General features: G+C 39.3%; 3 protein-coding genes and 1 pseudogene across 4 annotated transcripts in view; all 4 read right to left on the reverse strand.

The window, feature by feature from the left end:
* Nucleotides 1-1,116: 1,116 nt before the first annotated feature.
* Nucleotides 1,117-254,427, reverse strand: ESR1 (estrogen receptor 1). The gene is made up of 9 exons (XM_082633739.1): nt 254,360-254,427; nt 253,655-254,176; nt 221,826-222,016; nt 187,772-187,888; nt 154,733-155,068; nt 82,950-83,088; nt 32,019-32,152; nt 8,430-8,613; nt 1,117-1,512 (listed from the first exon to the last, which is right to left on the reverse strand). The coding sequence occupies exons 2-9, from the start codon at nt 254,104-254,106 to the stop codon at nt 1,278-1,280; spliced, it is 1,788 nt and encodes a 595-aa protein (XP_082489865.1). The 5' UTR covers nt 254,107-254,176; nt 254,360-254,427; the 3' UTR covers nt 1,117-1,277.
* Nucleotides 254,428-306,209: 51,782 nt separating this feature from the next.
* LOC309811164 (ubiquitin-conjugating enzyme E2 E1-like) lies at nt 306,210-313,234 on the reverse strand (annotated as a pseudogene). The gene is made up of 2 exons: nt 313,153-313,234; nt 306,210-307,069 (listed from the first exon to the last, which is right to left on the reverse strand). The product of its transcript is annotated as a ubiquitin-conjugating enzyme E2 E1-like (transcript).
* Nucleotides 313,235-464,961: 151,727 nt separating this feature from the next.
* On the reverse strand, nt 464,962-551,160 carry CCDC170 (coiled-coil domain containing 170). Its single transcript, XM_082633740.1, is given in 16 exon segments — nt 464,962-465,504; nt 467,843-468,079; nt 478,648-478,830; nt 478,834-478,890; nt 481,498-481,671; nt 486,913-487,064; nt 487,067-487,103; nt 496,061-496,378; nt 509,949-510,134; nt 513,943-514,087; nt 517,773-518,029; nt 519,339-519,410; nt 519,414-519,467; nt 550,808-551,031; nt 551,034-551,124; nt 551,127-551,160. Coding segments are annotated over 16 exon segments (2,427 nt in total). The 5' UTR covers nt 551,151-551,160; the 3' UTR covers nt 464,962-465,288.
* Nucleotides 551,161-575,287: 24,127 nt separating this feature from the next.
* The window catches only part of ARMT1 (acidic residue methyltransferase 1), a 14,811-nt gene continuing 13,382 nt past the window's right edge, over nt 575,288-576,716 (reverse strand). Inside the window, exon 5 of the mRNA XM_082633839.1 lies at nt 575,288-576,716. This exon is cut by the window's right edge and continues 1,074 nt beyond it. The gene's annotated coding sequence lies outside the window, so the exon portion shown is untranslated.

Here is a 576,716-nt window from a genome sequence, read left to right on the forward strand (position 1 = left end):
GCCTCCAACCTGGGCCATGCGGGGAAATGAGGAAGAGGAGGACTGCCCCATGGACCCCAGGGCAGCCCCGCAGTGCAGTATGGGGTCTGCCAGTAGCACTCCTAAGTGGCTGCAGCCTGTGGCAGGGCCACTCTGAGCCTCACAGTTTTATCCAGTTTCTGCCCTGCTTTCCTCTTTGGTCTCTAGTACCTACAAGATTCATGCACGTTTAGTATTATGCCCAGTGCTCCAGGGCTAAAAGTGTCACAGGGTGCCTGCTCATTTAAACTGCCTTTGGTCAGAGCCTGGGCACTACACCTAATTCACCTTGTAAGTTACACACCAGGAAGAGCCAAGCAGAGCGCCCTCTGCTGATAAGAGTGAGATCACACCAGAACAGGTCCTGAAGCCCATTTACTGCAAGTCCTGGGGTGGGGAGAGGGCTTTCTTTTATAAAATGAAAAAAAACAAGAATTTATCTCTCACAAAGAAACTGGTGTATGTGGAGGTGACTTAACTGGGATCAACTTGCTGTTTTCCATGGGTCCATGGGAAGCAAGAATTAATTGGAACCCATGACCTATACCTAGTGCTCTCAAAAGCTAATGGTAAAGCATTCAGCAAATCTGAAGGTGCAGTGTATTTAGTTGACAAAGTCTTGACAATTAGGGGCTCTTCTTTCCCTGTGTGCATCTTGTATTCCTATAGGGGAAGTGGGTGGACAATCACCAGATATTCTGCTACAGCCATGCAACAGAGCAGAAGCTTTAAGGTCTGATTTTAATAAAATGATATGTTACTATAGGAATACAAGAGGATGTTATAATGAACCCTGGACCTAGCTTTCTCCAAGTCAGCAATTAAAGGAGCCACTTTCAATTCTTTCCTGTGGCTTATGCTTAAATAAGATCCATTAAAAAGTGCTTCACATTCACGGAGGTGAAATGTCCACTCTCCAGGCCTTGGGTCACAAGTAGCTAAAGTGCACAGTCATCTGAGCCCAGCTCGTAGACGGAGCTCAGTCATGAAACGCTAAGGGAATCCTCATGCTGAGTAAGGGAGCAAAGGGAGAGCGAGAGAGCTGTTACAAAGAAAGTAGCCCTGGAATCCCTTTGGCTGTTCCCAAAAGAAGGCGTGCCACTTAGAACTGAGCAAGCAAGTGAATGGCCACCCATATTAGAAAGCCAGCGCTGGGTGCATGCCAGAGTGTGTGCAGGGGCAGAAGTGGGCTAGAGTGATGCATGACGTGGATAAAGTGCGACAGGGATTCTCAGAACCCTGGGGGAGCCGCGGAGCTCTCAGACTGTGGTGGGGAAATTCTCCGCCTCCCCAGTGATGTAATACGTTTGCAAGGAATGTGATGAAGTTGATCCGGCGGTGGCCAGCTGGCTCTGGTTTACGTCCTCCGTGGGTGCGCTCCCGAAATTGGCTGGGGCGTGCAGGCGGTGGGCATCCAGCATCTCCAGCAGCAGGTCATAGAGAGGCACCATATTCTTGCACTTCATGCTGTACAGATGCTCCATGCCTTTGTTACTGTGGGCGGGAAGACACAGACAGGACCACTTTAGACCATCCCCAGATCCAGGACTGCTGAAATGCCGAGGAAGGGCAAGTAAGAAAAACCCCAGGGACACTGATATGCCAACCTTTCTTCCTATTTAAAGAGCCAGTTTAGGATTTACTATGCAGGTGAGTTTCTTTCCCTCTATCACGATTACATCTAAAAAGAGAACAGATGAGATAGGCTACCTTGTAGGAAAGGGATTTTTATTTTTTAATTAAATTAATTAATTAATTTTTAAATTGTTATTTTACTTTATTTTTTATTAATTTTTCTTGGAGTATAGTTGCTTTACAATGTTGTGTTAGTTTCTGCTGTACAGCAAAGTGAATCAGTTACGTATACGTATATCCCCTCTTTTTTAGACTTCCAGGAAAGAGCTTTCTAAATGTGCAATAAACCGTTCAAGAAGTTCCCTTGCTTCAGACTGTTCAGTTGCTTCCCATGTAACTCAGAATAAAATCTAAATTTCTGGCCGTGCTATGCAAGGTCCAACTGACATGGCTTGTCCTGCCTCTCTCCCTAACCTACTCCCTTTAACCACCCTAGTTTTCATGCTGGCCCTAAAGAAACAAAGCAAGACTTCCAGACTCAGGGTATCTGCCCTTGCTGTCCCTCCACCTGGATGAACTTCCCCCACATCTTCGAATGCCACCTGCTCTGAAAGGCCTTCCATGACCCCAGGGGCATTCGGCTCAAGGCCCTGCAGGTTTAGCCGTTGGCTTTCATGTTACTGTTTTTCTCCCAGCACTATGACAACCTGAAATTCTCCTACGTATGTATGTCTTGTATGTATGTTTATTCTTGTTCCATAAGCACGTGCACACACACACACACACACACACACACACTGCCAACCCACATCCCAACACACACTGTGCGAGTTCAGTGAGGGGCTGCAATCTGTCCATCCCGTAGGTCTCCAACAGTGGCAAGGACATGGTAAATGCTCAGAAAATATGGGATAGATGGACCTAGGGAAATGCAGGTAAATGGCGCTTCTCCTTTTACCACTCTTCCCCCGACCCCCAGCCCCGTCCTCCACCGGCTACATCTCTGCTCTGTCCCCACAACACTACCACCAGGAAAAAAAACCAAAAAACAAAAAAACCTATTCTCTAGCTTGACATTTCTTTAAAAAGAGTCATGGATCATGAGTAAGCAGACCAAGAACATCCTAAAAAAATATTTGCATTTTCAGTAGGGGAAAAGTCAGCCCTAGCTGGAGACGCGCCATGAAAACACAGCATCAAAGTGATTCGGGACATATAACACAACCACCTAAATTACGTTTTTCAGTGGCATTTCATTTTCTTGTTTTTGTTTTAATTTAAAATGCTGTTAAAGTTAAATGCCCCTGGATCTGACACCGTCTTCCTCTTGCAACCTAATGAATCACATTTACCATCAGATGAAATCTGGTGTTAAATGCTCTGAATAACAACATATGGCTGGGGCCAAGCTTAACACAACAGAGTTCCGTGATTCAGATTGGCTGTAATGAGGCACCATAATATTGTTGTTGGTATGTGGGTGTGTGTGGGTGTGTGTGTGTGAGAGTGAGAGAGAGAAAGCTCAAAGCTTGCAATAGAATAGCAACTTCTCTCCAGCTCATCACACAATTCAAACAGGAACTCTCGCTGCTGTTGCCCTTGGCCATGTGTTGCCAGTAAAACTAGCAAGGCCTGTATATGCAGTGCAAATATACTTGGTATTAACTAATTAGTCTAGCTAATGCTGACAAGCAGTTAATGGATTTGAAAATTCAGCAATTCCCATCAAACATTTAGAGAAGAGCTAACACCTATCCTTCTCAAACTCTTCCAAAATATAGCAGAGGGAGGAACACTCCCAAACTCATTCTACGAGGTCACCATCACCTTGATACCAAAACCAGGCAAGGATGTCACAAAGAAAGAAAACTACAGGCCAATATCACTGATGAACATAGATGCAAAAATCCTCAGCAAAATACTAGCAAACAGAATCCAACAGCACATTAAAAGGATCATACACCATGATCAAGTGGGGTTTATCCCAGGGATGCAAGGATTCTTCAATATATGCAAATCAATCAACGTGATACACCATATTAACAAATTGAAGGAGAAAAACCATATGATCATCTCAATAGATGCAGAGAAAGCTCTCGACAAAATTCAACACCCATTTATGATAAAAACCCTGCAGAAAGTAGGCATAGAGGGAACTTTACTCAACATAATAAAGGCCATATATGACAAACCCACAGCCAACATCGTCCTCAATGGTGAAAAACTGAAACCATTTCCACTAAGATCAGGAACAAGACAAGGCTGCCCACTCTCACCACTCTTATTCAACATAGTTTTGGAAGTTTTAGCCACAGCAATCAGAGAAGAAAAGGAAATAAAAGGAATCCAAATCGGAAAAGAAGAAGTAAAGCTGTCACTGTTTGCAGATGACATGATACTATACATAGAGAATCCTAAAGATGCTACCAGAAAACTACTAGAACTAATCAATGAATTTGGTAAAGTAGCAGGATACAAAATTAATGCACAGAAATCTCTTGCATTCCTGTACACTAATGATGAAAAATCTGAAAATGAAATCAAGAAAACACTCCCATTTACCATTGCAACAAAAAGAATAAAATATCTAGGAATAAACCTACCTAAGGAGACAAAAGACCTGTATGCAGAAAATTATAAGACACTGATGAAAGAAATTAAAGATGATACAAATAGACGGAGAGATATACCATGCTCCTGGATTGGAAGAATCAATATTGTGAAAATGACTCTACTACCCAAAGCAATCTACAGATTCAATGCAATCCCTATCAAACTACCACTGGCATTTTTCACAGAACTAGAGCAAAAAATTTCAAAATTTGTTTGGAACAACAAAAGACCCCGAATAGCCAAAGCAATCTTGAGAACGAAAAACGGAGCTGGAGGAATCAGGCTCCCTGACTTCAGACTATACTACAAAGCTACAGTAATCAAGACAGTGTGGTACTGGCACAAAAACAGAAAGATAGATCAATGGAACAGGATAGAAAGCCCAGAGATAACCCACGCACATATGGTCAACTTGTCTTTGATAAAGGAGGCAGGAATGTACAGTGGAGAAAGGACAGCCTCTTCAATAAGTGGTGCTGGGAAAACTGGACAGGGACATGTAAAAGTATGAGATTAGATCATTCCCTAACACCATACACAAAAATAAGCTCAAAATGGATTAAAGACCTAAATGGAAGGCCAGAAACTATCAAACTCTTAGAGGAAAACATAGGCAGAACACTCTATGACATAAATCACAGCAAGATCCTTTTGGACCCACCTCCTAGAGAAATGGAAATAAAAACAAAGATTAACAAATGGGACCTAATGAAACTTCAAAGCTTTTGCACAGCAAAGGAAACCATAAACAAGACCAAAAGACAACCCTCAGAATGGGAGAAAATATTTGAAAATGAAGCAACTGACAAAGGATTAATCTCCAAAATTTATAAGCAGTTCATGCAGCTCAATAGCAAAAAAACAAACAACCCAATCCAAAAATGGGCAGAAGACTTAAACAGGCATTTCTCCAAAGAAGATATACAGACTGCCAACAAACACATGAAAGAATGCTCAACATCATTAGTCATTAGAGAAATGCAAATCAAAACTACAATGAGATATCATCTCACACCAGTCAGAATGGCCATCATCAAGAAATCTAGAAACAATAAATGCTGGAGAGGGTGTGAGAAAAGGGAACACTCTTGCACTGCTGGTGGGAATGTGAATTGGTACAGCCACTATGGAGAACAGTATGGAGGTTCCTTAAAAAAGTAAAAATAGAACTACCATATGACCCAGGAATCCCACTATTAGGCATATACCCTGAGAAATCCATAATTCAAAAAGAGACATGTACCAAAATGTTCATTGCAGCTCTATTCACAATAGCCCAGAGATGGAAACAACCCAAGTGTCCATCATCGGATGAATGGATAAAGAAGATGTGGCACATATACACAATGGAATATGACTCAGCCATAAAAAGAAATGAAACTGAGCTATTTGTAATGAGGTAGATAGACCTAGAGTCTGTCATACAGAGTGAAGTAAGTCAGAAAGAGAAAGACAAATACCGTATGCTAACACATATATATGGAATTTAAGAAAAAAACACGTCATGAAGAACTTAGGGATAAAACAGGAATAGAGACACAGACGTACTGGGGGTGGGCTTGGGGATATGGGGGGGGCGCTGTGACAGGGCGGGGGAGAGGCATGGACGTGTATACACTGCCGGGCGTGGGGTGGATGGATGGTGGGGGGTGGCCGCGTGGCACGGGGGGATCGGCTCAGTGCTTTGTGGCCGCCTGGAGGGGTGGGATGGGGATGGTGGGAGGGAGGGAGACGAAGGAGCGAGGGGATGTGGGAACAGATGTATATGTATGACTGATTCACTTTGTTGTAAAGCAGAGACTAATAAAAAAAAAAAAGAAAAGAAAATTCAGCAATTCCTACCAACGACAAAAAAACCCTTCATCTGTGATACACGGTGTCTACATCAGTGAGATTCCTAGCTTAGAGTAGAGCCAATACAGTTTCTTCAAGGGGAAGGTTACTCTCTCGGTCCGGAAATTTGGTAGGGGATTATGTTATTCTGATCTATCCCCCTCTTCCCTCTGTGTAATATTCATCCAAAGAAATGGATGGGAAAGGACGGAAAATGTGTACTCCAAATGCAGTCACCTACTCAACTTGGCCAATGTGAGTCCTTCATCTGTGACACAGGGATTCTTGGGGATTCCCTAAGAACAGAGACTGCAGTCACTTTCTCCCCAACTTTGGCAAGTGAAAGCCAGCATTTGTGAATTTCAAATTCACAGGAAAAACCTCAGGTAATTTGTTCCTTCATTCATTTATTCACTCATTCATTCAGTAATAATGTTGTGAGCATATACGACATGTAAGACTTCATTTACGGCACTGTGGGACATCCAAAGAAAGAAAGATACATTTATTTTCTCAAGAAGCTAACAGTTGGCAAAGTTATCTCCAGAAAAGGAGGCACCTGGGACTTTGATGGGATGAACTTCTTGCCATTTGACTCAGTCTCAAGGTCTGAAGACCCCTTAAAAATTAATCTAACTCTTTCTAGACACCTTGGCCCTTCCCTCATAGCCACTAAGAAACAGAATCTCTTTTTCATTCCTGGGGTTCTGCTGTAAGCCCAAGGTCATAGAGACTTCATCATGCAGGAGTGTCATCACTTCACCTCACGGTTGTGGCCTTTCTGGAGTAAAGAATCCGATACTTTCTTCATCTCTTCCCTGCAGGCTGGGTTCTGTTCACGGGAATGGTACCCACTAAGCCTCTGGCCAGCCATTTAGAATGGAAACAAGGCCACTTTTACCTTCTGGCACAGAAAGGCTCCATTTCCTCTGCTATCGTCCTTCTATAGAAAATATTTATTGAGTAGTTACTACGTGCCAAGCCCTATGCTATGTGGTACTTGGGTACACAGAGTAAGCAAAATGGGTTGTGATAACTGCCTCACAGAGTTTACAGTCTAATGGTGCTGAAAGATAAAAAATGAGCAGTAACAGTCAGGAAGGACAGGGTATAAATCTCACCTAGGTGTTAAGGGTCAGGAGATGCTTCCTGCAAGGAGTCATATCTAAGCTATGATAGATTCAGTTACTGCTCAGAAAGATTCACTCTCTGTGCCATGTGTCCATGATCCTTGACTTTGGGCTTTATCATGTGACTTGCTTGGCCACTGGAATGTTCGTGGACATGACTTAACTAAAAGATTAAAATGCACTTCCCCAAACAGACTCACTTTCTTGTGCCTCTGCCATCAATATGAGGTGAACATGTCCCAGCTCTCCTGTGGCTACAAGGAGGGCAAGAGGCACACGGGGTAGTCACCTGGCCAACCTTCAGGCCTGCAGCTAGATGCAGAGTCTCCCAGCTGTGCCCTGCTTCCATCAGCTGACCCGCAGATGTGTGCGTGAGCCCAGAGGAGGTAAACAGCTGCGCAGCCCATCTGCAGCCTGAAGCGGAAGTCCCCCTTGACTCAGAGAACAGCTGAATAGGGCTACAGCCCAGACTACCAGGAAGTCCTGAGAGTTAAGTAAGGCTAGAGCATAAGAAGGAATATAAGCAAAATAAATGGATTTATACTTTCATCTAACAGCAATGGGAAGCCATTTCAAGGCTTTAAGTAGGAAAGCAATGTGAGAAGATTTGGTATCAGAATGATCACACTGGCTCTACTGTGGAGAATGGATTAGAAAGGCTCTGAGTTGAAGACAGGGAGACAGGTTAGGCAGCTGGGGCAGAAATCCAGGAGGAGATGACGGTGGCTCGGGCGAGGGTAATGGCAACGGGGGTGACAAGAATGGATTGAGAGGGATGGAGGAGTCAACGTTGACCATCCACGAGGCATTTGGACCCAGAGTCTCTCATTTAGAATTTCCCCTTGTTAAGTAAGGAGAGGGCGACACAGGAACAGTAACGGATGTGCGCAGTGCTTTCCGAGGACGAGTGTGCTAGCGGACTTCCCCTGATTGGCTGGGGCCAAGTGAACAACCAGAGGGAACCCTCCTCCCCTGAGCTGCACGCTGCACACTCTTCCCCGGCTCAAGATCTTGCGCATGCGCCAAACTGAGCGTAAGTATCATCTCCTCTCTGAAGGCTTCTCTGACACCCGCCCACACCCCAGACTGAGTTACTGCCTCCCTCTGCTATCCTCCCACAGCCTTTATGCTATGTGCCGGGAACCGACCCGAGCGTGTTATCTGTTCTCAGGCGTCAGCCCTTCCTGGGCCAGCTGTAGCATATTGTTGGGGGCTTGACTGCTTTACGTCTCTCCCATGGGAAACGCAAGGACGCCTCACCTCATGTGCCTGATGTGAGAGAGGATGAGGAGAAGCTGGGCCAGACGCCGGTGCTGTTGCTGCAGAGTCAGGCCCGCTTTGGCCATCAGATGGATCAAGGTGTCTGTGATCTTGTCCAGGACACGGTGGATATGGTCCTTCTCTTCCAGAGACTTCAGGGTGCTGGACAGAAATGTGTACACTCCTGAATGTGCAGAGAGAGAGTGAGAGAGAGAAACTCAAAAGAGGATGAGGTCCAGGAAGCTGGGCAAGTGCGTGGGACGTTAAGACTGAGCCAGTGCCCCTCCCCCCATCCCCCACCCTCGCCCAGCAACGGGGAAGTTCGGGATCTATTCGGTCCAGGCAACCATGCAAAATTCCTTAGGAATATACGTGTGTGAGGGCACACGTTTAGGAAACTCATGTGGCCTCCTGTGTGGGAGCCAGTTTCCAGGATTCGTCATCAAGATTCCCTGGAAAGGCACTGTTCGCCTTGGGGCCAAGATGGTTAACACCAGCCACCTCTCCTCTGACACGCCTGTCACCAACGCTAACTATCCTGTTAACGCTGATGACAGCTCCATGAAGGAGGCATTATTGTTCCTTTTCACATGAAGAAACCGAAGGGCAGAGAGCTGCATTAACCTGCTGAGCAAACTCGACAGGATGGAGCAGCGTTGAGAATGAGCCAGTGTGCTGACTCTACATCCGGTTTTATAACGGAGACGCTAAGTTATTAGACACGTGACCTCTCGGTGAGGTGCACAGAGAGAGCAAAAGTGATTTGCTAAGTGACTGACAGGCAATTTTTAATTTGCTGTTACGTTCAGGTCAGCTTTGGGGCCTTCGTACTTTTCATCCTCAGCTGAAAGGTTTATGATGGGAGGGGAGAGAGGACCCCGGGAACTGCTGTATTTCACTGCCAGGCATGTTTTTTTTTTTTTTTTTTTTTTTTCCCTCTTGCCTTTCTTCTGGTAATAAATCCTGCTCCCGGAGCCATAGGTAGACTCAAGGCTGAAATTAGACAATCAGGTCACTCTATCCTTTTGGCTAGTATTAGCCCCGAGATAGACAATCAGAGCTTTTTCTGAGCTTGTATATGGAAGTTGTGGGCGGAAGTTCCTTCCTCTAGGGTGGAGGCACTGGGCGTATGAGAATGTGGGACTTGTAAGCACCATCTTCCAGGTACGTGGAGCTCCCCCTGCAGAATGGAGTCCAGCTACCACCAGCAGAGGTGATAGTTACACGGGGGAGGCAGGAGCGGGCAGGGGAGGGAGGGAGAAATCCTGGTTCCTGTCATAAGGTCCTGGTTCTTACTTTTTTCATTTGACCCTAGAGCTTCCAGAATGTCCTTTCTAACACATGAATCCATAAATCCCCTTGTTTGCTTAAGATAGTGTTAGTTGGGTTTCTGTCACTTGCAACTGAAAGAATCCTGACTCTTTGACTTAAGTTGTGAGCTCAGCCCAAGGAGCAGAGGAAGGTGAGTGATGAAGAGGTAAGAAGTACTGAAAGCAAAAGGAGGGCAGGATGGAGTCTTCTTGTCTTGGGACCACAACAATGGCTGTTCTATCAAGTAAACACTGCAGAAATCAGCTCATCCTACCCAAATGCATCATCTTGCAGGGAGCAGATGGCGCGGTATTTTTCTCAAGATATACGTCTATTTAGCAACATTTTTTTTGGTCTTACGAGCCCACTGGCCCACCCATAAGTATATTTCTTCTCCTCCCCTCCCCCCATCCTCACTGGTATTTTCAAGTTAAAGGCCCCCAAGTTTATGAATTCCCAACTTTGTACTTTTAACACAGTGATGCGTTACTGCTCACACAGCAGCCTGTAGGTCGGGAATGGGGAAACCATCCACACAGAGGAACTTACAGTAAATACGGTTGTAATTGCCTGGAATGGAAAAGGGCTAATATTTAAAACAAACACAACAATAGCAAAACCAGAATGGTCAGGCTCTTGGCTTACAGGCAGTAGAATAGAATAATGTAGTTTTGATACCCAGAGGCACTCTGATCCAAAGGAAATTGAGCACAGAATGAGTAAGCAGTGGACAGGCAGTGGGATAAGAAAGAAATTGCTGGATTACTTATGTTCCATGTGGGCTTCTGATAAAGACTGTGTCCACTAGAAAAATGGGCATATGTCTAGTGGCCTTGGTGTTGGCCAGGAGGTAACGGATGGCAAGGGAGGTGTGTGCCAGTGGGTTGGCGGGGGGGTCAGGGGCAGCCTCTCCAGAGCCCCACGGCCATGCCTCTCCCTGCCCTCATGTCATCACACACTTTCTAGCCTCGCATCTCTCAGAGGCCCTGCCTCTGGCTGGATGTCCTGGGAACCTGCCCAGGCCACAGAGCTGAGTTAATCCAACTTGGATGATGTGTTTTCTACCAAATTCCTTTTTTGTTACCACCCAGGATGCTTGCCTCGTTCACCAATAATCCCATTCTTGTTCAGGGAAACCACAGAACCAAGGAGCTTCCATGTCCCCGCGTGGGAAGGTGACACTCGGCGTCCCCTACTTGCGTGCACAGGGTGAGGGCACCCTGTGCAGAATCACGGGCGTCCTGAGGGCCCGTGTTGCACTCTGCCCTCTCCTGTGGAGGTAAGAGCCTTGGCACTCAGGCTCTGGGGAGTGTGGTTTTCCCTTGTGCTGCCGGTTCCCCATCCTCCCATGGGCTCCCCCCCGCCACATGCTCTCATTGAGAACCTACTGTGTGAGCACAGTGTGTCATGAGATAGGGATTCCAAGCCTTATTTTCTTTTAAGCATTAATGTCTTAAGAGCAGCTATTGCCTGTGGAGGAAGGATTGTCTTAACACTGTCTCTCCGGATGCAAGCCATTCTCAGAACAAGCCTGTTTTTCTAGTCCTGTTTTGGCACCAACACAGCTTATCATCTCATCCTTGCGAGATGCTTCCTAGCCGTGCAAATATACTTCGAAGTAAATATACAGTCCTGTTGAAATGCCAATAATTGACAACTGCAGCCATCTTCCTTTGGGGCTTTTCTGGCAAAACACGTGGTCCGTGTTTGCTGCCTTTTGCCCCTAAGGGGCCGGTGGCGAGAAACAACAGAAATCCGAATTCCCAGAATGCTTCAGGTGCTCTGGCAAAAGCCAAACAGGGTTCCCGGTAATTTCCATATCCCAGGTGGTCCCTGCCACCCTGGACAGCTGCTCCAGTGTTCCCAGCAGCACGGAGCCAGTGATCAGACAGTGCGAGCCTTCAGAAAGAGTCTTACAACAAGGCAGGCTTTTGCAACTCCCCAGGCTGCTCCAAATCCCAAAGATGGAAAAAAACAATCTGTATGTCATTATCCAGTCTTGAAGTGCTGTTGGCAGATCTGAGTCTCTACATATTCTGAATCTTGCAGCCAACATTGGGAGCTTTTAGGAAGAGCCTATGGAGAAAGCGGGTGGCAGAAAAGAATGGGGAGCGGGACTGCACGGGCACCCCATAGACGAGAGAGAGGTCAGCCTTTCTCCCTCTCTGGCTCTCAGTGACCGTTGCTCTTGCTCTCTCCCTCCTTCTCTTTCTCTGCTTGGACACTCTCTTCCTTCCTTCCCCCTTTTTGCTCCATCCCACAGGAACATCCTTGCTACCTACCCCTCATCACTTTTCCAGATGATGGAGTCTTCTGGAGGCTGGAAGAATGCAGATCTGGACACGGTAGTGCATGTGTGCATGTGACTGTGTCCAGAGGAAACACCAGCACAGCCCCAGGTCCTGCACGCCCGGCCACTGACCTCCACTGAGGGGCACACCTGACTGTTCCCGGAGAAGTGAGGAAGGCTGAGGCTCACCAGATGCTTGAGGACAAAGCCTTCAAGTAAGGCCATTTTCTTTTTTGTCTTTTCCAGAAGGAAGAATGTGACAACGGACCCTGAGACAGTCATTCCATCTATAGCAACTTGACCAGAAAAGCAAAGGGAATGATTCAAAGGAAAAAGAGAGTGAAGACAAACTCCTCAAACCCACAGCTGTAAGTGGTCTAGGCCAGAAAGCTGTCACTCAGCTGGAATAAAAAAGAGCTGCTTTTTGGATCTGGCTCACGGACGACCTAGGGATTCATCCGCAGGTCAGCCTTGAAGGTGGGCTGCTGGGAATGGCTTCCACAGCCAAACGGTGTGTTTGCTCATAACTGCCTTCAAGGCTGACAGTTTCACGAGCACTGCGTCCATTTTAGCCTTCACCTCTGACTGCGGCTCCTCCTCCTGGGGCTGCTGGTCCTGGCGGGGTGTTGGACAGCTTGTGGTCGCTGAAGCCACTTAGTGGGAAGGGCTGAGCTGGATGTCCTACAATGCGCGGGACAGTCCCAAACAATGAAGGATTTTTTTTTTTTTTTTTTTTTTGAGGCACGCGGGCCTCTCACCATTGTGGCCTCTCCCGTTGTGGAGCATAGGCTCCGGACGCGCAGGCTCAGCGACCATGGCTCACGGGCCCAGCCGCTCTGCGGCATGTGGGATCTTCCCGGACCGGGGCACGAACCCACGTCCCCTGCATTGGCAGGCAGACTCTCTACCACTGCGCCACCAGGGAAGCCCCACAATGAAGGATTGTTTTCTTGAGTGTCCTACTGAACTAATCCTACTCCAAATGAAAAACTGTAGTGAAAAGTCTTGAAAAGCTTTGGTAAGACTGTTCCCAAGAGGTCCAGGATGCGAGTTGGCTATAGAGAGGAAAGCTTAAAGAGAATATATTTTCTCAAAGTTATCAAATAATTTATTTACTACTTAAATACATTTAATATTTTAATTTAGATTAAATATTAAATGTAAGTTTAATTCAATCTGTCAGTTGAACGTATGATATAAGCCTTCCCACTACACACCTAGCTGAGGCGATTTCAGTGCAGTTGTCTGAGTACTACAAAAGCAACGCACCTGGTTGCAAATGTATAGAAGAGATGTAAGGCTCTTCTCAACGAAATTAGAATCCACGATTATAAAATAGTAGACATCAATGAAATATTGTGTTATTACCTCCCGTGTGTTTTTAAATGATTTTGTAGCATGATAAGAAATCCATTTTGTGAAAAGTACATATTAACGTTATTTTGTGGCTCTTGCTGTTCTGTCTTATGCTGAAGTTACCTGTAGAGGTTTCCCACTCGCTTCTTGATCAATTCCTATATGTATTGCTATTTCTTTTTCCAACCCATCATCTCCTTTCCATCACTCCTCCAGAGGATATGGTCCCCAAGGCGTTTCTAAGTGCTAGAGACTGAATATTTGCTTTGAATATAGTAGATAGGGTATGTGTTTCCTATATATATAAGATAGGGTATATGTTTCTGTTTACTTTGGCACTGGCTTGACCTGCTTTGAGGGGGTTACTTTGTTTGCTTTCACAGTCTTTGGTTTTTCTTGGCATATTATTACTAAATCAGTGTAAGTTCTCTGTTCTTATCATATAGAAATAGGTTTTGGTTAGTTTTTCAGTTTTCGTATTCAGGTGTCCCAACTCTACCTCTGCTTTTTCACATGCCTGTATTTCTTGTATAAAAAGGCTTCTAATCATCTTATATCCAAACATTCATTATATACACATGTAAGCATTTTACTACTTTATCATATTTTCTACTGTAGTCGAGCCTGGGCATCTGCATTAAAAGACATAGCATTTTATTTTAAATTAGTTCAATATTTTCCTCCTTTATGACAGTTGTGAAACTACATGAAATTACATTTTTTGTAAAAAAACAATGTATAGGGATAAACTATTATCTATTTCACTTCAGGCTAGTCAAAGGGATATGCATGTTTTATTAGACTGGTATTGGTTCATGGCAATTCTAAGAGATTTATCTCCAAGGTTTGTGATTCCCAAGCATGGTTGTCTCTCAGACTCTTCTGTGGGGTTTTCCAAGATGTGGCTGATCAGGTTCCACCCAAATCTGCTGACCGAAAGCTGAGGGTGGAGCTCTTGTATCTGTGCTTCTTAAAAACTCCCCCTTGATGAGTCTGATGCTCAGCTAGGATTAAGAATCACAAGATTACCATGATTTGTTCTTTTGTGGCTACTAAAATGTAAGCTCTTGAAAACATTGACCATTATCTTCGGTGAAAAGTGCCTTATCATGACGCTGAAACTACTTTGAGAATGTCCTCTCCTTTCATTTCCTTGCCACATTGTGGTCCTCCATGATTCTTTCCCCTTTCTGGCTGGGTTGATTAGAATAGAGATAACTCTTAGGATGACCATGAAAGTCACCCAATTAATACTGCAGAGTCCCTGCACGACCACACAGAAGAAGGCTCTGACACTAACCTATTCAAGCACCCAGCATTGTTAAGTAAAGAAGAAATAAACCTCCATTTGTTTGGGCCATTATACATTTTGGAGCCTATTTATTATAGTTCTACTCTAAAGCAATATGAGAAGAATTTTGTGACTTACTGACTGTATAAAGGAATACATTTGTATAAAGACAGATGAAGTCAGAGGGACGCATTGTATACCTCCTTTTGTTGCCATTTTCCACATTTCTAAGGGCTTCGGTTGCATAGTTAGAAATTATTTCTCTTCCCAAATGCCAGTATTGCCACATTTTGTTATAGAAAGCATGATCTAGCTTCTAGAACTGCCTCATCATCCCCTGTCATGCTAACCATTCATTCTGAATACTAACATAATTCGTAGCAACCAATAAGTTCAAAGAATCAAGAGGTAAGCCCGGGATGCCAGAATGTTTAGTTAGTTATCATTCAAAAATGCAGCTCCCAACATTACTAAGATTTCAGAGATTGTTCTATACCATGAAGGAACTGACTTCTCATTTTATGAATTGAACAAGAAGAGTATTGCCTTGAGCAATATTTGTCCATATGTAGGAAACTTCCATCCTTCTACCAATGTGTGATTATTTACTGAAAGGTGAAGAAGTTTATCATAGCCCAACCCTTGAGCAAACGTTTACTGTTACTCTAGTCTTTGTAAGATCTTACAGTCCTCCAGGTTGTCTTCTAAGTGGTCTCAGAGTGAGAGGCATCACAGCGAAGATCACAACACAACAGGGACCATGGCGGTCTTTTTATTTTGGCATCACTAAATACCCATGAGTGCCCTTTTGGCACAGATGACTATGAACTCATCTACAAATGATTCAGTGACATGTATCAATTGAGTGTAATTTTTAGTGAAATCTAATAGATTTTCTTGAAGGTCAATACTTGGTATATCAATGCATTCAAGCAGACTCAAAAGACAAATCTCTTAATGATTTGAATGATTTCAGATGGTGAAACTGATGAACTGATTCTGTTGGCCTGAAAAGAAATCTCAAATGTCCACTTAAAAAAAACAAAAAACAATTTTAGTGGCAGCCATGTGTCTCAGTATTATATATGAAAGTCTTTACTTTTTGTAATAAATAGTATCCTAGCCTTATACCTTTTAGGATGAAGCCATTATAAATCTATATTGCTTAGGAGCCTTCTTTTTTTTTTTTTTTTTTTTGTGGTACACGGGCCTCTCACTCTTGTGGCCTCTCCCGTTGCGGACGTGCAGGCTCAGCGGCCATGGCTCACGGACCCAGCCATTCCGCGGCATGTGGGATCTTCCCAGACCGGGGCATGAACCCGCATCCCCTGCATCGGCAGGCGGACTCTCAACCACTGTGCCACCAGGGAAGCCCAGGAGCCTTCTTTTTGTTAATTATGTCTGTAATATATTAAGAAACAGCCAGGGTTCTGATTTTCCTATTCTTCAGTCAATGACTACCTTTCTGAGGTCAAGAAGAAGACAGTCTGAAGAGACACTTGATGGAAAATGTGCAGCCCATCTAATATGAAGGGGTTTGTTCACAAGGTTCCATGCGGAACTCCTAGTCCAGGTGAGCTAGTCTGGTCTCAGGAGGCCTTGAGGGTTTCACTTTTTTCCCAGAAAAGGCAGGTTAAAACATTCTGGCTGAATTTGTTTCCCTGCATCTCACCTTTTCTCACCTGGCATTTCAAAGACAACAGAGCAACAACGTAGAGCAGGGAGTGGCTCTTTACACACGTTGGGGCAGATTTATTTTCCAAAAAAGACCACAACAGTATCTCCCATCCAACATGCATCTCTACAACGTGATCTTGGCACTCCTGTCATGGAGATGTGCTGGTTATGACCCTCCCTTGAGTTTGGGTGGACCCATGACTTGCTTGCAGTCAATAGAATGGAATAGAAGTGACGCCACCTGGCTTCTAAGGTATGACATGCCTATAATACAAGGCATACAGCTTCTGCCTGTCATCTGGGACACTTGCTTCTGGAGCCCTCACCGCCTTGTAAGGGGTACAGTGCAACAGGCAGTGAAGAAGCCAAGGCCACAGATAAGCATCCCAGTGGACAGCTCCAGCTGATGTCCCAGCCAACAGCCAGCGTCAATCACCGGCGTGGGAATAAAGTCCTTTAAGATGTCTCTGGCCCACGACTATCAAATTACTCCCAGCGGATGACCCTCACCTGCGGCCCCAGACATGGTGGAGAAGAAACAGTCCATGCCCTCTGTGCTCTATCCAAATCCATGACTAATAGAATCCAAAGCTTTTTTTTCTTCTTTTAGCCATTAAGTTTTGGGGTAACTTATTACACAGCAGCAGTAAACAGAGCACACCCGGATATCTGCGCCAGACATTCAGGGAGGAAAATGACCCAGAACCAGAAAATTGGAGAATAGACTCCTGATATGGAACTCATGAGATGAAGCAGCATGTGAATACTTCCTGCTCCATGTTATGAATTCTACTGCATCTCAATGCCTTGGCCCAGCCCTGACCTTCACTCTTGTTAGTATAATGGTCAGGGCTTGAGCTCATCCTATCAGACCCTGTACACAATTAACAATTTTCATAGGAGGGCTTTATCCCTAACAACTGCCCAGCTGATTATCAAAATATATGGATCTTCCCTTAACTGGCAACCTCAAATATCTGCACCCTACTTTCTTATCAGAGAATAAAACACTCGAATTCTCAGTTGCATAATCTTTATCGAGTGCTGGTTGTGAGAAATAGACCTTGTTGAGATGTGCCTAAAGGAGAGTTTTTATGTGGAACAACTAGTCTATTTTATTTTATTTTTATTAAAAGCCAGTGGAGCTTATAATAGAATGTGTTCCCTTTGCTTTGGCCCAGCAAAGGAAACGGAGAGCCAAATTTGTGGCCCACTCCTAGCAACCGTACAGATGGGCTACTGTGTGCTAATCTGACTCCTGAATTTATTATTTTCTTCACATTATTTTCCTTTTTTTCAGATTGTGTTAATTACTGCCTTACTCCCTTTGCATCACAAGAAATTCAGTAAGCCATTTCTAATCCTCTGTGGAATAGGCAATGTATAAACAAAATAATGAACCGGACACCCCTCCCTCCTCTGCTAAGTTAATAAACTGGGTTAGTGTGAATACAGATGTTTATAAAACATCATTAAACATTCATCTGACTTAACTGCGAAGCCAGAAAAAATGACATATGACCTAAGAATATATAGTTGGTTGAATGCACATGTTCACATCATCCTGAGTTGAACAGCACTATTTAAAAACCCTGTGATGAGCAACGCTGGCCACTGTGAAGTGACACCTTCTTGTGTGACTGTAAAGTCCACCGCTTCTTGGTGCTGGTTTGCATGTTTATCTCCAGAACCACAGAGATTCAGATATATTTTTTCCCCTTTTTCCTAGATAGAGAATCAAAATGGCAAAATGGCTGATAGTTCTCGCTGATTATTTTGAAAAAGATAATTAGTGTCCAAAATTACTATTTCAGAAAGATAAGTGGACATGTAGATGATACCTATTCTTTAGACGTATCAGTTCCATCATTTCAAGTGAGCTCTACAGTAGATGAAAATTGTGTTGAAAAAGTATCACATGACTGTGACAGGCTTATCTCATTTCTCCTTAATAGAGCCTTGGGAAAGGACGTATTACATTGCAAAAAGGAGACACAGAATTCCAGAATTATGGATTTAAGTTCAGTGTTTTTCAAACCATTTTGAGAATCAAAATCCTTTGAGAAGAGTGAACTTCATGTGAAACATTCACATAGTTTATAAACTGAATGAAGTCAAACTTCTCTGATTAAAGCAGGAGAAGGGGAGAGGGGGAGACTGGAGCCTGCTCACTCAGCCCCTCCTCCTCAGTCTCATGTCCCCATCCTCTGGTGACCAGAGGCTCCTTCTGAAACATGAGGCTCTAGCAGAAGGTTTAAAAAGCACTGATCTCAGGACGAGGCAAAGTCAAGCCACAGACTGGGAGAAAATATTTGCAAAAGATACCTTTGCTAAAGGACTCTTAGCAAAATATTCAAAGAACTTGAAACTCAACAAAAAGAAAACCAAGAACCCAATTAAAAAATGAGCAAAAGACCTGACACTTCACCAAAGAAGATATAGAAATGGAAAATAAGTATATGAAAAGATGCTTCACATCATATGTCAGTAGAGAACTGAAAACTGGAACACGTCTATTAAAATGGCCGAAATCTAAAACACTGACAACAGCGAATGCTGGCGAGGATATGGAGCAACAGGAACTCTCACTCATTGCCGGTAGAAATGAAAAATGGTGTAGTCACTTTGGAAGACATTTTGGCAGACTTTTACAAAACTAAACATACCCTTTCTATATAAGCCAGCAATCATGCTCCTTGGTATTTACCCAAATGAGTTGAACATTCATGTCCACACAAAAACCTGCACATGGATATTTATAGCACCATTAATCATAATTGCCAAAACTTGGAGGCAAGTTATCCTATAGTAGGTGAATGGATAAACTGTGGTACCTCCAGACAATGGAATATTATTCAGCGCTAAAAAGAAATGACACCACAACTACTGAAGCCCACGTGCTGCAACTACTGATGCCAGCGCACTGAGAGCCTGTGCTCCACAACAAGAGAAGCCACTGCAATGAGAACCCCGTGCACCACCACGAAGGGTAGGCCCTGCTCACCACAACTAGAGAAAGCCCACTCACAGCAACGAAGACCCAATGCAGCCAAAAAAAAAAAAGAAACGAGCTATCAAGCCATCAAAAGACATGGAAAAATCTTAAATTCATATTACTGACTGAAAGAAGCCAATCTGAAAAGACTACATAATATATGTTTCCAACTACATGACATTCTAGAAAAGACGAAACTAAGAAGACAGCAAAAAAAAATCAGTGGTTTTCAGGGGTTAGGGAAATGGGTGGGTTGAATAGTCTGAGCACAAAGGATTCTTAGGGCAGAATGTCCTAAATGTCCTAAATAACATACAGAGTGGAAACTCCTCTGTACAATAGTATACTGATGGATACATGTCATTTTACATTTTTTAAAACCCATAGAGTGTACAACATAAAGAGTGACCCTTAATGTAAACTATAAACTTTAGGTTATAAAGGTATGTAAACGTTAAGTTCATCGATTCTAACAAATATACGTCTCTGGTGTGGGATTTTGATAATGAGGGAGACTGGGGGTGGCGTGGAGGGGGACAGGTTATAAGGGAAATCTCTGTACCTTTCCCTCAGCTTTGCTATGAACCTAAAACTGCTCTAAAAAATAAATTCTACAAATAAACAATTTTATTAATTTTTAAAATGGAAGGATAGTTGATTTACAATGCTGTGCCGATCTCTGCTGTACAGCAAAGTGACTCAGTTATACATATAGACATTCTTTAAATAAATAATTTTTAATGTAAAAAGGTCCCCTACTGAGCCACTCATTAATTTACTTGTTGGGAAACAGAGGCTCAGAGAGGTTAAGGAACTGGGGCTAGTGGATGCTACTGCTGGGAGGGTTTTCAGACAGAAAAGCAAGGCTGGACTTGCCTGAGGTCACCCTGTGGGTAAATAAAGGGCAGAGTTGGAATGAGCACCCAAATACCCCTCACTCCCGGGCAGTACTGAAAGGCTACACAAAGAATTTCCTAACTTCAAGGTTTGTGAGAAACTAGAAATGACTGCCAATAGCCTCGCCTCCAGAGATATTTGAGAAAACTAATAATTTTCCTGGAATGACTTAGGAGCACTCCAGATTTTCCAAACAAGGTGCAAGATGGTGCGGAGAAGAGGTGCTGGTGGACCCAGGCATCTTCTAAGAGTCTCTTTAATTAAGAACATTTACCAAAATGTTAACAATGATTACTTTTGTGCAGTGAAATTATGATTACTTGGGAGATTATTTTTCTTGGTGGCTTTTCTGTATTTTCCAAGGTCTCTGCCTCAGGCATGTATGCCTTTCGTAATCTGGTAGAAGAAAATGCTATTGAAAATACAAAATCAAAGTGCCTTTCATTTCTATTATTTCACAAGCTTTGTCAATGCCTGGACTGATGAGAGGGAAACAGAGCTGGTGAGGGATATTCCAAGGACTAAGGAGCTTGCTGTAGGGATATTACTTATTACTATTTTCATAATATTGCTATCATCCCTAAGGCTGTTCGCATTTCTGAAACTCTTCAAGGTTTGCCATTTCGGCAGAAAAGGGAACTAACAAATTTGTTACTAAAGCTTCGGAGAAAATTTTTCTTAGTTGGAAATACCTGCGACATGTCATCAGTAACCTGAGCTACTTATCTAAGTAGAGAAAAGATCAGCTTTGTCCCATGAGGACTGGCAGGTTGGAACGCAAAGGAAGCAGGTCTTACTAGAAGGTGCTGAGTGCTTGGCTTTCGCTGAACACGAAGGTTATATTATCTCACTCAGAGTAACATCCGCTCTACCAAAAGTAAGGGCTTCACCATCAAGATGAAAAAGGAAAGGTCGTGTCAATCACACAAAGCTCCAGAACCCAGAGCAAATGAAATCTTTGGAGGAGGCAGGTTGTCCTTCCCGAGATGAGTTTTTAAAGGGAGGTTCACTTACGGCCATTCAACCTCTTGTCTTTCTTTTTATAAATATCCCTCAGTAAAAACGGTGGCAAAGGGACCAAAGGCAGAGGGTAAGATACTAAATGCCAACCCTCTGTGCATCCTGAGTGCTTAGAATAAGAGCAGTTCACCAGCACAGTGTCTGTGCAAGTCATAAAATTTAAAAATGACATAACAAGCACCTATATAGATAATAGATAATAAAATACAACAACATTCTCTGAAGCGATACTTTGCTTCCAAAGGAGTGAGCTTGGGATGTTTGTAATATGATGTTTATAACATGTCCTGTGTAAAAATTCCTGCCTGGGAATTTCACAGCTGAGGGCAGTAGCTGGGCTGGAGGGAGCTGTCTGCATCGCTGCCTCTGAGGCGGATGCACCCACCTCTGTCTTCCACATTCATGAAAAGGTTACATTTATGTAAAAGTATAATTTGATAAAGTTTTCTGGGGCAGTAGGCAATATGTATCAAGAGACAATGCTATTTATACTCTTTCACCCAGCAAATCCACTTCGAGAAACATTATCCAAAGTAATAATCACAAGCAGGCAAAAGACAATTATAAGAATGCAAAACAAGCGTTGTTTATAATAACAAAAGAGAGAAGTCACTTGTGTTTAACAATATCAGATTCGTTAAATAAATGATCTTATATCTTCATGAATGATTATGGCAGCCATTTAAAGTCTTATTTTTATTTTTTATTTTTGGCCGTGCAGCTTGCGGGATCCTAGCTCCCCGACCAGGGATTGAACCTGCACCCTTGGCAGTGAAAGCTCAGAGTCCTAACCACAGGACAGCCAGGGAATTCCCTAAAATCTTATTTTTAAAGAGAGTACATGTGTATGATCCTAATTAACATGGGTAAATATAAAGATGAATATATATACACACAGTACGAAAAGAAAATAGTTTCGAACACAAATTGTTAGTCTAAAGTAGGCACTGTATTGTAAAAGCTAACCTGTATTAACAGGTAGGCACTATTATGCTCGCCATTTCATGGACCAGGAAACAGGAGCCCAAAGCGTTTAAGTAACTTGTCCAAAGTCATACTACTAAGTAGCAAAAAGGGGATTTGAACTTGGAACTAGAGTCCCTTACTCTTAACCCTTATACTCTATTGCAGTAAGACCCATCAAAACGTCCGCATGGTCGGTTAACCTCAGGTGGTTATTTCCTTAATAATACATTTTGTTATTCTAAAATTATCTAAATTTAACATATTTTTTTGTAATCATAATTTTATTTTTAAAAAGAACAGTTCTGAAGTCAGAGAAAAACATATACCATATTCTAACGCATATATATGGAATCTAAAAAAAAAATGGTACTGATGATTCTAGCTGCAGGGCAGGAATAAAGAGATAGACATAGAGAATGGACTTGAGGACACGGGGTGGGAGGGGGAAACTGGGGCGTCGTGAGAGTAGCATCGACATATATACGCTACCAAATGTAAAACAGATAGCTAGTGGGAAGCAGCCGCATAGCACAGGGAGATCAGCTCAGCGCTCTGTGACCACCTAGAGGGGTGGGATAGGGAGGGTGGGAGGGAGGGAGATGCAAGAGGGAGGGGATATGGGGACATATGTATGCATACGACTGATTCAGTTTGGTGTACAACAGAAACGAACACAGTATTGTGAAGCAGTTATAATCCAATAAAGATCTATTAAAACAAAGAACAATTCTCTTTTTATATGTGTCTTTATCTTAAGATCGTGCAGTCCCTGAGGTAGAAACTGCCTTACTAATCACTGCTAATATAATCACTACTGGTATGACCACGGGGTCACTCTGATGGAGCATCCCTAGGGTCCAGGGAGCAGTCCACACGGCTCACTTTATGCAAACTAGTATGTAGGAACTACTTCTACCTCCCATTTTACAGATGAGGCAACTAGAGGCAACGTTTCCTTTCCAGCACTTAATGCCTGGAAAAGTAGTAAATCCTCAATAAATGGTAGTTAAGCTAACATATAGTAGCTTATAAATCCATGGATATCACTCAGTTCAGTGGGGTATTGCTGTCTGTCTTATATGCCAGAAGAAAAACAAAACCTAAAAAGTAGATATAAACTAAAAACTCAGAGAAAATAGAACCGAGGCAACCTCAAGCTACCTCAACATTCAAAAGTAGCCGTACCCCCTGGGGGAAAGTGCTGAAGGAGTCTGAGGCTGATGTGGTGCTCAAGGACCAGAACCCCATGGGAGAGGCAGGGAGTTTGTTTTTCCATCTTTCTTTCAACCCAAGAGAAGCAGTTAGATGTAGCCGTGGGCCCACACATGAAAGGCTAGGCCCAGAAGTAGGTCTTCCAACTAAGCATAGGGGTGTTTGGTTTAGACTGAAAACTTGACAGTCTGACTTTCCATTTAAATGTTTCAGGAAGCATACATATTCCAATATGGCTTTTACTTGTTCAATGAGTACCATGCAAGGAAAGGAAAACCCCATTAAAAAACAATATTTTATTTCACTTCTGAGTTCAAGAAATTAGCGGGATTTTGTTGCTGTTTTCTCATGGTCTTCTTCAGTTCAGGTGTCAACACACATTTAGATTTATAGTTCAATGTGCCAGGCATGAGGGCAAAGAGAGGGCATCTATGGCCCTTCCAAATATAGGGCCTGAGTGTAATTCTTGTCCTATGATTAGAACAGGGAGATCCTGACACCAAAGTCTCTGCAGGATATTAGATCACATAATATTTTCCCTCTAAAAAAAACAACAGATTATAATAGTAATGATGATATTAGCTCATATTTTTAAGCTATCTTTTTATGTCATGACAAACCTTTGGTTTCACAGGACAGTTTAGAATTATTATTTCTATTTTATAGTTGAGGAGACCAGTGAAGAGAGGTCCAGTGGCTTGATGAGACCCTGTTAGTTTAATGGTGGAGCCAGAACTTTCCCTCTTGCCTTTCTTCTGACTCCAGCCAAGTCCAGCTCACCCTAATGACTCAGTTGAAGCATCGGTGCTCAGGTAAGGACCCTGCTGTCCATCTCTGTGGACACTCTGCTTCTCTTCATCATGACATTCCCTTATCTCATGACATTGAAATGATCTGTTAATTGCCTGTGTCCCCTGACCAAGCCAATGTGTGAAAGACAGGCCTCCATTTCCTGTCCCCAGTGCTGGGCAGTGTTCTTTCTGAGCACCAGCAGTTTTTCCCCACAGTTTGCAGAATGGTTCATTTTATAATGTACTAGAGAACTAGTTTAACTTAGCAGACATTTCGTCACCTACAGCAGTAGTTTTCAAACTAATTGCCATACATTGCTGATAATTAAAAGAGGATTCTCAAAGGTCCTTAAACTGTCTCTTGGCCTTTTAAAATTGTGCGCTTTTATCTTAACAATATTCTAAAAAATATCATTAAGACATTAATTTCAGAATGTTCTATGTCAGTTAGATCAAGAGTTCTCAATCCTGGTGAGACTGAAGTCTTGGTGGGAGCTTTAAACAAATACCGATATTCACGGTTAATGATATTGGAATCTCTGGGAAGGGTCCCTGCAACAGAATTTTTTCAAAGACCCCCAGAGGATGGAAACGTGTGGAGTATTGAGATGGACCCATCTAAATAATCCATATCATCTTTGACTGTTTCCTAAGTTACATATTTTTCACCCGTGCTCATTATGGCCTCAAGTCTAACAGTTATGTCTTAAGTATCTCAGAAAAATAAATGCAGAAGCAAACAAAATACATAAATGATGTGTTCTTGCCAAAACAGGGTGCTACAGAAACAAAGGTTTTGCCATCCTTTTGAACACAGACAAGCGAGGAGAACAGGGTCCTCACAGCAGGCTTGGTAGGCTAGCAGACAGAGATCTGCCCCAGCAGGCTGCAAAAAGCAACTCAATTTCTGCCAAAACATTATTACCAGTTTGCCTTTCAGTCTGTATTTAATTTGTGAATTTGTTTTGGTTTTGTATGTATATAAGAGCTGTGAACATGGAGTTTGCACTCATTCATTTACATAATGTGATTATTCATATTCAAGCAACATACAAAGAGCATTTTAAGTCAGCAGTGGGGTAGTCTGTGGCATTTTTCTTTTTTTTAATGGTCCCGTATATTATTCAAACTTAAGAATACGGACAGGTAATTTCTGGGCCTTAGAGAATGTGGGTGAAAATGGTGGTTGAATCAAGGACCTAGGAGACAGCTTCCCCCTTTGTCCATGCTCCTTGGAGCATAAAAGGATGGGCAGGTGCTCTTCCCTCTGAGGTTCTTGAATACGAATGGATAACTGCTCCTAATATCAGGATCATCAAAGATTTCTAGTCTCCCAATGGCTCCTGCCTTTGCCCCGTCTGAAGAGTTAAGACCCCCAAGTCTTCCCCAGGTTACAGGCACTTGGCTGGTTCCCCCAGTTCCTTAGAAGTTCCAAGAAGTCTCTGCAAGAAGACACAGGACCCAATCCACCCCGTCTGGGGCCTGGGACTATTCCACTCACAAGAAGGACATCTTTGCCGTGAGAATGCAATTTTTTTTAACCCCAAATGACTGGCGTGAAATCCCACTTCAGAATTCCCAGGCAGGAAGTTATGTATTATCTGCTAAGAAAAACGTGCCAGGGTTTTTGTATTTGGAGAGTCTACAGACATTTATGTGCACATATTATGTGCCAGGCACTAAGTGGTCATTGTTTCAATAGTCACAACAATTCTGTGTGTTAGGTATCATTATCTCCATTTTACACATGACGCTCAGGGAAGTGGCTTTTCAAAGGGCATCCATCACCCCCTAACTAAGTGCCAGAGTTGCTTCTCTTGAATGCCTGGGCTCTCTAAGACAAAGTCCATGGTGTGCCGAGTGTTCAAGAAATTAACGGAGGCCAAGAGGCTTAAGGCCACACATTAGGTGGAACAAGGAAAGACTCCAAGAGCTGCCGACCGCCTACAGAATCCATCCGCCAGTGAGAAGACAGTGAACCACTTAGTAACTATCAAGTGCCATTTATCTCAAAATTACCACAATAAGCAGGCTCCCTGGAGGGGAAGGTTGACATTATAAAGAACTCAAGAGATAATACAATCAAATCTTCTCCACTGTGACAGCAATGGGCATACCTGACAATGTGTCTATCTGAGATTCCAAGGCTTGTTCCCATCAGGAACTTTCAACTGTTAAGAATGAAAGATCCTTAATGTTTACAGTCAACATATTTACAGTATGTTTTTTAAATGTTTTTCATCTAAATATAGGGACTCTGAATCATTGTCTAACTTCTACACTTAAAAATATAAGGGCTTCCCTGGTGGCACAGTGGTTGAGAGTCCGCCTGCCGATTCAGGGGACACGGGTTCATGCCCCGGTCTGGGAGGATCCCACATGTGGCGGAGCAGCTGGGCCCGTGAGCCATAGCCACTGGGCCTGCACGTCCGGAGCCTGTACTCTGCAATGGGAGATGCCACAACAGTGAGAGGCCCGCGTACAGCAAAAAAAAAAAAAAAAATCAATGCAGTGAATAATTGTCTAATAATTAGCAGAGAGAAAGCAAAGAATTCAGCTCCGAGAGAGCAAACAGTCTTTGTGATGGGAGCCTGTTATAATTAATCACGATTACAAATGCTTCTCTGATGAGATTGCAGCCTCTTGTGAACATATACAAAGCAAATGGATGTCACCAGCTTCAGCATCAGATGTTTCATCAAGGCATCAAGATGACAAGATATGCCATTATTAACAAAGCAGAACTAGGTGACAGACAAGAGCTGGTACCATTTTTATGTTTACATTTAATGTATATGCACCTATAGGATATTCCATATCCTTTTTTCTTTAAATGAACACCGGGATACACACTTCAGAGATGTTGTCATAATCCTTCCTTCCTGGCATTTTACTTTCCTTTAACTTTACACCTCGGGTTTTTAGCCCCAGTGGTTTTGGCTCTTTATCCTTTAATACTCCATCAATTGAAGAGAAATGTTGTCTGAAGATCAGTTTTGGATGAACAGGTAATCAAGGGTACAACATTTTTATAGCAGAAGACTTTCCAGGAGTAACAAACATGCCTGCCAATGGTAACACCGGGATCCAGCGGTCAAAGAGTTGGAGTAATTGGAATTAGTCTGTGGGTCAGGAGAGAAAAGAAGATCCACTGTAACACAGAGGGCAGAGGAGCTGCAGTCAGGGGTCTGACAGACTCTCCAGGGAGCCAGTTGGATAAAGTTACCTGGGAGTGAAGTGCGTGAGGCTCTTCAGAATTACTGAGGCATATAAAGAATTGTGGTCAGAAAGATGTTCAGAAAATGGGGATAAATAATTATTAACTTGCTCTTGAAGGCCAAACCCAACATTTATTAGAGATTGTAGACTTATACGTATTAAGCTTTTTTTTTTTTTTTTTTTTTTTTGTGGTATGCGGGCTTCTCATTGTTGTGGCCTCTCCCGTTGCGGAACACAGGCTCCGGACGCGCAGGCTCAGCGACCATGGCTCACACGCCCAGCCGCTCCGCGGCATGTGGGATCTTCCCGGACCGGGGCACGAACCCACGTCCCCTGCATTGGCAGGCAGACTCTCAACCACTGCACCACCAGGGAAGCCCACGTATTAAGCTTTGACTCATGAATTTTTCTGAGTCTTGAAAAACACTTCCTAAATGGGTGGTGTTCTGAATGAGAGTGGATTCTGAAGGCTTTATGAGGATCACACAGGTGGGTAAAGAGGATGAGAAGAAACAGAGTCAACTGATGGTGAATGGGGACACCACAGAGTTTTCATTAAGGTCCGTCAAAATTAAGGTTCAAATAACAATCAATTACTATCCATGAGATAATCTTGCTCTAAAATTTCTCTAAATAAAATTAAATAGCACAATTAACAAAGCCTCAGGAGAACACTTACAACCTCTATTGTTATTATTACCCTCCTGTCCTTGCATATTTTTTTAAGCCTAGCGGAAGGGAGGCCTTTAAACTAAAAGCACTTAATTTTATTGAAAAAAAGGCATGAACTGACTCCGTTTAAGCCAGATATTCTCATGAGTGATGATGACAGTTGGCACTGATTGAGGACCTACAATGTTCCAGGAACTGCATTAGACACTTTATACACAGTTTCTCCTTGATCTCACAATAACCCAAGGAGATGGGCATTATTTTTTTCCCATTAATAGTTGGACATTATCTAGATCTATAGTACACTGAAAAAGATGATATGTTTCATCATGGTGGGAACAGCACGGGAAAAATGGGGACTTTCTAGGTGCTTCTGGTCATGCCCAGCAAATACGCATCTATTAAATGACTGAATGGTCTAATACTTTTTGGCAGTTCACAGGCTGTGAGGAATAAAAAAATTAATAGTTTATAGGGAAATTGGGACATACATGCATAAAGAACCCATCCTGGCTAAAATAAAACACTGAAAAACCAAAACCAAAGAACGATGTCATTCATTTTCATATATTTGGCTTAAATTTCATGGTGGGAATTCCATAACTGATAAGCTATTGAATAAATTAATGAAATTATTGAATCAATTATTGAAATCAGTGCACCAACTACCCAAATGCTAGATTGTGAGGTACTGGCTCTAAGAACTAAAATAGTCTGGAGAAGAAAATCTCATTATGGACTTGGGTTGTAGCAAGATTTCCTGAATGAGGTGAGATCTGAACCAGACCTGAAGAATTTGAAATACTGGAATTACGAAGAAGAACTGAAGTCACGCTGGGGAGCAGAAATACAGTAAATGGGCACAGAACCTCCTTCCTGGTCCCCCTCTGTAGCTCCAGCTCCATCCTCCACTCCCACTGCTGCTGCCTTCCAGCCTTTTGCCCTGAGCTCATCTGTTCTGTACGCATTTGCCCTACCTTGAACCCTGTCCAGCTAGTTCTCAGAATGCCTTGACACTAGCATTGATTTGGCTAGGGCATCTTTGGATTAACTAGCAATGCCTCTGTCCTTTGGTGGGGAGTATAAAAACAAACAGTGTTTGTCCTATGGATGATTAGAGGCTTTTGCAAGCAAAGTAATAAATTCTTCTGTCTCAGAAATGATGAATAACTCCCACCCGCAAACAGCTGTGAAGAGGGCTTCCCCTGGAAATGTTGGCATTTGGGAGACCTTCTCAAGGCTTCCAGAAAGACATTCCTAGCAGGTCCTCATAACAACCTTTCAACTCCCCTTGTGTCTTGGCCCCAAAGTCAAGGCCAATGTAAACACACCCTTCTCAGACTTTGTTGACAGGGGCTCAGCCCAAAACCCAGGGTTCCTCCATACACGGAGGTCTTGTTTCCCAGGGACGAGAAAAGCATCTTCTAGTGCAGGTTTCCTGAATCATTTCTAGCTTGGCTTCTGTCAGAGATTCCAGGAATTAGAGTCACTTTGTATTTTGTCTCATGACAGGTGAAGAGCTGCCCCTGATCAGAGCAATGAATTGGTTGGGTTTTTAGAAAAGTCCATACCTCCAGTTGTGGGAAAAAGCTGTTGATTGTCGTGGTGACCCTCATATGACTGATCACTTTTTGACTCTGAAAAAGGCCCTGAGCACCACACCAGTGTGTTTAGGAGTCACGTTTTTTTTAGATTCTGTTTTTCAGGAACAATATGAGACACCAGGAGCTGTGCTCAGCGGCAGATCCGCTTTTCCAAAACAGAGCTCACGTTTGGAGGGGAAAGAGCAATTCCGCTTTTCCCAAGTTGAGAGACGGCTTCTGTTTTGCTACAGCTCATGAGCCAGCAGTGCCGTCCTTACAAGAAAAGATGAGCTGCTGGTATCTCATGAAAAAGACAACTATACACTCTGTCAGTAAAACAGTGCCTTGTATTTCCAAAATAGCGTTCCAACCCTCCCGGCGCAAGGGAGCTCACAGAAGATCCTGAGAAAGAGGTAAAAGAACAAGGATAGAGCAGGAAAGTGTAACTGGTGTCAGGGGGTAGCAGGCGGAGGTCCTGAGGTGGGAAATACTGTTTGGAGATGCTGGTGCCCGTCTTTAATACTTTCTTGTGAGGGCTTAAAGTTTTTCCTCTGGGATTTAAAAAACTTAGGTCTATAAATCCAATATTTGGATGGCAAAAGTCCTGCCTTTTTTATTACATAATATGAAAAAACACCCCCCCCATAGGAACAGACCAGTAATGCAGGAAAAAACTCTGCAGATCTGAAGGATATATTTTTGATTACCAAGATCAGAGCAGCTCCTTTTGTTGATTTTATAACTCCAGCTAATTTCACTTCCTGTCTGGGGTATTATTTCCTGGTAAAGGTAGGAAAAAAGTCCCAGCACTTGACAGGCCTGCCTTCCCTGAAATTAACAGATTGCCCACATGAGAGACGTCGGCGTGTGCCAGCCCTCCATTGAAGAAGGAGCAGGTTCAGGACCTGGCACTGTGCAGCCGAGTGGCACTGCTCCCAGAACTCTCATCCAATAAAGAGCCATTGTGGGATCTGGACCCTTCAACATACAGGACAAATGACTCAAATGAAAAGCACGATGCACGTGAGTGGAACCTGAAACTTGAATGGAGTGGTAATCACTTCCTTAGTGGAGACCACATTATTTTTCATGCAACTTCATTCTGTAATTCAGTCCCTGCCTAGTGTAATAGTACAGATTTCCATTTATCAGTTAAGTGAGAATGATTACTATAACAACCATTAAGCAATATAGGTTACTACCATTGGTGGGGGAGAGAAGTGGAAAATTGTTAGGGGATATGGGATGGGATTGGCATTCATCAGGAAGAAACAAAACATCTCAAAAGACAAGGGAGTGCCAACTCTTTCCATATGGGATCAACAGAAACTGTAGTTCAGCTATTGGGAACTTTGAGACTGTATCAAATGATGTAAGAAACTAAATCTAAAATCAGGTCCAGGGCTTCCAAACAGTTGTGATCTGTATGTGAGAATAAGGTCTCCAGCATGAGATAGCCCTGAGGCTGGGGGACTAAGGTCCAGATTAAGGGCATCTATGGTGCAGGTGACACCCCATTGTTAAGCTTCAGGTGGTGCAGACTGGGGATCTAGTGCTTAGACTCAACTACCGAGGAGTCTGGGACGAGTCAGGGTGCTGATTCAGGCTGAGCCATAGTTTCCATCTGGGTGACCTGGAGTGACTCATTATGCAACAGCCAACCTCACCACAAAAAAAAAAAAAAAAAAAAAAACAGATGCCACTCTCAGCTAAGCTTTCTCAAATGAATACATAGGAGGGGACAGTTGAATTAGACACCATGGATCAAATGAAAACCACTCTTCCAGCTGGACCAATATACCGAATTCCATGTTTTTCTATCTCTGAGCCAATTATATTTTTCAGCTAATCAATTTTGACCAGAAACATGGTCTGTCTCAAATAAGCCTCTTTGCTTACGATCTGGAACTTAGAATTGGTCACACTATCCTAACAGGGTCACTCGCTCTACTTACTTTCTGACATATACAACTAACAACAGACTTATGTCCACATACATGTAACACTTTAATGAAAACATCCCCAATACCTGTGAGAGGATAAAAGTATTTCAACAGAAAGGCCATTGGATTCAATGTTCAATTTTTGTTTTTCATTCATCATTTTTGACCAGCTTGGTTTCACCTCCATAAGTAATTTAGAAAGAAGATAGGCATTTTATTTTATTTATTTTTTAATTTTAAATGTGTTAATTGTTTCTATCAATTTGTGATTCTGTCTTTGTAGTAGGTAGCTTGTACCTGGTTGAAAATATAAGTAAATATTTCTTCCAGTAACCAGCACTAAATTTTCCCATGTTATCCACTCACCAGAATTAAGCAAAATGATGGATTTGAGGCACACAAACTCCTCTCCCTGGAGATTCATCATACGGAACCGAGACGATGTAGCCAGCAACATGTCAAAGATCTCCACCATGCCCTCAACACATTTTCCCTGGTTTCTATGAAAACACAGGAAAAAGGAATTAAAGAACAGGAAAGCTTCCAGAAGACATGATAAGGTTCACATTTGTAAAAATTTACTGGCTCCAAATCTGTAACAAAAAACCACAGCCCATCCTCTTCATGGAGCATGAACATTCATTTGAATTCTAGAAGGCAAGATGAAGAAAGATTTTCCATCAATAAAACATTTTCATTTCAAATTCTTAGCAGAGATGTATTATTCAATCCCCAAATCTGTCATGCTGAATATGACGTTCTTCAACCTATGGGTAATTAAAAATGATTCGAATTCAGGTAAATATTTTTTCTAATAAATATTTATCAAACTGCTACTATATTCTAGACGTTGTGGTAGTAATGAGAATAAAAATAGGGCCTCTAATCTCAATATGCTCATGACCTTGAAATAATATAATCAATTTTAATAGACTTATATAAAATGCTTCTGAAATACAGGACAAACTATGAAAACTATGAGCTGTAGTTGTGCTGGAACCATTGGTGTTGCCTAGGATGACAGGTAAAGATTTGCCAAGTGGGTGGCATTTGAGTTGACACTTTAAGAAAATGTAAATAGGATTTCATTGAGCTGAGGTGTGAAAGCATCATTGGAAGAGACCCTAAACATGGAAAGGAGGAACAGTGTGAAAGAACTTGGAGCAGTGTGCTAGAAGCAGAAGGAGATAGGAGAGTAATCTGGGAAAGAAGGACAATGTCGGTTGATGAAGGATGTCCTACATCATTATATAAGAAGTTTAGGCTTTTTCCCTGTACAACAGAGCTTTAGCATCAAGGATTTAGCATTAGTAGTTGCAACTATTGAATAAGCAAACTCAAAACTTCAAAACATGTAATATTTTCAAAAGAAAGTATTAGTATCTTTTCCATAAGGTTGGTGCAGAAATTAAATGCAGAGATAGATGATACATGTGAAAGGAATTCATTCATCTTGTTATTCATGAACTGAATTTTGGGCATGATGGGTTTGGGGGGATAGAAAGAAGCTAGAATATTTTATGCATATGCAAACGTATGTTTGTGCAATATATAAAAATTTAAAACATGAACAGTAAACACATTGTCCAGCACCTTGTTTTGTTGTTAATGGATATATTTTGGGGTTCTTCATCAACTGTTTTTAAGAGCTGCATAGATTTTCACTAAACAAAATGTTATTATTTCTCTAACTACTTCTTTGTTGGTTGACACTTAGTTTGATTTCAAGTGTTGTGCTGTTACAAACGTTTCATGCAATGACTATACTTATGTTTATGTCTAGACACATGTATAAATAGCTATAGAATAAATTCCTAGAAGCCAAATTGCTAGATTGGAGGACTTATGTATTTTTAATTTGGACAAATAGTTCAAATATTGCTTCTAAAGAGCTTGTACCATTCGGCTGTTGGTTGGAGAATATATTGGTATAAGCTCTTCCTCTGAGCTGCCTGTTTTTATACTTTGCCCATATCTTTTGTTGGGTTTTTGGTCATTTTCACATTGATTCTTAAGAGCTCTTTATATATTACAGTAATTAGCCTTTTGTTCTATGTGCTTTTAATTATTTTCTCACTATTTGTCATAGTTTTCTTTTGATTTTGTGTCTAGTATTTTCTTCTGCAAAATATTCAATTATTACATAATCAAATTTATCAAACTTTCATTTATGGCTTTAGAACAGTATGTCTTGCTTGAAAAGGTCATTCTCCCTTCCAATAACATGTTAAAAACTACCTTATGTTTCCTTCTAATACAGTTCCATGTTTTTACACTTAAATCTTTGATCTTCTGGGATTTATTTTTATAAAAACTTTATTGAGATATCATGTCATATCATTCACCCATTTAAAGTGTACAATTCAATGGATTTTAGTATATTTATAGAGTTGTGCAATCATCATTTGAGATTTCTTTTGGTGTAAGATGTGAGACAGGGATTCAGCTTCATATTTTTCCAGGCAGCTACTTAGTTTTCTTAACACCATTTATGGAATAAGCCATCTTTTTTCACAGTGACTTAAAATATGCTGGGTACTTTTGATAAATTCATTTACTTCTTACAACTGCTCTTTAAGGTTAGTATTATTTTCCCTATTTTCCAAATAAGGAAATTAGGACTCAGACCTGTTAAGTCAAACCACACTGCCTACCAACCAAAAGAAAGTATTCCAACAATAAGATTTTCTTTGTTTTCCTTTCTTGCTCTACTTTAATTCATTCAAAAAGATTTATTGAGGACCCCTTATATATCAGGCTTTGTGCTAACATTAGGGGACAGAGAAGAAAGCCATGGCCCTTGTTAATGAAGAGATCAGGATGGGTGGGGGTTGAGATAAATTAGGAATTTGGAATTAGCAGACACACACTACTATATATAAAATAGATAAACAACAAGGTCCTACTATATAGCACAGGGAACTATATTCAATATCTTGTGATAAACTATAATGCAAAAGAACCTGAAAAAGAATATATATATATATATGTATGTATGTATAGATAAATAAATAAATATAGATAGATAGATATAGATAGATAGATAGATAACTGAATAACTTTGCTGTATACCAGAAACTAACACAACATTGCATATCAACTATACTTCAATAAAAATTTTAAATAAATAAAGGGATCCAGAACAGGGGCAAACGGACAAGAAAAAAATGAGTGCAATACAACAGGATACATTCCCCAGAAGAGGTACAGAAAGAGTCTTATATCTAATGTCAGTCTCCCCAAATTTACCCCACATCAATATTGAAGCAATTGTCATGGAATTCTCTGATAAAGGTAAAAAGAGTTTTTATGTAAAGTGCTTAGAATGGCATTTAGCACACCGTAGGGACCATATTTAGGTCTTAGCTACAGACATATTGATAAATAGGTAGATCCATAGATATCTGGGTAGAGGTTGGCCTTTTTACCCGAAGTATCCAGAAAACAATTGCCACAGTGCATTTTGCTTTGTGGAAGTCCAGGTGCATGAGAGCTTGACATAAGCAGAGGGGAATCTTTAAAAGCTATATTGGCAAGGCGGACCTTCAAGATGGCGGAGGAGTAAGACATGGAGATCACCTTCCTCCCCACAAATACATCAAAAATATATCTACATGTGGAACAACTCCTACAGAACACCTACTGAATGCTGGCAGAAGACCTTAGATTTCTCAAAAGGCAAGAAAGTCCCCACGTACCTCAGTAGGGCAAAAGAAAAAAGAAAAAACAGAGAGAAAAGAATAGGGACAGGACCTGCACCTCTGGAAGGGAGCTGTGAAGGAGGAAAAGTTTCCACACACTAGGAAGCCCCTTCACTGGTGGAGACTGGGGGTGGGAGGGGGGTAAGCTTCAGAGCCATGGAGGAGAGCACAGCAACAGGGGTGCGAAGGGCAAAGTGGAGAGATTCCCACACAGAGGATCAGTGCCGACCAGCACTCACCAGCCCGCGAGGCTTGTCTGCTCACCTGCTGGGGCGGGTTGGGGCTGGGAGCTGAGGCTCGGGCTTCAGAGGTCAGATCCCAGGGAGAGGACTTGGGTTGGTGGTGTGAACACAGCCTGAAGGGGTTAGTGCGCCATGGCTAGCCAGGAGGGAGGCCGGGGGAAAGTCTGGAGCTGCCTAAGAGGCAAGAGATCATTGTTTTGGGGTGCATGAGGAGAGGGGATTCCTTCCCTGTCTGCCCACAGAAGGCAGAGCACTGCCTAAACGAGCTCCAGAGATGGCTGCAAGCCGTGGCTATCAGCACAGACACGAGAGACAGGGATGAGACACTGTCTGACGCTGCTGATGCAGCCACCAAGAATCCTGTGTGCAAGCACAGGTCACTATCCACACTCCTTGCCCACGGGGAGCCTGTGCAGCCTACAACTGACAGGGTCCCATGATCCAGGGACAACTTCCCTAGGAGAACACACAGCGTGTATCAGGCTGTTTAAACATCACACCAGCCTCTGCCACTGCAGGCTCGTCCTGCATTCCAGTTATAACTACTGTAACCCTCCCTCCCCCAGGCATGAGTGAGCCAGAGCCCCCTAATCAGCCGCTGCTTTAACCCTCTCCTGTGTGGGTGGGGAACAGATGCCTGAGGGTGACCTACACGCAGAGGCGGGGCCAAAACCAAAGCTGAACCCCAGGAGCTGTGCAAACAAAGAGAAAGGGAAATCTCTCCGTGCAACCTCAGGAGCAGCAGATTATATACCCACAATCAAGTTGATGTACCTTGCATCTGTGGAATACCTGAATAGACAATGAATCAACCCAAAATTGAGGTGGTGGACTTTGGGAGGAGCTGTAGACTTGGGGTTTTCTGTCTGCAACTGACTTGTTTCTGATTTTTATGTTTATCTTAGTATAGTTTTTAGCACTTGTTATCACTGGTGGATATGTTTATTGATTTGGTTGCTCTCTTCTTTTTTTTTAATTACTTTTTCATTTTAATTTTTTTTATTTTAATTATTTTATTTTATTTCATTTTATTTTTATTTTTATTTTCTTTCTTTTTTTCTCCCGTTTCTTCTGAGCTGTGTGGCTGACAGGGTTTTGGTGCTACGGCCTGGTGTCAGGTCTGAGTCTCTGAGGTGGGAGAGCTAAGTTCAGGACATTGGACCACCAAAGACCTCCTGGCCCCATGTAATATCAATTGTCGAGAGCTCTACCAGATATCTCCATCTCAGTGCTAAGACCCAGCTCCAACCAACGGCCAGCAAGCTCCAGTGCTGGATGCCCCATGACAAACAACTAGCAAGACAGGAACACAACACCACCCATTAGCAGAGAGGCTGTCTAAAATCATACTAAGTTCACAGACACCCCAAAACACACCACCGGATGCAGCCCCGCCCACCAGAACACAGGCACCAGTCCCCTCCACCAGGAAACCTACACAAGCCACTGAACCAACCTTACTTACTGGGGACAGACACCAAAAATGACAGGAACTACGAACCTGCAGCCTGTGAAAAGGAGACCCCAAACACAGTAAGTTAAACAAAATGAAAAGACAGAGAAATATGTAGCAGATGAAGGAGCAAGTTAAAGAATGACCAGAACAAACTAATGAAGAAAAAATAGGCAGTCTACCTGAAAAAGAATTCAGAGTAATGATAGTAAAGATGATCCAAAATCTTGGAAATAGAATGGAGAGAATACAAGAAATGTTTAACAAGGACCTGGAAGAACTAAAGAGCAAACAAACAATGATGAACAACACAATACATTAAATTAAAAATTCTCTAGAAGGAATCAATAGCAGAATAACTGAGGCAAAAGAACGGATAAGTGACCTGGAAGGTAAAATAGTGGAAATAACTACTGCAGAGCAGAATAAAGAAAAAAGAATGAAAAGAATTGAAGACAGTCTAAGAGACCTCTGGGACAACACTAAATGCACAAACATTCGAATTATAAGGGTCCCAGAAGAAAAAGAGTTAAAAAAGGGTCTGAGAAAATATTAGAAGAGATTATAGTTAAAACTCCCCTAACATGGGAAAGGAAATAGTCAAGACCAGCAAGCACAGAGAGTCCCATATAGGATAAAACCAAGGAGAAACAGGCCCAGACATATTACTCAAACTATCAAAAATTAAACACAAAGAAAAAATATTAAAAGCAGCACGGAAAAAGCAACAAATAACATACAAGGGAATCCCCATAAGGTTAACAGCTGATCTTTCGGCAGAAACTCTGCAAGCCAGAGGGAGTGGGAGGACATATTTAAAGTGATGAAAGGGAAAAACCTACAACCAATATTCTCCACCCAGCAAGGATGTCATTCAGATTCAATGGAGACATTAAAACCTTTATACACAAGCAAAAGTTACTAGAATTCAGCACCACCAAACCAGCTTTAGAACAAACGCTAAAGGGACTTCTCTAGGCAGGAAACACAAGAGAAGGAAAAGACCTACAATAACAAACCCAAAACAATTAAGAAAACAGTAATAGGAACATACATATTGATAATTACCTTAAATGTAAATGGATTAAATGCTCCAACCAAAAGACACAGACTGGCTGAAAGACCCATATATATATTCTGTCTACAAGAGACCCACTTCAGACCTAGGGACACATACAGACTGAGAGTGAGGGGATGGAAAAAGATATTCCATGCAAATGGAAATCAAAAGAAAGGTGGAGTAGCAATTCTCATATCAGACAAAATGGGCTTTAAAATAAAGACTATAACAAGAGACAAAGAAGGACACTACATAACTATCAAGGGATCAATCCAAGAAGAAGATATAACAATTGTAAATATTTATGCACCAAACATAGGAGCACCTCAATACATAAGGCAAATGCTGACAGCCATAAAAAGGGAAATTGACAGTTTAACACAATAATAGTAGGTGACTTTAACCCCCCACTTTCACCAATGGACTGATCATCCAAAATGAAAATAAATAAGGAAACACAAGCTTTAAATGACACATTAAACAAGATGGACTTAATTGATATTTATAGGACATTCCATCCAAAAACAACAGAATACACTTTCTTCTCAAGTGCTCAAGGAACATTCTCCAGGATAGATCATACCTTGGGTCACAAATCAAGCCTTGGTAAATTTATGAAAATTGAAATCGTATCAAGTATCTTTTCCAACCACAATGCTATGAGACTAGATATCAATTACAGGAAAAAAACTGTAAAAATTACAAACACATGGAGGCTAAACAATACACTGTTAAATAACGAAGAGATCACTGAAGAAATCAGAGGAAATCAAAAAATGCCTAGAAACAAATGACAATGAAAACACGATGACCCAAAACCTATGGGATGCAGCAAAAGCAGTTCTAAAGGGAAGTTTATAGCAATACAAGCCTACCTCCAGAAACAAGAAATATCTCAAATAAACAACGTAACCTTACACCTAAAGCAATTAGAGAAAGAAGAAAAAAAAAAACCCTAAAGTTAGCAGAAGGAAAGAAATCATAGAAATCAGATCAGAAATAAATGAAAAAGAAATGAAGGAAACAAAAGCAAAAATTAACAAAAGTAAAAGCTGGTTCTTTGAGAAGATAAACAAAATTGATAAACCACTAGCCAGCCTCATACAGCAAAAAAGGGAGAAGACTCAAATCAACAGAAATAGAAATGAAAAAGGAGAAGTAACAACTGACCCTGCAGAAATACAAAGAATCGTGAGGGATTAATACAAGCAACTATATGCCAATAAAATGGACAACCTGGAAGAAATGGACAAATTCTTAGAAAAGCACAACCCTCAGAGACTGAACCAGGAAGAAACAGAAAACATAAACAGACCCAAGGACTGAAATTGAAACTGTGATTAAAAATTTTCCAACAAACAGAAGCCCAGGACCAGATGGCTTCACAGGCGAATTCTATCAAGCATTTAGAGAAGAGCTAACATCTATCCTTCTCAAACTCTTCCAAAATATAGCAGAGGGAGGAACACTCTCAAATTCATTCTATGAGGCCACCATCACCCTGATATCAAAACCAGACAAAGATGTCACAAAGAAAGAAAACTACAGGCCACTATTACTGATGAACATAGATGCAAAAATCCTCAACAAAATACTAGCAAACAGAATCCAATAGCACATAAAAAGGATCACACACCATGATCAAGTGGGGTTTATCCCAGGAATGCAAGGATTCTTCGATATATGCAAATCAATGAATGTGATACACCATATTAACAAACAGAAGGATAAAAACCATTTGATCATCTCAATAGATGCAGAAAAATCTTTTGACAAAATTCAACACCAATTTATCATAAAAACTCTCCAGAAAGTAGGCATAGTGGTAACTTACCTCAACATAATAAAGGCCATATATGACAATCCCACAGCCAACATTGTTCTCATATGGTGAAAAAGTGAAACCATTTCCTCTAAAATCAGGAACAAGGCAACGATGCCCACTCTAACCATTATTATTCAACATAGTTTTGAAACTTTTAGCCACAGCAATCAGAGAAGAAACAGAAATAAAAGGAATCCAAAACAGAAAAGAAGAAGTAAAGCTGTCACTCTTTGCAGATGACATGATACTATACATAGAGAATCCTAAAGATGTTACCAGAAAACTACTAGAGCTAACCAGTGAATCTGGTAAAGTAGCAAGATACAAAATTAATGCACAGAAATCTCTTGCATTCCGATACACTAATGATGAAAAATTTGAAAGAGAAATTAAGGAAACACTCCCATGTACCACTGCAACAAAAAGAATAACATACCTAGGAATAAACCTACCTAAGGAGACAAAAGACCTGTGTTCAGAAAACTATAAGACACTGATTAAAAGAATTAAAGATGATACAAACAGATAGAGAGATATAGCATGTTCTTGGATTGGAAGAATCAACATTGTGAAAATGACTATACTACCCAAAGCAATCCACAGATTCAGTGCAATCCCTATCAAACTACCAATGACATTTTTCACAGAACTAGAACAAAAAATTTCAAAATTTGCATGGAAACACAAAAGACCCCTAATAGCCAAAGCAGTCTTGAGAAGAAAAATGGAGCTGGAGAAATCAGGCTCCCTGACTTCAGACAATACTACAAAGCTACAGTAAGCAAGACAGTATGGTACTGGCACAAAAAGAAATATAGATCAATGGAACAGGATAGAAAGCCCAGAGATAAATCCATGTAAATATGGTCACCTTATCTTTGATAAAGGAGGCAGGAATGTACAATGGAGAAAAGACAGCCTCTTCAATAAATGGTGCTAGGAAAACTGGATAGCTACATGGAAAAGAATGAAATTAGAACACTGCCTAACACTATACACACACACACACAAAAAAAAACTCAAAATGGATTAAAGACCTAAATGTAAGGCCAGACACTATCAAACTCTTAGAGGAAAACATAGGCAGAACACTCTATGACATACATCACAGCAAGATCCTTTTTGACCCATCTCCGAGAGAAATGGAAATAAAAACAAAAATAAACAAATGGGACCTAATGAAACTTAAATGCTTTTGCACAGCAAAGGAAACCATAAACAAGACGAAAAGACAACCGTCAGAATGGGAGAAAATATTTGCAAATGAAGCAACTGACAAAGGATTAATTTCCAAAATATACAAGCAGCTCATGCAGCTGAATATCAAAAAAACAAACAACCCAATCGAAAAATGGGCGAAAGATCTAAATAGACATTTCTCCAAAGAAGATATATAGATTGCCAACAAACACATGAAAGGATGCTCAACATCACGAATTATTAGAGAAATGCAAATCAAAACTACAATAAGGTATCACCTCACACTGGTCAGAATGGCCATCATCAAAAAATCTGCAAACAATAAATGCTGGAGAGGGGTGGAGAAAAGGAACCCTCTTGCACTGTTAGTGGGAATGTAAATTGATACAGCCACTACGGAGAACAGTATGGAGGTTCCTTAAAAAACTAAAAATACAACTACCATACGACCCAGCAATCCCACTACTGAGCATATACCCTGAGAAAACCATAACTCAAAAAGAGTCATGTACCACAATGTTCATTGCAGCACTATTTACAATAGCCAGGACATGGAAGCAACCTAAGTGTCAATTGACAGATGAATGGATAAAGAAGATGTAACACATATATACAATGGAATATTACTCAGCCATAAAAGGAAATGAAATTGAGTTATTTGTAGTGAGATGGATGGACCTAGAGTCTGTCATACAGAGTGAAATAAGTAAGAAAGAGAAAAACAAATATCGTATGCTAACTCATATATATGGAATCTAAAAAAAAAAAGGTTCTGAAGAACCTAGGGGCAGGACAGGAACAAAGACGCAGATGTAGAGAGTGGACTTGACGACATGGGGAGGGGGAAGTGTAAGCTGGGATGAAGTGAGAGAGAGGCATGGACATATATACACTACCAAACGTAAAATAGATAGCTAGTGGGAAGCAGCCACATAGCACAGGGAGATCAGCTCGGTGCTTTGTGACCACCTAGAGGTTTGGGGTAGGGAGGGTGGGAGGGAGATGCAAGAGGGAGGGGATATGGGGACATATGTATACGTATAGCTGATACACTTTGTTATACAGTGGAAACTAACACACCATTGTAAAGCAATTATACTCCAATAAAGATGTTAAAGAAAAAAAAAAAAAGAAAGCTAATTGGCTCCTCGAGGGGATTAGCTGGTGATCACACCAAAAGGTGAGTTGGCCTTAAGCCCTAGTGAGCCTTAAACTAGAAGTGGCCTTAATCTAGAAGTGAGCTTTTCTTATCCTGTAGTTGAATTTTTTTAAGTGGCACATTTTCTTTCTGGTGAAAAAATAAACAAGGAGAGGGGGAAATGTTTGGAGGATAAAGCTTTAAAGTAACAACTCATAGCCAAAATAGTGAAATGTTCCTTTCTCAGTATAAAGACTTTGTTTACTTAACAGACTGCACACCGGCAGGGGGGGACATCTCTGTGTGGGAGGGAACCTGTGTTCACCTGCTGTGAGCAAAAGTTCAGATCAGAAACTGAGAAAGTGGAGTCTTAACAATTCTCTTCTCATCCCCTTTCAATAGTCTCCCACATTTTCCCATGAGGAGCTTGATCTGCACTCTTCCAGAGAGAGTGTATTCTTCTCAGCCTCTTCTCACTGGATATCCTGCTATTTCTAAGCAGCAATTATTATCTGGCCACAGCACAGTGCTGGCACTTCAGCACACATTAGGACTGAGCCCTCAGCCATGGCACACACCCACAACTCTCAATTCAGTTCTCACTATGCGTGTGTGTGTGTGTGTGTGTCTTTTACTTCAGCGGACGTGGAGGGAGCATACGTTAAGTACGTCATTGAGACAATATGATAGAAGGACCCTGGGGCTTACCTTCCGTACAAACAGAAGAGCTTCATATTTGCTGGTGGGAGTCTCAATTTTGAGGGCTCTTGGGGGAATATTCACTGCAGTGAAGCTACAATTTTCTAAGCAATGCTCTAAGAGTGTGGAAGAACTTTACGCTGATGACTCCAAAAGAATGAACACACTACCTTTCAATGGGAAAAACTCACTTGGCCTAAACACTTCAGCCAATCCATTATTTGTGTAATAAATTAAAAGTGTGTACTTTGATGGCCCTGATATTTTCAGTAAATCGCTAGAATGTCGCCTGCATGGAAATGACTGATTACATGGTATGTGAGGGTCTCTCACCAGCATTACCACCAAGTGAAAATGCTTGCCATGTGAGCTAGTGGACAGGTGATTTTTCACCCTAAGATCAGGTACAAATCTATGTGGACTTGGAAGGTTAACTGAGACTTGTCACCTGCCCGACACAAAGGAACCCTTTACTGTCCACTGAGGTCATTACACATTGGGGTCAGGGCTTCATTTTCAAAGCCCTGTCGAAATATCCTATACTAACTTCAAGGAGCCTGTCAGGCTAGCACATTTAACTCAATTTCAGGGGAACAGATGAATCAATGGCCTCAGAGATGGGGTGATTGTTAAGATTCTGGAGGTAACCTGTCTGTGATAAGACAAGATTAGTCTAAATCCATGAGGTACTCTTGAGGCTGTGAGACACATGGGGCTTGGAAGAACAAGATTTATTTCTAAAAGAAGCATGGCTTCAGGCATAGAGCAGGAGTAGTTTACCAAGCAGACCAGCCCATGACTCCCACTGTGAGACACATCAGCCTGCAGTGATGAATTCCACCGATCACATCAGTCTGGCATTCAGAGCACCTCAGAACCGCCTGGAGGGGGAACGTCGTTCTCCTCCTTACCCTCTCCCAGTGAAGTCCAACTGCACTTAAGTCATGGGAGAAGAAACAGGTTTGAAAAGAACATTTGCTCATGGAAGTTTCTCCTCTATAGAAATGAGCACCTGTTTTCCAGAAGCCCTTAGGTACCTATTCCTCCACGTGGGAAATAAAGAGCTCTAATGAGGGTGTGCAGATCAAACCTGCTTGTATACCTTCAAAAATAATTTTACAAAATGTAAAATTACCCCCTAGCCTCTCTTCGTATAAGTGGATATTGATAGATGGAAACTGAAAACCCCCAGGAGATCAACATAAGACATTCAATTCAGCTGTCCTGAAAAAATTTACAAGAGGGTTAGAAAAAAAGTTAAGAATTAAGAGGTTGTTTAATATCAGTAGTGGCAGGTTTAGTTGTATTTAAAGAACTTCTGTATCTCTGATGCTACAAAATCTCTCAGCACATGCTCTGATATGCCGTGACTCTATAACTCTTTGTATGATCAAGAGGTTTACATATACAAACCACTGACGTGTGGGACAAAATGCTGAAGATGGCAAATTGTAAGTGATATACCTTGAAAGATGCAAAATTTGAATGGTTGTATCTCAAAGCTGATTACTTGAGAGGAAAGTGGGTTAAGATTTTGGAATCCAACTGCCTGGGTCCAAATCTTGATACCACTATTTACCAATTATGTGACCTTGACCCAATTAAACTCTTGTGTGCCTGAATGCGCATATACCCACAGTGGCCTGTAGGTTGAATAAGAAATAAATAAGTCATGAATATATGGTTGTTTGATATAGTAGTTAGCCTATAGGGATCAATAAAGAAATTGGTCCTGAGAGTGGGCTACTAACATCAAGACTATTTACCCCCTTAATGCCAAGTAACAAGAAACAGATATAGCAAGCTAGAGAGCCCTGTTACAACATTGCAAAATATCTGGTAAAACCGTGGTCTGAAAGAAATTGGAAGGCAGACCCCTCACCTGGAGAGGTGGACAGAAGGAGTCAGAGTGATGGTGTGTGGTTACCTGTACAAAAAAAGACGTGACCTCAAGCCAAGAACTGAATGGTTCTCAAGCAGGAACTGAAAGGAATGGGGAAATCCCAAAGATAAAGAGTTTTACAAGTTTGGAAAAGCCAAATGCTTCTGGCTATGAAATATTAAAGAGATGAAGTCAAAAAGTGTTCTGCATTTAAAGACCGGTAAGCCTTCTCAATTTACAAGGTAACTCAGTGTTCAGAGAGACAGAGAGAGGGGGGAAATTGGGGAGCAACAGCATCTCTGGCCTTGGAGCCAGAGTGGAACCAGTCAAAAGGAGTAGTGGGAAGAGAAGTGGCAGATTAGGAGGGACCAAGATGTTGAAGGTTAGAAGGTCAAAAGGAAAAGGCAAGGAATGGGATGAACTAAAGGCAGGGACTGAGAGAGGGAGGGAAGGAGAGAAAGATGGAATTTTTATAGATGAGTACAGACTCAATATCATCATAGGAGCAGGAATGCCTTTTTCTAACTCAAGAATAAGAGAAGAAACAGTGTCAAAACAGGGAAATTCTGGGCTTCCCTGGTGGTGCACTGGTTGAGAGTCCGCCTGCCAATGCAGGGGACGCGGGTTCGTGCCCCGGTCCGGGAAGATCCCACATGCCGTGGAGCGGCTGGGCCCGTGAGCCATGGCCGCTGAGCCTGTGCGTCCAGAGCCTGTGCTCCGCAACGGGAGAGGCCACAACAGTGAGAGGCCCACGTACCGCAAAAAAAAAATAGACGGAAATTCTGAGAATTTAGTGTTAGAAACAGTATCACCTCAAATTGCTTAGGAAATGGGATGTAATATTATTTGCAGAAAATATGGGAAGGTAGATTGAGGCTAGAGACTTCAGGACATGGGAGGAAACCGTAAAAGTTGTTGGGGGCCTGGGATCAGACAAGGCTCAAGAATGCCCCTGGATTTCTGGCCCTTGCCCAATCTTCTCAAGTCCATTTCTTACTGCCTACCTCATAATTTATGCTTCACGACACTTGTGAACAGATGCAGATTATCCATAGCACTTACTCCTGTTAAGGTTATCACCTCTATCCCACTGCATCCTGCTCTTGGATATCTCTTTCTCATCTTTCAAGGTTCAGGTACATATTTCCTCTTCCAGGAGGCCTTCCTTGACAGCCCAGCATTCTCTATTCCTTGGGTTATACACTTTTCCTCTGTGCTCTGAGACTATCCTTTACATCAGTAATCAGCAATTTTTTTTTTCTGTATAAGACCAGAGGGTAAATATTTTAGGCTTTGAGAGTAATATAGTTTCTGTTGCTTCTACTCAACTCTGACATTTTATGGTGAAAGCAGCCATAGACAATATGTAACCAATGAGCATGATTATGTTTCAGTAAAACTTTATTTACAAAAATAGTACCAGACTTGATTTGGCCTTTGGGCCATGCTTCACTCCTGCTGTATACATTGTTCTATATTCAAAAAATGTATTGAGCACCATCTATGTGCCCATGTTGGGTGATAAGAATGTAATGATGAGCAAGGCAGGAATGTGCCTGCTTCAAAAGGAACTACCAATCTCTTTGGGAGACAGATAGTGAAAAGAAAAAAAAAAAGAGAAGAGAAGTGAAGGGAAGAGAAGAGAAGAAGAGAAGAGAAGGGAAGGGAAGGGAAGGGTAGAAAAAAGGAATAATTAAAGTTGTAATTAGTGGCAGAAGGAAAAAAACTAGGTTCTATGGAGGAGAAGTTTGAGATGCCTACAGGATATCCAAATAGCTCTTAGAGATCTGGAACTCAGAAAAACCTTTGCACCTGGAGATTCAGCTTTGGGAGCTGCCGAGAGAGTGTTTGAGTGCAGAAGGAGAGAAACAGACAGCATCTCAGGGGAATCCAGCCTAAAAGGAAGATGAAGCTGCACACAAGGAGTAGTGGGAGAGATGAAAAGGAACCAGGAAGGAGGGGGACAAGAAGCCCAGAATGATCTCTAAATGTAGGCTAGAGACGTCAAGAAGAGAAACATAAATCTGTGGGCCAGATCAAGATGATATTCCAGCTTCAGAAAAAGTATTGAGCAGCCCAGGGATGTAAGTGATGAAAGTAGACAGTGGATGTGGCCCGAGGATGAAGACTGATTCTTTAGGCAGAGAGAAGAGTCGAGAGGAGAGAGATTTAGAGGTGACTGATTACAGGGCTTAGGATGAACCAGGAGGAAAATGAAATCAGAAAACTATAATCAAAGAATAGGAGGAATTAAGTGTGTCAAAGATAAAGAGTAGGTCCAGTAGGAATAAAGGAGTGAGGAAGTAGAGGCTATAGAAGCTATACTCCTGGAGAGGGAAGTTCCAACTTAAGATACCACTGGTGGTACAATCCCCAGGGGTGGCATCCACTAAAAGAGAGAAGAAACCAAATAACTGAAATGTAGAACCTTACAAACACTGAGACCAAGTTCCCTTCATTATAACAAAGCAGAATATTAAGTGACTGGCTTTAGAGTTGACCAAAAGTCTGAGTGTTTTGAAAAATTACCCAGGGCTCTTTCGTTTCTGCAAGAATGGGCTCAATGAACTCACTAAAAGGAGAACATTTCTCTCTCATGCTCAGCCTTCCTTCTGTGCACCTGTGAACATGTAAAGTTCGTGGCTTTGGGTCAAAGTCTGTGCTTCATGTATGAGTGTATTTTAACTATCACAGGCTATATGTCAAGGCAAATGAACTAAGAACACATAATTATAACTAGTAAAAATGTCATTCCTCTTAGAAAGGATAGTGTTTAGGTAGAGAAAACTGGAATATAATAAGAACCACTAGGGGAAAATTTAAGAATATGGCCAAAAGATCATCTTCTTAGAGTTATTCTGAGGAAAAGGAGATAAAAACCATGTTGTATGATTCATTTGGAAGAACTGGATTTCAAGTGGAAATAACTTGTGGTCCATTACCTTGAGAAGAGTTGCTATGAGACTGAAAGCCAGTGCTGTCTTCATTGAGATTTGGAGGAATAAAGGCATGGAGCAATTTAGGAGCATTCTGGAAATGTAAAGTCCTCAGAAGGCACATTCCAAGTCAAGCAGACCTTGCTGAAGAAGTAGGGACGGGTGACAGTAGGAGGAAGGTTTTCAACTCTCTGCTTTTCTCAGCTTCAATCCATATGTAGCATTGTTGCTATGGTTGTTTTCCTTTGAAACATAAGGGAATCTACCAAGAGAAGCCAATCAACATTGGTGCCTAGTAAATGGACTTCCAATAAATGGAGAAAAAAGCCAAAAAGATTCTTTTGGTATAAGGAAGTCCATGCTCATTGAAATCACAGAAAGGAGTGAGGCTTTCTTTCAGGCAGTGACCTCAGGATATGTTCAGCTCAAGAAAAAGTCCTTCTCCTTCAGAGGCATTAACTCACTGATGACTGAAGTGTTGGAATGGCTGCCACAGGATGCCAGGCCATCCACACATATCTAGCCATACATCCAATCCCTTCCAGAATGAGGACCCTACTCATGTCCCTGCAATCATGCCCTGACACAAGGCCAAGAGGACTCTCAGCCCCCGCTCCTCTCTCTTCATTGCAGTCTCTAAGGGTGGATTTCAGCCTTGCAAGAGTTGCTGGGAGCCCATCTCCAATCTTGGCAACAGAGTACAGATAATTGATATGTTTATTACTCACCCAGAAGGATCCAGACCCTTTTTGTTCATACCGGTGCAAATGGTTGTCATGAAAATTACACAGGAAGCATTACAGTGACCTATCTGAAAGATGTGTCTGTGTATTAGCTTCAAACACTTAGTCATCTAATATCCAATTATCTTTATTAAGCCACATGTCACCTAGGAGTAAGACTCTAGGGAATTCGTTGCTATTTACTTTTCTCACAACAGTAGGTTGATAGTCAAAATAGCCAAGAGATATTTTCTAATAAATAGACAATGCCTTAACATGCAGTCTTTTCATATACTTTAGGGTGATAAAGTAGCAAGAAAGGAGGTTACAGTTGGCTATTATAGGTGCTTCTGTCAGAATGTGTAACATACTTCTGGGTCTGAATGGTTTGCCAAAAGGAGAAGGAATTCTGCACTTCTATAGATAACGATCCACTTGAGTTTGCTTGTTCAGTGTATACAGTTTAAGAGCTAAAGTAAGTCCCTAGAAGAAAATTCTCTAATGGTTGCGTCTATTCAAATATCCAGTTGAAAAGGGAGTTGGTCAATCTTTTAAGATGCCTGCATCAAGTATGTAAAACATCAGGAAGAATGCCTCCGATTATTCACTTTCCATTTGGATGTGTTGGAATTACACAAAGCAATTAGGTAGTTTTTCTCCCATGTACTTAGATGAGCAGATTCTCTTAACTGGAATGAAGGTAAATGAATGAACAGAGAGAGAGTGGTCTGTATGAGAGCAAGTTTCTATTTTTGATAAACCAATAATTGTTTCTCTGTGGATGATAAACACTTCACTTCTTCATTAACTTGATTTTAGTTATACACTATGTTTTAGTCTCTTATATAGGCCAGATTCAGTGCTAGACACTAGGAACTCAAAGATCAATTTTATTCATTCATTCCTTTATTCATTCAGTGAATATTTACTGAGTGAGAATCTATTATGCTCTGGGCACTAAATTAAGTGTTGAGGGTTTAACAATGAGCAAAACAGTGCCCTCCTGCAGCGTAAATTTAGTAAGGTAGACAGGCATTAAATACACACACACACACACACACACACACACACAAAACAATAAAATAAGTAAAACTATTAATTGTAATCAGTACCAAGAAGGAAGAGTACAGGGTCTTACGAGAGAGAGAGTAACAAGAGGACTACCTTAGATCAGGGGAAAAGGGGGTGTCAGAGAAGCCCTTTTTGAGGAGGTGACACAATCTGAAACCTAAAAAACTAGGAATCAGATAGGAAAAGATTTGGGAAGAGTGAACCAAGGAAAGAGATGTGTATGTAGGTTTTAGAAGAAAAAAAAATACTTGATGAGTTTAAGAAACTAAAAGGTCAGCCTCTGGAACTCTGGAACTCCGTGATCCCTGGCACAGTGGTCCTGGATGAGGCTGGCAAGGCAGCCACAGAAACGAGGCCCTCAGGCTTTGATCGGGAGGGCAATCTTCAGCCCCAGGCCAAGAGAGGCCATTGCAGTATTAAAAGAATTCAAGGGGAAAACTTAAGAGTGACCAAGATTTGCGTTTTTCAAAGATCAGACTCACAGTGGGTGTATTTCCTCAGGCCTCTATAGCAGGAAGAAAATAAAATTCACATTTCTTAACCTGGCCATTCTAATTGCAAAAGTTTTTATGCACAAAAAAACAAAACAAAAATGCACCCCCAAATGCTGTTTTGTGGTGCAAAAATAAAATGCAACACAGTCTACCAAATATAAAATAGATACTAGTGGGAAGCAGCCGCATAGCACAGGGAGATCAGCTCGGTGCTTTGTGACCACCTAGAGGGGTGGATAGGGAGGGTGGGAGGGAGGGAGACGTAAGAGGGAAGAGTTATGGGAACATATGTATGTATATAACTGATTCACTTTGTTATAAAGCAGAAACTAACACACCATTGTAAAGCAATTATACTCCAATAAAGATGTTAAAAAAAATAAACAAACAAAAAAACCAGTCAATTACAGCCATTGAAATGTCTGAAGAAGAAGCAATTCCTTTCTTACCCTCTTTCTTTTATAGAAAACCTTAATCCGTTCACTATCCTTTAAGACAAATGAAAAATATCCAATACAGGATATCATGATTCTAAGCACTAAACTAATGACTTAAGAATTCTCATGGGGATTCTAGAATCATTCATTCAATTAGGGTTTATCAAGCTCTTATTTAGATCCCAAGCACTCTGCAAGATATTCAAGGTCCCTACTTTCCTGGTGCTTCCATTCAAATGGTAAAGACAGATTAAAAAAAAAGTCAATACACAAGTAAGATAATCTCCAATTGTGACAAGTGCTTTTATAGGAAATAAAACAAGGAGCAGCAGTCTGCATGGTAGAGGGTAAAATTCAGCTAGCCTGACCTCCAGGAGGTGACATCTGAACTGAGGCCTGAGTGACAAGATGTTTTGAGATAACGCAGACTCCATTTGCAGAAGAGAAAATTTTCAAGTGTTTATTTCATTAGGATAAGAAGCAAGCTAGTCATTTTAATGGTTGGTTTGAAGGCTCACAAAAAGTATTCTGGCTTTGAAATGAAATAGGATAGATCAACACATGCAAAGCATTGTGCCAAACAATCCAAGAAACTGGAATTGAAAAAGGAGAATTAAAAGTGGCCAAAACGACCACCAGTCCCTCTCATTAGTAAACTTGCACAAGCCTTTTAGATAGCCACATCCACCAGAGGGCAGAGAGCAGAAGCAAGAAGAACTACAATCCTGAAGCCTGTGGAACGAAAACCACATTCACAGAAAGACAGACAAGATAAAAAGGCAGAGGGCTATGTACCACATGAAGGAAAAAGATAAAACCCCAGAAAAACAACTAAATGAAGTGGAGATAGGCAACCTTCCAGAAGAATTCAGAAAAATAATAGTGAAGATGATCCAGGACCTCAGAAAAAGAATGGAGGCAAAGATCAGGAAGATGCAAGAAATGCTTAACAAAGACCCAGAATTAAAGAACAAACAAACAGAGATGAACAATACAATAACTGAAATGAAAACTACACTAGAAGGAATCAATAGCAGAATAACTGAGGCAGAAGAACAGATAAGTGATCTGGGAGGCAGAATGGTGGAATTCACTCCTGTGGAACAGAATAAAGAAAAAAGAATGAAAAGAAATGAAGACAGCCTAAGAGACCTCTGGGACAACATTAAACACAACAACATTTGCATTATAGGGGTCCCAGAAGGAGAAGAGAGAGAGGAAGGAACCAAGAAAATATTTGAAGAGATTATAGTCGAAAGCTTCCCTAACATGGAAAAGGAAATAGTGACCCAAGTCCAGGAAGCGCAGAGAGTCCCATACAGGATAAACCCAAGGAGAAACATGCCGAGACACACAGTAATCAAATTGGCAAAAATTAAAGACAAAGAAAAATTATTGAAAGCAGCAAGGGAAAATGACAAATAATATACAAGGGAACTCCCATAAGGTTAACAGCTGATTTCTAAAAAGTAACTCTACAAGCCAGAAGGCAGTGGCAAGACATACTTAAAGTGATAAAAGGGAAGAACCTACAACAAAGATTACTCAACCTGGCAAGGATCTCATTCAGATTCGATGGCGAAATCAAAAGCTTTACAGACAAGCAAAAGCTAAGAGAATTCAGCACCACCAAACCAGCTCTACAACAAATGCTAAAGGAACTTCTCTAAGTGGGAAACACAAGAGAAGAAAAGGACCTACAAAAACAAACACAAAACAATTAACAAAATGGTCAAAGGGACATACATATCGATAATTACCTTAAACGTGAATGGATTAAATGCTCCAACCAAAAGACACAGGCTCACTGAACGCATACAAAAAGAAGACCCATATATATGCCATCTGACAAAGAGACCCACTTCAGACCTAGGGACACATACAGACTGAAAGTGAGGGGATGAAAAAAGATATTGCATACAAATGGAAATCAAAAGAAAGCTGGAGTAGCAATACTCATAGCAGATAAAATAGACTTTAAAATGAAGAATATTACAAGAGACAGGAAGGACACTACATAATGATCAAGGGAACAATCCAATAAGAAGGTATAACAGTTATAAATATATATGCAACCAACATAGGAGCACCTCAATACATAAGGCAACTGCTAACAGCTATAAAAGAGGAAATCGACAGTAACACAATAATAGTGGGGGACTTTAACACCTCACATACACCAATAGACAGATCATCCAAACAGAAAATCAATAGGGAAACACAAGCTTTAAATGACACAATAGACCAGATAGATTTAATTGATATTTATAGGACATTCCATCCAAAAACAGCACATTACACTTTCTTCTGAAGTGCACATGGAGCATTCTCCAGGACAGATCACAACTTGGGTCACAAATCAAGCCTCAGTAAATTTAAGAAAATTGAAATCATATCAAGCATCTTTTCTTACAACAACGCTATGAGATTCAAAATAAATTACATGGAAAAAAATGTAAAAAACACAAACACATGGAGGCTAAACAACACGTTACTGAATAACCAAGAGTTCATTGCAGAAATCAAAGAGGAAATCAAAAAATACCTAGAAACAAATGACAATGAGAACACGATAATCCAAAACCTGTGGGATGCAGCAAAAGCAGTTCTAAGAGGGAAGTTTATAGCAATACGAGCCTACCTCAAGAAACAAGAAACACCTCAAATAAACAATCTAACCTTACACCTAAAGGAACTAGAGAAAGAAGAACAAACAAAACCCAAAGTTAGCAGAAGGAAAGAAATCATAAAGATCAGAGCAGAAATAAATGAAAGAGAAACAAAGAGAACAACAGCAAAGATCAAGAAAACTAAAAGCTGGTTCTTTGAGAAGATAAACAATATTGATAAACCATTAGCCAGACTCATCAAGAAAAAGAGGGAGAGGACTCAAATCAATAAAATTAGAAATGAAAAAGGAGAAGTTACAACAGACACTGCAGAAATACAAAGCATCCTAAGAGACTACTACAAGCAACTCTATGCCAATAAAATGGACAACCTGGAAGAAATGGACAAATTCTTAGAAAGCTATAACCTTCCAAGACTGAACCAGCAAGAAATAGAAAATATGAACAGACCAATCACAAGTAATGAAATTGAAACTGTGATTAAAAATCTTCCAACAAACAAAAGTCCAGGAGCAGATGGCTTCACAGGTGAATTCTATCAAACATTCAGAGAAGAGCTAACACACATCCTTCTCAAACTCTTCCAAAAAACTGCAGAGGAAGGAACACTCTCAAACTTATTCTATGAGGCCACCATTACCCTGATACCAAAACTAGACAAAGATACTACAAAAAAAGAAAATTACAGACCAGTATCACTGATGAATATAGATGCAAAAATCCTCAACAAAATACTAGCAAACAGAATCCAACAACACATTAAAAGGATCCTACACCATGATCAAGTGGGATTTAACCCAGGGATGCAAGGATTCTTCAATATATGTAAATCAATCAATGTGATATGCCATATTAACAAATTGAAGAATAAATACCATATGATCATCTCCATAGATGAAGAAAAGCCTTCTGATAAAATTCAACACACATTTATGGTAAAAACTCTACAGGAAGTGGGCATAGAGGGAATCTACCTCAACAAAATAAAGGCCATATATGACACACCCATAGCAAACATCATTCTCAATGGTGAAAAACTGATAGAATTTACTCTAAGATAAGGAAAAAGACAAGGATGTCCACTATCACTACTGTTATTCAACTAGTTTTGGAAGTCCTAGCCATGGTAATCAGAGAAGAAAAAGAAATAAAAGGAATACAATTTGGAAAAGAAGAATTAAAACTGTCACTGTTTGCAGAGGACATGATACTACACATAGAGAATCCTAAAGATGCTACCAGAAAACTACTAGAGCTAATCAATGGATTTGGTAAAGTTGCAGGATACAAAATTAATGCACAGAAATCTCTTGTATTCCTATGCACTAATGATGAAAAATCTGAAAGAGAAACGAAGGAAACACTCCCATTTATCACTGAAACAAAAAGAATAAAATACCTAGGAAAAAACCTACCTAGGGAGACAAAAGACCTGTATGCAGAAAACTATAAGACATTGATGAAAGAAATTAAAGATGATACAAACAGATGGAGATATATACCATGTTCCTGGATTGGAAGAATCAATGTTGTGAAAATGACTATAGTACCCAAAGCAGTCTACACATTCAATGTAACCCCTATCAAATTACCAATGGCATATTTTAGAGCACTAGAACAAAATATCTTAAAATTTCTATGGAGACACAAAAGAGATCCTGAATAGCCAAAGCAGTCTTGAGGGAAGAAAACGGAGCTGGAGGAATCAGACTCCCTGACTTCAGACTATACTACAGTGCTACAGTAATCAAGACAGTATGGTACTGGCACAAAAACAGAAATATAGATCAATGGAACAGAATAGAAAGCCCAGAGATAAACCCACGTATATATGGTCAACTAATCTATGACAAAGGAGGCAAGGATATACAATGAAGAAAAGATAGTCTCTTCAGTAAGTGGTGCTGGGAAAACTGGACAGCTGCATGTAAAAGAATAAAATTAGAACACTCGCTAACACCGTACACAAAAATAAACTCAAAATGGATTAAAGACCTAAATGTAAGACCGGACACTATAAAACTCTTAGAGGAAAACATAGGAAGAACACTCTTTGACATAAATCACAGCAAGATCTTTTCTGAGCCACTTCCTAGAATAATGGAAATAAAAACAAAAATAAACAAATGGGACCTAATGAAACTTAAAAGTTTTTGCACAGCAAAGGAAACTATAAACAAGATGAAAAGACAATCCTCAAAATGGGAGAAAATATTTGCAAATGAATCAATGGACAAAAGATTGATCTCCAAAATATATAACAGCTCATGCAGCTTAATATTAAAAAGCAAAGAACCCAATCCAAAAATGGGCAGAAAATCTAAACAGACATTTCTCCAGAGAAGACATACAGATCGCCAAGAAGCACATGAAAAGCTGCTCAACATCACTAATTATTAGGGAAATGCAAATCAAAACTACAATGAGGTATCACTTCACACCAGTTAGAATGGGTATCATTAGAAAATCTACAAACAACAAATGCTGGAGAGGGTGTGGAGGAAAGGGAACCCTCTTGCACTGTTGGTGGGAATGTAAATTGATAGAGCCACTATGGAGAACAGTATGGAGGTTCCGTAAAAAACTACAAATAGAACTACCCTATGACCCAGCAATCCCACTACTAGGCATATACCCTGAGAAAACCATAATTCAAAAAGACACATGCACCCCAATGTTCATTACAGCACTATTTACAATAGCCAGGACATTGAAGCAACCTAAATGCCCATCAACAGGTGAATGGATAAAGATGTGGTACATATATACAATGGATTATTACTCACCCATAAAAAGGAACGAAATTGGGTCATTGGTAAGACATGGATGGATCTAGAGACTCATACAGAATGAAGTAAGTCAAAAAGAAAAAAACAAGTGTATATTAACACATATATGTGGAAGCTAGAGAAATGGTACAGATGAACCAGTTTGAAGGGCAGAAATTGAGACAGAGATGTAGAGAACAAATGTATGGACACCAAGGGGGGAAAGTGGAGGGGCGGGGGTGGTGGTGTGATGAATTGGGCGATTGGGAGTGACATATATACACTAATATGTATAAAATAGATGACTAATAAGAATCTGCTGTATAAAAAAATAAATAAAATAAAATTCAAAAATTCAAAAAAATAAATAAATAATGGCCGGAACACTGCCTTCCTCTAAGAATCTTCAGTCTTCTCACGCTAAAGTTGGACCTACAACCATTAGGAGAATGACGGCTTTCCCTGGAAGCCAGTTCACAAACTTGGCCCGTGAGTAGTCCACAGAAGATGGCAGTATTTCTTAGCTTACATTGGAAACAACCCTCTTTGATGGAATACATCTTTCTTTAATATTTACAACTGTTGTGGAGTTCTTTTGTTTCCTTCATTTTTAAAATTTTGTCTTTTATTATGGACGATCCCTGCCTCGACTTCACCATATAATTTCTACTTTCTAACTTCATTTCATACATCTCAATCTACAGTTTAGCCAGATAAAAACACGAATATAAAACATTAATTTGAAGAAGGGTAATTGACACTGACAGCTGTTACATACCCATAGACAGCACCCACCACCTCTGTCCCTTACTTAGCTAATTTTTATTGACACATTTTAAGCTTTGTCTGTTCATGTAACTATCTTACTACTTCCCCCACCCCTAATAGGTTATATGTTATCAGAGGACAGGCTTGTGTCTTATTTTTCTTTATATTTCTAATGCCCAGGAAAATGTTGATATTATTAATCAACATCACTCATTAATGGTGGAGTGAAAGAACATTGATGCTGGAGTGAGGAGTATTGATTCCTGACACTAAGGAGCTTTACAATCGTAAGCAGATACATTAATAGCTATAACCTCATTTTCCCAGAGGAAAGATGAGCATTATGGTGTCTATCTTAATATCCTGAAAGAGCTGTTTCAATGATAATGAAAGAATGTTGAGGGTAGTACATTATAAACTGCAAGTATGACACATTGTAGACTTACTGTCATTACTTAAAACTTAGCCTTCTTTTCTACAAGGGCTGTTTCTGAGGCTTTTTTGAAGCAATGAAATCTAGGAGAGGGAAAGGTTATAACTCACAAATGCTTATTAGAAACTGAAATTAAACTTAAGAAAAATGCACTGAGTTTCATTAACAGCAAGGTTCAACATCATCAATGTGACCTCAAAGGTCAGATGAACTGGTTTTCCTCCACCCAGAGCTACGTGTACTGGCATTTTCAGGAAAGAAATAAGAAATTATCTACATCTCCTTTATGGATGAGTGTGTCTTTCTCAGCATCCCTACCATAAAGGGCAAGATCTTGTTTTTTGTTTTGCTGTTCCTTTGTTTTTATGATACTCTTTTCTCATTTACTGTCTCTCTCCCTTTATTAAATATTCCCAAGGCTTCAGGCCACAGTACATGTAGAAATTATATATTTCAACTGACAGAGTTACACTATACTGGGCCAATATCATCACTCTAATTTACCAAGAACTTCTTGAAGAAACTAAATTAGGGATTGAAGTTTAATCCTACCATTTCATCAGTGATTGGCACTACAATATATTGTTCTGGAAACAATTGGTAAACAAAACTGGAGCCCATTTCTGGGCTTTTAGAAAAACATTTTTATCTTTTCTTTCCCTTCCTGGTGTAGTCCCAAGGACTTCGTGCTGCACTCTGAACCCTCAGGCCTCAGTGATGATTAAAATTGATTCTGAACCAAGGTAAACAGGGTTCCTCCCAATGGCCTGGAGAGCTCCAGTCGGCAGAAGCTAATGAAGCCCTTGAAGCAGCCTGCTCCTCTTTCACCCACACTTTATTGAAATGCTTTTGAGTCTTATTGTGTTGTAATTACATACTATAGAAAACTCAACCATCATCTATTTCTAGGATTGGACCCATGACTCTTACTAAAACATTTCAATTCCATTTTCCTGAACATACCATCTCTAAATGCACCTGTGAGGGCCCTCCACAAGTATTTCCATTTCACATTTCAGAAAACTTAGAGTGATGCAGGTTCCTGACTGAGCTGATGATGGATGTAAAGGGACAGCCATTCTGAGCTGTTTAAGTTGTTCTCTCTTTCCTTACTTCATTTTCAGTCTAATATTTGATTCATACAAAAGAACTGTGATCATATATATGTATTTTATAAAGCATAATAAAAAAATAAATACCCATTTCTTCAGCGATCCACCTTCTCTTTTTTTTTTTTATAAAAGTTCTTCATTTTAGAGAGATCAGCTTTAGTAATATTTCTTTTAGGGTTAGTACTTTTTTGTGCCCTGTTTAAGACATCATTCTCAAAACTGAGATGGATATTTTCCTAGAAAACATTTAATTTTATCTCTCAATTAAATTCTTCATCTGGAGTTAATTTTTTCACATGCTATGAAATAAAACCAGATTTCTTTTTTCTCTTTGTAAATAACAATGGTCTCAGGACCATTAATGTAATGCTTCTTTCTTTCCCTCCCAATCTCAATGCTCTATCAGATGCCAATTTTTCATAAATGTCAGTTTCTGAACTCTCTTTTCTATTTCATTAGTCAATGTGCTTATTTCTATGTGATTACCACACTGTCAATTATAATAGCCTTATGAATATAACTTAATTATTATAGTTTTTAACCTAATCTCCCCACCTTAATTTCAGTCTTCAGAAATATTTGGCTATACTTGGTCTTTGACCTCTACCATATAAATTTTAGAATTAACTCAAGATTTTGATTGGAAATGCACTGAATTTATAGATCAATTTGTGGAGAATTGGTATATTTCAATAAAGGATCTTCCTAGTCATAAACATGGTATAGCTTTCTTTTTAAGCCTTTATGTTTTTAATGTCTTTCAATAGAATTCTCTAATTGTCTCTACAGAACTCCTGCAATTTCTTTATTAAATTTATTCCAAAATACATTATAGTTTCTGTTACTACTGTAAAACTATATATAATTATATAAAGCATTTATATAATTATATTTAATTGTGTTTTATATTTATTGCTGGTATATAGAAATAGATTTAGTTTTTATATATTGATTAACTAAAACTTCTAAACATTCTGATGGGACTGAATATCAGAAAGATAGCAAGGGAAGTTCTTGTCTAAGAGTATTTTAAGCCAGATATATCAAGTCTGTCTAAATTGCTCATGATTAAACAAAAAACCTGGAATTTTTTATTTTAATGGGAGGCAGCTGCTAGAGAATGGAAATTAATCTCATAGGCTTTCTTTCTGCCTAACAAAATATAAAAACTGTGTAGCTTGAAATCTAAATGGCTTCTTCCGAGTGAACTTATACCATGTACATAGCAATCATCTATTGCTCCCAAAATCAAAACACACTTCAGTGATGAAAAAGGGTCTTTTGAAAGCTCCATTTGATGGTTCTAAGTCCTTCTAATGAAGGATGAATTTGTGTTTGTTTAATGCCCATTTTTAGCATGTATCTTTGATAGTTGTTAATAAAAACCTGGTGTGGTTGAGACCTATGATTCATTGGGGTCTGCTTTGACAATTCAGCTCTTCCAGGTACTGCTATCCACAAAGGAGATGAAAACTGTAGCCTAATATTTCAGAATAAGTTAAAAATAATGAAGAAAATGGTCAAAGCTTTGAAAGAGTTGTACATTTCAGAAACAGAAAATACAGAAATGATATGATCAGGCAACAGAAAAAAATAAACAAGAACTGAGACATTTTGGAAATAAATTTTAAAATAAAGAAAAAACATTCAGAAATACAGACTAAATTAGACAGGATGTAAGAGCAAATAGACTCCATGAACAGCATAGTGAGAGGAATAAAGGATGGAAAGATAAAGAGTAAAGAAAAAGAATAAAAAGATTTAGGAGAAAGTCATAAATATAGAATACAGGTAAAGAGTACCCATTGTATGTACAAATGGGCCCCTAAAGAAGCAAACCGAAGCAATATAGCAAAGCAATTACTTAAAACTATAAATCAGGAGAGTCGAGAAGTAAAGAAGATTTCAATCTATGTAGTCAAGAGACACACCATGCACCTGGGAAAACTGACTTAAAATGGTCAACACAGAGACATATCTTAATAAAACTACTGAAATTTAAGTCTATGAAAAAACAAACAAACCCTATAAGCATTCAGACAAAAAGTCCAAATCACTAACAAGGGAAAGAAAGTCAGACTGCCATCCAACTTCTTGACAACAGCATTTCATACTAAAAAACTAAGGAGCAATTGTTTAAAATTACTTGAGAAAAATGTAAGACAACGACTTTGTATACAGCCAAACTTTCCACATAAAGGACACAGGAAAATAATTATAAAAAAAAAAAAATTTGTTAAGTGGTCTCATGAATCTTTCCTGATAATAGAAGCTCCAGACAACCAAAGATGATTAGAGAACCATCAGCATACGGTCTGAAGGTGGACATTAAATATATTTAATGATAGAGTTAACACTAATATTTGGGGTTGGGGTGACAAAAAAGAGCATCTAAGTGTTATATGCACTAACTCTGCACAAAAATACAATAAATAAAAATAATATGAGAAATGAAGAGTCATAGAAATTACTATTAGCTTATGATTACCTCATAGGTAATAACTGAGTTAATTAATATCATTTGATTCTGACAAATCAAGTAGTAGAAGCATAAGTATATTTAACACTTTCACAAAGTTTAACACTAAAATAATGTTATGGGCTTAAATTGGAGGGAGGTTGAGGAATGTTAAATTTCCAGCTTACTTAGTAACTCATAGTAGGTGCTCATAGCAGGCAATGAACAGTTTCTAAAGGAAGAATTGACTAAATATACATAAATTTAACAACCAGAACAAAAATACAAAATACCTAAAAACAAACAAACAAAAAAGTAAAAATAGCAAAGAAAAGAGATAGGCAGATAATATTTTACCTTCTATCTTAATAACAGTAAATAAACTTTCATATCAAGCATATATTAAACATTTAGAAAAACTGAAATTATATTAGTCGACAAAGAAAATGTTAATAAATTGCAAAAATAATTGAAGTAGTATAAGTGGTATTCTCTGATTCCAAAGCAAAAAATGTTTATTAATAACAAAAAATGCCCTTCAAACCTGGAAATTAAACTGTTTATTAAACAACTCTTGAATGAAAGGGAAAATAAAATATGAAATTGCTGAATTAAAAAAATAATGATAATGAAAGCAAGTATATCAAAATCTATGGGACATAACTAAGACAGAGCTCTGAGAAAATTCTTTGCATTAATTACCTATATTATAAAGTGAAAATAAATAAATTAAATATCAACTCAAAAAGCTAGAGCAAGAATTACAAACTTAACTGACTGAAAGCAAAAGGAAGGACTTAATAAATCTAAAAATACAACAATGATTTAGGAAGTAAAAACCAGTAGAACTAATTTAAAAAAATAAGGGTAAAAGGATTGACAAAATAGAGAAACCACTAGCTGACCTAAGTTCTAAAAAAAGATAAACACATAAAATAAATTATAAGGTGGAAGTAATCATCAACCCAGAGAAAAAAAATTTTTAATCATCAGAAACTACTTTGTCCACCTCAGTGCAGTAATTTGAAAACTTAGATGAAATGGATAAATTTATCAGAAGATTTATATACCAAAACTGACTCTAGAAGATATAGTCTACAGACCAATTACTACAGAAGAATTAAAGTTTCCAGAAAGCTCCCCTCTGAGGGAGCCACCAGGTCCAGATGATTTCAAAAGGGAACTCTACCAACAATTAAAATTTTAAAGATTAAGTAATCCCAATGCTACTCAAACTTTCCAGAGCATAGAAAAGTAAAGAAAAATTCCAAACTAGTTTTATGAGGCATGTGTGACACTGATAACAAAAACTTGTAAAGACCACAAAGAGAAAATTTCATAAGAAGCTTTCTTATGAATTTTGATGCAAAAATTACAATAACCTTCATTTCTAATAAAAACATCTAATAATACAGAAATCTATAGAAACTCTTGTAACATGAATATATAAGAATAAGGAAATGGTGCCCACTATTGCTACTATTTTTATATGGTATTAGAGTTATTATTCAATGCAACTAGATAAGAAAAAATATTTTGATGCTTAGGGATAGGAAGAGGTAAAACAATCTCTATTTGCAGGTGATGTGATTGTATATTAGAAACCCCATGGAAATTAGTGGAAACACTAAACAATAAGAGACTTTATTAAAGTAGTAATCTATTAAAATAATATGCAAATATCAATTACCTACATACAGACAATATACATATTTATTTATACTTATATATTATATCTACATATATATTAGCTAGGTATGATCTTTATAATATGTGCAAAATATATATAAGGGTATTTGAGAACACTTCTGAAAGACACAAAGGATTAAACACAAATGAAAAGGCACAACTTGTTCTTAGATAGGAAGATTCAACACCATAAAGATGTTAATACTCCCCCAAGCCAATTTATATTTAACATGATCCGAATAAAATTACCAACAAAGTTTCTTATGGAGCTGAACAATTCTAAAGATCACATAAAAAAAGGAACAAGGAAGAATCACCTATAAAACCCTTAAAAATCAAAAGGCAACATTAGAGAGATAGCCCAACGAGAATTAAAACACAATTTGGAGCTACCATAAATAAAGCTAGGTGATGTTGATTCATAAAGAGATAAACCTTAGCAGGTAATTAAAATTTCATGAAGAGACAAGTTTATAAAGACATTCAGTATGTAATTAAGAAGAAAATATTGATTTTTTAAAATAAATGGTGTTGGGAAAACTGCAAAGCCATCTGGGAAAATATAAAAGTCAATCTTTATTTCACACTGTTGTATCAGGATAAATTCCAAATGGACTCAAGGTATGAGAGTAGAAAGTACTAGAAGCAGGCAGAGTGAATATAATTATAATTTGGAGCAGAGGAACCCTTTAATAAAATAAAAGATTAATATATTTCTGCTGTATAACTTAATATGCAAACTTTTTTGCATGGCAAAATCCTCCATAAGCAGTTTAAATACAGATGAGAAATTGAGAAAATATGTTGGCAATTTACATTGAGAACAGCTACTCTATCTCTAAGATATACAGAGCTCCTAAAAATTTTTTTTAAAAAGACAAGCTAATACTAAATGGACAGAAATATGAATAGACAATTCACAGAAGATGAAATGAAAAGCCTCTAAATGCAAATAAGATGCTCAGTTTTATTCATAAATAAAAGGAAATGTAATTAAAACCATTCTAATATACTTCTTACCCATCAGATTGGCAAAAATCCAAAAGTATGACAACATATTCTGTTGGAGAGGCTGTGGAGAAACAGGCCCTCTTATACATGGCTGGTGAGAAAGCACAATGACACAATATCATTGGTAGTAAATTTTCCAGTATCTACTACAATTATGTATGCATGCACCTTTTGACCCAGGAACTCCACGTCCAGGAATCTATCACAAAGATAGACTAGGGAAAATACAAAATGACTTACTCACAAAGTTGATTATGGTTGCCTTCATTCTGCTGTGGTTTATTGCATAAAATTGGAAAGAACCTACATGCCCATCAATAAGGGATCCACACAATGGAAGATAAAATAATCATGAACAAGAATAAGGAAGATCTTTATACACATACATGTAGTAACCTCCAAAGCAATATGCAGAATTATATATCATATGTTACTTTTGTGTCTGGGGTGCGGATATGACTACATGCGAGCACACATACATATGTATATCCACCTCCCTTCTAATCTTAATTCAAACTTGACATTAGAGGGAACACCCAGTGGAGAGGTTAGTAGTGCAAGTTAGACTCTTTGAATACACCTGGTTATAAAGTTTTGACTTTGGAAACAAATATATTACATATTCAAAAAATTAAATTAAAAATATGAAAATCAAGTTGAAATGAATGATTCTTACTCTATATCAAGGTGGCAACATAACTTCAGAGAGAAAGGTTACAACTAGTGTCTGCAAAATATAATATTTTGACTTTCCATTCTCAGTGGAACATAGTTCAAAGACAAATTGAGCTACTTAGAAATCTTCAACTACATTCAGTGGTCTAATTGTTAGCTATATCCTAATTTTATCCATTGAAAAGGTCAAGAAGCAATGGCAACTCTAAAGCAGTGAACACATCAAGTGCCAAGACTGAGTTCTAAATACCATTTTCCCTGAAACAAGTGCCCCTTGTAGAAATGGTTGATTCCAGCTCTGGGGCAGGAACTATGAGGTTGGGAGATGTTATTGTGCTATTCTGTAAGGAGGCATCGAAGATTAATGGCTTATGTCAAAATGACACAAACGTTGACATGAAGAAACTCTATTAACCAAAGATGGGACACCTCGAGCAACAAAAGAGGACAATAAATCAATCGATTGATACACACTGAAAAAAACAAGCCTCATAATGCAACTAAAAAATTTCTCATTGGACATCACTGGATTGACCTAGGACACCAGCCCCCTTGATGCTGTGCTGTCAAGAACTAGAGATCCACTGCCTTTCACTACCAAACATCTGAAAAAGCTAGTTTGTATTTCCTTTCTCTAATTTTCCCTACCCATGTTCTCTTTCGTACATTATACTTACACTTAACACATTTACACTCTGGTTTTATTTCCCCTACCTCTTTACATTTTTACGAAAAATGCTCTCTTCTCTTTAAGGACAACAATGATCCCTTAATTATCAAATCCTTAGTCACCTTCCTTCTTACTCCTGCCTACCCCTCTCTAGTATTTGGCATAATTCACCACCCTTTTTCTTTTGAAAGCCATCACACCCTTGGAATCAGAGACTCTGTGCTCCTACTTCTCAAACAACTCAATCCCAGGCTGGGATTCTTTTCTACTTGTAACTCCTAAACATCAGCCTTTTAAGAGGTCTTTCCTCAGCCCTTTGGACACCACTTTCTCCATTGTCTTGCCTACTTATCACATTCATCCCACACTTTTAACTAAGGAGATGACTCAAATCTTTTATCTCCAGCTTTTAATATCCATCTCTCTTCTGGGCTCCAACTTTCTGCAGGACATAGCCTTGAGTATATCCTCCCTGTACCTTAAGCCCAACATATATAAGGAAAAATTCATCAGATTTTCTCAACACCTACTCTTTCTTCTGTCTTCCTATCAACAGCATTGCCATTCTTTCAATTGCCAAGACTACAAGTCTTGAAACCTTCTTCATCTCTGCATTTCATGCCACACCCACACTGAATTAAGTGCTCCCTCAGGCTCTGCTCTCCTCAGAGGCTAAGATGGATCCAGTCACAGGCTCAACTTCACAAAGTATTAAGCTTGTCCTATCAAACTTGGAGATACAGAAGAAGCCCTTTTCTTATCAGGGGTATGACTAACCTCTCCTTATTATTGTAACATGTCTGTGGCATCATATTTTCCAATAATAAAGTCATGATGGATCTCAGAATCTGTGCCAATGGAGAGTGGCCAATATATAAACAGATTAAGAAACTGATTCTCTGCTGTGGTATTATAAGACCAAAGAAAATACTGACTGTGTGCTTTTCATTTCTCTTGCATTTGATAAAATAGAAAAACAGGTAAAATAATGAATAAGAATATATAATGACTTAGAAGTGCCTCTTGAAGCATCACAAGAGAAATATGATCCTTAGTATTTGGATTAGGAGCCTACAAGAAGTCAATAGTAGCAAAGAAGAGGTTGGAGTTCAATTACAGATCATAAGGGCATATAACCATGACACTAATAACAAAGAGAATTGTAACTTTACATAAGAAATGGAAATAGACATACTAACTTCATTTACTTTGAAGTGAAATTCCAAACTTCTATCCAGTCATAAAATTAAAAGCTGTAATCATAGAAAAATATCCAAGCAGTACTAATATCTTGTCAGAAATAATATTTCAAAAATGTGTAAATTTTGGTCATCTACCACAGAGGCTTAATAAATCTCTGCTGAAACCCCCTGCTGCCCTCCTGCCAGACCCAAAAGACCAACATATGGAATGATCTTTTAGAGTTATCTATATTAGCATGCACTTTTAGGCAGGATAAATGTATAATGAGTATCGTTAGTTATGCTGGCATGGAAATGTCAAGAATGAACCAGTTTATAAATGTAAGTATAAACCAGGGTTTGATTTTCCCTTACATAGCCATTAGAAAGTGAAAGAGGTACAGTTGATACAACAGAAATACAAAGAATCATAAGAGACTACTGTGAATAATTATATGCCAACAAATTGGAGAACCTAGAAGAAATGGATAAATTCCTAGAAACATACAACCTACCAAGACTGAATCATGAAGAAATAGAAAATCTGGACAAACCAATTACTAGTAAGGAGATTAAATCAGTAATCAAAAACATACCAATAAAGAAAGGGACCAGATATCTTCACTGGTGAATTCTACCAAACATTTAAAGATGGATTAATACGAAACTGTCATGAACTCTTCCAAAAATAGAAGAGGAAGGAATAATTCCAAATTCACTTTACGAGGTCAGCTTCACCCTGATACCAAAAACAAAGACACTCTAGAAAAGAAAATTACAGGCTAGTATCCCTGATGATGCAAAAGTCCTCAAAAAATATTAGCAAACCAAATTCAATAATACATTAAATGAATCATATACCACAATCAAGTGAGACTTACTCCAGGGATGCAAGAATGGTTCAACATTCACATATCAATCAATATCGTACACCACATTAAAAAAAGAAGGATAAAAATTATGTGATCATCTCAGTAGATGCAGAAAAAGCTTTTGACAAAATTCAATATTCATTTATGATTAAAACTCTCAACAAAGTGGGTATAGTACCTCAACATAATAAAGGCCATATATGACAAGCCCACAGCTAACATCATACTCAATGGTGAAAAGCTGAAGGCTTTTCCTCTAAGATCAGCAATAAGAAAAGGATGCTTTCATCACTTTTATTCAACATAGTATTGAAAGTCCTAGCCAGAGCAATTAGGCAAGAAAAAGAAATAATAAGTATCCAAATCAGGAAGGAAGAAGTAAAACTGTCACTATTTTCAGATGACATGATACATAAAACCCTAAAGACCAAAAAATTGTTAGAATAAATGAATTCTGTTAAGTTGCAGGATTCAAATGCAATATACAAAAAGCAGTTGTGTTTCTCTATGTTAATAAGGAACTATTAACATATAGTCCCTTATTAACATATATTATGATGCATTTACAATTGCATCAAAAAGAATAAAATACCTAAGAATAAATTTAGCCAAGGAGGTGAAAGACCTGTACACTGAAAACTATAAGATGCTGATGAATGGAATTGAAGAAGACACAAATAGGTAAAACTATATCTCATGCTCATGGACTGGAAGAATTAATATTGTTAAAATGTTCATACTAACTAAAGCAATCCACAGATTCAATGCAATCCCTATCAAAGTTCCAATGGCATTTTTCACAGAAAGAGAACAAATAATCCTAAAATTTGTATTAAACCACAGAAGACCCCAAATATCAAAGCAATCTTGAGAAAGAAGAACAAAGCTGGAGGCATCATGCTCCCTGATTTCAATCTATATTACAAAGCCATAGTAACCAAGACAGCACGGTATTGGCATAGAAATAGACACATAGATCAAGGGAACAGAATAGAGAGCCCAGAAATAAACCCACACATATGTCGTCAATTAATTTATAACAAAGGAGCCAAAAATATACAGTGGGGAAAGGACAGTCTCTTTAATAAATGATGCTGAGAAAATTAAATAGCCACATGCAAAAGAATTAAACTGGACCACTATCTTATACCATATACAAAAGTTAACTCAAAACAGATTAAAGACTTGAACATAAGACTGAAACTATAAAACTCCTAAAAGGAAACATAGGTGGTAAGCTCCTTGACATTGGTCTTGGCAATAATTTTTTTGGATTTGACACCATAGCAAAGGAAACAAAAGCAAAAATAAACGAGTGGAAGTACCTCAAACTAAAAAGCTTTCATACAGCAAAGGAAACCATCAACAAAATGAAAAAGCAACCTACCAAATGGCAGAAAATATTTGCAAATCAAATATCTGATATGGAGGTAATATCCAAAATGTATAAACAATTCATACAACTCAATAGCAAAAAACCAAACAACCTGATTAAAAAATAAGCAGGGGATGTAAAGAGACATTTTTCCAAAGAAGACATACCAATGGCCAACAAGTACATGAAAAGGTGCTCAAACACCACTAATCATCAGGGAAATACAAATCAAAACCAAGAGATATCACCTCACACCTGTCAGAATGGCTATTATCAAAAAGAGAAGAAATAGGGATTGGTTCAAGATGGCGGAGTAAAAGGACATGCTCTCACTCCCTCTTGCAAGAGCCCCGGAATCACAACCAACTGCTGAACAATCATCAACATGAAGACACTGGAATTCACCAAAAAAGATACCCCACATCCAAAGACAAAGGAGAAGCCACAATGAGACAGTAGCAAGGCACAATCACAATAAAATCAAATCCCATAACCACTTGGTGGGTGACTCACAAACTACAGAACACTTACACCACAGAAGTCCACCCACTGGAGTGAAGGTTCTGAGCCCCACGTCAGGCTTCCCACCCTGGGGGTCTGGCATGGGAGGAGGAATTCCTAGAGAATCAGACTTTGAAGGTTAGCGGGATTTCATTGCAGGACTTCAACAGGAATGGGGGAAGCAGAGACTCCACTCTTGGAGGGCACACACAAAGTAATGTGCACATTGGAACCCAGGGGAAGGACCAGTGATGCCACAGGAGACTGAACCAGACCTACCTGCAAGTGTTGGAGGATCTCCTGCAGAGGCAGGTGGTGGCTGTGTCTTACCATGAGGACAAGGACACTGGCAGCAGAAATTCTGGGAAGTACTCCTTGGTGTAAGGCCTCCCAGAGTCCGCCATTAGCCCCAACAAAGAGCCCAGGTAGACTCCAGTGTTGGGTTGTCTCAGGCAAAACAACCAAAAGGGAGGGAACCCAGCCCCACGCATCAGCAGACAAGCGGATTAAAGTTTTAATGAGCTCTGCCCACCAGAGAAACAGCCAGCTCTACCCACCACCAGTCCCTCCTATCAGGAAACTTGCTCAAGCCTCTTAGATAGCCTCATCCACCAGAGGGCAGACAGCAGAAGCAAGAAGAACTATAATCCTGCAGCCTATGGAACAAAAACCACATTCACAGAAAGACAGACAAGATGAAAAGGCAGAGGGCTATGTACCAGATGAAAGAACAAGATAAAGCCCCAGAAAAATAACTAAATGAAGTGGAGATAGGCAACCTTCCAGAAAAAGAATTCAGAATAATGATAGTGAAGATGATCCAGGACCTCGGAAAAAGAATGAAGGCAAAGATCAAGAAGAGCAAGAAATGTTGAACAAAGACCTAGAAGAATTCAAGAACAAACAAACATAGATGAACAATACAATAACTGAAATGAAAACTACACTAGAGAGAATCAATAGCAGAATAACTGAGGCAGAAGAACGGATAAGTGACCTGCAAGGCAGAATGGTGGAATTCACTGCTGTGGAACAGAATAAAGAAAAAAGAATGAAAAGAAATGAAGACAGCCTAAGAGACCTCTGGGACAACATTAAACACAACAACATTCGCATTATAGGGGTCCCAGAAGGAGAAGAGAGAGAAGAAGGAACTGAAAAAGTATTTCAAGAGATTATAGTTGAAAACTTCCCTAACATGGGAAAGGAAATAACCACCCAAGTCCAGGAAGCGCAGAGTCCCATACAGGATAAACCCAAGGAGAAACACGCCGAGACACATAGTAATCAAATTGGCAAAAATTAAAGACAAAGAAAAATTATTGAAAGCAGCAAGGGAAAATGACAAATAATACACAAGGGAACTCCTGTAAGGTTAACAGCTGATTTCTCAGCAGAAACTCTACAAGCCAGAAGGCAGTGGCAAGACATATTTAAAGTGATGAAGGGGAAGAACATACAACCAAGATTACTCTACCCGGCAAGGATTCATTCAGATTCGATGGAGAAATCAAAAGCTTTACAGACAAGTAAAAGTTAAGAGAATTCAGCACCACCAAACCAGCTCTACAACAAATGCTAAAGGAACTTCTCTAAGAGGGAAACAAAAGGGAAGAAACGGACCTAAAAAAACAAACACAAAACAATTAACAAAATGGTCATAGGAACATACATATCGATAATTACCTTAAACGTGAATGGATTAAATGCTCCAACCAAAAGACACAGGCTCACTGAACGCATACAAAAACAAGACCCATATATATGCTGTCTACAAGAGACCCATTTCAGACCTAGGGACACATACAGACTGAAAGTGAGGGGATGGAAAAATGATATTGCATACAAATGGAAATCAAAAGAAAGCTGGAGTAGCAATACTCATAACAGATAAAATACACTTTAAAATGAAGAATGTTACAAGAGACAGGAAGAACACTACATAATGATCAAGGGAACAATCCAATAAGAAGGTATAACAGTTATAAATATATATGCAACCAACATAGGAGCACCTCAATACATAAGGCAACTGCTAACAGCTATAAAAGAGGAAATCGACAGTAACACAATAATAGTGGGGGACTTTAACACCTCACTTACACCAATGGACAGATCATCCAAACAGAAAATTAATAAGGAAACAGAAGCTTTAAATGACACAATAGACCAGATAGATTTAACTGACATTTATAGGACATTACATCCAAAAACAGCAGATTACACTTTCTTCTGAAGTGCGCACGGAGCATTCTCCAGGATAGATCACATCTTGGGTCACAAATCAAGCCTCAGTAAATTTAAGAAATTTGAAATCATATCAAGCATCTTTTCTGACCACAACTTTATGAGATTAGAAATCAATTACCTGGAAAAAAACGTAAAAAACAAACACATGGAGGCTAAACAGCACATTACTAAATGACCAAGAGTTCACTGCAGAAATCAAAGAGGAAATCAAAAAATACCTAGAAACAAATGACAATGAGAATACAATAATCCAAAACCTGTGGGATACAGCAAAAGCAGTTCTATGAGGGAAGTTTATAGCAATACAAGCCTACCTCAAGAAACAAGAAACACCTCAAATAAACAATCTAACCTTACACCTAAAGGAACTAGAGAAAGAAGAACAAACAAAACCCAAAGTTAGCAGAAGGAAAGAAATCATAAAGATCAGAGCAGAAATAAATGAAAGAGAAACAAAGAGAACAACAGCAAAGATCAAGAAAACTAAAAGCTGGTTCTTTGAGAAGATAAACAATATTGATAAACCATTAGCCAGACTCATCAAGAAAAAGAGGGAGAGGACTCAAATCAATAAAATTAGAAATGAAAAAGGAGAAATTACAGCAGACACCACAGAAATACAAAGTATCCTAAGAGACTACTACAGGCAACTCTATGCCAATAAAATGGACAACCTGGAAGAAATGGACATTCTTAGAAAGCTATAACCTTCCAAGACTGAACCAGCAAGAAATAGAAAATATGAACAGACCAATCACAAGTAATGAATTTGAAACTGTGATTAAAAATCTCCCAACTAACAAACGTCCAGGACCAGACGGCTTCACAGGTGAATTCTATCAAACATTTAGAGAAGAGCTAACACCCATCCTTCTCAAACTCTTCCAAAAAATTTCAGAGGAAGGAACACTCCCAAATTCATTCTATGAGGCCACCATTACCCTGATACCAAAACCAGACAAAGATACTACAAAAAAAGAAAATTACAGACCAGTATCACTCATGAATACAGATGCAAAAATCCTCAACAAAATACTAGCAAACAGAGTCCAACAACACATTAAAAGGGTCATACACCACGATCAAGTGAGATTTATCCCAGGGATGCAAGGATTCTTCAATATAAGCAAATCAATCAATGTGATACGCCATATTAAGAAATTGAAGAATAAATACCATATGATCATCTCCATAGATGAAGAAAAGCCTTCTGATAAAATTCAACACACATTTATGGTAAAAACTCTACAGAAAGTAGGCATAGAGGGAATCTACCTCAACAAAATCAAGGCATATATGACACACCCACAGCAAACATCATTCTCAATGGTGAAAAACTGAAAGCATTTCCTCTAAGATCAGGAACAAGACAAGGATGTCCACTATCACCACTGTTATTCAACATAGTTTTGGAAGTCCTAGCCACAGCAATCAGAGAAGAAAAAGAAATAAAAGGAATACAAATTGGAAAAGAAGAAGTAAAACTGCCACTGTTTGCAGATGACATGATACTATACATAGAGAATCCTAAAGATGCCACCAGAAAACTACTAGAGCTAATAGATGCATTTGGTAAAGTTGCAGGATACAAAATTAATGCACAGAAATCTCTTGCATTCCTATACACTACTGATGAAAAATCTGAAAGAGAAATGAAGGAAACACTCCCATTTATCACTGCAACAAAAAGAATAAAATACCTAGGAATAAACCTACCTAGGGAGACAAAAGACCTGTATGCAGAAAACTATAAGAAACTGATGAAAGAAATTAAAGATGATATAAACAGGTGGAGAGATATACCATTTTCTTGGATTGGAAGAATCAATATTGTGAAAATGACCATACTACCCAAAGCAGTCTACAGATTCAATGCAACCCCTATCAAATTACCAAAGGCACTTTTTTACAGAACTAGAATAAAATATTTTAAAATTTCTATGGAGACACAAAAGAGATCCTGAATAGCCAAAGCAGTCTTGAGGGAAAAAAACGGAGCTGGAGGAATCAGACTCCCTGACTTCAGACTATACTACAAAGCGACAGTAATCAAGACAATATGGTACTGGCACAAAAATAGAAATATAGATCAATGGAACAGAATAGAAAGCCCAGAGATAAACCCACGTACATATGGTCAACTAATCTATGACAAAGGAGGCAAGGATATACAATGAAGAAAAGACAGTCTCTTCAATAAGTGGTATTGGGAAAACTGGACAGCTGCATGTAAAAGAATAAAATTAGAACACTCACTAACACCGTACACAAAAATAAACTCAAAATGGATTGGAGACCTAAATGTAAGACCGGACACTATAAAACTCTTAGAGGAAAACATAGGAAGAACACTCTTTGACATAAATCACAGCAAGATGTTTTTTGATCCACCTCATAGAGTAATGGAAATAAAAACAAAAATAAACAAATGGGACCTAATGAAACTTAAAAGCTTTTGCACAGCAAAGGAAACTACAAATAAGACAAAAAGACAACCCTCAGAATGGGAGAAAATATTTGCAAATGAATCAATGGACAAAGGATTAATCTCCAAAATATATAAGCAGCTCATGCAGCTCAATATTAAAAAAACAAACAACCCAATCCAAAAATGGGCAGAAGACCTAAACAGACATTTCTCCAGAGAAGACATACATATCGCCAAGAAGCACATGAAAAGCTGCTCAACATCACTAATTATTAGAGAAATGCAAATCAAAACTATAGTGAGGTATCACCTCACACCAGTGAGAATGGGCATCATCAGAAAATCTACAAACAACAAATGCTGGAGAGGGTGTGGCGAAAAGGGAACCCTCTTGCACTGTTGGTGGGAATGTAAATTGATAGAGCCGCTATGGAGAACAGTATGGAGGTTCCTTAAAAAACTAAAAATAGAATTACCATATGACCCAGCAATCCCACTACTGGGCATATACCCAGAGAAAACCATAGTCCAAAAAGACACATGCACCCTAATATTCATTGCAGCACTATTTACAATAGCCAGGTCATGGAAGCAATCTAAATGCCCATCAACAGATGAATGGATAAAGAAGATGTGGCACATATATACAATGGAACATTACTCAGCCAGATAAAGGAACGAAATTGGGTCATTTGTAGAGACGTGGATGAATCTAGAGACTGTCATACAGAGTGAAGTAAGTCAGAAAGAGAGAAACAAATATCGTATATTAACGCATATATGTGGAACCTAGAAAAATGGTACAGATGAACCGGTTTGCAGGGCAGAAATTGAGACACAGATGTAGAGAACCAACGTATGGACACCAAGGGGGGAAAGCAGTGGGGTGTTGGGGGGGTTGGGGGGATGAATTGGGAGATTGGGATTGACATACATACACTAATATGTATAAAAAGGATAACTAAAATGAACCTGCTGTACAAAAAAATTAATTAAATTAAATTCAAAAAAAAAAAAAGAGAAGAAATAACATGTGTTGGTGAGGATGTGGAGAAAAGGGAACCCTTCTGTGCACTGTTGGTAAGAATGTAAATTGGGTGGCCGCTATGGAACACAGGATGGTGGTTCCTCAAAAATTTAAGAATAGAACTACCATATGATCCAGAAATTCCTCTTCTGGGCATTTATCCAAAGAAAATGAAAACACTAATTTGAAAAGATATCTGCACCTCCATGTTCATTGCAGCATTATTTACAATAGCCAAGGCATGGAAGTAACCTAAGTGTCCATCAATGGATGAATGGATAAAGAAAAAGTTTATATATATATACATATATATAATGAAATATTATTCAGCCATAAAAAGACGGAAATCCTGCCATTTGTGATAACATGGATGGACTTTGAGGGCCTTATGCTAAGTGAAATAAGTCAGACAGTGAGAGACACATCACAGTATGATATCACTTATATGTGGAATCTTAGAAAAAAACAAATCCACCAGGCTCAAAGATACAGAGAACAAATTGGTGGTTGCCCGAGGTGGGTGGTGGGCAAAATGGGTGAAGATAGTGAAAAGGTACAAACTTTCAGTTAAAAGATAAATAAGTTCTGGGGATGGTAATGTACAGCCTCGTGACTATAGTTAATAAAACTTTACTGTATATTTGAAAGTTGGTAAGAGAGTAGACCTTAAAATTTCTCGTCGTAGGAAAATATACAACTATTTGTGGTGATGGATGTTAACTCGACTTACTGTGGTGATCATTTTATAATACCTACATATATCAACTCATACGTTGTATACATATGTTGTACAATATAATGTTATGTCAATTGTATCTCAATTTAAAAAAAAAGTGATGGAGGAAGCTAAACTAGACACGAATGATGTGGGGTGTGGTGGAGGCTTGCTTATAATGTCTTGCTTTTGCCTGCATTCATTTGTACACCAATATTACTCTACCACTAGACAGTGAGTTCCCTGAGGATAGGTCTGCCTCTTACACATTTTTTTCATATCCTCCAGTATCAGGCAGAACCCTAGAGACATGGACGTACTCAATAAATATCTACTGAGTTGACTTAAACTGAATCCTAACTAACACAGACTTGAAGTTGTGTTATCTCCCTTTATCAATGGATTTTAATTGCACTCATAGAACAAATGAGGATCTTTCCAATTCCGACTATGGAAAAGCAGCTGCGATTAAAGCAGATATGAGAGAGGGATTATGTGATTACCTCTATGTAGCATGTGTGACTTAAATAATATCAAGATATTTTAGAATTAAACTGTCAAAAATATTATGATGATTGTATTTTAAATCAATTAGCAAGTTTAATTGTTAACAATTTATGGCAAATGCAAAAATAATGTGGTAGGTAAACATGTAAGAAAAGTTAAATTAACCTCTTACACAGGATTAATTCTTTGGTTGGAATTATGCCTTTTCCTCTGGAGCAATTTTATATTAAGTGGATCCTTACTGTTTATAGGCTGATTCCTCTTGAGGAGTTAAAAACTTGTGGCTTAGCACCCTTTATAACAAAGCACTATTTAATTGCTTTGTTTTTAAGGTGAAATCTTGATTTGAATGTTTTGCTTTTTACCTTTTTCCAGTAGAACCCCTACAGGTGCTTTCATGATTGAAGGTCTTGTTGGTCAAATTGACTTTTTCCAAAACTCCAATATGTGTGTGTGTGTGTGTGTGTGTGTGTGTTTAATATTTTTATTGAGATATAATTCACATATCACATAATTGACCCACTTAAAGTGTGTAATGAAATTGGGTTTTAGTCCAATAGATATTTTGATACCTTTTCAATCAGAGATAGCAGTAATATTAGCAGCTTGGCTAATTTCTCTCTTCTTTTGGCCTCAGTTTTTCTTCTCTGCAGTTTACAGTTTCATATTCCCAGGATTTGTCAGAACTCTGCACCAAAGACTTTAAAGAATCAATCAATTGGCATCTGCTCTTGAGTAATTCAGGACTCAGAACTGGAAAGAACCAAAGGATCCAGAGCCAAGAATACAAGCTGGTAAAACCCTTTGCTACTTGTATTCTCACATAATGAATAAAATATAGTATAGAAGATAACCCAACACACTACTGTACAGATTAAAGAAGTTACATAAAGGTTGGCTTCCTTTCTTTTCTTTCCTCATCCAACTCTATAAGGTAGAGCAAAAAAAAAAGTTATGAACAAAGTTCTTGGGATATGAATGGGCCATATAGGGATGCAAACCAACACAAGCCTGGAAAGTTATGAGGGACTCCAGCAAAGCCACTGGAGTAACCGAAACTGTCTCCTGCCCAGGACTGACTTTGCTGAGGAGCTGATCACTCCCCCACCCACCTGCTGCCCCTGCTACTATAATATCCCCCTTCAGTAGAGCATACATTTTTCAGAGAGAAGAAATCTAAAAAGGGAATATAAAGGGAGGTCCTTCTTTTTATGCCCAAGAAACCTTTAAACAAATTACATTCTGAATTTATCAACTTATTTCCGAACTTTCCTTTTTCACTCTTCCAAGTGAAAAAAATCTGCAAAGAATTTACATCAAGTTTTACACAGGGAAAAAAATTTAAAAGGCCAATAAAAAAAAGTCCAGTAAAAGCATTTGCTGGAAGCATTGTTTCATTTGCATGTTTTTATCTGCATGTTTTTTTCTGAAATATTTACAATAAATAACTTGAAATGAGCATGCTCTTGCTTCTAGAAAATGACGTTTTTTTCAGTTTAAAGTGAATTTATGGTCTGAAAACAGTCAGCTATTTAGTAGAAGAAGCAAAATGTTCTCTCCAGTGCAACAACCTGTTTTTCTCTTAAGGAAGAGAACTTATTCCTATTCCATGCCTACAAGTCAAAGAACTTTCTGTTGTCCAATATTATTTCCTACAGACAGAGCCTCCTGATGCAGGAGCGATGGAAAGAGCTAGATCAACAACCCTCTGGCCAGACGCTTGGTAGAGGGAATATTCTTCTTGTCGAATTAAGCTTTGCTTTCAAATGGATGAATAGTTTTTTTTCTCTGAGAGTGAATAGGAATCGAAAGAGAGTGCTTTGGCTTCACTGAGAAATCCGCAAATATTTCTCAGAATTTGTTAGCATGGATGGCGCCAGCAAAACAGAATTTAGACAGTGCTCTGGAAACTGGATAGTCTTACTGAACTGGCAATTTACACTGTGTCCTCTAACATCACATCTGCCTTCCAGCGATAGTAAACTTTACTCCTGCAAAAACAAAGAGATCCCACAAGGAATGACTTATATTGAACACTTTTGCTTCTGTTTTCTGTCTCTGTTTTTCCAGGGTGAGCACTCAAGCAGGACTAAACGAAGAGGTGCATTCCTAGTTGACACAGAGGACATATTTTGTGTTTTCTGGTGCCAAAACACACCAAAGGATTAGGTGCTAGAATGGAAAATGAGTTTTCTCCATTTCCTGATTACTTTCACAGGTGTTCTTATTATCTTTAACTTCCCTCTTATAAAATACACACACCTACACACACACACTGAGAGAAATTACTGGGTTCTATATTAATACCTGATAATAAGCTTTATTTCTTGGTTTTCACAGGAAGAGAAGACTGCATTAAGTGCTTGGAACTCACTGCTGCAAGATACAGGGAAGAACTGGAAACTGTGGGTAGGCTAAGTGGCAAGGATAAAATTAGCCTTCAAGCATATGACTACCAGGAAAGCTATAAACTACCAGAATCAAGATATCATGGGTTATCATCGGGAGTAAATCAAGCAATAACTCTTTTGAATTGGATGCTAGATAGGAAATACAGTCCTCTGCTCACAAGTGTGGGATGGTAACCCGGCAATTTTTTTATATTCCTATAATCACTAAACCCCATTTGCCAATACTAACATTGAGTAATTACAAGGAAAGACTGAGGTATATTCTATCCTCTTGATAGCCTTGGAAAGCGCAAGTGCCTGTATTTGCAAAGAAGGCTTAAGAAAACAGGATATCATTATAATCTATCACAGATAAACCCTTGTCTCTAGTTAGCAACGTTGATAATCCCTGGGTGACAGGAATCCTTGGGACTTCTGGCTTTCTCTTGTCTCCATGTCTGTGCAGATGTAAACACCCTATGGAGGCCGACTTTGCAAAGGTAGTATCACCAAGCCTGAGATAAAATAAAAATGATGCAGCTAACACTCATCTTTTGTTTACCAGCTCTCAAATACTTGGCTTTGAAACTCATGGATTTCTACAGTTTGTTACAAAAAATGTTTACAATGTGCAAAAGGATGGGAAAAGAGCAAAAGGGAGATCAAGGTGACTGATGTTAATCAGAAAGCTGAATGTTATCAAAAGGGTTGGGAGCCTGCAAGGCAAAAACATAAACAGTGCTCTCAACTATCACTCAAAAGTCATCTTCCAGGTATATAAAATTTCAAATGGGTTGCTGGTCACAATATTTTTTACTGTTATGCATATATCATTGTCATCAAAAGCAGTTATCTTCTAATACCAAGAGAGTGACTTAATAATATTGAAATTTTATAATATTTAGGTACATGTTAATAATTAGAAAAATATAGAAAATTATATACTATAGACCATATTTTAAAAAATAATATTATTTATATAATTTTTATTTATTTATATATTTTTCTAATCATTAACATGATTAGAAATGTATGTATGTAAATGTTCTTAAATGTATTAAGACCTGGAGGATTTTACTCCATAGTGGGTCTAGTGATGGAAGAAAAATAAGATCCTCTGTTTATCTTCATTCAGAATTTAACAGGTTTGTGGAATATAAGCAGAAGTATAAGCATAAGTCAAATGCACTTAGTAATTTAAAAAATCCTTTCGAAACAAATGTATCTTAATTTCTTCAAAGTCTAGAAGGGTCTAAACCAGGAATTAAGTAGCCCTGAATAAGATGTGAGTGAGTTTGATGACAAGAACAGTTGAAATGACCATCAGAAGACGTGGCTTCTCCTGACTCTGCCATGAGCCACCGGGGGACCCTGGCCAGTGCAATTAACAAACACTTAGCGGGGATCATGGAAGACTTTGTTCATTGGAGGGGACAAAAAGGTGAACAAGGGGCTTCCCTGGTGGCGCACTGGTTGAGAGTCCACCTGCCGATGCAGGGGACACGGGTTCATGCCCCGGTCCGGGAAGATCCCACATGCCACAGAGTGGCTGGGCCCGTGAGCCATGGCCGCTGAGCCTGAGCGTCCGGAGCCTGTACTCCGCAACGGGAGAAGCCACAGCAGTGAGAGGCCCGTGTACCGCAGAAAAAAAAAAAAAGGCGAACAAGTTCTGGTTCCTGCCTGCACGAAGTTCATGAGCTGAAAGGGAAGATAAGACATACAATCATAACTTACAGGTGACAGAAGGAGAATAAGGGAAGCAGAAACCAAACCCCATGAGAACACAGACAAAGAAAAGGCTACTTTCTGGCTAAAGAGGAGAGAGTTTTGAGGAAGCTTTTCTGGAAGAGTAGCATCTGAAATGGCCTTAAAGAAGGTCCCAAGATTCTGACGAGGAATCCTAAAGGTACAGGGCCTTTCAGAAGCAGTGGAAAAAAACCTTGAAGAGTGAAGTCAAGTTCGTGGCTCTCAGGCTGAAGTCAGGGCCCAGGTGTTTGTTAGCCTGGATAAGAGCTCACCAGGCTCACTTAATCCCCAGAACTCCGTTTTGGACTCAAAGCCACTGGCCTTCCTCATTACATCATCTGACCCGCTCTGCTGATGTTTGTGTCTGTGACACTTGCAACAGGGATTCATAATTATCAAGGTAAGAAGTCTAGACAGTACTTTCTAAAGAAGGGAGAGAGCCAATGGAAGCTGAATCAGGAAGCATCAGGATGACAGCTGTGCCTTAGAAAGAAGTCTCTGGCAGCCCTGTGGTGAAGACACTGAAGGCAAGAGGGCCAGTGGCCGAGAAAGACAGTGGTGGAGAGGCAAGCCTTTGGGGGGGGCTGACTTGGACCTGTGCTAGGGGAGGAATGGCGACAAAGGGGAGGTGTGGATTTCAGAAACAGGGCAGGAAGGACTTGACAGTTAACTGGATAATCTGGTGGGGGGAGTGGAATCCATGGTTAACTTGAACTTGACAGCTTCAGTGTCTAGGTGAATGCCACTAATAGAAAAAAAGAAAAGGAACAAACGTGGTGAGGAAGATAAGGTATTCAATACTGTGAGTCTGAAGAGCTTATAGGATATTGAAATGGGAAAATCTAGAGTAGTGGTTCTCAACCAGGGACAATTCTGTGCCTCCCTTCCCCCCACACAAGGGGACATTTAGAAATGTCTGGAGATATTTGCGGTTGTCATCTCTGGGGAAAGGGATGCTGCTACGAGAGCATCTAGTAGGTTAAGTCCAGGAATGCTGCTAAACATCCTAAAATACACAGGACAGTCCTCCATAAGAAAGACTAATCCAACCAAAAATGTCAATAGTGCAGAAGTTGAGAAATCCTGGTCTAGAGGTAGTAGGAACTTCCTATCTGGAATTTTAGAAAGTAGGAATGGAGAGAAATGAGAACTCAGTCACTGACACTGCAGTGAGAAACATGGGAGAAAATTAAGCACACTGACAGTGTGTGGAAAAGAAAGGCAGGTGGTTGATAAGATCCTACACAATATCACCTTGCTGGCAAAATGAGTTTCATCGGGGTGAGGTGATGTCACAAACGCTTTCATATCTAAAATGCAATGCCTGATGATTGCTCTCAGGAAGTGTGTACCTAAGAAGGCAAACATGGATGAGGTAGTAAATCATGGAACCCATCAATTCAGTCAGGAATGTCCCCAATATCCTAAACCCTGAAGACACCTTCCAGTCTATTGTGGAGAAACATTGTATGTGGTCTATGATTTTCATCTGCAAATTTATTATAACTTGGTCATGGAATGACATGACTGTAACAGAAAAATTTTTAAAGCAGCAGAAGAAAAAGGAGGAGGAGGAAGAGGAGATAGGCCAAAAAAAAAAAAAAAAGAAGGAAAGAGGAAAGCAAAGGAAAACAGGCAAAAAGAGGTGGAAGGGAAAAATGACAAGAGAAACAAGGGAAGGAAAGGGAAGGGAAAGGAAGGAAAAGAAGTGAAGAAGCACTGTAGAGACATCCTCTAAAAGGCAGGCTAAATACCGTGTGAGGGCAGTTCTACGGAACCAGACCAGTGACCGTTCTCGATCAGTCCACAAAACTGTGATACGGGACTATATTCCATGGAAAGAAAGAGCTGCTTGTTGAACAGCATCATCACTGTTGACGATGCTATAATAACACAAAATGATGAAAAAAGCTATAATAACACAAAATGATGAAACAGTAACCAATACGTATACAATTCTCCAGTATTTAAATAAATAAAGGCTGCCAGAACTCTGTTCCAGGCGGCTTGGCAGGTGTAGGGAAGGAACCCAGAGCAGGACAGGAGATGAGGGGGCAGCGTGACGCTCCGAAAGGAAGGAAAGCACAAAGATGCATCGCATGCAACCTGGCAGCCTTGGACTGATGAGCAGAGGCAAAAAAAAAGTCTGCAAAAAACAACTAGAAGATGGATCTTTCTTATTCAAATGATTACGTCATCTGTAAAGACAAGGTATATCTAGTAACAAAAGGTCACAGCAGCAGAGCAGAGAAGGCACTGCTGATGAGGAAAGAGTGTGAAGGATGTGTGCACAGGGCAGGAGCCAACCTGAGTGTGCCAGAGACAGACAGATCTTGAATTCCAATCCTGGCTCCACCACCGGCTAGCTCAATGCTCTTTGTAAGTAGCAGAATGTCTCTGAAACTTAGCTTCCTTTCTGGTAAAACGTGAATGATAAGGCTTCCCGGGAGTGCTATGATGATTAAATGAGATCATGTATGTAAAGTATTCAGCACAGCAGCTGGTGCTGGGTAGGGACTCTGTCAGTGGTAGCTGCTGTTAAATAATGTCTAAATTCGATTACTCTAAGCAATGACCGAATAAGAAAGAAGCATAGGACTCACATTCCAAGTCAACCCAAATAGAATACATGCAATAAGGTGGCACAGTTGAAAACTGAAATCTTCATTTTCTAAAATAAGCAAGTTAACTTTTATGAATTCATAAAACTGGAAGTGGTCTTCAGAACTCTGTTCAAATTTCTTCATTTACTGATGGCAAAATTGGAAAAGGAAATGAAGAGACTATTGTGGTTTGGATGTATGAGCCAAAAAAAGATTTTAATTAAAGGAAAGTTACTCATCATTCTTTGATATAACACAAGATGAAGGTGAAGTTAGAAAATTACAGTTCATAATTTTGTAAATACACACAAATACATATGTGTATATATATTGATACATACATATGTGTATATATATTGATACATGCATATATGTATATATAAATATACATATACAATATACATGTATATTTTAGAAATGAGAGAGCTAATCTGGGGAGACATCAGGCAGACAGTTATCCTTAGCCTTCTGTGAACTCGACTACCCTACATCACCGGAATCCACCCATTTGTAAATATATCTGATAAAGTTCTTGGAAGGTTCGTGGAATGCTGAATAAAGGAGCTTCAGGATCAAACTGGTGATTATCAAGAATGTGCTTCCCCCAAGCTACAGCTAGGTCACTCACCTGTCCAGGAGCAAGTTCGGAGCAAACAGGAGCTTCCCTGGGTGCTCCATGGAGCGCCAGACAAGACCAATCATGAGGATCTCTAGCCACGCACATTCCAGAAGGTGGACTTGATCATGGAGGGTCAAATCCACAAATCCTGAAACAAGACAAGAAAACCCTGCTGACTCAAATGAAAAGTAATGCTGGTGAAATGAATGCAACCAGGGATTTGAAGTGATAGGGTCTATTTTCTATTAGGTGGAAAAACATAAATTAGAAGCACACAATAAGAAAGTCAAGTAACTATTTTTTAAACCTAGCATATCAATGAACTTTACTGTGGCATTTTCTTAATGTCTTAGTGTCATATCTACAGAAACATACTAACTTAAGCAACCCACTTAGTTTTCTATAAAGTTCTGAACTTAGTGTTAAAATGTGTATGCTTTTTACTTAGACATTTCTAATAGTCCTATGTGATTATTACATTTCATTTCTGTTTCAGCTGAAGATATTTAGGTGCAGGAAATTTAAATTACTTGCCCTAAACCAAATAGGAATTGGTGCACAGGCAGGACCAAAGTCACTAAATTTCTACCTCTTTGCTTCACCACTAAGCCATGCTCTTTTTTTCACACCATGGAAAAGAAAGACTAATACAATAGAATGTGTAAATAAATCACTCGGGAGAGAATGAGTCAGATGAATAAAAGTGACATTATGGTTACTTCTGGTAATAAACACTAAAAAGTGCCCTTGTTTTCCAATGGCTTATTGGGAGAGTAAAGCTTTCTCCAGTCATCACTGACAATATGGTGGATGCCTAATAGTAATCATAATAGTAAGAAGAAGGAGGGAGAGAAGGAGAACGGGAAAGAAGAAGAAGATCAATTGATTGAGCTTTTACTATGGGTTAGAAGTGATGCTAAGTACTTCCCATACCAATCTTTAAAGTATTTATTAACACAATAATTCTCAGAGGTAAGAACTCACGGGGATATCATTTTACAGATAAGGAAACAGATGTTCAGAGAGCTTATATACTTGTTAAGGTCAGAGATGGAAATATAATCTCCAGAACCTATGCCCTTGACCACAAGTGACAGTACTTCCTATGTGCTGCAATTAATTGTAGACTTTGGATCAAGTGACTAAATAAATCTAACCACACAAATTAAGACATGCCAGAGTGACAAGGGCACTGCATAAACAAGATGTCCATAAAGTTTGCTCCTTTCCAAATCGGTTCCCTGTTCTTTTGCCCTGAGGTACCCCCATCACATTTCCTTCCTCTCTCTCTCTGCCCTCAACCCTTTGTTCTCTCTTATCCATGAGATGGGTCTAGGAATCCCATTTTTCTTTGTCCTCTTCTTTATTTTTTTCTCACTAATATTATACTTTTATTAGTTATCTATACTTGTATTTACTAAAAAGCCAAAATGTAAGTTTATTTTCCTTAAGCAGTAGTAGTGATGGTTTGCCTACTGAATGTTTCTTCTTGGGGGTGTTGATTAAAGAATCAGCATTAAACAATTAGCTCATCATTTCTTATATACTTAAGTGCCATCTTTCATATAATCCTTACCACCAAGTAGATGATGATCCACATAGAGAAACCCAAGGTGGAGAAAGACCTCAGAGTGTAAGCCCCCTCTAGCCACCATCCCATAACCAAGCCTCATTAATTCTATCTTTAAAGTAACCATAAAATTCTTTTTCTCCTTTCTATATTTCCACCATTACTGCATTTATTTAAATCTCCAAGAGTCTCTAACCTTTTTGCCTAACTTCTTTAACTCAGCATAATTATTTTGAGACTTACCTATGTTGTTACATGTATAAATAGTTGATTCTTTTTATTGCTGAGTGGTATTCCACTCAGCAATAAAGAATAGTTGTTCTTTTTATTGGATATAGCCAATAACTAAATACAATTTACCCTTTCATTGGATATTTGATTTACTTCGGGCTATTACAAATAAAATTGCCATGAGCAATCTATGTACAATTTTTTGTATGGACATATGCTTTCATTTCTCCTGGGTAAATATTTAAGTGTACTATGGCTGGATTATAAGGTAGGTATACAGTAGGTATATGTTTAACTCTTTAAGAAACTGCTAAACTGTCTTCAAAAGTGATTGTTCCATTTTACATCTCCGACAGCAATGGACGACAGTACCAGTCTCTCCACATCTTCAACCAATACTTAGTATGGTCAGTCTTTTTCATTTTAGACATTCTAGTAGATGTACAGAGGTATCACACTGGCACTGTGATTTTAATGTGCATTTCCCTAATGACTAATGATATTGAGCATCTTTTCATGTGCTTCTAACAGATCATTATCTTACACTATATTCACATTAATTATGCATGTATCTGTAAATCCTGCTAGACTATGTACTCATTAGAAGCACAAAATGCATAATTCTATCAAATTCTGCTTTTTTAATGTCTAAATTTATTGCACCTTCTGCTACATCATTCAGCCATGCCAAAGCCAATTAACAGTGTAGAATTTATCAGAGCAAGTGTCTTCCCACTGGAAGGGGTGGGTTTCAGTCACACAAAGCAGGACTTGCAACTGGAGAGAAAATGGGCAGTTCTGTTCATAAGAAAAACTAAGGGATTAAAAAACAGTGGACTAGCCTTGCTCTGGAAGAAGCACTGCCTAAGGCAGCAAGAAATGCTTCTGTTTCTCAGTAGCCAACGTCTAATGGGATATATCATCTCCAGTGAGCAGTGTTTATAAGGAAAACTCACAGGGAAGTTTTAATTCTTTAAGATTTCACCCCAATTTTTCAGATAAAGTCTCATAACAGCAATATAAACCTACCCTATAAATCAAACTTACTTTCAGAAATGTTAACATTCATGAGGTATTTTCTCTCTTCTCATGACATTCCCTGTTTGATGTGGAAAAAAATGTAATAGTGTGATAATGTCACCCATAATGAAACCTACACAATGTAATTCAATACCCTCCATAAGCCCCAAACAATCACGCAGGATGAGATTTAGAGGGTACCTCGAGAGAGAACTGCAGCCATGTAACCAATCAATTTTGGAAAACCAAAGGAGCATTTTCTGGTAGCAACCTTACATATTAAACTGAATCATACTTTTTAATTCTCACGTCAAAACTTCAGTGCTATTTAAGTCGGACAGTTTTAGTGGTCTTTGGGGAGTCTCAGAAGCTCACCATAACCATTTGTACCACAGAGGTCTGGTGATTATGAAATCTGTCTGCAGTATGTCTGTTAGTGACAGTTTTCAGTCTGAATCCAGCAGAATTGCTGGGTCCTTCTGTTGAAATGATGTAGATCTCTCAAAAAGGAATAGTCTGTTTAATTATCTTTCCCAGCTGTACATATTGCCTGCAGACAAGGGTTATTGTGTCTCTTCCAAAGTGTCCTCTGCAAGTTCCTGGGGCAGGGTTGCAGGGAGTGTGCAAAAACTGTCAATTAACCTTCTCAATGAATGTGAGGGCTACTGAAGGAAGTTACTGGATGGAGTGTCTCTTCCAATATACTGATCTCAATATTATTTTAACCACACAGGAGCTGCATGCTCTTTTGGTGTAGAATAAATGTCCTTTAAGACTCTCAATTCATATACAGTGAAGAAAAATAATGTAATAACTCCTAAACAAAATTATACTGGGCCAACTATCTATAGACACCGAGTTTCAATCCTTTGGCTTATTTTCCTTCGAAACAGGAAGAATAATCTATTATGTAACTTCAGCTGAATCTGCTATCATAACTTAGAGGCATCCAACAATGCCTTTCTTGAACACTTGAAAGTGTGGACAGTATGAAGGTGGGAGCTAGCAGCATCTATGGGATATGAATAGAGGCATCAGTGACAGAACTTCTTACAGGTGACACAGTGAGACATGATTTACCCCCCATCACTTAGGGACTCTCATTTAGTGACAGTGGCAAGGGGTCTTCAGGGCTGTGGAATCCACACCAGTGGGGTAGAATGCATACCTCAAAAGTAGTAACAGTAGTTTATTGAGACCAAGTGAAATCAGCTGCAAGGAAATCTCAGTTTATAAAATAAAATTTTAAGAGAAAGCGAACATGGGCCTTTTTCTCTAGTCTGCACTTACAGGTCTAGTAAATGAGTCCCCAGAGATAGGATATACTGGAAACAGACAGAAATACTTCCAGTCCTGTTCTCCACCTGTTATGTGGGCAGGGACCTGATGAAGTTGAGGAAGCCCTCTTTCAGATAAAAAGAGTCTCTCCATACAGACAAGCAGCTTGTTATTTCCAGCCTCATCACCAAGATATTTCTGCCTTCTTTCTTCGTTATAAGGTAACTGTTTTGCCTCCAAGATTTTCCACTGAGTTTTGACTGTGAAAGGAGCTCGTGGCATGTCTTTCCCCCTCCCTTGGGCCTCATGAGATCCTAAGCCCTCTTCCCCACTCTGCTAGAGACTGCCATACTAATTGCTTAATTTGCCTTGGCACACAGGAGATACTTAAAGCCTTACCCACTCTTACTGGGTGTGGCAAGACACTGCAAAGTGTGCCGAGAGCCTGAGGCAAAATGACTAATATAATACGAATGCCCCTTAAGTTCTGCACTGCTGTTGAGTAAAAGATAAACCAGAGTGGGTCTTCAGTAGAGGCAAGAGAAAAAAAATGAGGGTTACAGTAATTGTATTTCTTATTTCCATGGAATACAATCTATATGTTATAGATGCAAAACAAAGTAGAATCTCTGTGAAAAAAAAAGCAACTTTTTCCTGGGGAGCAGTTGTCTCAAAACTAGAAGCCAGGTGGTTGGTTCCCTTAGTAAATCCACTGGAAAAATATTAGTTTCCTGACCTTCAAAAAATTAGTCATGTTCTCAGTCATATGATGACCCCAATGTTCTCCAAAATGTCAGTTATAATATTGCCCATTTCATGCTTTCTGTTTTGCCTTAACTCAGTGAAAGAAGATTTAAATAATCATCTCTTTTCCCCTTGATGCCAAAATAAAATAAGGTTTTTTTTTCAAAAAAAAAAGAAAGAAACAACATATGGAACATGAGATTGTAGCATAAATCAGCTACAAACTGAATAAAACTTGGGATTTCTGAGAGAAAGCCTATAGAACAGATAATGTCAGAACAACCTAGATCCCAGCTCAAATGCTAAGCAGTCTTCACATCCTCCATTTTGTTGTGTTTTTTCTTTTCTTTTTCTCCACAAGATAGTAACTTAATGCCATACTACGAACCATGTACCTCATGGTATAGTTGACTATAACCTCCCTCCTCCAAATAAAAATATAGAATCTCCTTTATATGCAGCCTCATTATGGAGAGACCCATTAGAACTGTGATTCTCATTCTCTAACACTTGAAGATGTCTCCGTAACATATAAGCATTGAAAAATTCTTTTCAAAGAAATGAGTTTACTCCATTTAAATAAATAATGTAATATACCACTCTTACCAAATATGTACTACTGTTATAAAATAAAATGGTAAGAGACTATCACTTGTTTAGACATACTGAATCACAGTGCAAGAACATGGGCCTCCTACCAAGCCTGCCCCACGTCACATCCCTGTGTATTCTGGCTTTCCTCCGCTATAATAAAAGGAGGTGTTCCCAGGCCCCCTCTGGCAAACATCACCTATCCAAAGCCCTTATGCAAACACCGTACTAAATATGCACCTTGCCAATACCAAGCGGACACTTTCCAGAGGCTACAACATCCTCATCCTCAGGCCTGATTATTAGGTATTTCCAAGTCACTTCCCAAGATGTAACTTTTTGGAAGGTACACACCCTCCCTTCTCCCCCAACAGAATGAGGAAGACAGAAGTAATTAAAAGAGAATGAACCAAAAAGACACGTAGACCTGGCTTGAAATTATTCCATGGCCCACGGCCAGTTACTTAAGGTCTCTGAAAGCTCTTCCCATCTGTAAAATAATCATTTTGGGTTATTGTAAAAATGAAGGAGTTAGCAGATGTCTCAGTACCAGAGTGGCTACTCAGTGAACATTTGTACTCTTCCCTACTTCATCCCAACAGGCTGGAACTTCTGTCCAGTAGAAGGGAAGACCACTTTTGCAAAGTACCAAGAGAAATGTTTGGTTTTAAAATATTGGAGATTTAGAACTTCAAACTTAAATAGAGCACTTTGTGTTTGCCCTAAATCATGATGTCATGTCACGTTTTCTGTTTATTTTTTCTTTTTATTTATATGTAAAAAATAACCTAATAAAAAGGATAAAAGACTTCCTGGACATCAAACAGTTCTTACAAAACAACATTTTCATGATTTAAAAGTGGAGGGAACAAGAGCATGTGGATTATATTTCTCCTAAAATACATAAGTGAAAAAATGAAAAAAGAAAGCACGTTTGGGGTTTTATTATACTCAAAGCATTTCAAGATGTTTAGCAAATCCAGAATGCCGCTGTCTTCATGCACCCCTCCCCGACCAGCCCCAATATAAATGGCCCATGGCTTTCTATTGAACTCAGCAGACCTCCACTGAGGTCCTTTGTTGCTCCTTATTTGCCTTGGGGTAGAGAGGATGAATCTTACCCTGAGGTGACTACATGCCTTGGGAAATAAAGTGGTATTCTCAAGGCCATGCTAAGCAATAAAAACCAGTGGTAAGTGAAGAACTGAATGTGACAAAGTTGACATTTTTAAAATATGTCACATTTAGCATAGTTGACAGCCAAATTAATTTGAGTAAGGATTGAAGAATTCAGTCCAGAGGTTTTAAAATAAACAAAGGTACTGCCTTTTAAAAGTACTGGACCATCCTTCAAACACCCCTTACTTAGAAGACCATATGTTGAAAGAATTACAGATGATGAAAGTCATGATATCTATATAAATCCACGAACTTTCCAATCTTGACTCTGCAGACTGACAAGAGTGTCATGTTTTAGCTGACACTGTATGATGAAGACGCTATGACATCATTACTAATCCCGTTAGAACAGTGCAGCAGAGCTTAACACATTTTACTCTGTGACTTATTTTTACATATACAGATTCAAAGGTGGAGTTTCTATGGCACATCCAAAAGAAAAACCAACACTGTTGTTTGTGGTTATTCTCCTTCTTCCCCATTTTTATCTGAATGAAAGAGAAACAACAGAGAGCTTGCTTGGAAGGATCTGAGATATTTCCCAGACACGTCTCTTACAATGCATACATGAGAGAGAAACTGAATGCAGAAAATTGTCCTTCCTCTGAAAAGATCTTAGGTATACTGAGTAGGTTACTCACTGAGAAAGTAGGTTACTCACTGAGAAAGTAGTTTACTCATATCCAAAGACAAAACTGGCTTCAAGTTTGCTCAGTTGTTGCTTGGTTTTAAACACCCTCCCAGAACTATATTCAAGGAACCACACTCCTTATAATGCTCCTTTGAAAAATTGTTAGACTTTCCCACAAAAGTGTATTCAGACTCTACTTCAAAAAATTTCTAGAAGTTTTTCCTTACTTCAGATATCAGTGCACATTTATTGTTGAGTCATCGTACATGTCTCTGGATATGCATCTGTGTGTGTGATCTATTGTGGTTACATTTTACTCAACAACCAGTATTTGACTATGTTTACACATCAATGTATAGGACAAAAAAAAAAAAAAAGAAGAAAGTGTATGGAAGTAAATTACCTCTGATCTAGAGAGGTAATTGTAGAACTTCTCTGATTAGAAAGAAAAAATGGAGCACCTCAAGACTTTAAGTTTAGAATTACATATTGTAGCATATGTAAAATAATTTTAATACAAAGAAGGAAGTATTCTTGACTTTAAAGTGGAACTTCATAAAATATTTCCCTTAACCTTTATTTAGTGATTCAGTTTACCACACTCCTTTCAATGGCTAGATATGTATTTTCTTATTTTTCAAAGGTTGGATATATCTTAATTCTGATCACAGCATGTGTGAACTTGTGAAATGCTGACTATCTCCCTTTAAAAAATTATGTTCTCAATTTTTGTAGTAGGTGGATGTGAGAAAATGTCATTGCATCTTTGGTAAAGGAGTGGATGAAAGGTATTGAGCTGCATCCCGCATGTAAGCAATCATTTATTTGGCAAATTTCTCTCCAAATGTAGTAACAGGAAAAGGTTTTCCTCTCCTAAAGAATTAATGTGCTCCTTTTCGTTGGAAAATAAGAACACCAGGGTTTCTTAAAGACTGCACAAAGCCCTACCATCAAGAAGCACAGACATTAATACAATGTTCAAAAGCAGTAATAGTTTTCCCTGTTTCCTGGGGACATTATTGCCTGAGTCCTGCTTTTTCTGATCTCACTTTTGACTGTACTGTTGAATTACTAGGCACCTTGTATCAGACTGTGCAAAGTAGATAGAGGAATAAATCATTAAAGTATGTATACTTGTTTTCACACACACATAATTATCCTTTTTTTCCCTCCTTTTAGCAATAAGTAAGGTATGTGATGACAGATAAAGTCAGGAGAAAAGAACTAATCTCACAACTATATCTGACTCTAGAAAGAAAAATAAGTCAAGACTTTCAGGTATGAAGATCATACTTGGGGATCAAAAAAAATGTCCCTCAGAGAAAACAAAGCAGATGGCAACTCTACCTTGTTACCAATCCCATCTGTATTACACTCGGAGCCTTGGTTCATGAAGAGATGGTTGTCATGACAATAAGCATTTGAGAAGAGTTCTGGAGAAGCTGATGGATTTAAGAGTGTCTCCTAGCTTCCCAATTTTCCAAACGCACACAAAAATCCCATCCTCCAAATAAACAATTCTATTACTTCTTGTATTGGCTACAATTATCCTATATTGATGTTATAAAATTTTGCACTCTCATGTCAAAATCCTCCTTGGAGGGACAGAACAGCTCTTTACGCTGATACAGCACAGCTTGAAAGTAAACTGGTCTTTTATTTTTATTCAGCAAAGCAATTGTATTAACTACAGCTTAATTTTTTTCCCTTCCAAGCTCAGAAAGAAATCAATTTCAGCTTAAATGAGAAAGGGGAAAAAAGTAAAAGAAATTATTTTCCAGTTTCTGAGAGTAGATGGCAAACTAAAGAAGGAAAAAAATTAATAAACTATAAAGTGCTTAAGACTGTCCTTTGACATGCTTGTCAAATGGACAGGAAGGCCAGCACCACGGAGTGACTCTGTGATCTCTGATAAGGAGCACAGGCTGGCTGCGTTTAAAAGTCAACGAGCACTTGTACCTTGGAGCATACATTTTTTCCTGTGTACCTCATAGCAGACCTACAGAAGCATTTCAAATACTATTGTCATCAGTCTGAGTTTTCTGGATACCTGCGTGCTCCCCGTAAACACTACAAATGTCATCAACACAAAGACTGAAGGGGAAGAGGACAATCTCCTTTTTAGAGCAAGTTCCTCAAACAAATGAAAAATGATGATTTCTTCCTACCCTCACCCAGCTCAAGTCCTTTAATGAAACTAAAATTGATGACTATCTTATAATTTTAGGGAGTGTTTCCTCACACACACACACACACACACACACACCTGATTTAAAAGCTAGAGGAACACCTGTTGTTGCCGATTACCCAAGGACATCTCGTTCTAGAATGAATTAGAAGCAAAACAAGAGGCTTATTCTCCCTTTCCTTTAGTTAAATTCAGAAGGTTAAAATGGGAGTTTTGCAAGCCAAAATCATCAAGAAGTAACAGAAATGCTGAGTAACAAGTCACATAACAACACCTCTCCTGAGAAACCAGAGGACAAGATACAGGGCCCCATACCAAGAAGAGGCAGGGCCACAAGTCTGGGGTGGTGGAGGCCTGAGGGTCTCACAAGCACATGGGGGACTTATTTTGAAAAGGTTGCTTCCTCTCTTCCAGCCTTCCCATAGCGCCCCACTTCCCACATTCTTTCCATTATCCTACACAAATTTCAGCCCCAGAGAGGACAAGCAACAAAAGGAAGGAGAAAGAAATATTTCAGCCTCTTCCACCCCAGATCTGAAGTCAATGAACACTGACCTTATATACGCCATTGCTGAGAGGCCATAAGGAGATTAGAAAGCCAGAGACTATATTTCTTTCATCCATGGTGGATCCTTTTATAAGCATAGCAGTTCTTGCCAGGCCATTAAATAGCCACTCTAAAAATAAAGTGGGTAGGGCTTCCCTGGTGGCACAGTGGTTGAGAGTCCGCCTGCCGATGCAGGGGATGCGGGTTTGTGCCCCGGTCTGGGAAGATCCCACATGCCGCGGAGTGGCTGGGCCCGTGAGCCATGGCCACTGAGCCTGCGTGTCCGGAGCCTGTGCTCCGCAATGGGAGAGGCCACAACAGTGAGAGGCCCGCATACCGCAAAAAAATAAATAAATAAAAATAAATAAAGTGGGTAGCTAAGCAAACCTAAAAGAGAGATTCTCTAAGTACCAATTACCTTCAAAGCAAGAACTATTCCATTTGTTCGCTAACTCAACATGGCCCGTGGCTTGGTATTGGGTCCCATCAGTAATGCTGACTACCTAAGGTTTACAACAGGAGCTATAATGATATTTCCTAATAAAAGTAGAGAGTATCTGTATTAGTTTCGTAGGGCTGCCATAACAAAGTACCACAAAGTGGGTGGCTTAGAAAAACAGGAAACAACAGTTCTGGAAGCTAGAAGTCTGAAATCAAAGTCTCAGCAGGGCCACGCTCTCTCTGAAGACTCTAGGGTAGAGTCTGTTCCATGCCTTTCTCTTAGCTTCTGGGGTCGCTGGCAATCCTTAGCATTCCTTGGCTTGTAGATGCATCATTCCAATCTCTCCTCCATAATCACATGGTTTTCTCTTTGTGTCTCTGTGTCTCTTCTCTTTTTGTAAGGACAACAGTCATATGAGATTAGGGTCCACACTAATCAAGTACGACCTCATCTTTTTCTTCTTTTTTCCTTATTTTTTTTTTTGGCTGCGTCAGGTCTTAGTTGCGGCACATGGGATCTTTGTTGAGGTATGCGGGATCTTTTCATTATCCCGCGTGTTCTGCTCAGGCTTCTCTCTAGTTGTGGCAGGGAGGCTTCTCTCTAGTTGTGGCGTGCGGGTTTTCTCTCTGTAGTTGTGGCGCACAGGCTCCAGGGTGCATGGGCTCTGTAGTTTGCTGCACGCAGGCTCTAGTTGAGGCTCACGAGCTCAGTAGTTGTGGCACGTGGGCTTAGTTTCCCCACGGCATGTGGGATCTTAGTTCCCTGACCAGGGATCGAACTCACATCCCCTGCACTGGAAGCCAGGTTCTTTACCACTGGACCACCAGGGAAGTCCCAAGTATGACCTCATCCTAACTTGATTATATCTGCGAAGACTAGTTCCAAATAAGGTCATACTCACAGGTGCTGGGGGTTAGGACTTCAACATATCTTTTGGGGGTGTGCAATTCAATCCATAACAGTAAGAAACTGTAAATATTTTACCACTGACATGTCATGTTCAATATTCACCAAATATTTCTTGAGTATCTCCAATATATATATAAACCTGGCATGAGGCTGGGTACTATCGGTAACAGTGATGGGACAATGTTCTCATTCTCAAAAAGCTCCTAGTCTATAGGGGAAGCAAAGAAAATGGACATATGATAATAATGACAGGTGTTAAGTGCCAAAATATAGAAAAATATCTGTGGAGCAGACACCTTAATCTCTGAGGCTGGAGCAAAGGTTATTCCTTGGGCTACTGCATACGCTTTCCCTTCTTCCCAGAACACTCTACCAAGGACTTCAGCACTCACAGCATCAAGATCAAGTTCTCATTCCTAGGGCAGCTCTTATCTGTGTGAGTGCCTATTTGCTCATTAGCATCACTCACCAGAATGGAAACAGACTGAGCACAGGGCCTATGTATTGATGACATTATGCCTACAGGACTTAATGCAGTGCCTGGCTGAGAAAAGACCCTTAATAAACATTTCTCTTAATGAATGAGATGATGAGTGTAAGTGAATTATCTTCTTGTAGTAGGTGCAGCAATTTGGAGGACTTCTTGTAAGAAGGTATCCAGTTTCTCTGGGAAGAAGGAGGAGAGCTCCTTTCTTGGGAAGGAGAAGGAGGTGATAGGTAGGGAGTTAACAGTAGCAAAGGAGGGGATTGAAATTGTCACTGTGGGAATAGAAAGAAAGCAAGAGTGAGAGAAAGAGAGACAGAGAGAAAGGGAGAGAGAACACGCTAAAGAGGCAAGAAGAATATTTTGAAAACTTAGCTGTTAGACCCTCCAATCTCTAAAAATATTTCTAAATATGGTCATAGATTAAAATAGGAATATATCTTTCCCTTTAACTGGGATATTGTCCTTTTGAATATAGTGTTGCTTAAGTCTTAAAAATTCAGTAAGATCTATGCATAAACCCAACTTTTTAAGGAGCAAGATGTGAAATTTAAATACCCAGTCTTACCATTAAAAAAAATCAACAATACTCACAAATATAGTATTCTTTGGAGTGCTTAAAAGCATAAATTAGTTACAGAAAAATTAATTTCTTCACTATTTTGAACACCTACCATGTGTCAGGCACAGTACTGATGTTACGGACAAAAAATTTTAATATGTCTTTGTCTCTGACATCAAAGCTAAGAGAAAAGAGAGTCCAATTTTAAAAAAGATTGTAATCACTACTATATATAAAATAGATAAACAAGGACCTACTGGGAACTATATTCAATATCTTATATCAACTTATAATGGAAAAGAATCTGAAAAAGTATATAAATATATATATTTATATATGTATGTTTATATATAACTGGATCACTTTGCTGTACACCTGAAACTAATACAACACTGTAAATTAACTCTATACCTCAATTAAAAGTGTTTAAAAAATAAAATAAAATAAAAAAGATTGTAAAGTACTATCTAATACCACATTGGAGGACTGTCCAGGGCTCACTGGATGCACACAGGACCGGCAGCTAGTCCAAAGTGGCAAGACTCATATTTCTGATTTGAGTCTGGATGGTATACTTGATGGAAAGGGAGGCAAAGCTACAGAGGGACCAGAGGGCATGTTCCTGAAACTGTCCCTAGACCAGACAGAAAGCAGGGCGGGCGTGGTCAGAAATGGGGCCAGAGAAGGAAGCTGGGGCCAGGTGGTGCCACAGAGCTTCGGCTTCACCCTGAGGCAAAGAGGAGTCACTGAAGGATTTTAAAGCGAGGAGTATTAACTAGTTAAGTTCATTCTCCACTAGGAGAATGAACCAAAAGAGAGCCACTGATGAAATATTAAGGAAGATGAATGAAAGGAATTTACCAACTGATGAGATAAAAAGAGGGGGAGAAAGAACCAAGGATCTCCTGAGTGTCTGGATGGTAGAGCTGGCCACTGTGATGGGCAGACAGAAGGAAGGGGGGTTCAAAGGGGAAGGCAGTGAGTGCCGGGTGGAACATATTTAGTCTAAGCTTCATGTGGCGCCACCACGTAGAAAAGTCTAGTGGTTTGCTGAAACAAGGGTCTGAGGCTGACAAGCCTGGAAGGCAGGCCGAAATCAAAGATTTGGGTTTTATCCGGAACTAGGTGATAATTGAATTCATGGGATTGCAGTATCAATTTGAAGGAATGTGCAGAGAAAAAAAGAGACAAAGATGCCATGAAAAATGCCAACGCATCAAAATGATAACACTTTTTCCCATACTGGAAACAATGACTTGATAACTTTAAAAAAAAAAAAAAAGAAAGAAAAATAGAGCATGGGGCTGGCATATGCTTTCCTTTCTTTGTACTCATTATGTCCAAAGTTGTTAAACAGATGTCCAGAAAGGGAAACATAAACATCTGTTATTTACTGATTCTAAAAAAAAAAGAAAAAAAAAACAACTCTGGCCATGTTTGTGACTTTTTATCAAAATACTTTCAATAATAAGAATTCAAAAATGCCATCAAATACATTGCTTCCTGATCATTGATGGCTGGGATGCAACACTTTCATCCACTTTCTCACATTAGGAGATGAGCATGAAAAGATCACATGTGTTCTTTTTCTTTAATCCCAAAGGGATCCTGAGGGCAGACAGGGTCCCAGCCTCAAGGAGCCGGCTGCAGCTGTGTTCTCCCTCCCCCAGGACCTTGGGAAGGTCCACTTAGGCAGCAAATGCAGCCCTGGCTTATGCAATGATGTCACCTCGTGCCTCCCAGGGGACCTTGCACCAGATTTCTCTTTGGGGAGAGGCTGGATGGCCTGACTGCACTGAGGGTGCCAGCCTTGGAGCTGTCCACTGCTCATCCCAGAGGGGAGCAAGCAGAGCTGATGGGATAGTTTTTTCTTACAAACCTGCCAAGCAAGGTATCAACCTGTAATGAAACTTGAGGAAAATGAAACTCAAAACTGCTTTGTCCATTTTGAATTCTTGGAACTAAAAATATTGTGAACATAATTATTTTTTCTTCTTATGGAGAAGTTGTCTTTATTTTTACCAGTTAAAATTAAAGAGAATATCCATGCCCAGTAATTTTGGATTAGTCAAATTTCCAACCTATATTCCACTGTCATAAACCCAAAGGAAAGCATTTCTTTCTTTTTTTTTTTTTTTCTTTTCCCTTCCTACCACCTATGAAGCAGATAGGAAATCCTCCAGGGCACAATGGGCTAAAACTCCTCATCACACTTTCAACTGCTGTCAGTGTCAAGGTCAGCTTCTCAAATCAGCTTCCAATCTGGAAAAAGGAGCTAAGCCAGAACTGGAGATGGCATGAAGTGGCTCTTTTGATTCCAAGAAATTGTGTTTATCATCATAAACCTGGCTTACGTTTCATAATGAAAATATAATCTGTCTTCAAGACTGTAAGGTCTCTTGTTCTAAGTATTTCAGACCACAGATGAGAAAATCATGGGATCAGTAAAACAACAAAACCATTCCTTCACACCTTTCCCTCACCACCATACAAAAACCAATGGCATGTGCACCAAATTAGAGGCAAGATTTATGACTATTTAGAGAGGCAGAAGAGTAGATGTCTTTTCTTGAATACAAAGACATACATATGCCACCACTGAAAACGACATATATTTTTATTCTGTCTCATGATGACAAGACTAGTGATGGTCCTAGAAGAGAATGAACTTATTTTAGGAAATCGCTGTTTGGGCTCTGGTTTGCTCAGGCAATGATAGAACAAAGAAAAGCATGAGCAGAATTACTACTTTGGGGACTTCCCTGATGGCACAGAGATTAAGAATCTGCCTGCCAAGGCAGGGGACATGGGTTCGAGCCCTGGTCCGGGAAGATCCCACATGCCGCGGAGCAACTAAGCCCGTGCACCACAACTACTGAGCCTGCTCACCTAGAGCCCGTGCTCTGCAATAAGAGAAGTCACCGCAATGAGAAGCCCGCTCACCACAACGAAGAGTAGCCCCCACTAGCCGCAACTAGAGAAAGCCCGTGCGCAGCAACAAAGACCCAACCCAGCCAAAAATAAATAATAATTTTTTTAAAAGAATTACTACTTTTCAGGAAGATCTAATTATGTTTCATATTTATACAAAGAGAACAATATCTGTTGGCTACCTTCTTAGAGTTCTGTGTTCCTCAATAGGATTTTTAACTTTTCCAATGTAGAATGAGATATTATGAAGATGCAGTGTGTGACGGGAGGGACAGTGGGCTTTGCTGAGTTCAGCTTTGCCACTTCCTAGTGATGTGACCTTGGGTGAAGTATTTCATCCCTGATGCCTAGCACAATGTCTGCTCGTAATATATACTCTATGAGTATTTTTTAAATAAATGAACTGCTCTGGGCTTCAGTTACTTCACCTACAAAATGGGAATGATAACAATATCCCTACAGTATATTGCGGTGAAAAATAAAAAGTATCACGTTGCCTGGAAAACACTGGTAGTTGACAAATAAGTGATAGCTATCATTGCTTTAGTTCCTTTTTAATAATCAAAAGTGCCAAGAATATTATGATCAATTTTCTTCTGACACCCTGACCATGAGTTTCATCATCTATAATTTGTAGGTTGAAGTAGATTTATGACAGGGTTCTTAAACATTTTGCTCAGTTTGGAAGTCTGATGAAGTCTATGGACCCTTCTCAGAATGGAATTCTAGATGCACAAAAGCAGATATTTTAAAAATCACAAAATAAAACCAATTATACTGAAATTCAGTTCTTTTTTAAGAACTCTGTGTGTCCATGGACCCCAGGTTAAGAACCCCTGGCAGGGGAAGGCTAGAAGTCAATGACTTCCCAGATAATCAGAGGCTGCTGGTAATTTCATGCACATTACATTACAACAGGGAAGTCCTCTTCCAGACCCTACTTTTCTTGGAATGCTCTCAAAACATTATTGAAGAGCAATGAGAATATCATTAACTATTGGAATGCTTTGTGCATATGAGACAAAGAGATATGGGAAAAAAAAAGGTTGTAATACAGATCTAGTAAAAAAAAAACCCAAGTCCTCCTTAAGAGCATGTACAGGAGCTGGCCTTAATGACTCACATTCGATGACTCACCTCATAAGCTATTAAGGGAAATCGTTCCTATCCTTATTTAACTAAAGAATGTCTGTGAAAATTCATCAGGATTTAAAGAGTACAGGTAAATGGCAGGTCTTATAATAAAGATAATTTAATGAATTATAAAATGACTGAGATATCAAAAAACACATTTTATTTACTTTTAAGAGATAGAAAAATCTACTAATAAGAATTTATACATGAAATAGACAGGCAAAACCTCAAAAATACATGCTTCTCAACTTTCACATCTCTTATAAAGATGTGTCAGATGTGTGAGGTTTTTAAATGGCCAGCTGAGAACTGGCCAGGAAGACAAAGTCATTAACTTTGACACGTCCATTATGAGGGGTGGCCAGAATGGATGAGGAAAGAACTGGCCACCCAGCCCACTTTGAAGAACTTCTATGTATTCTGTCCAAGGCATCTTAGACACCAATAAAAGTCAAATTTTAGGACTAGAAATTGATAGCCAGGCCAAATAGTCTGAAACCCATGCAGATGTGTGAAAGGACGCTGCTTTAGATAGAATAAGAATGTGAAGAATACCTAAACTTCAGAATGTAAGCTGGCAGGAAGAACAGTCATAAATACATGAAGGATCCTCAATCTTACGAGAATTGATTATACTTGGTTAAGTAGATCAATGATATCATCTTGATCTGGAGTTTACAAGACTGTGCATGATTAATGACATGCTTTCAGAAAAAATGTAATTGATTGACCGAAAAAGGTTTCTGATCCTTTTTCTCATCCTTTCCTCAGCCTAGAAGATATTACTCCTCCAATGCATGGACTTAGTAGAGAGGAAGACACAGGCTCACTCATCTTTGCTTTCCCCAAAGAACCCAGAACAGTGCTTTTCATGAAACTTAATATTCAAAAAGATTCTGAGTGAATGTTTGCAAGGATCTAGAAATTAATATAAAAAAATTAATGCTGATCTTACTGGCAACTATAATATCCTAATGGTGGAGTCTCCTAGGCTAGGCCTCATTATCTTTGTGGCTATGTGTAAATGGCATGTTTACATATACATTTTACCTAGCCATTTACTATACCCCAATTGGAATGATTCAGAGAAATTACAAAGAGAAAGATAAGAGATAATGAATAGTCTTAACTACACAGAAAATATAAAAGCAATAAATCTAAAAGCAAATAATCTTCTGAATAACAAGTTCTAGCAAATACCAAGGAGGGCTGGGATCCCCTCATCACTTCTGGAAGACTTCAGGAACACCTCCAAATGTTCTTTCCCTCCCCTTGGCTTTCAGTGGCCTTTTTTCTAATCTTTTCAGGATGGTGGCATCTCTAAAGCTTTTTCATTCCCTTTTCTTTTATTTCTATGTTTTTCTCTTCTGCTACTCCATTCAGTGGAATTTTAGCAAAGTGAACTTGATTTAAATTTTGAACTCCAACAAAAATCTCAAATCATTTTTGCCCTGCTAAAAGCACAATGTCAAGAAAGAGGCAGAAAGTGGAACGATGGTTTGTTGAAAAATAACTTAGATTCCTGGTTCTATCAGCTTCCAGCAATCACAGCCATTCTGCACATTACTTCTCAGGAGGTATTTTTCTCCCGATGTATCAGTATTAGCAGTTGTAATGGGTTATACTTGTCCATTTGAAGTTCTTACAGCTATAATGTTAACCCTCTGGGATACTTTGTGTCTTCTGTCTCATTTTGCAACACTGAGACTGAGACTGAAAAAAAAGAAAAAAACACTTCTTTTGGATCAGAGTGTAAGAGCATTCTAAGTCTCCTAAGGTTGCTACAAAAAAAAAAAAAAGATCATGTAATTTGAGCACAATTTGGGTTTGCAGTTATCAAATGTCTCAATTTCTATTTCTTGAATGGGCTACCACAGATCCTTTCATTTACTAGTTGATTGGTAAATTACATGTTAACTGAATGGACAAAAAAATAAATAAGTATATTATGAGAAAATTCCAAAGCCAAATATATATCAATACTGATTTCCCCCAAAGACTGACCAGATCTAGTCCTATCAACCATGGTTGGGCAAAACAATAAACCTCGATGAGATGCTCTTCACATTTTTTATTTTATTTTATTTTTATTTTATTTTAAAACAAAAGTTTTATTTTGCCATTTTGTTCTTCTTTTGGCCAGGACTAGGAAGGGCATTTATATAGGGAGGGAGGGTACCTGCTTATGAAAGAGTCTCATTTGTCCCATTTTGTCAGCTGGGATCAAGTATTAAAATAATACCCATGGATGGGCTGAAAACCTTCTTGTCACTCAAATCTCTTTTGTCTTTAATAGGGAGTGAATGGCTTACCACCTGTTTGAAATGATCCAAAAGATCAGCTTCTCTGCACTTTACTCCAAGTGTGACAGTTTTGCTCAGGAAAACCAACACAACAAAAATATCATTCCATCAAATATTTACTGAAGAGCTGTTATGTTCAAGGCATGTGTTAGGGATGGAAATTAGTGCACTTTAATTTATTTTGTATATTGGGATAGACCCCAAAGCTCTAATTTTGCCTTCTACATACATGCTTATTACTGAATTGTTAGAAATTAAATGATCTATAAAGAGCTACCTATATAACATGGTCTCATGGGTATCAAAACAAGGCACTACAAGACTTGGCACCCAATCCTGAGGCACAACCTACCAGCTTAAAGAGTTTTTGAGGATAGGAAAAGCGATGGAGAACAGGTGTACTAAGGCAGAAGGGTTTGGTGCAGCCCATCAGATATGATGGAGACATAAATGAAAACATAATGACACAAATGAAGACAGTGGGGCACAGGAAGCAACATGGAAACCACACAAGCAGACACTTGCGTCTGGGCATGAGCATAGCACATCTAGATGACAGGGAGGTGGCTGCACTAGCTAAAACAGAGGGTGTGTTGAGAGAAAGAAATATTTACCTAGGCGGAGTGTAGTCAAATTGGGGAGCGTCTCAATACTGTGCAGACGTTTGAATGTGATTCCATGATAGCACTGTGGTAACCACAGCAGGCAGTCATGCAGTCCTTGTTTTTTACAGACAAATAAGGACCTTGCTCCAAACACACTATAAGAACTAATAAAATGAGCTGTTTATGAAAAGATATTAATATTCTTGATAGGCAAGGTCTTTCCTCAAAGGAAACTGCAGTATAGGTAGATAATATTCAGTGTGACATAACTATGAGTACTTAAGAAGGCGACCTCAGGATTATATTGATTCATCCACTTCATAGCGGAGAAACTTTGAGAAAGCTACTTAACTTTTCCATCCCTCAGTTTCTTCATCTCAAAAGAATTTAAAAAAGCACCTTCCCCATAGGGTTGCCATGATGAGGAAACGAGCCAATAAATATGAAGTGCTTAGAACAGTGCCCGGTACCTGGTAATCATTCATTAAGCGGTAGTTTATTAGTGGTAGTAGTACTCATTATGATTCAAGGTGAGAGAATCAGTTTGGCATATAAGTATTTTTGCAGCTAAGGTACTCTATTTCCCCTAAAATTCTTGCCAGTTAAGTGAAATAAATGCGATAAAGTAGTAGTACTGATAATTCAGTTTTTGAAGATTTGACCAAAAAAAATTATAACTGGAAATTAATAGCACAATATATTTAGAATTTCAATGTTGAACTTAAAAATGCTGTCATCAAATATTAGACATACATTTTTGAACTTAAAAATGTTCTCATCAAATATTAGACATACATCTTAGGTCATAATCTTACATCATCTCCTATATGAAATGTTTCTTAATTATGAGTTTATGCTCCTGGAAGAATTGCATACAATTCTATTTTGAGTCTCCCAGCTACTTTCTGGCACATAAGTGCTCGATAAATCTTAGATGGATGGATAGATGGATGGATGAATGGAAGCAGGAAGAAAGACAAGCAGTTTGACCAGTAGAGTTATTTGCTTTTCCAGCATGGGAAGTCAAAAGCCCTTTGACGGATTCAGGAGTTTGGGATCCAGAGCTACCACGCCTGTTCCTAAGGGCTGATTTTCATGCAGATGGTCACCTTCAGAACATAGAAGGGGATGTATGAGTTCTGAGTGTGCACCCCACATGTTCCTGCTCTACTTGTGTCTCTCCTAAACAAGATCCCACGCTAGCGTTTGTGAAACACTGAAGGTATGTGAGGGCATGTGAAAAGTCTAAAGTTTTCTTCTTTGCATCTGGGAAAATGACTTTTTATTTATTTATTTATTTATTTATTTATAAAATGACATTATTTAAATACTATTTATAAAGATTGATTTTAAGTCAAGGTAAGAAACCTGCCTTGGAAAGTGGGGAAATTGATCCTTTCAATGATAAATTCTCAAATGAAATTACCCCAGGCAAAAATGGGCAGACTTAACTAATCTAATCTCTCTCCTGTTTTCTCTCTCTCTCTCTCTCTCTCAATGAGCACCCCTCTCTTGGTTGCAAAGATTTTTTAAAATGTGATTTAGTAGGTTTTCTGCTATCTGTTACAATACACTTTATTCCATAAAGAGAAAGAAACAAGAAAGCCTCTTTACTTACTTTGAGATAGTTTCTTGGACTCGCTTTTGATGAAGGGCTTTTGATACTGCCCACTGTCACACATGGAGTAACAAGTGGGAGAGGGTTTGTCACCCACAGGTCCTGGGTCAACAGCATGAGGAGTGCATTAGGACTTCAGCAGGCCCTTATGCTTTGCTTTGGCTTTAGTGGGAGGACTATTTTGCAACTTAATTGAACAAGTTTTTATTGAGTATATATGTGCCTAAGGTTGCTTGTGCTCATCCATCCATCCAACCATCTATCTATCCATCCATCCATCCATCTAAGATTTATTGAGCACTTATGTGCTGGAAAGTAGCTGGGAGACACAAAAGAGAATTGTATGCAATTCTTCCAGGAGCATAAACTCATAATTAAGAAAAATGAGAATCCTTCCCTGTAGGAAAGATGGGCAAGCAGCTACTCTTACTTATCTTCTTCCTGAACTAAGCTGTCTGACAAAATAGCCCCAAGCACATGCATAAAACACACAAGCACATGCACACACACACAAGCACATGCACACACACTTGTGCTTGAAACAAAAATTGAAGGGTGGAGAAAGAGGAAGGGGGAAGGAATAGAACAAATGATCTATATTCTTAATCTTCCAATGCAGGGAGTCAGGACTTTCTGCTTGCCGTGAGAGACAGGCAAATCATTTAAAATTTGGCCATAGCCACCGGGAGAACTGGTGCATTAATGAAGGATTGAAGAGAAGGCGGGAAGGGGCTCTTACATTTAAAAAATTTAATACCCACATGCACTTTAATTTTTTGCCTTTTATGTTATGCCTAACAAGGTTTTCAAAACTAGGTTTTCTAAAGATAACTAGTTAGTCCACAAAATGTGCAATATACCTATTTAAATTCACTTTTAATCATAGAAATAGAACTTGCAAATAGTAGCCCACCAGTGCTCAGATAACTACAACCAAGAGTGGACAGGTACTGAATCAGACTGTTTGCTCAAGCATAGCTAGAGTTTAATAACAGAGGTAAAAATCACTTTGTGTAAAAAATTCTGCATTTGTACATATAGGTGTCATAACTGCTGACTTTAGCTTAGCTTCAAATGCCAAAATTGATTACCAAATTTTTTATTTCTAGTGTTTTGGTTCCCAGATTGAATTCTACTTGGATATTTTAATTCCTCACAGTTGGGTTTGAATGTCACTTCAACCCACATTTCTCAGAAAATAAGAGAATTGTATTACTGATGGGAAGTAGCCATATTAAAGATGTCCAGTGAGAAAACAGACATATGGATTAGATTCTAGGAAAAGCTTCCTATAACTAGAAGCATTATAAGATACTAAAAAACATAATCAAGGATGGCAGCAAAAGTCTCTTTTACTGAATATTTTAAGGAGTAGACAATTATCTTGTAGAAAATAGTCTTTCTTGAGAATCTTTCTAGATATACTAGGCTGTTCTTGGCTGTTTTGTTTTGGTCTTGCTTTTTGGTTTGTTTCTTTCTTTTTTTTTTTTTTTGGCCTACTCTTCAGGGAGAGTTGGTGAAAACAAAGCAACAGGCAAAATCTACACAGAGTCAACTGAATAGTTGGAAGTTTACTTGATCCTTTCTAGGGACTCAGAATTGCAAAATAAGCAAGGTACTGATGACTCTATGAGGGTGTTAGTTAGCAGCAGTAATGAGTCATCTGAATCTAAATCATCTTCTGTTTGTCTCAAGGAGAGGTCCAACATCCCAGACAGGTGACAGAATAGCAACCACTCCTACCACTGCCCCAGGTATTCAAGTAAAAGAGCCAAAGACAGGAATGAAATCTGTCCCATCCAAAAGTTGACAGTTGAAATGCCAATAAGCAAATGACTACTAGACCCTAGATGCCACAGGAAACCTTCAGTACGGGCCATGCCAACCACAAGCAATAAAACAACAACAACAACAACAAAAAACAGCATTTTTCATTGGAAATGAATAAGCAAATTAAAGTTGCGTACAGCTTAAAAAAGTATTATTCACAGGGAAATCTTGAAGGGGACAAGCTAGATTTCTGAGCTACCGAAGCAAAGGCATTTTGGCACACCCAAGATGACACTAATACCCACCTCTCTGGAAAACAGGCCTGTGAATCATAGTTAGACTCTAAGCTACTTAAGCTCAAGGACCATGTCTATCTAACTGAAGCCCCAACACCTAGCCCCAACATCTCGCATAATGTGTGTTCAATAACTCAGTTAAATGATTAAATGAGCCTACTATTGCTACTTCACATGCTTCCAAGAGATCACATCAAAGTGTTTTCCTTCCTCCTATCTCCTTGTAAGTTTCTACTGGGTTTTCAAGATCCACTTCACGGATTCCTTTCTTAACTCTCTAGAGCTCTCTACTCACCCCTCTGTTATAGCACTTACCTTACTGAGTTGTCATTCTTGAGCTGCTCTATCCAATATGATAGCCACTAGCCTCCTATGGCTGTTGAGCACTTAAAATGTGGTTAGTGTGACTAAGGACCAGAATTATAAATTTTATTTAATTTTAGTTAGCTTAAATTTTTAGACTGATACTCAATTCAGTTTTTAAAAAACTTTTAGGTATATTCAGAGCTAATTGGGTATGTGAACCTACTTTTTTTCCACCCTAAAATTTATAAAATCCAAATACAGATTCAAATACTCTCAATGAAAAGTTAACATCCAAATTGAGATGCTTTACATGTAAAATACAAACCAGACTTCAAAGACTTACTACAAAACAAAGAATATAAACTAGATGATTAATAATATTTTATATTAATTACATGTTAAAAAGCTAATATTTTGGACATATTCAATTAAATAAAGGATATCATTAAAATTAATTTCATTGGGCTTCCCTGGTGGTGCAGTGGTTAAGAATCCACCTGCCAATGCAGGGGACATGGGTTTCAGCCCTGGGCCAGGAAGATCCCGCATGCCGCGGAGCAACTAAGCCCGTGTGCCACAACTACTGAGCCTGCGCTCTAGAGCCCACGAGCCACAACTACTGAGCCTGTGAGCCACAACTACTGAAGCCTGTGCACCTAGAGCCCGTGCTCCGCAACAAGAGAAGCCACTGCAATGAGAAGCCTGTGCACCGCAACAAAGAGTAGCCCCCACTCGCCACAACTAGAGAAAGCCCTCACACAGCAACGAAGACCCAACACATCCATAATAAATATAATTAATTAATTAATTTTTAAAAATTAATTTCATCTGTTTCTTTTTACCTTTTAATGTGGCTACTAGAAAAATTTAAGTTACCTATGTGGCCTAAATTTCATTTCTATTGGATAAGCATCGCTCTAGACATTCCATGAACACATTGTTATTCACTGAGATAAGCAATTTATATGTTAACCCTGTTTTACCAGTAAGGAAACAGAAGCTCCTAAACAAAAGCCATGTAACATGCCTAGGAGTGCAGTTAAAGTGGGATTAGACCCAGGTCTCCACGGCTTCTGAGTTCCAGCCCTCAGCTCCTCTTTGTTCCTGGTGTGTACATGGTAGCCTGCCCATTCGGCTATGAGCTCTTCCAGAGCACAGACCCTGCCTTAATCATATTTATGTCTTCCTCAACTGGTACACAGCAGGCAGCCAGTGAATGCTTGTTGACTGAATGAAACACAAAGTGAATGAATTAAATGGGATTATCTAGGTAAATATATTTGTAACACATTAAAATATCTACATAATGTTAAGCTCAAGTTTAACAGTATAAAGAGGATGAAGACACATCTGATTTGTCTGGAAACACCGCAGAACTCGTTAGTTTTGATGTTTACATTTAACCAAAGACATACAATCCTTTTGAGGAAAACATGTTCGCTATGAACATGAAGAGTTTAGCCTAATCACAGACGGATAAGCTGCTGGGAAACCAAGTTGGGCAAATGTCTACCAAGGGAGTAAGGGATACTAAAAGATTGCACACATCTGAATTTTTAAGTTCAATATGGTTGAAACTGCTCAAGCTAGAGCAGCAGTGACTTTGTGTGAACAATGAGAACAATCTTATATTCTTAGGTTTATATTTCACAACAGACTTTTTAATAAACGTTCTACACATATTTCTCAAGTTCATTCTGCTGGCCTTGATCTGTCATGAAGGAATGTCTTATGTTTAAATGAAGATTTGTTTTACAAGGTAAAAACTAATGATCTATAAGAAGAAGGAGAATATAGAAATTTTAGTCTTGATGTTTCCCTTAGATTGAAAGTTTCTGTAATACTATTTTCTTTACTGTCATTTACTCTACAAAAAAATCAATTCAATCCCACAGAAATCATCCAAATGCCTCCTGGTTGCTAGGTGCTGGTTATTAAAAAGTGAAAAAAGCCATGAATAAGAAACTCCTCCAGATCACTGGTTTTATCATTTCTTTCCCTTCTTACCCACTACTGAAAATTTGTCATTACTTTAGGAATGGCAATATAGAAGTAAAAATAAAACAAGTTTGTAAAGAAACAAGGAAAGGTAGAATACCTCTAAACCTTAAAATGCAGGTATTGAGTGAACAAGAAGACTAGAACCACTGTACAACTACAGACAGAAACTGCTCAGAACATCCTGTGTGGGACATGAGAAATGCAGCACAACCCTAGAGTTCATGGTCTGGTCATTCTTTCTAATCATTAGAAAATAAAATTAGTCTCCTACTAAGACACCTGCAGCCATTTTAAAACTTCAGATGGCTCCAGTTTGCAAAGCTCATCTATCTGAATTTTTTTTGGGCAAGATAACCTAGACACGTCGGATGTTATCGACTGTTGGTCTAATTCTGCCCTTAATGGCTATCCCGAAGAGAAAAGATCTCTACAATAGTCGACTATGCAAATTAGTTATCTATTTTTTGTCACCTCTCTAGAAAAATGTTTTAGACTATTTAGACAAAAAATAGTTTTTGTCTCCTATTTAAGAAAAAATATATATTCTTTCCTTCGTTGCTTCTCCCCCTCCTCAGAGTCAAGAAATTGTCCTTGAGCAAATGCCAGATGCTGAAAATTATTCAAAGCATTATAGTGACACATCAAAGAGAGAAGAGACCAGGAAATTAATTGCAACAATTTCTTTTGAACACTCTAAAAACTTCTTTAACTGGTGTGTAGGAGTGTCAAAATCCAAGAATGCAAAAGGGGAGGACTTTTAAAAGAAGAATACAAATTGGAATGTAGCTGACCATTTGAATTTATTTTCTTGTCTAGTAAAATTAGCAAGCAACATGTTCCAAGAAACCCATCACTTACTAACCAACTAAAGGGCTGTTATTTTTCCTAAGAATCTTTTCCAAAATGTGACAACCAAAAGTGCATTGTTTGTCTAAATCTTTCAACTTCAGGCAAGCAAATACTGAATAAAATGGCTGTCATTAAAAAAATTATGTGCAATTAACTAGGCAATAACATTATGCAATTTTGGAAATCTGTTCTTCTGATTATTTTTAAGGTTCTTATATGACCCACTGTGTTACACAATAAAATGTTTCTTATTGAAAAACCAACAGTGAACAAAGATTATGGATTATGCCTATTGAGATTACAGCGCTAAAAGCTCATTAAGTTTTAATTCCATGTGCAATTTGGTATTTAGAAAGCAAATGTGTCCAAGATTTATGTTCCATTATCTAGAAATAAACCCAGATTAATCAAGAAAAGCAATATTACAAACAATACTGAAGAAGAGGAATATTCACCCTAGTTAAAACAGATTATTTTCAAGAACTTTAGAAGAACTATGTAATTAATATTTAATTGTCAATTGCTCATGAAAGCAGGTTTCACACTCTTTCTTAATTTGAGTCACCATACATTCTTGAAAGTAAATTAAAATATGATTTTTTATGATGCTATTCCCTAGAAATGATAGTTTTATAACACTAAAGTAAGGAGCAGGTAACTGAGTTATGATTATGAGCCTTTTGTTTATTCTGAGTTTTTAAAACATGTCAAGTCATTAATAAAATCAAAAAGGAGGAGACCTGGTATATTTAATAGTCATTTTTTCTAAAATCATCTTAGGTTAAATAGCCAATTTCAATCCTCCAAAATAACTTTGGCCTCTTCCTCTTCCAGAAGACAGGATTTTACTACAAAAGTTGCATGGTTACAGGCTGAATGGTGTCCCTTCCAAAATCATATCTTCAAGTCCTGACCCCCAGTCCTTCAGAATATGACTGCTTTTGGAGATAAGGCTTTTAAAGTGGTGATTAAGTGAAAATGAGGCCATTAGGGTGGGACCTAATCCAATCTGAGTGGTATCCTTAAAAGAAGAGGAAATTTGGACACAAAAGAGATACCAGGGACACAAAGTTCATGGACCACTTCAAGTCCCATCATCCCCCTTCCAACTTAGATATTATTATGGTCCCATATTTTAGTTCTACTTAAATATTTAACCTTCAAATTAGACATTTTCATTGCTTCATTAGTCAATGCTTATTTTTATTTACTCACATATTTCTCAATATTTTACCCACAATTTCTTTGTGCATATCAAACATTTTTTCTAGAGTCTTATTTCTTAGGATTGCAAACTGTAGGCTTCTGAATCTGAGGGTCAGCGTCTTTCAACATTTCTGGACGATTCTTGGCCACTATATTTCTTGAATGTTGTATGTTTCCATTCCCTTCACTATCTCCTCTTTAACCCTGGCTGAACTTTATTACACCTTCATACTCTGTTCTCCGTGTCTCTTAAACTGAAGTTCATACTTGTCATCTGTCTATCTCCTTAAGCTTCATTCCTGATCAACTGTCTGAATATATTTTTCAGTTCACTAAACATCTGCTAAATCCATACTGTTTAACCCATCTAACAATTATTTCACTACAATCATTATACTTTTATTTCCAGAAGTTCTATTAGGTTCCGTTTTAAAATGTGTGTCATCATTTTTTATAGCTTCTTACTACTTGCTAATATTTTCAATCTTCTTTTACTTCTTAAACAGATTTAACATACATCTTTCGTATTAGGTGTCTAAATCTCCAATATACGAAGTCTCTGATTCTATTGTCTCTTTTTTTTCCTGCTGGCTTACTCATAGTGGTTTGTTTTTGGCAGGGGTGGGTGTTTGGTGATTTCTGAGTGTGGGTACAGATCCTTTGAAATATTTTAGTGGGAACTCTTTGAGGCCCAACTTGAAATTCCATTCCCCCGTGAGGATTGGTGTTTCCTTTTCCCAGTGCCCTGTGGTCACTATCAACCTGGGTCCAAATTAAAGAACAAAGTCTGGCTGTGGTTCTTCTGGACTACAATCCTGGCTGAAAGCTCACATGAGGGCCAGCTTGTGGTTATTGTTTCACAGGGAAGATATTTTCCTTTCCTCTCTCCAGAACCAATGTTGTGTCAGGCAAGTTTTGTTACTGTTCTTTCTGCAGAGATAGTTGTTTTCTCATTCATCATAACACCGAGGGTATAGTTTTGGAATCCCAGATTTATGTGGGAATCTTCTGTTGGACTATGTACAGGTCAAAATGGAAACTTGAGGTCCTTTGGTTTCAGAAATGTCTTCGGGCTTGCTTACATTCCAAGATTCCTGCTTTCACTTTCATTTGTTCTCTATAATGCCATACTTTCTAGCCAGCTCAGTGATGCATTTTGAAAGATATTATTTAACATGTAATCCAGCATTTATAGTTGTTTTCAATAGATTATCCAGGATATCTAGTCACTATATTACCAGAAAAGGAAGTCTCTACATACATTTTTAAAGACTTCAAAAAGCCTCAATTGAAAATTATCTTATTATTTTCAGTGGTAGATTTAATTTTAACTATATATTTATATAGTTACGTCTACTTTATACATAGATACATATAAAAATTTTGGAGTGTCTGTGAGTGCTGAAAGGAAAAAAATCATCATAATTTTACACTGTTAAAGGACTATTCAATTACAGAAGAAAACCCTACCAAAAAGGTAAACTATTTAAAACATTAGGTGAAGATGACTAATAAAAGGTAATTTAATTTCTATCAATGAGTAAAATTTTGCTTTTTGAATTTTATTAGTTCTATGCTGTGTCTGTCTGAATAGGAAATAAAAGCTAAATGTGAGAGAGTTATTACTCTTATGGTATTTCTGAATTAATCCAAATCAGAACATAATGGAACATCACAAGAACTATAATTCTCGTAAGTTACTTTACTATATTTTCCAGATAAGCAGGACCTATAGAACCAAAAAGACTCTGTAAATGCCATAATGAGTAAGGAGATTGAATCAGTAATCAAAAACCTCCCAACAAACCAGATGGCTTCACTGGTGAATTTTACCGAACATTTAAAAAGGAATTAATGCCAATCCTTCTCAGACTCTTCCAAAAAAATTGAAGAGGAGGGAACACCCCCAAACATTTTATAAGTCCAGCATTAGCCTCATACCAAAGCTAGACAAAGAGACTACAAGAAAAGAAAACTATAGGCCAATATCCCAAATGAATTTAAATGCAAAAAATTTCAACAAAATATTAGCAAATTGAATTCAGTAGTACATTAAAAGGATCATACACCATGACCAAATGGAATTTATATCTGGGATACAAGGATGGTTCATGAGATGCAAATCAATGTGTGACATACCACATTAATAGGATGAAAGATAAAAACAATATGATCATCTCAATAGATACAGAAAAATCATTTGACAAAATTCAACAATCTTTCATGATAAAAACTCTCAAAAGCTGGATATGGAAGGAACATACCTCAACATAATAAAGGTCATATATGACAAGCATACACAACTAACATCATACTCAACAGAGAAAGGTTGAAAGTTTTTCCTCTAACATCAGAAGCAACACAAGGGTATACACTCTCACCACTCCTATTCAACATCATACCGGAAGTCCTAGCCAGAGCAATCATGCAAGAAAAAGAAATAAAAGATATTCAAATTAAATCAGAAAGAAGAAGTAAAATTGTTTATATTTGTAGATGACATGATCTTATATTTAGAAAATCCTAAAAGCTCTACCAAAAACTGTAAGAACTAATAAACAAATTCAGTGAAGTTGCAGGATACAAGATCAACATACAAAAATCAGTTGTGTTTCTATACATTAACAACAAACTATCTGAAAAATAAATACGTGAAACAATTTCATTTACAATTGCATCAAAAACAATAAAATGCTTAGTAATAAATTTAGTCAAGGAGGTTTAAAACTCTACACTGAAAGCTGTTAGACATTGATGAAAGAAATGAAAAAAGGTACAAATAAATGGAAAGATATCCTGTGTTTATGAATTGGAAGAATTAATATTGTTAAAATGTCTGCAGTACCCAAAGCCATCTATAGAGTCAATGCAATTCTTACCAATATTCCAATGGCATTTTTTACAGAAATAGAACAAACAACCCTAAATTTAAATGGAACCACAAAAGACCCCAAAGAGCCCAAGCAATCCCAAGATATAAGAACAAAGCTGGAGGCGTCATATGTCATGATTTCAAACCATATTACAAATCTATAGTAATCAAAACAGTATGGTACTGGCATGAAAACAGACACATTGACTGATGGAATAAAATCAAGAGCCCCAAAATGAATCCATGCATATACGTCAACTAGTATTGACAAGGAAGCCAAGAATACTCAATGGAGAAAGGATAGTTTCTTCAGTTAATGGCTCTGGGAAAACTGAATTGTCACATGCAAAAGAATAAAATTGGACCCCTATATTACACCACTCAGAAAAGTTAACTCAAATGTATTAAAACAATATAAGTGTGTGTATATACAATATACATGTGTGTATCTATATATGAATATTAGCCATAAAAAGAAGAAAATCCTCACATTTGCAACAAATTGGATGGACTTTGAAGGCATTATATTATATGAAATAAGTCAAACAGAGAAAAGACAAATACTGTGTGATCTCACACGTGGAATCTGAAAAAGTCGAACTCATAGAAGCAAAGAATAGAATGATGGTTACCAAGCCTGAGGAATGAGGGAAATCAAGAAATATTGGTCAAAGGGCACAACTTTCCAGTTATAAGATGAATAAGCTCTGAGGAATCTAATGTGCAGTATGGTGATTACAGTTAACAATATTTGAAAGTTGCTAAGACAATAGATCTTAAATGTACTCACCACAAAAGAATTGTAATTATGTAAGGTGATGGAAGTGTTAATTAACTTTATTGTGGTAATTATTTCACAATAGATACATGTATCAAATCATCCCATTATATACTTTTAACTTACACAATGTTATATGTCAATTATGTTTTAAGAAGTTGGGAAAAAAATATGGGAAAGTTTTATAATTTTCTGAAGTCATGTAAAAGGGAGGAATTTTCATTCACATAAAAATCACTTGGAGGACTTCCCTGGTGGTGCAGTGGTTAAGAATCCGCCGCCTGCCAGTGCAGGGGACATGGGTTCAAGCCCTGGTCTGGGAAGATCCCACATGCCACGGAGCAACTGAGCCCGTGCGCCACAACTACTGAGCCTGCGTTCTAGAGCCCATGAGCCACAACTGCCGAGCCCACGTGCCACAACTACTGAAGCCCGTGTGCCTAGAGCCCATGCTCCACAACAAGGAAAGCCACCGCAATGAGAAGCCCATGCACCATAACGAAGAGTAGCCCCCGCTCGACGCAACTAGAGAAAAGCCTGTGCGCAGCAACGAAGACCCAACGCAGCCATAAATAAATAAATAAACAAATAAATAAATTTTTAAAAATCACTTGGAACAGTTTCATAATTTTATATCTCAAATGACTGACTTTTATTTTTTACTCAACTGTACATTTGAAAAGACAAACCTTTAGCTATTACTGTTGAAACTATTATTGTTAGAGTTATTATGCATGTAGAAATATACATTCAAACAGTGTAGAAGGTACAAATTAAAAGTGAAAACCTCCTACCTCTATTCCTTAGAGGTATTATATTTGATTATGTCCATTTCTAGTTCTCATGGTTATTCACACTGCATCTACATTGTTTATTTACCTCAGAAAGAGCACACATTTTGAATGCTTATTAAAAGCTTGAACTGTGTACAAAATGGTGTGGCATACTGTGTTACTAAGAGGTATTGTCCCCACCATACCTTTTCAAGCAGATTTTATTGACATTTTCAGCAGAGAGCTCTAAAATGTTGATATTTAATGTAAAAGTTGTCTTTAGTACCTAATACGACCATGAATAGCTTCACTGCAACCATTACCAGACATTAAAATATCCATGTAAATTCTATTTGAATAGATTTCTTGCCTTGTAAAATCTGAAGAATCTTTTAAATTGATGTGGTGTTAGAATGTTTCAAGAAATAAATTGCATTTAAGACCAGATTTATCAGAATCTATGAAGGTTATATTGTGGCATAAATGAATGTACTATAAATGCCGGGGGGACAAAAAGAAAAAAATCTAAGAATGGATAAATTCCCATTGGATGTACTGTTACCAGTTTATTATTCTGAGATAACTATGAAAGCATTTGCTAACATTGCCTGTTCTAACTTTTCAAGCACATACTTGAACTCAATCAGAGCATGATTTTCCAACTTGACAGCCATTAAAAGTAAGAATTCAGATAAGAGGAAGAAAAGGTTCTATAAGTAATTATGGTACCAAAATTAGCAACTGATTAAATCAAGTTGCTGTGAAAACTTTAAGTTAAATAGTTGGCTTAGTGTTGTGTTAAACTCCTCTCCTCTATGAAAATGTAACTGGTTGATGGACTTACTTTATTTTGCAACTAATATAGATAGTAACTGAACTCAGCCAAAATTTCTTGGAAGCAAAACAGAATCTCTTAGGTGAAAATAAAGTTATGATGCTATCAAATAGCAGACAATCACACTTCTGTAGACTATCTTCTTTTCCCCATTTTTTAAAATGAAAGAATGAAGCTTTTTTTTTTGCATTACACGGGCCTCTCACTGTTGTGGCCTCTCCCATTGCGGGGCACAGGCTCCGGACACGCAGGCTCAGCGGCCATGGCTCACGGGCCCAGCCGCTCCGCGGCATGTGGGATCTTCCCGGACTGGGGCACGAGCCTGTGTCCCCTGAATCGGCAGGCGGACTCTCAACCACTGTGCCACCAGGGAAGCCCAGAATGAAGCTTATTTTATTAAGCATTAAAAAACCTAAATCTTAAAAAAACAAAAAAAAACAAAAAAAACAAGCTCTTTACAGTTCTTGGACTGGTAAAAATAATAAACACATCAACATCTTCATCCTTGACAAAAGTTCTTTGAAATTAATCGTGTGATATTATATGCTTGAAGCCAAACTACTAGTTGGGAGAACCTACTAGTTGGGTGAACTGTAGAGGCAAGGACACTGCAGATATCTCTCGTTGCCTCTGACTTAAGAAGAGGTTCCTTGATCTCAGCATTCCACAGAAATACTGGTTCAGAATGACCAGCATTTCTCTCTACTTCCAGTTTACAAGTAGGCTATAATGACAGGTTATTGATACCAAACGTGATGGCTAACTTTATGTATCAACTGGGTTAAACTATGGTGCTCAGCTATTTGGTCAAACACTAGTCTAGATGTTGCTGTGAGTGTATTTTTTAGATATTATTAACATTTACAATCAGGAAACTAAGTAAAGTAGATTATCCTCCATAATGTGGATGGACTTTGTCCAATTAGCTGAAGGACTTAAGAGCAAAGAGTGAGGTTTCCCTAAGAAGGCATTCTGCCTCAAGACTGCAACCCTCCCTGAGTTTACACCATGCTGGCCTGCACTACAGATGTAGGAGTTGCCGGCATCTACAGTCCCAAGAGCCAATTCTTTAAAAATAAGTATCGATCTGTAGATAGGTAGATAGATGATGGATACATAGATACAAAGATACATAGATCCTGTTGGTTCATTTCCCTGGAGTCTCCTGGCAAATACACCAAATTAATATAGACATTTGTTACATAAAGAGCTAGTAAAAGAGAGCTGAGGAAAAACTAAAGGGGGAATTTACTAAGCACAGTATTGTGGAGGAATAGCTTGGGTGGAAAAAGGAGCAGCATTTAAGGTTAATGCAATTCTTTTACTTTGTGATTTTTTTCAGATGGGGAGATGTGTATCATGCCACCCCTGTGAGTCAGTTAGTAACATCTGGCCAGAGGCTGTGAGGAGGGGATGGAAGGCATTGGGAAAGGGGTGCCTCAGAACTGTATCAGCCAAATCAATCTTTAACAAGACATGGTTAAATTGGAATCACACATTTGAACTCTATAAAAATATAACTATATTTTATGTGCCCTTTGACCTCTTTCTTTGCATCCCAGCCTCACCTGTATCCTCCCTATGTCCACCCAGCCTAAGTGATTTAGGAAAAGCCCTTTGAAAACAGTTTAATCTTGCTCAACAGAGTAAAGGAGTGAGAGAATGACTGGTACACCTTTCCTTCATAGCAGAGAGGGACCTAGATATATAACAACAAACACCCAGAAAAGGTGAGTGCCCTACGGCTGGGAGAGATCAAGAAGAAAAACAGTGAAGATGGCTTTAGGTGTCAACACCCTGATAACCCTCTTATGGGTTCAAGAATGTCACTGCCTTTCTTAAAAATTTCTACTTTTTACTACACATTAAAAAAAAAGACTAAGATTGTCTTCTATGTCTATGAGTCTGTTTCTGTTTTGTAATAAGTTCATTTGTACTATTTTTTAGATTCCCCATATAAGTGTTATCATATTTGTCTTTCTCTGCAGAGGGGTGGCGGGGAGGGATAAATTGGGAGTATGAGATTAACAGATGCTCACTATTATATATAAAATAGATAACAAGGATTTATTGTATAGCACAGGGAACTATATTCAATATCTTGTAATAAACTATAATGGGAAGGAATCAAAAGAAAGAATACAGATATATACATAGATATATGTATAACCGAATCACTTTGCGGTACACCTGAAACTAACACAATCATGTAAATTAACTACACTTCAATAAAAAAGACTAAGATTTATCCAAGTGACAGACTAATAACTAACAATTATAGAGTGTTTACAGTCTGTAAAGCACATTCACATACTTTTTTATCCTCCCAGCTGTCTCTATGGTTGGAAGAACAAGTTCTATTATTATTCCCCTTTTATAAGTGGGAAAACTGAGGCTCAGCCTTAATGTAATTTGTCATGGAATAAAGTTGGAATGTGAACCAGATTTCCGATTGTAAGGCCCATCTCAGTTTTGTATCATTAGTATCTGTGTAGGTGCTCATGAATCCTGAAATCAGTCCACCTGTATCAAATATATTGGCGACATGTAACCCGCCAGGCTCTCTGTGACTCAGTTTTCTTGGCTGTCCATGAAGATAATAATAGTACTTGCTTTATAAATAATATAAAGCATGTAAAGTGCTTAGCAAATTGCCTGACACGTAGCAAACACTCATTACGTGTGAGATGCTATTATCTCAATGATTAAATTAGATGGTTGTGTCATCAATTTAGTCATTTCCTGCCCAGTAAATTTTAGAAAAATACGGAAAACACAGACTCAAACACAGTAGCATCTAATAAGCATAGCACATTTCAAATCAGGGGTCGGAAAGCTACAACCCTCGCTGATCCCCTCATTTTTTCCAATAAAGTCGGATTTGACCACGGCCATGCCCCTCGTTCACAGATTGTCTATGACTGCTTTCTTGTCTATGGCAGAGTTGAGTGGGTGTGACAGAGACTATATAGCCCACAGAGCTGAAAATATTTATAATCTGGCCCTTTACAGAAAAAGTTTGCCAACCTCTGATTTAAATCAATAATGAAAATTCAAACAAAACCAAACAAGTAAACAACTCTGCTAGGTATCCAACAGAAGGTAAAGGGAATTACAGAAATGGGAAGGCTCTATGAACCATCTGTGAATCAAGAAAGCCAGGGAGCGGTGTTCTTCCAGTCCTGTCTCTATTCAGGAAACATTCACTGAGTGTTTATAGTACACAAAGCTTTACTTTCTACCAAAAGATGCAATTATTGGCCCTCTGATGAACTTCTGTTTGTTTCCAAAAGTACCTGGAAAGTTATGGTAACTTACACAACGATTTTCTCAGTTCCGGCTTCTAACAAAGTGGAGGAGGGAAGAGGGCCAGTGGGGCTGGTGCTTGTAGCACGATGGGGTTCAGGAAATGGTAACATTGACAGTGTAGTAACAGTTTGGGGCATCCCAAACACTCATTGCAGAAAAGTCACTCACTCAGGGGAATTCTCCCTTGTTGATCTTGCAGTATGGTGAGTCAAGCTATCAAAATGGGAGTAGACTGAAAAGCCAGCTATATTCTTTAGTTTGTTTACAATTCAGACAATAATAAACCAGCACATACTCAAACACAGACAGAACACGGTGGCTCTACTCTTTTCTACCAGCTGTGTATCCTTGGCAAGTTATTCAACTTCTCCAAACCTGTTTCCTTTCCAGTAAAATGAAAATAAATACCTACTTCACCGAGTTGTCATAAGGATTAAATGAGATGATCTTACTGTTGTTATTACTATCTATTTTTCCATGAAGACTATTAGCCACGTTTAAAAATTAACTATAGGGCTTCCCTGGTGGCACAGTGGTTGAGAGTCCACCTGCCGATGCAGGGGACACGGCTTCGTGCCCCGGTCTGGGAGGATCCCACATGCCGCAGAGCGGCTGGGCCCGTGAGCCATGGCCGCTGAGCCTGCGCGTCCAGAGCCTGTGCTCCACAGCGGGAGAGGCCACAACAGTGAGAGGCCCACATACTGCAAAAAAGTAAATAAATAAAAAATTAAAATTAAAATTAAAATTAACTATAGACATTCTCCCACAGATTAAAACCTCTACTATCCAGGACACACAAATGATGCCAATTTAATACAAATCCATTCCACAAGATCTATTGATCATCTGTGTTGTACAAGGTACCATGCTAGGTACTATGTGGAATACAAGAATAAATGAAATACACTGAGTCTGGAAGAAATAAAGCATACGCACCAAAAAACCTGATATAGGTAAACTATACTATAATAAACATGTAAACAAACAGCTAGATGGAACCAAAGATTTCTATTGGGATGGGGGTGAGGAATGTCATAGAAGAAAAGTAGCATTTAAGCTTGTTTTAGAGGATCTGACATGCAGAGATCAGCACTCGATGGGGAGAGAATGGTGTGGGAAAGACACAGAAAAAGGAAAATGGAGTGAGTTCAACAGGACAGGAAGTCGCCCTGTTGGGCAGAACAGAGAGTGTGGGTGAGCCAATGCACGAGGCTGACTGCCTTGCTAAGTGCAGACACTTCATTTCTACAAGTGCAGGGTTTCCTGGTCAGCTGTCCAGTGTTTCCCCATGTAATTAGTTACTAGTAATAAGCTGTGAATAATCCCTTTAAAATATAAATTCGAGGAGCTCCACAGCACTTCCTGTAGTAACATAGCTTTCCTTATCTTGGATCTGCTTTCTAGAGTAGGAGAGAAAGAGGCCCACTTCCTGTAAGTCCCGAGGCTGGGACTGCTCCATAACCAGGCTTATCTTCAGGAAGCCCAGAAAGAAGAAGCCCTGGTGGGGTTTTCTTCCCTATAAATTTTTATCTGTTTCTATAAAATATGGGTATGGTCATGAGAAGCCTTCTTATATGGGAGTGTCCTTGGCCAGGCATGTCATGACAGGAAGACTGAGAGATGTGAGGGGCCAGTGGTGGAGAAGGCATAGGGAAGGGATAGCGACAGAAGAATGCAAGCCAGCATTAACCTCCATCCTCTGCCAGCTATGTATCCCTGGTCTTCATTAACCTTAGTGACTGAATGCCGAGCATCACAGTGAGCACGTGGAGGACAGAGAGGGAATCAAACAGGGATACTATCTTTGCAAAGTGTCTAATCTGGTCATCATCAGAGCCATGCATTGGAAGGGCTTCTCTGGAGGCAAAGGTAGACATAATGGAAAGGAGAAACAACTAAAAGGCAGAAGGTCAGCAGAGCCTAGTGCAAGAGTCCAGGACTATGGGGACTGCACCATAATGATGTCACTAGAAAGGAGGAGACCCATAGAGGTGACAGTGGATAAACTAAAATTAGGGTATGTTTCAAAAGGAAAGTCAGGTGGGGAGGGAAAGTGCCACTTACAAAGACACATAGAACAGGATTGGGGGAGTGGGGAGAGACCATGAGTTTCATTTGGTTTCACGAGTTCCAGCATCCTGAAATAAAGTCTCGAAGGTGTTTGTGGCTCACAGTGGACCCAGGCTCTGCAAGTCAACAGAATCTGCCTCCACTACTGTTTGGGGGAGTTGTCAGCTGCAAGAGAAGAGGTAAGTGGGTGGAAAGTCATGTCCTGATGACTCAGTATTTTACTCCTATTGTCGATGTGGCTGTGGCTCCTGCACACATTCCTGCCAGAGCCACTGGCACTGCAAATGGCGAAACTCCTACCACCAGCCACCACTTAGCTGCCTGTGTCTGCTGGAACAGTTAGATGAGAGGAGACATGGAGAAATGGTGTGTGTGTGTGTGTGTGTGTGTGTGTTCATACGCAGATGTACACACGCTTTTGCAAGGACTCACACCAGCTGTATACCTGAATGACTCATTTAGAAAAACGTTTCAAAATATTTTGGAATACACAACTTCACTTTAGTCTGCTCCTTCCTTCCACATGAAAATAAACGCTCTTTTTTAAAATTATAGGCTGATAAAGGTTTGACTCTGGACCCAAACACTGATAAGTTACAATAATAAAGTTCACGAGTCTGTAAAAATATAAAATCTGATTTAAAAATAAATCAGAAGGGCTTCTGGTTCAGGGAAAGGGACAGAGCGCACCCACGTGTCTCCCCTCTCTTCTTAAGCCTTCAAGGTAGGAAGCAGATGCAATGAACTGGCACAGAAATCAGAGCAGAGGTAACACACCAGAGGTAAAGGAGTTCTTCCTAGAAGCCAGAGTTCACAAACACAAAGCACCTTGGAGTAATTATCAGAGTAGTTCATTAAAGAACTGCATTCAGAAAAGCATGGAAAACCATGACTTCCCACCTCTTGCCCAATAAGCTTGAGCCTTTTAGCCTCCACCCAAAGCCTGAGCTCTGTTTACTGAAAATGTGGGTTATCTGTATGAAGAAGAATCCAGCTAGGGGTTTTGATGCCAGAGAAAGCCTAAGAAACTCTAGATCTCAACTGTAGACAGGAAGAAGAAAAAATAAATCAAGAAGGCAGCTCTGCCCAGGACCATGCACAGAGGAAGTCTTCTCTAGCTTGACCTTTTTCCAGCCTGTCTCCCTGCTTGCTCCCATCCATCAGGCTGGAAGTATGCCTGCAAGAAGAAATGGTCCATTCATTGACCCAGAACCAGATCAGCTTGCCCAGTGTGGGGAGAGGTATGGCAGGGGAACAGATTCCCACACCCGCAGTGAAATCACTGACCAGCTGCCTGTTCCAACCTTGACTCTAACTAATAAATGTGAACACAACAAACAGACCACCATGGACCACCGGATGTTTGAGGAAAACCAAGAGCAAGAAAGAGAGGACATAAGATAAACAAATGAAATGAATAAGCCATGAAAAAAATAAAACAGAGATGATTCTGGGAATAAAAGAGTACTTTTAAAATTCTCTTCTCCATTCTCAGAGAGATCTACAACAGGTTATTTCATCCATAAAATGGGAGAAGATTGCAATGAAAAAGGAGTATAGTGGGATTGAATTCATCTCTCTTCACAGCTATTATTTTTTCTCACCTCACTTTAAATAAGGGAATGGGGCTTCCCTGGTGGCGCAGTGGTTGAGAGTCCGCCTGTCGATGCAGGGGACACGGGTTCGTGCCCCGGTCTGGGAGGATCCCACGTGCCGCGGAGTGGCTGGGCCCATGAGCCATGGCCGCTGAGCCTGCACATCCGGAGCCTGTGCTCCGCAATGGGAGAGGCCACAGCAGTGAGAGGCCCGCGTACCGCAAAAAAAAAAAATAAATAAATAATAAAATAAAATAAAATAAATAAGGGAATGCAAAGCAGTACTGGCAATGCAGATTTGAGGGATGACAGCATGAAATGGAAGTCTGCTGGTCCCAGTACAAAGAGTGATAGTAAAATGAAAATTGTAGTTTAGCGATGTGGTGAGGGGTAGAGAAAAAGAGAGAAAGGGATGTTGAGGGAGGTGATAACGTCTAGGCACTGGGGAGACTTGAAGACAGTAACAAAATGTTTGCCCCACAATATTCTGCACTCAGAGTGTACGCCTAATCAGCTACGAATAAGAATAAGTTCTTTCTAGGTATTGTGGAATGTAAAAGTAGGGTTTCAGGAAAATGTAGAATACAAACAACCACTTCTTAGAAATTAAAAATATAGTTACCAAAGTTGAAATTAAAATTTCAAACACAGACTTACCAATAAAATTGACATAACTGAAGATCTAATAGGTGGTGTCCCAAAGTGAAAGAGTATTCTAAATGTAGTGTAAAAAGAAAACAAAGATATAAAAATATGAGATAATCTCAAAGACATGGAAGAGCGAGATAGGGAATCCAATATATCAAAAAGGCCTTCAAGAAGGAGAGAAGAGAGACAATAAAAGGGAAGAAGAAAACCAAAACATAACAGAAGAAAATTTTGCCAAGCTGAAGAAAGATGAGACTTTAATTGAAAGGCCTTTTGAATATCTAAAGGACTAAACAAAAGAAACACTCACACCTAGAGACATGATAGAAAAGTTTCATCAGTCAGAGGATAAATAATAGTTTCCTAGAAGAAACAGTCAGGTGACCTCAAAGAAATGTCTCAGACTGACACCAGAATTTCTCATTAGCAGCAACAGATTCTAAACCACAGTTGGGCAATATCTTCAAAGTTCTAAGGGTGAAAGAATTTGAACCTAGAATTTGATATTCAATCAAACTGCTAGCAAATATGAAGGCAAGATTTTTGAACATATGAGAGGTCATAAAGTTTATAACCCTCATACCTATTCTGAAAAATTACTCAAGGATATCCTCCAGTCAAAAGAAAAGGGATCCAAGAAAGATTGATCCAAAGTAAATGACCTCTCTGCTTAGTAAATTCTTCTCTGAGAATTTTATTATTATTTTATTAAATATTATTATTTTATATAAATAAATACATTTTATAACTACAGAGTAGTAATTATTATAAATCTTGACAATCTTAAAGCAGTAATATAGCAAAAAAATTGGGAGGTCTAAGAAATAAACAAAGATGTAAGTAAGTAATCAATTTAAACACACATAGGTATATAAAGAAATTAAAATGTTTAAAAACTATAGCAGTTTCAAAAACATTTTAGAGATACATGTCATGGCTTGGAAAGACGGTCACAGCATGTTAAGTAAAAAAACAGCAAGTTGCAGATCAGATGATATATGATCCCAACTGTACAAAAATTAATTAGGGGCTTCCCTGGTGGCACAGTGGTTGAGAGTCCACCTGCCGATGCAGGGGACGCAGGTTCATGCCCCGATCTGGGAGGATCCCACATGCCGCGGAGCGGCTGGGCCCGTGAGCCATGGCCGCTGAGCCTGCGCGTCCGGAGCCTGTGCTCCGCAACGGGAGAGGCCACAACAGTGAGAGGCCCGCGTACCGAAAAAAAAAAAAAAAAAAATTAATTAGGTGTGTAAGTATGTGAAAATGCGTGGAAAATATCTGGAGACAATTTCATAACACTGTTCAGCAATGTTTATCTACTAAGGAGTGCTTTTGGAAAAGTAAGACAACACAGCTTTTGCTTTTTTTTTTTTTTTTTTCCCCTTTGTGGTACGCGGGCCTCTCACCACTGTGGCCTCTCCCATCACGGAGCACAGGCTCCGCGGCCATGGCTCACGGGCCCAGCCGCTCCGCAGCATGCGGGATCTTCCCAGACTGGGGCACGAACCTGTGTCCCTTGCATCGGCAGGCGGACCCCCAACCACTGCGCCACCAGGGGAGCCCTTGCTTCTTAATTTATAAACTTTTTCATCACTTTGATTTTTTTCAGCAAACCAGTATATACCACATAATTAAGAAAATAGTTAGAGAATATGATCTATTACTCCTAAACAAAGAACGTTCTTCACATTAGTATAAAAAGCCCTAAAACAGCGCGTGATTTAATTATTAGGTTAACATTAACATAGTGATTGGCAAAACAACATTTATCTCTAAATGGATAGCATTGATTGCACGCTATCAAGGGCCTTAACAATTTCATAAGTAACAAGCTACTCCATTTATTGTAAGAAAAAGTAAATTGTATCTGTAAAGTAATTATCTTCTTTGCAGATTATTTACACACTTTTTGTTCTATCACCTAAAATTCCTAGCTTAAATAGACACCCAGTGGTTGTTAGAGGTTGCAAGAGAATGTGTCTAATTCATTTGACATCGCTTTCCATAAGAGCCATAAATGATTTGAGGATCCTGTCTGCATCAAGGTAAACAATATATCTCTCTTCTACTAATGAGTTTAATCAAGAGATAAGACTATCTAGTGGGAATATCATGCCACAACTTCAATTTCTGAAAATCAAAACTTAGGGGCTGCCTGAAAAGAAAATGGCAGTATGTTGATTTCAAAATTTGTCTCGAACAAAACTAATTATAAAATTTTATGTCAAGCCTTATACAAGATGGCTGGTGGGGAGGAGGGTAGCAGGAATAGAATTAGTGATAGATCAGCTAAAAATGCCTCAAAAAGAAACTTAACCAAATAACCACAAGTTATTCTAACCACTCAACCATAATGAGTTATTCTATAAAATGCTCAGGACAAAAGGATTCCCTGCACTGACTCTGACAAATATCAGAATTCTCTACAGATTCTATTTGCTTAAGCTCACTTAGGTTATTGGCTATTAGTCATATGGTAAAAACTATAGCTTAAACTTTAAATGGTTATAAAAATCACTTTTTTTATATATAGCAGAGCAAAAAGTGAAAAAATATTTATCACAGTCAATTGTTATGTAAATAAAAATCTGGTTAACTAGGTCCCTTATACCATTTTAGGGACCATAAAAACAGCAACATAATGATGTGTGAGGCTTACAAGTTGGGTCTAAGAGAAATTTTAGAATATTTTCTACAGTATTTTGAGAAATGCAGCATTATTGTCTCAGGTGTAGAGTTGCTCAAGTAGAGTTGAAGGGCAACTTTCATTTGAAAGCATGGTTTTGATATTTGTTTTTTAAAAATGGAAGTTTCTTCACATTCTGGTAAAGATTTATGTATGAAAAAGAGCATCTAAAACATAAAAATTCACTCTGAAAAATATTATCAGGGAGAGATAATTTTGACACATAATACTATACTTCAAGCTTGTAGCACTTTTTAAACCTGAAAACAGAAACCAAAAGGATTTAGAAACCCTGTGGCCACCGGCTCTGCTCTGTGTCCAGTCATAAGAGAACTCTTCCAGGCAGACACCTTCCCCCAGAGAGAGGCAGTTCCACTGGAAAGGTGGAAAGAGCTTTAATCAGAAGGAAAAAAAACTAAAAGAAAATTACCTTTATTTTCTGTATTGGGGAAGAGTCTAAAATTCAGCTTCTAAAATCATTTCTTCTTTTAGAGATAACACAAGGAGTAGAGGATGGAAAAGGGTATCAGTGAGAATCAAGGCAACGGCCCCTCAGAATCCCAGAACAACTCAGCAGGATAAAGTAGTGCAGAGGGATAAAGTGGCTAAGATGTCAGAGAAACTGGTGGAAAATCTGTATAATAGGTTAAACTAACTGGCCCCCATCCTACTTATCAACATCAGGCTTCACATTTTTACTCTCTATCCCTATCCCCCAAATCCCTGTCAAAATACTTGAATTTTATTTTCTGGAGAAAGAGAATTAATAGTTTCATACTTTGGAATTCCAAGCATGATGGGGGTCGGGGAGGTCTAAGGACTGAAGACAAGCAAATTAATGAATCTACATTCTGATTAGGGGATCACTCTACCCTCACTTTCACTTCCATACAACAGGCAACTAGGCTTTCACTTCCTGAAAAGGAGATTGGAAAATTATAGACTTGGAGAAACTAATCAGTCCCAGAGAAATGCTTGTATTGAACCCCACTGAGTTTCACTCAGTGCGTTTTTGGTTCCTCGTGGTTAAAAATGAATGAATGGTCAAATATTTTGTGATAAACCTCCAAAATCAAGAGCAAGGGAAAAAGAAGTAAGGAGAGAAGGAGAGAGAGAGGGAGGAAGGGAGGGAGGAAGGAAGGAAATAAGGGAGGGAAGGGAGGAAGGGATGGAGGAAGGAAGGAGAAAAGAGATAATCCAGGGACCAGAAGAAAAGTGTTTTTAAAATACCTATAACTGTAATTATGTAGCATGATAGAGGTGCTAATTGTCACTACAATGGCAATCATATTACAATATATAAATATATCAATGTACACCTTAAGTTTACACAATGTCATATATCTAATATATTTCACTAAAAAAGAAAGTTAAATATAAAAATTAAAAAACTGAACTCAGAAAATACCTATAACTAATATTCTCAGGGAGATAAAAAGGTAACACAGTAACAATGAACCAAAATCTATATAAAATATATGTATATATTATAGCTTTTATATATTTCTAAAAGAAAGCTTTAGAAGACAAAGAGTAGCCCCTGGAAATTTAAAATAGTTCAGACATATTTTTTTTAATTTATTGGATGAATTGGAAGATAAGGTTGAAGAAATTTTTTAAAGTAACCCTTCCCCACAAAATTCCCAAAACCCAAAAGGGTCCACTGAGTGTGTACCCAGCACAGTGAATGAAAAGACCACATAATTATGAAATTACAGAACACTAGATATAAAAGAGCCACAACGCTTGGGTGAGAAAGGGGGCTGTGGTAAAAAAGACACATACAAAGAATGAGTGATAAGATTAGCATCAGACTACTCAATAGTAATAAGGATCTTTAGAAAACAACGGATAAATGTCTTCTAAATAATAAAGGAAAATTCCATACCCAGCTGAATCATCATTTAGATGGAAGAATAAGAAAAAAGATGTTTTCAGACATGCAAGGACTTTAAAAAATTTAACTAACATGTGTCCTTTCTTAGGAAGTTCCTCAAGGATTTGCCCCATAAATGAGGCAAGGAAATAAACCAAAAAAGAAGATGATGTAGGATTTCAATTTGAACCAAAGATGGAAGATGCTGTCAGGTATAACCCCAGGGGGAAAAATTGTGACTTTGTATTTGAGCATATTTGTGTAGGCATACTAGACAAATGTTGAAATATCTGGAAAAAATAAAGCTTAAAAACTGGGCAGTGGAAAATATGAAGTAATTATTAACCTCAAGAAAAATGAAAGATTTGTTCAAAAAGAAAAATGTGGTCATACTTCCCTATGTGGCTTAGTAATGTGCAATATTTACATATCACAGTAATGATTTAATCAGTACTTGTGATATAATTATATTGGGGGGAAGGAAGAAAGCAAAACTTGCGTTGATGAGGGATAGCTAAATTATTTTTCTCCTTGTGAGTCAACAGGAGATCAGTCAAGAAATATCTGCATAAACAGATAACTAATAAGGATCTATTGTGCACAGGGAACTCTACTCAATACTCTGTAATGACCTGTATGGGAAAATAATCAAAAAAGAGTGGATATATGTATAATTGATTCACTTTGCAGAAGCTAACACGATATTGCAAATCAACTATACTCCAATAAAAATTTTTTTAAAAAGAAGAAATATCTGCATAAGCAACATGGATAGATGTAGAGATTATCATACTAAGCTAAGTACGTCAGAAAAAGAAAGACAAATACTATATGATATCACTTATATGTGGAATCTAAAATATGACACAAATGAACGTACCTACAAAACAGAAACAGCACATAGATATACAGAAGACTTGTGGTTGCCAAGGGGTAGGGTGGTGAGGGAGGGAAGGATTGGGAGTTTGGGATTAGCAGATGAAAACTATTATATATAAAATGGATAAACAACAAGGTCCTGGGACTTCCCTGGTGGTGCAGTGGTTAATAATCTGCCTGCCAATGCAGGGGACATGGGTTCAAGCCCTGGCTGGGGAAGATCCCACATGCTGCGGAGCAGCTAAGCCCATGTGCCACAACTACTGAGCCTGTGCTCTAGAGCCTGCGAGCCACAACTACTGAGCCCACGTGCCACAATTACTGAAGCCCTTGCACCTAGAGCCCGTGCTCCGCAACGAGAAGCCACCACAACAAGAAGCCGGCGCACCACAACAAAAAGTAGCCCCTGCTCTCTACAACTAGAGAAAGCCCGCGCACAACAATGAAGACCCAATGCAGCCAAAGGGGTGGGATAGGGAGGGTGGGAGGAAGGGAGACGCAAGAGGGAAGAGATATGGGGACATATGTGTATGTATAACTGATTCACCTTGTTATAAAGCAGAAACTAACACACCATTGTAAAGCAGTTATACTCCAATAAAGATGTTTAAAAAAATAAATAATAAAATAAATGTATAAAAAACAAAACAAAACAAGGTCCTACTGTATAACACAGGGAACTATATTCAATATCCTTTGACAAACCATAATGGAAGTGAATATGAAAAAGAATATATATATATATATATATATATATATATATATATATATATATAACTGAATCACTGCTGTACAGTAGAAATTAACATAACATTGTAAATCAACCAAACTTCAATAAAATTTTTTTAAAAAGATATATCTGCATAAGCGCATAATTTCTACGTTACTGTAGCTGTTGAAACCAGGGAAATGGCAAGCCAAGCGGAAATTTTTTTCTGAGGTGTGTTTCTTGAGATGATTGTTATCTATCACAAACCTTATTATGGTACCAGACCTTTATAACTAAGTATATGTATTGTCTCAATTAATCTTTCCAACCCCTTCTATCCTTATGAGATGTATACTAGTAGAGAAGTTTTGAGAGACTAATTCAACCAAGAATAAGCAGCTGGGCCTCCCTGGTGGCGCAGTGGTTGAGAGTCCGCCTGCCGATGCAGGGGATACGGGTTCGTGCCCCGGTCTGGGAGGATCCCATATGCCGCGGAGCGGCTGGGCCCGTGAGCTATGGCCGCTGGGCCTGCGCATCCGGAGCCTGTGCTCCGCAACGGGAGAGGCCACAACAGTGAGAGGCCCGCATACCGCAAAAAGAAAAAAAAAAAAAAAAAAAAAAAAAAAAAAGAATAAGCAGCTAATTAGTAGCAAAGCTAGCCTTTAAACCAGAATCTGTCGAACCAAGTTTGAGTGCTTCACCAGTGCTCAACCAGCTTCAGACAGGCTGCTTCTGACCACCTCTGAAAGGACTGTGGTAAAAGCTTTGCCCAAAGTCTCTGCTCAAATCTATGAACCATTTGTCCAGATCCATTTCAGTAGTTTTCCCCAGTCATGTGACATTGTGATGGCAGAACTCATCAATAACACAGCTAAACAGTAAAATTATCTTTGCTCATTTTTTTTCTGCTTAGGGGTAGAAAAAGATCTCTGCACATCTTCTCTTGCAGAAAATCAAAAATTATCATGTGCCTTCATTTAGAATAGTCATTTAAAATCATGTCCTTTACTTTCTAATAATAAATCCTTATGGCCTGGAAGAGTCTCCTGGGTAAAACTTTACTGGTGAAGAAGACAATAAATTTACATTAGTAGCTGCTTTTGAGTATGTAAGCTGCAGAATTTTTATTTATAAGAAATGTTGAGTGCTTTGTCTCAAACATTGAGTGGACTATTTCAGTTTCTGGCATTAAAATGTTCTTTGCTTTTTCCTTTGCTTATTTTAGGTTTCTTTTCTTCTACTTTAGTTTTGGTTTTGGTTTGCCAAGGAAAGAAAACTCAATCACTATTTCATTCCTTGCTGGATTGCTATAGTACAAGATTCTATTTGAAAAGGAATTAGATCAACTAGGAGCCCTACATCACACCAGAGGATACGTGCTGAAGGTTGTGATCACACCAAAGCAGGTGGGAGGATATCAGAGCAGAAAATTCATTTCAGGAGGCTCTGGGTGGATATGGTATGGGCTGAGGTAACCCACTTCGGTTTCAAGCAACCACAGACATTCTGCTGTTGGAGTCTCTTGAAGGGCCTTTGGACTCTGGATAAGGTTACACAAAATGCAGGTCTTCCAAACATACTTCTGGGCAGATTTCAAAGCGTCCATGAAGAACCCGACTTCAGAGACTTCCGTGAAGCAGCAGAGCTCCTGGGAGATGCAAGCTCTTGACCCTAATTATAAAGGACAGGCAGCATGCTTGGGATCCCACTCCCCTTTCACCATCCCCTACCCACTCAGCAGCTACACTCCTGCCTCACCTGCACCATTTTTATTCATTAGAATCCCTGGTCCCTCTCTTGTTTCATCTACAGAACTACTGCCCTGTTACATTCAAATCTCTGCCAGCTCCCCATGCAGCTGAACTGACTGAAGAGAAACACACAACCACACCTTCATGACCCAAACGTCAAGTGGGCCTGTCATGTAGCCCAACAACCTTACTCTTCTGCCCTGATTCATCCACTCTCCCTCTCATCTCTCCTGTTTTCAATTCCTTTCCTCCCAATTTCTCATGAACTCACTCCAATTAGGCCTTCACCACAACTACTCTATAAAACTGCTCTTGACAAGGTCACCAGTGACCTCCAAGTCTCTGACTACAATGACCAGCTATCAATTCTCAGTGTACTTGACTTAAGAGTAACAGCTGATACAACTGATCATTTTTCCTGTATTTTCTTCATTTGTCTTTCAAGATGCCACAGTGAGGACCCCATTTCCATCTCCTTTGACAGGTCCTCCTCTTCACTCTGACATAATGTCTGAGTGTCCCAAGGCTCAGCCTTTGGTCTCCTTTTTTTTTTTCAACCTTGTTAAAATAAACTTTCTTTCAACCTTGATGAATCTAGGCAACTAGTGGTAACTAAAACTATCAGAATGAAGGGTTGACAGGAAACGATAACAGATAGACTGTTAACCCTGGAATCACTGATTAATCTTAACATCTCTAAAAGTGGTGTTTCCAGATCTTATCACATCCTGATGCAGTTCCACAGTGTTCTTACCAACTATATTGAACAGGAATGTAATCAAACCTTAAAATCTAATTAACAGGTAACAATAAAGAAAGAGAGGAGAGGAGATTATGCTAAATGTCATCAGAAAGATTCAATTGGCCACCTCCAAACTGTAGAATATTTTACAGGGTATATTTCCTGTTTCTTCAGTAAACAAATGGAAAGAGAAAATAAATGGGAGGGTCACACCAACCAAATGCATGGTTTGGACGTTGTTTGGATCCTGATTGGAACAAATCAACTGTAAATAGACATTTTGAATGGAATGGCTGGGGAAAACTAGGAAATTGATATTTAAAAATTATCATTTATTTGCCTGTTAAATATAGTTATGATATGGGGCTCTATTTTTAACAGTCCTTCTCTAGTAGAGATATACACTAAGGTATTAATATTTATGGGTGCAAAAATATAGTGTCTGAAGTTTTCTTTAAAATACACATACATACACAAGTGTTTTGGAGGGAACTGTACCATTTTTCCACTTCTTTTTCAGATGTTTGAAAATTTCTAGATGTGAAGAAAAACTGGCATAATCTAACAATAGAGTAGATATATAAGATAAAGAAAAAGGAATATGAAAACACCAATCTCCTTCTCTTTTTTCTTATACTCACTTCCTTGGTGATTTCAATCATCTCTATGCTGGGATCGCATGATGTTATATCAAGTCCAGACCCACTTCCAAATCCCAGGACATCTCTGCTCGGATTGTCTGAAAGTATTTCAAAACTGAACTGATTTCCGCCCCCCCCAGAAAACACTACTGGTAGACTTCTCCATATCCGTTGCTGACAAGTCCACCTTCTAATTATTCAGGCCAAAATAACTGGAGCCATCCTTGACACTGTTCTTTCTCTCACACTCTACACCCAGCCCATGAGGAAAGTCCTGTCAGCTCCTCCTTAAGAAATATTCAAGGTGTGACCACCCCTCACTGCCACTCTTACCACCCTTGCCAGAGCCACCATCAGTCCTTATTCCTCACCTACTTACTGTCGTAGTCTCTCAACTGCTCTCCCTGACTCGACCCTTGGTCCTCTTTGGGGCTCTTCTCAAACCAGCAAGCCACAGTGAACCCCTGTAATGTAAGTCATATGTCCCTCAAAATCCTGCATGAGACCCCATTTCCCTCCAAATAAAAGCCAAAATCTTAGTTGCTACAGGGACTCACATGAGCCCCCATTCCTCCCCTCTCAGGCCACGTCTTCTCCTAACTCGCTCCTGCCTCCTTATGCTCTTGTCCTCCTTCCTGTTCCTAGAATGTTCCAGAACTGATCTTGTGCCGAGGACTCTGCACTCGCTGGGCCCTTTGCCTGGAATGCTGTTCCCTCCACATGACTAACCAACTCTCTCACCTCCTCCTTGAAGTGTTGCACAAATGCTCTCTCCGAGAGTTTTATTCTGACCCACCCCCTCCCCCTTCCCCACTCCGGCTCCCCTGTCTCCCTCTCTCCTTTTCCTTTGTTCACTGTCATAGTGAGTGTTGATTGAGAAAATGTATCATAACCAAAAAATACTGAGATCAGTAATGTGTAGACTGAATTTGTATTTTATTGATCATGCAACAGTCAACAAATAGTTAATAAGTGCTTACTATGTTCCAGGTACTGTTCTAGAAACTGAAGATAATAACAGAAAATAAAATGGATAAAAAAAAAACTCTTCTCACAGAACTTAAAATCTACTGGCTCCATGGGTCTATAAATACTTGAGAACATAGTCCATACATGTGTAAGACATATTATTCAATGTTTTGTGCTCATATGGAGTAGTGGACCTCTTATATTAATACATCTGTTCTCATCAGGGACAATTATTATCTCTGACAAGGGAAAACTTAGATCTGGGGGATCAAAAAATCTTGGCTATAACAACGGTCTGTGGTCTTCCAAAGCTGTAGGTACCTGATAAAGTCCTATTCTGTAGTATCTGGTAGTCCTCTAAATTAAATTACATTAAATTTTTCTACTTGGGGTAGCAATAATGAACAAAAAGGTTGAGGTGCACTGTGATAAGGCAGTAGGCCTCCTGGGTTTGCGGGTATCTGATTCACCGCCCGTGCTCCAGGAATCCCCCCAGCCCAGCTTTGCAACCTCTGAGGGTTGCAGGTCCCTCAAAAGCTGGTACCTAGACAGGAGCCACAGATGACACAGCACTGGCCATGAATCTTCTGAGACATGTTGGAATATAGAGACTGAGAAAAGATGATTAGTGGGGTGGGGAGACATGAGAAAAGAGGCTGTGACTATTTAGCAGAAGAAACATTAAAAAAAAAAAACTCATGAGAAAAATCAGCATTTGAGTTTGCATTTGTTCATGAGTAGAAAAAGATGTGTGCCACACCAGTGATTCCTAACAATGAAGAGTTTACAGTTTCACAGATGACTAAGTGATCTTTCACTATGGTTGATTAATGGGATGATTCAAACAAAGATGGAAGAACAAGCCAAGCGCTACCCCTGAAAATGTGTGGGTTGAAGAGGGCATTTCCTGTTGAACATTTCTGTCCCAAGATGACCAGTTCATACATTGGGGAATGTTTGCATTTATATACTTAGGTGAGTGGTTCTGGAGCCCCAGAGAGATGCCAGTCCTGGTCCCCAATTCCTCCTCACTCTCTTCTCCACTCCACACCACTCTCCTTGCTAATGGCAGTGCTCCCTGCAGATGTGTGGAATTTCTCTAACCACACACACACACACACACACACACACACACTCTCACACACGAGCAGTTGCAGAAACTTTGTCTCCTCCAGTGGAAGAAGTAGAACTCCACTTCAAATTCATCATCTTTGAATCTCAAATAGGGGCAAAAGCAGAAGTAATGTAAAAACTAAAAACTTCAGGTCATTGAAGCTGTTGGCTCTCAATTGGCACTGATGCTGGGTCCTGGGTCTCAGCATCTGAGGACTCAGCATCATCAGCCCTCTGAAGACAAGTATGTAATATTTGTCCACTACTTGTGCTCAGAACACATTCCCTCACATACAGAAAATCTTCCTTCAAGAACTATTCTCAGAGTTAAATGTGAGTGTGTGTATTTTGATCTACTGCACACACTTTAAAAATATGCATACAGTACAATCACATGAGTACAGAATCCCAACAGTTAAATAATTTGAACAGCCAGAATTTCTCACCAGACCATAAAACAATCATCAATGCTCATGATGACCAGCTGCAACGTCTTGAAATGTTGCAACATCCTGAATGACAAAATGAAGCAGCGTAATGCAAGGGCTTTGAAGGTACATCATTAGGAACCAGACTTCCCAGAGCTCTACCACTTCTTAGCTCATGCCATTTGGGAAAGCTGCTTTCATCTTGATGCCTCTGTTTCTTTTCTCTGTAACACAGCCACAATGATAGTACCTAACTCATAGGAATATTGTGATGATACTTCACCCAATGCTTGATAATAAAACACTCAAAAAGTAGCAGATTTTTTTCAATATGGCTTTCATGTGAATTTTGTTTTTTCATGTTCTGATTCTTTTTTAAAATGATCTATCTGTGATATATGTTGATGTTCAGCATATAAATGAATATTCAAGTCAGAATATTCATTAAAGAGAATGTCTAACTCTCCAATTATGATATGAAGATAACTTGCAGTAGAGACTGCTATTTGTCTACCAAATATCCATTCAACTCTTATTATTACTAATAGAACTCAGATTTTATTCCAGGTACAACGTACATAGCTTAAAGACTATATTTCCCAGTGTCTCTTGCAGCCAGATGGAGCCTAAGTTCCGACCAATGAGATATAAGAGGAAGTGCTGAGTAAGACTTCCGGCAAGGCTCCTTAAAGGAAGCTTTTTCAGCAAAGTGTAATACTACTGACTTTTCCCTCTTCCAATTTTCTGTGGTCTATAATGCAGCTATGATGGCTGAATCTCCAGTAGCCACACTGGACCAAGAGTTGACCTTGAGAATGGAAGCCTTGGGCTAGTCTAGGAAACAGAAACTCAGAAAGAGCTTGGGTCATTTTGACTGTGGAGCTGCCATACTACTGGTAAAGAAGTACAGATTTATCTTATGTGAGAGAAAAATAAGTTTGTATATTAGGCCACTATTACTTGGGGGTTTTCTGCTACAAGTGGCTGATTCTAATCCTAAAAAAAGAAGTTATATTTGAAATAGGATTTCTTCTAAAATAGGTACAATTTCTTACCCCTATATTCTTTCCAATTTCATGTAAATATTTGTATGTACAAATACTTTAAGCTTGTAGGATAGCTTAAAGCATTTAAATGTAGCCAAAATGTAGTTAATATTAACTCAGAAAAATTGGCAGGAGCTGATATAACTCAGGAATTTTTTTTTCTTAATTGTAATAACATGTAAAAACAAAACAAAACAAAAGCAAAGAACAATCAAATCTCAATTAGTTTTGATTATGCAGACCCTCTTGATGATGTCTATGTCTTAAGGCAGGAGAAGGGGGAGTAGACACTATTTTGCTTTTTTAAAAAAAATCTAATAGTGATAAAATGGTACAACTTTTTGAAACTGTGTAATCATTTATTTTAGCCTATTTTAAGAATTTCACACAGGAAAGTATCCTAGAATGCAAGTTATTTCCCTAATACTAAACTTTATTAACCTCTCTGTCCATCAGTTTCCTATTCTATAAAATGGGAACAATAAAAGCAATCAGCTGAGTTAATATCGGTTAAATGCTTAGAACAGTGCTTGACACCTAGTTAGCTACTATTTGTAACAGATAAATCACTAAATTCAGCTCCACTTCTTCTTCTTCAGGTGGAAAATGGACAAACCATAATAACTGCATTCACATTCCCCATGTGACAGCTAGCACACTGAAAGAAGTTCTTTGAAAGCAGGATTTTGTCACTTTTGCTCTCTAGTGTATTCCCACACATAGAACATGTAGGAGGAACTCATTAAATCACTGTAAAATGAATGAAACTGTGCTCTTATTATAGAAGACTCTCTAAGAGCCTAAGGTATAACCTGTTTCTAGTTAATTATTCCACTCCACTTCATTGGATTATTCATTTATCTTTTTACAATGTGTTTATATTCTACCTAAAAATCAAATCCAAAGTTTTGGATAAGAGAAATGATCTCTGAACTGTGTATCATTTTTCTCTATTACCTTTTTGCCATGTGATGCCTCTTTCCTTTTCATGTATTTGATGTAAAGTATTATACCTCCTTTTTTATTGTGGTAAAATATACATAACATAAAATTTACCATTTTGACATTTAAGTGCCATTAAGGACATTGCTGTGCAACCATCACCACTATCCATCCATACCTCTTTTTTTTAAAATGTAGCTTCTAAGCTATATTAAATTCCATTTACTAAACATAAACAAGACAAATCAGAAAGTGATTAACGAGGCTAATAATAACCATGTTCCTGTTCTGACAGTTATTTTTCCACTAAAGATTCAGTCAAAGTGATCTGCTATTAAGAAGGAAAATTAAAAGATATTTAAGTAGATCTCTCTGATTTCATGAGATTGTGAGTCATGTGTTTTGATACAGTTATTAGACACTAATTGACTATTTGATATATATCTACATATTTGTCAACCTTTTAAATTTGAAATCTTTCTTAATCAGCCTCAGTGGAGCCTTCCACTCTCACAGACCCACTATAAAGGTAGCATTCTTCTGGATCATAGTTTGGGGAATTTCAGATCTACTCAAGGAGGGGTAGTATTTTTTTTCAGTTTATATTTCTGAATTGTGCACAGCAATAAAGAAAAAACAAAACTGATTATATCCCATTTCTGCCTTATTGATACAAGAAGAAAAACACTGCCAGATACAACTTAAATGCATGCTTAAGGCCATGGCTTAAGACCTTGATTTCTCAAATTCATAGCATTTATCCACTAATTTTCAAGGATGGCTTTCAAATGCCCTAAGCAAATTTAGGCAAACACCTTGACCAGGTAAAAAGAACCAAATGTTATTACGTGATATGCTATTCTATGAAGAGACACTTTTAACACCCTCCAGAGAAAAACTACCCACCATTTTACTAGATTTCATATTTATGAAATGGTCACACGATAAACACATGCTATACTACAAAGAGAAACTTCAATTCCCTCTAGAGATGGGCACTGCCACCATTTTATTAAATTTTATTTAGCAATCACACTTCTAATTTTTCATATTATTGTGTTAGGGGCTCTGCTAGGTGCAACTAGGTGAAAAAATCTAGACCAAAAAGACAAGGCCATTTGTTTTTTTGAACTAAATTGTGGTGAATTTGACTCAATAATTTTTAAGCAGAAATTAGATTTTAACACGTCAAGCAATTTACTTACGAGGGAGAATGTTCGTAAGTGAAGTACCCATTTGAAGTTGAGTAAACTGCATGGAACAGTTTAGTAACCAAGGCAACAAGAATTGAATCTCTAAGATTCCCTGGAACTAGAGGCGCCCAACAAGAACAGCTAATTTTGTCACTTATCCTTTTGAAGAAGATGAACTAACACCAAGCTGCTTGTGGTGACTCAGGTGAGCTTAAAAATTAAATATAAACAACCCCAAGGTTGTATCAACCTTACTATTAATGTTAGAATACCACAAGCAGTAAAAGGACCTTACCACAGCACTTTTTCTAGTTCCCCACCCTCTGTGCAACAGCAGGGTGTAGAATGGGCATCTATTTACCTAATGACTATTACCACTTTCAGCTAGGAATCACCTTAAGAGAACAGTCACACTGCCTCCTCTAGGAAATAACGTATTTGAGTTAGAGAAAAAGAATATATTTCTATATTATACCTAGCTTAATACTAATACTTTCCAACCTGCTTCACTGTTTAAGCACTTGCTAGAGGCAGTGGATTTATTTTCACACTAGCAAGAAAAATGTTTAACATGAGTATTTGAGACCTGGGGGTTGGGGGGAAGTGAGGAGAGAAAAGTCATAATTGTGGCCCAAATAAACAGTCAGTTTAGACTGTAATCTAACATAAAGACTACAGTGTAAACCTGTTGATGTGAGCTCTCTGGTTCCTGTGAAAGCAATAACAGTGTGGTGGTATGAAACAAATTTCAAATCTATTGATTGAGATTTCTCTAGAAATTACTGGTTTTACAGAGTTGTATAGGAAATACGTGAATTCTTTTAATTCTACTCCCCTACTCCTTCTGAGGTTCTCCTTGTTTTTGATGGCTCCGCCTACTTAGATCTCATTAGGACCAATACTGATTTTCTCTTCTTTTTGCAGTTCTCTGGTCTTCAATCCCCTAAAAAAAACTAACATCTTACATCACTGAGGTGTAACTTCCATTGGATAGCAGGGAAGTTGAAACTTCAGTTTGGCCATGTTGACGCTTAGGGCACACAGAGGCTAAGCCCACAGTGTGTCTAAATACACCCCTGTTAGGAATACATGGATTCCAGGGATCTAGACAGAGAATTGGTTAAGCCAAAAGATCAAGTGCACTCATCCCAAGAAGAAAGCCACATGTGTCTCAGAGAAGCCATACAGTTTCAGGGTCATTCTGAGAACGCAGCTATACTATAGTCAGTCCAAATGGTCATAATGCTAAGAAATCTCAATTTCTGAAGAAGCATATTTCAATAAAAATAAGAACATTTGTTTTGTCAAAGGAAGGATCACTTCACATAGCTGTATCTGTAGCAGGTTTTATATAAATGAAAGACACCCTTACTACAATTAAAATATGATTAATTTAATATAAACATATTTTGCACATATACAACTTGTAAGGAACAAGTTCGTGGCTTAAGCAAGTCAACCTAGATTGTCAAAATACTTTTCCTTTGACAAAGTTCCCTGGACAAAAAGAGACACCCAGCCATCAAGAGACACCTATTCATCTTTCCATTTAAAAGAAGACATCCAACCATAGTAAAAATGAATCATCCAGCAACAAATCTACCATCAGAGAAATAAGGAGTACAGTTTAAGAGCTCTTGCTGTGTTTTAGACCCTGGTTGATTTAGTTCATCTATATACATCTGACAAGGCACTCTGGACCATGGACTGATTATACTGTGATGGCAAATTCAATCCAAGATTACACTGATTAAGCTAGTCTGAAGTTTCAGAAAGGAAGTAGAAGTTGAGGCGTCCCTTTAGGGGAAAAAAATGAGTATAGAAGTGAAACAGAGAGAGGGAGATGCAGGTATTCAAGCAGAAGAAAAATAAAATGAACAATTTGTGGAGGGGAGACCTGCAGGAGGAAAGGGTGAGGCAAGGAGATCAGATTGGAAAGTAGAAATCAAATACGATGGGAGAGACCGAGCTGGTGAACAGCTTTTCTACAAGGTCCTTCACAAGGGTCTGTCTGAAAAAGGTTAACCTAGGGTTTGGCGCCCTGAGGCATAGTCTAATTCTGCATTTTAGGCATCAAGGTACACTATCACTTATCTGTTAAAGCCATTGCTAAGTTAGACAGTCAAGTCCACTGCCAAATTTTTTATTGAATAGCTGTTTCCCCTAAAATTCATATTCACCCAGAACCTATGAATGTGATCTTATTCAAAAATAGTCTTTGTAGATTTAAGCAAGTAAGATGAGGTCATACTGGATTAGGGTGGTCCCTAAAGCCAATATGACTGGTGTCCTTATAAGGAGAAGGAAATTTAGATACAGACACACAAGGAGAACATGCTGTGACAACAGAGGGGCAGAGATTGGAGAGATGTATCTGTAAGCAAAGGAATGCCAAGAGTTGCCAGCAGCCTCCAGAAGCTAGGAAGAGGCAAGGAAGGCTTCTCCTCTAGAGCTTCAGAGAGAGCATTGCCCTGTTAACACCTTGATTTCAGAGGTGCAGCCTCTAGAACTGTGAGACAATCAATTTCTATTGTTTTAAGCTACCCAGTTTGTGAAACCTTGTTATGGCAGCCATAGGAAACTAATACAGGGAGTGGAGCATTCTGAAGTGATGATTTACAGAAATTACTCTGGCAGTGATGAGTAGAAGGTGAAGGGAGGAGAGTCTGGAACCAAAAAAGACCAGTTAGGAGGATATTACAGTAATTTGGGCTTCGAAAACAATGAGGATGTGGACCAGGCTGGTGACAGTGGAATGAAAACAAAGCCAAAAATCTAGAGATGTTGAAGAGGAAGAACTGATGGTCCACAGTGAAGAAGAGCCAGACACAAAGACGATTCCAAAGTTAGGTCAGCAAGAAGGGTGGAGACTTCCCTGGTGGTGCAGTAGTTGAGAGTCCGCCTGCCGATGCAGGGGACACGGGTTCGTGCCCCGGTCCGGGAAGATCCCATATGTCATGGAGCAACTAAGCCCGTGTACCACAACTACTGAGCCTGAGCTCTACAGCCCGTGAGCCACAACTACTGAGCCCACGTGCCACAAGTACTGAGCCCACGCAGTCTAGGGCCCATGCTCCACAACATGAGAAGCCACCACAGTGAGAAGCACATGTACCGCAATGAAGAGGATTGACATATATACACTCATATGTATAAAATAGATAACTAATAAGAACCTGCTGTATAAAAAATTAAAAAAAAAAAAAAAAAAAAAAAAAAAAACGAGAAGGGTGGAGCCCCTGGCAGAAATGGAGAGGATTAGGAGAAACAAATGAGTTTGCCATAAGGGAGAGAAAGAGAAAACAGCTAGTTTGGTTTCATATATATCAGTAGATATGTGGGCAGTTGAAAGTGGGAACTGAAAATTTAGGTGTTGGGACCTACAGAAAGAAATCTGGAAATTGTGAGTCTAAAAGTAAACAGCTGAGGCTGAGGACACTAGCTTTTCAAGTTGGTTAAAAGCAGCAGGATCGCTCAGGGCCCAGGACTGAAGTATCTGGGGAGCGCTTTCAACAGATGGGAAAAGAGAGAAGGGAAGCCTGGTACATCCTTATCTTTCTCTCCTGGGAACAATTTTTCTGTCCTACGAATATTGAATGGTAATTCTACTGATTACCTCTTATCAGCACTAGTCTTTAAAAAATGTATCACGTCTCATGAACTTTTGCTTCTTATTTCTAAGATCAGTGGAATGTTATGAAATACATCTACACAAGACAGCCAAATCACATTATATATTCAGTTAATATAAATTAGGCAAAATTTATAACTTGTGAATAAATCCCTTATTTTATTTTTTTATTTTTTATTTTAGAATTGGGAAAAAAAATAACCAACCGTGTAAACTAATGGGCCATATCTATCACTCTACTTTAAAAGCTCTTAACAAATAGTCAACTTGGAAGGTCAAGAAAAGTCTTAACCATACTTCTGTAGGAGGCCGTTCAATAAATGGAATCGAAACAACTGTGCAGCCACCTGTAGAAAAACAACGTTGGAGTCGCACCTCATAGTGTAAACCAGGATGAATTCAAATGGATCAAAGATATAAATGCAAAAGAGGAAACTATTAAAGTACCAGATGAAACATTCTTTTGTTGGTTAAAAATTTTTATCAGGTAGTTGCCAGGTAGATGCATGGAACTGTTAAAGTTCTAAAACAACTTCAAAGCCAGAAGTTCAGTGGAGCACTTGGACAGGCAAAGGAGAGAATCTACAAGAGTAAATGATTAGCCAAGCCTCCACCAGGTGAGCCAAACATCCCTTTTAAAATCAAAAGCTCCTTATTTCTTCTGCCTTAAAAATACAAGTCCCTTTTATTTTTAAAACAATTGGTAATCGTTTCCTAGAACTGTCACACAAAGTATTAAATAGTGGGTGCCTTAAAAAACAGAAATGCATTGCCTCACCTTTCTGGAGGCTAGGAGTCTGAAATCAAGGTGTCAGTAGGGCCGTGCTCTCTCAGAGGCCTCTTGGGAAGGAGCTGTCCTTGCCTCGTCTGCCTTTGGTGTTTACTGGCGGTCCTTGGCATTCCTTAGCCTGGAGAAGCATCATTCCGATAACAGGGCCATCTTTCCTCTGTGAGCCTTCACATCATCTTCCCCCCCTGCGTGTCCATCTCTGAATCCAAATTTCCTCTTTTTAAAAAAATTAAGGCCCACTCTAATGATCTCACTTGAACTTGATTTCCTCTATAAAGACCCTATTTCCAAATAAGATCACATTCTGAGGTCCTAGGGGTTAGAATTTCAACACATCTTTTCAGGAGTATACAATTCAACCTATTTCAACACACTTCAATAGTATTACATCTGTTTAGCACATAAATAGATACAAAAAAAACTGACATTCTCCATGTCAAACTCCCCCCTGCCCCAGAAGTAGCACAGCCACAGGCCAACAACTCCCCAAGAGGAGGCTTGAGAACCCTGGGCCCCGCCCCACCCCAGACTCACGGAAACAGAGTCCCGAGGAGGGTGGGGCAAAGAAGCCCAGATGGGGCATTTTTCTCAAACACTCTCGAGATGAGAAAGGTATTTGAAAGGCTTAACAGCATCTGGGCCAACACGCTTCCATGGGGCTTCAAAGTTTCACATGAAAGAAAAATCAGGAAGTAGGTGCTTTCCTTGGATTTCAACCAGAGCTTCCAGAGGAGCAGTGAAAAGCCAGGCAGGGCTGACTTGGAAATGGAGTGCTCCAAAGAAAGCTCCCAGGGGGCTGCCACCATTCATGCGGGGGTAATTCTAACCCAGTCCTAAGGCTCTTATTATAGAAAAGTTGCAAAGTCTAAACCACAAATCTTACCCTTAAACATAGTATCTGTCGCCTCTCTGGGATGTCACCCATGCTTCCAAGTCACTTCCAAGTTATCTTTCATCACTGTGTCATGCTGAAACAGGCTGGAAAACTATGACAGCTTTAAAGTAAGGTCCACTGATCTGATTACAAGTTGGGAATCAGAGTACTGGGTAAGATTGCCAAGTCCCTGGAATCCACTGGAACCTCCCAGAATAAAATATGTTCCTTGAAGATGCCCCCAATTCCCAGACTGAGGTATTGTGCCCTCTTCTTGGTGCCTTGGCCATACCCATTTTAAGGTTTAAATTACACTCGCTAAGTGAAACAACCTTGCTGCTAGCCAAGTGAAGCCTGTTAAAGTCCTCAGAGCCCAAGTTCTGTACATGCCTCTGGATATTGCTCTGGCCCTCACAAAAGAAAGGTTGGAAATGAGTCTCATGAAGGCAGCTGCTAGAAGGATGTCATAACAGCAGGTAGATTCTGAAGGGAGGTGAAAAAGAGTAACACCACAACTTTAAAGATCCCTTCGACTTTATGGAAAAATTGAGTTCTATCAGGGCTCAGAGATTTCTTAAAAATCGTTAGTTTCCAAAGGCTTCTTTCATTCATTCATTTATTCATTCACTCAACAAGCATTTCCTGAGCTCGATCCATTGCTAACTTGTATGATGAGGATGAATATTAGAGTCCAGGAAGGTAATTACTGCATTCCTGGTGAACAGAGCGTCAGAAGCAGGCTTGAGCCCTGGAATGGCTAAGACAACCATGAAGTCTCAGAGATAACAGAGGAAGCTCCAGAGAAACCTGAGCTTGGGGTTGGTGGGGGGCATGCTCAGAAAAAGTGAACCTCTCCCCTCTCCCTGGGGCCAAACAGCAAGAAAGGAATCCACAGTAAAATGATGGGGAGTCGGGGGCTCAGAAGGAAGAGGGGACTCGTCTAGTATTGAGTACAGAGTGACTTAGGCAGGAAAGGAGAAGGAGGAAGGCCATCTAGTTTGCCACTGAAAGAATGAAGAAGTGGTTAAGGTAGTATGTTTCCCATGAGCTTGACTGTGAACATATGTCCCCTTTATTCTTCTTCCTGGGCCAGCAACTTCAGCACACTCATAACCCACCCAGATGTGCCTAGGGCTCAGTGAGACTGTCAAGCTTCTACTCTTCAGCCTTTAAAGGGCAGTGAAGAGCCCAGGGCTAGATATTTGTCCAAATATCCATTAAACAGAACTAGAACACAAACTTGAAGTATGAAATTGCCCTTGAGGTATATAAAATTATAGTGAATTTTGGAAAAGGCATAATTTTTAATAAATCAAATTAACGGTTTCCTGATGCCATTCAAGCTTCTGGGGGAAAAAATCAAATGTACTTGATTAACACTGAAAAATAAGAATCAGCCAATCAATGATGCAATTAAGTGTGATGCAGAAATTAAAAATATAACAACTTTGCAGTCATATGTTTTTTCCTTTTTGACCTTCAGATAATGATGTTACATTTGTTGACGAGTGTCACTGTGTATAGGATAATAATGAATTAAGATTTAACAATCTCTTTTAAAACTAACTCTCCATCCATGGATAGCTTATGTAAAGTGCTTCTTAAAGATTAACAAATTTTAGTACAAACAATAAAGAGAAAAATCCTTCTCTATAGCTAGATATCAAAAAGCAGATATGTAACACCTGTTATAAAAAAGCATCACTTGTCAGAGTGGTGTAGGTAGGTTTTATCATTCTCCTTGCTGCTACTGTTTTTAAATTGCAGAGGAGAAAAATTAATGTCGTGATGTGATCTTAAGCCAGGTCAGCTATAAGTACTTTACAGATGGGAACTTTATTATCATACTTGTATGATGTATTTTATCATAATGCTTTTCACTTCTTGAGTCTGAGTAGAGAGATATACAAGTCAAAAAATATGCCCTAGATAATTAAGAGAAAGGAAAATTCAACTTACAATCACCAACATTTGAAAATTCTGATAATACTCTGTTAGTGAAAACGTACTTCTCGAACTACTAGAATAGTCCAATGAACTGATTATTTTTATTAAAATTCATCATGCAAAATGAAGTCAACTGGGGGTTATAGTCCAAGATGGTGACATAGGAGACCTCTGAACTCAAAACTCCCACAGGCATACCAAATCTCCCCTACAAACAGAGTGATTTCCCCTAAAAGAAATCCAGAGACTAGCCGAATGATTCCTTCACTTCGGGCAAATGAGAAAATACCCTCATTGAAATGGGTAGGAAAGGCTGAGACACACTCTCACTGAAACTCCACCCCCAAACCCTGGCACAATGCCATAAAATCAGAAGGGAACTCACAACTCCCAGCTGCTACCTGGGAAGGGAAGGGTTTGGTCTCAACATCTAGTACCCCAGGAGTAGGCCCCCAAAGCACATTGCTCTGGAAGCCAACAGGGCTTACATCAACCACACCCATAATACCAGAGCAAGCAAATTGTTCTTAATGGACTCACTATCTTTCCAGGGTCCAGCACAAAAGAAGCAAACAGATACATGCATTTCCCAGTGTTTCCCTGAAAAAGGTCCATTTGCATACTTTAAAAGCTTCTACCTGAGAGTCAGGTTTCTAATTTAGCACAATCTAGGGACTGACTGATTCTCCCCAGAGACTGGGAAAGCAGGAGACACCATCTCTACATTCTCCCTGTAGGCTGCTCCAAATTGCCAATATCTCCCTGGAAGGAGCTTGTACACACGTTTGGTATCCTAGTTTTTGCAGCTGCCACCAAAGGAATACATCCCTTGATCACCTGGCTCTAGTGGCCAGCAAAGCTTGCACTTGCCAGCCCCACAGGTTTTTAACAAACAAACAAATGTTCTTAAGGGGCTATCCTGCCAAGCTTCAGCACAGAGGAAGCAAACAGAAAATCCCATCACCCAGTCTTCCCCTAAAAGGGATCTATTTGTATACTTTAAAAGCTGCTACCTTAGGGTCCAGCTACCAATCAGCCTGTATCTACATGCTCACTGAGATCCTCCGCTTTAGGATACTGACAGGTCTTGGCATACCCTCAACTATTGGGAGCCTCTAAGAACAAAGAATTCACCTTGGAAAATCACAAAGGTCTGAGAGACAACCAAGAGCTCAGGCTGGGCTGAACAGTAAGGTTCATCTCCAACATGAAACCACTCTGTCAAGACTGAAAGAGGTGGCTGTTTTATCTAAAGCACAGAAACCAATACAGAGAGTCAAGGAAAGTGAAAAGACAGAGGAATATGTTACAAACAAAAGTACAAGATAAAACCTGAGAAATAGACTTTAATGAAATGTAGATAAGTGATTTACCTAATAAAGGGTTGAAAGTAATGGTCACAAAGACGCTCACCAAGGTCAGAAGAACAAGGCATGAACAAAGTGAGAAATTCACTAAAGACATAGGAAATATAAGAAAGTATCAAACAGAAATTACAGTACTGAAGAATACAATAACTGCACTGAAAAGTTCAATAGAAGGGTTCAACATCAGCTAGATCAAGCAGAAGAAAGGACCAGCAATTCAAAAACAGGGTAGTGGAATTCATCCAATCAGAGGAGTGAAAAGGAAAAAGCATGAAAAAGAGCAAAGACAGCTTAAGGAACTTATATAAGGACAACATCAAGAAAACCAACAGTCACATCACAGTGGTCCCAGAAAAGGTCAGTACAAGAGAAACTGAAAAGAGTAGAAAGCTAAAGAAATAATAGCTGAAAACTTCCCTAACCTGGAGAAAGAAACAAACATCCAGATCCGGGATCCTCAGAGTTTCAAATAAGATGAACTCAAAGAGACCTACACCAAGACACATTAAAATTAAAGTGTCAAAAGTTAAAAACAAGGAGATAATCTTAAAAGCACCAAGAGAAAAACAACTTGTTACATACAAGGCTATCAATAGATAAGACTATCAGCAGTATTTCAGCAGAAACTTTCCAGGGCAAAAGGGAGTCACATCATATATTCAAAGTGATGAAGAGAAAAAAAAAAAAAAAAAAAACACCAACCAAGAATACCCTACCCAGCAAAGTTGTCCTTCAGAATTGAAGGAGAGATCAGCACTTTACCAGATAAGCAAAAGCTGAGGGAGTTCATCACCACTAGACTAGACTTAAAAGAAATGTTAAAGGTACTTCTTCAAGCTTAAATGAAAGGATGCTAATTGTAACAAAAAAACATATGAACATATAAATCTATAAAATAGGTAAACAACAAGGACCTACTGTATAGCACAGGGAACTATATTCAATATCTTATAATAACAATAATGGAAAAGAATCTGAAAAAGAATTTACACACATGCACACACAACTGAATCTCTTTACACCAGAAGCACTGTAAATCAACTATCCTTCAATAAAAAAGGAAAGTAAAAATCTCATTAATTAGGTAAATATAGAGTTAAATTCAGAATACTCTAATGTTGTAATGATGGTGGGTAATTAACTTATAGATCTAGCATGAAAAGTAGTAAAAATGTAAATTGTGACACCAAACATAAAACATGGAAGGAGAGTAAAATTATAGAGCTTTAGAAGTTATCAACTTAAAATAGACTTATAAATATAAGTTGTTGTATGTAAGCTTCATGGTAGCTACAAAGCAAAAACCTATAATAGATACACAAAAGATAATGAGAAAGGAATCTAGACATACCACTAAAGAAAGTCATCAAACCACAAAGGAAAAGAGCAAGAGAAGTAAAAAGAAACAGGGAAATTACAAACAGCCAGAAAAAAATCAACAAAATGGCAGTAAGTAAACACCTATCAATAATTACTTTAAATGTAAATGGACTAAATTCTCCAATGAAAAGACATAGAGTGAATAAATGGATCAGAAAACAAGATCCAACTCTATGCTACTTACAAGATACTCACTTTGGGTTTAAGGACACACACAGATAGAAAGTGAAAGAATGGAAAAAAGATACTCCATGCAAATGGAAACCAAAAGAAAGTGAGATAGCTATACTTATCTCAGACAAAATAGAATTCAAACAAAAGACTTTAATAAGAGACAAAAAAGTCATTATATAATGATAAAGGGGTCAATCCAGTAGAGGATATAATATTTGCAAATAATTATACACCCCAAATAGGAGCACCTAAACACATGAAACAAATATTAACAGACCTGAAGAGAGAAATAGACAGCAATACAACAATAGTAGGGAAATTCAATACCCCACTTTTAACAATGCGTAGATCACCCACACAGAAAATCAATAAGGGAAACATTGGACTTAAACTATATATTAGACCAGATGGACTTAACAGATTTTTCATCCAATAGCAGCAGAAAACACATTTTTCTCAAGCACACATGGACCATTCTCCAGGATAGATCATATGTTAGAACACAAAATAAGACAATAAATTTAAGAAGATTGAAATCATATAAAGTATCTTTTCCAACCACAGTGGTATGAAACTAGAAATCAAGTAGAAGAAGAAAACTTTAAAATTCACAAATATTTGGAAATTAAACAACATGCTATTGAAAAACAAATGGGTCAAAGAAAAATCAAAAAATACCTTGACACAGATGAAAACTGAAATAAAACACACCAAAACTTACAAAATGCAGCAAAGCAGTCTAACAAGGAAGTTTAAAGCTGCATTAAGAAAAAAGGAAAGCACTCATTACATTGAGAAAAAAAGGAGCTCAAATTAACAACCAATTTTACATCTAAGGAAATATAAAAGAAGAACAAAGTAAGCCAAAAACTAGTAGAAGGAAGTAAATAGCAAAGATTAGAGTGGAAATATGAAATCAAGATTAAAAAGACAACAGAATAGATCTTTGAAACTAAGAGCTGTGTTTTTGAAAAGATAAACAAAATAGACAAACCTTTAGCTAGATTTACCAAGAGAAAAAAAAAAAGATCGCGAATAAATAAAATCAGAACTGAAAGAGGAGACATTATAACTGATGCCACACAAATACAAAGGATCATAAGAAACTGCTATGAATCACTATATGCCAACAAATTGGACACAAGAAGAAATTGATAAATTCCTGGAACTACACAAGCTACCAAGGCTGAATCATGAAAACAGAAAATCCAAACAGACCATTACTAGTAAGGAAATCTAATCAGTAATCAAAAACATCCCAACAAAGACAAATCTAGGACCAGATTGCTTCACTGGTGGATTCTACCAAACACTTAAAGAAGAATTTCAAACTGTTCCAAAAAATAGAAGAGGAAACACTTCCAAAATCATTTTATAAATCCATCATTATCCTGATACCAAAACCAGACAAGGACACTACAAGGAAAGAAAATTACAGGTCAGTATCCCTGGTGAACATAGATGCAAAAATTCTCAACAAAATATTAGCAAGCCAAGTTCAACAATACATTAAACGAATCACACACCATGATCAAGTGAGATTTATTCTAAGGATTAAAAGATGGTTCAACATCCACAAATCAATCAACACACAACATTAACAAAATGAAGGATAAAAACCATATGATCATCTCAATAGATGTAGAAAAAGCATTTGCAAAATTCAACATCCATTCATGATAAAAAACTCTCAACAAAGTGGGTGTAGAGGAAACATACCTCAACATAATAAAGGGCATACGTAAAAAGCCCACAGCTAACATCATACTAAACAGTGAGAAATTGAAAGTTTTTCCTCTAAGATCAAGAACAAGACAAGAGTACCCTGTCTCACCACTCCTAATCAACATAGTACTGGGAGTCCTAACCACAGTAATTAGGCAAGAAAAAGAAAAAAAAAAGGTATCCAAATTGAAAAGGAAGAAGTAAAATTGTCTCTATTTGCAGATGACATGACATCACACGTAGAAAATCCTAAAGACTCCACCAAAAAACTATTAGAATAAATTCAGTAAAGTTGGCAGATACAAAAGCAATATGCAAAAAGCAGTTGCATTTCTATATACGAACAACAAACTATCAAAAAGACAAATGAATGAAATGATCCTATTTACAACTGCATTAAAAAGAATAAAATACCTAGGAATAAATTTAGCCAAGGAGGTGAAAGATCTGACCACTGAAAACTATAAGACATTGATGAAAGAAACTGAAGAAGGTACAAAGAAATAGAAAAATATTCTATGCTCATGGACTGCAAAAAATAATACTGTTAAACTGTCCATACTACCAAAAACAATCTGCAGGTTCAATGAAATTCCTATCAAAGTCTCAATAGCATTTTTTACAAAAACATTTTAAAAATCCTAAAATTTTATGGAACCACAAAAGATCCTAAATAGCCAAAGCAATCATGAGAAAGAAAAACAAAGCTGTAGGCATCAGTGTCACATTTCCTGATTTCAAACTATATTACAAAGCTATAGTAATCAAAACAGCATGGTACTGGCATTAAAAAAAAAAGTAGATCAAGGGAACAGAATAGAGAGCCCAGAAATTAACCCATGCATATACAGTCAACTAATATTTGACAAGAGAACCAAGAATACTCAATAGCAACAGGATAGTGTCTTCAAAATATGTTAGGAAAACTGGATATTCACATGCAAGAGAATGAAACTGGACCCCTATCTACACCACTCACACACATACACACACAAAATCAATTCAAAATGGATTAAGGACATGAATGTAAGACCTGAAACTATAAAACTCCTAGCAGAAAACATAGGGGAAAAGCTCCTTGACATCAATCTTGGCAATAGTTTTTTTTTTTTTGGATTTGACACCAAAAGCAAAGGCAACAAAAGCAAAAATAAACAAGTGAGACTTCATTAAGAAGTTTTTGCATAGCAAAGGAAACCATCAACAAAACAAAAAGGCAGCTTACCAAATGGGAGAAAATATTTGCAAATCATGTATCTGATAAAGGGTTAATATGAAGAGCACATATAGCAAAAAAAAAAAAAAAAAAAGAAAAAAAGCCTATGATTAAAAAATGGGCAGAGGAACTGAATATACATTTTTCCAAAGAAGATATACAAATGCCAATGGGTACATAAAAATATCCTCAACCAATCATCAGGGAAATACAAATCAAAACCACAATGAGATATCACCTCACACCTGTTAAGTTGGCTATCATCAAAAAGACAATGGATAATAACTGTTGGTGAGGGTGTGGAGAAAAGGGAATCCTGTATACTGTTGGTGAGATTGTAATCTTGTGCAACCACTGTGGAAAACAATAAAGAGTTCCCCCCCAATATAATGTAGAACTACCATAAGATCCAGCAATCCCATTTCTAGGTGTATATCCAAAGGAATTGAAAACAGGATATCAAAGAGATATCTGTAGTCCCATGTTCATTTCAGCATTATTTGAATAGCCAAGATATCCAAGATATGGAAATGAACTAAGTGACCATCAACAGATGAATGGATAAGGAAGGTCTGATAAATCTATATCTACATAGATATATAATGGAATATTATTCAGCTACAAGAAAGAAGGAAACCCTGCCATCTGTGGCAACATGGATGGACCTTGACGGTATTATGCTACGTGAAATAAGCCAGTCAGAAAAAGATTAATATTGCATGGTATCACTTATACATGGAATCTAAAAAAAAAAAAAAGTCAAATTCATAGAAAAGTATTTGCCAGGGTTTAGAGAATGGGACAAATAGGGAGAGGTTGGTTAGAGTATAAACTTTCAGCTATAACATGAAAAAGATCTGATGAGCTAATATAAAACATGGTGATTATAATTCAAAACACTGTATTGTATACTGGATTTGCTAAGAAAGTAGAACTTAAATGCTCTCATCAGAAAAAAAAAAAAGTAAATGTGTGAGGTGATGGATGTTTAATCAACTAGGTGTAGGGAAACCTTTTATAATGTCTAAGTATATCAAATTACCAGAATGTACACTTTAAATATAATTTTATTTGTCAATTATACTCCATTAATGCTGAAATTTTTAAAAATGAAGTCAATTCACAATCTCTGTTATATTGATAGCCATCTGAGGATATCCAAATGTTCTATGCAGGTTTTTGTATCATACAGCTAATTCCAGGTACTTCTACAACTGCTTTCTTACTGCCCTTCTTACTAATGATGTTTTCTATTCCCTCTATATTAAATTATTATTATTATTATTATTATTATTCTCAAACTGTGACCATATAAATGTAATATTATCTATATTAGATTTTCGGTGTGAACTATGTTTTTAATGACAGAGAGTATTTGGATACAAAAAAGCTTTTCAAAATGTGACTTTGTCAAATTTTCTGAGAAGCTTGACAATCATCTTCAAAGATGATTCCAGAAGACATTTTTTCTTCCCTCATTTTTCATCTTTTTAAAATCAATGACTCTTTTTATTCTGCTTGGTCAGACTACTAGGCTTTTGATTTACAACAGCTATATTCCAATAGCATATACATAATTTCATTTTTGCCTTAATAATTCTTTTTTTTTTTTAAATATCAAGTAACAAGATAGAGTTTGGTCCAAGGATTTTAGAATCATTCAGGTCTTTTAAACTAATATAATCAAGTTATAGAGTGGTTTTGCTACACATCACATTATCATAAATTTGTTTAGTTCTGGGTTTAACAATGGGATGGCTAAGCATGGACATAATATTTTCCTTCCCTTGATTTCCAGCTCCATTTTATTCCTAAATTCAGAAGGTTATTGCCATGAAATCTTCATCCACTGGTAATGTATTTGAACTTAGTTCTCATTGTTTCAAATGCCCTTCAAATTTTTATAATTGTAAAAATGTCATGATGGAAGTCTACTGATAAGTATGAAAAATATATACTTGACTTCAACAGTGTTCTAGAATTAGTATTACCAAAACTTCATTCAGGAAAATATATGCTTATAGGACAATAAAACTTAACAGTAACTAGAGTTGGCTCTCAGGGATATGACCCTTAGTTGTTCGTTTCTTTTTTCCTCTTCTCCCAAACTATTTTTTAAACAAAGGCAATAATAAATAGAAAGATAAAACCTATAACTACATTACATGTAAATTCCAATATTTGCTTATCATGGATCTGCTTCACATGGGAATGCTAAGGTAGGTAAGTGCTCATTAAAACTCCTAATTCCAAAGATGGCTGGGAATTTTTATTTGCCAGTTGGACTGAGCCTGAAATCTAAATATGCCTGTTAATCCCCATGTTTCCATGTAACCCAACCTCTGCTACCTAAATAGATACCCTCTACCAAGTTTGGATCACAACATTGCTGGCTCCTTATTCAAAGGACATGTTCATATGTTAAGAAATGCAAACACATGAACCAATATCTAAGGCCAGATATATGTTTTTCTTGGCCTATAATAGATCTCTAAAATGCAAGTACAAAATTCCACATTTATTTAGTTTAATAAAAAAAAGTCCCCTGCTTCATAGGTAATAATTAATTTAACCTATTAAAAGAAAGCACACAAGACAATCGCTGTCTAAATCCATTACTCATTTGATCTATAAGCCCAGAAAAAAAGATTTAACTTCCTCTTGCCTTGGTTCATCTACATTAGCTCCTGAATGGATATGATGGGGCATGGAGGAGGTCATTTTCTAGTCTTGTTTCCATAATAACTAGAGTTCTTCTCCCTGAACAACAAGAGCAACAGTCAAGTTTTACAGGAACACCAGTACTGAGAGTATCAACTGGAGGACCAAGTATCACTTCAGCCACTGTCATCTTTCTACAAGCTCCTCTCGGGGATGAGAACTTAATTTATTTTTCTATTGTATTACCTTTGTCCTAAAATATTAAGACTAGGCAGTTGAATGAATAAGTGGCATTCAGTAAAAAAAAAAAAAAAAAAAAAAAAATTATCTCTTTAGTCTATAAATACCTTAAAATAAAATCTTTTAAGGTAAAATTGATGATTCATAATTTAGGTGTTTTGGAGAAAAATCCTCAATATTAAAAATTTATAGGGCATAGATCACTTAGTGTTAAAAATTTCTGCCACTGTGAACATATAATATTAAATGCATTTATTACCTAGAGTCCATCCCCAATTTTTTGGTGAATATCGATGGGTTAAAAATAATGTCAGATTAAAGAGTTTAATCATCTAGATTTTGATTTCAAAACATTATATCCTAACTTCCAGGAGAATTACAGTGTATGGATACTGAAAAATTTTAACCAATTCTGATGTAACTTTGAAACCAATTAGATAACAAACTATTTTTTCCCACTGTTTCTCCCATGATACCGCAACCAGTTCATGAACAGTTACTGGCTCTGAAAAAAACAGTCGAGCTTAGTGTTCTTACCTGGCACCCTCTTTGCCCAGTTGATCATGTGGACCAGCTCCCTGTCTGCAAGGCTGGTCAGCAAGCCCATCATTGAAGCCTCACTGAAGGGTCTGGTAGGATCATACTCGGAATAGATAATGGGGGGCTCAGCCTCCAACAAGGCACTGATCATCTGATCGGCTGTCAGGGACAAGACGGGGCTGTTCTTCTTAGTGTGTTTAATCAAGAGTGGGCTTGGCCAAAGGTTGGCAGATCTCCTGTCTCCAGAGGGCTCCGCTTCGTTCCTCCCCTCCCCATCATCTCTCTGGCGCTTGTGCTTCAACATTCTCCCTCCTCTGCGGTCTTTCCGTATCCCTGAGAACACAGGGGGAAAAAAACAGTTTATTCTTTTTCTCATATAAACTTTCACACTAAAACCATCTTCAATGCTAACAGCCCTTTATTTTATTTGAGGAAAGAGTTTGGGGCACAGTTATGCTGGTAAGTGTTTAACAACCAGCTGTCCATGGGGGAAAAAAAAAGGCTTTGATTTGTAGCATTCACCAATTTCCATGGTGTAACTATTCCCATTTCCATGGCAAATTTCAAGCTAGTTGTCTGAGATTAAGCAGCATACAAAACTCCTGAAAAGTTAACAGTAAGCTTTTGTGAGCCAGTACAAGCTGGTCTAAAAAGCCACTGGGGTGCATGTGTGTGTGTGTGTGTGTGTGTGTGTAACAGCTGCTGTAAAAAGGACATGATAATAATTATTCTTGAAATATGGCTTATATCAAAGATTGCTTCTGCTATGAATATTCTTTCAACAGTAATTTAAAAAGGCATCTTTAAAAAAGCATTTAATAAACATCCTTATCATCCAACTACACCTCTTAATGGATGACACTAAAGAGGAATGATTTATCCAAAATGTATCTGACAGCCTCTGGATCCTACAGGTGTTCAGTCAGTCTTTCATTGCTACTAAACTGTACCTCACCACCTGAGGAACTGACCAACAACCCTCAACTTGTTTACTTGGTTCTAAGATTGACACAAATGTATTTCTATTTTCCTGATACAAAAGTTTTTAAATAGTTGAAAATAGTTTCCCCCCAAAGATTTACCAGCTGTGGTTTCCACTAACTAAATTATAGGGGGGGGGGGACTCCACTCTCTTTTGCAGAGACTCTGACTCTGAGGTTTGGCTCAGCATCTTAACCTGGAAAAGGCCAGGCTGTGGTGCTGAAATGTATCAGCAGAAACAAATATTTTAAAGGACAAAAATGATACTAGCTTCCATATTTTCAAAAACTGTAATCTTTCCAAAATATGGCAGATAGCAGCAGTTCTTAGATTTATATAAGAGAAATAATCATTTTGGTAAAAAGTTAATACTATTATTTTTAATATTAAAGACATGAGAAGTCAACATTCTTTATAACATATCACCTGTTCTCTTACTCGAAATGAATAACTAATGTCAGAACTTTGTTCTATTTTGTTTTAATTTGTCAAGGCATTTGAACAAATATGCGGTGGTGAATTTTTTATGTATAGCTTTTATTCTTGTAGGTCTAGATTAGATATGTTAGATAATACTAAAAATATAATGAAGCCACAACCCTTCCTATTTCTTCAGTATTAAAATAAGCATTTCCCAGAACTCTTAGAATAAGTAACAGTTGTAACGATTATTATCACTAACATGCACTGAGCACTCACCATGTGCTTAAGCACTTTAATATATACTTTACATGTGAGCATTTCACAACTAATTTAGTCCTCACAATATTCTTGTAAGGTAAATACTATAAAACTGCTGCTTTAGAAAGGTTAATGAACTTGTCTGAGACCATTCTCTATTAAGTATGACGCAAGATCCGAGCTCTGAAATGAAGTTTGTTTGTTTCTTCCAGTTAACAGAGTTTTAAAACTGTATCCAACAAAGTCGACAAATTTAAGGACACCTAGAAGTAAAATAGTAAAGAAGTAAAACGAGAAGAATCGTTGTATCTGACCAGTCGTTGTCCATAGTCAGACATTTCAACTCTTTCGTCGCTAGATGTGTTAACGAGAGTATAATATCTGAACTGAGGAAGGTGAGACTCAGCCTACTCTCAGCTCATCAGAGCACACCTGGAGTATCACACTCAGTGCTGGATGCTGCAGAGACAAGCAAAACAAATCTATTCAGAGGAACTAGGATGGTGAGGAGATGTGAAATCAGGTCACATGGAGAACCACTGAGGAACTGAAAGGGGTTAGCCTAGAGAAAAAAAGACTTTGAGGAAACATGAATGTCACCTTCACATGGGCTATACTATATAAAATGGCATTATGGTCTGAAGGTTTGTGTCCCCCCCAAAATTCATATGTTGAAATCTAATCCCCAATGTGATGGTATTCAGAGGTGGGGCTTTTGGGAGGTCATTAGGTCATGAGGGTAGAGCCTTCATGAATGGGATTAGTGCCCTTATAAGTAGAGGCCAGGGTGCCAGCTTGCTCTCTCCACCCTGTTAGGATATGAGAAGACAGCTGCCTACAAGCCAGGAAGCAAGCACTCATCAGACACCAGATGTGCTGTCAAGCTTGGACTTCCCAACCTCCCGAACTGTGAGGAATAAATGTTTGCTGTTTAATCTATGAAGTCTATGGTATTTCTGTTATAGCACCCCAAACTGACTAAGAGAGATGGGTTCAACTTGCTCTTTATGAGCCCAAAGGGTAAAATAGAAAAAAATATGTGGAAACTATGAGTAGTTAGAGCTCACTGCAAGGAATCAGTTTGTAGGAGTCAAAGCTGACAACAAAGATAGAATCTGCTGCCGCAGGAAAGGACGTGTTAGATCACTGGAGGTTTCCAAGAATAGGCTAGATGAAGACTTTACAGGGGTGTTACCAAAGGCATTCAATTACCCAGTATTTGCACTACGTGACCTTCAATATACTTTCCATCCTGAGATTGTAGGACTCTATGTTCTTCCATTTAGAATGTAAGACCAGTGGCCTTGGAATGAAAAACAGGAAAAGAAGATCAAAAGCAAAGAATTCCTACAGGTTCACATTTCTTAGGAAATTCTGAGGTCAGAATTTTGACAGGATGATTCTGACTGTTATTTACCTACTTTGGGTGGGAACTAGGGTGAAAAAAATGCATTGTTCTTCAATATTAAACAGAGTATAACGCAAATACTCTTTGTCCCCCTATTCTATAACTTTATAAAGAGATAGAGAATGTGGACAGATCTTATTGGAAAGCTGCAGCATTCCAATAAAATCTTTTAATCTTAGATCTACATGGAAAGATAAAAGCAAGTGACTTGAATAAAGAAGAAATGGTTTAAAGGTGATATTGTTTACACTAAGATGAAAGCAAGTTACCTGAGTAATCAAGTTATGACTATACACATGCATTTTACTTTTTAAAAATGAAGATGATGCTTTATGTTATAACTGTAATTTATCTTCATTTAAAAAGATTTCCAAAATAAAGACAAGTAGATAGAAGGTTAATGAAGCAAAACAAAACATAGTATTACCACCCACTTTAGAAGTTCCCAGCAATCATACAATCTGATCAGACAATCTGATCTCCAGAAGAAGAATTTTAAACTCAATTCAGGTTCTAGGAGTGACAGTTATAAAAAATTATTTACCAAAGTATTTGTTCTTTTCGTAAAAATTTGTTCAATACTTACAATGTATATTCACAGATGATGCAGTGGGAAACAAAGATCATGTTACCCTCCATCAAGTTTTCAGCTTGGAGGGAGAAAGCCATGAATCAAAAGTTATTCTGTTATTTGTGGAATGAATGCATGAACTGCCCAAAACACTATGGAAGGGAGGAGGAGGTGCTAATCGGAGGAGACAAAGAAGGCTTCTCGAGGAGACAAAGTTACATTTGAGCCAATGCATGAGATTTCCTTTCTTGGAGAAATTTCAAAGCTGACTACTCAAATGGTTTAGGTACAGCACTACTTAGAGCAGTGAGCTGAATCACCACACCACTTTGAGTCTCAAATATTTGACTCACGTTGTTGAACACAAGACAAAAATGTCCACAGGCTTGGAAGGCAGAATAGTAAAACACAACCAGAGAGATGGAGGAAAGAGCTAAATATTTATAAAATCATCAAATCATCAAATAGGGTAAGGTAGATTCAATTAGCACTAACAAATATTTTCTTAAATTTACCCCTCAATGTTCCATATTTTTCAAATGTCAAAGCCTCTATAAAATATACAAACAGAACAAAAATAGCAAGTTGTAGGTATTGTGTGGCAGACTGCATGTGATAGGATCCCAAGGCACAGCTCAATGAGGAAAGCAACCATTTCTACTTGTAAGCAGTAATTGTCATATAAGTAGTGACATATCGGTGTCACTACCAGTGATAATATTGCATATTTCATAGTAGTTAAAAAAAAATCAAACTGGATTGAGTGGAACAGGTGAAAAATGGCCCAACTTCTACTATCTTAACCTAGGTTAAATGAGAATTGCAGATCACAACCAATAAATACAGCCTGTGTCACTATGGAATATACAGCCAGTTCCTAATTATATGGAGTGGCACGCATAATTGAAATCCAAAGATAAATTTAAAAACTCATTCTGTGCTCCCTACCGAGAATTTTTCCAGACAACATAGATTGATAAGTATTTTTGCTTAAGCTCAATTTCCTTTGTCTAAATTATTTTAACTATTTTGGTATCTTAACAAAAGTTCACAAAGCAGGAGGGAAGAAAAACAATTAGCTTAGATCATGCAAATATTAAACAGGCAGCCTCTTGACAGTCAAGACGTTTATTTGTAACAAGTAGGACTTTGACTTGTAACGCCACATAAACAAGATGTATTGCCATTCAGTACCCCAAAATGTAATTTCCCAGAATGGTTGAGCACGATATTTAGCAGCGCAATTCAGATGTCAGGTAATGGATATGCTAGTGTACAAACGTTATTAGCTCTCAAGTTGTGTCACTGATTAGACAAGAGTTGTATCACAGCAAATTTCTCTACATTCCTTTTAAAATTTCATAAGCTTACAATAATTCAGTGATTACCCTCAGGCTCGAGAAACAAACTCTCTCTCATCAAGCAAGCCCACCACACAGGTGAAATGCCACCACTTTGAATTTTATGCCCTTGGGTTAAGCCTTCCCTAATACCCTGTCGCACTGTTGTAAGGATTTAGAAGCGGCGTATAGAACCTCTGCTTAGTAACACTCAATGTGAATTTGAGTGATTCTAATCCACTAGGAAGTGTTAATTTCAGGGCATTTATTAAACCAATAAGCACAGACCAATGTGAGAATGAGAACGAAAGGGAGAGAGATGATGCCCAGGGCACTCTCTAAGATCCCTCAGGAATCTCTCTAAGGCTGCCTGGGCTTGGGGAGGTCCATCAGTAGGGGCTGAGCCCTGGCAGGGAGAAAGGGGCTGGGGACATGTCCACTGCTTAAACAATTATGTCCTGGCCCTAAAATAAAAAGATCTGTCCTAATGCATCAAACTAGGAGTTTTGAAAGACTGCTTCTAATACTTGAGTTTATTTAATCATCCTTTTTTTTTAATTTTTTAAACTCTTTGGCTTGGTCATTATATCTTAGGAAAAATGAATATGCTATCTGAATATTCATTAAGTAATAGAATTCATTGGCTTATTTGCTTGTAATGCATTCTGCTTTTTAAATTTTCTTTTTCTGAAGTGATCTTTTTTCTTCTTAGTACCCTTTGCCTCTATAAAAAGCTGCTATAACTTCAGTAAAGTTATTTCTCCAATTTCCCAAGACTACTTTAATGTATTATTAAATATTTCAAACATTTGCATAATCACCTTTCTTTTGTTTCTCAATAATTCCACATTATTCATGAGGTATTAAAAACCCAGGCAGAGAAATACACTAAAAGCTTTTTAATTCAACATGTTGAAGAAAACAGGAGTGCTGATTAGTTAAGAATTAAATAAAGATAAGAACTAATGAAACTTGCACCAGAGAAACTTCCCTGCATCAATTCTAATGCTTTCCCTTCAAATACTAGAAATGAATCTTGTAAGGTAGGCACTGGTATAGTCCCCATTTAACAGAAAAAAAAGAAGTTTAGAATAACTATCATGACCAAGGTCACACCAAGAGCAGCACAGAGATTTCAACCCAGGTGAATTACGTAATTATAGATTATTATTAATATTATCATAGCCTCTAAGAGGATCATTGATGATGGTACATCAATGATCCACTTTGAGGTGATGAATTATCCAGTTCATTTAAAGCTACTTAATGCTCTTCCTCTCCCTCCTTTCACATCCAACAAATCACCCCAACCTGTATTTACTCACATATATCTTCCTTTACTCCCTTTCACTCTGTCTTTACTGTCACCATTGTGGTTCACACACTTCTCCCTTTTTGCCTAGATTGATGCAGCAGCTTCTAATTTGTCTCCCTGCCTACCTTCAATCTTCCTTCCAATCAAATCAACTGGCAATTGAAAAATCTCCAAGACACACCTATTTTATCCTGTTATGTATTGTCCATCTAAAGCTCTCAAAGACCTCCTTAGCTACAGCAGTTGTTTAACTGTGCTCTGAAGACTCTCGGCAATTCTAAGCAATAGGGGTACAATTAGGGCTTCTGGTTGCCCTGTTCCCCCCATTTGTCTAAAGCAGCTGTTTATATATATATATATATATATATATATGTATTTTGTACTGGGATTAGGGAAATAACTTATTTTTAAAAGAGTTTACTGGTTGTATTTTAAATTTAAAAAGCCACTAACCTACTGAATAAAATCCAACACTACACTGACTCACGAATTTCCACAAATAATCCCAAATTACTTTTCAAATCTATCTTTACAAATCCCCTCCACAAACCTTTACTTTTTTATGAAACAGGGTTGGCCTTGCCACTTTTTATAATACTTTCCAACGTCACCACCTTGTACAATTTCCACTCCTCTTATATTGGCCACCAAATCCCAAGTAAAATCTCATTTCCTCCATAGTCAATCTTGGACCCCACTCCAGTCTAGTGGCTCTACCTCCTTCATTCTTGTAGCTTTTATTTCATCTTATTCTTTTCTTGTGTCATTCATTGGATGACCATCATGTACTAATTTCTGTGTTTAATTACACCTGAGTTCACCCTCCCTGGCTATGGCCTCGAATTTCTCTCCAGGCAGGAAGTTGGAGCAACAGTAGGGCTCACCTCATCTACTTTCCCTTTCTCAAGAAACACTGCCCCACGCTGCCTGATATCCAAGGTTTAAAAACAGTTGTTCCATATATTATATCCATTTTTTAAAGATACTTCTGTTGGGAGGCAATAAGGTTAGAACTGGAAAGCAAAATAGATCTGCTATTATAGTTGGAAACATCATTATCTCCCTGCCAATAACTGATTACTTAAGTAAGCAGAAAATCAATATGAATGGAATTGACCTCAAAAATACTATCAATCAACTTAATCTAACTGATATTTATAGAAGACTCCATCAAATAACAGATGAATACACATTATTCTCGAGTTCCAATGGAACATTCACTGAGAAAGACCCCGTTCTGGGCCACAAAAAGACCCTTAACTGTTATAACTTTATCAACCAGAGTACAGTGTTTGTGTATAGCCCCTTTGGCCTTTAATGGTTATAAGAATCGTGAAACCACTCTTAGGTATGTTGGAATTAAATAATTAAGTAAATGAATGGCACATAATGGGAGCCAGGTTTCACATTGTTGCAGAAAGAAGTGACTTGTAAGTAAGAGAAGACTAGAATGATCCATGCTGTAATGGTAAGAATTGGAGACATCAGTGTGTATTCATGTTTAGCTTAAGACAGATACAGATGTTAAGCTGTATAAAAATATATAAATAAAAATATTTATAAATAGGTGTATATACATGGGCTAGTACAAACACATATATCTCCTTGCACTGTCACCTTAGAGGTCCTAGAAGTAACAATATCCCAGGAACAGAAAGTACATCTACTGCTCAGATCTTGGTTTCCAATAAGAGAACCATGACTCCACAGAAAAATGGCTGATTCTAGGACTGGGGAAGGACATATACAAGTTGAATCTGAACCATCTTGTAGTGACAGAACTAAAAGGAAGAATGTGCTCAAAAAGAAAATCGTTCAATGATGTGTATGTCAAAAGAATACAGGAGCCAACTCATAAAGCTCCCAGTGCCAAAGCTGGAACAACATGAGCAGCAAAATAAATAAGAACTGGATTATACCCCAAAACATAAATATCCATGAGTCCATACTGATATAAATAAGTGACTGAATAAATAAATTAACTGAGAATAGACAACTCCAACTAATTTATGTAAGTACTCCAGCCTTAAGGCATAACCCCCCCATTCCTTAAGTATGAGCTGCACATAAGCACTTCCTTCCAAAGCTAACTGTGTGAAAAAGGAGAAGAAAAGAATAACCTTACAATACAGAAACCTAACAAATCCTGCCTCAAGTAAGGTTGTCAAGGTCAACATCAACAGTGATAAGTCATATTGATTGATTATATGTATCCTTGATATGATGTGATGACAATGACACTTTACATTTCTGGTCTCCCTCCCAAAACTCATTAACCCAGTCTAACCATGAGAAAAACATCAGACAAATCCAAATTGAGAGACATTCCACCAAGTATCTGACCAGTAATCCTCAAAACTGGCAAGGTCATCAAAAACAAAGAAACTGTCACAATCAAGGGGAGCCTAAGACAACATGAATACTTAATATAATATATCCTGATGGGATCCCGGAACAGATGAAAAGTATTGGGTAATAGCTTAGGAAATCTGAACAATAACTGACTTCAGTTAATGGCAAAATATCAATATTGGTTCATTCATGGTGATGAAAGTACCATATAGTAGTATGAGATGTTACCCAAAGAGGAAACTGGGTGTGGGGCATCTGAGAACTCTCTGTACTATCCCGCCAATAGTTCTGTAAATGTAAAACTGATCTAAAATGAAAAATTTAGTTCTTAAAAGTCAAGGGCAAAACACTGAGCAAGAAGTGCTTTTATATAACATGAAAATTAATTTTATACTGCTTCTTGATTGTTTGGAATAACTAGTCACTGCCATTCAGGCCGCTATGTTGAAGGAGAACAGCTGAGTCATCCTACCCAAGAGCTTGCGTCAAAGTATAATTCTACATTCATGATTGCATTGTGTATGGAGAAGACCATGGAGTTAGTCAAGAGGAAAATTTAAGGCTGTCAGAAACACCGAATTATAAATTGAAACTACAAAGATTATATCTTTGCTGCTTAAAAAGTTTTCAGGATGTAGAATAAGCTTTGTAACTGGGCACATAAATTTAACCCTGTTGTAGCTTTTTATCTTTTCCTAAAATATAGAGAGAGCAGGAGATGGAGAGAGAGAGAGAGAGAGAGAGAGAGAGAGTTAGTTATGGTCAGTGTTTAACACAAGTTAAAATTATAAGCATCTCCTATTAAAGACAGACAACAATCACAACAAAATATCAAAGACTACTCAATTACAAACCACATGAAGGCAGAGATTACATCTGTCTTGTTTACCATTAGACGTAATTACCTACTAGACTTCAATAGATATGGCGGTGGAATACATAAATGAGTCGGTAGGACCTAGAATCATATTGAATATATTAATAACACAAGTTTCATATAGTAAAACATCTTGGAATTCCAGTTGTTGGAATTTTATTATAGCAGTGTTTGAAATCGGTCTTTCTGGTAAGACAACTCACTTTATGTGATCAATTTAAGTAGCAAAAGTCCTAAATAAATTGTTAAATAAAAGAAGCAAGTTAGGATCAGTCTTTCCACATTCAGTCTCCTGATCCAGCTCTGTAACCTCAGTGCCCTGTGGTCTAATTTTATGACTTGATTCCTCTGTCCCCTCCCCATATTGTTAAGTTTTGTTTCCATTATCTTACATAACTTCGGAATAAATCTGTTAGTATTGGGGAGGAGGTCGTGTACATGACCCAGACAAGATTGGTTAATTCAGTTTTCCTTGAAAGTAGTTAATTATTAACTTTTCCACCAGGCTACTGTCACCACCACCAGTTAACCTCAATTGTCCCAAGTGCTGTATACCAACTAACTTGGTCCTTCTCCTCCAGCCCAGTGGCCTATCTATCAACCTCTCAGTAGACTGCAGTATTCATGAAGAACCATAATATCCCATGGTGTCATCTGCCAGCACCCAAATTCAAATAAACTGGCAAGTTCTCTTAACATTAGGCTCCTTTGGGGTGATTAACCATGGTGAGCTAATGGTCCTTGATGAGTGAACTTGTGTACAGATGAGCAGTGTTTCCTCCTGTGGATGCAAAGAGCACATTTCCCCCCTTACCTCCTAAACTAGGACTCCAGTGGTACCTGCTCTAATTATGCCATTGGCATAAGAGTAACCAGAGCCCCCCATGGTGGCCAATCATGCTACCCCAGCCCAGTCTTCATGCTTCTTCCCAGGCCCTAGAGCTAGGTTCCTATCTGCTGTGACAATAAGAACTCAGCAATGATGGAAGGGAGCAGCTGAAGTTCTATGACAGGAGAAAGCTTAATTAATACGCTGTCAGCTCTGCCTGGTCATGCCTGTTCCATCGTAGAGTGTGTGCCCAGAAGTTTACAACAACCCACGTCTCTGCCCTGTTGAGCTGGCATCGTCTGCCAGAAAAGCACTTGACAAACACCAACTGCAGAAGTACACAGTGATTCTTCTCTGCAATTAGCATGTATTTATGTTTACAATCTGGAAAACAAAACCCATATATGTTATTATTTTTAAAAGGAATTCTGCAAGCAAGTGCGGAGAGAGTATTCATCTCTCTCTTCACCAAATCGTATTGGAAAACCGTAATTTGCTTTGATAATATTTGATAATTTATCCAGTTTACTTTGATGAAATTTTATTTCAAAATGGATTGTATTGTTCCTGTTCTGATTTGTTGCTGTACTGCTTTACAAATGTCCCTTTTGGAAGCTGAAGCAACCAAAGAGGTAGCCTTCATATAGGAATGCACTGTTTTGGAATTTTCCCAAAAGTCTAGACAGGGAGTGCCAAGAAAGGGAAATCAATCACAGGTTACCACACCTTTAATCGCATGTCAAATCATGCTGCCTTATCCCAGCAACAAAACCAAGTGTCCAGGTCCAAATCAAGTGTGGAGTAAGTCACGATCCCATGTGGTCTCAATGACATCCATTTTGACTTAAAAGTATAATGTTCATTCATAAAACTACTGCGCATTTTCATAAAAATCCGGCTAATAAACCCTTGTTTCTAGAGGCAGCTGTGGCAGGCTGTTCTATAAGAATCTGATTTATTAATAACAAAATTTATGGGGTGAGGAGAAAAGCAATACATATTTTTCTTGCCTGGCTTCATTTCCCTGTAATATCTTAGTGATGAGTCTCCCGCTGGCAGGCATTCTGTAGCCAAGAGGAATAAATAAGACACCAAGGTTTAGCCTATGAAGTTCTCACTTTTCTCCCATTTCTTAGCAGTTCTGCTACTCAGACCTGCAGTTTTCCCTTCTCCAACTTATAAAAGAAACAGTTTGTCTCCCCACCTCCCCATGGGTCTCTTCTCTGTCTCATGCTGATCCGTGCAGCACTGGATACAAATGAAGTCCCTGTTGTCTTTAATTTGGTCATGGATGAGCCTTCCCAGCCTCGTTTGAGTCACCAACACCCAATTACATTCTCTTGGACAAGAAGTGCCTGCCAGTGGGACAGTCATCTTACAACAATCCTACAACTGGATCAACAGACTAGTTCACCCTTGCTGGTGATTTAACAAATCCTCAAGTGGGTGAATGTCATATTTCTTGAGGCTTAAAAGGGTCTATTCCTTTCTACAAACTCTCATTTGTGAACTCTGTCACCTTAAATCTATTAGAAGTCTTTCATACACCCTACAGCTCAGACCTGGGCAAATTAGGGGCTCAATAAATATATGTTAAATGATGAATTTATTACTTGACCTGGTAGCTAACAGAAATCACTGGGCTCCTTTCCTAAAATGTTGACTTGAACAAGTACTAATAATAGAGGAGGAGGAAACAGAATTATCAAGAGCCTTAAGGATCACAAAATTCTACAACCCATATTAATAGAGAGCTCAGCAAAAGGAAATATCTCATTCTTACCACTGATACAGCAGGAGCAATTCTTTGTCACCATACTTATGCCAAAGGAGCCCCTATTGCCCCAAGCCAGAAAGTTTCTCTCTCTGAAACATGCCAAGAGTTGAAAGTTTCTTAATGATAAGGACTGTGCCTAGATCTTTGTATTTCCTGCTAGATTTAACTCTATACCTTGTAAATAAATTAGCTTTCCTAGGTAATGATCAATGAATGTTTCATGTACTGACTAGAACCAGTGCCTTTCAAAGAAGACAACATTCCACTGAGGGTAGAAGTATCACCTTGGGGCCAGGCTCTCCTCTATAAAATCTCCATTTTCCTCTTCTTTGACTATATTTCAGTGTTAGTGACTCCTCATTCAATCCAAGCAAAGTAACAGATTTATTATACTGTGATTTATTCCTGAATATCAAATATCTTGCCCCATCTGATTTGAACTCCATTATTCACTCTCACAAGTTCTTATCCACTTTTCAGAAAACTTAATGCATCTCGATGCAGGAAGCATGTCCACATCTGTTTGCCTTAACAAATAGCGACTGGATCCTTTGTTTACAATTGCCAGAGCTGAAATTCTATTGAAAATATCTTAAGCATGTTTATTAAATGTCAAATACTAAATATATGCTGCTCCAGAATACTTGTTCTTCAGTGAGAAGATACCTAGCAACCTGACATAACTACTGGTTTCCTATAAAACTAGATTTACACTGCTAAGGATGCAGGAAGAGAGAGAGAAAAAAAGAAAGAAGTCCTCAGTCAGAATGCAAAAGCTGATGTCAGTAGTTAGGGTAGCAGAAGATATTCCAAAATAAGCTGGCCGGAACACTCTTAAACTCAAATAAGATGCAAACTTAAAAAACATCTGTAAAAACAGCTCAAGGCTTGGATAACACATCAATCATAATAACAGTCCAGTCATAAGTCGAACTTACAGAATCTTTGAATTCTTTGAAGTCCTAATACTTTGTGAAGATAATTAGGTGGTTCCCTGGCCTCATACGTATTGCACCTGTGTCCATGTCTAAAAGCCAGTCATTTTGCCCATGTTTAGTGCAAATCAGAAGTTATGATAAAGGATAAAGAGTTGAGCATCAAAATGAAGATTGTAGCTCAAATGAAAAAAAAATACTCCTATTGCTGCCATTTGAGAGAAAAGTTCTTAGACTTTACTCATAGCTCATGAAATTATAGATATGTAATTAGGATATGTTCCAAAGGGAGATATAGGTGGAAAATTAATTGCAGATTCCAGCTTTCTTAGTAAGGAAAGGGCTTCCCCAGAAGCATACTGTCCCTTGTGGAGAGAACACAGGGGGACTTCTGCCCTTTCTCACGAGGGCTGGTGCCACAGCCCCATATATAATCAGCTTCATCAAATTCTTTGATTCTTGACAACTGGTAAGTGTATATCTCTTTTAAGCTTACTATATTTTTGGAAATGGTTGTGGCATATAAAGTATATTTTTATTGTGACTCTGGGATGTCCAGTAAACAATCTGAAATTATCCTGTTTAAACTGGCAGGGCTTTGATTCAATTAAGAAAGAAGCTATTAGAATTGAACACATGGATTTTAGGTTTATTCATAGGAATACCTCAGTGTCTAGGGCCTCCAGCCTTCCAGAAAAAGCCTGTGTAGTCATTAAGTTAGTGATGACTGTCTGAATGGTCTGACTAGGGAAAAGGTAGAAGAAATTGTTTCAAGTCAGATGATAGACTTGTTTTGTAACTGAATAAGAAATATTTTAAAAACTAGAAAGAATATTTAATTGAGATTTGATCAGATGGGCTATTCCATCTAATACATTCTTTAGAGCTGATACCAAGGTTTTAGCTGGTAGAGGAAGTGAAAGCAAGTTTAGCTACCCATGGAGTACATTTATGCAATAATGATAATAAAATGGTTTTATCTAGGCTGAAGTTCACCTATCCTGAATTCAAAGCAGAAGTGCCCATTTCTTGGAAGGACGAGAATTATCATTATGGAGGCGATTATACTATGTTCTGTGGAGGGTGCTTTACATATCACTTCATTGAAACATCTGAGATATTAACCCAAATTTTATAAATGAAAGGGCCTGTAGAGGTAATGATGGCTTAACACAAAGGCACACAATTAGGAACTGACAAAAAAAATTAGAACTCAAGACTGCTAATCTCAATGTCCATGCCCTTTTACTCGCTATACCACCCCCAATACTACTATGATTTGTCAAATGTCATGACGATTTGCCTTATTGACTGTTCACTCAGTGCACAGGATATGCAGATTCTCACTATCGTTTCTTGATATTATATTTATTATGAGTTATTTTACTTCAGCTTCAATGCACACTATGCAGTAACATGAACATGCTGGCAAATTCTTTCACAGTACATGATGATTTTTTAACTCATTCAGAAGTTACACATCCAATATGATTAAGCAGGACAGAGAGTTAGTTTCAATCAATAAGCAGATGGGTTTTAAATACGGCAATGTACAGATGATGAAGTCAAAAAAGGCTGAAGATATTTTAATAAAAAAGTAGACACAAGTACAAAGGATAATCTGAGAAGCTCAAAGAAATTGTGAGCCCTGAATTGCAGAGAATGAAGCAAAGTAAAAAGTTCCTTACAGTAGACAGAAAAAAGAGAGAAAATTGGCTTGCTGAAAATGATGAGGGAATTGGAGACAGGGATAAGGAAATGACAGTTATTTTTCCCATGATTTTAAAGTGAAGGAATAGAACACAGAGCTCCTGAAACTAAAGATTTTATTTTTTTAGAGAGAAGGCACGTAAAGCCCACATGCAGCAGAGGAAAGAAAAATTTAAGTTTTGATGAAATATCCGGAATGGAAACAAGAAGAATAATGGTGGACAGGGGGTTTCTAAAGATGCTACTTTGAAAATTACAAGATTATCACAATAATTCCTTTTTAAAAGGAATCATTTTTGAACTAAGGGCCTGATTGTTAAAAGAATTCTCTGGTAATTTAGTGATGCTTATAATTTTTAGCTCAGTATGTGAAAAGAAGATCTAATATACATTATTCTTCTTCATAATATTACGATTTTACAAAATCTGAAATATCACACTGGGACTCAGCCTTCTTTGGGAGAACAAAATTAAAACTGAAGATATATGGACTAAAATGGGAAAAAAAAGATCACTTTGGTTACCAGGTCCTATCAGAATAAGTTTCTCATAGGTATTCGAAGAGAATAAACTTCCTCGAGTTACTATCTGTATATTATCAGCTATTCATTACAATTATCAAATACAATAACCAGCTTATCTGCCAAAGATATGTGTTAAACTGCCATCTTAATAATTCTTCTTTGTACCCACAAATGTCATTATTTGAAATAGGGTGAAACTTAACAGAATGAACTTGTTAAAAATAAAGCAAATGCATCTAAAAGATCTTAATTATAATTACATAGTCATTTGTGATCATTTCCAATAGTTCTTGGCAAAGACAAATGAGCATAATGAGTTCCATTAATGGACTGATGTGTTCTGTTTACGTGCAAGGAAGGGACTTAATAAAAGTGTCCGAAATAGCAGAAGGGCATACAAAGTGACAAACGAGGTACGGGTGAAAATCTACACAATGGTGTAAGTGGAAGCATCGTGTCAAGAAAGGGATTCCAAGTAATTTGAGAAAGTGATTCTCACCAAAAGTCAGTAAAGACTCAGCTGGTAAAATGGCTACTCTTAGCTTTTTGCTTTTTAATAAATGAAAATGATATTAAGGTTGACATTCTCCCACTCCTAATGTTCCTGTAATCATAAGAATCTGTAGGACTGGCCTAGTAGGGTGTTTATACTGATGTATTATTACAGCATGAGATCTTTCCCTCCCTGGATTTCACAAATGTCACGGTACAAGGCAATGACTGGCACCATATTTTCGTTTGGTGGGATTAGAAACCTTGGGACGATTTTCACCAGCTGTTCACCTTTTCCATAAAGCAATATAGATTTCAGAGAGGATAACCTCTATGACTAAATTATTATTATTATTATTTTTTTTTTTTTTTTGCAGTACACGGGCCTCTCACTGTTGTGGCCTCTCCCGTTGCGGAGCACAGGCTCCGGACGCGCAGGCTCAGCGGCCATGGCTCACGGGCCCAGCCGCTCCGCGGCATATGGGATCTTCCTGGACCGGGGCATGAACCCGTGTCCCCTGCATCGGCAGGCGGACTCTCAACCACTGCGCCACCAGGGAAGCCCACCTGGGGAGTTTTGAAAACAATTCTGGGAACCTCCCTCAGAGAGTCTAACCTAATTGGTTTGGGAAGAGGCAATGGAAACAGGATTGCTATCTCTAAATCAGAGCAATAAATAAGCTTAAGTAAGAAGATGCTCCCAGGACTAGAATTTCTGGCACTGTATTCATTTTACATCACTTATGGAGGCAGCTGTGAGGCAGGCCCTTCCGGAGTCAGAGCAGGTTACAAAGTGAGATGACACATTTTGAAGCTTCTGATTGATTTTCAGAGATTGTTAGAGGGAGCTATAAAGATACAGGAAAATGAAACATCGGAAAGATACAGACATGGGAAGAAACAGGAAAATTCACTGAGTGTAAAAGAGCTATGAAACTTATAACAAGTGAACTGGCTAATAGAGTTATTGAAAAAACTGTAAAGAAAATCTTTCAGTAACTATACTACCCTCGTTACTACTTTATCAAAATATCTGAGTTAAGGATATTTAATCACATTGGTTAGCCCCAGGGATAGCTTTGTCTATAGGTTATACTACTGACCAGAGAGCTCTGTATTTTTTTGATTACACATCTCTATTAGGAAAAAATACGTGAGCAAGCACCCCCCATAGATGTATATATTTTGCTGTACTACTGTACTAACATATGATATAACTATAACACAAGCTGAAACACAAGTTTCTTAATGAGACAAAATAAAAGAAAAAGAAATTATTTTCTTCCAAACCAAACATTTCCCTCTTCACAGAAATTCCACTGAACAGTCTGCATGAGATATATAGTATATCCTTCAGGAACTATGTCAGAGATGAAAAGGATGCTACCGCCAATAGAACATTCTCTCCACCTAGTTTGTGCAGTCTTGATAATTGGTCACAGTGCCCCCTCTTTTGTCCTCTGTCTCCTCATTCACAGCGTCTTACAGCTGAATTTGTTTGTGGCCCACACCTACAGTTCAGTTTCTCCCAGGCCCCAAGCCAGCCGGTGCAGACAAAGACAGTATGTCAGCCTTCCTATTTGTCCCTCTGGTGAAACCTGTGATTACATCAGGCTCCCAGACTCAGCACAGCCTATTTTCCACATCCACACCCAAGACCTGAGCAGATAACTGTGCAGGTCACCAAACATCCCCCATTCCTCACCTACATCACTCCCCTACAGATCAGTTGGCCAAGTTCTAGAGGTCATGCTTCTGCCTAAGGTTTTCAGAGGTGAGTCTCAGCCCCGAACTCAGTGGCAGCTGGGGAACCATTTATGGCACTTGCCTATGCATCTTCCAGTGACGGACGCCGGCCCCAGAGCCCTTTCCGATGTGGAGGACCCTGTCCCTTCCAGGCAGATACCTGACACTGGCTTATGCCGCGACTCCACCTGAGAACCCTCCTGGTGGCTGAGCCCAGTCAGTCTTCTGTGCCACACCCACTGAAAACAGTGCTTGGACTAACACCCACTTCCTGAAGCCCATTTAGTTTTTCTCATCCTCCACCACTGTGTCCTGGCCTGAGACACTCTAGGGCCCCTCTCCCAGCCTCAGTTGGCTCCCTTCCTTGATCCCACAACTGGCTTCGAGTTGGAGACACCCTAAGTTACGACATGATTCACTAAAAAATCCACACTCCTTTGCCTCACTGTGAATGGCTAGCAGATGGCCCAGGGAGTCTGTGCCAAGGCAGTGGGGTTCTTCCTCCGAGTGTCACTGCCCTGTAATGGGATAGGGCCCACGACCTTGGTGTCATTAGCACCCAACTCTCACCAGCTGAGCTAACCCGTCTCTAAGTTTCAGTGAAAGTTTAAGGTCACAGAGGTTGGCTTGCTCTTTTCCAGCTTATTCATTGAAGTTGGGGTGAATTACCTTGATTGCAGAAGTTGCCCAAATAAAAACATTTCAACTTCGCAATATTTCGGAACAAGGTGTGCTGCTAGTAGACGTGAAGCAGGCAGTGAAAATGAGCTACCGTGTACCAGTTACAAAATCTCTCGGAAAGAAAACCTGATGGCAGTGGGGTTCCTGGCTGAGAAAAAAGATAACTTTAAACATAATATTATCAAACTCTTTGCCAGTAATTGCCTTAAGAAAACACATTGAAATAAAAGGATGGGGCATACGTTATTGTTTCAAAACAACTTTTTTCTCAACTGTTTGGAAAGCTTTTATTGTTCCCGAAATCTCTTTGTTCCCTGTTTACCTTCAAGAGGGACTGACTCCAAAACAGTCATTGGTTATTGACATTTCAATATCATGTTTCTGATGTTGAATAAACTCACTCCATGATATTTCTGAGCTTGCCTAAAACATAGTTAAGTACCATTGGGGAATAAAATAATTACAGTTGTGAAATTTAGCAGCTAACCACAATAAGAATAAAGTACACAGTTGTTACAGTAAGATAGCTGGCAACCTCATTCCTAGAAGAGAGAAAGGAACATATAAAAAGAATTGCCATGAAGAAAGTTTCCTAAAAATTAAAGACATGAAGGAGAAATATTATTCCATTAAACCTATATAAAAATATCAAAGTTTTTTTTTATTTTATTCATAAATAATTCACGTGCATTGTTGAAAACAGAAAAGACAGAGAAGAAAAAAGTAGAAAATAAAAATCATGCATAAGACCCTTACCCAGGGCTAACTGCTACTAGCTTCTTGTTGGGTACCCTTCCAGAATCATGTATTCATTCACTTATTCACTCTCCTCTTTATTGCTCAGTATAAACCTAAATAATTAAAATACTTAAATATTATTTATATTCTGCTCTCTTCATGATATAGTCCACATCAAGAAATATATCTTTATATAGCATAATTTGTAATGTTTACTGTTCTTTTATATGATATTATGATTTCTGAACCAACACCACTGGATTGATTCTGACAATATATATCAAAAGTCATGGGAAAAGTGCATAACTTTTGACTCAGCCATTCAAGTTCTAGGAGTGAATCCTAAATAAATAATTATTGTGGTATACAAAGATTTAGCAAGAAAGCTGTTCACAGTTCTGTTTAAAATTGTGAAAGCAAGAAACAATGTAAATACCAATAATTAGGGAAATAATTCAATAAATTACAGTATTCCATTTTGGAATATTAATGCAACCGCACAAATAATCTTATATTGAAGGATACTCAGCAACATGGGAAAACTTTAAATGAATAAGCAATGAAATCCTGAATTTGTAAATTTTTAAAAAATATATGACATGTCTGAAACAATAAGATAATGTAACTTTTTTAAAAGATATGCCTTTAAAATGTCAGTAACACGAAATAGCTAGGAGTAATTTTTTTAATATGCAAGACCTTTGGGAGAGAATTTTAAATTTTTACTAAAAGTCATTTAAAAAGACCTAAAATAAATGGAGAATTATATAATGTTAATGGGTGAGAAGACTAAGTATCATAAAGATGTCAAACCTCCCTAAACTAATTTATAAATTCAATGTAATTTCATTAAAAGTTGATTTTAAAAATCCTTTTGGAAGCAAAAGTAGCCATAAATAGCCAAAACAATTTTGAAAAAGAACAAATTTTTTTTCAAGAAGGATTAAAAGTCAAAGTAATTACAAAGTTGTGGAAATTAAAACTGTGGTTTTATTGACAAATAGAGGAAAGAAATACCAAAGAGAGCTCAGAATCAGATTCTCTCTTAGAGAGGAACTTCATATAAAAAGGAAGTAGCTTTATAGATCAATGAGGAAATAACGTATTGTTTAATTAATAGTTCTGGGACAATTTGGTTATCCAAATGGAAAAAAAATAAAATTGTATTCCTACTTTTTGCTTTTTGGAAATTTCTGGAATTTTTTTCCAAATATTTTTGATCCACAGTTGCCTGAATCCGTGGATGTGGAACCCACAATACAAAGGGCTGACTGTATTTTATTCTTTTAATATTCTCAGTATTTTTGAAATTCAGCTTGCTAGGGTTTGTTCTGCTGTTTGTTTGTTTTGTTATTTGTCCTTGTATCAGATGATTCTCTAATTTTTTTATTGGATTTAAATCAAAGAGTCACCTAGTACTGATTTCCTTATCCTCCCAGTGGTTAAATTTCAAAATATATTCCTTGAATATCTGACAGATGTGGATGGGCAATTTTCTGACCCATTACCACTATTAAAAGTCAGAAACCTACATCACTTTGGGAGTAAACAACACATCCATGTTAAGTGAATCAATTCCACATGTACAACATTTAATTTTGGGAAGTCCTCAAGTGAATAAATGGTGAACTGCAGTCCTGGAGCAAACATAGGTAAGTTATTCCAAAATCAATTATTATTAAAGAAAATCCTTAGAACTTATTTTTTTAAATCTTTCATTTAGAATTGAAACCACACTGAGAGAGAGAGAGAGGGAGGGAATAAAAATGTGGAAAATATGTTTTTTAAAAAAAAGAGCTAATAATATCTGCCTGCAAGAAAGAATACCTGGAAAATTCATTATGAAACCATCGTACTACAACTAATATTTTATAGGAAATTCCCATGTATAGCAAAATGCATATTTTGAATCCTCAAGAAACAAAATAAGGAACATAAAACTATAGGCTAAAGGAAAAATAAAACAGGAATTATCCACAATAAAGATGCTATACCTAGAACTTCTCAAAACAAATATCTATAAAAAGTTTCAACAACCAACAAAATAGTTCATCTTACCTGTGATACTAAATATTACCCAAATAATTCAATAATGAGGAAATCTTATTTTAACTTAATAAATTTGGAAACGGCTTTTTTTTAACTTCCTAAAACTTGCTTTTCTTTGACTTAATGTACAGTTTTATTTATTTGTTATGATAGCTGTAGTATTTGGTGTCATTACTTTTTATGCCTAAAATTGCATAATACATTTCCCCCAGGTCTATCCACTAGGCAAAAAGAGAGAGGGAGAAAGATGGGGGAGGGAGAGATGATTACCGTTAGTGGTGTTACTTCAGTCATGCTTAGTGATCTGAACAACAGACTAATGCCAAGAGAATGGTTTATCTAAACATTAAGATAAACCACCTCTTCTCCTTCTCCTATTAGCATTAAACTCACCATCAATAACAAATACTTACAAGATATCACTGTGTTATCAATAAAACAAGAATATGACACTCTCTACTTCCAGAAATTAAAAAGCTAACTGCATAGATATGAGACGAATATATTTTTAAAATACAGTACTAAGTCGTTAGCTTGGCTGAACTCAATCTGGCACCTAGAAGGTGAATCCTATATCCCATTCAATTAAGTGTTCAAATAAACAAAGATGTATTAAGTGTAGTACCAGGCAGCTGGCTGGGTGCTGGTGGAACCGCACAATCAAAGGACCAGAAGCTAAGGGGCGTGGGCACTCTACCACTCGAGAGGCCAGCCTAGGGATGAGACTCAGTGACAGTACTGAGGCCAGAGCTGAGTGGTCCGGGTATCTATGAGTGACAGTAAAGTCTAGACACAATTCTAGCAATGAGAAATGAGCAGTCAGATAAATAACTTAGTAGTCAAAAATCAAAGCTTTATGCAGATGGGATCATGCCAAAGATTAGAAATGAAAATGAGGAGGCAGAAGGTAGACAATGAAGTATATGTTAAAGTCAAGGGTGGGGCTTCCCTGGTGGCGCAGTGGTTGAGAGTCCGCCTGCCGATGCATGGGACACGGGTTCGTGCCCCGGTCCGGGTGGATCCCACGTGTCGCGGAGCAGCTGGGCCCGTGAGCCATGGCCGCTGAGCCTGCGCGTCTGGAGCCTGTGCTCCGCAACGGGAGAGGCCACAATAGTGAGAGGCCCGTGTACCACAAAAAAAAAAAAAAAAAAAATCAAGGGTGGTGAGGTCAAGCAGCAGTCAAGCGTCAAGATGGCAGAAACTGCTCTCTTGAGGTTGGAATTGGCTGCACACCAGTGTGTCCAGCTTGTCCTCAGGCTGGCAAGGTTCAGGATGCTCAGTACCTGGGTTAGCACCAGGATACTGACAAGCAGCTCACCTGACCTGATTAACACAGGGAAGGAATATAAGAGCTATTCAGAGGAAAAAGGTGATGACTTACAGGGTGTCCTAAACGAGTGAAAGAGAGGGGCTTTAGCCATCAGGGAAACTTACTACTAATAAAGAAAGTATTAATAACTAACTTCAGATTGAAGGGAGGCAGAAAGGGATAAGGTACATTCTGTGGTCAAAAAGCAGACCTGCTCGTTGTAGCCAAAGGTTTCTTAGGACAGTAGGAAAGAGAGTCTGAAAAAAAATAGGTGTGATTCAGAAGATAGAGAACTCTGAACGTCAGGCTTGGCAGGAGTCTAAGTTATAGGTTCCTCGAGGCTAGGCACTACCTTTTATATATCACTGATTATCCAAGCTGAACTAAATACATAATAATTAATTACTAACTAATCCTTGATTAATTGTGACAGTGTAGAATTGAATTTTATATGGAGACTAGAATTAAGTACATAAGGCAACAATTGAATGTACTCTTTATTACTTCTGTAACCAACTTTTATGGAGGGTTCACTACAGGCCAAATACAATACTAAAAGCTATAGATTAGTTCTCACACAACCTTGTTAGGTAGATGTTATTATTGTCCTCATTTGGCAAATAAAGAAACTGGGGTTAGAGAAGTTAAGTATCACGCTCATGGTCATACGCGTCTAGACAGAGCTAAATTTTGAAACCATGGGGTCTGATTACCAAAGTTAAAGACATAACCACCATGCTACATCATATATGAAATATGAAACCTAACATTTGTGTGCCCATTTTTAATTATCGAAAGATAATTCATGCCTTTAACTCTCAGAAGAGCCTGATGAAGTAGTTAATGTTTTCATGCAAGTATGTTTTCTATGAGACTGGGACCCACAGAGAGAAAGAAATAAATCTAGTATGGGCAGGACTTAACTTAACTTGGCAATAGGACATATCCCCACGAATATCAGCCAGAAGTTGAAACCCCAAAGTACAAAGGGCCAGCCAGCAAACTTGAGCTTGCCTGATCCCTGGGAGCACTGAAAGATATCACTAGGGTCACAACTGGGGGGTAAACTGAGGCAGCAAGATTTTTAGGCCAACTCCAATCCTAGGTCTCTTGAGGGAATGAGGGGGCTTGGTCACCTTTTATGTGAAAAATCTCTTTCCATCATTAGGTTATCTAGAGCTTATGCTCAGTGACCATGTTTTACCCTTGTGTCTCCAAACACCTTCACATAGTAAATGCTCAGTGAAGGTTATCTGTAAATGACTTAGGCTAAGAAGTTTGGACTTGACCTGGCATTTGTTAGGTAAATTTTCTAAATAACAGTGCCAAAAAATGTAATACAAAATAAATATAATAGTAACTAGTCTAGTCTTAAGCAAGCTTTTAAAGATATCAACCCCTAGGTACAAACTTTGTATGTTTCTCACTACCTTTTATTTGCTCAGTCAAGCTTAAACTAAGCAATGTGTCACCTCCAGATGTAACCAGAACATGTCTTTATAAAGACTCCTCACTTTACCTTCAGTCTCTCTTAGGGCTGGCATATATTTCCGTGATTTCCAAGAGGTCTCACCTAAAGTGTGTTGGTTTACGTCTACTGAATAAGTTTTCAAGGAAAACTCACCAGACTCCCTTGTGTGGTATTTAACCAGGTACTTCTCAAAATTCACTATCTTTTCAGCCTCTTCCTTTCTCTGTTCCACAAGGCAGACACTAGAAGGTTTCACCAGCTCCTGGGACTCAAGTCTTAGACATGACTATTACATCTTTAATAACAGACAAGAACTTACTGATCTTCTCAAAGTCCTATCTCAACAAACTTTGTTCTTGAACTCTTTCTTTGATGTGGCTAAAAAAAGTGTAGTGATATTATAGCCATCTGCTCATATCACTATGGACATCAAACTCATTTTGGTGACACTCTTCACTCCAAAGAGACTGACTTTCCAAGCTAATCAATGAAGAGAATAGCTTTGTCCATTCCAACAGGTGTTTCCAGTTGCTGGTTGCTCTGCAAATTTAGCTTGAAATATAAATATGATTGCTAGTGAGGTGGTTCCTCATACTGGGAAACTTGTATACATACCTCAAGCTTTAAATTCTGACCCTCCCATCATAAAACACAAGATTTAAGATTTGAAAGATGCTCTAGAGACCACTCAGTCCTAAGCCCATATTTTTCAAAAGTGACAATTGAGTTCAGAAGAATTAAGTGATCTGCCCAAGGGTCTTGAAAGAGCCAGGTTCAGACTGGACCCTTAGCCAGGTCTCCTTTTACTTGACAAAGTTACCTTGTTTAATAGCAGAATAATCTAAATATTTAAAAAATAAAAACAGATGGGCTTTCAACAAATATTGCAACTGTTACCTGAAAATAGTGAAAACCCTTGGCCTGAAGGAGAAAATGTCCTTTTTAAATGACATTAAGCAATAGGAAGTAATTAAATATTAAGTAATCCTTTTTAAAATAACCATCACACACTCCATATAAATGTAATGTGGTACTTCTGCTGTGCAACTAAGCCAAATGCGTTGATTAATGTTTTTGTTGAAGAAGAGTAGTATTTTGTGCCCATAGTAATTGTTCCTAAGTCATAATTTGGTCTGTGTGACATTAGCATCTTACTTATACATGTGTCTACATTTCATGATGACCTAAATCACTCCAGGTCAGTAAGGCAGTGCAATACAATGAAAAGAGCCCTGAACCAGGTGTCAGGAGTCTTGGCTTCTGGTCTGAGTGGTTAACTAGCTGTGTGACTTGGACAAGAACAATGAGCTGAAAAACAAAGAGGTGGACTAGGGGATCTTTTAAGTTCATTCAGCTCTAAACACCGTTTATTATCCTAATCACAATCATTGAAACAAAATGTAAACACATGAAAATTTATGAGGTGTTAGGCTTATAGAATTTGAAAACAGCAATTTATTCATACAATTACTGCCCCCAAAGTTCTGCATTTTGTAAATTCTATTGACAGAAGGGGTCATTACATCATCTCAAAAATGATTTGCTTTTGCAAAATCAAATTATAGGAACAAGAAAGACCGATTTCTGGAATTTTTTAAAAACCCGTCAGCATTTCTTTTAACATTCAAGGTGAGACATGGTCATTCGTGAAAAGGTAAATGAAGATCCCTCTTCCTGTCCTTTAAAAACCAAAATGACCTCTAAATAAGCAATCAAAATTACTTCAGCATAAAACAATGAAATCAGTATTCTAACTATAACTTATACAAAAGCAAAAGTATGATTGTCAGTGTTTCTTGGTTCATTTTATATATGCAGTGAACTTCTACTGAAATATTAAAATAGCCTTACATTTAATTGTTTTCTAACATCCATTCATAACCAGTTGTAACATACATGAAACCTACATCTAAATGAATTAGGGAAATACAGCACATCTGAAACAAGCCCATATTTTTCCAGAAGTACTGGTTCACGCCTACTTCTGGTTTTTTCCTGCCCTATTGTGTCCACTCATCATGTATGTAAGAGAGGCACGAAGATAAAATTCACATCCATATTCAGCACCCCTCACACAGCTTGTCAGGAAAGCTAGATGGGGGATTCCTGCACTGAGTATGGGAGAAGGGTAAATGAACCTACAGGTCCCTTCCAAGTGTTAAGAGTCCATGACTCTCTAATTATTTTTCAGTTTCAAATCTGAAAAGTTCATATTTCTGGTTGTGATAGATTACAAAAATGGTTCCAGTTTTTTAACCTTTGCCAGATAACTCTGAAGGCCCCTCTCACGAAACCTAAGGACTCAGCCATTTGACGGGCATTGGCCCTTAGACATCAGCTGATAATGCAAGCAAAAAGCTTGAAATGGGCTTGTGATTTGGGGCTTGTTGTCTTTTGTGCCTCTGCCATTACTGGGAGAACACGCCTGGACTAGCCTGCTGGAGGATGAGAGGCGTGTGAAGCAAAACTCAGGCATCCTAGCTGCTCCAGCCAAAACAGCCCGCTGACCTCCTGACATATGAGTAAGCCCTGCCAATATCAGCAGCTTCCTAGTCTCTCCCTGACGTGTAATGGATGCTTCTTGTTGTATGGCCATTGAGATGTTGAGGTGAGGTTCTGCTATGTGGTGAAAGCTAATTCCTATACAGGTTTTAATTTCCAAGCAGGTATTCTCCCTTCATTAGAAAAACAGGACTCTTGATGCTCAATCTATTCATAGCTCAACACTTACAGTGTACTTTCAGTTGTGCTCATTCATTCTATTAATTCGTGCATGCTACAACTATTTCTCGACTGTCTATTAGATGCAGGCACTGATCTAAGCACTTGAAATACATCAGTGAACAAAACATACAAGCATGTTTTGTTTGTTTGTAAGCACCCATCTGGAGCTTATGCTCTAGTAAGGGAGACAGACATCAAGCAATAAATCATCTAATAATTAATTCTATGGTGTATTAGAAGGTGAAAATGCGGGATGTGTGGGCTGCGCTATTAAATGCAACAATCAGGATAAGCCTCATTGATAAATTGATAATGAAGCAAAGAATCTGAGGGAGGTGATGGAGTTAGGTGTCCAAATATCTGGGGGAATGACATTCCAGGGAGAGGGAAAAGCTAGAGTAATTGGTCCAAGACATAAGTGCGCCTGACACGTAAGAACGCCCACGTGGTTTAGGGTAAGCGGGAGAGAGAGGAATAAGAAAAGAGGTGAAAGAAGTAAGAATGGGGAGGAGACGTGGTCTTCTGGCCACTGTAATGACGTCAGCTGGGTGAATGGGGAAGCCGTGCAATGTTTTGAGAAGTGATATGATTTGATTTCCATTTTTAATGTATCTTTAGGGAGAACAGATGGTAGGGAAGCAAGGAAAAAAGCAGATAGGGCTTTAGCAATAAGCTGGGAGAAAGATGGTGGTGTTTCACGCCAGAGTGTCAACAATACAGGTGGGGAGAAGTGGTCAGATTCCAAAAATATTTGAAGATAGAACCGCCAGAATTTCCTGAACATGAGGTATGGGAGAAAGAGAAGCGTCAAGGTTAACTCCATTTGTTTTAGCCTGAGCAATTCAAAAGATGAAGTTATTAGCTAGGATGGGAAGGATTGAAGATAAAGCATGTTTGAGGGTAAAGAACGGAAATTCAGGTTTGAACAAATTAAGTTTGAGATGTTTCTTAGACACTCAAGTGAGGAAGACACCTGAGAAGTTGTATACAGAAGTCATGGACTTGGGAGAAACTTTGGGCTAACGGTATAAACTGGGCAGTCATCAGCATATATAAATGGTATTTAAAGTCATGGGACTAGATGATACCAAAAAGGAGTGAGAAAAGACAGAAAACAAAAGAGATGGAGAAAATAACATGAATTCCCAACCCTGCCTTCTGAAAAAGCTTGGATTCACATGCAGCTACAAGTCTCACAGAATTGTTGGACTACCCCAAGAAAGAAATTCACATTTTCATTCTTAATTCATTGATTTGGTTCTCCTGTCATTAACATTAATAAACAGTTACTTCTGGCAAAAAAAAAGAGCCAATGTAGGATCAAAGGAAACCTAATTTTCTGGACTGGAAGCTCATCCCATCAATGAAACAAATTATAGTAACACATGACTATAAATATGACTATAAATATTAAACTTAGGCAAAAGGAAGTATTTTATTTTCCAGCTCTTCATCGGGCATCTCAGTTATTCTGAACCCACAGCATACATTTCCCCATCTATATTATTATTTTTATTATTTTCTCACTTTAAAATTGTAACATTAATTTGCTAAATTTATTTATTGTTTTGGAATATTTCTCAAAATTAAATTGCAATGTTGTCACCAAAATAAAGACTAGTGACAATTATTACTTTATCTCAAATTTCTTCTTAATGTGTTACAAGGAAGCACAACCAAGATGGGTAGTGCATGAGTCCTGCACATCAATTAATTTCTGGTGACAATTTCCTTGTCTGAAAAATGAAAACCTTGCCACCAACACACTTCCGAGTTTATCGGGAGGAATTTTAACAAGTTTGTATAAATCTCTGGCATCATAAAATGATAAACAACAAAGCTCATTCATCATGAAGCTATATCCAGCATATGATGCCAAAAAGAAAAAGCAGATGTGTCTGAGCCAGGGTTTTACTCTCCACAAAGGAATTAGATATTTATACTTAGTACTAGTGATAAAATTGCCATTCTTTTCCTTTCAAAAAAAAATCTGTGCTGAGTATTTAGGTAAGATAGGAATTATTTTTAAGATAGAAGATCTACAGGCATACCTCATCTTATTGTACTTTGAAGATATTGTGTTCTTCACAAACTGAAAATTTGTGGCAACACTACATAAAGCAAGATTATTGGTGCCCTTTTTCCAACAGCATTTGCTCATTTCTGTCTTTGTGTTCCTTTTTGGTAATTCTCACAATATTTCAAACTTTTTCATTAATATTATATTTGTTATAGTGATCTGTGATCAGTGGTCTTTGATGTTACTTTTATGACTTGCTGAAGGCTCGGATGATGGTTAGCATTTTTTAGCAATGAAGTATTTCTTAACTAGGTATGTACATTTTTTTAGACATAATGCTATTACACACTTAGTAGACTACAGTATAGCATAAACATTAACTTTTATATGCACTGGGAAGCCAAAAAATTTGTGTGACTCACTTTATATTTGCTTCATTGCGATGCTCTGGAACCAAACCTGATATCTCTGAGGTCTGCGTGTAATCACTAACACTTGCGTTGTACTTTATAAAGTACTTCACATGTTATGAATTGTGACCTTTACAAGAAACTTGTTAAGTATAAATTACTTATTTTTATTTTACATCTGAGGATAATGAAACTCATAAAAATGACTGTAACAGGATTGCTCAGCAAATCTGAGGGGAAGGCAGTATTTGGGCCAAGAATTCCATCTCTGAGGTTTTCCCCTTTCCACCAAACCAAGCTAGAATGCCAAGTTCTTGGATAATAATATACACCTTGGAAGTCAGATGGTCTGAATAACACTCTGGGTTGGACTAAACCCAGCAGTGGCTGGCAAAAGCTCTGAACTTCCACTGGCTGCTGGTCTTCCATTCTCATCTTCATCTTCCATCCTGGTCTTAACTTGTCTTCCAGATTTTTATTTGCTACTTCAGGTGCACATGTCCTCTTTGTACAATGAGGATTCTGATGGAAGGGACTAGGTGATTTATCCATGTCTGTACTCTTCATAATAGCTCACCCTTAAGCAGCCCTGAACAAATAACTATTTAAATGAATTAAGTCATTATTTCATGGGAAAAAAATTTCTTGATCACTCACTTTGTGACTTGCTTAGTGCTAGATCAGTAGGCAGGACAGAGAGAGTCTCCACCACCGTGGAGTTCATGGATAGATGTTGAACAACTAACAATAATAGTGAGGAGGGCTCAGGGAAGAGCTGTTTCCTATGAAAGGGAGAACACAGGAAGCTAACCTAGTGTGGGGCAAAAGGAAGACCTCCCTGAAGAAGAGACATTTAATCTGCCACTTAAGGTTGAAGGGGAGGGAGACACATGAAAAGGAAACTGCAAGCTCGGCAGAAACCAGCAGCACTAAGGTGGGAAAGTGCATCCCCTAAAGCATGTCTTAAATCCTGCATCTTACTGAACCATCTTGGCTCAGGACCAAATCTAATAATGATGTTGGGATTTTCAGGGCACAGCAGGCATCATAAGAGATTAAAATAAATTTCTTCATGTAGATAAATCATGCACTGTTTTGGATCTTTAGGGTACTTTAATAAATGTATTCTGCCTTGCTATAAAAGTAGGAGGGGGCTTCCCTGGTGGCGCAGTGGTTGAGAGTCCGCCTGCCGATGCAGGGGACGCGGGTTCATGCCCCGGTCCGGGAAGATCCCACATGCTGCGGAGCAGCTGGGCCCGTGAGCCATGGTCGCTGAGCCTGCGTGTCCAGAGCCTGTGCTCCGCGACGGGAGAGGCCACAACAGTGAGAGGCCCGCGTACAGAAAAAAAAAAAAAAAAAAAAAAAGAAAAAAGTAGGAGTTAAGTTTGTCGTTCTCTCTCTTTTATCTGAAATGAAACATTTTGTTTCATATGGAGAGGTTCAGTATTCTAATTGGTCTCTAGCCTGGTTCAGACACTGGATTCTTGTGAAACCAGTAGGAAAATGTTTTAAAGATTTATCTAGTCACAGCTGTTCTTTACAAGTAATTTCAAATTTTATAGTTGGCTATAACTGTACTTCCAGCTGTAAATTAGGTCTTTATTGGGTGGTATCTGGGGAGTTGTTATACAAGGTGTCATGAGGTTATGTGTGGTATCCCATACTGTGGAAAAAAAATAAATTATATTGCCTTATGGCAAACACTATACATATAATTAAAATGAGATGTTCTCACAGCCTATAGTTTTACAATTTTAAAGCTTGTTGTAAAATTATACACATGTATAAACTGCCAGAAAGACACATGTTTTCATTTTATGCAGATGGATACTAACAACTGCTAAGGAATCTCTATGGGAAATTGTTATGGACTGAATTGTGTCTCCTCGAAAAATCACATTGAAGCCCTAACCCCAGTACCTCAGAAGAGTACTAAATTTGGATATAGTGTCTTTAAAGATGTAATAAAGATTAAATGAGGTCCTAAGGGTGGGGTCCTAATCCAATATGACTGGGGTCCTTAAAAGAAGAGAAAAAAACACAACGGATGCACACACACAGAGAAAAGGCCATGTGAGGGCACAGCGAGAAGAAGACCACCTTCTAGCCAAGGAGAAAGGTCTAGGGTGAAACCAAACCTGCTGACACCTTGATCTTGGACTTCCAGCCTCCAGAGCTGTGAGAAATCAATTTCTGCTGTTTAAGTCACCCAGTCTGTAGACTTTGTTATGGCAGGCTGAGCAGACTAACACAGCAGCAAACTAGCATAGATATATATTTTGCAGTCACAAATATACATGTACAAGTACATGCATGCACACATAGATTGACTATGTGCAGTAATTATCTAAAGTCCTACTTGAAAGCAGTGGGAAGATTTTTAGTATGTCTTTCCATGTTAAATTTTTTGTTAGATAAAAATGTATATGCATAATTTATATTTATGCATCCAGATTGTATCTGGATGTTAATTAAGAAAAACAGAATTGTTTCTATGAAGTGGGGTCAATGTATGGGTACCCTCAAAGAAAAAAAAAATGTTTTGGACCAATTTACAAGTTGATCATTTCAGCTTTTAGAGAGAATTTAAGAGTCTGGGCTTAATCTACCTACAATTTTCAAAGAAGAATATTAAACTTGGACTCTACTCTTTCAAAGTAAACTTTTTGCATGTAGCTGTTTTATTCCTGTCACTTATCAAGTTACCTTAAGAAGCTTTTTGTGAGTTTAATTAAGCCTGACTAATTCTCCAACAGTACAAAGAAAATGAATTCCTTAAATATTTAATCCATTTATGACTCAAAGTGTCATTTTCTGAATGTGGCTATTAAATTCTTGGAATTAATCACCCTTTGAATCAAAGCTGCTTTTTCAGACACTCAAGACATATAGTCACAGCTCACACAATGCGTAAATTCAACATTTCGACTGTTCATCAAGAGAATTTATTCCAAATGCTGTATTCAAAATCTCAACCGGTAGGTTTATTTATGGCCATTAACAAAGGAATCTTTGCCTATAAGCGCCATAATAATCAGGCATGATTGTTGCTTTTTCCTCTGTCTCCCCCTTTGTCTAAGTGTTAATGAGTTAAAGGTTAGCTTCCCTCTACTTGCACAATTGCTACTCTTTTTCATGGCCACTTTGTTCTCCTTAACTAATCTCAAGCCTCCTCTCCAGAAAGATTTTTTCCCATTCTGATCAGCAGGCAGCACCATCATAGGTCTGTCTCTCTCCTTTATATCATCCTAAAACACTGGATGCACCCATTCCTTTATTTCAATTACACATTTCCTCTTGTTCTCTCCCAGTATTTTGAAGGCTCTTCAAGACTAGAAGTGTTCTTCAAGACTAGATTCCAAAGAATACAAGGAGATCAATCAGGCAACCACATTTATGGAGCACCTAATATTCCCAGAACCAGACACTGGATTCCTGTATAAGAAAACTGGAAGACTGGATACATGAGGAGACAGAAAACCACACATACACACACCCACAGCACAAATACACGGGCACAGATCCCGACCACCTAGTGATGCTAGTGTTCAGAAATCACTGCATTTTTCCCAGCTCCATACTGGACACTGAGATTATGGGAGCTGCTAGTTAACTCAACTTCTAAAGGAGAAAGCTGCCTTTTGATTGAAATTCAAATTCCCTAAGGGATGTGAAGGGATTGAAAGATGACAAACTAGCTCTTTAGCTTTCACATGTACAAGTCTCAGTGTAAGGAAAGTTTCTTCCCAGATACGGTTTTCTAGCATTAGGAATATAAAGAGTAACTGAAACATATTTCTATAATAATTCGCTGAGCAGTCTTCTTTTCCTTCCACCACCACCTCCCACACAATTTTGATTTTAAATATAATTATTTACATTGAAAATATGAAACACAAAATGGTGTGTTCGGATTTCTTATTTTTTACTAAAATGTGTTATAAAAAATAGTTTTGTTGTGAAGAAAAGTGAGAATAGGAAAAAGATTAATTAGAAGAGAAATCACTCCACTCCCGTGGTGACTAGAATGGAAATGGCCAGCAGTGGGTGGGGGACAAGGACCTCATGGCGGGTGCCCTGGGTCCAAGGTACCTACCCCCTTTCATCATGCCCACTTCGTAGCACTTGCGTAGCCGGCAGGCCTGACAGCTCTTCCTCCTGTTTTTATCAATCGTGCACTGGTTGGTAGCCGGACACATGTAGTCATTATGTCCTATCGAAAGTAAGAGGACAGAATTAGTATTATTTCAGGAAATTTAGTTGGTCAGAATCTACAGGGAAGCTGTCTGTGGGATGTTTTCACATCTCTTCTTTGGCCTTTCTATGTCGCTGCCTCAACCCATCATCCTTTTTTGTGTCCTTCTTGCGATGTTAAAAATAAAAAAACAACTCTCCCACAACTAATTTCTGCCTCCCCAAGTTGCTTTGCGAGTTCTTTGGGCAAATCCCCTTCAGTTCACACAGCCTATATTTGGGGGCACGATGTTGTACATATATATTCTCAAGGTTAAACTTTCTCAGTAGATAAGGACTTTTTTTTTTTTTTTTGGACCCAGGCCACCCACCAAAATTGTTGTCCAAATAGAGCTGTTAGAACTTTCAGACAGAGGGTTTCAAAGTGGCCTGTCTTAAAATATAATTTAAAGAATCTTTAAGTAGATCTTCAAACGCAGCACAGAACACCTACATTCCAGTTGGGGGGTGGTGGGCTGTGGTGGTGACCAAGGTCGGTCCTTAAGGTAGTAAGTCAGTTCACCACTCACTAGCTGGAGGACACTGAGCAAGTTGGTTAACATCCTTAGGCCACACTTTCCCCCCGGCACCGCTGCATAACATATTCTAAGAACTAAATGTGAGACTACATGTCACGGGCTTAGCACGGTGCTCTGGGAAGGGCAAACACTGAACGAATATTAGTTGTTGTTGCTGTTATTTTATTCTAAATCCTCTTTCTTTTCTCTCTTGTTTATTGAATCTCTCTCGCTTCAATGCTTCCTTCTAATTGGCTTTTTTTCCCCAAGGTTTATTAAGATATAATTAGCATATAATATTGTGAAATTTGGGGGGGACCTATGAGCTTCATGAACTTGGATGTCCAAATCTCTCCCCTGTTTTGGGAACGTTCTCATCCATTATTTATTTAAATAAGCTTTCTATCCTTTTCTCCCTCTCTTTCCCTTCTGGTTCTCCAATAATTCCGAAGATTGTTTCTCTAATGGTGTCCTGTAATTCACATAGGTTTACTTCACCTTATTGGCTTTTATCATGTCATGCAAGTCTGACCCACAAAAAAGGTCTCCCTTGATCCACAGCACTTTCGAACTTCTGTCTTTTATCCTGTCCATCCTTCTCAGCTCAACACCTAACAGATGTCTGCACTGGAGGTCTTTTTCCTCCTTTTCTCCTGCCTGGCTCAACCCACATCAATCTGTTTTCCACCTTTGTTGCTCCACAAAAACAGCTTCCCGGAAACAGCCAATGACTTCTGTTGCTGAATTCAATAGATACTTTCAGGCCACATCACACTTGACCCATCAGAAGCACCTGACAGTTCCTTCCTTCCTCTTGAAACATGCTTTTTTCCCTCGGCTTCTGAAACAAAAAATGCTCCCAGCATTTTGGGAGGTTCCTTCTACCTCTCAAGCTGGAGATTCCCAGAGTTTGCAGATTTGCCTCCCTCCATGCCACAACAATCCAGAACTGCACAGGGCTCAATGCCAGGCCCTTTCCTCTTCTGTGACTCTGAATTCTCCCACCAGAAAATCCATCTCACGCCTACGGCTTTCATCGCCACTAAACACAGATGATGTACAGTCTTAAACTCCCAGCCCAACCCTCTTCTCTGAGCTCTGGGGACAGTTATCTAATTGCCCACATGAAGTTTCTGCTCTAAGATTTAGAAGTCACCTCCATTTCTTTATCCTTCAGAAGAAGTCTGGTTGATAATGTACAGAATATTAAACTTCACAAATTAAAAAGTATTATTGGCATGTTTTTATAAAGCAGCCCATTTATATGAGTCTAAATACTTGCACCTCTTGGGAAAACATCCTGAATTTAGACTAAAAAGATGATACATACTATTTTAAAATATGTTTTCCATTCACAAAAAACAGTGAGTGTATATTCAGATTCTCTTTTAAGTCTCCATTTTCTCATTTACTAAGGGCAAGACTCAACATGTAGTGAAATGTTTTAACTACAGACCTCTTTGCTCTTTATTCAACTTAAGGGTCAGCCCAATTAGAATAGGGTGGAGTGGGGACTTGATAAGAAATGTTGGTCTCATAAAACTCGATTCTCTATCTTTAGATATACATTATAAAAGTCACTGTATAAACAGGCTTCACATTAAATTAACATCTGCATTCTTCTATTGCATAAGAGGAATCAACAAACAGAGTTAAAACCTTGTAACTTCAGTAAGAGACCACACACTGCCTCGAACACCCAGGCATAGTTATTACTTTTAGAATCTTCCCTATTAACAGGGGCAAATTGAGGAAATAATAGAATCAGAAATAAAATTTATCTGGGCAGTTATAAACTCTAGGCAAAAGATGTATTCTTCTGACACCTCAAAGAAACTCTTAGTGTTTGGTCTTCCATGATGTTTATGTAGTACATGTTGACTTATTTTAACTCTTAAAATATAAGTTTATATCAGAAGAAAACAGTTAATAATAATTCGAACCAAAAATTACTTTGATTCACTTTCTTTCCCAAAAGCCAGAAGTTCTGCAAGCCAGAAGATGGGAGAACTGAATTGGATCTGAGGTCAATGGTTAAATCTTATGTTTGGATTGGACAGCCATCGTAGATATGTATGTTTAAAAACCAAGTGAAATTCCTGAACTAACATGTTTAACACATAAAATATGCAGGATTTGTACAATCGAATTCATCCCTTAACAAAAATAGATGCACAAGAGAAGCAAGTTCATAATGCAAACCTTTTGTGACAAAGCTGGGCTTTCTCCTACCTAACCTACGTGAAAATTTAGAATTGACAAATTGGCAACAAGGAAAAGTTAACAAGTACTTGTTTCATGTAAACAATTAAACCAATTTTTCTTAACCAAACACCATTAACAACTATTTGTAAGTCTTCAACTTAATCAGAAGAAAGGAAAACACGAAAGTTTTTTGTTGCCTAATGAGTATAATTTTGTAAAGATGTGTTCTTAAAGGAACTGATTTAAGTTTCTTAAAGAAGAAATTTCTTTTTAAATTTTATTATCTGGTCTTATAAAAATAATGGAAGAGAAAATCTTATTGAATTAGAGTTCATTAAAAAAAAAACTCGCACCAACTATCTTAATGAAACATACAGTGTCTTTACTGAAGAGACTGAGGAACTCGGTGTACCTGTGACCAGATCAGCCCAAAAGTTCCTCTTGCATAGAATGAAGCGCAAGAGGCCAAATCCAAGATGTGAGCTGCAAGTGAAGGTTTGGAGAAATAATCACTGGTTTTTTTTTTTGCCCACCAAAAAATAAAGCCTTTGAGCTAATGTAGGGTTTGAATAATAGGAAGTGGGGGTGGGAGAGGAGATGAGGCAAGTGAACCATAAGCAGAAAACGTGAAGAGTGGGGAGAGTAATTACTAGGAATTGCCTGTAAGCAGGGATTACCAGACTCACCCATGGCTCCAGGGGCCTCCCACAGAGCTTTTCCCCAGGCCTCTCTGGGATTCTTTTCCTTGACTTTTCATTTCCCCCTTTCTTCTTATTTTCCCTCTTTCAGCTATTTTTGCATTATTACCATCACACAGAAAGTCTATATTTGTTAGTTACAAAAAATAAGCAATGGCCCATATTCAGAGATTCTAAAGAAATATAACAACAGACCAAATTAAAACAAGCAGCTGAGGATGTGGAGAAAAGGGAACCCTCGTGCACTGTTGGTGGGAAGGTAAACTGGCGCGGCTGCTGTGGAAAACAGTATGGAGGTTCCTCAAGAAATTAAAAATAGAACCACCATACAATCCTTCAGTGCCACTTCTGGACATGTATGCAAAGGAAATGAAATTGTTATCTCGAAGAGATATCTGTACCTCCGTGTTCATAGCAGCGCTGTTCACAATAACCAACGATGGAAACAACCTATGTGTCTGTTGACAGATGAACAGATAAAGAAAATGCAGAATATATATAATGGAATATTGTTCAACCTTAAAACATAAAGAAATCCTGTCATTTTCAACAAGGTGGATGAGCCTGGAGGGCATCAGTTAAATGAAATAAGCCAGACAGAGAAAGATAAATACTGCATGGTATCACTTATATGTGGAATCTGAAAAAAAAAAAAAAAAAAAAGTCAAACTCATAGAAACAATAGAAAAGTGATTGCCAGAGGCTGGGGTGAGGGAAATGGGGAGAAGCTGGTAAAAGGGAACAAACTTTTAGCTGTAAGATGAATAAGGTCTGAGGAGCTAACGTATAACATGGTGACAATAGTTGATCGTGCTGTATTGTTTAATTGAAATTTGCTCAGAGAGTAAAACTTAAATGTTCTCACCCAAAGAAAAAAAGCAACAACAAACAAACAGAGAAAGAAAAAAGTAAATATATGAGGTGATGGATGTGTTAACTAATTCAAAGGGGAGAAATCCTGTCACAATGTATACATATATCATATCATCACAATGTACACTTTAAATATCGTACCATTTTGTCACTTATACCTCAGTAAAGCTGAAAACAATAACATAAAACAAGCAGTAACCTGAGAGGAATTTAATAGTGTGTATCTTTCCTTTTGTCACCCTTTTCCCTCAGTGCTTTCTGGCAGTCACCTCAGACCAAATCTCTTTACCAAGCTTCCCACACCTGCCCCCAGTTCATTTAGACTCAACTGTCTCACAGACTCTTTGAGATGTATGTGTCCCAAACTTAAGTGACCATCTTCTCTCCTCATTTACCTGTTCCTATTCACCAACACACCATGATGCCTGAAACATGCGTGTTGTTCTAGACTCTACCCTCTCCCTCACTCAAACCCCACACACACATAGTATAAACACCTACCAAATCAATTATTTTAAAGTTCTTTTTCAAAGCCCCATCAGCTTTGTCCTGGGCCCGCCATCACTACCATAGCCCCAAGAATTTCCCACCCAGGTTATCACGACAGCCACGGCCTGCAGCCTTCCCCTGCCAATCATGCCCCACCACGTTGCCAGAGGGATTTTTTTTTATGTCTCTTCTGTAAAATGTTTTTTTTTTCATCTTTATTGGAGTATAATTGCTTTACAATGGTGTGTTAGTTTCTGCTTTATAACAAAGTGAATCAGTTATACATATACATATGTTCCCATATCTCCTCCCTCTTGCGTCTCCCTCCCACCCTCCCTATCCCACCCCTGCCAGAGGGATTTTTATAAAATCACGCACCATCATGTCAGTAACCCACTTTAATAGTCTGATGTTCCTCAAAGTTCTCAGGATAAAATCTAAATGCCTCAAGACAGCTCACCAAGCTGTTCCTGATCAGCCCTTACCTCCTCTCCTAGCCTTCTCTCACCACCCTCTAAGTCACATCCAAGCTCTAGCTGTGTCTTTCTGTTCACGTTGTGCTCCTTCTCACCCCTTTGCACATGCCCTTCTTTCTTGTGGGAACACACTTCTACTCTCAGACCAATTGACTCCTACTCATATTTCAGGTGTTATCAGTTGAGATAGCAATTCCTCTGGGAAATCCTTTCTGCCCCTCCAGTAATGCCTGTCTTTTGTCCTGTCATAACACCTACCACATTGCCCTTTAATTGCTGTTTCAAACCCCAGGTCACTTTGGGTTTGACAAGGAATGGACTATCTCTGTCTCATTTGTCACCAGGTATCCTGTGCCCAGCACATTACCAAGGCACAGAGTGGAGCTCAACATATATTTGTTATCGGAACAAAATGGAATCCCTAAGCTCTGTGTTGCCCCTCCCTCGCCCCCTGAACCCCCTCTGTGGAGCACAGGCCTCCTGAGGGGGCAGACTGGAGTTGTATAAAGGAAGACGGTGACCCCCAACAAAGCAATGGTCACTACATCCCAGGACCCCAAAACTCAGGTCCACAAAATCAAGACTTGGTCCTACGGGACGAAACCAGCAGAGGGAGAGGCAAGTCTGCTCTTCAACACTGGATGGGGCCAGACATTAGCATAAAGGAGCAGGTCTTCACAGATGTGACAGGTCAGGAAGCGAGAAGTAAGAGCTTGGATTACCCATGAATTATCTCCACCACTATTTCTATTCTGATGCCTTGCTGGTTTTCTAAGATGAGTGTATTTTATGACTGCCCCCAAATAAAAATCAACACGTTTGAATTATTTCAAAGCTTGTTCTTTATAGAAATGTTTTCGTGAATTTTATGTTATTTTTCCCTCTAACCTTTTTGTTATGTATGCATATTAATATGGTTCCTTTTACTAATAGTGATTTCTTTTAGGAGTGTTCTAACTTTTTTGGAACTTCTACTTTATGACTTTTCTGAAGTTCAGTTCTACAAGGTGATTAACAATTTCTTCCTCTCATCTCCCCCGTCTCACTGCCATCACCAAGAAAGAGAGAGCAGGGAGTATCTGGGAACTCTCTGTACTTTCCCCCTCAATTTTGCTGTGAACCTAAAACTGCTCTAAAAAATAAAGTCTTAATTAAAGATGGTGATTATAAACCAGTAATAATAAAAAAGTTGGAAACTTGGCCTTTCATTAAAATCTATATAAAAAAAAAGAAAGAAACAGATTTAGCTGTGAAAATAATGGGTTCCTTTTATTACTTCCCATAAAAAATTTAAATTCTTATAAATGAATTATTAACAGCATCAAAGTATTAGTAGGGAAGGAGGTATATCTTAATTGTAGGGTTTCCTACATATAAAATACATGGACCCTTCAGTAACTGAAGCTAAAATACAATGTGTACTGCTCGTCTTAATAGTTAAAGATATTTAAAATATTTGCTTCAATAATATTACATAAATCTGAACATCAACTTGCCTCAATAACAGTTCTGTGATAGGTATGTAGTGTAGTTTTTTTTTTTCTTCCTTTTTTACTACTTTCTAACTTGTGGATTCAGAAGTTGTACTTGAACTGTGCTTTCCAACTATTTCTATCACTAACACATTTCAAAGTTTGAAGGAAGCACACACACAGATTTAAGTCATAACCAGAAAAACTTCAAATTATATGACATCAACTCTTATTTTATGATTTTTTATAAATGAGCTCAGTAAAAATATACACAGTTCCCTGGGGGAAAAATGAATTAAAATCAAGAAGACTGATGAGGTCAGGCAAAAATCCAAGCATGGTAAGGAATAAGCACTTAGCATTTTTTATCAAAATATGAGTAGTTAGCTAACTGTTCATATTTTTAAGGCATGGAAATGAAAATGAATTCTCAAGTTAAAGATAAATTAACTCTCCAGTGTTTAAGCAACCACAAATCAAAAAAAAAAGTCAACTTTATTTAATCTTATCTGAAAGTCTCATTGTATGGTTTCAACAAAATAGTATTTCATTTTCAAAGTCCCATTCTTTTATACCTGATTAATCCATAAATTTAGCTAGCATCTATAAAGCTTGGTCACCTTTTCATTAAAGGCTCATTGAAATTAGAATTTGAAGTATCCAAGAGCCGTACACAAATTGTTTAAGATGCCAGATAAGATGACAAAATCAGTATTTCTTTCTCCTTCTAAGAATCAATATGCATTTATAGAGTGTTAAATACAGTTTCAAATTTGATATGGAATCACAGGATTGTATACATATTTGGCCAAGAGGAAACCTCTAACTTTTTGTTTTATCAGTGAAAAATTATACTTTTCTTGAGGTGTTAAGGTACAGAAAACATGTCAAAACATAGTTTTGAGCCTTAGCATTGGAAAAATAAGGGTTTGCTCATGAATTTTCAAAGCACTGCAATATAAACAAGCAACGATCCCAACCTGAGTGGGGGCTTCCAGCTACAGCCCCTCCTCAGCTTGTTCATTTCACACTTGTGCATGAGATCGTATGACCAAACATTCTTGCTTCTAAGAAAACTGACTCATTTGGGTACTGACCATGATGTGCCAGGCACTGCGTTATACACGGATTATTTCATTTAATTCCCCAGCAACTCTATGAGGAAGGGATTATATTTATCTCCATTTTACAGATGTAAACCTATGATAAAAGTTATAAACACTGCTCAAAACCACACAGCAAGCAAGTGGCACTGATGGGTTTTGAAGCAAGGTCTCCCTTACTCCAGAGATTGAATTCTTATTCATATATGGAAGGCTCAACTTCCCCAAAGGACAAGACCTTCACTCAGGAACTGTATCTACTTTCCATAGGCAACAACGGTAAGATTCTCTGCAACTGGTTGACCACTGAGTATTCTGCTTCTTAGAAAGCTCATGCATGAGAAAGTAAAAAGTGAGGAATTAATAAGACCAATGTTATTGTCTTCTATTTAACTATCTGAAAGAAAAATACTGTGCAAGGCCAAACCAATATTGAATTCTTTTGGCAATAACATTTCACTTAGATGACAGGGATGAAATGAATGGTCCAACTCTCCTGGACATGACTGTACAAAGGAACAGAAGTCTAGTCCTCCCTTACACTCCAAGGAAAATATTGACTTCCTGCATTATCTCCAGCTACTCCAACCCTGACTCATGAGTGCTGCTTGATCTTAGCAGTGTCCATACATTCATTGACTGTGACCAAAGGAAAGAAGTGTTATGGGAGTTGCTGGCTAGCACTGAAGAACCAGTCCAAACGGTGATGCCGTGGGGCCCCGCTGGCAAAAGGAAAAAGAAGACTGGCAGGGAATCTTGTAGAAATGAGAGTTCAAAAGGGTTTTTTAATGAAAATGGGAGTGTATAATATTCATTAAAAAAATGAAGAATCCTAAAGTATTCAAAGTTATGCCAAGGAAAAACTCATATCAAAATATGCACTAATATCTCTGAGTAGTAAAGTAGATGAGGCAGAGAGAAGATGTGAAGAAGTTTGAAATAGCTTTGCCAAATTCTTAGGGCTACAGAAGAGGAGGAAGAAGTCAAAGATTCTGGTCATTTGTGCCAGGGTGTCTTGAAGACTGTTCTAGTCATTAATCACAAGGAGGATCTGATTTGGGAGGCCAGTGGGAAAAAGAGGTACAGAACAACTTTAAACGTGTTGCATTTGAGATTTCAGGAGCACACCAAGAACCAACTACCAAGCAAGTTATTGTAAATGCAATACTGAAGCTTGGGAGGCAAGTCAAAATGAAGTTGGAGATCATACGATTCAGAAATTCTACTTCTGGGTATATGCCCCAAAGAATTGAAAGCAGACTCAAACAGATATTTGTACACCCATGTTCACAGCAGCATTATTCACTATAGCTGACAGGTGGAAACAACCCAAATGTCCATTGATAGATAAATGGATAAACAAAACGTGGTATATACAGTAGTCCCTCCGCCATCTGCAGGGGATTTGTTCCAAGAGCCCCAGTGGATGCCTGAACCACAGACAGTACATATATATATATATATATATATATATATATATATATATATATATATATATATACACACACACCATGTCTTTTCCTACACATGCATACCTGTGATAAAGTTTAATTTATAAATCAGGCACAGTAAGAGAATATCTGAATTGCGAGCATCTCTACTCTCACACTTTGGTGCCATTATTAGGTACAATAAGAGTTACTTGAACACAAGCACCATGATACCTCGACAGTCGATCTGATACACCAGATGACTACTAAGTGACTAACAGCGGGATACAATGGATAAAGGGATGATTCACATCACCGAGCAGGACAAAGCTGGATGACAAAAGATTTCATCTCGTTACTCAGAATTGTACACAATTTAAAACTTAGGAATTGTTTATTTCTGGAAACTTCCATTTAATATTTTCAGACCACAGTTGACCACAAGTAACTGAAACCAAGGAAAGCAAAAGTGCAGGTAAGGGGGGATTACTATACATAGAATGGAATTTTATTCAACCTTAAAAAGGAATGAAATTCTTTTTTTTAACTTTTATTTTATATTGGAGTATAGTTCATTAACAATATTGTGTTAGTTTCTGGTGTACAGCAAAGTGATTCAGTTATACATATACAAATATTTATTCTTTTTCAGATTCTTTTCCCATATAGTTTATTACAGAATACTAAGTAGAGTTCCCTGTGCTATACAGTAGTTCCTTGTTGATTATCTGTTTTATATATAGTAGTGAGTATATGTTCATCTCAACCTCCTAATTTATCTCTCCCCCCTCTTCTTTCCCCTTTGGTAATCATAAGTTTGTTTTCTAGGTCTGTGAGTCTGTTTCTCTTTTGTAAATAAGTTCTTTTGTACCATTTTTTTAAAATTCCACATATAAGTGATATCATATTTGTCTTTCTCTGTCTGACTTACTTCACTTAGTATGATAATCTCTAGGGCCATCCATGTTGCTGCAAATGGCATTATTTCATTCTTTTTTTATGGCCGAGTAATATTCCATTATATATATGCACCACATATTCTTTATCCACTCATCTGTTGATGGACATTTAGGTTGTTTCCATGTCTTGGCTATTATAAATAGTGCTGCAACTAACATTGGAGGGCATGCGTCTTTTTGAATTATGGTTTTCTCCAGATATATGCCCAGGAGTGGTATTGCAGGATCATATGGTAGCTCTATTTTTAGTTTTTTAAGGAACCTCCATACCATTCTCCATAGTGGCTCTACCAACTTATTTATATTCCCACCAACAGTGTAGGAGCGTTCCTTTTTCACCATACACTCTCCAGTGTTTATTGTTTGTAGACTTTTTGGTGATGGCCATTCTGACTGGCGTGAGGTGACACCTCATTGTAGTTCTGATTTGCATTTCTCTAATAATTAGCAATGTTAAGCATCCTTTCATGTATTTTTGGGCCACCTGTATGCCTTCTTTGGAGAAATGTCTATTTAAATCTTCAGCCCATTTTTTGATTTGGTTTTCTTTTTTTGATATTGAGCTGCATGAGCTGTTTGCGTATTTTGGAGATTAATCCTTTGTCAGTCACATCATTTGCAAATATTTTCTCCCATTCCATGGGTTGTCTTTTCATTTTGTTTATGGTTTCCTTTGCTGTACAAAGCTTTTAAGTTTCATTAGGTCTCATTTGTTTATTTTTGTTTTTACTTTCATTACTCTAGGAGGTAGATCCAAAAATATATTGCTAAAAAAAAAAAGATATTGCTGTGTTTTATATCAAAGAGTGTTCTGGCTATATTTTCCTCTAAGAGTTTTATAGTATCCGGTCTTACATTTAGGTCTTTAACCCATTTTGAGTTTATTTTTGTGTATGGTATTAGAATGTTCTCCCCACGGACCAGGCACTGTGCTAAGTGACTTCAGCCCTTTATCTCATCTTAACATCATAACTGAGGAGGTAGGGTACTGCAATTCCCATGTTATAGAAGCAGAAGCTGAGACTTCAAAAGACTGAGTAACTTACTAAAGGCCACTTGGCTGGTTGCTGGAGGAGCCACGACTGAAATCCAGGTTCGTGTCATTCACAAGTCCTGGTTCCCCCAGTAACAGCACAATAGCGCTGGTGAAATGGAAAGAACTTGAGAACTATTGAACCAGAATGCCTAAATACGTTACAATTGGCACTGTAATAAAAATAGAATTCCCTAATGTAATCACTGTATTATATCTTTGGGAGGGCATTTCAGAAGCAGCAAGGAAATTAAATAAAACCTGTGATTCCTAATACTTCCACAGTTAAAGTTATGAGAGCTTAATCACATGAAATACATTCCTCCATAGGTTACAACATATATTATACAAAAATCTTTCCAGAAAACCTTTCAGCATGCTCCAGCGTAAAATAAAGAAAAAAGAGAAAGTAGAAATAAGGTATTGAGGAAGTAAATAAAAAATTTACATTCTGTGAAAGAACAACTGCAGTATTATGTTTAGAACCAAAATTTGACTCAGATATTAAAGTGAATATTCTCTGATTTACAGCCAATGCAATGAGCCAAACAAAATGAAACAGAATTTGGCTGTCTCAGAGAACACATTCCTAAAAATCCGGTGAGGACATTCAGTGTGCCATGATTTGAACGATTTCACAACCACATCTGTACGTAATGGCATGCAAATAAAAACAGTATACCTTCATAATGCATCCCCAAATTACATTTTTACAGCTAATCAATTCTAGTATATCTTATCAGTGACAGCAACACCTACAAATGACATTTTACTTTTATTTTTTAATGAAAGTATTTTTTAATAAAAGTATTATTTATACCTCGGTCTATTTTTAAAGGGAAAAAAAACTTTAAAGGAATTCTAGGAAAGATACTTGTCCTGGAAAGTTTATTTTTCTAAATGAAGTAAAGGGGAAGTCTTCTATCTACTTGCCCTCATCAGACCCCCGTCTGCTAAAAATTTTGGCCAGGGCAACAACATGATCCCTCTCCTTGTCTGGCCTCATTTACCATGTGCAAAACCACAATTGTTTTAAGGCCATGGCACAGGATCAAACCAACAGCTGCAATAAAGGAAAACATAATGAAATCAGTAACCACCAGCTCATTGTCAAACCCCAGAGACCATGAACTGCTTCCCATAACGCCTCTTAGGGCTCAACACATAAGCAAGTGCTGTTCCACAGCCCAGAAAAGGACTTTCTGAAATTGTTCCCCCAGAACAGCTGATAAGTATCAGACAAAGAGGGGACCAGCGTGACAATCAGAGCAATGAGTTCCATGCCAGTCCTGTTCTGCTCACCTCAAGACCCCTCTCCTTTGCTCTGTTCAATTGTTTCCAGAGCTTTTCTTCAAGCTTTCTTCCTTCTTGTGTTCATTTAAAGTCCAAACAGTGGTGGCCAAAAACAGTAGAAACAATATCAAACTGTTCTTGTCCCAAGCTGAAGAGCAAATAAGAGGAAAATGGACAAGTGATCAGAGCAAGAGGGTAAAACTCAGAGCCTGAGCAGAGCTGTGCTTCAAGTCCTGGATGCCTAGAACCACCGATAAGTGCATCGCCCCACCCTGCCATCTCTGGGTCATTGTGGTGCTTTAAGGAGAAAATGGAAAGACTATTTACTAAGATCCGATGTGGTGTGGAATATGAATGTCCTTCAAGCTGCCACACCTGAATGTTCCCTTGTAGGCATTTGACCATGAAACTGCTAAATAAGGGGTTTCATCCACCTTCAGGAGGCCTCCAAAATTAACGCCCCAAGTGAAGCTCCTCTCAAACATCCTAGTAAAGATAAAAGAAGAGGAAGGAACTTCTGATTCCATGGTCAGAGGTCTCTTCTAGCATGTTTTAACAGATGAGTTCAGTCACTTTCTTAAACTGAAGTCCACTTCAAATATGTGGAAATAAACCAAAAGACAATCTTTCAAACTTAGAAAGAACTACTAGTCTTCTTTCTCAGCTTGAATAACAATTTCTCCTAACAAGTAGAAATAAATGGATACTGGTTTTCTTTTTTTTTTTTTTTTTTTTTTTTTTTTGCGATACGCAGGCCTCTCACTGTTGCGGCCTCTCCCGTTGCGCAGCACAGGCTCCAGACACGCAAGCCCAGCGGCCATGGCTCACGGGCCCAGCCGCTCCACGGCATGTGGGATCTTCCCGGACAGGGGCACGAACCCGCGTCCCCTGCATCGGCAGGTGGACTCTCAACCACTGCGCCACCAGGGAAGCCCTGGATACTGGTTTTCATTCACTGTGTTGCCAGTGAACCTTTACAGGATGGTTGTTGGATAAAACAAAACAAAACCTACGCATAAGGAGAATTGTTTTGTACTTAATTGTACCTATTTGCATGGTAAATTTAAATCCAAAATAGCACAGATAATCTCTTGCATTTTATGGTCCTCATGGTGGGAGATGTGACTTCACCATAAGCTGCAGGAGCCCTGTAGCCTGGCAAAGAGCTGTGCGCACATCAGACGCTCAGTAAGTGAATGAGTGGGAAGCAGAAGTGGTATTAAAATCCACACTGTCTGGGCATCCAGACAGCTCAAGTCTACATGGTCATACTGCCCCGGAGGAGCATTCTCTCAGACAAGCCACTTCACCGTGCTTGGAAAGTTTTCTCATTTCTCAAAGGTCTATATGCAGTCCACACTCCATTGTAGTTGATGAGAACGAGAGAGCCTGGGAAAATCTAGAGTCTCCTTTCCCTCCCCTCTCCAGAACTAGCCTCAGGAAATAAAATGGCATAGCTGTATGGTCTGAACAAGCTTTTTCATGTCTTGGCCCCAGATCCTCATCTGTACAGGGAAAGGTGTTGATCACTAGGGCCCAATCTAGTTCTAAACTATGATTATTCTCTTTTCTCACTTTCCTGACGTACACATTTCCTTTTCACCTGGCTTCTTGGGGTTCCAGATTGATGATTTTTTTTCCTACTGCCAAGAGTTGACTTCCACTGGTGGTCGTGGCACTAAGTGGAAGGAATACAGGCATATTTAGGGAATGCCACAGTGCCAGGAGCACCAAACTTCTATCTGAGTCCCATGCCATCCTGGATGAACAAGGCAACCCCTCTGGGCCTTTTGACACCTTCCCTAGTGGCTACCATGAGGCCCAGAAAGATAATATATGCAAACACTCAGTCAACCATAAAACTTTGTGCCAACAGAAGGTATTACTATGGACAGGGCTTCCCTGGTGGCGCAGTGGTTGAGAGTCCACCTGCCGATGCAGGGGACGCGGGTTCGTACCCTGGTCCGGGAAGATCCCACATGCCGCGGAGCGGCTGGGCCCGTGAGCCATGGCCGCTGAGCCTGCGCATCCGGAGCCTGTGCTCCGCAACGGGAGAGGCCACAACAGTGAGAGGGCCGCGTACTGCAAAAAAATAATAATAATAAAATAAAATAAAATGAAACTTGTATGTACTAATATGGAAAAATCTCCACTATACATTATTCAGTGAAAAAAACTAGGCACAAAATAATGTGTAGAGTATGATACCACTTATGTGACCAAAATATGCATCTGTGTGTATAAGTATGTGTATGTATATTTATGTAATTTTCGGAAGAAACTGTTAATATAGTGTTTACCTATCAAGAAAGGAAGTATGGATTTTTGAATAAGAGCAGAGGAATACCTTAACTTTTCATCATATACTATTTTGTACTGTTTAACATTTAACCATGTGTATTTGTGAATTCATTGCTTTTTAATGATCAAAAAAGAAAAAAATATTTTCAAAATTTCAAACCAACACTAGCCCAGCGTTAACAATCTTCATTTCTTTTCTGGTTCTGCTGCCATTCCCATCTAGTGGTTGCTTCTCTCTTCTCAGCAACCCATGGGCCAAGCAATAAACTTAACCACCAGAACTTCACTAAGCAAAAGAAAACACACTTCTTTTATAAAGAATGGGGAAAAGATTAAGTGTGAGCTGCATTTTTCGGTCCTCAGATAGTCCAGCAGAGAATTAGTAGCAGATGCCCAAAACACAGGCAGATGCTCCTGTCTTGAAGCCATGCTGAGTATGTGACTCTCCTCCTGCCCCAACTGGGCCTGGCATCCCTTGATTTCTGCTGACCCAAACCTTTATCCATGAAGGGTCTTGGTCCCCTCCTGATATAGAGGGTGGAGTCATCATTCACTTTTTTCCTATGCCAATAGGGTATAAGCAGGCACAGGGGGTGGCTCGGATTCTGCTCAGTGGACACTAACAGCCCCATTTTCCCCTGGCAAACAGGACTAACCCCAGCCAACTCTGTACCCACCGTTTCTGCCTGTTATCTTAGTGGGACAAGGAGCCAACTATGGTCAGGTGGCAGTCCTCACTTCCAGTGTCCCTTATAGAAGCATTCCTTCCCTTGGGGGATGCCAAAGAACACAGTGGTTAATACAACACAAATGGGTTCTGCAGTCCAATTGGCTGGGTTCAATACTGGTTTTGTTTCTTATACACCTCATTTTCCTCATCTGTAAATAAGAGTAATTTTAGTGCTGACTTCCTAGAATTTTGTGGAGGATTAAATGAGATGATGCATATGAAACCCTAACGTAAAGCCTGGTGCAGGGCAGGTACTTATTAAACATTAACCATCATTACTATTATTTTTAAAGGTTCATTTCTTCATTGTGGTGCACAGGCTTCTCATTGCAGTGGCTTCTCTTGCTGCAGAGCACAGGCTCTAGGCACGCAGGCTTCAGTGGTTGCGGCACCTGGGCCCTAGAGCGTGCAAGCTTCAGTAGTTGCGGCGCACAGGCTCAGTAGTTGTGGTGCACGGGTTTAGGTGCTCCACGGCATGTGGGATCTTCCCGGACCAGAAATCAAACCCATGTCCCCTGCATTGGCAGGCAGATTCTTAACCACTGTGCCACCAGGGAAGTCTTAACCATCATTATTATTATAAACTCAATCTCCAAACCAGAAGAGCTCAGCTTTTTAGGGACAGCACCTAAATGACAAGACCTTCAAACCAATCTGTAATAACCTATCATTTCTTAATAGTTAAACAATCCTTTTTTACCCTTAAGTAATTCTCTTCACATTATATAACTTGCTAGGCTACATTTATGCAATCAAGTGTAAATCATCTGAAACACTTCATCTTATCCAAAAATTCACTTCAGTCGGCATAAGGCTAACTGTCAGAGCTAGAAACTATTCTTAGGCTTGAAAAAGAAAGCAAAAATGTAAGAAAAATAGCTATTTATTCGAACCTCTTAATAAAATACATTCAAACACCTTTTTAAACAATGGAGAATTGCAGTCTAACAGTCCAAGAATGTAGGAAAGTCATAACATGCCTCTGAAAAGGGCTAAACTCAACTAATAATTCACTTCTGGGCTTTAAAGTGAACGTGGCTGCCTCTCCTGCCCAAGAAGATAAAGGACGAAAGTCATCTATAGTCAGTAAGCCCCAAACTATTAAGCCAATCTGTACTCCGATTCCTGATTCAAGCTACCTGAATTATCTTCACTGAGAACATGGAAGAAGGACTACACTTTATTTAACAGAATACATAATATTTCAAGAAGTGTTAAATTTGGTATAATTACCTTTTGGAAACCTATTCTTTCTACTGATTAATAATTTGGTGCCATTCCAAATTCTCATTTTGAAGCGACAATTATAAAGGTTATTGTGAATTTTTTTTTTCTAATTTACTGCAAAATGCTTGTTCGGTTTGGAAGCAGAGCCCACAGTTTGGGACTGCTCTCACAGAGATTATATTCTTTGGTGTCACTATCAGGACATAGCAAGATTTAAAACGGACTATTTAGACTCAACCAACCATAAAATAAAGTCTATTCCAATAATGTACATATCCAAAAAGTTTAATTTTAAAATTGTTTGCCTCTAATTCCATACTAAAAGCCTTGTTTTTCTGACCCTTCTTAATCTACTGCCATATTGGCAGGTACCAAGCAGATAGCCCCATGATAACTGCTCCTGTAAAGATTTTCTTTGAAGAATGCTACTGTAATGACACATAGGCCTTTTTAATAAGAGTTCACCCCACTTAATTGGTAACTGAAACAAAGCCGATTTTGAAGGAACAAGTTTCTACTGAAGTCGTGCAGAAATAAATCAATGTGACCTGTTATTTCTTGATAAATGATTCATTCTTTAGTTTCTAGTCCCTTCATTTCAAATACACTATTAAGTAGTTAGATGATTTCATACCATGAATGATAAATCACAGCAATCCCTAATCCAGTCATGGCTTTAAGCAAAAGGGGAGTCCAAAGCAGGATGGCACCATACGAGGTACGATTGTGGTCTCTTTTCTACTGAAAATACAAAGCTAAACTCCTTAGGGGAAAAATGAAGCAATTGAAAGTAAGATACTAATTCACAGATACAATACTAAAAACAGAGAGGAATGGATCAAGAGGTGGGATGGTAGGCCAGAACTCATCTCACGTTCAACTCCCGGTTGCTCGGTGGTCCAAAGGCATCATTAAAAACAATTGCAAGCATTAGCCTGTGTTCTTCCAACCATCCTGACAACATGCCACAGTCATCCCCTTTCTCTCCCTCAAAATCCAATCTGCTATGAATCGTTGCCAGTTCTACTTCCAAATCAGCTGCTGCGTCTCCTTCGGCAAAGCAGCCTTTCCACGTGGTGAGGCAGGGCTCCCATCAGCTCCCAGGCTGCGCGTTCTGTGTTCCTCTATTTGTCCCCAGTTCTATCTAATTTTACCTCTCACCTTGTCTATTCCAATTGTTTCCTGACTCTGACATGTTTCACCACATGCAGGCAAACTACTCAAGGGCAAAAGAACTAAAAGGACTAATCTACTAGGAGTAGTATAGTGGTAGTGGTAGTGGTAATATTTCAAAGAGCTGCCTTCTTGAAGAGGTAAAAATGAAGGGATTTAAAACAAATTGAATGGCCTTAAAAACTAAAATTAATTTGGATAAAGGGGCTCCAGCATTATGACGGTCAAGTGAGAAAATTTCACATCTCTAAAAAGAAAATCACTAAGACTCGCTTTTCACATTTCTAAGAGTTAATGCAACAAAATACTCTGTTTTTGCCCCGAGGCAAGAAGAAACAGCTCATCTCAGGGGCACATTAGCACAGAGAAGATGTCCTCCACCGCTGAGCCCCACCTGGGGTAGCCAGGAGCCACCAATGCAGAGCCCGGAACTCCCTGGCACATCAGACAGTTTATTCGAGAAGACCAGAACATCTGCTCCTTGTCCCTGAGTAGTTAGTTTTCTATCCCAAGGCCTTCTTAAAGGTATAAATTTATTTTTTGTGATAAACAAACAAAAGAATAGAACCATTACAATGATTAGTCCATTACAGCCAAAGATAACTCTTTGCTTTCAATTTTTCCAGCTGCTTCAAGATGACTTTGCTACCCTTTATCCAACCACTTTCAGAATGAAAAGTACAAAATTTCTAAATGAAGAAGTGGGAGCAGAATGAACTGCTAAAGTACATGTCACCAGTCACGATGCCATTGGCACAAGGAGTTATGGCAAAGGGCAGACAGTCGAGGTGAGGATCAAGCACTGTCTCCAGAGTGATCAACTCATGTATGGCATCCATATGTACAGTATGCTCTTCAACTGTGTGGAGCCCTCATGACAAACATAAGATGCAAATGCATTTGAAAGCACCACTCCTTTCATGAAAGCTTACTGTCAGGATGTGTTTTCTCAATCAGTCCTCAAATTTTATCCCCTTTCCCCTTTTAATCTTTTTTCTTGACAGGTCTGGAAAATGCTGGTGTAATGCAGAGTCTAGTACCTTAGCCAAAAGTTTAAGACACCAAGGGAAAAAAAGCCTCATTCTAATGCAAGGCTTTGTGAATTTCAGTGGCTGTCCTACCATATTCAAATCAAAGGGGGGAGACTCTTACTAACACTAGTCCTCTTCAATGACTAAATTTTAAGTCTTTGATTGGGAACATCCTTTGGAAATATAAAGACTTTTTCATGCTGTGGGACTCGAGAAATATGAAAAGGAAGTTGAGAGCTGCCAGTTCTGGACATCCGGATTGCAATTCCTCATTTCCACAGTGTTTCAGTTCTACTAGCGTGCAACTGCCATCAACAACTGTTAACACCCAAGGTCCTCCCAAAAAGCTGGCTCTTCCTCCCTGGGATGTATGATTAGGGTAAACAATCACTGTTTGGCTGCATGACTGAAATATTTCATCCTTGCTGGTCAGGCCAGCTACTCTAAAGACCTAGATTCCTTAGGTATCATTGACACAAGGCCTTTCACCTCCTCTGCTACAGCTTCTCAACAACGCATAAGGAACACTATTTTATTGGCCTCAGCTACCTCATGTCCACCTGATGCAATTTCACTTGGACCCATGAATAATAAAATGAAAGCTGTTACTTCAGTGCATATGTGTCCTCTTGCAAACAGAGAATAAAAATGTTTTGAAACTCAGTATGAAGACTTGCTAGATACATGACAATCTTCCTCTACTGAGGAAAAAGTAAAGTAAATACTAGTGTGAAATAAATCAGTTACAACATGGATCTTTAAAATAATTTTTTATTACACCAGTAAAGATACTTATTAGAAAAATTAAAATGCAGTTATCAAAAAGATTAGAATTTAGTCATAATCCTATAACTCAGAGAGAGTCACTGTTAATATACTGTAGTACCTAGTTCCAGTCTGTACATAGTTCTTTCCCTCTCTATATATGAGTATATGTGAATATGTGTATTTATGTATGTACCTATGTATATGTGCATATGTATGTTAATACATACAACACACACGGAAGTGTTTACAAGAAACTTTTGACTCAAAGACTTTCTCCTATCTTGTATTCAGAAAAAGCGTCTCTCTAGGAAGCATTTAATGAGTAATACATGGTCCACAGGGCCCTTAACAGTACCTGTATTTCTAGGAAAATGGATCCAAACTCAGGATTGTGACTCTGGTGCCCTTACTTGGTTCAGGAAGGAGATACAAAAATAAGAAAAAGGAGCAGGATACCTCAGCCCTGGAGTTGAACCAGCACCTACCTTGCCCCTCCTAGTCCTTGTGTGGATTTACAAAAAGTCAGGAAGGTACACAGACAGAACAGGTGGTAGAGTAAAAAAAAAAAAAAAAAAAAAAAGCCCATTTCTGGGATCTAAATTCACGTATTGTTGTCATCTTATGCCTTTATACCAACTGTCTCAACAGTACTGACCTTAGGATAAAGTATTATATAAAAAGAATGGAGGAGAGAGGAATTGAAATGCTCCAAATGCCCTTTACAAAATTGATTAAAGCTGACCAAATTATTATTTTTTCTCCTCTGAGATCAGGTTTCCTGCCACAATTTTAAAAATTGAAGGATGTATCTAAGTTTATCATCTACCAGTGGTTCACATTATATGGAAGTTTATGTCAAAGCTTAGAAGTGAAAGTCTCTAGCCATTTTTTAGAACACCGTTTCATAAATATCTCATACGATTAAAACCAGGGAAAAAAGTCAAGAAAGTTGCAAACATAAAAATTATGGAGTCTAGGCTAAGCCTACTTAAATACATCTTAGCTTGGGACCAATTGTTTTCATCCACATCAAATATCAAATACATTTACCTCCATAATAGCTACATTACATATTACTTCAGAGGAACATCTTCAGATTTTTATTAACATCATTTCCACGTCAAACTTCAAAAGTAAACTGAAATAGCACATTATCCTGGAAATAAGTAAAGTGTTATCAACTTCTGAATACATGATAGACTTACTGCTAATAAAAGCAGTCCAGGGCTTCCCTGGTGGCACAGTGGTTGAGAATCCGCCTGCCGATGCAGGGGACACGGGCTCGTGCCCCGGTCCGGGAAGATCCCACATGCCGAGAGCGGCTAGGCCTGTGAGCCATGGCCACTGAGCCTGTAAGTCCAGAGCCTGTGCTCCGCAATGGGAGAGGCCACAACAGTGAGAGGCCTGTGTACCACAAAAAAAAAAAAAAAAAAGCGGTCCAGATATACACATGGAATATGTTTTTAAGATATGTTACAAATAATAAACCCATATATATATATGGGTTTCATATATATTTATGAAACTTAATCGCTTTGCTGTACACCTGAATCTAACAAAACATTGTAAATCAATATTTCAATAAAAAAAATTTTAAAAATAAACTACAGGTAAACTTCAAAAAAAATAAAAATAAAAAACCCATACTCCCCTAAAATATATAATGTTCTACAGTGTTAAACATGCAGAAGTGAGCCATGAGATCACAACATTAAATCACAGGGCACTTACAATGAAGTAGAACTCTCCACCTGGTCCTCTGAACAGAGTATCAATTTAAACACCACGACGTCTTCAAGTTTACTCCAGTGCTCTGTGCCCACTCCCTCCTCTCAACTCATAACCGTATCTTCTGAGATATCCCTTTGTTCCTTTATACTGCTTTGAGGCATCTCCTGTAGTGCTGAGTTTAATGCTTCTATGGTTTAGTGTGTATTATTACAATCCTTCCATTTTTGTACAAGCTGAATTCTTAATTGGATCTCACAGTCTATGGATTTTATATTTTTGCATTTCTCCCAGGGCTAAAATAAAACAGTCATTCAAGAAATATCTGTTGCATAAAAAAATCTTGTTCTAAGTCTCTGAGCTCGAAGAGTTAGCCCTCTTGGGTAGGGATGCTGTGAGGAACTTGAGCAGGGAGGTCTGTAGGCTAAGAAGACATGAGGTAAGAAAAGTGCAATAAGGAAAAGTAAGAATTGGGTCTTGTAAAAGACAACACTTCGTAGAAATCAGGTTGGGTGGTGAGAGGGGAGAGAATGGCATGTACCAGATAACACAGGCAGAGGGAGAACAACTCCCACAAGGGGTTGGTGAAGACACCCACCAAATTAACTTGACAAGGACAGAGGCCAGTATGAGGAACTGCACACGAGGAGGTGGGTGGAGAGGGCAGAGATGGGGCTGGTCTGCAGGCACTTGTGTAGCAGGAAGAGTGATCAACATGCTAGCAGTCAGAAAAACAAAATAAAGAAGAAAACCATCTCCAAGGTGACTACAATCTACCATCGTGTCACTGGTTAGTAGCAGTGGTAAGTGTACTTTTACATAATTTTCAAATGAAATCTCTCGTTAGGAACTCTGAAGTGTCAAAGGAACAAAACAATTATGAATTTCAATTATCTTAAGAACTATAATTTATCTTCTCTGGTGTATAAGGAAAATATTGTGTGCAGCACTTAATGAAATATAGTAAAGTGTGTGTAGGATTCTTTTAAATCACTGTGCTTAGATTTGAATCACACAAAAAATGTATATTTATAAATGTAATCTAGCCACTCACCCCTGGGGGATGATTTAAGAATTTCTTTACTTATTCACTCCACACTTCCTAATACATGATTTTGAAACTGCCAAATGGATCGGATAAAGATGATGCTCATCTGGATAAAATTTAAAATCCATGTACTCTTTCTCAAAGAAAATAGAATAGTACCTATGGCAGAGAGAAATTATAATTTAATAATTAAATTGTTTACTTCTTTGTTCCTTTATTTCTTAGCAACTGAAAAAATGAAATCTCTTTTTTTTTTTTTTTTTTTTTTTTTTTTTTTTTTTTTTTTTGCTGTACGCGGGCCTCTCACTGCTGTGGCCTCTCCCGTTGCGGAGCACAGGCTCCGGACGCACAGGCTCAGCGGCCATGGCTCACGGGCCCAGCCGCTCCGCGGCATATGGGATCCTCCCAGACCGGGGCACGAACCCGTATCCCCTGCATCGGCAGGCGGACTCTCAACCACCGCGCCACCAGGGAGGCCCCTGAAATCTCTTTTTTATTTCAGAGAAAGGAAGGCGAAAATGTGAGGAAAATAACAGAAATATTTCCCCTACTATATTCTCTGTTACTCAAGTAAAGCACTACTTTTCTTTAAAAATATTAAATCTGCTCTAAAACTCACACATGAGCAGAGAATTAACATAATTCCAAGAAAAAGTTTTACAAAGTGGATGGCAGATCTATGAAACAGATTTTTCTTGAGTGTTGTTATTTTTCAGTCAAAAAGCCAGGCAAGGAGGTTATAGTATAACCTGTATGCACAGTTCTGAAATAGCAAAGTATAATATATAGTTCAGAAATGATCAGACTACATCTCAAAGTATACTTTTCTCTGAATGAGTATCAGAGAATCAGCCCATTCTCTCTGAAAGGATCTAAAAGGAAATAGCATTTTAACGGTATCAACAGCAGCTTTCTATGAAGGAAAGGGAAATTTAGGCAGGATTAGGCCATGGGCCGCCATTGGTAGGTTCTGTAAGAACAGTGTTAGCACATAATTTTGAGGGCTAGTTAATGCCCTTTGAAAATGTACCTATTAAAGGCTATCTATAACTTTTGTGTGAAATTAATGCCACTCATAAACAAGGCTTTCTAATGGAATTGTTGATAAGCTTAACCACTATATATGGGCACAAAGTCTACTACTTTAATGGAAATAGTCAATGCCATGACCAGGAGAGAACCATTTAGTAGGGAAATTGGAAATTTAACTTCAATCAGATGGACAAAAAAATGAAAAAGAATGCTTAAAGTGGTAGCATAAAAACACCAGCGATTAAAAACATTTGGAACCTTTGCTTACCCTTCAAAGGCATTTGTTGCCATGGTTTTTAAAGACCTCTAAAAGCTTCAGCTGTGTCCACAAGAGCTGCCAAGAAATAGGGGCTCTATACTGATTTTATTTGTCAGATGTATTTTGTCTTAATTATCTCCAAGATAAAGATTATTTGGCTGAAGGATAAAAAAAGAAGAGCCACTGTCATTTCACAGGTAGAAAGACTATGATTTTGCTTTTCTGAGCCAGTCTTCAAATGCGTGCATTCATGTGCGCACAAACCTCTAATTTTCATACTGTAGCATTAAAGAGTAACTAGCACTTAAAATTGGTAATAGGGATGGCACTCTTACATGGAAGGAGGTTTTCAAGTCTTAAATTTTAGGGTTGGGCCTTTCTTTTTTCTCCGTTGACAGCCAGGAGCCAAACATTTGGCAAGTTTACCAACAGCTAGAGGTAAGACTTTTCTTTTAAAAAGTTTCATTATAGGGGCTTCCCTGGTGGCGCAGTGGTTGAGGGTCCGCCTGCCGATGCAGGGGACACGGGTTCTTGACCGGTCTGGGAAGATCCCACATGCCGCAGAGCGGCTGGGCCCGTGAGCCATGGCTGATGAGCCTGCGCGTCCGGAGCCTGTGCTCCGCAATGGGAGAGGCCACAACAGTGAGAGGCCCGTGAACCGCAAAAAAAAAAAAAAAAAAAAAAAAAGTTTCATTATAAATGCTTTCATTTGAAAATTACATGATAGCTCATATGTATACACCCTAAAACTCTTCTGCCCTTTGGCCCCAATTACCTTATTTCTCTGTTGCACAATTTGCATCTTTCTGGGTTAGAAAAGATGTCTGTGGACTCCCATAGTATTAATAATTGGGGTGGGGGGAAGCTTGTTTTTTATTTGAACATCATAAAAATGCTTAGATTTGTTCCCTGCCATTTACTATTTGTACAGCTAATGTGTTGGTACCAGCATGTTCTCAAATTGTAAGATCCTGGAGAGCAGCATTTGGCCCTATTGGGCTAATTTGTGATTTTCCTGTTTAGAAGGGCCTTGAACATACACGTTTGATAATGAGAGTGCTTCTTACAAGGTTTTGGTAAGATCCAGGAAACTCATATTATCATGAGAATCAAGAGGATGTTTCTGGAGTTACTTCTTCATTATTAATAAGGGACAACCTTCAGGAGGTAGTTAAACCATTCATTTCATCAAGTTTCTTTAAAATTAATTGAGGAAATTGATTCCAATTCCCACTCCTGGACTGTCTGCAGAGTGCTGCTTCTGTTTCTGTAGCTGCTGGATAATTCTATCTGAATGTCCAGCTATCATGTCAAACTCGGTACGTCTGGAATTTAACTTACTCAACCCCTATCTATTTGGCCTTCCTCTTGATTTTCCCAGTTCAGGTGATGACACCAGCATTTTCCCTCTGTTTTTGAACCTCTTTAACTTCCTTTTTTTCCAGATACTTCATATTGAATCATCTTAAAACAACATAGATTCTTTCATTAGAATATCCTTCATTCCATTCCTTTTTCCCATTTCACAAATACCAAAGTTCAGATTTTTAGTATGTCCAAAGTATGTGAATATCAGCCAAATTCATCCTCACGCTTTTAGTCGCTCCCTTCTCTGGTCTCTCCTAAATGCCTCTGGCAGATTAATCTTAATTAAAGACTGTTTTGTCATATCTCTCCCATGACTGAAAAAATGTAATGGCTTTGTGTTGCTTAAAGCAAACTGATCCTAACCATCCTTTCATTCCTGTATTTATTCATTGAGTGACTCATGTAATATGAAGCCTTGATTTGCGCCTTGCCTTTGGGAGACTCACAGTCAGTAAGAGAAAGACACACATACACAAATACAAGCAGACCTCAGAGATTTTGAGGGTTGGGTTCCAGATCACTGCAATAAAGTGAATATCACAATAAAAGGAGTCACACGAATTTTTTGGTTTCCCAATGCATATAAAAGTTATGTTTACACTATACTGTCATCTATTGTTCACAATAGCATTACGTCTTAAAACTGTACCTGTCTTAATTAAAAAATACTTTATTGCTAAAAAATGCTAACCATCATCTGAGCCTTCAGCGAGTAATCCTTTTGCTGGTGGAGGGTCTTGCCTCAATGTTGATGGCTGATAACTGATCAGGGTGGTGGTTGCTCAAAGTGACAACTTCTTAATATAAGACAACAATGACGTTTGCTTCATCAATTGACTTTTCCTTCAACTTGAACAATCAGAGGCTACTGTAAGGTTATTAATATAAGACAATAATGAAGTTTGCTATATCGATTGACTTTTCCTTCAAATTGAACAATCAGAGGCTACTGTAGGGTTATTAATTGGCCTAAGTTTAATATTGTTGTGTCTCAGGGAATAGGGAGGTCCAAGGAGAAGGACAGAGACTGGGGAACAGCTCATCAGTGGAGCAGTCAGAACACAACATTTATCAATTAAATTCACCACCATATATGGATGCAGTTCATGATGCCCCAAAACAATTACAATAGTAACATCAAAGATCACTGATCACAGATCACCATAACAAACATAGTAAGAATGAAAAATTTGAAATATTGTGAGAATTACCCAAATGGGATACAGAAACATGACGTGAGCAAATGCTGTTGGAAAAATAGTGCCAATAGACGTTCGATAGAGGGTTGCTGCAAAACTTCAATTTGTAAAAAACGCAGTATTTGCAAAAAGCAATAAATCAAAGGGCAGTAAAACAAGGTATGCCTGTACCTGCAATCCTAGGCAATGGGAACAAAGTACAGTCATCCCTCAGTATCCTCAGGGGATTGGTTACAGGATCCCCCTCAGATACCAAAATATGTGGCAGTTCAAGTGCCTTATATAAAATTACCATAGTGTTTGCATATAGCCTACACACATCCTCCAGTATACTTTAAATCATCTCTAGATTATTCACAATACCTAATATAATGTAAATGCAAATAGTTGTAAATACAATGTAAATGCTATGTAAATAGATGGCTGGCACAAGGAAAATTTGCTTTTTGGAACTTTCTGGAATTTTTGTTAATATTTTTAATCAGGGGTTAGTTGAACCCACAGATACAAAGTGCTGACTGTAATACGGAGTGCCAAGAAGAAAGAGAACTTCTGCATTAACATCAGAGGTTTGATGACAATCACTTTGACTAGGACAAGAAGAAATTTTACAGGTAAATCCGGAAAGAAATTCCTAGCAAAGAAATGGGATGGTCATGTTTGAATAACAGTATGTAGTCCAGTCTAGAGAGTCTACCTCAGAAGTAGAAACGATGACTTTAAGACAACCAGAAAGATAGGCTAGGACAAGACTGGGGAAATCCTTGAATGCTTGGTTGTCTAAGGATTATTCCATGGGCCCCAGAAGTCATTAAAGAATTCTGTGCAAAGTATTGTTATGATTAGTGATTTGCTAATGTTAATAGACTGTCAGTGTGCAGACAGGTTTGGAGGAAGGAAAACAAATGAAGGAAGTGACTTAAATGAAGAAGGAAAAAGGAAAAATTAAATTACTGCAATGATCCTGGTGAAAGTTAATGGGGCAAACTCTAAGTAGTGGGAATTGGATGGATAAACATTAAAGAGATAGACCCAACAGGATTACACAACAGCTTTGATGGGAACCATCACGGGGAAGGACTGCAAAGTGAAAAGATGAGGATAACTAACTCCAAGCTTTTAAGTGTAGATGCCTGAGGGAATGGTGAGGGAACTGATATAAAAGTAGTTACAAGGAGTGGCTAGTGTCAGGGATACGTAGGCATCACTAAGAAGCAGGGTTGGAATGGGAGCTAAACTTGGAAGATATTTACATAGCTGTTATACTGTAGGTCTTAAATACTGTTCCCTAGGGCTACCATAACAAAGTACCATAAATGAGTAACTTAAAACATCATAAAGTATTGCCTCACAGTTCTGGAGGCTAAAAGTCTGAAATCAAGGTGTCAGCAAGGCCATGCTCCCTCTGAAACCTGTAGGGAAGAATTACTTGCCTTCTGGTGTTTGCCAGCAATCCTTGCTGTTCCTTGGCTTGTAGATGCATCACTTCAATATCTCTTTCCATCATCTCATGGCATTATCCTCCCTGTCTCTCTGTCCAAATTTCCTCTTCCAATAAGAACATTAGTCACCATACTCTAGTATGACCTCATCTTAACTAATTATATCTGCAACAACCCTATTTCCAAATAAGGTGACATTCTGAGGTACTGGGGGATTAGGACTTCATCATATCTTTTTTGGGGGGACACAATTTAACCCATAACAGATATGTATGACATTGCTTAGGAAACTGGGTGGAGAAAAGGATGAGAAGGTGAAAGGAACAGAGGTTGCAAACTCTGTGGAATGCCTGCTTGTAGAGAGATGAAGAGGGAAAATAAAGAGGCAGAGAGAAGACAGCAAGCCCTCTGTTCTTTCACAGCTGATTTACCCAATTTCCACTGTGCATTTCTTGGTTTATGCTATTTCACATTTCTGGAATTCTTCTCCAAACTTCTTAATGCCTATGAATATCCTCCAATTCTTTCCAGGCCTATATCAAATATACCACTTGCATTAACACTTCTCTTGCTAGCCTCACCTGATGAAATAACTCTGTTCTCTGAAGCCCTCCAGCAGGTTTTATCTACTATTCTTTTGACTTCTTGCCATGTTCTATCATTTAACAGACATGTGCCCACATGACTGTAGACATGGGAGTTATAGCAACATACAGGGCAGACCAAACCAGAAATCAGCTCTCACTGAGCTTCCATCCAAGTTTGGGCAGGAATATTTGAAGGTGGCACCTGTTGCAGACAGATAATAATCAACCAAATGAATAAATTTAAAAGTTCATTAAGGGTTTAAGGGCCTTAAACGAAAATAAGAAAGGTATTTTTTTAAAAAAACTAGAGCCAAAGGTTTGTAGGGTTATTTTTGGTGGGGTAATCAGGGGAGACTTCTCAGAGAATGCAGTTGTGTAGAGAGATTGAACAAGAAGCCAGCCAAGTAAAGAGCTGGGTGTTGCAAGCAAAGGTAAAAAGGAAACTGTATATACTAAGGTCCTGAGAAAGGAATGTGTGTCATGTGTTGGGAGAAGAGAAAGATGGCCATCATGGCTGGATTACAGTGATGGGGAGAGAAGGAAGCAGGAATACGACCATGCAGAGTATTTTAAGGCATAGAAAGGAATCTGGACTTTACGTGCAGTGAGAGTTTAAGTTTAAGACCATATGACCTGATTAATGTATCTAAAAGACCTCTCCTGCTGTCACCTGGAGACTAGACTGCAGAGGAGCAAGTAGGGAAATGTGGAGACAAAAGACTTCGTATTTTGGGGTGCATGTACTGCCAGGATCAACTCTGAGATGTATCTGTGAAAGGACTCCAGAGATAAGACAGTTTTGTAAGGAGAGAGCAGCCTCCATTTCTACCCCATCCTCTGGCCTTTTCTAGACAGGGGCGCATAGGTCAAGACAGAAGGCAACTGGAAATGGGAAGCTTAGCTTAAAAACTCACCCATCTTGGGCAAACAAGAGTGAACTCCTAAGCACAAAAGAACTAAGTTCTCTTTTCACAGACCAGCTGAACGGGCCTGAGGTTCTTTAGAAAGTCAGTCTCTGCTTACCCCTGGCAGCTGTTGAAGGAGCTATCCAGGGTGCTGGACTCTCACCCTGAAGCTTTCTAGGGCCTGGTGGGTAAGGACATCAGTTATCCTTGTCGGACCTAAGACCCCCACTGTGCTGAACCATAACCAGACTCCACCCTAATACCATGTCCTTCTGGCCTTAGCTAACCTTTAAGTCAACATGGGCCTGGGCCATATCTGTAAAGCATAGTGTTAAGCATCCTCCATAGGTGCCTTAGAAAGAAAATATAAAGTGGCAGTGCAGCTAGGAGTGTACAGACAGGTTTGAGCCTCCACTGTGCCTCATGACCATTTATAATATAAGACCATAGGGCTTCCCTGGTGGCGCAGTGGTTGAGAGTCCGCCTGCCGATGCAGGGGACACGGGTTCGTGCCCCGATCCCGGAAGATCCCACATGCCGCGGAGCGGCTGGGCCCGCGAGCCATGGCCACGGAGCCTGTGTGTCCGGAGCCTGTGCTCCGCAACGGGAGAGGCCACAGCAGTGAGAGGCCCGCGTACAGCAAAAAAAAAAAAAAAAAAAAAAAAAAAAAAAAAAAAAGACCATAATATGATCTTTATAATATTTATCTGTAATATTATGACCAAGCAGCGAGCTCCATGGAGTCTTTTTTCCTTGGAATAACGTTTAAAGGTAGTACTTGGCTGCTGAACCTATAACCAGATCTGCTTATGTAACTCATCCAAGAGTCTCTGCCTACAACACATCTTAAGGAACACTGCTCCTCTACCTGCAATGATTAATAAATTCACAGAATATCCAATTTCACACATCTCCCTTAAATCGTATCCTTGACTTCACTTTAAAAAAAAAAAGTACGTTCAACTGGAGGCCATTATTCAATTTCTTGAGTAATCAAGTTCATACACTAGGTAGGGGATGAAAATTTGTATGCTTTCAAGTCAAACACTTTACCTCTTCAACTAAACACTTAGAGCACTAGAGTAATCTGATGGATACTCATTTCTAGCTCTCTTCTTAAGCAACAAGAAAAACAGGAAGAGCTACAGCATCTTCAGAACTTTCTACCTGCAGCATGTCAGACCCTTCACTGTCCTTAAATAGATTTGAGGGGCAGCGTGATTTATAAAGAGTCACAGAAGTTCAGTAAAACTTTTTAGTTCCAAGCTATCAAGACTATGATGAGAAAGACTCTATTGCTCTGCTGTTTTCCTTTTATATACACAAAAAAATCAAATAGATGGAAATGCCATTAAAGTCAAAAGGAAATAAATTACTTTGTTTTTACACAGTCTAAGAAGAAATATATGGCCCAGGAATGTCTTTGATGGTATATTAATTTTGTTAATTTTTATTCACAGAACTCCCCAAACTCTATCTTACCTCCTGGTCCTTACCTGCATACTCAGTCCCATTTTCATATGATTGAACACTCAACCTGCCCTTCTTCATTTTGCTCACTTGCAAAATTCTCCAGACAATTTTAAATCAGGAAACTTTCTCTGAGAGCCTGACTCAAGTCCCACCAGGAATAAGTGAAGTTTGGACTCCTGTAAAATCTGCACTCACCCTCATCTTGGTACTTATCACACTGTAATTTAATTGCTGGTTTATTTGTCCATCTCTCCTACTACCTTTAAGCTCTATGGGGGTAAGGACTATGTCTTTACTGTAATTGTATCTCCAGGACCTCACACAGTGCTTTGCTTAGCAGAGGCATTCAATGAACAAATTAATAAATTAGTGAACTTTATAATATTTAAGGTTCCTCTCTATCTTTAAAAGTTAATAACTCTGCCTTGTTTCCAGGCTTCCTGTAGAACTTTGGACTCAATAGTCATCTCATTTAAGAAACCTTCTATAAATGTCTTCATACCATGATAAGTAAGAAGTTTCTGAAGCCACATAGAAATTGCATTTGTAAGCAGTTTATATGTACAACTTTATATAGTATAATGAAATCCTACTATTTAGTCTGTATGTACAAGTTAGAAATCAGATACATATTTTAACTATCAAAGAGTAAGCAAACATTTTTTGAATATTTGAACTTGAGATAAAGCCATATCAACAAAATATTTCTTTTTATACACTTACATTTACTTCATTTAATTTTTATAAGTATTTTTTTCCTGTGTTTTTTGTTCCGATGCCTTAACGCCTAGAGACAATACTAAGTTCAATGTGGTGTTACACAGCACACTCCTAAATGCTGAACACACGTGAAGAAAATAATGTGTGAAAATACTGTCATTGTTCCTTGGAGGAAGATAGTTTCTACCTTCAATCTCAGTCTTTTTACATTTATAACTGACAATATCTTCTTTTCTTATATTCATCTATTGTCTTCCCTATCTGTATCATAGCATAGCACTTTATACTAACTTACTCTCTAATACTATCATGAGAACGTGTACCTTTGCCTCCCCAAATAAATTTCCCAAACAAATTCTAAATTTTGTGGGATTATGGATTACTTCTTACACATATTTTTATTTCCCTCAGACTATCTAGCACAGGTACGGAGTAAGTTCTCAATAAACATGAAAGACAAAATGTTAGATTTGGAAACCATCAATTCTCTTGTCGTACATTAAATCGGGAGTCAGCAACTTATGGCCCACAGGCCAGTCCTGGTCAGTTACCTGTTTGTGTATATAAAGTTTTATTGGCACACACCCATTTATTTACACAGCGCCTATGGCTCCTTGCAGGCCACAATGCCAAAGTGAGTAGCTGTCACAGAGACTGAATGGCCTGCAAAGCCTAACTGGTTACTCTCTGGTCCTTTGCGGAAAAACTGCTGACCCCTGCTCTAAATCATTTTTACAGATGAGGGAACTCAGTCTCAGATAAATGACTTGTCCAAGTTTGTAGTTGAATCTACCCACTAAATCTACCTCTATCAGATGATTTTTCCATACCAGATTAAATGCTTGATAAAAATAATGGTATCTTAGATTATATAAAATTAAGTGAAAAGAAGAATCACAAATGAAGATGGCTGTCAAAAGACCTTTAAGGGCTTATACTAAATTAAACCAAAATACAAATATCACTTTTCTAATTAAGATAGTATTAATATCTGCTAGTAAAATTAAATAATCTGTGTTGGTATGTATCTATATACAAAAATCCACTATCATATAATATTATAAATTTTATTAAAATTCTAATAAAAAAGTCCCAGTCTTACAATAGATTTCTAAAAGATGTTGAAAGTAATAGTTGTCAAAAAAAAGTGCTTTTAAAATGGACCAAGTTGACCTCACATACTACTCTATTAAGATATGAATAGCCTTTAAAAAAATCCATCCACTGGCACTGAAAGGAAAAATAAATAGTGTGTATCATCCCCCAGCTTTCACCCCACATCAGGGCAGTGAAGAGCTACAGCAAAAAGTCCATGAGAATAGTGATTCATTCTCTATTCAAAAGTGTCTGAAATCAGTACCTATTAATTTAGTAGACTCTGGTTTTCAACAAGTTACTTCAGTCTCAATTTCCATAGAAGGAATCACACAAAAACTCCATCAGAAATATTCTTAGTATTTATATACTAAACTTTGTTTAAGCTGAAAAGATAACGGAATAAGAACAGAGAAAAATGGTCCAGTATTAAAACAAAAGGTTAATCCAGCTAGTTTAAACCGCTGTCAGATCTCTGTTTTTGTCAAAGGATCTTTAGCATAGATATTTTAGGTAGTAAAAATGATTGTTTCTCCCAGTATATCCTATATAGACAATATAGCAACAATATAGACACTCCTGGAGTAGAAATGAAATGTAGCTGGCAGTCTATCAGAGAAGCTGCACTTGGAAAACTGTATAAAAGAAAAGGATTGAAGCAGACATTGCAAATGACATGAATGAAATCTTACAGGTGTATACTTAATAACCGCTTGATACAGGTAACACATCCCTTATTACAAGTCACCAGCCATTGAATCTTCTCATTTTAGCAAAAGGTCATGTCATCCATTGAGACAACAAAGAGATGGAAGAAGAGCAAGAGAAGAACGAGTTAAATTAGAATTGATTTGGAGCAAAGATCAGAATGCTTATCTGCGCAAAGCTAAGCTGGAGAAATAATTATATATGGATAATTAATATCACACTACATCACATAAGCCTAGTTGCCTACAACACATAAATATCCACCTGCCATCCCCCAATCATGGCATGGACAACATCTCAGAGACACAGCTATTGAAATCCTCCTCCTCTAGAGTTGCTCAAGACTGTTGGGATCTTGCCAAATGGAGGAAGCATAATGACTCAACCACAACTGCCCTGACATTTGCCAATTCCTTCTCCTGGGATCTTGTCTCTTCTCCATGTTTCTACCATAGATACTAGTGGACCTACTAGGTATAAGTGTTTTGTACAAATGGCTGATCATATGCCTTCCTCTGTTGCTTCCCCTCTTAGGATTAAAAAATGGGATAAGTTGTTTTCAACACACTATTACCTTGAATACTTCTCTTGAAGAAGGCCTTACAGCCCTCGCAAGACCAAACTCCATAATGGTAGCCTGAGGCATAGTCATTGCACACTGCACAGTAGCGAGTCTCCTTGGCAGATTCCATGGCCATGCTTCCCTTGTCACTGGTGCTGGCCAATCTCTCTCTGCCACCCTGGCGCCGATTATCTGAATTTGGCCTGGGGAAAAAAATAGGAGAAAAAAACAAAAAAACAAAACAAAAAAAAACACAGTGAATCCATTAACATTAGAAAAGCAAAACATGCACTCTCCTCTAAAGAATAAGAGGGCTTGGAAGATGTAGCAGATCCACTTTATTCTGACATTTTGAAATAATGAATCATAATGTAAGCTAATCTTTCATTACCTCTTGCCGTCTGTTGCAGCAAAAGGGGTTTGCCTATTATATTAACCTTCAGGGGAAATTGTTTATTGCAAACTTTCTTAAAAAATGGACTTCCTACACCAGAATATATTATCCAGAAAATGACAAAATGAAATTAGCTGGTTTCTAATAGACTTATTCATTTTTTTAGGGATTCTCAATTAACCCAGAACCATTAGAGACCAATGCTCATTCCAATTCTAGACCACACTAAGGGCCTTTAGAAAATGGAGACAAAGCATAAAACAGCTGGAACATTTGAAAGTCAGATGAACTGATGAGCAACGTAGAACATGTATAGAAAGATAATTCAAAATTTTACATCATTGTTACAAGGTAACCCCAGGTATCAGTTGTTATGACTTGACTGTAATTTGAGAATACTAGTCAATATTCAGTATTCCTCTTCAAGAACATGTAGAATGAGAACAGAGGAACACAAATGATTACACCAACCTTGAAAATTTTCAGGGAGGAAGCATATCTCAGAGAAGAATCTGAGAAGGCACACTCAGAAAGTTCTGGGAGAACCAAGGAAATGGGGAAGCAAAAAAGCTTAAAGAAGTAGAAAGCTTTAAGAAGGAGAGTGTGACCAATCGTGTCAAAGGTGCAGAAAAGTCCAATAAAACCAGGACTGATAAAATGAAGTTGGATTTGACAAGGAGGACACTTAGCAAGGAGTTTCAGTAGAGAGTACAAGCCAATCCAGTGGGTGGAGAGTGGATGGAACATAAGGAAATGAAAATGAGTGAAGGCCATTCCTCTGAGAACTTGGACGTGAATGGGAAGAGAAAGAGATAGGGTTGTCACTAAAGCATATAAAGACAAAAAGGTGTTTTTTGAATGGAAGGGGCCTGAGAAGGCCTCATGGAGACTGAAGGGAATGGGCCAGTAGGGAGGGAATGGTGGAAGGTACGGAGAAGGGAAAACAGAACAAAGTCAAGAAGGAAAGTCAAGCAGTTGGGATTAAAGAAACAGGTAGAAGGAACAGCCTCACTGAAGACACCTTGAAGGAGACAGGGAGCAAAGAGGTAAGAAAAGGAGTAGACAAGACTAAGTTTGTGTGTCTCATCCAACCACGCACAGGAGCAGAAATGACACTGGCCCAGGATTGGCTAGGCATGTGCAACAGAATAAAGGTGGTATGAGAGAACTGGGGAGTATATAGCCAGAGCCCAGCACAGTGCCTGAAATGTAGATGGCACTCAAGAATACCTTGAAATGAATGGAGTGTTCCAGGGTATATAAGGGGGGAAAAAAAGAAGTAGAAAAATATTGGAAGGAAAGATGGAATGAAGCCTATGACATTTAAAAACAAAAACAAAATAAGATGAGAAAAAGTGAATTGAAGATAGAGCTGCCAGGGTCTCTCGGTTAAGGAAGCTCATGCTTCCGGCTTTCCACTCCCCGCCCAAATAACCAGACCACCCTGACTGTCCCCGCTCCTTCCCTTCACAAGCCTGCCTTTCCTTTTAGCTCAAATTGTACAACCCTTCCCTGCCCTTCTCACTCATCAACATCGCCCACAATTTTGCGGCAGTGGCTCTCAAACTACATTTGCCGTGATAGTCACAAAATAAGGAGCTCCTTGGGTTGAGTGCGTCTGACTTTGCCAGTTTGTTCCATTCTAAATGACTTAGCTCTTAGGTTGGCAGCCATAAGCAGGAGACTTTTATTTTTTTTAATATCCTTAGAGAGAGCTGCCTCACAGTTTTCAATTCTAGTTCATATTCGGTTACCCATCTCCTTCCATTTCATCACCATGCCGTCAACGCCCCCCCAAATAACCTCAAATCTTTCTACTGTTTGTTTACTAAGGTCTCATGCGCGATTCAAGTCAGCAGGTAGCAGCTGTGAAGATTTCACTACAGAAGCTTAGCACGTGGGGAGCGAAGGGGTGGTGAGCAAGCTTGACATTGACAGATACGATGTCTTATAAACCTTATTAGTATCGACCCTCGGGAAGCAGCTCAGCACCTAACACATAGCAAGCATCCAATACATGTTTGTTGAATGAATGAATGAATGAGTGAGTGAACAGTATGTGCATGGGCAAAAGTTCCAAGGTGTCAAGTATCCTGCATCCATCCCTGCATAATAAAATACCATATTTTTTTTAAATTGTGGCAAGGTAAACATAATATAAAATCTGTTACCTTAACTGTTTTTAAGTGTACAGTTCAGTGATAAGTATATTCACACTGTTGTACAACCGATCTCCAGAAATTTTCCATCTCACAAAACTGAAACTCTTTACCCATTAAACAACAACTCCTCATTTCTTCTTCCCCCCAGCCCCTGGCAAACTCCATTCTACTTTCTGTCTCTATGCATTGGTATTCTGGCTACTTCATACAAGTAGAATCATATAGTTTTTGTCTTTTTGTGACTGGTTTCTTTCACTTAGCATCATCCATGCATGAATTCCTCTCTTATCAGCCACTCCTAATCCCCACACGCTGGAAATAATGTATCCCTGTTCTGAACTCGATAGCAGGTTTTTCTTTACTTCTCTTCCGCTACTTACTACATTATCACTCCTTCAATTGTACATCCTCATCTTCATTGCTGTCCACTAAGTTCCTTGTGTCTTATCTTTGGAACGCTGAGCGTTTATAGCACAGAGCCTCTTCCAGAATAGGAACTCAATAAATATTGATATCAAACGAATTAAGCAATGACTGAGTCAATAATATAACAATTTTCAAAACAATATAAATAGGATATGCAAATACTGTTTTTAAGAATATGGGTAAAAGATGTAAGAGCAAAAGCCCATTTTCCCCAGATCTAGCAGAGCTGTATGCTGTTGGCAAAATGCCTTTCATCCACACTTTACCTTTAAGATGGCCCTGGAATACTGAAAGTCTACTGTAGACATAGGGCATAAAATCAGAAAGCTTCTGAGAAGAAGAGCGGGGAAATTACTCGGGTCATGTTTCCTCTCCATAAAGCAACTTTTTTATCCAGATGGGAAGTTCACATATATAACATTGTCAGTAATCATTCTGGCTCAGTCCTGCTTGATGAAGACTCCCAGACCAGGGGTGCATAAAAATGAATATAATCCAGATCAAGCAAAAAGGCAAGTGAGATCATCTCATGGGTTGCAAAGCCCTGCGGCACCTTGAAATGCGATGCTCAAGGCTGTCTTGAGAGTCAAGCCAAGCTCACTTGGCACAGCTGCATCCAGATAGAGATCTGTGTCCTCAGGATGCAGACTCACTTGGCCCCATTATCTGCAGTGGAAAGGATCAGAGAGGGAGGTGCCCATGTCTGGACTCAGACCAACACACAAGGGTGGCTCAGGCACCAACCCAAGGTTAGACCAGTCCCCAGGGATAAGCCTACTCACAGGTCCCGGACTCACCTCTTCCAGCTGTCCTCTGTCTGGCCTTGCCCGACTGCAGCTGTCATAGACCCGGAACCTTTAGCCTCACACCTCTCTAGTAGGAAGTGCTTACATTACATTTAGGGCAATCCTTCTTCCTCTCCCTCTGCCTCAGAGGCCCTTTGGCTTCTCCTTACTTCCGCAGGACCAACATTAACTACTCTCATTAACTACCTTTCATGTTCTAAATGTCTTCAGGTTCTGCCTTCCTAATAAGAGGCTTTGGATAAAAGCCTTTTTATCCATTTGGATAAAAATGCCCTCTCCCTTTATCCTATGTGAAGATTTAACTAACTCTTTTGCCAAATTGCTAAAACGTTTCCCTTTTTGTAAAACTTGTCTCCTATTCTCACTAAATTGTCACCAAATTGAGTGAGTTTCTCATCCTGGACACTTCCTCATAAGACATAGATAAGAAGTTGACTAGTCTATTAGGCTACGTATTAAGAGATTAGATGTTCTTTAGCCCTACAGATACTTTTAAAGATTCTCTGAAAAGAAGTTGGGCAGAAGCTTGAATGAGACAGGGAGGGATGTTCTGCATCAGTGACTTAACACATTGCAACTCTGAGGCACACAAGTGACTAAGGAATAGAGTAAAGTAATGGCAGGAAAAAGAATGGCAGAAGCTGGAGAGCATCAAATAACAAAAGACACCACCACTGCACCTATGGAAACTAGAAACTCAACTCATTAGATTTAGTTCCATTTTCATTACATCAGTTTGACAACTAAATATTTCCAAATGGATGTCCCACTAATATTACATATTCACTATGATTAAGAGAGATGTCAGAAGGCATTCATATTGATGTCAGAGAGTGGACTCTCTTGGACCAAGTAAAAACAGAGCCCATTAAAAAGTATTTGCCAGGAAGATTTTCATTAATCAAAGGAAAAGTTTGAAGCTCAGTGTAACCAAATACTCTTGTTTTTCTAACCACAAATCATGGTACCAGCCATCCAAAAGCACTATTCCCCTGATTAGCCAAGCATTTAAAAATTTTTTTAGAGCCTTGGTTTCTAAAGGCAATATTTTTTGCAAAGTTAAAAGAATCAACAAATATCCACTCCCTAGAAATGTGGGGGTGATTAAGTGCTAGTGGAACAACTTCATGACGTCCCCTCACCAATCAAATCCCCGAAACTGTGAGCATTCAAAGTTCCCTGAACTTTCTTTTCATGGCATTTACCATAATTTCCAGTCCCATGTTTGAGGCATTATTGACAAATATATGTTTCCCGTGGTGAACAGTAAATTCCATGAAGGCAGGGACCATGTCTCATTTGCTCCCAATTTTAACTGACACACAGTAGGTCATTAATATATATTTGCTAAATGTACCTCCTACATCTAAGCTATCATCAAATTCAGTCCATCATTTCTTCAAAACACAATGCCTATCCTTCTTTGCATCCCTGGTTTTCCTCATTCTCACATAAGAGACCAATACTCCATGACTGAATTACTAGAATTAAAGTCCTATCTCCCATCATTCCTCAAACTCATCCTGCCAACCACTGCCAAAAGAATCATCATAAAAGACAACATTCATCTCTCAATAACTTCTCATTGCCTATACCCGGGGATCATTACCTTTTTGGTGGGTCATGGACTTGTTTGACGATACAATGAAAATGCTGAAACTGTCTAGAAAACACATAAACACACTTTCAAACTTCTGCCTATAATTTTAGGGCAGTCATAAACCAGAAAAACTCAAGTTAAAAAATCATCAACAAATAAAATTAAGCCCAAGTGCTTGAATTCCTTGCTCCAATCAGAACTGGTCTCTTTGTAGCTCCCTGAGCAAAATTTTATCAAATCCACCTCTCACAAATTGCTCACACTATGCTCCCCACTTAGTCACCACCTCCCAACACCTACACATCTCAGCTGTCAGATAAAACCATGCTTCGCTTCCCATATTCCATAAGGCTTATCCTCCATATTCCAACTCACACTGGTTCAGCTTTAAATTCTTACAGCAGGTAAAGTCTTCACCACTTCTCTGGACACCCACTCAGATCTCACTGGCCACTACTCCACACCCCTATTTCCTCTGCAGGATTTTCTTCCCCCACCAGGCTCCTAAATGTCAATGTTCCTTGAGGTTCTGCCCCCAGCCCTCGGCTGTCTCAGCTGACAGCTCTTTGTGGGAATCTCAGCCATGTGTGTGAGCACAAGAAACTGCCGTCCCATACTCCTCTCCTGGACAGCAGACCTAGATGCTAATTAGCCACTCTGCAGCTCTTCTTGAATGACCCTAAGAAACCTCAACCTTAATGTGCACAAAACTAAACTCAGGATCTTTCCCTAAAAGCCTGTTCTTACTCCTGTATTCCCATTTTTGGCCCTGTGGCCCATTGATCCACCTTAGGCGTTCAAGCATGCTGCTCCCCCTTCCTGGAAAAACCTTCCTCACCCACTGAATAACTCCTATTTATTCTCCAGTTCAAAGTTTAAACTTAAGTTCCTCCAGGGAGCTTTGCTGACCTCCATGAGCTAGGTTAGATGTACCCTGAACTCCCCCTATTGTAGTAGAGGCCTTTACTCCCTATGATATTGTGATTTATAATAAGAAATATTATATATTTGGTCTTCATCCCCATTCCTTGCACAGAGTTCCTAAAACCCTTGGAATTTCCTAAGTGATGAAAGCAACAAAGGTATCTCTTGTTATGTTAACAAAGTGACTTTTGGACCCCATCTAGGGAGGAGGGTTGGTTGCCAGGGGAACCAGCCAAGCATTGAGGGTTGGAACTTTCAGCTCCACCTCCTGATTTGGGTGGATAGGGGAGGGGATGGAGGCTGAATCAATCACCTATGGCCAGTGATTTAACCATCATGCCTAGGTAATGAAGCCTCCATAAAAACCCAAAAGGAAGGGGCTGGAGAGCTTCTGGGTGGGTGAACACACAGAGGTATGGAGAGAGGGGTACACCTGGAGAGGGCATGGAAGCTCTGCACCCCCTCCCCATACCTTGCTCTATGCATCTCTTCCATCTGGCTGTGATCTAGTAAGTCAAGTGTTTATAATAAACCAGTAATCTAGTAAGCAAAATGTTTCCCTGAGTTCTGCGAGCCATTCTAGAAAATTAATCAAACCCAAGCAGAGGCTCATGGGAAACTTGGACTTAAAGCCCGTTGGTCAGAAGCACAGATGATGACTGGGCCTTGCGATCAGCATCTGAAGGGCAGTCTCAGGAGACTAAGCCCTTAACCTATGGGATCTGATACCATCTCCAGGGAGCAAGGGTCAAAATTGAGTTCATCACTTGGTGGGGTGTTAAAACACATACACACATACAGAATGCAGTCAGAATCATACTTCGCTATTCAAAACCCTCATGGCTTCCCACCACACCAAGAATAAAATTCAAAGGCCCAGCGCCATCTGTTCCCTGGCTGTCACTCTCACCTGGACTCTTCACACGGCTTCCCTCACTCACCAAGTTCCAAGCGCTGAAGTCGCTGCTGCGCCACAAAGGCCAAGTGCGTCCAGGTCTCGGCGCTCTTCTCCTGACTTGTTTCCTCCCTCCACTCAGGGTTTCTCACCTTCTCCTGACCTCTCTAAAGTAGCCTCCCAATTACCGTTCACCCTTTTGTATTGGTTTGGTTTTTCTTTATAGCACTTAATGGCTACCCAACATCAAACCAAATGTTAACGTTTATTTACTGTGTGTCTTCCCCAAATGTAAGCTTCCTTCCCCCAAAACCTTGAAGAGAGCCTAGCAGAGAAATAATTGTTGAATGAACAAGTACATAAATAAATAATTGAAGCCATGGACCCACATTTGGTTGTGTTCTGTTTAATTATCTACCCTTCCCCATACACTGTAACCTCCACCATGGCAGGGACTGAGGCTACCTTACTCACCATGGTCTCCCAGCTCATGCTCAGCACAGTCTGACACACAGGTAAGTGATTAAGAAACATCTGCCATCTGAATGAAGGTACAGACATGGTGAGTCTTCTTGAAAGTCTTCCCAACTCGCCTGTAACTCCCACATCACAACCCTGTCCTCCACACCACAGCAAGAGTGAGGCAAAATGGACATGAAATCCTTTATGTCTCCTCAATGTCTATCATACGGCTTCTGAATCTTCTTCTTCTGGGTGGACCCCAGGAAAATACCCTTATTTACAGAAACACAGATTTTGCTTATAATTTTTGGGTGTTCATGGGCCCCCTGAAGTCCATGATTGGTCTCCTTAAAAGACTTCAGACTAAGAGCACCCACTCCAGGTCTATGGGTGAAATGCAGGCTCTTTAGTATTGACCATGATGACTTGGCCACTGCCCAGTCTCCAGCTCTGTCCCTCCCTTGAGGGTTAATTTTAAGTGTCTCACTTCCCCAACCTGGCTAGCACACGTCTGGGCCTTTGTCCACACTGCCTCCTGTCTTAGCCAAAAAGCAAAAATCTCCTGAGTGAAAATGGCCCCTTCTCAGGTAGCAACCACTGAACTTCTCAATAGAATCAACATGCGCTCCTAGAGTATCACATATATAACTATTCCGAAACCCTCCTCATCATCATATGTGTTCACTGTGAGTCTCCAGGAAAGAGATCCTATTAGCGTCGCCTTTGCTTCCCAGTTTCCAGCACAGTAATGACAACTAGTAAGCGTCTGACAGTTGACTGTGGAATAAGGTTATATGCTCCATATTGTATGTCTTGCCTGCCCAACCAGGCTGTAAGCTTTTCAACAGTATGGAAACTATATTCTAAGTATTTTCTATCACCCCCAAAGCACCTGGTATGGTACTTTGCACACAGAAAGTACCCAATAAATACTTACTGGATAAATTAATCAGTAAAGAATTAAGAACAACTTTGCAAGAGACACAGCTGAATCTGTTGCAATACCAGAACACTGTATCAAGATAACAAGAAGCCAGTTATTGATGCCTGTGTGTGTACCAACATACAAATCAATTGGAACATGGTTTCTTATGTACCTCCCTTCTGCTTTAAATATAAACAGGGATGGGCATAAGCTAGAAGTGGTTCGTGCCTTTGGCCAGAACTTACCTATGGGTATTTCTACTCTATGCAACTTTGTATTTGGATTTTAATATGACCTTTATTTTTTTTCCATGGCAGTATAGAAATGTTCTTAAAAAGAATAAAGTTGACATAAAATGGTAGAGTCTAGAGAGGGAAAATTCTGAATCTCATTTTTAGAAAAGCTAGAGTTAAATAAGTCCTGGGCCACATTTGGGAAGCCCAGTAAAATAGGTGGTAGTTATGTTCTGCGGTAGGCAAGTTAAAAATTATTTTCTGGATAACAAATATAGGTCCTTTCAACTTTGTTGGAAATTAAAGACTCTAGCTCATTTATACTGCTTACCTGAAAACTTACTCTATCTCTTGTCTCATATTACCCACTTAATAATTTTTATTTGTATTTGTTGTATCTTCCGGTTAATAAACAGAGGCAGATAATGTTCTTCCCTAAAAGGTACAAAAGAAAACTTCTTCCAAAAAATGACTGGTGATAAATGCAGTTCACTTCGATTCCATGAAATTATCTAGGGAGAGAGTTATGGTTGCTATTTCAGCTTCTGCCCAAAGTTCAGACCACACCCTGGACTTCTGGAAAACCCAGCATGACCCTTGGTCTAGCAGCTGGAGGAGTAGGCAAGCAAATTTTCGCACAAAATTGATAGTTGTGGCAGGCATTATTTTAAGTGCTTTACATGGAATTAAATCATTTAACCCTCAAACTACCCCAAGCAGTACTATTATAACTGGTTGTTTTAAACATGAGGTAACCACGGTTCAGAGAGATTAGCTAACTCACCCAAGTCATCCAATAAGGAAAGGATGGTGTCAAGGACACAGGCAGTCTGATCCCAGAGCCCAGGCTCCCCAAAGAGAAGAGAGTCCTTGGGAACTGCACCCCAACTCATCACAAGTCAAGGGCAGAGTATGTCACAACGGGAAACAAAATCATTACAAACAAAATCATCTCATTCCTAAACTCATAAATAGTAATCCTGTTAGAAATTGTCCGTAATTATTTATTACAAGGCCAATAATACTTTTTTAATGGAAAATGCTAATTCAATTTCTAGTGCAAAGGTTAAGAACTCTGTTATGTTCCATGAAAACAGAGATAATGGAGCCGAGAGTCATACAGAAGAACGCGCTGATGAAAGTTTGAATATCTCCTAAAAATATGATTTCAGAAAACGCTTATTTTAACTCATCAACAAATAGAAAATAATATGTCATTAGTGCTTATATACAAAAGTCCTGAAATTCTTTATGCACAAAAACGTTAGCATTTGCCAGTCAAACCTTAAGTCTCTGTGAAATGTCAAGAGGTTTTCCCACTCACTTAAAAAAATATCTTCACCCCCAAATACAAGCAAGTGTTGATTTTCCACACTAATGGGAAACAAGAACAACCTGGCATAAAATTCCCTAAAAAACCCATTTAGCCAGTATCTTTTTATCTTTTATCAGTTACTAATGTGTAACCAAGTGACCTGATTGGAGTTTCACCACCTCTCCTTTCTCTACTCTCACCAACCCGTTGCAAGTGCTAATGAACGGTGAGGATAAGAAGCCCAAAGTAAGAAGCAAGACATGGGGCATATGGGTGACACAAAGGAGCTAAGTCAGGAAAGAGCTGTGGTTTGACAGCACACCTTCTTAAAACAAGTCTGACTTGCAGTCTAATTTCCACAGAAAATAGGACACTATATCAGGAGAATAATCATCTACTCACATGCAGAAATATTAAGAAATTCATTCACTCATTCAACAGCACTGGGTAAGTATCTACTTATTACCAGCCAGGGAGCATCCTAGGACAAAGGACATATGCAAAAGGAGGAAGAACAATAAGGAGAGGAGGAACAGAAGGAAGAGAAGAAGGATAGCTTCTGTCCTAGGAAAGCAGACAACTCAAGGAGGAAGACTTGGGCCTTTGGGAAAAGGCACTCCAGGTACGGAACCCCAAAATACCAAACACAGTGCTGCTCTAACACTGGCCTCTGGTCTGCTTTTGAGTGTGATCCATAAATCATCCCATAAATCATAAACTGATGATCCCATCCAAGACACAGGGACAATAAATCATCACATAAAAAGACCACACAAACATGTCTAGAATTGCAAATGGAAATTTTTACTTAAAAAAATTCTTTGGGAATCTGTATGTCATTAGGGGTAGCTTCACTGCAAATGTAATAAACTTCAATGAGGGAGGCAGGGTATTGTGGTGGAAAAATTCCACACTGAGTCAGAACTCCTGGGTTCTAGATAAAAAGCTGCCAATAATAGCTGCATGGCTTAAGCAAGTCACTAATCTCTTTGGGTCTCAGTTTCTTCTCTATCAAATGAGAAGTCTCAACTATGTTTTCTAAATTGCTTTCCAGCCTTTACGCTGGGTGACCATGATTCTGACCCATGCCTCTGACCAACAATAACATCTATAACCAGCTAGAATTTCTTCAGTGGGTCTCGCCAGTGCACAGCCCATTTTTCAAAACTCTTTCCCAAGAGTAATAAAATGTGTAAAAGATGAGTTTGTAAGAGGCCCTAGCACTGCATTTAAGCCTGCTCAGCACTCAGTCCCATGACCAATCAAAGAGGACAAACACCCATTCCATCAGAAGGAGCTGTCAGTGATGGCCATTGTGTTTCTAACTGCCAAAGTGGCTTGCCTGCAGAAATGTCACTTCTCACTAATATGAGGCATGAGAAAACAAGAAGAAAAAAAAAAATAGAGGGAAGACAGACAAGAAATAGATAAACAAAGAAACGGGGAGGGGGACGTACATCTGTATATTTGACATATTCTTAGTTCACTGAGCTCTATTAACAATGATTGAGGTGGGAAGCTGGGTACTAGAAAATATAGCTGAGATATCAAAGACAAAGGAGACATAATTCATCTACTGAGGCTCTGCTCAGTCAACACGCATGGCTGGAGAGGGTTCTGAAGCAAATAAATGATTCCAGAATAGAAGACAATTTGGATATGGTTTAAAATGAACAGAGGTTCTTTTGCACAGAACCTTTCTCGATAGTAAGGCCAAATTCTTCACCATAATCAGTGACCAGAGATGTTGACACCTCCGGGTAGGTATCAAGAGCTCTCTTAGATGTGGAAGTTAGAACTAACCTGCAGAGTTAGCCCTCTTTGATTTTCCAATCCACTCTACCGGAAGCAAGCTCCAAGAGCAGCCTATTCTTTTGCTGCTGATGCAACAAAGAAAAAAACATCTTGCTTACTTCTGAGAAGACACAGTAGATTGCTCTGTGGTGTAGCAATGACAATTGCAGATTATGTCATCCAGAGACCCTAGGAGCACATGGGACACCTACAGAGTCGCACACTATGTGGATCTCATGGCGAGATGAGATTGGGTTGGTGTGTGTGAGACACCCTACCAGGGACAGCGACTCTGGAACTTGCGGGGAGTTTTGGAGTTTTGACATGCTACTGTTACCTCTTTGACTTAGGGTAACATATGCAAAGTGCTCTCTGCAATAGCTCGACTTTCTCCAGACTCATCTCCTGCTGCTCCTTTACCCACCTTCCAGGTACCGCGTACTCCAGCAGCCAACTGTGTGCACTTCCTAACCTGCCATGCCTTCACTCTTCTCGTGGCTTTGCTCTTCTCATGGCTTCGCTCTTCTCATGGCTTCGTTCTTCTCATGGCTTCGCTCTTCTCATGACTTCACTCTTCTCATGGCTTCGCTCTTCTCATGGCTTCGCTCTTTTCATGGCTTCGCTCTTCTCATGGCTTCACTCTTCTTCTCATGCCTTCACTGTTCTCATGGCTTCACTCTTCTCATGCCTTCGCTCATGTTGTTTTCTGCCAAGAATACCCTTGCCCAGCCCCTGTGATCCAGGAGAAATCCTAATCGCATCCTGACTCACTTCTTCCCTCTGCTATCTCTATACCTTGTAGCCACGTTCTCTCTGCCTCCCTGATTACAATAATGGTTCCACAGGTTCCATGCCCACTAGACTGTGGAAACCTTGTGAACAACATCTAATAATATATAGGAGGCAGCCAATTAATCTTTTGATTTCATTTAAATTAATTCAATTTAATAATTCACCTGAATTACATGGAGCTAGCTGCATGATAGCTCTTGAAATAATTAAAAATGCCTTGAGAGATTAGTAAATCCATCTTAATATACGTCCAATTGCCAGCCCAAATTTCTTCTAGAGAAGAATAGATAATAGAGCATAAGAAATTTCAAGTTTGGGTAAGTCACTCCCCGTTTACCAGGATTTTCTCAACCACCATCTAAGGGACTTTAGAATAAGTCACTTAACATGTGAGTAACTCTGTGACACTTTTCCACATTTGAAAATAGCAATACCAATATTTTCTCTAGCTAGGGAATTGACAGCATTGGATAATATTTACAAAAAGAAACTAAAAATCCTGAAGGCAGATGCTGATGTTAATCTTTAAAACCTATTTTGAAATACATACATAGTAGTGTTCCAATAAATGTATGACACTGAAAAGGATTTTAATTACTGTCTAATCCTTGACTCCTCCCACATGCTACATCAAAACTGTCAGGAAATCCCAACAGCTTGACCTTGAAAGTATAAATCAATGCAAATTCTTGATACTTATAAAAGTACTGTTAACTTTTAAATATGCTAATCATAGTATAGTTGTGTTTTTTAAAAAATAGTCCCCATCCTTCAGACACACATACAGAAATATGTACAAATAAAATATAATTGCCAAAGCTGGGTGATGAATACATGAAGGGTCGTTATGCTACTGCACGTCTGTCAAGGTTTGAAAACTTTCACAATAAAAACTCAGATCAGGTCATTCCGCTCTTCAAAACCCTCTGTTGGATCTCCCACTCATTCAGAGTAAAAGCCAGCACCCCGACAATGACCTGCAAAGGCCCTGTTCACTCTGACGCCTACACTCCTTTCTGTCCTCACCTCCAACTTGGTGCTCCACTCTGTCATCCCAGCCTCCCTGTCTCATACACACAGGGCACACTCCTGTCCCAGGGCCTTTTCACTGCTGTGACCTCGGCCTGAAATACTCTTCACTGAGATATTCTCATGCCCTTCCCTATTTCACATCTTTGCTTAAGTGTCGCCTCCCTAATGGAACCTTTCCTGATTGGTCTGATTTGTTTACTGGTCTGTTCCCAGTGCCTAGCATAGTGCCTGGCATAGAGTAGGTGGCCAATAAATATCGGTTGTGGAATGAATGAATGAATGAATGAATAAATGAAAGGGAAAACTGGGTCAGCCATCCGGTGAACCTACGTGGGGGTCCTACAACATCAACAGGGTGAAGTAAGAGCATGTCAGACAGGCTGCATTGGTGACTCTAAACCAGACTGGCAAACAGTGATTTCAAATACTCCTTGGACCAACGGTCCAGTGTGGTACCCAGGAAGTCAGCAAAGGTAATGCAGCAAAGTTTTCTAGAGACTGAGTCTCAAGCAGCCAGGAGTTCGATCCTCCAGATCCCTGAGCCAGCCCTGCACTCCACCAAGCAGTTGGCCACCGACGCCGACTACCTGATCACATGATGGCCACCCCTTGGCATGCTGCCACCCCACACCCTCCAGAACATCCTGACACTCCTGAAGACCAAACCTGAGGAATAAAGACAGGTCACCAAAGGCCTGTACTGTAGCCTCACCCCCATCATGGCCGCCACACGGAGTTCAGGCTACTGACACCCCCAGACGCCTGGCTGAGGAGAAGGTCAGGGCTGGGCTTCTGAGGTCACAGAGACTCTCCAGAATGGATCTGTTCTAAAAATCCACCCAGGATTAGACAGAATTTGTTTTTAAAAGACTGGATTGATTTGTACCCTGGAAAAACAGTTGTACGTTAGAGGAATGTTATTTATTAGAGAAGAATTTTCAGGTGATTTTTAACATGATCTGATCTTGAAAACTGAATTAATAAATACTGTGAAATGAAGAAAAAAAGAAAACAGCTGCTCTGCTACTCTTTGGAAACATCAGTGTCTCAGGCCTCCCAGCACAGGCTGGCATGTTGTAGCCTTTGCATTTGCAGACTTGCCTCTCATTTCTGGACAGCAGCCTCTTGAGATTCCTCTGGTTTCTAGACAGTACCCTCTCATGGTTCTGTCTAGACAGTGCAGTCAGAAGCAATCTGAAATCTCTGAGAAAAAGGGCTCAGATTCCCAGTCACTACTCCACTTGCTCAGTCTTCTTACAAGACTTGGCCTTGGTCACAGGGAAGTCAATATTATACATTGTTATTACCCTTATAAGTGGTATTTATGACTTGTTATCTTTCGTGCTGAAATACTCTTACATAAAATACTGAATCTTCTGCCATAGTTCTGCAAGGTATAAGCATGCTATGAAGCAGAAAACAATCAAACCAACCAAACTTCCATTTACTACCCTCCCATCCCCAGTGCTCTGTTCAAACCTGGCTCACATCCATTTGGGGCAAAATCACTCAGCTGTTAGCCAGTGGCCTCAGTTGCCGCCAGCTCAAGCAACAAGTTTCCCAAGCAGCTGAGAACTGAGTTCTAACTCTTCCTCCCACCAACCCTCCCCCCAACCCCAGCTATGCCTTGGCATGTGACTCTGGGAGTTCTTCAATGTCCTTGAGTTTGGGCTGAGTAAAAGGAAATGTTTCCAAAGACTTGGGACTTCTCACTCACACTTTGTTCCCCATGGTCTCACCAAAAAGACTTCAGAGAATTTCCCTCTAGAAAATTACACACGTACAGTTATCTGACCTATACTCAGAAGACTGTTGGAGCAATTACTTATCCCACAGACTCCCAGGCAGCTCCTTATTTCACCCCTTAGCCTTGATTTCTTTACAAACCCCCTACTATCCATGTATTGGAGGTCCCCCATGACACACGCCATCCCTGAAAGCCCGTTTGCAGCCATGCATTGAGGCCCCTCACGCAGCACACCATCTCCCAAGCCACCATAGCCAAGCTCAAGTTCTCCTGTATGGAGTCAGCCACCCCAACATGCTAAAAACTAAAGAAATGGATGAGGGGGAGTGAAGATCTGTTCAATGCTCTATCTAGATAGGAGCTGTACATTTTCTTCTAAATCTTTCACGCTCTAGAAAGCATTTCAGAGAATAATTTTTCTAAACTATTTTCTGAAATCAATCAGAATGCTGCAAAAATAAGAGAATTCCCCCCAAACAACCAAAAAAAGTTCACTCAGTATATTACTCACTCACAAAATTATCTAACTAGGTGTTCTGATGACAGGTCTCTTTTTACTAGGTCCTTACTCTTTGATTTTCTCCTCACATAGAATTATAATATTGTAATATTACATTGTAATATTTTCCCTTGTACTTTGTCTATCTTTTCAGGTAACAGAATGAAGAGCTATATCATTCTGTATTTACTCTAAACCTATGTCCTTAATTATAATCAATAACGATGACAAAAGTTTAAGTGTACAGATTCCACATCGGCGTGCCTCCTTTCCTGGTAGGAAAAGGCAGGTGGACATCCGTGTTCCAGCTGGAAGAGAAAGCCATAAAACATAACCTTCAGCCTTCAAAAATGAAGCTCAATAAACAGTCAGGTAATATGGCTGGGGCTACCAGATTTACCCAATAAAAATGCAAGGTACCCAGTTAAGTTGAAGTTCAGATCAACAGCAAAGAATCTTTTAGTATAATATCATGTGGGACATAGTTAGACTAAAAGAGTTTTTTGTTATTTATCTGAAATTCAAATTTACCTGAGCATCCTATACTTTACTGGGCAATCCTAAATATGATGCTTTTAAGAGAAGGCAACAGAGATGCATGAGCCTGGCAGAAATGACAGAGTTGAGTCCAGGACAGTGGGAAAGGTTACACCACAGGTTTAACCATGCTTTTCTTGTCAAGAGACAGAAGTCTGCTTTGGACAAAATTAGGCAATTTTGAAGGTGCATTAACTATTGGGCCAATGGGATATCACATTAAATTAATGTTTACTCATTTACTAAAATTACATAGGAGTTTAAACTACTAATGTACCTTCTGAGTCACATGGCTTAGATCACCAAAGAGAAGCTCACTCAATGCTAAGTACGATCTAGCACCACACCATGAGGCACGTGGCCTTGAATTAATTGATCATTCTCACTTTCCATCCGCCAGCTGCTGCTCTCCTTCCTGTAGATCCAATTAGAAAGTTTTAGCCTATACCTTGAGAATATTAAAATGATCATATTCCAAGGAGAAATAGTGACTTAGAAAAAGTCACCATTGACCTAATTATCCTTTCTGTATATATCAATAGCATCCCTGGGCTACAAGGAACCACCAGAATGCAGAATGCGGGACAAAAGCTCTCAAAATATCACTAAGGAAGTTTTGTCCTCAACTTCTTAGTGAAAGTCATTTTGCTGAGAGGCTACTGATACCATTTTCACAACCAGAAGAAAATACTTTTTGGTCTACAATTTTTCACAAAAGAGAAAAGAAATGGGAAAGGCAACCTCAAGAAATCTATAGTAACTTCTCCACTTCAAACTGTTGTTCTTCCCCACATATAAAAATCCTCCTTTCCATGAAAAAAAGTCATCAAATGTTAAAAAAAGTGTAGTTAATCCCTCCATGCTCTCTTTACAGTATTACTAACTGTAAGATTATTAACACATTCTTTTCATATATTTTAATTGACAATTCTAACAGTTCTTTAACTCATTAAAAAAATGAAAGTCAAAAAAATAGCATAGTTTTAATTATAAATCCTAGCCTATAAATATAAATTTCTACAGAATAAGTGGTGTCAAATCATCTTGGTTTAGTACAGTTATAACCCATCAGCCATGCCCTTCTTTAACACATTTATCAGGAACATTAATTATACCTGGGACATATGGTTCCATCAATTGCCATTCTTATTAAACTTACATTTCATTTCCTGGAACAGTATTAAACTACAAGGGGAAAAATTTAATAGTAAACAGTATATAGCCAACACTGGGTTTAGTGATTAGTCCAAAAGAAGACACATGATTTTCAACATGGGACCTTGTTATAAAAAAAAATGCCTATTGTAATGAGGCTGCTGGATCAAGCACAGACTGAATTATTTTTTAATTTTGCCAATACTAAGGTGAAATATCTATTATGAAATAATGCAAGTTCCATTTTCACATTGGTAATTACGGAATAAAAATAGCATCCAACTGCTTTAGAAATCTAAAAGGAATCAGTATAAGTCTCTAGAGAAATCCAGTCAGGTAATTCTTAACCTTTAAGCCCAAGAGGAAAAAAAAGAAAAACAAGAAAGGAAATCTTCAAACACAAAGTAACAAGATAGAGTCATCCCTTGGTATCCGAAGGGGATTGATTTCAGGACACCCCCCACCCCCCACTCCCGCCTAGAATCCTAAAATCCATGGATGCTCAAGTCCCTTATATGAAATGGCATAGTATTTGCATATAACCTATGCACATCCTCCCACATACATTAAATCGTCTCTAGATTATTTGCAATACCTAATACAACATAAACAGTTGTGAATACGATGTAAATGCTAGTAAACAGTTGCCTGTGCACAGCAAATTCAAGTTATGTTTCTGGGAAATTTCTGGAATTATTTCCCCCAATATTTTCCGTGGGCGGTTGATTGAGTCCTCGGAGTCAGAACCCTTGGATACAGAGGGCTGACTGTATAGTTATTAGAACTGAGAGGAAATGATCTAAATGTTAAGTATAGGAAATAAGTCTCCCCGATTCTTAAAACTGAAGTGTTAAACCAATGTTAAACATTCTCACGGGGCCAAACAACAGTTGAATTCATGGCCTGTCTAGACAGGCATGGCTGGTGCATTCACTTGAGCCATCGCTGTAGTTTTGTAGTGATCAGCGTCAGGCGTTCCTTCATTCCACGTTGCTTGAGCTTCTACCCTACATGCTAGAACTACAGCACGCAGGGCACGGCCCCGACATCCTCAGTGAACAGAGGCTGGTCACACCTCCATCTGCTAAGTAGGACGTGGTGGGCTGGAGACAGACATAGGTTCCAGCTCTGGCTCAGCCCACACCAGCTGGGGAACTTTGGGGAAGTCACTTCCCCTCTCAAGACTTCAGTTGCTTCAATTAGAAAATAAAGAGCTGGGAATCCATCAGGCCTAAGGTCCCGCCTAGATTTAAAATACTCTGATTTTATGGCTTTATTTGTGTAAAAAGAGGTTTGGACCAAATGAATACTATAATTGTTAATATATATATTATGTATATATTAATATAATATATTAATATAATTATATTAATTATTAGTATATTATATTATAATTTATTATATATATTATTATATTATATATGTGCTATAATATATTATTATAATAATATTATATTATTAGTAGTATATTAATTATTAATTATAATAGTATAAACCCAGATTTTAAATTCTTGGGTGGGTTTCACATGCAGAGAAATGCATAAGGTGGCTATCGGGAAGTCTTTGTAGGATTTTATTTAATGGCTCCTCCTGGTATCAGAAGGGAAAACATTCCCTTACTAAATGGAAAAATGTTTAAACATGATTTTAGCAAGCAGCATAAAAATAGTCATTTCCCGTAAAACTAAAAGAAGCAGTCTTGGGATGTAGTCTAAGATGAAAGTATTGTCACAACTAAATATAAAGATATTACAAGGAATTAAACCAACTGCCAAGTAAATAAATCAGTGACAGAAGACATCCTGTCAATTTTTGTGCATGATATAGTAGGTTAAAACTTGAGCTCCAGAGTTCACCTTCTAAATTTAGACTCCCTATTTCTCCATTACTGGCTGTGTGAGCTTGGGCAAGTCACTTGCCCTCTCTTAGTTTCCTTGCCCATAAAATGGGAATAATAACAGTATCAGCCTCTTATGGTTGGTGTAAGGATTCAACAAGATCATCCATTTAAGGCTTTCAGCAAGGTGCCTACTGCACTATGGTCAAAAAATACTAGCCACTGCTATTATTAAAGTTATTTGTCCTATTTGTAACAATTTACTCTTTTTGGTTAATTCAACAATTTGGCTCTATAAATTATTAGGCATTCATTCTGTCCAAGGAACTGGGCTGGAACTCTAGGGAGGACCAGGAAATCAGACTCAGCATCTCTTCACAGCCTCACCCACTCTTCTCTGACTGCCTAAATCCTACCTCCATCAAACCTTTCTGGATCTGTTCCTCAGTAGATGGGAGCCCTCTGTCTGGTTAAGTGCCCCTCCTCAGTGCCTCTAGTGGGTCCCTCCTCTATCACCATTCTTATTCCACTGGTTTTCAATTGTCTATACACTTGTCAGCTCCCTCACTTAACTATGAGCAACTTAATGACAGATAAGGTGTCCAATCTTTGTAGCTACCACAGAAGTCGTTATATGATTGACATTTGATAAAGTTTACTGAGTGAATATACACATTAACTAATAAACTGTAGACAATTACTCTAAATTAATCTATAAAATTAATGAAACAATCATTTCATTAATAATGAGTTAATATATGAATGAACATTAATGTTATTAATAATTGGTAACAATTAAATAGATGGGGGAGAAAAATCTATTCACAACCATAATGAAAGGCATTCTATGGTGATTTCCATAATAGAGGTACCCAAAAAGGTGCTCTATGTGCACAATGAACACTGAAAGAATGCCAGGTGGATAACCCATCTGGTGGAGGTGGCATTTGAACTGAACTTTGACTTTTGGGTAGACTCAGCCTAACATAGATGGGACAAGAAGAAAGAAAGGTATATTATGTGAGAGATGGAGATGACTGAAGAATGGAAGTGGGAATGTGACCGTTTAAATTTGTTTTTTTTGTTTTTTGGTTTTTTTTAATTTATTTTATTTATTTTTCGCTGTGTTGGGTCTTTGTTGTTGCGCGCGGGCTTTCTCTAGTTGCAGAAAGCAGGGGCTACTCTTCGCTGCAGTGCGTGGGCTTCTCATCGTGGTGGCTTCTCTTGTTGTGGAACACGGGCTCTAGGCGCATGCACTTCAGTAGATGTGGTTCGTGGGCCCCAGAGCACAGGCTCAGCAGTTGTGGCGCACGGGCTCAGTTGCTCCATGGCATGTGGGATCTTCCCGGACCAGGGCTCGAACCCATGTCTCCTGCATCGGCAGGCGGACTCTTAACCACTGCGCCACCAGGGAAGCCCCTTAAATTTGGTTTTGAACAAGAGTGACAGGAGATGATGAGTTGGAGTCAAATTACAAGGGCTTTGAACATGGCACTATAGGATATGCATCTGTTCTGTGATGGTGAAAAGCCACTGAAGGCTTTGAAAGAGAGGAAGGACCCAATCCAATGTCTACTTTGGGTAGTAAGCTCAGGTAAACTGGAAAATTAGAGTTTGAAAGCTCAAAATCAGTAAGGAACTATTACAGCAATAATAGACAATTGGCTGTGTACAGAGAAAAGAGAGGAGGACACGAAAGGCATTTGAGAAGGAGCTTCTTTCTGTGTTTTTGAGACCTGCAAGAAGATGCCTGGTACCGCATTTCTGTGAACTACAGTTGCTCAACATAGAAACGCTAGAACTTGTGAATATGCCTACCAGTCACCTAACACCTTTGCTAGCCATTTTCTAATGTTAAACACAGACTCCTTAGATGAGGGTTGGGCTCGTTATGGAAAAGCAACTTTGGTTTTATCAATCACAACTCTGAGCATCAGACACAAAACACAAAGAACCAGAGAGCCCTGGGCCCGTGGGTTGATAGCGCCTCATGGTGTAGGGTCTAGAACATCGTGTGGACATCAGAGGAGCCCCATGCTCACTTCAATCAAACAATTGTACTGATATTTAGAGGCTGTATCAAGAAGGCTAGAGTCTGGTGTGTGGCAACGATCGGAAGAACTAAAGAGAAGAGAACCCTGTTGGAGAGGAAGGTTCAAGGATTTCAATGACCTCCAATTATCTAAACCTTTACCAAAAACCCAAATCATGCCCGCTAATCGGCATAGGTGTGTACAGTTGACTCTTGAACAAACACGGGGATTATGGGCACCAACCCTCAGCCCAATCAAAAATCCGAGTATATACACCTGAAATGAGCATAATGCCGTAAATCAACTGTACTTTAATTAAAAATATTCCTGGTATATCTTATAGCCCGCCTCCATATCCGTGGTTCCTCCTGTATCCCCAGTTCTGCATCTGTGGATTCAGCCAACAGCATATCGTGTAGCACTGTAGTACTTATGTTGAAACCAATCCGCCTGTGCGTGGATCCAAGCAGCTCAAACCTGTGTTGCTCAAGGGTCAACTGTATTTGCATTCATGTTTTTGGTTGTTTCCTAATTTCATCTTCATATCCTGTGGCAAAAGTCTGCAACCTCATACTCTTCCATTTGCCTTCTTTGTATCTAGTCAATATCCAATGCAACCGCCTACTTTGTACGTCATTTTGGAAAGATGAGGAGTAGAAATTAACGTTACTGTCATTTTTCTCCTCAGCACTCTTTCCTCCCTCCCTCTGCTTCTGAAACCCAAGAGACTCAGTTAAATGGAGACTTGGAAAATAGGCAGCCCTGGGTATGAATAGTCTTCCTGGGGATCAGAACACAGCAAAACTCTGGGGCCACCGTGACAGACAGGCATAGGAAGATTAAATGTGATAACACTTACAGAAGTGCTGGGAGACTTCGAATCAGTGGACTGATTGCTTATTCACGCTTCACCCCCAGGGCAGTTATCCAAACTGTCGAGATACGGCGCAGGTCTCAGTAGGTTTTTTTTTTTTTTTTTTTTTTTTTCGGTACGCGGGCCTCCCACTGCCGTGGCCTCTCCCATTGCGGAGCACAGGCTCCGGACGCGCAGGCTCAGTGGCCATGGCCCACGGGCCCAGCCATTCCACGGCATGTGGGATCCTCCCGGACCGGGGCACGAACCCGCATCCCCTGCATCGGCAGGCAGACTCCCAACCACTGCGCCACCAGGGAAGCCACTCTCAGTAGTTTTTTAATCATCTGGGTGATTCTGAAATCCTCCTTGATTCTAACGTGAAGCCAGGTTGAAAATCCACTTTTACAGACGCTCTATAAATGCTGGCTCCCATCCCTCTTCCCTCTCTGTGTCCCTCTTTCAGAATCACAGAGAAATTCCCTCCTTGCCCTTGTACGTCATGGCTTCTCCATAGACTGTTTCTGTCAATTTCAACTACTTCCCTCTCTAGCGTTGCTTCAGTCCAGCATACTTAATGCCTTTCCCTCTTTTTTATTGATTGATTTATTTTTTATTTATTTGGAGTTTTTTACAGTTGCTTTGTTTTGTTTTGCTCGCACAGTATCTGGCCTACACTGAGCATTTCTAAAAATACTAGCTTCCTGCTTCCTTTAGGTTGGAAAAGTTTAACTTCTAATCACAATAGGGTATTAAAGTTGATCCCTTGAAGGCAAAATAAACAAATATAGAGAAGTTACAAACATGCCAGACTCTTAAAGAGCTCTCATAGTCACCTTCTTCAGTGCAGAGTTGCTAATTCCCTTCTAAAGAAGTAATGAAAAATTGTGGCTGGCTACGTGCTGGGTGTGTTCTCAGCCCTTGACGTCTCGGAACTCGTTTAATCCTCCCAACAACCAAAAGACGTAGGTCCTATTTTGATTGGCATTTTACAATTGAGTAAACTGAGGCACACTGAGCCAGAGATTACAACTGGGCAAGGGTCAAGAAACAAGCTGCTGGTCTCCCAAACCTGTGCTTTCGTCACTTTATTATATACAATCAATTCTTATTACTTGCAAGTTAAGTTCTGTGAAGTACACAGTAGAAGCCACAAACAATGAATTGGTGAATACCATACCATCACTCCTAGGGGAAATACAGGGTTAAGTTCCTGAGAGCCTCTGGTTGTAACATTTTTATCAACCAAGCAATATACAGCCTTGTTTCATGTGTGTGTGTGTGTGTGTGTGTGTGTGTGTGTGTTTCTGTTTAAAGACATCTTATTTAACATATGTTGTTGACTTGTTGACATTAAAATCATGGCCAACAGCACTATAACTCATGCTGAATGAAGTTTATCTGACACGTATTTTCTCCATAAGGCACATCACAGCATTCTTGTACTTAGGAACACTAGACAGCACTTCAGCACGATGCTTTTTAAACAGCAAAATCACTAATGAAAAGGGCAAAAATGCAAAAAACACACAAACAAAGTGGCACTAAATGGACCTCAAACAGCACACTTGTTTACAGTCTGAGAGCTAAAACAAGCAGGCAGAGCTCACCTTATTTGACCTCAGCTAGGAACGTGCATGTTGGATGACTCAAATTTTTCACTACTTCGTGCACGGCCGTGCTACTGTGAATGACTGAGAAAGTGTGATGAGTACTGATCGGAAGGTTACAAAAATGTCAGCGAGTATGCAAATTCATAAAAGTGCAGTCTGTGAATACTGGGAATCACTGAACTTGAAATGCCCAGTGGAGTCCTTTGCATTTTCATTCCTGAGAAAGGGGTATTTGCAAACTCCCCACATTCTTCCAATCCCATCTAAACATCTCTTCCGGACTGGCCTTTCTCCCTGCAAGAGACCAGAGGGAATCAGGGTAACTGGTGCTTCCTGCCTACCATGCTTCTAGGGACTTGGTGTGCCATGCACTTTGCCAAGGGCTGAGAGAAATACAGTGATGTAAGATAGGCTTTCTGCTTGGACCAGTGCTCAGGGATTCCTCCTATTAGAAATCCAAGAGGCTTCTGGAGGCCTCTCAAGTTTTGTCAGATAACTAAAGAAAATATCTTCCCACTGTAACTAAATTGTATCCTGTACTCAAATTAGAATGCACATTCTCTCTCTCTGAAGTGCTTGAAATAATCCAGCAGAAATGTCTTCCCCCTTCCCCCGCCAAAAAAAGCAGAAGTCAAAGTTAGCATAAAGCACCCTTAAAATCAATTATGTTTCTGATAATGTTGTATAGTGAAAGTTTTACCAACAACAACACAAAAAAACCAAACTAGGGACTTCGTTGGCGGTCCAGAAGACTTCGCCTTCCAATGCAGGGGCTGCAGTTTCAATACCTGGTCGGGGAGCTAAGATCCTACATGCCTCGTGGCCAAAAAACCAAAACATATAACAGAAGCAATACTGCAACAAATTCAATAAAGATTTTGAAAATGGTCCACATCAAAAAAAATCTTCAAAAAAAAACACTTAAAATACCTTCATGAAGTAAGTAAAATGAATCATGGATGTACCTACGACTGTTTAAAGAGGAATGTTTTTGCTGACGACGAGGGAAATTACAGTCGGTCTTAAATGCATGGTGTAAGTTCACGTGGATCTAGATTCCTGAAAAGTAGGCCACCGGGAGACCACAGCAAAGGCTGCACTTTTTATCACCTCCATACCAAATTGACATGCAGAAGCCTGTGGCCCTAGGATTTCACCCACTCATTCAGTAAGACTCCTGGTTGCTCTGTGCTAACACTGATATGTTAACTGCTAGGAATACAAACACACATGTTATTGATATTTCATCTATGCCTTTGATGAGCTACATGCTTTGGAACAACGTAGCCAAATGAATGAATGAATGAATGAGCTACGAAAGCAATTTTACTAAGTGAAATTTTCTTCCAGAATTTTTGTTAAGCATCTATCCTTAAAGACAAGAAAAAATCGTTTTTGAAACTTTTACTGTAGTTAATGCCACTTTTAATGTAGTGAATGGGTTATTAAGGCATATTCTTACACCACTGGCCTTCCCAGGCTAGGGAGGAACTCTGATGAGCCCTGTTCCAAATTTTATTAAAATAACAGACAACAGAGGTCAATAAAGAAATAAACCAGAAAAGATGGGAGGAAAACTGTGGGACTACACAGATGGAGTGACTAAAAGAGAAAAGAAAAAAGAAAGCTGGATAGCCGAAAAGAAGCCAAGAAGAGTTTAAAGGGAAGAACAGTAGAAAATAAAGCAAAGAAACAAGAAAACAGGAGAACAGACTATCAAAACAAAGATCAGAGGAGGAAAGAGAAAGGATGCCAATGCAAAAATTACTATTTCTAACACTATTTAGTTGCAGGAAACTAAAAGAGAATTCTCTTTTACTTTCAGGGTCTCAAAAGAAATTCCAAGTCTTTATGTGAGAGAAGTGAATTGTGAATCGAGTTGCCAAGAAAACTGCTCAGTAAGTAGTGCCTGGCATGCACACACGAAGGCTGCTGGGTCCCTGCACTCGCCACTGTTTGGGAACAGGAGGAATGAGGGCGAGGGATGCAGGCTGGAAATGGGACCACAACCACGGAGGGGGAGCCTTCGGGCCAGACAGCTCTGTAGCTTCCAAGCTGAAGGTGAGAATCTGAATATGAAACCTCAGAGGTCACTGGCCCATCTTGAAGGTGACAACTTTGGGGGGACCCCCAAAAAGAAGGACCCTAGCTGAGTTTATCGAGGGCTCACTGGGAAATATCCAGTCCTGAACGCTTCTTAATTAACTTTATTAACTTTCATTGATCTACTATAATTTTCCCAAGCCTAATTCACCGGAGCTTCAGAAAGTAGAAAATGAAAAGACAAAGTCACCTACTATCTCATGAAAGATGACACACTTGATTAAAGGAGAAGATGTTATGGGAACAAACTAAGAACTCAACGTGTTCCTCTAAAAAGTTCAGGGGAGAAACAAAGAAAAAAATCCAGGTGTGTCTGGACTTTTCTTTTTAAATTTCTGTATAGCAATGGGAGGTACTTAACAGATTTATAGTATTCATGTTATTGATAGTATTATTATTGAAAATTTTGACTATATATGTAAACTATAACTCCACAAAAATGAGTAAAGTACATTAAAAATTTTTCATTTCTGTTTGGATAGATATCGCCAGGCTACATAATAGGCACCCAGAAATACTACCCCAACTGACTTCGACACCTCCCTGCTGCTAGCATCATAATTGTCGTCACCGTCACCCTCCTCCTCTTCCTTCTCTCTGCCGCCACCGCCACCATCATCGTGGATTCCACTGTCACACCACCATAATACTTCCAAGAGTCAGTCCTACTCCTTATTCAATTATCACTTTGTTAAACCATATAAAATTTTGTCATTTGGGACCAAAACAGTTGCCTTTCTAGCCTTCATATTTTTAATAGGGTTTAAACATGTACATATAATTAAAAGTGTTGTTGATTAATGCAAAATGTTCCCCCATAATTCCTACTAATATTCTCTAAGGTGCAGAACTCAGCATTCATGGTTTCTTCTCTCATGAGCTCAAGAATATCATAAAGGTGTTTCCCTTCACCTCCAGCCCACTTAAGTCCTCAGATTTCAGAGGACGCTGTGAGAGTATGTTTTAGGGATGGAGTAGGGAACAGCTCAGACACACTGTTTTTTAAAATGATGTTATCTGTCAATGCATCAGCAGAGTTTAAAATATAAAATAAAACTGCTGGATGATTTTGATGGACTGCCTCCTTTCATGAAATCCTTTATACTTTCACTTTGGCTGGTTTGTGTTCAAGCAGCTGTATTTTGGGGATTGATATAGCATCTTTTCCTGGAGTATGAATTTGGGTTCTAAACAGTTGTGGCCACTCTGTTTTCCTTTCTTCGATAAGCAAACTGAGACTTAGAATTAAACCAAATGAGTAATTTGCCTCTATCAAGTCAATGTGTCCTAGAGAAGAAGGGAACCCACTTAGCCCTCTCTACTGGGTTCTTCTAAAGTTACATTAAAAATAATACTGAAGTCACTGGGGGGAGTTAGATTTATTATTTTTGTGCTGAATATGCATTTTAGAAAAAAATAGAATTAAAATTCATATATTTCCTTACGTAAAACTATTATCACATAATCGGGGTGTTGACTTTTTAAAAAAATGTATCGATAAGATAGATGTTCTTTATGATAACCCAGACTGCAAACAAATGTTGCAGATGGTAATAAAGATTTTATTTAAATTTGGCTTCCACAGAAAATGAGTTCATATTATCATCAATCTATATTTGCAGTGAAACTCCTGACCACTTAAATCAGTTCTTCCCTGCAGTTTTATTTTTAGCTTACAAAAGCACCAGAACAAGTATTAATATGTGAATAAAATAATAAAATAGCGATTGCTTGTACAGCTTGTACTGCTTTCACATATACTAGCTCACTTGACAAAAGTACTAACGTCTTATCATGTTCAGAAAGTCTGACATCTTTTATAGTTTTTTCTGATATCTATTGTTCTTGTCATTGTCAATTTCTTACCCCTGTCTTTTACATCCTTAAAATAAGAAACCAAAATGCTGAACCTGAATCTTCCCAAATTATGAATGTCACATCTTAAATATATTCACAAAAGTAATCCAGAGATCCAAATTAACGGAGTGTGAGAAAGAAGGTTAGAATAAGTGGCAATTACCTTTCAGGGGCTTTCTACAAAACACGTACAAGCCACATAGAGTAGGTGAAAATGAAATGGGGTTTGAAGATGTGATTCCGTTTCAACCTAAAATATACTCATTCCCGAGGCAATATGTGGCTCCTTGAACTATTCTTAGACCAACACAAAGAGTCAGGTAAACAGTAACAATTTAAATGACTGAAAAAAGTAAGAACAGGAAAAAAGGGTGCTGAGTTATCACCTAACTACAAAGAAAGAATTACTGAAAATTTGAAAATTAACCATTCAAATCTCTCCCTAGAAGTGAGCCTTGCTCAAAGTTGAGAAATAGTTCTAAGTGTTCACCAATGCACAAACTAGGCACTAAATATATGCATACAGGCAGTAGACAAATCACTAGGGCTTTGGCTTTGATGCAAAAGGTTTGTATATTGGTCAAGTTTTTTGGAGAAGTGGGCAATATTTAGCCTTTAAGAATATTGAGTAATAAAACTGACATCAGCACAGAGTATTAAATACCTCATTTGAATTTTTTAAAACATAGTGGATATAATTAATTTTCATCTTCAGTTTTATCCAAACTCCCTAAGATATTTGAACTTGCTAAGGAACCCAGGATAAGATAACTCCCACTTGCCTTCATCATGACATTTTATGACATTTTAGGTAAGACATAGTTTGCAGAGTCACAGCTTGCCTATATACAAATTTATTCCCTTTAAATAACAATTTGTTGGTACATGTGACAATCTTTCCCCATTACTATATGTCCAGGGCAGTTTTATCTGTTACATTTCTTCATACATAAATAAGGCTACATATTGTGGCCAAAATAAGAAAATACCCATAGCATCTTAACACTAAATGATGTGAACTTCGCACAAATTCTCGGAACATCCCTGTGGGACGTTCAGGTGGACAATCCACACAGTAGATTTTATAAATGGAAAAGTTAAGAACCAGAAGTAATAAAGCTTAATCTAACTGACCCAAAGCCACCAGCTAATTTGTAAGAGAAAAATAAAATAAAGACAATCAAAACTGCTTTTTGGTTTGTGTCGATAAAACAACCAGCCACTTAACTAAACTTTTTGTTTTCTACTGACCATAACATTTTAGGTCAGTAGCTTTCAAACTTCTTTACCTCAAACCACGTAAGAAATACATTTTTAATCACAGCCAGCACAAACAAGCATGTATAATTAAAACAAATTTTCAGGAAACAAAACCTTCCCTTATTAGATATTACCCACTCGGCTATTTTCTATTGTATTCTTTTCTATTTTATTCCTTTAAAAAATGTTCTAGACTCACTAAACTAATTTGGTGATCCTCTGGGTCATGACAAGCAGTTTGAAAACATTGCTTTTGGCCCCCAAAACTTTTCGTAACTACTGAAGAAAATTAGAGGTTCCTAAAAGAATCTGATCAGTTCTTTTTACGCAGAGTCAAACAGCAAACCTGAGACGGGGAAAAATATTAAGTAACATCTGTCTATTTGAAATAACTCTATTTCACAGAGCCTTCTTTTCCTCCCTGGGTAATAAAGGCAGAATTCAAACAAAAAAGAAAGGATGTTATGGTAAATAAACGACAAAGGAAAAAAAATATTCTAAAACTGAATTCCCACACAGAATCCCACGTGTATGAGTTTTTTACCTTATTTTTTTAAGTTCCACATATTTTTTTATTATTCTAAAAGTATCTGAATATCATCTAATGCAAAAAGTTTAAGATGGGGCATATTACAGCGATATTATTTGCCACTGGGATGATGAACAATTTTGAATAAAATGTGATTCCCCTCTTTATTTGACCATGCTCACTTTGTAATTATCAGCAAGGCAGTAAATAATCCACTGAGAAGCAGCCTCATTAGTGCCCATTGAAATTCAGTGGCATTAATTTGCAATAAAAGAACTGAAAATTAAATGGAAAAGAAAATAGTTTCTGGAGTCTACCGTAAGGTTATGGAATTCACATCATACCAGTGCCTTCCTTCACAACAAGGAGTTTAAAAGGTTTGAGTTAGACTTAATCGTTATACTTTGTTCTAACACTTTTTTTTTTAAAGTGGGCAGAATAAATTCTTTTTTGTTTCCCATTTTAACCCTGAATTAAAACAAGTTAAATTAACGTGATAGATGCCAACTTTTTAAAGTTTTGTTCATTGTTTGTCTTCTGAGGAATAACTCAGGCTGGACCTGCTTGGCTGTGGGATGTTCTAAAGTCCTTTGAGGGGCTGAAGGATGTGGAGTATGTTCAGATACCCCGAGAGTCTGCCTTCACCATCCTCTGGGGCCACCCTGCGCCTTCCTCCTATTTCTCCTCCTACAAATATCTCTGGATATAGAACACTGAATGGAAAATCAGTCCACAGCTTGCTATACAGAAGGATCTGGGTGAAAGTGGAAGGCAAGTCCAGGCACCAGTGTACAGTCAGGCAGTGCCTAACTCAGCACCCAGCCACGTGGGTGCCCTGAGGCCTCCCAGCAGCACCTAGGGCACAGGTATTCACCCGGACCACCTGCCTAAGCCTTCCTCAAGTCCATCACGAAGAGAAGGGAGACGCTGTCAAAAGGGAAATGGGAGGAAGAGGGGAGAAGGAAAGTATAATCTCTACTGGGAAAAATAAATAAGGACACAAAACATTTGCCTCTTAAGTCACAAAAGTGTCCCAAACTACCAACTGCTTCTGCGCCCTTGAAGGAAAAGCACAGAACCGGGCTGAACCCCTGCTCCCCAGTCCTGGGGCATTCTCCTCCCCGGTAGGCCAGAAATGAAACTTAGCTGTCAGGAAAGTATTTCAAAACACTCGAGCTTCGATGTGGCATGTGTTAAACCCACAGGACACTTATAAATCTCTGGCTGTCAGAAGTCTTCTGTCTGCTCTGACACGGACTCAGCCGGGTAACTCAGAAATCAGAAACTCCTTAAGAGCCATTGAATTCTATTGCTCCTCTGAGCAGCGCAATTCGATCCTACAGCCCTCCAAGGTGGTACGGGGAGGGCGAGGAAAGCGGTGCTAGGAATCGCTTCCCAAGGGAATCACCTTCATCATCATTATCATCACCATCATCATAGCGTTCATATTTCCACCCCGAAATTCTAGGAGAAAGGAAATTTTGCAAGCACATTAAAGCAAAATTGTAAAATAATACTAATAATATAAATAAATAAAATTCTGAGCTCCGCTAGCCCCAGACACCTTCAGCCTTAAATACCAAAGCGGGACATTTTCTAGGGACTCAGAGCACCTTGTGTTTATTTGCTCTGGGGTGTTCCACACACACACACACACACACACACACACACACACTAATAACCTCTGCTTTGCACAGTTTTCCAATATTTGTTTAGTTAGGAAGCACACGGGGTTTCGGATCTGCATCTCACGCAGACACTGGGGGCGGGGGTGGGGGAGGCGTGGAGAACAGAATGTTGCTTTTTTTTTTTTTAAGCCGCCAGGCCAGGGAACTTGACTCTCGAACGCGAGATCCCCGCGTGACCCTGGGCCGGGCCGCGCGCTAGCCCTCGGGTCGCGTGTCCGCGGTTCCGGCGGCGGCCGGGTTGCTGGGCGCCCGGCCCCGCGGCCTGCGGGCCCCGCGAGCTCCCGGCGGCGCGGCCCCTCGCCCCCCGCTCCCTCCCGCCGCCGGGCGCGCGGCGGCCACCCCGACGTGGCGCAGCGGGCGGCGCGGGTACCTGTAGAAGGCGGGAGGGCCGGCCTCGCGCACCGCATAGCCGCTCGGCTCGTTCTCCAGGTAATAGGGCACCTGCTGGCCGTGGGGATGCAGGAAGGGCGAGAGCTGCGGCGGCGGGTGCAGGAGCACCAGCGGGCTCGGAGACACGCTGTTGAGCGGCGGGAAACCCCCCAGGCCGCTGGCGCCGAACGCAGCCGCCTCGGACCCGGGGCCATAGGCGAGGCCCGACTGGCCGTAGACGGGCGCGGAGGCGGCGGCCGCGGCGTTGAAATCGTACGCGGCGCCCTCGGGGTAGTTGTACACGGCGGGCTTGCTGCTGTCCACGTACACCTCGCTCAGGGGCCGCTCCAGGGGGATCTTGAGCTGCGGGCGGTTCAGGGGCTCCAGCTCGTTGGCTTGGATCTGGTGCAGCAGGGCCATGCCAGACGCTTTGGTGTGCAGGGTCATGGTCATGGTCAGTGGCCGCGGGCTAGGCGCAAACCGTCTCCCCCCGCGGCAGAGGGCTCAGCAGCCGACCGGCCACCTGGAAGAAGAGCACAGCCCGCGGTTAGAGGCGGCGCAGCGCATGTCCCGCCGCGACGCGAGCTCCGGCCCTGCCCCGGGAGCCGGCCCGTCCGATGGAGCGGGCCGGCCGGACGCGAGCAAGTGCAGCCCGGCGCGAGCGCGCTCCGCCAACTCCCGGGCTCGGGTCTCCAACTTTATGTACCGGTCTCCCGAGCTCGTATGCATTACAGAGGTGCTGGAAGCCGGCCAGGAGCTGTTGCCTTGCCCTGACGTTGGCTTAAACATCACTCCAGGCGCAGCTCGTTTTGGAGCGATCCCAAGGAGCAGCTTCCCTGAACTTTACTTTACTTGTCGCTGCTGGATAGAGGCTGAATTTCACTGCAGGAGGGCGGGGGAGCCGAGGGATCTCCTAAAGGTGGCCCAGAGAAGACGGGGTTTAAAATAAACTCGGAAGACTAATCCAGGGGCCGGCTTTCTCTAACGTGCTACCTTATGTGCCCCGTGCCAGGCTCCAATCTATCTCTGTTTGTCTCTCTTACTGTTTGATTCACGCTCCTCGTTGGCTGGAAATATGTAGTGTGTACATAGAATGACCCTGGGGAGGACCACTCTGTAACCGAGATAAGGCAGATAGAGTGGGGTATGCGGCTGCATATGCAGACAGCTATATTTAGCAGCTGCCGGGACTGATGGGAGGCATCTGGGGGGAAAGGGGTGGAGATTCAAGGTGTACATATAGGAAGAGCCGCGCTTTGCAGCAGGAGAGTGCTGCCCGACCTCAGTTTTCCTCATCTTCAAAATTCTCCCAAAGTGGTCCCCTCCAGCCACGACCTTCTGAGATTCTCCCAGCCCGACTCGTCTGTTTGTGCTGGACCACAGTACTGTACTCGCTCCCAATAGGAATTCTAATGTGAATGACGATTTACAAAAACCTTCCGTTAGGCGGACATGGGTCTTCATGCCTTCCACTGATTATGCAACCAAAACTTCAGAAAACTGAATATGAAACGTGACCTTACCATAAAAAAAAATAACCTCAGGTCATTAATCAAACCTTTGGCAATTAGGTTACACTGTTGGTCTAACCAACAAATTTGAAAAGGCAATGATACATTTCTGTTCTTTCATCCTATGATTGGACCTTCTTGGTTCACTTGGACTAGGATATGCAGAATCAAATATCCAGATTGAAAGAGAAATAGAAAAAAGTTTTGTACTGAATTAAAAACTAAACATGCTCAAGTACATTATATATATATATATATATAACATAATATATAATAATATATATACTATATAGTATATAATTGTATATATAAGTATATATTTAAAAGATATGGTAAATATATTGTGCACCTATAATCTTGGACAGTTTATACTTTTTAATAAACTTCCTTTGCCCCAGCCTAATGAACTCTGGTATGACCATCAGATACTTTGCTTTAACTGCTATACCAAACACCTGACAGAATACCTGACAAAATATTTGTGTCATATATAAATGACAAGGATGCTGTTACTGATAGTAATATTTTGGGATATCTTTATACTAATAAGCACACATTTTACCTAATTCTTACAAGAACAGACAGACCATTTGGGGGTAATATGCAGATGCAGCCGATTTACTATGAAGCCAAAATTGAGCTCAGCAACAGTAACTATAGATTGTAAGCAAAGAAAGGGTTAAAAAACACATTAGGTGAATCACAGATATTTCTCTTTATGGCCAGCAACCATTACTTTCCAAAGCAATTTTTTTACAGATGACTTCGTGTCGGTAAATCACACTTTCAATTTTCAAATGTCTTTTTTAAATCCATGCAAAAGCACTTCAGAGGGCTCTTAAAAATATGAACCTGCCGAATTATATGTAAATTACACAAAGAACCTTACAAGTCCTGAAAGCAGAAGGAGATGCGCACATAAACCCATGGAAAACAGCAAATCCTCATCTCCCTGCTAGGATACAGACACTGGCCAGAAAGGTAAGTTGCTTTCTCAAAATGCTAAAGCTACAAAGAGAAATCAAAACAATCCTACCCTGCTGGATCAAGAGCGTCTTTCCAGAAATGTTCCATGGGCTTGTAGAAGTCAAGGGCTGAGACAGTGAGAATGAAGGAAAGAATGTGCTCACATGTGCCTGTGGCTCCGTGTGTGAGCAAGGCAGAGCGTGTGGGGATGTGTTTGTATGTGGAATGGCAGGGAATCGGGAAGCAGCCAGTAGGCAGGGCACTTGGCAGCCCCTCCCGGCAGGCACAGCAACTGGGCTGCTGCACAGAGATGGATGAATGGCCGTGGGGAGTGAGGGGAAGCTTGCTGTCTGCTCATGGGGAGAAAGGTAGCACACTCAGGTCAGCATAATTGGGGAGAAGCAAAACTCCAGCCCTTTTTTGCTCCTTATACTTCGAGCCTAGGAAGTGCCCCATGTTTTCTGCTGCCATCCTAGGCAAGAGGGAAAACAGGCTTGCTGTAAATCATAGGCTTACGCTAAAACAGGATGCCAGTCAAAAGTGCGTAGATATCAAGTTTACAAAATGTGACACGGGCGGTTTTTCCTGAAGAATATAATTTAACAATAAAAGCCTTCTGGGATACACTTGGATCCGATGCCTTGCTGGCCCCCAGCCCCCAGTCTCTGAACAGACACACTGTTGCCTTGCCTCTGATTGCACCAGGAAACCAGACTTTGGAATAAATGTTTTGGCATTCTAGGGATGTGTTTCCAACTGAAACATAATATTCCTCCACCTCGTTAACCAAACCCACAAACCTTTCCATGAATAGCTCAGCTGACTGCTTTCTGTAAACATGAAAAGATATATTATTAAGGTCCCAGAGTAGGAAGATAAGACAAAGGTGGGTACCTTTGTTGAACTGATTTTAGGCTTTCTGGTTATAGAGGCATTGATCATGGGGAAAGGGTCTCTCGTTTCTCAATGGTGCCCACATGGATCCACCAGGTTCTCAACTTTTCTCTTGACCATGGTGCTAACACACAATAAGAAGGGGCTCCTAGGGGCCCTCACCCAGTGTCTCAGGACATGTGACACCTAGTGGAGCCTTTGTTGACAGACATTAGTCACTGCCTTGGGTATTAAATGACTCGAATCACAATGCCAGGAGTGGCCAGTCTCTGGCCTGGGACTCTATGCAGTTACCAAGAGATTTATGAGCGACTCTTGAGACCAGTACAAAGAAAGAAGTAAAAAGTTACTTTTTTTTTAAGTTGCAAAAATGTTCATGATGTCAATGCTAATATATATTTTGTGATTTGAAAGACCCAAAATATTGACATACTGGAGCACAGAACCCTTTGTTGTTGATGGTGGTGAATCCTAACTCCTCCTTTAGGTCAGCCATGGCCACCCATGCACTAGGCCAGTCCAAAATAAAACAGGAATGTGCAAGGAAGGGAGGAGAGGGAAGGGAAGGGAAGGAAGGAATGGGGGGAGGAAGGAGAGGAAACAAGAAGACAGAAAGGAGTGGAGGATGGAGGACAGGGACTTTGCAAATATTCTCCTTGAACGTGGGAAGGGTAAGAAACCTCATTATCTCTTCATAGACTTTGCTTATTCTGAAGCTAACCATCAAAGTTAATTCAAGATGTCCAATCAAGGCCGTTTTCCTGCACACTTTCTTTCCAGCATTCTCCTTCCTGTTCCTGGTAAGAGCCATCTCCCAGGCTTCATGAGAGTGGGTGGGAAAGGACACCGCACCTTGCCAATTTTCTTCTAGTGCTTCTGGCAAACAGCCTCTCAGTCCTGCTCCCGGCTCCCTCCTCTTCCCTCCCTCCTCTTCTCCATGCTCGATGCATAGGCTCACACTCCCCCGCTCTGTGACTTCCTGGCACTCGCAGGTGAACTAGGGTCAAGTCTGTTTCTCTAGCTCCACCCCTGAGTGCATCTCCAGACCCACTTTTCCAGCAGTCTCCTGGGCATTGCTGGCTTCTTCAAACTATGGGTCATCATTCTCTCTCCTCCAGACATGGGGTTCCTCTCAACCCCCCAGTCTGTGAAAAGCATCCCTACCCCTCCAGTCGCCCAGATTAAAGTCTCACAGTCTTCTTTGAGGGCGGTCTTTCCCCTGCCTTCCACACTCCTGACTCTTCTAGCTTTGCGATTTCTCCCTTTCCCTGACATCCCTATGGCCCTCCTGCAGCCCCTCATTACCTTACCTGTTGTAAGAGTCGCATAGGGACACCTGCCTCTTCCCTCCCCCTCACTTCTTCCTAGATTTGCCGCCTTTTATTTCCTTGGTTTTTACAGCTTTGAGATCCATCTTCTCATGACCCGGCTCTACTCTTCACCCAGATCATAGCTTCCTCTGACGTTCAGGCCTTCCTCTCTTCCCATAATATCCTGTCTAGTGTACCTCCCCGTGATGTGTAGCCAATGCTTCAGCCAAAAGAAAAAAAAAAACTTGACACTCCAAGCACTCAAAGCTTTCCCGATGCCATTCTCTCTGCCTACAAACCCCACTCTGCTGGCTTGTCAGCGGAAAGCCTTTTTGAAAGCCCCCCCACCCCCCAGCAAATGCTATCCCATCGAAAATGCCTTTATTTCTTATTCAAAAGTAATTTCCTCTCCTTTGAATACCTCTCCTTTGAATTCTCATGCATGTATTGGGTTGCCCAAAAAGTTCGTTCGGGTTTTTCCGTAACAGCTTACAGAAAAACCCAAATGAACCGTTGAGCCAACCCAATATTACATTCATTCTTGAACTCGTTATTTATATATACTTTTATCCCTTCATCCTGCTCAGAAGTTCCTTGAGGACAGGGTCTGCAAAGAGTTATTTGGGTATTTTCTGAGTGCCTAGCCCTGTGCCTGGCCATATGAGATCATCAAATATAGGCTAATTTATTCATCCAGATACTTAAAAGGATAAAATAATATTATATCTATCTGGGTAACCCATCTCTAAAAGCTAACTTTCCAAGTAACGTTCTCCCACTTTCAAACTTTTTGCTAGACAATTATCTTGGTATCCTCATACTGACTGAGGCCATAAAGTCACAACTCAAATGCATACAGTCTTGAGGATTAAGCCTGCAATTCTTGGCAGCATGATTCACGAGAGAGCTCTGAATTTTCAGTTCGTAACCAGATAATACTGTGACCAAACAAAGTTTCTTCTCTAGCTCCATTAAAAGCTTTTTACATTTACAAAAACATGATTCCTCCAACAGAAACACGAAAGAAAATAAATGTGGAAATATTTCCAAAATAGCTTACACTCCTAGAAATGGTTCCTTCAATCTGAGACATGGAGCTCCAGCCCTGTTCAAATTGATTATTATTTTGATCATAAATGCTCTGTTTGGGAGTTTTCATTGCACATTTATTTGACACCATCTATTTTTCTCTACAGTAGAAGAAAAATAATTTCCTTTTAAATTTCTGCCTTTAAAAAAATGTTTCATACTATTTATTTTAAGGGCTTTTGATTAGCTCGTAGAGTTTTTTTCAACTGACCTTTGATTTTTGTCTTATGAATTAAAATTTTTATGCAGTGAAATGCACATATCTTATGTGTACAGTTTGACAAGTTTGGATATGCCCATGTGATGACCATCTTAATGAAATCATTGAGTATTTCCACCACTCAAGAAAGTTCCCTTCATGCCTTGTTTTAGACAGCACCTAACCCCTACAGGCAACCACTGTTCTGATTTCTATCATCATAGATCTATTTTGCCTCCTGGCCCAAAATGTGGACCATGACCTCTTACATATTGGAGAACATAATATACCGCATTTCCAACCAATAGCATAACAGTCCAGTGCTGGGCATGCAGCATTGTCAGGGTACAGAGGTCAGCAAGGTACAGAGCTCTCCTCTCAGTCAGACCCCTCTCTCTGGGACCAGCTCCCTCAAGGCCACAGAATTTTGCTAACACGCTATTCATGGACCTTTTTCTATAACAGGCTTTACATGATCAAATGCTACAGAAGCCTGCAAAGATATGAGTCAATGAGGAGCAAATGAAATCCGGATTCTCTAGCATGTTCTTAAACAGCCACTCCAAAAACTAAAAATTAAAAATTGTAATGATTTTTAAGCCAAGAATCAAACCCAAAATCCTTATTCTAATGAAACTCAGCACCTCAGATGCCATTTCCTGTCTTCCTACCCAGAACCTGAGGGAGATAGTTTGGATTTTCGGTTGCCAGGCAGAATGGCTACTCTTTATTGTGAATCAATATGTGATTCAGATTTAATTTAATTCAGCTTACTAGAATTTAGTAACTTTCACATTACATTTTTTAGAGAATTGTTTATGTAATTTAACTATATAGCATGTGGCATAAGACAGTTTAGAAAGTGCTTTCTCTATAAGTACCATGAGTGGTAAAAGAATTCCAATTATTCCAATTATTATTACCCCGTGTCCCACTCTCTCCCTTTATCTGCTGTTTACTTGAGGAATCTCATTGCCAGCTTAGGGTATTATTTCTCTGTGGAGAGCAATATCCAGATTATGCCTAAATTCAAGCTTATTCAAATAGTACTCTCTACTGTTAAGGAGGGCCTTTGTACACACACACACACACACACATGCACACATACCTGGTAATCAACAAGGAACCTGGCCCAATTTCAGAACCAGCCTTATTCAAATGGTAAAACAAAAAAAGGAGATTTGTACATTTTGAGCCTTTTCGGGTCTTTCTTCCTATTTTGTTACCACACTCATCTGGATAACTGGCTCCCTCAGCACCCAGCACCCTAGGCTAGCCATGCTTACCAGTGCTCCCCCCTTCTCCCAACCCCCTCAGTTATAATCCTACGGTCTCAAGAGAGTGATATATTTATGAACATGCCAAAGAATAACTCATGTGTTCAATTCACTCAAAAAATATTGATTACCTACTGTTTACCAGGGCCATGTCTAAGTGCTGGGCCTTGTCTTAGTTAGCTCAGGCTGCCATAACAAAAGACCATAGACTGGGTGGCTTAAACAACAGAAATTAATTTTTGCACAGGTCTGGTGGCCAGAAATCCAAGATCAGGGTGCCAGCTTGGTCAAGTTCTACTGAGGACTCACTTTCTGGCCTTCTCCCTGTGTCCTCCTATGGTGGGGAGAGCGCTCTCTTCTCATAAGGCCACAGTCCTGTTGGATTAGGGCTCCACCCGTGAACTCATTTAAGCTTCATTACTTCCTGAAGATCCTATTTCCAGATACAGTCACATTGGAGGTTAGGGCTTCAACATATGAATTCAGGGAAGACACAGTTAAGTCCACAGCAGCCACCCAAACATAAACAACAAATGTCTCTGCCCTCAGAGAGCTTACTTCTAGGGCTTTAGTATGTAGTCCTACTTTAATGGCCCCTCCTACTCAGCCTCGTCCAATAGCATCTCTGCCTCTGTCTGCCCACAGATGTTGGTAGTCCTCTAGGTTCAGCCCCTAGGCCCTCTTGTCCCCTCTATACTTCTCCCTCTGGATGATCTCAACCACTCCCAGGGTTCTAAGTTTCATCTGTAGATTGAAGACTTAAAAATAGAAATCTCCAACCAAGAGCTCTCTGCTGGCTAGGAGCCATTTCCAGATACCTCTTAGACATTTTTACTTACATGTTCATTCATTCAGTAAATACTTCCTGAGTACCTACTATGCGCTCGCGATTCGAAGCTCAACTTGTTCAAAATTAACTTATCTTTTTTTCCCCAGACCTATTCCTCCCTCTGTTTCTTATCTCAGCAAATGGCACTGCTGTTCCTGTAATTGTGCAAGTCAAAAAAAAACCCAGCCTTCAGCCTCGACCCTCTTTCTCACTCCTTATGTTTGATCTCTCACAAATCATTTTTACTTTTGTCTCCTTGATCTCTTTTTAGTCTACTCCCTTTTTTCATCATCATTATTATTTTCAGGCTGCTATCTTCTCTCCCAAGATGTGCCTCCAGCCTTTTTCTTCCCCTATCCATTCTCCATACTATGGGAAGTGTAGTCTCTCTCAAGAGCAAAAGGACTTGAATTATTATTCTCATTTCTCCAGCGTTCTCTCCCACAGGTACTGTGCTCCTGCCATATTGAATTATTTTCAAGTTCCTCACACTCTGTGGACTCTGTCTGAATCTAAATATTCATATTTTCAATTCACCTTACCTGGAAACTTCCTCCTATTTTTTTTCATCTGACTTAGTCCTACCCATCCTTTAAGTCTCCCTTGAGATATCACAGTCACCAGGAAGCCTTCCTTGATATTCTCCATTTTCTTCAGGGCCTGTCTATGAATGCTCCCTAAAAAACCCTGGTTATGGCTCTTATCACGCTGTTGGAATTTCCTGTGTATTTCTCTGTATCCTCCCACTGACCTATAAATTTTTAAAAGGCACACAGGGACTGTCTTTTTCCAAGTTATGAGCCCATTGCTTAGTAGAATGCCTGATGCATAGTTGGCCCCAATAAATACTATTTGAATAATGAATGTTTATACCCCTCCCAGATATCACATTTGCATTGTTAACTGAATTCCTCAATAACTTAATTCGAAAGAAGTGAATATAAAGGCAAGAACTCAGAACCAGAGCTTAGAGGAGAATTTGGAAGCAGATTCATATTTTCTAGAACAACTCAGATTTTTTATCTCATAATAGGCTATTAGAATTAATAACCCCTTTATGGGTTGTCAAGCCCAAACTCTTAATTGTATCCATAAAGAAAGGTCATATTTGCTGAATGTCTAGTCCAGGAGAACTGGACTAGAATCTGGGTCTCCAAGTTTAGGGTGCATCATTCTTTCTACACCACCCCTATTCTCTCCCTGTTGACACCTCATTCTTTCTTCTTTTAGTGTGGGCCATGATCAGCATCAACAAACTAAGACATAATCTTAATAGCTCAGTGGGCTATTCTTACAGTCTTAAAATTTTCCAACTCTGGAAAACACAACAAGACTGCTTCACATTCTCAAGTCACTGGTAAAGAAATGGGGAGAAGGGTTTTGGAACATAAGTTAAAAACATTGAAACAACTTGTGTTCAGAGAAATACTTGCCTTAGGAACATGAGGAAATGAATTTTCATGCATTACTCCTGGAAGAGGGTTCATTAAGGTCTGACCTTTATACCTATATCATTCAAATCAAACTTTCTAGCTAAAGGAAAACTTTATATCCTTCCTGTATCTTCTAACTTGTACAAACTTGCAAATATATCTTTAACCCCAAAAATTGCTTTACTGTATTTGACACATTCCAATTTCCAAGAGAATCTAATTTGAAAGAGATCTTTCCATTTTGCTATCATACTCATCACAGGAATTACATTATGATCCACAAGTGCTAGGCTTCCTGAAAACCATAGCTTCTTAACTGGAAAGATTGCTGAGAATAACATTATAGACACTAGATTCAGAAGAATATAGTGGCAAGCTTTTGGTTGATTCTCAAATAAAAACATTACTTTTCATGACACTTGCCAGCAACTTTTTGTACCATAAATACAAAAAAAAATTCCACAAAAATTTATGCCTTGTGCTAATAAATGGCTAAAATGTACAAATTGTCATTTTTTTCCCCTTTTCTCCACCCTGCCCTTCTTCTCAATTTTCTGTCCTTAATACATCTCTACCTCTTCCTTATGTGCTGTCAAGCCTACCTCTTCTCTGAGGCCAGCCCTAGGCAACAGAGGTCACCCCAATGAGGCCCAGAATTCTAATCCAAGCTCACAGCAGAAAAAAATGCCTGCCCAGGGACTTCCCTGGTGGTCCAGTAGGAAAGAATCCGCCTTCCAAGACAGGGGACGTGGGTTCGATCCCTGGTCGGGGAACTAAGATCCCACATGCCGCAGGGCAACTAAGCCTGTGTGCTGCAAACTACAGAGCCCACGCACCCTGGCGTCCACTCGCCACCACTAGAGAGAAGCCCACGCACCGCAAAGAAGAGCCCTCACTGCAATGAAAGATCCCGCATGCCGCAACTAAGACCTGACACAGCCAAAAAAATAATAATAATAATAAAGAAAAAAAATGCCTGCCCAGCCACTGTGTTCTCTCTTACATGTGTGATCTCAACTCCCTTGCCTCCCCTTTCAACAGTCCCGGTCACAACACTCCTTCTTCAACACAACCTTCTCAGGTCTCGATTTGGGTGGGTTGCCCAGTTCAAGTTGTACAACTCTCCACTCTCCCAACCCCCATCCCATCCAAATTCTAGCTTGTTCAAAGTCTTAACTTCAGCCTGCAGTTTATAGGAACATATCTGATTGAACTAATTTCCATTCTCACTTCACATGCAGGTATTTGAATTTTTTAAAAAGGGAAATCTTATTGAACTAAGGAAATCTCTACTTGTAGATTTGCAAAAGGGCCTGGGAGGAGGTATCTGTAGGTAAGGCATATCCTGTGTTTTTCTTTCTCAAGCTGTTCGAAAATTCCAAACAGGAAGGAGCGATATCAAACTATCTCTTGATTAACCCCCAGAGTGCCTGAGGGAATTGTTTTTCACATTTCAACGAGGATGTGTCCTTACCCTAACCAGTACAGTCTTTGTTCTTGTGTGAGCAATTAATGATCTATAATAAACAAGCCCAAGCAATGCCTGGGGGCAAAGTTATGGCTTTCATAAGATATGTTCCATAACAGTCAAATCAAAGGGACTAATGACTTTCCCAAAGAAAAACTGAAGGTGAGACTATTCCAAATACCTAAAATTTACTTCCTTGCTACATTGAGATGCTAGAGAGAGAAGAACATAAAAAGCAATAAAGTCATTTTCTGAGTGCTTGGGTAAAACATGGAAAAGCTTAGGTCTAACAGTCCCATTCCCACTGGTTTTTCTTTCATGCAAAATGTGGTCTTTGACTCTTTCTGACGTGATCATTTAGCTTTTTCAGAATGGGCGTAAGAAAGATTTAACTAAAAATAGCTCTTGCTCAAGAATCGGGACATGCTTATCCTTGAAATAATGCTGCATTCATTCAAATGGATGTTTCTCAATCAGCCCAAATTCACCCTTCACTCTATACTTAATATACTTTTCCATCTCTACCCACCATTTTGCATAATCTAGCATTTGCTGACTGGACAGTTGCAACTCCAGTTACAAACGCTTCACATTGTTTAAAGGAGTTTTCATAGAAACTCACCCAGAACCTCATAACTCTGAGCCTGCACTTGCTCACAATGGCTGTAATAGCTTTGTGTATATTCTTGGCAGTTTCATCATCTGCAAACACCTCCTCCCCACCCCCCATCTATATGTAAGGAGGAAAGAGGTTGGCAAAGGGAACCAGATTGCCTTAGCCTTTCTATAAGCTGGTCTGGTAGGGAGGATTATCTCTGTTCACTCTGAGCTAGTGCAGTATGAGCTGATACTCAGTTTTGGAGACTTTTCTTTCGGATTGGTTTGACAACAACTAAGACATCCCAAAACATCCTTTCTCTAGAGTTGATTTCTCTATTGATATCTCACCAGAGGCCTAAGGTAAAGCCTAATGGCTGTTCATTGAGCAAATATCATGTACTTTATAGATATTATCTCATTTAAAATTTTTTATTTACTTTTAAGTATATCATGAAGTTTGTACTTTAATCTTCAAAAGATATTTCCAAAGCCATACTGACAGAATCTCCTCCCACCTCTGCTTGCCACCTACCAATTCCCCTTTCCAGGTGCAACAGATGTTACAGTTTTTAAAAGGTTCCTTCCAAAGATATTCCATGCATATAGAACACACACACACACACACACACACACACACTTCCACATCCTTTTCTAAAAACAGTAACATATGCCCTGTTTTGCGCCATGTTTCTTGTTTTCATTAACAATATATCTTTCTACTTTGCTGCATAAACATCTCCCTCATTCTTTATGGCTGCATAGTATTCCACTGTGTGGAAGAATCATAATTTATTTCGCCAGTTCCCCATTCATGGGAATTAAGTTTGTCCCCAAACTTTTGAAATTATCAACAATGCTATAATTAGTAACCTTGTATATAAGTCAATTCTCATAGGATTAATGTGCCAAATATTCATTTTACTAGATATTACCTAAATGCCCTCTATTGTGGCTGTACAATTTGAACTCCTACACACTCACTAATATGGTGGATCTTTGAACTTCTTGATGTTTGTCAAAATAGTATCTCCATGCATTTTTGTTTTACCATCTTTATTGGAGTATAATTGCTTTACAATGGTATTGGTTTCTGCTGTATAACAAAGTGAATCAGCTATACATAAACATATATCCCCAAATCACCTCCATTTTGTGTCTCCCCCCCCACCCTCCCTATCCCACTCCTATAGGTGGACACAAAGCACCAAGCTGATCTCCCCGTGCTATTTGGCTGCTTCCCACTAGCTATCTATTTTACATTTGGTAGTGTATATATGTCAATGGCACTCTCTCACTTCGTCGCAGCTTAACCTTCCCCCTCCCTGTGTCCACAAGTCCATTCTCTATCTCTGCATCTTTATTCCTGTCCTGCCACTAGGTTCTTCAGAACCTTTTTTGTTTTTTTAGATTCCATATATATGTGTTAGCATACAGTATTTGTTTTTCTCTTTCTGACTTTCTTCACGCTGTATGACAGTCTCTAGGTCTATCCATCTCACTACAAACAACTCAATTCGGTTCTTTTTATGACTGAGTAATATTCCACTGTATATATGTGCCACATCTTCTTTATCCATTCATCTGTTGATGGACACTTAGGTTGCTTCCATGTCCTGACTATTGTAAATAGAACTGCAATGAACATTGTGGTACATGACTCTTTTTGAGTTATGGATTTCTCAGGGTATATGCTCAGTAGTAGGATTGCTGGGTCGTATGGTAGTTGTATTTTTAGTTTTTTAAGGAACATCCATACTGTTCCCCATAGTGGCTGTATCAATTTACATTCCCACCAACAGTGCAAGAGGGTTCCCTTTTCGCCACACCCTCTCCAGCATTTATTGTTTCTAGATTTTTTGATGATGGCCATTCTGACCGGTGTGAGGTGATACCTCATTGCAGGTTTGACTTGCATTTCTCTAAGGATTAATGATGTTGAGCATCCTTTCATGTGTTTGTTGGCAATCTGTATATCTTCTTTGGAGAAATGTCTGTTTAGATGTTCTGCCCATTTTTGGATTGGGTTGTTTGTTTTTTGGATACTGAGCTGCATGAGCTGCCTGTATATTTTGGAGATTAATCCTTTGTCAGTTGCTTCATTTGCAAATATTTTCTCCCATTCTGAGGGTTGTCATTTTGTCTTGTTTATGGTTTCCTTTGCTGTGCAATAGCTTTTAAGTTTCAGTAGGTTCCATTTGTTTGTTTTTGTTTTTATTTCCATTTCTCTAGGAGGTGGGTCAAAAAGGATCTTGCTGTGATTTATGTCATAGAGTGTTCTGCCTATGTTTTCCTCTAAGAGTTTGATAGTGTCTGGCCTTACATTTAGGTCTTTAATCCATTTTAAGTTTATTTTTATGAATGGTGTTAGGGAGTGTTCTAATTTCATTATTTTACATGTAGCTGTCCAGTTTTCCCAGCACAACTTATTGAAGAGGCTGTCTTTTCTCATTGTTTATTCTTGCCTCCTTTATCAAAGATGAGGTGACCATATGTGTGTGGGTTTATCTCTGGGCTTTCTATCCTGTTCCATTGATCTATGTTTCTGTTTTTGTGCTGGTACCATACTGTCATGAGTACTGTGGCTTTGTAGTATAGACTGAAGTCCAGGCGCCTGATTCCTCCAGCTCTGTTTTTCTTTTTCAAGATTGCTTTAGCTATTCAGGAACTTTTCTGTTTCCATACAAATTGTGAAATTTTTTATTCTATTTCTGGAAAAAAGGCCATTGGTGGTTTGATAGCGATTGCATTAAATCTATAGATTGCTTTGGGTAGTATAGTCATTTTCACAATGTTGATTCTTCAAATCCAAGCATATGGTATATCTCTCCATCTGTTTGTATCGTCTTTAATATCTTTCATCAGTGTCTTAGAGTTTTCTGCATACAGGTCTTTTGTCTCCTTCAGTAGGTTTATTCCCAGGTATTTTATTCTTTTTGTTGCAATGGTAAATGGGAGTGTTTCCTTAATTTCTCTGTCAGATTGTTCATCATTAGTGTATAGAAATGCAAGAGATTTCTGTGCATTAATTTTATATCCTGCTACTTTACCAAATTCATTGATTAGCTCTAGTAGTTTTCTGGTAGCATCTTTGGGATTCTCTATGTATAGTATCATGTCATCTGCAAACGGTGACAGTTTTACCTCTTCTTTTCCGATTTGGATTCCTTTTATTTCTTTTTCTTCTCTGATTGCTATGGCTAAAACTTCCAAAACTATGTTGAATAATAGTGGTGAGAGTGGGCAACCTTGTCTTCCTCTTGATCTTAGTGGAAATGGTTTCAGTTTTTCACCAATGAGAACGACGCTGGCTGTGGGTTTGTCATATACGGCCATTATTATGTTGAGGTAAGTTCCCTGTATGCCTACTTTCTCAATAGTTTTTTATCATAAATGGGTGTTGAATTTGTCAAAAGCTTTTTCAACATATATTGAGATGATCATATGGTTTTTCTCCTTCAATTTGTTAATATGGTTTATCACATTGATTGATTTGCCTATATTGAACAGTCTTTGCATTTCTGGGATAAACTCCTCTTAACCACAGTGTATGATCCTTTTAAAGTGCTGCTGGATTCTGTTTGCTAGTATTTTGTTGAGGATTTTTGCATCTCTGTTCATCAGTGATATTGGTCTATAGTTTTCTCTCTTTGTGACATCTTTGTCTGGTATTGGTGTCAGCGTGATGGTGGCCTCATAGAATGTGTTTGGGAGTGTTCCTCCTTCTGCTATACTTTGGAAGAGTTTGAGAAGGATAGGTGTTAGCTCTTCTCTAAATGTTTGATAGAATTCGCCTGTGTAGACATCTGGTCCTGGGCTTTTGTTTGTGGGAAGATTGTTAATCACAGTTTCAATTTCGGTGCTTGTGACTGGTCTGTTTATATTTCTATTTCTTCCTGGTTGAGGCTCAGAATGTTGTGCTTTTCTAAGAATTTGTCCATTTCTTCAGGTTGTCCATTTTACTGGCATATAGTTGCTTGTAGTAATCTCTCATGATCCTTTCTATTTCTGCATGGTCAGTTGTTACTTCTCCTTCTTCATTTCTAATTCTATTGATTTGAGTCTTCTCCCTCTTTTTCTTGATCAGTCTGGCTAGTGGTTTATCAATTTTGTTTTTCTTCTCAAAGAACCAGCTTTTAGTTTTATTGATCTTAGCTATTGTTTCCTTCATTTCTTTTACATTTATTTAGTTCCTTCTGCTAAATTTGGGGGGGTTTTCTTCTTTCTCTAATTGCTTTAGGTGTAAGGTTAGGTTATTTGAGATGTTTCTTGTTTCTTGAGGTAGGATTGTATTGCTATAAACTTCCCATTAGAACTTCTTTTGCTGCATCCCATAGGTTTTGGGTCACCGTGTTTTCATTGTCATTTGTTTCTAGGTATTTTTTTATTTCTTCAGTGATCTCCTGGTTATTAAGTAGTGTATTGTTCAGCCTCCATGTGTTTGGTTTTTTTACAGATTTTTTGCTGTAATTGAAATCTACTCTCATAGTGTTGTGGTTGGAAAAGATACTTGATATGATTTCACTTTTCTTAAATTTATCAAGGCTTTATTTGTGACCCAAGATATGGTCCATCCTGGAGAATGGTCTATCCTGGAGAATGGTCCATGAGCACTTGAGAAGAAAGTGTATTCTGTTGTTTTTGGATGGAATGTCGTATAAATATCAATTAAGTCCATGTTGTTTAATGTATCATTTAAAGCTTGTGGTTCCTTATTTATTTTCATTTTGGGTGATCTGTCCATTGGTGAAAGTGGGGTGTTACAGTCCCCTACTATTATTGTGTTACTGTTGATTTTTCCTTTTATGGCTGTTAGCATTTGCCTTATGTATTGAGGTGCTCCTGTGTTGGGTGCATAAATATTTACACTTGTTATATCTTCTTCTTGGATTGATCCCTTGATAATTATGTAGTGTCCTTCTTTATCTCTTGTAATGGTCTTTATTTTAAAGTCTATTTTCTCTGATATGAGAATTGCTACTCCAGCTTTCTTTTGATTTCCATTTGCATGGAATATCTTTTTCCATCCCCTCACTTTCAGTCTGTATGTGTCCCTAGGTCTGAAGTGGGTCTCTTGTAGACAGCATATATACGGGTCTTGTTTTTGTATCCATTCAGCCAGTCTATGTCTTTTGGTTGGAGCATTTAATCCATTTACATTTAAGGTAGTTATCGATATGTGCATTCCTATTACCATTTCTTAATTGTTTGGGGTTTGTTATTGTAGGTCTTCTCCTTCTCTTGTGATTCCTGCTGGAGAAGTTCCTTTAGCATTTGTTGTAAAGCTGCTTTGGTGGTGCTGAATTCTCTTAGTTTTTGGTTGTCTGTAAAGGTTTTAATTTCTCCATCAAATCTGAATGAGATCCTTGCTGGGTAGAGTAGTGTTGGTTGTAGGTTTTTCCCTTTCATCACTTTAAATATGTCCTGACACTCCCTTCTGGCTTGCAGTGTTTCTGCTGTAAGATCAGCTGTTAACCTTATGGGGATTCCCTTGTATGTTATTTGTTGCTCTTCCCTTGCTGCTTTTAATATTTTTTCTTTGTATTTAATTTTGATAGTTTGATTAATATGTGTCTTGGCATGTTTCTCCTTAGATTTTTCCTGTATGGGACTCTCTGTGCTTCCTGGACTTGATTAACTATTTCCTTCCCCATATTAGGGAAGTTTCCAACTATAATCTCTTCAAATTCTTTCTCAATCCCTTTCCTTTAGTCTCCTTATTCTGGGAACCCTATAATTCAAATGTCGGTGCATTTAATGTTGTCCCAGAGGTCTCTGAGACTGTCCTGAATTCTTTTCATTCCTTTATCTTTATTCTGCTCTGTGGTAGTTATTTCCACTATTTCATCTTCCAGGTCACTTATCCATTCTTCTACCTCAGTTATTCTGCTATTGATTCCTTTTAGAATGCAATTTTTATTGCATTGTTTATCATTGTTTGTTTGCTCTTTAGTTCTTCTAGGTCCTTGTTAAATGTTTCTTCTATTTTCTCCATTCTATTTCCAAGATTTTAGATCATCTTTACTATCATTTCTCTGAATTATTTTTCAGGTAGACTGCCTATTTCCTCTTCATTTGTTTGGTCTGATTGGTTTTTTACCTTGCTCCTTCATCTGCTGTGTATTTCTCTGTCTTCTCATTTTGCTTAACTTACTGTGTTTGGGGTCTCCTTTTCACAGGCTGCAGGTACGTAGTTCCCGTTGTTTTGGGTGTCTTCCCCCAGTGGGTAAGGTAGGTTTGTGGGTTTTGTAGGCTTCCTGGTGGAGGGGACTCATGACTGTGTTCTGCTGGATGATGCTGGATCTTGTCTTTCTGGTGGGCAGGACTGCGTCTGGTGGTGTGTTTTGGGGTGTCTGTGAACTTATTATGATTTTAGGCAGCCTCTCTGCTAATGGGTGGTGTTGTGTTCCTCTCTTGCTTTTTGTTTGACATAGGGTGTCCAGCACTGTAGTTTGCTGGTCGTTGAGTGGAGCTTGGTCTTAGCATTGAGATGGAGTACTCTGGGAGAGCTTTCGCTGTTTGATATTACATAGGCCCAGAGGTCTCTGGTGGGCCAGTGTCCTGAACTCAGCTCTCCCCGCCTCAGAGGTTCAGGCCTGACACCTAGCTGGAGCACCAAGACTCTGTCAGCCACATGTGTCAGAAGAAAAGGGAGAAAAGAAAGAAAGAAAAGAAAGGAAAGGAAAGGAAAGGAAGAAAGAAAGAAAGAAAGAAAGAAAGAAAGAAAGAAAGAAAGAAAGAAAGAGAAAGAAAGGAAGGAAGGAAGGAAGGAAGGAAGGAAGGAAGGGCGAAAGGAAAGAAACTAAAGTTATTAAAATAAAAAATAGAAAATTATTATTAAAAAACAAAAAAGTAATAAAAAAAGGAAGAGCGAGCAAGCAAACCAAAAAACAAATCAACCAATGATAACAAGTGCTAAAATCTATACTAAAACAAACAAACAACAAAAAAAAACAAACGGACAGACAGAATCCTAGGACAAATGGTATAAGCAAAGCTATACAGACAAAATTACACAAAGAAGCATACACATACATCCTCCCAAAAGGAGAAAAAGGAAAGATATATATATTTTTTAAAAAAAGGAAGAAAGCAAACAAATCTACCAATGATAATAAGCTCTAAATACTAAACTAAATAAACATAAAACCAGAAACAAATTAGATGCAGAAAGCAAACCCAAAGTTTACAGTTGCTCCCAAAGTCCACTGCCTCAATTTGGGATGATTCGTTGTATATTCAGGTTTTCCAGAGATGCAGGTTACATCAATTTGATTGTGGAGATTTAATCCACTGCTCTTGAGGCTGCTGGGAGAGATTTTCCTTTCTCTTCTTTGTTCTCACAGCTCCCAGGGGTCAGCTTTGCATTTGGTCCTGCCTCTGCATGTAGGTCACCTGAGGGTGTCTATTCTTTGCCCAGAGAGGACGGGGTTAAAGGAGGTGCTGATTAGGGGGCTCTGGCTCACTCAGGCCATGGGAGGGAGGGGTACAGAATGCGGAGGGAGCCTACGGCAGCAGAGGCCAGCATGACGTTACAACACCCTGAGGTGCTCCGTGTGTTCTCCTGGGGAAGTTGTCCCTGGATCACGGGACCCTGGCAGTGGTGGGCTGCACAGGCTCCTGGGCAGGGAGGTATGGGTAGTGACCTGTGCTTGCATATAGGCTTTTTGGTGGCTGCAGCAGCAGCCTTAGCATCTCATGCCTGTCTTTCGTGTCTACGTTGATAGCCACGGTTCACACTCATCTCTGGAGCTCATTTAAGTGGTGCTCTGAATCCCCTCTCCTCACACACCCTGTAACGATGGTCTCTTGCCTCTTAGGCAGGTCCAGACTTTTTCCCGGACTCCCTCCTGCTAGCTGTGGCGCAGTAGCCCACTTCAGGCTGTGTTCACGCAGCCAACCCCAGTCCTCTCCCTGGGATCTGACCTCCAAAGCCCGAGCCTCAGATCCCAGCCCCCAGCCTCCCCCATGGGTGAGCAGACAAGGTTCTCAGGGTGGTGAGTGCTGGTCAGCACCGATCCTCTGTGCGGGAATCTCTCCGCTTTGCCCTCTGCACCCCTGTTGCTGCGCTCTCCTCTGTGGCTCCGAAGCTTCCCCACTGCTGCCGTCTCCACCAGTGAAGGGGCTTCCTAGTGTGTGGAAGCTTTTCCTCCTTCTAGGCTCCCTCCCAGAGGTGCAGGTCCCATCCCTATTCTTTTGTCTCTGTTTTTTCTTTTTTCTTTTGCCCTACCCAGGTACGTGGGGAGTTTCTTGCCTTTTGGGAAGTCTGAGGTCTTCTATCAGCGTTCAGTAGGTGTTCTGTAGGAGCTGTTCTACATGTAGGTGTATTTCTGATGTATTTGTGGGGAGGAAGGTGATCTCCACGTCTTAATCTTCTGCCATCTTGAAGCTATCCCCCTCCATGAAGTTTTAATTTGCACTTTTTTTTTATTGTGCCGCTGTGCATCTTTTCACATATTTTAGTTTGAATACTAGCTGGACCACTTAGAGGTTGAGTGAATTTGGACAAATTAAAGTTTTTGAAATCTATAAAGTTGGGACAATCCCTACCTCAAAAAGTTGTTGCAAAGATTAAATGCAATGATGTCGGAAGTGCACATTCTTCTCTCCAGTTTCCACCGTTATTTTTCCAGTAGTTAACAAGTACAGGGGCCCCAGAAATATAAGCTAATAATGCATTAAAGGTAACAGAAAGGGTGATAAGACCTAGGGTTGTGGTACCAGAAGGTTTTAGATGAGCTAAAGAGCTGTTGTTGAAGCCTTGCTTATTACCATTCCAAAATGACAGTTTGCTTAGCACAGCATCATTGAAATTGAGTGCAAATCAGGACTGTTTCCCTGGGGATAAAAAATAACTCTGCATAGTGGTACCTTAGGTGTGGAATAGAACATTAACACCAGAAGCAAGCTATGTAAACTTGAAAAACAGACACTCACTTATGAATCCAGTGTGTTTTGGGAATGAATTATTGAAATGCCAGTTTTAACTATTTTACAATGTTTTCACACCCATTGCTGCAAACCACCTTCTACTGCTCCCACTGAGGCACCATACAGACAAGTAAATACTCATCAGCAGATTTTAAACCTCTGTAAATAGGTGGTAGATTGTTGACAAAACCTTGGCTTTCGTGACAGGAAAAGGACTGCGGCTTTCACAAAAATAAAAAGAAATATTTTGAAGCACTGTTAAATATCAGGTATTAAGATGCTTTACTATACAACCAAAATTCTTGGGACTCAAATGGCAAATGTGTCCATAGCCTAATTTGGAATCCCTTTATGTACAGAATTATCAGTAAAGTTGAACCCACAAACCACCCAATTTTTTTAACCGTATCTCTTAGTCTTGTCATTTATGTCCTATCAATAAACACAACCAGTAAATTTGGAGAATGTGGGTCCCAATAAGAGACAGGAAAACAGGAATACATTGTGACCTTCAATGTTTTTTAATGGAAAAAAGAGGTTTTATATTTATGACTAATTTTCCATTTTTGCAAAAGAAGCTAAATAGCTGTTTTTATATTAGAAGAAAACTCTATTGCTATGTATTTATAAGCTTTCTGATCCAAAGCATAGACATCAAAGGAGGTCTGATGTTACTCCTTTCCACAGTCAAATATATTCTATTCCAAATTTTTGGAAATCAAGACACAATTAAATAGCCTGGCATTAAAGATAACATCATATTCCACTAATATTTTTAAATGTGTTTTTATCTTACAAGTACATGCATCTAAACTTAACAACTGAACCACCTAGGTTTAATTCTTCATGGGGAGTAGGTAGGCGACCTGCTATTATAGGATATGTCACTTTGAATTATATGTATTGTTTTTGCGTGGTGTTTCCTACTAGATTTTGAGAAGCTTGCAGGTCTCTAGTTCACTGCCTGGCACATATTTGGTGTTCCTTAAATATATTGGAAGAGAATTCATGAATTAATTAATTGATTGATTGACTGATTAAAATTACTCCAACTTACTATCTAACTTCATGTAGATAGAGGTTTTTTTCTATGTTTTGCCTGTTATTTTGAGTCATACAGCATAGACCAGATGTATATTACTATTTGAAATATGGAACAATATCCCTGCCTCGGGAAGTATAGGGTGAGATGAGATGTTCTGACCAGCAGATGCCCTTTTGAAAGCCACGTGTCTCTGAGTGTCCCCGCCCTGCCTTCCAGATCAAGAGAGGCTCTTTCTGGTAGTTACACCGAGTTTCCTCTGAGATCCTTGCATCCCAGCTCAGTCCACCATGGCCTTCTCTTTGTGACCTTCAGGAACTCTGTAACAATGTGGCCCAGTGACCCCCAGGTCCACCACACAGCTGACAAAGTCAAGAGCAATGAGCAGAATTGCTCTGAGGCCCCCAGTACCATACACCCAGCAGCAGGCCAGCTGTCTTTCTCTGTTCATGACCAGAAGCAACTGTTCTACTCAAACACCATAAATCCCCATGATCATTAACAGCATTTATTATTAATGGTACCTTGGGGAAAATCTCATGATACCCAACTCTATACTGTCTTTTATTCATGTCCAGAAATTTCAGTTATAAGACCAAGTTGCCAAACCATATTAGACATTCCTTGAAGGTGGAGACTAAGTTCAGGAATCAATTCAGGATAGCACAATGGAGACTCCTGGTGGTAGAAAGATTGGCTTCATTATTTGGGTCTTTTTCTTAACTGAATTAAGTGATTGGATGGTAGATAGGTTAGAAAAAGTTGTGCCATGTTTATTTGGTCAAATGTATGCATATATCAACAAACAAAATGTTAAAATGGAGCTCTTTGGTCCTACTGTTGAGTTGAGATCCCTAAATATTAGATCCCTAAAATTAGAAATATTAGGGAAGTTTAGGTGACCAAGCAGTGTTTGAAGAAAATAAAAGGTGGGGAGGGGGTACATGCCAAACAAGTAGCAAGGCAGGAACACAACCCCACCCATTAGCAGAGATGCTGCCTAAAATCATACTAAGTTCACAGACATCCCAAAACAAACCACTGGACACAGTCCAGCCCACCAGAAAGACAAGATCCAGACTCATGTACCAGAACAACAGTCCCCTACACCAGGAAGCCTTCACAAGCCACTAAACCAACCTTACACACTGGGGGCAGACACCAAAAAAAAAAGTGAACTACGGAGCTGCAGCCTGTGAAAAGGAGACTCCAAACACAGTAAGTTAAGTAAAATAAGACAGAGGAATACACAGCAGATGAAGGAGCAACGTAAAAACCCACCAGACCAAACAAATGAAGAGGAAATAGAAAGTCTACCTGAAAAAGAATTCAGAGTAATGATAGGAAAGATGATCCAAAATCTTGGAAATAGAATGGAGAAAATACAAGAAATGTTTAACAAGGACATAAAAGAACTAAAGCACACAAAAAATGATGAACAACACAAAAAACAAAATTAAAAATTCTCTAGAAGTAATCAATAGCAGAATAACTGAGGCAGAAGAAAGGATAAGTGACCTGGAAGATAAAACAGTGGAAATAACTACCACAGAGCAGAATAAAGAGAAAAGAATGAAAAGAACTGAGGACAGTCTCAGAGACCTCTGGGACAACATTAAACGCACCAACATCCAAATGATAGGGGTCCCAGAAAAAGAAGAGAAAAGAAAGGGACTGAGAAAATATTTGAAGACATTATAGTTGAAAACTTCCCTAATATAGGAAAGGAAAGAGTCAGTCAAGTCCAGGAAGCACAGAGAGTCCCATACAGGATAAATCCAAGGAGAAACATGCCAAGACATAAAATCAAACTATCAAAAATTAAATACAAAGAAAAAATATTAAAAGCAGCAAGGGAAAAGCAACAAATAACATACAAGGGAATCACCATAAGGTTAACAGCTGATCTTTCAGCAAAAACTCTGAAGCCATAAGGGAGTGGCAGGACATATTTAAAGTGATGAAAGGGAAAAACCTACAACCAACATTACTCTATCCAGCAAGGATCTCATTCAGATTTGATGGAGAAATTAAAACCTTTACAGACAAGCAAAAGCTAAGAGAATTCAGCACCACCAAACCAACTTTACAACAAATGCTAAAGGAACTTCTCTAGGCAGGAAACACAAGAGAAGAAAAAGACCTACAATAACAAACCCAAAACAATTATGAAAATGGGAATAGGAATATACATATTGATAATTATCTTAAATGTAAATGGATTAAATGCTCCAACCAAAAGACACAGACTGGCTGAATGGATACAAAAACAAGACCTGTATATATGCTGTCTACAAGGGACCCACTTCAGACCTAGGGACACACACAAGATGAAAGTGAGGGGTCGGAAAAAGATATTCCATGCAAATGGAAATCAAAAGAAAGCTGGAGTAGCAGTTCCCATATCACACAAAATGACTTTAAAATAAAGACTATTACAAGAGACAAAGAAGGACACTACATAATGATCTAGAGATCAATCCAAGAAGAAGATGTAACAATTGTAAAAATTTATACACCATGATACTGTACAGAGAATCCTAAATGCTACCAGAAAACTACTAGAGCTAATCAATGAATTTGGTAAAGTAGCAGGATACAAAATGAATGCACAGAAATCTCTTGCATTCCTATACACTAATGATGAACAATCTGAAAGAGAAATTAAAGAATCACCCCATTTACCCTGCAACAAAAAGAATAATATACCTAGGAATAAACCTACATAAGGAGACAAAAGACCTGTATGCAGAAAACTATAAGACACTGATGAAAGAAATTAAAGATGATACAAACAGATGGAGAAATATACCATGTTCTTGGATTGGAAGAATCAACACTGTTGGATTGGAAGAATCAACACTGTTAAAATGACTATACTACACAAAGCAATCTACAGATTCAATGCATCCCTATCAAACTACCAATGGCAGTCTTCAAAGAGCTAGAACAAAAATTTCACAATGTGTATGAAAACACAAAAGACCCCAAATAGCCAAAGAAATCTTGAGAAAGAGAAAAGGAGCTGGAGGAATCAGGCTCCCGCACTTCAGACAATACTACAAAGCCACAGTAATCAAGACAGTATGGTACTGGCACAAAAAGAGAAATATAGATCAATGGAACAGGATAGAAAGCCCAGAGATAAACCCACTCACATATGGTCACCTTATCTTTGATAAAGGAGGCAAGAATATACAATGGAGAAAAGACAGTCTCTTCAGTAAGTGGTGGTGTGAAACTGGACAGCTACATGTAAAAGAATAAAATTAGAACACTCCCTAACACCACACACAAAATTAAACTCAAAATGGATTAAAGACCTAAATGTAAGGGCAGACACTATAAAACTCTTAGAGGAAAACACAAGCAGACCATTCTATGACATAAATCACAGCAAGATCGTTTTTGACCCACCTCCTAGGGAAATGGAAATAAAAACAAAAATAAACAAATGGGACCAGTGAAACTTAAAAGCTTTTGCACAGCAAAGGAAACCATAAACAAGACCAAAAGACAACCCTCAGAATGGGAGAAAATATTTGCAAATGAAGCAACTGACAAAGGATTAATCTCCAAAATTTACAAGCAGCTCATGCAGCTCCATATCAAAAAAACCAACAACCCAATCGAAAAATAGGCAGAAGACCTAAATAGACATTTCTCCAAAGAACATATACAGATTGCCAACAAACACATGAAAGAATGCTCAACATCATTAATCATTAGAGAAATGCAAATCAAAACTACAATGAGATATCATCTCACACTGCTCAGAATGGCCATCATGAAAAAAACTAGAAACAATAAATGCTGGAGAGGGTGTGGAAAAAAGGGAACACTCTTGCACTGTTGGTGGCAATGTAAATTGACACAGCCACTATGGAGAACAGTATGGAGGTTCCTTAAAAAACTAAAAATACAACTACCATATGACCCAGCAATCCCACTACTGGGCATATACACTGAGAAAACCAGAATTCAAAAAAGAGTCATGTACCAAAATGTTCATTGCAGCTCTATTTACAATAGCCAGGACATGGAATCAACCTAAGTGTCCATCAACAGATGAATGGATAAAGAAGATGTGGCACATATATACAATGGAATATTACTCAGCCATAAAAAGAAACGGAACTAAGTTATTTGTAGTGAGGTGGATGGACCTAGAGTCTGTCATACAGAGTGAAGTAAGTCAGAAAGAGAAAAAGAAATACCGTATGCTAACACATATATATATGGAATCTAAGAAGAAAAAAAAAAAAAGGTCATGAAGAACCTAGAGGTAAGACGGGAATAAAGACACAGACCTACTAGAGAGTGGACTTGAGGATATGGGGAGGGGGAAGGGTAATCTGGGACAAAGTGAGAGAGTGGCATGGGCATATATACACTACCAAAAGTAAAATAGATAGCTAGTGGGAAGCAGCCACATAGCACAGGGAGATCAGCTTGGTGCTTTGTGACCACCTAGAGGGGTGGGATAGGGAGGGTGGGAGGGAGGGAGATGCAAGAGGGAAGAGATATGGGAACGTATCTCTACATATAACTGATTCACTTTGTTATAAAGCAGAAACTAACACACCATTGTAAAGCAATTATACTCCAAGAAAGATGTTAAAAAAAAAAAAAAACTCTTGCGCATAGCAAAGGAAACCATAAACAAGATGAAAAGACAACCCTCAGAATGGGAGAAAATATTTGCTAATGAAGCGACTGACAAAGGATTAATCTCCAAAATATACAAGCAGCTCATGCAGCTCAATATAAAAAAAAAAAAAAAACCCAATCCAAAAATGGGCAGAAGACCTAAATAGACATTTCTCCAAAGAACATATACAGAATGCCAACAAACACATGAAAGAAGTCTCAACATCATTAATCATTTGAGAAATGCAAATCAAAACTACAATGCAATATCATCTCACACCGGTCAGAATGGCCATCATCTAAAAATCTACAAACAGTAAATGCTGGAGAGGGTATGGAGAAAAGGGAACCCTCTTGCACAGTTGGTGGGAGTGTAAACTGATACAGCCACTATGGAGAACAGTATGGAGGTTCCTTAAAAAACTAAAAATACAACTACCATACAACCCAGTAATCCCACTATTAGGCATATACCCTGAGAAAACCATAATTCAAAAAGAGTCATGTACCAAAATGTTCATTGCAGCTGTATTTACAATAGCCAGGACATGGAATCAACCTAAGTGTCCATCAACAGATGAATGGATAAAGAAGATGTGGCACATATATACAATGGAATATTACTCAGCCATAAAAAGTAACGAAACTGAGTTATTTTTAGTGAGGTGGATGGACATAGAGACTGTCATACAGAGTGAAGTAAGTCAGAAAGAGAAAAATAAATACCATACGCTAACACATATATATGGAATCTAAAAAAAAAAGAAAAGAAAAAAGAAAATGGGCAGAAGAACCTAGGGGCAAGACGGGAATAAAGATGCAGACCTACTAGAGAATGAACTTGAGGATACAAGGAGGGGGAAGGGTAATCTAGGACAATGTGAGAGAGTTGCAGGGACATATATACACTACCAAACGTAAAATAAATAGCTAGTGGGAAGCAGCTGCATAGCACAGGGAGATCAGCTCGGTGGTTTGTGACCACCTAGAGGGGCAGGATAGGGAGGGTGGGAGGGAGGGAGACGCAAGAGGAAAGAGATATGGGGACGTATGTATATGTATAACTGATTCACTTTGTTATAAAGCAGAAACTGACACACCATTGTAAAGCAATTATACTCTAATAAAGATGTTAAAATTTTTTTTAAAAATAAAAAGAAATAAAAGAAATTTTCTGATCCAGGAAAGTCAACATATCTACTATTTCTTTTCAAGGACACACGTGATGCCTACCAGAATAAAATATCTTAATAACTGTTCATATGTCAAATTACGGATTTTTAAAACAAGTCAACAAAAGGCACTCTGAGAGGTTCAGTTTATACCCTTGAATAAAGACGTTTACCCCTTGTAAAAAGCCAAATGTCCCCTTCGGCAACATTTGTGTATCCAAATGGTTGTTTGCCTTTGGTGTTGTTTGAAAACAAGATTGGGAGAAAATGGGCATGTTCTTTCATTAACTACTCTCTAAATCAAGTCCATCAAGGATGAGATGAAGAAAGGGTGTATTCATTTAAAAGAGCCCCAGACTCCGCCAGGTCTCTAGCTCTTGGGACCGCTGCCCTCCAGCAGAGGTCCCTGCCCTGTAGCTCACTGGAACTGTGTCAAGGGCACAAAAGGCAGCCTCTGGCTGGAGGGTGGATGGCAGACTCAAGCACACAGGGTTTGCAAAGAACATCTGACTTTGGAGGTTGATCTTGGCCCCAGCAGAATCAGGAACATTCTCTCAGGACACGGACCACTCCCAGCCACTTCTCTCTAGCAGCTGTGTCCTGGACCAGCCTTGTGACTTTTATGATAAAACTAGGTCAAGGGCTTCCCTGGTGGTGCAGTGGTTGAGAGTCTGCCTGCCATGCGGAGTATACGGGTTCGTCCCCCGGTCCGGGAGGATCCCACATGCCGCGGAGCGGCTGGGCCCGTGAGCCACGGCCGCTGAGCCTGCGCGTCCGGAGCCTGTGCTCCGCAACGGGAGAGGCCACAACAGTGAGAGGCCCGCGTACCGCAAAAAAAAAAAAAAAAAAAAAAAAAAAAAAAACTAGGTCAAGACAAGCAAGGATGCCAGGGCTGAACAGGATGTTAAAGGTCATCTAGGTTAATGGGCCACAATCTTTTCACTGCTGCCCCACTCACGTGAAGGGCAAGGCTCATAAAAGCTTGAACATTCGTCTGTCCAATCCCAGGTTCTCTGCAACCCCTGCTGCACCAATGTTTTCCTCCTTTGTAAGAAACGTTGAGAGTTAAAAAGCCATTAATATGGGAAGAACCCCTTCTCTGCACAAAACACACAGACATCGTTTGATAACAAAGTACTTGAATCATACCACCCAACCAATCTCATTCCACAGGATATCACCACAGTGCATTTCAGACTTGCTTGTCCATTATAACCTCTTCCTTGTATCAGTTGGGAACTGAAGCCCTAAAGGGTTAAGTGGCTTGCCCTGAGTGATAACCTAGAATCACAGTCTCATAACTCATTAATAATGGGTGGAATTTGTGCTTCTTGTCACTTCCTAGACAGCCTAGTCCTTACCTGGAGCAGCCCTTTATCTTTACTTTGTCCTAGGATCTTTCAAAGCTTCCCTCTTGAGATTTTACCTTCTCAACAAAACTCTCAGCCTCTCAGGGCATGTGAGGAAGGCAATTTGAGGAAAAATGATCACTCTGAGATGTTAGGGGCCTTCCCAGGATTAATGGCATACTATAATAGGTGTACCCTTAAACCCCATTGTTCTCAAAGTATAGTCCCCAAGGCAACTGCATCAATATCACCTAGGAATTTGTACAAACTCCTTCCTTTCTTTCTTCCCTTTCCACATCTCAGCTCAAATGTCACCTTCCCATGACCACTCCAACGAAAGTGCATCCTCCACTCTCCTTCCCCATTCCAGGCTCTCACTGAACTATCACTAGGCTGTTTTCCCATTCATAGCACTTTTCTGTCTTCATCCCTGTGACGGTTGGCCTTACATGTCCACTTGGCTAGGCTACAGTACCCAGTTATTGAATCAAACTCTAACCTAGGTGTTTCTGTGAAGGTATTCTGTAGATATGGTTAACATCTACAGTCAGTTGACTTACAATTGCCTTCTACAATGTGGGTGAGTCTCATCCAATCAGTTGAAGGCCATAAGAGCAAAAACTCAGGTTTCCTGGAGAAGGAATTCTGCCTGAAGACAATAGCATTTCATCCTGCCTAAGTTTCCAGCCTGCTGGCCTGCCCCACAAATTTCAGATTTTCCAGTCACCACAATTGCATGAACCAACTGATAAACATTGCTGAAAATCTGAACAGAAGGCATGGCTTTAGGGTGGGAGATACCCTTTTATTAAAAAAAAGAGGAACTAGTATATGCCAAAGGTTTTTGGTGGGAAGGATAATATGTTAAAGGAAACTTAAAAGGTCCTAGTAACTGGAACCCAGTGAGGGAGGTGAAAGTAGTCACAGTCTCTACATCATGTAGTCTAAGATAACCGAGTCAAGAGTGTGACCTTTATCCCAGGAGCAACAGGGCCACCAGGGAGATTTAGAAAGAGGCCTGGGAAAGGTACTTCTTATCACACTGAGTTACCTGTTGCCTACCTCAGCCTTGAAAACTTGTCACTTGTTCTCTGATCTTAGCACATGAGAAAATAAACACTAATTTTTACATTACAAGCAATCAGAATTGTATTTGGTAGAAGAATGGTATAAATGAGACCAGTTAAGGGTAAAAAGTATTTTCTCCTATTACTGAAGTTGACTTAGCTCTTTGATAGAGTGTTTTTATATTAAAAAAAATCTATCTTCCTCCAAAGCTGGAACAATATGAGCAACAAAATAAATAAAGTAGAAGTGGATTATATCCCAAAGTATAAAATAAATATCCATGAATTTATACTGATATACATGATTGAATAAATAAAATAAATGGGGGAGAAGAGACAAATCTCCCATGCTAAAGAATTCCCAATAATTTATGTACATACTCTACCCTCAAGGAGCGGGAGTATAATTCCCCACTCCCTAAGAGTGGGCTGTGCATAGTGACTTCCTTCCCAAGAATACGGTATGGAAAGGGGGTACCTTTACAGTGAAGAAACCTGACAAACACCACCTCAGCCTGATGGTCAAGGTCAACGTCAAGTCATAAATAACATAAATGTTGATAGTACATACTCCTGATGAGATGTAATGAGAATGGCATCTCACCTCTGTGATCTTCCTCCCCCCAGAACCTATAATCCTACTCTAAGCATGAGAAAAAATCAGACAAATCCCAATTGAGGAACATCCTTACAAAATACCTGACCAGTAAGCCCCCAAACTGTTAAGGTTATCAAAAACAAGGAAAGTCTCAGAAACTGTCACAGCCAAGATATAACAACAAAATGTAATATGGTATCCTGGATACTGGAATAGAGAGAGGATATTAGGTAAAAACTAAGAAAATTGTTATAAAGTATGGACTTTAATGTATTGGTATTGGCTCCTTGATTGTAATAAGTAGACGATATTAATGTAAGATCTTACTAATAAAGGAAACTGGGAGTAGGGTATACAGGAAAGCTCTACCATCTTCAAAATTGTTCTGTAAATCTAAAACTGTTCCAAAATAAAGAGTATATTTAAAAACACACACAGTCACATATATCTTTTATAAAAAGTGAAATATGAGATATGAAATTACTTTCTAAATAGACATGTACAGAATTGCTAATACCATTTTCTCTTGGACTATTCTGGAATCAACCCATTCTGGCTGTTGTCTACACTTAATGCTAATGAGGTTCCTGCAGCCCCAAGAGGGTTTCCTTTGCCAAACTTGCCCTGCAAAGACCAGTGGCACTTAAGAACCTGGCTCCCGGCAACAAAATGCCCTTCCCGTTCCAGCCAGCAAAACAGCCAGCATCTCCTCAAGAGAGGGAGCAGTGGGCACTGGGCTGCCACTGTCTTTGTGGAAACTGGCAGAATGTGCCCCATTTTCCATGCAGACATTGCCCCATGCAAAGGTGTTTTGGTTTGAGAGCAGTTGAGAGCTGGATGTCAGCCACCACTTACTCTTTCCCCCAGTGAGAGTCATTGCGGTGGCCTTGGGGGACACAGGGTGACATGTAGGTTGCTACTAGGTGACTTATGAAGGTCATGGTGCTGGCACAGTAGCCAGTTTCCATGGTTTGTTACATGGTTTGTTAAAACCACTAGCTCAGAAATCTCAAGTGTTGTACAAAATAAGATTAAATTTTATTTCAGATTTCAGCAAGTGGATATTGGGAAGAACATGAACAAGATTGGGAAATTAGAGGCATACTGAATATTCAGTTGACTTTGATTTACCTTTAACATTTTTCCACATTTGGTCAGGACTTAATTGTTCATTCACACATACACTTTTTGTGTTTAAATGATTAGATTTCGGGCGGAGAGTCATGACATCAGGGTAGCCTGATTTATGGAAGGTAGCCAGAATAACACAGAGTGGTGAAATGGGCAATTCCACACACTTTTAAATTTGTATACACATTTCTGGAGGGAAATCTGGAAGTGTTTATCAAAAGTCTTACACATATTTATACTTTAAAAATTATTTATCTTAAGGAACTAATCTAAGATTCACACTAAGATAACAAACAGATATTCATTGAAGCATCACTTACTAAAAACTTGGAAGTAAACTAAAAAAAGATATCTATTAATGAGGAAATGGCTAAATAAATCATTATCCTTAAGTAAATTCAATTATAAGTTGAATTATAATACTATTCTTAAAAATAATTTGTTCAAAAATAGACTTGCCATCTTACATAAAGTGAAGAAATCAGACTATAAAAATATATACAATACTTGCCTCTTTATAGTCTTTAATATTCTCTATATTCATATTTCTACATGACCATACATTACTTTTATAAATAAAAAGAAAACAAGTGATAAATTTCTTTCTTTCTTTCATTTTTTTAATACCAAAACAAGAAGGATGGAGAATCAGATTTAAGTTCCAATTCCAACAGGTTGTTGGCTGACCTTTAGTCAAGGAAATTTTGAAGTCCTCATTTTTAAAACAAAGGGTTTGAACATAATAATCCAAGTCCCCAATTTTTCATAATTCTATGATTTACATGACTATAGTATACGGTTCTGTAGCATATTACAGTTAATGATATTATAGTATATAATATAATTTATATAGCATATTACAGTTTGCCCATGTGTACCTAATCTTTTAGGATTTTAGCTGTTATTATTATTCTTTGATACTACTCACCTCTGCTTCAGACTTTTACAAAAAAGCAGAGTAACAATAAAATCAGTTATATCAGCTATTCTTAAGAGCTCTGCTGTTTCCACTAAAAATTTAATTTGGAAAAGTAAAATTCTAATCTGAAAATATATCTTTTGCACAGTACTTTTTAAACAAATATTTGTCACTGTTTATTAGAAATATCTTTTATTCTGCTCCACTAAATAAAAACTTAAAGTCATTCTGATCTGTCGTACACAATTTGGTGTGTCTCAATTAGTAAATGTGTGTTGAAATAGATGAAAATATAAAGGAATGGAAACAGGGGAGAGGCAGGGTGTAGAAGAAAGAACATTCTGGATTGGGAATCAGCACATCAGGGTCCAGGTCTAATAGGTTCTCTGTCCTTAACTAGCTGTGTGCCCTTAGAGAAATCATTTCATGTCTTGGGATCTCAGTTTCTTCATCTATAAAATTAAGAGATTACATTAAAAGAACCTTCAAGGATTCGTCCACATATAAAATTCTATTTCAAAGGAAGTTTGAAAAAGATGTATAGTTTTAAAAGCAAAAAAGAAAAAAAAGGTTTAGTTTTGCTAGTGTTTGCACCCTACAACAGTGATGATGAAAATCTGAATATTTATGACCCAGTTATATTTAAGAACCCTCTGTTAGATTTTGATTAAAAATCACATTAAAAAGTGAGACAATATGTAGCTGGAAATGTCTACTGCACTATGATTATATGTACAAAGTAGCAAAAACACTTTCAGGACTACTAAGTGTTTGAAGCTGACCGTGGCTCAGTAGTTTTGTCTCATGATTTTGATACCAAATGCCCTATTGGGACAGTTTGAGTGGACTGAGCATTAACAACCAATGGCATCAAATGTAAGTCTAGGGCTTCCCTGGTGGCGCAGTGGTTGAGAGTCCGTCCGCCTGCTGATGTAGGGGACGTGGGTTCGTGCCCCGGTCCAGGAAGATCCCACATGCCACGGAGCAGCTGGGCCCGTGAGCCATGGCCGCTGAGCCTGCGCGTCCGGAGCCTGTGCTCCGCAGCAGGAGAGGCCACAACAGTGAGAGGCCCGCATACCGCAAAAAAAAAAAAAAAAATGTAAGCCTAATCTTCATCTGAATTCCACCCAAGTCTGGGCTTCTGCTTTTTGGAAGAACAGAGAAAACTTGAAAGTCCAGTGGCTTTCAATCCTGGCTACACCTTAGAATCATGAAAGGAGCTGTTAAATCATTTTCCTGCCCAGGCCCCACCCCGTAGCAATGAAATCAGAATCTTGGGGGAGTCAGCTGTATGTATTGTTTTTAGAATCAGAGTGATTCTAATGTGCTGCCAGTTGAGAACAACTGGGTTAAGTAATGAAACATATAAGGAAAAGGAAGGAATGAGAACTGCTGAGAGAAAGAGAGAAAGAAAAAGAAAGAAAGAAAGAAGGAAGGAAGGAAAGAAAGAAAGAAAAAGAAAGAAAGAAAGGAAGGGAGGAAAAAGAAAGAAAAAGAATAGGCTTTTCCCAGCAATGTACAGTTGCACAGCGTTGTGTTTGCTTTTCTGTATTCTGTGCACAAAACAAGAAAAAATGGGAAACCGCATGACGAAAAAGGTAGAATTCAAGAATGACGGCTGTCTGTGATTTTCAGAGGAAAGTGGAAACTACTTTTAAAAATTAGTCCAGGAACGAGTTCTGTCTTGGGGAGTTGAATGTCAAGACGTGGATTTCCTGGTTTTGCATAATCTACTGTACATTTTAAGCATGCATGGTCACCCATTTCCTCTGAGTTAATTATTCTGGCCTCTGTCTGCCAGAGGGATTCTTGGTCCTCACATGCCCATTCTGGTATTAATACCGTTCTAACCACAACCTCTTGCTCTTTACATCATCAACACTAGGCATTTGTGTCCAGTGAAATACCTAATTGCTAATTTCACCTCTTCTTCATAGTTTCCACAGCCACCATCCTCACCAATGCCTTTATTTGAGATAAAAGAAAAAGCAAACCCAAACCTCAGAGTTGGACATGCCCTCCTCTGGCTTTTCATACACAAAGCTGGCTTCCCTATAAACCCAGATTAACCCTTCTGAGATGCCACTCTCATCCTCAACAAAGCATTTTGGACTTGTTTTGCCTCCCATATAAAACCCAAATACCTACCTACTAGCCTGTCCCATCAGCCCGACTTCTTATTTCTCCCTATACACAATTCCTTCTCCAACCAAGACTGTCCTGTGGCCGGTCTTCTGAACACAACAGTTCCCCCTCCATCTGCGTAAGTGAGAACTCATTGCTGTCTCTCCTGCAATTAATAGCCACCAGCACCCACAGCTCTATGGTTTGCTTTAGCTGCCAAATAATCCTGCCAGTCTGTTCATATGAAGGGCAGAGAACGGTCTCTGCCTTGGTAGTTCTCATAGTAAAATTGCTGTAGTAACCATTGGTATTGCCCCTACAAATCCTTTCCATCCTGAACTGGATTCCCGGGCCTCTTTTCTTAATATTTCAGTACTGTGGTTTCAGCCTGCTTGTGCTGGCCTCTTTTAGCCAGGGCACTGCCTATTTCCCCAAACTAGTCTCCACTCCTCCCCTAGGTTCTCCAGGAATCCTACTAATAATGTATCTGATTCCTGCTGCCAGATCCACTCTGACTCAGCTTCTTTCCTTGAATTTGCATTACCTGTTCTTCCCTGCCTCCAAAGTCCTGAACCTCTCTACTTGCAATTAAAACTGCCCCTCCATCCCTTATCCTCTTCCTTTGGCCTCCCTTCTGGGATTTAAGGGCCTTACACTTCCATTCGTATAGTAACTGACTTCCTGACCACACCCTTACTTTCCAAATCATAAAAACCCAGCACATCTTCTGGATAGACCAGATGTCTGGACCTGACTTCTCTTGGCCTGCCCAGTGCTGGTGCTATTTGAGACCTAGTGTAAAGAGGCCTTGAACATCCATCTCTTGCAGGAGATTTTGTTTCTCCCTTGCCCACTGCTCTAAGTACTCTAAAGCCCACTACTTTAACTTGCTAGTATTTTTCTCCATCAGTAAGCAGTTCTGCTGTTTTGGGGTATGTATGCTCCATATGAGAGATTGTGTTCCTTTTAATGTCTGCTTTTTGTCCTAACTTTTCCTTTTACCTCTTCTGACAGGCTTTACCCAGTGACAGAATTGGATGCCTAGAGAGTAGTCACGCAGATAACATTTTGAAGTTTGACCTTTCCTGAAATCAAAGGGATACGTTGGAATAGACATTGGCTCAAGGTCCACCTTAACCCTGTTATTTCACTATTTCTCTATGGTAAGATGAAGGAAAAGTCAATTAAAATAACATTAAAATGAAGTCAGTGACAAACCAAGAGAAAAGCAGTTTGAATAAATGTATAGTTATTTAATGGTTACCAGTGACTTCACTGAGTCCCAGGTTTTTTCTACCCATCTAATCAACTAATTCTGTTAAGGTACCAATAAATGTCTAGAAAGATATTGGCTTCTTTCAGTTTCACCTGAAAATGTTCAACACCATGGATGGAAGACATTTTTCCTAAATATAGACTGACTTAACTGATCGTCTCTAACCTCTGTGATCATCACAGACTTCTGCAGATGCATCTTGGTGGTAGAAAGTAATGATAACACAGCTCTCCCAATACTGTGCAAACACTAAGCTGAGAGTCCATCACAAGCAGCAGAAGGTTTTAGAAACTGAAGGAAGACCACCATGCAGTGCCATCACTACTCATCCATAACTAATTGGCCCCCAGTGATCCAGAAACTGTTACCCATTCTTGGCATATTATGCTTTGTTCAGAGGCAGAAAAGTTCAAACAACACAACTTAACTTCAAACAAAATGTCAGAGTTATTCATTATTGAAGAACAGCCCTTTGTTCTCACCACCCTGCCAACACCAACTTCACCGTTTTCTCTGAAATAGCTGTACTTCCCAAAATGGCACCATTTGGAGTGACCAAAGCAGACTTATAGAAGTAAAACAAGAGCAAGTGAGTAACAGTCTCTATCTCTGGATGCTAATAAATTTTACCAGCTAGTGAAATGGTTTCAATCCAGCATCATTGCAACATGAACCAAAACTGACCAAACCCTTCCAGAAACCTTCTTTAACTCTCTAATGACAATGTTCCTTAAAATAGCCCTGCTTAATTCACTTATTCCAACTCCACCAATAGCTACTGGACACCTACTTTGTGCAAAGCATTGTGTTCCAATCTGTTCCTCATTCTTATTTTAGACCGCTTTCTCTTTACCAAAGGTGTTACGTATGTTTATTTAGTTGAAAGCCATCTGACACCATAGCATTACTGATAACAATCCAAAAAAGCAGCTCACCCTCTGAACTTGACCCAGGGATCAATTTTCCAACTAGAACCTCCACAGCCCAATCACTTGGCAACAGAGGATGTGAGAGGTTCGTTTTTCAAAGATAATAAGCCTCTGTCTGAAAACTCTGTTCTTGACTTTACAACAAGCAGGATCTCCCCCTAAATCAGTGAAAAGGAGAAAATGCCTCAATTCCTACTTGTGCAAAGACCCGTGAAGCAAGAAAACAACGCTAGCTTTCCTGAGTCACCAGGTTGCTGCCCAGCAGCGGCCTTCGAACATACACTGTAGCAAAGGTAATTAGTTTTCATCAATAGACTTTCTGCTTCTATAGAAGAATGAGTAAGGATTGTTCCAGAGACTGAGTGTTATCACAAAGGAGAGAGTGTATTCACTTGCCAGGGCCGCCATAACAAAATACCACAACCTGGGTGGCTTAAAAAACACTGGACACTGAGACCGTCCACCTGATAAGAATACAAAGTTCGCAATCGTTGATTCGAAAATGTGGATTTTCAAGTCGGCAGAACTCAATTTTGAATTGCTCACCAGCGTGGAGGTTATCATGGAACAATCATCACTCTTAGCCCTTTTGTCCCTCTGGCTTCATTGCTCTCAAAGGTCCCTCAGCGGGGGCCTCTACCATAAATCCCCTGAAAAGCAGATAATGTCTATTTGGTAAATGGTTGGAGAATCTGCCACACATTTTGCTAAACCCTGCTTTTAAAAGGTAAAACCAAAAAGGGATCAGACTCTAGCTTTCTGTTTGGTCGTTTGTTTTGCATATACCCATGGCCACACAAGGTACAACCCACCTTTGTATATAATGCAAAAGTTATTACAAAAGTTAATAGCAACTAATTTCTCTATATTACTTTGCGGTAGAATCAAGAAAGTTCAGAGAGATTCAGATTGGTGCATAAGCTAAAGGGCCACTCTTCCATGACATTTGGGTGCATGTCACAGTGCCCAGTACATCTGAGCAGTTGAGACCCCTACTGGGACTTCACGTCCTGCTGTTCAAAATTTCCCTTCCTGCTCCAATCTGATAAACCAACAGTTACAAAAGCATGGTTTCCCACTGACTATGGCGCTGTGCACTGCCCTGTTGAACACCCACATTCCTTGATTTACCTTAAAAATCTGCATGTACCGTTTGTTACTAACAAAACCAAAATGAGGAATTTAGGCTGGAGGTGGGAAGGTTGAGCTGTTCATTTAATTAGAAACACTTATCCTTCCTTTTTAAAACAACCTCCTGAGAAAAGCAGCGGAGTTTTGATTTAGCAAGAGAAAATAATAGTCAAGCAGTATCGACAAATTAATTATTTAAACATATTCCATTCCAAGTAAGTTCTTACTTCCTGGAGGTTTTTGTCAGTTGTTTTTGTTTTAATGACAAAATAACACTTGCTCATTTTAAAAAATTCAAAAAATACAGAAGTGTATAAAATAAAAAGTATAATGTAAAAAGTGAAAGTCTTTTCTCACTTTCCCTCATCTCACTGCCCAGAGGTTATCACTCTATAATTAAGCAAATATCTAAACATATATACATAAATGTTACATATAGAGCTGCTTACTCAACAAATAGAGTTTATTCAACATTTGCACTGTAACTTGTTTTTTCTCACTTTACAATACAGTATGGACTTTCTTCCGGTCATTCCATGTTTCTTCTGAAAGAATGCAATTTTATTTTTTGATCAGTGGTAAGATAGCAACCAAAGGTGTAACTACATGACCATGGACAGCTAGCCTGCCACAAGAAATTCCAGCTTTAGTTCTTGTGCAGGACTAAATTTTCAACAGGTTATACTGGGAGAAGTGGAAACTTTAGAACAAAGCTGAGTGAACAGTATTTCCTAGGCTGTGGACAAACGTGGGGGATTTCATTACTTCCAAATGCCCAATTTTTCTACTAAGAGAGGATAAACGCTTTCAATTACGTGAATTCCCATCAGGCAGACAACAATAGCATGGACATGATTCTATAGCTCTTGAGCAATAAAAAGTATATCACAGACGGAGAACGGGACAAAGAGAAACAGCTCTGCCTCCGTAATAAGGTAGAGAGTGAGGGTCGTTATCCGCAAAATACTCCTGAGGCACATTAACTGAAAATGTTAAGCAAATAAGTGGTACACTATTTCTCAGTGATTTACAAGACTTCCGTAGAAAATTCTAGTATAATCCATGCGGCTGGTGCATATCTGACGTCTCTGATTCAGGTGCTTTCTTTGTGTTTCTTTTTTTTTTTTTGCCCTTCAAACTTTCCCTCTCTGATCTGAACACTTTCACTTTCTTCTCTTTTTGCTCAGAAACAACTGAAATAGGCAACGTAATCATCTTCAGATCTAATTTGAGGTGCAGAGAGACTTCTAGATCCTTCATCTCTCTAACCTTTTTTTGCCTCCCATTATGACAGAATCTTTATGAAAAAAAAACAGACTCAATCTGATTTATAATAGCAAAATTATATACATAACTAATCAATGATATCAAAAACACTGACGCAAGAGGGAGGAGATATGGGGATATATGTATATGTATAGCTGATTCACTTTGTTATAAAGCAGAAACTAACACACCATTGTAAAGCAATTATATTCCAATAAAGATGTTTAAAAAAAAAGTCTGAGATTATCTATATTGGTTTAATTCTTCTTTGCTTTGTACATGTTAATTTAATCATGTACCCCATCACCTCTTGGAAAGAATTGGTCAATTTTAAGATTCCTCTTCAGATAGTTTAATTTTAACCTTTTTCACTTATATTTATCAATTATATTTGATTATTTATATTTAAATTAAATATTACAGTTAAATTATATATTAGTTACAGTTATATATCAATTATATTTAATAACTGGACTGTTACAAAACAGTCAAAATTATGCCTGTCTTTGTTACTGATAATTAAAATTTTAATGCTGCATAATAAATATTTCTAGAGTGTTTTACCCTAATTTAATAAATATTTATAATGAAATCTCTTCCAAACAAAATAAAGAGTTCTTTTCCATTTTAACTTCATTAACACTCTCAGTTCAGCTCTTAGAAAAGTGTAGCAAGTGTTGTGTAATATTTTCTGACTTATAAATGAAAAGTTAAGAGCACATAATGTTGAAGTGACTTGTCCTGGATCTACTAGAATGTCACCACATAAGTTAGATTCACAAATCATCAGAACTGGTTTTTGAGGCAAAGAATTTCCATCTTAACTCACCTATCTTTCCCCTATACTTGTACCCTTCTATTTTATCCAGGTTAATACAACCTGACTTATACCACCTATCTTCAGTGTTTTTCTTTAAAACTTTTCCATAGACCATCATGCCATCATATCTTATCAAGATCTTACTTTCCTATTATGCAAGGAAGTCTTAAAAGCTCATTTTCTCTGAAGCTTATTGATTGATGGGAATGTAGACATAAATAGCCAACCCTTGATTTGACATCTTCATGTGGACATTTTATAAGAACCTTGTTATGGACTGAATGTTGTGTTCCCTGAAAGTTCATATTTTGAAGTCCTACCTGGCAATATGATGACATTTGGAAGTGGAGTCTTTGGGAAGTAATAAGGATGAGGTCATAAGGGTGGTATCCTCGTGAAGGGATCAGTGTCCTTATAAGAAGAGGAAGCACACAAAGAAGAGGTCACATAAGGACAAAGAGAGATGGTGGCCATCAGCAAGCCAGGAAGAGGGCTTCACCAAGAATCAAATATGCCAGAACCTTGATCTTGGACTTCCTGGCCTCCAGAACCATCCAAAAAATATCTGTTGTTTAAGCCACCCAGTCTATGGTACTTTGCTATAGGCACCTGAGATGACAGAGACAAACCTCAAACTTGGTTGTTGTCCCAGACTGAACACCTAATCTACCCTCTGCCTGTCTCAAACTATTTTCCCTTCAGTGTTCTCTATATTACTATGCGCCCACCCCCACATTCCATTACTTTCAACCTAGAAATGCACTGTCCATTCAATCAATCACCAAGCCTGTCAATTATAGACCCTAAATGCTCCCTGTCATTCCATTACTCACAATTTCAACTGCCATTATGGCAACCCATAGGAGAAATAAAGATGGTATCTATGCAACAGTGTATGTTAAAAACTATATATTGATGGGGCTATTATTAGTACAAGTGCTGCTAAATGAATTAACCTGTTGGCTTAGGCTGTTTGGAATTGTCCATTTAAATGTTGGGGAAAATCTACCCCAAACTAAGAGTTTAAGTCTGGGTAATTTATGCTGAGCTGTTCCTTCTGATAGCAATTAGCCAGAGTTCAACCACTTCCTGGCAAAACATCTAGTCAAGAAAAATAAATTTGTGACACCAGTACCAAAAAAGTGGGCTTGTCTTCTATTTCCTATAACAAGATGGAATGTGTTATTTGCATGGCAGTTATACTAAGTGCTCGACTATAAACTTAAGAAGAAGTCAGTACAATCCTATCTGATACCACTGAAAACATGGACTTATTGGTCTACTAGATTATAAGCTTTGCAATATCAAAGACCTTGACTTGTTGTCCATTGCATCATTAGCAGTTAACACCAGGCATAGCTGTAGCTCAGTAAATATTTTCTGAATGTATGCATAGCCCTGTTGTCTCTTCATTTTATGGTTATATTGTGAGGCAAAATCCAAAGGATCAATAATAGTTCTAAATCAAGGCAATAGTTTGAATCACAATTATTTCTAGCTATGAAATTAAATGCTATTGAAAAAAATCAATGGCATTGAGAATGGATTTAAGTTTTCTGGAGGAATTTTTCAAGTTGATAAAGTTCACGTAACATGGCAAGTAGGGATTAATGTGTCCAAAACTTACATTTTCTTCAGAGTGGAAACTGCTTGTGCCAACCCCAAATCCATTTCCTTCAGTTTAATGGAATCCTAATTTAAATCATGCATCCCCCCAACCTCGCCACCAACAATCCCAGCTTCAGAGGGAGATTCCAATTAATCCAAGGTAGTCCACTGGTCAAGGGGTGAGTACACCACTTAATTTGACGGGAAACAACTAACATTCCATGCTTTTAGGAAGAGTTTTTCTCTGTCCCCTTATTGATGTGAACAAGAAAACATTACTCCACAGGCTGTTGACATCAACGTTTTGACAGTACGGTGACCCAGTCTCAGGGTGAAGTGGACGGATGGGAAATGACAGAGCAGAAGTTGTAAAGGACCTGAGACTTTGATGACATGATTAAGCCAGTGACCCAACCAACTGTGGATTCCACCACTCATGTGGAATCTGTTACATGAGATAAATTTTCTAATTGTGTAAACCAGTTTGAATTTTCTGCTAAAATACCTCCTAACTGATATTTCCCTTATAAAAGATAGTTTTTTGAGAAAAGAACTGATACAGGTTTTTGGAGGAATGCTCAAAATACTAATCAGTCTTTAATGTTACTGAGGGAAGGATTTACCATTTAAAGATAAACTTGATCTTGCTTTTTATTTATACTGAGAAAACTATTCTTGTAAGAGTAGTAGAGAAAGTAGATATTGAAAGAATGAACATGTATTCATTTATTTCCTTATTCAACAAATATTTATTCAACCAGTTCCTGTTTATGTACCTTATAAACTATTTCATTTGATACCCACAAAACTCTATGAAGTAAATACCATTAACCATGTTTTAGAAAAGGAAACTAAACTTATAGAGGTTAAACAATTTGACTTAATATCATGGAATCCCTAGGAACCAGGACCAGATCCTGCAACCGTCTAACTTCAAAACCCAACTACTCCCCACAGCCCTGCACTGCCCTCCATAATTAGGTTTGGCAAAAATTGGGTCTAATACCAAATTTGGAAAGCTGATAGTAAAAAATGGTATATACCCATTTATACAGGGTGTGTACACCACTGTAAACTGGGAAAGACATTTTGGAAATAATAAATGGTAAGAGTATACACATGTGTGCGTGCACACACACATACACATCTATATCTATCTAATGTATCCATGTATATTCTTAGATATAGCAATCTTATTCTTGGGAATTTGTCCTCAGAAAATAGTTCAGTAGAAGGGAAAAGTATGTAGATGCTTTTGGAAGGAGCAGTTATTATCTTTTAAATTGGAGGAAATTTTTCAAATTCCAAAATTAATAAAATAGTTGAAAAACTTCTGGGGTGAAATGTTATAATAAGCTATTATGCATATATAGCAAGTAATTATTAACACTGTAGAAACATTGGAAAGGTTTTTTAATACCACTGTAAGTCAAAGAGCCTAATGCAAATCATATGTCTTCTATTTTAAAATAAAACGTAAATGCGTATGAATAGAGCAGAGTGGAATCCACACCAAAAAAAAAAAAATTAAAATAGATCATGATTAACATGGTGGGATTTTGCATGGGTTTAAATTCTTTATTCTTTTGTGCTCTTTAGAGCTAGACTTCTTTTATTTATATGTGATCTACTATTACAAATAGATTTTAAACAATTTGGGAGTCAAACCATTTTCTGGAAACTTAAAGTTGCTAGTAACTAGCTGATCATACTTTAGCTTGGAAACATAATTGGCTTTCATCAAAGGGATCCCCAGTGGGCTATAGAGTTCAATCATTCGTCATCAATAGAAATTTACATCTTTTAAGTTCTCTAGAAATAGCAACAACTGAGAAAAAGTATACTAAAACAGTGTTCAGCATTGCACCTGAGAGATGAGCCCCAAACCTTTCACTGGTATTTATTTTAAGACATGTTTTGAATAGACAGATTATTTATACAAAGATCTAACCTCAATAAGGTTGGGGTAGCTTCAACTGGATTTTATTTGCTGTGGAGCCCTGACAAATACATGAGGGGTTTTTGGTTTGGGATGTCTCTTTTCCTACCAGTGTACAGTACCTGATTTCTAAGGCAAATGACAATCAGACAGGTTTCAACAAATCTAGCATCTGAAGACATCAAAATGATAATTTTAAATTATAAGATCTTTAACTTCCTCATTGCCATAACCTCCCTGGTGTGTGTGTGTGTGTGTGTGTGTGTGTGTGTGTAAATACAGTGGGCACACACATGCAGTCAGAGTCAAGACCAGGGATACTGAAGATCAGAATACATTTAATAGTAAATCGTCACTTCTAAAGGGTGTAAAATGACTGTAATGGTTGCTCCTCAGTAAGAAATGAAAGTAAATATTTTCTTAGATTCCCAGAGGCTGCCATTCAATACTATAAGCTTTTGTTAATAAACAAATTTAATCAGATCTTTTCTTCTGGGGTTCAAGAAGCCATGCTTAGAGAGATGCCTTGTGCAAATAAACTTGCAAGACCAGATTTTCCAATGAAGTCTTGGCAAAACTATTGACAATTCAGACATTCAAATCTACCCAAACGTGTAAGAGGATAACAAGATAATAAAATGTTCCAGAATCTGCAGGATTGGGATGCAAATTAATAGTCGTATCCATACATTAAAGCACACTAATGTACTCTTCTTAGGAAAAATGGATCAAAATATGGAGAACTATGTTCTTTCCACATGGCTCAGAATCTCCTAGACTTATACTCTGATGTTAAATAGAATACCAGTGACCAACCCAGCTTGTCACTACCTAAGGTTCTTTGATAAATAGAAAAGCACAAGGCAAACAAAAGTTTGGACCATCCTCCTTGGTTTTATAAGAGTCAGGCTGGAGCGGAGTCAAGATGGCAGTGTGGGAAGACACGGAGTTAGCATCTCCCTACAGCTAGGGCACCTGTTGGGCCGCTGGTGAAGGACTCTGACACCCAAGGAGATGGGAGGAATCCCAAAGTGAACCAGTGGCTTGCGGGATCTTGGTTCATGAGACCGGGGTTGGGCCGAAGCTCCTGCCGTGGGAGCTCCAAGTCTGAACCACTGGACTGACAGAGAACCTCAGACTCCAGGGAATATTCATCAGAGTGAGTTCTCTTAGAGTTACTTATCTCAGCCCCAAGACCCAGCTCTACCCAGCAGCCTACAAATCCCAGTGTTGGAAGCCTCAGGCCAAACAACGAATAAGACAGGAACACAATCCCACTCATAAAAAATTTAAAAAAAAAATGAGACGGCAAAAAAATATGTCACAGATGAAGGAGCAAGGTAAAAACTTACAAAACCAAATAAGTAAAGAGGAAATAGGCAATCTACCTGAAAAAGAATTCAGAGTAATGATAGTAAAGATGATCCAGAATCTCGGAAATAGAATGGAGGCATAGATTGAGAAAATACAAGAAATGTTTAACAAAGATTTAGAAGAACTAAAGAACAAACAAACAGAGATGAACAACATAATAACTGAAATGAAAAACACACTAGAAGGAATCAATAACAGAATAACTGAGGTAGAAGAACAAATAAGTGAGCTGGAAGACAAAATGGTGGAAATAACTGCTGAGGAGCAGAAAAAAGAAAAAAAAATGAAAAGAACTGAAGACAACCTCAGAGACTTCTGGGACTACACTAAACACACCAACATTCGAATTAGAGGGGTCCCAGATAAAGAAGAGAAAAAGAAAGGGTCTGAGAAAATGTTTGAAGAGATTATAGTTGAAAACTTCCCTAACATGGGAAAGGAAATAGTCACCCAAGTCCAAGAAGCACAGAGAGTCCCATACAGGATAAACTCTAGGAAAAACACACCAAGACACATATTAATCAAACTAAAAAAAATTAAATTCAAAGAAAAAATATTAAAAGCAGCAAGGGAAAAACAAAAAATAACATACAAAGGAATCCCCATAAGGTTATCACCTGACTTTTCAGCGGAAACTGCAGGCAAGAAGGGAGTGGCAGCAAATACTTAAAGTGATGAAAGAGAAAAACCTACAACCAAGACTACTCTACCCAGCAAGGATCTCATTCAGATTCAATGGAGAAGTCAAAAGCTTTTCAGATAAGCAAAAGCTAAGAGAATTCAGCACCACCAAACCAACTTTACAACACATGCTAAAGAAACTTCTCTAAGCGGGAAACACAAGAGAAGAAAAAGACCCACAAAAACAAACCCAAAACAATTAAGAAAATAGTAATAGGAACATACATATTGCTAATTACATTAAATGTGAATGGATTAAAAGCTCCAACCAAAAGACACAGACTGACTGAATGAATACAAAAACAAGACCCATATATATGCTGTTTACAAGAGACCCACTTCAGACCTGGGGACACATACAGACTGAAAGGGAAGGGATGGAAAAAGATATTCCATGCAAATGGAAATCAAAAGAAAGCTGGAGTAGCAATACTCATATCAGATAAAATAGACTTTAAAATAAAGAATGTGGGCTTCCCTGGTGGCGCAGTGGTTGAGAGTCTGCCTGCCGATGCAGGCGACACGGGTTCGTGCCCCGGTCCGGGAAGATCCCACATGCCGCAGAGCGGCTAGGCCCGTGAGCCATGGCCGCTGAGCCTGTGCGTCTGGAGCCTGTACTCCGCAACGGGAGAGGCCACAACAGTGAGAGGCCCGCGTACTGCCAAAAAATAAAAAAATAAAAAAAAATAAAATAAAATAAAATAAAATAAAGAATGTTATAAGAGACAAGGAAGGACACTACATGATGATCAAGGGATCAATCCAAGAAGAAGATATAACAATTGTAAATATTTATGCACCCAAGATAGGAGCACCTCAATACAGAAGGCAAATGCTAACAACCATGAAAGGAGAAATTGACAGTAACACAATACTAGTAGGGGACTTTAACACGCCACTTACAGCAATGGACAGATAATCCAAACAGAAAATAAATAAGGAAACACAGGCTTTAAATGATACAATAGACCAGATAGATCTAATTGATATTTATAGAACATTCCACCCAAAAGTGGCAGAATACACTTTCTTCTCAAGTGCACATGGAACATTCTCCAGGATAGATCACATCTTGGGTCACAAATCAAGCCTCAAAAAATTTAAGAAAATTTAAATTGTATCAAGCATCTTTTCAGACCACATTGCTATGAGATTGGAAATCAATTACAGGAAAAAAAACTGTAAAAAAAAAAAGAAATGAAGAAAACAATAGCAAAAGTCAATAAAACTAAAAGCTGGTTCTTTGAAAAGATAAAATTGATAAACCCTTAGTCAGACTCATCAAGAAAAAAGATGAGAGGACGCAAATAAAAAAAATTAGAAATGAAAAAGGAGAAATCACAACTGACACTTCAGAAATACAAAGGATTATAAGAGACTACTACAAACAACTATATGCCAATAAAATGGACACTCACGAAGAAATGGACAAATTCTTGGAAAGGTACAATTTCCCAAAATGAATTAGGAAGAATTAGAAAATATAAACAGATGTATCACAAGTAATGAAATTTAAACTGTGATTAAAAATATTCCAGCAAACAAAAGTCCAGGACCAGATGGCTTCACAGGTGAATTCTGTCAAACATTTAGAGAAGAACTAACACTGATCTTTCTCATACTCTTCCAAAAAGTTGCAGAGGGAGGGAGAAACACTCCCAAATTCATGCTATGAAGCCACCATCACCCTGATAAACCAGAAAAAGATATCACAAGAAAAGAAAATTACAGACCAATATCCCTGATTAATATAGATGCAAAAATCCTCAACAAAATACTAGCAAACAGAATCCAACAACACATTAAAAGGATCATACACCATGATCAAGTGGGATTTATTCCAGGAATGCAAGATGCTTCAATATACGCAAATCAATCAATGTGATACACCACATTAACAAATTAAGGAATAAAAACCATATGATCATCTCAATATAAGCAGAAAAAGCTTTTGACAAAATTCAACACCCATTTATGATTAAAAACTCTCCAGAAAATAGACATAGAGTGAACATACCTCAACATAAAGGCTATATATGACAAACCCACAACAAGCATCATTCTCAATGGTGAAAAACTGAAAGCATATCCACTAAGATCAGGAACAAGACAAGAATGTCCACTCCTGCCACTCTTATTCAACATAGTTTTGGAAGTCCTAGCCACAGAAATAAAAAGAATACAAACTGGAAAAGAAGAAGTAAAACTGTCACTGTTTGCCAATGACATGATAGTATACATAGAAAATCCTAAAGATGCCACCAGAAAACTACTAGAACTAATCAATGAATTTGGTAAGGTTGCAGGATACAAAATTAAGGCACAGAAATCTCTGGCATTCCTATACACCAACAACGAAAAATTAGAAAGAGAAATTAAGAAAACACTCCCATTTACCATTGCAACAAAAGGAATAAAATACCTAGGAATAAACCTGCCTAAGGAAGCCAAAGACTTGTACTCAGAAAACTATAAAACACTGATGAAAGAAACCAAAGATGACATAAACAGATGGAGAAATATACCATGTTCTTGGATTGTAAGAATCAATATTGTGAAAATGACTCTACTACCCAAAGCAATCTACAGATTCAATATAATCCCTATCAAACTACCAATGGCATTCTTCACAGAATTAGAACAAAAAATTTTACAACTCGTATGGAAACACAAAAGACCCTGAATAGCCAAAGCAATCTTGAGAAAGAAAAACGGAGTTGGAGGAATCAGGCTCCCCAACTTCAAACTATACCACAAAGCTACAGTAATCAAGACAGTATGGTACTGGCACAAAAACAGAAATATACATCAATGGTACAGTATAGAATGCCCAGAGATAAACCCATGCACATATGGGCACCTAATTTACGACAAAGGAGGCAAGAACATAAAATGGAGAAAAGACAACCTCTTCAATAAGTGTTGTTGGGAAAACTGGACAGCTGCATGTAAAAGAATAAAATTAGAACACTCCCTAACACCATACACAAAAATAATCTCAAAATGGATTAAAGACCTAATGTAAGACCAGACACTATAAAACTCTTAGAGGAAAACATAGCAAAAACACTCTATGACATAAACCACAGCAAGATTTTTTTGATCCACCTCCTAGAGAAACAGAAATAAAAACAAAAATAAACAAATGGGACTTAATTAAACTTAAAAGCTTTTGCACAGCAAAGGAAACCATAAACAAGACAAAAAGACAACTCTCAAAATGGGAGAAAAAATGTACAGTGGAGAAAGCACAGCCTCTTCAATAAGTGGTGCTGGGAAAACTGGACAGGGACATGTAAAAGTATGAGATTAGATCATTCCCTAACACCATACACAAAAATAAGCTCAAAATGGATTAAAGACCTAAATGTAAGGCCAGAAACTATCAAACTCTTAGAGGAAAACATAGGCAGAACACTCTATCACATAAATCACAGCAAGATCCTTTTGGACCCACCTCCTAGAGAAATGGAAATAAAAACAAAAATCAACAAATGGGACCTAATGAAACTTAAAAGCTTTTGCACAGCAAAGGAAACCATAAACAAGACCAAAAGACAACCCTCAGAATGGGAGAAAATATTTGCAAATGAAGCAACTGACAAAGGATTAATCTCCAAAATTTATAAGCAGCTCATGCAACTCAATAGCAAAAAAACAAACAACCCAATCCAAAAATGGGCAGAAGACTTAAATAGACATTTCTCCAAAGAAGATATACAGACTGCCAACAAACACATGAAAGAATGCTCAACATCATTAATCATTAGAGAAATGCAAATCAAAACTACAATGAGATATCATCTCACACCAGTCAGAATGGCCATCATCAAAAAATCTAGAAACAATAAATGCTGGAAAGGGTGTGGAGAAAAGGGAACACTCTTGCACTGCTGGTGGGAATGTGAATTGGTACAGCCGCTATGGAGAACAGTATGGAGGTTCCTTAAAAAACTACAAATAGAACTACCATATGACCCAGCAATCCCACTACTAGGCATATACCCTGAGAAAACCATAATTCAAAAAGAGACATGTACCAAAATGTTCATTGCAGCTCTATTCACAATAGCCCAGAGATGGAAACAACCTCAGTGTCCATCATCGGATGAATGGATAAAGAAGATGTGGCACATATATACAATGGAATATTACTCAGCCATAAAAAGAAACGAAATTGAGTTATTTGTAATGAGGTGGATAGACCTAGAGTCTGTCATACAGAGTGAAGTAAGTCAGAAAGAGAAAGACAAATACAGTATGCTAACACATATATATGGAATTTAAGGAAAAAAAATGTCATGAAGAACCTAGGGGTAAAACAGGAATAAAGACACAGACCTACTTGAGAATGGACTTGAGGATATGGGGAGGGGGAAGGGTAAGCTGTGACAAAGCGAGAAAGAGGCATGGACATATATACACTACCAAACGTAAGGTAGATAGATAGTGGGAAGCAGCCGCGTAGCACAGGGAGATCAGCTCAGTGCATTGTGACCGCCTGGAGGGGTGGGATAGGGAGAGTGGGAGGGAGGGAGACACAAGAGGGAAGGGATATGGGAACAGATGTATATGTATGACTGATTCACTTTGTTATAAAGCAGAAACTAATAATATATATATATATATATATATATATATATATATATGGGAGAAAATATTTACAAATAAAACAACAGACAAAAGATTAATCTCCAAAATATACAAACAGCTCATGGATCTCAATATCAGAAAAACAAACAATCCAGTTAGAAAAATGGGTGGAAGACCTAAATAGATATTTCACCAAGGAAGGCATACAGATGGCCAAGGTGCACATGAAAAGCTGCTCAACATCACTAATCATTAGAGAAATGCAAATCAAAACTACAATGAGATATCATCTCACACCAGTCAGAATGTCCATCATCAAAAAATCTACAAGCAATAAATGCTGGAGAGGGTGTGGAGAAAAGGGAACCCTCTTGCACTGTTGGCAGGAATGTAAATTGATACAGCCACTATGGAGAACACTATGGAGATTCCTTAAAAAACTAAAAATAAAACTACCATATGACCCAGCAATCCCACTACTGGGCATATACCCTGAGAAAACCATAATTCAAAAAGAGACGTACCACAATGTTCATTGCAGCATTTTTTACAATAGCCAGGACATGGAACCAACCAAAATGTCCACTGACAGATGAATGGATAAAGAAGATGTGGTGGGCTTCCCTGGTGGCGCAGTGGTTGAGAGTCCGCCTGCCGATGCAGGGGACACGGGTTTGTGCCCCTGTCTGGGAAGTTCCCACATGCTGCGGAGGGGCTGGGCCCATGAACCATGGCCGCTGAGCCTGCGCGTCCCGAGCCTGTGCTCCGCAACGGGAGAGGCCACAACAGTGAGAGGCCCGCATACCGCAAAAAAAAAAAAAAGAAGATGTGGCACATATATACAATGGAACATTAGCCATAAAAAGAAATGAAATTGACTTATTTGTAGTGAGGTGGATGGACATAGAGTCTGTCATACAGAGTGAAGTAAGCTAGAAAGAGAAAACAAATACCATACGCTAACGCATATATATGGAATCTTTAAAAAAAAAATGGTACTGATGAACCTAGTTGCAGGGCAGGAATAAAGAGGTAGACATAGAAAATGGACTTGAGGACATGGAGTGGGATGGTGAAGCTGGGGCGAAGTGAGAGTAGCATTGACATATATACACTACCGAATGTAAAATAGTTGACTGGTGGGAAGCAGCGGCATAGCACAGGGAGATCAGCTTGGTGCTTTGTTATGATCTAGAGGTGTGGGATAGGGAGGGTGGAAGGGAGGCTCAAGAGGGAGGGGATGTGGGGACATGTGTATGCATGTGGCTGATTCTCTTTGTTGTGCAACAGAAACTAACACAGTATCGTGAAGCAATTATACTCCAATAAAGATCTATTTTAAAAAAAGAGGCTTAACAATATTTTTATTTTGAAATAGTTTCAGATTTTAAATGAAATTTTGCAAAAATAGTACAAAATATTCCCACACATGTTTTACCTAGATTCCCCAAATGTTAACAATTTATCACACTTACTTTTTCATTCTATCATTCTTACTATCATTCTATCTACCTACTTATCTATCTACCTATTTATTCTTTTTTCCTGAGATATTTGAGAGTAAGTTGCCAACATCAGGATGTACGTCCTCAAAACAGGTTATTTTATTTTACTTAACCACAGAACTCTGATAAAAATCAGTAAGTTCATACAGATACATTACTGTTGTCTAACCTATAGACCTTATTCAGATTTTACCAATTGTTTTACAAATGCCCACTTTCTGATTCAATATCCAATGCAAAATCAACCTTGCATTAGTTGTCATGTCTCTTTAGCCTCTTTTAACCTGGAACAGTTCACGATCTTGACAATTTTGAAGAGTTCCAGCCAGCTACTTTGTAGACTATCTCTCAATCTGGGTTTTCCTTTTTTTGTTTTGTTTTGTTTTAATATTGTTTATTAGCACAGTAACAAATGCAGACTTCAGTAGTCCTCAGCATAGAACCAATCCACTGAACAACTCCTATTCCATGTCTTACAGTTAACAGCTTGAGGTATTTTACTACAGGTTTTCACAAGTTCTGATGCAAACCTCTATCTTTTCATAAGAAAGTAGATTGGCATATAAAATAAAATACGTAACTACTCATTTCCTATACGGTGTCGTATAGCCATGTGTCCATTTTATATATATGAGATGACAGTCTCTAAAAGCTGTTAAATATCAATGTTCCCTTCCAAGAAGGGAAAACAAATTCCAATTTTTTAAAACAAAAAACTGTATAGTCTTGCAAGGACTTGACATAAATGGCCATGTGTGTAACCTGTACAAATTAAGCTGTTTCACATTACAGACTACAAGCAACTGAACCCAAATGTCTATTCTTCTCTGTACTGCATTTCAGTTAATATTGCAGAACTAATGACAGTTTTAAACGTTGCTATTGCCAATTCTGTCTATTGTAGCAAGATACCTTAAGTTACAACAAAATCTTAGGAAATAAGACTGAATAATATCTGTTATAGAAATACCCTACTCTTTACCAACTCCCACCCTCCCCTACCCCATCAAAATCATAAGCAGCTCTCTCTGTGACAGACAAATAATGTAAAGTATTGTAAAACTCCAATTTATGTAGCGTACCCCTTGGTCCACTGTCTGGCCAAGCTGTCATGTTCTGCTCTGTTGGTCATATACTGAGTGGCAATACTTCCCACCAAGGGGTCAGCAGGATTACAGTCTGTAAGAAGTGAGCAGATAGAAAGAAGGACTTTAGATATGGTTAGTGCTGGACTCCAGTTATCTTTCAATATGTCCAAGCAAATAACTCCTTGACTTAATACTACAAGTGATAGATTCTTGTCTGAAATGCAACCTTTGGAGGCTTGAAGGGATATTCTGGGGTAAAAGTGATATCAAAGAAGAATACACCACCCTCATACACGGACCCTGGAGGCCGTAGGATGGTTGATCTCCATTCATAGATGCTATCGCCTTCGGGACCAGCACTGCAGTTGGGTGGAGGGTCTAAAGTGATGTCCACCAGCTGCTTCTGAATCCTCTTGGCGCTCGTGGAGAGGGGTTTGGAGTTTTTGCTCATGCTGACTTTACTCTCCTTCTTCTTGGGGGTGTTTGTTTCTCGGTTTGCTGGTTGGAGGACGAAAATGCAGAGGAGCTGGTGCTGGCCCTCGAATTTTCATCCGCAGAGCAACCCCCCACCCCCACCCGGCAAACAGCCCCTCTCTTCGTGTCTGGCTGCTTTGCTGCGGCTGGGCCTGGCCACTCGAGTCTTTCTCTCGCTGGGAGAGAAGTGGAAGTGCAGCGATAGCAAGTACTAAACAGGCAGTGGCTTCCCCCAGCCACACACGGGGGCACACCCCGCTCCTCCCCGCCCCGCCCCTCCCACACCGGCCCCGTCCCACCCACGTGGGCTCCCCGCCCCCTGGACACCACCAGGGAGAGGGGCTCGAGCAGCACTCGGGGGACCCCGGGAAGCCCGGTCCCCTCCGGACCTGGGACGCTGGGCCCAGGGGGCGAGGGCTGTGAATTTTCTCTCAAGTGGTCTGGGGACAGCCCTGGGTTTTTCGGATGTTTCCTTTGACTAAATTCAGGTTGTGCATTTTGGGCAGGAACATCACAGAAATGATGTTGTTCCTGCTTTGTGCATCACCTGTGCCAGTTTGCTTCATTACTGATGACATCACCCTTGATCACTTGGATAAGGTCGTGTCTGGCTAGATCTCTTCCTCTCCATAAAGTTAATATTTTCCCTTCCCAATTAAAAAGTATCTTGTGTGGCAGTACTACAAAGCTATAAAGAATATTCTGTTTCTCATCATATTTTTCCTTCTTAGTTTTAGCATCCATTGATAATTCTTGCTTGAAGCAATTATTGCTCCATGCTCTCCACATCTTACCTCCTTCCTGCACACACAGCTGAAACACAGTTCCTAGCCCTCTTCCTCAGAAAGACACTACAACTTGTTCTAGCCCATAAACTCTGACTGCAGGTGGTGTATGTCCCTTCCTGGTTTGGCCCCCAATTGTCTCATATTAACCTACAAGGTCTTTGTCAGTCAACTGAATGCATAAGATCTAGTAAAGGACTCCAAGAAGTCTTTGGTAATTGTGGAGCCACTAGAACCTTAAATCTAAGCCATTCAGGGAGTCCTGTGAGTTTGGATGGGGGAAATGTATTTTCACGAATTTTAACTGGACCTTAGCATTCCCTGTATTTATGAATGTGGTCAGTGGTTACAACGGTGTTAGCAAAATGTGCCTTTGTCTCCCATAGAAATCACAGATATTTCATATCACATTACACTTGATGCAGATATCTTGAAATATATTTACCTGTCACTATTCTGTAATTAACTTTGAATTTTGGTTACTAGCTTTTTTTTTCTTTTCCACATTTACAAACACTATTCTTAGAGGAGGCCCATAGGCATCGCCAGACTGCTAAAGGGCTCCAAGACATAAAATAGGGTAAGTTGGATGGAGCTGATCCCTGAGTCACCACTTGGTGGGGAGCCATCGGGAAAGCAGGTGCAGAATATTTGCATTAGAATTTGTGTGTGAGAGAGAAATAAGCCACTGAGATTTATGATGTTATTTGTTCAGCAATTATCCTGTTCAGACTAACAGAAAGAATGAAGTCACAAATTTGGAAATTAACATACATAGGAAGATAGTTGAAGCCATGGGATCGGACGTGATAATTGAAGAAGGAGAAAGGAAAAGAAGCCAAGTGCTGAACTTTGGGTAAATATTATATTTTGAAAAAGAAAACAAAACAAACAAAAAAACTGCTTAAGGAAGCAGACAGAATAGAAGAAATGCAATAGTAGAAAGACAACCAGAAATATATGGGGCAAGAAATTATAGAAATGACACCATGTTTTAATTCCTCAGATGTCTTCATATAGAAAGTCCTTATATGTGGTCTCTTCTAAAAAGATAAGAAACAAAAATATTTGGGGTAGGTTTTCTGAAATATACCTAGAAATTTGCTAAATGACAGGTATAGTACTTCTCCAAGTCTAGTTTCTTTAGCTATAAAAAAACTGCTATTTAGATTAGAAGAGGTAATAAAAGCAAACACATGCAAAAGAATCTTGTACAGCTTCTGACGTGTACCTGTCCTAAATAAAATTGTCTCTTTCTCTCCTCAAACCTTCTCCTCTACCATTTCACAGACTATCCTAGAACTTAAGAAGTAAAGAGTACATTAAGAAAACTGTAAACATTCTGAGTCAAAAGCATTGGTATTAGACTTATTATACTAGTTACACTATGAATATTCTACCTATAAAACTAAAATAAGCAAAATCATGATTAGAATTCAACCAGCACCTTGAGATTCTATTTGGGAGACAGACTGAGTGATAATTACAGAAAAGAGAGGCTGTGATTTTAAAATGCCACTCAAAGAGTATCAAGAAAACACACCACAATTTGATGGGGTTTTGTACCAGGGGTCCTCACGAGCTATACAAAAATGCACATGGGGTACTGGCACAAAAACAGAAATATAGATCAATGGAACAGGATAGAAAGCCCAGAGATAAACCCACACACATATGGTCACCTTATCTTTGATAAAGGAGGCAAGAATATACAATGGAGAAAAGACAGCCTCTTCAATAAGTGGTGCTGGGAAAACTGGACAGGGACATGTAAAAGAATGAAATAAGAATACTCCCTAACACCATACACAAAAATAAACTCAAAAAGGATTAAAGACCTAAATATAAGGCCAGACACTATCAAACTCTTAGAGGAAAACATAGGCAGAACACTCTATGACATAAATCACAGCAAGACCCTTTTTGACCCACCTCCTAGAGAAATGGAAATAAAAACAAAAATAAACAAATGGGACCTAATGAAACTTAAAACCGTTTACATAGCAAAGGAAACCATAAACAAGACAAAAAGACAACCCTGAAAATGGGAGAAAATATTTGCAAATGAAGCAACTGACAAAGGATTAATCTCCAAAATATACAAGCAGCCCATGCAGCTCCATATCAGAAAAACAAACAATCCAATCCAAAAATGGGCAGAAGACCTAAATAGACATTTCTCCAAAGAAGATATACAGGTTGCCAACAAACACATGAAAGAATGTTCAACATCACTAATCACTAGAGAAATGCAAATCAAAACAACAATGAGGTATCCCCTCACACCGGTCAGAATGGCCATCATCAAAAAATCTATGAACAATAAATGCTGGAGAGGGTGTGGAGAAAAGGGAACCCTCTCACACTGCTGGTGGGCATGTAAATTGATACAGTCACTATGGAGAACTGTATGGAGGTTCCTTCTATAACTAAAAATAGAACTACCATACAACCCAGCAATTCCACTACTGGGCATATACCCTGAGAAAACCATAATTCAAAAAGAGTCATGTACCACAATGTTCATTGCAGCTCTATTTACAATAGCCAGGACATGGAACAAACCTAAATGTCCATCGACAGATGAATGGATAAAGAAGATGTGGCATATATATACATGGAATATTATTCAGCCATAAAAAGAAATGAAATCGAGTTATTTGTAGTGAGGTGGAGGGACCTAAAGACTGTCATACAGAGTGAAGTAAGTCAGAAAGAGAAAAACAAATACCGTATGCTAACACATATATATGGAATCTAAAAAAAAATGGTTCTGAAGAACCTAGGGGCAAGACAGGAATAAGGACGCAGACATAGAGAATGGACTTAAGGACACGAGGAGGGGGAAGGGTAATCTGGGACGAAGTGAGAGAGTGGCATGGACATATATACACTACCAAACGTAAAATAGATAGCTAGTGGGAAGCAGCCACATAGCACAGGGAGATCAGCTCGGTGGTTTGTGACCACCTAGAGGGGTGGGATAGGGAGGGTGGGAGGGAGGCAGACACAAGAGGGAAGAGATATGGGGATATATGTATATGTATAACTGATTCACTTTGTTATAAAGCAGAAACTAACACACCATTGTAAAGCAATTATACTCTAATAAAGATGTTTTAAAAAAATGCACATCGGTCCTTAGAAACTCAACTTGAATCCCTCCAATGCCTATTGCTGGTACCCCTCTTATCTCATGTTCTTCTATCACAAACACAAAATGAAGGGGAGGGGAGGGACGCTAAAATGTTAATCCATCAACTTTAAACATATATATATAACTTTAGCTACATGTTATTTGTTCAGTTGTTTTTTTGTTTGTTTGTGGGGGTTTTTTGTGGTACGCGGGCCTCTCACTGTTGTGGCCTCTCCCGTTGCGGAGAACAGGCTCCAGACACGCAGGCTCAGTGGCCATGGCTCACAGGCCCAGCCGCTCTGCGGCATGTGGGATCTTCCCAGACTGGGGCATGAACCCGTGTCCCCTGCCTCAGCAGGCAGACTCCCAACCACTGCGCCACCAGGGAAGCCCTGTTCAGTTGTTTTAATAATGGATGTGGATGTCTTACATAGAAAAGAAACAGGAAACTGTATGCATTCTAAAACATTCACTTACAAAGTTGCCTGGAAAATGAAAAAAACAGATTAACATTGCCACAGTCTTTAAAACAAAATCTACCTCTCATGTGCTTAGAAAAGTTTTATTAAGCAGCACTTGGAATCACCATTTCCAAAATATGGATTTGAGCAAATGAAAGCGTTTTGATAGGAGTCCTTTAATTGCATCTCTTTCTTCTCTCACCTTAGAGCTGCTTTTCTTTTACCCCAAATTGAGGAATGTGCAATTTTCTAGATTAGAGGCTGAGACTGTTTCTAATCAGCAGCCATCTATACAGAATGACAATAGAACTGAAAAGATTCTAACCTATGCCACCAAAAAATTTTCCAAAGAATTGACTCTATGGAAAACGCCAGAATCTGAGTGACAAGTCCTAGCAACTCCTCCCTCTTACAGTTTCAGGAAGAAAGTGCTGCCATCTACAGGACGTATATGGAAATAATGCCTACAAAAAAAGATGGAGAGAGTCTTTTGGCTTTTATAGTTGTAAACAGCTAAAGAGAAAAAAAAAAAAGCATGACAAAGGAGAATAATAAAATGTACCCGCTTTCTAATTCATTTACTAAATATTTTCTACTTCTCTGTTTTCTAATCTTCAGCCACTAACCATATGTGGCTAATAAGCCCTTGAAATGTGGCTAATGTGACTGAGGAATGAAGGGTTCTTTTTTTAAATTTCATTTCATTTTAATTAACTCAATTGACTTCAAATTTAAAATTGACACTCAATTCAGTCATTGGAAAACTTTTAAAACTTTTAAGTATGTTTGTGACAAGTTGGGTATATGAATTTGCTTTTTCAACTGTAAGTTTTATGATATCTACATATAGATAAAATATGGCTGATGAAAGATGTGCTGTAAGTGAAAAATACATACAACATTTTGAAGACTTAGTCCAAAGCCAAGGAATGTAATATATCTCATTAATAATTTTTATATTGCTAATGTTTTTAAATTATGATATTTTGGATATGTTGGATAAAATGTGTCAAGGTTAATTTCACTGGCTTCTTTTTACTTTTTAATTTGATGACTAGAAAATTTTAAGTGACACATATGACTCACATTATACTTCTATTGCACAGCACTGTTCTGATTTAAAGGCCCAAAAGAAAAGAGGTAAATGTGTTCAGTGTCTCACAGAATTACATGAAGTGCTATATTATAAAATGTTCTTAGGTTCTGAGTGTTTAATTGCTATCTGGCCCCAAGATTAATAAAAAGCATGCAGTAGACACTGATATTTGTATGGATTAATAGAACACAACTTTTAGAGGAAATTATCTAACATCACTTCAATGACCCTCAATGTGACTGATAAATATCTGAAAATGGTAGAAATTTTAGATCTTGATGAATGTAACTATTGATAACCATCTATATCATGGCGAATGAACTGATGACAGAAACCACACATTTTTAAAGACATTCCAATAAGTTTGTCCTCTGTTCCATTTCTTCCATCAGTTTCCAGCATTCTATCTCCAGACTAGGCACTTCAAGGACTCTACCCCAGCAATCTGCCATTACCCTTCATTCTCACAAGTGCAGGGCACAGCCTCTTCTCCGTGGTCCCTGCCTTTGTCCTGAGCTGGAAAGCAGTCCTCCATAGCATAACCACATCCTTCATGGAGGGTGTCTTCTTCCAAGCCACAAAAATCATACCTCCCCTTTCTTTCTCTTCCATATCCCATCTTTAACATATTCTTCTGTTACTTAGAAAACAAAACCAAACAAACAAACAAACAAAAGAAAAAACAGGCAGATGATTCAGCTGGCAGATACCCACACAAAGATAGGGAGCCCGATGTTCCTGATGTGCCGAGACTGTCCCATTTTAACCTTGGAAGTCTCACCTTGCCGCAGACCAGGACGGATAGTCACCCTACTTGCCAATCTGACCTGTTGAGAGCAAAGCAAGAGAGAGGCGAGCGTCATAGTTTATGCTCCAGCAACACCCCACTGCCTGTGTTTTCCTGCAGTTTCTAGCCTCTTTCCTTTACCACACAGCCACCTTTCTCCTTACCGCTCCCTTAACTGGTCTGATTTATGTTAACCTTTCAGCATCATTTCCCTTCCATTTCCCTTCCAAATTCTTTACTCATTCCCCCAGGCTGAGGGGAATACAGTTGTTAACACTGTATTTTAATCCTCTGTCCATCCCCCAAGGCCCCCATCGGCTGTGAGTTCCTTGAAGACAAAACTGGAGATGACATCCATTTTTGCCTTCTCATCACCTGGTAGCCGAATGTGAGAGTGAATGAAGGTTGGTGTGTCTTAGAAAGGCACCTGAGCTTCGGGCAATTTCATGTTTTTGTTTTTCTTTTAAGTTTTATTGGAGTGTAGTTGATCTACAAGTTGTGTTAGTTTCAGGTGCCCAGCAAAGTGAATCAGTTACACCTATACATATATCCACTCTTTTTTAGATTCTTTTCCTACATAGGCCATTACAGAGTATGGAGTAGGGTTCCCTGTGCTATACAGTAGGTCCTTATTAGTTATCTATTTGATATATAGCAGTGTGTATGTGGCAATCCAATCTTCCAATTCATCCCTCCCCCCGCTTACCCCCTGGTAACCATAAGTTTGCTTTCTAGATCTGTAACTCTCATTCTGTTTCGTAGATAAGTTCATTTACAGACAGAGACTTTGGGTAATTTCTTTGGCCTTCTTCAAGCTAATTCACCTCTCTTCTGCCATAACAACCAACAACAAACTGTTTTCAAGACTGGATGCCCATGTCTTTCTCTGCCTTGGAGAATCTTAATCAGTTCTTAGCTCCTCCAACACAGTAGAAAACACTATCCTGTCACTAGCCCCTGACTGGCACCATCCCCCCTGCCCTTGAGAATGAATGAAGGACAGTGGGAAATTGCTGGGGGTAGGGTCCTTGAAATATATAGTCTGGAGATAGAATGCTGGAAATTGATGGAAGAAATGAAACAGAGGACAAACTTATTGGAAGAAAAGAAACACACACAAAAGCTCACACACACCAAAAAGCAACAGGAACAACCACCACACACACAAAAATGAAACTTGTTTTTGTTTTCAACACTGACTAGTAATTTTTGCTCTTGGGCATTGGAATTGCTCAATATGCATATTTCTTTCCATTGTGGGAGGAGAGGGAATATGTTTACACCACTGAAGAATGTAGCAAGGTGGAGAGAATGTGTAGAAATAATGGAAGACGTGTACCTAAAGATTTCTGCATATGGAACAGTGACTCTGAGTGGTTCTCAGAGTGCTGGAAACTAAGGGAGATGCAAAAGAATATCAAACACAGCCCTACTTTTCCAGGAGCTACAGAGGTTATTATTTGGAAGTTATATAAATATGTTTTTTAAGTATTATGTAACACTTAAGGAAATAAACTGCTTTTAGAAATACACAGAAAAATCTAAACACATGTTGAATATTTTAATATATTAACATATATATTTGTTATGTATTTTAAACTTATCCATTTTAATATAGTAAAATACAATTTACATATCTTTATACATAATAACATTTTGAAATATATTCAAATACATTTTAAAATATGTTTTCAGATACTAGATTATTAGTGGTCATTTTTGAGTGCTAATTATGTAAACTAACTTTACCAGTATGATTCTCAAAACCCTATAAAGTAAGTTTTAAAATTATCCCTATTACAGAGAAACCTGTGGCACAGAGAAGTGAGGAAATGAGTGCAAGGTCATAGAACTTGTAAATGGGAGAGCTGGGATTTTAAGGAGATTTATCACCCTTTAAAAGTGATAGCCCATTTGCAGCAACATGGATGGACCTAGAGATGAGATTATCATAAAAAATGAAGTAACTCAGGCAGAGAAAGACTAATATTATATGGTATCACTTATATCTGGAGTCTAAAAAACTGATACAAATGAACTTATTTACAAAACATAAATAGACTCACAGACATAGAAAACAAACTTACCATAGGGGAAAGGGGGTGGGGGAGACAAATTAGGAGTCTGGGATTAACATATACACACTACCATATGTAAAATAGATAGACAACACGAACCTACTATATAGCACAGGATATGTTCAATATACACAAGATATTTTCAATATCTTGTAATAACCTATAACAGAAAAGAATCTGAAAAAGAATATACATACATATATAATATATACATATATATGTATAATTGAATCACTTTGTTGTACACCTGAAACTAACACATTTAAATTAACTATACTTCAATTTAAAAAATGGTTACAGGGATTTCCCTGGTGGTCCAGTGGTTAAGAATTCGCCTTCCAATTCAGGAGACATGGGTTTGATACCTGGTCAGGGAACCCCATGCCAAGGGGCGACTAAGCCCACACGTCACAACTACTGAGCCTGCATGCCACAACTAGAGAACCCACATGCTGCAACCACAGAGCCCACACGCTCTGGAGCCTGCATGCCACAACTAGAGTGAAGCCCACGCACCGCAACAAAGAGCCTGCGCACCACAACGAATGATCCCACGTGCCGCATCTAAGACCCGACACAGCCAATAAATAAATAAATAAATAAATAAATAAATAAATATTTTTAAAAATAAAAAAAACTTTAAATGGTTATACAATTTTTTTTAATTTTAAAAATCAATTGGTAGAATTCACGAGTTTAAAAAAAAAGTGACAGCAACCCCCTGGATTGCAAAGAAAGACATCCACACTACTCACCAAAAATCAAACAAGGTATCAGCAAAACTAGTTTATAAGACAATCTATAAAATCCAAAGCAATATTTCAGCACACATCATGCTGTTTTGGTACAAGCTGCACAACATGTGTCCCAACAGATGCTCCAAAGATAAGTATACACCTTAGTAAAGAAATGACTATTTTTGGAGGAATAAACCCATGCATGGAAGAGTAGACAATAGAGTCTTTATGACAAATTTGCTTCTTATTCATTTAAGTTAGAATCATAGTCATTTTTGACCTGGAAGACACCTTAGAAGTGGTTGTCAATAATGACTGCTCATTAGAAGAACCTTGGGAACTTTAAAAACTATTAAGATCTGATTACCACTGCAGAGATCATGATTTAATTGGTCTGGGGTCCACTATTTGCAGATGACATGATGCTATATACAAAAAACCCTAAAGACACCGTAAAATATTGTTAGAACTACTAAATGAATTCAGTAATGTCACAGGATACAAAGTCAACATAAAGAAATTCATGGTGTTTCTATACACTAATAATGAACTATCAGAATGAGAAATTAAGAAAACAATCCCATTTACAATTGCATCGAAAAGAATAAAATACCTAGGAATAAATTTAACCAAGGAGGTAAAAGACTTGTGCACTGAAACAAGAGGACCCTGATGAAAGAAACTGAAGAAGACAAAAATAAATGGAAATAAATTTCATATTCATGGTTTGGAAGAATTCATATTGTTAAAATGCCTATACTATGCGAATCAATCTACAAATTCAATGTAATTCCTATCAAAATTTAAAAGGTATATTTCACAGAACTAGAATGAATAATTCTAAAATGTATATGGAACCACAAATGACTTCATACAGCCAAAACAATCTCTAGAAAGAAGAACAAAGTTAGGTATCATACATCCTGATTTTGAACTATACTACAAAGCTATAGTAATCAGAACAGTATGGTATTGGCACAAAACAGACACACAGATCAATGGAACAGAATAGAGAGCGCAGAACTAAGTCCACACATATATGAACAATTTATTTATAACAAAGGAGCAAAGAACATACAATAGAGAAAGAATAGTCTCTTCAATTAAACATGTTAGTAAAACTGGACAGCCACATGCAAAAAATGACACTAGACCACTATCAAACACCATACACCAAAGTTAACTCAAAATAGATCAATGACTTGAATGTAAGACCCAAAACCATAAAATTCCTAAAAGAAAACATAGGCAATAACTTCATTGGTATCAGTCTTAGTGATATTTTATGGATCTGGCTCCACAGGCAAGGGAAACAAAAGCACAAATAAAGAAATGAGGTTACCTCAAACTAAAAAGGTTCTGCACAGTGAAGGATGCCATAATCAAAACAAAAAAGCAACATACTGAATGGGAGAAAATATTTGCAAATCACATATCTGATAAGGGATTAATATCCAAAATATATAAAGAATTTATACAACTCAACAAGAACAACAACAAAAAAAACAACCTGATTTAAAAAATGGGCCAAGGATCTGAATAGATATTTTTCCAAACAAGAACAACAGGCACATGAAAAGATGCTCAACATCACTAATCATCATGGAAATGCAAATCAAAAGCACAATGAGACATCACCTCACACCTGTTAGAATAGCTATTATTGAAAAGACAAGAAATAACAAGTTTTGGAGAGGAGGTAGAGAAAAGGGAACACTTGTACACTGTTAGTGGGACTGTAAATTGGTGCAGCAATTGTGGAAAACAGTGTGGAGATTCTTCAAAAATTAAGAATAGAACTACCATATAATCCATCTATTTCACTCTGAGTATTTATCCAAAGAACACAAAAGCACTAATTTGAAAAGATATATTCACCTGATGCTCACTGCAGCATGATCTACAATAGCCCAGATATGGAAACAACATGTGTCCATCAATGGATGAATGGATAAAGAAGATGTGAGATAGATAGATAGATACCTACCTACATACATACATACATACATACATACATACATACATACTATTCTGCCATAAAAAAGTGAAATCTTGCCATTTGTGACAATACAGAGGGATCCTGAAGGTATTATGCTAAGTGAAATAAGTCAACAGAGAAAGACAAACAATGCATGATTTCACTCACATGTGGAATTTAGAAAAACAAAACAAAACAAAACAAAAACAAACTCGCAGACACAGAGAACAGATTAGTGATTACCAAAGGGGAAGAAAGTTGTGGAGTAGGTGAAGTGGGTGAACAGAGTCAACTGTACGGTGATGGATAGTAACTAGACTTGTGGTGGTGACACTTTGTCGTGTATACAGATGTCAAATTATAATGCTGTACACCTGAAACTTATATAATAAAAAAGGTAATAGCTAGAACTATACACCAGATCCACCAAAGGGCAGACAGTAGAAGCAAGAAGAACTACAATCCTGCAGTCTGTGGAACAAAAACCACAATCACAGAAAGACAAAATGAAAAGGCAGAGGACTATATCCCAGATGAAGGAACAAGACAAAATGCCAAAAAAACAACTAGACGAAGTGGAGAGAGGCAACCTTCCAGAAAAAGAATTCAGAATAATGATAGTGAAGATGATCCAGGACCTCGGAAAAAGAATGGAGGCAAAGATTGAGAAGATGCAAGAAATGTTTAACAAAGACCTAGAAGAATGAAAGAACAAACAAACAGAGATGAACAATACAATAACTGAAATGAAAAATACACCAGAAGGAATCAATAGCAGAATAACTGAGGCAGAAGAATGGATAAGGGACCAGGAAGACAGAATGGTGGAACTCACTGCTGCAGAACAGAATAAAGAAAAAAGAATGAAAAGAAATGAAGATAGCCTAACAGACTTCTGAGACAACATTAAACACACCAACATTCGCATTATAGGGGTCCCAGAAGGAAAAAAGAGAAAGGACCCAAGAAAATATTTGAAGAGATTATAGACAAAAATTTCCCTAACATGGAAAAGGAAATAGCCACCCAAGTCCAGAAAGCTCAGAGAGTCCCATACAGGATAAACCCAAGGAGAAACATGCTGAGACACATAGTAATCAAATCAACAAAAATTAAAGACAAAGAAAAATTATTAAAAGCAACAAGGGAAAAATGACAAATAACATACAAGGAAACTCCCATAAGGTTAACAGCTGATTTCTCAGCAGAAACTCTGCAAGCCAGAAGGGAGTGGCATGATATATTTAAAGTGATGAAAGGGAAGAAGCTACAACCAAGAATACTCTACCCAGCAAGGATCTCATTCAGATTTGACAGAGAAATCAAAAGCTTTACAAACAAGCAAAAGCTAAGTGAATTCAGCGCCACCAAACTAGCTCTACAACAAAAGCTAAAGGAGCTTCTCTAAGTGGGAAACACAAGAGAGAAAAGGACCTACAAAAACAAACCCAAAACAATTAAGAAAATGGTAATAGGAACATACATATTGCTAATTACATTAAATGTGAATGGATGAAATGCTCCAACCAAAAGACATAGACTGGCTGAATGAATGCAAAAACAAGACCCATATATATATATATATATATATATGCTGTCTACAAGAGACCCACTTCAGACCTAGGGACACATACAGACTGAAAGTGAGAGGATGAAAAAAGATATTCCACACAAATAGAAATCAAAAGAAAGCTGGAGTAGCAATACTCATAGCAGATAAAATAGACTTTAAAATAAAGAATGTTATAAGAGACAAGGAAGGACACTACATAATGATCAAGGGATCAATCCAAGAAGAAGATATACCAATTATAAATATATATGCACCCAACATAGGAGCACCTCAATACATAAGGCAACTGCTAACAGCTATAAAAGAGGAAATTGACAGTAACACAGTAATAGTGGGGGACTTTAACACCTCACTTACACCAATGGACAGATCAGCCAGACAGAAAATTAATAAAGAAACACAAGCTTAAAATGACACAATACACCAGATAGATTTAATTGATATCTATAGGACATTCCATCCAAAAACAGCAGATTACACTTTCTTCTCAAGTGCACATGGAACATTCTCCAGGATAGATCACATCTTGGGTCACAAATCAAGCCTCAGTAAATTTAAGAAAACTGAAATGATATCAAGCATCTTTTCCAACCACAATGCTATGAGATTAGAAATCAATTACAGGGGGAAAAAAATAAAGGTAAAAAACACAAACACATGTAGGCTAAATAATATGCTACTAAATAACCAAGAGATCACTGAATAAATCAAAGAAGAAATCAAAGAAGAAATCAAAAAATACCTAGAGACAGCAGAAATTGAGACACAGATGTAGAGAACAAACGTATGGACACCAAAGGGGGAAAGCCACGGGGGGGGGGGTGATGAATTGGGAGGTTGGGATTGACATGTATACACTGATGTGTATAAAACTGATGACTAATAAGAACCTGCTGTATAAAAAAAAATGTGCCTTCTTGATAAAATGTTTAAAAAAAAAAAAACCTACAGACAAATGACAATGAAAACACAACAACCCAAAACCTATGGGATGCAGCAAAAGCAGTTCTAAGAGGGAAGTTTACTGCGATACAATCCTACCTCAAGACACAAGAAAAATCTCAAATAAACAATCTAACCTTACACCTAAAGGAACTAGAGAAAGAAGAAAAAACAAAACCCAAAGTTAGAAAAAAAAGAAATCATAAAGATCAGAGCAGAAATAAATGAAATAGGAACAAAGAAAACAATAGAAAGATCAATAAAACTAAAAGCTGGTTCTTTGAGAAGATAAACAAAATTCATAAACTTTTAGCCAGACTCAACAGGAAAAAGAGGGAGAGGACTCAAATCGGTAAAATTAGAAATGAAAAAGGAGAAGTTACAATGGACACTGCAGAAATACAAAGCATGCTAAGAGACTACTACAAGCAACTCTATGTCAATAATATGGACAACCTGGAAGAAATGGACGAATTATTAGAAAGGTAAAACCTTCCAAGAATGAACCAGGAAGAAATAGAGAATATGAACAGACCAATTGCAAGAAATGAAACTGAAACTGTGATTCAAAACCTTCCAACAAACAAAAGTCCAGGACCAGATGGCTTCACCAGTGAATTCCACCAAACATTTAGAGACGAGCTAACACCCATCCTTCTCAAACTCTTCCAAAAAATTGCAGAGGAAGGAACACTCCCAAACTCATTCTACAAGGCCACCATCACCCTGATACCAAAAACCAGACAAAGATACTACAAAAAAAGAAAATTACAGACCAATATCCCTGATGAATATAAATGCAAAAATCCTCAATAAAATACTAGCAAACAGAAGTCCAACAACATATTAAAAGGATCATACACCATGATCAAGTGGGATTTATCCCAGGGATGCAAGGATTCTTCAATATATGCAAATCAATCAATGTGATAAGCCATATTAACAAACTGAAGAATAAAAACCATATGATCATCTCCATAGATGCAGAAAAAGCTTTTGACAAAATTCAACACTGACTTATGATAAAAAAAACTCTCCAGAAAGTGGGCATAGAGGGAACCTACTTCAGCATAATAAAGGCCATATACGATAAACACACAGCAAACATCATTCTCAATGGTGAAAAACTGAAAGCATTTCCTCTAAGATCAGGAACAAGACAAGGATGTCCACTCTCACCACTATTATCCAACATAGTTTTGGAAGTCCTAGCCACGGCAATCAGAGAAGAAGAAATATAAGGAATACAAATTGGATAAGAAGAAGTAACACTGCCGCTGTTTCCAGATGACATGATATTATATATAGAAAATCCTAAAGATGCCACCAGAAAACTACTAGAGCTAATCAATGAATTTAGTAAAGTTGCAGGATACAAAATTAATGCACAGAAATCTCTTGCATTCCTATACACTAACAACAAAAGATCAGAAAGAGAAATTAAGGAATCAACCCCATTCAACATTGCAACAAAAAGAATAAAATACCTAGGTATAAATCTACCTAAGGAGGTAAAAGACCTGTACTCAGAAAACTATAAGACACTGATGAAAGAAATCAAAAAGATGACAGAAACAGATGGAGAGATATACCATGTTCTTGGATTGGAAGAAACAATATTGTGAAAATGACTATACCACCCAAAGCAATCTACAGATTCAATGCCATCCCTATCAAATTACCAATGGCATTTTTTACAGAACTAGAACAAAAAATCTTAAAATTTGAAGGAGAGGGGGAAGATGGCAAAAGAGTAAGATGCAGAGATCACCTTCCTCCCCACAGATACATCACAAATACATCTACACGTGGAACAACTCCTAGAGAACACCTACTGAACGCTGGCAGAAGACCTCAGACCTCCCAAAAGGCAAGAAACTCCCCCACGTGCCTGGGTAGGGCAAAAGAAAAAAGAATAAACAGAGACAAAAGAATAGGGACGGGACCTGCACCAGTGGGAGGGAGCTGTGAAGGAGGAAAGGTTTCCATACACTAGAAGCCCCTTCGCGGGCGTCGACTGTGGGTGGTGAAGGGGGGAAGCTTCGGAGCCGTGGAGGAGAGCGCAGCCACAGGGGTGCGGAGGGCAAAGCGGAGAGATTCCCGCACAGAGGATCGGTGCGGACCAGCACTTACCAGTCTGAGAGGCTTGTCGGCTCGCCTGCCGGGGCGGGCGGGGCTGGGAGCTGAGGCTTGGGCTTCGGTCGGAGCACAGGGAGAGGACTGGGGCTGGCGGCGTGAACACAGCCTGAAGGGGTTAGTGCGCCACGGCTGGCCGGGAGGGAGTCCGGGAAAAAATCTGGAGCTGCCGAAGAAGCAAGAGACTTTTTCTTACCTCTTTGTTTCCTGGTGCGCGAGGAGAGGGGATTAAGAGCGCTGCTTAAAGGAGCTCCAGAGACGGATGCGAGCCGCGGCTAAAAGCGCGGACCCCAGAGACGGGCGTGGGACGCTGGGGCTGCTGCTGCCGCCGCCAAGAGGCCTGTGTGCGAGCGCAGGTCCACACCACCCCTCCCGGGGAGCCAATGCAGCCCACCACTGCCAGGGTCCCGGGATCCAGGGGCAACTTCCCCGGGAGAACGCACGACGCACCTCAGGCTGGTGCAACGTCACGCCGGCCTCTGACGCCGCAGGCTCGCCCCGCCTCCATACCCCTCCCTCCCCCTGGCCTGCGTGAGCCAGAGCCCCCGAAGCAGCGGCTCCTTTAACCCCGTCTTGTCTGAGAGAAGAACAGACGCCCTCTGGCGACCTACACGCAGAGGTGGGGCCAAATCCAAAACTGAGCCCCAGAAGCTGTGCGAACAAAGAAGAGAAAGGGAAATCTCTCCCAGCAACCTCAGGAGCAGCGGATTAAATCTCCACAATCAACTTCATGTACCCTGCATCTGTGGAATACCTGAATAGACAACGAATCATCCCAAACTGAGGAGGTGGACTTTGAGAGCAAGATTTATTATTTTTTCCCCTTTTCCTCTTTTTGTGAGTGTGTATGTGTATGCTTCTGTGGGAGATTTTGTCTATATAGCTTTGCTTTCACCATTTGTCCTAGGGTTCTATCCGTCCGTTTTGGGGGGTTTTTTTTGGTTTTTTACTTAAAATTTTTTTTTTCTTAATAATTACTTTTTATTTAACAACTTTATTTTATTTTCTCTTACTTTATTTTCTTTTCTTCTATCCTCTTTCTTTCTACTTCTTCTCCCTTTTATTCTGAGCTGTGTGGATGAAAGGCTCTTGGTGCTGCAGCCAGGAGTCAGTGCTGTGCCTCTGAGGTAGGAGAGCCAACTTCAGGACACTGGTCCACAAGAGACCTCCCAGCTCCATGTAATATCAAACGGCAAAAATCTCCCAGAGATCTCCATCTCAACACCAACACCAAGCTTCACTCAACAACCAGCAAGCTACAGTGCTGGACACCCTATGCTAGACAACTAACAAGACAGGAACACAACCCCACTCATTAGCAGAGAGGCTGCCTAAAATCATAATACGTCCACAGACACCCCAAAACACACCACCAGACATGGACCTGCCCACCAGAAATACAAGATCCAGCCTCATCCACCAGAACACAGGCACTAGTCCACCCCTCCACCAGGAAACTTGCACAACCCACTGAACCAAATTCAGCTACTGGGACAGACACCAAAAACAACGAGAACTACGAACCTGCAGCCTGCAAAAAGGAGACCCCCAAACACAGTAAGATAAGCAAAATGAGAAGAAGAAAAATACACAGCAGATGAAGGAGCAAGATAAAAACCCACCAGAACTAACAAATGAAGAGGAAATAGGCAGTCTACCTTGGTAAATTCAGCATAATGATAGTAAAGATGTTCCAAAATCTTGGAAATAGTATAGAGAAAATGCAAGAAACATTTAACAAGGACCTACAAAAACTAAAGAGGAAACAAGCAACAATGAACAACACAATAAATGAAATTAAAAATACTCTAGAAGGGATCACTAGCAGAATAACTGAGGCAGAAGAACGCATAAGTGACCTGGAAGATAAAATAGTGGAAATAACTACTTCAGAGCAGAATAAAGAAAAAAGAATGAAAAGAACTGAGGATAGTCTCAGAGACCTCTGGGACAACATTAAGTGCACCAACATTCGAATTAAAGGAGTTCCAGAAGAAGAAGAGAAAAAGAAAGGGACTAAGAAAATATTTGAAGAGATTATAGTTGAAAACTTCCCTAATATGGGAAAGGAAATAGTTAATCAAGTCCAGGAAGCACAGAGAGTCCCATACAGGATAAATCCAACGAGAAACACGCCAAGACACATATTAATCAAACTGTCAGTAGTTAAATACAAAGAAAACATATTAAAAGCAGCAAGGAAAAACAAAAAATAACACACAAGGGAATCCCCATAAGGTTAACTGCTGATCTTTCAGCAGAAACTCTGCAATCAGAAGGGAGTGGCAGGACATATTTAAAGTGATGAAGGAGAGAAACCTACAACCAAGATTACTCTACCCAGCAAGGATCTTATTCAGATTTGATGGAGAAATTAAAACGTTTACAGACAAGCAAAAGCTGAGAGAGTTCAGCACCACCAAACCAGCTTTACAACAAATGCTAAAGGATCTTCTCTAGGCAAGAAACACAAGACAAGGAAAAGACCTACAATAACAAACCCAAAACAATTAAGAAAATGGGAATAGGAACATACATATTGATAATTACCTTAAATGTAAATGGATTAAATGCTCACACCAAGAAACACAGACTGCCTGAATGTATACAAAAACAAGACCCATATATATGCTGTCTACAAGAGACCCACTTCAGACCTAGAGACACATACAGACTGAAAGTGAGGGGATGGAAAAAGATATTCCATGCAAATGGAAACCAAAAGAAAGCTGGAGTAGCAATTCTCATATTAGACAAAATAGACTTTAAAATAAAGACTATTACAAAGAAGGACACTATATAATGATCAAGGGATCGATCCAAGAAGAAGATATAACAGTTGTAAATATTTATGCACCCAACCTAGGAACACCTCAATACATAAGGCAAATACTAACAGCCATAAAAGGGGAAATCGACAGTACCACATTCAGAGTAGGAGACTTTAACACCCCACTTTCACCAATGGACAGATCATCCAAGATGAAAATAAATAAGGAAACACAAGCTTTAAATGCTATATTAAACAAGATGGACTTAATTGATATTTATAGGACATTCCATCCAAGAACAACAGAATACATATTTTTCTCAAGTGCTCATGGAACATTCTCCAGGATAGATCATATCTTGGGTCACAAATCGAGCCTTGGTAAATTTAAGAAAATTGAAATTGTATCAAGTATCTTTTCTGACCACAATGCTATGAGACTAGACATCAATTACAAGAAAAGATCTGTTAAAAATACAAACACATGGAGGCTAAACAATACACTACTTAATAACGAAGTGATCACTGAAGAAATCAAAGAGGAAATTAAAAAATACCTAGAAACAAATGACAATGGAGAAATGAAGACCCAAAACCTATGGGATGCAGCAAAAGCAGTTCTAAGAGGGAAGTTTATAGCAATACAATCCTACCTTAAGAAACAGGAAACATCTCGAATAAACAACCTAACCTTGCACCTAAAGCAATTAGAGAAAGAACAAAGAAAACCCAAAGTTAGCAGAAGGAAAGAAATCAAAAAGATCAGTTCAGAAATAAATGAAAAAGAAATGAAGGAAACGATAGCAAAGATCAATAAACCTAAAAGCTGATTTTTGAGAAGATAAACAAAATTGATAAACCATTAGCCAGACACATCAAGAAAAAACGAGAGAAGACTCAAATCAATAGAATTAGAAATGAAAAAGGAGAAGTAACAACTGACACTGCAGAAATGCAAAAGATCATGAGAGATTACTACAAGCAACCCTATGCCAATAAAATGGACAACCTGGAAGAAATGGACAAATTCTTAGAAAAGCACAACCTTCCAAGACTGAACCAGGAAGAAATAGAAAATATGAACAGACCAATCACAAGCACTGAAATTGAAACTGCGATAAAAAATCTTCCAACAAACAAAAGCCCAGGACCAGATGGCTTCACAGGCGAATTCTATCAAACATTTAGAGAAGAGCTAACACCTATCCTTCTCAAACTCTTCCAAAATATAGCAGAGGGAGGAAAACTCCCAAATGCATTCTACGAGGCCACCATCACCCTGATACCAAAACCAGACAAGGATGTCACAAAGAAAGAAAACTACAGGCCAATATCACTGATGAACATAGATGCAAAAATCCTCAACAAAATACTAGCAAACAGAATCCAACAGCACATTAAAAGGATCATACACCATGATCAAGTGGGGTTTATTAGAAGAATGCAAGGATTCTTCAATATACGCAAATCAATCAATGTGATACACCATATTAACAAATTGAAGGAGAAAAACCATATGGTCTTCTCAATAGATGCAGAGAAAGCTTTCAACAAAATTCAACACCCATTTATGATAAAAACCCTCCAGAAAGTAGGCATGAAGGGAACTTGCCTCAACAGAATAAAGGCCATATATGACAAACCCACAGTCAACATCGTCCTCAATGGTGAAAAACTGAAAGCACTTCCACTAAGATCAGGAACAAGACAAGGTTGCCCACTCTCACCACTCTTATTCAACTTAGTTTTGGAAGTTTTAGCCACAGCAATCAGAGAAGAAAAGGAAATAAAAGGAATCCAAATTGGAAAAGAAGAAGGAAAGCTGTCACTGTTTGCAGATGACATGATACTATACATAGAGAATCCTGAAGATGCTACCAGAAAACTACTAGAGCTAATCAATGAATTTGGTAAAGTTGCAGGATACAAAATTAATGCACAGAAATCTCTGGCATTCCTATATACTAATGATGAAAAATCTGAAAGTGAAATCAAGGAAACACTCCCATTTACCACTGCAACAAAAAGAATAAAATATCTAGGAATAAACCTACCTAAGGAGACAAAAGACCTGTATGCAGATAATTATAAGACACTGATGAAAGAAATTAAAGATGATACAAATAGATGGAGAGATATTCCATGTTCTTGGATTGGAAGAATGAACATTGTGAAAATGACGCTACTACCCAAAGCAATCTACAGCTTCAATGCAATCCCTATCAAACTACCACTGGCATTTTTCACAGAACTAGAACAAAACATTTCACAACTTGTATGGAAACACAAAAGACCCTGAATAGCCAAAGCAATCTTGAGAACGAAAAACGGAGCTGGAGGAACCAGGCTCCCTGACTTCAGACTATAGTACAAAGCTACAGTAATCAAGACAGTATGGTACTGGCACAAAAACAGAAATATAGATCAATGGAACAGGATAGAAAGCCCAGAGAGAAACCCATGCACATATGGTCACCTTATCTTTGATAAAAGAGGCAGGAATGTACAGTGGAGAAAGGACAGCCCCTTCAATAAGTGGTGCTGGGAAAACTGGACAGATACCTATAAAAGTATGAGATTAGAGCACTCCCTAACACCATACACAAAAATAAACTCAAAATGGATTAAAGACCTAAATGGGGGCCTCCCTGGTGGCGCAGTGGTTGAGAGTCCGCCTGCCGATGCAGGGGATACGGGTTCGTGCCCCGGTCTGGGAGGATCCCATATGCCGCGGAGCGGCTGGGCCCGTGAGCCATGGCCGCTGGGCCTGCGCATCCGGAGCCTGTGCTCCGCAACGGGAGAGGCCACAACAGTGAGAGGCCCGCATACCGCAAAAAGAAAAAAAAAAAAAAAAAAAAAAAAAAGACCTAAATGGAAGGCCAGACACTATCAAACTCTTAGAGGAAAACATAGGCAGAACACTCTATGACAAATCACAGCAAGATCCTTTTGGACCCACCTCCTAGAGAAATGGAAATAAAAACAAAAATCAACAAATGGGACCTAATGAAACTTCAAAGCTTTTGCACAGCAAAGGAAACCATAAACAAGACCAAAAGACAACCCTCAGAATGGGAGAAAATATTTGCAAATGAAGCAACTGACAAAGGATTAATCTCCAAAATTTACAAGTAGCTCATGCAGCTCAATAACAAAAAAACAAACAACCCAATCCAAAAATGGGCAGAAGACCTAAATAGACATTTCTCCAAAGAAGATATACAGATTGCCAAGAAACACATGAAAGAATGCTCAACATCATTAATCATTAGAGAAATGCAAATCAAAACTACAATGAGATATCATCTCACAATGCTCAGAATGGCCATCATCAAAAAATCTACAAACAATAAATGCTGGAGAGGGTGTGGAGAAAAGGGAACACTTGCACTGCTGGTGGGAATGTGAATTGGTACAGCCCCTATGGAGAACAGTATGGAGGGTCCTTGAAAAACTACAAATAGAACTACCATATGACCCAGCAATCCCACTACTGGGCATATACCCTGAGAAAACCATAATTCAAAGAGTCATGTACCAAAATGTTCATTGCAGCTCTATTTACAATAGCCAGGAGATGGAAACAACCTAAGTTCCATCATCGGATGAATGGATAAAGAAGATGTGGCACATATATACAATGGAATACTATTCAGCCATAAAAAGAAATGAAATTGAGTTATTTGCAGTGACATGGATGGACCTAGAGTCTGTCATACAGAGTGAAGTAAGTCAGAAAGAGAAAGACAAATACATATGCTAACGCATATATATGGAATCTAAGTTAAAAAAAATGTCATGAAGAACCTAGGGGTAAGACAGGAATAAAGACACAGACCTACTTGAGAATGGACTTGAGGATATGGGGAAGGGGAAGGGGAGGCTGTGACAAAGTGAGAGAGTGGCATGGACATATATACACTACCAAACGTAATATAGATAGCTAGTGGGAAGCAGCCGCATAGCACAGGGAGATCAACTCGGTGGTTTTTGTTTTTTTTTTTTTTTTTTTTTTTTTGCTGTATGCGGGCCTCTCACTGTTGTGGCCTCTCCCGTTGCAGAGCACAGGCTCCGGACGCACAGGCTCAGCGGCCATGGCTCACGGGCCCAGCCGCTCCACGGCATATGGGATCCTCCCAGACCGGGGCACGAACCCGTATCCCCTGCATCGGCAGGCGGACTCTCAACCACTGCACCACCAGGGAGGCCCCAACTCGGTGGTTTTTGACCACCTAGCGGGGTGGGAAAGAGAGGGTGGGAGGGAGGGAGATGCAAGAGGGAAGAGATATGGGAACATATGTATATGTATAACTGATTCACTTTGTTATAAAGCAGAAACTAACACACCATTGTAAAGTGATTATACTCCAATAAAGATGTAAAAAAAAAAAAATCTTAAAATTTGTGTGGAGGTACAAAAGATCCCAAATAGCCAAAGCAATCATGAGGGGAACAAATGGAGCTGGAGAAATCAGACTTCCTCACTTCAGGCTATACTACAAAGGTACTGTAATCAAGACAATATGGTACTGGCACAAAAATAGATATATAGATCAATGCAACAGGATAGAAGGCCCAGAGATAAACCCACGCACCTATGGTCAACTAATCTATGACAAAGGAGGCAAGGATATACAATGGAGAAAAGACAGTCTCTTCAATAACTGGTGCTGGGAAAACTGGACAGCTACAAGTAAAAGAATGAAATTAGGGCCTCCCTGGTGGCGCAGTGGTTGAGAGTCCGCCTGCCGATGCAGGGGATACGGGTTCGTGCCCCGGTCTGGGAGGATCCCATATGCCGCGGAGCGGCTGGGCCCGTGAGCCATGGCCGCTGAGCCTGTGCGTCCGGAGCCTGTGCTCCGCAACGGGAGAGGCCACAACAGTGAGAGGCCCGCGTACAGCAAAAAAAAAAAAAAAAAAAAAAAAAAAAGAATGAAATTAGAACACTCCCTAACACCATACACAAAAATAAACTCAAAATGGATTAAAGACCTAAATGTAAGACTGGACACTATAAAACTCTTAGAGGAAAACATAGGCAGAACACTCTATGACATAAATCACAGCAAGATCTTTTTTGACCCACCTCCTAGAGAAATGGAAATAAAAACAAAAATAAACAAATGAGACCTAATGAAACTTAAAAGCTTTTGCACAGCAAAGGAAACTATAAACAAGATGAAAAGACAACCCTCAGAATGGGAGAAAATATTTGCAAACAAATCAACAGACAAAGGATTAATCTCCAAAATATATGAACAGCTCATGCAGCTCAATATTAAAAAAACAAACAACCCAATCAAAACATGGGCAGAAGACCTAAATAGACATTTCTCGAAAGAAGAAATACAGATGGCCAAGAGGCACATGAAAATCTGCTCAACATCACTAATTATTAGAGAAATGCAAATCAAAAGTACAATGAGCTATCACATCACACCAGTTAGAATGGGCATCATCAGAAATCTACAAACAACAAATGCTGAAGAGGGTGTGGAGAAAAGGGCATGCTCTTGCACTGTTGGTGGGAATGTAAACTGATACAGTCACTATGGAGAACAGTATGGAGATTCCTTTAAAAAACTAGAAATAGAACTACCATATGACCCAGCAATCCCACTACTGGGCATATACCCAGAGAAAACCATAATTCAAAAAGACCCCAATGTTCATTGCAGCACTATTTACAATAGCCATGTCATGGAAGCAACCTAAATGCCCATCGACAGATGAATGGGTAAAGAAGATGTGGTACATATATACAATGGAATATTACTCGGCCAAAGAAAGGAATGAAGTTGGGTCATTTGTAGAGATGTGGATGGACATAGATACTGTAATACAGAGTGAAGTAAGTCAGAAAGGGAAAAACAAATATCATATATTAGCACATATATGAGGAATCTAGAAAAATGGTACAGATGAACTGGTTTGCAGGGCAGAAATAGAGACACAGATGTAGAGAACAAACATATGGACACTAAGGGGGGAAAGTGGGGTGGGGGGCTGATGGGATGAATTGGGAGATTGGGATCAACATATATACACTAATATGTGTAAAATAGATAACCAATAAGAACCTGCTGCATAGCACAGGGAACTCCACTTTGTTGTACAGTAGAAACTAATGCAACATTGTAAAACAACTATACCTCAGTTTAAAAAAAAGAATAAATGTAAAAAAAAAAGTGGGTATAGAGGGCACATATCTCAACATAATAAAAGCTACTTATGACAAACCCACAGCCAATATAATACTCAACAGTGAAAAGCTGAAAGCCTTCCCACTGAAATCTGGAACAAGCCAAGGATGCCCTCCTTCACCACTTCTATTCAACATAGTATATTCCTAGCCACAGCAGTCAGACAAGAAAAAGAAATAAAAAGTATCCAAGTTGGAAGGGAAGAGGTAAAATTGTCACTATATGTAAATGACATGATACTATATATTGAAAACCCTTATTCTCTTGTATGATTATGACCTGAAGTCTGTGACCTGGGATTTTCTGTAATCTACCTGTTACTCCTCAGGTAGAAAGAGAGAATGTCAGCAGGAAACAGTTACTAAGAAGGACAGTGGTGACCATTTGTTTGTGGTACTCATCCTTCTCAATGATAATTATACATATCTTCTGACCCGCAGAGTGAGACTAGCTGAGGTTTTCAAGGGATCTCAGATTTCTTACCCAATGTGGAGATCCATTCCTCACCCATTTCTTTTGCATTAGTGAATATTTTCCAATGTAGCATTTTGATTACTTTAATGATTTTTTCAATTAATGGACTTTATTTTTAGAGCAGTTTTAGGTTTACAGAAAAACTGAACAGAAAGTACACAGTTACCATATATCCCCCCATCCCAATTTCCCCTATTATTAACATCTTGCATTTCTGTGGTACATGTATTATAATTGATGAGCCACCATTGAAAATTATTATTAACTAAGGTCTATAATTTACACTATAGTTCACTCTTTTTGTTGTATGTCCTGTGGGTATTGACAAATGTATAATGAAGTATATCCACCATTAAAAAAAAAAACCAACTATACACCAAAGACAGTACATTGAGGTCAGATCCTTAAGCAACTGCAGACAAACTGAATTTTCTCTATGATTAGTAGAGTAGCCCATACAAAACGAAAAACTTATCTGAGGTGAATGAAATCCAAAAGGAGATTGACTGAAGATGCAGAAGTTAGGCAATTAAAAGAAGAGGACCCAGATTTAAAATACAGCAGGTAATTTTCCCTTTGCCACATGGAGCCAAAACATTCACCAATCCTAAATGAAGAACAGCTAGAATTAACACCAGACTATGATGTTTGGGGGGCTATATATTAATTGTAGTTGTGTGTGTATGTGTGTGTGTGTAAAATAACTTATTTACATATTTATTTATAAAATCTTAACAAGTGGCACCTTTCAGAGGAAAATTTTCTTCACTTAAAAAAATAACTCAATGGTATATTGAGTTGTTTTGTTTTGCTTTTTTTAATGCATGGACTCAAGTAAGGCCAAGAAGGAGACAACAAACCAAAGAATGAGCTGAAATATTCTGCATAAGACAACAACCCCAAACGCAATAGTACAGAGGCTGGGATTGTTTACAAGATGGAAAAAAGGAGAAAAGAAGACGGGAAAATTGAGAGCAACAAGGATGTTGAAGTCTGAATTGGACAAGATATTTTTAAGAAGAGGGATATTTAATATTCTATTTCAAGATGCTTGTTTGTTGTGCTGTAAACTCTTTCTTCTTTGGTAAAATCTGGCAGTAACTACAAGGTCTTGTCTGGGTAGCCTTTTGTGGAAATCAAAGGAAGAGAATAAATTCCCCCCCAGACTCCACTCAGTATGGAAAGTGGACAAGACATGCAAGACAGTAAAATGACCCGCGTTGAGTGAAGTAATTAAACAAGTCTTCTGGGAATATGTGTATATTGAAGGCATAGAGAAATTGGTCTTCACAAATCGAGGGCTGTGCCAGTCTCACCTAGATTTTACATGATGTGGTGAACCCTGATAACAGCTTGTTCACACATAGGTATGTATGCTTCAGTTAAAGCTTTCTGTAAACTCTATATAGCTTAATTTGTAGCATAGATTCAGACACATTTGATTAAAGTTTTTACTGATTTTATAACTTTCAGATTTCCACCAACTTTTTTCAGTTCTGATAAAGAAAAGTCCCAGAAGGACCCAAATTCTGATGATGAGAGGAAAGAGGCTGTACTTCACTGAGAATGACCCTGAGTAAGGACCATTTCTACTTGGGTATGGCACCAGATTTACGTCATCAGAAATATTTACCAAGTGGAGCCACACGCTGCGACATTTTTATCAAAAATGAAAATGGGTCCCAAGATATCCATTGTCTAGATATCAGCCACCAGGTGGTGTTCTGCAGCACAAAGCTCCATGGTATGGCATGCAGGGCTGGGAGTGCCAGGAAAATATTAACATAGCTTAAATTCTTTGAATATTTAAATACAATAAAAAGAATCTAGCTTATAAACACAGTTTTCTTAATATATTAGCAGAACCATATTGTCTCATGCAATGGAAATCACAGGAATATTCTGGTTTTGTTTTGAGTTCTCTAGACCATAGAGTATGTCTTGATGAGTCTGTTGTTGTCATTGCTGCTCCTGTTACTCCAAAGTTCATAAGAATTTTTATTTTCCCATGTGACCAAAAAATACAGAAAGGCTACTTTGAGAAATAACTTTATGTTATTTCTTCATTTTGAGAAATAACCTCTTTGTGATTTAATAACAAGAACAGCTGAGAGATTAGGAGAGGCAGCTTTCATAATGCCCAGCTCTGCCAGCAGTTCAGTGTAAGACCTTGGGCGAGTCACCACCTGGCTTTCCTTTTCTTCTTCTGTAAAATAAACAACTGGGCTAGGCTTTTTCTGAAGTCCCCTGGAGCTCAAACCTGCTGTCATTTTATGATTCTAAATGCACGATTATCATTGCTCCTGTTCAAGTATTATGGAATAATTATGAAGAACAAACTTAAATAAATGCATAAAAAAGAACTGAAGAGATAAGTGCATTTTAAGCTCCACTGATGAAAGAAGGCCCCGTGAGACATCTATAATCATGAAAGTAGTTTGCTTCTTAGCATCTATTTTGCTACTCCTATTAGGAAAAAAAAACAAACCAGCCCATAACTAACAAAACTGGCCAAAAATTCCTGCTCTATTTTTATCAAGCAGGTGTCTCTAAAGAATGCTAAATAACAAAGACATGAAACTACAAAGAAATCACATGGCATGACCCCTATGCTCATAGCAGCACTATTCACAGTAGCCAAGAAATGGAAACAACCTAAATGTCCATCGACAGAAGAATGGGTAAAGAAGCTGTGGTACATATATAAAATGGAATACTACTCAGCTATAAAAAGAATGAAATAATGCCACTTGCAGCAACATGAATGGAACTAGAGATTATCACACTAAGTGAAGAAAATCAGAAAAAGAAAGACAAATACCGTATCACTTATATGTAGAATCTAAAATATGACACAAATTAACTTAACTATGAAACAGAAACAGACTCACAGACATAGAGAACAGACTTGTGGTTTCCAAGGGGGAGGGGATGGGGGAAGGATGGATTGGGAGTTTGGGATTAGCAGATGCAAACTATTATATATAGAACGGATAAACAACAAGGTACTGTATAGCACAGGGAACTATATTCAATATCCTGTGATGAACGATAATGGAAAAGAATATGAAAAAGAATGTATATGTATAACTGAATCACTTTGCTGTATGGCAGAAATTAACACAACATTGGAAATCAACTAAACTTCAATAAAATAAAATTTTTAAAAAAGCATTCATATGGCATGAACATTGAACTTTAAAACTCCCAGTGTTTTTGGAGATTTTGTAAAGCTTTCTATTCCTGTGGTTTTATCAGCTACCTTATAGTTTATAAACTGCCTTGTTTCAGAATAGAATTGAGGGTACATACCACTCTACATCTAGCCCTAGAAATGGCCTCTGTGTTTGGAAGCAGACTTAACAGGTTCCTCGAGTTCAGACCATTGCCTTATTACAGGAAAGCTATTACAAGATGATGTCATTTCTGGCTTTCAGTTTGTCTAGAAAACTACCTACTTTCTCAGTTTAATACACCACACTCTGCTATCTCTTTTCTTGCCTCTTGGTGTGGCACCTGATCTCAGAACCAAAGCTTTCATCTTAGATCTAGTCAGACACAGAGAAACACTTGGGAGAAGACGCAAACACATAAAGCTTCCAAATGAGAACTTCTCCTTCTGAGGGAAACAAAAGCCTAGTGAGTTCTTGGTAATAGGGAATACGCATGAGCTCACTCTGCTCGAGAGCTATAACTTGAGTAGCACATCTGAGGGCAGGATCCAAGGTTCTAGGCCAGCTCCACCCCAGTCTGCTCTGACCATAACACATTTCTTCCAGACTCTCAGGGTCTTGCTTTTGGCCATTTGGGTGCAATGAAGAAAGATGAGAAGGAAAGCAAGAGACAAGAGAGATGGAAAATTTTTAATATGTCCCTAAAAGCCTCTTTATAGAGATGAGTAATAAAAAGATTGAGGCCAGCAAACATATTCAACCTTTCCACATTTTCTCTAAACTGTTATAAAACTGAGAGTCTTCTAAGGTCAGAGTTAAAGTAGTACAGCCTTGTTTTTGTATTTTAAATGGTTTTTAGTGGAATGCTAAAATAGCCTCAGCACTAGTAAAAGGCATAGTCAAGCCATTTTGATGTGACTCAGGAGGGGATAATAGGACCCACCAAGTAGGGAGGTTAGATCATTTTTTGTGAACTCTCACCCTAATGCCAAGTATGGCTCCATGCAGCTCCTCCACCCACCCACCACGCACATACTTCCCTTCTCCTCCAATCAAGGCATGTTATACTATGAGATCACCTAGTTGATTTTGACCAATCATAATTTATTACTCTCAATTCTTTCAAAACACATCAGTTGAATGCCTACTATGTGTCAGACACTGTTCTAATTACTGGGGATACAGCGATGGACAAAACACAGAACTCTGCCCTCCCAGAACCTATAGTCCAGTGCAGGGAGAAGGAAAAATAAATCAGTAAAGTACACAATAGGTTCGAAGGTGATAAAGAGAGAAAATGAAGCAAGGAAGGGAGTGCAGTATATTCAGGGAAGAGGGGGAAAGCTAGAGAGGGCTGCAATGTCAAATATGGTGGTCAGGGAAGGCCTTGCCTCAAGTGAAATTTGAAAAATGACCTCAAGAGAATGAAGGGCAAGCCATGTGTCTGAGCAAATGTGAAAGTTCTAGATCAGAGGCATGTCCAATGCTTCAAGGAGTACTAGGGATGCCAGTGTGTCTTCAGCAGAATAAGTAAGAGTAAGCAGTAAATCAAAGAGGTAAGAAGGGGTGGGAGACAGGTTTGGCTTTTACTGGGTGAAAGTGGAAATTATTGGGAGATTTTGAACAAAGTCATGACATTATGTGACTTCCATTTTAAGTGCTAGAACAGACTGATCATGAGCAAAAAAGGCAGAAGCAGGGAAACGAGTTACAAGGCTGCTACAACTCTCCAGACAAGAAATTGTGGTAGCTAGGACCAGGGCAATGGGGATGGAAGTGATAGGAAGTAGTTACATTTCTGATGTATTTTTTATTCTAAAGCCAGCAGGATTCTCAGGTGTTTAGATTGAGAACATGGAAGAGAAGAGTTAAGAATTACTCCATGGTATTTGGCATGAGAATCAGAAGGAAGGATTTGCCATAAGTTAAGATGGCATGTTTGTTTGCAGACATGATAAGTTTAAGAAACCTCTTAGGCATCCAGATGGAGAGGTCAAGTAGGCAGGGACAAGTCTAGAGTTCAAGGAGAGAGAGGGTGATAGATGGTATTTAAAGCCATGACACCAGATGTGACTGAGACCAAGAAAAGAAGTCCAAGGACCAGATCCTGGGGAGCTCCTACTTTGAGAGACTGGAAATTAGGAGCAACAAGCCAAAGAGACAGAAAGAGTGGCCAGTTTAGAAGGAGAAAAGCCCGGAGAGCAGAGTATGTTGGGGTGAAGGGAAGTCTCCAGATGAAGGGAGTGATCGACTGGGTCAAGTTTGGCTGACAGGCAGGTCAAATAAAATAAGGGTTGAAAATGGATACTGGGTTTAGCGATTCTGCCAAGTCAGGTCAACGAGGACTGAGTGCTGTTGTAATATGGCCACTAGCCTGAACAAAAGAAATCGATCAAGTTTTTGGCTAAATAAGTAGATCTCAGGGGAAAAACCCTTATCATCTTCAGTGGTCCTTTGTTTCATAAATATTACTTGAGAAGGAGAGAGAGTTTTATTCTCTCTATAATGACAGTCAGACTTAAGAGTATCACTGCTTAGCTCACAATGGCTGGTTTAATTTCATATGAAGTACAGATACTTTTTTGCTTCCTAGACTTTGGAAATCACAGACGATTTTCTTTCTTAATTAAAATTAGACTTCTTTTTCTAAATCATATCTGGAATGCAAAAATGTATATTTCCTTTAACTATTTTGATTTGAGGGATTTTTCCCCCTTGTTTCTCTCCTTCCAGCTAATTCTGAAGGTTTTCTGTCTGTGTGAGCATCTCAGACCACTCCCCTTTCTCATCCCCTTGCAATATCTGATGCCTCTGAATTATCACAATCAATTTGATCTTGAGCATCATAAAATTCTACATATTCCCAGAGCAGCAGATTTGATGTCACTGACAAAATATGATGGATTTGAAGAACAGGCGAGCAAAAGGAAATGCAGACAAGGGCAAAGATACCTAAGAGGAAAAGAGAGAAGAAGCTGGAGGAGGTGGGCTTAACTGACCATGTGCTTCCATTATTTTCCACAGAAACAGGTTAACTCAGAAACTGCAAGATTTAGAAATTCCATGTGGATAAAGTCCAGCCAAACGTATGCATACTAAATAATTGTACACATTTAATAAATAAACACCATGGCAATATCTATGCACCTCAACTAATGATATTGGTCAGCAACTAACGTATTAAAATTCACTCAACCGATTTTGAGAATAACTTCCTATTTGCATAATTTTCCAAACTGATTTGTGTATATAGAAATTGCCTCATTCTGAGCGGTTGGCAGTACAAACCAAAATAGTCCATAGAATCTTCTTGTCATGATATCACAATCCTAACTCTTAAAACACATAAACAGTTGAAGATGTCAAGTAGTTCATAAGTATGTTTCAAAGCTGCAATTTTAACACTTCTCATTTATTCATTATGGTAAATCTCAGAATATAAGCAGCAAATAAAAGTTACCATGTCCTACATTATATTTGATTATTTTGGTGTTCTTGGCACTTTTAAAAGAACTAGGAAAATAAAGGAAAGATATACCCTCCACTTACAATGAAGTAATTACTTTATTAGTCCATTAGTCTTACTAGAACCTAGCAGCTCCAGAAAATGCTTAACTCAACAGTTGTCTTTCTCCTATGATATCCTTTAAAAAAGAGAAAGCAGTGAAGACAAGGAAGAAATATTATACTGCCAGAACTTGCAGAAATACTTTCTGAATGTAAACAAACATTTTCAGGGAAAAAAAGGGGGGGATATCAAATGTTCAAGGAAATAAATGCTGAAAATATTTTTAAATAAGTACTATATGTTTAAAATAACATTTTAGTAGTATATTGTATTCTTTTCCATTGCAGTGAATTTGACACCTTGAAAAGAAATTGAACATCTTTTTGTTTTCTATGTCTTTTTTCTATGTCTTTGGAACTGTTATTTTTATTATCCTGGCAACAATATTTTGCAGAAAGTCATGGAAACATGAATAGGGAACCCACAGCAATATTAGAAATTTCTAAGGAAACAACTGCAATATTAATATGAAGAGGAAATTCAAAATTTGGAAGTAAACTGTAGTAAAATAGTACTTTGAAATAATGCAGTTTTTAAAATGTCATTAACTCTACATTTCCCTCTATATTCTAAATCAATAAAAACACTTCAGAGTGCTTCCATATTGCCATTGCTGATTTTTCTTTATTCTCCCAGAGTATAAGGTTTTTGTTATTTTTGGTAAAAAAAATAAAATAAATAAAGCTACATTAAGATACAGCCTCAAAAGAGGTTGAATTCCTAGTAACTGCAGATGCATGGCACTTACTGCTAATTGGACATGGCTGCTTTTAGCAAATCTGGTAGCTGCTAAAAGCTACTGTTACCGTAGTGCTGATTCACCAACACACTGGGCACACATACACCATCCACCTCTCCTTTACCAAGGCTACACGTCTGCAAAGTCTGCCTACCAAAATGCGGAGCCGACTCCTTTGTTAGAATGCATAGAGACAGAAATCTTAAAGAGCCACCTACAAGGGCACTGCAAGAAAATGAGGACCTCTTAATGCATATTAAATATTCCTATTTAGACATTATTACAGTAAAGTATCTCCCTGTTATAATATGCTGTTTCAAGCCCCATGCCTTGTAGAGTGGGATACAAAAGGGAACGCTATTAGCACTTTCTTAATTACCTTCTCTCTAGTGTGCCGTACTGCCTGGCTGGTAGACTGTAGTTTTGGGAAATATTGTGAACTAAGTTATATCTGTGTCTCATATCATCATTTGTATTTTTGTAGGATGATTGTTATGAGAAGTCTAAAATTACTTTGTTAAAAATTGGACCACATTTACCAGTACCACATAAACCTCCTGGTTTAAATATTAATGCTTTCCATTTTTTTCTAAATTTACAGCTGCAGTACATTCTACCAATTCTACTCTCTAACAATAATTTCATAAAACATTCAAGTTCAGACAAAAATGTCCTATGTGTATCATTGTTCTTATTCATATTCCAAGACTCTTTGTGTCTTACTGTCTGCATTAGACACATTCTAAGCGGGTAAGCTGAGTTATTGGAAGGGAATTATTGAGAGCAAGTGAAGAGAGAAAAATCCAGAAGTAATGACTTGAAAATAATCAAAATGTAACTCTCAAATGGCCAGTATGATTATGGACCAAATACATATAAATATTACACATATCAGCATATGCTTCTTCCTGTTTCATAGCTGGGACCCCATAGATCATGACTCAAAAGAAATTCCAACCCTTTCCCTAAAGAAGTTAATATCATCCATTTCAGGCAAACTTGCCCAAGGTCATATGGCGAAGTCAGGATCAGCCAAAAACTGAGCCCATTAATGTTGACACATAGCAGATTACCGTGCTTCCTTAAATACTTAACTTACCTACTGGACACTGTTTTAAGTGTCTGAAGACTGGTGATGAGACCGTTTATACTACATAGATTGCAGTGCATCAAGATTGCCTCTTTCTGTTGCTTTTCACATATCAATAGAATCATTTATTTTTCTCCACTTGGGTTATTTTTCCAGGTTTCTCCTCAAATGCATCTTGGACTCCGGAAACAAATCTTGGGTTCCATCCTGCCTAGAGGCAGGATGAACAATCTGAACCCTGACTTTTGATTTCCAGTTGAGAGAATGTGATTTAAAAAAAAAAAAAAGTCATAAAATTAGACCTGATTTCTGAACAAAGCTGACCTGCTTAGCAATGACTTCGCAAATCCCATATCTCCTCATTTGTTGCCAAAATAAAACACCTGTCAGAGAAGGTCTGGTTTTAGGGTTAGCGTTCCAAAGGAAGGGGCTTCTACTTCAAGGAGGTAACAGGGTTGTCTCTTACTCTGAAGGAAAAGCACTTTGGAAAGCTTGGTAAAATTGTAGCTGCTTATGAAAAATTTTTTCAGTGGAAACCCAGAAAATGTTCTTCATCGGAGACATCTTTCTGCTGGTTCTAAAGGAAAACTACAAAATACCCCTTTTAAAATACCTGGGGGCTTCCCTGGTGGCTCAGTGGTTGAGAGTCCGCCTGGCGATGCAGGGGACACGGGTTCATGCCCCAGTCTGGGAAGATCCCACATGCCGTGGAGCGGCTGGGCCCGTGAGCCATGGCCACTGAGCCTGCATGTCCGGAGCCTGTGCTCCGCCACGGGAGAGGCCACAACAGTGAGAGGCCCGCGTACCGCAAAAAAAAAAAAAAAAAAAAAAATACCTGGAAGTAGGGCAAGGCCACCCAGAAGATTGAAGGCTCTACGCTTGTCAGTGTTGTTGGGGAACATTGACCCAAATCTGGGAGGGAGATGAAGAGAAGTAACCTATAGCACCTCCTCCTTGCCCCCTGTCCCATTACTTTTCTCAATTAAAAGAAATTTTTTTACCACTTCTTATCAGTTGTGATAGCTAAAATCAAAAATATAGATAATAACAAATGTTGGTCAGGATGTGGAGAAATTGGAACCCTCATACAGTAAGAATGTAAAATTCTGCAACCATTTGGCAGTTCCTCAAAATGCTAAGCATAGAGTTACCGTATGACTCAGCGACTCCATTCTTAGGTATATACCCAGGAGAATCAAAAACATATGTCCACACAAAATACTTGTATACAAACATTCATAGCAGCATTATTTACAATAGCCAGAAAGTGGAAACCCTAATTTCCATCAACTGATGAGGGGAAAAACAAAATGTACTATATCCATAGAATGGAATATTATTTGGCAATAAAAAGAATGAAGTACTGATACATGCTACACTATGAATGACCCTTGAAAACATTATGCTAAGTGAAATAAGATACAAAAGACCAGATATTGTATTGTTTCATTTATATAAAATGCCCGGAATGGGACTCCATAGAGACATAAGGAATTGAGAATGTTCTAAAATTAGATTGGTAATAGTTGCATAATACATTGAATATACTAAAAACTCCTGGGCTTCCCTGGTGGCACAGTGGTTAAGAATCCACCTGCCAGTGCAGGGGACATGGGTTCAAGCCCTGGTCCAGGAAGATCCCACATGCCGCAGAGCAACTAAGCCCGTGCGCCACAACTACTGAGCCTGCGCTCTAGAGCCCGTGAGCCATAACTACTGAGCCCCTGTGCCACAACTACTGAAGCCCGCAGGCCTGGGCCCCATGCTCCGCAACAAGAGAAGCCACCACAATGAGAAGCCCGTGCACTGCAACGAAGAGTAGCTCCCGCTCGCCGCAACTAGAGAAAGCCTGCGCGCAGAAGTGAAGACCCAACACAGCCAAAAATAAAATAAATAAAATAAATTTTTTAAAAGAAATAAGTAAATAAAAATAAATTAAAACTCCTGAACTGTATACACTTTAAATAGGTGAGTTTTATTTATGTGGAATATATCTCAATAAAGCTGTGGAAAAGTTTTTAAAACACTATCACATACATTATCACATTGGCTCTTCATACTCGTCTTCAAAAACGATGATTGTAAAGACCAGATGAGATAATATATATACAACAAAACACAGAAAAGAAAAACAGCAACTACTTTTAAAATTAAAAGTCTGTAGTCGTGAATAGTAATCTGGGTTCTATTTCTGGGCTCAGAAATATTTCTGTAGTAAAAGAAACAATGTACTAGGGGTTTGCCTCCTGCAGCACATCTGCATCGTCAATGATTCAGGCATTAAAGGCTCTTGCAGTCACCCAGAATATACTTGTGATGCACTCATTGACTCTTTTGATACAGCCAGAGTCTAAGAGCTTTCGGGGTACAGAATGTTCCATCCACCACTCTTTCCATTTATGCACTACTAAGTGACTAAAAGGAAAGGGGATTTTAGACCTTTGGTTAGTCCACATTTTAAAACTACTCAGTAAAAAAGAAAAACCTATTTTTTTGCAGATGACAACAACACTGATGCCTGAGATAATATGAAGAAGATAGAACAACCAAGGATTCACAGCCAATGCTAGAGAAACAGTAGCAAAATCTTACAAGCACTTCCTCCATAACAGCCATAGATCTAGCAGGTTACATATATTAACTCATTTAAACACCACAACAACCAGTTATTAACTATAGTTCACACATGAGAATGTGAGGCTCTGAGTAGCTTGCCCAGTGTCACCCAGCTCACAAGTGGCAGAGACTGGATTGGCACCAAACGCTCTGACTCCAGAATCTGTATCCTTGACCTAATCTACCGGCTCCTCATCTAAATCCAAGTTTGATATAGAAAAGAGCTGCCACACATTATGTTTTCTCTAATAATATTTTTAATCAAAGTAAAACTTAAAATCAAATGCATATAATCACCCAAATTTGTATCTTTCATCACCTTGAGTCTTCCTCAACCAGATTCATTTATATTTCATATAGCACTTCAGTTTAACCACCATATCAAATGTAATCTGGTCATGTTATCTGGTAGCTAGAGGACTTTTTGATGAAAAAATAAACCTGAGATAGTAAAAAGTTTACCTTTGTATTAAAATACATAGCGTTTGTTATAAAACACAAAAATAATCATGTACCATTTAATAAAATTATTGGAACCCCTTATAGCTATTACAGGGATAATTTTAAACAATCATCCTCTTTGTGGCCTCTGTCTAAAATAATACAAACCTCACAAACTTAAAAAGACAAAAAATAAATCAATCAAATATTGGGGCTACATACTTCTCAAGAGAAAAAAAAGAGGAAGAGGTACTCATTGTTCTCTTTTCATTGAGATGATATATTTTTGTTGAACTGAATCATGTTTTCCTGGAGTAATAAAGAAGTAGCCAATTGCTCATCAGTAACAAGAGTGATTGATCTACTTGTATTTTGAGATCCACAAGTTTGATTAACTTCAGCACTTCCACTGTTTGAAAAAGAAAGCACAGGCAAGTGGCATTCAAGTTGTAATTTGCTCATGATTATCCTAATGGGATATGTCTAAAAAGAAGCAAACTACATAGACAGAAATGTTCAGAAAACAATGAAAAGCCTAAATCAGGAAATAGGAGTCACTGACTGAGAATTACTTGATTATTCAGTGAGTTTAGGAAGATGCTAACAGAGAGTCCAGAGAATCCAGAAGGAAATAAACCACCTTCATTTTAATTATGCACACTACAGGTTACCAAAGTTTGACCTAAAAAAATACAAAGTCATTTTATTTGAGAATCATCTTGGTTTATGCAATTCTTACAACTGTACAGAGATGAAAAAGTGTGGTTTAATACTTTCCTACCAGTAACACACTTTTTAAAGGTATAAACATACTGCAAGTACATAGTAATATTAGAGACAAAAAAAACTAGCTTATTTATGTTCCCTTAAAATCAGCTGAAAAATGAATGACTTCTCCTTGTCCACTCTTGGTGGGATTACAAAATGGTGCAACTGCTATGAAAAACAGTATGGCAATTCATCAAAAAACTAAAAATAGAATTACCATATGATCCAACAATCCCACTCTACGTATACATCCAAAGGAAATGAAAGCAGGGTCTCACAGAGATATTTGCATACCCATATCCATAGCTGCATTCCCCACAAGAGCCAAGAGGTAGAAGCAACCCAAATGTCCATAGACAGATGAATGGTGCATTCATGTAGCACTCAAATATTATCTTATCTCCTTTTTGTATTCCCAATCAGTCTGTGAAATCTGAAAGAAAGAAATAAGGACTTATATTTCTTTGTGTCTATAATGCCCAGCACATTCATGCATTCACTCAAAAATATTGATTGAATGTCTATATACTTGGCCCTATTCTAGGTGTAATGACCATCAATGTACAACATACACACCTTCACTAAATACATGACTGGTGAACTTGATTATAATGATTCTATTAAACTGAATTCAATTCACACAGTAGCAAACATTTAACTGGCCATGTTGTATGGCAGGAACTGTTCTAAGCATCATTATTATTATCTCCAGTTTGTAAATGAAAAAACTGAGGCACAGAGAAGTTAAGCAATTTGCCCAGATTACACAGTTAAGAACTGGCAGGGACAAGATATGACTCTCAGCAGGCTCATTCCAGAGTCAGTGCTTTTAACCACCCTGCTCTATCTGCTCAGCATGAATACTCTGCTACGTTTAAGGGAAATGATATTAATAATACCCCGCATTTACCCTGTATGAGCTCACGGGTGAGCAGGGTAGAGAGAGAGCTATAATACGAAATTATAAGTGCTGTAACAGAGAGATAAGCGTAGGAGCACAGAAGACGATTCAATGAAGTTTATTCTAAAAATATGCAGGCTTTATAGTGAGAAACACTTAAGGTAAGCTTTGATAAAGTCACCAGGAGGAAAAGGAGGAAGAAGAGAAAAAGAAGCAGGAAGAAAAAGGGAAGAGGAGGAGGAGATGATTCTGATAATGGAAAGATTGCCATCAGGGCACAGAGGAGAGAAAATTGACATTGCTGGGGATTGCTAGGGAACGGCAGTGAACGACAGACCCTCCTCTCATGCCCCTGTCAGAAACGGAACAGTTTCCTCCCAATAAAGGGACCTGGCTAGCTGGAGGCAGACACAGCTACAGCAGCAGCCCCATTTCTGCTGACAGCAGCCTCTAGAGATGTCACAGGTGGTCAAAACAAGTAGAGTAGAGGAAAGCCTTACCCATCAGTGGACTTAGCCACATTCACCCACCTGAAGAGCCGAACGTCAGCCTCGACATTTTCAAAATAAAGCCTAGAGCTTAAGGAGAAGAGGTAGAAACACTAAGCAAATGACTAAAGGGAAATTTTCAGAGTGAACCAAATTCTGAGTGGTTGGGCATCAGATTTTTTTTTAAAACCTGTTAACTCAGCCATAGACATGCACAGGCCAGAAACAAGTTCTGATGATACTTGGCTTTGTTTTAAAAACAGAGAAAGAAAAAAATTATCAAAAATTAACTAAGGAAGCTCTAAGAAATGTGAAGAATGTTCCTGGAGAATAAGAAGGAAGTTCAAGACAGAGGTGAAGGCCGAGATGAGAGCCTTTAGAGGTGAGGAAACATTTTGTCAGCTCCGGGACAGCACAGGAGATTAAGGGCCTGGGAAGCAGCCTATCTTCAGAGAATATCTTCTCTTCTATCTTCAGAGAATATTTGTTTCAACAAATATAGGGGAACCTAGTGATAATATAGCCATAAATCTCAACTGACCTGTTAGATCTGCAGTGACGGAACCAGCAAAGACAGTGCCCAGGTCCAGATCTTAAGGAGTGCAGTGCATTCCACACAGTAGCTTCTCAATAAGTATGTGTGAGTGGATAATGGAGAAAATGGGATAGAAGGAGGGATGAAGGCAAAGAAGGAGAAAGGGAGGGAAGAGAGGACCATGTTGTGGATGGTTGTGGGTAGACTGCTAACAGATGAAACCAAAAGATAAGGAGGAAAGAATTTCTGCCAGAAGAAACTGAAATATGATGCCTGTAAAGACAGAAGTTCAAAATCAAGTCAGAGCATGAACAACAAGGCGAAATAAACTATTTAATCTATGGCATGGTCATATTTTGGAAATTAGATCAAAGAGGTTTGGGGTTATAGCCTGTATGGACTTATCATTTGAGAGTAAAGGAAAGTGCTTTAGCAAAAAACAAATCCTTGAGGTATATCACACACACAGGACACAGCGAAGATTTTTATAATCCTGACAACAGCTGTTTTTCACTTTGTTTGACAGTATGCAATCAAAACTGGACTTGGAATCCCTTCACGTTCATGAGAAGAAAGAAAGAAAAACCATTTACCCAGAAGATAAATAGAGGGTATCCGAGCTAGTAAAATTACCCTAGAAAAAGAGCCACACCATGGTTTTAGACCTTTATCTTGAGAATAAAGTTTTATTGGCCTCAACAGTATGATTACAAGATATAACAACATCAACAGCCACTATGCTTATGTAACACTTACATGCCAAGGACTTTGCTAAATGCTTTTCATGCCTTATCTCATTTAGCCCTCATGACAATATGAAGTAGGTACAAGCATTATAATCTTTATTTAAAAGGTTAAAAATCTAACAATTACCAAGATTGAGAAACTAGACCCCAAATCACCTAGTGGTCAAGCCAGGACAGTGAAGCCAAAACTCAGTGAAGCCTCATCTTATGAATAAGATAAAACATGAAATACTAGAAGGGATTCATGATAGAGAAATCTCTACCAACAGCCTATATTCCATGATTTGAAAATGGTGGGAAGTGTCCTGCTGCCTTAAGACACTAGGAAATACCTGCTGAGTGCTGAAAGCAGCACTAATATTCTAACCTAACAGAGGCAGGAGGTAAACCAGGTTTCAACACTGCCCCAGTACCTTCTTTAATGTAATGTCCCAGTACCTTCTTTAGCCACCACCAACTCCCAAGTCAATATGAAGCTAATAAAGTCATTTCATCTTAATCAAGTTCAATTCAAATTAATCCCAATTTGACCACAGACACCGAATTTCAGCTTATGCCCATAGAAACGATTTTATAAATGATACATATATAAAATAGAACCAACCCATAAGAGATAAAAGTCCTCCAAATATAAGAACTCATGGACCCATTCTAGTTTATAAGATTGCTTTTATGGAATACATGAAATTGGAGAACTGTTACTTGGACATTATTTTTAAAAAACAAATTCTGATAGATATGTTATTCAAAACAATTGATTCTCACATCCACTATGATGGCTACTATCCAAAAAAAAAAAAAACAGAAAATATCAAGTGTTGGTGAGGAACTGGAACTCTTAGTCACTGTTGGTGGGATTGTAAAATGATGCAACTGCTATAGAAAACAGTATGGCAATTCCTCAAAAAATAGAATTACTATATGATCCTCAAAAAAAGAATTATTATATGATCTAGCAATCCCACTTCTGGGTACATATCCAAAATAATTGAAAGCAGGGTCTCAAAGAGATATTTGCACACCAATGTTCATAGCAGCATTATTCACAATAGCCAAGACGTAGAAGCAACCTAAGTATCCTTTCACAGGTGAAGGAATAAACAAAATGTATTATAGTATATTCATACAATGGAATATTGTGTGACCTTAAAAAAGAAGGAGGGCTTCCCTGGTGGCGCAGTGGTTGGGAGTCCGCCTGCCGATGCGGGGGACACGGGTTCGTGCCCCGATCCCGGAGGATCCCACATGCCGCGGAGCGGCTGGGCCCGCGAGCCATGGCCGCGGAGCCTGTGTGTCCGGAGCCTGTGCTCCGCAGCGGGAGAGGCCACGGCAGTGAGAGGCCCGCGTACAGCAAAAAAAAAAAAAAAAAAAAGAAGGAAATTCTGTCACATGCCACAACACAGATGGACCTTGAGGGCATTATGCTAAGTGAAATAAGCCAATCATAAACTTTAAAAACTGTGTGATTCTACTTATATGACGTGTCCGAAGGAGTCAAATTCATAGAAATAGAGAGTAGAATGGTGGTTGCCAGGAGCTGAGTAGAGGGGGAAATGGTGAGTTGTTTAATGGCTATAGAGTTTCAGTTTTGTGAGATGAAACAGTTCTGGAGATGTGCTGCACAACAACATAAACACACTTAAAACAAGCAAACTGTACACTTAAAAATGGTTAAGGTGGGGCTTCCCTGGTGGTGCAGTGGTTGAGAATCCGCCTGCTAATGCAGGGGACACGGGTTCGAGCACTGGTCTGGGAGATCCCACATGCCGCGGAGCAACTAGGCCCGTGAGCCACGACTACTGAGCCTGCGCGTCTGGAGCCTGTGCTCCGCAACAGGAGGCCGTGATAGTGAGAGTCCCGCGCACCGCGATGAAGAGTGGCCCCCGCTTGCCACAACTAGAGAAAGCCCTCGCACAGAAAAGAAGACGCAACACAGAAAAAATAAATTAATTAATTAATAAAAAAAAAACTCCTACCCCCCCCCCAAAAAAATGGTTAAGGTGGTAAAAACACACATACTCATTACAATAAGGTAATACTTCCATACTATTTGGAGTGTTTTCTTGCAACATTAAATAATACATCTAAAATATGGATTGCTTAAAAAATAAAAAAGGAATAAATTATGAAAAAACAATTGAAAGACTGTATGTAGAGGAGAAAATAAATCTGTTTTGTGCTTATTAAGAAGACAAAACTAGACAGAAGATTCAAGGAGATACGTTAAAGCTTTATTCAGTAAAAGGCTTTATAAAACAGAGCTGGTCAATAGAATGTGTTTTGTTAGGTGGTGAGTTTTGGGCCACTGATTCATTCAAGCAAAGGAAGACCTGTGTCTATCAGTGTTGCTATAGGGGCTTTTGCACTGACTGGAAAATTTTCCTCTGTTAATTCTAAGGTCTTTCTAGTCCAAATCCCATGATTCTATGTCAAAAGAATCCAAGTAAACAAAGGGACAGTTGGAGGCTTTGATCATCCAGGAAAATTATTCACAAACCAAACCGAAAAGATTGATAGATTTGATTATATAAAAAGAATTCTCTATAGCCACACCAAAACAAAGAACAACAACAAAAAAACCCACAATCATAAAATAAAATTAAAAGGCCAACAATGAAATGTGAAATAAAATTTGCATCGTTTAGTACAAATAGGCTGGTAATTTTATTAGATAAAAAAGTTTTACATATCATAAACAATAACCAAAATAATAAAAAACCACAATAACAAAAGACTCAAAAAATATTGACAGGCAATTGCAGAAGAAGAAGAAATACCCATAGACAATAAACAAATGTTAATATTTGCAGCTTTTTCCTTATAATTCCTTATAAAGAGTTCCAGTTCCTCACCAACACTTGATATTTTCTGGTTTTTTTTTTTTTTTTTTTGTATAGTAGCCATCATAGTGGATGTGAGAATCAATTGTTTTGAGCAACATATCTCTCAGAATTTGTTTTTTTAAAATAATGTCCAAGTAATAATGTCCAAGTAGTATATAGACATTAAAAATAGTAAGAGAGTTCTTTGCTTGCTAATATGGAAAAATCTTCAAGATATTTTGTTAAGTGAAAAAAGCAAGGGGCAAAACAATATGTACAGTGTGCTTCTGTTTAAAATAAGGACACACATGCATGCACACACACACACACACACACACACAAATGTGTTTACTTCCATGTGCCTTTCCTTATATGTGCATAATTATTTTAGGGAGGCTACTTGAGAAAATGCTAGAGTGGTTGCTTCCTGAGAGAGTTACTGATGGATGTCTGGGAAGCAGGTATTGGAGGTACTCATCCTGTATAATATTTTGTTTCTTTAACATTTGAACCACATATACTTATTCAAGGGATAAATAAAATATTTGTTAATTTTTGTACTTCTTGCAAATCAAAAAATATGCACTGAAATGAGAATTTTTTTTCTTTTGTTTTGTCTAGTAAATAAAAAGAGTAGGAAGAATAATAACCTAGAGGCATCTAGTGTCCAGGAAAATAAGCCCTCTTGTTGACTGCTAGCATTAATGTAACTTGAGACTATCTTTCTGGAGAATAATTGACAATATAAATCAAGGAACTTAAAATGTGCATATCCTGAGGTTTGGCCAAGATGGTGAGTAGGAAGACCCTGAGCTCACCTCCTCCCACAGACACAATAAAATTACAACTACTTATAGAGCAACTATCTAGGGGAATGACATGAAGACTAGAAGAAAAGATTTTCTACAACTAAAGATTTAAGAAGGACCCACAATGAATTAGTAGGAGGGGCAGAGACGCAGTATAGTCAAGACCCACATCTCCAGGTATGCAGCTCACAAAGGTGAGGATGATTACAATTGCAGAGGTTTGTCCCAAGAAGCAAGGAGTTAGAGCCACACACTGGGCTCCCCAGCCCACAGGTCCTGCACTGGGAAGACAAGTCCCTGGAATGACTGACTTTGAAGCCAGTGAGGCTTGAATACAAGAGAACGAGGGGACTGTAGGAAACAGAGACTCTGCTCTGAAAGGGCACACAATCCATATCCCAGTACAGAGGCAGTAATTTGAAAGAAACCTGAATCAGACCCACCTGCCAATCTTAGAGAATATCCAGAGAGGCAGGAGGCAACTGGGACTCCCCCTGGGGACATAGAAGCTGAAGGCAGCAATTTTGGGGAGCTCATTCTACCACGAGGACACCTGTGCTGACAAGCACTATACTGGAGTCTTCCCTCTACCCTATTAGCACTGGGGGCTTACCCACCCATCAGCAAGCCAACACCAGTCTTGGGGCCCCAATCCCCACAGCCAGGCATGCCTGGATTCAATCCTGCCTACCACCAGGCCACCAAAATCCTAGGATTCCCAAGGCCATGCAACCAGTCATGCTGGGACTCAGCCTCACCCATCAGCAGGCCAGCAGCCACCATATGAGGCAGGGCCTGGCAACCAACCAGTGCACCCACAGCAGTCAGCCCAACCACAACAGAAGGACCCATGCAGCCCACAGAGGGGACACCCCTAGAGCGTATAGCTCTGGCAACTATAGGGACATGAGCTTCTGGAACCCATAGGGCACCTGCTACGTAAGACCATTTCTATGAAATCAGGAATTGTAACTGACCTACATAATACAGAGAAATAGACACAGAGAATTAGGGTAAATGAAGAGATAGAGGAATATGTCCTAAACAAAGGAATGAGACAAAAACCCAGAGAAGAATTAAGTAAAGTGGAGATAAGCAATTTATCCAATAAATAATTCAAGATAATAATCATAAAGATGCTCAACAAACTCAGGAGAAGAATGGATGAACTCAATGAGAAGTTTAACAAAGAGTTAGAAAATGCAAAGAAGAAACAAACAGAGCTGAAGAATACAATAACAGAAATTTAAAAATACACAAAAAGAAATCAACAGTAAATTAGATGATACAAAGAACAGATCAAGAAATTGAAAGACAGAGTAGTGGAAATCACCCAAGCTGAACAGAAAAAGGAAAAAAGAATTTTAAAAAATTAAAATAGTTTAAGAGACTTATGGGACATCATCAGGCATACTAACATTCACATTAAGGGGGTCCCAGAGGAAAAGAGAGAAAGGAACAAAGACCTTATTGGAAGAAATAATAACTGCAAAGTTCACTAACCTGTGAAAGGAAACAGACATCAAGTTCAGGAAGCTCAGAGAGTCCCAAACAAGATGAACCCAAAGAGGAACACATCAAGACACATTCTAATTAAAATGGCAAAAATTAAATATAAAGAGAGAATCTTAAAAGCAGCAAGGGAAAAGTAACTAATTATATTCAAGGCAACTCCCACAAGACTGTCAGCTGGTTTTTCAGCAAACTTTGCAGGTCAGAAGGGAGAGGCACAATATATTTAAAGTGATGAAAAAAAAAAAAAACCTACAGCCAAAATACTCTACCCAGCAAGGCTATCATTCAGATTTGAAAGAGGAATAAAGAGTTTACAAACAAGGAAAAGCTAAGAGTTCAGCACCACTAAGCTAGCTTTACAAGAAATGTTAAAGGGACTTCTCTAAGCGGAAAAGAAAAGAACACAACTAGAATTAGGAAAATTATGAAAGGAAAATATTCATTGGTCAAGGCAAACATACACTGAAGGTAGTGGATTAACCACTTATAAAGCTAGTAGGAAGGTTAAAAGACAAAAGTAGTAAAACCACCTATAGCCACAATAAGTAGTTAAGGGATACACAAAACAAAAAGATGCAAATATGATGGCAAAAACGTTAAATATGTGGGAGGAGGAGGAAAAATGCAGGGTTGTTAGAATGTGTTCCAACTTAAGAGATCATCAAATTTTTTTAAATCTATATGTAACTATAAATATATCTATATCTACATATTTTGTTATATATGAACCTCATGGAAACCACAAACCTATAATAGACACACTCACAAAAAAAGAGACAGGGAGTCAAACATAACACTAAAAATAATCATCAAATCACAAGGGAAGAGAGCAAAAGAAGAAAGGAACACAGAAGAACTACAAAAACAATGAGAAAACAATCAACAAAATGGTAATAAGTACATACCTACCAATAATTACTTTAAGTGTAAATGGACTGAATGTTCCAATCAAAAGACATAGAGTAGCTGAATGGATACAAAAATAAGACTCATATATATTCTGCATACAAGAGACTCACTTCAGACCTAGATACAGAAACAGACTGAAAGTGAGGGAGTGGAAAAAGTTATTCCACACAAATGGACACACAAAAAAAGCCAGGGTAGCAATACTTATATCAGACAAAATAGATTTTTTTAAAAACTGTAAAAAGGGACAAAGAAAGACAGTACATAATGATATAGGGATCAATCCAACAAGAAGATATAACAATTATAAATGTATATGCACCCAACATAGAAGCACCTAAACACATAAAGCAAATACTAACAAACATAAAGGTAGAAATTGATAACACATAGTAACACCCCAGTTACATCAATGGACAGATCATCCAGACAGAAAGTCAATAAGGAAACACTAGCCTGAAATGACACATTAGACCAGATGTACTTAATAGATATATAGAGAGAGATCATTCTATCCAGAAGTAGCAGAATACATACTGTTTTCAAGGGAATATTCTCCAGGATAAGTCACATGCAATGCCACAAAACGAATAAAATTTTTTGGCCGTGCCACCCGGCATGCATGATCTTAGTTCCCCAACCAGGGATCGAACCCGTGCCCCCTGCAGTGGAAGTGTGGAGTCTTAACCACTGGACCACCAGGGAAGTTCCAAAACAAACAAATTTTTAAGAAGCTTGAAATCATATCAAGCATCATTTCCAACTACAAAGATTTAAGACTAGAAATCAACTACAAGAAAAAATGCAAAAACCCCACAAACACATGGAAGCTAAACAACCAATGGGTCACTGAAGAAATACCATAAATGTCTTTTAATAAGAATTTTAATTATGTAAATTATGTACTTCCATACAATGGAGCATTAGGCAGCAAAAAAATCATGATCAAGAAGAATGATTTTTGACATGGTAAAGTATGGAAGTAGGGGTGGGGTACTAAACAGTATGTGCAAATAAGCTATCTTTTTTAAGTTATATGCACATAAAAATTCAGAAAGTAAATGCAGCTCAGTTTTTTTCCAGGTTTATTGAGACATAATTGACATATCACATCTTATAAGTTCACTGTATACAACATGATGGTTTTATACATGTATGTATAGCTAAGTTTTAATTGTTTCCATTTACCAGGTATCTTTAAATGGTGGGGAAATGGGCAGTTTTTTCATGTTTTTGAAGTTCTCTACATTAAATTCAGCTCAATTATTAGCAACATGGGCTGTGAAACCAGACTTCCCAAGATTCAGATGCCTACGATGTTACTTGTGATGAGACTTTGTGCAGGTTCCATAACCTCTCTGTGCCTCAATTTCCTGTCTGTAAAATGGGGATAATAATAGTTACCACAGCAAAAGGTTATTGTGGGTTCAATGAGCTAATAGAAGTGAACTGCTTAGCATAGTACCTGGAATATAGTAAATATTTAATATTGTTGTTTCTAGTTTTAGAATTAGGGGGGAAATCTTTCAAAAACTCAAGTTTATGATGTATTATACATTTCAACTTTCACTTTATTACATGTTGCTTTTATATATATATATATATATATATATATATATATATATAAGATTTGAGGGACAGTGAATTTAAAAATAATCAGAAAATTCTTGGAATGGAATGGACTACTATTAATTTGGCCTTCCAAATTTAAAAAGGTTAAAGAGCTTTTCTATTATTCATATCCTTAGACAAAATCATACTCACAAACAAATCAATAAAAACCACCTCCCCACTGAGGTGGTATTATCTCCTAGGAGAAGGCCGTCTTGTTTTGACACCTGATTGTAGATTCACAAGCAAGTTATATTTTTCTACTAAACTGGTGGAAGAGCAGGCTCAACAAAAAAATGCTCTAGGGATGCTCTGTGAGTGCTCAGAAGCAGCACAAAACTTTTACCAGCCTGTGGGAGGCTGGTGATCAGGACGATCCTACTTAAATGAAAAATCTGTTGCTAGGATTCCAATGCTTCAAAAATCTGTGGGACACCAGGGGACTGATGAAGTAGGCTTGGCAAAAAAAATTGGAGACCATAAGCATCACAACAATGCATTATGCTAAGAAACCTAGTCCAGAACTCTGAAAAAAAACCCTGTAGATGTTAGATTGGTTCTATTAGCTATCAGCTATCCCAAAAATAACAGTCGTGGAAGATAGGATTCTCCTCTAATGAAAGAATGGGCAAAGGCTATCATTTGTCTGCTCACTGTCTGCTTTATAAACGTTTTTATTTTAGCCAATTATTGTTATATCATCCAAAGGTCCATTGGGACCTAGACTTCATTTCAGTTTATACTTATTTTCATTTTTTGGAACTCAGCTTTGTCCCTAAACAGACAGCAGCAAGCTGCCAAAAAGTGCAGCAAAAAGCCCTGAACCTTCTCACCCAGGTTGTGAGGCCCCCTCCCCAGGCAGGGCAAGAGTGATGAACTGCTTCAGACACCAGGGAAGCATCAAGCTGCAGGTGGGACTTGGTCAGCTAGAAGCCAAGCAGTTCCTCTCAAGTTCTCATAAATTAACCTTGTTATAGCAGCTGAGGTGGTCACAACTTGGCATTTGAAGCCACTGGCACAGTCTCCAAAGACAGCTCAGGGGAAAATGCCCTTCAGTGATCCTTGGAGTGATAGCTCCAATCTGGACCACAGAGAAGATGGAACTTGACTTTGGATTATGCCGACTTCTTTTTCTGCATCTTTCTTGTACACGATCAACACTCTCATCCTCTCACAAGCAGTCAGGTCTCTTGCATGGCCAACTGGCTGTCCAAAGAAGCCTAGGAAAATCCTTCATTATTTAAACACCAGTTTGCCTTTTTTAAAGTACCCCTATGCTCCAAAATAACTTCTCAATTCTACAACAAATTAAAATTCTCATTTCTGCACTGATATGAGCTGAGGTGTTATAAGAAAAGCAATCTAATTGAAGAGCTTCATACTAAGTTGGAAACTAAGGGAACTGTCTCACAGTTTCAAAATGAAAGAGATAACCCAACTATCCCAAATGAATATGTAATCAATAGAACGTGTGGAGGAAAATAATTGAGTAAAGTGGAGGCATCCACGGGAGGACAGAAGTATCGTGAGTCCAAGAAAACCAGGGTGAACAACCTGGCCCATCCCTTTGTGGAGACAGCTACACATGATATGAGTGTTCTAGAATCTAACACAAGTATGGAAGAAATCCTAACACCTGGGGAAGCAAAACTCGTCATTTCATTGCTTTTTTTCTTACCTACTCAGTTCCTTTTTGATTTTCTTAATTAATTGACCATATAATGTACAGTTGTTAAGGAAAAGGATTCTGGAACTCACTGGAGGGGTCTTCTGTCTGTGTGTGTGTATGTGTGTGTGTGTGTGTTAATACCTGCTTTATAACAAAGTGAATCAGCTATACATATATCCCCATATCTCCTCGCCCTTGCATTTCCCTCCCACCCTCCCTGAACTGCCCCTATAGGTGGTAACAATGCACCGAGCTGATCTCCCTGTGCTATGTGGCTGCATCCCACTATCTATTTATTGTACATTTGGCAGTATATATATGTCAATGCCACTCTCTCACTTCGTCCTAGCTTACTCTTCCCCCTCCTCGTGTCCTCAAGTCCATTCTCTACTTCTCATCTTTATTCCTGTCCTGCCCCTAGGTTCTTCAGACGCTTTTTTTTTCTTTTTTAGACTCCATATATATGTGTTAGCATAAGGTATTTCTCTTTCTCTTTGTGACTTACTTCACTCTGTATGACAGACTCTAGGTAATCCACCTCATTACAAATAACTCAATTGCATTTCTTTCTATGGCTGAGTAATATTTGATTGTATATATGTGCCACATCTTCTTTATCATTCATCTGTTGATGGACACCTAGGTTGCTTCCATGTCCTAGCTATTGTAAATAGAGCTTCAATGAACATTGTGGTACATGATTCTTTTTGAATTATGGTTTTCTCTGGGTATATATGCCCAGTAGTGGGATTGCTGGGTCATATGGTAGTTCGATTTTTAGTTTTTTAAGGAAGCTCCATACTGTTCTCCATAGTGGCTGTATCAATTTACATTCCCACCAACAGCGCAAGAGAGTTCCCTTTCCTCCACACCCTCTCCAGCATTTATTGTTTTTAGATTTTTTGATGATGCCCATTCTGACCAGTGTCAGGTGACACCTCATTCTAGTTTTGATTGGCATTTCTCTAATGATTGGTAATGTTGAGCATCCTTTCATGTGTTTCTTGGCAATCTGTATCTTCTTTGGAGAAATGTCTATTTAGGTCTTCTGCTCATTTTTGGATTTGGTTGTTTGTTTTTCTTGATATTGAGCTGCATGAGCTGCTTGTAAATTTTGGAGATTAATCCTTTGTCAGTTACTTCATTTGCAAATATTTTCTCCCATTCTGGGGGTGTCTCTTCTTCTTGTTTATGGTTTCCTTTGCTGTGCAAAAGCTTTGAAGTTTCATTAGGTCCCATTTGTTTATTTTTGCTTTTATTTTCATTTCTCTAGGAGGTGAGTCAAAAAGGATCTTGCTGTGATGTATGCCATAGAGTGTTCTGCCTATGTTTTCCTCTAAGAGTTTTACAGTGTTTGGCCTTACATTTAGGTCTTTAATCCATTTTGAGTTTATTTTTGTGTATGGTGTTAGGGAGCGTTCTAATTTCATTCTTTTACATGTAGCTGTCCAGTTTTCCCAGCACTACTTATTGAAGATGCTGTCTTTTCTCCATTGTATATTCTTGCCTCCTTTATCAAAAATAAGGTGACCATATGTGCCTAGGTTTACCTCTGGGCTTTCTATCCTGTTCCATTGATCTATGTTTCTGTTTTTGTGCCAGTACCATACTGTCTTGATTACTGTAGCTTTGTAGTATTGCCTGAAGTCAGGGATTCCTCCAGCTCCATTTTTCTTTCTCAAGATTGCTTTAGCTATTCGGGGTCTTTTGTGTTTCACAAATTGTGAAATTTTTTGTTCTAGTTCTGTGAAAAATGCCATTGAGAGTTTGATAGGGATTGCATTGAATCTGTAGATTGCTTTGGGTAGTATAGTCATTTTCACAATGCTGATTCTTCCAATCCAAGAACATGGTATACCTCTCCATCTGTTTATATCATCTGTAATTTCTTTCATCAGTGTCTTATAGTTTTCTGCATACATGTCTTTTATCTCCTTAGGTAGGTTCATTCCTAGGTATTTTATTCTTTTTGTTGCAATGCTAAATGGGAGTGTTTCCTTAATTTCTCTTTCAGATTTTCATCCTAGTGTATAGGAATGCAAGAGATTTCTGTGCATTAATTTTGTATCCTGCTACTTTACAAAATTCACTGATTAGATCTAGTACCTTTCTGGTGGCATCTTTAGGATTCTATATGTATACTATCATGTCATCTGCAAACAGTGACATCTTTACTTCTTTTCCGGATTTGGATTCCTTTTATTTCTTTTTCTTCTCTGATTGCTGTGGATAAAACTTCCAAAAGTATGTTGAATAATAGTGGTTAGAGTGGGAAACCTTGTCTTGTTCCTGATGTTAGAGGAAATGCTTTCAGTTTTTCACCATTGAGAACAATGTTGATTGTGGGTTTGTCATATATGGTCTTTGTTATTTTGAGGTTAGTTCCTTCTATGCCTACTTTCTTGAGGGTTTTTATCATACATGGGTGTTGAATTTTGTCAAAAGATTTTTCTGCATCTATTGAGATGATCATAAGTTTTTCTCCTTCAATTTGTTTATATGGCTTATCACATTGATTGATTTGCATATATTGAAGAATCCTTGCATCCCTGGGATAAATCCCACTTGATCATGGTGTATGATCCTTTTAATGTGCTGTTGGATTCTGTTTGCTAGTATTTTGTTGAGGATTTTTGCATCTATGCTCATCAGTGATATTGGCCTGTAGTTTTCGTTCTTTGTGACAACTTTGCCTGGTTTTGGTATCAGGGTGATGGCCTCATAGAATGTGGTTGGGAGTGTTCCTCCCTCTGCTATATTTTGGAAGAGTTTGAGAAGGATAGGTGTTAGCTCTTCTCTAAATGTTTGATAGAATTCACCTGTGAAGCCATCTGGTCCTGGGCTTTTGTTTGTTGGAAGATTTTTAATCACAGTCTCAGTTTCAGTGCTTGTCATTGGTATGTTTATATTTCTTCCTGGTTCAGTCTCAGAAGGTTGTGCTTTTCTAAGAATTTGTCCATTTCTTCCAGGTTGTCCATTTTATTGCCATATAGTTGCTAGTAGTAATCTCTCATGATCCTTTGCATTTCTGCAGTGTCAGTTGTTACTTCTCCTTTTTCATTTCTAATTCAATTGATTTGAGTCTTCTCCCTTTTTTTCTTGATGAGTCTGGCTAATGTTTTATCAATTTTGTTTATCTTCTCAAAGAACAAGATTTTAGTTTTATTGATCTTTGCTATTGTTTTCTTCATTTCATTTTCATTTATTTCTGATCTGATTTTATGATTTCTTTCCTTCTGCTAACTTTAGGGGTTTTTTTGTTCTTCTTTCTCTAATTGCTTTAGGTGTAAGGTTAGATTGAGATTAAGGTTTATTTGAGATTTTTCTTGTTTCTTGAGGTAGGATTGTATTGCTATAAACTTCCCTCTTAGAACTTCTTTTGCTGCATCCCATAGGTTTTGAGTCACCGTGTTTTCATTGTCATTTGTTTCTAGGTATTTTTTGATTTCCTCTTTGATTTCTTCAGTGATCTCTTCGTTATTTAGTAGTGTATTGTTTAGCCTCCATGTGTTTTTATTTTTTACAAATTTTTCCCTGTAATTGATATCTAGTCTCATAGCATTGTGGTCAGAAAAGATACTTGATATGTTTTCAATTTTCCTAAATTTACCAAGGCTTGATTTGTGACCCACAATATGATCTATCCTGGAGAATGTTCCATGAACACTTGAGAAGAAAGTGTATTCTGTTGTTTTTGGTTGGGATGTCATATAAATATAAATTAAGTCCATCTTGCTTAAGGTAACATATAAAGCTTGTGTTTCCTTATTTATTTTCATTTTGGATGATCAGTCCATTGGTGAAAGTGGGGTGTTAAAGTCCCCTACTATTATTGTGTTACTGTCGATTTCCCCTTTTATGGTTGTTCGCATTTGCCTTATGTATTGAGGTGGTCCTATGTTGAGTGCATAAATATTTACACTTGTTATATCTTCTTCTTGGATTGATCCCTTGATCATTATGTAGTGTCCTTCTTTGTCTCTTGTAATAGTCTTTATTTTAAAGTCCATTTTGCCTGATATGGGAATTGCTACTCCAGCTTTCTTTTGATTTCCATTTGTATGGAATATCTTTTTCCATCCCCTCAATTTCAGTCTGTAGGTGTCCCTAGGTCTGAAGTGGGTCTCTTGTAGACAGCATGTATATGGGTCTTGTTATTGTATCCATTCAGCCAGTCTATGTCTTTTGGGTGGAGCATTTAATCCATTTACATTTAAGGTAGTTATCGATATGTATGTTCTTATTACCATTTTCTTAATTGTTTTGGGTTTGTTATTGTAGGTCTTTTCTTTCTCTTGTGTTTCCTGCCTAGAGAAGTTCCTTTAGCCTTTGTTGTAAAGCTGGTTTGGTGGTGCTGAATTCTCTTAGCTTTTGATTGTCTGTAAAGATTTTAATTTCGCCGTCGAATCTGAATGAGATCCTTGATGGGTAGAGTAATGTTGGTTGAAGGTTTTCCCCTTCATCACTTTAAATATGTCCTGCCACTGCCTTCCCCTTGCAGATTTTCTGCTGAAATATCAGCTGTTAACCTGATAGGGATTCCCTTGTATGTTATTTGTTGCTTTTCCCTTGCTGCTTTCAGTATTTTTTCTTTGTATTTAATTTTTCATAGTTTGATTAACATGTTTCTCCTTGGATTTATCCTGTATGGGACTCTCTGTGCTTCATGGACTTGATTGACTATTACCTTTCCCATATTAGGGAAGTTTTCAACTATAATCTCTTCAAATATTTTCTCAGTCTCTCTCTTTTTCTCTTCTTCTTCTGGGACCCTTATAATTCAAATGTTGGTGCATTTAATGTTGTCCCAGAGGTCTCTGAGACTGTCCTCAATTCTTCTCATTCTTTTATATTTACTCTGCTCTGTGGTAGTTGTTTCCACTATTTTGTCTTCCAGGTCATTTATCCATTCCTCTGCCTCAGTTATTCTGCTATTTATTCCTTTTAGAGAATTTTTAATTTCATTTATTTTGTTCTTTATCATTGTTCTTTTGTGCTTTAGTTCTTCTAGGTCCTTGTTAATTGTTTATTGTATTTTCTCCATTCTATTTCCAAGATTGTGGATCATCTTTACTATCATTACTCTGAATTATTTTTCAGGTAGACTGCCTGTTTTCCCTTCATTTGTTTGGTCTGGTGGGTTTTTACTTTGCTCTTCATCTGCTGTTTATTTCTCTGTCTTCTCATTTTGCTTAACTTACTGTGTTTGGGGTCTCCTTTTTGCAGGCTGCAAGTTCGTAGTTCCCATTGTTTTGGGTGTTTGCCCCCAGTGGGTAAGGTTGGTGTGTGGGTTTCTTAGGCTTCCTGGTGGTGGGGACTCGTTCCTGTGTTCTGCTGGATGAGGCTGGATCTTGTCTTTCTGGTGGGTAGAACTGCATCTGGCAGTGTGCTTTGGGGTGTCTGTGAAGTTATTATGATTTTAGGCAGCCTCTCTGCTAATGGGTGTGGCTGTGTACCTGTTTTGCTTGTTGTTTGACCTAGGGTGTCCAGCACTGTAGCTTGCTGGTCGTTAAGTGGAGCTGGGTCTTAGCATTGAAATGGAGATCTCTGGAAGAGCTTTTGCCATTTGATATTGCATGGAGCTGGGAGGTCTCTGGTGGACCAAAGTCCTGAACTCAGCTCTCCCACCTCAGAGGTACAGGCCTGACACCCAGGTGGAGGACAAAGGCCCTGTCAGCCACACAGCTCAGAAGAGAAGGGAGAAAAAAAAAGAAAGAAAGAAAGAGAGAGAGAGAGAGAGAGAGAGAGAGAAAAGAAAGAGAGAGAGAAAGAAAGAAAAAAGAAAGAAAAGAAAGTTATTAAAATAAAAAATTGGGGGCTTCCCTGGTGGCGCAGTGGTTGAGAATATGCCTGCTAATGCAGGGGACATGGGTTCGAGGCCTGGTCTGGGAAGATCCCACATGCCGCGGAGCGACTGGGCCCGTGAGCCACAACTACTGAGCCTGCGCGTCTGGAGCCTGTGCTCCGCAACAACAGAGGCTGCGATAGTGAGAGGCCCGCGCACTGCAATGAAGAGTGGCCCCCGCTTGCCACAATTAGAGAAAGTCCTTGCACAGAAACGAAGACCCAACACAGCCAAAAATAAATAAATAAATTTATTTTAAAAAAAAAATTGGGCTCCCCTGGTGGTGCAGTGGTTAAGAATCCACCTGCCAATGCAGGAGACTTGGGTTTGAGACCTGGTCTGGGAAGATCCCACATGTCACAGAGCAACTAAGCTCATGCACCACAACTACTGAGCCTGCACTCTAGAGCCTATGAGCCACAACTACTGAGCCCACATGCCACAACTACTGAAGTCCACGTGCCTAGAGCCCGTGCTCTGCAACAAGAGAAGCCACTGCAATGAGAAGCCTGTGCACCACATGAAGAGTAGCCCCCGCTCACCACAACTAGAGAAAGTCCACGTGCAGCAACAAAGACCCAATGCAGCCAAAAATGAATTAAAAAATAAATAAATTTATTTAAAAGTAATAATAAGTAAATAAAAATTATTAAAAATTAAAAAATCTTAAGTAATAAAAAGAAGAAAAAAATAAAAAGAAAGGAAGAAGAGAGCAATCAAACCAGAAAACAAATCCACCAATGAGAACAGGTGCTAAAAACTATACTTTAAAAACAAAAACAAAAAAAATGGACAGACAGAACTCTAGGTCAAATGGTAAAAGCAAAGCTATACAGACAAAATCACACAAAGAAGCATACACAAACACATTCACAGAAAGAGAAAAAGGAAAAAAAAATTTTTTAAAAAAAAGGAAGAGAGCAACCAAATCAATAAACAAATCTACCAATGATAATAAACTCTAAATACTAAACTAAGATAAACATAAAACCAGAAACAAATTAGATGCAGAAAGCAAACACCAAGTCTACATTTTCTCCCAAAGTCCACCACCTCAACTTTGTGATGATATGTTTTCTATTCAGGTATTCCACAGATGCAGGGTACATCAAGTTGATGGTGGAGATTTAATCCGCTGCTCCTGAGGTTGCTGGGAGAAATTTCCCTTTCTCGTCTTTGTTCTCACAGCTCCTGGGGTTCAGCTTTGGATTTGGCCCCACATCTGCGTGTAGGTCACCTGAGGGCATCTGTTCTTCACTCAGACAGGATGGGGTTAAAGGAGCAGTTGATTAGGGGGCTCTGGCTCACTCAGGCCGGGGGTAGGGAGGGGTATGGAATGCGGGGTGAGCCTGCGGTGGCAGAGGCCAGTGTGACATTGCACCAGCCTGAGGCGCGCCCTGTGTTCTCCCGGGGAAGTTGTTACTGGATCACAGGACCCTGGCAGTGGCAGGCTGCACAGGCTCCCCGGAGGGGAGGTGTGGACAGTGACATGTGCTTGCACACAGGCTTCTTGGCGGCTGCAGCAGCAGCCTTAGCATCTCATGCCCGTCTCCGGGGTCCGCACTAATAGCCGCGGCTTGCGCCCATCTCTGGAGCTTGTTTAGGCCGTGCTCTGAATCCCCTCTCCTTGCACACCCTGAAACAATGGTCTCTTGCCTCTTAGGCAGTTCCAGACTTCTTCCCGGACTCACTCCCAGCTAGCTGTGGTGCACTAGCCCCCTTCAGGCTGTGTTCACGCTGCCAACCCCAGTCCTCTCCCTGGGATCTGACCTCCGAAGCCTGAGCCTCAGCTCCCAGCCCCCGCCCACCCCGAAGAGTGAGCAGACAAGCCTCTCGGGCTGGTGAGTGCTGGTCGGCACCAATCCTCTGTGCGGGAATCTCTCCGCTTTCCCCTCCGCACCCCTGTTGCTGCGCTCTCCTCCGTGGCTCTGAAGCTTCCCCCCTCCGCCACCCACAGTCTCCGCCCGTGAAGGGGCTTCAAGTGTGTGGAAACCGTTCCTCCTTCACGGATCCCTCCCACTGGTGCAGGTCCCGTCCCTATTCTTTTGTCTCTGTTTATTCTTTTTTCTTTTGCCCTACCCAGGTACGTGGGGAGTTTCTTGCCTTTGGGGAAGTCTGACGTCTTCTGCCAGCGTTCAGTAGGTGTTCTGTAGGAGTTGTTCCACATGTAGATGTATTTTTTGATGTATTTGTGGGGAGGAAGGTGATCTCCATGTCTTACTCCTCCACCATCTTGAAGGTCTCTCCCACTGGAGACCTTAAACTCCCATTCTGCCATTTCCTAAATGTAAAGTATTTTCAACTATAAAATAGGGATAATTAGAACCTCATTAAGATCATTGTGAGAGTTAAATCTCATTTATGTGAAGTGTGCCTGACACATAAATGTGCCTAATAAGTGGTAGGTGATGAAGTGTAGGATGAGGATGACAATGATGACAATAATTAAGGTTATAGGACAGCCCTTATGTGTGCTCCCAGGTGCTGGAAAGGGTGCATATTGCTCATCACAAGTAGCATACAATCAAGCAGAAGAGATCAACATGCTGCTGATTAGTTATATGGTGATGGTGCTATATATTTGATCTGAGTTCAAGGTTCAGGATAGTGTGGTGACCAATAACATGGGTTCTTGTGTTGGACTCCTGGGTCCACATCCTGGCTCTACTACCAACTATGTGATCTTGGACAAATTATTTAGGCCCTTAGTGCTTCAATTCTCTCAACTGTAAAATGGGGATATGAATAGAACCTCTTATCTTTGGGTTATTGTGAAGATTAAAAGAATCAGTATGTGTAAAGTACCTGGAACACTGAACAGTATATAGTATGCTCCAGAAGTGAATGTCATCTGTTATTGTTATCTGGGCTTTTCACAGGTCCAGAGGAGATGAGAACTCCAAGATGAAGGAACAAGAGAATGAAGGGTGATGGTCATGGGAGGAAGAAGGATTGGAGTACAGGACGTGTAGCCAGGCAACCCTGGGAGATGGCGCTGTAGAGGCTAGACTCAGAGCAGAGGTCAAAAGCTCTTAGCTCTTCTCTTGTCCAAAGGCAACCATCCCTTTCAATCTCAATATCATGGCTCATACGATCCGTCATGGTCAGAGTAGCCACAGTCTGCAAAATTGGATCTGATACCTTGTAAAAAGACCCTTTCCCCCAAAATATGTCCCCTACCAACCTCTATGAAAACCCCAAAGTCTTTTTCATCATTGGGGTTAAGTTTCTGGTTTAAGGCACTATATGCAAAAAATTCTCTTTAAATGCAACAGGCGAACTAAAAACATAACCAAATTGAACTAACACTCACTAGCGTAAAAGCATGAGATATATACATCCCATATAATTATACACACACCAGAAAAATCAGGGGAACCCTATTTACCCATAAGAAAATCCTGAAAGTGAAAAATCCTTTTATTTTCATCAGAGAGTTAGGCACAGTTTCTGGCTCATAACCAGAATAACTTCAATTAGCAAATACAAATAAGTTCTTAATTCTTTGGAATTATATTGGCAAGGTTATGAAACCATTTTTTACCTTTGTGACAAAAGGGATCACATATAGTATGTGACAACAAGATATCAGCTACTTTTTAAATTTAGGTTAATGATTCATATATATTTTACAATGTAAATTAACTGCCTGATGAACTTGACTGGCTATTTATAGTGGCAATTTTATAATAAAAATAAAAATGTTACCCTAGAAAAAGAAAAGAAGTATAGCTTTCTAAAACTCTAAAAAGTTACCATTTATAACTTGGAGAAACTTGCATTTTTAGATTTTATCTTTCTAAAAAAGAATTATGAAAAAGCTTTCAGAATTATCAGCAGCCCAGTTAATAATAGTGATCAAACATATGGGTAGAGCAGGCTATTCTCTCTTGTTGCTCAAAATTCCATGTATCCTGTCTGTTTCTTGTCTTCTGGTTCACAGTGGGCCCATTTCACTAGGACTGGTGATTCTTTTTCTGATGAATGGGAAAACAGCATTTTCTACTGCTGTAGATGCCTGCTGCAGTCTATCAATGCATAACTGTAGATTTAACCTCTATCCTGTTCTTTCGGTTGCATAATGAAAGTGGTAATATAGACACCTTATGTTATCTCTCTGATGAAGGAAGAAGGCAGATGATAAAGGTTATTAAAAACCAAAGACCCCCCTAGTGTTCATTGCACCACTATTTACAATAGCCAGGACATGGAAGCAACCGAAATGTCCAACAACAGAGGAATGGATAAAGAAGATGTGGTAGATATATACAATGGAATATTACTCAGCCATAAAAAAGAAATAAATAATGCCACTTGCAGCAACATGAATGGACCTAGAGATTGTCATACTGAAGGCAAATATCACATGATATCACATATGTGGAATCTAAAAAGAAGGGTACAAATGAACTTATTTACAAAACAGAAATAGAGTCACAGATGCAGAAAACAAACTGATGGTTACCAGGGGGGAAAAAGGGTGGGGGGGATAAATGGGAGATTGGGATTGACATATACACACTACTACATATAAAATAGATAACTAATAAGGACCTACTGTATAGCACAGGGAACTCTACTCAATACTCTGTGATGACCTATATGGGAAAAGAATCTAAAAAAGAGTGGATATATTTATATGTATAACTGATTCACTTTGCTGTATGGCAGAAAGTAACACAACATTTTAAATCAACTATACTCCAATAAAAATTTTTAAAACAACAACAATAAAACAAAACCAAAGACCCTGCAACTCAATCTCACTGTGATCAATGGCTAGTATCCCATGAAGTCTGGCTAAAATATAATCAGTATTCCATCATGGGTAAGCCATGGCTGAAGCACTGGATTGGCATAAACTCCCAGAGAGTTTATAGAAGCCTTATACAAAGATTGATATCGGGTGCAACACTGACTCCAAGATGCAGAGACCTGGCGACATCTCAAACCCCCTCTGGTGTAACTCTGGGCTAGGCCTCCACATGGACACTGCCAGCAGCTGCTGTTTCCATGCTGCCCTAGGTGCCAGCCAAGCCCAATCCTTCCAAGGATTTAAATTTTTTTTAATGTAAAAACCACATCTGCACCCCCGTTTCTGTCTGCTAATCAATTTCCCTCGAAGAGAGAAAGAAGGTACAAAGAACAAGTGTGCCCCTCGCTCATGGGTGACATGCCGGCACCCTTCTAGAGAAAAGAGGCAGGTAAAAATGTCTTTTATTATTAGTTTTATATAAAGATCCTTCTATCTGCAGTTTGGCTAGACAGAGAAAATTGAATCTATTTAATTTAATGACTTATTAAAAATTGTGTAAAAGTGGTCTCAGAGATAAAAGGAAAAATTAGGATGAACATTTCACCAGGGAAGGCCAGTAGGAATGTCTTCAGCACTGCACTTTATGCTTGTAACCTTCGTATCATTACATGCCCATGAAACACAGGGATCCTGGCTTCTCTTGGTGAGGTCAAGTTATTCAATATGAGCTATTACTTCCTTATCATCTACCAGACTGAACTCCAAATTGGAAGTGATTAATTGTGGAGACATTTATTTGTTAATGATTCATGCAGTAAGTCCAAATCTAGATCAAAAAAAGGAGAGATATCTCAAAAAGGAGGTACTGATGAAGTCAAATGATGCAGATGAGACAGGTACCAGCTACAGGACCTGAAGAAGCCAGGACTTGAGCTCCTCTGAGAAGGAGCAGACCTTGAGGACAGATCAGCTGTGGATAATGAAAGGCTGGACCAGAACAAAAGAAGATGGTCAGAGAGCAGGACCCAGGAATGGGCCACAACAGGCCAACAGGACAAGGCAGGGAGTTCCCGTCAAGAGTGATGGGCAGGCAGAGTTTGAGATAGGAAACAGGGAAGCAGGCAGGGTGCAAGGTAGAGCCAGCAGATGGTCAGCATCCGGGGCCATAGGCAGCAGAACAAGAAGCTCCGGCAGGGTTGGGGACCAGGATGACTGACCCTGGCCCTAAGAAAAAGAACAGGGAGAAGGCAGGAGCCCAGTGTCTGGGTCCTCAAAAATTCAGACTGGTGTGCATAAAAATTGGACCAGAGGGAGAAGCAGAGGGTCAAGAAGGGATTCACTACTAGGTCTAGGGTGCAATTCAGAGCAGTGGCAGCAACAAGACTAATGTGATGTTGAGCCACAGACTACTTTCAGCCTTGCCACTGATAACTCAGGAACCTTGGGCAAGTTATTTAACCTCTCTGAGCTTCAGTTTCCCCATCTGTAAATAGGCTAATAGGACCTATCTCATAGGCTTGCTGAGAGATGTAAATAAGAATGTGTACAAGCCATTTCAGCACGGTGTCTAGCACATGGTAGGCTTAACAAGTTTACTACTTTCCTTACCCTACTACTCCTTTCACTTCATTTCTACTAAACTCTAAGTTTCTTAAAGATGGGTCCAAGCCTTATTATTTCCCCCAGTTCCTGCCATATAATGCTGGGGACACATAGGCTGCATATGCTCCCTGGGAAATTGACTGACAGTGAGTGAAAAACAAAAGGATGGGACAGTGGTTGTGGAATATAAAAGTGTTGTCTGTCATGGCAGAGCTGATAAGATCTCACCTTGGTTGCTGGAAATCAAATAAACAAACACTTTCATCTAAATGCACTTTTATTTTTTTATAAAGAGATATATATTTTTTAATACTTATTTATTTAGTTAGTTAGTTATTTGACTGCGCCAGGTCTTAGTTGCGGCATGCATGCAGGATCTAGTTCCCTGACCAGGGATTGAATCCAGGCCCACTGGATTGAGAGCGTAGAGTCTTAACAACTGGACCACAAGGGAAGTCCCTCATCTACGTGCATTTTTAGTATCACCTTTTCTGAAACAAACCCTGTATTTTACTGTATTAGTACAGTATTAAACCCTGTATTACTACTGGGTTTATATGGCTCAAACTCTATTGATGTTCATTAAAATCCAGTAGAACTACAGAGTAGGGAAGCACTTTTGCTGTCTTCCTCTGCGTGGTTTTGGAGGCAGGGTTAGACTGCCACAGAGCACCAAAGCCATTTCTTGGTGGCCAATGGGGTTGGGGAGGGGTGGGGAAAGAGATTAAAACATTGGGGGTGTGAGTGGATATGTCCCTTGTCTTGATTATGGTGATGGTTTCATGGGTAACACATATGTCAAAACATCAAGTTGCACACTCTAAATAGACATAGTTATTGTGTCAATAATACCTCAATAAAGCTGTCAAAAATTTAAAGGTTGGAAGTCATTGAACAGTCAGATATCACAAATGACTTTTAAAAATTATTCAAGGTTTTGAATCAGGACAAAATATCGAACAACTACTCAGTGTTTTCAGTTGATGAATATCTTTCTGGTAAATACATTTAAACAATTTTCAACATTCAGTTGAACTCTCCATTTATAGGAGATTTTTTTCTAATAACCATAATAATAGCTGAAATTAAATCACTCACTAGAGCCTGGAATGACCTTTGCACTTTAATGTGCTGTACTGTTTAATCATCAGCATAAACCTATGCGGTAGATAGAGTATTATCATCATTTACACAGAGAAGGCCACTCAGAACTAAGATCCACACCAAGTAAGAGGCAGAGCTGGCATATCAAACCAGGAAGTCTGGAGTCCAAAACCTATGCTTTTAGTCACAAAGCTATGCTGCCTCCTGACTTGGCTTTGGAGGAAATCCTCTTCTCCCTTTGAAGACTGTCAGTCAAAGGGCTCTCTCTTCTCCTGTCCTCAGTCCTATTTTTTCTGAGTGTGATTCATCAACTTGTACTTTGACAAAAATTAATATATCCCAATCAAGTTGGATGTAGTTCAAAAACAAAAAATTCATTTGAAAATCAACTAATATAATCATCATATTCATCATATTAACAGAATAAAGGATAATGTTTATGTGACCATCTCAATAGATACAGAAAATTTTTAATAAAGTTTATATTGAGTAATACTATATTAATACATATTATATTACTAATATTAAAATTAAATATATTAATTTTAAAATAACTGTTATTCAACTAGTTAGGATTAACTGATTTCTTTTTTGAAAAGTATGTACAAAACCCTGTAGAGCAAACATCACTTCTGATGGTGAAATGTTAAAAGCTGTCCCTCTGAGATCAGAAATGAGAATCCCTACCATCATCTTCTATTTATATTGTCTTAGAAGGTCCTGGTCAATGCAATATGGCAAGAAAAAGAATAAAGCCAGGAAGAAGAAATTAGAATGTCATTTTTCTTTTTTTTTTTTTTTTTTTTTTTTTTTTTTTTTTTTTTTTTTTGCGGTACGCGGGCCTCTCACCGCTGTGGCCTCTCCCGTTGCGGAGCACAGGCTCCGGATGCGCAGGCTCAGCGGCCATGGCTCACGGGCCCAGCCGCTCCGCGGCACATGGGATCCTCCCAGACCGGGGCACGAACCCGCATCCCCTGCATCGGCAGGCGGACTCCCAACCACTGCGCCACCAGGGAGGCCCTAGAATGTCATTTTTCATACAAGGTATGAAATGTTTGGAAAATTCAAAAAAATCTATAGACAAAATTATTATAATTAATAAGTTAAATTAGCAAGTTTGCTGGATACAAGGACAACATGGAAAAATCTACTATATTTCTATGTATCATCAACAGAAGTTGAAATATTTTTTTAAATATCTTTGACAGTAACATAAAAGTATCAACTATCTAGGAACAAAAGTATTAATAAAAGATGAGCAAATATTCTACATGCATTCCTATGTTCATAGCAGCACTATTTATGACAGCCAAGACATGGCAACAACCTACATATCCATCGACAGATGAATGGATAAAGAAGATGTGGTACGTATATACAATGGAATACTACTCAGCCATAAAAAAAGCGAAATAATGCCATTTTCAGCAACATGGGTGGACCTAGAGATTATCATACTAAATGAAGTAAGTCAGGAAGACAAAGACAAATACCATATGATATCACTTACATGTGGAATCTAATATATGACACAAAAGAACCTAACTATGAAACAGAAACAAAATCAGGGACATAGAGAATAGGCTGGTGGTTGCCAAGGGGAGGGGGGTGGGAGAGGGTAAGAGTGGGAGTTTGGGATTAGCACATGCAAACTGGTATATATAGAATGGATAAACAACAAGGTCCTACTGTATAACACAGGGAACTATCTTCAATATCCTGTGATAAACCATAATGGAAAAGAAAATGAAAAAGAATGAATATATATGTATAAGTGGGTCACTTTGCTGTACAGCAGTAATTAACACAACATTGTAATTCAACTAAACTCAATAAAAAATAAATTTAACAAAAGATGAGCAAATCTACACAAAAAACTGTTCAAACTATAAAAAATAAAGAGAAATTAAATGAGGCCTAAATAAATGGATGGATATACCATATACATGGGTTGGAAGACCCAATACTGTAAATTCCTTTTCTGCCTAAGTGAGCCAGATTTGGTTTCAGCTTCTTACAACCCAAGCACCCTGACCGGTCCAGAAGTTTGGGATCGAGGGTGCCCCTCTGCCATATACATGATTTCCTTGCTCTCTATTCATCAAATACACCTTATGGTTTTCCACCTCTTTATTTTTGCTCCTCTCTTTCTTCTCCTTCTGCCCAAATCCACTCCTCCAACACAATGTCATCCTTTTATAAGTTTTTGTTATGCAACTCAATTTAAGTTCGTTGCTCTTGCCCTGAATTCTATAATAATTTTTGACATATAATTAGTCTTAATAATGTTTGCAAACTCTTACAGTGTCTGTTATATAAATATTTCTTGTTTTACTTTTCACAACTCATCTCCCCAACTAGAACACTCACACCAAGACAACAAATATCATAGCTTATATTTCTTTGCTTTACTCTTGCATAATGCCTTCCACATAGGAAATGCTCAACGCACATGTAAAGATGTGATTTGTTTTATACACAATATGTTACCACAATTAATGGATATGAAATAGACAGGTAGATACAATAACCCAAGATCTTAAAAATCTAAGATTTATATGGCTCTTTCCCTGTTAATTAGAAAAATATGACAAAGAGTAGTCTTGGGAGTTTTACCAATTCCCAAGAATTTACCCAGAAAACTAAGAATTGGAGACTTTATCCAGAAACTCTATAGTCCCAAATCAAAGGACATAGCCATAAGGTTTCCTGGAAAAACAAACAAAAAAGACTCAAGACTTTTAAATAAATTCTGTGTTCTTGGAGTTTTACAATACTAGAGGGACCCAATTGAATATACCACCCCAAGATGACCTCAAGACACATGAATGGTAGTATAGCAATGTGGATCAACAAACAGCTGTCATGGAGAAGAGTCTTCAGTTCCTTAATCAGGGGACAGAGGTGGGATTGTTGTAATAAATTTTTGGCAGAAAGCCCTCCATGGAATCACATACACAAAATGAAAGCTCATCCTTCTAAATTCTTCATTCTGAATGACACATTAGGCAAATGCATAGAATGACAACGATGAAATATGAGGGAAAATGCATAGAATGACAGCAAATGTGTTCTTATTTCATTTGCTGACAACACAGAATAAAATACTTAAAATCTAAAATTTAGCTTTTAGTACAACAAAATAAAAACCTTCTCCTAGGTTTTCTGGGATTCCTAGAAATGGTTTATGAAAACATCCATAAATTAGTTCCAGGTGATACCACCCATAATAACTCTGGATTTAAACCTGAAGATGAGGCTGTGAGCAGCATGACTGTGAACCCTGAGAACTCCGCCTCCTCCCCACTGAGGAGAACCCAGGAAAGCAGCTCCACCTGTGGGGACAGCATATGTTCTAGAGCATGAGCTTGCACCTCTCCATCCTCTGACCAAAGAATAATGCTGTCCTTTGCTTCTGAACTGAACTCTGTCTATTGGTGAGAGTGACACCAGGCAAGAGGACCCTTGATGGAGCCCTACTTGAAAGGCTCTCTAGAACTCGGCATCACACAAGTTTTTCCTGGTTTGAACCCCCCTTGATGTGTGATCAGAAATGAAGAGAAAAGGTTTTATTGAAAAATTAAAAATCCATAAGAATTGGACCTTCAAGATGGTGGAGGAGTAAGACATGGAGATCACCTTCCTCCCCACAAATACATCAAAAATACATCTACACGTGGAACAACTCCTACAGAACACCTATTGAATGCTGGCAGAAGACGTCAGACTTCCCAAAAGGCAAGAAACTCCCCACGTACCTGAGTAGGGCAAAAGAAAAAAGGAAAAACAGAGACAGAAGTATAGGGATGGGACCTGCACCTCTGGAAGGGAGCTGTGAAGGAGGAAACATTTCCACACACTAGGAAGCCGCTTCACTTGTGGGGATGGGGGATGGGCGGGGGGAAGCTTCAGACCCATGGAGGAGAGCGCAGCAACATGGGTACAGAGGGCAAAGTGGAGAGATTCCCGCACAGAGGATACATGCTGACCAGCACTCACCAACCTGAGACACTGGTCTGCTCACCCACTGGAGCGGAGGGTGCTGGGAGCTGAGGCTTGGGCTTCAGAGGTCAGACCCCAAGAAGAGGACTGGGGTTGGCTGTGTGAACACAGCCTGAAGAGGGCTAGTGCACCACAGCTAACTGGGAGGGAGTCTGGGAAAAGGTCTGAAACTGCCTACGAGGCAAGAGACCATTGCTTTGGCATGCATGAGGGAGGGGATTCCTGCTCCATGCACCCACAGAAGGCAGAGCACCAACTAAGCAAGCTCCAGAGATGCGTGAGCCACAGCTATCAACTCAGACCCCAGAGATGGCATGAAACACTAACGCTGCTGCTGCTGCCACCAAGAACACTGTGTGCAAGCACAGGTCACTACCCACACACGCCCCCCCCCACCCCAGGAGCCTGTGAAGCATGCCACTGCCAGGATCCCAAGATCCAGGGACAACTTCCCCAAGAGAATACATGGCATGCCTCTGGCTTTTGCAATGTCACACTGTCCTCTGCCACCACAGGCTCACCCCACGTTTCCAATTATGACTACCGTACTCCTCCCTCTCCTCAGCCTGACTGAACAAGAGAGCCCTAATCAGATACTGCTTTAAGCCCCTCCTGTCTGGGTGGGAAAGAGACGTCCTCAGGTGACCTACATACAGAGGCGGGACCAAATCCAAAGCTGAGCCCCGGGAGCTGTGAGAACAAAGAAGAGAAAGGGAAATTTCTCCCAGCAGCCTCAGGAGCAGTGGATTAAATCTCCACGATCAACTTGATGAACCCTGCATCTGTGGAACACCTGAACAGACAATAAATTATCCCAAAATTGAGGCGGTGGACTTTGGGAGCAACTGTAGACTTGGCGTTTGCTTTTTGAGTCTGATTTGTTTCTGGGTTTTATGTTTATCTTAGTTTACTTCTTATTGCTTGTTATCATTGGTGGATTTCTTTATTGGTTTGGTTGCTTTCTACTTTTTTTTCTCTTTTTTTGAGTGTGTATGTTTCTTTGTATGATTTTGTCTGTTTAGGTTTCTTTTTACCATTTGTCCTAGGGTTCTGACTGTTCATTTTTTTATTTCTTTGTTTGTTTGTTTTTGTTTTATGAGTGTGTGTGTATGTTTCTTAGTGTGATTTTGTCTATTTAGTTTTGCTTTTACCATTTGGTTTGGGGTTCTAACTCTTCTTTTTTTTTTTTTTTTTTTCCTTTTCTTTCTTCCTTTTCTTCCAAGTCATGTGGCTGGCAGGGACTTGGTGCTCTGGGTGGGTGTGAGGCCTGAGCCTCTGAGGTGGGACAGCCGAGTCCAGGACATTGGACCACCAGAGATCTTCCGGCCCCATGTAATATCAATCAGTGAGAGCTGTCCCAGATATCTTCGTCTCAACACTAAGACCCAGGTCCCCCAACAGGCAGCAAGCTCCAGTGCTGGACGCCCCATGCCAAATTACTAGCAAGGCAGGAACACAAACCCACCCATTAGCAGAGAGGCTACCTAAAGTCATACTAAGTTCACAGACACCCCAAAACACACCACTGGATGCGGCCCTGCCCAACAGAAGTACAAGGTCCAGCCCCACCCACCAGAACACAGGAACCAGTACCCTCCACGAGGAAGCCTACAGGAACCACTGAACCAACCTCTCCAACTGGGGGCAGACACCAAAAACAACAGGAACTATGAACCTGAAGCTTGTGAAAAGCAGACCCCAAACACAGTAAGATAAACAAAATGAGAAGACAGAGAAATATGTAGCAGATGACGGAGCAAGGTAAAAACCCACCAGACGAAACAAATAAAGAGGAAATAGGCAGTTTACCTGAAAAAGAACTCACGGTAATTATAGGAAAGATGATTCAAAATCTTGGAAATCGAATGAAGAAAATACAAGAAACGTTTAACAGGGACCTAGACGAAGTAAAGAGCAAAAGAACAATGATGAAATTAAATAATAAATGAAATTAACAATAACTGAAATTAAAAATTCTCTAGAAGGAATCAATAACAGAATAACTGAGACAGAAGAACAGATAAGTGACCAGGAAGATAAAATAGGGGAAATAACTGCTTAAGAGCAGAATAAAGATAAAAGAATGAAAAGAATTGAGGGCAGTCTCAGAGACACCTGGGACAACATTAAACACACCAACATGTGAATAATAGGGGTCCCAGAAGAAGAAGAGAAAAAGAATGGGTCTGAGAAAATATTTGAAGAGATTATAGTTGAAAATTTCCCTAACATGGGAAGGGAAGTAGTCAATCAAGTCCAGGAAGCACAGAGAGTCCCACACAGGAGAAAACCAAGGAGAAACACACCAAGACACATATTAATCAAACTACCAAAAATTGAATACAAACAAAAATATTAAAAGCAGCAAGGAAAAAGCAACAAATATCATACAGGGGAATCTCCATAAAGTTAACAGCTGATCTTTCAGCAGAAACTCTGCAATCCAGAAGGGAGTGGCAGGACATTCTTAAAGTGATGAAAGGGAAAAACCTACAACCAGATTATTTTGCGCAGCAAGGATGTCATTCAGATTCGACAGAGAAATTAAAACCTATAAAGACAAGCAAAAGTTAAGAGAATTCAGTACCACCAAACCAGCTTTACAACAAATGCTAAAGGAACTTCTCTAGGCAGGAAACAGAAGAGAAGGGAAAGACCTACAAAAACAAACCCAAAACATTAAGAAAATGGTAATAGGAACATACATATTGATAATTACCTTAAATGTAAATGGATTAAATGCTCCAACCAAAACACAAAGACTGGCTGAATTGATACAAAAACAGGACCCATACATATGCGGTCTACAAGAGACCCACTTCAAACCTAGGGACACATACAGACTGAAAGTGAGGGGATGAAAAAAGATATTCCATACAAATAGAAATCAAAAGAAAGCTGGAGTAACAATACTCATATCAGACAAAATAGACTAAAATAAAGACTACTAGAAGAGACAAAGAAAGACACTACATAATGATCAAGGGATCAATCCAAGAAGAAGATATAACAATTGTAAAAATTCATGCACCCAACATAGGAGCACTTCAATACATAAGGCAAATGCTAACAGCCATAAAAAGGGAAATCAACAGTAACACAATCATAGTAGGGAAATTTAACAAACATCCCACTTTCACCAATGGACAGATCATCCAAAATGAAAATAAATAAGGAAACACAAGCTTTAAATGACACATTAGACAGATGGACTTAATTGACATTTATAGGACATTCCATCCAAAAACAACAGAATACACTTTCTTCTCAAATGCTCATGGAACATTCTCCAGAATAGATCATATCTTGGGTCACAAATCAAAACTTGGTAAGTATAAGAAAACTGAAATTGTATCAAGTATTTTTTCTTACCACAACACTATGAGACTACATATCAATTACAGGGGAAAAACTGTAAAAAATACAAACACATGGAGGCTAAACAATATGCTACTAAATAACCAAGAGATCTCTGAAGACATCAAAGAGGAAATAAAAAATACCTAGAAACAAATGACAGTGGAAACACGATGATCCAAAACCTATGGGATGCAGCAAAAGCAGTTCTAAGAAGGAAGTATATAGCAATACAATCCTACCTCAAGAAACAAGAAAAATCTCAAATAAACAACCTAACCTTACACATAAAGCAATTAGAGAAAGAAGGAAAACAACAACAAAAAAACCCCAAAGTTAGCAGAAGGGAAGAAATCATAAAGATCAGGTCAGAAATAAATGAAACTGAAAGAGAAACTAAGGAAGCAATCCCATTTACCATTGCAACAAAAAGAATAAAATACCTAGGAATAAACCTTCCTAAGGAGACAAAAGACCTGTACACAGAAAACTATAAGACACTGATGAAAGAAATTAATGACAAGAAAAATAAACTACAGGGCCCTGAACCAAGATGGAGGAGGAGAAAGATGTGCTCTCACTCCCTCTTGCGAGAACACCAGAATCACAACCAGCTGCTGGACAATCATCGACAGGAGGACACTAGAATGCACCAAAAATGATACCCCACATCCAAACACAAAGGAGAAGCCAAAATGAGACGGTAGGAGGGGCACAATCACTGTAAAATCAAATCCCATAACTGCTGGGTGGGTGACTCACAGACTAGAGAATACTTATACCACAGAATTCCACCCACTGGAGGGAAGGTTCTGAGCCCCACACCAGGCTTCCCAACCTGGGGGTCCAACAACAAGAGGAATTCCTAGAGAATCAGACTTTGAAGGCTAGTGGGATTTGACGGCAGGACTTCGACAGGACTGGGGGAAACAGAGACTCCACCCTTTGAGGGCACGCCCAAAGTAGTGTCAGCACTGGGACCTAGGGGAAGGAGCAGTGACCCAAGGGGAGATTGAACCAGACCCATATATATGCTGTCTACAAGAGACCAACTTCAGGCCTAGGGACACACACAGACTGAAAGTTAGGGGATAGAAAAAGATATTCCATGAAAATGGAAATCAAAAGAAAGCTGGAGTAGCAATACTCACAGCAGATAAAATAGACTTTAAAATAAAGAATGTTACACGAGACAAGGAAGGACACTACATAATGATCTAAGAATCAATCTAAGAAGAAGTTATAACAATTATAAATATATATGCACCCAACATAGGAGCACCTCAATACATAAGGCAACTGCTAACAGCTAAAAAAGAGGAAATTGACAGTAGCACAATAATAGTGGAGGACTTTAACACCTCATTTACACCAATGGACAGATCATCCATAATGAAAATAAATAAGGAAACAGAAGCTTTAAATGACACAATAGACAAGATAGATTTAATTGATATTTATAGGATATTCCATCCAAATACAGCAGATTACACTTTCTTCTCAAGTGTGCATGGAACATTCTCCAGGATAGATCACATCTTGTGTCACAAATCAAGCCTCTGTAAATTTAAGAAAATTGAAATCATATCAAGCATCTTTTCTGACCACAATGCTATGAGATTAGAAATGAATTACAGGGGAAAAACGTAAAAAACACAAACACGTGGAGGCCAATCAATATATTACTAAATAACCAAGAGATCACTGAAGAAATCAAAGAGGAAATCAAAAAATACCTAGAGACAAATGACAATGAAAACACGATGATCCGAAACCTATGGGATGCAGCAAAAGCAGTTCTAAGAGGGAAGTTTATAGCTATACAAGCTTACCTCAAGAAACAAGAAAAATCTCAAATAAACAATCTAACCTTACACCTAAAGGAACTAGAGAAAGAAGAACAAACAAAGTTGTTAGAAAGAAAGAAATCATAAAGATTAGAGCAGAAATAAATGAAATAGAAACAAAGAGAAAAATAACAAAGATCAAGAAAACTAAAAGCGGGTTCTTGGAGAAGATAAACAATATTGATAAACCATTAGCCAGACTCATCAAGAAAAAGAGGGAGAGGACTCAAATCAATAAAATTAGAAATGAAAAGAGAGAAGTTACAACAGACACCACAGAAATACAAAGCATCCTAAGAGACTACCACAAGCAACTCTATGCCAATAAAATGGACAACCTGGAAGAAATGGACAAATTATTAGAAAGGTATAACCTTCCAAGACTGAACCAGGAAGAAATAGAAAATATAAACAGACCAATCACAAGTAATGAAATTGAAACTGTGATTAAAAATCTTCCAGCAAACAAAGGTCCAGGACCAGATGGTTTCACAGATGAATTCTATCAAACATTTAGAGAAGACCTAACACCCATCCTTCTCAAACTCTTCCAAAAAATTGCAGAGGAAGGAACATTCCCAAACTCATGCTATGAGGCCACCATCACCCTGATACCAAAACCAGCCAAAGATACTACAAAAAAGAAAATTACAGACCACTATCACTGATGAATATAGATGCAAAAATCCTCAACAAAACACTAGCAAACAGGATCCAACAACACATTAGAAGTATCATACACCACGATCAAGTGGGATTTATCCCACTGATGCAAGGATTCTTCAATATATGCAAATCAATCAATGTGATACCCCATATTAACAAATTGAAGGAGAAAAACCATATGATCATCTCAATAGATTCAGAGAAAGCTTTCAACAAAATTCAACACCCATTTATGATAAACACCCTGCAGAAAGTAGGCATAGAAGGAACCTACCTCAACATAATAAAGGCAATATATGACAAACCCACAGCAAACATCATTCTCAATGGTGAAAAACTGAAAACATTTCCTCTAAGATCAGGACCAAGACAAGGATGTCCACTCTCGCCACTATTACTCAACAAAGTTTTGGAAGTCCTAGCCACAGCAATCAGAGAAGAGAAAGAAATAAAAGGAATACAAATTGGAAAAGAAGAAGTAAAACTGTCATTGTTTGTAGATGACATGATATTATACATAGAGAATCCTAAAGATGCCACCAGAAAACTATTAGAGCTAAACAATGAATTTGGTAAATTTGCAGGATACAAAATTAATGCACAGAAATCTCTTGCATTCCTATACACTAATGATGAAAAATCTGAAGGAGAAGTTAAGGAAACACTCCCATATACCATTGCAATAAAAAGAATAAAATATCTAGGAATAAACCTACCTAAGGAGACAAAAGACATGTATTCAGAAAACTATAAGACACTGATGAAAGAAATTAAAGATGATACCAACAGATGAAGAGATATACATGTTCTTGGATTGGAAGAATCAATATTGTGAAAATGACTATACTAGCCAAAGCCATCTACAGATTCATTGCAATCCATATCAAATTACCAATGGCATTTTTTACAGATCTAGAACAAAAAATCTTAAAATTTTTATGGAGACACAAAAGACACCAAATAGCCAAAGCAGTCTTGAGGGAAAAGAAAAAAAAGGAGCTGGAGGAATCAGACTCCCTGACTTCAGACTATACTACAAAGCTACAGTAATCACGACAATATGGTACTAGCACAAAAACAGAAACATAGATCAATGGAACAGGATAGAAAGCCCAGAGATAAACCCATGCATGTATGGTCAAGTAACCTATGACAAAGGAGGCAAGGATATACAATGAGGAAAAGACAGCCTCTTCAGTAAGTGGTGCTGGGAAAACTGGACAGCTACATGTAAAAGAATGAAATTAGAACACTCCCTAACACTATACACAAAAATAAACTCAAAATGGATTAAAGACCTAAATGTAAGGCCAGACACTATCAAACTCTTAGAGGAAAACATAGGCAGAACACTCTGTGACATACCTCACAGCAAGATCCTTTTTGACCCACCTCCAAGAGAAATGGAAATAAAAACAAAAATAAACAAATGGGACCTAATGAAACTTAAAAGCTTTTGTACAGCAAAGGAAACCATAAACAAGACCAAAAGACAACCCTCAGAATGGGAGAAAATATTTTCAAACCAAGTAACTGAAAAAGGATTAATCTCCAAAATTTACAAGCAGCTCATGCAGCTCAATAACAAAAAAACAGACAACTCAATCCAAAAATGGGCAGAAGACCCAAACAGACATTTCTCCAAAGAAGATATACAGATTTCCAACAAACACATGAAAGGATGCTCAACATCACTAAGCATTAGAGAAATGCAAATCAAAACCACGAGGTAGGGCTTCCCTGGTGGCGCAGTGGTTGGGAGTCCGCCTGCCGATGCAGGGGACACGGGTTCGTGCCCCGGTCTGGGAGGATACCGCATGCCGCGGAGCGGCTGGTCCCGTGGGCCGTGGCCGCTGGGCCTGCGCGTCCGGAGCCTGTGCTCCGCGGCGGGAGAGGCCACAGCAGTGGGAGGCCCGCGTACCACACAAAAAAAAAACCCACGAGGTATCACCTCACTCTGGTCAGAATGGCCATCAACAAAAAATCTATGAACAATAAATGCTGGAGAGGGTGTGGAGAAAAGGGAACCCTCTTGCACTGTTGGTGGGAATGTAAATTGATACAGCCACTATGGAGAACAATATGGAGGTTCCTCAAAAAACTAAAAACAGAACTACCATATTACCCAGCAAACCCACTACTGGGCATAAACCCTGAGAAAACCATAATTCAAAAAGAGACATGTACCACAATGTTCATTGCAGCATTATTTACAATAGCCAGGACATGGAAGCAACCCAAGTGTCCACCAACTAATGAATGGATAAAGAAGATGTGGCACATACATACAATGGAATATTACTCAGCCATAAAAAGGAACAAAATTGAGTTATTTGTAGTAAGGTGGATAGACCTAGAGACTGTCATACAGAGTGAAGTAAGTCAGAAAGAGAAAAACAAATACCACATGCTAACACATATATATGGAATCTCAAAAAAAAAAGGTTCTGAAGAACCTAGGGTCAGGACTGGAATAAAGACGCAGAATTAGAGAATGGACTTGAGGACATGGGAGGGGAAGGGTAAGCTGGGACGAAGTGAAAGAGTAGCATTGACATATAGACATTACCATATGTAAAATAGATAGCTAGTGGGAAGTAGCCACATACAACAGTGTGATCAGCTCGGTGCTTTGTGACCACCTAGAGGGGTGGGACAGGGAGGATGGGAGGGAGATGCAAGAGAGAGGGGATACGTGGATATATGTATACATATAACTGATTCACTTTGTTATACAGCAGAAACTAATGCAACATTATAAAGCAATTTTACTCCAATAAAGATGTTAAAAAAAAAATCTGAAGTTGAGAAAGAGCCAGGCACTGAGACCAGAATGAAAGCAGTCCAAGCATTGATGCTGCTAAGACCAAGTAGATTGTTTCTGCCTCCTTTAGGCAAAGAGTAGCTCAAGAAAGGTACAAGATGTTATTCATCCTATATAGTTCCTCCAACAGAACTGGAGTGTGTGTGTGTGTATTTATTTGTGTGTCTATCTTTCATGTTACTGGTGTTGTCTGGTGATCCTTGATTAATCCAAATCATATTTCTACGTGTGCATCTCTAATCAGGTGGGACCTTGTCATTTCACTGAGAGACTCTTAAATATCAGTTTTAGAGGGTCCTTTCTCTTAGACTGTTTCCTCAGAGACAACTCCTCCAAATTGCTGCCTGGATGGTATGAGCTTTGCTGTCTGTATTGAGATGCAAGGTGCAAGGAGTCTTCCATTTGGCAGGACAGTCTTCACTCTATTTTCAGGAAGACATTTACCCCTCTCTACTACACTGTAGACGATTCGGAAATCGGAAGTGCATCTGTTGCTCTGATTGCTCCTTTTAAAGATTTTCAACCAGTTCTATTTTCAGCCCCATCGCAACCCTCATCTTCAGAGGCACCTGCCGTCTCCAAATCCCATGCCTTTCTGGGGATCCACAGTTTGATGGATTTGATTTTCAATGGCTGCCCCTAGCACACAGGCTTGGGTTTCACCTGAACTGGTTGGCTCGGTGGGTTACCAGTCATCCATCAGCTTTCACATCCTAGAATTTCATGCATCACTCCAGTTTGCTGTTATCTCCTCTCTCATTGTTTCTGTCCTCATGGATTTATGCCTTTTTTCATTCCTCTGTTGACGTTTTAGCAGTGTTTCCAAAGAAGTGGATTTTCTCAATTTTCTCTCTAGGAGCCAAAAGCTCCTAGTTATATTTTATACGTAATCTAAAGGGCTTCTCTCTGTCTAAACACTCCATATGCCCAATGCCTACCCCACCTCCATCCCCTTCCTAATCCATAGATCAAAAATGTATGACATTGGCAAGATACAAAAATTACCTTTTAATAGAACTACACAGTTTTTATTACTGAGAGCCTGAAATTATCTAACCTTTAACATTTTGTAGACATTGTTTCTACATAAGTGTGACCTGTAGCCTACATTTCTGCCACATTTATATGGTTATAAACAGAGGGGCAGAGAATGGTTTATAACAAATGGTATGCAACATACTTTGCTAAAAAGTCCTAATGCTTTGCCCCCCAAACCTCCTTCACATCACACTATAAAATGACAGCTCATTCAGATAATGAATTCATTTTTAACAGGATTTTGCCTCAGCAGCTTCATCCAAAGATAAATGATACCTATGAGAGACCATTACTGTTTTATGGAAAGAGGATGGATTTAAAGAAGTCCAGATTTTTATTTCAATTTAACAAGACTATGAAGTTGCTCAAGCCCAGAAACATATTGGGATTTATAGACACATGGGTATGTTAGTGCCAGAATTATGACTGGTAGAGGGTCTCTACTGCTTCATCTGAACGCACTTCACTCTCAGCCAGGCTGGTTCACATTTTCTGACTCTCTATCCTACCAAAGGCTTTCCCACACACCGACAGATCTTTGGTCAGCGTTTTCCTCTCTTCCTTCTATCTTCATCCATATCTGCCTTTTTCTCTGCATTGCCCTGGCCTCCTCCTGAGGCCAGGTTCTTCCCAATCTAATCCTCCCTGTATCTTGGGACTTCTCAATGGAAATACTTGCTTTCGGTGTGTCAGTTTCTTGTTTGAAGAGCTCTAATGGCTGTCTGTCACCTACAGAGGAAGCCAACCCATCTTGGTAGGCAGGTCTGTCAAACTCTCCACAATCAGGGCCCATGTACCTGCTCCAGCACAAGCCCTCACTCCTCCCAGCCCTCCTTGCCCCCTGAACCCACTGCGCTCACCCCAATGTTACCCATCCCTTGCTCAAGAGCTGTTACCATCCTCTCAGGTATATCCCTCTCTGCCTCAGTTATTCCCACCTACTTTCCAAGATCCTGACTATAATCAGTCTCCCAAACAAGACTCTCTCAGTGCTTCCAGGGCAGGTCAATCTCTGAGGAAATTAATGTGTCACTGTCTTTTGGAAAGCGAATCAGACTTTGCCTGAAATGTATAATTGACTAGTTTACACGTCTGTGACTCACTTCAAATAAAATGAAACATCCTCGACATATACAGCTAGCTCCCCGAGAACCGATCACGGTGCCATGTACACTGATTATATTTAACATGCACTGGTTGGAGGAATGAATCGCTTTTGAACAAGAGTGAATTCCTGTTATCATGGATATGCCAAAAGCCCATCCTTGCAATTCTGCACCACTGAGTCTGATGAACTGGGGTTCTGTGAAGGAGGAGTTGGGATCCTTCTCTTACGATCACCTCCCACACTGACTTGTTCTCAGAGCATCGGGCAGCCACCTGGGTCCGAGCAGAGACACACAATGCATAGATGATAAACAAGTGAACGATCTGACTTCTTTCCAAACATTCTAGTCCCATCATTTCCAAAGAGTTGGTAGCTCTGTCCTGATTTTGCTACCTAAAATTTCTTTTCATATTTTTTAAATATCAGTAGATGAACTCCAATGGCCCAATCTACTCCTATCTCCTCAAGAATCTCATTCCATCAATTGTCCACTGCATCATGCTCATACTCCAGCCAGAGTGCTCTCTCTAGATTCGTATCTGATTTTTGTTATTTGGGTTTTGGTAGCCTGCTGGGTCAGTGCAAGCCTCTGAGTGATCTGCTTACCCCCAGTCTCTCCACAGAATCCTGCAGTCCAGCCGTGATGAACCACTTGCAACCCCCAACTGTGCCAAACCCTACCCTGTTACCCAGACATGTTCCTTGTTGCCTCTTCCTTGAATACTCACCTCCAGTGTGTCACCCTGGCCTCCCTGCTAGACATGTATGCATCTACGCCCTCTTCTTTGTTCTTATCAATCACTAGGTTCTGACCTTACATTCTCTCTGAAAGCTCCTAGTTGAGTCATGGAACTAGATGAGTCACATTTCTTTATTTTTCCTTTATTTTTTTTTTTTTGCTTTATAACAAATTTAATCAGTTATACATATACATATGTTCCCATATCCTCTCCCTTTTGCGTCTCCCTCCCACCCTCCCTATCCCACCCCTCCAGGCGGTCACAAAGCACCGAGCTGATCTCCCTGTGCTATGCGGCTGCTTCCCACTAGCTATCTACCTTACGTTTGGTAGTGTATATATGTCCATGCCGCTCTTTCGCTTTGTCACAGCTTACCCGTCCCCCTCCCCATATCCTCAAGTCCATTCTCTAGTAGGTCTGTGTCTTTATTCCTGTTTTACCCCTAGGTTCTTCATGACATTATTTTTTCTTAAATTCCATATATATGTGTTAGCATATGGTATTTGTCTTTCTCTTTCTGACTTACTTCACTCTGTATGACAGACTCTAGGTCCATCCACCTCATTACAAATAGCTCAATTTTGTTTCTTTTTATGGCTGAGTAATATTCCATTGTATATGTGTGCCACATCTTCTTTATCCATTTAGATGAGTCACATTTCTAAGCAATCACTAAGTCGAATACTTCTGCCCCCTCAAACATTAAATACATAAATATACTCAGTGGCAACTTGAATATATTTCTATCTCCATAGCTCTGGGAGAACTCTGCTTTAGTTGTCTGTGGATCCTTTATAATTCTTCTCTGTATTGGTGAATTCAAAAAAGGAAGAGAAGTTTATGAAACAAAATTTACCTAGAGCTCTGAGGGAAGGTTAACCATATAGCAGTCTGCTTGCTAATAAAGTTTTCACATGAAAGTTGAGTTTTTTAGATAGTATGAAAGCATGTTTGAGAAAGTTTTCATTTAAATTTATCCAAAGCGTTACCCTTTCAACTCCCCAACTGAAAAGCAGTTTACCTGTCCCATCCTCTCCTTAGCCCTCTGACCTTCTCTCCCGGACTGGGCTCCAAGCCCACTGGCCTCCTATGAGGAATGCTTCTCCTCCAGGCTTAGCATCAGCTCTCCCCTCTGCCTGGAAATTTCTTCCCTGGGTCCCCACTGTCTCACTTCCTCATCTCGTCCATGTCTTCGCTCAAGTGCTCCCTTCTCAGCGAGGCTTGCCTTAACCAACTTGTTGCATCCTCCCTCCACACCCACGTAGCCCCTCTCCCTTCTACCTTCCTTTGCTCTACTTTTGCTCTTTGCCTGAGTACTTACCACCCTCTGACATCTATACCTACTTGTCAAGCTTATTGTTTATTATCTGCCTCCCTCCACCATAAGATGTAATCTCCATAAAAGCAAGATCTTTGTCTATGTTGTTCATTCCTGGAGCTGAGCATCCAGAACACCACCCTGACATAGTAGGAGCTCAATACTTCTTGAATGAAAGAGTGAATACTATAAATTGGATTGTATCTAAGATTGCAGATAAAGTCGGAGCTTGAGGAAAGGGAGGTGACACAAGGAGGAATGAAGAACTAGCGAGTCTAGGTTTCTTTTCTCTTTTCCCTACCTCTTCCTGATTCAGGCTGCTTCTCCAATGCTTCTCCAGGAACAAGGAAAGAAGGGTGAAGATAAGAAAGAAGGGGGAAGTAAAATGGTAGGATGAGAAAGAGAAAAGGAAGAACTGCAAGGGCACTCAACTGGAAAGGGGTGGAATGAAGTTGAAATCTTCAAACAAAATAGTGAGCAGCAATCTATTCTCCTCAGCGTGTCTCTTGTCCTGATGAAATTGAAACTAACTGAAAGATAATTTTAAGGCCCAATAAAAGTGCATGATTTAAACAGACACTACTAATTGTCAGCAAGCAACAGGAACTTCCTTGGGGCACTATAACCTATTTTTCAGTCATTTAGAGAGTAAAACCACTGCATCACCTCCACATGCAGCCCACTGGCAAGGACAGATGTGGGTTTTCTCCTCCCAGTCCTTGCATAATATTTCTCACTAGTATAATATATTAGTAACAGATAGAAGGACAGAAATATCATGTACGTTTTTAAAATGAGAAGCCTAATAATGCTCAATTCTTTGGTCACCAAAAATAATCCAGTATTTTAAAATTAGTCTGCCAATACTCCTTAAGCACTTATTAAGTGCTAGTCTCTGTGCTAGGTGCTGAAGCAGTAAGATGATAAGATGTGACACTTAATTGTAATTCAGTGCTGTGTTTCTCGTCCTTTGTATAAAGAGATAAATATCATGCTCCTTCTCCAGATAGAACCATCTGGAGAGAATTGGCCTCCTGGGTAAAACTTCTTATTACTGATTCATAGAAGGGAAGATGTATATGCTCACCAAGCAACAAGAGATTTTTACTGAATTTCATTTTCTCATTTCATACTGTGAAAACAATAGATTTTTAACTTGTTTTCCAAATACAAAATGTTACCACATGTTGTTATAATGTTTTATAAAGTTCATTCATGATCAAATATTCAGAGTGCTTCTAGACACCAGCTAGGTGCTATGGTTAAAATGGTGAATAATAAGGAAAATGTTTTCTTAAATTGCACATACAACACTAACAAAGAGCTCTTCCCCTTACCCACCACCTTTCCTCCTTGAGAATCCCTGATCCAGGGAGATAACAATAGAATTCCATGGGAAACTATTGTATGTATGATTTTCCAAGGCACTATTATTCCCATTCCATTTAAAAAATAAATTGTATTGACGTCTTACCATTATAAAAATAATGCATGAAAAATATGGAAAAGTTGGGAAATACAGAAAAGTGGAAGAGGCTAAAATAATTCATTCATAATCCTACCACCAGGGTCAACTAATGTCAATGATGGTTTAATACATTTCCTTCCAGTGTTATTCCTCTTACTAGGTTACTTTTACTCTAAAAGGAAATATAACAAGAAAGATATGAGAGCAATCCTGTATAAAGAAAATTAATCATATGCAAGTTCCTAACACAAGGTCTAAACAAATGTGAAGACCACAAAACTGTCAAGCCACAGAAAATTAGAGTACACATTTAAGTTAGTTACAACCATAAAATCAATATGCTTTGCTTTTATCTGTTTGACTATTTTTAATAAAATTCCTTTAAAATTCATATGGAACTCTTAAGTGTTGAAAACTAGACCAAAATTAAGAAGAAGAATGTGGGGGAGGGGCATCACCTTGCCAGATACTAAAATAAATTACAGAGCTATTACACAGAAAGCAGTATGGCTCAGGCCTGGCAATAGATAAACAGACATGTGGACTAGAGAAAAAAATTTAAAAAATAGACACTAGTATATACAGAAATTTAATTTACTAGAGAAAAGGCAGCTTACTGACTATGTGATGCTTAAACAATTGGCTATCCATCTAAAAGAAAATACACTTGGACCTCCTAGCTTTATATAAAAATAAATTCAAGATGGAAAAATACTACTGGTAAAATATTACAAACACAAAAAATAAAAATTAGGATTTAAATTAGAAGAAAATTTAAGAAACTAGGTGGGAAGACCTTTTAAAGCAAGACTGGAAACCCAGATTCTGTAAAGAAAGAGTGATAGATGTGATATCATAAGACTTTTTTTATTTTGTGGAAGAAAATTACAAAAATAAAATCAAAGAACAAATTGTTGATGGCGAAAATATAGCAACTAATGTGACCCCCCCAAAATTTGTAATATTCAAAGAGTTTTTAAAATTAATAAGAAAAAAAGCAACTATATAGGGGCCAAGAATACACATAGGTAATTGACAGATAAGGAATCCAAAGGGACCATAATAATATGAAAACATGCTTAACCTCATTAGAAGTCAAAAAATTGAAATGTCTAATGCTTACTCATTAGACTAGCAAAAATTAGGAAGTAGAGAAATAGGAGTGCTGGTGGAAATGTGAGGAAAATTATTTTCTCAAACATTGCTAGTGGGAGTGTGGTTTGTTATTATATTTTTAGAAAATAATATGGGAAAACCCATTAAAATTTAAAGATACACATATCCTTTGAACCAGTAATTTTACTTCTGGGAATTAGACCATAAAAATAAAACCACCCACAGCTAAGAATATGTGTCTACAAATATTTGTAGTGATAGCACTTTTTTTATGTGTTGAAAACTATTCACAACAGAATGTCTATTGATAGCAGAATATCTGAATAAATTTTAGAAAATTCATACCTCATACAACTATGGAAAAGAATAAGACATCCTTCTCAGAATCTCCAAGACGTATTTCAAAGTGAGAAAATCAAGACACAGAGTAATACACACACACACACACACACACACACATGCATATACTGTGTATATCATGATCCCACATTTTAAGATAAATAGGGACCATTCCCCTGTATGTCAATGTATATCACAGTGCTGTGTGTGACCATCGAGAAAGGAATAGAGGAACACATCAAGCTGTATTCACTGGTTTCTCTGAAGGGGTACAGGCAAAGCAAAAAGGAAGGAAGAAGGGAACAAGAAAGATAAAAAAAATACTGTAACATAGTAGAAACTACCCATGATACAACAAAAGAAAATGTAGGAAATAAAATTCTATCCATTATCTTAATAGAAATAGTCAATAATAGCATAAGTTCATGGACAAGGACCAGAGGTGATATGGCCAAATAAAATAATAATTTGATTTCTACATGGGATTAAGACAAATTTTGCTTGGAATCTTTTAAGAGAGTTTCTGCAAAATAATAATGTTTCAGAATGAAATAGAAGAAATCTGGCAGTACCCCCTCAAGAAGCTTAAAAGCAGCTTTGCCTTTTGACACTGTATTTCCACTTTTAGGAATTATTTTTAAGGAAATAGATGTAGACAAAATGCATGTTGAAACACCTAAATAATTAAATAACTTCTGCAAGATACAACATAATTTCAATTTGCAAAATACATACCTGTGTGTATGTGTGTGTGTATATGTGTGCATATTATGTATATATGTTATACACAAATGCTATACAAATATAATGTTAATGAAAATCCAAGATACAACATAATTTCAGTTTGTAAAATATATACTTTGTACATATATATGTATATGTTTTGCAAATGGAAATTGTTTTGTATTTTGGGTTTTTGTTAACATTATACTGTGGGAATTTTTTATTTACTATACAAATATGCAAATAAATATATATACATATACACATACATAAATACTAAGCAAAGACTATAAGAAAATATATTAAAATATTGTTAGTGATTATCTATGGCTGGTGAGTAGGTGATTTTTATTTACATCTTTATTCTTTTCTCTTTTCAAAGAATGTTCAAATTAACATGCATTCTATATAAAATATGCAAAACACAACAACTATTTTTAAATGGAAGCAAAAGAAAGGTGATGAGTTGATTTAAAAATGAAAAATGGTACTTCTACATAATTCAACATTCAGAAGCATAACCTTCCTCCAATGCTCTTCAACATTAGAAAGTAGTGTCAAAGCTCTCAGCAGCCTAACCCGTGTCTACACCACCTGGACAAAAGTCAAAGTCCAGCATCCCCTAGATTAACACCCTGTTCCTCCAATGTCACCTAAACCTTGGATACTACACATCCTCAAATTTCAAGGATGAATTGCTCATGTAGCCAGTTCTCAGAGAGGCTACACAGAAAGCCTTCCTATGAAAACCAGCAAAGCTGTTTTTTACATCACTTCTAGTGAACAAGGTTCATAATTTGTTTCTTCAGATTTCCAATTAGAGCAGATATCTCTAGTTTGATCTGAGCTCTCAAAACTGGAAACACCTCCCCTGTTTTCTCTATTGGTTTTCCTCCTGGATAGAAAGGATTTCAACTGAAATGCAAGGCAAAGGCATTGGTGTTAAGAGGACAAACAAACCTGCAGTGAAGTGAGCTGGTGAGGTTTCATGGCACAGGAAGGATAATCAATAAGCCTTGTTCTTATCCCAGAAAATCTTCCCTGACAGGCCAAAAGATAAACATCAACCCTCTAAAACATGCTTCTCCCCTCTCCCTGCCTTCCTATCCACCCCTTGAAAGGACTCTGGTTTCCTGGTTGACAAGGATTCCCAGCTACATCTTGTTCCCATGGTCCAGTGGGATTGAAGAAAGATCAACAGAAACATGGGTGGATTTCTTTAAAACATACAAGCCAATGTCTCCTGTTGCCAAAGCAATTGGAAAAAATGTGTTCAGCATGCTTGTGCTAAGTAAAGTTCACAAAACTATTCTGAAAAGTTTTTAGTACTCAACTAGTACCAAAATATTTACACTTTGATGGTCAGTAACATTATTACTTAAATAGGTGCCCAAACAGTGGCTACATGTTGTAATGGGAAGAAAACGTGGACATAGATGTATGTGTGCACGTCCTCAGCTGATTCTAGCTCCTGGTGTCTAGCTCTCTTAGGCATCATGGAACCCAGACTTCCAGATGACTAAGATTTTCACTTCTTATGAGAATATATTGTTGCTGTATACATATAGCTTCAGACTGGATAGAAAATTCTGATCCATCTGATTTGCTACTATGTGTCAGGTCAACAATATGAACAGAAAACTACTATAATTAGCTGTGTAGCACTGTTACATAGACAGGCCAAAATAAATTGAATGAACAAAATTGAATCTTTTAGACTCAACGAACCATAATCAAAGTGTGCATTAGGGCTCCCATTAGCACATATCCAAACAGATAAATTAGTAAGAGAAGTGCCTTCTCATGGCACCTGGCCTAAAGGCAGGAGTTACAATAAACAATACTAGAGTATATTTACTGGGCTGCAATTTACTTAGAGACAAGATTAAAACCAAAAGATAGAGTCAAAACTAGGAGAAATCACAGCAAATAGGTACCAGTAAGAACAGAAATACAGCAGAGAAGTAATTTGACCCAAATGGAGAGTGAAGAGAGGATAATGGTAGCTTATTCAATGGTGGAAATGAACACATATTGTTATATTGTATTCAGTTCTTGGTTATTCATGTGTGATTTACCAATTTTGTGGATTATTCTTCCCTCTGCCAGTCCTTATACATACATCTGAGTCATCTCTTGCCATCTTCAGTTCATATGTGCCCATGGGACCCCAAAATAATGTTTACCATTAATCTATTTCAAACTCAATTAGCAAAGGAAACCTGATGATATGGCTCTGGTTTACTGATCAAAGACCCCTTCACCTCTCTAGAAATCAAATCTGATGTCACATTTTCACTAGAGAGACAGAAGTCAGAATGGGAATTGAATTTGGTAAATGAGGATACTGGTCAACTAACCTTTGCCTGTTGCCTTTTTGCTAAGTTGAATTGATCCAGATATATCGGTCATCTCCATTAAGTGTCATTTACAGGCAAGACAGTGTACTCATAGGATGATGAAAAATAGAAAAGTCACTGCCCAAAGCTGGTAAAGGCTTACATTCAGAGTTCTTGACTTGAGTGGATGAGTTCTAAACAGTAAAAGAGGAAATCATAGGAATTTGTTCCAGGCAAAGGGGATACAAATATTTCACAGTGGAAATTTGAGCTCCTCATTTCAGTGGATTATAAGCTTCTCGAGGGAAGAGGCCTTTTTTTATTTTTTTTTTTTATTTTTTTTTTTATTTTTTTTTTCTTTTTGCGGTATGCGGGCCTCTCACTGCTGTGGCCTCTCCCGTTGCGGAGCACAGGCTCCGGACGCGCAGGCTCCGGACGCGCAGGCTCAGCGGCCATGGCTCACGGGCCCAGCCGCTCCGCGGCATATGGGATCCTCCCAGACCGGGGCACGAACCCGTATCCCCTGCATCGGCAGGCGGACTCTCAACCACTGCGCCACCAGGGAGGCCCAGGCCTTTTTTTAAAATACTACTTCTGTATTTCCTTCAATAGCTAAGCCCTTTGCCTTCAAACATAATCTGAAAACCCATATTTACAGTGGCCAAGCTCTTGAGTTACTGTTCTAAGTTCAAGCCTTGTTATACCATTTACCAACTGGATGACCCTCAGCAAATTACTTGATTTCTCTGAGCATTGGTTTACCATCCTAGAAAGTGGGTATAATGATACCCACTCCTAGAGATGTTGTAATGACTAAGTAAGCTATTCACTGCAAGGTGCAAAGCACCATGGCCAGCAGAAAATGCGATCAGTACAGGGAGAAGTAGTATTATTGTCATTATATTACTTACTTGACTGACTGACTCCAGGGATGAGCAAAGTAGATCATAAAAGAAACAGGACTTTAAAGAACTGGCTATTTAAACAGAAGAGCTGGATCTTTAAGAAAAGAAAGAAGCAATGGTAGCGGGCAACCCCACATGTGGGTACTACACTAACCTACTAACATATTTTATGTATTTTATTCTTTAGCCCTTAGATTCTTTCTACTGATACTTAAGACCAACATTTACTAAAACAAAGAGCTTTGGGAGTGGGAGAAACATGGATATTCTGTGTTGTTTATAAATAAAAAATGGGGGGGGGGAATTATTTTGGTGTTATTACCCAAGTGACACAAGATAAATGCACAAAAAGCCCCAGGTTCCATGGCATCTGGAATCCCAGTGGTTTTGTTCAGACCTCTTTCAAAGTCCCGGCAACAGCACAACCTCAGACCTTTTCGGGATAATCAGCTTCTGATCCAGGACCTCAAAGTGCGAAGAGAAATTCAAGCCCACTCAGAGACCGACAAGCATGTAGAAACACAAAAGTTGAGGAAAGGAATAGCATCTTAAAAATTGCATAGGACCCAAACTCCCAGTGGTTTGTACTGGCTCTACTTTCTTCAGCCCCAGGTGGGTAAAAGACTCATTTTTTGGTTAAAAACCTTTTCCTTCCTTCCTCTTCATTGTCTATCTCCTTGTTCTCCAAACTAGCTCTCTGCTCTGAGCTGGCAAGTAGCTACGGGCACTGTCTCCTTGAAAGTAAGAAGCTCTGGCAGTTCACCCTGTTCCCAGTTCTATGATTCACATAAGAATTCCTTCACAGCTGCTCAGACTCTTAATACAACGATTAGAACTATAGCTGTTTAAAATTCCTAAGCCAGAGGAGGTTTTGCGGGTCTTCTAAGCAGCCAGCAGTCGGCCAGGCCCTTGCAGACAAGGCTCTGCAGGTTCCGTGGACCCAGGAACAATAGCACAGCCCCACCCTCCCTTGAAGACTGGCCCAACCAGTCCCACTGCACTCTTGGGGACAGTGGCCAAGCCTGGCATTGGTGACATTAACATTTTGGTTAGTCACTAAGTAAAGGCTTCACCTAGAAACCTTCATTTCCTATACAGCAGGGTAGACAAGGTCCAACAAAAAATTTTCCTGAAATACTTCCCTAAAAGAGGCCAATTCTACAATGAGGAAGTGATCCACTGAGCAATATATGCCAGGTTGATCCTTAGAGAAATCAGTTTTAATCCACTAGCATCTCTAGCTGATTGGCAGACAGACCTGGGTCCCATACCCCAGCCCTCCCTTGTAATTTGGGCAGGTTACATAAAAATCAACCTTCCAGTATTACTCAGTTGACTCAGACTTCCTGGGCTTTGGAACATTTCGAATGATAGCATGGTATTTACAAACCAGAGGGGCTTTTAATCTTTTATATCACACGCTTGTACTGGATTCACAAACTGCTAAATAAATAGCCTCTCAAATTGGCTTCTAGGCAATGGTGACAATTTGTACTTTCATTGTAATATATGCATGGCTTTTCAAGAGGTTTGCTAACTAGTTTAGAAATGTTCCATGGAGAAAATGAGAAATGGACTTGAAAGTCAGTTATTTTCTCTTTTAAATTTTAAATAAAAAACAATGTGATTACTTGGTGATCACAAATAAAGTGAAATGGCTACATGTTCACCTAATCAGCTTTTTTTTTCCTTAAGAACCTGCCACTTGCCACTTCGAATAATTCAATTCAACAGAAAGGTTTCTCAGTGACTGAGAATGTAAGAATCTTGCCTCTATTTTTAGGTAGGTAATTGAAAATACAAAGTCTATACTCTGAAGATGTTCTCCTATTTTAGAGTTAAATTAAACACACAGACTAGACACACAGACATGGAAAACAAACTTATGGTTACCAAAGGCAAAAGGGGTGAGGGATAAATCAGGAGTTTGGGGTTTCATATTTACCACTATATATAAAATTGATAACCAGTAAGGACCTACTCTATGGCACAGGGAATATTCAGTATTTTGTAATAACCTATAAGGGAAAAGAATCTGAAAAGAATATATACATATATATACATATATATGTTAGAATATATATGTATATATACACACACATAACTGAATCACCTCGCTGTACACCTGAAACTAGTACAACACTGTAAATCAACTACACCTCAATAAAAATTTAAACACACACACACATATTTTGCTTCTTATTAGTACCATACAACTGACAAAAGAAGAAGGAGGTTGTGAAAATCAAATCAGGAAATGTTTTTACTTCCTAGCAGCTATGGTAAAACTCTGAGAGGAAAAAGAATGAAATAAAAGACCTTTTTTTAAAAGAAGTTTGGGCTTTCTGTATGTAAAGTGGACTACTGAGCATTGTAGATACATTCCTTAACATCCCTGATAACATGTAAAGAAACTTCGACCACACAGTGCATACAGAGGATGTTTTAAGTACACCATCCACTACATCAACTCAGGTCCATAGAATGAGTTCCATTTCTGTAGGTCAATTTTGCTATTAGAGCAAAAAGTCCTGGCCCACAGTATCTCCAAACATGAGTTCAGCAGCAGGGTTGCACCTGCTGTCGTTGTGTTGTATGGGTTTACAACAGAGATTCAGACATTGCTCTATGATGGGAAAAGCAGTCACTACCCAGAGCAAGTGAGAAATTTAGCAATGACACTTAATACACACTTTTATCCTATTACTTATAAAACAACTTCCTTAATCCTTACTTGCATGCAAAATTCTTCTTGAATTTTTACTTTATTATAAGATATTCCAGTTGACTCCCTTGGAGTACATCAAGAGTATTCTGTGGGCAGTTTTCACTGTGAATTTCAAACATCAGCCTGAGCTATTGAAAAAAGGCCCTGGGTTATTTTTTTGTTTTTAAAATGCTATACATAACGGCTTTCAATGTACAAGACATGATAGAGTGAAAAAAATACTTGTTTAACTTCTTAACTTTGTTTTTCTCTCTGTAATACTAGCCTGACTGTGTTTTTTCTTAATTCCAAGCAGCAGGGAACCTAATTTATGAACTTTTCCTCAATAAAAAAACAACGAATGGAAAGTTTAACATTGAATTAAGGAGGCTTCAGGATTAGCAGGTACACAATGACAGATTTACAGGGGCCAAGGACTGATAACTATATTTTAGGTCTAGGAAACATCTGCTCAGAGTAAGTAGTTTATGGTTTTCATATCAAATAGAAGAAAAAAAAGCACATTGATCTGAGACTTTGGTAGTTTTATTTTTCATTTTTTAACCAACGGTAATGCAAATCCTATTCCAGTGGGCTTGTACAATTCCTTGATATGTTCTACTAAAATCCAGGGGATACAGAAATTGCCACATGAGGAAATGGTAAAGGTAAGAGAGAATCAGAGTTTTCGATGGAAAATTCATAAGCCCATGCTGTAGGGGGGAAAGTTTAATTAAATATAACATTCAATTAATCTAAAATTCTTTCTCCATGTAAGACTATAGATTATATGGGCTTCGTCAATCACCTCAACATACTAATCTAAAATAGTGAAATCCCTGGAAATACTCAGAATTCGACATGTCACAGATAGTAAATACCGATACAGAGAAATTTTGCATAAACATACAACAACCTTGGTAATGAACTCGTCTTTTTTTTTTAACTCAGTCTTTTAGACTCATTCTAAATAATTACATGAAGCCAGGAATTGGCTGTCATCCAGTGAATTTGGACTGTGGACACTGACCAAACTGTTTGACATTTTACCCCCTTCCCGTCTATTTTCAGTCCTCATTTTCCCTCCACGGTGACTTTCTGGTTATGTATTATCTGGTTTTGGCTGTCTCTACTGCCCACTTCAGATAACCGCTCAGCTCTCCACTTGGCTTCTTGCTGGGTAGGCTTGACTGAAGAGAATGGATGAAGAAAGAGCCAGCATTTTCCTTTGATCTCTTAGAGCTCAGGATTCCGTTATATAATCTACCATAAATCCTGGCAATAGAGATTGACATCAACTTCCAAACTTGCCATAATATGACACTCCTCGTTGATTCATTATAAATCCTGACATTTCTTAATTAACATGAACTCAATACTTCAGTTTGTCAGTGATAAGACATTTTTTTTTAGTTGCCTTCTCCATAGTTTTAAGGGTTGCCTTGATTAATTTTTCTCTTCTGCAATCTAAGCCTTAAATGTCAAATGTTCTAACTGGCTATCTGCCTCTAAGGTTTAAGCTCACAGATGTTTCCTTGTGGCCACGGCAAATACCACTCCTCTGAGAATAAGTCTGATAAACAAAATTGGCAATAAATTTAGAACTAAAGAGCTGGATAAGAAATTTAAATACAGCCCTTGTTAGCTACACTTTTGTAAATCTACAAAGTTGCCTAGTGTACTCAATTCTCAAATATTGGTGTTAGTGGATTCTAGAAATCCCGTCAACAAATTAAAGCCTTAAACAATCCAAAAACTTCCTTCACTTTAACAGTATAAATCCCTTTCCCTACTGGACACATTACCATGGCTGCTAACAAGTAGAAAATTGGCCCACTTAAATTTCGCTTCTATTCCAAGGGCTGAGGGAGGAGTAAAATGGATAGAATCCAGATGGTGAGAAGAGTGTGAAGCAAGGGCCCTGTGTAGTCTGAACATGAATAATTTGTGAACCGCTCTGAATGATGAATACTCAACTATATTAATATTGCTTATGCAACATGAATGCCATAGTAAGCAGGAGACCTTTGCTTTCTGCTTTTTCGTTTCCTAGAAAACAACACTCTTCTATGAATCTTTTCCTTCACAAACTAGATTGGAAGTACCTCTTTGCTTGATTTGTGAAGCCTAAATAATCTGGAGGAATACACCAGCAAACCAATGTGAGCAATGTTCTTCATGCTGAATATTATGATGTCACCCTGTCCCTGTACTTTTCTACTTAAAATACGATGTCCAGGCATTGTCCACCAGAGAGCATTCTCAGGAGTGGAGTATTATCACTTGAGATTTATTGTAACTGAAATTAAATTATTTAGTGTGCTTTCTCCCCCAACTCCCAACCCCCAATAAGTCATTGCCTTTTCTTTTTTTTTCTTTTAATTGGTATCCTTGCCTTTTATTTACCCTTAGAAGAGAAGGGAAAAAAGAGGCAAAAAGAAAGCACAATCTGACCCCTTCTCTTTATCCTCAAATCACTGGATTCATAAACATAAAACACTTCAGGCAGCTGCAAGAGATATCAGAGTCTTCTTTTTCTGGTTAGAGTCCTAAATCAATGGAATGATGATGTATATTTTATTCCCAGCATAGATGCCCATGGGTTTGACTGTGCTTATATAAGTATCTCAATTCACTGTTCTAAGTGGAGACTGCTGAAAGCAAGAACTATAGAATCATAAAGCATGGCCACAGAGACCATAGGGCTCCCCTAGTCCAATGCCTTCATTCAACTGATGAGGGAAATGGGGCCTCAAAATTGGACTTGTTCAAACAAAGCTGGAGACATAACACTTTCTGGTTTCAAAAAATATTATGAGGCTACAGTAATCAAAACAGTATTGTACTGGCATAAAGACAAACATATGGACCAATAGAATAGAATAGAGAGCCTTGAATAAATCAGTACATACACAGTTGATTGATCTTCAACAAGGTTGCCAGGAATACACAATGGGGAAATGATTGCTCTTCAACAAATGGTGTTGGGAAAACTGGATATCCACATGGAAAAGAATGACATTGGATGGTATCTTACATAGTACACAAAAATCGACTCAAAATGGATTGAAGACTTAACTGTAAGACCTAAAACTGTAAAACTCCTAGAAGAAAATGGGGGAAAGTTTCATGACATTGGTCTTGCCAATATTTTATTGGATATGACACCAAAAGCACAGGCAACAAAAACAAAATAAACAAGTGGAACTGCATCAAACCAAAGAGCATCTGCACAGGAAATAATCAACAGAGTGAAAAGACAACCCATAGGATGGAAGAAAATATTTGCAAACTGAATATGTGATAAAGAGTTAATCTACAAAATACGTAAGGAACTCATACAACTAAATATCAGAAAGACAATCCAATTTTTTAAGGGACTTAGAACTTGAATAGACATTTCTCCAAAGACATACAAATGGCCAGTGGATACGTGAAAAAATGCTCATCGTCACTAATCATCAGAGAAATGCAAATCAAAACCACAATGAAATATCACTTACACCTGTCAGGATGGCTATTATCAAAAACACAAAAGACAAGTACTGGTGAGAATGTGGAGAAATTGGAACCCTTGCACACTGTTGAGAGGAATGCAAAATGGTTTAGCTGCTGTAGAAAACAGTATGGAGATTCTTAAAAATTAAAATAAAACTACCAGATGACCCAGCAATCTCACTTCTGGGTATACATCCAAAAGAATTGAAACCAGGATCTGGAAGAGATATTAGCATAGCCATGTTCATTGCAGCACTATTCAAAATAGTTTGTTCAATGTGAAAACAACCTAAAAGTCCACCAAGAGATAAATGGATTAAGAAAATGTGGTATATACATATAATGGAATACTATTCAGCCTTTAAAAAAGAGTAAATTTTACAATATGTGGCAATATGGATGGACCAGAAGGAAGTGAAATAAGCCAGTTACAGAAACACAAGTACTGCATGATTCTGCTTATATGAGGTATCTAAAATAGTCAAATTCATAACATCAAAGACTGGTATGGTAGTTACCAGGGGCTGGAGAGAGGAGGAAATGGGAGTTATTAATCAACAGACATAAAGTTTCAGTTAAGTAAGCTCTAGGGATCTATCATACAACATTGTACCTCAGGATCAAGGAATATGTCAGGCTCTATCGAACACAAGTATGTACCGAACATCTCAGGACCTCCCACAGCACTAGAGTGAAGCCGGCACAAAGCCCATCATTGCACTTGAGGCACTTTCAGTCTGGTTGGGAACAGAGACTCTGGACAGACCTTGATAAACCACAGCTCATTCCTTAAATAAAATCAGGAAAAAAATTAACAGTGTGTACCAAGTTGAACTGTATTGGATTCTGAGTAACTCTAATCTCTAAATATCCTTTAGTAAAATTTGATGCAAGGGGAGCCTGGAGGTGAGGTAAAAGGCTTTGGGGAAGAGTTTTGTGTTTCTTGCTAAAAGGTACAGAGGCAGCCATCTATGTCCTTTTGTCTTGAGTGGTACCAGTTTCACTTGTTAATTATAGAAACAAAGATAAGCAAAAAAAAAAAAAAAAAAGAAAGAAAAGAAATCTGTATCTGTATTTGTCACATAGTTTTAAAATGAAGTATATTAAAATGGATTATCAGATGTGATGTGATCATCTTTATTTACTGTACATGGTTTTAAGGAAATGAACGTTGACAGATGATGGCTATAGTAAATAAAGATGAGCATACAAAAGACAAATGTTTTCTGTGAGATGAACTCAAAATTTCTTGCAGATTTCTTTGTATCTTTTTAGAAATTCTGAAAGGAAATTACCCCATGGAGACTATTTCTACAAACAGCAGAGGGAGGAAGGGTCTCAGAAATGCAGATTATCCATTTGTGAAAGTGTTTTAAGGGCCCCTGAACCAACCTAGAGGAAGAGGTATGTTTGGAGAGCTTGCTCAGCTGCTGGCTATCTGATAAGAGAACAGTTTGATGGAATCAGAGGAAAAAGAAATGCCAAAACCCCAGTGGCAATCTACTATCCCAGCAAAGGGCAAGGACCTAGACCAGGAGCCATGACTACTCAGACTTACCAAGTCTTACACTTGTCAGTTTCCCTAAGCTGTCATTTTGTTGGGATCTGTCTCTTCCCCCTCGTGACTGCCAGTTCCCACAAGGGGCTGTGCTTTTTCTTCAAGGCAGCGAGAAAGAGGAGGTGGAAGACTGTGCCCCATTTGTATTCATTCTTAGCAGGAAACCTCAAAGAATGGAGAGTTGGGGATGGCTATAAATAGAAGGATGAAGACAGCTGAAGCTCCTGAAGGCCGGGGTTAGGAAAATGAAGCTCCAGGTGTGCAGCTGAACCAGCCTTTGTGGATTTTTACAACAGAACGGCAAGGGCAGCTTCTAGCCACTTGTCTTCTCAGAGAAGTCAGAGAGCATCCCGAAGACGGCAGGGATGCCCCAGGGAGAGGATTACTCAGAGAGGGAACAGGCTGACTCCCAGCCTATCTGCCACTATCCTGCCAGAGCCCCACCCCTTCTGCCCACCCTATTTACAAGCTTTGCCACACGCTCCGGAGGCCAAGACTCTCCACCCACACCTCCACCACTGCACACACTTTCAGGTCTTTGGAACATAAACCATCCCACCTCTCAAACCCAATTCATAGCCTCACTCCAGGGCCACTCTCATTCACATGGTGACAAGATTTGATATGTAACTAAGTCATTATTTATGCATTCCATATGTAAAACTTGTATTTCATAAAACTGAACTTTTTATAAAGGTCTTCCACGTCCATTATTTAATTTAATCCTCATGAATGGCCATAAAACTTCTGTAATTCAGATGTCATTATTCCCCTTTTACAGATGAAGATACTGAGGCCTGGAGAGGGTATGATATTGCCTCTCGTCAGCCCTAGATGCTCAACTTGCTTCTCCAAGGCAGGGATCATAATGATCAAAAACTTTAGAAATGAATATTCTGTCAAATGATGGCTGAGAGCATGGGCTTGGGAAACAGAGAAGCTTATCTTCAAGTCTTAGAACTGTCATTTATAAAGCCATCTAACATTGGACACATTACCTAAATTTGCAAAGCCTTAGTGTCCTCAATTGTTAAATGGGAATCATACTATTGTTTACCACTTGAGGCTGTAGTGAGGATTAAACGTGATCATGCCTTTAAAAAGCATTGTACAAAACAAGAGCTCCTTAAGCGGGAATTGTTAATATTCAATATAATTGCTGTTCCTACCACCTCATGGGCATGAAGTATTTGTTATACAGCCAGTGAGGGAGAGACCATCCCAGGTCTCTGGCATCACACCGAATGAGAAGTCAGGGTACAACTCCACACGTGCGTAGACTCAGGTTTTGCCCAACCACCAAGCAAAACACTTCTTTGGACAGCAAAATGAATGTGAAGCATTTGTACCAAGTTTCATACATACTTGTCTCAGCCAAGTATTTGCCCATTTTCTTCGCTACTCTTCTTATCACAAGTGGATGTGACTATCCTTAGGGTCACAAAGGAAAAGAAGTCATGATGGAGGGTAGGGTACTAAGGGTTTCTGCTCCTTCTCGTCCAACACGTTATGCTCATTGCAGAAGCGGCAGCACTGCAACCGTGGCAAGCTCAGCTGGCTGCATCTGTTGTCTTTTTTTTTCAGGTCAAGTTCCCTGTTATGGTCCAATGGATGCAAACTCCTAGTGTCTGTGGTGCTGACCATGAGGTCTGGTCATTTATTCCTCCAACGTCTATTATAAGATACTGTACTAGGCTTGGAATAAAAATGACTTCATTATATTTAGTTTCTAACACGTGAGGACCGCATTGAGTGCTTTAATATCGTTTATTCCACACAATTATATCCAGTGGCCACTCTTATTATCCCTACTTTGCAGATGAGAACTTTGAGGGCAGAGGTTAAGTATCACAACTAGAAGGTGATGGGAGCTATGGCTTGGACTCAGCAGTCTCCTGTGGATTTGAATTGAACTACTGAATATCTGAATCCTCCCCAGAGAGTTCCTGCTAGGGGAAACCTGAGCAGAAGCTGCAAGATATTTTTAGGGGTGAATAGATAATGCAAGCCTCTGCATCCTGACTCTTTCAGATTGTGAAAGAAAACACTTTTACACTCCTTAGAAAGACTCATAAACTCACTGATGTGCAAGGTTTTGTCGGGGTCCAGTGGGAATGATCCAGAGGAAGTCTACTGAGACGTTGCCCAGAAGGCAAGCTCACCGTCCTCACCATCACCTTCATCAAAAGCCACCTGTTAAGTACCTGCATCTAAAACTAGCACTTTATTACACCCTGTGCAGGGAGATTCACAGGGGGATTAAGGACAGAGACACAGCCCTGATGGAAATGAAAGGGCAGGACCACTTCTCAACCAGTACGGGTGAAACATGGCTATGAATATTTTACAAAACGGTGGACGGTGTATTCAGAGGTGGGTCACTCTCATCCTTGCCTATTAATCTTTGCAGCCAATCTGCAACCATAAACCAGAGCTGTTCTCTGTTTCTGGCAAACTGAAGCCTAACTACAAGGCCCTCAGCCCCAGCAGTTGTTCTGATCAGCTGGACTCAATGAATACAGACAGATACTCAAAGAAGCTAGAGAAAACCTCATAAAAATGTTTAGCAGGCATGCAGTGCAAATATTTATATCGTACAGAGGTTTAGAGTGGGTGTTAGGAAGAAGGAAGGAGGTAGTTAGCTCTACATCCTAAACTGAATGAAAGATAGAGTTAACTGAAGTGAAAGATAATTGTTGCACTTTGTCCTTGCTGCAAGTTTGAGATGCATGAGCTTTATCCTCTTCCTGACTGTCACTGCCATAAAACAAAACAAATATCTCCAAGGGTCTAAGAAAAATATCCTGCTAGGAAATATGACCCTTATATTCATATTCAAAATTTTGCTTTTTTCCCCCTCCATGTTATCTCTGATAATTACATTATTTTTATTCCTAATTTCTTTAAAATCTAACACACTGTATGGTATTACATCTAACCTCTGGAATAGTATAGCCACGTGTGTTAAAGCCTAGTGAGCAGTCTTCATAGGATACTCACAAAACTGGAGCAAACATTTGCTTTGGAGAAATAAGAAGGGGGTGTAAGAAGTAGAAATGGGGTCTGAAGCCTAGATCTCAAAAGTGCCCACCTAATTTCTTTTCCTTTGTCTCTCGGTTCATGTTAAGATAAAACCCAAATACTTCTTCTACCTCATATTCATAAGTTCACTCTCAACATTAATATACACCATATACATGATATATGTGATATATACATTGCATTCAAAACCAGATGAGTTTCCCAGCAACCTCGTGCGTGGAGTTGCTCTGCAAGCCTATTAGATCTGGCCCAGAAAGCCAATAGAAATCTGGCACCTTTGAACAGGAATCATTGCCGTGATCCAAGTCCTGATAAAGCCCAATCCTTACATTAAGACAAAAAAAAAAAATCACGTTGGCTTCTATGGGTATGTCTGGGAGAGCAGAAACTGGTTACCCTCTTGACACAGCACAAAACTTAGAACTCAACGCGCATTTCCTGAAACGTGTGGCATTCCTCTAACCAAAATGAAAGTATACTGCCCTGTCTTTTGTGACTGCCACATCATTACTCAAGTAGCACTCTGCTTGTGGTGGGGAGGCATTTATGTGCATACCATCCCCTGTAAAAAGCGACGGGGAGTTTTTTACAGGGGAGCAAACTGAGGCAACAAGACCCAAAAGAACTTACCTGAAATCACAGGGCACTTTAAAGACAGGGTGGCTGACTTTTGGATTGCTAGATGGCGTAGGTTTTCAGAAAACTTGACTGCCTTCAGGAAGCAAATAATGGCTTATTCAGATTGCTTAGTTCAAACTCACATAAGTTATGGCACCAAAGATTAAGAAAACAGGTAGCATGTTCATGCTAGTCCGTGATCAGGCCAATTAATAACTTTAGAAATTCTGCCGCATTTCAATAATCCAGAACTTCCTAGCTAGAGCTGGATCACATAAATAGGCGTTATCTGGGACAGGCAGACAGCCTGTCAGTGCTGTACTAAGAAAAGGGTAGTCGGGTTGCCCTCTGACTCAGCTGAATATTATTTGAAAAGTGAATTTTCACTGTACCAAGTTTAGATTTAACATTTTAACTTCGTAGTAATGCTTGCCAGTAACTTTGCAAAATATCCCTGGAGCATTAAGAGAAAAATGAACATCTTTTCATAGGAGAGGGAAGCTCTAAAGTTACATCATGCTTGTAAATAGTAGCACATAAACAAAAAGAAAAAAATATATTGAGAAGAAGAAATCGGAGTACCTACTTGAGGAGAAGAATGTCACTGAAAGACTGTCTTCTTATGCTATAGAAGGGGCAAGGGAAAGGAACATGAACCTTTCAAGCCCGTTAAGGAGTTTCTGAGCATGGAGCCTTTATTTTCAGTTTTGGTGAAAGCTGTTCTGAGGCAGTAGACAGGAGGCTGTTATGACCATGAAATTAGGAAATGTGGGAACTCAAAAATAAAGAACTAGCACCACCATTTGACTAGGAGTGGAAACATCTCCCATACGAAATAGAGGAGGGGGTGGCCTTTCTTTCTCCACATGAGGCCTGTTTCTAACTATCTTAGCACTTGGGTCAAGGTAGACATCTCACAAGGGTGTAAGTCATCTGTTAATCTGCCTGAAATTTTTTTTAATGTAATCCAACTGATTTTCTCTTCACTACTAATGAAGCTTGAAGTCTAGACAGGCATGCTGAGTTGGAAAAATAATAATAATCAAGGATTCATTCAGCACATAAATTTTGTTAAGCCCAGATTAGTTAAGGGGTCGGGACACCTGTTTGGTGAGCGTCTTCGTATCTTTCTCGTTCAGCACTGACTCAACGACTCTGCGTGTCTGGTCACTGATGAATTAGGTTCTTGACTTCAGTAGCTCGCAGAGGTTAGCTTCTCTCTGACTCTGAAGCCATTCCTCTGCCACCTGATCTTCCCATGAACATCTGGCTTTTCCTCCAGCCATTTAAGAGTTTGTGGGATGCTTTGTTTCGTTTCATTTGCATGGGTAGTATGTATTCTAAAGGATTTGGGGGAGGGGAACATATTAGATTTTTCTGCTCAAGTCTGAAGAAAGGCTGGTTTTCTGCAAGTGAGAATGGTAGAAGAGAGGGTGAAGAGGAGGAGGCTCTCTTGCTCCTGGGCTTTCTAGAATCTCCAAGTGCAGGCTGACATCTGTAGGGCAAGCCATGCATCTCAAAATCAGCTTAGGAGAGAAAATCAAAATTCTCACAATCAATGCTTTAAAACATTTAGAAATGAAGGCTCTTAATTATTTTCCATCATCTCTATACTTGCAAGTTAGCCTGTAAAATAATTTGAGTATGCAAATTTGTCTGAGATTAATTTCTACATAGAGCAAGACATATTTTAGGTAATGGGTAAAGTATTTCATTTTGACTTAAGAAACATAGAATTTCAACAAGATTCACTTACCAAAAAACCCATCATGTATATTAATACATTGTGGCAGTTTTATTAGCTTTTTATTATTTTTATTATGATTTGTGGCAAAAGGTAAATTATTCACTAAAATGTTTTGAACACTTAAAACATTTTGAAAGCAAAATATTTTTTTCTAAATTAATTAAATCCTTCAGTTACTTGATTTGCCAGAATGGGTGAGGTATGCTTTTCAAATAGCATTTAGCTACCTGTTAAAATCAGTTGTGCATATCAATACAGAGGAGCAAATTATTCAGAGCAACATTTCTCAAAATAGTACATCCGGTGAATTCTGAAGGTTATAGATTATTTTCTACTCGTTAGAAAATTTAAATGTATAATATACAATTCAGATAAAATAAAAATTAGATCAATCATCCTTCAAAGACTATTTCTGACATTCATTTGTATTCCAGTATGTGCTTTCTCAAGTGGGAGAGTACAAATAACAGCAAAGGCCTTCTGAGCAGGCACTAGAGGTCAATACTATTCTAAGCACTTTCACAACAACTCAATGAGGTAAGTACCATTGCAAACCCATTTTACAGATGAAGAAACCATAGGATACCAAGGTTAAGTACCTACCCCAACATTTTATAGCTGGAGTCATGGTTCAAACTCAGGTGGTCTGACTCAATCACCAAAGCTTTTAACACTCCACTGCAGAATCAAAACCAGCACATGGTGGGAACACAAATGTTTTACATGTATCATTGGAAGAAAAAGTTGAGACGTTATCAGTGAATGGGTAAGAACATGTTTCTACTGATTGATATAGAAAGGTTACTATGAATCATCTTAAAGTTTACCATGCTAATGAAAACACTAAAAATAAAAATGTCTGCTTGGACTGATGTTGTTTTAAAATATTCTGTACTTTCTTCTAGGGAAAAAAAAATCTCTTTTGAGGAAAAGTTTCTAATTAAATTGTGTTCACCACTGTTAGATAGACTGAATAATGAAAAAACAAATAGGAAGAAAAGAACAATGTAAGGGAAGCAGCGTGATACAGTGTAATTGAAACAAACACGATGCAAATTTAATCTCATAAGTATAATTCAAAGAGAAGTATCACACCTTTATGCCTAATTCTCTCACATGCATTTTGTAAGTGAAAAATGAAGCCTTTTTTATTTTGTCGAAGTCAGGTTATCCACTATATCTTTATTTTTTTAAAAATCAACATACACATTCCCTTACAGTGGCATGTTGTTTGTTAAGAAATACAGAACAAGGAAGTTCTAGATCTTTCCAGATTCCAACTTTTTTTTTTTTTTTAAATACTTCCTCTCATTCCAGAAGTGATCACTAGCAGCCTGGTCTTCACAAGCAAAGTAAAGCAGAAAATGGATACAATCTGTCTGGGTCATTCAAGCAAAATTCTGCTGTGATCTGGGTGATTCAGGTTAAAATAAAACTCAGGTTTTTGATTTGGAGTGGTTTTGTCTGATGCCCCAGGCAATAGCAGAGTTTGGGACTCAATTACATAGTTAATTGCCCAAATTCTTTGTTTGCCCTTATTAGCAAAGATGTTTGCTTTGGGCAACGCTCTAAGTATGATTTCATCATACTCTGAAGGCCCTGCACATTCAGTTTGCCTCATGAAGAGCAATCAAAATTGAAGCTCTGCTTGCCTTGAGATACCAGTCAGTACCCAAGCACCCACTCACTCAGCTCTCTAAGGGCAATTGCCCTGCCCTCAGCTCCTGTTGCCTAGACAACCAAGTCACATCCATAGGACCCTCAGCCCCACCTCAGATCAGAGCTAATTGGATCAGAGATAAGCATCTAACCCAGATAGGCAGGGACCAAGGACATGGCCTAATGTGAAAAGATGAACTTGACCAATCATATTCAGCTCTCAGGATGTATGAATTTTGGAAATCTAGACTGAGATAGCGAGACACGCAGGCAGGAAGTATGTCTTGGGGTAGACTGGAGGCCACAGTTAGCAAAGGCCCTTTCAGCAAATGAAGTTATGTGAGGACACAGAAACCAATGGCCAAGATGAACAAATATGGGGCTCTGGGCCCGTGAGCGCGTGGCAGGGTCTGTACAGCTGCGTTGGTCACTGGCCGGGTTGTGAATGTCACACAGATTCTTCCATAACCCTTATTACCAGGTATCCAAGGGAGTCTGTGTTCCTTGCCATAATAAACTGTAACTAAAACACTCATCCCGGATCACAGGTGCTAGTTTAAGGAGCAGAAGGCACAATATCCAGCAGTCCTGTTTTCAATGTACAGGTCCAGGGTATTTGAAAACAGAGCCTTAATAGAACCAATACCTGATGACTCAAATTGAAACTCTCTAGTTGAAGCTTATAGGGATAAAGATAGTCTCTTTCTCAAAAAAGAAAAAAAAAAAAAAAGGACCAACTTCCTTCAGATAACAAAGAGGTTAGGCAGAAAAGACTTTTGCAAAAAGATAACAAATTCAATTAAACCTTACCCTTCATCTATAGAAAGGCCTTTAAAATTTCCCTTCATAAATCACATGCCTCTTCTTTATATAGAAAAAGATATATAGCAAGTCACAAACATCCCATGTGAAGAAATAATTATTGAAAAAAACTTCTTCTAGAAGAATAAATGGGCTTTTATACTGATAGGGGTGACAAAGGAAATAGCATCTGAAGAATACAATGGTTTAAAGTGGAAAAGCTAGGGGCTTCCCTGGTGGTGCAGTGTAAGAATCCACCTGCCAATGCAGGGGACATGGGTTCGAGCCCTGGTCCGGGAAGATCCCACATGCTGCGGAACGACTAAGCCCGTGCACCACAACTATTGAGCCTGCTCTCTAGAGCCCTCAAGCCAAAACTACTGAGCCCACGTGCCACAACTACTGAAGCCCGCATGCCTAGAGCCCGTGCTCCACACGAGAGAAGCCACCGTAATGAGAAGCCCCTGCACCGCAACGAGGAGTAGCCCCCGCTCGCTGCAACTAGAGAAAGCCCGCGCACAGCAACGAAGACCCAATGCAGCCAAAAATAAATTAAATAATTAAATATTTTTTTAAATCTTTAAAATAAGAAAAGTGGAAAAGCTAGTCACTCTTGAGCAAAGAAAATCTCTCCATGACCCTCCTTACTCCCCCAAGACCCTGCCCCCCCCATCTTCTCCCCAAACACCAGCCCCTGACCACTGCTCAACCCCATCCGTCTCAGTTGCCAGATACACAAACACACACACGCTTCTCCTTGGTGGGAAGCAAGGTCTCAACTAGCATTTGGAGAAGGTTGGCCCTTCCAGGAGTTTATTTTCATGGAGTAATAGGAGAACTTCTAAGGCGAAAAGAGAACCCCACAAATGTCATGCAAGGCCAAGAAGCCAGGGCCAGAGGAAAGCGGTTTTTAAATACAGCACAGATTTGTCACTGTTTGTCAACTGTACTGCAAGAACAGGTTGCTATAAAAAGCAGAAGAAAAATCTCTGTAAGACATTGGGAGCAAAGGGAAGCCTTGATTCCTAAACCACATGACAACTAGGAGTGAGCAGCTCTCCCCACTTGAGGATCTGGCCACCTAAGCAGCAAGTGAACCCTGCCCTCATTGGCGCCTCTGACTGGCACCAGCAGCAACCGCCTTGGCTGATATTGGTGGCTTCAGCAGGCCTGCAGTGATTCTCAACACCTGGGGCAAGTTCAGCAGCAACTGCTTATTCATCTGGGGACACAGGAAGGAAGAATTTGATAGGACTTCAACTTGTAAAAAAAAAAAAAAGAGTTGACGGAGAACAGAGCGAGAACAATATTATTTTACTGTTGTTTTCATCCTATTTTTTTTTTCCTGGGCTGGTTTATTCTAGGGAAATATGGATTACAAGAACTTCAGACTCTGTCCCCAAAACATCTTCAGCCTCCATCCCTTCTATTTCCTTCTTCATGTTACTACTCAAGCCTTCTTCAGCTCTGAGCTGGACTATTACAGTAACATCCCAGTAGCATCTGACTGCCTCTAGCCCCTCCCATTCCTGGTCCACTGAACACACCTCACCAGATTACCTTCCTGACTTATCATCGTGGTCATGTCACTACACGAGCAAATTAAGTGCGACCACTCACCATCTCCCTGAGAATCCGGTCCCAGCCCACCTCTTCAGCCTCAAGCTCTGGTCAGGTGGTCTCGTTCCCTGCTCCCAGTATCCCACACTTATGTATGGACCTCTTCCCCGTCTGGGTTAGTTATGATCCTAGCACCTCTTCAAAGTTCGTCTCAAAGAACATGTTCTCCAGGGAGCCCCTTCCTGATTGCCCACCCACCTCTGAATCCCCACTGAGCATTGCTCGCACTTGTCGCCTTCTTAAGTAACAAGTACTTAAGAAGCACCTCCTCTATGCCAGGCAAAGATGGATAGACATGGCCTTGAGGAGTTTGTGTCTAGAAGGGATAGACCCTTCAACAGATGAATTGTATGACAACCTAATAACTGATGCATCAGAACTGAAATATAGTTTTACTGAACACTTGATAACACTCAGGGAAATGAAAATTCTGTCTGGAACTGAGTTACTTGTGCATCTCCCACACCTCCTACCACCAACTGATTGCGGTCAACTGCAGGCTACCTGGGTATGTGTCATACTCCACCTAGCTCTATGGCAGTAATTCACACAGTGCTGGACACACAGACTTTTTTTTTCATTAAAATGAATTTCAACTTGAATAGAAGAGACAGAAAGTCCTCTTCATCCCAATCCCCATCCCTCTGTCATCTCCAGCGGCCTAGGAGACGTACATTTACCTTGACCTCCAAGTAGCAGAAACAATGCAGCTTGACCATTTTTTACAGGGGGACCGAGCAGCCTCAACCCCCAAGCACATCCCTGCCTGGGTTTGGAAAGCTTCCTCTACAACATCACAATCTATACTGGAAACTATTTTCCCTCAAGGCCTAATACCTTTAAGGTCCTTGAAGTAAGGACATGAAGCAAAAAAAAAAAAGAAACATAGAAAACAAGAAGCAAAACTAGATAATTACATCAGAGACAAGGCATAACATATTTCAATTACACAGTTTGGGCATTAAGTAAAATAAGAGGATAAAAGAAAATAAAAGGCAATCATTTAGATCACTAGATCATCATAAGGGTAAAACGTGCTTAAAAAGGATAATAATATGAATATAATTTTGTTGCCATCACTTGGGCAATGAATGTGTTTAATCATTTTCCCCACGATCAAATTGTGGTTGGTTACTATATATATCTATATTTCTCTTTTATAAAATCATCTAGCCTTTTCTGGTTTAGCTTACTCCACTTTCCAAAGCAAAGATCCACATGGATGGTTCCAGGGGATTTGGAATCCCCTGAAATCGTAGCCAACCTCTTGGCTACATAAACACATGTGCATTTTTCTGAGAAGGGAGTCTAGAAACTCCATGTGATTCTTTAAGAAGCCTAAACAAGATTAAGAACTACTAAAGGCATGGGCTCATCATTATAAACGCTGTGACGTATACTATTATGTTTCTTTGAAATTTTTAACATTGCCTGTATGATTACTTTCTCTTTTCAAAACTAACACCTTTTACCAAATTAATAAAGTTTTACAATTTGGACCTTTCTTCTAAAATAGACTGAGATAGTCATTTCTCATTTTTTAACATTTTACTTGTAAAACTCCAAAGAGATCTTGATTTTTAAAACCTTAGGGCCAGCCAGCAATGACCAAGTAGTAACAGGAAGCAGCTCCTGGCATTCAGAACGAACCCTAGAAGATCAAGGTTGAATACTAAGTTAGCAGGTAAACATTTTTCCTGTAAAGGTGGGACAGACAGTTGATATGCGTGTGAGGGTTTGTAACTGGTTTTTGTAATCCTTCCATTTTCAGTGCTTCTTGGGGTGTTTCTGCACTTAAGAGATGTGTGTAAGAAGCAACAGTAGATTTCCAGCCGCAGACAGCCCCAGTACCTCACAGGGAGCCTGTCTTCCAGAGTCACCACAGGGGGGTCTTTGTTTGTTGAGACATTTAAAAGGTGTTTTGCTGGAATCCACACTCCAAGGAGGAGCCGTGAAAGGAGAACTGGCCCAAGCCAAGCTGTGGGTCACCACTAAACCAACCAAAGCAGACGGAGCCAGCAGACGCTCTCGAGCAGAGGAAGCAGTCTGTCCCAAAGAGTTTGTGTCCTATTTACTCAGGCAAAGAAAGGGTATTCATTTCAACCAGCAAGGGAAATGTTAGGTTATGTAACCCTGGGATGAAGAGAATGAGGCTTTTTTTTTTCTTTTTCCTGGAGAAAAGTATTGTGAAATAGTCCAGAAACAACCTCCAGTTTCCATGGTCACTCCTGCCCCCAGAAACCTCTATATCACAAGATCAACAGTCAGAGCCGTGGGCTGTCTTAGGGTTAGGTTAGGGTTCAGAGAAGCCAGAGGAGAACTGGTAGGCCCAGGACCCTCTCCCATCTACTGTTGTCCCCTCCCCCCCATCAGAGCCTACCAGGGCCGTGGGAACCCTTGACCACACACCTTCATCAGTCATTTCAGAACAACCACGGTCCAATCATCCTGAAGCATTTTTTCCCACCTTCTCACACTCCAATGCAACCTTTGAAAGAATCCTTATTTATGGGTCTGCTGCACAGAGCCAGCCTGAAGCATCATTAAGAATTATTGAAAAGGGATGCTTAAGTAAGCCTGAGGTTGACCAATGTATCAAAACTCCAGGCTGGTGAGGGCCAGAGTTTGCTTTTTTTTAAGGGAAAAATGAGAATGTGAGCCCAAGTGAGGTGTCAGCCAGGAGGTGGGTCCGGAGAGGAAAGGACAGAGGGAGTGTGAGTGCTGTGAGCGAGGAGGACCCCAGCTGGCTGACGGAGCAGGGACAGCAAGTGACCACAACCGACCCCAGCACTGGCAGAGCCCCAGGTGGGCAGGACAGGTGCGGAAGTCACACAATAGGCCATGGAGCCTCAGGTTGTCCAAGACGTGGGAAGTTCCACTTCTGGGGAGACTAGGGCATAAGGCCAAGACTCGGCCACAGAGCACGGCAAACCCAGTCACTTGGGAAGGATTTTAGAGATTAGCTAGGACACCCATTCATTTCTTTTTTTCATCCAATAATTATTTACTGAGCCCCTGTAACATGCCAGGTATTGTTCCAGGTGTTGGGAACATAGGAAACAAATTAGACCAAAATCCCTGACTTCGTGGAGTTTGTATTCTAGTGGAGGAAGAAGGGAGGTAAAAAATAACTAATAAATAAAAGAGAGAGAGAAGCTCAAGTGGTGACAAGTGTGAAGGTGAAGATTAAGCAGGGAATGGGGACAAGGGGCACAAAAGCAAGGCTGACCTTTAAGTGTGGCAATCAGACAGGTGACCCTAGAGATGACACTGAGTGACCACCTGAAGACGGTGAGGGAGAAGCATCCTGGGTCTGCAACAGCCCAGAGTAGTAGCAAGCACAAGGTCAGGAGTGTCCCAGGCATATCTGGGCAACAGGGTGGAGCCAGAGGGGCTGAACTGGTGCCCACAGGCGTAGACAAAGGAGAAGAGGTGGGAGAGGTAACAGGAGCTCCAAGCTGTGCAGGACCGTCCAAAGGGAACTGACTTTTACTCTCAGTGTGATGGAAAACCACTGGAGGCCTTCGGGCAGGAGTGACATGATATGACTCCAGTTTGAAAAGGCCCACAATACCTGATTAGTACAGACCTATGGGTAGGGTGGGGAGAGACAGGAGGGGCAAGGACCAGGGAGGAGGCCACTACCCCAGCCCAGGTGAGAAGCCAGGGTGCTTACACCAGGGCAGTGGTGGTCAGTGTGGCCACATAGTTACATTCTAGGTGAACTTGAAAGGTAAAGCCAACATGCTTTCTGACACATGTGACGTCCAAGGAGTGAGAGAAAGAAAGGAGGCCAGAACGCCCCCAAGGCTTTTGGGGTCCATACTCCAGAACCCTAGTATGGAGTGGTAATTTACTCAGATAAGGAAGACCCCAGTGGGCCCAGGGTGGGAGGAAGAGAGGGTTCTAGAGTCCAGCTTTAGACATGTTAAGTTTGAGATGCCAATTTAGACACCCAAATGGATATAAGTTGACAATCTAGGTCAATAGAAAGGGCTTGAATGGAAATATAAATGGGTGGAGGTCATCAGTGTACGGATGGTATTTAAAACTTTGAAGACAGTGACTCCTGGTTGGTGACAGTGGAGCCCGGCATCTCTTCTCTTCTGCTCAGCCTCCCGGGGTCTCTGCCTCCCTACCCTCAGATACCTATAATCTCCCTATTATCTGGCTTCACCTGGGTTTGCTTTGCCCGTTCCTGGCTGTTACCTCCCTCTTCATCTCAAATGCGTTTATTTACTTCTTCCGAGTCCTGTTCTCTCAGAGCGCTTTTCTTTGGATGTAACAGACTAGCAGATATAAATGAAATGAATAGGTCTCAATGTCTGGAAATCGCCTTTCAAGCTAATGTGAATTCTTTTTAATAGGGAACTTTTAGGCCATGTCAAAGGTCCCATTTGGGACACGTGGCATCCTTGGAATTGCATGGGGGAAGACAGCTGGCTCCGAGGATGCAGGTGTTGCCCTTGAGATACAAAATAGACATTTCATCCACTCTCAAAAACAATCTTTCCACAACTGGATCAGGACCTTTGAAAAATATATATATTTCCAACGCAGGTTAAATAAAGGCTATCAATACTATTTCATACCATTTCACTCAGCATTTTCATAGCATCTTAAGTGCTCCAGAAGTTCAACTGAAGAAAAGCTTATTATTTTGAAAGTCAGGAAGAGCCAGAAAGTATGGGAGCAGTGCCAGAAGAAGAGGCCTATTAACAGCTAGAAAAAATCCACAAATGTGCATCGGTCCACACAGGAGTCTAGTACTAGGCTAAGATCCCTTGCCTGGGGAGACTTCTAATGAGCACTTTTCCATTGGTTACTAGCAGTTCTCAACCCTGGCTGTCAACTAACGAGTCTTTACAAATGTCTATGCCTAAACCACACCCTCAGATGTTCTCATTTCTGGGAAGAGACCACAGCACCATTTTTTTTTAAATCTCCAGGTGAATCCAATGTGCAGCAAGAGTTGCAAACCCTTGGGTTGGATTAATCTTTCGACACTGTTTTCTATGAATCTGTCCCATTCAAGGCCATTCCTGTACCTCATACACATACAATCAAACCAGATCATGACATCGCCAGTTGTCATGTTTCTGTATATTACTGTTTCTGTATATTTACTTCCTGTTTCTTACATTACATTTGCTTTAACATATTTTTCATTATTTTTTTTTTACAGGTTTGCCATGTTGAACAGTACCGCTTAAGAGAATGTGTGAACTTTCATTAGTGGAAAAGAATAACTCCCCGGCAACAGTTCCAACACCTGAAAAAAAAAAGCTAAAGCAATACAGTATTCCAAATTTATGTCAAGACTTCCTCCCTTTGCAAACTCTGCTGCAGAAATTACACTGCGTACCCTGTTCCCAGAGCGATTCTCTTATTGACAATGTGGGTAAAGAAGTAAACAAAAAGAGCCATGCTCATTTCAAACCTCTGAGAAACACAGGCCAAAAGAAAAATAAAATCAATCAACCTTTGCCAAGTGGAAAAGAACAAACCGGCAGGGACTGAAGTTCTATATTCAGTTTTTAAAAGAGTATTTCAAACAGTAAAGAACAAAATACTAGGTGATCCCTGCAAAGATTTACAAACAACATGACAGAACAATGCAAACCGAATGGATACCACAGGGCGTAGGTTTACTCTCGAAGGAAAAGCTGGACACCCTGAACTTCATTAATGAAATACTCCATGTGTTTGCACTCATTCACAGCAGCCTCTCAGGGAACCACTGGGCTGTCAGTAATATTCTCTATTCTTACCTTTCAAAACTTTTGGAAACACTGTCAGCAAGCACTTGAATTCCCATTTTACAGAAAGAGAGATAAAGACAGGAAGATGTTCATTTCTCTGATCAACAAAGTAGCAGTTAAGCTGCCTCCGACACAGCTAAGAGTAAAAGGCACCCATTTCTGACTGTTTTTCCGGGTCATCACGCACCAAAAAATTTCCATCAATTTTCCCAAGAAAATCAGTGCCTATCATTTCATGTTCTAACTCAAATTTTCCTTTCTTTTTCAAGAACTCTTTCCTGTATTCTCCCCAGGTCTTTCCTTCTCCATACTCTGTCTGCATTTCCCAACCGCTTTTCACAGTTCAAACTCTGTTATAATCAGCGCTAAGGGACTCTCCAAAATCCTTCCGCTAGGATTTTGGTGAATATACGTGTCTTGAGATAAGTAGCCATCTGCTAGGACTTGGTAATGTTCTTTACTGAATAGCGGTTTCTCTGGTGAGGCAGCTTCCATGAGTGGTAAGGGGTAGATGGGGAGAGGGTGCAGATAAGGGATCTCCAGGATGCCTTCCCACGAGGGGTGCTAAATGCAGTGTGCCACGGTGCCACGTCAGGGGAGGGAATGGTGCCCATGTATTGGCTCTGTTAATTAGCACCATTTGAAGACAATTATGACAAGATCGCACGGGGAGAGCGTGATGTTTCAAGTGGAGTAGATCATTAAGTAAACAGGAGCACCGAACTGTATTTCCTGGGTGGTTGTGAAAAATCTTCCAAAAGCTGAACAGAAGGATGCTGAGGGCTTTAGTTCTCTGGAGTAACCAAAAGAAAAAGCACAAGCAAAGCCACGTCGCCACACCCTGATCACTCCCAAATCGTCCCAAGTGCACTTGACTTACTTTAATGTTTGCTAATAAGATAAGAACCTTGCAATTTCGGTTCCAGAGAGACGTGGCTGTTGTCTCCCATATCTCAGTCCATTAAGAGCCACTGCCCTTGGAAGACCAAGCAGGACCAAGCAGGGACCTGTGCTGGGAAGGTGCTGGAAGCAATGTTGGGGAGATAGGCTGGCTTCCCTCTGGCACCTCCCGGCTACCCACCCACACTCACCTTCTTGTTTCTCCTGTTCCCTTTGCTTTCACCACCCAGCTCTTGACTTACGTCAGTCGTATTTCAATCCTTGCTTCCCTGAATTCTGACCTTTGTTGAGTTTCTAATTCTCTTGCTTTCCTCCCTTCCTCTCAGATAACAGTCAAAACCTTGATTCTGTCTCCTAACCCTTTGCCACCTTCACCTGTGACCTAGGATCCTGGACCTCAGCCCGCTCTCTGCTGCCCCCACCTGGTCCAAAGCCGCATATGCAGATGGTAATCTGACGAACCGGCCCTTACCCAACGCAGCTTCACCTGATTTCTGACACCAACTCGAATTTTGCTAATTTTGTTTCACCATAGCCTGACTTAATGTATGGGTTCCAAGCAATTCTTAATATTTAATGGCCAGGTTATGCTAGTGAGTAAAGGAGTCACTTTAGGGGAAGTGTTTTTTTTTTAAGGTAACTGCCGAATGGTGGTAGCATGGTGAACATCCTAAAAAGTCCAGCCTAAAATGATGGCATTTTTAAAATCACGAGGACGCACTGTATAAATGTAGAGTTATTCCAAAAAGTGACCATTTATGTAACATTGTTTTTTTTTCTTTCCTTCTACTTCAAATTTCCTATGACAGTAATAAAGGGGATGGAAAGAAGAAGAAAGAGAAGGAGGAAGAGGAAAGACATCTGGTTTGCGAAGCAGCTCAGAAACTTGTTAGAATAAGTTCCAGCATCTGAAGCCATGAGTTAACCATGCAGCCATTCACAGTCAAATAAACAGCAGGAGCATAAACGCATGTTTACCTCCGTATCACCAGCACGTGGCTGGAGTCAGGTACACAGTAGACTTTCAACAAGTATTTGTTGAACAGATCAATGAATTCACATGTAATTAACAGCACTTTGTAATCCATACATTCACTTAGTAAACTATACCTATGTATTTGTTCAGTTATATAGCCTGGAAATGACAGCAATGCTCGTCATATGCACAGATACTCAATAGTTACATGCACTATACTCTCTCCTCTTTTAGCCTTAGTTATTCCTGCCTTCATACTCCATATTACAGGTCAAAAATGGACCTAGAACTTAAAAGCTTTTGCACAGAAAAGGATACCATCGACAAAATGAAAAGACAACCTACTGAATGAGAGAAAACATTTGCAAATGATATGACTGATATAAGGTTAATATCCAACATATATAAACAGCTCATACAACACAACATTGGAAAAACAAACAACCCAATTAAAAATGGGCAGAAGACCTGAATAGACATTTTTCCAAAGAGGAAATGCAGATGGCCAACAGGCACATGAAAAGATGCTCAACATCATTAATCATCAGGGAAATGCAAATTAAAACCACTATGGGATATCACCTCACACCTGTCAGAATGGCTATCATCAAAAAGAACACAAATAACAGATGTTGACAAGAATGTGGAAAAAAAGGGAACCCTCTTACATCATTGGTGGGAATGTAAATTGGTGCAGCCACTGTGGAAAACAGTATGGAGGTTTTTCAAAAAGCCAAAAATAGAACTACCATATGACCCATCTATTTCACTCCTGGGTGTAAATCTGAAAACAAAAACAAAAACACTAATTTGAAAATATACTTGCACCCCAATGTTCAAAGCAGCATTATTTACAATTGCCAAAATATGGAAGGAAGCAACCTAAGTGTTCATCAACAGATGAATGGATAAAGAAGATGTGATATATATACATACATATATATATATGTGGATGTGTATATATATATATATATATATATATATATATATATATATATGTAAGCAATGGAATACTACTCAGCCTTAAAAAGAATGAAATTTTGCCCTTTGCAGCAACATAGATGGACTTGGAGGGCATTGTGCTAAGTGAAATAAGCCAGACAGAGAAAGATAAATACTGTACAGTGTCACTTGCATGTAAAAAATACAACAAACTGGTGAACATAACATGAAAGAAGCAGACTCACAGATACAGAGAACAAACTAGTGGTTACCAGTAGAGAGAGGGAAGGGGGGAGGGGCAACATAGGGGTAGGGGAGTAAGAGGTACAAACTACTATGTATAAAATAAGCTCAAGGATATATTGTACAACATGGGGAATATAGCCCATACTTTATAATAACTATAAATGGAGTATAACCTTTAAATTCGTGAATCGCTATATTATACACCTGTAATTTATATGATATTACACATCAACTATATACTTCAATTATAAAAAAATGGGCCTAGGAGTAGGAAAAGTATTTATCTTTATAAATCACCAAAGCACTTGAAAGGCTGGCTCAGAAGATAGTGGTCTAAAAATACATCTCTACATTTTTCCTTCTTTAGAAAGCATAGGATTTCTGAATGGGAATCTAATGCAGTCTTACTAATATTGCCAGATTCTTGCACCAATGTCTGGGGGGTATTTAGTGGGACTGGTAAGTCTGATGATCTCAGGTAGAACAGAACTGTATCTTGGGTCCAATAGAAAATTATGTACTATCTTTTGTAATAGAGAAAAACCATTTGGCTATAATTAATGTCTAAATTAAGCGCACTGAGGATACGTAGGTTTTTAAAATGGCAAAAAGTAACATGGAATTGTTTATAGTTTATTTTCATAGACTCAATATTGAGACATACAGTCTTAGAAAGATAAACCCAAAGGCCCAGTACAGCGTGATGGGAACAGAGTTGCCTATGCTACTTTGAAAAAGAGTAACTTTAATACCATGGCATTTTAATTATTTATGGAAAAACTGACCAAACAAGATAAAGAGAGATATTATGTAACATAAAAGATACACTTTTATAAAGGAAGTATAACAATCAGTAGACTGAAGGGTCCAAACAACATAACAGCTAAATATATAAAGCAAAAGCTCTTTAGAAGTGCAAGAACTTGATTAAAAGGCAATTATGGTGAAAGATGTCAATAGATCTCGATTAGAAGTAAATCAGTATTACATTCAATTATCTACATTTGATAGTGATATAGGGATCCTGAGATTCAACTACAGAATATTTTTCCATCAACCATTTATAAAATTTGGTTATGAATTTAGGCACAAATTATACACTAAAAATTTTTGCAGAGAAAGTATAGGTTTACAGAACAAATAATCTGATAATAATCCAATAAAACAGGGATAAAAAGATAAAATCTTTACTTAAAAATTAGGATATATATACTAAACTAACTTTAGAACTGAAGAAATCAAAGGTGATACTCAAACTATCTTGAAGGCAATGAAAAAGATGCTTCACACCAAAACTTATGGGTCACAAAAGAAACTGAGTTAAATGAAGTTTTTTTATATATCATATATATAATGATAAATATTATACATAATTATAATATCTGTATAATTGTTTCTTTATATCTGTAATTGTATGTTTACAATATAATTATCTGTATAATTATATCTATATTATATAGACATCATTATAATTATACAATATATGTGATTTTATATTATATAACTATATATAATATAAAATGATAAATATATCATGTAATATATTATATAATATCATTATATATGTATATATTATATATACTATATATATATATAATTTAATACCTATTTTAAGAAATCTGAAATGAGCAAAATAAATCAAAAAAATTTAAGAGAAATCAGAACCTGAAGCAAAAGAAAGACCAAAAAAATAGAAAGAATAAGCAAATCTGAAAGCTGTTTCTTTGAAAAGACCAATAAAATAGATATATTCCTTATAAACCTGATATGGAAAAAAACAAGAGAGAGAAAGAATTAAAATATGTAAAACTAACAATGAGAAAACAGTAGTGTTTAAGAGAATTACACAGGCAAACCCAAGACAGTACAAAAAACCCCCTGGCAAACCTTCCTAGAAAGATATAAATTACTAAAATTGACCCAAAAAACTGTGGGAAAGTTGAGTATGTCAATTATCATAGAGCGGGAAAGGTCTCAGAGAGCTGTCTTTGAAAATGGGTTTATGAGCTAATGGGGCCACAGCTTAGTCCCATTTAACACATAAAGGGAACCCGAATTATGAGGAAACCATTCCCTAAATGGCCTGGTGGGTTCCCTACTCCTTCTAGGCCAGAGGCACGGAGTTGGGGTCTGGTGGGACCAGAGCCAACAAACACTTCTCCTACGTTTGCACCTTTACTCTGTAGGGCCAAAGCAACAGTGAGACTTGGAAAACCTGCCCTGATCACCTCTTGGAAAATACAGCTAGCTGGTAGAGCAGAGTGGTTAAGACGGTAGATGTTAGAGGCAGGCCTGGGGTTGGTTCTTGGCATTCCCACTGACTAGCTGTTCAACCACCCTAAGCCTCCATTTTCTCAGCTATAAAGTGGGACTAATAGCAGCGCCCACCTCAGGGGTTACTGTGTTGATGAGATGAGCAGTAAACACATGAAAAGATCTACCACCATGCCAAGCACATGACATGCTCAGAGTGTTAGTATTGTTATTTCAAGTAGGCCAAGAAAACTACAAAAAAAAGATAAAAGAGAACGAAAAGCAAAAACAGAACAGCTGCCATCAAGAGCAAGAACTTCTAACTCCTAGTTACCCACTTTGTACTGGGAATTCTCCAAGAACTTTCTCTCCATTCCCTGGGAGCATAGCTGTACCTCTCATTTCTCTATTCCACTTCCTCTTTGATTCCTTAACACATTCCTCTGAGATCCATTCTGAGCCCAATCCTACCTCACTTTCTACATAGTATTTTACTATGATTTTTCTGTGAAAAATGAAAAAGGAAGGTAATATGACCCATTTCCTCAACTCCTTCCTCTCCACTTCAATACATATCTTCTATGTATTGTATATCTTTCACCTAGACTTGCCTCCCATTTTTCTCACTTATTGAAACATTCATTCAACAGACACTTCATTGAGCTCCTACTGTGTGCCAGGAGCAAAGGGAACTGTGATGACTAAGCAGAAGAGGTCTCTGCCCCAGTGAAGCTAGTACGCTAGTGGAAAGAGGCGGACAATGAATAAACAAGAGAACATCAAGTGGTGAGAAGTGCAGTGGAGACGTGGAGACGTGGGTATTGGAATGGACACTGGCTGCTTTGGATTAGATGATCAGGGAAGGCCTTAATGATACAAAGGTTACAAAGGTGATACAAAGGAGACAGCCACGTAAGGGTCTGAGCCAAGAGCACTGCAGGAAGATGGAACTGCTGGAACAAAGGCCCAGGAGGGAGCAATCTGGGCAGGGCTGAGAAAATGCAAGAGATATACAGTCGTCCCTTGGTATCTGTGAGGGATTTGTTCCAGGACCTCCGCGGGTACCAAAATCCTCGGGTGCTCAAGTCCCTTATATAAAATGGTGAAGTATTTGCATATAACCTACACACATTTCCTTCCATATACGTTAAATCATCTCTAGATTACCTAATACAATATAAATAGTAGCCAGTGCAAGGCAAATTCAAGTTTTGCTTTTTGGAACTTTCTGGAAATGTTTGAAAAATATTTTTGATATGCAGTGGGTAGACTCCGCAGCAGCAGAGCCCATGGATAAGGAGGGCTGACTGTACAAGGCAGTAGGGAATATAGGAGGAACTATAGCTAGAGAGGCAGATAGGAGCCAGTTCACAGGGGCTTTTGTGGTCCAGATAAAGAGCCTAGATTTTATTCCAAGTGCAAAGCAAGGCCACTTTTCCTTCCTCCAAGACTAAGTTTCTCCCATGTCTTTATTCCATAGCCTTTGGCCTGGGTCTAAGTTTACCTCCAACAAGCTCTCTTCGGTATCTTCCATTTCTTCCCTCTCCCATGTGCCCTTCCCCTCAACTTGACACATGCTTCAAGATCTCCCATTAATTAAAAGAAATAAACGTCCCTTGATTCTGCTTCTCACTCCAACCAGTCCCACGTATATTTGTTTTCACTACACTTTTTTTAAAACCTCCTAATGATGGCAAACGCACATAATGCTTATTTATGCCAGGCTCTGTTCTGACAGCCTTATCCTTAGTAACTCATTTAATCCTCACAACAACCTTATCAGGTGGTTATATGGTTATGCCCATTTCACAGATGAAGAAACTGAGGCAGGGGTCATAAATAACTTGCCCAAGATCATCCCACTAACAAGTGGCAATCCCAAGATTCCCAGGCAAACATTCTGGTGCCAGAGTCTTCCCTCTTAGTCTGGTTTGGTGCCCCGGGGCTTGCTCCTTGAACAGGACTTTTGTCTCCTCAGGTTGCTCAAGCAATTTTTTTAAGGCTGTTGTTGTTTTCCCTTCTTCCCCCACCTTCTTAAATTTCTCTGTCAATTTCATAGTGTTGAATACCTTCTCCATGGTGGGACACACTCCTCCCATGGCTCCTGTGCAGCTCACCTTTAACCCCCTTCTCCTTCCTCCCCGTGACACTAGCCCATTTCCAGAAACGAGCACCCGCACCCAGATCTCAGTACAACAGCTTCCTCACTGGTGCCGATCCTTTTAGGCTTCCCAGCTCCTAAACAGCTTCCCCACCACCGCAGTGAATGTCTCTGAAGCCCAGTTGTCACCAACACCCTGCTCAGATATATGCTCTGGTTCCACGTTTCCTACAGAACTGAGAGGTCATGGAGCCAGGTCAAGAAGACGGCAGTGGGCCTGGCCAGGTCAGTAGAGACTGGATGGAGGGGACAAGTGGCCCAGGAGCTGTGGGCCCTTTTGTCATACTCATCTACTGGGAACCTGATTTCTGCTTCCACAGGAGCAGGGGAACATGCAGTTTTCTTCATAGAAGTAGTTGAGCTTATTAACCAATAGATGCTCTTTAAAGTACAGTAATGACAAAAAGAAGCATCTGTCTCTCCCTCCAGACCAGCTGTGCAACTTCTTTTCCTCACTTCTAACAGCTGAACAAGAGGGCCAGTATTTGGGATCCCCTGGGAATGGGACCTTTTTCTTTCTAATATCTCCAAATCTAAGATTTAATTTTTTTCAATGCAGTTTTTCTTCCCCACTACAGGTTTAAATCAATTTCAGAATGCCAGTTACTTATGGCGGACACATTTCAACAATTTTCTATGAAGAGCCCAAAGAAAGACACTGAAATTAGCCAATTTCTTCTCATTACTATAGTTGTACCAGTGGAATTTTTTTCAATAATTTCTTAGTTTTTCAATGCAGTTGAAATTCTTTAGACCCTGACAAAAGAAAATGTAATTTTTAAGTGTTACTAGAAAATATAGAAGGAAATAACTGTCCAAGAGATTTAGGGGAATTGAAATAAAATAACTTAAATGATTTGAGAACTAAAATGGTATAAAATTCTTGTCTCTGTCTCTTTGTAGCAATCATTTGAGATAATATCTCTACATCCCTAAAAGAGGATATGGATAAGAATGAAATCACTTCTTAATATGCCATTCTGTTTTTGGAAAATGTGATAAAACATTTTATGTTAGCAGTCTGAGGTGATTTAGAAATCATTTATTTTTGAAGTATCTGAAACCTTTTAAGTCTTGGCATGGGATAAGGGAGGGTAGATCTATTTCTTAAAAGGAGAAGAAAAAGAAGGCTGGGAAGAATAGTGCTGGCCTAGTGGGATAACGGTGAGGCTAGTCATCTCTCTCCCTGCAAACACCCAGCTGTCACCCCCTGCCCAGCATCCTCACCTTCAGTTAGGTCATCAAGGCACTGGTTCTATACCTGCCGAAATCAAAGTTCACCCTGAATAGAAAATAAATGGTCAACAGTTACTCCCACTAAGCTCCAACCAGCCCAAGAGAGGAGTGGGGAGAGGAAAGAGCAGCCATGAGTAAACTTCTGTGTGGAAGACAGAGGAGGCCTTGCAGACAGCAGTCAAAATCCGCTGCCCTGACCATGGAAGAGCTATGTTTGCTCTGGTCCCGTGGCGTCCAGCTCTGGAGTCTTCTGCTTCCAAGTTCCGAGCTCACAATTCTCTACCCGCGTTGTCTCTTTAAAACAAAATCTCTCTGAGGCCAAATTTAATGATGAAATTAACAATGATTTATGTGTCATGACAGACACTTCTAAAAAACAAACCACTTTAAAAATCAGTTGCCTGGATGGCGCTTGGGTTCAAGTCCAATTCCCTGTTACCCTGCTATTTCTCTGACCCAACCCACCTCATTTTCTTGTTTAATGGAGGAGGCTCCCAGCCAGGAAAATAAGAGCATGAAAGCGACCGCGCAGGACACAGCTGCGAGCAAGGAAGAATACTAATTCTGCTCATTCTAAACTACACCCCTCCACAAAGAGAATTTCGGGTGCTCACAAAACTTGCTTTGATTTTTATCACCGCTATTTCTGTTCATAATAATAACAGTAATGCGACAAAAACATATTTTGAGGACTACAGGTTTTTGGCAGTTAGATTTGGCATATTTTCTACCTATTCTACAATTGAAGGCAGTAATTTGGAAAATACTTATGACTTTGTAAACCCAAACTCATCATAATAATAAAATGATTATGAGTGTTATCTCTTTTTCTCCTAAGACCATTTTCAAGACAATTCTCCATCTTCCTTTCCTATTTCCTTCTCAGTTTAGAAGTGGAAGAGTTTTGTTGAGGAAAAGGGTCGAAGGCAGAAAAAAAACAGACACATCAGATTTCTCTTAACTGACTCTAAGCAACAAGGCTGATTGGTCTCACAAATAAAAAAAGAGAAAATAAAACTTTACATGCGGGATAGGGAGATTGAGCTTGTTTTGCAAACTTTAAGAAAACAGTGCAGTTTGCATTGAGAAAAATAATTTACTATTTTTGTCAGGCAGGTGCTGTGTGTATGAACTTGTTTGGGTGCTCAATCGTTGACCTTTATCAGATGGGCTAGAGAGCCGGGATTTTGGCAGGTCACGCCGTCAAAGATAAATCTGTGCCTGGTATTTTTCTGCCAAAAGGAAAAGTACCTTCTCGTGTTATCTAAAGCATTATCCTTATCATAACCTGATACATTTTTAATAGTTATTTCTTTGGTAATCATTTTTTTAATATGCTATAGGGTTTAATAGTAGATCACTTAGAAACTAAGTATCAGTGTTGCTTAAGTTCTCTAAATTAATTTACTTCAAAATATGGTAATGGTGTCCTTGTTTATTTGATCTCCCAGAAGGCTGACCTTCTCCCAGTAATCCATAAAAGCAGTGCTCACTTCCATCTGGTGGTAATACGAGTTTTCAGCATGTCCTGCAATCTAAATATGGTTTTCTCCATGGGATCTGTATTTCCTCACTTCTCTTCTTTGAAGCATGGTTGATTTACAATGTTGTATTCATTTCTGGTGTACAGCAAAGTGATTCAGTTATTCATATAGAGACATATTCTTTTTCACATTCTTTTCCATTATGGTTTATGGTTTATTTATATTTCCTCACTTCTAAGTCACCATTTCAATCTTTTTCTTACCTCAAGTTACGGTTACCTTTATCCACGTACCAAGAGTGTGATGTAACTGGCATGATATCAAAGGTAACCAGAGGGCAGTGGGGAAGCTGCTAAAACGCATCCAGGATCCTTCCTAGAAAGGACATCTTTGAAGAGCAGGGTCTGAGGCAGAGAGAGTCAAAGCAACCACCACAGAGAGAAGCCCACACTAAGCAACAGGGCTTCAGTGAAAACCTACATGCTCCAAGTTCTCTTTGGAGTTAATTTCCTTCACTCTTAGGCTGCTGATTCTTCCATAGTCTTATTTCTTCACTATCTGGAAGAATCGGTGCTTTGTTTTAGACCACAGCCATAGAACACATACAATCAGAACTTCCCTTGTGTATTGTTCTTGGGTGTCGGTCTCTAATTGTCCCCTGTTGTAAGGCTTTTTCTCCAACAAGATTGTCATCTCCTTGAAATCAGACAGTACTTTTTTTTGAGCCATGGTTAGCACCTCTCACAATCCTGGGGACAGGGTGAAAGCTCTCACAGGAAATGAATGGAATTGAACAAAGAAGGAGAACAAACCTAATTCTCACATCAGTGATTAATAACCCAAAGAAATGGCACTAATGCTTCAATTACTATGGACAATTAGTCTGAAAAAAAATTGAAACCAAAGGCACCAACCCTTTGGTGGGAACTAAGTCTGAGTCTATACTAATCAGTTCTTACTAAACGTATTGAGAGAAATGCTGACACTTAGACTACGGTCCAGAAATCTCAGTTGCAGCAGAAGAAAAGGTCTCGAAATAAAAGTGGTGAGTAGATAAATATGAATGAGATGTTGAAGTACCCAACCCACAGGAAGATCTACAGGCCCTTGTTAATTAATTAACTAATTAATTTCTAAATCAACTCCTTCCTATAGTGGAGACACAATCTCAGACACCATGTGTCCCAGGTGTTGTATAAAACGTGCCACATGTAATTGAATAATCACCAAAAAGGACACTGAGGCTCAAATAGGTGAGAAAAAGTCTCCAAGAGCATACAGCCAAATCCCACCTTACCGGTGGACTAGCCTACACCATCTGTTTAACAATGCGAATCATGACCCTCCGGTAGTTTAGGAGACTTACCCAATGTTACATTGGGTTTGGGGCCAAACCATTCCTAGAACCAGGCCTCCTGAGTCACACTTGAGGCATGCTTTCCATTATAGAATAAACAATGACTTAATTTACTAGCTGTACAAAAGTTTAACAAGAATTTTCCAGAGAAGCATGGAACACTCCACATTTTTTTTCTTATAAACAAAACACTTCATTTTCCAAATAACACGCTAAAGACTTTTAAAACTATTCTTTGCAACTAATGTTGAACAGAAACTGAGAAGTGGTGGAGTTGGTACTCCTTTGTCTCTGGTTCCTGGAGGCTGAGGCTCCTTCACTGAAGAGGAAGCAGAATCTCCAAACCCTTCCTCGTGATCCATCTCCTCTGGTTGTTGCCACTCACTGACCTGTGGTCTTCTCTGCTTTTCATGTCACGACCCATGGATTTGCTGACGCAGAAGTGGGGGATGAGGAGAGAGAGAGACCCTGGAGATATGGCACAGAGGTCGAGCTTAGCCCAAGACCCAGAGAGACCTGGGTTGGAAGCCTGCTTCTTTCATTTCCCAACTGTTGACTGAGGACAAATTATTTAAGCTCTGTTTTCTCCCCTTTCACAATGTTGCTTATCCCAAGGTTGATATGAAGATGAAATGAAAATAAGTTCTCAGTAAGTATTAAACATGGTTATTATTTCCCAGAACTGGAAGTAAGGCTGTGTTGTTGTCCATTAAGTAAATGCTGGCAGCCTAAAGAAATGGGGAAGACATGGTGAAACTTTGGGTTCTGTGATGGATGGCAGACAGAGCTAATAATCACCCTGAATATACCAGTGAGGCCATGTTGGGGGTTAAAATACTGAAGTAACTCCATACCAGTTGTGTAAGAGCCACTAACTTGAGTCCCTGGAGTGACATTTTGTGCCACCTGAACGGTCTTGTCTTCTCCCCCGGGAAGGCCTCCTCCCATCTCATTTCATCCAGCTAAAGGGTTAGCACTTGGCAACCTGGGAGATGGGTGGGGGGAGAAACCCAGGACTCTGCTCATATGCCTCTGGCCAGCATCCCTTCTGATTGATTGGTGCCCATAATTATTTTGGATATTTGTTTGCGTTTGAAAAAATATTTGGTGGCATTCAGTCTTAAGCACCAAAATGAAAGCCATGCCAAGGTAAGTGCGTTTGTAACCTTTGTGCTAATTAGGAAAAAGCACTTCTTCCTCCCATTAGAAGCAACCCCTCACCAGGAGACACACCCTGGGGAGATGACTGGGTTTGAGCCTCCACTTATGTTTCATCTGGACACCCTGCTACAAGGCATGGTATTATTATACAGCCGCTCTCCACTTCCCACCCTGATCCCCAGAATACATATTTCAAAACAGAAGCAACAGTAAGTTGCAAAATCTTTGTAAGGAAGTCCAAAGAAGTGTGGTTTTCCCCATGATATCTATTATATGGGTGCTTTGTTAAAAATATCAACTATCAAACTATTTCAGTTATTTTATTACTTTTTTTACTCTCTCTGCCCCCTTTAGTTTGCTTAGTACCTATTGCACTAGCTCTTAGAAAGTAATCCCAGTATTGGTCAATTTTAGCTTCACTTAGAATCAACTGGACAGCTTTTAAATGAAATACTGATTCTGGGCCCAAACCCCAAATCAATTAAACCAGAATGTCTCGGAGTGGAGCCTGAGCATTAGTATATAGTTTAAAGCTCCTCAGGATTATCTAACGTACAGCCAAGAATTAAAAGCACTGTCTTACAAACCGCTAGAAATTCAGAAATGAGGCAGGGTATTAGGGCTTGCCTGTGTGTGTGTGTGTGTGTGTGTGTGTGAGAGAGAGAGAGAGAGAGAGAGAGATCTCAGTTGTACTAATAAATAATTACTGTGAGTGAAACGTACATACAAAAGAATCTATATAACATATATATATATATATATTTAAATTACAATAGGAAAAAGAATATCTAAAATACAGCCCACTCAACCAAAGAACTGGAACATTTCCAAAATAAGCAAAGCCTACTTTTTTTGTTCCCTAATTCAGAGACTTTTCTTCTCCCTGGCTAGGTAACCACTACCCAGAATTTTGCTTCCATATTTCCCTTCTTTTTCTTTAGGTTTTTTTCCACGGGTGTATATTTCTTAATGAAATATTGTTTGCTTCTGCCTATTTTCAAATTTTTATGACTGGATTCCTACTGGATACATTCTTATGAGACTTCCTACTTTTAGCTCAAATTTATGTTTTGATGAATTTTACATGCTTTTCATTTAATCATCACAACAACCCCATAAATGAGGTTTGGAAGATGAGGAAACGCTTGAAAGGGCAAATAGTTTGATCAGAGCCACATTCCAACAGTGGCAGAAGTATCTTCAGAACATAGATCTGTTCATCTCAAAGTTTAGCCACTGAGCTATACTGACAAACCATTGTACTGAACTGGCCACAAAATCATAAGGAATATGAGAAATAAAGTCGCGGGATAATGAAGTTGAGAGTTTAAGAACAACACAAATTATGCTAATCCATCATCCTAAGGTATGCTATGTTCACAGAAGTTGCCAGAGCAAGTCATAAAGTCCTTTGCAGAGTTTACTGGGAATTATACATTTTCCCCATAGAATGGATACATTCATTGAACCTACTAGGTGGATGTATAGAACTGATGTTCATCCTGATTTCTTTGAAAGTATTGAACTCCAAAGTGCTAAACTTATGACCATGCAGACACATCTACTATAAAATGGACATATTGCATATAGATAAATGCTAGTAATTCTCTTATTCTTTTTACCATTATAAATAAAGGTGTCTTTCCCACAAGCAATTATCAGTAACAATGTGTTATTTTCAGGTAAATTATGCCTATCAGTTCCTTATGTTTCTATACCTGTTGTCACCTTAATTTGGCTTTAATGATCAGCCATAATCTGCTATGAGTTTTAGGGGTAAACATTATGAGTTGATGTGTATATCACACACATTCTTTTTCTGTTCTTTTTTTTTTTTTAACTTAGTTGAGATTCACACTATAAACCTTTAGACTGTCATTTTGAATAGAAAGCTCTTGGTGTGGTTGGAGTGTTGGCAAGAAAGACATTTGCCTTCTTGACATTCCTATCAAGGGTCAGTCCCCAGACTTTGCTGACAACACAGGATGGCTTGCAGAGTCCTATAGAGCAACCCGCATACCAATTTATTCCTTATTCATGAGAACTCAATGGTAAAAAGTGCTGGGACACTTGCATCATTGGGCAAACCAAATGGAAAACCATTTTATGAATGGAAGTTTGCAGGATAAACAATGGAACCAGAAAAGGGGAGAGTTGCTGGCTGATTCTATGTAGGAAAGACTAACCTCTGGGACTGAATGAGTCTGGGGTTCCAGTCGCCCCCTCTGTTGGTCAATGCATTGCCATTGCCTTGGCATTTCTCGATGCAGGCTCTTGGGGCTTCCCTTTAGTAAGTGCTAGGCAGGCTGTTTTCAGGAAAACCTTTTCTAGTAGACTTATGCACATATGTACTATAGCGTTTAAAAACCTGGATTTAGACCTAGGCTTGGCTGCTTTCCTAGCTCTGAGATCTTAGTTAGACATAAATTCTCTAAGCCTGGGTTTCCTTATCTGTAAAGCAAGAATGATGTTCCTTCCTCTTAGGATTATGTGAGGATTAAATGAGATTATAACTTGAATGCACTAAGAACAGAGTCCACCACATAGGAGGTGCTTAATATATGATATCTACTATTATTTTAAATAAAAATGTTAAAAGCACATATTAGTTATAAATATATATTTAATATTGGCATCTGAATTTTGCATGGAAGGGAAAATAATGCAAGGTTCTTGACTCATTGAAATAAACCATCCTTAGAAAAGTGCTTTGTGCATACTGGGAATCAACTATTTTTATTAGGTAAGGAGTGTTAATAACCACAATTTTAATAAAATTACCAAACAACAGCATTGATTGTGTTTATGTGTAAGTAAGGATTATGAAATATTTCTTAAATTCAGAGTTCAGAAACGTAGACAGTTTATGGTTACCAAAGGGGAAAGGTGGGAGGGGGGAGGATAAATTAAGAATTTGGGAGTAACATATACACATTACTCTAAAATAGTGTATACTATTTATTATATATACTGTATTTTATATATACTATATATAAAATAGGTAACCAATAAGGACCTACTGTATAGTACAGGGAACTATACTCAATATTTTGTAATAACCTGTATGGGAAAATAATCTGAAAAGACTAGATATATATAACTGAATCACTTTGCTATACACCTAAAACTAACAAAACATTGTGAATCAACTAAACTTCAATAAAAAATTAATTAATTAATTTAAAAAAAGAAATGTAGAAGGGAAAAAGGATTTCAGAATCAATAAGTACTTTTGTGGGTCATTTCATCTACATGAAAGGAAATATTTAGAGAAACCAAAAAGGTCAAACTAACCTGAAGCCCAATTTTATTGACAAAAGTTTAAGTTACCTTTAGCATATTTCATTACACTGTAATCAGAACCATCAACAAATATTTACCAAGTGCCTACCACACTCAAGGCACCACAGTGTGGGCTGCATTCATGGTTAACTGATATGAAAAATTACTAAGAATTGTACAATAAGGTACCTGTCTCGGATGATTAAAATCTAACTGCGGAGACAGAATGTAGCATAAAAATAAATCTGTAAAAAAAAAAAGTGACAAAAAACTATCCTATGAAATTTTCCAATGTTTTTTGGAATGTGCCTAGATTACCCTAATATTGAAAAATATTTTAAAACATAAAGCTTATGATGAGTAAATAATTCTCTAGTCATCACAAATTTTTGGTCAATAACCTCACAAAAGAAAGATTTTAGAATGAATGATATGAAAATGCCAATATTCAACAAATTTTTTAACATGCACAACCAGAAATTGTATATGGTTTAATTTCAGTGAGCCATTCTTTAGAGTCAGCCCTTATTTCTTCTGGGGCTTTTTCAGATCCGAGGTAAATATGTAGAGAAAAAAATTACATCATGTTCAAACTCAGAGACTGAAGAACTAGCACAAAAAGTTGATCAGTGTTGAAGAAAATTTCACTCAATACATTTAATAAAGAAAAAATATTTAATGCACATGGTAGAGCCACTCCAGTAACCTGTGTCAATGCAGTGATATTAACTAACAATCAAATTTAAAAATAATTTTCCCCAGAAAAGGACTTGTTTTGCTTAGAAGATTATGCAGTTTGCAAACATCTGTGGGCTACAATTGCTACCCAAAATATTTAACTTCACAGCAGATTGTAAGTAGTTTCAATGTAATATAATGGACAAAGTTTTATTTTTAAAGGTTCATGTCTTCAGAAGTTGTCCAGTTTGACTAATGTCTCTTTTTCCATGGTACAGTGGATCTCGAAATTTGAAATGAATCCATATGTTGCCATGTATTTTCAAAATAATTTTTAATTCCCACACAACATTAAACTTATTTACAACCATAAATCTAAAATCTGAGTTTTTAAGAAGAAAGACATGTGATAACCTTACCTGAACAGACAAAGAAACATTTAAAAAAACAAATAATTAAAATGTGTTCCCTGTAAGTAAGAGATAGACTAATTTAATATAGTTGAAGAGTTGTTTCACTATCATTCGTTGATCTTCTAAAAACTCTCCTAATGTGAAAGATTGTCTTCATAATTTAGGAGCACTGAGAATCTAGGAACCTTGTATCTGCAAGTCCTTGAAGACACGAAACATTGTGCCCACTTATAGCCCACACTTACATCTCAGCATCACTTTATAGGAAACAAATTCTTTCTGCCTTGTATGATTGTAACCCATTCTGTGAGGCCTTGGTCTGATTACATCTTTTCCTAGCATGTAGATATTAGATTATCTGAAATAAATTTAATCAAGGAGAAAAAACTTAAAACTTAACCTTCTTAGAGAGCTAGAGAATATAACTCCTAATCAAATGAATCGGTTTCAGATTCTGAAGATATCTGAAGCTACACATTCATTTATCTGACTGATCAGGAATTTAGACCTACCAAAATAAAATCTATTAACCAAATTTTTTTGGACAAAGCTAACAAACACAGTTTGTTTAGGCATTTGTAGTATGTCTGGGAGAAACACTTCTGCTCTCAGATAAATTTGTGTACTGAAAGAAAGCACAGAACAGCTGTCTAAAAAGCCATCAATAATTTTTCCAAAAGATGACAAATATTCACAGTAAAGGGAAATCCTGACTGCCACTGGTATTCATGGTCAGTACATCACAAGTTACTGAAAAATTGGTGTATAAAGTAATCAGCTTACATTCTGAGACTTAGAGCTAAAAAAAAACTGTATTTAGAAAAGAGATCCTGCAAAATACTAATTATAATAAGCAATGGGTTAATATTTGTAATATATAAAGAGCTCTTTAAAATTCTACTCAATACTCTGTAATGGCTTATATGGGAAACGAATCTAAAAAAGAGTGGATATATGTATATGTATAACAGATTCACTTTGCTGTACACCTGAAACTAGCACAACGTTGTAAATCAACTATACTCCAATAAAAACTAAAAAAAATTTTTAATCTATTTTTTTAAATAGAACATGTGAACAGGAAAATTAGCCAAAGATCTACAAAAAACAAAATACTAAAGGCCAATAAACATACTTTTTTAAAGTTCAACCCCACTGGTAATCAAAGACTTACAAATTTTTAAAACTGTATGCTTCCAGTTTTGAAATGATATTTATGGTGCTGATGATGTACAAAATAAGCCCTATGGGATGGCGCTGGGGGCAGTATAAATTGTTACAATCTTCCTAGACAGCACTTTGACTTCAGTTCAAAATCTCAAAACAATCACGAGAAAGAAAAGCTTTCTTATTGTCTCATCTACAGTTTGGAATAAAATAATTGAAAAAGTATCCCACTCATAAAAGCAAAAAAAAAATCTTTTATATATATATATAAAGGATTCATTATGTTATAGACTCAGAAACTTAATACTATAAATGTAATCTAATTTCCAAAATCAGTCCCTGCATTGAGGCCTTCTGCAAGAATAAACACATGAGAATAGCCTAGATATATCTGAAAGAAGTAAGGAGAATAGTTAACCTGTGGGAGTTCCCTGGTGGTCCAGTGGTTAAGACTCTGCATTTCCAATGCAAGGGACGCGGGTTTGATCCCTGGTCGGGGAACTAAGATCACCCATGCTCTGTGGTGCTGCCAAAAAAAAGTATTAAAAAAAAAGTTAACCTGCAAGTTTTGTTAGGCATTATTATTGAACTAAGATTGATTCAGTAAGAAAGAGTTCATTAATACAACCAAATTACAAGTTTAAGAAGAGTACTGTTGCATCGGGCTCTGTAGGGCAATGGATAGCACATTGGACTTCTGAAACAGTACTGTTGTGAGCTGAATTGTGTCCCTCCCCCCAAAAAATTCATATCTACACAGCATCTCAGAATGTGATTGTATTTGGAGATAAGGTCTTTAAATAGGTAATTAAATTATAATAAGGTCATTAGGGTGGGCACTAATCCAAGATGACTGGTATCCTTACAAGAAGAAGAAATTTGGACACAGAACACACACAGGGAAGACAATGCAAAGACACAAGGAGGCCAAGGAGAAAGGCCTCAGTAGAAACTAACCCTGCTGACACCTTGATCTTGGACTACTGGCCTCCAGAATTGTGAGAAAATAAATTTCTGTTGTTTAAGCCGCTCAGTCTGTGGCATTTGTTACAACAGCCCTATAGCAACCTGAAATACAAGAACCAAATATATTTAATAATTTAGTATACGATGAAAATGGCATTTCAGCTCAGTGGGAAAAGAACATAAGCAAAACATTCTCTGACATAAATTGTAACAATGTTTTCTTAGGGCAGTCTTCCAAGGCAGCAGAAATAAAAGCAAGAATAAACAAATAGGACCTAATCAATTCCGTGAGAAAAGGATCGATTCAAAAAATTATTTTGGAATAATATATTGGGAGAAAATGAATTATTTTGAGTTAATAATTTGTATCTATACTGTAAAGCATAAACCAAAAAACCTTGGTTGGTCTTAATTTTTAATGAAAACATTATTATAGTAATAGAAGAAAAATAAATATAACCTTGAGGGATGGGAGAGCTTTTCTAAGCAGAATCTATATAGGAAAATATTGATAAGTTTGATCTATCATGCTACCTGTCTCATGTATCAAACTTCAATTCATGTATGGGTCTGTTTATGGGCTTTCAAATGTATTAAATTCTACATAGCAAAAAATACAAAAAGCAAAACTAAATGTAAAACCACAAATGAAGGAAAATATTTACTATGTATATAGTGAGAAAGAGTTTTTTTAATATAACTCTTTAATATAAAGAGTTTTTAATATAAAGAGTTCTGACTATTCAATGAGAAACAAATATCACAGTCAAAAAAATAGCCATGAATGGACAAAAGAAAAAATAAAAATGGCCAAAGGACATGAAAAAATATTCATCTTCACAGTAGTAACAAAAATACAAATTAATGAATGAGATATAACTTGTACTTATCAAATTAGCAAAGACTTTTTAAAAATAATAACAATGAGAATCTTTTCTTTTATATTTAGAACTTCTTTAAAAAAGATATTATTCCCTACCCAAAGTTCAACATATAGTCACCAAATTTTCTGCAAAAAAATTAAAGCTTGGTTTTTGACATTTAAGTCCTTGAGACATTTGGAGTTGAATTTTTTATGTGGTATGACACAGGAATCCAATTTTCAGTTTTACCTTTTCCCATTATATTTAACCATTTTTACCCAGTAGAATAATCCCTCCTTGCCTCAATAATCTAGCATGCCACCTCTGTTATATGCCAAACTTCAGTTTATAGGCTCTCAAACATATTCTGTTGGTCAATTTGTTTATTTCTATGTCAAGATCACACTGTCTTTTTTATGCTAGGTTCAGAATAAGTCCTAATGTCTAATAGAGCAAGACGCTCTCTTTACTTTTCTTCTTTAAAATGTTCTAGCTACTCTTAGCTCTTTACTTTTCCACAAAAATTTAATAATTAATTTATCAAGTATCACAAAAAACCTTGCTGGGACTTTTATTGGACTTTCACTGAAATTATAGATCACTTTGAGAATTGACATCCTCAAAATATTGTTTTCTCATGGATGAATATAATATAAACCTACTTACTTAGTCTTTTAATATCTCTTAATAAAGTTTTATGATTTTTTTCTCCAAGAAGTCTTTTAGCATTTTATATTGTTCTCAAGTTCTTCATATTCTCTAGTGTTAAAGAGTCTTTTTTTTTCCTGTCATTTTTGCTAGTACATTGAAATGATATTGACTTTTGTATATTAACTTTATATCCAACCATTTTGCTGCCTTCTCCTATCGTTCTGAATAATTTTTCTGAAGATTCTTTAAGATTTTCTACATAAATAAGAATATAATTTGAAAATGATGGAATTATTTCTTTCCAATCTTTATGCTTGAACCTATAGTTCTCATAATCTTTGCTTCATATATTTTGAAGCAATTTAATTAGGTGTATACATGTTTAGAATGTATTACATCTTCCTTGTGAGTTGAAACTTATGTACTGCCTCTCTCTATTACTAATAATGATATTTGTCTAAAAGTGAGTCTTGTCTGACATTTATAGTTCTACCACTTTCCTTTGGTTAATGTCTGTTCATTTTCTCTATCCCCTTATTTTTCTGGTTTTGTGTGTTTTTATGCTTCGGATATGGTCATAAGAAAAACGTAAGTCTGGCATATTTATGATCTAATTTGATAGTTCCTTTGAAGGGGCAAATTTAATCCATTGGTAGTTATTGTAATTAGTGATACATCTGTAAACCTTTCTATCATCTTATTTTATTCTTTCAATTTGATTCTGCTTTCTGTTTTTTTTGTTTTTATTTATAGTTTCTCTTACTTTTTTTTTTTTTTTTACATCTTTATTGGAGTATCCGCTTTCTGTTTCTTTTTAGTCCTTTCTTATTTTTTTTCTTCCACCAACAAGTTAAGAATTAAGCATAATCTCACATCCCTAATCTTTCCCCTACATCTTCATCAACTCCCTTAATGTGGAATTGATCTAGCATTTTAAGCCTGAATAATTATGAATAAACCTTCTCTTTTTTTATTCTTTGGTATTGATTATATCTTTAAGTCAACAAATTTTACCAAGATGTTTGATCATCTTTACTTCACACATCTCTGTGGGTGTGAAGGTGAAGAGTCTTGAAGTACCAGAAATTACAATTACTTCCTGCCCCACCAAACATCTCCTTGTGTCTGCGTTCATCCTCAGCTACCGACAGACAAGCAGCATTAAGACGAGGCGGTCCTTAAATCACACCCACCCCCTCTTCTTTCCCTCAACTGCCTGCTCTCCCAGACAGCTTCCTCACTGCCTGGACTTTACTTCTGAGGATACACACCCCAGCAGTCTGAGCGGCAGCTGTGGGGGCAGACCCTGAATACTCCAAGCAAAAGCAGGACTCTAAAAACTCATCTTCTATTTTATCATCCCACAGCCACACCTGGCTGCAGCCATCACCCCAACAAACACACACACACGTACACACACCAGTTCAAAACAATCCTCCCAGTTTTTTTTTCTGAATCTTAATGTTTTCTTTCTATGATCTGTCCCGATGTGAAAGATGAGAACCAGTGGTCACTGCTAGTTCAGCATCTTATAAGAACTCAAATCGTAGAAAACTTTATGTACAGAAATGTGCATCACAGGATCTTTATAACATTGAAACAGTTCTTTTAATCCATAGTAAAGTTTTAAATAAATAAATTGGATATATCCATAAGATAGAACACAATATAGCCATTAAATTATGTTGTAGAAAAAACATCAAATGATGTACAAAAATAGTTTTAATGGCTGATAAGTTTTTTAAAAATCAGTTTACAAAACTAGCTTGCAATATGATTTGAATTCTCTCTCTCTCTATATATATATATATATATATACACACACACACACACACGAACACATGTTCACATACAAATAGATATAGTAGAATGCATGTAAATGGTGACAAAACCTGAGAAGGTCTGTAGTTCAGTTGACAGTATTTTACCAATGTCAATTTCCTTATTTTAATAATGGTTATGTGAGATGTTATCATTGGGGAACGCTAGGTAAAGGTTACATGGGAACTCTCTGTATTGTTTTTGTAACTTCCTGTGAGTCTAAACTTATTTTAAAATAAAAGGTTTTGTAAAGTATACATTGTAACAGAACTTTTTATGGGGGGAGGGGTCCTGCTTAGCAGTCATTCCTCCTTTCTGAGATCCCTTGACTTCCCTTTGGAGATTAAAAGTGTAAATATTACCCCACCATGCACAGACAGTCTTGATGGAGTCCTAATCCAAGAGGCTTTCAAATTGCCAAGCCAAATGCATCCACAGAATCCATCACAGATGACTTCAGCAAGAAAATTCCTCTCATAGCCAAGGCCTAGAGACACAATCCAAGCTGGTCAAATCAGACCCTCTCTCCAGGGACTTTTCTTCTTGACCAGAGTGATGCAGCAAAGGAAGATGGTCGGAGGCTCTTCATTCCCAAGTACCCAAATAGCTCTTGTTGTCCTGGTCCTCCCATGGCGGTTACTCTATGATCTACGTGGCACCCATCCAACATAATCCCTTTTTGTTTGAGTTTACTGAAGCCAGCAAACAAAGAACTATAACTGAATAAATGGTGTCTTACCCATGCCCATTTTAAATAAACTGAAGTGAATTTGTCCTCCTGCGAACTCCCTTCCAATTAGGGACAATTGGTCACAGATTCTCATTTCTTTGAATAATAGCTCTAATTAAAATTTTTCCCAACTCTGCCAAAATTTAATAGATTCTTCCCATTTCTGTCTCTAGGGTCTCCAGACTGATACTTTCACAGAACACTTTTGTCTACCAGCTCAGTTTTTTGGCCAGACAGTCTTAAGATCATTGGTTTCACCTCAGGAAAATTCTCTGTCAAAACTAAAACACTTGTGCTCACAATTCTCTGGAACATTATTTAGACAAAGGACATCAATAGATTGATCACAGGTAAGACTACAAACTTTGGAATCAAACTGAGCTGACTGGAAGTTTGTCTTCACTCTGTGCTGGTGTTCATAGCTTGTGCAACTTACCTGGTCTCTTTGAACTTCTGTTTTCTCCTTCAAAAATGAAAGGTAATATCATTATCTTGTGGATTCTTTGGAGTATTAAGTAAAGAGTTTCTGTAATGCTCCTGAAACTGTGTCAGGCACAAAGCAGATAGTCACTAAACCTTTGGCTGTGCATCAAACAACTCAAGGAAGAAGAATAAAAAAATAAAAGAGGAAGAAGAGGAAAAAGAAAAGGAGGAATGAAAAGGGGAGAAATGTGCCCCTTCCTGTCGCATAAAGACAGAAGAATTAGAATGCTTTATGTTTTTGTATGACGTTATATACATCTTCTCTTTGTATCCTCACAACAGACTCATGAAATAGACAAAGCGAGTATTCTTTTTCCTGCTGTAATGAGGAGAAACTAAGGCATTGTGCTGAGTTAGGGGCAGAGCCAGGCCCAGAACTAAAGTTCTCACCCAGACTCTGTGATGTCCTCTGCCTGGTCCACATTTTTGAGAACATTTATAGATGACACCTACAACTGCCTAGTCCAGAAATATCTCCCTCCCATGCCAAAAATCAAGATAAGACTATCACTGGTATTATAATCTGAACAATCTCTTAGGCTCTGTGGGCAAAACAAAAAGTTTTATACGTACAGAAAAGTAACAGATATAAAAACTGTCCCCTAGTCAAGTCATAAAATCAGGACAGCAATCTGCAAAATAGTTCAGACTATGTTACCTAGTGTACTGCAGTGTTATTCAATAAGCACTTGATTGTGTGACAGCGACAGGCCAGGACAAAATAATATGTATATTTTATGATGTATCATTATGAGCTGCATCAGCTCTCAAATCAACACAGGCATTTGATGTGTGACAGTATCAGGCCAGGACAAAATCTGACTTCGTAGTTCTCCTCTGCTGGAGAAGAGATGGCCTTGTAAAAAATTCTCTCTCCATGTTCTGTATTTTGTGATTTCAATAATATCCCATTTAGGGTAGAAAAAGCAAATAATTCTAGCAAATGTATCACCACAATAAAGTATAACAATGAACAGGAGACACTTACATTCTACCACAGAATAATAGCTGGCTCTCATCACAACTTCAGTAATACAATGAAGAGTCTGTAGTGAACTTATCAAAATGTTTAATCTATAAGTGAAGGTACAATTCAAGGTAGACTCATAAAATGTTTGGTTTGAAAAAGCATTAGAAATTATTACCTTAACCACCATCCCCTTTCTCCATTTTGAGATCATGAATCTGAAGAGCAGAGAGGTTAAGTAACTTTCCAAGCTAACAAAGACACACCAAGTAAGATGGTAGAAAGATTTCAAGATTTGGAACCTGGAATATGAATTGTGTCTCTACATCATGACATTTCTATCACCTTTCTTATGTCATTTAATAATCTACACGTGAGTTATAATAATTCATATTTTGGAATTTGGGGGGGGAAATAGTCCAATTGTTTTCTCATAATAAAATGGTATAATGATAAAAAAATAACAAAAATAATACCTATATCTTAGGCTGTAATGAGAATTAACTGACATGCCCTTTGTATTAAAAAGCACTTTGTAAACTGTAAATTTCCATGCAAATGTCAGTTATTAGTAATAGGATGTTGAGTGGTAGAAATTTCTTACTGCTTTCTCAAATTGCTGGATTCCACTGAGAGTTTTTAAAAGGCCAAGATTGTCTTATCCATCATTGTATCCTCAAAATCTATCAGAGTGCCTGGCATATAGAAGGCAGTCAACAAATTTGTGTTTTTTTAAATAACTAGATAATTAAATAGTGTGATGAATGTTGGAATTTGTTGAAAAGGATACTAATAAACCGTGAACAGGTTGGGAAGGGTGGAGGGGTGGAAACAATGGGATACCACTAAGGCACTATTCGGAGGAAAATTCAGAGCTCTTAAATGTATTCATTAGAAAACCAAAAAGACTAAAACTAAAGAGATAAGATTTCAGCTCAAGAAATTGAAGAAAACAAAATAACATCTCCAAAAAAAAAGTAGAAGAAAGAAATGAATAAATAAAAATGCAGAAATCAATAAATTTGCAAATAAAACTAAATGAGAAATTTTAAATTGTTGGCCAATAATACTTACAGCTTTTCTTTGAAAAAAAAAAAACAAGTAAATAGGCATAATAGTATAGAGGTACTCTCTACAAGACTTGCTTTTTTCTATCCTCTCACTGCAATACTCTCCCCCAAATACTGTGCTCACACAAAGTGCCCCTCCCTCTGCAACCCTGCAAAATTAGCATCAGAATAGCCCACTCCATCCGCTGTCACCACCATCTCTGATGCTCAGGGGAGACTAGCTCAACTAAGGTGCAAAGTTCTCTGACATCACAATACCTTGAAGGCTGTGAAAGGACAGTGCCCAGAAATAGAGGCAAAGATGGCCAGTGGGAGGGTGGGGACCACTGAGGATTCCCTCATTGCTGAGACACCTCTGCTGAAGTTCTGAGGGTGAAGCAAAAGATATCACAGTGATCTCTGGTGTTGACATAGTAATGAACCATCCTTTGCTGAACTTCACCAGAAAAAATTCTTATAAAAAGTACATCAGGGGTTTCCCTGGTGTCGCAGTGGTTGAGAGTCCGCCTGCCGATGCAGGGGACACAGGTTCGTGCCCCGGTCTGGGAGGATCCCACATGCCGTGGAGCGGCTGGGCCCGTGAGCCATGGCCGCTGAGCCTGCATGTCCGGAGCCTGTGCTCTGCAACGGGAGAGGCCACAACAGTGAGAGGCCCGAGTACTGAAAAAAAAAAAAAAAACTACACCAACAATTACATAAAATTAACCAAAGATAGATGCCAGGAGATGAAACAATGCAGAATAAAACCTTTACAAGATGTGGAAAAAAGCAAGCACAAAAGCACATGGGACTAATAATACTCACACTAACGGTAGGTAGCACTTACCTGTACCAGACACGATTCTAAGTTCTTTACATGCATTAACTCTTAAATGTCACAGTATTGCACGGTAGGCACGATTAGGAACTCCATTTTACAAATAAGAAGCTGGGGCAGAACAGTTCATTTATTTTCTCTTGTTCACAATGCTCACAAATGGTGGAGGATTTGGATACATACCTTCTGGCTCCAGAATCTATGCTCTTAGCCACTATAAGTAACCCCAGTAATTAAAAAACAGACAAACAAACATGAATCTAGATGGCAATAGGATACCTTGACTCAGTAAATGATTTTATTTATGGGTGGTTTTAAACATTAAAAAATAATTTTATTTATGGATGGTTTTAATGATTTTATTTATGGATGGTTTTTAAAAAGAAAAGTATTAATGCATCTGGCTAGATTGATAAAGTGTTATCATAACTGTGGCTATTGCTCTTCCTTATATACAGAACATCAAGATTTAGACAAATAATTGATATCACCTTGAATTCTATACATTTATTTGATTTCTATCTATTTGTACTAGGGCCTTTTTTAAAAATTTCATGTAGTCTATCCAAAATAAAACATCAACTTCTAAAAAGTGGGATAAAAAAGGTGATAATACAGAAATTTTGAAAAGTAAGGGCAGACTACATAAAAATTAGTAGTAAGAAAATTGAAATCTACACCATGTGGCTGAACTTCTAAAAATAATATGATTTATCAATATCGATATAAGAGTAAATGAACTTAAACATACCAGTAACCATAGAATAAATGAGAAAGTTAGTCAAAGTCTTCCTCCTAAGAAAAGCCCTGGGTCCAAATAGTTTTACAGGCAAAATTTATAAACCTCTCAAGCAACAGATCTATATAAACAGGCATCTCCTAGACCAGGAGTCAGGAAACTGAGACCAGGAGTCAGGAAACTGCAACGTAGGTTGGCCTGTCACCTGCTTTTGTAAATATAGTTTTATTGAAACACACACCCAGTCATTTGCGTATAGGCTTTGGCTGCTTTACTGCTATAAAGGCAGAGTCAAGGAGGTGCGAGAGGCCTAAACTACTTACTCTGTGACCCTTTACAAAAAAAACTCTTCCTAGAGAGGGAGGAAATCCAATGGCCAATAAATATATGTGGTAGCCATAAAAATGCACCACTCAGATCTGCTGTCGGGAACATACCTGACAGACTTCCTGGCTGTTGAGTTCACACCGAGGCCACGATTCCCATGGGCTGCTTCAAGTCAGTGACTGATCAAGAGGGCTGCTGGGTACAGGATTGCTGTGAGGCACGGGCACTGGACTGCTCTGACAGGTGACTTTGGTTCAAAGGCTCCACATCGGCCTGGGTGAAGCGTTCTAAGAACTGCACTGTGGTTGAGAGTCTGGCTCCCCAGCCCTCCTCTTCCCCTGCTCTCCTCCAAACTGCATGGCAATCCGACAGCTTCTACCACATCCATCGCTCTCTCCCCTTTTTTCCTTCACAGGCATTTTCCCTAATAAGCTTCTTGCACATCTGGTCTAGTCTTAGTGTCTGCTTCTCAGAGGATCTAAACTAGCATAACATGTAAAAATTGCTACCCGGGGCTTCCCTGGTGGCGCAGTGGTTGAGAGTCCACCTGTCGATGCAGGGGACATGGATTCGTGCCCCAGTCCGGGAAGATCCCACATGCCGTGGAGCAGCTGGGCCCATGAGCCACGGCCGCTGGGCCTGCCCGTCTGGAGCCTGTGCTCCGCAACGGGAGAGGCCACAACAGTGAGAGGCCCGTGTACCGCAAAAAAAAAAAAAAAAAAATTGCTACCCTTATCTCTTCTTGCATTAGGAAAATGCAAAATGAAACAACCACACACCATTTTCACTCAGTCAGATTAGCAAGCTTTCTAAATTTGACACTATCAGTTGTTGATGACTGAGGAGAAACAGATTTTCCCATAATCTACTGAAAGTGAATTGGTTCTGCCATGTAAGAAGCCATTTGAAAAGTGAGTGCACACTTTAACCCAGCAATGCTGCATCTCCATAATCATCCTAGAGGAGTACTTGAAATATATACAATAAGACACATATAAGGTGTTTCATTGCAAGGCTGTTTATGATTGTGAAGAATTGGGAATATCCAACAGTATGATTAAATAAATTATGAAATATCTATGTTATGAAATACCATGCAGGATATCATGAGAGGGAAGATAGATCTATATGTATTGAAAGATCTCTAGACATCCTAGTAAGTGATGAAAGCAAGAGGTAGAGTAATACATACCATGTAATACCATTTACATTTAAAACTCCCAAAGACCTCTCTCCCTCTCTCTCTGTTTACACACACACACACACACACACACACACACGTATATATATTTATAAACTAATTATCAGTTTATTGTATTTAGGTAGAGGAATGAAATTAGGAGTGGTGAAGGAAATTTTAGCTTTACCTGATTTTTTGTTAATGTTCACATGGAGAATCTATTCATATATTATTTTCATGGAAAAAATCTATATTTTAAAAAATTCAAGTCATATTAATTCTTTCTTTCTATGGGCTGCTGGGCAATATCGGAGGCTCCCTGAACACTGCACATAATGGCATGTATTCCATAGGTAGGATCTAGAAACTCCTCCAAAGAGCAAGGTTGAAAAGAAATCACATTATCTGGAGGTTCTGTTTCTATTAATTCAACAGAAACAGAAAGGCACTGCATGGTCATCAGCGAAGAATCCATAAAAGACTACTTCCAGTAAACTTTCTAATAGATAAGAGACAACTCATTCATGATAGATGGATAGATTGATAGACAAGAAGAAATACAAACACGTATATTCAATAGTTATCTAGATGTATCAAAATATACATCACACTATTTTTTGTCATTTGCAGTCAGTGTGACCCAGACTAAGCATCAAAGAGAAAAACCTGCTGTGTTTTTGGAGCAGGTTTTACAAAGGGAACTGACAGGTCACAAAGAGCTGTAAGAATCAAACTGTCTTCCTTTGAACGTGGTAACTACTTCTGTCCTTGAGACTCATAACTAGATAAAGCGTTTTGTGAAGACCAAGCTTGGAAGCAAAGAACCTCACCTAGGCCAAATGCCAGTTCTTTTTCCACTTAGCCTCACTTTCATAGGACCCATTTACTGAAGATGAGATAGTTTATTTATCTGCCCAGGGTTATCCATCTAATCCTAATATCTCTCCCATGAAACCTTTTAATACTACATGAGCTGGACATCAATTCCTAAGAGCAGCTGGAGTGCATGTTTTGGCTTCCTCTTCAAAAAAAACAATATCTCTAATCGTTAAGTTCTTGTCACCCTTAGCGCCCTCTTCCATGTTAGACTGTGGAGTAAACCGTGGAATCATGTAAGCAACAATGTTTTCTTAGTGCTTGAGGTTTTATGGCTGTTGACAGCAAACTAAGAGACCACTGGTTGTTATGAATCAATCTGAATCCCAGGATTGGGGACTTGGGGTTCTGTAGGAGCCTTGAGTAAGGTCTAAAAGGACTAGCGGGTTACTGCAGGCTGGCCATCTAGAAGTGAAGTTGGTCCACAGTCTTGCCCCTCTACCCACTTCTGCCCTGTCTACAGTCAGAATGTGCCTGTAGGGATACCTAAATGTAAGTGTCCTTGGCCTAAGGCCAACAGCGATATAGAGAAAGAATGTCAACAGAAAGATACTGTAGCCCAGGGCACCCTGTACCAAAGCAAGGCTCACTCCCACCTCCTAGCACCATAGCCTTAATCTACCTGTGCCTCTGCATTCCACGGGTTCGCCTGTCTCTGCCAGCAGGATTTGGCATTCTTCCCTTTGCTGTGCCAACACAATCTTGTTTGTGCATCATGTTAGTTTACTTAACATAACAATGACTAACATCTCCTGAGTCCCAATCATAGGCGAGGCACTTTCCACCGGTGTTCTTATTTAATCCCCACAACAACCCCATGAGACAAGCATTACTTTTCGTCCCATTTTACTGCTAAAGATAAGAGTGATACATTGCCCAAATCAGCTTAAAAGTGGTGAATGAGGACTCAGCGCCAATCTCTTTGTTTTCAAAGCCCAAGCTCCCAACCACTATGTAATAAGATCTCCAATGTCTTAGTGCCACAAGTTGGTCACCAAATGACATTCAAGATTGTTTCTGACAAATCCAATTACATGGAAACCTTAGAGTATTAAATCAGTTTACATTCATTCATCCAAGAAACATTTACTACAGTTCCGCTGTGTCTCATTTCAGATGCAACAAAGATTCAAGCATCAGGAAGGTAATACATCTCAGGAACTTATAGTCTAGCAGAGGAGACAGACACAAAAATAACCATAATACAATGAGATAGAAGCAAAACAATGGAAAGACACTGACAATTCCCCTTTTCTCTCCAAAATTTTCCTATTTCTCAGCCTTAATTAGGTTACTCATTCTTTGATCATTTTCATAACTACATTTTTGCAGCTCACAAAGATTTTTTATTGTAATCTCTCTTTCACATAATATTATCAGATTTTTTTAAAAAACAACAACTTCCCAATTCTTTGCCCAAAATTTGATTATGGGGCTTCCCTGGTGGCACAGTGGTTAAGAATCTGCCTGCCAATTCAGGGGACACGGGTTCAAGCCCTGGTCGGGGAAGATCCCACATGCCGCGGAGCAACTCAGCCCATGTGCCACAACTACTGAGCCTGCGTGCCTAGAGCCCGTGCTCCGCAACAAGAGAAGCCACCGCAATGAGAATCCCGTGCACTGCAACAAAGAGTAGCCCCCGCTTGCCACAACTAGAGAAAGCCCGCAGGCAGCAATGAAGACGAAACGCAGCCAAAAATAAATACATAAATAAAAATTTTTTTAATGAAACTAAAAAAAAATTTGATTATGATAGCTAATGGCTTTCTATTTGTTCTTAAAGTTTTTAAATGTTTTTGTTTATACAATGCTAAGACTAATTTAAATCTCCCAAAGGTTTACCTTTAAAAATTGTTATGGGAAAAAAATTTGCAAAATACATAGCTGATAAAGTATTGTTATCCAAAATATATAAAGAACTCTTAAAAATCAAGAAGAAAACAAACAACCCAATTAAAAAAATGAGCAAAAGATCTGAACAGACACCTCACCAAAGAAAATATACAGATAGCCAATAAACATATGGAAAGATGCTCCACGTTATTTGTCATTAGGAGATTGTAAATTAAAACAACAATGAGATACCACTAAACACCTATTAGAATGACCAAAATCTGGAACACTGACAACACCAAATTCTGATAAGGATTCAGAGCAACAGGAAATTTCATTCATTACTGGTGGGAATGCAAATGATACAACCCCTTTGGAAGACAGTTTGGCAGTTCCTTACAAAACTAAACATTCTCTTACCATATGATCTAATAATCATGCTCCTTGGTATTCACCCACATGAGTTGAAAATGTATGTCCACACAGAAAATACACACAGATGTTTGTAGCATAACTGCCAAAACTTGGAAGCAACCAAAATGTCCTACAAGTAGGTGAATCAATAAATACACTGTGGTACATCCAGACAATGGAATATTATTCAGCACTAAAAAGAAATGAGCTGTCAGGGCAGCAAAATACATGGAGGAAACTTAAATGCATGTTACCAAGTGGAAGAAGCCAATCTGAAAAGACTGTATACTGTATGATTCCAACTCTATGACATTCTGGAAAGCGCAAAACTATGGAGACAGTAACAAAGATCAGCGGTTTTCAGGGGTTGAGGAGGGGTGGCGATTGAATAGGCAGAGACCACAGAGGACTTTTAGGTCAGTGAAACTACTCTGTATGATACTATATTGATGGATACATGTCATTATACACTTGTCAAAACCCATAGAATGTACCACACCAGGAGTTGTAAAGCTATGGACTTTGGGTGATAATGGTGTAAATGTAGGTTCATTGATTGTAACAAATGTACCTCTTAAGTATAGGATTGTCATAGTGGTGAGGCTGTGCATGTGGGGAGAAGAGGTTATGTGGGAAATCTCTGTACCTTTCACTTAGGTTTGCTGTGAACCTAAAATGGCTCTTAAAAATAAATTCTTTTTTTTTATGTTCATTCAGAATTGATTGTTTTATCTATTCCATCCTAGCCAAGGATTAAATGTATTTTCCCCAGAAGATTTATAATCCTCTCTAATGTCCAAATCACTCAAGTCATTTCATCTAAATGCAATGAATAAAAAGGGATTCAGCAAGGAAAGCTGAGTCACTGAGACACATCAGTGTTTGGTATACGTACTTCGGTTGGCCCATGTAGAAAGAGTAAGTCGCATGTCACATCTACTCAGCAGCCACAGTGCAAACAGGCTCTCATCCCTTCAAATACAATAACATTCAATATTATTTGGTCAACTTCTTAGAGCTCTCCAAAATAACCTGAGTCCTTACCCTACTCTTCTTACTAACCACATGTTTTGGAAAAACACCATTAGGGTGCAATTGGCACTGACATTTTCCAAATAAAACATTTATTTCTGAAAATATAAATTGTCTTATTTTTCTGTTGTAAACACTGGTTTTGTTGGCAAATGGAAATGTGAGTAGCAATTATCATGGTGAGGCAGTTGGAGTGTCTGTGGGGTTTCTTCGTATTTCCACAGGCCCAAGGCCACAGTGATGGCTTTCCCATCAGGCCTGAGTCCTGGCAACTCCCTTAGGTGCCTTCTGATGGACTTCTTGGCAACAGGACATAAGCCCACAATGTAGATGTGCTACTCTGAGCTCTTTGAAAACTCTTCTCTTTCCCCACAGCTGTCCATTTGCCATTGGGATTATAGAATTTGTGCTGCATTTTTATTACTATAGGTTTCATAAAAGGTGATGTTTCACAGTATTATGCAGACATGACAGAGGATACTCCAATCATCTATTGCTGCATCGCAAACCAACCCCAAAAAAGCAATGTCCCAAAACAATACTAATTTATTAATCTCATGATTCTGTGGGTTCTGTTCATGACTGGACGCCCCCAGGTGGTTGCACTCAGCTGGAAAACTGGCTCAGGGTTAGGCTCACCCAGAACACTGGATGGCCGGGCCTCTCTCCCCGTGGGGTCTTAGAATCTCTCTCCAAGAAGACTAGCCAAGTCTGGTCTCTCTTGCATAGCATCTGGGTTTCAAGAGGGTAAGTCCCGATATGCAAGTGTTTATCAAACCTCTAGTTATATTACGCCCACTGATGTCCCATTGTCCAAAGCAAGTCACAGAACCAAGCCCGGAGTCATTGTGGAGTGGGGAAGGATTAGACAAGGGCATCAATACCAAGAGGCATGATTCACTAGTGGCCATCCATGTAACAGTCCACCCAGAGGGAGGAAAAAAATCAGTCTTTGATGATAGTGATTTAATCTAGGAACAAAGATATTCAATATGAAAGCATGATGACTGGACCTAGTAAGGGCTTAATAGTAATAATAATTTAATTAATATAATAATAACTAATATATACATAGACAATTATGCTATACCAGACATTGGACTAAACATTTTGTGTTATTATTTAACTTAACTCATAGCAACTGTAGAAGATTTGGTACCATTGTGAATCCTCATTTTACAGCAGAGAGAACCGATGCCCAAGTATGGAAGCAAACAGTAAAAGGTAGGGTCAGATGAGAATCCAGTGAGCACAACTCCAGGGCCACGTTCTTCATCCCCATGGTATCAGACTTCTAAGCAAATGGTACAGCAGTCCCCACGACGGCGGCAGTAGCATGTCTTTTGTTTTGTTTTTTTTTTGTTTTTTTTGCAGTATGTGGGCCTCTCACTGTTGTGGCCTCTCCCGTTGCGGAGCACAGGCTCCGGACACGCAGGCTCAATGGCCATGGCTCACGGGCCCAACCGCTCTACGGCATGTGGGATCTTCCCAGACCGGGGCATGAACCCGTGTCCCCTGCATCGGCAGGCGGACTCTCAACCACTGCGCCACCAGGGAAGCCCAGTAGCATGTCTTTTAAAAATAACCTTTAACATTCAGTTGAAGTCAATCTTCCTAACTCCCTAACCGGTGAGTCCGAGTGAGCTCCTGTCCACACAAAGATCTCTGTTGAGCAGACACCTTTCTTTCTTGGCCGCGCCCCTAGACTTCCGAGTCACCGGCTAATCCGCATACTCAGATAAAGTTCCCATTCTCCTTCAGGACAGGGCACAGCCTGGCCAGTCCTCCACCTCCAGGGCCTGGCAGTAGGTTCCTCCTTGGAGGCGGCAGAAGAATGCAGGAGGAATAACAGTGGTTAGACCACCCAGTGCCCAGGGGAGCCACCTGACACTAGTCCCTTAACCTCCTTTAGACCGTTTCTTCAGCTTTAAAGTGAGGCTAGTAACAGTGTCTGCCTCAGAGAGTTTAGGAGAAGATTAAATTAGATAAAGCTTACAAAGCAGTCTCCGGTGCCTAAATAAATGGTTACTATTGGTGTTAAGATTAAGTACTTTTCACGGGCTTCCCTGGTGGCGCAGTGGTTGAGAGTCCACCTGCCGATGCAGGGGACAGGGGTTCGTGCCCTGGTCTGGGAAGATCCCACATGTCGCGGAGCGGCTGGGCCCGTGAGCCATGGCCACTGAGCCTGCGCGTCCAGAGCCTGTGCTCCGCAACGGGAGAGGCCACAGCAGTGAGAGGCCCGCGTACCGCAAAAAAAAAAAAAAAAAGATTAAGTGCTTTTCAAAACTTTTTTGCAACTCATCACATATGCTGAGAGGAGCGTCTAAGGGGCTCTATCATCTCTGCGGAGGACCTTCTAAGGACTATCAGCAGAGCCACGTAGAAAGAATCAAAGAAGAGTTTTAAATAAGCTACTTGACTTAGCTGGGGGGAAAAAAAAGAGCAGTGTGATTCTCAAAAGTATGTGGATCACGTCTCCCAAAGTCATATATTATATATCCTCTTGGTTTATATGTCAGCTCAACCTCTGTACTGAAGGTAATAAAAATTAAATTGCATCGGTGAAGAATCACATTGAAATGTGCTCTTTTTAATCTAGTATTTTACTTAATTTTATGTATTTTTGCTAAAAGAGGAAAAATTCAAAAACAAATACTGAGTTAAGAGTCCAATGTTTCAAGAGGCATAAACACTTTGTAGACATTCTCCCCATGTTTTACCAGCTTAGCATTCCTCACACCGCTGCAACCAGACACAACTAAACTCCCATATATATGACAGGCCGTTGTATTAAGTTTACAGAATGGAGGTACCTAGGGAAGTCTTTTAGGTTACTTACAATTTCTTCCGGTTAGTTGCTTTAAACGTTATCACAAGCAAAAGGAAAGCATGAAAGATATGACACTAAAATAATGCCAGCAAATTGTCTTCACAATTCCAAATTTCTTGTAGATATCATCGCCCTATAAAAAGCAAAGTGTGTCTTAGAAAGCTTTTGGATAAAATGGGCAGCTCAAGTACCCATTAGAATGTCTCTTTTTCTAAAACATGAAAATTTCAGTCTTCCTAATACAGTCTGTTTTGAGTATTTTCTCACTTATACTCACCTTGAACAAATAATGAAAGCAACAGAGACATTCTGGTACAGTAAGAAAAGCAAGAGCTGTATGTCGGCCAGAACTGAGTGCAAATTCCACATTCTTCTACTTGCTGGTTTAACGACCTTGGGTGAGCCCCTCTTAAACACTTTAACCCTCTTTCGCCTCATCTGTAAAAATGAGAATCACGGTTCCTCCTTTAAGGACTGTTGTGAGGATTATAGGAGTTAGTGTAGATGAAAATCCTTGGCACAGTGGCACAGAATAGGCATTTATTAAATGTTTATTTTTTTCTGTCTTCTCAATAAACTTTTCTTTTTTCAAACCAATTACCTTCCAACCTACACTGCATTAGAAAAAAGTCCTTATTGAAAGACTTAATCATTGGCAACTTTAAGATTTGACCAAAAAGCTCTACATTAAGGGATTAAATTCTTTACAAACCTTACCAGTGAAATTAACAATCACCTTCCATACATGGGGCAGGTGAACTACTCATACACTTCACGTTCAATATGAACTCTCACATTCTTAGAATAAATCATCAGATTTTACACCTACTTGCATAATCAGGAACTTAATTAAAGCCAACTCATGTTTTTTAGGAGTATAACAGTTGATTCACAACTGCATTTGCCATCAAGACCGCTTTGTGAGTTTAATCCCTCCTCTACTAAAAATTATAAGGTACCAATCACTCTTTTTCTCTGTTTTCCCAGGTAAGTGTCAATCAGGTCATTAAGCACACAGAGCTATTACAATATACCCATTTTCAAAAGGAGAAACTGCTGTCCCAAGGACTAGAACCCACTCTCCTGATTCTCAATCCACTGTACACTGTATCAAATTATTAAGTATTTTCCGTGAGCAGCCTTAAATCCTTTTTGTTAATTCAGGGACAGGGGAGGGAACAGAGTAGAGTAGATATTGTGGATTGGCACTCAATATCCATTTCTCCCAGTATTTTTCAAACTGCCAGTTGCCATCCATTAGTCATGAAGTCAACTTGGTGGGTCAAGACCAGCATTTCTTTCTTTTTTATTTATTTATTTGTTTGTTTGTTTGTTTGTTTGTGGCTGTGTTGGATCTTCGCTGCTGTGCATGGGCTTTTCTCTAGTTGCAGTGAGGGGCTACTCTTCATTGCGGTGTGCAGGCTTCTCCTTGCGGTGGCTTCTCTTGTTGCGCAGCACAGGCTCTAGGCACACGGGCTTCAGTAGTTGTGGCTCATGGGCTCTAGAGCACAGGCTCAGTAGTTGTGGCTCACGGGCTTAGTTGCTCCGCTGCATGTGGGATCTTCCTGGACCAGAGCTCGAACACGTGTCCCCTGCATTAGCAGGCAGATTCTTAACCTCTGCACCACCAGGAAAGTCCCAAGACCAGCATTTCTTAATGGAGTGGAGTAGCCTAGATTAGCATAGAATTGCACAGCATAGACTAGGATAGAAGCCATCAGGGGGCATCACATTGTCTTGTGAATCTTTTATTTCAGTTAGACATGAATGTGACTGCAGGTATGTGTGAGTCAAATGAATTTTACAGTAGAGTATGTCTTAAAGTTTGAAACACATTTTTCTGGTATGCTTTTCTGTACCTCTGACATTGAGAAGCTAAGTACTCTTGTTCCCTAGAATCCCTTGAAAAAGATTCTGGGTATAATTTATGTTTGGCCAGTCGGAGGCCCAAGGGTGCGATTTGGAAGATGGCAGTGGTCACACCTCTACTGCCACAGCTATTTTTCTTAGCAAGCATGTCACAGACACTTTGCGTCTTCTGGGGCTTCATTAGCAGAGGTCCCACCATACGGTCATGAGATCCCTGGGTACCAAGAGGCAAGACGCAAGGCATCCATTTCCTGGCCCAGACGGCAGCAGTGGCAGTGAGGTTCTGGAGTTAGCAGTAGTAGGGGAGCCACTCTGAAAACCTGAAAACGGTGGCTTCCAGAACCTGGTGATATCGATGATATTCTGGATCCACTGGCTTCCTGGTTGCAGAAGTAGCAGCAGATGTCTTGGTGGTTTAGTTCTGTAATGGGCCTCTGGAAATTGTTATGGAAAGTTCAACTTCAAGTCTGTTCCTTCAGCCTTCACATGATTCTACAATCCACTTAAGACCGTGTAATAAATCCCTTCTAGCTTAAGCTACTTGGAATACCATCTATTCCATACCCTGTTGAAACTGATAGGAAATGGAAAAAAAATAAAATATTTTGTTGATATTCAACATTATACTGGAATCTAGTTATGAGTCTCTATAGAGAATTCTGGAAAGGAGCAGAAAAATCAAGTAATTTGAGAGTTATAGATATTTTCAGTTTTGTTTTGTTGTTTTGTGTGTTTCAGGTCTTACATCACCAAGTGATCAATAGTTGTTGACTGACTGATTGATAAAAAACACATGTTGGAAAATCCCTACATGGTACTTTCATAACTAGTTGCAAGGAGAATGAACAAATCTGTCTTAGGTCAGGCTTCCTGGAAAGACTCTGAGATGGGAATGCGGATGCAGGGAGTTTGTTGAATTGCACATTCAGAACAAAACCTGTAAGAAAATAAGAAAGCAGAACTGGGCAGAGGAAGCAGTTGCACTGTGATGCGGTTACAACAAAGACCTTAGGTGATCTTATTGGGGGAGGGAGGCATTCTGAATCTGAGATGATCCTTCAGAGTGGTCCTGTATGGAGGGCAGAAGACCAGGTATTTGTAGTCCCTCATTGACCAGTCACTGGATTCAGTGCCTGGGAAGGGATTCAGCTGTGGGTTTTCAGGAGCCGGTAGCTCTGGGCAGCTGGAGGATGAATGCTTCAGTCCTGAAGGGGGGACCTAGGTAGTGAACCACAGCACCTGCTCAGAAGCCAGAGAAGTTTCATCATGTCCTGCAGCTTCCTCTGTGCCTTGTAAATACATTCAGTCCAGTCCATACAGGAAAACAGGAAAGGTATGTTTTCAGTATATAAATGACTTTCAGCATGACTGTAACAATAAAATCTATTTTCCACTTAGCAATACATTCAGCTAAGCATGTTTTTCACATAGAATTTGTGAGTCTGGAGCCAGAGAGCATGAGTGTAAGTTTTGTCCCCTATCTTCTGTTTCCAGATCAACGGTGGATATGATCGCTCCACTTTTGTTTATGGGCCATTACCACTGTGAGGAGTAGAATTTTTTTATGCCATCCTCTACCCTACTTTCTGCTAGGTCAAGAATTAACCACAAGGCAATTTTATGAAAAGGAAAACTCATGGGACCAGGATTCAGGGAACCTCCCTCTTTCTCTCTCTCTCTCCTCCTCTCTCCCTCTCATTTCCTAGGAATAACCATACCTGCCCCATTGTATAGATCAAAACAAAGGAGTATACATGAAAATAGTGTGGTAAGAATTACAATACATCTGTAAGCTCTTTTTTACTGAAGTATAGTTGATGTACAATGTTTCAGGTGTATAGCAAAGTGATTCAGATATATATAAATATATAAATATATATATATATATATATATATATATTCTTCTTCAGATTCTTTTTCATTGTAGGTTATTACAAGATTTTGAATATAATTCCTTGTGCTACACAATCAGTTCTTTATCTATTTTATATATAGTAATGTGTATCTGTTAATCCCAAATTCCAATTTGTACCTCCCTCCGCCTTTCCCCTTTGGTAACTATGAGTTTGTTTTCTACGCCTGTGAGTCTATAAGCTTTTATCATTAACAGTCATCTGCCCACTTTAAAATTACTCATACAAATCATTATGCAGTAAGAAACAATCCAATCATCATACAGTTTATGTTTTGGAATATAAAGAAAGGAAGAGCCAGCCCCCTTCAATATTCAAACTCCATTCCATTGGCTGATTCACTCATACATTCAACAAATGCTCATTGAGCATCAACTATGGGCTAAACACTAGATGCACAGTGAACAAGCCTGTAGGAGGCAACATGGCTGAAAGTGAACACTGTGGACCTAGAAGTAAGAGCAGCCCAGCTTTCAGTTCCAGCTTAGGTGGCTATAACCTTCACTTCTCTGAGTCTTGGTGTTTCTTTGCCCATGAAAAGGGACAGAACCATAAGGAACTGTTGTAAATAAGTGCTGGTAGAGTTATGCACAAGACACCATGGAAACCCATAGGTGGGTGACCTAACCTAGCCTCAGAATAGCAGGGATGGCCATTCTGACTGGTGTGAGATGATATCTCATTATAGTTTTGATTTGCATTTCTCTAATGATTAATGACGTTGAGCATTCTTTCATGTGTTTGTTGGCAATCTGTATATCTTCTTTGGAGAAATGTCTATTCAAAAAATCTAGAAACAGGGCTTCCCTGGTGGCGCAGTGGTTGAGAGTCTGCCTGCCAATGCAGGGGACACGGGTTCGTGCCCCAGTCCTGGAAGATCCCACATGCCGCAGAGCGGCTGGGCCCGTGAGCCATGGCCGCTGGGCCTGCACGTCCAGAGCCTGTGCTCCGTGATGGGAGAGGCCACAACAGTAAGAGGCCCACGTACAGCAAAAAAATCTAGAAACAATAAATGCTGGAGTGGGTGTGGAGAAAAGGGAACACTCTTGCACTGTTGGTGGGAATGTAAATTGCTACAACCACTATGGAGAACAGTAGGGAGGTTCCTTAAAAAACTAAAAATAGAACTACCATATGACCCAGCAATCCCACTACTGGGCATATACCCTGAGAAAACCATAATTCAAAGAGTCATGTACCAAAATGTTCATTGCAGCTCTATTTACGATAGCCAGGACATGGAAGCAACCTAAGTGTCCATCATCGGATGAATGGATAAAGAAGATGTGGCACATATATACAATGGAATATTACTCAGCCATAAAAAGAAACAAAATTGAGATATTTGTGGTGAGGTGGATGGACCTAGAGTCTGTCATACAGAGTGAAGTAAGTCAGAAAGAGAAAAACAAATACCGTATGCTAACACATATATACAGAATCTAAGAGGAAAAAAAAGGTCATGAAGAACGTAGGGGTAAGACAGGAATAAAGACACAGACCTACTAGAGAATGGACTTGAGGATATGGGGAGGGGGAAGGGTAAGCTGTGACAAGTGAGAGAGAGGCATGATCATATATACACTACCAAACGTAAAATAGATAGCTAGTGGGAAGCAGCCACATAGCACAGGGAGATCAGCTCGGTGCTTTGTGACCACCTAGAGGGGTGGGATAGGGAGGGTGGGAGGGAGGGAGACACAAGAGGGAAGAGATATGGGAACATATGTATATGTATAACTGATTCACTTTGTTATAAAGCAGAAACTAACACACCATTGTAAAGCAATTATACTCCAATAAAAATGTAAAAAAAAAAAGAATAGCGGGGAAAACTCTTTGGTGAGGGTAACATCCAAACAGAGACCCTAAGAATAAGCAGGAATCAGTCAAGTGTGGGAAGAAAAGACAGACAGTCTAAAAGGTCAACAGTTGCAAAGCCCTGGAGGGAAGAAAGCACTGGGGAGACTGCAAACATTGTTTTATAGGAAGCATGGCATCCATAGAGAAGAAGGAGAGGAAGACAGCCCTGTGTGCTGTGCCAGCAAGGCTGGCCGCTATCCAGAGAGCAGAGAGAACTGATGGGCATAAAGCAAGGAGTCACAGGATCCTATTTGTAGTTTTTTAAGTGATCACTCTGACTACAATGGAGAAGGGAGAGGACAGTCCCTCATGCCAGGAACATTAAAGCAGAGACTGAGTGAGTTAGAGGTAATGGTGTGTAACCCACTGTGAGTTAGAGATAATGGTGTGTAACCCACTGTAGTGTTAATGGTGTATAATGGTGTATAGTGGTGTTAATGGTATATAATGGATAGATGAGGGAGAGGCGGGTGGTGGAACAGACAGGATTTAATCACATTCACTGAGCTCTTGTAACACCCATGTTCCAAGCTATGCACCTTATATATGTCAACTCACGGAATCGTTACAAGGACTCTATGAGGAAAATATTCTTGCTATTCCTGTTATAGTCGTGAAGCACCATAGTGTTCAAAAAGGTTAATCAAGTAGCCCAAGTCACTCACGGGAACCTGTATGTGAACCCAAGTCTATTTTGCTCATACCCTGTGTGTGCCTCCTCCACACCATACTGCTGCATAGATTGGTGTGCAGATCAGGACAAAGGTCTTATGTAGAGAGATAAACGCTGGCATCATTACCACACAGATGATCATTAAAGCCATGAGAACAGGAGGAACTGGTTAGCAATATTTACAGGCACTGTGTATTCCCTATGTTCCAGGATATTTTCTAAAAGCTTATCATTGTTTAATCCTTACAGCAACCTTGTAAGAGAGTGTGTTAGTTTCCTAGGACTTCATTAACAAAGTTCCACAAACTGAGTGGCTTAAACACCAGAAATTTATCATCTCACAGTTCTGGAGGCCAGAAGTGTGAAACCAAGGTATTGTCAGGATTGGTTCTTTCAGAGGGTTGTGAGAAACAAACTGTTCCATGCCTCTCTCCCAGCTTCTGGTGTTTTGCTGGCAACGTTCGGCATTCTTCAGTTTGTAGCTACATCACCCCAATCTCTGCCTTCATCTTCACAGGGTGTTTTACCTGTGTGCGTGTGTCTTTCTCTGTGTCCAAATTTCCCCCTTTTATAAGGACACCTAACATACTGGACTAAGGCCCACCCTAATCACCTCATCTTAATTTGATCATCTGCAAAGACCCTATTTCCAAATGAGATCCCATTCATAGGGTACTGAGAGTTAGGACTTTAATGTCTTGGTGGGGGGCGGGACACAATTCAACCCATAACGGGTAGATATTTTACATCTATTTTACAGATGAGGAACCTGAGGCACAGGGAGATAAGTAACTTGCCTCAAGTCAACGGCTAATGCACTGGAGAGTGTATGAAGTATGGGAAAGAGGGACTAAGACAGACCCCAATGGAACACTTAAAACATCCAAGAGACAGACATGAGACCCCACTTCTGTGACCACAGTAGATGGACCAGAAATGAGTGCCTGATCCAAAGAAAATCTATCTACAGGCTTGTCACTGCTGGCCTGCCAGGTGACATGGTGTAAAAGTGCTGCTCACACGGAAGAGTGATGGATTAAGCCAACCAAGTTCTCCCTCCGGAAGCAAAACAGAGAGACAAAGCAAGAGCAGTTAATGGTGGGAGCAGAAGTGGGATGTGCAGAAAAGCCAGGAAGTACTAGAAAACATAAAAGAAGAGGAAGCCCAGAATAAGCAGAAGCAGATGCTAAAGGTGGAGAGAAGAATGGAGAGCTGACAATGGTATCAGCAGAAGCAGTAGAAGCAGAGGCAGGGAGAAGTTGAATCATCACGGCCTCAAAGGACACCAGCATTCATGGGATGGGTAAGAGAATCCAGCCATGGCCGCTGCATGGTACCCTGAAACTGGCACTCTAGTTCCTGCACTAACAACTTGTTCCAGTTTATGGGATGTGTGACTGATCTTCATTGGGTTCTGACTGTGAGGTCAAGATTCCCACCCACAATTATACCCACACTTATCCTTACACAAATCTCTCATTTCAATTTTGTGTCTGATAACCTTAAAATAATCTAACTCAAGCACCCAGAGAGGCAGGAGAAAAAGGAGTTGAATGTCACAGTATGCGAGTTAATGGAAGAGAATGTTTCAAGAAGGAAATGGTCAATTGAATCATATGTTACAGAAAGATCAAGTAAGACGAGCACTTTAAAAGGAACAGGGCTTCCCTGGTGGCGCAGTGGTTGAGAGTCTGCCTGCTGATGCGGGGGACACGGGTTCGTGCCCCGGTCCGGGAAGATCCCACATGCTGCAGAGCGGCTGGGCCTGTGAGCCATGGCCGCTGAGCCTGCGCGTCCGGAGCCTGTGCTCCACAACGGGAGAGGCCACAACAGTGAGAGGCCCACGTACGGCAAAAAAATAATAATAATAAAATAAAACTAAAAGGAACAGAGATTTGCTAACAAAAATGTGAGAGCTGGGTAAGTGGAGAGAGAAGCCAGGTTGCCATGGATGATGGCATGAATGGGAGGTAAGACCAGAAAGACAGCAATATAAACCACACTTTCAAGGGGTTCTACTGTGAAGAGAGAGAAAAATAAGGCTCTAAGTTGTGGAGTAGGAGTGATATTTTTTAAGATGAAAGAGGTTTGAACATATTTAAAGGCTGATGGAAATAAGCTACTAATGAAGGCAAGGTTGAAGACAGTTGAGAGAAGAAAACAACGAATAGGACTAAGATGCTGAAGATGCAAGAGGCCAGGTAGAGGGAATAACCCAAGACAGGAGGAGAGAAGGAGGCAACAAAGGGCGGGAACACGTATGAGGCTATGTTAGGATCAGATATTAAAGGTGTTTCCTGGCTTCTATTTTCTGGGTGAAATAGAAAATGAGATTATCTGCTGACAGTGAAGAAGAAAAAGACAAGGTAAGAGCCGCGAGGGAATGGAGAATATTTGCAACAGTCATTAAGGAGAATGGCAGTGAGATCTAACCAGGAAAACGGTGAAGGATTACCAATGAGTACAAAGGGCTCAAGTGAAATCAAAGGCCATGGATTTGGCATACCACTTAGCAGTGCTTTCATGTGATTTCCTCCAGTCTCCTTCAGTGGGGCAGGAAAAGCAGCAAGAACATTGGTAGTTGGGATTAGTTCCAAGCTGAGGACAGAAAGGCAAGGGAACAAGAAGTTTAAGGTGTTAGGAAGAGAATGACTGAGGAAGTATGTTGGCTGGCTTCAGAGGGACTGAAGACTAGCAAGTCTAGTAGGGAGAAAATATGAGGACCAAGGGATCTCAAAGAACAGTTATTTGGGAGTAAGAGATAGAGTTCTGGGATAATAAGAGGCTATGGAGAATTTAAGATTTCAGAGGTGGAGAAGTTCTAGGTGATTTGAAGATCCTGAATTTGGCCATGTGTCATAGATGTGTGTTGTCTGTCTGTCCAGCTTCTCTTTCTTTGGGGAACTTTCCCTCTGTTACCACATGTGGTTCTGGTTGAACAGATTATTCTGGAGCCTCACCCCATCCCACCCTCACTGCAGGGGTTGGCATAGGATGCAAGCCAGTGAGTTCATCCTTCTGACTAGAGTGATTGGCTCATGGGTATGTGACCAAGAAGAGATGATCAAACTATTCTGAGATTTCTTCCATGAATGTTAGAGGCAGAGAATCTCTCTTTCTCAGCTCAATTCCTCACTTGTAAAGACTTTGTAACTGCTTATCACCATCTTTCTTGGCAACATAGAGAAACCATCTCCAGAAGGAGCAAGTGAGTCCAATATACAAAGACAAGCAAATCAAGCAGAGACAAAGATGAATAAAAGCAAAAAGGATCCAGAAAACAATGTTGAATCCCTGGATCTAGCCACGCTGAAGTTAGTCTACCCCTGAGTCTTTCAGCTGAGCATCCCAAAATCTCTTTGCTTAAGGTAGCCTACATTGGATTAATAGAAACTTCAGTCTAGGAGTTGGGTGGCTGAAACCAAAGGAGGCAAAGGTATGAGAGCTGAAAGAACAAGAAACTAAAGATAAAATGTTGCATGGGTTTGCCTTATAGGCATGAAAGTCACCTAAGATGAAGGCAGTACTTGATGAGAGTGGAGAAGACACCTCTGGACCATTTCAACAGTCTTACGTAGGAAGAATAGATAGGATGTTAGTGAAATAACTGCAGTAAGGACCGGAAGAAAGTTATATATTAGTTAGCGAGAGCCTCAAAAGAATGATGGTTCTTATACAAAGGTGAAGGAATAGCAGCATGGAAGCTGCAGAGGGGAGAGAGAAGCATACAGACCCCACTTGCTGAGAAGAAGCTAAGTGGGGTGTGCAATAAAGTGGGTAAGATCGCTACTGTGTAAAGTGGGCAGAGCCTTCCCAGTCAAAGGTAACTGTGAAATGCTTCCCCAGTGAAAATTAGACTTCATTTTCTAAGTCCTAATTGTTACAATATCAATAATATAGACATTCTTTAACAACTTACAGCCCACAACCCCTTGACCTTGAATCACTCACTGTTCATCTATAAGATAAATTAAAACTGGAAATTTAGATGGATCAAGTTAAAATTTTTTTTCTAATTGAGACATTCTACGCCTATATTCAAATGTCTCAGACAATGATCAGAATAACAACCTCAGCAGCAATTATTACTCAAGTGATTTGGTAGAAGAGTTAATGTTAAATATTTTAAAACTCTATTTAGAAAATCACATCACACTAATGCATTTTATTGGACAAAATGAAATATACATGGATATTATAGAAGAACAAAATCTAACACAAAAATGTGAAGCTGGCCTGCCACCTCCAGAATGAAGGCCACAGAGGGAAACCCAACAACCAACTGGCACTTCAACAAGAAGGGAAACGGCTTTATTAAGGGATTCTCAATTTGTCCAAATGACAAATAGTTAATGCGCACATGGACATATATACATAGACAGAATTTATTTTTCTTATCCCATATAGTCTTTCCACCAGAAATTCCTAAGGATTATATTCAAACACTTTAAATATTTCTATATATATTAAAGATGATTCTATCTATGCTTGAGTTATATTTTGGAAATATCATATAAATGCATATTTAGATAAATGGAACGTAATTTTGTGTAATAAGGAGAAAGTTCAGGACTAACCATTTTTAGTATGGACCATTTTTAATCTCTTATATGGATCTGGAAATACAATTAATGATAAGTCAAAATGGAAAAATAATATTATGACAGTGTATGTTTTTAAAGTGATGTTGTTAAAAAGCATCTTTGACGAGTGTCAAAAATAAATTTACAAAGAAAATAAATGAAGTTCATCAAAGACTGTATTTGGAAAATGAAAACAGAGAGAATGCACAAAAACAATCTCCCCCAACCCTGGGCCCACCCACCCACCCCGACCCCGTCAACGACGGCTTTCTGTGGCCTGGACGGAGCAGAGTCACTCAGCAGTTCTATCCCCCAGAGACCCGAGGAGAGAAGTCGCCTCCTCCACTCCAGGTGAATGTGGGTCCGGAGCAGCAGCCACTGCATCTTTGGAGCATGTGGAGGGATCTCCAGAGACCGCAGACCTTCCCTTGGGAGAATACGTGGCTACCTCCCCTACTGTTGAAGACCTCGTTCATGTCCTAAGTCAGGGCTGTGCAGTAGCAAAATGCACACGACAGAGAAAGCCAGGCAGAGATGACCCATTCCCCAGCGGAGACCCTTGGTCACTCTCCCTCTACGTCAGCTGTCATCCAAACTGTGTCAAACTCACCTCCTTTCTTTTAGAGTTTTCATTTTCTCTTAATGCTTGGGTGTAATCTATTTTTTCCTTCTCCTTTAAATTAGACATTAATGCTCTTTTAAGGGACTATAAAATTTTTTTCTTATGGCATCAATAGAAATGAGACAATCACCCAAAAGAGAAACAGGTTTTTCTTGGGAAGTTAAGAATATGGTTTCCTGAAAAATATTTGTGAAATAGAAATTTAAAAGGAAGACAGAAAATGATAGAAATTCACTATAAAATCTCGATCCTGAAAAAGTATCCCTGCTGTCAGGACATTTGATATATTGGTGAATAAACTGTGTACGATTTCTTCATCTTACCAGTATTTCATGTTAAAGCTTTCATTTTTAAAGTACTGAGCTCAGTTCTGTTCAAACATTAATGATTACCACCAAACATGATCTGGTAGCAACATTTATTTAAAAGAGGACCATTTTGCGCTTCCCTGGTGGCACAGTGGTTGAGAGTCCGCCTGCCGATGCAGGGGACATGGGTTCGTGCCCGGGTCTGGGAAGATCCCACATGCCACGGACTGGCTGGGCCCATGAGCCATGGCTGCTGAGCCTGCACGTCCGGAGCCTGTGCTCCGCAACGGGAGAGGCCACAGCAGTGAGAGGCCTGCGTACCACAAAAATAAATAAATAAATAAATAAATAAATAAAAGAGGACCATTTTACAGGACCTCAGATCTATGTATGTTTCATCCACATAATTAGGTGTATGGCTTTTTAAAGAAATCATGTGGGTTACACTCATAAATCTCAGTCACTTTTGGACTTCAATCCTTGATTGTACAGATGTTTTCCTTCCTTTGTGATGAAGGCAAGTTCCACCAGAATCGCAGGAATTCAGGAGAAACAGTAGGACTGTGAAACAACAGAGAAGGTGCAGTCTTTGCTACTGAGCCGACCTGGTGTTCATTCTGGTTCTGTCACTAACTAACTGCAATCATAGGTAGGTAACCAAGATCACCTCTCAAGCCCCAGAGAGGTTGTAAAGAAAAAACATTAAAGTTTCTCCACATGGTTATTATGAGAATTATATTGGGTAGTAGAACTCCTGACTCACAATAGAAACCCCATAATTGTTAATTCCCTACCGTCATTTCCCATTCTAGATACACAATCTAGTGAAATTCATCTGGGTCCCAAAGTGCTAGCAAATAAAATAATAGGTGTTTTTAGTGCCAAACATTTACCTAAGGCTGGCAGCTTTGAGATCCTTTTTTGCCCATGATCAATTCTTGCTCTATCATCAAAGTATACAATATTCACACACTGATCAAACTTCAACGGTTTGGGGAATTTGTGAAATTGAGAACTCTGTCCTATCTCTCATCTCCACCTCCCTCAAGAGATATGGTGTTCAATGAAGAAGTGTAAGTGGCCTTGTGGGTGTCCATCTTGCCTTGTGGTCACATCTTTGAGGCAGGCACAGGTGACAAAGTGATGCTGGTGTGAATGGATCAGGCTTTCAAGACATTTGATGATTTCATCGTCAGGAAGAGCGAGACTGGTCATGTTCAAGCCCAGCATTTGAGAAACCACCTCCCTGAAGTCCACCAGCTGCAATGTCAAACAGAACCACAATGATTGAGAGTAAAAAATGTATCAACACGGCTAGACCAAATGCAACCCAAACATCTGTGGAAAACCCAGGTTTGCATGAGCTAGGCAAATTACTTACTCTCATTACTCTCTGATTAATTCTCTCATTTATGGAAGGAGGAGGAGAAGGAGAAGAGGAAGAGGAAGAAGAAGGAGGAGGAGGAGGAGGAGGAGGAGAAGAAGGAGAAGAAGAAGAAGAAGGAGGAGGGGGAGGGGAGGGGAGGGGAGGAGGAGGGAGAGGGGAGGGGGAGGAGGATGGGGAGGGGGAGGAGGAGAAGGACAAGAAGAGGAAGAAGAAGGAGGAGAAGAAGAAGAAGAAGGAGAAGGAGAAGAAGGAGGGGGAGGGGGAGGAGGAGAAGAAGAAGGAGGAGGAGGAGGAGGAGGGGGAGGGGGAGGGGAGGAGGAGGGAGAGGGGAAGGGGAGGGGAGGAGGAGGGGGAGGGGAGGGGAGGGGAAGGGGAGGAGGAGGGGGAGGGGAGGAGGAGGGGGGAGGGGGAGGAGGAGGAGGGGGAGGGGAAGGGGAGAGGAGGGGGAGGGGGAGGGGAGGGGGAGGAGGAGGGAGGAGGAGGAGGGGGAGGGGGGAGGAGGTGGAGGGGAGGAGGGGAGGGGGAGGGGGAGGAGGCGGAGGGGAGGAGGAGGGGGAGGGGGAGGAGGAGAGGGAGAAGAAGAGGAAGGAGAAGGAGAAGAAGAAGGCTAGCCTGCTAAATTACCTCTAAAGTCCTTTCAGACACCAACCTTCAGCAATTTCATAACCACTTTTCTGATGAGCCAATTAATATGGTATCGGCTACCAAATCAAGAAGCCCAGTTCAGCAACTATGAATGAGATTCTGGCCTTGATAAGATTTCATTTTCCCACTTCCAGGGTGAATGACTAACCATACCTTTTTCCCAGGGTTGTTCTGAAATTTGGATCAAATGAAATGATGACTGTGTATGTGTTCTGCCTACTAGGAAATGCTCTACAATTGTTGGTGTGGTTGTGTCTCTTGTGTTATAAGCATTCATGCCCAGATGTTAACTGGGCGATGAACCTCTTAAATGAAAGGAAGAACAAGTGGCAAAAAAAAAAAAAAAAAAAAAAGTATGAGCTGATGAAAATGGAGAACTTCTAAGTGTTGATCAAATCACATCACACAGATTGCCACCTCACAACCCACAACACTGGACTCTCTGGGACAATTACTTGTCCATCACAAAAGGAAAAATGAGAGTTGTGGAGCTAGAGAAAATGGACAAAATGTGCCTTATACCCCTTCAAATTCTCATTGACTGGTTGCTGTGATTCTAGGCAAAAGCAGAAGCAGATCAACTAGAGATGGCCAGACAACCCCTCTCCAGAGGTACCTTCCATTTTAGAAAAGGTGTGATCCAATCCGAAGGCAGATGTTTCCTCCAGAAGTGCCTTCCAAACATCCTCATCATGTGCTCATTCACTTAAGAGCATCCTTCCTACACTGAATCCAACTCGGGAAACAGGACACTCTTTCCAGCCTAGTCTCCCTGATGAAAACGTTTTCCCCAAACTTTTCCACCCTTTTGAATATGGCCAATGCTCTTAATGGATGAGAGGTTTCCTCTGAGACCACTCACTCTTAGAGTTTGGCCTTCCTCAACTCGGCCTGACACATGAGCCAAAGCAGAGGCAGCCAAAGAGAAAAAATATCCTCGGATCAGAGTCTACTCTGTGCCCTTCTGAGCTGCAGAGACTGAGATAAAAGCCAAAAGCAGGGGTCAGGCTGCCCAGGACATGTTTTTTTATGCCTGACCTCCTGATGGGCTCACCAGATAAAACTCCTCCTTGCAACCAGCGGGCGCATGAGTTCTGTTTTATGGTTTACATCTGGGCTTGGTCGGCCATCAGGTCTGGGTGCCACTGTTTGAGAATTGGGATTGTTTCCTGCAATTGATCTCTGCTGGAGATAAAATTTCCCTCCTGAGGCTGCAGCCCTGGATAACGTTAGAAGATCTGGGATAACGCAAACTTCAGAGGCAATCAGCAAATATAATAAAAACCTCTTCACAGAACCTGGCTTTTCACAGGCTTTCCATGGCTTTGATAAAAATGTCTTTTTCTTTGCTACAGTTCGGGCCATGAAAATGTGAATTGTTTTTCTTAGTGGAGTAAATCATAGTGGTTCTTTTAATGCCATAAAGATGGTAGAAGACAGATAGATATGTTAGAATGATATAGAAAGCTTGAAAAATTGGTTATGAAGAAATGTATGAATAATTATCAAGCTTTTGAATTGCCCCATCTTTCCTAAATAAGGTTTCACTGCCAGATTTCTACTCACCTGCTTTTCTCTCTTTTCTGCTTCTTCCAGAGATTTTTTTAATGTCTTCATTTCACTGGTTACCACTTCTAGCATGTTCCTGGCCCTCTCTTTACTCTCCTTAGCCCCATGCTCTGTAGTCTCCAATTCTGATTTGACAGACAGTAGCTTTTTCTCAGCTTTCTCCTTCATCTTTTCCAGTTTGTCTATGGATTTATTTATGTCTTCAATGGCTTTGGTCTGTTCCAAAGTTTTAATCTAAGCAGTCAAAGAGAATGCTGATAATTTCTTCTGAATTTATTTAGGAAAATTGTATAAACAAGACAAATCAGAAGTCAGTGGGGACTTCCTGGTAGCACAGTGGTTAGGAGTCCGCCTGCCAACGTACGGGACACGGGTTAGATCCCTGCTCCGGGAAGATCCCACATGTTGTGGAGTAACTGGGCTCGTGTGCCACAACTACTGAGCCTGCGATCTAGAGCCCCCAAGCCACAACTACTGAAGCCCGTGCACCTAGAGCCCATGCTCCGCAACAAGAGAGGCCCACCCGCGCGCTGCAGCAAAGAGTGGCTCCCACTCGCCGCAATTAGAGAAAGCCCGCGCGCAGGAACGAAGACCCAACACAGCCAAAAATAATAAAATAAATAATAAAAAATTTTTTTCAAAGTCAATGAAATTCATTTAATAACTCTTTTCATGAATAAAGAATGGAATCCAACCCAGTTATACAGAATCTGCTAAGCATATAGACTGGACGAACATGTCTTAAAGCAGTTATAATTTATGAGCAAATATTAGAGTATCATTATGTGGAAGATTGATGAGATGAAATGGTAGATAGCATGATTCAGGGGTTAAATGTTATAACAAAGTCTGTGGTACTCACACATAGACTCTACCGAGCTCCATAGATAAAGCAACTTGCACTTTTTACCCCTGCCAAGGGGTCATCCCTGGTATAAAAACATTAGAAAGAGCAAAATGTCTCCTCTTTTGGTGATTTACCACAAGGAAGCCCCACTTAAAATCTCCTTGGCAAGTCATCAGTGCTGTGAGGGAAATTAGCAGTTTTTCTGAAAAAACGTCTTCTGACTTTACCACTGAGTATGGGAACTGGGAGGTGGCCCCAGCACCCACCGCAGGCAGGAGGGAAGGGTGGTACCTCTCTCTCAGAAGCTATCCCAGGATCTTAAAGCCAAAACAGAGCATCCTCAAGTATGAGGCACATTTTCTGTATTAGTTTAGTATTTAAAATTATAGCAGATCTGCCGACAAAAAGAATTTGAGTCAAAGGAATGAAGCCTCTGATACATACTATAGCATGGATGAACTGTGAAGACATCACTATAAGTGAAATAAGCCAGACACAAAAAGACAAATATTGTATAATTCCACTTCTGTGAGTTACCTGGCATAGGCTAATTCATAGAGCTAGAATGTGGACTAGAAGTTACCAGGAGCTGAGGGAATGGGGAGCTCTTGTTTAATGGGCACAGAGTTTCAGTTTAAGATGATGACAAAGTTCTGGAAATGGACAGTGGTGATGGTTGCACAACAGTGTGAATGTACTTAATGTCACTGAATTGTACATGTAAAAATGGTTAAAATGGTAAAATTTTATGTTCTGTATATTTTACCACAATTTTAAAAAAAAAGAATTTGAGGTAGTTTTGCATAATTAGGCACAAAATTTTTTAACTGACCATTCAAAATAAATATGAATGAGCTACCACTTATCCACTGGATGACTATAACCAAAAAGATAGGCAGTAACAAGTGTTGGTGAAGAAGTGGGGAAATTGGAACCCTCCTATACTGCTGGTGAGAATGCAAAATGGTGTAACTGCTGTGAGTAACAGTTGGCCAGTTTTCAAATTGTAATCATAGAGTTGACTTATGACCTAGCAATTCTACTCCAAGGTGCATATATCCAAGAGAAGTAAAAACTTACGTCCACACAAAACCTTCACAAGAATGTTCGTAGCAGCATTATTCATAATCACCAAAAAGTGAAAACAGCCTAAATATCCATCAATGGACGAGTAGATAAAAAGTTGTACTATATCCATGCAGTAGAGTATGACTCAGCAATAAAAAGGAACGTAGTACTGATACATGTTACAACGTGGATGAACCTTGAAAACATTGTGTTAAGGGAAGTAACTCAGTCACAAAAGACCACTTATTATATGATTCCATTTATATGAGAGATCCAGAAAAGGCCAGGGGTTGGTGGGAGCAGAAAATGGGGAGTAACTCTTCCCCATTTCTTTTTCAGGTAATGAAAATGTTCTGAAATTAGATAGCAGTGATGTTTATAAAACTGTGAATATACTAAAAACTACTGAATTGTACACTTTTAAAAGGTAAGTTTTATGATATGTGAATTATATCTTGATAAAGCTGTTATTGGAAAGTACATTTACAAAGAAGCCTTTAAATGCATCAAAAGAAATTACTTTGAAATAAAGAAGTACACGTGGGATGGACAAAGCGCAAATACCAGCAGAGCTCTGAATTTAGTTCTGAGCCTCCTAACAGTTCAGACAAGGCCTACAGGCATATTCTCAAAGAAAAAGCATAAATTTGTGTTTTAATTTTGTTGAAAAGCATTTAAAGGTTACATCTGAAAGTAATAAAAAGATACCAGATAATGAGCGTTTGCTGATTTCTCCCTTCCCCTTTCATTTTATCCCTTCTTTCCTAAGAAGGAAAGATGCTTTCTTGCTGCATCTACTCCCATCCTGTTGTTTCCAGGGCAAATCTGAGTAATGGGGAGAGTGTTGGGGAAGAAGAGAGCCTGAGAGACTAAATTGATCTACCCCATAAAAAGCTGAGAGAGGAGTGGGAAGAAAGAGTCTCTGCTAACTAGGCTGCAGAAAGCGTTTCTGGAAGAAACTTGGGATGATGGAAGAGGGACTTGTGAGGAGATATAGGTGTCATGCAGCAAGGAAACAAGAGAGAGAGAAAACAATGGAAAAGACGCTTTAAAATATTGCTACCCTTGATGAATGAAATCCTCCTTTGCTTTTCTTTTTTCCTTGTTTTTTTTTTTGAGTAACAATAATAAAGCAACATTAGCATTTAGTTTCTGGACTGCTGATTATTTATTGATGAAGGATTCTAAGATTGTTGCAATTTACCCAGACTACATTTGGAGGCTACTGTCAGAGATTAAAATCTTGACTGAGTCTCGGGGTTAGAGCTCATCTTCATGGAGACTGAGTTCCAGAATTATGGCGTAAGGAGCACAAGCTGACCTGACCTAAACTCTGAAGGGTCCTCCAACACTTCTGGAAAGTCAGAGGAATGGTAGAAGCTATTCTAAGATTGGAATTATGACATGATATGGAGGAAAGGTGCCTGCTTGGGATATGGAGCTCTAGATGGAAAATCAGATTTATACTGTCTGGGTAATGTCACTAAACTGAGAAAGCTTGAGTCAAATACCTAAACTGGAAACTTGTTTTTACCTACTATCACACACACAGATTCTTAAGAAATTAAATTCCTTTCCAGGCAGAGAGGAAGTCAATGGCAGACACTCTTGGACAAGTTCAAAACTTTTGAACTGGCTTCATGCAGGAGAGAGGAAATCTCTTGGGAAACTGACAGCTGCTTGCAATCCAGAAGGTGTAAGAACAACTGCTGTAGCTTGGGAAATATGCAGGAAGTAAAATGCCAGCAACAGCTGGGGGAAGGGATTCTGAGTCAGCTTTTTAGTCAATGAACCAGCACCGGTAGGGCAAGCACTTGAGACAAGGAAATGGTGCCCACGAAGTGCAGGTCTACAGGGGCCGACCTTGGAGATCATTCATGGATTCCAGGTTATCAAAACCCATATTTGAATGTGGACTGTATATTAGTATGAGTGTATTAGAATATTATCTCAATGTAGATTCCTGAGTGTAACGACCGCACTGTGGTCACACAGAAGAATTCTCTTGTTCTTAAGATATACCTGGTAAGTATTTAGGGATGAAGTGTCATGATGTCTGCAACTTACTCTCAAATGGTTCCTCTCTCTGTCTCTCTGTATCTCTCTGTCTCTCTGTCTCTCTCATTAGGCAAAATATAACAATAAGTAAAATGTTAACAATCTACATGAAAAGTAGAAGAATGTCTGTTATGTTATTATTGCAACTATTCTATAGATTGGAAATTTTTCAAAATAAAAAATTGAGAAGGGAGCTTTCCCATGAGTGATTGATACATGTATAATGCATCCTATCAGTAAAAAAATCTGAATATATATGTACATTTATTTATAAATTATATGAACAAGTGCTCTAAATAATATATTGTATCGATTTTCAAATATTTTACAAATCGGGGACATTACATGAGCGAAATCAATATTAATTTTAAAACAAGGTTATCTCCCTTTAAAACATAAAGATTCCCTTCACCTGCCAACTACCTCAGTGCTGCAGAGAAAACATGGGGCAAAGCAAGAAGTTTCTGGGATTGCTTTGTTGCATTATAAACCTTATATTAACAGAAGAGGAGGTACATTCAGCCTTTCTACTCAGATTGCAAAAACATTTACAGTGGGCCATCTACCAAAGGAGGTGGAACACAGCTTGGAGAGTTAGAAGCACATAAATCAAGTCCTAATGAGAAAAATTTATAGCCAAGAATTTCTCAAAAATATGAGACTTTATCAAAATCCTGAGGGCTGCCTGAATTCTTGTTGTCAGGGAGAAAGTAATGGACTCCAAGCCAAGCCACCAGGACCGAACTGGGAGCCAGCGGTAGGAAGTAGGCCTTAGGAGGCCGAGATGAGCAATGAGAAATTGATGCAAATGAGATTGCTGGGAGGATGGGGGGTCGGGGGTGGGGAAAGGGGGCCAAGGCAAATGGGTTTCTAAATCCAACTAAGGGAGCTTATCAGATCCAGCCCAGAGTTCAGTGAGAGACTGTGCCCACCATTTTTTCCCAGTGGAACAGAGATGGTCATAAACAAGACTGATGTGCCACCCAGACCCCAGGGAGGATGGACCAGCTTCCGAGTCTGCTTCACTTCCAGTGAATACCATATCTGGCATCTGCCTCCTTGAGGGAAAGCATTTCAAATCTGGTGAACAATTCTCTCGTGTTATAAGGGCCAAAGACCCTGAAAGAGGAGGTGATTAAACGTAAAATCGGACCTGTTGAATCTGCCAGCGGATCTAAATTCTCCACCTGGAGGATTTTTAGGAGATCTCACTGAAAATAGGACCCTGCAGGGGCCAGGCACTTCAGGAGGGCTCTCTAAAGGGGGTGGGACAGCAGTGGGGGAGGGTCGCCCAACCATGCTGTGCCCCTCCTCAAAGAACCACAGAGATTTCACTAGGAGGGAACCATAGCGGAAATCAAAGGAAGATGCTCCACTCTGCAGGCTAAGCACACCCCAAACCCCTCCGCAGCACCAAGGAGGTTCTTTCTCACAGGTTCTGCTTGATGTACACATTCAAAGTGGGGCGAGTTCAGGGCAATTCAAGGTCAATGGAGCTACGTAATCAGAGCTGAGTTCAAGATGGTAGGTTCGGGGAAAATAATATAAAGAAAGGCTGCGGGCTTCCCTGGTGGCACAGTGGTTGAGAGTCCGCCTGCCGATGCAGGGGACACGGGTTCGTGCCCTGGTCCAGGAAGATCCCACATGCCGTGGAGCAGCTGGGCCCGTGAGCCATGGCCACTGAGCCTGCGCGTCCGGAGCCTGTGCTCCGCAACGGGAGAGGCCACAGCAGTGAGAGGCCTGCATACTGCAAAAAAAAAAAAAAAAAAGAAAGGCCACACTGGCTAGATTGGAGAAAGTTCTGGAGTGTGGGAGGAGCATAGGAAGCAGCTATCTTATGTGGGAGATTATCAAGAAAGTTAGAAAGCAGAAGAGAGCTTTGCTGGTGGCTGAGGAATGTTACCCTCTTTGGGTGTTTCCTTGAGAGACTACAAGGAAGATAATCATGGCTTTCCACTAGTTTTTGGTTGTCTGACTACCAATTTTTGGCCACAGCTCCCTAGTAAGTTTGAGCCACGTGGTACAGGCTGAAAGCTCACCACCAAATATCTATTCTTCCTTTTTTTATTACTTCCCAGAATAAAGACCCATTTCTTAGGCTGACTTCATCTAAGTGAGCCCCAGGGATTAAGTTCCAGCCAACGAAGACTAAGAAGTGTTGTATTGCTCCTGGAAAGTGGTATACAGGATGTCCTTCCACCTTTCCTTCGGCCTGGTGCCTGGAATGAGGCCAGAGCCCCAGCAGCTAGCTTGCACTAAGAGGTGGCATTGAGGAGGAAAGTTATTGCTGGATGGTGAAGCAGAAAGAGAGAACAAGCCAGGATCAGCGATGAACATGAAGCTATCCTACTAAACATGGAATGACTACGTGCATGCTTTTTTGCAGTGAGAAAGATGTAAACATCTTTTCTGACCAAGCCACTGTTACTGTGTTTCAATCTACTCAGCTGAAACTATTCATAACCCATGCCGGCTACAAAGCAACTGGCATTGCTTTGGGCAAATCCATAGAAACAGAAAGTAGATTACTAGGTTATGGAGTTTGGGGAAAGGATGAATATGGAGGGTTTTTGTTTTTGCTTTTTGGAGGTGAGGGGATGATGGACATGTTCCAGAATTAGGGAATGGTGATAGCTGCACAACCTTGTCAATATACTAAAAACTACTGAATTCACTTTAAAAGAGTGAATTTTGGGAGTTCCCTGGTGGCCTTGTGGTTAGGATTCTGGCCTTTCACTGCCATGGCCTGGGTTCAATCCCTGGTTGTGGAACTGAGATCCTGCAAGCCACGTGGCGCAGCCAAAAAAAAGTGAATTTTATAGCATGTGAATTATATCTGTTTTTTAAACAAAACACATAGAAACGTGTCCAAATTATTACTTTGTATCGAACCTCTCTAAATGGTGAAATTAATGCCTAATTTAGTAAGAGTGCCCCCCCTCACCCCACAAAAGACATGTCCACCCAGAACCTCGGAATGTATTCTTATTTGCAATTTGCAGGTGTAATTAAGATAAGAAGCTTGGGGCTTCCCTGGTGGTGCAGTGGTTAAGAATCTTCCTGCATGGGTTCGAGCCCTGGTCCAGGAAGATCCCACGTTCTGCGGAGCAACTAAGCCCGTGAGTCACAACTACTGAGCCTGTGCTCTAGAGCCCGCAGGCCACAGGTACTGAACCCACGAGCCACAACTACTGAAGCCCGTGTGCCTAGAGCCCGTGCTCCACAACAAGAGAAGCCACCGCAATGAGAAGCCCGTGCACCGTAACCAAGAATAGCCCCCATTCGCCGCAAGTAGAGAAAGCCCACGTACAGCAACGAAGACCCAACGCAGCCAAAAATTAATTAATTAATTAATTAATTAAATTAAAAAAAAAAAAGAAGCTCAAGGTGAGATCATCCTGGATTGGGGTGGGCCCCAGATCCAATAATGGGTATTCATATAAGATACAGAAAAGGAGAGACATACAGATGGGCAGGTCACACCAGAATGCAGACAGATCAGAATTATGCAGCCATATGCCAAGGATTGTAGGCAGCAACCAGAAGCCAGGAGAAAGGCATGGAATGGTTCCCCTCAGATGCTCCAAAAAGAACCAACCCTAGCAACACCTTGATTTCAGACTTCTGGACTCCAGAATTGTGACAGAATAAATTTCGGTTGTATTAAGCCACTCTATTCGTGGTACTTGGTTAACAGTAGCCCTAGGAAACTAACACAAGAAGGCCGCTTTTGCTAACGTCAGAAATACTGCTTTATGGATAGTAGAATTCACACAGGGATAAGCATAGGTAATGTACAAAGATGGAGAAATGATACCATCAGTCTGTCTTGTATACTATTATGTCTCAAATAAAACAATAAAAAGCTTTTTTGTAGTTGAAATCTTATAAATTCATGAAGTTAGCATTTACTGTGTTAGTAAGTTATAGAGATCTCTGTTCTCTACTGGCAGGCAGACTTTGCACTCTACTTAAGTGTTTAGGGGCCCGAGTGACTGCTGAGTCAGTCAAATCCAGTCTCTTCTATACCTTACCTGTAGAAATATGTGCATCTCTTTATGCAAAATAAAACAACAAATTAAACACACAAGGCAACTTTATTTACTTTCCTGTCTCTCCTTCCCTTTTCATCCAAGTATTCTAGAAGACTAGGCCGCCATCTCTGTTTCTACTTCTCTTTCATTTCTCAGCCTACTGAAACTTGGCTTTTTGTCAGAGCCTTCACTCACTACCACCATGATCTGCTATTATACACGCTCAAGCCTTAGATGTCCCAAAGCCAAGTGTAGCAAACAGTCATTCAGTCTTCATCTTACCACTGCACTTGATGCTATTGATCACAACCTTACTCTGGAGTCCCTTTACTCTCCTCATATCTCTGTTTCTTTTCAGTCTCTTTGCTGACAATTTCACTCGCCTTCTTGAAATTCTCCAGTGGCTCCCCAGGACCCAGATGAAAAGCCCAAGCATCCTAGCATGACGCACGAAGCCCGGTGTGATGTGGCCCTGTCCTCTGCCCCGTTTCTTCTCCCAGTGCTCCAACTCGCAGAAATTATCACGGTGTTAGCAGCAGCCAATCACCGGCTTATTGCATTTAATTATCACTCATGTTCATTCTCTTCTCCAATCTGTCTATATTTCAGTTATTCCCATTCTACCTCCACAATGTTTACCTGTCCACATGTCACCTAGATGATCCATTTTCTTCTTTAACTTGACCACCTTTTTAACTTAAAGGAATTTAATTATTTTAAAGGGAATTTGATATGATTTCAACAGAATGTGCCACAAATGGGAGATAACAATAAAACAAACACTGTATTAACAATAAAAGAAAACGGTATTAGTAGGTACTATGGCTGGTACTCAGCACTGAGCACAAGGCTTATTCTTTGTTTAAAATGTAGACCAGCAAGTGTTCCAGGACATAATAACCGCTAAGATTTTCTCCTTCATGGTGAAAGAATTGAAAGAAAAACTAAAGGGAATCCATTTTTTTACTTCAGGATTGAACATCATATAATACCCCATCCTGTGACTCCTAGAAGCATTCTGTATACAGTATGCTTCTGCTCTCTTCCTGCTTCCGCTCTCTTCCTTTTTCTGTTCTTTTCCTGCTTCCGCTCTCTTCCTGTTTCTGTTCTCTTCCTGCTTCTGCTCTCTTCCTGCTTCCGTCCTCTTCCTGTTTCTGTTCTCTTCCTGCTTCTGCTCTCTTCCTGCTTCCGTCCTCTTCCTGTTTCTGTTCTCTTCCTGCTTCTGCTCTCTTCCTGCTTCCGTCCTCTTCCTGTTTCTGTTCTCTTCCTGCTTCTGCTCTCTTCCTGTTTCCATTCTTTTCCTGCTTCTGCTCTCTTCCTGCTTCTGTCCTCTTCCTGTTTCTGTTCTCTTCCTGCTTCCGCTCTCTTCCTGCTTCCGCTTTCTGCTACACGAAGTGCGGGCTCCTCTCACCCCAGCACCACTTCTACTTCACAGGGTTGTCCTGGCCCAGGCCTCCTACGGCTACTCTCACTACACTTAGCCAGGATCATGTCTTAGCGCATCTGCCTGGGAACCTCTGATGGCGAGTCACTGTGTCCCTCACCTGAGCGGGCCACCGCCACCTTTTCCCACAGTGTGCTCTCCCAAGCACATCTTTAGCTGCCTTCCGTATCCCCCAGGAGCGCAAATGGAACTTCAGGCTCCGGGACATGGGTGCGATCTAGGCCCCCTGCGCCTGCACCTCCTGCAGCCCCTGCCAGCCAGGGAGAGAGCAACTGTGTGCTGACATCAGGGATTCTCCCTGACCCACCAGACACACACCCCAAAGGTCAGTCTCAAGGTGTGAGAGGGGTGTCCAGGATACTTACGTCTGATATTTTCTCCGCACCCAGGCACCCTATCAGATGCCTTCCCTAGCCTCCCCCTTCCTTTACATTCAAGTATGTCCACTCCCCTGGGTGGAGTTTGCCCTCCCCTTCTCCAGGGAAATGAGCCTTTACCTAGTGGCCTCCTCCTGATGCCAAAAGGGCTTCAGGGGGAAAAAAGCTAATGACTCAGAAGGGAGAAAAGAGTGGGAAATATGCCCTAAAATATTGTCCTGCTACACAGATTCAAGTGCTGGCTTCATTCCAGATTCCTTTTCCCAACTGGTCTGTTTCCAGATTCAGAAACATTCCAAAAGTCCACTTCAGAGCTCATGTCTGCGAAGAGCAAGGACATCACTGTTGCCCGTTTTCACGACACGGGTATCTGCCAGGGGTGACATGCGTACATGAGGTTATGTATTATTGCCAGTGGCACACATACGTGATATTTAAACATTTTTTTAAAATCCCAAGTTCTAATTTCGTTCTCCTCTGTATTCATTAGAAGCAGAACACCTCGAATCCAGGAATCACATCACCCCAACCTGTCTGCCCTCTTCACCACTTGGTGTGACACATCGCACAGCACAACACACACCTGCGGCCCCCTCTTCTCCGCGAACACTTCTGTTCATTTTCTCATTTTCTCTAAGCAAATTCCTATGTGAAAAATCCCTACATGATCCCTTCCATTAGAGTCACCCACACTTTGAAGAAATGTTTTTATTTTCTGTACATCACATCACCCCTTTCTGACTGACTTTTCACCCAGCAACTATGGCTTCATTTCAAATATTGAAGAGACACGAAATTGATCGACTATGCTGATTTGTGGAATATTTGCATTTTTCTCACAACTCTAGAAAATCAGAGGAAATTTTCAGCTTTTTTTTTTTCTGGTGTGTCCTTTTAAAGGCTGTCACGCTTTTGCATAAACTTTTATGGAAACACACACAGACAGTGACAAGGAAATGCAGCTGGGCACTTGCCTTAAGCTCATTGGTGTCAGCCAGTTTGGCTTTGGGCTCAGTGTTCAATTCTCGACACACACTCAGCTCCTTCTGCAGCCTCTCCACCTTCTTCTGCAACTTCCTGATGGTGACATTGGCCTCGTCCCTCTCCACAGCCGATGCCGAATGCACCTGCTTCTCTTCCTCCAGCTGGGCTATTTTTTACCGGAGGAGGTTCATGTGCAGCTCTTTGCTCTCCAGTCTTTCTTTCTGAGTCTTTAGCTAGTTTGATACAAACAGGGATTTTTTTTAAATAATCATTGAATAGTCAGTAAATATAAATGAATTACTCAGATAATGTTGATCTTTATCTACACTTCAATAAGACTAATTTGTAAACCATCAGATTTTCCTGATTGCATTTTTCTATCCCTATTTTTCCAAGAATTAATTTGGTAGCTGCAAAGTATGAGACAAAAGAGCCACAGAAAATGCACAAAGGAGTAGGCTTCCAATGTCTGATTCCCTCCAACATTATGTGCATCATAATAAAAATGTAAAATTACTTTTAAAACTACTAAAATGGGCTTATCAAGAGCAGAACATAATAAGACAGACAAAATCCTCTCCAACACCCCATGGCAACTATACTTGTACTGGTCTTTTCTGAAAGAAGATAAAGTGTAAATTAGTCCAGAAAACCCAATGTGACTAGTTTCAATCACTTAGAACCAGGTTCAGTGGCACCAATATATATATATATATATATATATATATATATATATATATATATATATATATATATATCTTTTGTGTGTGTGTGATACGCGGGCCTCTCACTGTTGTGGCCTCTCCCGTTGCGGAGCACAGGCTCCGGACGCGCAGGCTCAGCGGCCATGGCTCACAGGCCCAGCCGCTCCGCGGCATGTGGGATCTTCCTGGACCGGGGCATGAACCCGTGTCCCCTGCATCGGCAGGCAGATTCTCAACCACTGCGCCACCAGGGAAGCCCTGGGAGTTGATATATTTTTAAAGTAAGCCATATGAAGGAGATTTTGAGGAAAGCTTTCTTTGTATATTGAAAATCTTAGAAATAGAAGGGACTTCAAGAAGGCATTGCTTCATTATAGTGTCTTTACTATACGCCAGACCTTACACCATCCACAAACCAGGCTGAAGAGGGTCTGCAAATAGCACTTAGCATCGACGGTCAAACTGGATGAAAGAAATTGTAATGGTTTTTAGAAAAAGATTATGGACTCTAGGAGGTGAAAAAAATCCTCCTGGGCTTCACATGTCACAATTAGTGAGTAGAATATTAAGTACAGGAACCTCTTTCATCTCTTACAAACACTGGGAATTGGAATCGTGTAGAATTATAGATGGTTAGAGCTAAAGACCATCCCATTTTCCCTAATTACATATTCCGCACTAGTAAAGTGTTTGAAGGTGTGAAGGGCTTACTGAAATGAGGGCTTAAAGATCTTGTCTCACAGTGACAGCAATGTCCATGCCCACATCCTTTTTTAACAAGGCGCTTTTAGTATTTCTCTAACTAAACTCCCTTTCCTGAACTTCTTCATGTCACATTTCACTCTACTGCAAATTTACCGTGGTAAGTTCTGTACACTGGTCATTTTAATAATTTTATAATACTTAAGAAGGAATAATATTGGATATGGAGGAAAAATCAATTATCTGAGAACTTCAGAAAGAGTTGTGGCTCAGTTTAATGTCTCTGATGGTACTAGGGGTTGTCTACTTTCTTTTATAAAATATTCCTTAAGATACAGTAAATGGAGAAGAGGTCAAATATGAATAGAGCATCTTCTATGAACCAAGAGTACAAAAATGCTATTTATTAACAACCTCATGAGGTAGGTATCATCCCCATCTTAAATACGAGGAAACACAGACAGAGAAGTATATAATTTGCCCAATGTCACACAGCTTGGTTGAACCAAACTGAGAACCCAGATGTGACTCATTAAGCAGCCTATACACGATAATTCTACCATAGAATTTTCTCCTAAGAACTATTCTAAGGACACATCTGTGTTTTCCTCTTTCTTCCCCCAATGCCAATAATTACATAATAATTATGTTTTTATGTTTCATCCATTCATTCATTTATGTCATCTAAACTGTTTCTAAGTCTTCCTTTGAGTGAGTGAAAAGTAAACTCTTCTCCTCTCTACTTTCTAGCGCAAGACAGCTTATATAAAGGTGAGACTGCTGGATGTTGCCCAGCTCTCCTCTTCTCCCATAGTCATAGGAACTGACTTTTTCAGCTAGACAAATGGCTACCCAGAGTACAGGCTACAGTTCCCAGCCTCCCTTGCAGCTAGGTTTTGCCATCAGAACACATTCTAGCTGTGGGATATAAACACAAGCTCACATAGAAAACTCCGGGAGCCTCCTTTAAAAGACAGCTCATGCATGTTCTTTTGCATCCCTCTTCTTCACCCCTTTCTTTTTCAACCTTCTGCCCGGAACACAGATATAATGGTTCTAGGCACCACTGTGACCCATGACAATAAGGACCACCCTAGGGATGGGCAATTACTGAGCTGAAAGGAGCCTGGGTCCTTGGAAACTTTACAGAGTAGAGCTGCCAACTCACTCTAAGCTGCTTACCTCCAGAAATGGATGTGAGAGAAAAAAATACCAAAAAGACCACTTCAACTTGTTTAAGCTATTCACAGTCAAACATAACCTTAGATGATACACTTACTTTCCCTTCAGACTTGAAATAGAGACTTGGCTTCTAAATACATATTTGTATAATATGTTTCCTAGCCACACTGGCAAATATGGTGGAAATAAATTATTTTTCAAGATTTAAGTTTCTCAGAATTTCCTTCTCTCAACACCAGCAATATCCCCTACCTTTCTGTGTAAACTGTAGGCGATCGTCTTGTTTTCAATGACTGTGCGGCTCTCGAGGCGGACCAGCTGCTCTGTGTGAGCTAAAACTACATCCAGACGCGAGTTGAAGCCAAGTTCAGCAGCCATCTGGTCCAACTTCATTTTCTCTGAGAGCTGATCCAGAAATTTAAGATACTAAACCCAAGAACAAAAATGAAAATGGGACACAAAAGTAGAGTTAACAGGTGATCTCACAGAATCCTTGTCTTTCTCCCAAGCTTACAGGTAGTTCTCATTAAACCCAGTACAGAGCCCAGCCCCTGACTCCAGTGCTTGGTGATGAATTCTTGAACCACCTTGCCAGCTCCATGTTCTGTTCCTTGTCCAAATTCTCTTGACTCTCCTGGTCAGTGGCCTTGATGTTCAGTCTAACATTATACACTCTTCTTAACCCTGCCACCTGACAAATGTGGCACGCTCCTGACTGCATCTGCCTCTCTCTGCTTTGGGTACATGCTGCTGCTACCATGACCCTCCCAGCTCCTGGGATCTACTGGCTAATCCAGCCCCTGCGATCCAGTCATCCACATACCTTCCATGGAAATTTTGTCCACCTAAGTGGGTCCTGGCCTCCAAGGTGGAAATTGACCAATTAGCCGGTTGCCATTTTACACTTCTTGGGTTCTACAAATCATGCTAAAACCAGAGCTCTCCATACAAACAAACTTGGGCAACATTTTCGTTTTTGTAAGTTAAAATTCTTTAGAAAATGTCTTTAAAAGTTTTTAATGTAACAAAGTTAAAGGAACAACATTCTAAAATTGAGCTGTATCAGGGAAGTCAAGGTTCATAGTTTAACAGGTTAAAGTTACAAAACTACCCTAGGATCTTCCTCCACTTGATTTCTGTGGCTTATCTCATCATGCCAGACATTAATCCTTACTAAGTGCCTGACGGATAAATAAATCCATCAATGACCTTTCTATAACATAATTTCATGATCTGGGTTCTATCTTTGAAATTTCCTTCTCATTGCAATAACTCATCCATCTGGCATTTTTAGGCAATTATATGTTTAAATAAGTATCATTTCCTGATGACTAAAGCATGCCAGCTTAAAGCGCAGAACTATCTATATCTCAGTCATCAGAATGAAATTATTTGTAAGTGTATATTTTCCAATTTTGTTGAAAAGCATACATAAAACTTCATCTCTCCTGTAAGTCACAGCCATTACAGACATTGCTGCTGTATTGTGTGACAGGACCACCACAGGCTGTTTTTGTCTCTGAATCATCAGTTTGTCACTTCTTTTTTTGGCTGTCTTGGGTCTTCATTGCTGCGTGCGGGCTTTCTTTAGTTGCAGCGAGCGGGGGTTACTCTTCGTTGCAGCATGTGAGCTTCTCATTGCGGTGGCTTCTCTTGTTGCAGAGCACGGGCTCTAGGCATGCGGGCTTCAGTAGTTGTGGCTCGCAGGCTTCAGTAGTTGTGGCTCGGGGGCTCTAGAGCACAGGCTCAGTAGTTGTGGCACACAGGCTTAGTTGCTCTGCAGCACGTGGGATCTTCCCTAACCAGGGCTTGAACCTGTGTCCCCGGCATTGGCAGCTGGATTCTTAACCACCGCATCACCAGGGAAGCCCCAGTTTGTCACTTCTTAATGTTGGGTCAGCCCCCCTCATGGACTATTTCATTTCTAATCTATGCAGATGAAAGCAAAATAACCGCTACTGTTTGTATTTTAAATAAAATAGAGTTGGTACCTTTCATGCGAGGGTATAAAAGCCTCTCTTTCTATTTCTACATATGACCCATCCACTCAGCATTCAAGGATCTCCAGCAGGCCAAAGGGGATTAAGACAGGACTAAGCCAAGACCCCACAGAGAACGTGCCTTTTCAAGGATCTTGGCTAAGCCTCAGAAAGTAAGGTTGCTGACAGGATTCCTGTACATTTTGTTCATTTGAATCACAGTCTAGCATGAATATATTCTATGTCGTATAATCCTCGATTACCTGTATTTAAATTTAATCTCTATACACCTTTGCTTTTCAATCTTACATGCCTACTATTTAAATTTACCTCGGGGCTTCCCTGGTGGCGGAGTGGTTGAGAGTCCGCCTGCCGATGCAGGGGGACACGGGTTCGTGCCCCAGTCCAGGAAGATCCCACATGCCGCGGAGCAGCTGGGCCCGTGAGCCATGGCCGCTGAGCCTGCGCGTCCGGAGCCTGTGCTCCGCAACGGGAGAGGCCACAACAGTGAGAGGCCCGCGTACTGCAAAAAAATAAAAATAAAAATAAATAAATTTACCTCAATTACCTGTATTTAAATTTAATCTCTATACACCTTTGCTTTTCAATCTTACATGCCTACTAGCCTTACTAGGCAGTAAGGCTACTATTACTATTTTATAGGCTGTTATCTATGAAAGATTCACCATGGGCAGAATCAGTTTACACACCTTGATTGCATAACTGAAAGCTATTTTGGCATAACCTCAATTAAAACTAATGAGTCATCCTAACGAAGGCGGGAAGAGACAACTATCGACCTAAAAGTCTTGCCTTTGATATGCTTCTTCTATTATTTAAATAATATTTATTGATTCTTGCTCTAAGCCCTGGAAAAATCCAGAAAAAATTATTTCCCCGGGCCTCAAGAAGTTCTGAGTTGATTGGAAAAGACGAATTAAGACATGGACACAAAAAGGGTGATTAGTGCCGTGACAGAGCCAGGTACGTGTTGCGTGAAGAACTAAGCCTCTGAGGAAAGGCTTCCAGAGGAAGTGACATTGGAGCTGAGTCTTGAAGGGAAAGTTATTCCTAGAAGAAGGTAAGGAGAACATTTTCTCAGAGAGACCAGCAATGTGCAATATGGATTGCCAAGGGGGCCTTCTTTTCTTTGGCCACATTACAAATTTGAATGTGGATGTCTTTGGACTCTGACCACTCCCCGCACACCCTACCAGTGCCCTGCTGGTCTCAGGAGGGCTCTGACTTTGCCACCATTGGCTGGAGAGATTGCAGGTGAGAGAGAGCCTGGACTTGGAAACTGGCCAGGTCACAGCCATGTAAAGAAAGAATCAGGACCTGATCGTGAGAACCATACAGAGCCCTTGACCAGTTTTAGGATGGAGGAAGCTAAGATTAGACACGCATTTTATTAAGACCACCCTGGGAGCAGTGGGGAGATCAGTTAGAAGGGTTTTTCTGCAGTCCGTGCAAATCATGCTCCGAACCAAAGCACTGCTTCTAAATCAGAGATGGGGGAGGGGATGTTTGAGATCTTTTGAGGAGACAGAATTTACAGTGCTTAGGAATTGGCTGAAAAGAGGGAAGCGTTGCAGGTGCCTCTCAGGATTTTGGCTTGGGCGACTGAGGCAGATAACCTCACCATCACTGAGGCAGGAGAGGGACACGTTTGAGGAGAGGGAATCATTTTTGTTTTGAATATGTCTAGTGCAAGGTGTTGGTGGAACATCTAGGTGTAGATGTCCGGCAGTCAGATATCTTCCAATTTAATGCATTATACTCAGGTGCAGGATTTCCTTTCAAGCTCAAAATTTCAACCAACACACCTTTTTCAGACATCCGTTCAAGAAATTCCCTTCACCCTCCCAAATTCTTCAAATCTATCCCCATCCTTACTCACAAAACCCCTACTTGATCCAAACCCTTATTATCTTCTGATCAAAACTATCCTAAGAATCCCCCAACGGGCTCCTTCCTTTAGCCTCTAGACTCTCAGAGCCACTCTGCCTTCAGAAAAACCTTTCTTTTGGTCAGAACCCTCCTGTGGCTTTCCGTTACCCACAGGATAAAGCCTCGCGTAATCAGCCTGCCCCGCCTCAGTTATTCCTGCCACCTTGAGAGCTGCCTCCTGTCTCTGCCTCAGCAAGCATCACGTTCCAGTCTCCCTGTCACCCTCTATTTCTTCATCCTTCCTGCCGTCCCCCCTCTGCCTCAAATCCCTTCCCCACCGCTTCTGCCTGCCAAGTTCCTACTCATTCTTTCGGGCCCCTCTCACATGTGACCACTTGTGTGAATATGGCTCATTTCCTCACACACAGAAATAGGGAAGAAGTAATTACTCCTTTATCTGAATTCCTGTGGCATTCTACACCTATCTTGACTGTAGCAGTAACTTTACTAATTGTGCCCTGGTTTGACGCTAGGATTTCTCACAGACACCTCTTAGGCATCTTTGCATATCCAACCCTCAACACAGGCATGATGCGTCCTCAACTTTTTTAAGTACAGAGAATGAAAATGCATGAGTGTCCAGAGTACAGATTTTTCAACTGAAGAGTATTTTTCATGCCAAACTCTGCACCTATGCTCTTGTGCCCATTTGTCTCTCTTTTCCTTCCCCTACAGATGCCCGTGACAAGGTACAAACATGTACCTTGCCATTCTGTCCGATAAAACCTTTCCCTGATCCTGTTTTTCTCAGCTTTGGCTTCATGCCTCTTTTCTCTTTGCTCACCAGACTTGGTAGTCGTCTAAGTCTCTAGCCCTTCTCTTACTGGTCACCCCTCCTATTCCCCACCGCTCTACTAAAACTGCCGCTCGGATGTCACCAATGGTCTTCCCAGGGTCAAATCTTGAGCTTAGACCCCATCTCTTCTCACTCTACTTTCCTTGTCTCCCGCTGGGCTATCACCACTATCATTTCTGAGTCTCTCCACATGGCAATCCCAGCTCCACAGTGATGAGATCTTTCTAAAATACTGTGATGTTCAAAAGTCACTTATTGCACATCATAGTCTACAGAATAAAGAGAACTCAACCTTCATAACCCAAGCCAGTCCAGTCTGCTCTCCTGCCAGAGCCTCACCAAGAATGCCACGTTCCAGCCACATGGGAACAGCTACTCTGAGCTCTCTGAATATACTTATGCACTTGCAACTTTCATGCTTTTGTTCAAACTGTTTCCCCTACAGTATCTGCTCTTTCTCTCCACTAAAATCCTACTTATCCTTCAAAGATGAACTTGAGTATCTCCTCCACTGTAAAATTCTCCCCTCATCCAGAATTTATCACTCCCTTCACTGGACTCCTAGAGCACTCTGTTGATCAATACATCTATTATAACACTTATAGCCTTACAGCAAATTATTTGAATGTCTGTCTCCTCTATTGAATCATGAGGTTTTATGGTCAAGGACTGCGTGTTATACCTGACCCCCCAAACCTTCAGAGTCTCATATATAACAGACGTTCAATAAATACCTGTTGAATTTAATTGAATTAACTTGAATCAAGGAAGCTCCAAACAATAGGAAGGAACACCAAAACAATATCCACTGTTCCTTGAAATTTACTCAGAACTCAGAACTTAACCAATCTACCAAAGTACTGTAAAATTCAAAATATTTGCAGGTGAAATTTTATACTGCAGCAGATGTTTCCACCCATGGACATGCTCTCAGGTTATTACTTTTTGCTTCTCGAAATTCAAGTTGTCTCGCCAAACGTCTCCAGAGACCAGCTCTCCCTCCACGTGTGTCAGCTGACCCTGAAGAGGCTCCAACTTGTTTTCTGCTTTCTGGGCTCTCTGTAGAGCTCTCTGGTGAAACCCAGACTCATTTCAACAAGCTCAGATATTTGGGCTTCAAGCTGGGAGACCATCTGGAAACAAAGAAACAGAACAAGGATAAGCCTTGTTTCAGATGCAACAAAGTGTTAAAATCTAGTGCTTAGAGGAAGGGACAAAACTATTTATAACACCAGCTTCCAGATTCTTTGTAACAATTAACTTAAAAAAAACAGGTAATGGATAGCTGTATTTGCCTCTGCTTGAAATAAACCTACATTCGTTAGCTAATAAAATATTTTACTGGTATTTTTAATTTTTATATAATTCCTTAAACAGGTTCCTCGAGAATTATTTAGGGAAAACACTTACTCCTAAAACTACTATTAATTTAGGAGTTTCAAAGCTTAGTTGGAAAAAGAATTCAGACAGAAAGTACTTTGAAAACTTTGAGTTTTCAAAGTACTTTGAGTTTTCCAGAGAAACTCTTTCACCACATATACCAGATTAAGATTATACAATGAGGTAATCTTGATAGGTAACCTTGAGACGTTAACAGGAATTCAAGGCAGAAAGATATTTTTTCAAGTTTTTTTTAGAACTTTCTATTGCATATTGGTTACTCATGCACTAAAGTGCAGTGGTACTGCGTCTGTGCTGAATACTTTTGGAGTATGTCATCGTTTTAGCATTTGAAAGGGCAAAATTCCACTAATATAATGACTCTAAATACGGTCAATAGCGGAGTATAAGAAGGCAAGGAAATCTGATCACCACCTCCTCGTCTAAAGCATAAAATCACTATTTCTCCATTAAAGGACCCAAAACTCTACACAACCCCCTACTTTGCCAAACACTTCCATCCTTTCCTGGAGTTTCCCTCTTTGTCCTGACCTTCCCTTAAACCAAGAACTTAAATTTACCAAACAGCTCAAGTACACTTTGAGATTACTCAAATTGATTCTGCCAAATCCAATTTTCAGAAAATGCTGAATTCAATAAAAACACCAAGTTTGAGGTGATACATCTGTTTGGCTTTGATGGTTTATTTTGGAAGAAGAAAGGGAAATGTAGTAGATATTTACATAATACTCAGTACCATTCTCACAGAAATTAAAATATCTTGACAGTCTCAGACTTACAGTCTCAGGTTTAAAAAAAATAAAATTCCTGTTTGCCTATCTACAAACAACCAAATTTAAAGGCAAGAAGACATTCAAGCTGTCTTCAACTATTTTAAAAAGCGATTATATAGAAGAATAGTAGGATTTGTTCTGAGTTGCCCTCAGAGCTCAAGATGAGGACCAAAAGGTATAAATCAAAGAATCTTACTCTAATGTAAAGAATTTCCTCCAGCCCCAATAATTTCAAAGTGATACATACTCACTGTATAAGAAGATTCATTACGGACAAAAACAAAAGTGTAAATAAGCAAAGCTAATTCCCATGATCCCACCACTCAGAGGCAACAACTATTAATATTTTTTAATAATTTATTTGTATGTATTGCTAAAATATAGTTGAGATATTATATATGCAATTTTGTGGGTTTTTACCTCATATTTTAAGCATCTTCACATGTCAGGCAGTGGAGGTCCTAGTCACTGGAGAAGGCTAGAATTTGGCCAATCATTTGTTAAGAATGTTATGGGGGGCTGAAGTGCTACAATCAGGAAGGTTAAATTACTTAATCTCTGAACTCTCTAATTTTGTCCTTCTAAGGCTCTCAAGGTCCGAGGCCTATAATTCAATTAATTCTATACTCCTTTGGGTGTTTGAAATCAGCTATTTGATGGCAAGCTGCTCAGCATCATATCCAAGGAATTCCATTTCCAAAGGAAATTTATAATTTCATTATAGACTATGAGGCTCTAAGAACCCTCATTTCATATTTCCTACCTTTAGTGCAATAGTAGATCTGACCTTAATGCATGAAATGCATTAAGTACCATATACAAAGTAACCTACAGAACAAGGGCTATCAAACAACGTCCTCAAGATACTGGCTCCTAAGGGGCTGTCGAATGATATTATGTTGTACAAGGGATGACACGTTTCTGTGCAACTGATAATGTGGTTTCACATTGGACTCCCAGTAGAAAGTAAGTCTTTCTACCTGAAGATCCTTCCACAGTTCTCCTATCTCACAGTTGACCTGGCAAAGAGAATGAAACCAAAGAGCTAACAGATACAGAAAATCTCAGCTGGAGAAATGGAAAACTGTGTGATCACTTAGCCACAGTCAACACGCTGCAGACCTTACCAGAGGAGAGCAAAGTCTTCAATGGAAATCAATCAGTAATGACCTCAAGCAAGTGCAGTAACTAGACTCAGAGAGTGATAATGACCCTGAAGGAAGAAGCAGACACCTGATGTAGACCAGACTGTGGAACAGGGACTTTAAAGTCAGACAGTCCTGATTTCAAGTCCTCACTCTACCACTTACCAGCGTGTTAACTGAAGCAAAAAATTAACCTCTCTGAAACTCATAGACTTTGCTATGATGAGCAGATGAGCTAAATCAGATAACTCGAGTAGCCCGGTATTCCATACCCAACGGAAGTTCAACATATTGCATCCACTTTTTTTTTAACATCTTTATTGGAGTATAATTGCTTTACAATGGTGTGTTAGTTTCGCTTTATAACAAAGTGAATCAGCTATACATATACATATATCCCCATATCTCCTCCCTCTTGTGTCTCCCTCCCACCCTCCCTATCCCACCCCTCTAGGTGGACACAAAGCACCGAGCTGATCTCCCTGTGCTATGCGGCTGCTTCCCACTAGCTATCTATTTTACATTTGGTAGTGTATATATGTCCATGCCACTCTCTCACTTTGTCACAGCTTACCCTTCGCCCTCCCCGTGTCATCAAGTCCATTCTCTACGTCTGCGTCTTTATTCCTGTCCTGCCCCTAGGCTCTTCAGAACTTTTTTTTTTTTTTTAGATTCCATATATATGTGTTAGCATATGGTATTTGTTTTTCTCTTTCTGACCTACTTCACTCTGTATGACAGTCTTTAGGTCCATCCACCTCAATACAAATAACTCAATTTCATTTCTTTTTATGGCTGAGTAATATTCCATTGTATATAGGTGTCACATCTTCTTTATCCATTCATCTATTGATGGACACTTAGGTTGCTTCCATGTCCTGGCTATTGTAAATAGAGCTGCAATGAACACATGTGGTACATATGTGGACTCTTTTTTTTTTTTTTTTTTTTGCGGTATGCGGGCCTCTCACTGTTGTGGCCTCTCCCGTTGCGGAGCACAGGCTCCGGATGCGCAGGCCCAGCGGCCATGGCTCACGGGCCCAGCCGCTCCGCGGCATATGGGATCCTCCCAGACCGGGGCACGAACCCGTATCCCCTGCATCGGCAGGCGGACTCTCAACCACTGCGCCACCAGGGAGGCCCTGTGGACTCTTTTTGAATTATGGTTTTCTCAGGGTATATGCCCAGGAGTGGGATTGCTTGGTCATATGGTAGTTCTATTCTTAGCTGCATCCACCTTTATCATCAGTATTACTCCTCCAGTATGTGGGTTCACTCAATTCTTTGCTTTTGTCATAAAGAGTTTATGGAGCCTTTCAGGAATTATGTTATATCATGTTTCTCAAACTCTTTTCAGCCCATAGAGCCTGTTTTTCAACTAGAAGTCTTTCTGGGAAAGACAAATAAGGAATAAGGTGAGGGGGTCCCTCCTGCATCCTCACCCTGGGTGGACCTGAAAGTGTTCCATGGAACCTGCAGACTCAGAAGAGTATAACTTTTAAAAACACCAGTATGGCTGACCTGTGCAGAGCCTACCCAACCTCCCTGCCAAGATTCTGGTGTCCAGAGAGGAGCAAACAGCTATGAACTTCCCTATATTCTATGCACCACAGAACTTACCTTCATACGCTTACCTAGGTCTCCATGAATATGATACCACCAAGTCTTTTCAAAGTTAAATTTACATATTTTTATTCAAATAAATTAACATTCTAATCTGACTCAGTTCTTAGGAACATCAAATGCCAGTGCCCCGGTGAATATATGTGTCACATCAAAACTGTAAAGTTGTTGGTCTTCCCTGGTGGTGCAGTGGTTGAGAGTTCGCCTGCCGATGCAGGGGACACGGGTTCATGCCCCGGTCCGGGAAGATCCCACATGACGCGGAGCGGCTGGACCCGTGAGCCATGGCCGCTGAGCCTGCGCGTCCGGAGCCTGTGCTCCGCAACGGGAGAGGCCACAACAGTCACAGGCCCGCATACCGCAAAAAAAAAAAAAAAAAATCACAACAAAAACTGTCAAGTTGTGTTGTGTTTCTCACACCAAGAAATGTGATTTTCTTTCCTTTTTTTTTTTTCTCCTCCTTTTTCTTAGTGTCATTTGTTAATATATCCCTGATACTCTGTGGGACAAGATGTGCCAGGGATTTCAACACTAGAGATACATGGAATAGGGCAGGGAAGAGGGGGGTGGATTGTAATAAAGAATAAATATCTCAATTTTTAAAAAACAAAACAAAGGCCCTGAAATAAACCATACTTCAAAAACAAGCAGCTTGGATTTTGGAAGTGAAGTCATAATGCCCTAACAGAATTAATTTACTTCCCAAGGACAGGTAGTTGTTGATTTTTCCAGAGAGGCACTTTTGCCCTAAGATTAAACCCAATGGAAACATGAGAGCTCAAAACTGAAGAAAGAGCTACTTAGGTCACTTAAGGGCCAGTGCCTTTTGGACATGAACAATTCTCTTCTGATTATTCAAACCAGATTTTCACTCAAGAAATATAAAAAATAAGTTATCAGGAACCAATCAAATTATCCTTCCTTCTTGTCAGTATGTATGGCCAACTTTATTGACAGGCTAGCCCTACACCCGTCATACATAATAAAAGTATGACATACATAATAAAAGCTGTGTATGTCAACTTTTATTATGATTTGAATTGGGTCACCCTAAAAGAGATGTGGGGAAGTGCCCTGGTGCCTCAGAATGTGACCTTATTTGGAAACAGAATCTTTACAGAGATAATCAAGTTAAAATGAGGTTTTGAGGATGGGCCCTAATCCAATATGACTGGTGTCCTTATTAAAAGAGGAAATTTGGAAAGAGAGACGCACAAGTAGAAGGAAAATTACGTGAAGACACAGAGAGATCATGTTCCATAAGCCAAGGAATACCTAAGGCTACAGAAGCTAGGTGAGAGGTGTGAAACAGATTCTCCCCTGCGGCACTCAGAAGACACCAATTCTAACACCTTAACTTTGGACTTCAAGCCTCCAGAACTGTGAGACAATAAATTTCTGTTGTTTAAGCCACCCAGGTAGTGGTACTTTGTCATGGCCATTCTAGGAAATTAATACACTATAGAGGCTGGGAGAGCTGAAATCTCTATCTGTGTACTTTCCCAGATGTCCTTGTAGCCAGGGGTGACTATATAACATAATACTGGACAATTAAATGTCAAAGGAAGTCTACTTGAAGCTTCTGGGCAAAGGTTTGGTTTAGGATATTGGAGGATTAAGAACAGCAGAATGATGAGATCAGAAGGGGGAGTGTGGGAGTTGCAGAAACATCTCAGGTCCTTTATGGCATCGGATTGCTTCCCCAAAGCTCCCACACCAGACTGGAAAAGCTCCAGTGGAGGATGTACAGCCTTGTGTCTGCTCTAAAGCAGAACAGACGAGCTGTCTAGATAAATTTTTGTAAGGTTGTCCTAATTTGTCTATAATTACGGAGACGACATGGAAAATCACTCATGGTCCTGTCCTCTCTGTACAAATCAATTCTCAGCCAGGTGATGAGCCAGTTTGGAAACATCTAAAAGTTAAAAAAAAAAAAAAAAAAAAAAAACTTTGCCTCAAGATTCTAAACTAAAATCTGAAAATGTCACGGCTTCCTGTCATTGTGTAAGAAATCATTATTTCAAAAACACTTGTTACGAGTGTCCTGAAATTTCAGGCTGCATAACATCGAAACACTCATTTAGAATTCCTGGGAACCCGACAGTAGAACATTCCTCTAAGAGACTGGTTTTCAACTAGGGGCAATTTCACCGCCCACCCCCCACTCCCCAGGGACATTTGGCAATGTCTAGAGACATCTTTGCTTGTCACGAATTGGAGAGAAGAGGAGGTACTATCGGTATCTAGTGGGTAGAAGCTGGAGATGCTGCTAAACATCCTACAATACACAGAACGGCCTTTACGACAAAGGATTACCCAGCTCAAAATGTCAATAGCTGAGACACCCTGCTCTAAGATATAGTAAAGCATTTTAAAAGAAAATTAGATTTTGTTATAATCAGAAAAGCATGGAACAAGTAGAAATGACTTACTGAAAAAGTGTGGGTGGTGTCCTGAGTTCTACCCCGAACTGCAAATAGAGGAGAGTGAAAATGAATAGCGAGGAGGTAAACAAGCAAAGCAATGTTCAGTAAGTAGGAGTCACGGTGAAGGGGAGAATTTGCCAGGCCCGGAGCACAAGGGTATTACTCAACAGTGGACTGTGTGTTTATCCACAGCAGCTGGCAGGGCGTTGCAGCCTCCTCAACAAACAGATTCATCAATCTGCAAAGCTCCCATTCTTCAGGAACATTTCTAAGACAATATATGGAATCCATTTTCTCCTGATTTTACTTGAAGATGAGTCACACAAGATGCCAGCTATATGCTTGATTTCAGGCTTTTAAATAGTGAGAGCAGCTATTGAAAAAAATTACAGGGTAGGAAAGGTGGACAAAGGCACTAAACACACTGAATCATTCTCATTTTTATGAGGAGAGGGAGAAGGCATATCCAGCTTAACCAATTCACATCATTTTGCTTTAGAAAATAAACATATACTTCATGCTGACAACTTTATGCCATGTTTCACATGCTGGAATTAAAATAGTTTTAGGAAAACATTTGGGAAAATAGAAGAGGGAACAATAAAATGAAATGGCAAATATCCATTAGCTATTGAAGTACGTCTATTACTATTCAAGGTAAGTCACTTGAAGTTTTTCCCAGTCCTGTAAATAATTCCCTTCCCCAATCCAGGACCTATATGTGTACTGCATCACAAGATAAACTGAGTCACTCTCAGAGACCCACACATGTTACAGGGGTGAACATTTTATATCCACAGAGAATCCTACACTTGAACAAAGGAGTCACCAGGGCTGCTCCTGGAGTACATGTGAATTTTGCAGAGTTTTAAACGGAATTAAAAATGTTTTATTGGGACTTCCCTGGTGGCGCAGTGGTTAAGAATCTGCCTGCCGGGCTTCCCTGGTGGCGCAGTGGTTGAGAGTCTGCCTGCCGATGCAGGGGACACGGGTTCGTGCCCCGGTCCGGGAGGATCCCACATGCGGATCAGCTGGGTCTGTGAGCCATGGCTGCTGGGCCTGCGCATCCGGAGCCTGTGCTCTGCAGCGGGAGAGGCCACAGCAGTGAGAGGCCCACGTACCGCAAAAAACAAAACAAAACAAGAATCCGCCTGCCAATGCAGGGGACACAGGTTCAACCCCTGGTCCAGGAAGATCCCACATGCCACAGAGAAACTAAGCCCGTGCACCACAACTACTGAAGCTCACACGCTCTAGGGCGCACCACAACTACTGAAGCCCACGCGCTCTAGGGCCCACGAGCCACAACCACTGAGCCCACGTGCTGCAAATACTGAAGCCTGTGCACCTTGAGCCTGTGCGCCACAGCAAGAGAAGCCACTGCAATGAGAAGCCCGCGCACCACAACGAAGACCCAATGCAGCCAAAAATTAATAAATAAATAAATTTATTCTTTAAAAGAAGTTTTATCACTAAAGGAAATTTACAAATGCAACCCTGAACTTTGAGTTAGTGATCACTTTGACCTTTTTAGGATCATTAAAAGGAGGGAAAGCGCATTTTCTCCTTTCAAGCAAAAACATGAACTCAATAGAAGAAATAGTTCCTAATGGAATTATACATAGAATTTGGATATTATTTACCTTAAAACCTCATTAATTAGGACTTCAATAATCTGGATTTGAGGATAGTTTAAACAGAGTGTGGGCTGAAACTAACTCAGCTAAGCAAAGTTTTATAGAAAATGAGAATTGTTAAGAATATAAATAAGGTAACAAAATTAAGCAAGCTTCAATCATATGTGTGATTTAAGCCATTTTTAAATCCACTTGTTAAATAGGTCCCCTGAAAGACTGTTCCAGGTACCAACACATCAGGAAAAGGAGGAGAGAGGGGAGAGGAGGAGAGAGAGGAGGAGAGGCCGGGGCAGCAATAATTAATGTTTCTTGTTGCTATTTGCCAGACAGTGTGTTAAGGACTTCCTAACAATTTTTCTTCATTTAATGCTTACAACAAACAATAACCTGAAGAGGCAGATACAGTTACAGGTCCAGGAACTCTTATCCACAATTCCAAAATCCAAAAGGATCTGCAAGCTGACGGTTTTTTTCCAGAAGTTATTTGCTAGCAAAGCTTGACCTGACAGGATTTGGCAACAAACCCTGACCTGAAGTGACCGAGGCTATTCACAGTCTTGGTGGGTCCCACGCAGCAGAGCTGCTCACAGCTTTTGCCACAGAAGATGAATGTGGTGATTACGGGGTGCTGTCCCAGACCCCACTGAGGAGGAATGTGGAAGGGTGCTTTCTCCATTACCTTTCTGGGGACAATTTTACCTCCCTAAACACTGAAAAATTCTGAATTCAAAACCACAGCAGGCTCCAAGGGTTTCAGACAAGGGGTGTGGACCTTGGGCTGTTCCTGTACAGCAGGCCAGGAAACAAAATCTCAGAGGCTGTCCTCTCAGGAACCTGCCCAAGGTCACATCTGGAGCAAGTGAGTGTGCAGTAGAGACCAAGATTCAGCCCGGGTAGCTCTGAGTCCAGAACCCGCATGGTAGTATGCAGTCGGGCTTCGGGAGTATAATATATAACTGAAAGTAGTACAACCACATTTAAATGCTACTTTTAACTAACTCAGACAACCCACTCACTTACTGAGTATGCTGAATGAAGGAGCTGACTGTCCTTAAGAAGCTTGTACGCAGCCATCACCCACTCACCCGTTTCCCACTCTCTTCGCGGCCGCCCATTTCGCGAATCCTCTCCAGAATGGCATCCTCCATGGGCCTAAGAGTGCCCGAGCTGCTCCTCAGGAGGGCTGCAATTTTCTCCCTAAATGAGGAGTACTTGCTCTGCAAGGCTGCGGCTGCATCCACAGTGGCCTTCAAACTCTTCTCCAACTCCAGAGAGCTTCTCTTCAAGAGGCTCAGCTCCTGCTTTGAGGCATCCCAGCCCCGCTGGCCAGCAAGCAGCCTTTCTTGGAGGATCTTAACTTCCCTTTCAAGAGCTTCTTTCGCCTCTACAGCACTGAGCAAGTCCTAAAATAATTTCGGAAAGTGAGGACAATAGCATTATCAGCCAAGGAGGGGAACCTGCATTTGCTTCTCATTTACTTTGCTTGCTAATGAGTTCAAGGAGTTAGGGTTAAATGCTCATTCCATTTTTAATTTTAGGTGCCCTATCCTCTCTTCATAAAGTTGTTCAATTGTAAAGCTATGTTAGGTAAATTTAGATGTCTGAGAAAGAGAAGGGATATAAAATCAGGGCTAGAAAAAAAAAAGAAGGAAACTGACATATAAGTCTTTTCTATGTGGACCTCTGGAAAGAGTTAATAAAAACAAATCATTGGCTAACATACTAGTAGATTCTATCCATATACAGAATATGTTTACAGGCCTATGTGTTCTTAAGTTTGGTATAAATGGAAATTCATGTTGAGTAAACAGTAAACCCTCAGAGTCCTAATAAGTCACTAAAAGTTATTTGAATGAAGATGTCTCCCCTTAAAACTATTTTAAATAACAGATAGAGTTATCATAAAACATCATTGTATAAAGGAGATTAGGGCTTCCCTGGTGGCGCAGTGGTTGAGAGTCCGCCTGCTGATGCAGGGGACACGGGTTCGTGCCCCGGTCTGGGAAGATCCCACATGCCGCGGAGCGGCTGGGCCCGTGAGCCATGGCTGCTAAGCCTGCGTGTCCAGAGCCTGTGCTCCACAACGGGAGAGGCCACAATAGTGAAAGGCCCATGTACCGCAAAAAAAAAAAAAAAAAAGGAGAGTAAAATCTTTCTTTCAATATTCATTGACTGTGTATCCCCCTGTCTCATAAAAATAAAACCAATACTGATAGAACCTGCAGAAAGGAAATAGAAAGGAGTAGCCATTTGGTGGGTAGGAGGATTAAAAGTTAGAGGGAGATAGAGTACCATACTGAGAAGAATAATTTCAAAGAATATGATATGTATGATTAGGTTTGTAAAAATAAAGGGCATTGAGAAAGTTACCAGTACATCTACTTCTATTTACTATATGTAGAATGGTCCAAGGAGGCATAAAAAGGATATCTTTAAAATTCATTTAAAAACAAAACACTTGTGGACATCAAGTTCCAAAGTAAGTGAATTCACATCAAATAAGATTAAGCAGTCGGTTAGCCAGCACTGCTATAATACTGTAGTCTAGGTAAATGGCAAACATATTTTTGGTTTTTATTTAAAATAGTATGTTAGGGGCAAAAATAACTAAAAAAAAACAATATCGTCAAATAACAGATTCTACGTCTAAACTGGCCAGTTAACATTTCAGGCTGCTAGTTAAAATGCAATCATCCCTTTTGCATTAGAGCTTGAAGACAGGAAGAATGTTACTTGAAATGCTACCTCCTATTTTTTATTTTTAAAAAAAGAAAGAGAATATCTTCCTATTTTTTTCTGGTGTTTTTTTTTAAATCAAGGAAGTCTTGGGCATCAATTTGAATGAAAAGTCATCCAGTGGATGTAGGTAGTTAGAGAAAGCTGCCCCTTTCAGAGATGTAATAACTAAACTAATTATAGAAACTAGTTTGTGAAATGCTTTGCTTCTCCAGGTCCTGGCACCAGCTCCATTTCCCCACTCCCTTTCCAAACCAGTCGTCTGTGGTTTTATTATTATAAAACCCATTATTACTGCTAATTAAATTATGTACACTTTGTCAAAAATACAATATTTTAACACTTTACAGATTTCTTTTCAGATAGTAATACAGTAGCTGCTCAATCAGAGTAACTAGTATCAGCATTGGCGATAATAAACTGGGCCCATGTATTACTTAGAAACTGCCATCTAATGTGTGGTTAGAAAACTGAGGTCCTAAATTCGATGACGCAGGGATGAAAATTAATCCTAATCCCCTCAGAGTTCTAAAACTCGATAGGAAATTACATATTAACTTTTACATTGAAAGAAAGTCCCTAATGCAAAAGAGGGGAGTTTCCATGACCAATGGAGAGATATTTTTAACCAGGAATTTACAAAAGATCCTAAAAATACACAAAAAATATATCAGACACTTGAGTACTATAGACTTACTGTCAGTCTGGAATAAACTAATCAATCGGCAGCTTACACGAGGAGACCAATAAACACAATTAAAATATTTCCGCTACGAGGAATTTTTTCCACCCCAATATCAGACTGTTTTCTCACTGCCTTAGAGACCAGGGTGAAAACAGTCTTCTTTAACAAATCCAAAGCACCAATGCTTATGTCTAATAAAAATCAGAAAATTCTTTTGTGGTCATAGAATATAGTGGCACATGGCATCAGGTCAGATTCTTTTTTCTGGACACATTTCAGCCCAGTGAACTATATGCTGTTCCTCGTATGAAATGCAGACTCGGGAGCCAGCGACAAGGCCTTGGGGACCTGCTCCCCCAGTGCTCTGATTAAGCGCTTCAGAATTCAGAGGCACGCGGCCGATCTGCTGGAAACAGATGTCCTCAGACTGCAAATGCAATTACTTGTAGAGCTATTGGGAGACAGCGGCTAGAGTGGAGTCTGGTTGCACGGCTACCTCAAGGATACACTGAAGTAATGTGACATTGGTGTCGCCGGCCAGGACCTCGGGACTGCTGTCAGAGCACACTGACACACAGAACAAGAAACAAGTAGCTCCCTCAGAGCAAAATCAGGGCTGACCTCCACAGAAGACATCGCACTGGCAAATGAGCACAGACCCTATCGAGACAGTGAAAGGGATCACTTTAAAAAAAGTTTAAATTAACAAATCTTTAGATTCAGTGCTACTAATGCAATAAATGTATAATGACCCCTTCACAATTACTTTTAACAAAAACATTTGTAAATAATATGATCAAGGTGTTCAATTTAACTTCCCAATTAAATGCATTAAGTAATGAAATCATTCAAAGGTTTGTGTTTTTAAAACACAATTGATTCCTATTACAATGTTGCTAACCCTCCTATGGATTTGGATATGCCTGAGATCAAACTGCCTCTCAAAACTAAAATGACTAATTATCATCAGGGTAGAAAACCTCTGGCTTGAGCTTAATTCATCCAACCCTAGACAGATTTCATAAAATTAAAAATTCGTTGGTTATTTCTACCTACTGCAGTTAACATTAACAAATAAACTCAGAAATTCCCCCAAACATGTCCTCTCATACATTGCTGGTGGAAGTGTGAATAGGTATAATTTTGATATAAATATCTAAAACATGTAATATGCACAATATTCTTTGGCCCAGTAATTCCATGATCTATTAGAGTGGAAGCTGCAGAGTAACATTTTACTTCAAAATGAGGAAGACCTTTCCCAAATCTGAGCTGTCCCAGTGGCATTATCAACCTTGGAAAATAATAAGAATTCAACTTAAATTTGAAATTCCCGTTATTGAAAAACCCGATACAAGTTAACAATAAATTTAACTGTCCAGGAGGCCAGTGTGTTCCTGGGCTTCACTTCAGTACTGCAAAACACTCTGCCCTGAACTGGTCAGACTGTGCCTGGAGGACCATGGACAGTTCCCAGCTGAAACTTTAAGAGGGACGTTGTCAAAATGGAATGAGTTCTGCATCACATGCTAGGATTAGACCCATAATAAAAATATTTATGCAATCATGTTATTTTAAATTCTGTTTTAATTTACTTGAAATTGTTGAATGAACCTAAAGACAAAGCATTGAAAACTTAATTATAGTTACAGAACAGAATGAAAATATTACAAACCTTGACAAGGTAAACACAATAATAAAATAAAAACTGGAATGCAAAACGACGGGAGTAAAAAGTAGGAGGCATCAAATTCATCATATATCATAGCAGAACATCTAAAACTACTACATCAGGTTGTTGAATCAGGAACAGAAATGTATTGTTTTAAAGTCTTAATGGTAATATCAGAGGTTCAAACAAGAGTGTAAAGTGAGGCTAGAAGTGGAAGGAGAGATGATTTTTAATTTTACTTTGGAGCCTTATGAACATTTTTAATTTTTTATAATATGAACAGATATTATTTTAGTGTTTATTTTCATTTTAATTACTCACCATTTTAGAATAGTGAGCTCCTGTAGCTTATGAGCGCCAGGACCCAGACCTACCCACCATCCTGTTGGCACCAGTCCTGGGATGCCTCAGGCCAAGTAGCTAGCTGGGAAGGGATACCGCACCACTAGTAGGCTGGCTGGCTGCCTTAGGACCCCATAATCCCCTAGCCCACCCACCAGAATGCCCAGGACCAGGCCCCACCCACCTGTGCACCTGCACTAGCCCTGGAACCCCCAAGACCCGCAGCCAGCTGACATTACTTGGCCACAGCCACTAGGAGGCCAACACCAGCTCTGAGATACCTTGGGCCCCTCAGCCAGCCACCCCAGGAACCAACCCCACCCACAAGCAGGCAGACAACAGACCCAGGACCACTGCAACCCAGGAACCTGCCATGTCAGGACCCAGCCCACACACGAAGGAGCCAACACCAGCTCTGGGACACCCTGGGCTACTCAGCCAGCCCCAATTCCTAGAAATATACAATCTTCCAAGACTGAATCAGGAAGAAATAGAAAATATGAACAGACCAAACACCAGTAATAAAATTGAATCAGTAATTTAAAAACTTCCAACAAACAAAATTCCAGGATCAGATGGCTTCATAGGTGAATTCTACCAAACATTTAGAGAAGAGTTAACACCTATCCTTCTCGAATTGTTTCAAAAAATTGCAAAGGAAGGAACACTTCCAAACTCATTCCACAAGGCCATGTATTATCCTGATACCAAAACCAGACAAAGAATCACTAAAAAGAAAATTACAGGCTAATACCACCAATAAACATAGATGCAAAAATCGTCAACAATAAATTAGCAAATCAATTTTAACAATACATTAAAAGGATCATACCCATGATCAAGAGGGATTTATCCCAGGGATGCAAGGATGTTTCAACATCTCCAAATCCATCGGTGTTATATACTACATTAATATATTGAAAAATTAAAATCATATGATCATCTCAATAGATGCAGAAAAAGATTTTGACAGAATTCAACATCCATTTATGATTTAAAAAAAAACTCTCCAGAGAGTGGGCATAGAGGGAACATACCTCAACATAATAAAGGCCATATATATGACAAGTCCACAGCTAACGTCCTACTCAATGGTGAAAATCTGAAAGCATTTCCTCTAGGATCTGGAACAAGATAAAGATTCCAACTCTTGCCACTTTTACTCAACATAGTATTGGAAGTCTTAGCCACAACAATCAGACAAAAAAAGAAATAAAAAGAATCCAAATTGTGAAGGAAGAAGCAAAACCATCATGTTTGCAGATGACATAATACTATACATAGAAAATCCTAAAGATGCCACCAAAAAGCTACTGGAACTCATCAATGAATTCAGTAAAGTTGTAGGATACAAAATTAATATGCAAAAATCTGTTGCACTTCTATATACTAACAAGGAACTATTGGGAAGAGAAATCAAGAAAACTATCCCATTTACAATCACATCGAAAAGAATAGAATATCTAGAAATAAATCTAAGGAGGTAAAAGACCTGTATTCAGATTATAAGACACTGATGAAAGAAACTAAAGATGACAGAAACAGATAAAAAAATATACCATGCTCATGGACTGGAATAATTAATATTGTTAAAATGACCATACTACCCAAGGCAATCTACAAATTCATGCAATATCTATCAAAATACCAATGGCATTTTTCACAGAACTAGAAAAAATAATTCTAAAATTTGTATGGAAATACAAAAGACCTCAAATAGTCAAAAACCTTCTTCAGAAAGAAGAAAAAGCTGGAGGTATCATGCTCTCTTATTTCAAACTATTACACAAAGCTACAGTAATCAAAACTGTGTGGTACTGGCACAAAAACAGACATGTAGATCAATGGAATAGAATAGAGACCCCAGAAATAAACTCACATTTATATGGGCAATTAATCTACAACAAAGAAGGCAAGAATATACTGTGGGAAAAAGACAGCCTCTTTAATAAATGGCGTTGGAAAAACTGGACAGCTACATGCAAAAGAATCAAACTGGACTACTTCCTCACACCATACACAAGAATAAATTCAAAATGGATTAAAAACCTAAATGTAAGACCTGAAACCATAAAACTTCTAGAAAAAAAAAACATAGGTTATATGCTCTTTGACATCAGTCTTAGTAATATTTTTTTGGACCTGTCTCCTCAGGCAAGGGAAACAAAATAAAAAATAAACAAATGGGACTACATCAAACTAAAAAGCTGTTGCACAGCAAAGGAAACTATCAACAAAATGAAAAGGCAGCCTATTGAATGGAAGAAGATATCTGCAAACAATAAATCTTTTAACAGGTTAAAAGCCAAAATATACGAAGAACTGATACAACTCAACATCAAAAAAAAGAAAAAAGAGAACAACTAGATTGAAAAATGGGCAGAGGACCTGAATAGACATTTTTCCAAAAAGAAATACAGATGGCCAACAGATCCATGAAAAGATGTTCAACATCACTATTGAAAATCAAAACCACAATGAGATATTACTTCTCACCAGTCAGCACAGTTATTATCAATAAGACAACAAATAGCAAGTGGTGGTGAGGATGTGGAGAAAAGGAAACTCTTGTTCACAGTTGGTGGAATGTAAATTGGTGCAGCCTCTGTGGAAAACAATATGGAGATTCCGCAAAAATTTTAAAATTGAACAACCATATCATCCAGCAATTCCACTCCTGGATATTTATCCAAAGAAAATGAAAATACTCATTAGAGAAGATATATGCACCCCTATGTTCCTTGCAGCATTATATATATATAACTCAGCTATAAACTCAGCTATAAGAAAAGAATGTTTATAACTCAGCTATAAACTCAGCTATAAAAAAAAATAATGAAATCTTGCCATTTGCAACAACATGGATGGACCTAGAGGGTGTTATGCTAAGTGAAATAAGTCAAACAGAGAAAGACACAGAATCACTGTGTGATTCCATTTATATGTGCAATCTAAAAAACAAATGAACAGACATAACAAAACAGAAATGGAGTCATAGATACAGAGAACAAACAGGTGGTTGCCAGAGGGTAGGGAGATGAGGGAAGGAAAGAAGTAGGTGAGGGAGACTAAGATGTACAAACTTCCAGCTGCAAAATAAATAAGTCATGGGTATGAAATGTACATTGGGGAATATAATCAATAATTTCATAATATCCTTTTATTGTGACTGACAGTAAATAGACTTACCATGATGATCATTTTGAAATGTATAGAAATATCAAATCACTATGTTGCATAACAGGAACTAACATAGTGTTGTAGGACAAATATACTTCAAAAACAAACAAAGTCATCGGTTACTAGAGGTGGGAGGTAGGGGAAGGGGGAATTGGATGAAGGCAGTCAAAAGGTACAAACTCCCACTTAAAAGACAAATAAATCCTAGGGATGTGATGTACAACATGGTAAGTATAATGAACACTGCTGTATTACAGGACAGTTGTTAAGAGAGTAAATCCTAAGAGTTCTCATCACAAGGAAAAAATTTTCTATTTCTTTAATTTTGTATCTATACGAGATGATGGATGTTCACTAAGCTTATTGTGTAATCATTTCACGATGTATGTAAGTGAAACCATTATGCTCTACATCTTAAACTTATACAGTACTGTATAGCGATTATACCTCCATAAAACTGGAAAAAAAGAGAGAACCAGGATGAGGATGTGAATTATAGGGATTTTGATCCTGACTTGCTACAGTGAAGAACTGTCAAACAATTAAGACTGCACAGAGGAGGTGGACCTTCTGTGAGTTCCCTGCCTCTGGAGGAGTTCAAGGGAAGGCTGGGTACTAGCTAGACAGGGACATTTTAGAGATGATTCTTATTTCAAATAGAGAGTTAGATGATCTAGATTCTAAAAGACCTTAGGGTCACTTCCAACATTGTGATTCTATGATTATAAAGAGATCTTTAACTTCTTTAGTAATTTATCCTGTCTGATAATTTCTCATTTCCAGAAACTCTTTCCATATGTCTGTACTCTTAAAATAACCATACATTTATTTTAATCCCTAGATAAAAGTAAATAACTAGGAAAAGGAAATTAAAACACTGAGCATCAATTATGTGCTGGGCTTGTCTTGAGTACCATATGTAGATTACATCATTCAATCCTAACGATAACTGTAAGAGGTAGATCCTTAAATTATTTTCCCATTTTACATACAAGACACTGAAGTTCAAAAATGTAAAGTCATATGCCTCAGATCACACAGCCAAATGATTCTGGAGCCTATATTAAAAACCCAAGAGCCTCGCCTCTGAGCCACCCTGCTCAGTGTGTCTCTCTTAGCCTCTCCCCTCTTACACACTCTGCTGTAGACAACAAACCAAGAAAGCAGAAGGGACATCCTTCCAAACCAAGCCTGCTGATTCCAAAACGAATATTTTTTCTCCTAGCTTCAATTCTGGCCATTAGAGTTAAGGAAAATGTGAACAGTGTGAAGGAAAATAAGCTGTTTTAAATCCATTATGTAAGTTTAATTTCTGATTCACTGATTGAAATGTCTGGTCGATAGGAAACGTGTGTGGCTAATGTAGATAAAGTGACTACTTTTCTCAGCATTAGATTATTTCGAGACAAAAACAACAACAAAAGGTGCCAATCTATAAAAGCTTTTAAAATGTACTGCAATTTTAACTATTAAAGATTGTCAAATAATATATTATCCATATGTATAATAAATCACCTGGATTTTTATTTGGGAATTTTCATAAAGTAACTTAAAAAAATCATTAAGATAACAAGAAAAGCTGAGTTTGGTAGAAACAGCACCCCAGCCCCGTGGATGCTTCTACCTCTGCAGTCATTCTGGACTTTATTAATAAAGTAAGTTTCCAACCTCAAAAACAGAGCTTTAGAAAGCATTATGAAAACTCTTCCTGAGACCATTAATGTGTCAGTAAAACCACTTGACAGTGTTTTTCAGTAGTAAATCTTTGGAATCATAATCCCATGAATGAGCACTTTATTAAAGACCTCAAGTTTTTTACTGCCCATATTTTTTTAATAATTTGTATTATTTTGGCAGGAACTTGATCCCAAAGTGAATGTGTTTCACAAGTCTGAACAACATTGCATCATCAGTCATTTACAAGTAAAGACACATATAAAAGAGGAATAAGTTCTGTATTTTTAATGTGCTTTTGCAATACATTGTCATTTCCTACTGCTCATCTCCAGGAACGCACTTTTATAGACAAACTCAATTCTTCATAATTTTCAAGGCTTGATAATTTAATAACTACTATCTATAATCAAATTAAAATCATTCATTCACTGAGGAAATTTGCATAGCTACTTATTTTTATTGTTCCACTGACAAATAGTATTTGGCACCAGACTTGTATGTAGGAAGTAGCTGTGAATATACATGTAAAGGGGATTACTGATAAAAGCACAACAATATAATGACTAGGGTTCAAGTCACTTTGCCAGTTAATAGCTGTGCATACTTGAGAAAAGTACATAACCTCTCTGAGTACTTAGCAAAATGACTATGCTAATGGCAAGTGATTGATAAATGGTGACCATTATACTAATGATTGCTGCTAGTACTAACATAAAAAGTCTGAGAGTCTTAAACTTCACCAAGAAGGTTTACTAATAGGTAGAATATTGAAAGTGTAATTTTGAAATAATTTTATGTATATTGTAAGACAAAGCAAATGAGTAAATATTATTGTTAGGATCCAAAAGATACTAATATAAAGTTAAAAGATATTAATTTATTAATAAATTAATTAATTAAAAAAATTTTAATTTTTAAATTAATTTTAATTAAAAGTAATATTCTAATTAACTCTAGAATATTACTTTTAATTAAAAATATCAGTATTAATTTATTACTAAAAAAAGTATTTCTAGCTCTGTCCACTGAAAGCAATGACACCCCAATAGCAATGAGCACACCTAAAGCCTGAATCTTGGTTTCTAAGCACCATTCCCCAGTAAAAGGAGCCAAAGCTCCATAGAGAATAGGCTGCTTTTAGTTCTGTGGTCTGAAAATTGTAAGTGAGCCTAAGATATCATCTTTTGTCAAAAGGCAAGGAAACATTGAAAGACTAAAGGAGTCAGGTTATAAGGTCACAGAGACCATCTTGTAGGGACTCGTCCTGGCCAAACATGGAGGATTGGAAAGCCAAAAGGAGAATAATTGATTATAACATAGTAAGTATCAATAAATAAAAATCCATGTGTCCATAGAATTGAAAATAAAAGGTAAGAAAACAAAAAGCTTTTCTTTATGTAAGAATGTCAACTAATAAGTAGAAGGAAGGATGAAATTAGAATATTACCACTTTGCCACCCCTGATGTAAGTTAATCCAGAAAAGAATCAGTGGATGATAACATCACTAGGTCAACTTGATGCAGAACAGAAATACCCTGCCAATGATCACCCCACAGATACCTAACTTAACTGCAGGAAAAAAAAAATGTACCTTTACACTAAAGATATGGGCAATCAAACTTAGTTTCAGCAACAATAGAAAAATCTAACACTATCTGCTTCTAATGCAATGCAATATGAAGTATACAACTTTAGCTTTGAAATATTCTTGCCAAAAAAGTTTAACCTGGGGACTTCCCTGGTGGCGCAGTGGTTAAGAATCCGCCTACCAATGCAGGGGACACAGGTTCAATCCCTGGTCCGGGAAGATCCCACATGCCGCAGAGCAACTAAGCCCATGCACCACAACTACTGAGCCTGCGCTCTAGAGCCCACGAGCCACAACTACTGAAGCCCGCGTGCCTAGAGCCCGTGCTCTGCAACAAGAGAAGCCACCGCAATGAGAAGCCCACTCACCACAACAAAGAGTAGCCCCCACTCACCACAGCTAGAGAAAGCCCATGTGCAGCAACGAAGGCCCAACGCAGCCAAAAATAAATAAATAAATAATTTTTAACAGAGGTTTAACCTGAATCCAATACAGCCCCTAGATCCAACTTTAAGTGTATAGGGCATAGATAAGCAAGTTAAATAACATCTTGAAGAAACAATCAGACCACTGCTCTGTACTCTGTACAAGTCAATAATATTTTTTGAAAAACTATAAAAGGCTAAACATAACAAATAAATGTAATGAATGAACCTAGACTGAGCCCCAATTTGGGGAAGAAAACAGTTATAAAAGACATTCTTGTAGAAAATTATGAAATTTGAATGTCAATATTAGGTGGTTATTGATTATCTATTGCTGTGTAACAAATTAGCCCAAATTTAGTGGCTTAACACAACAAACATTTATTATCTCACAGCACTACGGGCCAGAAATCTGGGACTGACTTAGCTGGGTGTTTCTGACTCAAGGTCTCTCAGAAGGTTAGAGTCAAGCTGTTGACCAGGGCTACTGTCATCTCAAGATCATCTGGAGGAGGATTCACTTCCAAGCTCACTCACATGGTAGCTGATAGGCCTCGGTTCCTGGGCACCTGGGCCATGCAACAGGCTACCTGAGTGCCCCACCACATGACAGCCGGTGTTCCTCAAAAGCAATGATGCAAGGGAATTCAAGAGAGTGTATCTAAGACAAAAGCCACAGTGCTTTCATAACCCAATCTCATAAGTGAGATCCCACCACTTCTGACATATTCCACTCACTGGAAGTGAGTCAATTCATCCAGCCCACAAGGGGAGGGGGATTAAATTCCACCTCCTAAGGAGTACAAAAAACGTTTGGGTCTGATAACCTCCAAGGAGGATACTGTGGCATTATTGTTGACTTTTAGATGTGATAATGGTATTGTGATTATGTACGGTAATGTCCTTATTCTTAGAATATATATGCTGCTGTAGTCAGAAACAATACACACGATGTCTAAACCTATTTTGTGTGTGTGTGTGTGTGTGTGTATACAAAGTAATAAAGCAAATACAGCAAAATGCTAACAACTGTTGCATTTGGGTGGGTAATAAATGGATGTTCATTGTATTCCTGTCTATACACGTTTGAAATTTTTTGTAAGAAAAATTTGGAGAAAAATAATTGAGTTATTTGAATTGTGTCTGCTCAAAATTCATATGTCGAAGCCCTAGCATCCAACGTGATGGTGTCTGGAGATGGGACCATTGAGAGGTAATTACATTTAGATGAGGTCACTAAATGTCATTACCTCCCAGCCTCCAGAACTATGAGAAATAAATGTCTGTTTTTTAAGCCACCCAGTGTATGGCATTTTATTATAATAGCCGAAGCAGACTAAGACAAGATGCTCAGATGATTGAAGTGACTTGATAACAGTGATAAAATTTTTACTCATTTCACAAAGTTAATGTGACAGAAGAAGAAATCCAGTGGTAAGAAGGGCTTTTGATACAGAGAACTGGGGGGAAATAGAAATTATTATCATTGCTGTGGATCACTTTCATATTCCAACCTCTCATCTCACCTCGGCTTGGCAGTGAGGTCACTGTAGACCTGGAAGACCCACGAGATGATCCCACAAAGATGGCTCCTTCTACTGCATCCCACCAACTCCAGAACCCCCGTCACAGCCTGTGGTACACCACTGAACCTTCACCCTTCATGGAGCCTCTCTTTTTCAGCATTAGTCATTCCTTAATTTTAAACTCCATCTCCTTTAACTCTTCAACTTTCTCCTATGTATTTTATTAACTGATTGCACTAGCTCACTTTTGCTTTTGGAAATTAATTGTTATTATTAATCCCATAATTAGTTTCCTTGACACAAAAATTTAAAAATATAATTAAAGGATTATGTAGTGTTAAAAAAAAATACAGTATTAATTCCTATGCTCAAACAGGCTCCAGCTAATTTAAAAGGTAAAGCAATTCATTGGATAAATAAAAGTTTGGAATTAAGAGTCACTTCCCTTTGGCAATATCTCTCAAAATTACAAACCCCATATCCTTTGACCCAGCAAGTCTACTTCTAGGATTTTTGTCTTGCTGATATAGTCTCACATATGAGAACTGATAGATTATTCATAGCAGCCTTGTATAATAGTGTGTAGTGTCTTACCAATTTTTTAAAAAGTAAATAAAAACATAGAGGTGCAGAGTATGTTGCCATTTGTGTTAAAAGTAAATAAAAAGAATAAACATATGCATATATATATATGTAGAATATTTCTAGAAAGGTATATAAGAAATTGTTAACAGGTTGCCTCTAAAGAGACCAACTGGGTGGCTGTGGGGAAGGGATTGGGGGACAACTTCTCAACACACTCCCCTGTGCCCATTTAGAATTTTGTATCTTATGAATGCGTTACCTATTTGCTCAAAAATTAATTTAAAATTTTTGTAATCCTTACAGTTTAACCAAATAAGACGTATTAGCTACAAACTTTTTACTTTTAAGTGTTTTGTATTTCTTTTTTTCTAATTAGAAAAAAACTGTATCCAATGGCCAGATCAGGGCACTGACTCCCATGGGGCCCCAGACCTCCTGCTGAGAGGAGCCTTTGAAATTGCAGTCAATAACACTAGTGTGCCCATCCACATCTGGTTTTCAATTTCTGCTTCATAAACATGATCACAGATGCACACACACGCTCCACATACTGTACCTGGTTCAGCTTGTCTTTCTCTTCAACGCAGGAGGCAGCTTTTTTCTGCTCTCTGTTTACTTCTGAAGCCAGCCTCATGATTGTTTCTCTGCTAGCTTTTGCCTCCATCTCATGGACATTTTTAGTCTCTTCAAGAGTAACAATTTGTCCTTTCACAAATGCGTTTTCCTTGCACAGCTCTCCAAGCTGAAGAGAAAGCGATCACAGCTGTCCCGTAAAAATTAATAATTTCATACCACTCTAAGCAATTCTGATCTATAAACCCCAATGATCGCATTATCACATGAAAACAGGAAAAGAGCTATCCCCCTCCATCCACTCAAAAGGTAACTTTTTCAAAGGCAGCCTCTAAATGCTCCTGTTATGCGCAGACCCAGTGGTCAAATTAAAATTAATCAAAAGGTAGCTACAAGGCAACAATGATGAGAGTTCAGCCAAAAGCTTCCAGACAGAACAAGCATCAACAAGTCCCTGGCTGCTAAATACTCAAGGGCCGGTGATGCTCCTGCAGAGTTACAGCAGGCAAGGAAGCAAGGGCGTTCTATTCAGCCCACGTCCACTGGCACCAACTGCCTGCAAGGCGTTACCTGGCACAGGGTGGGGACATACAGAGAAGAAAGCAGGACTCTCTTTTTTTAAAAGAAAATCCTTCTTATTAATATAAGCATAGAAAAATCCTGAATAACATGCTTAAACAATGCATTCGAGTGGTTAGCTGGGAGAATAAGGCTTGTATGATTTATAAGGAGGGAAAAAAAAAAAACCAACCAGGCTCCTTGGCCCCAGGGAAACAGCCACGCAGACAGCTCAAGGATGCCTGTAGAAAGACCCGAAACTCCTCATGACAGGGTCAGCATTTGTGTTAGGACAATCAGGGGAAGTGACATATCTTTTAGCCTCAGCAATTTGCCAACATGGTGCCCTGCTCCTGATTCAGTGCTGTTCCCTCTCTCTTGAACGCTTTTCCTCATATTTGTATGCTTCTTCTCCAACATCCTTTCAAAGTCCCCAGCTCAGAGGGGCACTCCTTGGCCAGTCTACCTAAAGTAGCATCCCATGCCTCTAACCTGCTTCACTCTCTTTCCCCATATCCTCATTTGTTTTTCTTCTTTGCACCTTTTACTACATGGGATAATACTGGATATTTGTTTATTTCCTCAGCATCTTTAACCACAGCAATGGAAGCTCTAGGAGGGCACAGACTCAGTCCCGTCTCATTCACTGCTGTAATCCAGCACCCAGAACAGTGTCTAGCATACTGTAATCACTCACTAAATGTATGGGAAATGGATGAATGAATGTCAAATAAGGAATCCCTTCTTTTCTACTGTTTCCTTAGAGTGTGTGTGTACATGTGGTTATAAGGGCGATAAAAGTAAGGGAATGGCTTTGAAATTGCAGTGGTTTTGTTCACCTTCTCAGGGGAACACCTAGTGACTGTTCAAGACAGTAGCCTTTTTGCTCTTGGCCAGTGAGTTTTTTTTTTTTTTTTTTTTTTAAGACAGGGACTTCCTCAGGTGATTGGGATGCTAAAACTCTAGGGTCCCAGTATCTGTTAAAAAATGTAGGTTATATTATCATTCAGGTATGGTGAGGCCAACAGATCAGGAGACACTGAAACTGTGTTACTCACAGTTTCTGAGACGAAGGGGCACACGATGCCATGCAGGGCCACCCAGGGAGCCCCAGGGCTGGTCAGGAGACAGAGAGAGCCAGGGCAAAACATGTTTTCCACAGGAAGGAATGGGTGAGGCAGGGAGAGCAAGCTTAGAATTGCCTAGTTTGAGTAATTTCAGTGGGTCCTGGAGTGTAGGAGCCGTCTCTAGTTGTCTGGCACCTGACCCTGGGGTGATTAGTTGGATAGTGGCCAGAGTATAAAAGCCTGATAGAGGAAGTGGCTGGGGTATGGGCTTTGTATTGGTTGGTTTGCATATGAAAGCTGGGCACCCAGGAGAGTCATTTACTAGGAACTGGCTAATCCTGGGACCCAGTCTTTCCTGGGTCAGCAAGGCCCCAGATGTCAAAGCATTCGAAGTACAGAATATAAAAAGGCAAGACTAATACAGTATTAACACCCAGATCAGCACCTGGAGATTGTCTCTGATGAGGGAAAGGGTGCCTGAAAGAAGAAGCTTCTTAATTGCCTTTTCTTTTCCCCACCACTTGGCTTTAAAGATAACCCCCCAAACTACAATGTGAAGTGGACTTTTATTGCCAGGCTCCTGGTCACATGATAAAGAGGAGGAGCTGAATCCAGCACCTTGAGGGTATCAGACAGACCCCAGGCCTGAGCAACCAAAACCCATGAGTGAGGTGGAACTTCCTGAATCAAAGTGTTATCATTTCGCAGCTTTCACAGAGTTCACGTGGGACGCTTACTAATAACCCACTGAGGGGAGGCCTTTAAGAATGGCTGCATCGGGCTTCCCTGGTGGCGCAGTGGTTGAGAATCTGCCTGCCAATGCAGGGGACACGGGTTCGACCCTGGTCTGGGAGGATCCCACATGCCACGGAGCAACTAGGCCCGTGAGCCACAACTACTGAGCCTGCGCGTCTGAAGCCTGTGCTCTGCAACGAGAGGCCGCGATACTGAGAGGCCCGCGCACCGCGATGAAGAGTGGCCCCCACTTGCCACAACTAGAGAAAGCCCTCGCACAGAAACGAAGACCCAACACAGCCAAAAATAAATAAATAAATTAATTAATTAAAAAAAAAATACAGGCGTCCATGTATTTAAAAAAGAATGGCTGCATCCCCAGTGGTCACTGCAGTGCTGTTTACAATAGCCAGGTCATGGAACCAACCTAAATGCCCATCAACAGATGAATGGATAAAGAAGATGTGGTACATATATACACAGTGGAATATTACTCAGCCATAGAAAAGAATGAAATAATGCCATTTGCAGCAACATGGATGGACTTAGAGATTATGATACTAAGTGACGTAAGCCAGACAAAGAAAAATATCATACGCTATCGCTTATATGTGGAATCTAAAAAAAAAATTATCCAAATGAACTTATGTACAAAATAGAAATAGACCCACAGACATAGAGAACAAACTTATGGTAACCAAAGGGGGAAGGGGGGAAGGGATAACTTAGGAGTTTGGGAGTAACATACACACACTACTATATATAAAATAGATAACCAACAAGAACCTACTTCATAGCACAGGGAACTATACTCAATAATTTATAATAACTTATAAGGGAAAAGAATCTGAAAAAGAATATATATATATAATACATATATATATTACTGAATCATATGTATATGAATCACTTTTCTGTACACCTGAAACTAACACAACAGTGTAAATCAACTATACTTCCATTTAAATAAATAAATAAATATTTTTTAAAAAAAAGAATGGCTGCATGGAAATCTATCAGGAAGCAAGGATATGAAAGGTTTATAAATGAGCAAAGATATGGTGTCCATTCAAATAGCTTCAGGCTCTCTAATGAATCACTACAGTCCAGGTAGTGATATAATTGATTTCCATCTCCATGGCAACCTACCATTAAAGTAGGATTTTTATTTATTTGGCTTTAGTGTAAAATTAAAAAGTACTTTAGAGATAATCTTAACCTTATGCTCAAAAAGTATCCCAAAAATGACACACAGCTGGTTTTGGTTTTGGTTGTGTGTGTGTATGTGTTTCTATCTGTAACTAAAACAAACAAAAATCTTCCTAAAACAAATCATTAAAATGAATAATTCGTTGTATTTGACAACCTAAACACATTTTAGACAAAAAATTCAATCCCTTCTGGAGAATAATTAATCTCAACTAATGCTAGAAAGGATCTTGGAATTGAAGCTCAGAGAGGTGATATGGTTTTTCCAAGGTCAGGTAGTCAATTAATACTGTACTAGGGCTCCTGTCCTGTTCTCCTGCACCCCCAGACTCAACCACAGCTCTTCCTTTATGGCACACTTCAGAATGACCACTAAATGTATAGTCTTTTTAATCTCCATACAAATACCTTTAGAATTAAATCTTCATCTGATGCCTTTTCATTCTTCTTCCCTGGATCTAAGCAGTCATGAAGTTGAGCCAGGAATTCCTCATGTTTGCTGCAATTCTGTGAGACTTGATCCTTATTCTCCTCGTTTTCCTTTAAACATTTTCTGTCGGGCAAATAACAAATAAGTCAAGTTTTAACACCAAAGAAGATAACATTCATCAAAGTTCAGAATTCAAGCTCTCTGTTGGGAAATAACCAATAATCATTTCAACACAACACAGTTTCCCAGACACAGAGCATGATATCGTCTTGCAAGCCCAGTTAAAGAGGGAGAAAAGTGGAAACAACTCTGGGGCACGTACACTTTGCAGAAATGTAGGGAGATCTTTACGGCATCTTAGCAAGGGAGACAAATTATCTGCCTCCTGTTCCTGACATTTTTGGATCTGCAGAAGTGGAAGGTGGTTCTCTAGATCACACATGGATCCACTCAGCCATGAGTCTCTGCTGCGGCTTCATGGGGAAGAAAGAGAGTGATGCTACATTGGGTCTAGAGACCATGCTTTGGTCACTACACAGTGATCCATAAGGGTTACTTAGAGCTTTCCCTGGCTCATGGCCAAGCATAACTATAATAAAAAATACATCAGAAGCAGGGGATATGCCCACCCCTGGAAAAGAGAGGTGTTCAATCATCAGCAAAGATCACTACTAGTTTTTGCACATCCAGAATTTTTAAAGAGTATTGGAATGGGCCAATCAAGGAAAATCAGTCAATTTATGCTCTGCTGTGAATATTTTATTTCAATCTCAGACAGGTTTGCTAAAATAGCATAGTCTATTTCTAATTCTTTAAATGTTAAAAACTAAGAGATCATAAAAAACAGACATATTTTAAAGGCAAATTAGGATCATTTCAATAATTTGGCATCATTTTTCAGTACCCTAGATAATAAACATGATTATTGCTTTCCCTTTTTACCATGTTGAGTGTTTACTGCAATTCTTTCACGCTATTCAAAGATTAACAAAGCATGTAATTGCATATACTCAAAAGCATATCATATTTCTATTTAGAAAAAATGTATCACAATAAAAGACCAACATCAATATATCTCTAAGTTCTTATTTTCAGCATATGAAAGGTAATATTTATTCAGTCTCTCTCATTCATTTAAGTCATAGTTAATGCTATGGCTCTGATTTATTTATGTATATGATTCTATATATTTACTCTAAGATTTCAGTCTTACTTCTCTGTTCCAGGAGTTTCTAAATTATTTCCACTTCTATTTGCATTTCACTTTAACCCAACAAAGTCCCAGGCATCTATCATAAAGACATAATCACATAAATGTGAAAATATGAATGCACATGGGTACTCACTGCATCTTAGTTTATAATAATTTTTTGACTGGAACTAACCTAAGTGCCTAAAGGAAAGAGCCAAAAAAACCGGTTAAGTAAATTATGATATTAACAGGCAATGGAATATCACTGGCGATTAAAAATGATACAGTGAAAGACTTTTTAAGTATTTACAACATATTATTCAGGAAAAATAGTTCACTACATGATGCCATTTATGTACAACTGTCTGAAGATCTGTTCAACAAAATGTTAACTATAGCATTTCTGGAATTGTAAGGTTGTGAGTAATTTTAATTTTGGGGGGCACTTTATTATATCTTTAAAAACTTTCTTATAATGAATATATATCATTTTATTACTCATTTGTTTAATAAATATTTATTGGGCACTTACTATACTACTTACTATGCTTAAAGGTGCTAAAGATACAGTAGTAAACAAAACAGATAAACATCCCTCATGGGGCTTACAATCTAGTTGGGAAGATGGACAATAATCAAAAAAATAAATGTATGTAAAATGTATAGTATATTATAAAAGGGCTGGAGACAAAAACAATTAAGCAGGAAAGGGAGTAGGAAACATTTGGGAGGAGTGGGGTGAAATTTTAGATGTCGTCGCTAAGATCAGGTTAGTGGCAATGGGAAGTGTCAAAATTTAGATTTATTTGGATGGACGGCAGAGATAGATGATGAGATTTACTGAAGGATCAAGGAAAGAGAAACAAGGATGATCCAAGATTTTGGCCCTGATCAACTAGAAGAATGGAATTATCATTAAACGAGATTAGGAAAAGCACAGGAGGATTTTGTGGAAACACCAGGAGGTATTTCGGACATGTTCCATTTGAGATGCCTGTTAGACATCCGCATGGAGATGCCCAGTAAGTTGTAAGATATGTGGGTCTTGAGCGCTGGGAAGAGGTCCAGGCTAGATCTAGAAACTACATGCTCGTGGGGGGTCGCAAGCATGTAGATCAGACTTTAAGTCATGAGGCTGGATGAGAGTGAATTTAGATAGAAAGGAGAAGAAAGTCAAGGACTGAGCCCTGGGGCACTCCAGTACTTGGAAGTCAAGGAGATGAGGAGGACAAAGCAAGAGACTGTGACAAAGCGGCTAGAAAGGTAAGATCAAAAGCAGGCACGTGCAGTGTCCTGGAAGGTAAAACAAGAAAGTGGTTCAGGGAGAAAAGCCAACTGTTGGCTCATGTACTGGAAGGTCAAGTAAGATAGGACTGATCACTGAATTTGCAACGCGTGGTCACTGGTCACCTTAATGAGTGGCTTCAGTGGAGTAGATCTGAGAAAGGAGAGAAACTGTTACAGTGAGTACATATAAACATGTTCCAGGAATTTGGCAGTACATGGAAGGAGAGAAAGGACAGGAGCTGGAAGCAATGGGTTTTTGTTTTTATCTTTTTTCTTTTTTTTCAGTACGCAGGCCTCTCACTGCTGTGGCCTCTCCCGTTGTGGAGCACAGGCTCCGGACGCGCAGGCTCAGCAGCCATGGCTCACGGGCCCAGTCACTCCGCGGCACGTGGGATCTTCCCTGACCGGGGCACGAACCTGCGTCCCCTGCATCGGCAGGTGGACTCTCAACCACTGCGCCACCAGGGAAGCCCTGTTTTTATCTTTATAAGATGAAATAAGTAAAACAAGTATCAAGTATTTTATTAGTAAAGTGATTTAAGTTATTATACACAGAATTTTTAAAGTGCATCTTAAGAACAGGTAGTTCCCAATTTTATCTCAATAATCAGAACTAAACCTAGATTTCCTGAGTTCTCTGCATAAACTGGCAATAAACCCTAATGAGGAGTGTTCAGGGTGGTCTGGGGTTTCTGGGGTATTTTTATAACTAGCTTCTGAATAAACCCTTCCCCCTGTGCACTATTCCAGCACCTCCACTTAAACCTCTACTTAGAGGAAATCTTCCAAATTGTATATATCTAAGAATTTGCACCCCTAATCAATAGGGCATAAATATGCTTAGGACAATGCCATGTTTGTTAAGATTCTTGGTGACATTTAGAAATGAGCTTGGAAAAAATTTTCAAGACTCCAAAGATATGTGAGCTCAATGATTTTTTTTTTTCAAAAATGCAGGGGACACAGGTTCGAGCCCTAGTCCAGGAAGACTCCACATGCCGCAAAGCAACTGAGCCCATGCACCACAACTACTGAGCCTGAACTCTAGAGCCCGCGAGCCACAACTACTGAGCCTGCGTGCCACAACTACTGAAGCCCGTGCGCCTAGAGCCCATGCTCCGCCACAAGAGAAGCCACTGCAATGAGAAGCCCGTGCACTGCAACAAAGAGTAGCCCCCCTCACCGCAACTAGAGAAAGCCTGCACACAGCAGCGGAGACCCAACACAGCCAAAAATAAATTAATAAATTTATTTTTTAAAGTTTTTTTAAAAAAAGAAGTTAGTATTTTAACACTAGCCCCACTGAGAAGTATATTGAAATATCCTCACTGCAATTTCTCGTCCAGTTCTACAACTTTCTTCTTTAACTCCTGGCTCTCCTTGATTGCAGACTGAGCTGTGATTTTAGTTCTAAGTTTAGAAGTGGAGAGGGCCGCTGATTCTTCTTCTAGCTCCTGAACTCTGTCTCTCAAAGAGGTGAGGAGAGACGATTTTCTGGCATTGTTTTCTCCGTAGTTCTCCATTTCAGCTTTCAACTCTTGACAGGAAACTTCTTTGGAAAGCATCTTGGATTGCAGTTCTCGAAGCTAACATGGAAAAGAAGTAAAAAGAGGGAAAAGATGTCAGTGGTGTAAGTTGGAAGTACCTTGAAAACATCCCAAAATCATAATTTAAAATTCCGATCTTTTATTCATGACTTCATCCGACTTTACTTTTTTTTCTTCATGTTTGTTTCCATCTTACCAGCTGGGAAATTATGCCTAAATAGTGGACTTCATAGTCTGTCTTTTTCAAAACCCAACTGAGCAATGTCTTGTGGTAACTGAGTCTCACTCAAGAGACGTGTGGTGTATTTTGCAAAAAGCAATAAAATATCTTGCAATGAGAATTCATTTTCTAAGTCTGTACCTGCTGCTATTGCTGCTCACGATGAAACAAGGAAGCTGCAAGGTAGGCTATTTGTAATTTCATGGCCATAGCTGTTTCCCAAGTCAATACAGACTATGCGACGTATCACAGCATTTCTCCCCCTGGCCTTCTGGACCCTTACTGTGGGTGATAAAGAAAAATAATACTCGGATTTCTGGAAAAAATATAGGAGAAAAGGAAAATCATTATAGGATTTATACAAAGGAAACGTTTTAACTTTTATGAATTCTGTGGCATCAAAATGCTGAACACAGTAGGTGCCTTATTAAGCTACCAGATCCACCCCCATTAGAAAACTTTATGAATGCATCTATTTTTTTGGAACTGTTAAGTATGCATGCATACACACACACACACACACACACACACACACACACACACACAATCAACTCATCTTTCAGTGGGATCCTGGCAGCCTAGTGAGACTGCTAGTTACCTCACAGGCAAGCCTAGGATTCCTTGGGGCCATCAGGCTATAAGCACATTGAGTCTACAGAGAATCTCCCAGAAACTCCACCATAGACCTGATCCAGACCAGAGGGTAAATGGATCCCAATCATCTTCCTAGAATTTCCCCCAGGCAATCAGAACCACAAGAAAGGGATTCAGGTTTCCAACCCCAGAGCTTCAGATTGCAAGCAATCCACATTAAAGGCAGCTACTCCCAGGGATGCTTACAGCCATCCAAAGCCCACACAGCCCAAACCCCAAGTCCCCAGGTGCCCCCAGGTGCTCTCAAGGATGTAGAGCTCCCCTGAGATCCAGAATCCAGCACGGCAAATGCACCGCCTTTCAGGAGTTCTCCACAGCTAGAGGGTAGGGGCACAATAAGAGAATAAGCGTAAACTTTGCCAAAAAGTTTAAAACTGTTTCCCTTTGTCCTATTTCTAATCACCTCTATACTCTGCTTCGCTCCATAAGAAGCTAACAAGGCCATCTGTGAGTTATGAACACGCAGACTCTCACCTCAGACTGAGCAGATTCAAATGTGACCAGAGTTGCTGCAAGTTCACTCCGGGCAGCCTCGGCCACATTCCGCTAGTGGTTTAACTGCTCCCGAGTAACTGCGACTTCCAAGAGATGATCGTAAGTTTCCTGAGAGGGTTCCCCAGAAGACAAAATATACAAAGGAGAGTTAAACAATCTTTTCCATGCAGCTGTGCAAAGCAAGATTAAGTACAGAAGCATTCTTTGTAGTCCAAATATGTTGGAAAGGCTGCCCAGAGATGTGCTTGGTTCAGATTATTTCATTCTCCTTCTCAAAATTCTAAGGGAAGCAGGAGGCAGCCCAGGAACGAATGATAGGCTCCCCCAGGACAGTAGTGGAGTTTGACATTTAGGAGCTGGTATGTCCCCTTGGGGGACTTCCCTGGTGGTCCAGTGGGTAAGACTCCACGCTCCCAATGTAGGGGGCGGGGTTTCGATCCCTGGTCAGGGAACTAGATCCTGCATGCTGCAACAAAGATCTCGCATGCCACAACAAAGACCCGGGCACAGCCCAAAATAAATAAATAAATAAAATAAAATAAAATAAAATAAAAAAAAGATTTGGCCTTTGACACTTTACAGAGTTTCCTTCCGCCCAACTCCAATGTTATTTGACCTCTGACCAGAACAGACAGCATCAACAAAGAACCACCAGAAGAGATGGTTAACAGGAGGCAGTTTTTACTGTTCTTCTGTTTCCAGACTACAAAGATTATCAACTCATCTCTGGTCTGTTGAATAAGTGTTTCATGTGTTTATCAAAGAGACCCTGTGATTTAAGTAGAGAAGTCTGTCTCCTTCATAACTATCCACTATGCCATTTATTCTCAATCTCGTAGTCTATCTTGGGTTTTGGTTTTGGTTTTTTTATTTATTTATTTTTGGCTGCGTTGGGTCTTCGTTGCGGCACGCCGGCTTTCTCTAGTTGCGGTGAGCGGGGGCTACTCTTGGTTGCGGTGAGTGGGCTTCTAATTGTGGTGGTTTCTCTTATTGCAGAGCACAGGCTTCAGTAGTTGTGGCTCAAGGGCTCTAGAGCGCAGGCTCAGTAGTTGTGGCACACGGGCTTAGTTGCTCCACGGCATGTGGGATGTTCCCGGACCAGGGCTCGAACCCATGTCCCCTGCATTGCCAGGCAGACTCTTAACCACTGCGCCACCAGGAAAGCCCTATCTTGGGGTTTTGAAGGTTACTCGGATGAATGCCTGAGGCCAGAGATAGTGGTCATGCCTGGAGTCCTTCTCCATCCAGAAGGGAACAGCTCTCAGCTCCACTGATGGCTGCAAATGCAGAAATATGGATCCCAGCATGGCCTCATTACTCTAATTTTTCAAGACAAGTCCTATATTTGGGCTTTTTGAAGTAAAAATTCCCAGTTTTTGCCTCTGGGTAACTAATTTAAATTTTAAAAAACACACCATATGATCCCAATAAACACATCTGCAGAGCAGATTTGATGGGTTTGGGCTGTGGGTCCGGATGTAACCTCTGGTTCTGTTTCTGTCCTATTCGTGCCATAACACCTGCTTTCTGAAAGAATTATTCCAGAGTTTGGACAGATACCCACCTCTATGAAGTTTCCAGGGCCTGAGGTCTTTGTGAAAGACATACAAGAATGCCATTCATTTTTGAAGGAATATGAAAGAGGTCACATAAAGGAGGGTTTCCCTGGAATATCTAGTGTCCTCGGGGGACACACCAGTAAAACCTGTTTATGATTCTGCCCGGCTACTGAACTGCCAAAGACTACTGTTTGGAAATACTCATGAATGCAAAATTCATCTTAAAGCCCGAACTTCACAACAAGCGTTGTCATGACGAGTGTGTTTCAATCCACAAAATGCTAAACAAAACCTTCAGCGCACTTAGTAACAGCCAGTGTTTGTCAATTACAACATATGCAAGAAGATGGTAGGCATGTACTCCTGGGGACAAAGCATAAAACAATTAACTGCATCTGTTAAGAGAACCATATCCTGTTCAGCCTCACCCAGCATTTAGAAGGAACTTTTCCACCCTAAACACTCCAGCAATATTTTCTAAAATAAGCCATGTGAGGACCTAAGTCACCTACAAGAGGTCTGAGCTACAGCATGTATGGACCATTTTCTAAAATTCCTTAGGGAAATAAGTTTCTTAATGGCTATGATTATTTCTTTCCTTGACTAACATGATTTTTTAGGACATGACATAGTCATACTCTAATTTTATATCTCTTTCTTATGAAAAACTATTGTGTCCGTTGGATATAATATTAAGAGCCCCTGAGACAGTTCAGAAGTGGGCCTTTATTTGAGGAGGTTACAGTGTAATGCAGGACACCACCAAAAGCATTAGCATCTTCACATGCTCAGGGGCAAAAGAAACCACATATTAAGATATTATTACCTTTGACACTGGAGCAGGGCCTACATGAGGAGGACTCTTGATTACTGAGTTTAGAAGACAGTTGCTAGGGTCTAAATCACCTTTCAAAGTCCAGCAGACTCGAGATTATTCATCAGCAAATGTTTACAAAAAGCCTATTCTGGGTCAGGCACTGAGCTTACAGTCTAATAAGAAAAAGAGCATTTATCAAACAACCACACTGGTGATTGTGTAATTACAAACTGAAATAAATTCAAGGAAAGAAACAAACAGACAACAAAGGAAAGTGACTTAAAATTAGGGAGGTGGAAGGAAAGATGTCCCTAAAGAAGTGATGATTAAATAGAAATTAAATAGGCAAGAGGTACTGAAACAGGAGCAACCCACATCTTTCAAATAGCCAAAAGTCCGAGCAAAGGTCCTGTGGCAGGAGTATGCCCTGTGTGATCAAGGATAAGAGAGAAGGCAGTGAGGCCTTCTGAGGGGTCAGAGTAGGTGAAGAACACTGGCAGCAGGGCTCGAAAGACAGCCCTGAGCCCACTGATTTATTTTAGTACCTGATAGGGCTTCTTTTAAAAAATATTCCTCCTTGGCTATTCTTACGTGTTCATTTTACCATATGAAACTTAGAATCAGCTCATCAAATTCCAAAAAATCCTGTTGGCATTTTTATTGGGAGCATGTTAACTTTATAAATAAACTTAAAGAGAAGTAACATCTCTTAAATGTTGAGTTTTCCAAATAAAATCCTCTTTTTTCCATTTGTTCAGGAATTCTCATATGTCACATATGTAGCTGTGATGGTTAATTTTATGTGACAACTTGACTGGGCCACAGGGTGTCCAGATATTTGGTTTAAACATTATTCTGGTTGTGTCTGTGAGGATTTTCTGGATGAGATTAACATTTGAATCACTAGACTGAATAAAGCAGGTTGCCCTCCCCAATGTGGGTGCGCCTCATCCAATCCACTGAAGGCCTGTATAGAACAAAAAGCCTGAGTAAGGGAGAATCTGTTCTTTCTGCATGTTTTTGAGCTGGGACATCAATCTTCCCCTGCCTTTGGATTCAGACTCAGACTGGAATTTACACCTTCAGCTCTCCTGGGCCTCCAGCTGGCCTACTGCAGATCTCGGGAATTCTCAGCCTCCATTATTACTCAAGCCAATTCCTTGTCATATATATATATATATATATATATATATATATATATATATATATATATATGTATATGTATATATACATATATACATATATATATATATATATATACACAAACACACACACACACACACACACATATATATACATATACATCCTACTGGTTCTGCTTCTCCAAAGAACCCTGACTGAGCCCCAGAGACACCTCTGTCTTGAGCTGGGCTCTGGAGTATACCACATTGACATAAATCATACCAATGTTTTCTTTTTTTTTTTCTGTTGCTATACCAATATTTTCTTAAGCAAAAATAAACAAATGGGACCTAAACTTGTAAGCTTTTACACAGCAAAGGAAACCATAAACAAAATGAAAGACAACCTATGGACTGGGAGGAAATATTTGCAATGTGACCAACAAGGGCTTAATTTCCAAAATATACAAACAGCTCCTACAACTCAATGACAAAAAAATAAACAACCCAATCAAAAAATGGGCAGAAGACCTAAACAGACATTTCTCCAAAGAAGACATACAGATGGCCAATAGGCACAGGGAAAGATGCTCCACATTGCTAATTATTAGAGAAATGCAAATCAAAACCACAATGAGGTACCACTTCACATCGGTCAGAATGGCCATCATCAAAAAGCCTACAAATAACAAACGCTGGAGAGGGTGTGGAGAAAAGGGAACCCTCCTACCTGTTGATGGGAATGTAAATTGGTACAGTCACTATGGAAAATACTCAGTAGTATCAAGGTTCCTTCAAAAAAAAAAAAAACTAAAAAGAGTTGCCATATGGAGTATACCACAGAAATCCATTCCTTCAAGACACTCTGAGGTAGCTTGAAATGAGAAGAAATGCACAGCAGTAGCATGAGAGGATTACAAGGATAAGGAAAAACAATATGAAAACTGAAAGAAGAATACATGAATTTATTTATTTATGCCTATGCTTTTCCTCTTAGCCCTTCCTTGGCTGTCCCATAGATCCTTATGTAGTGTTCTTCATATTTGGCTTGGATTTCTTCTTTGACCTGAGTTGCTTTAAGGGCTTAGTTGTTTTTGTGGCTCTCTGTTCTCAGAATTTGTTACGATGTCTGTTTTATTGCATTGTGCTCAGAAAACCCAACTGTATTCCAGGCTGACATTCACGGGTGTACACCAGTGGGGTGGACCAATGTCCATTCAGAACTGGGTCCATTCAGACTGGAAGGTTGTCCTTCTTATACCAGCCATTACACATTTTCACCATCATCCTTTTCTATATTATTTCTACTTCAGGGAATTTATCAAGGTTTTTGTGAATACTCAATTTTATGAACATCCAATGGGTATTTAAAAGGAAGGTATATTCTCTATCTTCTGAGCTTGAAATTCAATATGTATCAGTTAGTTCTACTTTATTCATCATTTTAATTAGGCATTTCTAGTCTTGTCTAATTTCTATCCTTTTACTCTATCATGGCTCGAGAGAGGTGAGTTAGAGCCTCCTATTACTACTATAATTCTCTATCACCTTGTAGCACTTGTATTCTTGCTGAATGAATACTGGTACTGCTTGACTTGGTGCAAAGATTCAGAAATTTCATATATTCGTTGTGAATTGTACCACGTAGCACGATAATGTGCCATTATTTGTCTGACCCTTTTTGCTCATAATTCAACTTTTTCCAATACTGAGATCATGACTCCTGATTTCTTTTTGTTTGCATGTGACTACATATACTTTTGTTCCAGCTTTTTATTGTCAACCTTTCGGTATCACTTTGTCTTGGGTGTCTTATATGTAAGTAAAGTTGGTTAAGCCCTTTGGATACCCTTCCAATTACACTATATCTATTAAAAATTGAAATGTAAATACTATGACCCAGCAGCTCTACCTCTCAATTATCTCCCCTTGAAAAATAGTCACATATGTGCATAACGATATAACAGCAAAAAAGAGGGGGTGTGTGAAACAATATAAATTCCCATCAACAAGGCAATCACTAAAAAAGGCACTCCCAAACTATGAATTCTAGGCAACAAGCAGTAGGAGATCGTACTGTATGTTTGGGCATAAGAATATCTCCAAGATATACCACTGAACAAAAGTAAGAAAGTACAGATCCAGAGTTTGATACCTTTTTTCATAAAACACATAGGGAGGGAAAGCACTATGTCTTTTCTATAAATATGTTTAGAGAAGAAAAGGAGAAAAAGGTCTGAAGGGACACACATCACCTTAATAACAGTCCTCACCTCTGGAGCCGACAATAGTATTGGAGCTGGGAGGGGAAAGGCTTTGTTTTTTTCAAGAAGGATATATTTATGCATTACTTGTATAATTAAATATGATTTAAAGAAAAGAAAAATACTGGGAAGAAATGTTACTGCGGTTATCTTTTAGTTATAGGACTACCTTTTATTTTCTTCTTTATTATATGTTTTTATATTTTCCAAATCCTTTATAGTGACTGTACATTAATTTTATAATCAGAGTAAACATCCCCCCTTAAATAAAAACAAAAGGAATAAGGACAAGAATAGACAAAAATCACAAAACCTGCCATGTGGTGCCTTTATGGAAAACACGAGGACAAAGAAACAATCCCAGTAGCATAGGAATTTGAATGCATATGAGAGCAGACATCTCAGGGGTTTGCCCTTTTAATTAAGCCCCCTAAAGTTAGTAAGATTTGTGGAAAATTCTTCAACTTTTTCTATAAACATTAAGCACTCTTCACCTTAAAGAAACTAATTTTACCCTATTCAAAATGGCAAGATTAAAAACTCATCCATTTGTCCTCACATGAGGACACTCCAAGTTATTAGGTCTCTCTCAGCCAACCCATGAAGCAATTTTACATTAATTTTAGAAAGCCAACTACCTATGATTTGATTCAGCTACTGATATTATGATAATGATTGAAATTGCCTCACAGGGTGGCTCCTAGGCTTTTCAGAATAAAGGATAGTTTCAAAGCGCAAAGGCAGAAAGAAGAGATCAGCTTATTCATAATTTAGTACACAATGTGTCCAATTATCTGACCTGGGGACAATGTCTTGGGCCAGTCTTGCTTCTATGGTATTTAGTTGTCTTATTTTCCCATGGACAAAAGATAAAAAGAAAAGAAAAGAAAATGAGAGGAAAATCACTGCCTACCTCTGACACACAAAAGCACCTAAATCCATTCCTATCTTTCTATCCCATAACTAACCTCCCCTTTGTTCCAGCATTATTCCATACCGCAGCGCATGACTGTGTCACCAAGGCACTTCCACTGTGGAATGCTTCCTTCAGCCTCTCTCTCTCTCTATCTCCTTCCCTCTCTCTCCCCATCCCTCTTTAAGTCTCCAGTGCTGCCCCAGTGAGCAACCCCTTCTAAGACTCTCTCCCCTACTCTCCAACTTCTTCCCCCCAAGTAGTTTCTCCCCTAATTTACAAGGCATAGATTAAGTCTTACAAATTGTATTTTTCCAACCAATGCCAATTTTGACTACTCATTAGTTCTTCTCCAGACTTTGAAGGATTTTCCTGGCCCTCCTGCTTTTCCTTCTTATATCTGCATTTGGTTTCCAGGGTTTACTAGTGCCTGCAGCGGACAGTGTGATGGGTGTGGAATTCAGGAAATAAATCTGAGTGTCTACATTTTAGCAGCTGTGGGACAAATTTTGGAGGAAGACATTTCTGCATTAAATCAAGTTTTGTGAAGAAGCCGATCTATTATTTTTCATTGTTCTCTAATCCCTTTTTTCTTGGTGTCACTTAAAAACCCTTCTAACTCTATATCTTTATTGCAGAGAATGCAGTATTCCAAAATGTTCTTAATACTATGGCTCTGCTAAAAGAAACTGAGTCCATACTTTCAGATGGGGAAGGGTTGCAGTTAGAAAAACTTAGATGCCAAACCTTTTGAGAGTTTGCTTCAAGTACTAATCCTGACATAACAATATATATTAAATATGTATCTTATATATACTTATATATTAGATATGTATCTCATATATATACATATATATATGATCATAACTAATATTCACTGAACCAGGAACTATTTCTTTTTTGTGGGGGCGGGGGGGAACTATTTCCATTCAATCTTCACAACAGCCCTATGACTATTCTTTTTTTTTAATTTATTTATTTATGTATTTATTTATTTATGGCTGCATTGGGTCTTTGTTGCTACGTGCGGGCTTCCTCTAGTTGCTTTGAGCAGGGGCTACTCTTCGTTGCGGTGCACGGGCTTCTTATTGCGGTGGCTTCTCGTGTTGCAGAACACAGGCTCTAGGCGCGCAGGCTTCAGTAGTTGCAGCACGTGGGCTTCAGCAGTTGTGGCACGTGGGCTCAGTAGTTGTGACGGGAGGGCTTCAGTAGCTGTGGCTCACAGGCTTTAGAGTGCAGACTCAGTAGCTGTGGTGCATGGGCTTAGTTGCTCCACGGCATGTGGGATCTTCCCAGACCAGGGCTCGAACCCGTGTCCCCTGCATTAGCAGGTGGATTCTTAACCACTGAGCCACCAGGGAAGTCCCCTATGACTATTCTTATCCCCCAGGGACTGTTCTTATCCTCTCATCCAAAAATGAAGCTATTAAGGACTAAAAAGGAAATTCTTTTGCCAAATAGCAAACAACTGGTAGTAGATCTGGGAGCAGTGATTGCTTTTCAGTGCTATATAATTTTAAAATTAAGTTTAAAGTAGGATTAATGAATGGGCATATAAAATGTCCCTGCCACTGCAGGAGACACTTCGGCATATACCCCATGACCCACAATTCTACTTGTAATTCTACATGAATGTTCGTGGTTCGCAGTGTCCATCAATACAGGAATTGGTCAACAATAGTACATCCATAAGATGGGAAACTAGAAAGCAGTTAAAAGAACAGAACTAAACCTATTTAGAGCAGCACAGATAGATCTCAAAAACATACTGTTTTTCAAATAAAGTAAATCAGAGAACAAAACTGATAGTATGATACCGTTTATGTTTTTAAAATACATGTTAAACAAAATAACATATTTTCTAGGTTTAAGGATGAATGCAAAAAGTATTTTTTTAATGGTCTGGAGGATACTCACCAAACGTATTTAATAATTACCTCTGGTGAACAGGGGAAGGGTGTCAGGATTAGAGATGGTTGACAAAAGGAACTATAGTTTATATGTAATGTTCTCATTTTTAAAGGAAAAGTGGATATAATTGTAATATTAAAATCAAGTTCTTAACTAAGTGAAAGACAACTGAAAGCATGTTTAAAGAGGCCAATTTACTATGTTCTCAGCTTTCACATCCTAATCTTCAGACTTAAGAAACTGAATACCATGTGAATTCTTTACTGGCTGCAGAAGCAGCAGGAAACCCTGAACTTGAACCTCAGCGTGCACAAGGCGGCAGAGGTAAAAAGAAGAATCACTGAATTTCCAGCAATACTTGGAATGTATTTTCTGGGCAGCAAGAAGGTTTTGACTACATTTCGGACAGGAAGTTCACCACAAAAATGAATGGAATAATACAATATTATAGCCAAAACTGTATTTTCAAGGATTAAAACAAGAATTCAATGATTCTTAATGTTTTTAACAACTCTAAAAAGATCTCCAATTAACAAAGGACAAGCCAGAGAGAGAAAACAACCTAAACAACATGTGTTGCACTAAATCCCTGCTTTCTCTTCCAACGTAACTCTTAGCTCTGCCCAAAGAAAACGCAACAAAAATGATGCTGCTTCACCATTCTGATACTATTTCTTCTGTTAAAAGGAGGCCATGACTTCCAGCATACACACTCCTGCCAGTGACAGTCTCCTGAGAGACGAATTTTGTAAACAATGAGAAGACTGTGGAACGTTAGCATATGTAATCTCTCCAGGTTTCACATTAGAAAGAAACCAAATAATTTTTAACCTCCTCATAAGAATTGTTGCAAGGTGACAAAGCAAGATGACAAGGCAAGATCCACAAATAAGTTTTCAGAATTCATTTTTCTCTTTTGCGTCCAGAATAAAACGGGTTAAAAGCAGATTTCAAATCCCAAACCACAGTGCTTAGCAACTCTCATTACTAATCATGAAGAGGACAAGGATGTCCTCAGCACACTCTAGAGGACAGACTGGAGTGGGCAGACTCCTGTTTAGGAAGCCCTTCCTTTCTAAAGACAGAACCCCTAATCTCACCCTCTCCCCTCCCCAGGACCTGCATCACATCATCCCTAATAAAGAGCTCAGCAGGAGGCAGCTGGCGAAGATCAAAGGAGGGGTCAGAGGCCACAAGAAAATCAACTAATGGACAGTGTATTCACCTGAATAGTAAACCTCTCGGGACTTCCCTGGTGGTCCAGTGGTTAAGAATTCGCCTTCCAATGCAGGGGACGACGCAGGTTCGATCCCTGGTCAGGGAACTAAGATCCCACATGCCATGGGGCAACTAAGCCCGTGTGCCACAGCTACTGAGCCCGTGCACTCTGGAGCCCATGCATCACAACTAGAGAGAAGCCTGTGCACCATAATGAAAGATCCCGCATGCCGCAACTAAGACCCAATGCAGCCAAAAAAAAAAAAAGAAGTAATCCTCTCACTCTTCTCATATTTGCAGTTTCAAAGTCTTTGCACTCCATTTTTCCCTCTGCTTAATTTTCTGAAAGACTTGACCAATCAAAATTCCCACCTGACCACACCACTATCTTTCAGTTATTGTCTCATACAGCCTATGCTTCTCCTTCACAGCACTTACACAATGGTAAGGAATACATTATGTGTGTAATTAAGTATTTAATGTCTCCCTCCCTCAAAAGACTGTGATGTTCACAAAGTCATACCTAGCACATAACCAGTACCTCACAATGTAAATGTTCAATAATTATTCGTAGAATAAGTGAATGGATGGATGGATGGATGGATGGATAGATGCTCTTTTTATTAATATCCTAGTCCTCCCATTTGATTCACTCCACAATCTCATCCTGTTCTCATCTGCTATACCAAGTTCCATCAGTCTCTGGAGCTGGCTGGTTTCTACTGCACACCGAGCCCCAGCAATGATGGGCTAGTTTAGGAAACACACAGATTCTCCCACTACGACCCATCGCAGCCTGTCCGTCTCCAGTAGCATTAGTATCCAGACACCATGGATGTATCACATAACCATAAGCCCTGACAAGAGAAAAACTGTCTTGCCTTTGACTCTGTGGGTGTTCTGGAACATACCTGCCAGTCACTGAATAGCTTCTTCTATATCATGGCAGGATCATAAACTAAAGGCTAGTCCCCACCCCCTAGTGTTTCCTGTAATTCCTATAATCTTCACAGTTTACCAAAGGTCAAGATCTTAGAGAATGACTTTAACTTCCATGCAAAGTTTCAAGGTTATTTCTTATCCAATGTCAAAACAAGAAAAAACAGGGCTTCCCTGGTGGCGCAGTGGTTGAGAGTCCGCCTGCCGATGCAGGGGACACGGGTTCATGCCCCGGTCTGGGAGGATCCCACATGCCGCGGAGCGGCTGGGCCTGTGAGCCTCGGCCGCTGAGCCTGCGTGTCTGGAGCCTGTGCTCCGCAACGGGAGAGGCTACAACAGTGAGAGGCCAGCGTACCGCCAAAAAAACAAAAAACAAAAAGCAAAGAAAAACAAAAAAGGAATTAAGCAAATGGCAGGAAAGAAAGATTGAAAGAGGGAACGAATAAGAGGAAGCGAGTGTCCTGTGTGTGTGCTGCTGCCATGCACTTGTTAGGGGTGGACCAGTGTGACTTGGCTCGTCCAAGCAGATCAACGTGAGTCACACAATCTACCAGAACCATGAGGTAAAGCAAACAAGTTGCTCGGTAACAGGACACCTGTTCACTACAGGAAATCACAACAAATTTCAAAACCCGTGGAACAATCCAATGGCATAATGCCAAGCGTTTGTTCAGTAAAAGCGCTTCTGTAGCAGGGTCAAAACAGTGGAGTCCAAATAGGCATCTCTCTCGGGTTTTGGTTTTTCAGGGATAATTCTGAAGTAGAGGAGAGAATGAATGAATGCAGCTTCTTCAGTCAATCCTCTGAATGTCATTGGACAACATCGGCTTAGTTAATACCAGAAACACATTCCTGAGACCTCTTGTATTAAGACTCATCATCTGGATCCAGCCTCCTGCTGAGACCAGTAAAATATGTCCTGCTAGGTGAGAATAGAGGCTTCATATATCTGACTCCAACTTGCCAAGCTCTTCAATGTCCTATGTGTTAAGCTGATGTAATAATTTTAAGGCATCTCAATATTAGGATTGAAAATGGCTCTGCCAAAACTGCATCCAAAAGTAAATGTAGACGGATGCCACAGCTGCCTCACTCTCCTCCCTTCCTCGCATCTCCTTTTGGGCTGATCTAACCTTCCCACTGCTGCAGAGTAGACGGGATGAAATGCACACCTGATCAGGTCCCTCCCTACCTACCAAAGCTGCCCATCTTAGACAAGGTAAGGGATAATCTCCTTAAGTTGTACAAATCTCCTCTCAATCACCAAAGGCCTGTTATCAGTGTTCCTGCCCCAATGTCAATATCTAGCCTGACCTTCAGTCACAAATGAGATCTGTCTAAACATGCCATGTATCTTTCATAACTGTTCCATGCTTGAGGTTCTTCTACCTCCTTCCCAGTCTCTTCCTCCACTTGAGAAACACCTGGACTCAATTCTAGAGTTAGAATTGGCTTCTCTGTGAAACTTTCCTAGCGTACCCAGGCAGAATTCTTTTTTTTTTTAATTTTTATTGGAGTACAGTTGATTTACAATGTTGTGTTCATTTCTGTTGCACAGCAAAGTGAATCAGTTATACATATACATATATCCACTCTTTTTTAGATTCTCTTCCCATATAGGTCATTACAGAATATTGAATAGAGTTTCCTGTGCTACACAGTAGGTTCTTATTAGTTATCTATCAATATTTTCTATATATTAGTTTGTATGTGTCAATCCCGGTCTCCCAATTTATCCCTTTCCAACCCTTACCCGCTTAGTAACTGTAAGTTTGTTTTCTACTTCTGTGACTCTACTTCTGTTTTGTAGACAGGTTCATTTGTACCGTTTTTTTAGATTCTTTACCCAATTTACCACTCATCCTCAGCTTGTTTTATTTATTTTGGTTAATAATTCTATGATTGTCTAATCAATGAAAAAAGATAAATGTCACCCACATTCTTACCAGAGACAATACTCATATATTTTCATGCATTTCTTTAGAGTACTTTTCTTATACATATATACTGTGTGCTTTTTAAAAAACATAATTGGGGTTACACTATAACAATAATTTGGTATCCTATCTTCTTTGCTAAATATTAATATTTTCCCAAGTATTCTTTTAAAATGTTAAGAGATGCACAACATTCCATCATAAAGCTGTAATTTAATTTCACTATTCTATTGATAGACATTTAGTTCTTTTTCCTATCTGTCACTATTACACATCTGTTAGAATTTCTGATTGTTTCCTTAAGACAAATTCCTGGAAGGGAAACAACTGGGTCAAAGTGAATAAAAAGTTTAAGGATTGGGCTTCCCTGGTGGCACAGTGGTTGAGAGTTCGTGCCCCAGTCTGGGAAGATCCCACATGCCACGGAGCGGCTGGGCCCATGAGCCATGGCCGCTGAGCCTGCACGTCCGGAGCCTGTGCTCCGCAATGGGAGAGGCCACAACAGTGAGAGGCCCGCGTACCGCAAAAAAAAAAAAAAAAAAAAAAAATTTAAGGATCTTCGTACATATATCAACACATAAGTAGCACTAATTTCACTAATTTACATTCCTACCGATAATTTATTATAATAGTTTCATGACACTAAGGGTCACTGCTTACTCAGTCCCTTCCCAATATTTCTCTATCACTTTAAAGATGTCTGCATTTTAATATTTATCAAATGAATAACACAGTAAGATGAGTTATCATTTTTTGAGGATTTGAGCTACATAAGCACAACATAAGCACTGTACTAACACGATTGCATTCAATCCTTACAATTCTTACAGAAGAGAATTCTCCTCCTCTCCCAGGCTTGCCCAACAGATAGTGAGTGACAGAACCTGACAACAAACCCACAGCCTACCTGACCTAAATCCAGGCTTTGACCAGCGGGTCTACAAATGTTTTTGCTTATGCAACCTATCAGTATCAATTTGTAGAATAAATTTGAATATTTATTTATGTAAAAATACACTACTGTCATATTAGGCATATTACCAAATATACACAAAATACAAATCAAGATGAGATTAAAATAATAATGCAAATATTTTCTTCCTGAACCTCTCATAAATCATTTTGCACACCTCCTGTAGACACAAGCCCACTTCTGAGGAGCACAGCCCTTATCGTCTACAGTAGTTTTTATGTCTACCACTAGGACATAAGCTCCATGAGGGCAGGCCCTGTGTCTGTTTTTTAGCACTGTATCTACAGTGTCTACACTGCCTGGTACACTAATGAAAGACATGTTGAATATTAATAAATGAATAAATGATTCAGCTGCAAGGTTGTGGGTTTGAGGGAAGAATCTAGAAATCAGTTATATTTGTATCCCTAGCACCAAGCACATTTCCTAGCACATGATGGACACCTCTATAAATGTCTGCTGAGTGGATATACATTTGCTGTTTGATGAGTAAATGAGTGAATGGATGGATGATGGATGGACAGATGGACAAACAGAATGGAAAGGCTTCTTCCCCTCTATTCACATCTCTAGGATTAGCATATCAAAGATAAAAATACCTGGCTGAACTTATTTATTTAATTTCAATAACACTTTACTACTGCTAAACAGTGGTCCTGTTGGAACAAGTATAGATGGAGTTTCACTCATGTCTTGTAAAAATAGAAAGTAACAAGCCTCATATTTTTAAAATTAGCCCTGGCGAGAGATCAACCTAAAGCAGAGATATGAGCTTCAGAAGAAGATGGGAGGGAGAGGAGATAGTTGACCAAGATGCACTGGGGAGGAAAGGCCATGAATTATTTATTCATCCACATCTTGTTAGATAAGAATAAAAGTTTAAAAGACTGAAAAAATACTTACCTTGAAGGAACCAAAATTATAACTCAATCCTTGTTAGGGTGAAGGTCTCATCCTATCTAATTTGTAATTTTTCTGTATCTTGTTATGAAAATATCTTGGCTAATAAAATTGCAGTTGTTTCTTTAACTCATCCTGTCTTTAGAAGCTTATTGTCACTCCCTGTGTAACAGCTATTCTTAATCTCAAGGTTTTACATGCTACATGGACATGAGGAGAAATTACATTAATCCACACTCTCAGTATCTTTAGTTTGTAACCTTGCTGATACGTCACTTACATTCACTTGTTAATCAGAAAACATTAAGATGTTTTGTCTTGCCTTTTTCTTCAGTTGTGACTGTAATTTTAAAAATCATTTCAAAAATGAGCATAAATGTGGAAGCTCTTCAAACAGCTATTAGCCTCTCTTTGCTTATTTCCATTCTTGAGGTGGATACGATTACCTCACCCAAATGTAAACTCCATGAGGGCGTTATTATTTATAGACACCAGGTAGTAAATACTAATCATGCTAGCTCTGTATTAAGCATGATTCAAATACAATGCCATTTAATCCCAAGTGCAACCATGTGAAGCTGTTACAACTATCCACATTGCATAAAAAAGAAATTTAGGTTCAACGATGATAAGGCATTTGATCTGAATCCCACAGCTGTGTTTTCTGGCTCCTCTCTTCCCCTCCCCTGCTCTCCCCTCCCCTTTCCTCCTTCCCCCGTCTCCTTCCCTCTCCTCTCCTTTCTACCCTCAACTCTAACGTCTTACTCTGGCTCGCTCTACCTAGCCACTGTGACCTGTTTTCAGTTTTTAAATCAATGTTCCCTGAGCCTCAATCTAAATTAGTTTCCTGTGTTATTCACTCGCATGTCGCCTAACACTTATCCTTCGTGTTATCACCAAATTAACTATTATTTATTTGTATGATTATTTACTTAATATCTATGTCCCCCACTAGACTATGAGGTCCACAGAGGCAGGAAAATGCCTGTTCTGTTCACCACCGTGTCCCCAGTGACTGAGTATCAGTAAAGATCACAGAGTGAATGAAGGAGTGAGTGAAATGGCACAGCCAGAATTCAAACCAAAGCCTATCTGACTCCAAAGCCCATATTGTTAATCACTATGTTATCATCATATATAGATATGCAATCATTTCTCCCTAAATTGAATTCTTTTCCGACCTTCATTCAATATTGCTGTCTGCAAGGCAAGTAGGGCTGCTGTAGTAATGAGGTGCATTTCCATAACTAATTTTAAGTTCACAAAATTTAACTTTAATAAATTCATAAATCTCTTTCCAACCACTTTTTGGAAGATTCCTGGGGGAAGGAATAAATGGGAGATTGAGACTGACATACACCCACTACTATATAGAAAATAGATAACTAATAAGAACCTACTGTATGGCACAGGGAACCCTACTCAATACTCTGTAATGACCTATTTGGGAAAAGAATCTTAAAAAGAGTGGATACACGTATAAGTGATTCACTTTGCTGTACAGCAGAAACTAACACAACAGTGTAAATCAACTATACTCCAATAAAAATTAATTTTAAAAAACGATTCTTGGGACTTCCCTGGTGGTCCAGTGGGTAAGACTCCATGCTCCCAATGCAGGGGGCCCGGGTTCGATCCCTGGTCAGGGAACTAGATCCCGCATGCATGCCGCAACTAAGAGTTCACATGCCGCAAATGGAGGATCCCGCCTGCTGCAACTAAGACCCAGCGCTGCCAAAATAAATAAATAAATAATTGATTAACAAATAAATAAATAAATAAATAGATTCCTTCTGCTTTCTACAAGTTCCTGAATGTTGTACAGGTCGGGTCTAGTCAATTTAGAAGCTTATATTTTCACTTAATATAAAGTCTTTTGAATTTTTTTTTAATCTGTTACCAAGTTATCTGTTACCAAGATAACTTCTTAGTTAAGAAAGTCACAGGCAAGTTAATTAATTTCAGGTCCTATTTTAAGTGACTAGCAATTTCTCAGCGTTTATATTGGATATATCTCCATGCGAAGTATCAGGTGTAGCTATCAAGGCTAATAATGAATGCAGATTTGGGAACACTGTCACATATGGAATAGCTTCTGTGAGTGGAAGGATGGAAACAAAAATCTCTGTTGACAACTAGATGGGACATTTTATTCATTGGAATCCTGTATATATCTTTTTGCATATTAATGATTCTAGAACTCTTCCCAGGTGGGATTTTTTTCACTCCATCTATTATCAAACACTTGATAAATTATCTTAAAGTGAAAATTTTTCCAAGATACAATATTTTACTTCCTATGCTGAGTGGTGTGTTTGAAACTTTAATAAGTTGTCTATTCAAGGTGCCTCCTCAGGAATATTTCCCTTAGAATGAACTTGAAATATAGCTTAACCCATCTTCCAAAAGAGCAATTCTCCAGTGCAATAAAATTGTCATAGGGAGATTTAAGTCTTGTTGGACTTCATTTCAGTACTCATCATTTTATATCAACCTTTAGGAGAAGGAATAAGCAATTTTAAGATAAAATTTTCTTCAGCATTACTCACAACTCACAAGACATGGAAACAACCTAAAAGCCCATCAATGGACGAATGGATAAGGAAGAAAATGTGACATATTTATATCTATCTATATCTAAATAATGGAATACTACTCAACCATAAAAAAGAAGAAAATCCTGCCATTTGCCACAACATGGATGGACCTTGAGGGCATTATGCTCAGTGAGATAAGTCAGACAAAGACAAATACTGTATGATCTCATATGTGGAATCTAAAACAAGCAAAAAACTCACTAAAAAAAAAAGAGGATTTCCCTGGTGGCACAGTAGTTAAGAATCCGTCTGCCAATGCAGGGGACACGGGTTCGAACCCTGATCCAAGAAGATCCCACATGCCTTGGAGCAACTAAGCCTGTGCACCACAACTACTGAGTCTGCACTCTAGAGCCTGTGACCCACAATTACTTAGCCCACGTGCCACAATTACTGAAGCCCGTGTGCCTAGAGCCCGTGCTCTGCAACAAGAGAAGCCACCACAATGAGAGGCCCACGCACCGCAACGAAGAGTAGCCCCTGCTCACTGCAACTACAGAAAGCCCGTGCACAGCAACGAAGAGCCAACACAGCCCAAAAATAAATAAATTAAAAAATTTTAAAAAGAGATCAGATTTACAGTTATCAGAGGTGGGGGGCTGTCAGGGGTGGGGGGATTGGAAGAAGATAGTCATAAGGTACAAACTTCCAGTTATAAGACAAATATACGCTGGGGGTGTAATGTACAACATAATGACTATAGTTAACACTATTGTATGATATATTTGAAAGTCCTAAATATATTTGAAAGTTCTCATCACAAGGAAAAAAATATCTTCTTTTTTTGTATCTATATGAGATGATAGGTATTAAATTTAAGTTAACTAAATTTATTGTGGTAATTACTTCACAATATATTTAAGTCAAGTCATTATGCTGTAAACCCTAAACTTACACAGTGCTGTATGTCAGTCGTATCAATAAAACTGGGAAAAAATATGTTCTATTATCTATGTCTTCGTATCATCTCTTCTATTGCTTAACAATGCTTTCTATACAAGGTTTCTACACACAGTTTCATCTCCCTACAGGGCTACATTATAAATTTTGTGGGTCCTATGCACTTTTACCTTCATGATCTCTTTCCTCCATAAAGATATTAAAAATTATATTTTATAACTAATTGGTATAAAGAACATATCAAAATATTACATATTAAAATATTTTTTCAACTTAGAAGTTATTTTCTCTCTCTCTCTCCTGATTTTAAAAGAAATTAAAACATTCTCATGGGTCCCTTAAAATATGGTGGTCGCCAGTGACGCTGAGGATAGATTGGTCCTGTCTCTCTAAGAAAATCAGGCAGTAGATACGACAAACTCTCCCCAGTTTTCTGCTGTTGATTATTAGCTTTTGTGTTTGTGTATTGAGCACCTGTGGGCCTTGCTGCACTGTCCTTTGTGGTGGACTATAAACCCATTGGTTCTCACAACCTCCTCAAGCATGGAAGGACTCAGCGAAGTACCCTGTGTATTAATTAGGGTTCTCCAGAGAAACAGAGCCAATAGAATGTAGATAGATAGATAGATAGATAGATAGATAGATAGATAGATTTATTTTAAGGAATTGGCTCACATGATTGTATGGGCTGACAAGTCTGAAATCTGCACAGTGAGCTGGCAGGCTGGAAACCCAGGGAAGAGTTGATGTGGCCGTTTGAGTCCAAAGACAGTTTGGAGGCAGAATTCTCTCTTCCTGTGGACCTCAGTCTTTTCTCTCAGGCCTTCAACAGACTAGGGGAGGCCCACCCACATTATGGAGGCTAATCTGCTTTACTCAAATCTACTGATCTAAATCTTAATCTCACCTAAAAAATACCTTCAACAGTGAAATATAGGTTGGTTTTTGGCTATATATCCTAGCCTAGCCAAGTTGACACACAGAAGTAACCATTACTTTGCTGTACATGTGAAACTTAACACAACATTGTAACTTAACTATACTTCAAAAAAAATGTAACCATTATACCCTGTATTTTCAAAAAAATATGATCTTGAGGTTGCTACCAGGCTGTTACACAAGGTTACAAAGATCTTCATGCAAATATCACTGCCAGAACAGAGAAGAAATAAATTGTCTCAAGGTCAAAATAATGTGAAACAAAACTGTATCACCTGTGTCTTGAACAAACCTAGCCTTGTAAAGTTGAATAAATCTGAAAATTTTGATTTGGCTTTTAAGTAAATGTCAGCCTGCCCATTTGCCTTTATGAACAGAAGTGTAAGCATTCTTCTTTACCCCAATAGCATGGTTTTTAAGCCAGGGACCAGAAATGGCCTTAAAATACTTAGTTAATTACCATCAGAAAGGAACATTTAACAGCCAGTATGGACAAAACCATAATCATTGGTTTTGGCAGCTATTCTCAAAATTCAAACTGTCAATTCTAAATAAATCCAGTGGAAGTGTGGCTCCCACACATGGGAAAAGGAGAACCAGAGGGAGATACGACCAGTGCTTAGATGATGCCGGCCCTAGTGCGACCTAACACCTGCCATGAGGGGTGCAGGCTGCGGGCGCTAATGAAGACCCCAGCTAATGCCCTTGCTTCCCAGGATGTGGCCCTGGAGTGGAAGCCTCTCACAACAGCCCTACAGACGGGAAGCTCCCGGGCGTAGAATGAATGGCGATGACCGAGTGTTGTGCCCACTGGGAAGCCCCCCCACCAGCACCCACTCCTCAGGCAAGGAGGGGAAACCATACCCTGGTTTCCCTGACATGGAGACACTATTTTTTTAATTTATTTTTTAAATTAATTTTTATTGGAGTATGGTTGCTTTACAGTGTTGTGTTAGCCTTCACTGCACAACAAAATGAATCAGCCATGCACATACAGATATCCCCTCCCTTCTGGATAGACAACTGATGGGAACATACTGTACAGCCCAGGGAACTCTACCTAATGCACTGTGGTAACCTATATACATTATTGATACTATGTATAAAATAGATAACTAATGAGAACCTACTGTATAGCACAGGGAACTCTACTCAATGCTCTGTGGTGACCTAAATGGGAAGGAAGTCCCTTTTCCCAAGTAAAGCAAAAAGGTAGACGTAGATAAGACAACAGACTTAAGGGACTTGGGATGGAAATAAAGAGCGTACAGCATGGCTGAACCTTCAGAGCCAGGGCAAAGTTAAGGATCTCAGTAGAGACTGCTGTCCAAGTCCACGAGGGAAGTCGGGGCCAAATGGAACAGGAGATGGTGCTCAGCCCAATGCTCCACCCCACCTTCAGTGCCAAGAAACTCATAACCAACTCCACTCCCACCTGCAAAGACTTAGTTCATCTAAGGGGAAAGGGAATGAGGAAAACAAATGGAATAAGTTTCCTTGAATTGACAAAATGGTATTTTTCTTCTAAAGAGAAGAAATAGTGTCTTCTGAGCTAAGCTGAGTTGTTATAAAATGTTACAAATTTTTTGCCCACCTAAGTTACATCGTCTCTAAACCTTATACTCACTGTATATGTAGTAACTGAACTGCAGTCACTCACCAAAGGGAGCTATCCATCACGGCTAAATACATAAAGAAAACCGATACATACGCAGAAAAGTAACAGAAACAAGTTAATTAATCGCTTCAGGTTCTACAAACTAGAATGGCAGAAAGTTTATTTCTCTAGAGAAGTGAATTCGCTAAGGTACAGCATAATACACTTCAGCCTTTAGGGATAAATGTTATGAGGAAACTTCATATGAACAAAGTTGTGCAATTAAAGAAAATGTCCATTATGTTCCATCATAGTAACACTTTATGTTTATTGGAAAGACCTCTGTGGTGTGAGTTCTGAGCACGAGTGGTTGTAGTAACTTTAGCAAAGGCTGACTATTAGTCAGCTCTCACTGTTGTAACAAAATACCTCAGATGGGTGGCTTCAACAACGCATTTATTAACCTCACAGTTCTGGAGGCTGGGAAGTCCAGAAACAAGGTGCCAGGCAATTCAGATCCTCATGAGAACTCTCTTCCTGGCTTGCAGATGGCCACCTTCTCACTGTGTCCTCACACGGCAGAAAGAGTCCTAGTCTTTCCTCTTCTTATAAGGACATGAATCCCATCACGGGGGTCCCACCTTCATGAGCTCATCTAGACCTAATGACCTCCCAAAGGCCCCACCTCCTAATACTACCACATTGGGGGTTAGAATTTCAACATGCAAACCTGTGGAGGACACAAACATTCCATCCACCACAGACTGCACGTTGAATTGCATGGAGTGGGAACAGGTAAATCCAAAGTGTAGGCAGTGGAAGGGCACTGGGGGTGAAGGCAGCCAATCCACGTTCTGTTCATCAATTAATCACCCCGAGTTCTCCCCACTTCCTCTTTTTTTTTTTCGCGGTACGCAGGCCTCTCACTGTTGTGGCCTCTCCCGTTGCGGAGCACAGGCTCCGGATGCGCAGGCTCAGCGGCCATGGCTCACGGGCCCAGCTGCTCCGCGGCATGTGGGATCTTCCCGGACCGGGGCACGAACCCGTGTCCCCTGCATCGGCAGGCGGACTCTCAACCACTGCGCCACCAGGGAAGCCCCTCCCTACTTCCTAATCCATATCCCTAACTGGCAATTCCAAGCATGGAACCTTCCAGAGGTCTCTGGGAAGAACAATTCCACCTCCACTGCTATCTTCTCCTATGCCATTTATTCACCAGCATGACGCCACTGCCTTTGTATTTTCTAGAATGGTTTAAAAAATTAAAAAATTTTGGTCTTATTCCCAACAGTGTTGGAGAATGATTCTATGATCTATTTTTTCTCCTCTTTTAATGGGGTTTAGAGAAGCAGAGGGCATAAACACATGTACTCAAGTCCAGAATCTTGAGCAAAAAGCCGAAATCAGCTATTAATAATCCCATTTTCACAAAGAGGACACTGAGGCCTAGAAGGGTTAAGCAACGTTTTCAAATGGTGGGGCTGACTTACACCGTAGCTTCTAACTTACTGTCTTATACATAGTTCTTTATAAGCCCCCTCAAATTATTTGGAAGGTTATGGTTAGTTTATCAATATTTCCTAGAAAATTTAAGGTGGAAATTAACCTTAAAACATCCAGAAACCAGACCTGGAGAAAGTGAGGAATGGGCTCAAGACAACAAAATCAACTCATTTCAGAGTCAACAAGATCCAGGGTTCTTGACTCCCTGGCTAATATTCTTTTTAGGCCAACAGACGTTTGCTCAATAGATGACTGAGTTGACAAGCCAACGATTTTCTAACGAGGTGCCCATAACAGGGAGAATTTGTTCCCTTCATTTGTTCCTCTCAGTTTCCCTGGTCTGCTTATCCTCAACCATCACATGGCAAATTTCACTGTGAATTTAAAAATCCTTCTCACTCTCTCCCTAGAAAACCTCTTATTTCTCTGGCCTTCCTTTACTCATAACTTCAAGAACCATCTAAACGGTGATGAGCCCCATCTCTCAGACGATCCCCAGCCAAAACCTGTCTTTTGGGCTCAGGATCTACCTAGCTAACTGCCTTCTGGATATAACGTGCAAAACAGACAGACCCTTCACACCCAACATGTCTCCATGTGAACTCATGCTATTTTCCCCCAACTTGTTCTTTCTCCATCTCGGTGAACAGCACCACACATCCACCCAGTTCCTCCAGCCAGAAACCTGTGCTTCACAATCTCTCCCTCCCAGTTCCAATGCATCTGTCTTGTGGACTCTCACCCCCAAATAAAGACTCACCCTCAACCTCCTTGTCCACCACCCAAGTCTCGGTTACCATAGCAGCCAGCACACAGTCTCCCCGACGTCAGGTTTATTCCCCACCCTCACCACTCACCTAGCCTCTAGTCCATTTATAGCCAGTGATCTTTTCAAAATGTAGAAGTGTGCAATATTCCCAAGGCTTGAAATTCTCCAGGGACTTCCCCTTGGCCTCGGGACAAAATCCAAACTCCTTCGGAGTCCTGTATAACCCGACCCCCGCCGACCTCACCGGCTTCGTCTCCCACTACCCTTCCCACCTCACGGTCTCTCCCAACTACAGTCCTGCCCCAGTGGCTTCCACAGTTGCCTGAACTGACTTTGCTTCTTTCCATTCCCCACTGTATGTGGTGGAGAAAACTTATCCAGCACTCCCAGCCCCGATCCTTTGCCTAGCTAACTCCTACTCACCTCCCAGAGCTCAGCTGAAATTTCACTTCCTGGGGGAAGACCGCCCCCAGCACCAAGTCCAGGGGACACTTTCACTCCTTACCTGACCTGACCTCCCTCTGGCGCTTGCCACGCAAAGGACACCCTCCTTGACCTCTCCTGACTCACCCCACCCCGCGCCACCACTCTCCCAGGCAGCTCCCCTTTTCTCTGACGCACCTGGCCCTCCTCTGCCAGTCCCTCCTGTAGCTCATCGTCCTCTACCCACTCCAGCCATGCTTGCCTTCTTCCTGTTTTCAAACTTTTATTTATGACCCCATTTATTATTTACTTAACTGTACTGTGAGCTCGATAGTTACAAACAGCCTCTTCTACTTAGTATCCCGATGTATTACAGGCACGTACTTTCTTTAAAGTTTTATTTCAGTCTTACAGGAAAGTTACAAGAATAATCAAGTATATGCTTTGCTTAGATTCATCAGCTGTGAGAACATTTTGTCACATTTGACTTATTCCTTTCTCTCTGTACATTACAATCATGATCGCCGAATCATTTGTGAGTACTTTGCAGACGTCATAGCCTTTAACCCCTAAATACTTCAGCACGTCTCTCCTAAGAACAAGGACATTCTTTTGCATACAGCTGTCAGATTCAAGAAATTTAACTATGATACTGTATTATTCACCAGTTACCTCGATAGTGTTCCTTAGAGCAACTATAAATGTGTGGCATGTATTGTCAGGTACCTTTAGTCTGTTTAATCCAGTTCTCGGCCTTCCTTTCTCTTTCATAACATCAATAACGGGATAAACTGACATATGGCTCCTGACATGAAGCACTGAGAAGTAAACAACGTGTCTCATATAGAATCACCATAAATGCCAAAAGTGATTAACTTGAATCGAAGGATGAGGAAACATGAGGCAAACACAAACTGAAGGACATGCTACAAACTGTACTCTTTTTAAACACATTGCCCCTAAGGGCCTGTAGTTGCCCTTGTTATTTCTGAGAACACTCCCTCCCATCATCACCGACAACTCCGCACAGATGTCTTCTTGGAGAGCCCCCTGGACCCACTCCATCCCCATCCCCACCCCAGTAAACCTCTATCCTGCTATCCCACTTCATTGCCTTTCGAAGCATTTAACACACTTTGAAATTACTTGAAATTACTTTATCTATTTGTTTTCTTTTGTTATCTATTTCCCCCACTAAAATGTAACTTTTATGAGTAGTGGGACCTTATCTAAAACATTGCCTGCTTTAGACTAGGCCCTCACTTTTTAACTGCTGAAGGAAAGAATTTCCATATCTAAGACTCAAAGAACGTTCGCCACATGGGTGACTCATGCAATGTATGATTCACCAAGCAGAATTTCTCTGGTTCAGGTTACTTCCCAAGTTCTCATTTTTGCTTACTCCAAATATTCACAAAATTTCAACACCAAGACTTTCCTATTTGATTCTCCACTCTACCCATTTCATTTACCCTTAAGTAGAAAAGACTTAGGAAAATGTGATAATTATAGTCAGTTCTTAATATTGTTCCCCTTTGCACTGATGTTGAGATTAGATGATGATGACCTGGAAATGCTGAAAAATACATTTCTGTACAAAGCTAACAGGGAAGGTTCAGGAGGGACAGCACAAGGGTAAATTCAGTCAACAAAAAGGAAGTTATTTCAGTTACTCAGAAATAAAATTCACATATTTCCTTTTATTAGCAATATTTAAAATATTCAAGCATATCTAAACATGTAGAGATAGAAGCCATAATCAACAGTGGTGCTGGTATCAGTAAGAGAAAGAGTGCAGTGTTACTGGTCCACCTCAGCAATGCTTTGAACTTCTCTGACTTAGATCAAAGTCACCAAGGAACCAATTTCAAAGGAAAAAAATTGGAAGCGAAACAAAGAAAAAAGAAATCTTGGGTAAATAATCTAGCATAAATAATTCCTAGTACAGCAAATGTTACTCCCTTTTTAAATTAAAATTTTTAATTGTCCTTGAACACAGAAAAAGTAAGTCTTTGTAATGAGTCAACTTAACTCAAGTACAAACCAAGAAGCACTCACTATTGTTTCAAATACACTACCCATTACATTTGGCAACACTGAGTAAAGATACACACGACCTTTTTTAAAGTACGAAAGGAAAAACATGCTCTCTGTTTGGTGTTCAAAAAGGTTTCTCCTACCTGTTCTCTGAATGCTTTCCCTCATGCTGCATTCTAAAGCCAGGTGGTAAAAGAATAATTAGATACCAAGAGAAATTAAGTGTTACACTTAAAATAAAGTTGGATACACAAATGAATTAACTGGTTATCATTCCATTTTTTTAGCTGTTTATTCTGAAGTAATTTTAGACCCAGAAAAAAAGTTGCAAAATTAGAACAGAGAGATTCTGTATACCCTTTACCCAGTTTCCACTAATGTTAATTACATAACTGAAGTCCGCTAAAACCAGGAAATCAATGTTGATGCAATACTATTAATTAAACTACAGATCTCATTCAAATTTCACCAGTTTTCTAATAATGCCCTTTTTATGGTCCAGTAGTCATCTCAGGCTCCCACATTACATCTAGCTGTCATGTCTCTTTAGTCTCTGCCAATCATGACCTTGACACTTTTGAAGAGTACTGGCCAATTATTTTGCAGAAAATCCTTCAAGGTGGGTTTGTCTAATGTTTTCTCATGATCAGATTGTTATGATTTATTTTTGATAGTATAAAGCTCTTTTTTATTTGAAACAAGGGAAAACATTTAGTTACTTGTCTAGTTCAATCCCTACCAATAGAGTACACTTTCTAGGAGTTTGTCCAATTGATTGTTTCATAGTCTAAAGGTATTTATTCCGTTGGGCAAGGAGGAAAAGTCATCCTGTTTACTTTGACAGCTATATCCCAAATATTTTATATACTTTTCTTCTTCTTTATAATGACTTAACCAAGTTTGTATTTTTAGCTTTTTAAATAGTTCCCTTACCAAATTTTTGTCTGGTGTATCTCTCAAATACTAACAGAGGTACGTTAAAAGTGTTCTACTGTAGTTGTGGATTTGTTTTTATCTCCTTATAGATTTTTGCTTCTGTCAATTTTTGTTTTATGTATTTTGAGGCCATTAATTAGACGCATACACATTTAGAATTGTTAAAGTTCCTGATGAATAAAAATTTTTATTATTATGTGATAGTGATGTAATTTGTGTTATTATTGTGACTTTCTTTACCTCTAGTAATGCTTTTTTGCCTTAAAACTATTCTGTATATTATTATGCCTAATAAGCTTTCTCTTGCTTATTATGTGTCTGGTAAATCTTTTCATACACTTTGCTTTCAACTTTTCCACATACTTTTGTTTATATGTGTCTTTCATAAATAGCATATACCTGGATTTTTAAAAAATTCAATGTGACAGTTTTGTTGGTTAACTGAGCATTTAGTTCATTTATATTTATTGTAATTACTGGTGCATTTGTATTTCTTTTCATCATCTTTTTTTCCCTTAGCTTTTTCTGTTTCTTTTTCTCTCCCTTCTTACCTTTTTTGGGAAGTTTTAGGGTTCTTTTTTTTTTCTTTATATCTAGAATATGGAGGCTTCTGACTTAAGTTCATATGAAGATGTGATTAGAGTCAGATCTTTTCTTAAAGTGGATTAAAAGGAGAAAACCAAAAAGAACAGACCAAATCAGAAGAGAGAGGAAATGGTTCTTTAAAAGGTGGAAAATAGGGACTTCACTTGCAGTCCAGTGGTTAAGACTCCATGCTTCCACTGCAGGGGACACAGGTTTGATCCCTGGTTGGGGAGCTAAGATCCCGCATGCCACATAGTGCAGCCAAAAAAAAAGTGGAAATAGATACTACCTCACACCTAGTAGGATGGCTATGAGAGAGAGAGAGGGAGGGAGAGGGAGAGAGAGAGAGAGGAGGGAGGGAGGGAGGGAGGAAGGAAGGGGGAAGGGAAAATACAAGTGCGGACAAGGATGTGGAGAAACTGGAACATTTGTGCAATGCTGATGAGAATGTAAAATGGTGTATCCACTAAAACAGTATGGCAGTTCCTTAAAAAATTAAAAATTGAATTACCAAATAATCCAGCAATTCCAATTCTTATACCCAAAAGAATTGAAAGCAAGATCTTGAGGAGATATTTGTACACCCATGATCATAGTAGCATTATTAACAGTAAAACAGTCCAAGTGTCCTTGTACTGATGAATGAATAAACAAAACATGGTATATACCTACAATGGAACGTCATTCAGTCTTAAAAGGGGAGGAAATCCTAACGCGTGTTGCAACATGGATGAACCTTGAGGGTATGATGCTAAGTAAAGCAAACCAGTCACAGAAGGACAAATACTGTATGATTCCACTTATATGAGCTGACTAGAGTAGTCAAATTCAGACACAGAAAATAGAATGGCGGTTGCCAGGAGCTGGGGTGACAAGGGAATGGGTTGTTACTGCTTAGTGCGTACAGAATGTCAGTTTTGCAAAATGAAAAGAGTTTCAGAGATAGATGGTGGCGACAGCTGCACAATAATGTGACTGTACTTAAGGCCACTGAACTGTACACTTAAATATTAAGATGGTAAGTTTTATATGTATTTTACCAAAATTTGTTAGAAGTTTGAAATGGTGGGGAAATAAAGGAAAAGTGACTTGACTTCCTTCATAATTATACATGACCAGCTCTAAGTCCTTTACTTTAAGGAACTATAGCTGTTGATTTACATTCGCTTCTCAAAACAACCCCATCAGACAGCAATTCTAATTAACCCTTGTTTTACAGAGAGGAATGAAACGCTGAAATCTCCAGTATATACTGGAGCCATAACTTTGATTCAGGTCTTCCAAATACACGAAAACACTGACACAGCAAAGTAGCTCCATATGTTTGTGGCCTCTGAGTCCAAATCCAAGCACTTTTCACCAAATGAATGCTAGAGCTTTTTGCTGACTGATATAATTTGGTGACTTTTTCCAGCTTCCATACCTTATTTCAGATGCATGGCAAAGTTACACTGTTCTGCTCAAAGTGACATCTGTAAATTTCCCCAAAGCATGTTTCTGTCTTCCACGCTTGAGCTGTGACACTTCAATTCACACAATATTGCTCTTAGTATTTGTCACTTTTCCTAGCCTAGTAAAGCTCTGCTGATGATAAGGGGTAAATCCAACTTGAGAAAAATGCAACATTAGATTTGGTGCAGGGATGATACTACAAATGACACAGTCTTGTTATGGGTTATTGTAGACTCTTGGTTTTTCATTGACACCAGGGACTGTGTCAGATTCATTTCTGTATCCCCAGTCCCTCACACAGATCCTCAGTAACTGACTGCTGACGTGGTCCTGAGGTAAGGATGGAGGTGTCAGGGATGGTGGCAGTGGTGTTGATGTACAGCAATCTCACAAGTTATAAAGACTAATAATAGCTAATAGATAAAATAGATAAACAACAACAAGGACCTACTGTGGAGCATAGGAAACTCTACTCAGTATCCTGTAATAAGCCATAATGGAAGAGAATCTGAAAAATTATACATTATATATATATAAATAACTGAATCACTTTGCTGTACACCTGAAACTAATACAACATTTTCAATCAACTCTACTTCAATTTTAAAAAAAGAAAAAAGAAAGAATAAGAAGAGCAAATATTAAGAAGCATTTACACTGTCACTCTGTTGGGAGCTTTACATATATGAACTGTGAATCCCCAAACCACACTATGTCACAAGCATTATGATCCCATGTTTCAGATGAAGAAACTGAAGTTCTGGGACATTAAGTAATTTTTTTGCCCAAGGTGTCACAGATAAGTGGAATACTCGGGACTGCTTGAAATCAAAGCGAACACCTCTGGTCCCTGCAGTATTCTACTTCCTCATACAATTGCATATTATCCCTGCTTTGTGTTTTAATCAGTTCTTCAGTGTCATAATGGTGTGGTAGGAAAAGTACTAAACTTTCAAAGGAAAGATATTTAAGTTCCTGCTCCATTATTTGCTAATTGAGCAAGCAATATCATCTGTATAATGGGAAATTTCTGCCTTGCCTATCTGAGTTATAAGATTGTCTCAGATGAAGTATTTTGGAAACTGAAAAACAATTATAATAAATGCTGGCCTTTTGCTTCTACTTTTATTCTCAATAAAATTTAGGTCTTTCATGTCAATTAAAATCTTGGGCTTGGTGGATATTTTCCTTTATGTAGGTAGTAAAATTTATCCTAAAAATCTCAATATGGGGGCTTCCCTGGTGGCGCAGTGGTTAAGAATCCGCCTGCCGATGCAGGGGACACGGATTCGAGCCCTGGCCCAGGAAGATTCCACATGCCGCAGAGCAACTAAGCCCATGCACCACAACTACTGAACCTGTGCTCTAGAGCCCACGAGCCACAACTACTGAGCCCGCGTGCCGCAACTACTGAAGCCCACGCATCTAGAGCCCACGTTCCGCAACAAGAGAAGCCACCGCAATGAGAAGCCTGCGCACCGCAGCGAAGAGTAGTCCCCACTCATCCCAACTAGAGAAAGCCCACGCGCACAAATGAAGACCCAATGCAGCCAAAAAAATAAAATAAATAAAATAAATAAATTTATTTTTTTAAAATCTCAATAAGATTACCCCAAATGATTACTTATTTATTACTAATACTTACTTATTTTTCCACCTTTACAGTAGAAAACTCTGGCACATACCACCAGTTAGGAATATCACCAATAGTGGGACAAACTGACATCATGCACCTCTGGCTGTGACACACTGAGACACACCACTTATATAGTATTCCTACCCAAAATCTTATCATGGAAAACAATCCGATAAACCTACTCTGCAGAACAAATGACCTAGAGTCTGTAAAAATATCAGTATTATTGAAGACAAAGAAATGCTGAGGAACTGTTCCAGGTTTACAGAGACTAAAGACACAGAAGTAAATATAATGTGTGATCCTGAAGTGAAAAAACAAATTGCTGTAAATGGCATTATTAGGACCATTGGCAAACTTTTAGCAGATAGTGTAGAAAATACTACTACAACAATGCTAAACACCCTGAATTTGATCATTGTATTTTGGTTAGAGAAGGCCCTTGTTCTTAGGAGATACACACTAGAGTATTTAGGGAGGAAGGGCCATGAAGTTTGTAATTTACTTTCGATTTGTTCCCCAAACAAATATAAATAATATAAAAATTCTACATACTCATGCATGGGCTAATATTCTTAATTCACAGAGGATACCAAATAGGGATAAATATGTAAATGTCCAGTGGAAGAAAAATTCATTTTATTTGTACAAGACGATACTAGTTTTCCAAAAATATACCAGGAATCAGAAAAATCTAAATGTAAGTAAGGCACTATTGGGTCAGAGGTAAGGCAACAGTCAAAGCTGCTGAATATCACAACTCCTACAGCATGTTGGAAAATCCACCCCATGTTTTGAATTGAAGAGTGTGCCCCAGGGATTTTTGTGGTCAGTACAGCTGGGCTGAGGACACCCTCTGGGGCTAGCAGTTCCGCTGAACACAGTTCCCCCGTGTCTCTGGCAAGCACCCCTGACACACTCTATGCCTGGTGGGCCCCTGGTGCCAGGTCCAGAAGGGGACACTTAACCCAGGCTGAGCCTGAAAGTCCCCAGTGCCTAAGTACCTCCTGGGAGTAAATGGAGCCAACGACAATCGGATGACTGTTTCTGGAGGGACTGGCAACCAGAAGGCCAGCGACTTTGCCCAAGACTGGCATTAATCCTGCCACCTCAGACTTTGAAGAAACTGCTCTGAACCACGTCTTAGTAGCTAAGTAGTCGAAGTTAACTGCAAGAATGCTTTGCTCCGGCGGCGGGGAGGGTCTACAGGAGCCAGACACACCGTTTTTAGAACTTAACCCGTTTAAATGGCCAAGAGAAGCAAACTGGTACAACCTCAAAATTCAACAGCATTTCACAAACTCACGACTTGCCCCTAACTTCCTAAAATTAACCGGCCGCTGGCAATCCCAGTCCCGTTCCGACTACGATCTCCCCACCATCGAGAGGAAAGTTTGCCGGCGAGGAGCGCCCAGCACAGCCCGGGCCGCGCAGCCGGGGCCGAGCATCCCCGGCGCGCCCTCCCCGGTGGAGACGGGCCGCCGGTGCCACTCATGCGCGCGGCCGCGAGCTGCGACAGTACCTCGGGCGCTGGCGACGTGACGCCAAAGGCGGCGCGGCGGGTGCGCTGCGGGCGCCGGCGGCCGGAGCAGCTCATGGCGACCGGGGCCCCGCCGCGCGCTCGGACCCGCGGGCGGCGCGGAGCCAGGCGGGCGCGGAAGCCGGCGGTGCGTGCGGTGCGTCTCCTCGGGCAACCGGTAAACACGGCGGCGAGGCCCGGACGCACGCTGCGCCCGCGAGACCCGTAATCCCGGCCCGGCTGCGAGCCGTCCGGGCCTCTGAGACGCGCCCGGGGACGCCGGGCCGACCCCGCTCTCCCGAGGGTGTCCCCCCCGGTGCGCGGCGCAGCGGCCGAGCGGCCCCATCCGGCCAGGATGAGGCTCGGACACCCGCCGGAGCGACTGGGGGACAGCGGGGCTGGAGGCTGGTCTTCACCGCGGGACTCCATCGCGAGCGCAGTTCCGGGTCTTGTCCTCAGGTCAGGGACAAGTGATAGCGAGGGGTCAGTGTTGACAGGACTGGCGGCGTGCGCTGTCACGAAGGTGAATGAGCATTTATTTAGCGCCCACTGTGTGCCAAGGCTTCTGCGTCTTCCAGCGCCGGGCCGCTTGCTGGGTGTGCGATCCGTGCAGTGGCACAGGCCCTGCTCTCAGAAGGGCCTCACACTTGGTTTAACTCCCTGCTGTCCCACTCTTGAAATTCTTAGTGATTTTTGAACAAAGGGGCCTACATTTGCCTTTTGTACTGGGATCCGCAGATCATGTAGCGTTCTGTCATTCAACCTTCTCAACAACCCTGCAGGGAAATAGAAATATTAGGAATACTAGCGTTAGAACAGCCATAGCTTCTAGTTATAGAACACTTACATGTGTTCTTTCAAGAGCTGTTCTAACTGCTTTCCAACTAAGATTTCATTACTGAAAACAAGATTATGAAGTGGATGTAAGAATGATCCATTTTTAAGGTGAGGAAACAATCACAGGGAAATGAAATAAAATTGTCCAAGAGTATACAGCTGGTCAGTGGCAGAATGAGGATCAGACCCCAGACCATAAGACTAAAAGCACAGAGAAGGTGAGTAACGTGCCTAAGGTCCCACTCTTTGTAGCAGAACCTCAAACTGGAACCCGCATTCACCTCACTTCAAGGCCCCTGATGGACCTCCCTGTGTGCTGTTCTAAAATTAAATGAACTCACAGATGTGGCAGCTTTTCTTAGATTCCATCCAACCATCGTACTCTGAGGACTTCTTGGCCTTGAGGATGGCTTTTGATTTTTTTTTTTAATATTTATTTTGTTTATTTGGTTGCGCCGGGTCTTAGTTGCGGCAGGTGGGCTCCTTAGTTGTGGCATGCAAACTCAGTTGCAGCATGCATGTGGGATCTTGTTCCTTGACCAGTGATGGAACCCAGGCCCCCTGCACTGGGAGCGCGGAGTCGTAACCACTGCGCCACCAGGGAAGTCCTGATGGCTTTTGATTTTACAGTAACATTGCCACGTATCCAGTCCAGAATCACCTCCATGCTTTCACTTGAAGCAACATTAAAAAAAACAAAAAAGTCCTTAATGCAAATGAAAGCTTTCAGAAATCTCCTATTAATAGTATAGTTTGTAGTAAACATGCTTTCAACTTGCAGTTTTTCCTTGCAGTAGAATCACTACACACTTGTCAAATTTTCTTTTTTTTTTTAATTTTATTTATTTTTGGCTGCGCTGGGTCTTCGTTGCTGCGTGCGGGCTTTCTCTAGTTGCGGTGAGCAGGGGCTACTCTTTGTTGCCGTGCGTGGGCTTCTCATTGCGCGTTGGCTTCTCTTGTTGTGGAGCACGGGCTCTAGGCGCGTGGGTTTCAGGAGTTGTGGCACGTGGGCTCAGTAGTTGTGGATCACGGGCTCTAGAGCTCAGGCTCAGTAGTTGTGGTGCACGGGCTTAGTTGCTCTGCGGCATGTGGGATCTTCCGGACCAGGGATTGAACCCATGTCCCCTACATTGGCAGGCGGATTCTTAACCACTGAGACACCAGGGAAGTCCCACTTGTCAAATTTTCAATGAAACAACACTGCCCGAGGAAACACAAAAGCTGATTGAAACCTCAAGCCACCTGGAAGAGAAACTGTCTGAAAAAGTCCCTTCTCCGTTAACTGCACGTCCAATTGTTGCAGAATTCAGTTTCATAAAGTCTAATTCTGGTCACTGTGGTCAAGCTTGTAACTCTTCTTCATGACACCAGAAGATATGAATTTACACAGTCTTTAAAAATCGGTGTTGGTGATGAATGTGTTAATTAAAGAGATGGGAGGAATCCTTTCAAAATATAACTTATATCAAGTCACCACTATGCACACCTTTAATATCTTACCGTTTTGTGAGTTATACCTCTATAAAGCTGGGAAAAAAACAAATACAATAAAAGATTTTAAATCAGTGTTAAACAGATTCTTCTCTATGAAAGCAATATAGTTTTGCAGTAAGTGGGAAAAGAAAAAGTACCTGGCCTGACCCCTCCCTGGACGCCTGCAAACTTTCTGGGATGTCAAGACATGAGCCAAGTGATCCTTCAAGGTAGCACCCGATGATGTGTCCCTTGAGAATTGAAAGGAGGCCCCTGCATCTGGATGTACGTCTGAGCTGGACCCTGGAAGGGACTACAGTTTGGGACTGGCTGGCACTATGGTGATAGAATACGCAGGCTAGCAGTGGGGGGGACTCTGGGTATGAGGATAGTTTAAGCAAGGCCTGGGGGGTGGGCACAGTTAGTAAAAAAATGCACAAAGCGCGTTCCAGCCCAGATTACTCACAAAACTGCATGTGTGGGCAATATATTATGATTTGTAATAGCTCGGTACAGACTTCTATTTTTCTTTATAATGACAACAGAGTCAGGAAGCTGCCAGCTGTGTGACCTAGTCCACCTCATATACCTGCTTCTTTATAGAAGAGGGAGGTTCCTTATTAGATACCAGGCTAGTGTATAGGAACCCTTCAGCTGGCCAAGTTTTTAACCATAGTTGATTAACAATGTTGTATTAGTTTCAGGTGTGCAGCAAAGTAATTTGGTTATATGTGTATATTCTTTTTCAGATTCTTTTCCATTACAGTTTATTATAAGGTATAGTTCCCTGTGCTCTACAGTAGGACCTTGGTGCTTATCTATTTTATATATAGTAGTTTAGGCCAAGTTTTTAAACAGCAACAATACGAAGGCTGCAACCAAAGGAAGATAATGGGGCAACAATAGGTGGGATACACAGGAGGAGAGAGAGGGAAGGCAAGGTGGGCTGCAGGGGGAGCTGTCACAGGCCAGGTGACAGGAGGGACTGGCCAGCTGGGGGCGGTCATGGTGAGGAGGGGAAGATTCGGACGGAGGTGGAATCCACTGGAGTCTGAGTTTACCAGCCAGGCTGAAAGCATAGTGAGGCCTGAAAACCAGTGAGGACATAAAACAGAGGAGGGAAAAGGAGAGAGAGTTCAGTTTGGGACACATTTAGTCTGAGGTGCTCATAGGAGAAGGCAAACAAATATTTTGTAGTTTGGGAACGGGAAGCCCTGGGCACACACAGCTTAAACCAGAATTTCCGGCTCATTCTGCTATAATGTTACATTTTACCCTGAAATATGTTTACAAAGCTGGCACGTTGAGATATACATCCAATAAACATGATATCTGAGACAAGATAAAAAATGCCTCATCGGTAGCTCTGGGAAGCGATGAAGATCTACATCTCTCTGGCACTTGGGCTTTTATTCTGGAGCTTTCTTGTGGTTTCGTAAGTTTATTTCTCCGGTTTCTTCCTTTTGTTTGTTTACTTGTTTGTCTTGCAAACATACAAGTTTCTCGTAGGAAAAATCTGTAGTAGGAAACTTTGGGGGCTTTCAGTGTACTTAGAAACCTGTCTGGAAAGCACTCCTATAACATTTTATTTGTCTAAAGATTGTTTTCAAAGAATGTTTGATTTAAATATTTTCCTAACCTGAATGAAATGTTGCCAAACGCTGCAAACTACTTTAGTCATCCAACACAAGATTCCTTGGTAAAAGACCACCAAAACCTACTTCTATCCTTTAAGTGACTGCATTTAAAGGACTTTATAACCATTCTCAGCCCTTTCTTAGACTTGTTTCAGTTGCTTTGCTGATTTCTATTTGATCTCTCTAATAATTAGTCCTTCTTTAGCAATGATTATTGTTTTACCAATTCATCCTAAAACAAATCCCCGTCCCTTATTTGTTCTAGTAGGACAACAGAGCTAGTTGTAAAACAATCTATCCCTGTCACTTCCAAAGATCTTCATAAATTTTCATATCACTTATTTTTAAAGTCCGTTTTCTTTTCCCAATACATATAACTGTTTCCAACATATTTTACACCTAAAATAAATGTAATCCATTTTATAACTTTATGATAAGCTAAGCTTAGAAACCACTGAGAGATCACTTTGTAAAAAATAACCAATTCAAGGACCTTTGGTTTCAGCATTAAAGTCAATCACAGACTGCTCTTTTTAATAAAAAAAAGTAAAATCCTTATCAAAAACTTAAAGTGCTTTTTAAAAGATTTTAGCTGTGTAAGTAGAAGGTTCTGAAAAACATCCATGATAAATATATACTTTTGAAACTCACATGATTTTTATCTCACTTTAAATTCAACATACTTTCATTCAATTGCAATCTATATTTCCTCAAGTCATCAATGAGATTCGTTGTACATAATGCCATCCTCCATGGCCTTACTGAAGCAATTCTTCAGTTGTAAAGTTGCAAGTTTAAAATAGTTCAGTATTTTAGGAAAAATTTGGAAGGATTAATCATGCAGTCAGTGTTAATATTTTTCTATCCCAAGGGGACAGTAAACTTTCCGGCAGACTGTCAGAAGAACTACTTCATCATGTGTCTCTTTACAGGAAAAGTGTCAACCAGTCAGGAGGATTATGGCAAGTCTGGGATGAATCAAGAGCCCTAAGGGCCTTCTTTGACTGCTCTCTCCTCCACATTCCCTTGCAGCTATGGGTCTTTTAGATAAGTCTTTCCCCTTTGGAGTTAGTTCCCCAGGAAGAGCCAGTGGTCAGGATTCGTAAGGAAGTGGTTTACTGAGGAGTGCTCCTAGGACAAGCAGGTGAGGAAAACAGGATAGGGCAGTAGAACGAGCTACTCCAGCATGTGGGGCAAGCCTGGAAACTAACTTCCCACTTTGGTTCCAGGGGGCTGGCCCTTTGTACCTGCAACCCCCCTCCCCCTGCCCCATCCTGGTCTCCTGTCAGTCAGCCATTGACAGGAGCACAAGTCTCCAGCGAAAGGGACAGCCTTTTACAGCTGACACTCACAGCAGCTGTCGGGCGGAGGGGGGATCCCAGCTAAGGAAGGGGGTTCCAGAAAGGATAACATCTTCAACTGCACAGTTCAGTCTCTGAAATAACTCTTCAGTCTGTTTCTCCTTTCTCCATTCTTGCTATCGATTGATTGCCTTAGAGTTTTTTAAAAAACTTAGAGTTTTTAAAAAACTTTTAAGGAGTTTTTTAGGGCTTTTTCTGTTTGTTGTTTTTTAATCTGGGACTTTATACCAGTCTGCTTCTAATCCATTTTCAAACCAACACAAGAATTATTTTTTAAAGACCCCAATCTGATCAGATGATTCCCCTGTTCTAAAACTTCAAGGAAACCCCACTGCTTATAGGAAAAGAGGGAGAGTCTTAACATCATATGCCTCTTTTTTTTTATAATTTTCATAGGTATTTTATTTTTCCTCCTCAAATCAACTCCTCTGAAGTGGGTATTATTATCCTCTTATTACAGATATAAAAACTAAAGTTCAGAGAGGGAACTTGCTCACATGCACATGACATAAATGGCAGTACAGGTATTTCAAGTGAGATCTCTCTGCCTCCAAGTTCTCTACTCTTTATAACTGATGTTATCTAACAGCATTTCTCAAAAGTTGAACCCATCCACTCTGCCTACTGTTCTTCCCCTATGCAACCTAGCTACAATCCAGGCTGCCATATATGGTTGGTCAGGTTGTGCACTGCACAAGGGCACCACATTTTAAGGGACACTGTTCAAAGCAGAACACCTAGAGGGGTGGGATAGGGAGGGTGGGAGGGAGGGAGACGCAAGAGGGAAGAGATATGGGAACATATGTATATGTATAACTGATTCACTTTGTTATAAAGCAGAAACTAACACGCCATTGTAAAGCAATTATACTCCAATAAAGATGTAAAAAATAAATAAATAAAATATATATGTGTATAAAAAGAGTGGTTACTGCTGACTCTATAGGAAGTATTTGTATTTTCTACGTTCTTTTCGTTAGTCTATATTTTCTTTTTTTTTTTTTTGTATTTATATATTTATTTTGGTTAGATTAAAATAGGTATAGATTAAAATAATGCATATCTAGAACTGCAGAACTACAAAATAGAGAAAATACATGTCCATCATATTCATCATGGACAACCACTAACATGAATTTCTTAACTAATTCTCTGGGGTTTTTTTTCTAGCTATGAATATACATTATTTTTTTTTCTTTTTATTAGTTTCTGCTTTATAACAAAGTGAATCAGTCATACATATACATCTGTTCCCACATCCCTTCCCTCATGCATCTCCCTCCCTCCCACCCTCCCCATCCCACCCCTCCAGGCGGTCACAAAGCACCGAGCTGATCTCCCTGTGCTCTGCGGCTGCTTCCCACTATCTATCTACCCTACGTTTGGTAGTGTACATATGTCCATGTCTCTCTTTCGCTTTGTCACAGCTTACCCTTCCCCCTCCCCATATCCTCAAGTCCATTCTCTAGTAGGTCTGTGTCTTTATTCCCGTTTTACCCCTAGGTTCTTCATGACATTTTTTTTTTTTAAATTCCGTATATATGTGTTAGGATACGGTATTTGTCTTTCTCTTTCTGACTTACTTCACTCTGTATGACAGACTCTAGGTCTATCCACCTCATTACAAATAGCTCAGTTTCATTTGTTTTTATGGCTGAGTAATATTCCATTGTATATATGTGCCACATCTTCTTTATCCATTCATCCGATGATGGACACTTAGGTTGTTTCCAGCTCCGGGCTATTGTGAATAGAGCTGCGATGAACATTTTGGTACATGTCTCTTTTTGAATTATGGTTTTCTCAGGGTATATGCCCAGTAGTGGGATTAGTCTATATTTTCTAATTTTCCTAACATGAGCATTAACATGTTAAATAAAATAATTTTTAAAAATTAAAAAAAAAGCAGACATTTTTGCTATTTTGAAATTTCTTTGTATTTTTATTACACTTTTGTAAATTTTGAAGATGGGCAGTTTGTACATTTAATATGACATCTTTTTCAACTGATAGAAATAAAATGTCTTTTCTAAAAGGTTAGATATGTACCAGCTGCTTTGATCTATGAAGGAGGACTAACTTTGATAAGTGAATAATAACTAAAACAACTTGGGTTTCTAAATAAGAAACTGGTTTTCTGACACACTGATCAGTGTATATCTCTAAGTTTTACAAATACAGTCAATCCTTGCTATTTGTGGATTCAATATTTGCGAATTTACCTACTTACCGAAATTTATTCACAACCCCAAAATCAATACTCACAGAGCTTTCTCGGTCATTCACTGACGTGCACAGACTGGTGAGAAATTTGAGTCAACCGACATGCACGTTCCCAGCCGAGATCAAACAAAGCGACACTCTGCCTTCTTGTTTCAGCTCTCCGAGTGTAAACAAGTGTCCTTTTTGTGGTCCATTTAGTTCCACTTTGTTTGTTTGTTTGTTTGTTTTGCATTTTTTTGCTTTTGTGTGTTTGTGTGATTTTGCTATTTTAAATGGCCCCTAGGCACAGTGATGAAGTGCTGTCTAGTGTTCTTAAGCCAACAAGGCTGTAATGTGCCTCACAGAGAAAACAGTGTGTTAGATAAGCTTCATTTAGGCATGAGTTACAGAGTTACTCATGGCTGTTGGTCATGAGTTCAGCATTAATGAATCAACAATATATATTAAAGTGTCTCTAAACAGAAACACACATAAGACAAGGTCTTGTATTGATCAGTTAATGAAGATGCTGTGACCAAAGGCTCACAGGAACCTAAGCCTGTATTTCCCCTGGAAGCAGTGGATCAGTATTTGCTAATTCAGTGTTTAAAGTGACTTTATAGAATATAACTACTGTGAGTAACAAGAATCTACTGTATTCCACTGGAATTAATTGCTGATTAAATTTGACACTCACAATGCAGTTTGTATCATCTGCTGTTTGTTTTTTGTTTAGAATGGTATCTTGGAGTTAACAATTTAAATCTACAAGTGTTTTCGTTATGACAACTGCCATTAAATAATTCATATTTAATAATGCAATAATTATGGGACTTCCTGGTGGTGCAGTGGTTAAGAATCTGCCTGCCAATGAAGGGGACACGAGTTTGAGCCCTGGTCTGGTAAGATCCCACATGCCTTGGAGCAACTAAGCCCGTGCACCACAACTACTGAGCCTGCGCTCTAGAGCCCGTGATTCACAACTACTGAGCCTGCGTGCCACAATTGCTGAAGCTCGCGTGCCTAGAGCCCGTGCTCCACAACAAGAGAAGCCACCACAATGAGAAGCCTGCTCACTGCGACGAAGACCCGACACAGCCAAAAAAAAAAAAAAAAAGCAATAATTAAATGGAATAAGTCAAATGTATTTCCTGCCAATTCAGTTACATGACTTTTAATATGAATTTTTAAATTCTATATTCTTGTTAAAAAGTTATCCACCTGAAGTAAAAATAGATTTTCCAAAATACTCTATAGGTAGAAAGTTTTGGAAATTTATCACACATTACAAAATGAAAATATCTGTGAATCCTTGTTATTTTTTTTTCTGTCTCATGGTATTTTTTAGTCTACCTATATTTTAAACCCTTTAGGGATGAAAAAATGAAGCGAAGAATAAAATGAGTTCAAAGATTTGCAGCATTCATCATGTATTCTAAAAAGCAGGCCAAACGTTACTTCAAAATAATAACTTTTAAGTGTTCATTTGGTATGATTTTAAAAACGAGTGTTATCAGCAAAATAATGCAGGAATTGAAATTCATTGTGCATGGAAGCATCAAAGCATCAAAGAGATTAGGAAATTCTCTGAATAAAAAAAGAAGCAGTGGTGTTTACAAAAATATTTTTGGTTGTTATGTAGCAATACAATCTTTAAAAGAGAGGTTTGCGATGTTGAAAGAATATCATTGCTGTATCACTTCAGTAGATGTATTACGGAAAAATTAGAACTGATGCATAAAGTTGGCAGATTTTTCCCAGATGAAAGCCAGCCCTCCTTGGTAGCTGGAAGTAGCAGACTGACTACCCAGTGAAACTCTGTAGGGTCAAGCATTTCCCCTGCTTTAACAAAGTTGTCAATCAGTAGATATACCCTTAATTGAAATCAGATTATAAATGAGATCTAGTTCTTTTCATATATATGAAAAAAAAAAGCACCAGTAGAATATAAACTTGTATGAGAGGTCTTGTCCTTTTTTAAAAAATACTAAAAGTCCTTGAATTTATCTCTGGCCTTGGAGGCCCTCCAACAGTGGTTAAATGGACAGACTCTGGAGCCAATCTGCCTGGGATGAAATTCTGGCTCAGCCACTTCCTAGCCTTGTGATCTTGGGCAAATTTCTCTACCTCCTTGGGCCTATTTCCTCATCTGTACCATAGAGGTAATAACAGTACTTAACCCATGGAGTTGTTGCGAGGATTACATGAGTTAATGCAGGTAAAGTGCCTAATACAGACCCTAGGACAAAGTACAAAGTAAGTGTTAGCTATTCGCATTATTATTTTAAAACAGAGTAGAAAATTCCCCCACAAGACACTGCAAAAAAGCACTAGAAAAGCAAAGGGTTTGCTCTTATTCTAAATTACTCAGAACTTTGGACTATCACAGGATTTAAAAAAAGTTTTTTTTAACTACTCAGTATATAAGAATAAATTCTTAAAGCATTTTCATTACTTTTGGAAAATAAGGATCTTAGAAAGAGGCTGTAGGTAGAAGCAACAGAGGCACCTCCTCTCCAAGAACTTAGAAATCAATTGCCCTTGGGCCTTTCCTGGTGGAGCAGTGGTTAAGAATCCACCTACCAATGCGGGGGACACGGGTGCAAGCCCTGGTCCGGGAAGATCCCACATGCCGCGGAGCAACTAAGCCCATGCGCCACAACTACTGAGCCTGTGCTCTAGAGCCCGCAAGCCACAACTACTGAGCCCATGTGCCACAACTACTGAAGCCCGCACGCCTAGAGCCCGTGCTCCGCAACAGGAGAAGCCACTGCAATGAGAAGCCCGCGCACCTCAACGAAGAGTAGCCCCCGCTCACCACAACTAGAGAAAGCCCACGCGCAGCAATGAAGACCTAACACAGCCAAAAAAAAAAAGAAGAAATCAATTGGCCTCAAGGTATGGAAGCAGTCAAAGTGTCCATCAACAGATGAATGGATAAAGATGTTATATATATATAAACTTTACATGTGTATATATATATATATATATATATATATATGCTTTATATGTATGTGTATATATATACACATATACATATGTGTGTGTATATATATATTTATTTACACAAAGGAATACTACTCAGCCATATTAAAAGTGAAATTTTGCCATTTGCAGCAACATGGATGAACTTGGAGGGCATTATGCTAAGCGAAATAAGTCAGAGAAAGACAAATACTGTATGATATCACTTGTATGCGGAATCCAAAACATACAACAAACTAGTGGATGTAACAAAAGAGAAGCAGACACAGATATAAAGAACAAACCAGTGGTAACCAGTGGGGAGAGGGAAAAGGGCAGGGTCAACATAGGGGGAGGGGAGTAAGACGTACAAACTACAATGTATAAAATACGCTACAAGGATATGTTGTACAACATGGGGAATATAGCCAGTATTTTATAATAACTATAGGTGGAGTTTAACCTTTAAAAATTGTGAATCACTATATTGTACACCTATAACTTATATAATATTACTGTACATCAACTATACTTCAATTTAAAAAAAGAAATCAGTTGGCCTCATTTGATTAAACCAAAGCAGAGATATGCAAAACCCCTTATAAAGACACTGTCTCCCCAGCCAAGACAGGACTGTAACTTAATGGAATATATTAACATATAATAAAGAAAATGGTAACCACAAGAGAGGTTATTGTCCAGTGGAGGCTCAGGGGAAAGATACTGAACCTCAACTGTTAATGTCATGCCCATTTGATAACTTTCTCATCTACATTAATAAATAGGATTTCAAGTTTTTAAAGAGCAAGATCCCACCCTCACAGCCTACAAGCCTATGGACACCAAGTCCTTCCCTCAGGATGGTCATCCATACACAGGACGTGTCCGGTGTTGAAGACAACATGACCCTCATGTCACAGTTCTGTTTCGACAGGGTCACTCCAAGACAGTGATGAAAACAGGAATGCAGTTCTTCGGGTTCTTTTTGCTCCCACAAGTTGAAGTTATTGAAGGACCAATGTCACATTCCACTGAAAAATATGATAACTTGCCAAACAAATGTTCCATTAAAAAAAACATCTTTCAAAAGCAAATGTGGTTTCTAAATTAAGCAAAACCCCAGCTTCTTCTGGATCTTTACAATGTCTTTATTATTTTGGAAAATCTTATGGCTTTGGGTGGGGGAGTGTGGGATTTTCCTGACCCCATTTTAGACATGCTTTGGGTTTCTTTTTAAATGATGCCAACTTTCCTTCAAAAAGCAACAAATAATTCTTGTTAATAAAAAGTTTATAAAAGTTGAGAGAGAAGACTGTTCCTCGTGTGCTCTGGGTTTTCAGTATCGATTCTAACTTCCTGTTGAGGTTTGTGCAAAAGTATTCAAAAACATTTTGAGGATTTTTCTGACTCAGACCAGGCTAGATTTTATTACCAATTCGATTTAGCCAAACTTATACATACGTATAAAGTCATTGTAATCTACTCCTCTCAACAACATCATCAAAATAAATGAGTCTAATTTTTGGAAAGAGATTTGAATCTTCTGCTGAGTCACAGATTTGACCTCAATTAAAATACCCTCTTTATAAGCTTGCATGATGAGTCACAAATTTCCTTGGTTTCTAAAACCTCTAATGAAGAAGAAAGAGGAGGAAGCAAGTTACAGGAAGCTGAGTCTTTGGCTAATCATTTTTTCAAGAAATGAACGCCTCAGCCTTTTCAGGGACAGATGTCTCTTGAGGTGTTTCCAAACTACTGATCTATGAGTGTAAACTGCCTTTATTTCATTTGCTAAATCAGCCACAATTACTTAATACCTGCTCTTGATACAGAACGGTGATCAGAGTGTACAGTGAGTTCAAAAGAGTAAAAGGTATTTAAGTCTAACCTCGAGGACTTTCTGGTTAACGAGGAATGATAAGATGCAGAAAAGAGAAAAAACATAAAACACAATCGCAAAACAATTAGTCACCAAGCCATATTGCAAACATGGTAAGTCATCATGGCTGGAGTTATAAATGTACCTGAAGGTAGGTGAAAGACTTCACTAGGGAGGTGAATCTTCCCAGAACTCTGAAAGATAAAATGAGGAAAAGTCAGAATTATCCTCATTCCTTAGCACACCATGCTTTAGAGGCAGCCATTCTATAACATACCTGTGAACAAAACTCTCTGAATCCGTTCTTACACTTTTCAGGATTCACATATAGTCACAAACACTCAGACATAAATTCAGCCTGACTTGTCCCGAGGTGAAAACATAAATCCAGGCCCCAGGTTTATGTTTTCCAATTATTATATCGCAATCATGTATGTGTCAGGGACAGGTTAGCTGTCCACTAAACATGGTTAGGCGTGACCTTGAATTTCTGGCCTTTGGTACGTGGGCGGAAGTAAAGTACACCACTCTCAGGTTGGGCCTGTAAAAACTTCCCGTGTGATTCTATACGGCTCTCTCTTCCCCTGCGATCTGGGTAGATCCTGATTCCAGGATGGCATCCGAAGCCACACATTGAATGTGGTCGAACCTCCATCAGCCTGGGTCCTGGAATGTCTGCATAGAGCAGACAACCCCCTCACCTCCCCTACACGCGTCCTGGCTGATTGGACTTCCCATTTGTTAAGCCACTGAGCTTTGGGTGCTTATCTGTTATAACAGCTGACATAACCTTGCCTATATAATGTATCATAGCTGAAAAAAAATTTTCATTTTTAAAAGTAAAAAAATAAAACGTGAATGGCAGGTAAAATCAAAACTCTAAGTGTAAATATGTTTAGAAGAAAACATGGAGTGATACAATTATTTGGGGGGCAAATTTTTTTCTAATGGGGTCAGATCTGTAATACAACTAACTGTGCCCTCTTGCTCCCTGCCCCCTCCCTGCCCTATGCCCCCGGCGGTGCTGTGGGACCAGAATAGCTTCTGTCTGTGGAGAAGACTAAGACTCTTCGTTCACTGAGTAAGACTTTGGGGTGTGTGATTTCTTACACAGTAACCCCGCTCCTTTACTTTTTCCTGTGTCATACCTTGCTCCAGTGAAATTTTTCAGGGAAGCAAATATATAAAACAGATCATCTTGGCACCGCTCTGGTTGAACTGGGAGTTGAAAATGCAGCTCCAGCCCCAAACTGCCCCTGCTGCTCCTGGAAACACCTTAACAAAACCCCAGAGGCTCTTAGGAGCACAGTTCAAAGCCACGATTTACATTGATTCAATCGCAAATATTAGGTACAGTCGCACCAAGCATCCTTAGTTTCCAGAACTTACAATGGCCTTATCATCTGCCATGCATTACCTGCATTTTTGGAAATTATTTAAATTTTCAACCTATGTATATTCTTAAGACGATAAACTCCATTTTCCTCTAAAATATTTCTTTACGTTTATCTTTCTTCAATTTTTCTCTATCATCAGCCTAGTTCAGGCCCACATTACATGAGCCTTTGCCTCAGTTTCTCCCCACTCTCCCAATCCATCCAGCACACTTCCTTTTAAGAGTCTGTCTATTCTCTGTCCGTGGATAAAGAAGATGTGGTACATATATACAATGGAATACTACTCAGCCATTAAAAAGAATGAAATAATGCCATTTGCAGCAACATGGATGGACCTAGAGATTATCAGACTAAGTGAAATAAGTCAGACAGAGAAAGACAAATACCATGTAACATCATTTATATATGGATTCTAAAATACGATGCAAATCAACATATCTACAAAACAAAAACACACTCACAGATATAGAGAAGAGACTTGTGGTTGCCAAGTGGGGCACAGGTGGAGGGTTGGATTGGGAGTTTGGGATTAGCAGAGGCAAACTATTATATACAGGATGGATAAACAATAAGGCCCTACTGGATATCACAGGGAATTATATTCAATATCCTGTGATAAACCATAATGGAAAAGAATATGAAAAAGAATATATAACTGAGTCACTTTGCTGTCCAGCAGAAATCAACACAACATTGTAAATCAACAACACTTCAGTAAAATTTAAAAAAAGAAAAAAGGAGTCTATTCTCTGTCCAGCAGCACAAGTGGCCCTTATGCATCTGAGCAGGTCACTCTTGCTGGAAACCCTCCGATGACTACCCATCACACTTTGAATAAAAATCCAAAGGCCTGGGCTTCCCTGGTGGCACAGTGGTTGAGAGTCCGCCTGCTGATGAGGGGGACACGGGTTCGTGCCCCGGTCCAGGAGGATCCCACGTGCTGTGGAGTGGCTGGGCCCATGAGCCATGGCCGCTGAGCCTGCGCATCCGGAGCCTGTGCTCCGCAGCGGGAGAGGCCACAACAGTGACAGGCCCGCGTACCGCAAAAAAAAAAATCCAAAGGCCTTTCAATGGCCCCTAAGACGCCACATGACTTGGCCTCAGCTCCAACCTCCCGGCCACTGCACCTCCCTGTTCTTCCTCAAACGTGGCAAGGATGCTCCCATCCCAGGGCCCCTTACACTCACGTTTCCCTAAACCTGCACCTCTCACTTTCCTGATGACTGGCTGGCGGCTTGCTGATGTATTTCATCCAGGACCAAGATCAGATCTGGCCTGTTCAAAGGCTGTCCCCGACCACTTTGTGCGAAACAGCCTCTTCTCCTTTATGCCCCTACCCAAAGTATATCATTTCCTGACATTAGATCACATATGGGCCTGTTTCCCCTCACTTAGACTGTAAGCTCTTTGAGGAGAGGATTTTGATTTTGTTCATTACTCCATCCCAACACCTAAAACAGTACATAACACATATCTGTTGCTCAGTAAATAATTCTATAAGGGGATAAATGAACGAATTCCCTCAGAGAGTTTGTAGCACCTAATGATTACTCTTTCCAGCTCAAAACCGTTCAGGCCCCAGCATTACTAAGGCACAGCTCCCCTCTGCAGCCGTATTTCCTGTCTCAGAGTCTCTTGGATGTTGACGCTCACGGCAACGTGCGTGAATCTCAAAGGCATTATGCTGGATGAAAGAAGCCAAACTAGAAAGGTTTGTATTGTATGATTCCATTTATATGACATTCTCAAAAGGACAAAACTGTAGGACAAAGAACAAGATCTGTGGTTCCAGGAATTATGGGTGGAGGTAGGGGTGACTATAAAAGAATAGCGTGAGGGAGCTTGGGGGGTGGCGGTGATTGATGGAATCGTTCTGCACCCTGATCATGGTGGTGGTCACGAATCTATGCATGTGCTGAAATTCATAGAATTGTACTCCAAAGGAAAGAAAGTCAAGTTTAGTATAATTTTAAAAATAAAACAAAAAATAAATAAATATGCAAAAAAAATTTTTGGTCCTGTGGACACTAAGATCTAGACAAATTGAATTTTTGCTGCTCCTATTTTTTTTTTTTTTTTTTTTTTTTTTTTTGCGGTACGCGGGCCTCTCACAGTTGTGGCCTCTCCCGTTGCGGAGCACAGGCTCCAGACGCGCAGGCTCAGCGGCCATGGCTCACGGGCCCAGCCGCTCCGCGGCATGTGGGATCCTCCCGGACCAGGGCACGAACCCGTATCCCCTGCATTGGCAGGCGGACTCTCAACCACTGCGCCACCAGGGAAGCCCAGTTCCTACTTCTTGCTCTGACTTTCCTGCCCTCTCCCACCCGCTCCAGTAACCTCTCTTGTAACCTCTCCTGTTTCTATCCCCTCCTTCCTAAGTCTCTCTCTACCAGACTCTCTACATTGAAAGTTTCCTGCCACACAACTGCCAGATTGATCTTTCTAAAACATGACCTCCTCAGAAACTTTCAATGGCTCCCTTTCACTTATGGCAATGGTTTCCAAGCCTTTCTCCTTTTCTCCAATGAATCTTTGTTCAACTGGAATCTTTTTCAGGAGCCGAGTGTGCAGAACAGACCAATTTGGAGATTTCCCTGGTTCACCTAGTTGACATAGGGTGGGGTGCTAGAGACCCACTGAAGCACCTCCCCATGGCTCCTTGTTACACACCACCCCAAATCCCCAACATTCCTCCACGGAACCCCAAGAGCTACTAGAAGCACAGGATGAGAACCAGTGGCCAATAGAACAAAGTCTAACTTTCTAGAGAGATATTTCTGATCTCTGAGAGATCTTGCTATTTGTCCTAAAGAACTTATGGGACCATGAAAGGGCATGAGACTTGGAAGATTTGGGGGTTCAAGCCCCAATCTAGCCACTTACTATTTGTGTGAAACTTGTTGAACCTCTTATGCCCTTAGATCAAGCTAAGGTAGAAAAAACCTATCTCACAGTGCTCTCATGATGACATGACATAGTACATGAATTCTTTTATAAAGTGATATATATATATATATATATATATATATATATATATATATGAAGTGCTATCATATATAAAATACATGATAGAGGGCTTCCCTGGTGGCGCAGTGGTTGAGAGTCCGCCTGCCAATGCAGGGGACACGGGTTCGTGCCCCGGTCCGGGAAGATCCCACATGCCGCGGAGCAGCTGGGCCCGTGAGCCATGGCCGCTGAGCCTGTGCGTCCGGAGCCTGTGTGTCCGGAGAAGCCACAACAGTGAGAGGCCTGCGTACCAAAAAAAAAGTATGCTAGAGTATTATTATTATGAGAGGCAGTGTAGGTGTGGGCAAAAACTATGAGTTCGGGCCCTTTTACTCTGTTCAAATGCAGGTCCTGTCACTTGCTACCACTGGAGAGTTTCTTATCCTCTCAGAGTCTTTTATCTTGTGTGTAAAATGAAGCAAATATAGCATAACTTCTGGACATGAAAATCTCCAGAAGAAGAAGAGGGATATCTCCTTCCATAAGCCCCCTTTTAAGCGAAAGCACTGGCAAAGGGAGTGGTACCAACATAGGGAAGGATGTTCAAACAGATGGTGCCCCTGCCAGGAAAAAAGAAGGGAAAATGCCTTTTGTACTGTCATTCAACAGTCTCAGCTTCAATTTCTACCTTTGGAGTCCTATTGCTAAGCCAGACTTCTCAATGTAATACAGTATTCCTCCATTCTATAAAGAATTTCTGTCTATAGTGTCAACAGTCTACAATGTGCAGTATTTTCATCAATTCTTTTGATTGAAAATAAATTGTATTCTTTGGTTCTTCTCACTGACATATTTAATTATATCCTCATGATTTGTCTTATAGAAACTAGCCAGTCTTTCAGTGGGTTAAACAGAGATTAATAGAAACAAAAGTTTTCTACGGAGAGAAAAATGACATTAATAAGTAGGGAGAAGGAAGTAGAATTTTCCACAAAGGTAAAATGCCAACGTTTGTGCAAGAGTAAATAGGATTATCCTGTCTTGGTGCATGGCAGAAAACACAACTGGATCATAAAATCATAGAGCTAAAAGCAAATTTATGGCTTATATAAAAAACATTAAGTAACAATAATAGAATGCCTAGCTAAAAATCACATAATTAATTAGTAACATAACTGGGACTGGAATTCAGATTCCTTGTCCACATTACCAACTCTGAACAAGAACCTCCCTCAGTAAAGGAAGGTAGCTGATGGGTCTCCTGTAAGATCATCATTATTAGGGTTTCAGCAGTCCAAATAACATTCCATTTGGGAACTAATGAGAAATGAAACAGAAATGTAGAATTAAGGTATAAGCTTACAGATTAATATAAAATTGTGCTTCATTTAATTTTAAACAACTTATGAGTAATGCTATCAAAGACCAGGCAAGAATTGGAAGAGTTTATTTGAACAGATTTTGGATTTCACCAGGATAGCAAAACAACTTTTATATCATCCCTTCGGTTGAAAAAATAAGCCAGTTCATTCTTGTTAAATCACTTCCATCTGGTCACAAGAATAATTTCCCTTCAAAATAACTACCCACTGGTTTTCAGCTGGTTGGTGGCCTGAAACATGAGAGGCTTTCTTTTCATTACTGGATTTGCTGATGTTCAGCTCTCTACACCAAAGTTCTTAGAGATTTCCTTTCTCAGCGTGGTGTTCAGCCTACTGTAAAATTCCATGAATTCATAAGTGCCCAAATGATACAAAATGTATGATACAGAAAAACAATCCCCATTCCCACCTACTCCCATTCTACATGACTATTTTAAAACATATAATTGACCTTTAGCTTTATTTCTTCTGCTGCTGAGATTTCAACATGTTAATAACTCATAATGTGGCTGATCATCCACATAATCTTATGGCTCAAATTTCCATTGACAGTAAGTATGTTTACTCATTTTTAAAAGGAACTTAAGTAAATGGTTACAAATTATGGGAAAGGCATAGTAACTTCAAATAAAAGCCATAACTTGACTTTTGGAGTCCAAGATATCAGAGTTTAAATTTTGTCTCTGCCATTGACTAGTTCAGTGGCCTTGTGCCCAGTTACTTGAAATCACTGAGACTTGGTGCTCCTGTAGGAATAATGGAATAAAAATATTTGCCTCTGGGAGTTTTATGAAGATACCATGCCACATTATGCGTAAAGCGCTTAATACTGTGCCTGGAATATAGCACTCCATAATGGTATCTATTCTGTTATAATGTATCTATAATGTGCTTTCTATTCACTGATTGCCAATAATTATTATAAAAATTAAGAATATATGTAAAAGAAATTTTTTGAATTTTGCTTCTTGCTTTATACTTTAAATAGCTCTTTCTGATTTCTGATTTTTAAGATCTTTAAAATATTTTAAGAGCTCTAAATAGGAAAACATTCCTAATGATTTTTCATCTCTTTTTATTTTAAAACAAAAACTAACACAAACACACATGCACAAAAAGCCTTGTAATGATAAGATTAAGGGCGACTCATTCTATGTGCACATGTGAAATCTTTTCCTTCTTTTAAGGACCCCTGGAAGAAATCAAGCTAGACAATAGAGGAATGATATTAACTGAAGCTTGAGATGGGAAGAAAAAATACAGTATGATGTATCTCTTCTTCACCTCAAAAACAAAACGATAAAAATAAATCAAATCATGGCTTTCACCAACTGTGAAAAAGAAAGAAAGAAAACTGAAAGAAAAGGAGAAAAATAAGAGCAGGTATTCTTAACTGTTTTTGTGCCATGAACTTCTCCAGGTAAAGCATCTATATTTTTGATGTAATGATGAAACAATAATTCAAGATAGTTGAAGTAACTGTAATATAATATGAAAAGACTTGTGATTTTTGCAGTTGATGCAAGTACAGGAACTGCTAATACTGCTGAGGTTTATGGCCCATATTCAATGTTAAAGGAAATACTACATTTCAATTAGAGATTAATGAAAATAAAGACGAAATTTTTTCTCACCCAAGCTTACAGACCACCTCAATTCTATCTGCTGAACCCCCTGGACCCCAGTTGCAGAATTTTTGCATTGGAGATATACCAAGCCCAATTTGTATCTTCCTAAATGTAAGATAGAATTGGAATATTAGTTCCTTTAAATTTTCTGAATCATGGTAAAAATTAACTTGCTGTGTTACAAGTAGCAAAACAAGGAAACAAGTACAGTTTTGCTTCTTTCCTTCAAGCAAAGTTTAAGTGAAATAACAAGCAATTATTTTTATTTTCTTACAAAGTTTTTTCTTGGGTGACTTTTCTACATTGTTAACAAAATTCTGTTTCTTTTTTCCACTTTTCCTGAATTTTATTGTCAAATTCACCTATTTTGATATACTTCTATGATAAACCACTGTAACATTGGGTCACAAACATTATATGTGTACAGAAAATTTCAGCCAAGAAAGGAATGAGGACACAGTTTGGTTGTCATTGACCTTACTGTGTTTTACTAAATCCTTGCTCCAGCATAATGATTTTAAAGTTGAAACCACAAGAATGTGTGCAGTCAACAATTAATATTATACTCTGCCAGATTTTCTTACTGAAATCGGCATACTAAATAGTACAGAAGAAAAATCCAGCCACTTCACCGCGCTAAGGGATCTCCCCCTTGTGCCTAAACTTTGTATTGAACTCAAGCAGGATTGAAAGTCATCAGCATGACATATATTATGAATTATTTTTTTCTTTTTGGCTGCGCAACAAGTGGGATCTTAGTTCCCCGACCAGGGATGGAACCCGCGCCCCCTGCAGTGGCAGTGCAGCGTCTTAACCACTGGACCGCCAGGGAAGTCCCTGAATTTTTTTTTTTTTTAAGTAAGGCAAAAAGTGACTTTCCTTCTCATCTAAAGCAATTACTCAAGTTGAGAGTTTGGGGCTAAAAGCCTAATACAAGCACTATTCTAGGAGGACTAGAATAATTGGGTGGCTTCAAATAATTCTCCGTTACTAAAGACTTGCAAAGCTTAATGGGTACTAGTTGCCTGAAGATGTTCATATCAGCTTCTTTTATAATAGCAAAGATTCTGAACAATCTACATGGCAAAACAAAATATGATCTAGCTATATGATGAAATGTTCGCAGCCATGAAAAGTCACATTTTTGAAGATTTAACAAATGGGAAACTGAGCACAATGTAATACTGAAGGGATAAAGCAGTATTCAAAGATGCATACATTTATGGAAAACTCCCAATTATATAACATGTATTTCTTTATTCATTTAACAAGCACCAACCGGTCTAATTGATCAGACTTTCAAGTAGACCCATTTCAGACTTCAATTTAAATAGCATCACATCAGGGGGTTAAGAAAATTATTTCAAGTGCTAGAATGTGTCACCTACCAATCAGTCATTCATCCAACACCTACTCTGTGCTCTACCTTGTGTGGGGAGCAAACACAAAGAAGTCAGTGGCTGCCCCCAAGAAATGTACAACTTATGGGAATCAAGATTTTAAAGTGTCTTCCCTAAGAACTGGTTTTCCTTTCTCCAAAATTCTGGAAGGTCTGAGAGCGAGGTGGATGTTAAATAAACTGAAAGGGGGAAACGTGACCCACCAAAGAAAAGCAGGAAGGTAGGAGGACCAGGTGAACGGTGGCCTCTGATTGGATGGCTCAGAGTACACTAACTCCACACCCAACAGTATCTGTACTTTACAAATGAAGGGAAAAGATCAGGGTTCATGGAATACTCAGGTGGCCGCTAGGGGGTGCCAGAACGCTGATATCTTTCAGCGTGACGCCCGTTTCCCTAGGGGAATCTGGGTTTGCGATTGAATGTAGTTCAAGTTGACCAGAAATAACTTCTTCTTTTCCAGTAAAATTGTGAGAATGTGACTTAGGTCACGGAGTTAACAGGAGACCAGGCATTAGCAATCAAGTATTTATGAGTCCCAGATCATTATTAAGTCCCAGGTCATACTGTCATCCAAGGGGAAAAAAAATCTTCCATCCCTCCAGCCGGAACTAATTACAGCGAACTAGACAAAAATTACAAAAGTAAAGTGACAATAACAAAACCAATTAACCAAACTAAAACTTCAGAAGCTGGAAAACCACTTCAGAATTTTTTTTTAATTTAAATAGTACAAACCTGGTTTTTGTTTTTTGTCTTAAAAATGTAAAAAATATGTCTAGGCATGGAGAAAGAAATACATCCAAATCTTAACAGGAGTATTGGAGGTAGTGGAATAACATCCTTATTATTTTTCTCATTTTTCCCTCTGCTTTATTCATTTTCTGTAATGTCAGGATATCATTTATCGCATACCATAAATGTCAGACACTGCATTAGCACTTTATCATGGTAGTAAGACACGCATGTGTAGAAGTGTTCAGAGCCTCCTAGACTCCCCACACCCAGTCCAGGGAAACAGGAGAGTAGAGGGGGGAAAGTTTTGTGGAGTTAGAGGCTCCAGAACAAGGCTCAGCGAGGGCTTGGGCGGAGGGAGCTGTTAGGAAAATGGGTGGGAGAGGAAATTTTAATAATTCTAACTCTGAACTGTTTTTTCAATTCACCCTAGGGTTTTCTTAAAATCTAAGAAAATGGTTTGAATTACGTTGGTATTGCCTCTTGCAGTGGGAATTTCTTTTATAGAAACATGACCTTGAGGTTGAACAACATGGGTTCTGGCTATTAAAAAGTTCAAAAGCATTACTGCATTTTATCAAACACCAAAATGCCACCTTGAATTACAGAAAAAAGCTGGGTCATCTCAAGAAATCTTGTTCATTTGCTGTTTAATCAAAAAGTAACATAGGGGGCTTCCCTGGTGGCGCAGTGGTTGAGAGTCCGCCTGCCGATGCAGGGGACACGGGTTCGTGCCCCGGTCCGGGAAGGTCCCGCATGCCGCGGAGGCTGGGCCCGTGGGCCATGGCCGCTGGGCCTGCGCGTCCAGAGCCTGCGCTCCGCAACGGGAGAGGCCACAACAGTGAGAGGCCCGCGTAACGCAAAAAAAAAAAAAAAAAAAGTAACATAAATCAATGGAGTATAAACCGCCATCCTCCACCTAATTATTTACCTGCCCTCATCCACATTTTCATCATAATATACCTAAGATACTGGATCTATGTCTTGCTAAAAAAGGGTTGCATGAAATTTATAGGCTGCTTTACCCAGGAGTTACTTCATACTTAAGCAAGTATGGTATTGTTAGCAGTTGAAACAATTGAAGATGCTATTTTAGGAAAGTTTCCCAAGATCCCTCAGCTCTTCAGTGGAAACTTCACCCCCAGCTGACTCCAGAGCCCCAGCTTCCCTCATCGTGCTCCTCAGTACCTACACCAAACATAATATATAGGCCAAATCTGCTGGGGTAGAAACAGGTGGAGAAGCAGGAGAAGGTGACAGGCAGAGCCCTGTCCATTGGGTGCCTCCAGCCCTCATTTCAGAGGCCCTTAGGTGATGTTAAGAAGCAGTTCAAAAACCAGTGTTTTGCAACAAAAGAGAAACAAAAAACATAAAGAAGACTTCGTGAAAATGTAAAACTTTTGTGCTGCAAACAAAAAGACACCCCATAGAATGGGAGAAAATATTTGCAAATTATATATCTGATGAGACTTGTATGCAAAAGATATAAGAACTCTTACAATAAAAAATAAGTAAACATAAACTCTTGGGACTTCCCTGGCAGTCCAGTGGTTAAGACTCTGCGCTTCCAACACAGGGGGCAAGGGTTTGATCCCTGGTCGGAGAACTAAGATCCCACATGACGTGAGGCAACATGGCCAAAAATAAAAATAACATAATTTTAAAAATTAAAACTCTTACAATAAAAGATAATCTAATTTTTAAATGGAGAAAAGAATTGAAGACACTTCTCTGAAAATATACAAATGACCGATAAACACATGAAAACATGTTCAACATCAGGGAAATACAAATTGAAACCACAATGAGATACTGCTTCTCACCCAGCAGCATGGCTATAATGAAAAACACAGACAATAACAAGTGCTGACAAGGATGTAGAATTGGAGCCCTCATGCGGAATGTAAAACACTGCAAACACTTTGGGAGTCTGGCAGTTGCTCAAAATGTTAAACATAACTGCCACAGGATCTAGCACTTTTACACCTGGGTACATACCCAAGAGAACTGAAAACACACATACATACAACCACGTGTACATGAATGTCCATAGCAGCATTATTCATAATAGTCAAAAAGTGGAAACATACCAAGTGTCCATTCACTCATGAATGGATAAATATGGTAGACCCATATATGGTATATCCATACAATGGAATATTATTCAGGCGAAAAAAAGGAATGAAGTACTGATACATCTTACAACTGATGAATCTTAAAAAGAAGCCAGTCACAAAAGACTACATATTTTATATTCTATTTATATATGAAATGTCCAGAACAGCTAAATCCATAGACGGAAAACAGATTACTAGTTGCCAAGTGCTGAGGAGAGGGGGCTGGGGAGTGACTGCCAATGGGTGCAGGGTTTCTTTTAGAGAGAGTAAAACTTTCTGAAATTAGACTGTGGTCATGGGGGCACAACTCTGTGAACATACTGTACTAAAATACTGTACACTTTACATGGATGAATTGTGCGTGAATTTTATCTCAAGAATGCTGGTTAAGGGCTTCCCTTGTGGTGCAGTGGTTGAGAATCCACCTGACAATGCAGGAGACGTGGGTTCAAGCCCTGGTCCGGGAAGATCCCACATCCCATGGAGCAACTAAACCCGCGAGCCACAACTACTGAGCCCGTGAGCCACAACTACTGAGCCTGCATGCCTAGAGCCCATGCTCCACAACGAGAAGCCACCACAATGAGAAGCCCGCGCACCGCAAGGAAGAGTAGCCTCTGCTCGCCGCAACTAGAGAAAGCCCACGTGCAGCAACGAAGACCCAAAAGCAGCCAAAAATAAATAAATAAATAGATAAAAAATAAAAATTATAAAAAAAATCAACTGGTGAAACTCCAAGAGGCCCCTCTCTCCTGCTAAATAAGCATTTTTTTAAAATGCCGTCTTGACTTCCTCTTCCATGGTGCCATCTTCTTGCTTGCTCTAGTTTGCTTCCTTGCTCTCTTTCTTGTAGGAGAGGGTGAACTACTTCCTCATAATCTCATGTTCTTAATAAAACATGAACACAGAAAAAAATCCCATACTTTGGAAAAAAGTAATGTATTATACCATAGCTCCTGCTGTGGCTGTGAAATCAATACAAATATACAATTGTGTTCTAATTTATGGCAAGTGTCTACAAGTAATTCTCATGTGCTCAGTATTTTAGTAACAATGTTTAAAACAGGAACACATGTAGATAAGGAAATGAGTAAATTCAAAATGTGCAGCTTTATATAAACATTTTACCAAAACAATTTTAAGCACTTAGCAAGGGCACAGACTATCACTTCATTTAAGTGACATAATTTAACAACTGCTTGGACAACATCTGTAATATACATTATGAGTTTCTTCATCATAAAGACTTCATTTTTAATCTTCCCTTCTTGACCTTCCCCCACTGGAAGATAAAACCAGTGAGATTTTCAGTACAATTTACAATTCATTTTATTATTCTGGTGCAAGAAAACGTTCCCAGGTTTATTTCCAATTTCAGTTTCAAAACAAACTGACCTGAAACTTAGTCTTTAATAGCTGTGATCACCAATAAATGTGTAAGATTATAAAAGGTGAATTAACTCATTGGTAGTACAAAGTCAATGCAGAAGAATCTTCCCTACCTAAAGCATTTTTTTAAAACTGTAGAGCAATCCCATTCATTTAAAACACTTACGTGTTAAAATAATATACTTCAGCTGATTATGGACATCACAAATAGAATGTAAAAGATATTACATTTCTTCAAGTACTATTTGTTTCATTCTGTTCAATTTTGTGTTTCTTACCATCCATTCTACAGGTCAATCAAAATACAAATGCGTGCAAATAATACAGGTTATTGAAATGAAATAAAAGTCAAAGAGAACAAAACTAAGAATTAACTTACGAGGTAAGTTTTACTTTCGTGTGTTCAGATATCACAGTTGTTAAGAAATGCCTCTCTTTACAAAGCATATTTAACATGTACATATATTATATCTTCACTGAGCCCTTATCTCTAGAGCCCAAAATCAAGTTGAGTAAAATTCCATGCCTCCTAGAACATTAAATACCATGCAGCATAGTATTTTTT

This window comes from Mesoplodon mirus (genome assembly GCF_964341445.2).
Source record: "Mesoplodon mirus genome assembly, chromosome: 10".
Taxonomy (NCBI): Eukaryota; Metazoa; Chordata; class Mammalia; order Artiodactyla; family Ziphiidae; genus Mesoplodon; species Mesoplodon mirus.

Bases quoted from the DNA above. Each gene is read 5' to 3' on its own strand.
- ESR1 (XM_082633739.1), bottom strand. From the start codon at position 254,106: ATGACCATGACCCTGCACACCAAAGCGTCTGGCATGGCCCTGCTGCAC. The intron at 155,069-187,771 runs GTAGGTACCTTG...CTGTGTTCTCAG, and splicing joins AGTGGGCATGATGAAAGGGG to GGATACGGAAAGACCGCAGA. The intron at 1,513-8,429 runs GTGAGGCGTCCT...TCCCGCCCACAG, and splicing joins TCTCACATCAGGCACATGAG to TAACAAAGGCATGGAGCATC.